The sequence below is a fragment of the Takifugu rubripes genome, chromosome 9, assembly GCF_901000725.2.
Source record: "Takifugu rubripes chromosome 9, fTakRub1.2, whole genome shotgun sequence".
NCBI classification, from domain to species: Eukaryota; Metazoa; Chordata; class Actinopteri; order Tetraodontiformes; family Tetraodontidae; genus Takifugu; species Takifugu rubripes.
The window spans coordinates 8170726-8717301 of NC_042293.1; the positions used below are offsets into that span (position 1 = coordinate 8170726).

Sequence of the window (546576 nt, forward strand, 5' to 3'; positions counted from 1 at the left end):
ATTTTTGTCCTCAATCCCCTCTGTTGTCAAGCGCGTTGGAGAAACTGCAACAGTTGTTGGAAATGTAGCTTAGTTTCACCATTAGTTTCAATGCAAACATGACTTGGTGGAAAAAATGCACGTCCAAGGCAGCTGACTGAATTGGACTTATCGTATACTAATGCCACCAGAAATGCACTTTCACAATTGCCTATCGATTCTGTATCCCACTTGTTTGTTTGTTTGTTTTTATTGCGTTGTAATGGCCACACTGGGTGATTTCATCCCCAATTGTTTGTTGACCAGCAGCAGCTCTGCCTTTCTTCCTTTCCTACTCAACCCACACAACTTTTAAGAACATCTCCGTCCAGAACTTTGGACAAGCAGCTGACCGCACTCTCTGTGGAAGGGAGTCTCCGCATCAGAGGAGTCCACCAGCATCCAGTTTAACCCAGCACAATTAGCACATCCGTTGGAGTAGAATTACCCTGTAAAATGAGAACGCGCCGGACAAAAGAGGCAGGAGAGCTGGGGCTGAAGAAAGAGAGGGTAAGTGTGAAGGAGAGGGGGGAGAAGAGGAATAAGGGAGGATGGGGAGAGATTAAAATTGTTTGAATTGAGTCCACGCTCGGCCCATTCATTTGGTATTCTGCTCAAATCAGGCCTTTTGTTCCGGCTGGCGTAAAGTAGTGTCAATCATCTCGACCCGGTTTTGTAGAATGGGGAAATTTATTATGAATTTGCTCCTCAAAATAATGAGGGCTACCCCCTGCCTGCTCTCCTTTTTCCCTCCACCTTCTCCCCCAAGCCACCTCGCCTCCCTCCCCCCCTGCCTCCATCCCTATATCAATGCTGCAGAATAGGCAATAGAGAGTGAAGTTAGCCATCTCAGGGCCACTCGCACTCTGGACCCACATCAAAGTGACAGAGACGTCCAATCAGATTTGTCTTACAGGCATTACATGATGAATATGGTGCAGTCGCGGCACAAAAGCGCCTTTGTGTCTCCCCCGAGCAGAGACTATTCACGCCCCGCCACAGCCAGCCAGAGTGGAAGTAAATGGCCAAAAGGGTCCAGGCCAAAAAAAAGCACCCAAACTTGTGCGGCACAATGGTCCATGCAAATCACAGCCCCCGCCGCCCCCGCCGCCCCCACCCCAGAGCACATCCCCACCTCGTCCGTCCCTCCAGGGTTGGGTTCCCCCTCCTCCGGGCCGTCTGAAGTTTATTCACAGAGGTGTCAGTTAAAAGTGCTGAGCTGCACACATTTCACACATCCGAGGAGACAAAGAGAGAAATTAGGAGATCACAAATCGAGGTCCGACTTTTTTATTTTTTACCGAGAATGACTTGGCGGGGATGATTCAAGCTTTGGGTGGGGGCTGGGGGTGGGGGGGGGGGATCTGAAATTTAAAAAAATAATATTAATGGCTCATTTTATCGGGATAGGCAGGACACAGTGAGAGATAACGGATTCGGCATGGAAACTCTTCTCGCAGTTTTAGACTTGATCCCTCATCCTTGACTCATACTTGACTCATAGATACCAAAGGATTTATCCCAGTATTCCGGTAATTATCCCAGTAGATCACCCCAGGCTGACAGACGAGCTGCGAGTTACATCCACCTAGGGTGGCTCTTTGGCAATCTCAGGATCAGATTGGGATTTTTAACACATGCAAAGACCATTTTTTTGTCTAAATATGTTCAACAGTAAAAACTTTACTGTTAAAGTCAGAGGAAGGAAACTTGATTGAAAAAGTGTATGACAAGCCCCATGGGAGGTGGGCTGTCACAGTCGCTCCCCCTCTAGACTGTCAGAATGCACATTCAGACTTGTGACTTTTGAAATGCATTCTTCCTGGCAGTCCCTGTAGGTAAACTCGGAGCTCCTGTCTCCATCTGTGACTCCTGCCTGCTCTGATGAGGAGGAAAAAAACGTTTCCATGAGCAAATCTTTCGATTCTCCATACAAAAGTAACTTTGACTGATAGCTGATTGCTTTGCAACCGTTTCCGTTGAACGATACCAATAGGACGCACAGTCAGGACCTTTGGTGGGTAATTGCTCTAGTAGGTGAAGCAGAGGCGATCAGTCAACAGTTCTACGGAGTCCCGAGTGTCTCTAGTGCCCAAGGCCTCGCTCGATCGATGGCTGAGAGGTCAGCATATTTGTCTGAGTGCCAGCTGCATCGTGTCTGTCTGTGCTTAAACATTAACTCCTTTGTAAGCATCGTTCAAGGCTGCGCACCTTTCCTCCATACTTCTCTGCCCAGCTGTCTCAGGTCTTTGTACAGAGCATCGCTGTCATTTTTACATTTTTTTACATTTTACATTTTTTGTGACTCCCCAATAAATGTTTGTTTACAAGTTGAAAACCTCTCTGCAGATATGTTCATTGTTTATTGCTATAAAGGCTGCAAAGGCTGGGAGGCATTCTTGATTTTACATCAAACACTTGTTGAAGTATAGAGTATATTAACATGTAATTGTGGTCTAAATTAAAAAATAAGAGTTTCCAGTTGATGATGCACTTGTTAAAATACACAGGAGTGAACAAAACAGACATTTTTTGAGTGGTTTATGTTTGTGTGATATGACTTTAGAGGCTTTAAGACACTTTTCATCACAGTAAAACATTCCAGTTAACTTTCTGAAAACCATGTTATGGTTGCAGGATAATTTCGAGCAACATTTCTAAAACTAACACCGAAATATGTTGATTATTTCCCATTTTATGCTTATGAACAATAGATGACCCTGCACCCTTCAAATTTCGGTTTATATTGGTCCAACTATTTATGCGCCCATTTGAGGTTTCCATGGTTTGAGCATCCATCTCAACTCCAATGCATTAATGGGCTATAGTTGATTGATTATTCGCCATTTCATTATGCCAACATTAGCATCGCCCCTTATGCATTGTCAAAGTGAAAATGACCCACCAACAAAATGACCTGAATAGATTCATTTCCCCCCTGGTCCTCTTGTATATGCTGGGGAGAAAATTGCATATCAATCTTGGAGGGCAGGAGACAAGCGCTTATTTTCCCTCTGCAGGCCGGCCTCTGCCTCTCTCTGAAGGACATCAGCAGCACCATTTCAACCATGTAATAATAGAGCAGCGGGGTGTTTTGCGCCCAACATTGATTCGTCTTCTGGAGTCCTGATGACTCAGGAGGTTGGAGAGCAGAGCGTAATTAATGTCATTTATCACTTGTTTGATTTTGTCGCCGCTTCCGCCCGACAGGGTTCACGTACGCGAGCCACCGACCAATGAGAGCGCGGCAGCGTTGGTCGCGCGTGGCTCACACCTGCTGGCTGCGGCGCGCAGGTGCGTTGGCGGGGGGCACAGGCCGTATTCATCTTTAAGTTGTTTTTGTGGATAAAGCGTGCATTCTGCAGTCAGCATTTTTGCCCTTTGTTATTTTTTAATGAAAACTTTATAAAACACCGCTTTATTTAGACACGCTTGTTCCCAGTTTATCCCTCCCGCATCACCAGGTGAAATCAAACTCGTTGTTTCTCGTTCCTCACGCCGAATTTGGCATCGGTGTTTAATTACAAAGGGAACCCTTTCATAATTGGCATAATGAGGCGCAAAGGCGCAAACAAAGGCGCCCATAATGAGCTGTTGCGCCCCCCATTTTGGGGGCGACGGGCTTTTTTGACGCGGCTGTGTGCGCCGTGAAAAACACAGTTGGGGATACAAGTAGTCGACAACCCCGGGTTTTTATTTAGATTGATCTCGATCGGGTAATAAGAATTTTGACCCGTCTCATTGTCTTGCTGACTTTCCCCAGGCCGTATTTCAAAGTGTCTATAGCCTTTGAGAGGCCTGAATTGCACCCCTCCCACCCTTCTCTCTCCCTCCCTCTCTCTGCTAGGCCCTCTGGGCTATTGGGCAAAGTGCGTAAAAGAAACAATGCGTCGCATGAAACGTAATATTAATCTCCCTGTCTTGAATGCAGACAAAGCGTTGGAGAAGGTGCGCGTCCATAATGGTTATTGAGTGCCCACCCAGCTGTGCAATTTTCCCCGTGTGCCCAAACAAGTCGAGAAAAGGTCAGACAGAGGCTTTTGAATAGATTACTGCCACACACACACATACACACACACACACACACACACACACATGAATTGGAAGAACCCTTTCCAAAAAGCAGTTAATATAAATAGACTCATCTTTATTCATAAAACTTGTTTTACACAAAATATATTTGTTTAAATCAAATCGATATTTACATTTTAGGCAACCGCAAAGAGGGAACAAGTGCATACATGAATACATTAATAGATTTCTTCTATAAAAATAACAGGTCAACTACGGTTTGTCACAGGTAAGTAGCCTTGATATTGCTGTCCTTCGCACAGCCAAGACAGTTGTAACTTCTCAGGACACTCTCAGCATTGGCTGTTGTTGGGTGTACGAAAATATTTCTTCATGTCAAAACAATGTGTGTACAATGGTGCCATAAAAAGGTGGTGGTGGTGGTGGTGGTAGGGTGTCGTAAAAGTCTGTCGAGGCATCGTCATTGTGGATGCGCTGTCCTGCTCTGACGAAAACAGTCAAAAGGGGAATTCCTCAGCTTCGGACCCGCTGACTGCTGGAGCTGCTCTGTCACGTATTAATTGCACTTATTGGAGCAGAAACAGCAACAGTTTACTTCCACGCGTCAACGTGACATCGAAGCCAGCCCCCTCCTCTTTCACTGTTCATGCTCGATGCGCTTTGAGGCTCCCTCTCTCACACACTCCCCCCTGCTGTCTCATAGCTACTTTGCTTCTGGAGGAGCAGTCTGGATCAGGGGTGTGGGTACAGATCACTTCCAAGCACCCTGTGCAAGGCTGGACCTGATGCTTCGACCAAGTCTCAATGTCAGCATTTTACGCACAGACGCTGCTGTGAGGTTCGGAAGCTCTGCGCCTTAATACCTGTCGAACCAGGTGGTAAAGTCCAACAGTTCCTGTTCCTCGGAGCTCAGGGGTTCGTAGCTACCTTCGTCTGATGAGTAAGTGGAGTGAGGTGACTCCGGGTCGGCTGAATAGCTGTTGGAAAGAGTCGGTGACGGCAGTCCGCACTGGAACGCGGCGGAGACCGCGTCGTGCTCGTCCAGAAGTTGCTGCAAAGCCCTGATGTACTCCACCGCAGACCGCAGCGTCTCCACTTTGCTCATTTTCTTGTTGGCGGCGCCGTTGGGCACATGCTGACGCAGCGTCTGGAACCCCATGTTGACCTGTTTGACCCGGTTCCTCTCTCTCTCGTTCCGCCGGGCCACGGCCACGGGCTGCTGCTGGGGGATGGAATAACCCAGGCCGTTGAAAGTGAGGCGCCGTTTGCAGCGCAGGAGCTCCGGCGAGCTGGAGCGCTGTCTCTTCAGCACCTTGGTTTTGCTCTGAAAGCCGTCGGTGGAGCCCGCAGAGTTGGGATGGACGGCGGAGGCGGTGTCCTGGGCTGGGGCGTGCAGGGTGAGGCCGCTGCGCGCAAACGTGAAGGCGGTCTGCGTGGTGCTGATGGTTGTGGTCTCCATCTCTGACAGCTGGTCTGAGGTGATGGATGCAAAGGGCGGCAGGGTGCGCGTGAAGGGTGACGGCGTACAGCTCTCGTGTCTTTCGCGTGGGGACCGTGAGGCCAACTCCGGCTCGAGCCTTGACTGGTTACTCCACGAGCCGATCTGACCCAAACTTTGGCAGCATTCCTCTTTTTCAACACGCGCCCCGACACACACCCCTCCCACCCCTTTTCGGAGACGCACGCTTCGCGTTGAGGCCCCGCCCCCGCTGTGTGATTCTTCCGCGCGCCGACTCCCCCGGGCCAGGCGCGTGGCTCCGGGAGCTCAATAAACAATCCCGAGCTTTCACTCGGCCGGGAGCACGCGCTGGGCTCATTTACATTCCAATGTCTCGAACTTGGAGGCTCATTGGTCGATTCAAACGTCCAGCAACCGAGCGCAAAGAAAGGACGGAGGAAGGAAAAAAGACAGCGAGAGGAGAAGAAAAAGAAGAGAATAAAAAGTGAATGGTTTTGGTTCTTTGAAATGCCTTTTGGATTTGACAATGTAGCCTACCCCTGGCAAGTCTTCAAGTTATCAATTCCCCCCTCCCCCCCGTGGGCATCTTTCTCCTCCAGCTCTTTACAATCACAAATACCAAAGACACACTGTGCTGTATCCTGGATACAGCTTTACAAGGCAAAATAGATTGTAAGCGTGTCTCCAATCGTAGTGATTGACACTTATACACCTCTATATCATCACAACTCGTAAAGGTTGTGGCAGGCTGCAGTGAGAGAGGACGCGTTAAAGTCACCCCTTTTTTTTGCAAACTCGGAAAATACTTTTCTAAAATGTAATTTATGAATGAACTCTTGTGTTTGAGACATGATTTCACTTCTTTTTTTATATTTCTTTTTGCAAAAATGAGCGTTTCAGCACCACGTGGGACTGGACAGCATCGCCGTCTTCTCTGTTTTTTCTTTTTTCCTCAACTCTAGAGCCACTGCTGCTGTTTTTTGTTGACTACAGCTTCAGTCAAATCAGACAACTTAAAATATATTTTTGCCGGTTTAGCTTTTAACTCTCTCTTTTGGCAGAAAACGTCGACCTGGTAAAATAACCTCCGGGGGAAAAATGATACTTTTGCGCCCTTTAGTGGCAACAAAATGAACTGCACAAATAACTTGGTATATAAAGGGTGACAGTCAAAATTACGTAGATCATTGTTTTCAGCAAAATTTAAATTATGTATAACAATTACATATAACATACAAAACCATGACTCCCACAAACGTAACTATTAAAATATTTCAGCCAAAACATCAGAATTACATTATCCAATTTATCCCCGTTCAGTCAACAGTCGTTGTTTGTATGTAAAGGTAGATCAACGCTAATAAAAAAAATAAAAACGGTGGTTCTCCGTTAAGATCTCTCCGCCCTCGGCGCTTTATCGTGGTGACATTCCCCTACTTTCAGTTTCTGGTCGAACAGATTCTTTTCTTCCATGCTAACAACAGAGAGCACCAAAGAGCAAATAAAATCCACAGTTTTCTGACACAGATTGCATCCTTGAACTTTTCCTTTCTGCGTCTGCAGTCTGATCACTGTCTGTAGTCAAAAGATTGACTTCGTCTTGCACTCAGACGCAGTTAAATGTGTAAAATGTGTAAATAATAACCTGCTGAGCAGATTAACAAATCTACTCTTGCATTTTCCCCATGTATCGAATCAGATACACCTGAACAGATGCACACCTATTCATGATGCTTCCCAAAACCTTACTCACTGGCAAAGGTGTGGCAGAAATGCCCTTTGTCATTAACAAAACAAATTTCTAAAAAAAGCAGCACCTTGGGTAGGAATGTGACCTTTCTGGTGAGACATAGTATGATATGTTATGAATATGACAATCTCCTGCATGTTTCCTGGTGAGGGACCTTAAACAGTTGAAAAAGTAATTTGTTGATTGTTTTGTGAATAAAAGTATAAAAAAGGAAGCGATTCTTTCCATAGGCTTTTTAAGAACAGGGTGACATCCTTCCTGGTTGAGTGGAGTGCACATGGTTCAGGGACAGCCCACAAGACCTGAGCTGGACTTTCAAAGCACAGGAAAAAGGAAGTGCTCCATTAGAATGTGTATCACTTCTCCATTACTGATACATTCACACCAGGCTCAGGGGTAATATGATCCACATTGCACAGAGGGTGACACATGAGCATCATAAAGGCTGTCTGCAGAGAGGCAAGAGACAACAAACTAAGAATCTAACTAAGAATAACACAATCATTCAATTTTAAAGCTTACGTCCATAAAAGATAGTATTATGAATGCCAAAAGAGGATATAAAAGCTGAGTTTGAACAAGCTGCTTTTGAGCGAAACAGTCTTTTGTAACAAGGGCACCACCAGTGGATATAAATACTCTTTCAGTCTCATTCATCAGAACACACCTGCAGGACCATCCAAAAGTCCACCAATTATTAACAATTATTCTTTTATGATGCTGGTGTGGTGGAAATACCCAAAGCCAAAATTTGAAAAAGGGAAAGGTTATCTTTCAGTATACAATCTGCAGGTGTGTGGTGAGGGTCATGTTTGGAAAAATCGAGCATTTATGACACATTTTGCTGGATTTGTGGAGTAAAATAAAGAATTACTATGACAGTGGATTCCAACTAAATTCTGTGTGGTTGTAGGAGGAGTCTGTAGCTGCCATCTGCACATGACATTATTTTAAAATAATTGATGGGTCTGAAATATACCTTATAAATATTTCCATCCACAACCAAGTGGATGGAATGTGGGCAGCAGCAAATCCCCAATTAATCATTAAGTTGTGTAATGTAGAGTTTTATCCTCATATTTAATTTAGTTTAGCAGTTCTGCCTAAGTAATGCAAAACAGGTCATTCGAAAAAAAATAAAAAAAAATTTAAATAATAAAAATCATAGTGGATTGTACACCTTATAATACACCTAGCTGGAAATGGTGGCGTTAACATAATTTAATAATAAGTAAACTTTTTCAAATAAATGGCTGTTCATGAACAGGTGTGTGAGGAGGAGGAACAGCGTTAGAATGCAGTCCCAGAAACACGTCACTAAAATGGTGTTTCAGCAAGAATCTTATGGGCGACGGCAGGAGGGTGAAATTCTGATGAAGCTGCGATGCAATAAAAATCCCAGATGGAAATCAGACTTTCACTTTCGGCCAGAATTTCGCGTTGTTTTTTTTTTTGTTGTTTTTTTTCAGACAGGCACGCCCACCGGGAGCGCGTGGGAACATCTGGCAACAGCGGACACGGAAACGACGCTCATTGGTCGGGAACGCCCCGTGGCACTTCGGAGCTATCACGCCGGGAGGAGTCTTCGTATGACGTCATGCTCTCCGTATAAAGTCTATGGAGCTGTTTCGACAGTCGAAAACTCAGGGTGACGACACGGTGAAGAAATGCTGCGGTAAGGGGGAAAAAAAATCATTTTATTACTGTTTCTCTATACTGGTTAAGACGGATCATATTTGGAGGAAGGAACCAGTTCCCTGCGAGTGCTGTCGATTGCGCAGTTTTCCTTGTTATTTCGCAGCACTGGAATGTCGCAGTTTAAACAACAATCACACTGAAGTTTCATGTGTCCCACCAGCTTCTCCAAGCCTCAGTTCGCCAGCTGGCTCATAGAGCAGGTGGAGACGGGCCAGTATTTGGGCCTGCGCTATGTGGACAAAAACCAGTTCAGAGTGCCTTGGAAGCACAACTCCAGGAAGGACTGCAACGACGAGGACAACAAAATATTTCGGGTAGGTCCAACTTCCTTTTCTTGCTGTGTCTGAACACCAGGGAACCTCTGCCAGAGCCTGGAGAAAGGATGGAGGTTTGGGTTAGCCAGGGGCATCCTCATCACAGCTCTGGCACTGAAGTACTAGTTAAAGTGGATCACTGGAATGCTCCAACATGCTACCTTTCTAGTTGTACCACTGAGGGGACACTACTCATATGTGCTACTGAGACCATTTGCAGGCACATTAAGTGTAATAGTAACCAGTAAGCAGTTACTATGGAAACAAACTGAGAACTTTTACTTTAACTTTCACGTGTTTGATTGGCAGGCGTGGGCAGTAGCCAGTGGAAAAATCAACGATTTCCCCAACGATAAAGCCCGATGGAAGACCAACTTCCGCTCTGCTTTATATAACCTGTCCGAGCGCTTCAAGATGGTACAAGATAATTCCAAAAATTCAGATGACCCGCATAAAATCTACCAGATTATCAACACCGGGTGTAAGTCCATCCCAATCTGCACCTTTCTTGTGCAGCAGTGTACAGTCTAATTGCAAATCTGTCCTCTCACTGGCAGGCAAGTATGAAAACCTGCCAACACAGTCCTCCCAGGAAGATTCCGACATGGATATCTACAGCCCTCCTGTGAAGCACTTCACACTTCAGTCTGAGGTGTAGTATTACCCGAAGCGCGCTCTCTTTTTCCTCCCTCCATTCATCTCAGGTAATTATGCCATTTTTACTTAAACAGCTCAATCTGCACAATGACTTCACTGCCCTGGATCTTGGGGACCAGCCTGCAGGTGCAGCAAGCTCCTGCTTGTTTACTTCATATTTACACAAGGTTTCTTTGAAGATGTGGACACAGTTTAATCTAGTTTTCGTTCACTGTTCGCAGAGGAGCAGCCTTGGGCGGAGAACTATACCATCCAATACTGTCCAGCTGACCTCGGGGGTTATCCTGCTGCGGCAGAGATCCACCCGCAGCCGATGGCAGACAAGCCGTCTCAGTACGAAGGTACTTGGCGTGAAAACTGAACTCCCTCGATGAAACACAGCAGTGGTAATAATCTAATATCTTTTGTTGAACAGTAAATCTTCCACAAGCCATCCTTTCACCTGTGCAGCCTGACATCTACGACCTGGAGATCTCCATCCACTACAGGAAAAGAGAAATGCTGAGGACCACTGTGAAAGCACCTCGTGTCCAGCTCCACTACCACAGTGAGGCCCCGGAACTAAAAGCCCACCATCATATCTGTTTCCCCCCGACCGAAGGGCTGCTGGATCGCAAACAGGTAGATCCCATCGGCCAGACTTGGACCGTCCTACTCTTGTTATCGGCAGGATCTCTAATCTCTAAACTTGTCTTTTTATCCCAGATCGAATACACCAACCGTGTCCTCAACAGCATCCAGAAAGGTCTCCTCCTGGAGGTACGGGACACCGGTATCTATGCCACGAGGCAGGACAGGTGCCATGTGTTTGCCAGCACCAGCGATCCCAGTGTAGCTCACCCGGAGCCCAGTAAGCTGCCCCAGAACAACATAGTGGAGCTCCTCAGCTTTGCCAAGTATGCGCATGGTAGGTGCTGCTGCCGGTGGGTGAAAAACCTTTTACTTGTTTATTTGTCACTGCTGACAGTCGCGTCTCTGCACAGAACTGAAACTATTTAAGGAGAACAACGGCGGATCTCCCGAGTACACCATCAACATGTGCTTTGGAGAGAAGTTCCCTGATGGAAAAGCTCTGGAGAAGAAGCTTGTCAGTGTCAAGGTAAGGCTCCATTGGAATTCTTTACCTTCAGAGCTTCGTGACGCGTTTACCTCCCATCCCCTCTTGGTCCCTGCAGGTGGTCCCTCTGATATGTCAACACCTCCACGAGATGGCCCATTTGGAGGGGGCGTCATCTCTCCACAGCTCCAGCATCAGCCTGCAAATGTCACACAACAGCCTCTTCGATCTCATCAACTCCGTTTTCGGACTGCCGATGGCCGACCAGGAGCTGGCGTAGCCCGCTGTGGCTTCTCGGCTTGTTCTCGTCCTCAGCGGTGGTGAAGCTGACCCCTAGCCTGGCCAACAGGCTGTCACTGCCTCCGTATGGAAGCTGTGGTATAAGTAGACTTTTCCACATCTTTTTTCCCAAATTCCTGGACTCTATTGAACTCTTTAAGTCTCAGCACACCTCCTGCCTGCAGGTCTGAAGGAAACCTACAAATGAAGCTGCAATGATCTAATGTTTACAGATGGGACATCTCTGCTGCAACCCCCTTCCTTTAGCACGGTGCGCCAAGTAAACCCACCTCAGCAAAATAATGACAGACGTGTGAAAATGAGACAAAGCAGATGACAAACAAAAGCGTGCACGTTTCCAAAAGCTGTCGGGCGAGAGAAACCTGGCCTGGAACCATCTCCCAATGGGTCTTGTTGTGCAGGGCTGCGACTTCACCTCCAGACTCTGCATTTTGATCTATTCCCTTCATGGCCTCACATAAAGAAATGACTTTTTTTCAAATCACTACTGAAGTAGAGACCTAAAACCCTTTCTTGTTGGACGGTTGCATTTATTTTACATTTTATAGAGTTTTTTTTAAACAAATGTAAGCTGAAATTCCTGATCTACTTACTGTATATAGAGATGATAGTGAATAAACACTTTCTGGTAAAACTGTCATTTATAAATCCTTTTTTATTTCCACAGCTGTGCATGTCAGCCTATAGCTCACATATGCACCTCAACTACAGAATATATGTATCATTTTAAACTGTAAAATAATGGCCAGTGCTTAAAGCTGTTGACCTTTAACCTGCTGGACGTGTTTGGACTGTCCTTCATTCACTTTTTGATGAAATATTTTGAATTCCAAAAACCACAATCTCTGATCCTCCAGCTCTGCTAATTTAAGTGTTTAAGAGTTCTTTTAGATAATCACCTCCCCTGACAACCCCGGCGTGAACTCAGATTAATCTTTAATCAGTCATTTATTGACAATTTTTTGTTTTCTCTCAGAAACGCTCCTTAGTTTTTTGTTTTTTTTAAATCAATTAACGCAGAAAAACATGAAATACATTCACAAAAAGATTAGCACCTTGTGATTCTTCCCACCCTTGTACCCACAGGCTTTACAAAGCCAAATAAAACACAACTTCAACAATGCCCCCAGTCAAGTCTCTGCAGGAATCTGCAGAATAAGAGTTTGTTCTCGGGGGGAATTCCTGCTCACAGATACAATGAAATCAAAAGTGAGTTTTGTGTGGGGGGAAAAAACCATGCTGAGGTTTTAATTTAGTCCAATTCACGGATCAGACCTTCTTTTTATCTCCATCACACTAAAGTGACTTTTGCACTCACGAGACAATGTTGCTATGGCGACATATCAACCCTACAATTTACAAAGAAACACAGAAAAAAGAACTAATCATTAATTTAAGTACTATTTTGGCACAAGAACTGAAACATCCCATCTTTTCTCTCGCAGAACCGCCGTATATACTGAGGAAAAACAAATGCCATTTTCCATTTCAATGCCCATTACAAACTCGAAGTCAGAACAGCCACAATTGGCTTGTTAGATGCAAAAATAGGGCGATGTTGATGATTGGGAGCGGTTGTAAAACATAAAACGGGCAGCTGCACGATCAAGGACCATTGATGATACACACTTGCAACAGGCAACAGACAATAAGTGAATATATCAAATCTATATTATGTACAAAAACATCTAAAACTTCAATCTATTGATAAATTGCCTACAAAAATTGCATAAGTGTCTCTCCTTGACGCGTCCAACATCTCCGATATGCTTATGAATCTTAGTGATCACTGATAAATACGACAAAGAAGCTCTAGAAATCTCCACTGGAAAATCTACCTGATGTTTTCCTCGGTGGGTTTTTGAAAACTGCCTCTTCGAGGTGTCCTGCACGTGTTTGAGAATCCACCCAGTGCTATGACACAAAATAAACTACAAATAAATGTGGTTCGATGCTCCTCAGGGGCTGCCGGAGGGTTTCGGGACCTCGTTGTGAACTTTCTGCATCCTTGACGCCTCCTCGCCTTTCTTGTGTTTCCTAGCATGCTTGTATTTGTCCACGTAGGCTTTTACCAGATTGCCCACCTTCACTGGATTGATCTCGCCGCTCTTGCTGTGGCACACCTAATCAGCGGGTAAAGAATAGGTCATGGTATTTCACAACATTCAGCAGAATCTCAAGCGTTTCCCTCGAGCCCACCTTCTGAACTGCTTTGCGCAAAATCTCCTTGTATTCGTCCTTGTTGATGTCCCTGTTTTGGTAGAACGGCTTGATGGCCAACTTCACCTCCTCCACAGCTCTCTCCTGCATGTGAAGCTTCTTCAAGTACTGTTGCCAGGAGCAAATCAGAAGAGTCAGCAAGTAATTATTTTCAGAGGACAAATAAAATAATGTCTTAATGTTCCAAAGCCACTCACCTTGTCTTTCCTCGACAAATCATCTTCCGCTCCTTGTTCAGTGGCTGATAGTTTCTGAGAAACTGAACCATCAGATCTCGATAAGCTACTGACTGTACCAACATGGCTTCTTTTGGAGAGGTCGCCGACACTGACAGTGCTGTCCTGTCAATAATCAAGACCAAATGGTCTGTATAAGCTTTGGAACTGTGTACACGTCACCATTAAACACTCTACATCAAGCCTATCAAATGATATTTGAGGTGTGTTCTGACTTGAAATTTTTTTTTTTTTTTTGGTGTGGGGAGGGGGATTACTTTCATTTATTCTGAAAATCCTCAGTATCGGTTTCTGTTTTGATCATGTGACAGGAGACTCGCTCCATTGCAGACAAACACTGCCATCTTTCGGTCAGTCGATGCACTGCAGGAGACACACCTACCTGACTGGAGTTCTGGCCGATTGCAGAGGGTCTGCGAAGTCCCTCCTGCTTCAGTTTCAACTTATACAGAGCCAGCTCTGGGTAAAAGAACATTAAATAAATAAACGAGCTCCATGAGGGACACGATTTTTTGCACTAAGGCCAAAAAACGCAACAAACACAAAAACTAAATTCTTGATTGAACTGGTAACTTACTGCTTGGGGATTTCTCCGGTTGAGGTCCCTCGGGCTCCTGTATGTTCCAGGTAACCCTCTTCACTTGATTTTTGGATTTTGTACTCAGTGAATTTGATGTGCTCATATCTTCAACTGCCCCCTCCTTCCCCTGCTGGTCAGACACGGTTTCCTCCGTGTTCTCGGGCTTCTCGTACTGCAGGCTGTCCAGCATCACGTCAATGTTGAAGTCGTCATCCGAGTCCGAGGGCTGCTCCTCCTTCACGGCAGCAGTCAGGTCAGCAGCGTTGGGCTGTGCTGCAGGGCCCAGAAGATCTGGCTGTGGCTGATCAAGCGAATCTTGGAGTCCACCTGGTTTTAGGAGCGGAGAAACTGAGGTGACAGACGGGCAGAATTCTGGAGAGCTTGCCTCTGATTTAATTACGGAAATTTCACAGGCCTCTGTCTTGAATCCTATGTATCCCTCCTCATTTTTGGCTGCTGTAACAACACAGAGATCACTTTCTTCTTTCTTTACTGGTTTAGTACCTGCTAACTCTTCAAACATATCAAAAGATGGTTGTTTTTCTTTTTTGATGTCCTCTATAAGCAGTCTCTCTTTGGCTGTTGCTGATGTAGGAGCCTGGCTCTCCCTTTGAGCCTCCTGCTTTATCACAGGATCTTCTTTGAGGATGTTTGAAGTGATGTCCTCTTTTTTCTTGGCTTGTACCTGTTTCACATCTTTGGAGGCAGGAACACAGAAGCATGAAGTTTTTTGTGAACTCTTGGAAGATCCTTCCTCTTTCCTCCTCTCTCTGGACCTGGATCTAGACCTACGCTTCCTGTTGGGTTTTGACGTCGGCTCCCCCTTGTGTCTGGAGGTAGAAGCTGATTTTTGCAGTCTTGTTTCGTCTTTCCTTCTTTCCATGGATCGCGACCGTGATCTTGATGAAGATTTCGAGCGAGATCGGCCGCGTCTGTTTTCCTTTGCGCTTCGTCTTTTCTCAGATTCTCGGTCTCTGCCTTCCAAACCTTCCATGCTCCTGTGTTTGTGCTTTTTCCTTTTTAAACACTCTCTGCTACCAGAGCTGGAACTAGACCTGAAAACACCACAGAAAAACATTAGATGTGTTAACACATTTACATTCTACCTATTCTACACTCACCTTGAGCGCCTTCTGTCTCCGGATCGTGACCTTGAACGTCTTCCGTGAGTCCTGTCTGGAGAATTGGACAATGACCTCTCGGAGCTTGAGCGTGCGCTCTTCCTCTTCCTGGCCCTTGAATGACCACAACTGTGTTTTCCATCCCTTTTCTTTTCTTTCTCCTTGAATGCATGGTCTGAGCTGGAATGGTCCAGCCTCCCACCTCGGTCAGTCTCTGAACTGCTAGTGTGCTGCTCCTTTAAAGAGTGGAAGACCTTCTTCTGGGGCAAATCTCTTGAAGGTGTCTTGGAACAAGGAGTTTTGGCCTTTTCTGTCTTTTTAGCGGAAGCAGATGGATCATTTTCAAAGTTAGGGGAAGTGGTGGGATACACATGACTTTTGTTCAGTTCTACAGTTTCATCCTTAACTTTATGGTCACATGGGGTCTGTTTCTCAGTCTCATCGTCTACTGGTCTTGAACCCTTTTCAACCTTTGAACATCTGACCTTTGACATGATGCCCTGAAGGCTACTTCTGCTCAGCTCATCCTCTGAGATTACAAGCTCATGAGTTTCCTCTTTCACATCAGCCTCCATTGAAACAGCGTCACCTCCCCAACTAGCAGCCCTCCGATCGTGTGCTGTATTTTGCGAGCTGCTACCCAGTCTCCGGCTCTCAGCTTCATCCTCTGAGCTGCTTGAGTCTGACTGTGTGGGATTAAAGGGATCATAGATGCTATCACCATCCTCTTCCTTGTTGCCAAGTGTCCGTGATGCCAGGAGCATCTGTTTATCCCTGCGCAGCTGTTTCTTCCTGGCTTCCTCCTTCTTCTCTTTCCAGACTTCCTGCATGCTACCGCCACTGCTGGTGGACGACCCCATGCTCAGCCGCCTTGAATGCCACAAGTTCCCACTGGAGTTAATGCGGAAACTCACAGCGGACGAGGATGAGGAAGATGCAGATTGGTGCGGCTGGTTTCCAGCAAAGCCAGCAGAAGTAGAGAATGAGCTGGAGAACGTGGACGATGATCCTGCTGTGTCAGACCTGGAGCTCTGGGTCTCACCAGCAGCCCTGCCCTTTCGCTGCTCTACACTTTGCTGCTTTCCTTTGTCCCCACCAAAGCTGTTCATGCCTCTTTCTGGCACGTTGTAAATATGACTGCTGGAAGAAGAACTGCTACTTACACCATTCGTGATGCTACTGCCCTCTTTTTTTATTTTTGGTATCCTTGGAAGCACCGACACGTCTACCCACATAGGCTTTGTAGGTGATTTTTTACATTTTAAAAGTGCTGAGGGTATTCCACTGCTATTGGACCTGGAGTCTGGAGGAGCGTGCATGGAAGAAGGATGGATGGGAAGTTCATTGGTCCCCCTATGAGTGGAAGGATTGGCGGGTCTACCTGGACATGGTGGCTTCCATCTTGGATGAGCTGGCGGAGGTTCGATTGGATTGTAACTATCTGCTTGATTAGGAGACATTGCTGGACTGATTTGGGGGCAGGCGTCATTAACGATACTGCTTTTGCCGCAACCTGGATTTACTATAGCTGGCATGACTGTAACAAAAAGAGAAAATGAAAGAAGCTGTTTACTGTTCTGTTACCTCTCGTACATGCAAGTATTAAAGAAAGACACCAAGTGTCCTCGACTCTAAAAGGACGTGACTTACTTGGTTTTGTGGCTTTAAGGGAACCGTCTCGATTAATTACAACGTCAGAGCTGTCCATCATGAGCATGCTCTGTCCTGATAAGATGCTGCCCAGCAGATCAGGCACAGGAGCTGACTCCACAACTGCCCGTGACTGGGGGACACCAATACCCCTCCTACAAGAATACATCTGTTCATTCACAACTATGTCAAGAAGTAAAACTGATGGTTTCTATTACCCAAATGTAGCTTTTTGTACTTTCTTAGTAAAGAACATTTGAAAAGAAAAAGAGTGAAAGTTCAGGTAAGTTACACAGCGCCACATAAACATAAAAAACATTACCTGGAAAGACTTGCAGTGACAGGTCGAGCTACAGGCTGATGAGAACGCAGAGCAGAGCTAGAGATCCCTCGTCTTTTGGCCTCCAGCAGTGATGAAGCATGGGCCTGCTGCTCTTCCTCAGCACTGGGAAAAAATAAAGCAGTATTGACATCCCAAGTTGCTCCAATTTCACTATAATGTCTCTTTAACAGATGTCGGTGATAACCAATAATAATAATAATAATAAAATTATCAATGCTCCTCAGAACTACAAATAGGTGTAACCTGAAGGTATAAATGTAGATTATTTAATATAAAAACTAAAGACATTCAGATTCACTGTGTATCGTGTTCTGAAAAGAAATAAAAAGCACATTAGATCCACGAGATGTTTCGCAATTACGCATTTCAATGTAATAAAAACATTAAGAACAATCTATGCTTTCTGTCTGACCGCACGAGGAAATGACGGAAACTTCTCTTACTGATCGATAAATGGATCCAGATCAAATGGATCTCCATAAATGGACAGGGACGCGGCGCCAATGTCAGCACGCATGCCACTTAGAGTTTGATCTGACGGCCGGTAAACCGTCGGCAGCGAAGAGTTCTTCCTGTCTTTAACAATTCCAAGACTCTTTGCGATGCGGTTCCGAGGAGTTACTGTTTTATTTAACATCTAGAATAAAAACAGAATAAAACATAACATCTAGAATAAAAACATATTAATTTAACATCTAGAATAAAAACATAGTACATACCAGATTTTTCCTGGATTTAGTTCTCCTTCCTCTCCTTCTCTTCCTTTTGACTCCTTTGCCTGCTGCTTTACCTTTCTTACCCACAGAGGAGGATGTCTTCCTTCTTTTGACCGTTCTGCGCCTTCCTGTTTAATCAGAAAAATGGTATCATCGTCACAGTCATTCAGAACAGCATCACTTCCTCAACACATCTGGGCAGCTTGGCTGTGGTGTGTTTGAGAGTGTGTGCTTACTGGCCGTACCTCTGTGGCTTTGTGTGGCGCGAGGTGTAAGGTCACGCACGTACACAGATGAGTTGAGCCCAGCTATCACAGCATTTATAGTCTCATCCAGCCATGTCGACTGAATCAGATATGTGGGAGCCAACTAGTAAGAAGATGTTTGAATTACTTCAATGGCTCGGCAAGTCATTATTGTTTAGAATTTGACTCCAACCCACAAAGGTAAATACACACCATGCACATTCCTGTAATCAGTAGCACTTCAGAACTTATATTATCATTAATAATACATAAATGCCATCAGCAGTCATCAGAGCAAATAAGTCTTAAAGGCACTAAAGCATTTTGGTGCAACGCAGCCTGCTGCATATGTAGTAGAAGACTAGAAAAGCAAAGCGAAAAGCTTCATGCCAAACCTGGGATGTGCGTGCCTGAGAGATGCGATGGCGGTTGACATTAGCGCGGACCCTCTCGCTCTGCTGAGTGCGGGCAATTGCCCGGGTCCTGCCTGCAGCCTGGTGCCTTCTAGAGGCATGACGGGCAGTAGAAGGTAAGCTCTCTCTGTCATTTAGCTCTTCAGCTGATCCCCCAGAAACAAGAGGATTTACATGTTAGTAATTCACATACCGTAACTAAAATCTATCAATGTGTAATAAAATGAGTAACGAGACAAGTATAAATAATGTAAGGAGGTGCAAAGAAAACTGAATTTTACTTGAGTGGCGATTGTTGGCCTCACACTCAGGGCAGAACCATTCCTCCACAGGAACAGAGTCAAGAGGTGGGGTGAGACACTCCATGTGATACCTGTGGAGTAAATAAATAAGTAGAAACAATGCAGACATACAACATTAAATGACAGTACAGGAAGGTCTGAAAATGTGGAAGTTGCAAAATTTGGAGTTGTGAATTTAGTAAATTTAAGAAAGCTTTTATTAAGACTTTTTTAACTATGGTGATTGATTATTGGTGACCACAAATCATTAGGATGCACATAGTGAATAAAATGATATCATTATTACATAGCTTCATCACAATAGTCAGGGTGGTCGTTGAGATACAGTAATTTTCTGGTAATTGCTGCCCATTCCCAGTTGAGGACATGCTTGAGTCAGAATGAGCCTGGCCATTACAGGACGCTGAGGGGGTAACTCGGTCAGTGACTGGGGCATAACCAGCTGACCCAGAGAAAACCCAGACAGACACATGGAGAGCATGCAAACTGGACACAGAAAGAGCTGAGCTGTAACCTTCACAATACGAGAGTACTGTTCTAACCACTGGACCATTGTGTAAAATATCACAACGTTTAATTAAGTCTTCTGAACGTTCTCAACTTTGACCTCTGATCTCACACTAAATGTTTGTCAAAGAATGCAGGAGGGAAAAGGGTTAAAGAGACAAACCAAAACAGACAATGGTTTAACAAACATTGTGTGATATCAGAAGACAATTCATCCCTTAATAAAACCATTGATAAAGTGAGCATTTATCTTACCCAGCATCACAGCCATCACAGAGCAAGAGGCGGTCCTCACGGTCACTGCCACCACACACTTCACAGTTTGTTTGTTCTAGGTCCACATCTATTATTTCCTCTGGGCTCTTTACAGGCTTCTGTATTGTGATCTGAATGGAACAATAACACAATCATTACACATACATATATAAATGTGTGACTTCAAAAGCAAATACGTTATTGCACTCACCATTTTCTTCACATTGCCACCATAGGATTTTCTTAGATAAATGCTATTGAAGGCAATGCGGTCGATAGGACACGAGTTTGCATTCTAAGCAGAGAAAAACAAAAAACAAGCAATAAGCCACTTTTGTTTGCTACAGGTGATTTTACATTCCTGTATAGTGATAAGGAAAATGTAATAGAATTCAATATTATATTTTCTACTATTAAAAATCCATTAGGATAAACCCACGTTTGTCCATTCAAGGATGCAGTCGAGACAAAAGTAATGTTCACAGTTCTCTGGTGTGGCAACAGGTTGGCTGGTGAAGGAGTTGAGGCAGATGGGACACTTGTCAGAATCCTCATCGGAGCTCATCTCGGCCAAGTCAGCAGCAGCTCCCCCGAAAGCTCCATCCTCAGCCTTTTCATCTTCCTCTTCATCCTCATCTGATCAGAATTGGTTGATTGGTTGCATAAAATCATGCAATAAACTCATCTTTGATAACATAAATGGCCTAGTGCATTAATACCATCATTATCTTCATTGGCTTCTTCCTCATCCTCCTCCTCTTCCTCTCCATCATCCTCACCACTGTTGGATTCTCCTTCAGACTCCTGTTGATCATCATCTGAGTCATCTAAAGAAAATGACAAAATAAATTATTAAGGACGTGAGATGTAAAGCCTTAGTGTAAGCTTCAATGTTTTGGTGTGTAACTTTACTGTAAAAGATCAATACCATATGATTAATAAAGACCTTACCAGAGATGGCCCACGCTAAAGCTCTCTTCCCTTTGCTGTGGGATGTGTTGCGGTTGATCAACTCATCTTGACTGTCGTCCTCATCCATGGCTGACCCTTGGAGAAGTGGGGAGGCAGATTTTAGATCAATAATTGATCGACACCAACATCCCTTGGATTTGCCAAACACGGTTCATAGATCACGCACACATTCAATTGCACCCAGATCAAATCGTAATATCTCCTGGGAGACGCTGGGATTTCACATCCAAAAACACATTAAACATGTTTCTATTTTGAGATGGGTGATAGGAAAGGACTAAGAACAATACATTTGATTGTTTTGCCGTCTTTCTTGCCGTCAAAACTGAAAACGAGCCCCCATGCTATCAGATTTTAACAATAGCATCAATAATAATAATAAGAATAATAATGATATGGAAAACAAAACTGCAAAAGTGACATAAACCAGCTGTCTTCAAAGTCTGTAGTTTATAACTTTATTTATTGTCTTGTCCAACGTGCAAACCGTGCTAATACCAACTGTAAACAAAGACCAAACATCTCATCCAAAACGTGCCTTTCATGCGTTTTATAGAAGAAATACTTGCAGCGCATATGCAGGAACACAGGCAAAAGCATAGGCAGTGGCAATATAATATATATATGGATTATATAGGACTGTCTGTTCTTAACAATTCTGAACGCTAGCTTCAATGTAGCTACAGCTACCATACAGGCTAAATTTAGTAAACGTCAACCGCATGCACGCAACTGAAAACCCTCGTTGTGTGCAGGACTGTAAATATCTAACCCTCCTATAGTACAGTAATGCATGATTGAGGTTTATGATATTTCTAACCTACCTTATAAAGTGGGAGGTTTGTTAGAGAGCTTTAAGTCTCTTGTTGATGGGCACCACCGGCTGGCTGAAAACGGTAATGGCGCCTTCCTATGTCTCTTAAAGAGACAGAGTCCATTTATTCCAAATCGTTCTCAGCTACAAAATATATTTATATACATAAACTATATACATACATACATACATACATACATACATACATACATACATACATACATACATACACACACACACACACACATATACATATACACACACACACATATATATATATATACATACATATACATACACATATATATATATTGTGTATAAATATTAGATTTATATGTAACTTCTCCATTTGACTAATCTTGAAGAGTTTGTCGGAAATAATTTAACTCTATTAACCAAAGCAGGTATGACATCACAGTTATTACGAAAACCTCGATCATATTTGTCTTTATCTTCTTCTTATCATTAACATTAGTGTTGTTATTTGTAACAAAAACAACAATTACAATTTTATAAATTTTAAAACAAGCAAGATTTTTTTAAAAAGCAGCTGACGTCCAAATATTAATTCATGAAACGGGTATTAGCGCCATCTAACGGCGACTTTGAGCTGTAATTTATGTTGCGTAATAAAGCGTAATCCAAATTCACTCCTTCAAGTCATGAGGTCATGTGTATCCTGGCTGGGACTAATCCGAACCGTCTAAAGAGATAAAGGTTCAGGAAAAGGTGTGATTTATCAACTGGTGGGCAAGAAGCAAAACAAGGGAGCACCTGTTGTTTACAGTGCTTCTGTACATCTATGAGGATGCGTCACGCCATTGGGACACGTTTTGGCTCCATATAAACACAAGCTGTTGACTCGTTTCAATTTAAATCTGGGCACTAATGTCTGCCAGAATGCGTGCTTTAATAATGTTACCGATTAAAGTCCAAATTTAAAATGTGATTATTAGATTGAGCGATTATTTTCAGGTCATAGCGGCTATCCGTGTTTCAGCCTTCAGCTCCCACCCAACTTCCATTGTCAGGAAATAAAATAACTCAATGTACCTAATGGCATAATTAATAATTCACGCTCATAATGTGAATTCTACTACTGTTGTGAATTTTAACTAAACGTTTTATTTTCTAAATAAATATGTATTTGATACTCCGACACGTCTTGCTGTTTTTTGGGGAGTCAAAAAGTCCAAAATCGTAAATTATTAAGTGTCCATCATCCTCCCCGATGCATCCTTGGTACGTGCGCAGCCACACTCCGCTCATGGCAACACTGTACACAAGTAAGCCGAGTTGAACCACTTCTTTCTGCGTGGGTAGGGGTGTACTTTTCAAACGCACGCAAATGACACCTTTTGCACATCTGTATTGCCACCCCTATCACACTTATATCGATTTATAATACAACAAGCCTCTATCGGACTGAAATTTGTTGTAATTAATCAATCAGGACCTGAAACTCTTTACACGATAATGGTTCGTTCCTAATGTACGACGTGCAGAACTGAACGCGCCGCACACCAACTATAACGCCGAGAAGCACCTAAATATGCTGTGTCAATAGAGCCCTCCTATTAATGATTTTGATTGGTGATTGAGCTTTGACTGACAGGTCGTTCGGCCACAACTCGGCCGCTCATTGGCTGTCGGCGGTGCCGGTTTCTCTTCTAATTTGCATAACCATGTCGGGTTGCAGATGCAGGGGAGTGGGCAGGGTAGGGGTAATGCAAGTGTACTCAACTTCTGCGTCGATAAATCCCGCACTGTACTCCTCTAATCCATTCAACTTTTATCTCACGCTGTGATTTTTATGGAAAAAGGAAAAAATATTAGGACTTCGACAGATGCCGGAGAAAGATTTCTTCGGGCAAAAAAGGAAAAAAAAGTCTTCTCTAAAAATGAACCTAAAGGGAAACTTCGGACTGGTAAGTAGCTCCTTTTATCAGCCATTACTCTTTATCCTCGATTGATGTTTTAAAATAGGCGACATGCAACTCTTAATTAATTGTTTACGGCTGATGGATACGCATCCCCTTTTTCAACTTTTATATCAGAATTTAGATTAAAAAGCGCACGTTTCCTTAAAATTCAGCGGGAAAATAGATGGTTGATTGAAAACCAGCGGTACATTTTTGGTCAGCTCGTTTAATGTCATTGTAAGTCGTATTTTACTATTAATAAAACAAGATGCTGAAATAAGGCTGATTTCTGAATAAATTTGCAAAGAAGACGTAGTCTTGGGTATGGATGTCTCCTCCATTAAGACCGCTTGTCTAAATCGCTCTTGTCTTCGTTACAGATTATTATTGCCTGTCATTCTATAAAATCTAAAAGCAGGTGAGCCACTGACTAACGCACATTGCGCCAGTTGACAGTTCCACTGTGCGTGTGACAGCGGCTAACCTGGTTTTGGGAACGCTTCTGGAAGAGGGGCCACAGCCGGACAGCGGTGGGGCAGTACTGGTGAACACGGGCCCTATCGGGCCTCCCTCTGCTGTTTAAGCTACTGTATCCGACTTCCTACTGTATATTCCCATACTGCCCCCTGAAATGGGGCCAGTATAGATTTGCACTGAAGCCCCGGCCCTCTATCGCCACCTAGTGTCTAAAGTTTTGGTGAGTTTCATTTTTGTTTCTATTTAGTGGTTCGCCTGATTTCCTTCATCACACACGCCGTCTCCAAATTCAAGAAGGTCTGCCACGCAACTTTCAGCACTAATAGCTGAGAATAAAAAGTATTTCAGTTTGTCACAACTTTTCACCTGAGAAGTAAAAGTTTCTACTCAAGTTACTTTTTGTCTTTTGCCTTCCTCGGCTTCCGTCAGTCTGTTTTCCACCCATCTGTGACGCCTCGTGACAGAGGCGCACAGTAGATAAATGTGGTACGTCGGACTGGTTACACCATCATGAGGCCGTGCAGATGCTGTCACCCATATTAAACAGGTTTCTATGGAGGTTCCTGTGAGGTAAAGAGGTCAAGCGCTTGAAAAATACTTCCAATAAAGAGTTCCCAGAGGACAGAGTTCACGCAGAGTGTCGGAGAGAGAAAAAAAAAATCATCATAATCTGTTAATGGCCTGTTTTTCAGATTGAAGCAGCCTGGGCAGAAGCGAGCGGGTTGGGACATCTCTCGCTGTGCATGTTGTGCAACAGCAAAAGAATACGCACCATGCTTCAAACATTTATTTTCTACAGTTGCGATTTTTAGCAGGAACGTATTCGAAATGCTGAACGCGGCGTTGCGTCACCGTGTGGGCCTGCCCAGACAGTGGGAACCAAACAGATTGGAGCTTATCTAACCCCAGACAGACAGACAGCTTAAATCGTCCCACTATAATCCAATTCTACATAACTAACTATTAGATTGTATTGTTTAAACATGTACGCAGGGGTTCAGGACAGTGGCAATAACTGATTCTAACAGTCTGCTGAAACAGATAGGCATGGTTGGATTTCACTTTTGTGAACGGGCGCATGTTCAGGACGGTACCTGGCAGGCGACAACAGGTGAGATTATATATAGAAATCTGCAGGGTTCCAGCCGGGGGTCAGCAGACAGACTGGTGTGTGACAGGCTGCCCATTTGCTCTCAGGGGTAAGCAAACAGGAAACGGGTGGAGGCCCCATGTGTGAGGAGAAATTACATGTTATGGCTTGTCGTGCCAGGCTGCTTTCATTTATCACGCACAGAAAAGCACAGGCAGGTGTTTTTGACAGCAGTAATAATAAAACTCGGTCGGCGGTCTCGGCAGTCAGACAGAATTCACCCTGGCGGCACTGCGAACGCACGAGGGCTTTTACTGCCCTATATCTCGTAAACGCGCTGCCTTAAACAGCCGGTATCAGCAGCGCAGCCAGGATGTTTGGTACGTTTACCTCCGCTGAGCGGAATGCACTTTATGAACTCCCAATCAGCCACCTGTGAGGAGCAGTTATAAAACAGCCAGACATGTGCACGGAGCACAGGCTTCCAGGGCCGCATGCATATTTCACCACACATTATATATTCATAACGCGCTTCACATGACACTTTCATCAGTGACGTTTGTAAACGTAAATGTACGCTGGCATTTTATTCATTTACTGCAAGATTGCAACAGGAAATCATTCAAAAACACATGATCTAAAACACAATTCACAATTTTATTATCATTAAATACACAGTCATTGTAATAATTGCTGGAATTAAAATGTTTCTAGATTATTTTACATTTCATACAGATACTTTGTAGTGTTTACAGTAGCAAAACTCATGATGGTAGATTAAATAATGAAGACGGTTACAGAGAGGGGTTAAATAGAAGGTGACGCTGACAGAACAGTGAACAGGCCAAGATTCCCTTGGCCCTGCGGTCCATGTTTTATCTCCATGACGACTCGCTGGATGTCAGGACTGCAAGAAACAAAAGAATAAGTGGGGATGGTGATCCCTATTGGGTGGACAACATTTTCAGCTGTTCCTGTAACGCGGACTGAGGAAGCAGCAGCCTTATAAGCGCACAAACACCACGCTGTAGACGGTAAGTAAAGAGCGCCCTCTGACCTGTCAGCACGACAGAACGTCACAGAAAAAATAATAAGTGCTAAAAGGAAGTGATACTGATAAGGAGAGTTGCTCCGCCCGGGACAGGTCAGATGTCAGCAGAGATGACAGTGAAGTGAAAAGAAAAAAACAACCAACACCACTTCAAAGAAACCACAGCCCCGTCGGCCTACATCTGAAACGCGCTCCTTATTTTAGCGCAGAGCTTGACAAAAATAGCTGAATGCTCCGAAAATAAAACTTCACAGGACTTCTTGGAAGCTCCATTTCTCTGTAGTCAAACGAGGGCTGTGGCGTCACGCGGGAAGGGAGCGCGACAGTGCAATACATATTCAGAGCCCCGCGCTAAGGCTCCTGCTCTTTGGAAGTCAACGTCACCAAAGTACAAGGCATTGTGTAGACAGGCGCCACAGAAAAGGCAAACACATCGGTCCTAAATGTTTCCACGTCACAGTATAAAAACAGGCTACAATCAGAGTATCTGCTACAGTTGCTCTCAGTGTTGAAGGTAGGAAGGCCGCTCTGCATGACAGAGGGAGGGATGACGTGAAGGTATCCAGGTGACGACAAAAGCAGCGACTGTTAGTACAAAGAGCCGATGGTCGATTAAAGCTTACATAAGCAAATGGAAGTCAATCACGCAGAGGATCAGCAGGAAACGTTAGTCAGACGTTCAAAGGTAGAGAAGGAGGAAGAAACTGCCAAGAGGTAGCAAAGACCTTCACCACACAGATGCTTCCACCACCCAACACCAAAAAACACCTGGAAGATTAAACCCAAAGAAGCCGGGGGAGAAAGTTTGGGGCCGGGGAGGGCGCTGGGACCAGGGGGTGGGCAAGGCGGGAGAGGAGCGAAGCGGCTGGGTCTCACACATACACACCCTCGGGGTTGAGACTGGACACGAGAGGGTTTTGAAGGTTGCGCGGGTGTCCGAGGAACTGCTTGGCAGTGGGGCGAGGCGGCGACTCTACAAAGAGGAATAGAGTTTATACATTAAACATCAACTATCCGATTATTTCAGCTGGTTTTTTTTAGAATGCAGACACATTCGGTAGATTTGCTTTCCACACCTCTGTTATTGTAGCCGTCCTGCAGGAGATGGGCCAGTTCTAACTGCTCCAGCTGCTCCTGAAGCCCCGTGCGTGAGTGGGTGTGTGCTGGCAGGACACCAGTCTGTTGAATAAACTGCTGCAGGTTGCACTGCCGCAGCTCCTTATTCAGCTCCTCCAGCTCCTCCTGTTTGACCTGAGATGGAACGAAACGTTGAGCAGCCAAGAAAAACAAAAGGAGAACGCACATGAGTCACTGAGATACATCAGACTGGCCTACTATTATTCCTTTTTTAAGTATATCTGAACCTTCAATGTTGATTGAACGTCCAGAAGTTGCCATGTGGCTCATTTCTGGTCAAATGTAAAGTTGTGAATCAGATCATGGATGTTTTTTTTACAGCTGTAATAATAAAGAAAAATATTCATCACACTAAGAGGCTGTTAACTTCATTTCATATTTCTATATTACCTCCGCCAGGGAGCTCTGGCCGGTAGCAAAACAACTAAAAACCTGAACAGATTTTAACAAAACTTTCAGAACATATTCATAATGGCCCAAGGAAGAGATGATTACATTTTGGTAACGTTATTTGACCTCATCATAAACCAACCTACTATGTTACATAACCTTTTATCTCTGCAGCCTACATACACTTTTCTCTTAGAGTCCCGCTGTAAACCTTATAGCTTTTGGCCACAGGGGGGCAGCAGAGCCTTCACATTTAGTCTCAGCATGTCGGCCTTTCTCACCCCATTCAAATGCCATGAAAACAAAAGGAAATTTTCTGACCAGATGCAAAGACCAAAGATGCCCTGCAGATTTGATGATTGAACATGTGCAGAGATCCTTTCTACTGGATCCTTAAACCGTCCAGATAAACACACAAGGCAGGATGTGCAACAGTGCACCATTACTAAGTGCAGAGTTACGTCAAACAGCTGTAGGGGACGCGGCAGCCCACTGGGACAATTCACACCTGCAGGTCTGCCTCCATTAGCAGAACGACAGCAACTCTATTCATCAGTAACAGTCAGAACAACTGACTGGCAGCGCCAACCCTTCAGATTGACTGATACAAGTCACTCGTTCGCTGTCGTTGCCAGAACATTTCAAGGTCGTGCCAAGAAAAAAAAATTATTTCCAGAGAAAAACAACGTAAATAAGGTGCCAAACTGTCTCTGTGGTTATTTTTTGCTTGTATAAGCTCTGCAGCACACATTAACGGGATAACACGCATCATTCCTGAGTCTGAAGGAGTCACGTGGCAGGATGATTTATAATACATAACTGGCAAATTAATCATAACCCCGTCTCTCTCTCTCTTTCTTTCTGTTCAAGGGACTGGCTCAAATGAGCTCATCGTTAGGTTTTAATCAGTTTTACAACCATTTCAAACTCTCATGTCATTTATGACTGCCAGCCCAGGCCATGAAACACAATAGTCTTTCAGCCTGTCTAAAAATGTCAATAAAGATCATCTATTAAAAAACTTGAAGAAAAAAATCCACACATTTCCCTCACTTTCCTGGCTCGAAAAGTGGACCGTAAAAAACAAAAATCCTGTTTTTACAAAGTTTTAATGGTTAGGCTTTCAATGACACAGTCACATCTAGGACAACCACCAGAACTAAACAAACAAGCACACAGCACTGTAAAGCAGGATAAGCTCAGAAGACCCAATAAAAGAAGCTTTGCTCATCCAGATCAATTCCCTTTAATCCTTTTTTCCATAAGAGATTGTGTAGATTCTTGCATGGCAACATTAACACCATTGTAAACACAGTTTTAACACACAAAAAGATATGTGCTCAACAAGTTGATATATACTTGGAATAACAATAAAATGTATTACATTTGTACAAAGCTCATGCTTCCATTTGATCATAAATCATTGCATAATTTCACATTAAACCATGCTTTTAGTAATCTAAATGTCTGTAGTGAGGTGTGGTCTGCTTCACTGTGCAAGTAGGAGAGGGCTGTGTGTTTAGGGAAGGAGCTAGAAGAGTGTCTGTGCTACACCTCCTCAAATGATGGCGGCTGAGGTGATGTGATTTCACAGTCCTTTCTCCAGAACAGTGACCTCTCTCCTTACCTGCAGCAGAGATTCGGCCTTCCTTAGAGCCACGTCAGTCTCAGACCGCTGCTCCTCCAGATCCGTCCCATGAGCTTCCTGGTTCTTTAGCTCTGTTTTCACCTCATCCAGTGACTCCTGGGGGCGGGGGGCTTTCCCTTCGGCCCGGCTCTCACGTTGAATATCCTGCTCTAGCTGAGCAGAGCGGACAGAGAACTCATGGAGTCTCCGTCCACAGTCATCTAGCTTGGCATGAAGCTCTCCTAGCTTCCTTCTCATTCCCCTTTCCTTCTCGGTCTCTGCCTGAAGCTCCTCTTCCCAGTATTGTTCATGGGCAAGCTCGGCTTGATTCTTCCTCAGTACTTGCTCCAGAGCGTCCAGATCTTCCTGGAAGTGGTCACTGGAGACTGGTGAAGGACACGGAGATGGGTGGGAACGCTCCAAGGACTGTGACTCCCTCTCTAGGGCGTCCATCTGGGCCTCAAATGCTTTCAGTCTCTCCTGCTGCTGAAGAACTTTTCTAAAGACTTCTTCTTTGGATGGTCCAACAGGCGGTGAGGGTGAGGGGGAGGACATATGAGAGGGGACAGGACTTGGAGAATGGGAAGGGGAAGCTCTTAGCTCCGGAGAGTCCCGAAGAGGTCTATTAGACTGTTGGGCTGGGGTTCGAGGAGAGATGGATGGGCCCAGGTTGAAGGTGAGTGCTTTCTTGGGTTGGTTGCGTTTTAACAGCTCTGGCTCTGGGTGTTTGGGCAGCAGAATGGGGGGCAGCTTGTCTTGTTTTGAACTGGGTCCATCGGTGGTGCTTGGACCAGTGCGGCGAAGGAAGAACTGAACTTCACTGCCATGTTGGCCCAGTTTGGCCAAAGACTCCAGGGGCTTCTCTGTAGCCAAGAGCTGTCTCTCTGTGTCCCTAAGACGCTGGATCAGGACATAACGACCCGTTTGACCTGGACATAGAGTTAGACAGAAGGTGAGGAAATGACAAATCTCAATAAAGGTCCTGTTAATACCACTCTCTATTCACTCTGTGTTTCTAAGACAGCAAACAAGATCAAGTTAGAGTTGCGCAACATTTAAAAATTTTCATATAAACAGGAGTTTCCACAAGGACCTTGAAAATAGGACAAGCCCTCCCTAACGGCTAGGCAGCTAGCGCACTGAGGAAGGAGGAGAGGACTAAATGTAGGGATGTGTTGCAAAGCTTGAAGACACATGGATAAAAAGTCAAATCCCACCCAACAAAAGCCCCTGGCAAACCACAGGCTCTGATTGAGCCTGTGAGGAATAATACCTTAGATCCTGGGATGGAATGCTATTTGCTGGATCCTTTCCAAATTCATTTTCCGCAGTTTTACACACAGTGAAAAACAACAGGCGAGAGCTGGAGACACTCACCGATGGCCTGGGCCAGAGCAATGACCACGTCCTGGCAGGACGTCTCCTTGGACAGGCCGCAGACAACCCGCACGACTCCATCCACCCACACTTTGAGCTCCATCTGGGATGAGGCAGCGCGAGACGCTGTTCAAAATGGATGGCTTCAGAGGTCTTCAGTGGACTCAACAACACCACATGGCACTGACTCTGAAAGACAAGCAGCAGACATGTTAGTGGGACGCAAATGGGATTGAAAGCAGCGGGAGTCAAACACCAAAAGGCCTTTGTAGGTTATGATGTAATCTTAACCAACACTTGACACAATTTATTTTAAACCCACACCAAATACAGTGGAACCTTATTAGTGCCTGTCTTGTTGGTGAATAGCTTTCATTAAAACAGCTTTCATATTATTAATATGCTTTGCTGAGTAAGAGCATTGCTGAATTTTAAATTTCCAGAACAGTAGCCAAGGGGTCGAGCGGTGTAGCGTTTGTTAAGTTCCTGCTGGTTAGTTAAGAGACCTGGAGGTATCTGGTGGACCTTGGAGCATAAATGCCAATCTGTAACCCAATTAAACGCTCTGCTGCCCTCCTTCAAAGTCGTTATGATAGCTTACCGCCGAGGGGAACGGACAGGGAAAGTGGAGCAACTCAAGTGTGTCTGTGTTTGGGAGAGGGTATTTGTGTGGTAAAAATACACACAATCATGGCAGGGGTTACAACGTGTGTTTATGTGTGTGAGTGGGGGGGGTGTTTTATCCCCCTCAGCAGGGCTGGAACTGGATCTCCTCGGGATTCAGAGCGATCAGCAGGTAGCACTTACGCGTGTCAAGGTAGCAGGTTTAACCTGATTTAATGTAATTCAGCGCTCATTCTGCTTGTTTGAACTTTTACAGCCAAGCTTCAAAACAAGGTAATAAAACGCTGCGGCACTTATTAAAAAAAACTAGAGCGCCTCGAGTGATAGAAGAAGTATCCGTAGAACTTGGCACACACATGAAACTTTGTAGTATAGGTGCGGGAAAAGACGGGTCTTCACCCACATTCAGACAGATGGTGTTCTGCTTTTTGTCTGTCTCTCTGGTTCTCAATAGGAGGTCTTCAGCTCTGAACCACACTATTATCCTGCCCCGGCTCTGCTCCACTGGCTTCCTAAAGGGAGCCGCTTTGAGGAATGCACTGACTTCATCTACCAGCCGGAAGAATTCCTGCGTTTCTTAACAAAGCAGTCACCCCGCCCTGGTCCTCCTCAATGGCCTGGCTGCCCCGCACCAGCATTAGCCCACTGCTGTTTAGATGCCAAACACACACACGGCTGGAGAACAACAGGCGATCTGATGTGGCAACATCACGCAGAATCGACCCCATGCAGAGGAAATGTCGGGCCGGTTCAGAGCTCCGACCACTAAGAACGGTATCACAGGACTGCAAAATGAGCACATTTTACAGACATTTCCTTCTGCTCCAGCAGAGAGCTGGTTTGAGAGAAACCTGATAAGCAAAGGGAGTGCTATTGATAACAAACTTAAATGATAGAAAAAGACAAAATGTCAATATGTCAACAAGGTATGCGGTGTTGCAACACATAATTAGGCTGAACTGGTTGAGGCAGAGTGCAAGTAGACAATTATTTACTCTCACTGTGAGGCTTTAAAAACAGGAAGGAACTTTTTTTTAAAAAGAAATAACTGTGATGGAATGCTACACCACAGGAACTACTTCCCTTTAAGTAAAGGCATCTTCATACCTACAAGCAAGACAAATGAACACACAGTAACCTTTGAGGGGAATAAGGTCATACCTGCCTGGAATTCATTGGTTTAAACTGCACACTTTATTTAATGGATATTTATCTTTACCTGTCCTGATTTGCATGTACAGGAGCATTATCATTAAACAAAACTTCCTGTAGGTGATGCTAAGTTCACATCCCTCCCGGCTCCTGAAAGGCGATCATCTGTACAAACTGGAAATAAACAAGTCCATGGGTCTAAGGTTTCTCCACATCCTCTTTGTCATAGAAAACAAACATCAGCAACAACCAGAACCTGGTTAACAACACAGCTCTGAAGTTCTCTCATAAACTTTCATGAAACAACCTTTATTCCAAACCATTTAAGTGGTCCAAATCTGTTATGGCCTCCACACTTGAGCCCAGACCCTTCAGACCACACCCTTAATACTCAGGTGACAAAAGCTAAAACCACATTCCAACTCTGTTACATCCACCGATACAGGAAAGCAGAGTTTCAGGTGAAACTCTAACCTCTCGTCAGGTTCAAGAGGAAAGTTTTCCATCACGCTGAATGCAGACACAGTCAGACCAGTCCTACGAGATGGACACTCAGCAAATGAGGAGAGAGAGAAAAATGAGGCGAAACTTCTGACAGGTGCGTGGATAAAAAAAAAACTGGTGTCGTGCACTATTATGTCTCTCTAAATCTTTTTATCTCATCATCAGTCACCCATCCCATAAACCTATGTGGTTATTGCTGTGTATGATGATGACTGTATATTAGTTAACCTTTAATTCTGTAGCCTCTAAAAAAAGGCATTAATCTATGTGAGAAGAAGAGCGGTGAGTGATGCATGTGCCATCATTGGGCGTAGTAAAAAACACTATCGCGTAAGTGAATCGGTCAAAGGGTGACCTACATGCTTTCATGGAGCAGCTGTACGAGCAAGCACCTGCATTAACATTTAAGCCTATCTTTATGACAGGTTGCCTTAGCTCAGAGTCATCGTAGCGCTATCTCTATAGCAGCAGAAGTCTAAGCAACAATGGCACGAGAATAGGGCAATTAGGGCAATCACGTGCCGCGCCAGATCTGTGCCGCAATAAACAATCAACCATTTAAACACAACACGTGAGGGGAAACATTTATCTTATCAGCATCGATGGAGAAAACGTGGCCCTGTGGTGCCACAGTGTACACAATGAGTTAGAATATGCCTCTGCAGGACAATGAGCAGCGCAGTTAGAACGGCAGCCTCTGTGCCGCTGTAGTCCAGGTTTGGAGACAAACAGCCTGAAACACGTGTGGAGCCAGTAACGTGCTGGCACAGAGGGCCCCGGCTCATCCCAGCTGAGGAGAGACGACTGTTGTTCTGGTTTCACACCAAGCAGACAGACAGTGCTAATTCTTTGTTGCCCGTGCCATCACTGGGTCACCTGCTTGCCTCACCAAACTTTTTGTTGCTATTCTACAGTATTTTGATTCCCTCTTTTGTTATCACTTCTTGAATAACTTCCTGTGCCTCCTCATCCCGTGTTCCACAGTCTCCGCCCTGACAGCTGTATTTGCCTATGTTCGTTTTTTGATGAGCAAACATCGATTTACATTTGCAATGACAGCATTTAATGTGAATGCTGGAATAGGAGCCACAATCATCAGGTTCTTCTGTAGCCTGCGGTCAGAAAGCAGGATGTGGATTAAAAATAAATAAAAGATCCAAGATGATCTCGGAAGCATGGTTAATTCTAAGGGTTAGCAGTAAGTGATCTATAATATAACTGCAATACGCTGTAGCCAATTTCTAATTGTCATTATTTTGTCTGGGTGTGATAAAAAAACATAGAAGGCAGGTACAACTGTCTATATTTATGTATGATGCTATTATCTTATTTCATTAGTATGCAGCCACCAGTGCATGCTTGTGTGAAAAAGCACCTATGGTGGTTTTCCTACCCCAGAGGTTCTCAAGGTAAACCCATCCATCAACTGCTTATTCCTCACCAGGGTCACATGGGGGTGCTGGGGTCCATCAGCAGTGCCAGGGTGAGAGGTACTAATACACTCTGGACAGGTAATTGCATGGCAAACAGAATTCATTCACTAGTTCCAAATGAGGGAAAATTCAGAAATTCTAATCAAGTTTAACCCAAACATGAGAACATGCAAAGTCCAAACAGAAATTCCTGAGCTGGAATTGAATCATATTTCTCCTCTTCTGACATGCTGAGGACTCGGAGGGATTCAAACATCTGCTACTCCTCCATTGCAGAAAAAGCTGCAATGCAAAGAAAACCAAAATTGTTAATAATAAGAATATCTTTGTGGCTAACTGAAGGGTAAACAGACAGTGATAAAATTCATCTGCAAAAGCACGCTTGCTAGCAATATGCGGCAAGTTCAGACCAGCTGTTATCCAACTCGTACCCTCGACAAACATCCACACCGTAGCTGCTGTGTTTGTAATTGATGACTGAGCTGGGCCAAAGGCTTAGGTCTCCTTTATCTGAAGTAGGCTTCTATGTGGACAGTCACAATATGGCTATCACCTGTGGCTGTCACTACTACCACAGTCACACTGTGTAAAAAAGCACTTAGTGTGAATGTCCAGTCATCATGAATCACCAGTCGCTCGCTCACTGACGGACAGACACTAATCTGGTGTGAACCACTGAAGAGACGGGAAGAAAAAAACATTATGGGTACCTTTAGTCAAAAACTCCCTCCTTTAAAAGCCTTGAAAAGGGTTTATTTTTTAACAAGGGAATGGCGGAAATAGACACACACTTCTGAATTTTCACTGAAAAGCTTTCAAACGTATTGTGCCAGGATGGTTCAACCGCAGCCAGGCTGCTTGGTTCACAACCAGACTGGAGTTGAGTACATTTAAGACCAGGAATTTGCCCGTGCTGACTCATGATACAGCGGCTGATGGTGAGGGTGATGATGCAGGGTTGCACACAGCCCCATGAAGGCCAGGCAGAGCTGCCCTTGGCTGAGAGCGCCGTTGAGGATGAGCAGTCTGGCCGCCCACAGACCGAGCCTGTGATCACAGGAGCTCGGAGTCTTGACTGCTCCACTCAAAAAGAATGTTGCTGATGGCACCCATGTGTAATTAAATCCCACAAACCTGACTCAGCAGCGCTTTCCAGGGAAGGAGATGCTGCTCTGTTCCCAGAACACACTGTTAACATGTACACAAACACACACATCCATAAGAAAATGCTGGATACGATCACTTGAGTAGAAACTGCTGAAAAAAGGAAAATAATCTACCTTCTTAAACCTTTTCTTCTAAGTTTTGGCAGGTATACATCCAAGCACTTCCTGCGAGGATGCGCTGAGAATGACTACAGGAATGCTTCAGCCTGCAGTGTCACAGGTTTGAAGCTAATCTCATTACAAATTTAAGGGATGCTCCCACATCTCTTCACATCAATTATTCACTCAATTTTTTTTTTTGTCTTTTTTATTGCTTTCTTCCATTTTTGAAGGACCTCAAAATGAACCGCAAAAGAAAACATCAATGGTCTCAGTCAGGTTACTAAATGGAATTCACGTATAAAGCTTCCTTATTTTTTGAAAACACATCATTTTTTTGTTATATTATCAATCTGACACTGAGCCTGTGTTGTGAAAAAAGTTAAATGAATGTGGATTTAAAAAGAAAAAACAGAAATAGAGCAACAAAAAAGGCACAGGACAGGAAAAACAAGGTGGAAATTCTTGTCGGGGTTCAAAAGGTAATGTTACAACCAAAACACATGACTTCACCAACAGGATCCCAGACGTGTCTGCTCTGTGAAGGTCTTTGCAGATGAAAGCAGAGAATTCACGCTTGTTTCACCCTAAATATCCATCACGGGTCACAGACATGGCCAGTTCACAAGTCACTACTGTGGCTAATGTGATCCATCCACTGTGAATTTAGATTAGATTCAACGCTGAAACCAGAGACTGAAGCTCCCAACTGTGACAACCTTGAATGAAAAAGGGTGTATGGATTTCCATGTTACCTGATCGCTAAATGCCATCAGTGATGAAAAGTGTCAATTACAACTCAAATATTTACCCAGGGAGTTCCAACATATCTTGAGCAGAGGGAAATGGATGGTTTAAAACAGGAGTCTCCCATAACATCATTATGAACAACATAAACCAAATGATCATACACTACTCAGAATTTCAAATAAAAATGCTCAGTCATACAGGTTTTCCATATCCTAATAGCCTGTGTATTGTTGGTGAAACGCGTCTCGATCAGCTAGCAAGTCGGCTAATGCAAACATAAAAATAACTAAGGTACGAGGACGAATATCAAAACCTCTCAGAAGTGAATACATAAAGTTAAAAAGAGATGACTATCAAAGCAGTCAGACAGAGTGCAGCTCTTCCCTACAGCCATCAAGAAGATATTTCAAAGTATTTTATTTGGTAAAAACATTAAGGTGCAAAGGTTCACATGTGGCATAATTATAGCATCAGCAGCAACTGTGTTGTTGAAGGTGACATGTTTCAGTGTGTGCTGAACAGGATTCAATTTTTTTAAGGAGATTATTCGTATTTGAGTCCTGACAAGTGTTACCACAAAACTACTGAGGGTAGAACCCAGCCCTCTCCATCTAAAATAGTAAACGGTTGAATCTGGTTGTGTTGCATGTGGATTATGAGGCTTGGGGTAGTCCTGATTTATGGTTTGATGGGGAGCCGTCACACAGACCACTCTCCTCCCTGTCATTACTCTAAGGCGGAGCGGCCGTCACACCTACCAGGACAGTGAGGAAGTACGGCTCCACAGTCAAGATAAGTGAGCAAAATGAAGGAGGCTCCTTTTATTTACGACCTATTCCCAGTACTGAAGGAGCACCTTTGTGACCAGGACAGTATATCTCTTTTAAGTGCCTCTTTACCTCAAAAATGATACCTTTCACAACGCTGACTCCAGATCACCGTGGTAATCTTTGGCATGGATACCTGTGAGAATAATGCCCATCACTGCCAACACTGCTGTTGCTGAGTTTACATATGAAAGATAAGACAATGCTGAAGTCCAGAGATGAACGAGGGGGAGGGATGATGGAAGTGAAACAAGACTCCAGAGACTCCGTGTTGAAAGGGGTAATACTGGAGAACAATCGGACTGATACCAACAACACAAGCGTGGATTAGATGCATTTCAACTGGAATGGAAATCAAACATTTGTCAGCAGTGTTGTCCCCAACGCCTGATACTGTTTGCAAACAGGAGACGGTTACCGGAGGCTTGTCAAGCTACGGTAACCCAGAAGATCCCGAAGCTTACTTTAAAAAACTAACCTTAACAAATTACCCTGGTGAAAATGACTGTAAACCCAACGACCTAACACCAGTTTATCACACCCAGACACCTGCTTCCCCCTATGTGTGGTGGTGATAGCCCATCCGTGTACGTTGTGCACACAGCTTCTTGATGTCTCTAAATGGGGCTATCCCACGGCACTGGGATGCGGCACTTGGCGCTGGTTAGAGCGCAGCTGCTATGACTTTAGTGTGGAATTTTTTTAAATGTAAAAAGCCTGGTGCATTTGTTTACTATTTGTTTTTGCCTGGCGAGTGACCAGAAATGCTTGAAATGTTGAGATCTGGCAGATGCCTCCAAAAGTCTCTGGTTAGTTGCTTTCTTGAATAAATATGTGTCAAGGAACAGCTTGGATTTGGACATTTTTTAAATGAAATTCTTTTGTGAAACATGGCTGCTTTGGTATTAATAACTTGAATGTAGGCCTACTTGAAGTGAGCACTGCAACTGTGTATCGGATCGGTATCGTTAGGTATTTAGTATCGGGATCGGATCAGGAGCAAAAAACAACAGATTTTGACTACCCTATTAGCACCATTCCTTTTAAGGGGCTGGTAGGTGATACCAATACTGGGATCAACCACCTGGATGTCTTCCTTTGCAGGTCACAGTCAGTGTTAATACAGTTTTGTGTGTTCTGCTTATGTCATCGAACAAAATGTTCGAAAATATTCTGCTCTTGTGTCAACACCCGAGTTTCTCTCACTCAAGTTTATTTAGCCAGGCCCATAAAACTCTGCTGATGAGTCGATCTGATGTCAAATAACCCATAAAGTTAGAACTTTAGAAAGAGATTATATGGAAGTTTGGATAATGGAGAAACAGCTGCTGAAGTCCTACAGTGTGAATCCAAAAAAGCATTAATCTCTTTATTTTGCAGACTTACCGTCTTACAGTCTGTTTGCAAAAAGGCTTTTATTTTCCAACAGCACTGTACAAACATCAGGAAATACATTTTAAAAGTGTGACACTACTAGCATAATGGTGGAGATATCCATCCCATTTTATTGTCCTTTATGATCACAGCTGCACAATTTCACCAAATTTTGAGGCATTAGAGGAGATTCGGTCAATTAAACATTACACCTGGTTTAAAATGCCTTTGGAGCCCCCAGGAGCACCTGAAGAGTTGGACTGATGAAGGAACACATTAAATAATATACGTACACTGTTAAGTGCAGTGTTGCACCAGTGTGTGACTTAGATGTTCTGCTCACTATTCCGAGTCATTATTTTATCAGCGACAGAAAAGACGAAAGTAACATGACACAGACTTGACAAAGGTCTTTCTCTTTATCTCTACAACTGAAAAAGCAGGTACTTCAGCACATTTTCAAATATTCCAATGAGATTACATCATCTTTCAAAGAGCATAGATCTTTCAGAATGCCTGTTTTTACCAAATTATATGACTCTTAAACATAGATAACATGTTATGGGATAACCACGATTATTCTTGTAGATCTGATACCTTAAGATTAGTTTCTAGCAACATCCATCTTGTCTGTACCTCAAATCTGCCCTTTTATTGTTTGGTGACTGTGTGTTTTTGCTCTATTCCACTTGCTAAAGCACATTTACTTTCAACGACATATCTCACATAAATTCTCCCAGCAAGAATAATGAATCTGTCAAAACCACTTGTCTCTGCCCCTTTCCAGTATGTTGATTTAATATCTCCATTTCCCGAAGCAGACATTTTCTCTTTCCTGTTGGTGTCTTGACCCCCCTCCTGGCCCTGTTCCGGACCCCTGTCTGAGGCACAGATATTTACTGCCCAAAAAGCTCCGTCTGCAGTCAACACGGTTGTCTGGGTGAGCACAAGAATAATCTGCTGCTCCCTCTTAAACACACACTCAAACTGAAGATGTGTACATAGTCACATGACAATCCCAGGTGAGTAGCCAAGATGTTTGCTGTGCTGCAATCACTATGCCCTGCAGAATTGACACTCACAGATGGAGATAAACAGAACATGGACTTGGACCAAAAGCCCCGACCTCTGCCAGAGGGTTCACGCTGTTAAAAATGAAGGAAGATGGAACAACAAATCCAATATGTATGAAGGCTACAACTTTTCTGTAGCACAACAAGATTCAGTAGGATGAAACTGAGTCACCTGGACCTGCCAGGTGCGTTTTAGGAATGATCAGAAAATAACTTTTGGGAAAATTAAAGTCTTCTATGCTTGTCTCTGAGAAGCACAAAATAGCTTTCAGGTTTAGAATGCATCAGGTCACACGATCTAAAAGTGGAACTGCGATGAAATTCCTTCTCCCCTCCTTCCTCTCAGTAATTATATCCTCACAGCTGACACAATACGGGTCTGTCTTTTTCCTCTTTGCATACAACAGGTGAGGCCTGTGTGCTTGACGGTAAATCGTATATCAGAATTACTGGCAACAAAAAGGAGAATTATAAAATCCTCGAAAAGAAAACAGATTGTTTGAAATGACTATGTAGATTTAAGTCCAGAGACAGCGGTCCAAGATGATGGAGCAGGGTGTATGAATGTGAAGCAAGGAGGACTGGATCAATCTTTTATCACTGCAGTGCTTTCATCCCTAATGGATCCGACAGGAGCAGAGCCCCGTACAACCTTCTATCACTCTCCGCAGGCAAGGGACACGCGCACGAGTAAAGAGACAGAACAAGCAACATGTGAGAATGTATAACAGCTATTAAGAGGGGTGGATTGACCCCACCACCCATCTACGACTCCCAAAAATATTCTACAGGATGACACTAACGTTAGGCTCCGAGTCCATCTGTAAAAAGTTAAAGACACTCCGAATTGTAAGAGACTTCGCAGCACGTCTCCTCCTCACTTTCTGATGAGTCGGAACTATTATAACTCCAACAAAAATCTTTCTGTATCAGCATCTCTCTGTATTGAGAAACCCGTGCTTTAAATCATCCCAAAGTCATTATTGCTTGTGAGAAGCAGGAGCTCAGAATAAACAGTGTCCAAGTGTGTGTCAGCTCCATCCAAGAGTCTGCGTAAATTCACAAGCGTCCCACTCGCCATCAGAACCAATCAACAAACAGTGGTCGCTATGAATCATTGCAATGATGGAAGATCACACCTGCTAGCACTGAGAAAGGAGCCCATGACTGATCATGTCTAATGCACACTAGCAAACTGGACCGTGGGGGTCAAACGTGCCCAGACAAGGCACTGGCAGTGTAAGCCTACCTTAGGAAAAAAAAGACACACATCTATAGAACAGTTGAGTCCATCCGTGTATTCGAGCAGGGGAACAGCAGTAAAAATAACATTGCGATGAACAAGGCACAACTCTCAGAGGACACGAAGCTCTCTGCACTTTCAGCAGACTCTTGTGATAGAAAGTAAGAATTATCTAGGCAGTGAAGGAGCTGCAACTGACTGAGGGAGAGACAAGTAGTGCTAACTAAACACAGCAGAAAGACAGAAACCTCCTAATGTATTCAGGCTGCAGGCTGCTGCATTGTATTACCGCTGGCATGGTATTTTCAGGTTCTAATAAAGCGGACGTCCTTAAATACGGCAGCAATATTCAACATTAAATTCACTGCTTTTAAATAAATGAAGCAGTTGCTTTTGTAAAATTAAAAAAAATGAGTAGCTTCAGGACCTGACCCAGATAATTGACTTAAAGCAATATGTTTGATAAAGCTTTATCAAGTGGACTTACGGGAAAGAGACAGCATCTGCAATTAAAGTAAGGGAATGATTACAAATGTCTCCTTGTGCCACTCCGTCAGTCCCGGAAAGACAACAAATGAAGTGTAACTGTGCAACTCCAGCGGTCACGCTGAGCTAATAATCATCTACCAGAAGGGTTGCTTGGGGTGGGTCCAATCGATGGCCCTGATTGGATAACGAATACAGCTCGGTAATGAGCTCCAATCCCTGCTATCTGACACATATCATGCTGAGATAATAAATAAGATGCTACCCATGCATAACGATGAGTCAGTGTTTAAAAAGGCTCAGAATGCTTTGGCGCAACGAGCCTTTCAGACGTGCAGCACATTAACAGTTAAATGCAGCAGGCGCATGCAGTGAGCGAGCTGAACTGTGTCCATGCCTTGCATAAATTAATATTTAATCCTCGAGTGGTAGAAGGAGCAGCAGCTGTGGTGTGACGGCAGACCGGTGTAACAGAAAGCCTGCACTTGTCTTGCACTTTCCCCACAAAATTATGAACACAGAGGCTGTTAGCCCACTCACAGAGAGCGAGGATAAAGAAAAACAACAGAAAATAAGCGCAAGAAAGCAGGAGTGAAGTTTCGCCCAAACTAGTTGGGAGTCCTTTTGTCTCAGGTGTACTCAGGCGGTGGGTGTGTGGAGACACATCTCAATTCCCCACACAGGTAATGCTCCCCACTTGACTCACAGTAAAACAAATAAAGAAACACAAGCTAATCTATTGATAATGACAGTTCTGCTTACACACACATGCTGGAGGACAGAGCGGGGCCACATTTTTAACTTCAGAGAAACTTCCCACACAATAAAAAGGCACCCAGACATCGCGCACACTCACCGGCTGAGAGGATCCTTGTCCCTATTACCTCGTCTGCTGTCTGTTTTTCTCCACTCGGTGAAATCCTCTACCTATGCCAGCGCAGCAGAGGTGGCTGTCCTGCTCGTGCGTGTGTCTAGGCAGAGCGAGTGTGTGTAAAGAACGGGCCGGTCCCGAGGAGGTCAGAGGCAGTCAGACGTGGTCGCGGAGGGATTTAAATGATGTTGTAAGCTCTTCGGTCTGTTTCGCTGCCTTCCTTGTGCTCTCTGCCTGAGGAATGCACTTCTCCTGGGTGTCCTCGTCACAGCTGGGATCTGACTGTTCTCTCTCTCTCTCTCTCTCTCTCTCTCTCTCTCCCTGTCAACACCCCTCCTCTTTCTCTCCCACACAGAAACACTCCCTCCCCAGTCACTTCTCTCCCTCTATCTCTATTCCCACCCTTTCTTGCTGCTCTGACAGATCAGGCACCTCCCCTTTTTGCAGGTAGTTGAAAGATCCGTCACTCTCTCCGTATCAATCCTCTCAACTTTTTCGCTTTATATTCTACATTCTTCGGTGTCATGGGAGGTGGCTTGTAGGAACACAGGGAAGGGATTCCAAACTCTATCCGTGCTTGCATATTTGCTTTTGAGGCTTTTCTATTTGTCTTTCTATAACCTCAGGCATCAAACATCCACCCTCTAGTCTGAAGTCATGATAACCACTGTGTACACAAATGAGCATGTCAGGTGATTCTGTTCCTTCTTTTCCTGGAATGAGGTCATCGTCCAGCACAGGTACAATAGTGTGTGTGTGTGTGTGTGTGTGTGTGTGTGTGTGTGTGTGTGTGTGTGTGTGTGTGCGTGCGCGTGCATGTTTGTGTTTTCAATACAACAACGCCCTGTGGGAAATGACGAGAATGACACAAATCTGGGTCCAAAGAGCAACACATGCTCAAAACAAAGGATCGACTATAGAAACCACTCGGCAAACAATGGCACGATCCTGAATTGTTCCTGAATTTACAACCACCCCACAAAAGCACACACAAGTACACACGTGCACACACAGACACACACATACACACACACACGCATAATTTCTTCATACGAAGTGGATGTCAATGCTGTACTGTCATTTTTTAACCAAATTGTGGCAAAATGACATACATTTTGTAACCCACATTCGCCATTAAATATAAGAAAACAAATGCCAAATATTAATTTGTCAAAATGGCTGGTTTTGAAGGCATCATCTACAATACTGAACATGTCAAACAACAATTTAGCAAAGAGTCTTCATTATTTGATCTTCATGCTTACCGTAATTTCCAGACTATAAGCCGCTACTTTTTCCTACACTTTAAACACTGCAGCTTATTCTACGGTGCGGCTTATTTATGTTTTTTTTGGTGGCACCCTATCACAACTATTGTAAATCAGTCATTTTTACTAACCCTCATCAACATGGAAAATACTAGAAGAAAAGCATATGATTAGGTTAAAAGTGATCACTCTGGCGGTTGAAGAAGGAAATCGAGCTGCCGCGCGTAATCTTGGCATACATTACGGTAATCAATGGTGAGAAGGTGGAGTTAAAAGTTAAAAAATCCTGACGTGATAAAATTTGGATTTAAGGTCTCTGTATAAACATTCAAGTGAAAAGAGTGGCTGTTGTTTCTTACCTGTCTGTCACTCGTCAGTGACTCATCTCTTACGGTAATAAAAACATATACTGGTACTGAATGTTTTCGATCTAATTTTTCATATTACTACGTGGGATACCTGCGGCTTAAAATCCGGTGCGGCTTGTATAAGTACAAAATTGATTTTCTTTCTAAAATTAGATTATGCGGCTTATAATCAGGTGCGCTCTATAGTCCAGAAATTATGGTACTTTGCCTTCATCTGATATCAAATTGGTTTCCAAAGAGATAAATAAGGACATAAAATACCTGCAGTAATAGCATTATACTTAGAAGCTGCTCAACAATAAATGTATTCAAAAGTTCCATTAATTCAAGGCAAACAGAAGACCACAGTAAAGAATGCGACAGCTTTTAGCGAGACTAGCCTGAATCAGACAGGCCTACTGAGAGTCACTTCAACTGTTGTACTATTCAGTCTATAAAGCAAAAGCTTTTGGCACATCTAAAAGCTGTGTTGTCTGACAAATCACTTAGACCACACCGAAAAAAGTGAAGTGAACAGACGATCTCCTGAGGCATGTGTGCGAAAGGACGCAGTGCGAAAAGGCTAAGGTGGCACAGGGGAGTTATATTTTTAAAGTAAGAGACAAGTTAAGTATATAATATGGATCCTGACAGGCTATTAAACTTTCAGAGGATTATGTACTTGTCCACCATCAGCACTTTTTGGTAAAGCTGAGGCAGAAAAGGTTAAGTGACCATGGTCCCTGCTTATTGTTTTAAGCCACTGAAGACAGACAGGTCCGAATGCTGAAAAAGAGTGCTGGGTGAGGCTATTGTAATCTGATGTGCAGGATTATCAGTCCAGTGTGTCCCAGACCTCTTTGACACCTTCCAGGCATTCCTCAGGGTATCTCCCACTCCCACTGTCTCCCCTGACACACCCCACTCTATCCCTCTTTTTCAGTGTGAGTCCAACATTCTTGCATCCCCTTCCCCACTTCTCCGTGTCCATTCAGAAAGGACGCTAAAGAAAACAAAGACAAGGCTGAATAACCTTTGAAAACTGCACTATTGGGAAGAAACCCATCCAATTTGAAGCATCTCACCTCTTATCTCCAAGGCGAAAAGGCTGAAAATGAAATCAACATCACAAGTCTTGAGTTCATACCTTAACAAGTAATAGTAATAAAGGACTTCCCAAGAGAAGATAGCCCCCATGGCTTAGACGTGGAGGCATTGGCGGCAGCTCAATAGGCTCTGGGAATGGGAGAAGAGTTAAGGGCATACATGCTGATGGTGGCTTTGTTGGAATTATTCAATAGGAATGAATAGCTTAAAGTTTCTGTATGTCTTGTTGTCCCTGGCAAGAAGCCCCCTAAAACTGCCCCCCTTTCTCTCTGTTTGTTCAGCCTTTCACTAAACAGCTGTCAACAGGTGAAGCCCTTTTTACTTGACAGCTGTCCGGAACCTGAAGTTGTTCCTTTCCACTGCAAAATGATCCTAATTTGTTTAACACTGACGAAAGATTTCTTGTGCAGACAGATCCACGGGCGTTGAAACTAAAGATTACCCAATAAGCACTTCAAATTGTAGGAAAAGATGTCAGCTCCTTTGGGAGGGTTTTATCTGAAAACGTACAAGCTGCGTGACAATTTAAATTCAAAACCTAGCTTTCAGTCTTGATAGTTCAGTCACTAAACTGCTGTTGTCATGTCAAGAGACAGCTGGAAAACAAAAGAAATTTGCTCATTTCTGCTGGAATTGTTGGTGGGTAAACTGAGATTGCGATGAGTCAAACCCAGAGCAAAAGGAAACCATGAAAACAAAATTCTGAACTTTTACTGCCACGGCGATGGTAAGCCATGCGAGGTAACAGTGCTTCATTTTACAAAATAAGCCTAAATATACCATTGCTATCTCATTATGGTCAGGCCAATGTTGTGGCTAAAGTAATATAGCTATGACTATCATTATGACAGGCTACATGCTTCCAATGGCCAGAAGTAATGGTACTGTTGAGAAGTAAATATAGCGTTTCCCACGGCAACAACAAAGTACTTTACTTCTCAAGCTGAATTGAATGTGAATATATCTGTTAAACAAACACCTTTGGCTGTATTAAAATAGGTGGACATTGTTTTATTAAGCTTTCCTTACTTTCTTTTACACCACATAAAACACCAAGCCTATGTCTTTTTTTTCAACTTTGTGAGCAGTCATCACATAAATGGAGCCCACAGGAGAGCCACAGTTGGCTTGTAATAGCTTCCAAGTTGTCACATCCTTGGCTGTACTCCTTGCACTTTTGTTTCTGCCTCTTGCTTGTTATTCAAAACCAGTTCAGACAGGCCCATGACTAAGTTCCTCCATTCACAAAAACAGCAAAATATTGTCTATAATCTCATGGTGCAATCTTTAAGTGTCGCTAAAAAAGACTGAACATGCTGCTTGATTTAACATAGCCTTCAAGGCTAATTTGAACAGAACATAACATTCAGGAAAATATGATCGTGTACACTTGTGTGCACCTGTGTTGTCAATATGGCGACTGTGGAAAAAAAGCCCTCGAGTGCACCAGGTGCCACCTTTATTATCTAGGTAATTACAAAAGTCAGTGAAAGTGAGAACACAGGAAACACAGGAAATGGCAGTTAGCAACACGGGAGCCATCGGGTGGGGAGAGGTTAAAGGTCGGAGGTGAACAAAAGCATCATAAGCCCCCCGAATGTACTTCCTGACGCCAGGTCTGCCTGTCTGCACCTTAGTCTGCATGCCTCTGCACGCAGTTTGTTTGTCTGACAACGCTTTTTTACATCCCTTTGCCGAGCCTAAACGCTTTTCAATTAGTCCTCAATATAAACCAAAATGTCACCTTCACTTTTTCGGTCTATTTACTCAAAACACTGTTTACAATACTGGTCTATTCTGCGTATTGTCTGGGGAAAGGACTATCCAAACAGCTGCAGCTCAGACAGCGGAGACCGCATTTAAAATTTTTCAAAGCTCCAGGCCTGTCATCTCAGCCTTTCTTCAGCGGAGTTACGGCATAAAAAGAGGCCCGTCGGCGAATAAAACAGGCCTTTGCAGCTTTAATCACACACTATAAACACTCATAAAGAATGTGAGCTCTAGAACACAACAAACAAGAAAAATATAATGATGCACATCTACAGAAACAGATGGCAGAGATGGATCCCTGTAATTATGCCCTTCTAACATCAGATTGAGGCTGAGCATTCAAATGCAAAATACTAAAATAAAATAAAAAACAAGAACAGATCCTTACATACTTGTTGAGTTTTAACAAGCGTGGTAAGATGACAATCAGCATTTTCATCAGGGAGGTAGGAGGTTTGAGGGTGTACTGGAGTGGGCATGTGCATGACACTGAATTAATGTGTGTACGTGGGGGTTGTGGGTATTTGTGTGTGGGTGTATATGCCAGATTATTAATAAACACTTAGACAAAGACCATATGTGTGCAAGTCTGTGCACCTCTCCTACATCTCTCCCACCCTTTATGCTTGCGCAACCCGTACCAGCAGGAATGTTGGGATTGTCTGGTCAGCAGCGGTGACATCATGGCAGGCTGTCAAATGCAACAAGAAGGCTTCAGCACCAGTTTCCTCCCAGTTGCATCAGCTACACAATGCTAGGACATGGAGCAATTACACCCACTCCAACAGCATGAATCTTATATAAATCCATGAATATAACTGAGTTGACTAGAACAGCATCGCCGTTAAGTCACATTACTCCGGGTAACAACAGAAACATGAATGATTCAATTTCCAGCCTTAAACACAAGTTAATTCAGTGATTCCAAACAGTGAAGCCCCAGTGATTGACCAACAGTCTTCAGCAAGATTTAAGGCTCTTGACCTGTTTAAGGTGGTCTGAGGTCAACTGGCTAAAAAGGGCCTGAGGCAAGGCTCCCCTCCAGTGGAAAAGTCTTTATAGGGACAGACAGATTTTTAAATCCACCTTAAAATATATTTCCTGCAATATTACTCACTTCTTTATCTGCTAAAGAGTGGTCAGAAATTTGATTGTTTACCTTACATCATGTAATGTTCTCGGTTTTCTTTAGGATCCTGTTTATTATTATTAAACCAAGTTGTTGCAATATTACATTATTTATGAGTCAAGGACTTATTGGTAACCACTAGAATCTAAAAATACAATTATTTTCTTTACTGACGAAACATATTTTGTTGTTTTTATGAGTGTAGATAAGGTAAAGGGTTTAAGCAGACACAGCAGTTGTCAATACTGTATATGCAAGCTGCCACTGAAGATTCCCTCACGACTATTATGAAACTATACTTTTATGTATATTTTTAATGCTTGTTCATCAACAAGGAAAAAAAAGCCTAAATAAATAAAAAAAATCACTCTTCTTTCATTTGAGGGGTCAGGTGTCGTAAAACAGACGCAGTGTGTGTGTGTGTGTGTGTGTGTGTGTGTGTGTGTCTGTGTGTGTGTGTGTGTGTGTGTGTCTGTGTGTGTCTGTGTGTGTGTGTGATTATAGAGGATGTTCCGGGTCATCAGATAAAGTGCACCTGAGGAAAAGGCCAGAGAGCCCGATTTCAAGATTACCATGGCAACCAAATGCTGAAACAAGCACCTGGTTGGTGAAGACAAACAAGACAAGCCACTTCAAGACGGTAACCGTGCCTGAAAATCCTCACCAAGTGGCCCAAACCTCAGCTTAGGCGATAAAGCCAAGACATACATGCTAAAGCTGTCACCACAATATCTTGTGCATAACAACCATTAAAAGCTGTTAGCACATTCTACAGGTGGTTGCAGCATGAAACAATGTCATCATACTGGCTACAAAAACAATAGCCAAAGCCCCAAAGTTCAGCTGAGTACTTACTTGGAGAAACAAACCAGAAAACTTAACCGAAACACATTTAATTTCTGACCCCCGGTGATAAAGGTTTGCCTTACCTACAGCAGTCTGCTGGTCTAGAGGACTGCCGGCCTGGTGAAAAAGGAGAAGAGTGGAAGAGGAAGAGCCATACAAGCCTGTCACTGTCAGCGTCTGTGTGTTGTGCTCGCAGGCTACCTGATCCAGCCTGAGAAGCCCCAGCGAGCGAGAGAGGCACACACAGAGTGGGAAGCAGGGAAAAGGGGAGGGGAGGCAGATGTGGAGAAAAGTGAAGTGGTGTGGCCATTCCCCGTCACCCGGGAAACCAACGCCTCTTTCAAAGAAAAGAAAAACAGCCAATGAAAAACACCGTCAATTGTGTTCAGACAGGATCACATGACAGGCAAAACACCACTCCCTCTTTATGCTCAGAAACCAGATAGGGAAAAAAGGAAAGACATTTAAAGAGGAAAAACCGAAATTCGAGAGGTATATATCATAGTGGTATCTAGAAAAGCTCCACCGGGTCATCAGGTGTTTGTTTCATTCAATGAAGGAACAAAGTATTCCTTATTCCCCACAATTCCCCTGTTGCTGCCTGCTGTGGTGAGCAGATATAGGTGGTGCGGATTTCTCCAGCTGACACATTTAAACCCGATTTATCTCTCTTTGCATGTTGCTTTTTAGAAAATGTCTCAGATCAGAAGGGGAAAATGTTGAGTCATTCAGCTTGCTGATGTGGTCGAACGTGTTTTACAGTCTTTCTACCTGAGGGTAACTCGGCTCTTTTTAAAAGTGGGTCACTATGATTGCACTGAACACTTCAGCGTACGGAGATCTTTGTAGATCCTGCTGCCCCTCTACCTGTCTTTACACGAGGGTTGCCAACCTCAATGCTCAACACTTTAATAATAAATTAATGGAAGTAAACTGCACATTGACTTTGAATCATTTATATTTTCACCATGAATTAGCAACTTAAATGTGACTCCTGCTTCTCTCGTCATAGATGTTAATCCTGCAGCCACCAGTTTCCCCAGTTGGTTGTATTAAATCTGGACCTCATCTATTTGGATGTATTACAGCTTATCCTCCACTCCACACTGACCAGTAAGACAGGCCGTGACAGTCAGGCAGCTGGTTTATTACTTGGAAATCACACATCTATCACTTTCTCGCCATCTATTACACTCAAACGCAATCATCTGCGTTATAAAACACTGCCTCTGCACCAGGAAATTACCCCACTTCAGCTGTGACAGACATACTCGCTTTTGAAAACAGCATTTACCAAGTGAAGGGGCTTCCAATCACTTTTTTAAAGTGTGACAGGATAGCTGATGAGCGAGACAAGGTGAGAAGAGTATCCAACATATTGGACAATAACGACATGTCTGTGCTTTAACCAGTGATGTATTTCTAGTTGGTGGAGAAGATGAAAAATCATGTATCAGCTTGTCAACTGATAAAAGGAACATTGTGTTTCTTACAGGATTACTGATGGCCCTCAGGATATTGTAGCAAATACCAACATGTGACCTTTAAATTAGACTCGATCATTAATATTATCTTTTCTACTCCACATCAGGAATCAAGGATGGTTATAATAACGTACATGACATCTGTGTTTGTGTGTAATTTTATTTATTACCTAGACGGATGAATCCCACTGGAGCAATTTCACATGAGCAAAAGGTCAAAGTTCATATGATTTACTTTCTTCTTTAAAAAAAAAAAAAAAAAAAAGAGTTATGGGTTTTACGAAGCTGAAACGTTATGTGGCAGCCCTGGAGGACCAGACCCAGGCTGTGGCATTAATCTAGTTTCAGACATTGATTCATTTGGTTGTTTAAATGATAAATTGACATCATGAGACATTTGGAAGAGTCATGGTGTCAGACTCAAATTGTCAATGCTGTGCCTCTGAGCATATGAAACTTATAATGTAAGTATTGAGCTGAATTTAATACCCCACCTCCATTTTGCTACTTTCTAGAGGTTTGCGCTGTTCCAGAATTGTAATAGGATTGCTATAAAACGTATGGAACAATGCCTTCGCTCAGCCTCATTTTTAAGCAGCTACTCATTAAAATATTTCCAGATAAGATCCATCAAGATTTATACCACACATGAAGACGAGATAGTAATAGGAAATCATTATGGCTTCCACTTCAGTGCAATATTTATGCAGCGTTACAATTACAACATGCCAGAGGGCAATAATCGTGTCAAGCTAGTCGGCGTGCTTTGGTCCATCAATGAAATATCGGAATTATAAGGAAAGAGAAGTTAAACAAAATGTGTGAAATGAGGAGGAAGTTGGAGGTAAATACAACAAAGGGGGAAGCTGAAAGTAGGAAGATCCAAATTGACAATGGCTGTGTCCAGTTAAGAGAAAGAAATGTATTAATAACAAACCTATAATAGACACAAAACTATTATAGCTATATAATAAATGTATTGAGGCTAAACTTATTACAAAAACCAGAACACGCCTTATCTCACATGGAGTAATTACTGTTTAGTTCTAATGCACTTCTGTTCTGTTCTAATGCACTTCTGAGAATTGAATATTAGATTATGGCTACATATATTAATCACAAAAATACAAAAGCAAATATCAAACTAATGCTGCTGGTTTACATTTGTGGTGTACAAATATGGTACTGAATTTCTCAACAAGCAGAATTTCGCAATAAGTAATTTCCAACATTTTGCATGGAGACAATGGACATATTGCTTTCTCAAAAAGTCAATATAATCTGAGCTACAGTTATTTTATCGATCACCAACATTAACATGCAGCAGCCAAGCAATGTGTAGCAAATTAAAAAAAACTGTTATGTAAACAGCTACATGATAATAAAGCCATCCTGACAGCTAAATACCATTCCTTTTTATTAAACTTACCAAAGTTTCTTGTTCGGCCGTCTTACTGGCGCAGGTGCAATGTTCTCAGCTCCCTCTTTCCCACTTGTTGCATCTTCAACAAATGTACGTAAAATATAAATTAAATCGTTATTTTTCCGGCTTGATATTGAAATACAGGGCCCGAAACTTACCCGTGAATTCTCAGACGGCCGCGATGTAACGTAAACGCATCACTTTATGCCTCGGTCCGCAAAGTCCGCTCGTGCCAAACAATACCGGAAGTTGGGGAAAGCTGTTTCCGGTTATTAGTGGCTACTAGAATATTGTTTTCAGAATTCCAGAAATCATCTAAATTCTAAAAAATAATATATTAGATGTGGGAGGTGACTTTTTTAACAATCCACAGGTTCCTTAATTATAAAGTGTGCAACAATTTTTATAAACTATAAAACTTTAAATGCAGCCTATGGGTGCCCGAAGACTATGTGGAATACTATAGTAATTTTCACAGTTGGTCCCTATCTTTTCTTGTCTTGTTTTATATATCTTTTTATTGGTTTGTATGCTATTTGAAATTGCCATTGTAATTGCCGCTTTTTATAGAGATGTTTATTTGCCCACAATGACCTTCATTTTATAGGCAAGCTAGTTTAAGAAAGAAAATCAGTAAATTGATGGTTATTTAAATATATACAATACCATGCACTTTTTTTTAAATAAAATAGTTTTAAACCATATTTACTCAATAGGCTTGTAACCAGAGGAAACACAAGAATCAATCTGGAGGCGTGAGACACCCATAAAAATAAAAAATCACAATGTGATATTAGCTTGACCCCATATTTATGCACAAAATGTCATCTTTAAAATATTTAGTATACACAGATTAATGTTGAGATAGGCTATAGAATAGGATAAGATAAGATAAATATATCCTGCAATGGGGACATTCTCACCTACAACATAATTATAAGAATAAAAATCACTCTTTATATGGAAACTACTGCAAAACATGTTCATTTGTTTAAAAAATAGTTTATAATACAGGTCAATATTAAATTAAACACTAGCACTGAAAAGAAACTGCAAGGGCATCACAAGGAGAAAAGTTTAAAAAAAACCAAAAAAAAACAAGAGTTTGGAGTCTGAACAGATTATTCTACATTGTAATGTCCTTGTAAGACCTCGGCACTTCTTCAAAAAGCATCTCAAGAACTGTAATACAGAGGCTTTCCAGCTCTCTCTCCTATATTTCAGTACACTTTCTTCTCATCCTGATCAACAACAGGCAAAGCCCAGCTGCTGCACACAGTAGCTGCAGAGATGACCTTGACTCAGACTGAAATGAAAATGCTGTATTAGCTCCGGTTATTAATTCAGCATCACTAAACAATGAGTCAGAAGATTGCTTTCTGGCATGGTGAATAATATAGCCTCTCCATGTCTAAAGCTGCCTCTCATAAATCACAGCTCCTATGATTATTTAACATAGAATAATTTCCTTTCCTCCCCAGATCTATGCAATTTTATGACTTAAATGTTGTGGAGAATTTTAATGGCTTTTGACAGTTGAATGACAAGAAAGAAAATGTAATAAATGCCAACAACAGTCAGTGTCACGGCTGCATGTCTGCATCAGGTTTGAGGTGTCCCCAGAGGGAAAACATTGGAATGTGATATTTTTTTAGTGATGGAACATTCCTTCAGGCTGAATGTTGAAGTCCATGTGTACTGTACTGCACAAACAGCTTCTCCTGGGCCTGCCTGGACTCATATGGCAGTTTTTTAACTCTCTGTGCCTAATAGTAAAATATGTCCCCTTTCTTATTTCATTATTCCCAAATGACACATTATATTATAGCATGAAGATGCCATATTGTTTTATGATGATAGATTGTTAGATGTTTCTGATAGTGTTAAGACTGGTGTGAAATGTCACAACCTTCACAACATAAACCAGGATCGACTAAATCAGATCATCTCTTCAGAACATCATGCTGAATAATGGAATTATCCACTTCAGCCTAAGTGAAATAGAACAGAATAGAGCTGTGTGACAAGGGATGAACTGTACATAGAAGCACACAAACAGTTTGTTCCTCCAACATTTTTTTTAAGACTTTTTAGAGCACATTTGTTATAGATGTGACTTATATTCGTCTGATGTGTGACGGTGATGGAAGGATGGAAAATGCTGCAAGATCAAATATTCGCATTACATAAGAGCCATCTTATGGTTGATAGAACCTGAATACGTGTGCATTTACTGTATACACAAGTAATACATTGCTCCCCGACGTGTGTACACTTCTTGATCCAGCACTACTGTGAGGAGCATTATCAGCTGTGTTAGTTTAATGATTGTCTGCACTATATTTACATAATGTTACCGTAACCAAAACCAATTACCCATGGCAACGTGTTGGGGGATGGCTGTGCCATGTGTGGGCTTGTGTCAGGCTCATCCCAATAGCATTTTGGGCAAGCTGCAAAAAGTTTTATTTTAAGATCAGTGGGAATGCTTCAAAACTGTTCTGCATATCACATGCCCTAAAGAAACAAAACATTGGCGCCATTTGATGTTTCTGGGGCTTTTGTGTTTTCTCTCTTGATGTTTCTGGCTTCATGTCATAATTACAGTACTTTCATGTGTTCCACCTAGATTAGGTTCAATAGAGGGGTAATTTCTTGCATGCCTGGGGAAAAAAGTATTGAATAGTGACAGTTTTAATTTTAAACAAAACTGTTTTGAATTCTACCTGTGTTAGTATGAGTAGATGCAATTATTAGTGCCCCATAGCAATGCTGTAGAAATACAAAAGAAAAATTCTTACCGTAAATGTTCCAATGTGATCCACTGGGAGACAGGCACTGGCACGCTGCAATTAAAGCTGATGGTTTTAGCAAAAGGTTGGTTTTAATGTTTACAGACACAGCGCCCCCTCACGTGGTGTGAGGGGGCTATAACATCACGAGGGTTTAAACAAAGTATACAATTGTTTCTGGAGTTCCAATATTCCTTTTCTCTCCTTTGCATTAATTTACTGTATCTTTGATGATAATTGTTATAAAAAATATGTAGATGTGAGTTTGAATATTTGTAAAAGAAAATTTAAAAATAAAAATTATGAAAGCCCATCTCGATACACTATGTCCGTAATGTCCATATGAGGAAGGTATCTGTTCAGTGACCACATTCTAGTGTGTGTTTGTCTGAGGGCTCCCTCTACAGGGCTGGAGTGAGCGGTGCAGGTGGTGTTTCTGCAGCGCTGCCCGGGCTGTGCGAGGACGAGTGACCGTTGGTGAAGCCAAGATGTTGGCAATCTCAGTAGTGGGAAGACGTGTTTGGGCAGAACTAGACAAGACCATATCTGCACTGGAAGACAAAGTAACCACAATTACAATCAAAAATATCAAGTAACAGAAGAATTTAATTCTAAAACGTGGAATTTGAAATGCTAATTTTACCACAATTGGCATTTAAATCAACTATTTACCTCACACTTTCACCTAATAAAGTATTATTATCACTATACCGTCTTGTTGAGGGAGGATGAGGTATGAGTGCAGGCAGGGTTTGGCAGGGTACACTAATCCTGGGTAATTTCTGGAACTGCTGTCTTCTCAGGTCTGGTACTTCTGATGCTTTGACTGTCTCAGAGAAGTGTCCAACTCCTTTTATATCAGGCAAACTGGTCTTCAAACCCGGTCGAAGCCTGTGCTCACGAAACCCAGATTGCTTTCTGTTCCCAGTGGCTCTTGAAGTGCTGAGTGGTGGGGAAGGACACAATACAGTCTCCCCGGATTGAGAACGTTGAGTTATAGCTGGCAAGGCTGCTACTTTGTGACGCAGGTCTGGAAATAAAGCAAAATTACATAGCCATGATTACCATCATTAACTAGTTTAATGCACCAAATAAACATCTGTCTCTTGTTTTCAGCTGCAACAGAAACAAGCACCTAAGGAACGGAATTCAAAACAAGAATCAGGTGATGAAGTTTCTTCAGTGTTGCTCTGCTTTTTCTCTTCAGATTCTTCACCACTGTTCTCATCCATAAGAGCAGGGAACTCGTCTTCAAAACAATCTGTCTCCTCTTCTTCATTCTTGTGCTGAATTGTGAGGATCTGGGGTGCTCTTTCTGCTTTTATTGACTCGACACGCCTGGAAATCAATGATATTCAGATCAGTATACCTGCCTTTTAAAATTTTAGATATATGGATGCATTTTTGTTGTTCCTTCACTGATGCAAATATTGGGTATCATTATAGCTGCAATCTTTGATTCCCATCCAAAGCCAAGTTTTAAATAATGTAGTATTTACAACGTGTGAATATTCAGGTAATAAATACCTGCTGTGGTGCTCCCTCCATGCTCTGAGCTCCGCCAACACATCATCTCGTTCTCCATCAAGCTCCTCGATGTCATATGTGTGCTCAGGTATGTGGATGGGAAGGTCTCGGGGGGAAAACGTAGATCTGGAGGGGGCCGTCTATGAAATAAAAGAGGAGCGGAGTAAGGCCTAGACAGGAGGTTGAAAAAACAAAACAGTATAGTGATAACACCAGTGTTGTATGTCTGCAAGTATGAAAGAGCCCGTGGCATTTCCCATAGTCCCTTTGACATTGCTACAGAGGATTATGATTTTTTTTTTAAATGTCGCTGACTCAGTTTCAAGTTCCCTTTTTGGTGTCTTATTTTCAAACACACCACCTACCCTCAACTTTTCTCGTCTTGCTCGGAGCGCCCTGACGGGATTTCCACAGAGTTTCGTATTGCCAGCACCTTTCAGAAGCGTAAAAAGACATAAGAAACTGTGGCACAAACAAAGGTCCACTAGGTTGCACTGTGGAGTAAATATTTCTGAGGGGTTTTGTCGGCAGGTAAAGCCGGAAGTGATGCTCAGACTGAATAAAATCAGTCAAAGGTTACGCCAAAGCAGAAATAGTTGGTATTGGAATACAAGAAGCACCAGAGACACATTTACATTTTTCACAGCATAAATATGTGAAGCCCGAAAATAGTCACAGCAGTGCCTAACCATGTGCCAGGATGCAAGTCTCTGCAACAATTTTATGACGTAGGATTATAGTACCAGGTCTTGGTCCAACTGGAGGTAAAGGTCCAGGCCTGATGGCTGAACTGGGTCTGGAGCCTGTGGTGGGTCTGGAATCAGCTGAATGGTGGGGCCAAACAAAGGAAGGGCTAAAAAGATGACCAGCTGACAACCCTCTGCTGCCAGGATAAGAAATCTCCATGGTTTCATCTGCAGAGACAAAAATGAGTGTTGTCACCAGGTGTACATCTAAGGACCCCAGAACATGTGTAAAGCACAGACCTCCCACAGCAGCTGCCCTTAAGAATTTGCTGTCTTTGATGGCAGTTTGGAGAACAACCCAATCTTCTCCCATGGTGCTGCTGGAGTGACGCTCGGACTCCTCCAAACTTAAATTGTCTAGGTAACAAAGCTGAGGGACCAACTCCCTCACCGCAGCTCTATAACTGTATCCTGCTGTCTGGGTAGAAAAGAAATTAAAAGACTTTTTATATACCTGGATACATGAAATAAACAAACAAATAAATGTAATAGTAATGTAATTTTAGCTTAAAATCCAGCACTGACATATAAATAATTTCTAATATAATTAACAAAACAGCAGAGAAGAGTTTCCAATGAAGGACTGAGGTACTTGTGTGATCAAATTAAAGTACCCCTGGCCTTCCCCTCATTGCAGATGCAATGAATGAAAGAGAGAATGAAAGCCTGGCAGGGAGGAAATGAAAGAGAAAAGAGGTGGAGAATAGTGAGAGGAAGTGAGGGTGTGTGTGTGTGCATGTGTGTGCGTGTGTACGCTTTGGGAAGAGAGCGCAAGAAGAGTGATAGTTTGGCAAGACGGCAAATCCAAGAAGCCCTCATCCACTACAAAGCACAGGCTAATGCATATTCATCCCAGCATCTCTCCCGTCATTGCCCCAGTTTCCTAATTAATGCTTTGCTGGTGGGTGTTTAAAAAAAGACATTCACAGTGGCCCAAAAAACTCAAAGCACACTCCGATTTCCGATCAGCGAATCGTGAAAGTGTAGCATTTAACACTTAGTCGGAGTTAGTCCTTCACATTTTCATAGCAAAATGTCTTTCAAGCAGAAAGAATCAGTCAGTAGCTCACTGAGACTAAATAAGATTGTAATATTAAAGATGATGTTTGCCGGTTTCATGAGGAGTGTGCCTGTTGTGGAGCTGTGTTTAAATGTCTTCCTGGCTGGTGTGTTGAAGGGCAGCACTATCACAAAATCCTTTCATGTCTAATAACATGCTAATTCCATTTTGATCATTATAAGGCAGAGGACTGAAAGCCTGCTGGCACAACAGAGACACCCGCACCACTACCTACAACAAAAGCAACAGCAAATGTTAAATGCAATGCAACATGATTTTTTTTTCTCTTCCCTTTTATTTGATTTATTTTTTTTTTTTTTTGCCATGCATTTGCAGCAGCAACATCACAAGGACGGACAAGGATCAACAAACAAATCTGATCAATGAAAGCTCAGCACTTGAGATTGAGTTTGCCTCGTGTAATCTGATCCCAGTTCCATTTCCCACAACGTAACAAATGTTCAATACTCAATCTAATAGCATAAAAACATTAGCAAAGCAGCGCACTACCTGAGTAGCGGTGGGGTTTGGACGTGCACACACAGGGTTTCCTTCCAGAATGAGAGTCTGGAGTTTTCCACACAATCCCAAATACTGAACCTGGACCAGGTCGTCTACATCATTTCCCTCCAGATCTAATAGCTGCAGGTTCTCCAGCATACCAACCTGACTCAGTTCAGAAATACTGTTATAAGCCAGATACAGCTCCTGAGTCAAAAGACAAAAACCATTGCAGCGGTTAGCAGATGAGGGGAAAATATAGAATAAATAAAGTGAAATGTGGAGACTTCTGTAACTAGACAATTTACCTTCAGGGAGGAGAAATTAGAAACGCCACTCAAGTCTCGGAGGGAGCAGCGCGTCATCCATAGCACCTGTAGGTGGTAAAGGGCGGTTCCTAGGTCTCTATGGAGACACATTATTCCAAACTTTAAAAAAACTGTAAATTATCAGAAGGATCTTTTTACCACAAAAAAATTGCACTTTTTCCTATTTTTGTTGGGATTTTTATGTTTACCTCATTGATTTAATCACGCTGTTGGTCATTCTGAGCTGTAACAATTTGGGCAAGTACACACCTACAAGACAACCAGAAAAAAGAGTAAAAAAAAAAAAAAAACAGCACTCAAACAAATTCATGGTTACCTAACAAAAAGTACCGTTAACCAACAGTTACAACACCCAAACAAGCAGGACGAGACATAACTCATCCCCTGTCATGTCCGCACTTAATTTTAGATTCAAAAGTGATGTAACGAAGACGTTTCCTACACTGTTATTAGCTCAGCCAACATATTACGGTCAGTACACCTTGCACGCTCTCTGATATGCCATGTTTATATATCTTTATTGTCTTTTTGCCTTTTCATTTGTTTTGGGATTGTCAGTTGAGATTTGAAAACTGACGTGAAACAATCAGGTCAAGGTGACCATTGTGGATTAAACAGCATCACGCTTGTGTCTTGTGTGCCTTGATGTTCTGTATACCTTACCAAAGTTACCCAGCGTGTTTTCCTGAGTGTCTACGCAGATCTGCAGCAATGTCACGTGAGAAAGATCCTCTGTTCCACAAAGCTGTTCCTTTGTGGAATGGAAACAAACAATACATTTGGAGTGCATTCCTGAGCTGTTCTTATTTCATTTTAATCAAGATTACTTTAAATCTGTGGGGAACATTTCTATAACATGCCACTTTCCCCTTGCAACATCAATCTGCCCAGCTTGTTTCATAAAATATAGCATATGATACATCTTGCCACTTTGTTGAAAATGACTCTAAATTAGTTTAAGCAAAATGAACAAAATGAACCCAGTGTAATAATAAAATGAACCAGAAATATGAGCTTTGTGTCTACAGTTATTCAATACAATAATTCAATAACTATTCAAGAAAACCCACCAGCTTCTTCCGAGAAAGGTACAAAAGCTCCACGTCCGATTCATAGATGTCACAAGGTACTGGGACAGGAGTTGGCTGGATGGGTCCACTTAGCCCCGCTACCATAGCCCGAGCTGTGAGAGGTCTGACCTCCTGAAGGACCCTTTCATAGCAGGAACTCATCTTTTCAAGCTACCTGATCCTGAGCAGCATTGTTTTCATTTTTCAAGGAAAAAAACTACAAATATTCCACTCTTTGTTAGTCGCTACATACACGTATATTACTCATCGAGTAGTTCTAATATACGCTCATTTGTTGCAGGAAAACGCAGAGTTACTCAATAAAACGAAACATTTTACAGACTGATCTCAAACCTCACTTTCACAACAAAGTTTGCCTGACAACCAGAAGGGACTTCCTGGATACGGCGAGCGATTCGAATGGCTTTCTGGGATATGTAGTAAAAAAAAGAAGTCCCCTCGAACAGAAGCGCTCTTGTTGACCATCTACCGAGTAGATTGATTTTATTTTGTCTGGGTTGCGGCAAGAGTGTTATTGGTAATTCAACCTATTTAATATAATTGTCCTGGTTTACAGTTTTATTTTAATTGTTCTGGTTTGCAACTTTATTTTAATTGTTCTGGTTCACAACTTCAGAAATTTGATATAGCTATATTTAGAATTTTTTTGGACCGTTCAGATTGTCCAATCATTATGCATTATAATGAAACTATAAATATGGAGCATTTGTTCGCAATACATTTTAATTTAATGACGAGCCTTAAAACTTTTAGACAAATCTGACCGCCCTGATTAGACAGGAATTCCAAACTGATTGTTTTATTTTGTCACATTTTTGGTGCGACGTTAACTTCTAAGTAATCGCTATACGCAGGAGTTGAACCACCGCCTGCGCTGGATTTGATGTCGGATGTTACGACAGCACGTGAAGGCAGCACTAATGTGCACCGTAACCGGGGCGGTTCTCTGTGTCCTCGAGCTGGGCGTGGGCTCCACACTCGTCTATTCTACCCGCGGAAGCACATTGTTCACCCGAGGCGCATTTTCCCCAGCACCGATGAATGCTTCGCTATCATCCAGCCGCTGAAAATCCCACACTTTCTGGAAAACGAGAAGAGCGCGGAGAAGGGACCGAGAACATCTGGTTTCCTGCTGAGAGGCAACAGAGTTAAAAGGTTCTTTTTTTTCCCCCTCCTCTTCTTTTCTTCTTCTCATCCGCTTCGCGTTACGTACGTGCCGTTAATTAGAGCCTCTGCTTGCTGGAAGCGTGCACCGCGCATTCCCCTGTCTGAAATATTTTCGGCAGGCTAATTTGTCTCGTAACTCACCGCTCGGAAATGTTGTCGGCGTTTGGGGCACCGTCGGTCGGGCATCACCGTCCACAGTTAAAACATGTTAGCTAGCGCTCCTAACATTTTCATTCACTCCCGGTGAGCTTTCAGATGTCGGGCTGAGCAGCTCGTCGGCTTTGAATTACAGCCTGCATTTTAGTGGTGATGCATAAATCCTGGTATATTAAATAAAAGCAACAGTGATATATTGTAGTCACCAGTCTGCCTTGAGTTGTGGGCTTATAACATGGAATAGGGTTCGATTTTTTTTCCACCCTCTGTGTATGGGTGTTTGCAATCAGATAAATGCTTTTAAACTGACCCAAAGCTTTATTAGGGAATCATTTTTCTCTATCCTGTGTTTATTTGCATTGCTGAGACGATCTTAAGTGCGATGTCGTTGCAGTTAGTGGCCACACAGACAAGTAGGGTGACGCCCCGTCACACCGAGTTAAAACTGAATGTATCACTGCGGAAGTTGCATTCCATGACAAGGCGTTCAAAAAGCTGACTTAGGAATTATTTCAAGTTGTAATACCCGCCTGGCAAAAGTCTTAAAAAAAGGGTTGCGCTTCAGCAAAAACGACGTTGGTGTTTAACTGCGTCTTCATAAAGGCACCACTCCTATTAAACCTGAGTTCACTCATTTGAGCCAGACACAATGACGCGTCCTGACCTGTGTTGACCTTACAGGTATCAGGAACATGCATGAAGGGATTCGGGTCCCGATGGACTTGTGTGAAGGTCAAATCAGTGAGGTTTTCAGAAAGATTCGTCAGGGCATTGCAAATGATCGCATAATACTCGTTTGAAGCAGCTTTGAACACGGAGGCTTTGCAGACGCCACAAACTTTGATCTGGTTTACGTGCTGAGTGTTTAATCAAATAAAGTCGTGAGTTGGTTTGAATGCAGCTGTTTTCTTTAGGGAGCCAACCAAACATTGGTTGGGACCCTCTACAGGTTGCTTGGCAGCTGCTTTGGTGACATCTCTGCAGCTCCATTTTTTTATATGCCCCTAAACCATCAGTCAAAATTTGCCCACTCCTTACTGTTTCTTGCTGGGATGTTTGGGGTCTGATGATTAGAATCATGTCTTCTTCAACTCGGTGTGTCTATTCATCTCTGCTGCCTCCGTTCTCTCACCCTACCCAACAAGTTAAGAGGTTGCTGGGTAGATTTCTCCAGTGGGGAAAAGGTCGAATATGTGCAATATGGCTTTTTGAGGCACGATGGTGCACGCAGAAGCCCCGAGTGCCAGTGTTTGTAGAATGTTGATAATGAAATTACTTTTCCTTTAGTACAAATGATAATTTCATTCAAATGGTCTTGCCTCTTGCCCTAGAGGGTGATCAAATAGATTTTCCTGTTTTATAGGGGTTACCAAGCGAATAACTGCATTTGTTTCGCAATGAATACATGGCACAATAATTGCCCTAAGACCCCTCTCACTTGCATTTGGTTGGCCTGTTTATGCAGAATAGTGTTGAACTGCAGGTCAACACTCATGTTTGGATGCTGTTTAGATGGTTAATGATGTCATTGGAGAGCGGTGGGAGGGTGGGGTGAGCCATGCAGCTGGGATGGGTCTCAGAGTCTTAGTATTTGACCATGATACCTCTCCAGAGAGGGTCTCCTTACCATCATCTCTCCATTAAAAATCTATTATCGCTGCAGTGGGATTGTGGCTCAGCTAGTATGGATTCTTTAACTGATTAAGCACTTTAATGGAGAGAGGATGGTCATTTGCGTGTTCTTTTTCTATCACACTGAATTACATCATTCTGTGTGTGTCTATATTTATATATAGACACACAAAAACCTATATATATATATATATATATATATATATAAAATATTAGCTTAGCTTGTTAGCTTGTCATTGTTTTCACTAGTCACCCAGACCTTTGGGTATCATGAGCAGGGCATTCTGGTGCCATTCTCAACTCTTTCCAGCCAAAACTCATGTAATTGTGCCCCCGTTTATTACTGCAGTGAACTGTCCAGCCGGACGGCAATGCAGTAACTTAGAGCACTCTCCTCTCTGCCTCGCCCTCTCCACTCTCTACTTGCACCAACCTTAAGATGTCATGTAAGCTTATCCTTCTGATCCAGGAGGGGTTCTAGGGTTTCAAAACGATCCGTTAATTTCCCAGACTGGAGGTGGCGAGCTATAAATAACCCCTAAATGCAGACATGCAGTTTAGTGGTCCATGATCAAAAGGGGAACGTCTATGTTCGAATGTTTTGGGGGCCACAGGATGGACTTGTTGGAAGACACATAAAAAGTCAGGTTCACCTATTAAATTAGGTGAACCTGGAAAAAAAACTTTTTTTTATGAGATTATGAGCCAGTGTTTTTTTTTATGCATTCATACAGTCCACTGTGGAGGATGCCTTTAGCATTTACATCCTGCCCTCTCTTACACATCATCTAGCCGCAGCGTGTATCATAATTGACTCAGAGTGGATGTACGTACCAATAGATTTTTTTTAAAAACCAACATGTAGTTAGTTTCCTAGGATTCCATATTGATATATAAGTGATGAAGAAAACAGTGTATGTTAAATTACAGGTACTTTTTTTGCAAACCCAAATGCAGCCAGCCAGCTTTTGCATGTCTGGGGTAAATGAGGAAGGGCGGTTGATGATGGATGTATAAATGTATACAAAGCTGATGTTGCAAACATGAAAACACAATATGGGCCTTTTCTATTTCTACAGAAAACTGTGTAGAATGTAGATGTGGTGATAAAATAGATGTGGTGTGTAGATGTGGTGATAAAATGATGATACAGCATTGATTATGATCTCCCAATGCAACCCCCCCGACCCCCGACCAGAGACAGCAGCTCTAGTAACGAATGATTTTATGATTCATCTCCATATTTTTTTCTCAGGATTATTAATGAACCTGCTGTTGTGGCCTAGTTCTGGAGAGGTAATGGCACAAATGTCTGTTTTCCAGTCTCGTGGTAGCAGCCCTGGGCGTGTTCGATTTACATTTTGGACTGTAAAATGTAACTGTTTGGCAGGTGAACTCTTGAGGTTTGGGTATGAGGAATAAAATGCTGCAACCATCTGTGTCAGAAAAGAGGCGTGCATTTGACAGCGGGAGTCGTCGTGTCTTTGGTTTTTTATTCAGTTTCATCCTCATCCCAGTCCAGCTGGTACTAACTGCCTGAGCAGGGAAGCCCAGACCCTAACCTGCACATAGCCACTTTCACCAGCTCCACTGGGCATTCCCACGCCAACCGGAATCCCTGTGGCGTGTCCTGGATCGGCTCTATTCTCTGCGGGTTATGCCTGAAACTCCTCCTGGGGGAGGACCTGGTGGATCTGCCGCTTCTTTTTTCCATATATATTGCTGAATTGAAGGGGAAGGGGGGGGGGGGGTAAAAAAAGAAGAAGATGGAATCCATTTCAAATTTAAATAAATTCCCTGAGATAAAAGATGGGTTCATTCAGTCTTACAGCTACGAGGGCAATGGGGCTGTTATTTTGCAGCCTTATTATGCAGTCTGTGCAAGAAACAGTCTGATGGTTCTTTTTTCTCCTCCTCCCTGAAGGCAAAGGGGGATCCGTGTGCACAGTGCCTCGTGCAGACACTGGCTTTACTAGAGATCCTGCACAGAGGGTCATGCCATGCCTGTGATCTTGTTGAGTGCTCTGCAGGGCTTTGGTGATGCTGATATTTAAGCTGATCTACAGTTGTACAGCAGGGGCTGTGGAGAATGTTGAGTAAGCAGTGTTTCAAGGAAAAGTGTTTGAACTCCTAGGAAACTAAAAGCTTTTCCAGCATCTGGCTGCCTTCTTCACAGAAATGTTATTTGCTGTGGTTAAAGGATGTTCTCTCGGCCGCTGCCGGGACAACGTGCGCTCAGATACAGGGAGGAGAGAGGAAGCTAAATATTTGGCTAAAACTTGAGGGTTTTTCTCTTTTTATGATTGTGTTTAGAACTTCCTGTTCCATTATGTTGGGGGCTTTACAGGATCAGAAGTGTGTTATTGGAAATTGCATGAGGTGGTACTTTAACACGAGGACATAAATGACCGGGTAGTTTAGTGAGCAAGTCTGCTTTTTCGTCAATCATTAACACTCGTAAGATGGGCCGGGTTAATCTTGGTCGGCACAGAACAGACATGACGAAACACATATTCATAAGTACAATTAGAAACGGCACGTTATCACAACCTCACACTCGTCCCATTTTCCTTAAGTTCTATAAAATGATCATTGGCATCACAAAAAGCAAACATAAGCGATTGTGTCTGACAGACTGAAGTGTTAGGCAGCCAGTAATTCAGAGTTAATGAACACGTTTCGACTTTTATTCGTGAACGTTCCCCTCGGTTGTTTGAGTTGAGTCCGGATGTGACACAGGCTGCTGTATTTGAGGAAGAGAAACAAGCGTTCTGTTGGCATGGTAGCGCGTAGTGTCCGAGATTTAACCTGGTGAGACCAGTGATGGTATCCCTGCGTGTACATTCAAACAAATGAGGACAAATTCCCAGTGATTTTCCCTGTATTCTGACACCAAACTGTATATCGCATGATTTGTTGCTGCTGCGCTGTCAGGCTGCAGTCATAACCATGGCTGTAACATCCTAAATTTGATTTAATCTTTTACCAGCTCGACAATGGATCTGTAGTTTTCTAGCTGTGACTCATGATGCGCCACTCATTTCTGATTCAGCATTGCTGTAGGGTAATATTGAGGTTATATGTTCTGTAAATTTTCATTAAACTGAGTCATAAAGTGAAAACACCCTTAAGACAAGTCATTCATTACTTTAATAAATGAAACTAATAATGGCTGGTGTTTCCCAGTGCCCAGGAATGGATCTTTGTGCACCTTTGTCTTTGCATCTACGTTGTCTTAGAGTAAATGCAAAAGCCCCACAATTACGTAGCATAGTCCCGGTTAATAAAGCCGGCATTTATTGTGTGTTGGGGACGTGTGTTCAGCATGTCTGAGTCCGGAAGAATTGCCTCCACCTGCAGAAATTGGGCTTTCTTGCTGAAATCTAATGCCTCTGCCCCTTAAACCCAAATAAAGATGGGCTGGCTTCTTGTAAATATTACTCATTACATTACAAATAGACATTTCCTGTCTCATTGTTCTTGTTAAAGACTGTTGGCCTGTGTTGCATTTCTGGGGGGGACCAACAAAATTCTTTAATGACATCACGTATATGTTTGACTGGGTCTCCTGAGTGGCTTGCGTTCATCCTTGGGGAATATCTGCAGACACACCTGCTGTGGTTTTTAGCCCTGACAATCTGTTGCTATGGGCCGATCTCTGTGGGAGAAGCAGAGCTAAACGACGCCTTAGTTAGCAATGATGGTATGTCTTCACTGGCCACAGAGGTTTAGGTAACAGATTGAAATATTTAGCATATTCTGTTGTTTAGATGGGTGCATCTGGCATCAATAAGACGACATCGCAGCAACTGGGGTCAGCATACTTGGCCAGCCACCCCCCGACAGCTCCCTCCCCTAACACACTCTCGCCGCTGCTCACGCTGACCCAGACAGCACTGGAACATTTAGTACCTTAGCACATTTTTCACATTCCCCTTTGAGGGTTTCGCCGTCAGCCCCAACTGTGCGCCAGTAACACATGCACGCACAGTGTCTGGAAGGTCTCGTCGTTTAGAGGTGTCGCTATTGAATCAGTGCTCCATTTATGATGCAAGTTTATCCGACTGACCTGCGCCTTTCTGTTTTCTCTACAGAAACTGTGCGATCGTGCGGTGAGCTGCAGCAACAAACATGACGGAGTACAAGCTGGTGGTAGTGGGAGCTGGTGGCGTGGGCAAGAGCGCGCTCACCATCCAGCTCATCCAAAACCACTTTGTGGATGAATATGACCCCACCATAGAGGTACGCCTGGTCTCTGTTCTCCGTGGGAGGGTTTTGCAGTGGGACGCTGGAGAGCGGCTGATGATAACGTTTCATCTTCTTCACATCCATTTCAAACCATTGAGATAGAATTTGCGCGTTCCTGAACCTCAGACAGATCTAAATCGGAATAAAAGAAACACTCCACCACCCATTCTAACACTATTTTTATTTTCTAAAAAAGTCCCGACAGGGATAGATTGCAAGACAACAGGGATGCCAGTGGATTTTTCTCCCTCTGTCTCCACTCGCTCCCTCTCTTTCTCGCCACGCCTGCGTCTGGCCAGACAATGTCCTTTTTGTGTGTTTGCATTCCTGGCCTCTATGCTTTAACAAACAAAGTGATGCCTTTGTGGCCAGATGATGGGAGGCTAAACAATTTGCCCAATACACCGTTTCTGTGATGTCCTGTTGCTGATTTGACTCAGTCGTCGGGGATTTCAACACGGCACTACAGCAATTGGCAACCAGTGTAAAGGACATTCCCACCTGAAGTGGTTTTTTTGTTTGTCTGGCACCGTAAATGGTCCTTGAAGTTCTTGTTGTTGCTCCTTTTTGCAGGACTCCTACAGAAAGCAGGTTGTGATTGATGGGGAGACCTGTCTGCTGGACATCTTGGACACTGCAGGTCAAGAGGAGTACAGCGCCATGAGGGACCAGTACATGAGGACGGGGGAGGGCTTCCTCTGTGTCTTTGCCATCAACAACACCAAGTCATTTGAGGACATCCACCAGTACAGGTGGGTGTGAGTGTGCATGAGGGCGGAGGGGGGAAGGTTTTCAGGGTTTTTTATCGTTCGTGATAAATCTCAGACACACACTTGTTCCTCTTTGTTTTCCTGTCATGGGTTTTGCTTATTTTGGGTGCTTTTTTTTTGTCCCCAGCTGTTTTCACAATTTCGGCATTGTCATGTTGTCAAATTTATCCGAGCTAAAGAAAGCTCAGCTCCGAACTGGAGCAATACAGTCCGATGAAATCGATCCTGACTCAATTAGAGGAACAGAGATAGGTAGCCCGTTCAAGGTCGGGGAAGGAGACTGGCTGGGCTGGAGATTATGGTGGGTTGTGTCTCCGCTATCGGAACAAAGGGCACGTATTAACTTTGTCACCTTTTACAGCTTTGCGGGGGTTTAAGTTTATCACACATGCGTTCGTCTGGCATGCAGCCAGTGCAGCTCAGCCTGGTCCAGCTTTAATAAAACTGCTGGTGTCATTGTGAAACCGCTCTGTAACTTGCGTGGATCTTTAAATAGGTGCAATGTGGCTTCCCAGTCTACAACTTTAGTGTTTCAATTGAATATCTGCGCGCTTCAGCTGTTGTGATCGTTGATCGGAAATGACGACGCAAGAAAACATTTTTGGACGGCGCAAGAAATGAAATGATGCTGAAGCCGTCTCCGTGTTTAGTAACTGCTGTTGTTGTTGTTGGCTGCCTGGTTGGATGTGTTGCAATGTGCCGTTGGAGGGTAAGAAGAATCACTGATCCTGTATGACCCACTCCTCTCACCATTCTGTTCCCTGGCTGCTGTAATGATGAGGTAATGCTGTTTGCCGGCTGTGTTGTCCCCCCCCCCCCTTACTCTCCACCCTCCTTCAGTAGTGCAGCACAGCCTGGCTCTAGCAGGAGCCCAGCTCTTCCTCAGGGTCCTAAAGCTCCCTTGGTGCTTGGTTCTCAGTAAAGCTGTTGCTGTTGTTGTTTGAGTAGTCGTAACATCAAAGTTCAGCAAGTTGTACAGAAATGACCTTTGTTTATTTTCCAATCGGCAGAGAACAGATTAAACGCGTGAAAGACTCGGACGACGTCCCGATGGTGCTGGTCGGAAACAAATGTGACCTCCCGGCACGCACCGTGGACACAAAGCAAGCCCAGGAACTAGCCCGGTCCTATGGTATCCCCTTCATCGAGACCTCTGCCAAAACACGACAGGTATTCCACCTTCACCACTCAACAACTGTCGTTTAGTAGAATATTAATTCTACTGCGGTTTAGACTCGGGCATCATTCCCAGCATTGTTAAAGGAGAGGCAGGAAGACGTCCTGGACAGGTCACAGTCCATCACGGGACACATACATTTACAGAGGGACCATTTACAGTTTCCACTCCATCTGATATGCAAGTTTTTGGGCTGTGGGAAGAAGCTAGAACACCAGGGGAAAACCCACGCAGACACAGTGAGACCATGAAAGCACCAAAAATAAACGCATCATTCCGTTCCTGCGCTTGTGTGGGTATTGTTATTTCAATGCTTTGCACAGTGGATACTGCGTAGATGGTATGTATGTATCTGGGAATGTTTTCCAATGCCGCATGCCGTGACTCATTGCCAGGTTGCCTTGGCTTGAGAACAGAGCTTCAGTATCTGAAAGGTCTCCGCGAGCAGCAGCCGTTGCACCGATTCCACCGTCTCTGACTCACCGTCGCCTATTATCTCACCACATTCAAAGTCACACGTTTAGCATGGAGCCTGTCAAACGAGACAGCCCGCCACAACCCCAGCGCTGACTTCTGTTTGCCCGTAATGATTCCTTGATTAAAGATATCTGAAAGGGTTGCCATGGCGATATATGTTCCCACGATGCACAGTTGTGAGTATACCGTTGCTGACCAGTACAAGCGCTGATGTTTCAGGCGTTTGTCTGTTTACAGGGAGTAGAAGATGCCTTCTACACACTGGTCAGGGAGATCAGGCAGCATAAACTGAGGAAGTTGAACCCCCCTGATGAGAGCGGTCAGGACTGCATGAGCTGTCGCTGCGTCGTATCATGATGTAGGTGAGACGTTTGTCCAGACGTTTGGTGTCTTCTATGTTGTTCCACCTTTAAACTAATAGTAATATTATGAATCTGTGTTATTTTAACTGAATAGGACACGTCTTTGCTTCCGTGTTAAGCTACAAACTGCGATTAATTTGTGTGTCCTGCTCTCGTGTCGTTGTTCAGCGGACCGTTGCATGTTGGGGAGAAATGCTACAGCGCGAAGTGGCAGCATGGACTTAAGATGCAAAGAAACCAAGTGATGAAATGTAAACTTTTTAGAGAAAGCTGATGATTGAAGCAGAAGCTCTCCTGGAAACCACCGGAGCTGACGGAACCACGGACCTTCATGGAAACGGAGGCTTTGGACTCTTGCCCTCAGGGGCTACCTGAACTAGCCTGGTCCAGCCTCCTCTTTCGGTTCTCACATCAACCTTTGAGCCATTACGGGCTCTTTGTCAGCTCCGTTGCGATTTTGGTTTGGTAGCTCACAAGTTTCCTGCTAACTTATTGTTTTCAGTCTCAACACTGGTTTTAATGGAGGCCTCTGTGACCTCTTTCCACATTTAAAACCCTAATTTTCACCCCCCCCCCACGCACCTGCCCACTGGAACAACTGACTGTCTTAAATGGAAAGTACTGGAAAGAACACCTCCCACCAATGCCGGTGCACCTCTACCTGCTTTTGTTTTCTCACAAAAGGCCGTATGTTCCATCACATTAGACTGGATACAGCAAGTCGACGCGTACGTGGGTGTGATTGTCATTTCTTGTAGTTTAACAGTTAGCCTAACCATTTTTAAATCTTTTTTTGTGCAAAATTTGAATGACACTGAGCAATATGGAAGCAAGGCATTTGTGTCCGAAGGCCCCTGGTTACACATTTTGTTTATGTCCTTTTGAAGGAGACCTGTATAATAAGGAGAAAACAAACATGTTCAGTGATGGTTTTAGACAGTATGGCGGTGGAACTCTCTACTGTAGCATTTTATTTCAGTAAATGTAGGGACTACAGCACATGTATTACACAGTAATAACATATATTTGGAATAATCCGACTCAGGAATCGGGTTTCGGGAATGTTTCACATGACAGTCCTGGAAACAACGGATGTCACCAGTATGCTTCGCAGTGTCACACAAGTCCTGCCTCAGAGTCCGATGCTGGTTTTTGTGGTTTTCCTCGCAAACACAAATATACACCATACTACCCTCAAACTGCCCCCCCCCCCCAACTACAGTGGGACAGTCACAGGTCAGGTGATTCCCGTCAGAACCATATTTACTGTACATGTGGGTTGATCGTGTGTAACGGTTGATGGATTTCGCAGTATGCAAGTACACTGCTTGTATCTTAATGCCGACTGCACCCACCAGGACTACATTAATTTGCTCGTAAGTGGGGGGGGGGGGGGGGGGGAAGGTCGGTCCGTGTTTTATTTTTACCTTGTGAAAAAGAAAATGTAAAAGAGTTGCTCAGATCAGTTGTATCAAATTTGAAAGAGCGGTTGTTTAAAACACTACACTGAGTTTTTGGTATGTAATTCCACGTGTTCCTGAATGTGATTGTGCTTTACAAGACTGAAGATATTTCTTTTCTATTTTATTTTAGTGGGGGGTTGTTTTGTTTTTTTAAAAAGCCCATAATGAACTTTGAGCCGTCTTTGCTATTAAAACAGAGGGACAAAGGAATGACATTATTTTGTACAGTTTTGGTGGCTTTCGTAACAGTGTACAAAGATATGATGGGCCTGTTTACTGTGTGGATGGTTAATTGTTCATTTCTGTAGTGGAGGGAGGCTGGTGAACTGTGAATGTGTTCAGGTCTTGACATTTGGAGACACATTTAGAATTTACAATGCTTAACAATGCAGAAGTCCATCCTTGTTGCTAATGGTTACATTTCACCAACTTCACTGAATTCAAACATGATGATTTGTAATGATGAGTCTGGTTTGCTTACTGCACCACCTTAAATCTTCCCCAGTTTCCTGCATTCAAATGTCCAATCCTGGCAAACATCAGCACTGTGTTGCCACAGTAACAGCCAGCAATCTACACATACTCGACTCAAAACCGGGTGACAGTATGAAAGTGTGTGGACCACAGAGCGCGTCGACACAAGGTCGCAGTGGGCTCAAGCCTTGTTTCCTCATTTGCAGATCGGAGAAGGGCTGTGGGAGGAACTTTGTTAAAATGTCAAACAATTTAGCTTTTTGAGGTGTATGTACTCTTTTAAAATGTGGCAAATGTATCGCAGGACAGGAATAAAGATGTCAAGATGAAACTGCTTCCCCTTGTCACAATCAGTTTAAATACTCTGCCGCCATCTGCTGGTCGCTTTGTGCAACATGCTCGGTGTCATCAGGGGCAGACACCTGAAATCTTAAACTCTAAACACACCTTTGACAAATAATTAACTTGTTTGTGGAGCAGCATTGGATGCTGGTGTATAATTTTCGCAATACGGGTCAGCGCAGCTGTAATAAAATCTCAAATGGCGGTGATAAGGATTTAGTGTCAGTGCGGTCAGATGTTTTTCTCCTGGTTTGATATTAACCTAATTTTGTTCCGGTAAAACGTAAAAAAAAAAGGTCACTTCTATTTATTTTTTAAATTTTAGGATTTACACGTGACTTCAAATTTTAATTGTAAATCCTGACAGATGTACAGATTTGTTCCAGTTCAATAGAGATTTATATTTTTAGAAATAAAATGAAATTGTTGACTGATTTATTTACTTTCCTGTCTGTTTAAGACACATGTCCTACTTAATTTTCAGGACACCTGATTTGCATAAATGGGAGGCTCTTCTGTCATTGGTCTGTGAGGATCATAAACCAGTAATGAAAGAAGCAAACACGCAAACCCTGACCAGACAGAGGAAACTTCCAGGTTACTGAGCGTTAACAATTTAGAGAATATAAAGTGAGAGATCGGTGGGGGAGATTTTCTTCCTGGGTGAATCATGTCATTCTACAAGAACACGATCCAGAAAATGCTTCCAAAGGTAAGACCCCCTCGTCATCTTACAACAGTGTCCTCATATGCTCTAAATATTCTTTTATTTTCATAAGGCATACGTGCACAAATATGTGTCCCGTGAAATAAAGGCTGCAGTGTTTCACTACAAAGACCTCCAGCCTGTGGTGGACAAATATGGTAAAAACAGAACAAAACCCTGAAGAGATGTTAAGTGTGAAACTGAAAAAGTGCATTTAATCCTGATGGTCGCCCTTTTGTCACAGTTTACAATGACGGGACCACCAAAAACCTAATGAGCCTAACCGGAACCATTCCAGTGGCGTATGATGGTAAAAAGGACTTACCCTCTGCTTCTGTGATTCGGATAGTGGAATGGTCAGAGTTGACTTAAAACATGTTTTTCCACTGTTCCTCAATCAGGTAAGACCTACAACATCCCGGTGTGTGTGTGGTTGGAGGAGAGTTACCCTCAGACTTGTCCTCTCTGCTACATCAAACCCACACCTGAGATGATGATCATGCAGAGTAAGAATATCACTAGCAATGGTGAAGTGCTCCTAAAGTACCTGGATGAGTGGAGTCCTGTAAGTATGAACGACAGTTGCAGTGTAGCTCCGTACTTCTCTGGTGTGACCTCTGTCTTCTCTGCCAGGATATCTGTGACCTCGTCAGCCTGCTGCAGGTGATGATCTCCCTGTTTGAAGACACTCCACCATTATGTATGAAGCCTTTTCGGGAGCCTGTTCAAGAGTCCTGTAGGTACCACTCTCTCCCATTATAACCAGTCCCTCTAGGTCTCTGTCCCACAATAACCAGTCTCTGTATCCTCTCTGTCCCACTATAACCAGTTTATTTATCCTCCCTGTCCCACTATAACCAGTTTATTTATCCTCCCTGTCCCACTATAACCAGTTAATTTACCCTCTCTGTCCCATTATAACCAGTCTGATGGTAGGCATTAGTTGAGCTCCTTGGTTGACACAGAATAGTGCAAAATGCAGCCGCATGTTTTTATTCACGACTGATTAAAGTCGTTATTTAAAGTCAAATTCCCACTTTAAAATGTTCTTACACTGGTATCCATATATTATAAAGCCTTATTATAAAGTATTAATTGTGTTACAGCAACAGCTGCTGATTGATGAGACCTTTTGTGCTTCTTGATTTAGGTTTTCTGCAGTTCCACAGACATTCAGAGGTTCGGTCCTGGCCAGATGGAAGTTTGTATCTCTCCTTTCCCACAGAGGCTGATGAACTTTCCTGTCGAGGGAATGAAACCAGTTGTTAAAGTTGCAAAAGTCAAGCGAAGACATTTTATATCCTGTGCAAACTGACAGTGATCCACTTTTTTAGATTTGTTTAATCAGTAACGTCAGATAACAGCCTACTCATGATGTAAATATCTTACTTGTTGTTGTTTTTTTGTTTGTTTTAAAAAAAAAAGAATGATACCAGCTTTGTAAATGCTTTTTAAATTGCAAAATAAAGATTTTTTGTATGAAAGCCTCTATTACTATGTCAGTTTGTGAAGATAAACTTTTCCACTAAAATGTGCTTAATATTAGGAATGTCTCAATAAAAACCCTTTTACATGAAAAGCAGTAGCACTTTGATAACCTTATATTTGAGACAAAGACATTACTATGGAGTTACACCAAAATATAATCATAGTTTTGTATGCATGTACTGCCTGTTAAAAAGAATAGGCAGATGTAGAAACAAAGGTCAATTAGATGATATGATATGTTGTCTGATATTGCCAGAGAGATGACTTCCTTGTCCCGAGAACTATGTTTATGTATTGCTTTCTGCCTCTACAGGGTGTGGAGTTCCCAGAAAGCCTTTGTGGAGTATGGCCTCTTTACAACTTTGAATGGTTGGTCAGCCATCTCAAGTTACCTTTTGGAGCTGATGTTCACAGGGAACATTGTTGCAGCTTCTCAAGCATTTAGCATATCTGTGTTCCATAAAAACAGATGTGGTTTCTAGTATATTTGTTCAGAGTGTGAAGCAAAGGTACATATTATTATTATTATCATCATCACTATTATTATTATTATTATTATTATTATTATTATTATTAGTAGTAGTAGTAGTAGTAGTAGTACTGTACTATGCCCACGACAGCGTGTGACATGCCACGCGTACGCACCGGAAGTGGTCAGGTGTTGTACCCGGAAATATCTTTGTCGAGTGTTTGCTTTGGGCAATTGTTGAGATTAGTGGTCAAGTGCTTAACTTGATCAATTTCATTTATCCTTTTGCTAGACCTCGGTCCCCAACCCAGAAGGCAATCGCGTTTTATTCCGGAATAAAGACATAGTACAGTGTCATAGTTAGTTCCGGTCCCGGGAGGGGGCTAACTGTAGCCTAGCATTGAAGCTGTCCTAGCTCGCATTAGCCTGTGTGAGCTGCCCATAGCGCTGGCGTGAACGTCAGCAGTTCTCGCATTTAAATAAAAGGAGTTATTCAAAGGACCCTCAAATCATGGCAGTTGTAAACGAAGGTGCCCTGAAAAAGATGCTAAAGGTAAGTTTGCGGTTCGTCTGTTGAAGGAGCAGCTCATGTATACGACGTTAAACTTGAAACCATTAGCTACTTAGTTAGCACATAAACATGTTATATGGCCTGGTTTGGTCTTACCTTCGATCATTCCTTTACTACCAGTAAGTAGTTTATTAATAAATTGTGTCGAACATTACATGGGTTTCTCGCTGTCTGTGATAGGTTCAAGTGAAATGTCTTATTTTTCGTTAATCTTTATGTGACAGTATTTTCAAGGCAGGTCAACATCACAAGATTAAATCTTAACGAAATCTCAAGCGGTCAAGTTTAATTTATGTGTTGAGATACCATTCTTATGAAATAGTTTATTTTTTCTTAAATCGGCTATCAATAATGACATATGTACTCTCTTCTTCATTATCCAGCAATATAAATACAGAGATCTCACAGTTCGTGAGATAACCAACGTCATCTCCCAGTACAAGGACTTGAAGCCAGTTATGGACGCTTATGGTAAAAAAACACAACCCATCCCTTTTTCCCCCCACTTTAATGGCAAGTGTTGGTTTTAGGTTTAGTTTCAACTTACTTGCAGTCGTGTTTTTAACTTGCTCTGCATCTGTTTCAGTGTTCAATGATGGGAACTCCAGAGACCTGGTGAGTTTGGCAGGGACTATTCCAGTGAGCTACAGAGGTAATAAATATGTCTACGATGGTGATCAAATTAATTCTGTTATTCTTATTATGCAATTCTAACATGCCTGCATGTCACCTATTTTGTTTGATTTGCAATTGAACAGACATAACAATTGTGTCTCTGGTCTGCTTCAAGGTAACGTCTACAACATCCCAGTGTGTCTGTGGCTGCTGGATACATATCCGTACAACCCCCCCATATGTTTTGTCAAACCTACGAGTGCAATGATGATTAAAACTGGGAAGCACATTGATGCCAATGGAAAGATATACCTACCCTATTTACACGAGTGGAAACACGTAAGTCCAAGATTTTATTTGTTCATGTTTAGAGTGTCATTGTGTGGATTGTGAAGCTGTGGAAAAAAATATTGAAAATAAAATTAGCAAGGAAATATTTGTTGTCCCTTTTGCCAGTTTGTGATGAAGTGTTTTTTCTTACAGCCTCACTCAGACCTCTATGGTCTGATTCAGGTGATGATCGTGGTGTTCGGAGAAGAACCTCCCGTGTTTTCTCGTCCCACCACGCAGCCCCCATACCAAGCCTTCCAAGCTACTGGGACTCCTAACGGTAAGTGCCCAAGACATGATGACCTTTTTTAAATCACAGTTGCCTCGCAGACACAAGGGTCTCGCTTTGATTCACACAGCCTATCTGTGTGAAGTTTACACTTACTTATTGCCCCTGGATCTTTATACACACACTAAAATTTAACTGGACGCTGCAAGCTGCCTCCAGTGAATGATCGTGCCATTAGTTAATGATGGGTGATTTCCACGGTTTGGAAAATGTTTCCAATATTTTGAAATGTTGCGTTTATTTACTTGGCCTCGAGGGGGCGCTCTGACACAAAATACGGAACAGAAAAAACCTGAACCGAAAATTCCTGAGTGACGAAACATGTTTTAACCTGCTTCTATAAACACTTTAGTTCTGAACTAAAGCCCCCCGACACAAATACTGAAAAATATTTCAGTACAAAAGAAAGGTGCAGTGACTAGATTGTATGCTACTCTTATGTGTCAATTTTTGATTTTTGTTTAGTGAGTTTAGGATGGAATTTTTGACACACCTGCATAGCGCAAATTGTAGTTTAATCAGTTTGATTATTTTTCCTATGTCACAGCTTCTTACATGCCTGGAATGCCTGCAGTGTCGTCCTACGGCCCAAATCCAAACCCAGGGTATGTTGGATGCTAAGATGATGTTATCAATGCCTTTCAGAATTGTGCTGTTATTGCAACTGATATGTATTTAACTCTTAGAGTTCAGCTTTCATGTAAAGAGAGTTCAAACAAGTCCAAGTGACATGAAAAACTTGTCATTCAGGTTTTTGAGCGCTGTCTTTGGTCTCTATTTTTAAACAGATAAATAGAGCAGTTACAGTCGCATTGACCATTGCCATTTTATCATGGATGTTTGTTTTTTAATGATTGTTGCCTATCATTTTCAGAGGCTACCAAGGATATCAGTATCCAGGGGGTAACACTTACCCAGCAAGTGGTGGAACTGCACACTATCCCACCCAGAACCCAGTTTCCACAGTGGGTAGGTATCACATTCATTAATGCTTCCTCTACTCTGGCCTGAGTTCATTTGTAAGGTTAAAATCCCACCCTTTTTTTTTTTTTACTACATACAGATTAAATCAAGTAACACTGGATGGACGAGTTGGTTAAATTTAAACATTTAACTCAGATTCAGATAGAATGTTTCCATCTGTCTGTGGTTTATAGTTTATTGTGTCCCATAAAGGTTGACCTTTTAATCTAAAATCCTTTAACCTGTGTGACCCTGGATGGTGCGCCATGCCACCAGTAAAAGGTCATTAGTGTCATTTGAGTAGGGAGCATTTAAAGGCCAGAGGGTGTGATGGACCTGAAGGGAAAGAACACCTCCCCCCCTCCCAAAAGCTCTCACAGCCTGCACTTCATAGGTTTAATTTTATATTTAGGATGGGAACAGTAACCTGTCACAAAGGCAGACCAGTGATTTGTAATCCATCTGCTGTCCCATCATCAGCTCTGACCAGTGTAATTGTGGTCCGACACTGGTGTACGCGGAGGGGTCTGCTATATTTAGTAAATCAGGAGGGCTGGCCCACCCACATCCCACCGAGGCATCAACTCTGACATTTGTGTTGCTGCTGACTCCAGATAGAACATGGCATGAGACACCCTCTGTGTATTTTCACTTATGTAAACTGGTATTTGGGTTTTTTCCTTTGTAAGAATGTTTACCTGATTTAATATTTTGGATACCTTAACGTTAAGAAGGCCTCCAGCACTAAAAGTGAACCGCTGTTATGATCCAGGAAGTAGTGTTTCTGGGCTCCATGAGTCTGTAGCCCCAAGACATCTGGGAGTCAGGAGGTATGCTCCCCCATGTGGGGGAGGGTGTATTTTTAACTTTGATGCACTCAGAGCAGCTGGACCACTGATTATTTGTATAACAAAAAAGAAATTGTTAAAAATAAGAAAGCCCAATCTTTGATTCTGATGCCCTTTAGAGGAGAATTCAATTATTCCTGCATGCTCTTGAGAACACACTTAGCTGTTATCATGCACCTAAGGCTAATAAAGTCTGTGGGACACGCCTGGAATCTTTAGGGCACTCACACCCTCCCATATCAACCAGGGAGCAGTTCATGACAAGCTCTTGTAAAAAGCCACTAAGCAGCTCATTGGTAATATTTGAATTTATTATTTCTGTATAATAAATATACTGTATATCTATAGACCAAACATCTTTACTTTGAAAAGCAGTAACAGGATTATCCACCTGTTTGACGCACACTAGGGTGGTTTGTTCATTGAGTGACGCTGTGACACTTATTTTATAGTGATATTGACCTTGTTTTATCATCTTCCTGTTAAAGGGCCAAACAGAGATGGCACCATTGGAGAGGACACCATCCGCGCTTCTCTGATCTCAGCTGTGAGTGACAAGCTTCGCTGGAGAATGAAAGAGGAAATGGACAGAGCCCAAGCAGAGCTGGATGCTCTGAAGAGAACAGAGGAGGACCTCAAAAAGGGACACCAGAAACTGGAAGAGATGGTATCAAGACTGGACCAGGAAGTGGTGAGATGCCCGCTCGTTTTGGTTCTTGTTTTTACATTACCGGTATTCTCTTTTTACTTCCTTTCTTCTCTTTAACCATTTTTCTCAACAGGCTGATGTTGACCGTAATATTGAGCTACTGAAGAAAAAGGATGAGGAGCTGAGCGAGGCCTTGGAGAAGATGGAGAACCAGACGGAGAACAATGACATCGATGACATCATCATGCCCACAGCACCACTCTACAAACAGATCTTGAACCTGTATGCTGAGGAAAACGCAATTGAAGACACAATCTTTTATCTTGGAGAGGCCTTGCGCAGGGGTGTGATAGACCTGGAGGTGTTCCTGAAGGTAACACGAGAACACAGCCTCGAGCTGCTGCTGCTGATCTCTGAGCCAGCACAGCGTGAGAGTTGTGTTGTTGTGTTGGTTTGGAGCCTAAAACAAACCACTAAATATGCAAATATGTTGGCACATCCAAACAGGAGTTTGACCGGTTGTCTCTCGTTGCAGCACGTACGTCTCCTGTCCAGGAAGCAGTTCCAGCTTCGCGCCCTGATGCAAAAAGCCCGAAAAACAGCCGGCCTGAGTGACCTGTACTGACCCACAGCGTTTTTGAGAGACACGTTAATGTGTGGGCTCAAGTTGAAGCTCCAGCTTCCACCTGTCCTGTTATCTGAGTTAGTCTTTTACTAAATGCACTTTTAATTGTCTTCGGAACACTATTATGTTGTTCTTCTTCTTGTTTGTTCTTCATGCCTCCATAGAGCTCCAGTTGTTTTATATTCAGATTAATGTATCATTGCGAAATAAATCAGAAGTTGTCTTATGGTTCTTCTGTATTTTGCATGTTGTTTACACGGAGGTGTAGAACTGAGGGAGGTCAGTGGCGTCGGATGTCAGTGCACCATGAGTGTGTGATAAACACACAGGGATAAGTGCAGCACTACACAACAGTGGACCTACAAGTTAGACCAGGAGAGGAGATGAAGGCCTCAGGTTCCATTTGCTTTTTAAATATTCTGGGACCTACAGGTTGTGTACTGGGATGACGCGGTGCTATCAGCATTTCTAGTTTTGGATTTTGATGGGCCATGTAGGACAGAAGAAGTAGTAAAAAGTCTTGTGGATTATGTATAAACCACACACATGAATTCTCTTTTATTTAAATGTTATCCCTGTTTCTCCCGAGATTAAAAAAAAAGTGCACCTCGGTAAATCGTTGTTTTCCCGAACCTCCCAAGATAAAACTACTGTCTGAATTGGGTGTATCTCAGGTGTAATAAATGTAATGCTTATGCAAACGGTGCAACGGGCCTCACATTGGCCTGTTTTTGTGCACTGACAGTAGCTGAGTCGGCAGAATGAGCAGCAGCTGCCTCCTGATGGACAAACACACGAAGGGACAAAGGACGGAGCTGTATCAGTATCCTGGCAGATTTATTCGATGTTAGTAACAGGTACAATTCTTCCGTGAGCCCGACCGTGTTGTAACAATACATAAATAGATTGTAATACTACGGTAATAAGTTAAAAATAATACCAGCATTATTGGTTGTCCTTTTTCCTTAGACTCTCGAATAAAATAAATACAAAACCCTCTGAGGGTGTGCGTACAAACACCTTCAGGATTGTTACCTTCTGGTATGATTCATAACAAGACAATAGGTCACGATTGTAGCTGACTCTTTTCCATTGGCTCTCTTATCTTATCTTATCTTGAAAAGTTATGACAAGTCTTTGAAAGTCCCACCTAGTCCTTAACATATAATATATTCTTTCAGTGCACTTGTGGCTGGGTTTGTCTTAAAGGCTTAAACAGTACGTTAAGGAGTGTGGTTATTTCATGACACGATAAGGTACTTTGGTATAACGTGTCTACGGCAGCGCTGTTGGGACTGCAGGGAGATCCGAAGGCCTCCACTAGAATGGAATGTCTCCATTTTACTCAAAAGATAAAAAATAAAATAAAGAGATCACCAAGTGGAAAAAATACAACTGGCAACAATCACAGAATACACAAATACAGACTACAGACACGCGTGCACACAACAGTGTACGATAACATACAGTACGTGGAGGGTGTGTAGATTGTAAAGGCCTTACGTTTCCTTTGCAGACAACATACAGTCCTCCCTCTCTCCAAACATCTAAAATGTCGAAATATGAGTCATATAAGGTCTGAGCAGTGGTTTAAACTCAACATCTGCCTCGCTGGATGAGACTGGGAGAACCTTTTAGCTACGAACACAGAGGGAGAGAGAGGGAGGGAGAGCGAGCACGTGGTGACGATGGGACGTTCTGGGCGGACTTGAGGGGGTCACAGGTGTGCTCCTCACATAGTGAGCTCTTTCTGGACGCCCCACAGGGTCTCGGCGCTCTTCACCAGCTGCTTCTCCTCTTCGGGCTTCAGCGTCATGTGGATCACGTCGGTCAGGCCGCTGTTGCCCAGGACGGAGGGGATGCTCAGGAAGACCTCGTCCTTCACTCCGTGCAAGCCCTGAAAGGCGAGAGCAGACGGTCGTGAGTGTCGCGTACGATCGGCTGCCCGTGGAAAAGGGCGGCACCTCCTCGTGGCCTCACCTGGACCAGCGTGGATACGGGGTGCACTTTGTGTAGGTTCTTTGTGATGCTTTCCACCAGGTCGGCCACAGACATGCCGATGGCCCAGGAAGTGTAGCCCTTCAGCTTGATGACCTCGTAGGCCCTGCGGTTCACAAACACACACACACTCATGGAAGTGTTTCTGCTTGAACCTGAGGAAAGTGTGCTGAGTGAGGCGCGCAGGGAAATCGAATAAAAAATAAGCGCAATCTTGAGAAACGACATTGTCTAAGTTATCTAAAAAGAATGAAAACGTCCTTTCAAAAGGGATATTTGCCCACAGTGTGGTAAGACGTCGCCCTTTGTCTTGCCCCCTCTTTCATACCTGAAACCTTTGCCAACATTCTGATAAATGGACTATTGTGCTGCACATGGCTGACCTCCCTACAGTCACTGAGGAATGGCAAGACCCACCCACGGGCAGGTAAATAAAAGAGTGATGTCAAGGATTGCCTGGAAAAATGCTCCAAATATTAAAGAGCGCCGCTGATTTGCATGTGTGCGTGCCTGTGCAGGCACATTGATCAATGGCCTGATGAGACCTCTGTGGAAACAGCCTGCAGAAACACAACTGACGAGTTAAAAATAAATAAATAATTAAAAATTTCTTTCAAAGAAATCTGTTTGATTCAAATCAGCCAATATCAGTTTTTTTTAAATGCACACACACACACACACACACAGGTCTGTGTGCAGGTTGTGCAACCTTCACATGCAGCTACAGGTTAGCACTCACTTCTTTGATCTAGTGAGCCTGGTCCTGATCAAGGTTTCTTCAGATATTAAAAATGGACAGCTCATGCCACAACTGATTGATATCAAGTACAGGGCATAATACACACTGCATTGTTTCACATCTATCACACACCTATCAAAACAAAAACTGGGGTGTGTTATGAGCAGCAGTTGCAGCAGGGTAGGCTTGCAGGAAGTAGCACACCTATTATTTGGAAGCAGTTTCTACTGAGTCCTGCATATAGAGTGTGTGTGTGTGTGTGTGTGTGTGTGGCTCACTGGGCTGGTTAAATACCACACGGGGGCTAAGGAGCTCCTCTATGTCTCTGCTGGACCACGTTTACATGACAACGTTGTCACCAGAAATAGAAATGTTTTTACTTTTCGTTTAGTGTTCTGCGTTCCCACAAACGTCGGTAGCGGTGCGCATTCAGGCGGACCCGCAATAACAAATGAAACCACCATAGCGTGCAGGTTAGGCAAGTAGTTGGCACGCTGATGCTCCCCAGTGAAGCGAAACCTTTTCCCCGAACAACAACGGCGCACACCACGAAGCTAGCCGGGCGTTGCAGATTACCACGAAGCAAATAGCACTCACCCGTCCACCACCTTCTTATGGACGTCCTTCCAGTTCTCACTGTCGCCCTCGGTGCCCATTTTTGGGTTGAGACTTTGAAGAGAAACTCCAGCAACATTCACTCCGCTCCACACGGGCACTGGAGGACGCAGAGAGACATGTTTCTATACACCGCACGCAGCAGCAACTCCTACGGCGCACCGCATAGCATACGATGCTATTTTCAGCCACCGTTGTTATAAGATAAAACTCCAAACCACTGATCTACATCGGGGGCCAGGCAGGAGGTGCTATTTTTAGTGGCAGCTTCATACCGCTGGAGTCTCCGTGCTCTCCGATGATCCAGCCATGGCAGCTGGAGGGGTGGAGGTTGAGCTTCTCTCCCATGAGGTGACGGAAACGGGCAGAGTCCAGGTTGGTTCCGGAGCCAATGACGCGGTGACGAGGGAAACCGCTCAGCTTCCAGGCCACGTAGGTCAGAATGTCCACTGGGGCGGACAGAGGACAAGGTGAGACATTGGCACATTGCTGACGGGTGCTCGCCGCTCCACCGAGCTACTAACCTGGGTTGGAGACCACCATCAGGATGCAGTTGGGACTGTATTTGACAATGTTAGGGATGATGAACTTGAAGATGTTGACGTTGCGCTGAACCAGGTTGAGACGGCTCTCGCCCTCCTGCTGGCGAGCTCCGGCCGTCACCACCACCACCTTGGAATTAGCGGTGACGCTGTAGTCTGCAAAACGGACAGATTCTCGGATGTAGTCGAGGCAAAACACACTCATCTTCTACGGGGTGCGACACAAAGAGGAAAGCAAAGTTTCACCTTTGTCGGCCACGATCTTGTGCGTCTTGAGGAAGAGCGATCCGTGTTGCAGGTCCATGGCTTCTCCTTTCAGCTTGTCCTCCATTACGTCAACCAGGGCCAGCTCATCGCACAGGTCCTGGTTACACACGCACAAAAAAAACAACAGTAAGTCAATCGGGCGACTTTTATTTAATGTGTCATAGTGGAACTACGTCCTGCCAAAACTACACTGAGGCCGGGCTGAGCTGAAAAAAACCCACCCCTTTCACCTCCGCATTGAATAAACAGCACCTCTGACCTGGTTCCCCATGTTCCCATGCTGCCCCCGGTCCAGCTCGGAATGTATCGGAAAAGCCGCGTTTCCTCACCTGGTGTGTGGAATCGTAATCTCTATCAAGCATTGCTGAAGCTCGTTTAAGAGTCAGCAGAGCTCAATTATTCACATTATTCTCCAAATGAACTGACAAACCTTCTGGATCTGCTAACTCACTTGTATTTACTTTGCCAGTTATTCAATAACTAGTGCCAATTTATCTTGGATGCTGTAATCTGCTGTACTTCTTCTTATTACTATTTACTGTTTATTCTTCCTGATATGGACAAGTGGGTCAACAACCCTCTTATCCCTCCTAACTTCTCCACCATCATGTGTCTTTTGTTTCCTCTCACCTTGAGCAGTATGCTGATGGCAGAGGCCATGCCGACCATGCCGACACCCACCACCGTCACCTTGTTCTGGCAGCCGATTGGCTGCTCCTTCATCACATGGCTGATCAGTTTCTCCTTGGTGGACATCTGTTCATGGGAAAAGGCCACAGGGGGTCAAAGGGGGGGGACCTCCAATTCATAGTCATTGAGAAAGTCAAAAGAAATGTGCATACTGGGGAAACAAAAAGGTGTGAAAGAGGGGGGAGGGCAAACAAAAGAAGAGTGACAGATGAGATAACAGATGTGAGTGGGGGGTGTAAGTGTATGGGAAGGGTGGGTTTTTAAAAAAAAGAATTGGGAAAGTGTGTGTCACCTCTCTTGCGTCAGAAAATGAGTAAAAGTGAGATTCCCCTTTTTGAGTCACGATCTTTGTAAATTCCCTTCCTCTACCTCAGAAACTCCTCCTCTGTCAAACGCAACAGGCAGCTGCAGACAGACCCCGTGCTCTCCGCCAAGTTTATTTCCATAAATGGATCTGGGTCCGTGGGCGCTTCACAGGACCTCTCAGAGTCACCACGGCAACCCCTGACTTGGAAACTACTACGGTCCGTCTGCACCGCGCAGCCCATTGCTATGAGACATCAGAAGGGAGGGTTTCCTGCTTCCTGACCGTCGTGTGAGTGTACACTCACAATGACAACGCACCAGCCAGGCGGCACAGAGGGCTGCCAAAGGCAATTAATAACACAGTAATAACTCCCATAAGAGGACGGGGTAAGACCTATCACTACGGCAGGTCTACACACAGTAGTGGGAGTCGTAACCCTCGTCCAATTATTTCTCAAAACGACAAGCTCCCTGCGTACCAGATCCCGAACCCGAGGTTATTCTTTGCGGCACACAAGACCCTCTGTTAGATTGCGATTAAAGGTTATTACAAATTCTCACTGGACAAATGAGAGGTGTACTGTACATGGCAGCGCAGTCGCGGACCGTTTAATAAGGATTATATTCAGATTTGAAGGAGCAGGAACAATTAGGTTAGGAATTTTTAATCTCAAGATAGCTGAAAACTAAGATACAGGCGAGATACAGGCTTGTATTATTATTCTCCATTAGAGAGTGACATTTGCCTATAATTTGATTAGAGAACGTGTTCAGGAGTCAGATAGCACAGCTAAGGACATTTCAGTGACCATTTGACCTACACACACTTTAAATTATGTTGAGGATTAGATGACATAAACCATCAAAACTACACTAGAGATATTTGATTATTAGTTTGAGTCAGATGTGAGTGGTCAGATCATCCCCAACACAACAGGATAGAAGTGTTTGGGTTGAGGCTTGGTTGGTATTTTACAAGAAACCGAACTAGGTCAATTAGTCGGAACTTTACATGTGGCAATAAAACAGGTCGCTCCTTCTATCTAGAGAATGCAGACATCCGTATCACAAAGCCTGGTGTGCATTTCCTGTGCCAGGTACATTCACGACACAGGGTGGTTGCCATGGCAGCGGGGGGCAGCTGGGGTAGACGTTGCGTAACACTGCGCTACAGACGGCGTGATGCAGCGATATCACAGAGGTTCTCATAATAATCTACATTTGGATATTTCCTATCCAGTGCGTTTTGCTGATGCTGTGCAGGAGATTATCATCTGCAAATAGGCGTATTTACGGTTTTTGATTTTGTTTTGCAATTCTGTGGGGAAATGTTCGATTAAAAAAAAGTAAGGGCCTACCATGCCACCATACAGCCTGTTGCTTTTGCTTGCGACGATTCACTACTAAGTACAGAACAATTCCATCCCATAACTATAACGAAAAAACGGAAGCAGGTGCCGTTGAGAATCAACTGTCCGTGCCGGGCAGCGACTCGCCCCTCACTGTGTCATAAAATGCGCACTGAGTTGTTATAGCCCCCCGACAAAAGAGAGGAGACTGCCCTGGACGGGGGCACAATGTTTCGTAGTGTAGTTGAAAAGCCCGTGGATGAGAACAATAGAGAAAACGTACCTTTAGGCTTCCGTCGAGAGCGTAGAAACGCGGAGTGGAATGTGTCCGTTGCTTCCGACAGGGCTCTCCGCAGCAGTGGTGCTCGGGGGGGCGGTCCCCGCCGCTACTTAAAGGCAGTCTGCTCCGTTACGTCACGGTGTATAAGGTGGGCGGGGCCCGGGCTGCGTAACTGCTGCGCGTGTCTCGTGTCACGTCCGAGGCAGGATGCGGCGCTGAGGGTTTCTCACATCCGGGCTCCTTCCATTGATGAGTCTTTATAACCTACACGCTGCTCTTAAAACCTCCTTCAGGAGACAGGTTATCACACAGGTGTGAAATGTTATAACAATATGCTAATGACGTGGGTGGTCAGACGACGGTGACGTTCAGGAAAATGTGATTTTTCTCCCCCCTGAGATGTCTGCCCATTGTCTGAGGACCCAGTAATGCCCCTGCCCCCAATGTAACCCCGAGGATTCCATTTTCACGTTGCACCAGGCTCAGTTTATTGTTAATTGTTGTTCAGGATCGCCGTCAATTGTTACCTCACGTAAATGTCCTTATTCAACATTACTCAGAGACATCTGATCACATTTCAGAACATCCACAACGTCACAAGGGTGTAAATAAATCGTGTGTGAACAATAAACAAGTACGAGTCACGTTCCTACCAGCTCTATAGGGCGGGGACAATAAAGGTTCTCGGGAAACCACGTTGTTTATATATCAATCATGATGCAACGTTGCTAAAACACGAGGTGCTGGGTGTAATGGCCTTATATCTCGTGATAAAAGTATTGGTTTAATTGAAAAATAATAAAATACTTGCGTGTTTCAATATAATTTCAGAAATTCCTATAATTCCTCAATCATTTCTTAAAACATGACAAAACACGTACTCTTCTCTTTCTTCATATTATTCTAATATTGTCATTAATATTATTCTAATACCGATCTGAAAGAACTTAGTAAACTAAGGTGTGTACCTAGTAATAGTCTCCACTGTAAAAGCGGCTGTGCAGTCAGTTATATCGAGACCTTTATTCTATAATCTCTGTTTATTATTTATTATCATGGCATGGTTTCTGATCTGAACCACAGCGACCGTGGTGACAAACAACACACATTTAATATTCCTGAAAAGTCTGTTAAAGTAGAATAAAAATCACTGAGTGTGGCCGTGTTAAAGTGCGAGGAGGAAACTGGAAGGAAGAGAGTACTATCTCTTAATGTGAGCGTGATTACGTGATAAAGTGCTCGTCTGAAGCTGCTTGGTTGTGACGTAACCGTTCCTTTGCTGCCCCCTACTGTCTGACGCTGCTTGTTGCACAAGACCTTTTTGTTACCCACCTGAGGAATTTTCTGCTAGATAAAGCCGATTTCACTGACAAAGGACCCAAAGTGTTGTGCTTTAGTTACAACACAACGTATTTCTTTCTTCATTCTTCTATCCAGTTTTTTTTTTGTTGAAAGATTACAAAGTGAAAATTGCGAGAATGTTCTATTTACATATGATTTGGGATTAGTCTCTGTAGTTTGGCCTCTGTATTTCAGCACCATTAAGTGCTGGATGAAGTGTTCAAACTAGAAAAATTCAAACTACTTTCATTTGTTTCAGCCATTGCCAGTAAGGCCTGATAAAAGGGGTAAACACTGTTCAGTCTGCTTTGATAACTGCTACTAAATGTTACTACTGACAGCACATCTCAATTTGAACCAAACTGAGCATATTTTATTGAAACATATCTTGGAATAACGATTTTTTTGCCAACTCACTGGAAAGAACTGAGTAAACTAACACGTGTACGTGTAGTCTGAACTGTAAAAGCAATCATTTATATACAGACCTTTAGTCTGTAATCTCTGTTTTATTTTTGAAGCAAACCACAGCTGCTGTGGTGACAAACAACACATAATGTAAATTCGTGAAAAGACTGTTTAGTAGGAGTAAAAGCACTGAGTATGACTGTGTTAAAGTGCAAGTTCAGTAACAGATCAGCCTGACAGGAGCAGTGTTAACCTCAGCTAATTTCACAACCATTTCAGGGAAAACCTTTCATTGGTTGAATGAAAGGTCTTTCTGCTTAACATTACTAAAGGACAAGAATTCCTACTTTGAGTTCTGCCTGACTTTTTCATTGTTTAATGAGTTTCAGAAACACTTATGTAAATTAAGACTGGACTCCGTTACAATAGTTCAGTTTCTATCAGAGAAGAGACCAGATGTAAAATGTGAATCACCCCCCAGTCCCCCAAAATCTGTCCACCCCCACAAGAATACAATAAAATTAATACTATTGAAGTGATTTGTTGCACCTCAGTGGATGTGATAATTAAATCATGGATCTATGCAACCTTTAACGATATGCCTGTATGCATTTATTATTCTGAGTGAGTTGCGCTTTCGTCTCGAATATTATACCCATTTTGGTGATGTTTCACCAATAAACTGTTTACTTGCAGTACTCATCTATCACCGGTAGATGGCAACCCAACAGAGGCTATAATCTATTGTTCCCTTGAAGCCCCCCTACCCCCCCAGGCTCCCGCTCCCAGCAGAATATCCCAGCACCAGCTGAAGCATGACCTTGTTCGCAGTTTGTCATCCGCTTGTGTATCCAGATGAGCCACTGAAGAGTGTAAGGCTTTTTTTTGTAGGCCGCAGAACCGGCGCCAGCTTTTGACTTTAAACTAAAATAAATAGCTAAATGAACCGTCATCCAGAGCATCATTCCACTGGAATTCGGTGTCTCAGTGTCTCATACCTGAACCTGAAGCTAGTTTTCCCCCATGTGTTTGAGGGAGAGTTTACAGAGTCTGTTCTCACTAAAGTTTCCTGGATGACTCCCAGCTCATCAGTTCAAACATCCATTTAATGGGCCTCAAAGTGCTCAAGTGTTTGGAGCTGCTAATGTGGAAACCAGAGCTGGAGACAGATGAAAATAAAGCAAATATAGGAGAAACCTTATTTATCTCCCATCTTTTAAGTCTTGGGTTTGCCTCAAGCAATGTCCTTCAAACCAAGATGTCTTCTCGTCCTCGTCCAAGAGCCACTCTTTTTTTTTAAACTCTCTACTTATTTCACGACCACTTCCCCAATTCAGTCACTTCAGCCCCTGCGGAGGGATAAAGAAGCACAGGTGTCTCATGTTAGCTTCTCCTCTTGTCACTTGCCAATGTGCTGTTATTGTACAGAGCATTGGGACTGAGGTGTGTGTGCATGTGTGTGTGCGTGTGTCGATGGTGCAGTGCTCAACGTCTCAGCTTGCCGTGTAATAGAGAGGAATCTAATCAGCTGCTCCCAGCCTCCGCCTCCTCCAGCTTCAGCGAGGCCGAGGAACGTGGGTCACATCAATCACAGAAAGGTCCTCGTGGGAGAAAGATCAGCTTCAACACTCTGTCAGAACAGCATCCAGCCCTCCGTCAGAACCCCACTTTATCCCTGACAGACGTACCCTGAGCCGCAAACACGACCTCCTGTGCAGTTTCTGAATCTCCCCCTTGCTAATTTGTCCTTCCTCGTCTTTCAGCAGGAATCACACAATCTTATTCCCGGTGCTTTCCTCGCTCCCCCTCCTGCTTTCCTTCAAATCTTTCCCTCCATGCTCTCAGCACTGCGCTCTCTTTCCCTTTTTTCCCCTCCTTCCCGACTTCCAACCAGATTCTACACACACGGTCTGCCTACGATTGATAACATCCCTGATGGAGCCCCTTTATTAACCACCCACAGGCAGATTAACCAGAGCAATAATACACCAATCAGCAGCAATTAGGTGCTGATAAGGCCAGGAAGAACTCAGCTGGCTGCAGGAGGGGCAGCAGCAGTCGTGGAGGTACGGGATGTGAATGAAGTCATGTCTGCGTGTACATTTGTGCACGGCTGTGCTATTATTCAGCCTCCAATCTTAATCCCCCTCGCAGGAAATGTGATTCTAATCGGATGTGAAGTCCTCCTGACCTGTTCTCACCAGGCCTTAAATGGAAGCCGCTACCGGGCGGGCGGGTCTCAAAAAGCGGGACTCCAAAAGACAATATGGCGGAAAATCAGTCACCGCGCCGTTGCGGGGGAACAATCAGCCTCCATTACAGGATATTAACGCACTTCAGGTGGAGTGCTGGCTCTTCTAATTTCTTTCTTTCTATATTCCTGGCCTCGGCTGCTAAAACAGTAGCCTGGCGTTGTTACGCACCAGCTAAATGCTGATGAAGTCTGGAAGGTTACGCGAGCCTCCTGCCTGCAGGCATCCACACAGCAGCCAAGTCTGATTTCAGCAACATCTGTTTGGACTTATCCCCCCCATCACACACACACACACTAATACACATTCCCGCTGATTCACAGCCAGGTTCGTGGGAGCGCTGGCACGCAGACACCCAAACTCAGATGCTACTTTTGATGACATGCCGAAGGTCCCAGAAGCTGTTTACCGCTGAACACCTGGGAAGCCCACCAAGGTTTGAGGCTCCAGACTTGACCCCCGCAGCTAACCTGTGCACTCGATTACTCACGCCAACCACCTCCAGAAACGCTTAATATATGTATCAAAGTGGGAAGCGAACGTGAATTTTCCCATTTCCTCTGGGCCTTTAGCGGATGAGGCACATTGTGGGGGAGCCGGATCAAAGCTCCCCGGAATTTCGGCGGAAATCTGGAATTTGGCGCAAAGAAGTCAAAGTTGGGCTGTTGAGGCTCTGAAAGTTTGGTCCTGGCAGCGTTCGCACACTGCGGCAGGTCTAACCAGCCATGTGGCGGCGATCTTCAGGTCTGATGACCTTAGCGCCGCTGATTGATATTGGATTGGGAGGCGGGGGCGCGCGACGGCGGCGGGGCGTGCGTGCGCACGCGTGTTTTGCACGCACGGAGTGGTGGGGTTAATTGAAGTTGTTAGAGTGAAAACGATTCCCTGGAGGCAGGTGGAGGCGGTAGGTGAGTTCAGCGGTGGGTGACGATGAGCGATGGGAAGAGAGGGATGAGACGAGGAGGCAGAGGGAAGGAGCGTGGGCGTGTTACGGGGGGGGGGGGGATTTCTCCTCTCAGCTGAAGCTTGGAGGCAGCGAAACATGGAGCAGGCGCACGTGAAATGATTCATCCAAAGGTCAGTTTCGTCCATGCGCCCCTCCAGCTCTGACATCACCCAGCCTTTAATGATCCACTAAAATGAACATTCTGTTCCGTACACGTCCTGCTTGTTCACGCAGTGCCCTCCGACAACAACCTCCTCTCTTCTACTGGTTTCTCTCTGTCTCTGACCCCCCCCCCCACCCCCCACTCACCTCCATTTCACAGGTGATGGTTTGGTTCACTTTAATCCAAACAGATGCTGGGCTGGGGACGCCTGCCCCGCTGCCTTAACTCCAATCAGCTTTCATTGCTCTCCGGAGGAGGCCCCCCCGCAACCCCAGGATGCCACACGTGCACATGCGTGGCGCGCACGCGTCAAGGTCAGGCGTAGTCGTTGCCCCCAGAGCGTCGTCTGAAGCCAGCCCCAGCGATGGAGCAGTGGTCTGGTGTCGGCGGGGACGGAGCCGTCAGTGGCGATGCATCTGTCGGCCCCAGCAGTCTGAGCCGCCCCCGCTTCGTCCACGTCTGTCACCTCCTTGCCTCTTCTCCACCCCCACAGCTAGCGCGGAGAGAGCAGCCCCCCAGCGTTATCTGTGAATTGTGCAGGGTGATACTGTAATATTGCTGTAGCGTTACGATGATGATTTACCGTGCAATGATTGGCCGTTCTAGCTGGGACCAGCTGTCCGGCGGCGCTGCTCTCTGGGGTTGGGCCTCCTAATGACCACATCCTTGTTATTCACATGCAGCAAATTCAATTGCAAAATGTTTCATTTAGCTGTTTAAATATCGTACAGTCAAGGATCGACGGCCTTGTCGACAGTTACAGCTGTTGTTAACTTTACAGCTGCTGATTTGACATCTGCAGCCAGTGGATAATGAATCTAGCTGATAGAGTTGCTGGATGGCGTTTTCAGAACTGCCGCGTTTACTAATCTGTAATTTTTGCTCTCTGAGGCTCTAATTTTGTTTTTGAGACGGAGATTTGTGAAGATGAAGGTAGCCTTATTATAAAATACAAATGTTTACCATTTAGAGACCATTTATCAGCGTTTATTAAAAGGCAAATGAGAAAAACAAATGAAAAAAGCCCTCAAAATTATTAACAGTAACATGTATTCTGTTCACCGCTCTTGTAAACTACACCAAAAAAACAAGGAAATAAACGTATTTGCATACTAATAGGAAGTCACACACTTTGGTGATTTCACACTTCATTAGGCTGTTTGTTATAAATGTTTTCAAACGATTAATGAACTGAGATGGATTTTGACTCCGGAATATTACCAGATAATAGGTTTTCTTTGGCTAAGGCAAACGATTCTTAGCATTTATTAGCAGAAAGCACCAACTGGATCCCTTCAGCTTGTGATCTTTCGGCCGTGCGGGGAACTGGCACAGAGTTGAATTAGTGATCGATCTCGTGAGTTTATTACACAAAGACCGAAATCTAGATTCATTCGTTTTCATGATTCACGAAGGTGCAAAAGTTCCACCCTTTAACTGTCATTGTTTGCGTGCATAGAGGCCATAACTCTCTTGATGAAAGGCCTCTTCCTCTATTTACCTGCTGATTAATGGCGCTGTAGAGCTCCGTGGAAAGCTCCAGGCCATTTAAACGCTGCTGCCCGACCTGCAGCCTGTTGAAAGCAAAGACGAGCCGCTGAAATGACCTCGGCTAGGGCGAGCCCGTTCAAGTAATCACGGGCACGTTTCGTTTAATATTTCTTCACGTCTCTTCAGTTCTTTGGTAATTAAAGTGATTCACCATATATTCATGAAGAAATCACCCTTAGAGTCAAATGTTGGTCGTTAAAGGCTTTTGTACAGTAGCTGTCCTGATACTAGCATCTTATTTCGGGGTAAATAGGTGTAAATTTCCTGCGATCAATCCCAGATTTCATCCCTAAGATGCCAGAATGTTGTGTTTATAACTGCAGTTCCTTGTTTTCCACAGTTTGTGATGTATTTCTCCAAAATTTTACCCAGGAGGTGGTAATAAAGCACACAGGTGACATCACCAGGTGGAAAACTTCCCAATCGCCCTCCTTTCCTGAGACAGGTCTCATTTATTGTCAGTTTAATGCAAATGTCTGCGAGAAGCGTTTCTTTGAATATCGAATCCCTTCACGTATCACTGCTGTCTTTCTCTGCTCGTTGGGATGCCAAGTAACATCAACAGGGAGCAGGAAAGGAAAAATTCCTGGAGATGTTAAAATGTCACGAGGCCTCCTTTCTTACTGCAGATGTGATGCGCGGCCTTCCATTCGTGTGTGTTTTTTTTTGTTTTTTTCCTAATTTGTCCTTTCAAGTAAAACACATTAGATTGTGTTCCAAGCGAGGTTTGAAAGGTGAGAGCCAGTGACCTTGCCTGCAGCAGATTTTTTTGAATTGGCTGGAGAGAAACGCTTTGGCGTGTTTGTGAGTCATTTTCAAGGATACTCGGCAACCACACAACAGGAAAAGGTTACCTGCGTGGCCCAGCTCCATGGGCAAACGCTCTTAATACCGACTAAAAAGCCAAAACACTAAAACAGGCTTTTACAAGACTATCTGCAGTAACACTGAATTACAGTTGTGGATACCTCTAAAGAAGCACAAATTGATAACCGAGCACACCACCAGGTTTGTGCCATCAGTGATACGTATTGTTTAAGACTTTCATCTCATGCAGCTAGTAATTGCCCGTGATTAGTGAGGCACATGCAGCCACAGTGATTATCCAGACAAATCATAATTGCCAACAGTTTGTTTCTTATGCTGCAATTATGTTTATAGAAATGGCAAAAAGGGAGAACTGAATAAGCTCTGTCGGTGCATCTGTGTTTAATGTGTTACGTTATTAAAAAAGCATTAGCTCCAGTCCAAGACATATAAATCGTAGTTGTAGCTGCGAATCAAGGAAATTGCCGTGCGGCACAAAGACGCGGTATTCTGCAGACTGACTCACAATCAGGCGGAGAAAATAAACTGGAAAAGCATGTTTTGCTATATGTAAACGGCTGGGACTGGAAGGCTGCAGCCACAGAGGAGGAACAGAAGTAAACTGGGTCAGACGACTGTGTTTGCCATATCAGGATGTCAGCACGGAGAGGTTAGAAGCGGTGCAACACGAGTGAATCTTAAACCCTTGCAGCTCTGCTGGGAGCTTTTCTGACAAAATTAGGGTATTATCATAATTACAGAGAAACGGTTGGGTTTTTTTCCCCGATAGTATGTCATTAGAAAAATATGGATTTTCCTACTGGGGAGGCTCTGGGGTTCAGCAGCAGGGGATAGGGGAGGAACGCACTTTATCACCAGCAGGAGGCAGTGTTGCAGCAACCGTGTGCACATGTGTCAACGTGTGAGCGTGAGTGAGGGAGATGTCATTCCCTCTGGTATTCCCCGCACAGCCTCCCTGGCGGCCATGCCATACAGTGACATTTGAAATGAACAGCAGATCAGAGATGTAAGATGTATAGAATATAGATAAATATTGGTGTGTGTGTGTGCCTGTGCCTGTGTGTGTGTGTGTGTGTGTGTGTGTGTGTGTGTGTGTGTGTGTGTGTGATTGCACTGATTTGCACTGAGGATTTCCAGTGCTCATACACACAAAATCTTTGTCCAGATGTGCACATCCGTCTTCCAGGGTACATTTTTGTTTCTGCACATGTAGCTCATTAGGTAGAGGTGTGATTCCTCTATAAGACTGATGCACCTTTCACCATCTTGAATAGATTTTTAGAGTTTAGAGTTTAGAAAATCTGAAAGATTCCCGCCCGCTCCCCCTCGGCCCGACCTCTGACTCTCCCCTCAGGCAGAGCTGGATATGGCAAATATGGTCATGGTTTAAACATTTAGCGACATTTGACGAAAACAGTTTGCAATAGGCAGAGGAAACATTGTCATCTTCACAATAAACACTGTGCAGATGTGAGCGCTGCCGCCAACACCAACAATCACTCTTCGTAAAGCTAAAACTAACACGAGCGCTAATGCTAACACTGAAGCTAACGGCCGTGGTCACAAGTCTGGTTTGTTTACACTAAAGTTAACACTTATCAAAACTATATGAGACATGAATATAGATGATGTTTTTACACTTTCTTATACATTTTAGTGTGCTTATTAAGAACATTTAAAAATGGCTAAAAAAGTCTAAAACTGCCCGAAAGGTAAGAATCTCTCTAAGTTTATTTTGCACGGTAACTCTGAGATACATTAACTTTTCTACTTCCAAATTTCCCTTTCACTGTGCGGCACCTTTTGGATGCAGCTATTACTCGTGTTTGTCAGACAGAGGTTCTGTTGAAAGCGTTTACTGCCTTTACATCCATCTTTCCACCCTCCGGTCTTCCAAGTGTTTGCTGATAAATGCTAGCAGTCCTCTCTGAACGAAGATGTCACACTAATTAATCAAACACACTATGTTGGCCGGCGCGTTAACAGCACAAGGGTTGTTGGCAATAAACAGTTTGTACAACCCTGAGAGGTGTGGAGTCTGCATCCGTGTGCAGCATTTGTTCCAACACGGCAGCACTGCGGTACACCCAGCCCGTGAATTGGTGTGTACACAGGGTTTTTAGAGTGTGTGTATACGTTTAGTTTTAAAAGTCAGGTGTTTATGGCTCCCTGTTGAAGGGGCCAGGCTCTCCTGCCCTTCATCATGAGGCAGAATGCTGGGGACGATGGGGGGGGACGATGTTACTGAACTGTTGGCAGCCTTAAAACACAAAAATAAAGCAGTGTCCTACCACCTGTATGTCCTTCTGCTCAGTTTACAGCATTTTTAGCAAAAGCAGAAATAAAATAAGCCGCTGTTGATTGAAACATAGGCTCAAACACCATCTAAGAAGACGTCTCATTAATTGCTTCGCAGGGATGAAGGATGGGAGCGATGGCGGCTGAGGAGGAGTGAGGAAGGATTGATGGGTAGCAGGGAGATACTGGCACGGTGATTAAAAACGCAAGCTGCAGATGTTTCTGGAGCACTTCAAAGTGGTGCGCCTGCCAGCGCCAACGCCAAGGCCTGATGCATTATTGAGCAGGTACCCGCCTGGCACCTGGCGCCGTCCACCTGGCAGCGTTTGGTCACGTGGGTGACAGCCCGGGTCACACCTCTCCACCTGGACCCAGCCCCCCCGTGCGATGGAGGCCATCGGGGACGTGGAGCACGTGCTTGACACCATCCTCAAAGGCAGCAAACTGGGGCATGTTCAGTCATGAAAAGACCTTTTTTTTGGCTTTTTGGTGACTGTACAGGTGTATTTTTTAAACATTGTGCATTGTAATATGGCTAAAAGGCATGGCTTTTTGAAAGAATATTGCTTCTATATCAAATATAGGATGTACTGAGTGTTTGTCCACATATATACCAATGCTTTTTATATATAAGTTAGTATCCAAGAACCTTTCTGGGGGATTTTTTGAAGAGGCCTCCAGTGTGCCGCTCTTGCAACTCTTGAATATTTCAGCAGACTCCTCAACTTTGTCCTCTACCAAAGACTATCTAGAGGTCACATCGTGTGTTTTGTGCATGTTCCCCCCACCCCCAAGTCCCCTGGCACCTGTACTCTCTCAGGGGGTGAGGAAGAGACAGAGACCAGAGCTGCAGTCACAGGTCTCAGACCAGTGGGGTGTGAAATGAACCAGAGGGCCGACACACTCTCCCCTCCTGCTTTGCTCACACACACACACACACACGCACACACACACACACACACACACACACACACACACACACACACACACACACACACACACATACACACACGCACACAAAGGAGCAAATGGAAAACAGAAGAAAGTCTCCAGGAAATAAAGTCAGTATATATTTGGGTGATGCTGCAGCGAGACCTTCTGCTCAGATGACGACTCGAGAACTCGACCTGATACTTCACACATACAGGAACTCCTCGGAGCGCCGAGATGGCAGCTTGTCGATTGCGTCTGTTGAGGTGACACATCTCAAAGTCATTAGGGAGTTTACATCACACACAGGCACCCATGTAATTATTGATTGTTTTGATTTCATAATGTTGTCATGTGGAAAAATACATACAAGAATAATGAGGCTCTAGTATTGTTATACAGAAAGAGAGAGTGACCCAAAGCACATATTCAAGACGGATTTGTATAGACTAAAAGTGACATTATTCTTTGGAACTGTGGTCCAATTGATGTGATTTTAAAAAAAAAAAGCATTTCGTTAAGTGTACAAATTTCGATGATTGACTGTCTTCCATTTGCTCAGCTGTACCGTGTATAAAAGATAGAAATAAAAATAAACAACTACAAACCATAACAACGTACGAACACTAAAAGGGTTATGCGGCGTCCAAAGTCGTCACAATTTTAAAATTGGAATTGGAGGAAATGAGTTGTGAAATAATTTATTTTAATCCAAGGATTGCGTTTTTCTCCAAAATGACCACTTTTAAAGAAAAGTCTGTTTATGTGGTATTCTCTATTGCAATTTGGAACTTTTTCAATGAGGGGGGGATAAAAACAGAAAAAAACAGTCGACGCTCTAGCAACAGCCACAAAAGCCAACAGCGCCTGAGAGGACCCTGCTCTCTGATTGGCCAGCGCCGCTGTCAATCATCTCCCGTCAGCTCCGCAGCACCTCCCACAGACGCACAGCGGCGGCGCAGCTTCCAGTGATATTCAAAGCACTTGCGGCTCGTCTGCGGCTGTAGAAGAGAGGAGAGGAAGAAGAGAGCGCCTCCTCAGACACAGCGGGTGAGGTCCGGAGAAAGACGGAGAGCGGAGCGCCACAGGAGGCGAAAAGGCTGTGGAGTAAGAGGAGAACCCGCAGCGGCTCGGACCTCCGGCGAGGACTGTGTAATTGTCCGTGTCCCCCCCCCCCCCCCCCCCCCCCCTAAAGTAATTTTCGCACAAGTCCGACATGTCATCGTCCGGCAAAGACAACAGTGGTGCCCAACACGCCAATTACGTGGGACCTTATCGCTTGGAGAAGACGCTCGGGAAAGGACAGACAGGTTAGTTGGGACTGCTTGCCCCCCCACCCCCCTTCCCCCTTATTTATAATTGCACCATTTATTATGGAAGGTTCTGTGGCCACTTGAAATCTGGCCGCAGGTGATAAATATCTAATCGCCTACTTCCAAACACCTGCCGAGCCTTGGGGGAAATTTGGTGCTGCTGGTGGAGGTGGGGGTGGAGGTGTGTGTGTGTGTGTGTGTGTGTTTGTGTGGGGGGGTTATTTCTTTGGTGAGCTGACATAATCACTGTTCAACATTGTTCATATTGGTTTGCCGCGTGTGCGTAGGCACTGGCACCGTCCAGCGCCAAAGGACGAGGAGAGTGTGATGGGGTCTGAAATGAACTTTATGTGTCCTGGTTGTTCCGTGTGTGTGTGCGTGCGCGCGCGCGCGCGCGCGCGCGCTGTCATTGGAGCACAACGGCGTTAATCCTGATTTACCTGATACATTGATCTATTCTTAGTCAGCAGAGAAGCCGCTGTCCTATAGGCTCTGGCTGCCAAAGGTGGGCTTCCTGTCCATGTGGAGAGACCATAAGCTGTGAAACAAGAGTTACATCCATCTTAATTTCCATCCCTTGGGGGGAGGATTGGGGATATACCCCCCCCCCCCCCAAAAAAAAAGGGTTAGGGTTTTAAATAAAAAGCTTTATAATAGTAAAGACTGCAATGACACTGCAGTTTAAGTTAAAGTTGCATGTGCGTGCTGAAAAGAAGTTCTGTTCTGGTGCTCCGTGTGTAGTGGTGCGTGTGGGTTTGCTTTGTTTCACCCCTCCTAGAGCGCCTCAGCCCTGTTGTCCGTGGTGACCGTGCGGCGAGATTCCTCTGCGGTCAGCCGCATGCAGCCGGCGGTTCCATGCAGAAGGTGCGACCCCGTTGTAGGCTGCGGCGGCAGGAGGGACGCAGCTCGCTCTGGAAGCTCTCCACCCTCCGGGAGAGAGCCGGAGGATGATTCTCCCCTCTCTCGTTCTCTATTCTCTCCTCTGAGAGCTTTTCCTCCCATCTGCTTTATAAAACGGCTACAATAGGCGCCGTTTTTCCTCGCTGGTCCAGCTGGTCACACTGAGCACCCGCGTGTGTGTGGAAATGTTTGCGCGTTCCCTCAGACGGTGTGTTCCCTCAAACATATTCTCATTTGCCTGATGTCTTCCCACATTCCTTTCCCAACTTCCATATAAATCCTTAAAAGCGCCACTGCTTTGGGTTGCACGCTACAAAGGTTTATGTTGTGGAATTTATTCAGAGACTGGAGTCTGATTTGTTGTTGAGCAACTGTTTGCGGCACTAAATGGTGCTCAGGTCTTCTCGGTAATGGCGAGGTCACTCGTGGCTCAAGTTTGTGTGCGCTGGCTGCTGTCGTCTGTGTGGCTGGACCACAGCGCACCTATTTTAGATTAATGACAGTGCATAATACGCCATTCGCCCATTAACTATCAGTTAATCTGTCAGATCTCTTTCCCAGGCCCCCACGGAAAGGGTTGGCTTAGCAAATGTGCGGTCCCGGTGGGCCGGGCTTGACCGTGACTGGCGGCTGGGACTGTCCAGTGGGGTGAGTCTCCCGCCAGCTTTCCCATGATGCCGTTGGCTGGTATTATTAGAGAGCCGGGCGAGGGAGGCCTCTGGATGATCTGGCTGTCCTTCTCGGGCTGGTGCTGCTCTGTGTTCATTAAGTGATTAGGCCTTGTTCTGAGACACACACACACACACACACACACACACGCACACACACACACACACACACACACACAACCATCACAGTGGTTCTGGTTTGGCTCCCTGATCTAATCCTCTACACAGCCAAAGTCGGCTCTCGCTCATCGCCTCACGTGGCCCAGAAGGACTGGCGTTCTGTAGCGTAGCACCTCCATTAATGTGGAATTTCAAATGTTTGGGGTAGATTACCTTTACGGTTCTGGGCGATGTCGCACGTATGCAGCAGCATTATTGTTTGTGCGCCAGAACACGCTGAAAAAAATCTTTGTCATACTCCAGATTTCATTTCCTAGATTTCGCCGTCACCTCTGTCGATCATTCTGTGATTGGCTCTCGTTTTTATCACTGCCACAGCTGCCTGGTGGAGTCTATAGGTCTGAAATGCCTGCATGGCTGGTTTCTGATTGGCTTTGAGGTCCCAAACGCACGCAGGCCATTTTTAAGCGCAACCCCCTGAATCATTGCGCTCGACAGGCACGCTTACCTGGTCAGCACACCGTCTGTGAGTTAGCGTGCGTAAGCCCTGTGCTATCTTTGGTGCTTCCTTGTTATACTCGTGCTGTCGCGCTCTGAATTTGCCAGGGGAACTCTTTTTCTCTCAAATATTGCACAGGTCTCGTGGGTCGTGTGCAAGGTGGTGCAAGGTCTCGTGTTCCCGTAATCACTGTCATGATGTCTTGATTGCTTTGCTAAGACCTTGTTTTTGCTGTAAGGCTGCTGATTTTCAGAATCTCGCAGCTTTGCTTGACAAAGTGCGCAGTTATGGATTTATGATGAATTATGAATCGCCATTCCGTTAATGCTAAGGCTTTGGAAAATATTTCCATGCTTTTGTCTTTCTGTTACCGAAGGCTGTTTATTACAGGAATAGAGGGCTATTGTTTGCAAATCGCTGCCTGTTAATCCAGCTCAAAGTCCTTGTTTTTTTCTTACTGGTGGGGTGAGAGTCGGAGGTTGATGTGTAGGCTCCTTGATTCTTTGATTGACGTTGAGAGGGTGGAATCCTCTGCTGCGGGGTCCCATATTGACTCTTCATCTGACAAAAAGCTGCTTGTGATCCAGCGTCGTTCTTGCTCTTTCTGCTTTTAGATCTCTCTCTGCTGCTTCCCATCTGCTGGAGAGTTCACCAGGCTTACAAGGCATTTAAAACAGCATCCCAGCTATTTCTGTAGTCTCCATGTCAACGAAAGGCCAACCAGTTTCAAACTCCTCCTGAGAGATTTTTAGTTTTTGCTGTTAATGGAACTGGGGAGTGTTTTTATTAGTATCACTCCAAACAGGCATGAGTTACCTCTGTTGGCTGAGGAGTCTGGTTGCATGCTAGGTAAAGTACACCAGTTAATTTGACAGTGACCGATAGCTGGTGAGCTGGAGGTTGGTGATTCAAATCAATTGGTGCTCACAAAGATTTCCTGTCCCGGTGGAGGAGATCCATACTGGTTCACAGCCCATGATATTCCTGATGATGACAAGTGAGGGGGGAATACTCAGTCGATGCCATCGATGAAAGAACACTTGGCAACTCTACAGAAACCCGTAGCTGAGCGGGCACCTGTGCGCGTGTGGCAGGTGCTCTCTTTCCTTCTGTGCAACGATTGACGGTCGTGTCCCAACAAATTTGGTGGAGGCTGTAATGAGTGGCCAGTGTCGGCGGGCCCGTTCAGACGTTTGCATCAGCGAACCCGTGACCCTGTGGATACAGGAGGTGGCAGCCTGGGTCAACACGCTGGGTCAGGGCTGTGGAAGAGGGATCCAGAGCGTGCTGGAAACAGCTTTGCTTTCACTGATACTGTAGTAGTGATACACTCCATGAATTAGTTACATGTCAGACATTGTGAAGGTCAGGATTGATAATTACTGACCCACTCTTTTACATCTGACATTTGGCAATGCTAAGCATTATGGGAGTCAATCGCACCTTCATAAATTGGGCATAGAAAAGATATATTACCGGGGAGCAGCGGTCATTAGTATTCAACACCCACCGGAGTAGCCCGAGGTTGCGTGCTCTAACCTTTACAGTTTACAGTAGAGCAAGGCCTGTATTAGTCATCAGAACAACTGTTCATTGATCATATTTGGAGATGATGCCACTCTAGTTGGGCTTTTACTCAATAATGAGGTCAATTATAGAGCAGAGATAAAGCATTTTCTGACAACGCGGTGATCTTAAACATAAGGTGAGGTAAAAGAGAACGATTATTGATTTATATTTTTTTTTTGGATTGCAATCATCTCTCTGGTAATTGCGAATGAGTGTTATAGGTTGTTTTTTTTACCTAAGCATGACTATTGATACATTTCTATTGAATATTAGCACCAACAAATTTTTGTATTCATTACTGAGGGAGATTTGTGGAGAGCTTCTCACCCTATCTCTAGGGTGAGAAGTAGCTGGGGAGAGGGAAGTCTGGGCTTCTCTTCTTAGGCTGCTGCCCCCGCGACCCGACCCCGGATAAGCGGTAGAGGATGGATGGATGGATGGATGGATGGATGGATTTGTGGAGATTTTATACTGGCAAAACTCTGCATGCATGAAGAGGGTATACTGGTTGTACATACACAAACTGAAGCAAGACTTTGACTGAGCTTATATAATGATGATGGTCTTTGTCATCTAGTGCTCCTCTCCTCTCTGTCACCCCCCCGTCTGTCCCCTTCCCCGTGGCCAGTCAGAACTCATACAGGGATCTAGCCATGTGGTAAATCAGACAAGACCTCGGCGGAATTGCATCGATTGGGAGGAATGTATGTAGCCAACGATTTTCAGAGATTAATGATGAGGAAAGAGGTACAGAACTGGAGGGGGTGAAGGATGAAGGCGAACAGAAGGGGGAGGAGTGGGGCCCATATAAAAAAACTTGAACCAAGAGAGCACGCGGCGCGCTTGAATGTTCAGACAGCAGTGGAGGTTATTAATTAAGGCAAAGTATTGATCATTCTCTTCATTACATCCCCCTCCTCCCTGATTTTCATCTCTCTATCACTGACCCCCAGAGGAGGAAAGGGCTCAATCTGTAGATGGGAGGTCGTTGAACAAGTGAGGGATTGCCGGCACAGTCTCTAAGGGCTTGTGTGTATTTTTTTTGGACAGGCTCCATCACATCTCAACACATGCAGAAAAGCAGCTGACATTTTAATATACTGCTGCTGCCTTTGTATCTTTTCTACTCTGATACACAGTAGTTAAGTAAAAAAAAAAAAGCATCTTTAGTCACAGTAGGTAAATAATATAAGGTTATATTTCAAAACTGAACTATCATTGTTCTGCGCTAACAGCTCCAGAATAAATTAGAAGAAATATCAAAGTATTCCAAAACTCTCAAGACTGCTAGCTCTGTCTGTCTGTCTGTCTGTCTGTCTGTCTGTCTGTCTGTCTGTCTGCCTGCCTGCCTGCCTGCCTGCCTGCCTGCCTGCCTGCCTGCCTGCCTGTCTGTCTGTCTGCTCAGATTAACCCCTGCTCTGCCTGTGAGAAAGCTGTGTTGGTTGCCAAGGTTGGTTGTCTGGTTGTCATGGTTTCCCCGTTTTTTTCTGGTTCCCAGTCGGCCCCAGCGAAGGCAAGATTTTTGAAAAGATAATTTTTTTTCTTCCCCTCCCGATTCTATTTTGTTCTTAAAGTAGCCGTGGCCTTAGTTAAAGTCAACCCCTCCAGTCTTGCGTCTGACTCTTCACCTCACGTAGGGGTGGAGAGGTGTGGGTATGGTACAGGCGTGTCCGCCCGGGCTGCGTGCATGCGTGCGTGCGTGTGCTCAGGCATACGGTCATGGATCAGACAGGCTTGCCCTGCTCTGTGCTCTGTGCTGTGCTCTGTGTTCCCATTTAAATCTGGGAGATTAGCGCATACGGGGAGCATCGGCTTTAGTCGCTGTCAGCTCAGCTAGCCTTGGCAGGCTGTCCTCAGACTTGCAAGGGGGGGGGGGGGGCTCTGGGCTCATCCACTCTCTGCGGCCCTGCTGTACCTTGACCATTATCAAATTTATGAGTGTTCAGTGACCTTGACAGTTTCTGCTGCCCGACACTTTCCACTCTTAAAGAACGCAGTACCAACATAGGTTTCACAGCCTGTTTCCTTTTATTTCTTTTATTGGGAATCTTGAGGATTCTCCAGGATTATATATTTAGCTTTTTAAAATAATTAGTGTCTTATATCATTAGTCCTTGTCTTCATAAATGTGGATGAAAATGGATACCCCATGTTCATCATTTTTATTTAACTATCAAAGCATAAATAGAATGAATAGCCAATTTGCCCATTTCATCGGGGACTCCACATGCTACAAAACACTTATTTAAAAAGCGCAACCGTATACAATGTAGGAATGACTTTGAAAATTATTCAACTGTGCTGTATTTTCAGGATACCTGCTGGATACTCCCGTCAGACTATTATGCAATGAAAAAAAGGACATGAATGAAAAATTCCGCTCATTTGCTGCAGCTCTACCCAGATGGCGGGGGCAAGAGTCTCTGCTGACACTCAGTTCTGTTGTCAGCCTTTTAAGCTTTGAAGCAAAACGTTACCCATCCCTGAAAACACCTGAGATGTAGCTTGGCATGCACAGGAATGCAGGCAGCCTTTGGTGAGATTAGATTAGGCGAGCATGAGCGGTCACAAATCATCGGCCCGTCTCCGTGGCATCGACTTCTGACACCTGGCCAGACTTAAAAGAATTAACACAATGTTAACCAGTTTGACTTACTTCCTCTGGGATGGGAACATCAAGGAGTGTGTTATTCACGAGGTGAGGGAGAAGGTCAGGCTCCGTTGGTTACTGCGCTGGAGAGTCGGAGCGCTGTTTCCAGTTTACAGAGACACCACCTGGATCACAGGTGTTTCCGCCTCAGCGATCCAGACCAGGCAAACCGTTTGGTCTCCCTGCTTTTCCTCTGCTGCCACCTCGTCAGAGGACGGGTCAGTGCTTTGAGTTGGCTGCCAGCATAAACCCTTCATCATGATTATGTATGAAGACAACATCAGATCAGACGGAAACGTCATACCTGAGGCAGCCCGACATGAACCTTTGTGTGTCCTTGTATCGCTGTACTAGTTTGTACTTAAGCATAAATCTTTTAATACCGCCGCCGCGCTCTTCATTTGAACGCTGCCCTGTTTTGGTTCAACGGGCATTTAGACTTGTGCCTCTGTTGTGATGTAAGCTCTTTAATAGGAGAACCCTCAGACGAACTGCACTCTGCTCAATCTTTCTGCTTTAGTGCAACTTCTGTGTGATTTCACAAAGGTGATGATGCCTTTGAACACAACTCATTGGAGTTGACTGTCTGTTTCTGGGGTCTCGTGTTCCTTTTTTCCTATGTTTCTTCATTTGATGCACTTTTTCTCCCCGCTGTTAATTTGGTGGGAGCGAGTGATGTGTAGAAATAGTGGCGCAGCAGATTCAAAATGGCTGGCATTTATTTTTAAATTCCACCCCAAAAGCGGATTATTCCTCATCTGCATACTTTTCTGGATCCGTGCTTGTTTGTCTCCGCACTTTAGCGTCGGACCCTGCGCTCCTGCCGACAGCATCTGATCGCTGGAACTTGGGGTGGGGTGGGTGGGGGGGGTTTACAAAAAGAGATGTTTTCTGAGTGAGAAGGAGTCACAGCAGGAAAGCATCTGTCAGGGTCACTGCCTCCATTATTATTTAAATCCAGACATGCTTTTGCACACAAAGGCAGATGCAGACACATGGGAATGTGCTGTGAGACTTTCTCTGGTGACATCAGAAGAGGAAACGCAGCCGCGGCAGGAAACCAACACACCAACACACACCAACACACACGCAGGTGCCTTCAGGACATTTGAGGATCTCCTCTACTCCTCAGTCCTCTCCTCTGGTTATCGCTGTATGAGTTCTTCCTGGCCAGGCTCCTTCATGCCGTACAGTCAGGAGAAAGTAAAGCTATAACAGTATACAGTTTGCACTATATCTGTGCAGCGAGCCTTTTATGGTCGCCCTAGCAACACTGAAATGCATACCGGTATATACAATGTGGGAAGTGACCTTCAAATGATCTCGATTATTCGGTTTGTTCTTTGCAACATTGACTCATAAAGGTGTTTAAGTCACCTTCATGAGTCAATGCTTTGATGTCAGCATGTTCGGTGCAAACTTACAGGAGGAAGATCAAAATCGCACAGATTTGCACAAAGAATTCATGTAAAAATGTCAGATTTCTGATTAAAAGCAGGCCCAAACCTGATCCGGGACCTCATACCAGTACCCCAGACTTCATGTTAAATGACAGGAAGCATTGTATCCATTCATGAAAATAATATAATGACGCAGTGAGTCTCATATGCCGACACATCAGAAGCTGCCGCTTATATAACGTCTCACTTTCCAGTGTGAAACACAACAAATGAGGTTGCCCCCATTTCAGAACACTGCATCACCAGGCCTCCCGATCAGTGTTATTTTCTCTTCTCTGCTGCCGTCAGCACTGCTTTGACATGTGATTTTTGTTCTATGGATAATATCACGTCAATGCTAACGCCATCTATTTTTCTGCGTCAGTATTCTGCGCATGGAAACAGGGGTGGGACGTAGAAAGGCCGCGTATGCGCACGTTCCTGGGACTGACTTCTCCTACAATCATAATGGAGGATGCTTTCCTCCGTTTAAAACAGTACAGCCCTCATCAACCTCATAGTTTACACTGAAAATGGTGCTCATTGTATCCCATCATACTGTATTTCCCCTTTTCTTTTTTTTTTTTAGAAATTGGGCTCCTCCTGACTTAAATGTGGTGAATGTTGCCTCTGGGAAAGATCACTCAAACAACCACACTTGTTTCTTTAAGAATTGATGGTGGTACATATAGCCTTAATCTGCCTTTGCCTGAATAATTTATGCCCCAACATTCCAGCACAAGTAGGCTGAGGTGGAAAATGGTCCTAGAATGGCCGGACGTCTGTATTCTACAATATGTCAGTCAAGCTGCTTTCATTTCAACACATCTCTACTTTCCAATTTGCACTCTACACTTAGCCTGCAGCTCACTGTAGCCAGGTCTCCTTTTCTTCTTCTTTTTTTTTAAATTCCCGAACCAATATCTGACATCTCCCCCCGTCTTTCCATCTTGACCCCTCTCCTCCTCCTCCCTCGTCTCCTCACCTCATGCCTAATGGAGGTATTCCCCTGCAGCCTCCACACCTTATACTTCTATTCTGCTCAGGTAGAGCTCATTTCATGCTGCATGATTATATCTCGCTGGCAACAAGCGCCAGAGTGTTGTGGGCCTCCGCAACCGCGTAAGGAATTCAATTAAATCTTTAAATATGTTCCCTTGCAGAATTTACCTGCAAATCAGCAAAAATTAGGGGGGTGATGTGATTCTCTCTTTATGCTAAGTATACGTGTGAAAAATATGAGCATTAGATGTGCATGCATGCTTTAGTTACTGTGGTTTTATCTGCAGTACATTTTGTTTTAATGGCACAGCTATGATGAGCCTTGTATAATCCTCCATAAACAATGATGACTTTGCCCCCCCGGCCCCTCCTGCTGCTCTACCAGGCATCTTGGTGAGATGAAGAGAGGGAAAAACACATTTGTAGCATTAAATCAAACACGCAAACCACGTGAGTGTGTGTGTGTGTGTGTGTGGAAATGGTCTAATTTAATGTGAAAGAATCTAATGGAGGGAACACATCCTGTATTGGCTTCATGGAACTGAGCTGGTTTGAAGTAATCGGACATAGGGGGATTTGACCTCATATCGGCTGCGTGTAGAACTAAACCTCCCTGTTCCTAAGGATGCTTTTCATCTGAAAAAGTTATCAGCTATCATTCCCTCATTCCTGTGAGACATCATCCAGGGTTGTTGAGATTAGCCGTTGATTAATTTTCCGCTTTGTTTTGTGTAATTTACCTCTTTGCGCGGTGAGCCTTGAAGAGCACTGTTGTTTGTTTTCATGTTTGCATCATTCTTCCTGCCACTGAGCTCTCCGGGGTAACATCTACTCCATACTTTCCCCCCCGATGGGAAATTTAGAGGGGTGGTTGTTTTCATGCGAAGAAAACTAAAGAGCACATGAAGTTTTGATATGGAGATGCTTCAGCTTGTGTGCTGGTAAAAGGAAACATTTACCGTTGTACCTCATGTTTCTAATACCCGTATACTTGCACGTGTGCTGGTACGACTCGACGTGTGCAAGACCTGAATTTATTACCTTCTTCCCTGTTGTCATTACACTTCATCCTCCTGTGTTTGCTCCTTAATGAGACTTTATGAAATATTCAGATCGGTAACCTGCTGGAGCTCGGTGCGTCTGCGTCTGTGCATCGTGGCTTTTGTGTTCCTGCAAATCCTTGAGTGGTACCAGCAGTTTTTGATCCCTCCATTAGCATCGACAAGCGCAGCATAGACAGACAGACAGACACGGGAATACCTCTATGCCCGTGGACAGACATGATTAGACATGAGTCAAGCCGGCGCAGAGATTTGTTATTTGAAAAGGTACCATCCCAGGTAATGAGTGAGTCGAGGAGAGAGCAGGCTCATTAGAGCCAGGAGAGTTGAGCCTGTTGGTTGGGTGTGTGCTAGCCTTGCTCAGAACCCCCCCCCCCCCCTCTCTCTCATTTCATTCCTGTCGTTCTTTCCCTGGACGCTCAACACTAAATCAACCAGAAATTTTAATTAAAACACATTTTCTTAAGCTCCAAGCGTGCAAAGAAGCCACCCATGGACACAAATGCACATGAGGGGAAGACGCATGGCGCTAAAGCTGAACTTTGAGGAAAACTCCTGAGCCCCCACAAAGACTCCATTCATCGCAATAGTAAATATACCTCTTTTATCTTGTTAGCAGAAGTTTCCCCTCCTACACTTGTAAAGAGCTCTTTAATGAAACACTCTCATTTCCTATTATATTGTAGGCTATCCCACATATGAGAAGTTCCACGCATGAAGGAAGAGAAATGCCAGAGAGCTCATAGAGGCCCTCTCCTGGGCCCTGGGGTGTGTGTCTAGACTCCGGATTGATTCATTAAGCGAATCCCAGGACCCACATCGAGCCTCTTCTGGTTCACACGGAGTCTCGCTGTCTTTACATGCGCGTCACGCACGTAGCGGTCTATAATTTCTTACACGGGGGCGAAGAGTGGTTGATGGAGAGAAGTAGAACAATCGTCTGTCGGGCTGTGTATAAGCAGTCCTGCAAAAAGCGATTACTGGTTCCCCTTTGGGCGTGTTTGCGGTTTAATGGCCAAAGCAAAGAATAGTACTCGTTTCAAAAACAGCTTTGAGGCAGTTTGTGTTTTTAATGCTGTTTGTGAACGTATTATAATTCATTCTCTCTGTTCAAAGGAATATAAAAGCATCGGCATTAGCATGTACAGTGGTCATGCTTATTTCACATGCAGTCACCGGCTTATTTTCCAAACAGCACCGTGGTCTGTTCCAGGATATGGTCGATCTCGTGTCTAGAGATTCGTGCTGTTTTTCGTCGGTATGAGATTGATCTGTGAGGGCCACAGGTAATGAGGTCAGAGTGGAGGTGCCTGTGGAGCTGATGACAATGATTAAGACGAGGGTCTTGGAGGGACTGAACCTTCACCTGGTTCTGCTCAGCATGTTCCTCCCTCACTACAGTGACGCTATAACAACTGGACTACACAAGGAATCCGATTGGCCCTCCTGGGATCATTGCCAGATGAATTTCTCCCTATATCATCATGGCCACCAATGACAAGCTTGTCTTTAAAAAAAAAAAAAAACAGAACTTAAGTTTTTGGTACATTTTGCACTATTTATCTTCTTTTTTTCAAGTGCCCAAATTGAGTGTTATGCATTTGATCACCTCATTCACTGTAATTCTCAGTGAACTGAATTATATTCTGTTGTCTGGCAGATTTAATTCTGACTCAGACCTTTAGCTACTTATCCACAACATTAGTCAACAGCAGCCTTTCTGTTTTGAGAGCTGTTATTAGATTTCATAACCTAAAACCTCCAAAATGGTCTCCAGGGGCTGGCGGTGACTGTTGACGCCTTGTATAAAAACCTTGTGTTTTCACAAATTTTACAAAGCACTATTTAACTTCTGAAGTTCTACACGTTGATTACGAGGACAAAGGATTAGGCCAATCCAAATAATGGGCTGGACTGTGTTTGTTTGGTCAGTTGGTAAAAACAAGTTAATTAGCCGCCCACATTAGCCTATGAGGTATTATTTTATTTGGAAGTATAATTGGGTCTGAACTGCTTCACTGCTCATTTTTCCAATCAAACTTGCCGTGCTATTAAAGTCCCCGCCTGCCTCGCTGTAATGGGGTTCCCCAAGTTCTCCAAGTAAGAGGTCTGTTTAATGGCTCTTACACATCACATTCTTTTTCAGATGTGTTTTCCCCCCCTACTCATTTCTCCACCAGCGTCTTCACCAACATTCCCGCATTTTCAAGCTCTCTTCCCCCCCTTCCTGTTCAGTTTTGTCCTCCATCACTGTGTTCTCGCTGCCTTTCATCTTCACCTGGTTATTTCTCTCTGCCTGCTGTACTACCCTTTCTCAGCCTAATGGGATCGCCAGCGAACATGTCTCCTTATCTTTGCTCTCCACGACACCAGCACTTATTGCCAGGAAGTTAATGAAACAGAGAACAAGAATGACCCCCCTCCTTCCTCTTATTGCTTCGTGGCTTTCCTCCCTTTTGTACAGACCCCTTTACCTAAATATCCTTTCTCTTGTGTCCCTCTTGGTTTTTTCCCTGACTGGATTATTATTTTAGCCCAACTCTCCTCTGCAGCGCTGCTTCTCAGCATAAATCTTTTATCATTTATCTTTTAGGGATCTCTTTTGATTTGTGTTTTTTTTGGCCCCACCTCATTGGCAGTGTGTGCACCTAATGCCACGTGCTCGGTATTCACAAACACCTTCTGCCCACAGTTCCCCCAGCTTCATGCCTGTAGATTTGAATGCAAAGAGCAGCAGTAGGTCTTTCTATTAAGCGGCTGAGTGTGTGTGTGTGCACGTGCAGACATGTGCGTTGTGTATGCACCAGTGCTCATCATGGGAAGACTCTCGACCTGTCAGAAATGTCACACATGGTGTTGCCCAGATGGCTTTTCTAGTTGGCAATGTGTGGGGTTTCGTGCTGTCACTCTGTGTGTGTGTGTGTGTGTGTGTGTGTGTGTGTGTGTGTGTGTGTCTGTCTGTCTCTCTGTATGTGTGTGTGTGTGTCTGTCTGTCTGTGAGGTTTTACACTGACTTGTCTTTAGGTACATTGTACCTAAAGATCAGACTATGTTTTTCCACTCTCCCTCGCTCACTCGGTTGCTCTCTCTCTCTCTCTTTCACGCACACACACACGCACACACACACACACACAATGGTGTACTAGTAGTAGGATTCCAGACAACCTCTAAGAGAGCAGCAGTGATGGAGACGGGCTATTAGACCATCCTGTGACAGTATTTTACAGTCAGGACGATGATCACATTTAAAAATAATATTATGTTATAAAATTTGATGGTTTTCATTTTGCTGTCCCTATTACAGCTTGTAGGTACAGCATTTTATTACTATTATAGTGTTGTTGTGAAGGAAATCGATCCCAGTGCCTGGATTATATCTCACTTTTGCCCAGTGACGGAGAGATCAAGGGTTTTCATGGGAATTTGTCTATGCAGCACTTGCGATGTCCTGTCATCCAGAGCAGCTTCCCCAAATGCCTCCAGAATCAGCAGCCGCTTATTTGAGTCTTGTAGCCTCCGGCTGTGCTGTTGTCCATGTGGGGTCTTCTCCTACCTCTGCCTGTTAGCGCTTTTGTTTCAGGTGGTGAAATGAGGTCTAAATAAGGACTATGAGAGTACATGATGCTGCTTTGGAAAAGGGAGAAACATTACACATTATTCCGGATTTCCTGAGATATTGAAGCAGATTTTACAGAACCAAATTCAAAACAGAGACGTAGATGCTGGAGACGGTGCTGTTGTTTTTTTTTTTGGCAGACCATGCTGGTAGGAGACTAGCATTTATTTATATCCGTGTGTGTGTGTTTTGCTTTAATACCTTGCACTCTCTGTATGGTGGTTACCTTTAATCTGTGACATACGGTCGCCATGGTAACTAACTTACTGTATATGGGGGCAGATGACACCATCGGTAATTGCTCAGAGATGGGAGAGCCTTGTCCTTCTGGCTTTGATGATGCCTCTCATTTGCTCATCCGTGGTAATTTTCACTGGGCCTTTGAAATCCCAGTTCACATCATGCGAGGAGAGCGTCTCCAATTGAGGGGAACATTTTGTCGCAAAGTCCTTTCAGGAATTATGGGGGTTTTACTGAAAATATACAGCACAGAAGAAAAGGCTTGTTTATTTTATTACGCCATGATTCCTTTTCTTCATATAATAACAATTATTATTATGCATTTCCCAGATGCAGCTGTGTGATGTTCTAAACAGACAATGTTGGGAGCCGAAAAATATCACATAAACCCCACATTTGGGAAGCTGGATGTCTGATAGAGGGAGCCAAAGAACCTGAGATTTAACAGCTTAAATTGGTCACTTTTAGTGCAACTTTATTTTGTTCCATGAAATAGCAAAAAATTCTTAAAATGACATTAAATGTGCAAAAAGTTCAGTAAACAAGTGCGAAACAAAAAGAGGATGGATCCAAAGATCTCCTGTCAGAGGAAAGGGATGGGATTAAATCTCATTGTGGACTGGCCCTCTGAGATTATCAATTTGCCCACTCTATGAAAACGCAGCCAGATTAGAAACGCGCATGTGTACGCACACGTGCACGCTCCCCTATGCAGGCACACACACACAAACAATATAATGGATTAGGCCTCGCTGGTAAAGGCTGGAATGAAGCAGATGGCTGCCCTTTCTATTGTTACGTAACCTTACTGAGAATCAATCTGCATGTGAACACAGAGCGTTTACTGGACCCGCGCGCGGCTGAAAGTCATTTAGTCAAACATGTTGTATGGTTTGTGACGTTTTATGCATTTTTCCTCCAGTAAATATTTTTGAGATTGACAAATGCTGGAGGTAATTGAAAAAGATGACGCTATGGGTAAATCAGACATGGTGGGGAGGTGGTGGCCCCGTGCCATGAGGATTGGAGCCACGCCAGAGGAGCCTGCTCTCACACACACACAGCCCACACTCCCAATAGGGTGTGGGGGCCAGCCAGTGTGGCCTGACTGGGTGATAGGAGGGTCACCATGCCAACGGGACTGACTGATGTCACCTCCCGTGTCAGAGGCTGCTGGAAGAGTGAAAGGGGTGTGCGGTGTAGCAACGCGACATGTGTGCTGGGGTGTCAGATGGAGTCGAGCCCCCAGAGTGCTCAGTGACATGCATGACATTGAGTAAGTGTGTATCGTACAATATAAGGTGGTTGTAGGGCAAGAAACCCATTAACAGTGGCTGGTCTGTGCTCTGCTCACAGGGGAAAATACACATTATGAACTTTATCCCAGCTACAGACGGCCCAAATATTGTCTGTGCAGATTAACATATGTAGCGCAGTTAGCTACATATCACTTGTAAAACCCCATCTTCACCAACAACTTCCTCCTTTTGTTATCGGTACATCAGGAAGACGTCAAGGTCAGACCCTAGATGCCTAAACACATGAAGTCAACTTACACAAGTAACCCATTTATGGCGGTGACAGGACATCAATCTTAATTCAGCATTTTATTTATTTTTTTAAGCATGCACATTTGTCCACATGACAACGAGTGTCTGGCAGGTGGACTCGTATCAGCATGCTGCCTTTATTGGACGTCATTAAACTCCACTCAGACACCAGATTAGTGCACATACTAAGCATGTTTACTGTGATGCTGGACGTGGAGTCTCTTCTGCGTAGGCGGTCCGCTGGTATTTACAACACTGAGGATGTACCGAACAGCTGAGTCTGGGTGGAAGCCTGGGCTAAAATACCAAAATGTGCTTTAAAAACAAAAAAAACCAAGATAAATCAATATACCTGTCAGTGTGGACAGCTGTTCAGAGAGAACTTCCTGCTCTGAGGAAATCATTTGTCAAACTCAGCAGCGGTGGTCATCTGCTGTGAGTCACCTCTATCTTTTCTTCCTCCACTTCAGCCCGTCTATATTGAATCATGTGAATCATTCGCCCTCGCTGGGATTCTTTGTCTTGCTGTCACCTCTTCTCCCTCATGTGCCTCATTATTAGCGGTCAGCTCGGTGACGAGGAGCTCGCTAACTCCTTCAATCATCCGTCCCCGCTACCCAAAGGCAGAGACTCCAGCCAAGCTGGTGAAGTAATTCACCCCTAATGATTCACTGGTTTCCATTACACATAGCAGGAATAGACAGAGAGGCATCAGGGTGATCTAAGCAATCCCTCGGAGTGTGGATGACATCAGACTCATCTGCATATTCACACATGCAACACAAAGCGTGTCCATCGTTGCTTTTCTCCGCAAATTGTTCCCTTGCTTATCACCTCTCCCAGCGTGCGCTCACTCAATGCAGTGTACATAATTTGTTACTGTATACTTAAGGGATATTATATTCAGTGGCTGATTTTTGTCTACAAAACACCATCAAGAGATGAAAAAGGAAGCCCTACTGTGAATTACTGACATTTCCTTCCAAAAGAAGGTGTGGGAATACTGTAAAGACGGATTCACTGTACCTGAAAAGTAGTCTTTGAATGCGTCCCACATGTTGGGGCCTTTCTGGTGGTTGTTTTTATTTCGTGTTTTTTGATAGCTCATTGGGGATGAGAATGTTTATTTGGAGTGCTTGTATCAGCTTGCATGACTAAAAGGTTAACATATTTTTTACACGGTTTATTACTCAGCTGTATATTTCAGTCCTTTAACAGTACTTTGCCAATGGAAATCCCTCGGAAGTGCTAAATTGGAATGGGAAGCTTGATTATTTCCAGTGCTGCACAGAGAAGGCTTTACAGAGAGCACGCAGCCGTTCCAGTAAAGGTTACTCTGCGGGTGATTCTCCCATGAATCTGATTCTCTTCTCGGTTCTTTCTGGTTTCATTTCATCTCTTACTTGGATTTTAAATATTCAGGATGCAGCACCAGTGCCGGACGGTCAGAACTCCCGTTCATCGCTACCCTGCGTGCTCGTGCACACATGCAGAAACTCCCTTTCAGACAGTGATAATGATGCTTTAGTGTCTGTGCTTTTTTGTGAGAAGAGTCATTACTGTCTTTCTGAATCAATTACTGTCAGAATATTTACACCCAGACACAAAGACACCACTGCAGCTCATATGAGATGCTACCCTTTCAACCTCGGCTTCTATATTTCTGTCTTCCCCCTACTCCCGGCCTGTCCCTGACATCACAGAGACCCCCCCGACTCATTTGGCCCCCCATGGCTGCCTGTCAGCCTTGCAGACATTGGGGACATTTGCCTTTATAAAGAGGCAGAGATGCTCCTTCACCCTCCTTTCCTCCTTCATCCTCTTTGCTCCTCTTTTCGCCCCCCCCCCCCCCACTCACACCTCACACACACACCCACACTCATACCCACCCACACACACACACCCACACACACACCCATACCCACATTCTGTCAATGGTGATAGCTCATTACTATGTCACAAATCTGTGTGTGTGTGTGTGTGTGTGTGTGTGTGTGTGTGTGTGTGTGTGTGTGTGTGACAGAATGCTAATCGGTGTAAGAGAGCAGGTGAGCTATGAGACTGCGGGAACACGGGAACACCCATGCTCGCTCACGTGACTACGTACATACTGGATAAAGAAATAAAGGGTAAAAAGTAAAGTAGGCCCCCCAAAAGTAAATGTCATATCTTTCTCCTCACAGCAGATAAGATGTGCTGTGAAAAGGGGCTGTATCGTTTGGCTTATTGAAGGTATAAGATGTTTTTGAGGCGGTAGGTCACATTTCTAGTGGTACTTTAAGTGGACTTTTCAGTACAAGAGCCAGACGATCTCACATTCAGTTATTGAGTTCTATACCGTCTGCAGGCCTCTGTAAATATTAGCTGAATGTGGCTCTTTGAAAGTTAGCTGCTTCACTGGAGTGCACGTAGGCGACTGCACGGTGTCCCGCCGATATGATGAATGTTCGCCGACACTCTGTTGCTTTATAACACGTGCTTAGCTCATCGAAATTTGAAAATCAAACAAAAAAATGCTTTGTAGGAAGCACTGGAGGCTCCTTGATAGTGACATCCATCTTCTCCACACTGGTGGAAATGCCCCTTCCTTTAATATAAGAGCTTTGATATTAATGTCATTGATATTTCCCGTTTTAAAGAGTAAAATTACTCTTGTCTGCATCACTATATTGTGCGGTTGTTGCCTATATAAAGGATTTATTAGATGAATGATTTATTCCTTCAAAATGAGATTTAGGGACGAGCGCGAGAGAGTAAGATCAAAACATCCACGTAGGGAGACACACTTGGAGATGCACCTCCAGCACTCTTGCCCCATCCCCCTCCCCCCGGGACGACTGACTTATGTTTAAAACATCAGTCTGAGCGAGCAGGTTCAGCTAGAGTTAAACACTTTGATCAACATATCGGTGATGCTGCATGTGTGACCCCGGGTGTGTGTTAAGGACCCAGGGTTCATAAGGGGCGGACAGTGCAGGACGTGTCGACTCCAAACCGCGCTCCACTCGGGGGGCCGGGTCTGAAGCGTGCGCGCCCCGGGCGTTTCTTTCCGAGTCGTCTCTGGGTGCTCCTCACACTGACGCCCAGTTACACACACGCACATCCAGAGAACACCTGGGGATTGATTTATGCATGCGCATGAATCGCTCTGACAAATGTGCTCACACGGGTGCGGTGAAAAAAGAAGAAAAAAAACTACAGAAACAGGCAGACAAGCCTGCACCGTTTGGCCTGGGGCTGTTGGGATCAGTGAGAGGCAGGTGGAGGTAAAGGTGAAGACGGGGTGAATTCAACTTGGAACCGCAGATCATTTCAGGTCGCGGCGCTAAACGTCCTACAGTGGGGTTTGAGCACTGAACCTTCACCTCATGTTGCATTAACCCACCAAAATCTGCTCATTTCCCTCTAAAGGAATTACTCTCTTTATTGATGTGTTATTACTGCTACTGGCTGACACGTCATCCCGTTAATGCACATGAATCGCTGCGTTATTTTCTATCATCGGGCAGCAGTTTTATAGTCGCGAATCCTCATGATGCGGATTTGTTCTCTTGGCCTAAATCAGAGCTGCCAGCTCTGGTGGAAGGGGTGGGGGTGCGGGTGTTGTATGAGTGTGTGTGTGTGCTGCAGAACCCCAGTGAAGTTGATTCCTGTCAGGCCTGTAGCAGCACACTCAGACAGGGCTTGACCAAGCGTTTAAACGCCGCTCTAGGAGTTCCCGCTAGTATGGACGAGAGTGTCTGGGAGCAATGTTTGTGTTGGTGTAGAATCTGCAGTAAAAGGGTTGTTCAAAGAGGTCAGAATGATTGGAAGGAGAGCCTTTGGCATTAGCAAAACAACTATGTTTGATTAAAATTCAGAGGGCAAGTGTAGCAGGGGCGACTCGTGAATCTGCATCTTTACTTCCATCCACAAAATACAGCAGAGTGGTATGAATTAAAATCTTATATCATGTAAAGTGTTTATCAACCCTGTAGCCAGACAGCGGGACACGTGTGTCTGTTGCCTCAGATTACATGCTGCTAACATATACACATTTACACGCATCAGCCTTGTGGGTTATTGCCCCGTTCTGCCCGTTTAGCCTTGAAACACTGCAGCCGAGGGCCTACTAATGATTTTTTAAAAATCCAAATCACTCTTTTATGTTTTATTCTACTAATTTTGTCAGGTTTGAGGACGTGTTGTCACCAATTCACAATAGTAAATGAAGATTTATGTCTGATAATACTGCTGAATTTGAAGCAATCATATTAAAAGGAGATCAGCATTCTAGTCTTTATTTTTGTGTCTGTCATAATTGCCCCTAATTAAGTAGAATAAAGAACCCGGTGCCTACGGCTGCAGGTTGCACGGTCGCATAAAACCATGCTGCATCTTTAATCCAGATAGTATAATAGCTCAGTAATGCCTATTCCTTTTTTTTTTCATTGTGCAGTGATGCGAACACACTTTAAAAGTTTAGTCATGCCATATGAAAAGGGACTAGTTGTACAGCTCTAATGAAAAACTGAAATAGATCCTTATTGAGACAGCTACGCATCCTCCTCCACTTATGGGCATCTGTTGCAACCAGGGCAACCACAGAACTCCTTTAAACACAAATGTCTTGGCCAAAATTCCATTGTTAAGCTTTGGCTGCTTCCCTACCATCAGTTGATATTAATTAGCATTGCTGCTAACATGTAGAATTAACATCATGGTACTTAAATGTCTGCAAAGTCACGTTAACATTGACTTTTTACTAAAGAATGACGCTTATATGGGATGAAGGAGTTTTTAAAAGGGGTTTAAATTATTCATACAGCGGTGGATCCTGTCTGGAAACTCTTTTTCTTTTCAAGCCTCTACTTTCCAACGTATACAGGTGAGTAAACTCACACTTGTTGGGCGTCGCCTATACTGATTGTTGCCTGTTACCATTGTGATGAGAAAGGGATTATGTGGATGCCAGGAAGCTAATGAGAGCGATTGGTAGATATGAGTTGATATTAAGGGCGGTGTGACGGGGGCATCTGGTGGCGCTATGGCTGATGGGTAAAGCAGGTGGTTAATGGCTGTTAACCCAAGCGTGGTAGTGGAGCGTGCCTTGATGAGGGTCAGTTTAAGCTCCCTCTTTGGGCAGTCTGTGGGTGTGAGACGGAGATTTGGAGGAAATGTATGCATCACTGTGTGTCTTTGTGCTCTTGAAGGCCCATTAAAGCAGCAGAGGTGTTGGGGGTGGGTGGACTTGTCAGTTGAGTGGGGTGGCTGTGATGTAGCGGTGTAGAATGCGAGGTGGCTGGGGTGGTGTTGGGGTGGGCGAGGATGGAGGGAATGACTGACTTGGCCTTGAGGGAGCGATGCCTTGGGAACATCAGTTGTGCAGCACGACAAAAGGCTAGTTCTGTGTGTTTGTACACCAGAGTTGATGACAGTCCAAGAATACAAATGTTTGTTTTGTTAGTGTGTGTGTTTGCTTATGTGTGTGTGTGTGTGTGTGAGAGAGAGAGGGGGAGAGAGTGTAGTGAGCTTGTTGACTTTTTGAATTGGTCCACTACTGCAAGATTTAAATGATAATAGATCTATTGACCCTGAAATGCTAAATTTGCTAGTCTGCACTTTTGTGATAGGGAGAAGACGTGCCTGTAAGTGTGTGTGTGTGTGTTTGTTTGTGTGCTCTACTTTCCCTTTTAAAGTAGAACTTTTCTCTGTTATGTTGATGTGTTAGATGAGCTTAAATGCCCTCCCCAACACACATGCGCACGCATGCACACACTTGGCTTTTATTAGAGCAGACAAAGCGCACAGCCAACCAGATGGCTGCACGACACACAATAACATTAATAAAACACTGATCTACCCAAACATGTTTAACGGGTATTTAGGAAACGGGTGTTTGATTTAATGCGTGTGTGTGTGTGTGTGTGTGTGTGTGTGTGTGTGTGTGTGTGTGTGTGTGTGTGTGTGTGTGTGTGTGTGTGTGGGCCGGGGTCGTGCTGTTGAAGGTCAAAGTGTGTTTGCTTGTCATCCATTTTCACTGACAATCTTTCAGTCAATCTGCTCATTTCTTTGGTAAATATAACCTCTCCATTTATCTCTTTCTCTCTTTTGGCCTTTCTGCTCCCTCTTCCCCTCTTTCCTACCTTTCCTCTTCTTTACCCCTCTTCCATACCTTTATGCTTCTCCCAGCATGACTGTCGCCCCACCTCTTCCTGTTTATGTTGCACTGTTTCATTTCCCTTTTGTCCTTGTGTCCTTACCCCACTTTTTCTACCTGTGTCAACCTTAGTCTTTCTAATTCACGCCATTTGTTTTTCTCTCTCTCCTTCTCCCCCTCTTTCTCTTCGCCTCTCTCTGTATCTGTCTTTTTGTCTGTCAGCCACCCTCTATTGTCCCATTTAATCTGGCCTCCTCCTCTCTGGCTGCACCCTCGTGTCCACATGATGCATTAATCCAGGTTACCCTAACCCATTGTTTATTCCGTACAACACACACACACACACGCACACGCACACGCACACACACACACACACACACACACACACACACACACACACACCATGTTGCCACATGCAGGCGCAACACACGGCAGGAACACAACAGCCTGCTGACATTGTTGAATGTATTCTTGGCTCCTTTTAAACTGGGCCTCATTGACAATCAACTGGAGCCATCATTTAAAGTCACAACTAATTGGGCTCACCACGATAACCAAATTATTTTATATATTTTTCACGATGGATGTGTGCCTCGGTGACCCGCGGCCCGGTGCCGCTCACGTGACAGCCATGTCTGACTGTCAAGCAGAAATAATGGTTTTCTGCAAGGTGTCTTTATTTAGTTTACCCTGCCTCCATCTTGAGATTATTCCCATTTCTGCATGATGAATATTTGCCGCGATGACCCTGTTAAGGTCATATGGACCGGAGATTCCAGCCTTGATCGATCGAAGAGTTCAGCATCACAAATATTCTCATCTAATCCTGAGATATTAGGTTATCTTTAATTTATTATTTGCAGTCGTGATTATTTCCTTAGGAGGTAGATATGAAAGTGTGTGTGTGTGTGTGTGTGTGTGTGTGTGTGTGTGTGTGTGTGTGTGTGTGTGTGTGTGTGTGTGTATTGGGCAAAAATGAGAGGAAATCCAGCTGCTGCAGCAATAAGCCTCTTGAAGGACACAGTGTTTTTCACAGACAGACAGACACACACACACACACACACAACACACAAACTCCACTCTGCACCCTCAGTTCTCCCTCATTTCTTTTCTAACTAAGCCAAGGTTGGGTGGGCATGAGGTGTGTGAAGACGGCGATAGAAAGCCATTAAAGTGGCTGGCATCGTCACAGGACAACATAAATCAGAGCAGCACACACCTGAAGTTTATCCCCATGTTTTTATTCCTCACATGGAGCTGAGAGGAGGAGATAAAGCATCAGATGGAGGAAGAAATCAAACTGATGCTTCGTTTTAGGAATCAAAGTATGTTGGGCAGTTCAATGTTATGTGTCTGTCTGTAAGCAAAATAACTCAATGTTATGAACAGATCCTTGCAACATTTACAGGAAATGTTAATTACTGACAAACTGATTAAAATTTGGTGAAGTTCCAGATTCTGGAGAGACCTTTAACATTGATCTTCCAAAAATTAAAGCCAAGGGGCTTTTGTCACAATGCAACCTACTATGCTATAAAAGTTTGGATTTGTACTGCCCATTTATGCTATACTGCGGACGTAGGCCACAGTATATGGGGAAAATGACCGGCTTGGTGAAAGTCTGAGTTCTCCAAGTGCTTTTTTTCTAGTTCTTTTAGTCATGAATTCCTTCAGGTTTAATATTTCCCTTTATTTTATTTTTTTAACCCTTTTTCTTCTTCACTTCCTGACTTGGAGAGCTGCAGAAGGAGCTGAAGTCAGAATACTGCAGCCATTGTCCTGACTCATCAGGAGGTACAGATGTAGAAATAAGGGCAGACACATGCACGTGCACACGCCCATGCAGGAGGCTCTGTAGCTGCGGGTCAATCCTTACGAAACTCTGTGAAATGTGTTCTCAAATTTGCCGTGTTTTACTATCAGTGCATTGATTTTAAATGCAGTAGGGACTTTTTCCCTTCACGCCTGCAGTCAGCTCAGGATGTGACCTCATTTCTCCTCTCCAGTTCACCTTGTCCTTCCTCTTAGAGCGATGAGGAATTGCCTGGACTTTAAACACATTGTCGATAGCAGCTGTCTTGCACAGCACCTGGTACAGCAGCAGAGCTGTCCCCCCTCAGACGTGCGTGTCTAACAGTGTGATTCCACCGCGTTTTCACCGTGCCACCGTGCCAGGCCAAATTCTCTCTTCTTTTCTTTCTCTTGCGCACAAGATGTTCCTGCGATTCCATTTTTCAAGCGGATCATTTCCTGGGTGTCACTACAAGTTGTGTTTTCTGCTTGAGCAAGGATATTGAAAAATCTTCCACTACATCCATTTGTGGATTATTGTCCAATCTGTTTGATGTCAGTCTCCATTCCAGTTTTCCTCTAGTGCCTCTCCATCCTATTTTGCTCCCTTTCTCACCCCGCTCCAGTGCCACTGTCTCTTCTCTTTTGCTGTTATCATCTCAACCCAGCATTTTTTTAAAAAAAACCTGCTTCACATCATTAGCTGCTCACATGGAAGATAACTTCTCTTTATATTCACACCTCAATGGAGGAAGAGACCAGAGCGATGAAAGAAGTTAAGCAGTTCATAGTCCATGTGTCCTTCTGTAAAGGGAGCTTGAAGGATAGTAAAGGTGTATGTGTTCCATCGGGCTGGTTGTCACTTTCCGGCACAGACTATTTGAGCAGAAATGGAAAAGCCATCTTATGGTTCCAGTGGAAGTTTGTATCTGTAAGAAAATAAAAGGTGGAAGAGGACAGAAGCTTTACTGAGAGTCTCTCGGCTTGATGGGGCTTGACAGTCTCCTTTTCCAAGTCCTTTATTCCCTAACCCGGTTGCAGGGGAGCAAATAAAATAATTTTAGAGTGGTACACAGCTAGTTCTGCAGAGCCTATGCCTACAAATCAATAGGAATGTTTCAGAAAAAGCTCCTCTGTATCCCCGAGTAGCTCCCTAACCCTCTGCATCCAAACCCAGTCTTATCTGCCTCTCCCAGCTGGGCCTATGAGCATCAAAAGTGTGGAATGGTATAAGTCTTTGATAAAAAAAAAAGCTTTAGATTTTGTGCATGGCGGCTTGGTTTGACTGCATCTCTGACAGTGTGTTTCTGGGCCTGCAAGACTTTTTGTGGCTTGTGATTTGTATGTGTAGTAGACCTGTTTTTGCTGTACACGTGAGGTCATAAACACTCAGGAATCAAACCCGCGATGATGAGTTTGGCCCCTAATGAGTCAGGTGTGAAGAGTGCCCCCCCACTTTATGGGTCACGTCCCGTTCAGTGAATGAACGAGGCCTCAAAGCGGGAAACGATTCAACGCTGGATCCTGAAACTGAACAGCCGGCCCATATGAGGATGAAGCACTCCTTTGATCATTACTTAAGAGGCAAAAAGACCTTCCCCAGTTTTAATTTCTCCCCGTCTTACCTGGAACCGGAGGCTTGAGCGCTGCCAGGGAGGTAGCAGTAGAGCGAGCCGAGCACTTTGAAGTTATTGAAATGAGGGGAGGAACGTGTGGGAAATACCAGCGAGAGCTAAGTAAAGAACTTACCGAGACGCTGGGAAGGTTCACCCAAACTGTCAGCCTCATCTCTCCATCTCTCAAGTCCTTTATTGGACTTGAGTGTGAGAATATTTGATGTTGGATGATATTGTTTCTTTCTTTCTTTTCTTTTTTCAACCCAAATATCAAAGCAGCGTTTCTGTGATGGCCACTCAGTAGATAACCTCTGTTTTGACACATCTGCTTTCATGAAAGTGGAATTTTGGTATGGTTTATTCAACAGGCATGTCAGGCTACATTTATTTTTTATTTTTTTCCGCCTGAGAAGTCTGGGTTGCGCCACTCTTAACCCTTTAGAGCATTGTTGGTCCCAACTGCAAGCAGGTAGGACCTGACACCAGTGGTGAGTAAGAGGAAGACCTCTGAATGGAGCCGTGGGCATTGATGGGGTTCGCTCTGACAGATTGTGGGAGAGCGTGGAAGCCTCAGTCCCTGAATCGGCGCGGATCATACAAAAACCAAGGCCTTGGAATACATAAAGAGCAGACAACACAGGCAGAGAAATGAGACAACACGGCGGCTGACCTCCATCATTTCAACGGGGCAGAATATTCCATCCGCTGAAAATAACAGTGTTGGGTTAGTTCATCCCGTCTGCAGCATCTGTGTTGTGCATATAAATTGGACCTAAACTGAACTTTGGCGTGGAAGGCAGGAATAGGGATGTGGTGCACAGGTGGTCCAGAGAGAGGTGACTCACTCTTTCGCGTGCAAATGTACCTTATGCAATTTTGAGCAAGGGGCACGAATGATACAGTTATTATGTCCCAGGATGCAGGCCAAAATCTAATTCCATCCTAATATACAGGAGACGAGCACTATTATTCGTAGAGAATTGATTTTTTTTTTGCATACAAAAAAAGCAAGGGCCAAATATCTGCAAACTTTCTGTTCGAATACTGACACTGACATGAGCGCTACATGAAACGTCTTTGCCCAAACTCCAGGTTTTGGGTTCGATGTGGAACAGGGCTAGATGTTACAGTGCGGACAGTTTTCGTGTCACTGTGAAGCAGAATGGCTGCTTTGACGAGCACGGCACTACCTTTGTTGGGATTTGTGAAACATATGACGACGGCGGCATCCAGCGCGAATCGCTCACACACGTTTAACCACCTCGCTATTATTACAGATAACACACTGCTGCATTATGGAGGTCCATCAGCAACATATTCCAGTCTGTATTTGTAGAACCAGTGTGCGCAAGAAACAAACTCATTTGCAATTTACATGGTTAATATGGCGTTAAAAGTTGCACAGGGCCATTGTGTTTGTGTGAGTGTGTGAGTGTGGGTCTGTGTGTGTACATATGAAAGCAGCTGTGCTGTGGAATGTTAATTAGTCCTGATATGTTTTCCATTTCATCTACAGCTGAATGTTCCCTGTTCACAAACCTTCATCAACATTCATTTATTTTAGCCCATTAACAAACCCCTGTTCCATTGTTCCCCTCTCTCTCTCTCTCTCTCTCTCTCCCTCTCTCCCTCTCTCCCTCTCTCTCTCTCTCTCTCTCTCTCGCTCTCTCTCTCCCTCTCTCTCTCTCTCTCTCGCTCTCTCTCTCTCTCTCTCTCTCTGTGTTTCTCACTCACAGGCGCATATAGAGCGGATGTGTTTGCTGTTACCCTGCTAATTTACACTGTAATGGGGAAACAGCAAAAGTCAGCGGAGGCATTTTGTAATACCCTTTCCGCGCACATGCCTGTTAAAATAATAACTGACTGTTTTCTGCGGCCTGTTCCTGTAATGTCAGCGTTGACAAGGAGGCATTTGAATGAAATGAAAGTCAAAATTAAGAATGCTCTATTGACTCCGCTGATTAGAGAAATGGAACTTTAAATTATACATAATGAAGTTGTTGGCAGTGTGCGACACTTCAGTCAAAATGAAGATGCCCAGATGTGCAGTTAATCATTGAGTCTGAACTTATATCAAATCCTTTTTCTCATTACTGCTAAATGTGAATGTGTTTCACTGATGATAATGTTTCAGGCTTACTATCAATACATTTGTAATAATAGCAGCGCTGTTTCATAATTAGGCTGTAACAATGTATTCTAGTCTAATATTTCTACACGCAAGACTTTATTTGCCATACACACACACACACACACATTTGAAAGTTATTGTCCAAGGACATTCGACCCTCCCAATCCTCAGCTGCCCCATATTAAAATTCCCAATGTTGATATGGCTGCTGCAGTTAAATGGACACACACTGACAAAACAAGCAGCTTTCAAACAATTAGTCAGAAAAGAGGTTATTGTGAGCCAACAGAGTAGGTAATTGTCACAGGGCCCCATACTGTACACGCCCTCACTGCTGTCCCATTCATTCTCAAGGTCACCACCCTGCCATCCTCCTCCCAGTTTGTCCCTGTTTGACCAGTGCATAATGGGAAGTGCTGAGTGGCTGGGAGCACCTCTGTTCCCCGTTGCTTTGACAGCCTTTTGTAAACGGCTGCAAGCAGCCTTTTCGAGTTCCGTTCTTTAGACGAAGAGTCCGATTGTCTGGCTAGACTTTCACGTAAAGCCAGACAGCCTCATGAAAAAAGCCTCATGTAAACCTCCACCTCCACCTCAGCCATGTCCTTTATTAGCTGCATGGATATTACCCCTGGGTGGGGAAAAGAGAAAAATGGGTGGGGGGCAGTGAGCTTTACCAACACATTCATATTTATTATGGCGCCTTGGATTGAATTACCCCCCCCTTCATGTGTGTGTGCTTACTGGGCAAATATAGGGTTAAAAACCTTCAATGCCTGGGGTCTATTTCTGCCCTCACCCTGTCAGTTAGTGAGGCCAGGTAATTATGTGCAAGTGACGGGTCTGGAGGGCATTGTGTGTTTGTGTGTTTGTGTGTCTGTCTGGGGTATATAGATACTGTAAAATATGTATGCCTGCAGTTTTGTGCATGTGCGCGCTCATATACGATACACCCGTGACAGTGTGTGTTTGTGGGGGGGATGGATGGAGAGCTGCAGCATTTCTTATCCCATTCAATTCAATTAGTTGGGATGTATTGACGTGTGTGGAATACCACCTGCTTGCGTATGCAAAGCACACAGCGAGGGGGCTTCACTTGTCAGCCATACCCCCTAAACTGAACCCTCCCTTATGATTAGCACATATTGCCAGTAGGCGGCTAACAATAGAGAAGAATCTTCTCACTTCTCAGGTGTTTTTGGTTGGAAGAGCCATATCGATTCATATTCATTTCACGCCATTTCCCTTTGTCTGTTTTCAGTATTCATGTCCTCCAAAGCCAGCCAGGCTTCCATATTGTTACAAATGTAACGTGATGGGGCTCATTTGCGGGTGGGAAACAAATGATTTCATTGCCATGCCTGGGATAATTTCCTCTAAATTTCCATTCATCTCTCCACAGTTCGGACCGTTTGATTTTCCACGCTCCACGCTCGTCTCATCCCTTCCCTTCTCTGCATCCGCTCCTCATTTGTGTTTACACCCCAAAAGTGTTTATTGTGAGCGTTCCTGCCGCCCAGAGATCTGAGCTGCTTGGCCTCGGTGAGGTGCTGCACACAGAGGCTGGATTTATCCAAGTGTGTGTTCAAAACGACGCCTCCAGCACGTCTTGCGCCGCCTTAATGCTCAGTGGTTTATAAAGAGAAGTGGAAGAGGGGGAATACTGAGGATGGGTGGGGGGAGGAGGGCGCACGTAGAAGCTGGAGAAAGGAGAAAATGATAGAGCAGGTTGGAGCATTAGGACTGAATCAGGAAGTACTCAGGGAAAACTGGATTACTGGTTGTTGTGTAAAGATGCAGCAGTGGGAGACATGGAAGTGCGTTGTGTGCCGCAGCGGAGCTATCGCAGGAGATCAGGGTGGTCTGGTCGCTGGTCTGGACCAATTCTGCCAGTCCTGCTGGGCTTGAACTTCCTGAACTGTAATTCAGTTTTTGTGCATCAACTTTAATTCCATATTCACTATAAAGGGAACTAATATAAAGAGCTTTTGTACTTTAATCTTTTAAGCTACACCTCTACTCCATAATGCGTCTTTTATGGCTGCCATGCCGGGCTATTTAAGACTCTTGTTTCTGGGATTTAGACATTTCTTAATCACTCTATGATCTTGTTCAGGGGCTTACAGATGACTTTCAATCAGTAAGGCTCTGACAGAGTGTAAGAGCAGGTTTTATTTAATATATTAATATGTCTAAAATATATGCAAATCTCCCAAATCAGATCTGTTCTAAAATGATTATTATGAGTTGAGTTGTATCAGTATTATTAAGAGACCTTGTCTTTTTACATGGGGTGCTTAAATCATTCAAATTGGAGACATTTTTATTAAAAGTCTTGTAATTTATTTTTTAAAAATATGTCTAATATTGATACTTAAATCAATGGAGCCACATTTTGTAAAAGTATGCTTATTTAATATCCAAATGACAGTCTGTTAGCAGTGTATGTGTGTTTAATAATGCTCCATTTTGCTGAAGCTTAGCTTAGCTGGCCCAGCCATTTGTCATTTGTTAAAAGTTAATTGCTTACAGTAGGGACGGGGGGTTCCCCGGCTGCAGAATGAGTCACATCACATCGTGTTGTAAATGTCAGGACCATGGCCGTTACAAAGGGGCAAAATGAAAAAGGTTTTATTTTATGTTTTGGTGGGGAGGGGGGGCAGAGAGGGGATCTAATCCTGAGCTGGATTTCCTCTTCTCACTCATTGCTGTTTCCCCAGACAGATTACAGGGCTTTGAAGGCGCCCTCTGCAGAAACAGATTGGTTAATGGGGTCCTTTCTGTGGTATGCAGGGGGGAAGGGGGGTGTGTGGTGGCAATGGGGTATAACCAGTAAAGGAAGATTAGATTTGCTGTGTGTGTGTGTGTGTGTGTGTGTGTGTGTGTGTGTGTGTGTGAGAATCTTTGTAAGAACATGTTTCCTTTCTTACCAGATATTCAGTCAAGACAGCTGAGTATCATCTTACATGCGTCTCTTCATTTTTAGGTTTTACCATTCCTGTCCTCCACTGCTCCCTCCACTTTCCCCTCCTCCCACTCCATTGGCCTGTGACGTGGCACACGTATAATCCACTCAGACATGGTCTGATGTTTTGGGTTTATTTTTTCCTGCGCTCACTGCTGAGCGTTGCCACTCACCCACACTATTTTTCACTCCTTTCTAAATTCCTCTCTCTGTATTTTTTAACCGTCTCCAGAGAAAAGGAGGTGGGCGGTGGTGGAGAAGTTTTGGGGGGGCGGAACTGTATGATTGTGCTGTTTCCGCGGCAGCCATCATGTTAATCTGCTGTATGTTTTTCGTCTTTCTTTGCTTGTTCATCAGCGGAGCTGCTAAAGATGACAGGACGATGCCTGCCAGTGTGTTTTTGCTGGAGCACGTGTTGTCAGAGTAATCACGCTTTCTCCGTGTCGTATGGTTTTGCAGGTTTAGTATGTTTTAGAGGTGAATGCATGTCCACATGTTCACTGCAGGCATCCACATTTTGCTCACGGTTCGTATTTCCACCCTCTGCCTGTCTTCAAATCTGCACAGCATTTAAGTGTTTTATGTGTCAGGCCCTTTTCAGTCGGTTTTTCATTGGTTTCCTCGTCCACGGTTTTGGACCCGTGCAGTACAATGTGCACACTGTTGTCATGCTTTTATCCCATTGCAGTTTTTTATTTTTTTATTTTTTAATGTTCCGTTGCGTTGTGATTCACTGTTGGCTGTTGAATGGATCATTGAATTCAGGTCATGCACTTTTTCTTTTTTCACCTCATGATGATGATGAATTCTTTGCTTCTGTGTAAAATCTAAATACCGGTAACAGCTTTACTGAAGCTGCCATACCTCCCAGGCGTGAGAGCACCCACAATGCAACACTGCGTTGATAATCCTGTTGGCTGCTGACAAATCACCAGCATTCTGCAGTGTGCGTCAGAGTGCCGGGACAAGACGCCGCTAAATGCTTTACTACACCTTAAGCTTGTCAGATATGAATGAGTTGAAGGACACAGAATTGAGCTGGGTGCAGATTAGTGTATTGTGTGTGCGTATGTGTGTCAGTGTCCCTGCCCAGTATGTATGTGTGTTGTCTTTAGGGAGCACCTCCTCTCTCTCTCTCTGTCATTAAAATTTGGAGCTCTCACAGAACAATTGAATGTTAATTGTCCCAAATATGGCTCCTTAATCTGTCCTAATTCCATGTGCAGCATTTAAAAGTGAAAACATTCATTTTTCTCTGTTCACTTTTGGTTACAGGTGTGTGAGTGTGTGCGTGCACATGTGCATGTATGGAAAAAAAAAATTGAAGTGCAGAGGCAACAGAGGGGGTTCAGGGCCCAGGATTTAATTTCCGCTTTGCACTGTGAGATAAGTCAAGCTTAATGAACTGACAGAGAGACAGAGAGAGCAGAGGAGCTGTGAGAGCAGGAAACACAGAAGAGGGGAGTGAAGAGGAGGAGAGGAGGGTGGGAGAGGGAGGAGAAGGTGCGAGTAAGCAATAGTGAACGCAGGGGGTATCCTGGAAGATGTTGGGCTGAAGAGAGATGACAGAGGGGATGAAGGAGTGAGGGAGAAAGTTATGATAGGGGGGGGTGTGAGAGAGAGAGAGTTCAAACATTTTCATTATGTCAGGAGTTAAAATTGATGGTAGATGCAGATAGCAGCTTTTCACACAATCTTCAGGAGCTGATGAACGATTGAATGTTAGATTTTGTGTGTGAGCGCATGTGAGTGTGTGTGTGCTTTTTCTTTTTGCTGACAGCAGCTGGGCACATTATCTGCTGAGTGTGTTGTGTTTTCTGGCTTGCATGGCTGCTTTTCCTGTAAATATGATAAGATTTTTTACCTCTAACATTAATCTAAAAAACAATATCCAGAGCGGGCCACCTCATTGGTTCTGGATTCAATTCCTCGGTTCTTCCTATGTGGATGTATTGCATGTTCTCACTGTGTGGGCTTCTCCAGTTTCCTCCAAAAACGCACACAAACATGCATTAGGTTGATTGAAGTATCAGAATTGTGACTGAGGGTTTTAGGGTTTAAGTGTGTGTCTGTGTGTGTGTGTTCTGGGATGTTTTGGAGTGGTGAAGTGGAGGTTAAATGGATGACATTCGGATGTTAAATACGGCCAGAGGAGCTGACACACTCCTAATCTACACTCCACACTCCTTGCAGCTAGACAGACGACACAGCGAGTATTGTATGGACCTACAGCCAATCAGTGTTGTTGACAGACAGGGGGAAAATATTACCACACCGGAAGAAAGAGAGTGACCAAATGATGCTTGGTAAGGTTGGTGTTTTGAAATATATCTCCAATATCATAAAATATCTAGCCGGACCTCACCAGTATTAAATGTTGAATTTCCCTTAGAGGAAACTTGTGTTTGACTGAATTAACAGGTGATAGATTATCGGATTTATTGTTCCCAGTTTGCCAGCTTTTGTCAGATATGGTGGGGGTGAAAAGCGATGCAGATGTAGATGAAGATGCACGTGATGCACATGCAGCCATGTGCTGATGTTTGTCGCTGTCCGTGGTGCTGAAAGAATCATGCCCTCCTTTTCCTTCCACTTCTGCTCCTTCCCGTCTTTAGGACAAGTCTTCTGCCGTATTGACGTTGCTTCACATTATTTCAAGGTGCCAATAAATCCTCCCTTTATTAGACCCCCCGTTATTGATCCATTTCTCTCTCACCACACATCTTTTAGTCTGTCTGGCCACTGCTTTTTAATCCCTCCTTTTTTTCCATTCACGGGGAAATGTCAGGTTCTATCTCTGCTCTGAGTCTTTGAGTGCTACAGAGGGAAGGAGAACAAGGGATAAGGCTTCTGGGAGAGGATTCATGCAAATAAAACGATTTACATTTTAACTGTTATGGACTTGGGTCAACAGTGTCAATATACCGTGCATGGAAGCTGATTTTTGCTTGCATTTGTGAACGAATGATCTCCTTTGCGTGTCCTGATACCGACACTGTGATGTCCAACACACACGGCTACGTATGTGAAAATGCTAAACAGGTGGGAGATAAACTTGAGTGATTTGCTGGGTGCGTTGGTGTGATGCTGCGTGTTCTGCTGTGTGCGTGTGTGTGATGTTAATCAGGCTGTCATGATAAGAAAGAGTCCTACAGGGAAGCTCCTGTAGTGTGTGGGGTTCTCCCCAGGACACTCGAAGAACAAGCTGAATTTACAGGCAGTAGTCTCAGTCCTTGTTTTTCCACTCTATGATCGGTGTGTGTCAGGTTCAAGCGTCCTGAAAAGAACTTCAGAACTTCCTGTGAACTCCTCTTTTTGTAGCTGGTTGCTGCTGTTGTGGTATTGCAGATCGATCGGCAATTCATTTGGTACCTAAACGCCCCCTTAAAATTCTTAATACTGGATTTCTTAAGATCCCAATCAGGCTCCAAGATGGCTCCTAATTCTTCCTCAAGAATGCAATAAACGCCGAGGTCAGACGGCTCTGTATGTGTGATTATAGCAATATCTTTTCCTTCCTCTCTACACACAGACACAAACAGCCACACACATGCATTATTAATAAAGGTGGACTGAGCAAATGGGAAAAATATAAACGTCAAATGGTGAAAAGAAAAACATGGAGAAATATAGTTTTCTTACTGCAGGACTGAAAATATGAAACGGGAAGATATCAGTAGTATGTCTTGGGTATTGTATCCTCAGAACGTTTCTTTTCAGTCCTGCATGTCCTCCTGTGTATATGCGAGTGATAAGAGAGAGCATACCCTGCGGCTGTAAAGGCCAGCGAACCTTTGGTATTTGCATTATTAGATGTCCACTTGTATCTACTTTACAGCTGTCAGCTTTGTACGGTAGAGGGCAGATGCTGGCATTTCTCACTGCCCAGTTAGCCTCAAGCCCACCTATTTTCCAGACTTTCTCTCTCCAGGGCTGCGTTCATGAGCTGCCCATTTTTTGGGATTTTCTTTTACTAGCGGTTTTGCAATTACAAAAGATTTGAGTTCAACGGCATAAATTTGCTCCAATGGAAAGCGGGACGGCACAATCCAGTGAATTTGCCATTATTAAGCATTGATATTTGAACTGTAGCTCCACTAAACTCCTAAACTGGACCAAACTGGAAGGAAAACCAGTATTAGAAAGTAAACATGCAATTACAATGGCATTCCCTTTGACTTTTACTTTTCTTGTATTGATAATAAACACCTTATAGATGAACAGAAGGTGTCAGTTTGGGTTAGATAAAATTGAATAATGATTTAATATTAAAGATTTGGGCTTTCCCCCCCTATTTTATGACATCTGTCAAGCGTGACTCGCTTTAATCTTCCGGGACTACGATGTTTGTCACAGTTCATGCTGAAGACATGGTACTACTGATCACAGGGGACCGCTGCTTGTTACGTTGACAGACTCCTGGAGCAGCTGGCCCCGCAACATATGGCACAGGGACAACAGAGAACAGTCGGAGAGTTGGCGAGACAGAGTGGAGGATGGAATTCAGCCACAGTGATCAGCAGAGAAGAGAGCCAGGTTCAATAATATCATTATAGCATGGCCATTCTCCCGCAGCAGTGGACAGCAGAACAAGTTAAGCTGATGGGATGTGATGGCTGACCTTCTCATCAGTTAGCACAGTTTAGACACACATTCATCCACATGCAGTTAATATGGCCGTAGTCCTTTAATAGTTACATGGTGAAATGAAATTTCCCTCTTGCAAGCATTTGTAAGGAGATGCCCATAGTGTGTCTATTAATATGACGGAAAGGTCACCACAGTATCTTGTCACAAATTATTTTTAAGCTGTGTGTGTGTGTGTGTGTGTGTGTGTGTGTGTGTGTGTGTGTGCGTGCGTGTGCATGTGTGTGTATGTGCCCCCATAGCTTTATCCTCTTTTTACCCCTGTACAGTGTCACATGGTAAAAGACATCATTTTTAACAGATATAGATGAAGCCAGTATAGCCAGACTGGGACAGCTGAGGAGGAATCCCATTTACAGTATTATTAATTGTGAGTCATAGAAGCTTGTTTGGCTCTATACATTATTGAGGTCCAGGTCTGCCCAGGGGCATTTAGGCTGAAGTGGCACCGGGCTTAATGCATTGAGACCATGACTGTCTTGAGGTGTCGAGTTAGCATCTATAGTATCTGAAGCCTGTGTATTGATCCTCAGCAGGCTTTTACATCACCTGCTCACGCACTGTGGGCGAGCAGCATGCTGAAATAATGATCTATTCAACCCCAAAGTTTGATTATAGTGGCTGGATAAAATAGCTATGTTTTTAGAAGTTATCATTTAAAACTGTATATGTGAAGAAAAAGGCTGCGTTTTTATCGATACACCCAAATTGTACTTCGCAGCAGGCAGTTGTTTCTACAAAACAAAACTCCAAACCCCGCTGTTTGCTTCCTGAAGAGCAGCAGCAAAAGCAAAAGTAAGCTCCTGCAGCATTAATTAGCTGTATCCAGACGGAAAGCAGAATGGATAACAATGAATGATTATACACAAAGTTCTTAAATAGAAAAATGTCCCACCAGGTCAACTTTCAGGTACACGATGCACCAGTGATGCATTTTTACCAGGTATCAAAGCCCAGCATAGAAAATGTTGGAACTATTTCTCTTTCTGTTGTTTCATCCAGTTTCCCCTTGGGAATCTGTTTGCTTTACATAAATCGCTATACTAGTAAACGCTGTTTTTTTTTCTCTCAGATTTGCAAATGTCCTGTCTTTGTAGTCATAATAGGACGCTGCCGAGAAAAATACAGATTAAAGAAAAGTAGATAATGAATATTTTCCTTCATTTTACACAAGCTTGATATAAATGCATTCAGTCAACAATTGTAAACACTTTCCTTTTGGTAGAAGTATGGTAAATTAGACATTATTGGCCTCCCTGACTGTCAGAAGAAGCTGAATGCAGTACACTTCTGTGCCTGCCAGCTCTGTTCTGTGTTCCACTCATGCTGAGTTCACATCCTATCAGCTTCAGTTGCAGTGAACTGCTAACCTGTGTAAAAAGAATCTGTCGTATTTACTGCGCGAGACCACCTCTCTGCCATTCATAGCATGCAGTCTAATGATTATTGCAGCAGAGATCTAATCTAATATTAGTCCTGTCTTCTGGCCCACGTTAGTTTGCGCTGTCACATCAGGCATAGGCCTGAAAAACAGATAACGCTTCCACAGACAAGCTGATATTTGTGCTTCCAGGATTCTTAATGTGTTTACCGGTGCATAAATGATCTTATATTTTATCTGTATTCAGTCGCTGCTTTTCACACACGCGGGTGTGCGGAGCTGTGGGACTGTGCAGCTTAAGAAAGTGTGAAGGTCTGCACGGGAGGGTGATCCTCTCATCTCAGTGTCAGGTCCTGACAACAGGAAGAGCCGGTATCACTCTGCATTTACATTGATCCTTATTAGGCCTGGAGATTAATCCCATCACCAGTTTGAGTCGCAGTGGCTATGGCAGCTCTTAGAATTTCATCGTATGCTCCCCCGTATAACACACGCGCACACACACACCCACACACACTTGAAGTCATGCTTCAGTGTTAATCTAGGACAAAACCACCAGGAGACGTCCCTGACTGAAGCTCTTTTGTATGTAGAATTTTAAATTTAAGCATTCGGCTCAACTTGTTGTATGTTTGGCCTGAAACATCTCAGCAACCCCCCCCCCCCCCCCAGCCCCCAACAGTAATTGTCTTTTTAATTGGCAAAAGTTCCCGTTAAAAGATTCACTTCCTTCAGAAATAGCAGTTGTCACTGACCAATTCGACCAGTCGCGCCTCTCCATCCATTCAGAAGACGCCTGTGCAGCTGATTATGATGGGATGGAGGGAGGTCTCCAGGGTAACGGGACAGGTCATGCGGCGTTGGCATGTCGTACTGATTCCAATTATATTATAGGCTGTTTGTTTCCTAACCCTTTCAGGTGGGGTGTCACCTTGGCAACTAGCCAGTAGTGTGACCCGTACAACAGTATCATCGAGGGTGTGTGTTTGTGTGTTTGTGTGTGTGTTTGATGCCTTTAGTGGTGCCTGTATTTGCATGAGTCACACAGAAAAGCAGCATGGAGGCACAACAGTGAAGGTGGAGAAGCCGTCTGGAGCACACAGCACATCATTTCTGACCTTATACATTAAGATTCTGATGCACTCTGCAGCATAAGAGGCTTTAAAAGTAAGATGACTGGTTTTTAAAAAGGTTCAGAGTGCCTTTAACATATCTGCTGGTGCCATATTGTCTGTAATGTCCCTGTGAATATGGATGGACCCTCTACGTATACTGCGCATATTGCAAATAAATGTGCATGTGACTGCTGCTGGGGTGTTATCTGTTTCGGCCTGTGAGAACACCTTTCAGCACTGATAATATACGGTTTACTTTCTCTTCCCTATAGAGACGAGATAATGAAAACTCTGGGATGGCGGATGCATATATGCCTTTTAATCATGGGCGCGGGGGGTGTATTTTCCAGGTGTTCTGAGTTGTGTATTCAACAGAGAGCAGAGTGATTGAAATCAGGGTGTGCTTCTGTTCTGATACAGACAAAGAGCTCCAAAGCACAGACCAGAGTATAGATAGGGAGAGAGGGAAATCATGAGGGGAGTAAAGGAGCAGGCACAGCAGGGGGAGAGCATGGGAGAGATACGGATCAGGACCTGGAACCTGTTCCCTCGTGTCCTGTCATAGATGAGAGCTTGGGTGATAAGGAGAAAGAGAAAAGGATGGAGGGAGGGGACAGCGTGGAAACATCGAGGTGAGGAGAGGGCAGCGTAAGGGATTTTCCCCACTTGTTCTCAAACGGAGCCGGGTCTGAGGGGATCAGTGCCAGCGAGAAATGTCACAGTTACTACAGCGTAAAATGGAGCCCACCAAAGTTCACCAGAGACACAGCAGGTTCAAATGTTGTTCTTTAGAATTTTTGTCTACGTTCCTGCAGATTCCCTAGCGTGCTGGGACTGTATTCTCGAGTGGCGGGCATGAAAACGGTGACATTTACCAGCAAAAACGCTCCACCGCATCGCATTTTACCGTCTCCGTGTTTTCCACAGCTCGCGTCAAAATATGAGAACTGACAGAAGTTACACTTTACGCAACCATGGAATGTAGCCGCGCTTTTGTCAATCTCTTTGGTCGGCTTGATCAAGTCTCGCTTTAACGCTTGATGTGGCGGTGCGGCTGAAGTGTGTGACATCTGGTATTACACCTTTCCCTGGTGTGAAATCAGCCATTCTGTTGCCCTGGGATGCATGACGTTGACGCCTGTTTCATGTAAGCTTGTGGAAATATAGCTGTGATTGATTGTCCAGTGACAAACCAGAGCATCCATCCATCCATCCATCCATCCATCCATCCATCCATCCATCCATCCATCCATCCATCCATCCATCCATCCATCTGTGCATCCGTATGAAAACATGCTGCGCAAAATAAATGTTTTAATATTAAAAGTGCAGGAAATGACATTGACACGTTTGAAATTATGTTAGAACTTAGAAAAAGCCTAAATATGTTAATTTCAATGCAAAACTGTTAAACCCTGACAAATACTTCCTAAGTCCTTGTAAGGTTCTTATAGGAATATTATATGCAGCTTGAAGTGATAGTCTAAGACTCTAAGTGAACAAATGTCTGTGGACTAATTTCTCTAAATATTTAAGGCTTTGTTAATGTGAAATACACTCAATCATCATCAGCTTAGAAAGTTTATTCCGACAGAACAAATTCAAAGTACATCTGTAGAAATGGTTCGGCAGAGATGCAGCTCGTGGTTGAACTTTATAACTTTGAGGCCGGTTGCTTCCTCTGTCCCGGTGCCATTTTCCAGACAGTGCTATCGTTTTTCTCATCATGCCTGCAGTTGCAATTCCAAAGCTGCCCAGTTGTTCCCTTAATCCATACACTTTCTTGGATTCGGGTACAAACGAATCTTTGCAGAGGCCGATGGATGTGTTTGATGAGCGTAAGCGGGACATTTCTGTCGCGAATCGTGTAGTTTTCTGTGGATAAAATGTGTGCATGTTGTGTGATGGTTTCATATCCTCTTCAAATAACCTTTCTGTCCCCAACCAACGGCCGCTGATTGCTCCATTTATAATGCAGCATTTTGTAGAAACGAATGTGTCAAACGTGGATCAGCCATTGATGGAAACCACGTTCGTATGCACTCGCGCTCTTGTGTAAAGAAGACGTGTTGCTGGGCATCACCCTGACGCCTCTTCCTCACCATTATTCCCGGTCCGTTGCCCGGGAGACTGATGGCATGCCGCTGCAGGTGAGTGCAGAGGTGGGTTTCAAAGCCTCTCTGCCTCACGATGAAACTGGAGGTGTGGGAGCCACGAGGTGAAGAGGATTCTCTTATAGAAACAGGCGCTAAAAATAAAGACAATGATGACACCAGAGGCTGGATTACATATGATTGTTTTTTTTTAGCTTATTGTCATAGAGTTGTTGTTTTTTTTTACAGTGAATCACCTGCAGGAGTCCCTCTCCCCTCCCTGGTCCCTCTGTATCAGTGTGTGATTATGTTACTATGCAAAAGTCTCCTACCAGAATGTTCATTGGTGGAGCTCATCTTTGGCTGATATTACATAACGGCTCCGCTATCATCTCTGCTCTGACTCGGAGTGTAATATAAATATGGATAAGTGGGAGCAGGAGACTCTTCTGAGCACTTTTGCAGAGTTCCGAACTGTTTTCTTACATCTCCTGCCGAAGTTAATACAGGCTGTTTTTAAAAATAAACTTAAAAGAATTCACTGAGCATCCGCACAGGGTCTGAGCTGCCACTCTGATTTTGAATGTGCTTTTAAAAAAATAGGTGAAAAAAAATTGGAAAAACTGCTTTTGTTTTTGCTAGAGTGAAAATTTAGGGCAGAAAAGGGGGGGGGGGGGGGGGGGATTTCCCTTACCTGAATCGGTTGCTAAGGCATGCCTGACCCGGCTGATTTAAAGGTTTCGGTTGCTAAGGCGTAGATGATGCGATCCGTCTGTTTGGCTGCAATGCCTCTGAGACACTGTTGAAGAGACAGGGAGAGAAAAACAATTGAAAGGAACTGAAGCGAAAGCAAAGGCTTGCTGGAGGATGTATTTGTTATTTTCCTTACATGAGTGTGTTGAGGAGGTGAGGGTTATAAAGCTAAAAGCCTCCGGCTCTGAGGTAAGAAGCCGTAAGGACAGAGGTGCATGTTGCATCAAACAGACCAGCGCTTCAAAGCAGCTGTTTTGGTTGTGCTTTATGGAGGACAGTGACTTCAAACAGATACTAATGTTCTGTACAGGATGTCAAAGCCTGCCGTTTCAAACAGCTGGTGTATATGATGCTGTCCGGCTTTAGTTTTAGCTGTACGGTGGAATTTCGGAGCCAGCAGCGTATAATCTTCTAGTTTGATCTCATGTGTGATCTTATGCTAACCTCATTTGGCTGCTAAAGATACAGGACAAGAGAAAACACATGCACTCTTTCCCACCCCATTCCTTTTCTTGTTGGAGCCTTTGAAAAATAATAGCTGTGCACTGGGAGCGCTATTGATTTGGCATCTCTGTTGGAGTGATTGTATTTTCCTCCAAAATACAGACCAAACAGGGAAGATTTGGCCATGTTTTAGGAGGCCTTTTCTGATCCTATTTTTGCCTTTTTCCCCCTCCCTCTTGGTGCTGTTTAGCCTCCTTGTCCACTCCTGTCTCTGTTTTTCCCTCATTAGTTCTGCTTTTTTGACTTGTTGATTTTTAGTTTCTCACACGTTTGCACCCTGTTCAACAGCTCTCTGTTGCCGGCTGCCTCTTTTTCTCCACGTCAATTAGAACGCAGGTACCAGCCGAAGCCTTGACACCAATCACGATCGCTCAACTTAACAATACATAATTGTTCTTCCTTTTCACAGATCAGACGGTTACAGGCTGTGAACTCTATCCCATAAATTGTTTAGTATGCTGAAGCACATCCAGTTGCACATATTAACTTTGTAGCGGAGCAGCATTTTGAGGGTCAGTGGCACTCCGATGAGCCGCTGCTCTACATTTAAGCCAAGTAGCATGTTGAGAGCGTGCAGACAAGTATATGGAGGCAAAAAGACAGGATGCATGGTCAGGAGGTTTAATGCACCACAAAGTTGATGTGTTGAAGTTTGAATAAGAACCTCAACAATTCAATGAATAAATGAATCCAGTAAACCTTCCTGTGTGAATCAGGTTGCTCTGTTAAACGATTTAAATCTAATTTGATGTTTTGGGCAGCCAGTCACCTGAAAGAGTTTGAGTAGATATGAATTGAGATTGCAGCTCACTACCCAACCTCCTTTTTTGCTGCATTAATTACCTTGTGATGATCTTTATACAGTCAAATCTGACATCCACAGACAGCTGATGGTGTGCAGACGTGTAGATCCCATTTACATACCACATTCAGAAGAGTACATGCCCTGCAAGAGGGTCTTCTTTCCAAAGATTCTCCTCCTGCTCTAAAAGCAGCATCCAGCGTCAGCGCTCTGATTAAGTTGCATAAGAGAAAAGAGGAAATTTGGCCTCATTTATTTCCCCCAGGAGACAAAAAGAAGTGCAGCGATGTTGAGAGAGCAGCGGGAACAGAAAACAAGACGTCCTTGCGGTCACATTGCAGTACTTCTGAACGTGTTTGTCATTCAGTTGCTTCGAGGGAGAAACGCTTTAAGAGCACATGGGAAGAAACGGTCGGCAGGTGGGGAGAAAATGAAGGGGGGGGGGAGAGGAAGGGATGCGGAGAGCCAAATCTCTATAAATAGCATGTGGTCCCTGCAGCCTCATTGTGGCAACTTTTACTGTGGACCTCAGATTAGGCGAAAAGGATTTCACCTGCAGTGTCACCTCAGGCTGCGGCTTTACAGCTGCTGTGTTTCTGTGTGTTTGTAGGGGGGGACGATATCCAAGTCATACAACATTGAACACTGACACAATAAAGCATTTTCACAATGGAGTATCAACTGCCTTTTGTCCCCTGAGGGGAGTGCACGCAGCACCTGTTGTCTACCTCGCCACCGGTGCTGTGTTTACCCCCCTCTGCAGCTGTGTGGGAGGGGCCACTCACTGTATATTCCAGAAGAAACCAGCATGTTGGCTGCTTACAGCTGCATGATGGCATGTAGACACATTTACAGACAGAGGGAATCTGGGACCTGGAATCTGTGGTGACGATCCAGAGCTGCACATCAACAAAACGGAGGGATTCGTGTGTTCTGCTCTGCAAAATGCACATCTGCCCACGTGTGCTGTTGTTTTACTGCAGACGAGTTGATCGATTTACAGATTTCACGCAGCTGCTAAGGAAGCCTTCCATAGATCACCGGGGTTATCCTTTCCTGAAAGACTTACATTTACACCAGAACGTCTGACATCCAAAGTGGGTCACGGAGTTTTAAAGAACTTTATATTTGACAGACAGCCGGGGGATGTGTCATGAAAGATGTCGCTGATGACGTGCCTGTCAGGGTACGGGTGCTCCTGGCTGTTTGAAGCTCAGCCCATGCAAGGGCGCAAAAGTTCTGATGTGTCACACAGTTTTCTGCAGTGTTATGAAGATGCCCTTCCAAATAAGTCGAAGTTGGTCCTTTAGAAGGCAGCAAAGTCCAGAATATATGCTTTGCTTAAAATTAATGGCTTCATGACTGATAACTTCACCCCATAAAAGTCCATATTGTCGCTAATCTCCTTCAGAGCATTCCATTTCCTACTTCTATTGACACGTTTATAACAGGACAGAACCGATCCCACCCCCTGTTTCAAATGTCCCCTATCAGTCACTGTCTTCCTCCAAGGCGCCATGCGCACCCTTTCAGTCCCTGCACAGAGATTTTTTGCCACACTTGGCAAAGACATCGAAAAGCCTCGTGTTTTTTTTCATGCTCTCTGGGCACAATTCACAAGGTCGGCATGTTGGCCACTTTGCTGAGGCACCTGCTTCCGGAGACAGCAGCAGTGCCTCTGCTGAGCTGTCGACCTTATCATCAACCTCACAGCGCGCCTCTTAGACCACTGCGACTCCGTGAATCTGGTGAGGAGGGTGTAACGACGGGACACGAGTCGTGGGAGTTGCCAGCAGGAGACGGACCGGAGACGCAGAATAGCTCCCCCTGCAGGGTTTGACCGTCCGTCCAACTCACGAGGTAACTTTAAAATGCAAAAGAACTATCAAAGATAGAAGGCAATGATGTAAGTGGTCATGTCTACAGGCCTAGATGAAAGCCCTACCCACAGTGCATAGTTTTATTTAAATACTATAAAAGCTTGGCATTTAAAGGAGTACCGTATTGTCCAGACTATAAGTCGTACTTTTTTTCATAGTTTGTCAGGGGGTGCGACTTGTACTCCGGAGCGACTTATAAATACATTGTTACAGAATTTCACATGTTCGTTATTTTCACACTGACAACCACAAGGGGCGCTCTAGGCGTGTGTACCTGAGGAAGAAGAAGAATCGGTGCTTTGTCTATGGAGTTAGACTTGATTGTTTGGTAAACTTGCTCGGATGTTCTTTATGCTATAGTTATCTGAATAATTGTTAATATGTTATGTTAACAAAGCAGACACGTAATCAGTTCGTTGTGGGTCATGTAGCTGAATTTGTTACGTTAGCATACCGTAACCCTATTGCTAATCCATGCTAATGGTTGCTAATTGCCTTTCAAGATTAAATGTATGTTCTTGGTCTCAGATTTTATCAAATAAATTTTCCCCCAAAATGCGACTTATAGTCCAGTGCGACACATATATCTATTTTTCTTCTTTATTATGCATTTTTTGGCTAGTGCGTCTTAAACTTCGGAGCGACATATAGTCCAGAAAATACGGTATATTAACATTCATACATGCACTGTATACCCATAAAGCTGTGAAGCACAAAAGAGAAAACGCATTCTTTGAAAAATTTGGCATTTACATGCATCAATCCCCGGAAGACTTGGCCAAACCACAGCTTAAATACCACTACAGCAAAGTGGAGATGAGAGAAGCAGCTCACTGCCTAATGAGGTGATGATGGAAGCAGCCATGCCACGTGTGATGAGAGGCAGCAAGAATTCCGAGCTCCTGGATAAATTCGGAATGGTAAATGAGCCTACAAGTGTGCTGGCTTGTGCTGGATTGTCATGCGGCACTGCGAGCGGAAAAAAAAAAGAAGTTTTTGTGCCACAGCTTTGATTAAGAATGGATGACCGTGCTTTGCTCTCCTCTCTTTGTCCTTTCATGTTTTCTGTCGGTCTCTTTTTGCATAGCTCTCTCCTTTGCTCTTTCCCCCCTCCTCCTGCTGGTGTTAGAGGCAAGATGGGAGAAGTGAGGAGACAGTGATGGAAAGAAATTGGAGCGGTGGAGTAACAGATGAGTGGCAGCAGAGGGGGGGAGAGAGATAATCAGAGGATTGGATCAATTTCTAGCTCGGATAAATATTTGAATTTTAAAGGTGCCTCCGCCGATATGGGGAGGTGGAAGCTCCATCCCAGCCCAGCCCCACCCCCCTCCACCACTCCTGCTTCTCCTCTTAGCCAATCATCTCACCACGCTGCTGTATTTAGGTCACAGCAACGTGTTGCTGCTGCCTCCACTGGCAGAAGCATTGTGCCGTAATCCCCCCCCACCCACCCAAATAAAATAGGCAGGGAGGAGAAGATGAGTGAGGAAGCGGTCGTGACAGAAGCCAGAAACTTTCTCCCCAACAACAGCCCAAGGCGCGCTCAGGATTTTCCTCATTCCTAATGTCTTTGTCCTCTCTGATCTCGCCACCTCTGTGAGCGGTTAGCAGGAGCCTCAGATCAGCGCCGCAGCTTCTATCCCTTTCATTCCTAAGTTGATTTGCATTGTACTCAACGCATCATTGAAACCTGCTCAAAACTACTGCACTTGCATCTGAGAGCCGACTGATGTTTAAGGGGAACACCAGAGCTATTGATTTTCTTTGTCTTTTGTTCTGCTCCCCCTGCTGATATTTAATGGATCATTCACAGAGATACAGACGGGGGGGAGGAAGAGAAGAGCAGCGGCTAGGGAGGCAGATGCAGGACAGACAGAGCGCGGGGGATCCGGCAGACGCAAACACAAACATCGAATTAACGCGTAAAATGACAGTAAATTCCCCAAATGCCAGGAAAAGGCATTACAGGTGCCAGGAAGTGGAAAGCCACCACTCAGCCGCTCCTAAGTCTGAACTTATTCTCTGCCCCACTGACCACTGGGCAGATCCGGACACTGTCCCTCCAGCCTTCTGCCGCTTCCCCACAGAACCTTTATTGGCTCGATCTTTCACCTCCTCACTTGCTTTTTGTCAGAGGGAAGACTAATGGATTCCCACTTGGTGCCTGAACCCACTCTGCCGTGTGTTTCTCCCGGCCCTCTCAATCACCGGCTGTAGCGGATGCTTTAGCTCGTAGCGCTGTTGGCTTCAGAGGTTGTTGGGCTATTTAATGAGGCCTGGCTGTTTCTTTAGCACTGACACATGAGAGGGCAAAAAAGAAAGAGGAGATGTAACCACGTGACCTATCAGTAGAGGCTAAAAGCTGCATTAAATAATTAACCAGAGCAGTGTGTGAGAGACTGAAGCTGATGCAGCCTCCTGCTTTCATCACCATCCATTCAGACTGTCAGCTGTCAGTTAAATGTTTTGGATTTTTATCAAGGGTCAGGAAGCGGAGGCTCGAGGAACGATGAGGACGTTGACGAGTGCAGCACCAATCACAACTTTACTCACGTTTAGCTCAGCGGGATTTTAAATCTCAGATCATTTCAGTGACTGCATAGCAAAATGAGAAGATTGCATTGAAAATAAGGCAACGTGATACTTAAATCATCAGAAAGTCTCACTCCCAACACTTTTGTTTTGACGTAAACCCAGAACTGACAGCTATTGTTGGAACTATTGGTTCAACCTTTAGCTTAATGCTATAATATGACTATAATATAATAGACTGGCAATATAGAAAGTGAGCCCTTTTTTAAATACATATAATATCCTTCCAGAACATGTGGTTGCTCACAGCTAATAGAGTTGTGATGAAGGAAAGTGCTGGAGCAGCCGTTGAACGATGAGTTAAATTATTGGGAAATGTTTAATTTCACCCTCGGGTCCCTGCGGCTAAATAATTCAAAATAGAAGGAGAAGTGGGACATTGATACCTTCACATCAGCTCGGCGCTCATTTACTACCTCACTAACTAACATTACTAAATAAACGAGGAACCCCACAATGCAATGCTGTCACCCGAAGGCGCCCCCAAGTGTCTAAAGTGCACCATTTTTTTAACCAGAGCGATGTGGTGGAAGACTTTAGCAAACGTTTGTTTATCAGCGCAGTGGATTTGATTTCTTATAAATATGAATAAGATTACAAGTCATGCAGAGTTCACACTGGTGCGTTGTGTGTGTGTTTTCTGCATTCGTGGGGTGTGTGTGTGTGTGTGTGTGAGTGTGTATATATGTTGAGTTTCAAAGTAATGTTTCCCTAAAGGCTCCTTTGTGCAGTTTATTACACATCAGCCGCATAACGACTCCCATTTCTGTCTCTCTTCTCCATTTTTCCTTCTCTCTTCATCCCTCCATTGCCGCTCCCTCACTCGCTGCTCTCAGCACTAACATACCATCCCTGCGCGCTCTCTCTCTCCGCTCTCTTCCTTGCTCGCTCTCCCATACTCTGGTTGCGAATGCGGGACGTGGGGACCACTCCATGGCTTTTTCCTGCGCTGTTGCTATCTGGTGGCGGTGATAATGATGGCAGGAGCGAGGGATGGAGGAATGAAGGGGTGGAGAGATGGAGTACTCTTCTGCGATGGTTGCCAGTGAGTGCATTAAGCAGCCCACCTACACCGCAGAGGGTCTGACGAGGGACATCATCACCCCTCTGTTTCTTGTGCTCACTCCTACACACACACACACACACGCACGGGCGTGAACACAGAGGAGATAAACGAGTTTGTGAAGGTTTTTGTTCATTTGTGCTATAAATTACCTTCAGCTTTCTAGCTGCAGACACACAGCGATGCGACTGAGATTTGCACATTTATGTGAGGGGAAGCCAGACTTCAGCAGACGGATGCAGCAGAAAACCACCAGCTGAATTGTTGTCAACCGCTTACCTAAAGTGCTGGACTCAATTTAAACTTGTTACCAAGTCAGATTTATCTCTGCTTGGCTGCCGAGTCAGCAGTTGAGCTGATGAAGGTGTCCGTAGAGCGTTTGTGTTGACTATGAAAATATCAATGATCAAGGGGATTCCTCTCATGTTTCTTATTTCCCAGGAATGTCTTCCTGCTTTTAGCCTGTCTGTAGTCACAGGCTAGCTAAATAGGGCTATAACAACTGATGCAGGTGAGGTGCAGGATTGGACTGAAATGGGAAGAAGAAAGGGCATTAAAGCCATTTTTAATAATGCAGAAGGAATTTTTGTTACAGTTGTCTTGAGAAATCAATAATTTAATAAACACAAATGCCATTTGAAGCAGTTAATGAGTTACTACATTGGGCGTTTTTCATGTGGTTCGGATTCTCTGGGCTCGATCTGTAATTGCAGCTCTCTGAAATTGTTGACCCTGTTTCTTGACTTGATTGACACATGTTGCTCCCCATGAGGTGAAGTAGATAAATCAAATGGAGTTATTTATCTCCTCATGCAGAAACGGGTGCACATATTTTTAGCTAGGAGCTCAGGCTTTAAAGGTTTTCAAAAACGGTCTTTTCTCAAGGGGAAGACATTTTTAGGTGTGAGTTTATTTTTTATATTTACTTTTTTTGGGCCTGCTCCCACCCTTTCACTCTTGTTTTTTTCTTTTTAAATCTCTCTCATCGCTGGAGAGCTGCAGCCTCACATTGGAAACGCTAACAGCGTAGGATCAAAATTGTGTTTCTAGGTGGAGGATTTGAGGGCAGGATCACATCCGTCCCAATTCAGTTTTACTTTGTCTTAGAGGAGTGGTGCAAAGCAAACACGAGGTTGGTGCAACAATGTCCGTGCTGTTTTTGCTGTCTGTTTTGTTTTGTCTCATTTGCCTCGCGCTCTGGTCCTCTTTATGTTTTCCTGCAGGCTTTCGCTTATGTTAAAGCAGAAATGTTGCGCAATAAATGAGTCCCGATGTGGCGTAGAAAGCTCAGATTTATCTGCCTTTCTTAATGTGTCAAATTTTCTTATATCTTTTTAATAATTGATGTGAAGAAATATTCCTCCATCCTTCAGCAAGTTCTCCTTCGTTCTCTCTTTCAGTCTCCTGGTGCCCCATTAGTTCCAAGTTTCCTGTTCTTTTGCATCACTTACACACACATGCAGAATACAGTATTTCTGTACCAAGTTAAACGGTCATCACCATCATGACTGACTGGAATAAAATGTTCTTTGGAGATGATCTGGATGTTTGCATGTAAATGTGTTCGATCAAACACAGATAGGTGGTTCTGTTAACGGCAGACTTCCTGTTTTTTAACGCCCGCTTGATCCTCAGCATGAACGGCCTGCTGGTCATGAGTATTTCAAAGCCTGAGGAGATTTCGGGAAGAGTCTGGGCTGCCTTCAGACTCCCAAAAGGCCCTTTTAAAGTGAGTTCCACAGCTGAACATGGAAATAAACCCTCCTCGTCAAATCAAAATTTGGCTACGAATCCAACAGCGCTCTTTCCCCCTCTCTCATTCTCATTATGTCCCCACTTTCTACCCTCTACTTTCTATCCCTCCTCATAATATCCTGACCTTCACAGCCTCTCTGCTCACATCCCCTGGCTATGGGAGTTGAATCGGGCTCATTATTGGGCCCTTTAGACCTATTTTGTTGAAAATGTGGCTTTCTGAAAGCTGTTCCTCCCATGAAGGAGGAAACATTCTTCCGCTGTGGTTGGTGGATAGAGTTGCTTCTGACTCACTATAAGTCAATTGAATGATGGGGGAATTCATAATAGGAGTGGACTGATGATAAAAACTGGCTGTGCAGGAGAGGATCTGTGGGGTTCGTCAGGAGAGTTCAGCTATTTATTTTTAACTTTGTGTCCTTTGTTTTTCTCTCTTTAGTGTGTGGTTGCTGGGGAGGTGGGATGGCAAACACACGTTAAATCTCATTTATTACAAAGATCTGACTTCCAGTGATAGAATAATTCTGTAGCCATAATCAGTAAGGCAGCTAATTTATTTTATTGTCATTTTATTGTCGTGTCTGTTACAGTGAAATGATCGTGGTGCGCAGCGCTGCTGTATAATAATAATAATATTATAATCAAGTTTAATGCTGCAGACAGGCTAAGAAAACACATCTGTGCTGCAAACTCCAAACCAACAACATATTATTCCAGTTTTTACCAGTGAAGTACACTCACACAGACGCACCTCAGAGGAGAGATGCTTCACTCTGATTGGCTTTGTGTAATCCTGCACCACAGTCCTCCACAGTCCGCTCAAGGTGAAAGCACTCTTTCATCCTCAGGATGGTGTCAGGGATGACCCGTCCATTCTGCCTCTCTGGCCTTGACGTACTCATCAAAACCTCGTAAACTTGAATGGGTGAATGGACGCTGCATATAGCCAGCGCTTCCAAACATTAGCAGGCATGCACCTGTCAGCCTTACGACTTTGGGGTTCTTCAAAAAGGTTGTCAACCTGTACTTGTAAGAATATTACCAACAGCTCTGTCACAGGTACAGATAACAAAAATCCTGCTCTGTTTTAACTATTATTGCAGTCTTGATACTGAATTATACTGTAGCTGCGGTGGTGGGTTGCTTCACTTCAGTCATATGAAGATTATTGGGTTGACACCAAACCCCAAGATGCTGCGAGTGGACGGGTCCTCGAGCAAGATAGGAAACCCTGAAATAGCTCGATGTGCACGATGGGTCACCCCCAATCGGTTATTTATTGGGGGGATTGGTGTGTAAATACTGTTATGGACAATGGTCAAAGTGCTACATGAATTCAGTCCATCAGTGTAACTTTTTGGTGGTGTACTAACAGAGGCATGCATGATTTACTCATACTACATATTCAACATATTCATTATTTATTATGATCTAACTTGGTAGCGAAGTAGCCCAGATTTGAGTGGTGCAATACTTGGTCTCCTGCAGGATTCCATCAATGACACTACTACAAATGTAATTATTGCCCCCGCCTGTGTTCTTTATTGTTACAGCTCTGCAGAGCAGCAAGATTATGCATTACATCAATAATGTATATTGGGACATGATTGTATTTTCTGTTATTAGATGGAACTTGTGTAGAGTACACATGATTAAATAGAGGATTTGTTGAAACACTGATGTGCTTTGCACTGCGTTTGCATGGCTTAGACCGTGTGTGCATTCGTGCTTCGCCAGTGTGCATTATCATTTGCATTGGACCCCCCCACCACCACCACCACTTCCCTCTGTATACATAACTCCCCTCATTGATTCCTGACTGGACTATTTGTCACCCACTTACTCAAGTCAAATTAGAACGCACCGTTCACTGTATCCACAATTCAATCGATTAAAGTGAGGGAGGGGGGGCTCTCCCAAACTAAATGTAATGCATATAATGCTTACTAGAGGAAAAGCTTTCATGGGCTGTGTGTGTTTGTGTGGAATTAATGGGAAATTTCCAGCTTGACAAAGCATGAGTTATCCGTTATATGGGCAGACGGAAGAGTGCTGGGACGCTGAGCTGGTAGGTGTAATTTAAATTAGTGCGAGTCACTGCTCCCTCACCCCCGTTACGACACACAACCCCACCACACAGCAAGCGCCGAGAGATGCTATACACTACATGTGAACATTCAGTCGGAATCCTTGAAAGAATGTTCACTTATTACATCTGTCCTGCTTTGTGTGACATTTATGGCCCAAAAAACTCAAAATATATTAATATGAATCCATCATTACAAAAACTTATAGGCTACAAAAAGTTTAATTTCTTCCATCTGTTTCCATTTTTAACTTTTCATTCGTTTAAACTACTGGATAGTGGGTACACTCCTGGGAGACAAATGGTTCCCTCTATGGCTTGAGGGATTGATTGAAAATGGGATTGGCTGTGTGTGTGTGTGTGTGTGGGGGGGGGGGGGGTCTGTGTGTGTGTATGTAGGTGAGAGCAGCTCACAGCTCAACTGAACCAAGTTGGAAAGTTAAGAGAAGTTTTTTTTAACTCTTTTGAACACACACACACACACACACACACACACACACACACACACACACACACACACACACACACACACACACTTAACCTCTCTTTTATGCAACAGGGAAAAGTGGCATTAATGAAACTCTTTATTCAAGTGTTCTTTGGAGAACCTACCCAACATGAGCCCTGTAGCCCCCTTCCCCAACAAGCCCCCCAGCACAAGAACTCATTACTGCCAATTAGCTCAACACGTCGAGTCCTAATGAACCCTGTCACATACACACACTCGCATCCACTTTGATGCAGACAAATCTGCTGTACAATTGTGGAAAAGGTCTAATTTGAGCTGGAGTGCTGAGATGCTTGGACTCGAGCTCGTAGGCGTTGTGCCCCTGTGATGTAAATCAGATTATGGATGCCTGTGATGGTGGAGGAACCGACTGGATCCGACTGGATCTGAGGGAAGAGTGGCACCGCCTTCAGCAGCTGTTTAAGCAGATCTAATTGTGCCGGAGTTGTAGTCAAGAATATATCAAATAAGCACATTTTCAGACATGAAATGAGAAAAACCACAGTTGCTTCTATATATACATTGATTTTTAGAGTGTGACGTGCAGCAGATTCATGCTCGTGTTAAACGATTCTTACCCGCTTCGAACAATTCTTCACTTGCTGTGTGATGTGAGCACTTCTCCTCCAGAACTTCATAGTTGATGCGTTGAGATGCGGTTTTCTGCACTCCTCAGAATCGAGATTTATTTCCCAAATGGGCAAAATATTTGCCGCGGCGGGGTTAGCAGGATGTCCCATCCTCTAATCAAGGGGAAAACCCATCTCAGCTGACAGAACGCGAACACTCATCTGAACAGAATAAAGCAGTGAGCATGAAGGAACCGAGGAGAGGTGCAGAGCAGGGCGCCTGAGATGCTGCGTGACTTTTTTGCAGGTTTGAGAGGGTATATAAATTTGTCTATCATGTTATCTGTGAAATGCGATCATGCACACTCTGCCGTTTCTGTGTCCTGAAGGAAAAGTAGATTGATATTGTGAATTTCAGGTCAACTCAAGCAGAAGAGCCTTAAAATTTGGCTGAGAAACTAAAACGATTGTCCTCAAACCTCCAAGAGGACCAGATCAGGAAGCAAAGATCAGCTCTGCTTACTTTTAAATTGCATTCTTGTTTGGTTTTGGTAGCTAGAAGCTGCAGCTGAGGATCACTCTCGTGAAATGCTTGAGTAAATTTGTGATATGTGAATGTGGGTTTTTCTGATTCTTAACACGTTGTCTTCTCTGAGCCTTCCTGGCCAACACTGCATTAAGATGCGGGTTAAACAGAATGTTAGCATTGTTGTTGGGGAAAGTATAGAGTTACATTGAGGTGGTTGACTGGTTTTAATTTCAGCATGATGTCTAACATAACGACGGGCACATTTTAAATTGATTTAACAGCAATGTTATTGGCTGCTTCCGTGCCTGAACCCCTGCACCGCACCTGCATGTAAAGCTTTAAATTAATTGATTGTGATCTGGGGGTGTGATTACAGTTTTAGCACCTGGTTTTAGGTTGCAGTGAACCGATCCCAGTATAGCGTGCCATTGCATGTACGAGGGTCGGCTCAGGTTAGCTTCAAGTTTGGTCGCGTGGAACGGGCACAGGCCGGTCACTTACTGGTCCTCGTGCACTGTGGCTCCGAGGCAAGAGGATGATCAGATGGTCGGCGTGCAACAAGGGCTGGAGTGAGTGAAAGGGGCTGGAGAGGAGAGGAAACAAAGACGGGGAGAGGGAGCGACAGGGTGATGAGGAAAACAAAGAGGAAGATGACACGGGAGCAGAGGGCCAGAGCGTGCAACCGTTCCTATTTTAGCAACAGAAGGAAAGGTTTTGTTAATGTCAGGAAAGAAAAGAAAAGAAGAATCAAGGTCACAAAAGGTTTTTTTTTAATTTATCAGAAGTTGGGTTAATTATTTCAGAAAAGGACTTGATTTCAATTAAACAACAAACATATAACAGATCAAATGTTTATGATTAGGTTTATATTTGATTACATGTGATTGCTACAAAAATGATGTAATTCCTTCTATTCGTGGTTCAAATTTCATTCACAAAAGGGAAACACACGCACACACACACACATGCGCGTGCGCGCGCACTTACTCTGAGGAAACCTTCGAGTCGCGCTGTCAGAAGTAATCAAACAAAAGCAGAACAAATTTAGTGCTCTCAGAAGTCGAACAGGGGCCCCCGGAACAATTAGAAAATATTACCACAGCTGCCAGCAAAGTGTCACATGAGCAGCAGCGCAGTGTGACGGAGATGAAGAAGAACAAAGATAAGAGTCTTCATAGATTCTGGACTGTCTCACATCTTCAGAACGCCGAATGTGGAATATCGTTTGAAGGAATACCAGTAAAGTCTCAGCATCGGGAGCTCCAAAGCTGCTGTGCATCCTGGTGCTGGTACGGCATTAATAGAACAAGAGTCGATCCATGTGCATAAAAACCTCTAAACGAAAATAAGACAGACAGGACAAGTTGATTCTTTCTCTATATTTTTGTTAATTAATTTCATTAGTTGTGACACAAAATTTGCTGATATATGGTTCATTGAAACCTGTCCAAGAAGTTAAATAGATATCATCGTTAACAGGTTTGGAGAGGGAATAAAACCCTATTTAGGCCTAGGTATTGTTCCAGACCAGGGGGTGAATTAAATATTCACTCTGCTCCCTGGTAATTTACTCACTGCTCCAGATTGGATTTTAACCATCAGGAAATTAGAGAATATGCTCTGTATTAGACATGGAATTTTCACAGGACAAAGCCAAAAGCCTCCCCGGTGGGGCACGGCAGCGTGAATTTGATTAACCTCGTGCGTGAGATGAATTTTCAGCCATGATCACAGTCGCCCCCAGAGTCATAAACCAGACATTAAAGACAGGATCACTTTATTGAATATAATCAGACCTGATTAACACCATCCAACTGTGCTCATGCTCCGTGCAAACAAACACTTCTACATTAGCTTAGAAATCCTCACATTTCAAAGGTTTGACCTACAAACAGAATCATCTATTGATACTTTTCTTCACACTGAACACAGACAGTGCTCCAACAGGTCTGTAGCTGCAATTTCAAACCATATAAAAAGAAAAACAAAACTGGTTAAAAAGAAAAAACTATGGGAAGAATAGAACAGTTTAGTTATTTCCCCCGATCTTTCCTGAAAGGTGTGATTCTGTATTCATTAAAGACTGATTCCATTATTCCTGCTTCTGAATTATGACCTATTTATCCCGACCCGAGCGTGCACGCAGAAGCGCTCAGAGGCAGCGGTTGGTTGACTTGTGGAGTGCTGCTTGGTTTGCTGTGATGGATTATAGTGTGACGTCTGAAGCCGGAGTTGGATTAAATCTCTAAAGACTCATTTAGATGACACTGTAACACGAACAGGCTCGCACACACTTACACTCGCATCCATTTGGTCGATGTCGCCACTCTGCCTACCTCTTTTCCTCTCAGCCTGCCTCATTTTTCCTTCATCTATCTCTCCTTTTAATTACCAGCAGTGTTGTTCTTCTCATCTTTCCCTGGCTAACACTGCTAATATCGCAATTAACTCCTGTAGGAAGCGTTCAGCCGCCGCCTTTGTTGTGCTCCATGCTGCACGGCGGCCCACATTCCTCCGCTGCTCCACGGAATATTACATGTGTGATGCGGAGCTCCATTTTAATGGAGGGAGGGAGGCGTAATCAAAGGTGGCCTCATTTTACTGTGAATCATAACACACATGCTTCTTGTCTGCCGGGTGTGTGAGATATTCAGGTTTCTCTCAGCTGGCGAGCGTATCCTTCCTCCGCTCAGCTTCTTTGGGACTTTCTTTCTGTCCAGCCTCTTTCTTTTCACTTTTCATCACCCTGTGTTTTTGATACCTGTCATGGTCTACCTTCACCTTGTCCTTGGGGAGAGATAGAAACAATCATAAAAGAAAAGGGAAAAAACCCTTGAATTTAACAAGGTAGCACTACATCGTTGACCTATGACTGAATCGTCTTACAATCCGCAGCGTGTCGGCTCAGGATGCTGAAGGTTGTTAGGCTCATAAACCTTTTGACACGGTTGGATTAAAGCCCTAAACGGAGCATGCATCGATTTAAAGTGAATTGCACAACGTTTAACTGCGCATTTAAGGTGAAAATGACATTCTCTTGAGAGTGAAGTCCCTGTGGAATTTGAACCATAATTGGCTCAGAATTCTGCCACAGGACAAGCTACGACCTTCGACACCGAGGATGTTGGTCTTTTGGCAGGATACCCAAAAATACGCTAATGCTTTGGTGCAGAACACGACCGACTAGATCTCACTCAATCAGTGTTAGCTTTACTTTACAGGACTCACACTTGTGCATAGTTACTGTTCGTGTTGGATCTCATCTCACAAAAGTAAACACATCACTCTCCTTGGGGCACTGGGGTATTTTAAATGAAGATGATTTTCAAGAATTTCTAAAATGACCATCTGTGTCTTCCTGTCTAATGAGAGGTCATTAACTTTTCACCTGAAGTATTGTTCTGGTTGTAATTGTGCCTGTTTACCTGCGCACACATACATTTGGCACCCTCGCTGAATCTGCCTTTCAAGTTCAATGTCTTTTCCCTCTCCTCTCCCTCCTGTGATGATTCCAACAACTTTCTGCCAAACTCTTCCCTGTCAGAACTTTATTCCTCTGATCGTAGAGATGGAGATGGAGGGATGAGTGAAGGTTTGGGGAAGCTGAAGTAAGTGTCACACTGTCAATTGAGGACGGTGGAAAAGAGCAAGGGAAGAAATCCCCAACATGAAATAAAAAGGAGACAGGAACATCTGTGTGGGAAGTTCAAACAGCCTTTGAAAGGCAAAATAAGATTCCGTTTGGAATTCTCTGGCTTGGTAAACAACTGGGTTTTATTTTGGACGTCGGTTGTGTGAGTGTGTGTTTGGATGAGAGCAAGTGCTGCGCAGGGAATCATCCAAGCCTGGTTTGGACAGAAGGAAGAGAATGCATTAAAAGGAATGAAGAGGCCAGTTTAAATCCAACCTTTATCCAATTAATTCTGATTTGCATATGTTTATGGTGACGGCGTTATCATGTCTGATTTGATTTTCTAATCTGTTGTGAATGAATAGAAATATATTACTGTGGACAATAACTTTGTTTTCCCTTTTCTCTTTTTCCCGGTTTAACCTGACCGGATGGAACCACAAATCCTCAATTTTGTCCGGTTTACCAGGTAAGACAGAGTCATCTGTTAATAAAATCCCTTGATCAACAGCTGCTGAAACAGACGTGTGATAGCATGTGAGAAAAAGTGGAATCATCTGTAGGAAAGCCTGTAATTGGATCAAATGGGTACTTGAATTTAGTCCTTCTTCCTTATTTATTCTTCTCTGATGTCAAAGACAACAGAAAGCCAGTTATATCTGAGAATATTTATGCAGGCCTTCTTATAAAGGTAGTTATTAGATTAAAAAGTTGTAGATTGTTGTTAATAAAGGGGAGAAAACTTGGTAATGTTGTCTGTCTCACAGTTCCCGGTCACACTGATCTTGGTTTATTTAGGTCAAAAGGAGGAATCGGCTCCTGTGTTTATTGCATTTTTCCCATCATACTTTGCTGTTCCAATCAGTTTTGTTACCTTGCTCTGCTCTCTGATTGTTTCTTTTCATTGACCAATGCTGTAGCTGTGTGTGTGTGTGCATGTGTGTGTGTGTGTGTGATAGAGCGTAGCATGGCTCTGAGGTGAGGTGATGGTATGTGAAATCACTGACATTACAGGCGTGGGGGAGGTGGTGGCATTTCCACTCTGCTGCTGTCCTCGAGTCGACAGGGGCACCATCCACGTAACACATTCCACCTTACCTCCGTCTCCCTTTCCCGATCTGTCTCACTGTCTCTCCATCAACCTCTCTCTCCCCCATCTTCACACTCACCTCTTCCCCATATTCCACTCCTCCCATCTTCCTTTTCTCCTAGCAACAATAACAGTGTTTTCTCAAGCCTACAGCACATGGGCGTCTGAAGCCATTGTGGATGTATTGCCTTTCCAGCTCTTAAAAAAAACCTTAAACAGTATTCTCCTCTTTTAGAACAGTTTTCACTCCTTTTTTATCCACATGCCTTGTCCATCTTAAGGGGGTGGCTGTTTTGCTTTGCTGGCTCTTCCTCTTTTCTGTTTATTTGCAGTACAGCAAGAAAATGAGAGACAATCGCAAAGAGGGGGGAGACAGAATGGGGCTAAAATTAAAGGACTGGGAAAGACAGGGAGAGAAAACGACAACAATAAAGAGAGATGCAGTTCAGATAAAAGCTGAGACGGAATTGTTTGCAAAGGAGGAAAATGGGGAAAAAGAGAGTGAATGGGGGAGTCAGTAGTGCGGGTGAACGGGAGCCCCCATATGGATGGAGCTGGGACTGGTACCCATCATTTCTCTCTCTCTTTCTCGCTCTATAGGGACGATATTTAACCCGAATAGTCAACATTGAATGCTGAATGTTCTGCATATGTTTCTGTGACTGGTTCTGGTTAAATGCACAAGAACAATTCATCTTTTCTTCTCCTTTTCTTTTCTTGCTTTTCCCCTCTGCTGTATGTGCATTTAAGCACCACAACAAATCAGAAGGCTATTTGCATCATCAGCTCTGGGGTGTGTGTGTGTATGTGTATGTGTGTGTGTGTGTGTGTGTGTGTGTGTGTGTGTGTGTGTCTATGCTAACTATACAAAAACTATGCTAACTGGTTTTCCCTCAGTCCCACACATAGAGAATAAAACTTGTGTCCTATATTTCCCACATATTCAATAGTGAAGCGCATGCTGACACATGCTCAAGCACACACATGCACGCACTGACATGCACACCTACCTTTGCTTCTACTCTAACCTCTGGTGTCAACCATCCATCAACTTCCTTCATGAAGCACTTCTGCTTCTGCCTTGTCTCCATAGTAACGCAATAGCAACCCCTCACTTGCCAAGGCCTTGACTTGAACTCAACCCGCCCCTCTCACACCTCTCTATCTGTCATCAGTGGCTGAGAGGATTGTCCATCAGAAAACCTGACACCACGATTGGCAGTTGCTGCTCAGACATGCATTGCCAGTGCTCCTCTTCAGGAGACGAGCGGGTGAAGGACGAGTGTTGGAATGCAGAAATTGGTTTACCTGGATAGAAACCTGACAAAGGCTAGGTCCTTGCCTTTGAAGGATAACTGGGAAGGGTCTTTGAGAGGTTTCGATTTGAATCCGTTTCTCTCCTTGATTGCCAAGTGATGGAGCGTGTCTACAGCACACGTGCACATCCATCACTTAAGGGCAACATGTATCAATCCATTGACAGAATCATTCATTGCCCTTACGCCAGGACACATACCAGTGCAGTGATGTACAACATGTAGACATGTCAGAGATACCTGCCATGTCCACAAGGCTCGTGTGACAGCTTCATCAACATTACCATGATATATAAAAGCCGTCGTCTGTCCAGAAAATATGACATGTTTCAGAAGTGTCTGCACTGGCACTGAGTATTGATACTGTGTGTGTGTGTGTGTGTGTGTGTGTGTGTGTGTGTGTGTGTGTGTGTGTGTGTGTGTGTGTGTGTGTGTGTCTTGAATTCTCTGTGAAACAAATTGACTGTTCTTGGAGTGAACGCATGTAAAGAGATTGCCTAGTTGTAAAGAGATTTTGCGTTATTGACTTTACAATAAACAAGGACGTAAACACACATACATTCCGGCCTATCTGATGGTTGTGAGTGTACACCCACTGGGGGGAGGTGCTATCGCTGATCAATACCTCGTCAGCGGCTATGACTGTGTCATTATCATTTTAATGACTGCAATATTTTCCACACTGATGCCCTTCGAGATGTCCAAGGCAACCTAAGAGGCCTCTGAAGGTTAACCGCTACTGCGGGTTGAAATCAGGTGTCACGCGATGGATGATGACATTTTGAAACTGCCCGGCGCCCCCTAATGAAGATGATCCAGAGGTTATTGATTGGTGTTGAAGTTCAGCAGAATTAAAGCCGGTCTTTCTCTGTACGTCCACAGATAAATCTTTGCGTCTGAAGCGGTAACAATACAGATGCAATCACGGGAGATCAACATTTGTGCAGGTTTTAGCTCAGAGCTTCAGAGAGTCATTTAGTCTGAGTGAGTGCGCTTTTATAGAGAAATCAACATACAGGCACTGAGATGATTTAAGAAGTGAAAAATTCTTAAATTTGAACTTGGATCCACCCGTTCTACTCTAATATTGCCTCAGAATGTCCTTAAGGTCGTTGGATCAATAGTTCAATGGAGAGTGCAATAGACAGACCGGAAGTAAATGAGACAGCGCATGTGTTAATGTGATTGGGCTCGTGTGTGTGTGTGTGTGTGTGTGTGTGTGTTCTCAGCATGCATCTGCTCCTGTGGTCCTGTATGTGGTGACAGGTTGACATCAGAGTAAAAGCCCCCTGAAGTCATGTCCAACAGATGTCTCTGTGCTCTCTGGGTGCCTGCTGGAGAAACATGCAAACCTGGTGTTCTGAGTTCTCTCTTGTCATGTTTATTCTATAAAAGAAACTTTTAATTGTCTTAATAGTGAGTTAACACATAGATATGACCAAATGTAGTTCAGACATGGGCATGATTTTGATTTATTGTCATAAAACCCATTTTGAATTCAAAATGATAGCAGTGCCTTAAGTGAAATCTTTTTAAATGTCGGAATTTAGGCAATTAATAGAGATTAGCTCAAATTTAGCAGTAGTGCTGTAAAGTGTAAAATATTGGTAGCACTCAGCAGGATGGCATGACAAGATTTAGCTTGAACATTCCCAAAAAAGCCCGAGAAGATTTAGAATAGAGTTCCCGAAAACCAAGATAAACAGAATGCCTGAAATATGTGGTTGCCATGGAAGCGACTCAGTCACCTGATCTCAGCCCATGTCAGAAGCTTCTTCTGAAGACCAAACTAGAGGTAAAAGAAGCAAACCAGCAGCAGCTGAAGGGAAACTTTACTGTTCATATCAGCTTTAAAAACTGCCGTTGTGTAGTGGTGAGCCCCTGTGAGGGAAGGCGTGCTGCTTAAAACTGGACCTGATGGTCGATTTTGTGCTCTTTATTTCAGTTGTCACCACTTTGGGAGCATCTGCACTCCTCGTGCGAATGTTCCAGGCCCGGTGACACGAGTCGTGTCTCCGTGAAAGCCGGCAATCTGCACACTGGCTCCTTTCCAAGCTTTCATTTCCACTCAGCAGTGGGATGGTACCCTCTCCTGTGCATGTACGTGCACTCCCACCAGCACTGCCGATGCAAGTATAGAATCGGTGATGCCAACGTCCAGATGACCAGATATTTATAGGAGGCTCGTCAGAACACTCATGTTGTTTTTAAATTCAGATTTCCCTGTAGGTGTTTTTGGTTTTTGTAGACATCAACACACACTCAGACTCATTGTTGCTCTTTTTAGAATGCATGATGCAAAAGCCGAGTCATTTCTCCCTTATGTCCCCCGGGAGACAGCGGAGGGGGGCGAGACTTGCGCAAACAAAACAGATGTATCAGGCAACAAGGAAAAACAAGAGCAGACGGAGTGGGAAGGAGTGACTGATGGAGTGGATTGAAGAGAGGGACGAGGGGACACGGCGAAAATGACGGGGCGACTCGAGCTTCGTGGGGGAAGCTAAGAGATGGGTCTTTCAGTGGCTAATAGAAATTCCCATGGTTCCTCATTGAAATGCAGCAGTGGCTTAGGTAATGAGCCTGCTGCCGCTGACGCATTGATTTAGCCCAGAGAGTTGCTCAAATTATCCCACCCCTCAAGAGAGATGTCAACAGCTCCACCAATGGCTGCGGGGGTGATTACCACATGTCCTATCACCACACACCCCCCAACTTGTCATGTGCAGCAGTCTTCCTCCGCCTGCAGCCCCTCCCACAGCTCGTCCCAGCGGCTCAATATATACATTATGTTTATCTTATGAACGAGTGCAGATCATTAGTGAAATACGAGTGAAAAATCAACATTTAATAACATTATTCTTCCCAAATAATTGTTCTGTAAGATAACAGGCAAATTAGTGTGCCATGTCTTGTGTACTGTGCATATATGTGAAGACAACATCTCCACTGGGGGAGCCCTGAAAGTAACTATAGATGCGTTTTTGTAGGTTTCTGGTTTTTAAATATCATTATCGAGAGCTTCAGTCATGTTCGAGACCCATTCCATGCCGCAGGCATCCTCACCTCTTTGTTGCTGCTGTGCCTTGAGGTGCCTCCGATTGAACTGTGCAATAATGGCGAAGAGTTGACACTTTGACCTTTCTCCTGTGCTCTGCCTGTTCCATGCTAGTACAGAATAAAAGGCTGTAGAAAGACATGAAAAAGGAGAAGTCAGGTGAGGAAGCCAATTGGTAGGGTTTTTGAGGGGTGTGTGTGTGTGTGTGTGTGTGTGTGTGTGTGTGAGTGTGTGAGAGAGCGAGAGAGTGTATTCTTGCACATGCTAGATAGTGACGATCAAAATACTTATTTTACTGGCAAAGTGAGGACATTCAAAAATGAAGTTGCACTAGTTAAGCTATTGAACAGAATGAACAAACAGTGAGTGTGACAATAGTGTCTTTAAATTTTTCTTATTCATTATTTTTGTCGCTTACAGGAAAAAAGAATACTCAATTGTACATCTGTAAAATATTCCATTCAACTTCGGGAGCCTGATTATAATAGAATTGTTTGCTGTAGGTGAGAACATAGAGAAAGGACAAGATTTGTCTTCTTTTGGATGCTGTTGGACGCAGGGTTTGTACCTCAGTGTTGTACGAAAATATCACAGACTCATTCTCTGTCCATGTGCTCAAGCTGTCATCTCCCCTGCCTGCCCCAAAGTGGGAACGCGGCGCTCTCCTTGCCAATTAAACTCCAATCAACAAACCAAGATGGAATGAGACATCGAATTACATCCAATATCCTCTCCCATACTCAAGCCCGTAGTTGCCAGACACAAATTAGCTTACAAATTAAAGCTCTGAAGTTGGGAGAAGTTGAGCTGCCAGATAACAACCAAATAACATCCTGCCAGCATCTTGATGTGTACTTCCAAGTTGGCTCCAGCTTCCTGCCTCCTCTTGAAGTGCAGGGAGAGCGTGTAGAGTTTTTCCTGTTTGAGCTTTGACCATCCGTTTCAATCAACATTCAACTGGGCGCTACTTATTGAGACAGGCTGATGAAAGCTAATGACACTGAGGCCTGCTTCGCTTGAGCCATGTTTCCTTAATGAAGATATTTCATGGACAACCCAACTACAGTTAATCATAGATGAGGAAGGTTTGATTAATTGCAACCCTACACACACACACACACACACACACACCCACACACACACACACACACACACACACACACACACTCAGTTGGCCTGTTTGCAAGCGCGTAGTGTTTATCGTTCACGTAATCGTGAAAGAAATCCAGGGACAGCGCACCGCCAGCGTGTCTTTCTACGGTTACAGCAAGGTTTCGAATATTATCCAGTCAGATGTTTAATAATTCATACATTTATATTGGGGGTTATCTAACACATGACAGGCAGACAGTGCGCAGTTCTTCCGAGTGGTGTCTGGGGGCTCTTCTGACTGTGAAGCCTATCAGAGTCATCGCCGAGGCACCGATCCTCAGCTCATCATTTCACCTCTTTATTTGACTCTCCCCTCTCTGGAGAGGAGAGCATGTGCATCTTTATTATGCACCCACCTTTCAGAAATGACAAACTGGCAAGAAAGGCCGACGTCATATACTGCAAACGAGTGACGACGTATGTGCGTGTGTTTGTCCTGTTGCTGCGTTGTCGTGCTGTGGCTAATTAAAAGGAGCCTGATTGCATTATTCAGGAGGCTGTAATTATACATTCCTTTTGCTGATCCCCAGTCTGAAGCATTAAAAATAGATCTGAGTCTTTGTGCTCCACCCTCCGAGGCAGCACTTTCTCACCATAGTTCTTCCACATCTGTATTTATCTAGCCTTATCGGGATTTCTTCCATCTCTCATTGTCATAAAAAAGTGCTCGCTACGCCATCATTCAGGATGGATTAGCTATTCTAGTTGGATTCAGGCGGAACATTCCTCTGACAGTGACACTCTCACTCGAACTCTGGGACCTGAACTCGCGTCACATCAGGCCAGAGATTCAAGAGGAATATTTCATATCATTCGTGACAACTCTGCGGAAGAGATTCAGAGATATCGCTGCTACTGATCAGTTTAATGAGGAAACTGCCTTCTGACAACAGATTATACTTCTGCCCAAGAAGGTTTTCGTGACTTTTTGGACCAGTGGGGCCAAAAAATGGGGGAAATCATGTGTACCAGACTTGTCGGTGTTGCTTGGTGTTGAAAAGACTGAAGTTTTATGGCCAAAGACATTCAATTTTTGCATAAAGACGTCAACATTTTTTGAAAAAAGTCGTGTATCAGAGCATTAAAATAATGTCCTAAGCTGTTTTCTTCTCTGGAATCATGTTGCCTTTTATTTGGCACGTGTCTGCTTGTTGCCTTATCATGCGTTGTGTTGTCTGTTAATTTTCATGCATCTAAGCATCAGTGCACTCTGCACACCAACGCACATTGCACACTGTTTGATCCACGAAATCTGTAGCAGCTAACTTCAGTCATGCCCAAATCTGAGAGGCATTCAGCACAGATAAAAGATAATGTTGCTATCTGCACAAAAACGATAACACTTGGCAATATTTACTTCATGGTTCCAGCTGTGCAGGAACTTTTCACACAGTGGCTGAACTTTAATTTTCTGTGCAGCCAAATATTAGCTACCTCTGCCGCTAGGGCTTAGCTGCCGACAAGAGAGCGAAGATCGCGTGTTCCTCAGTGCAGGTGATGAGCTTCTGAGGACGTGTTCACGCATACATTTGCATATTGGCGGTAAAAGTGGGTGGGGATATTTTCTGGATCTGCCAGTCACAGGATTTATTGGTTGACTCATGAAGGCTGAGTATTTGCTGGTTTTGAGTAATGCTTTTCTAACTTCTCTTGTCAGACTGTGGAAAATGGAGCCAGAACTGCATTTCTCTCTCTCCCCCTCACACACACACACACACAGGTTTGTGTCGTTAGGCCAATATTAGGTTTGTTGAAATATAGCATGTAAGCAGTTGATTTGTCGAGCCCTCTGCCTATAAAAGCAAAAATCTCTACTGACAAGCCCCAGAGACTCCACCACTGCTACTCCAGTTAAGTAGAGTCTCCAGGGCTGAGGATGACTAGAGATCTTGACAGTGAATGTTGTCATTACTTACTCAGCAACTGAGGATGTTTTTCCCCACTGCTAAAATTTGTATCTTCTTTTTGTCGTGGTTTGAAAAACATTAGCTTTTTTCCCTAGCAGGAGGGATTTCTAACCTTGGTGAAATGACGACTCTGGGCTTTACTTGCATTCTTTTCTCGGCTGCAGATGAAATTTGGAGTGCTGGCACCTGTATCTGTGCAGTGCAGAGACCTTTGCTCCGAGTCTGAACATTGAGGCCATTCAGCTCTTTTCACACATGATTGAGCTTTCTAATAGGAAGAATTTGATTACGTGATATGAGTGATTGGGTTGAGTGATGGAGCAGTTCTGAGCCACAGCACTGAACCGCTGCTCCGCTCTGAACTCCGGGACTGACCTTATTGTCTCAATATATCCCGAACCATGTGGTTTAATCAGTTTTTCCATGCTAAAGTGCTTAGACAGGGTGTTTCAGAAATATGGCTCCATAATTTCTGCCAGGATCAGTATTAGGAACCAGCAAACACATCAATTCACAGAATTCCAAATGCCTTTATGTAATTCCCACCATCTCTAAATAGTCCTGAAGGAATCTGCTCAGAAGGAAGTACCAAGTTGATTGTTTCCACCCTCACTTTTGCAGAGAATTATCTTGTAAGGGAATTGGTGAGCAAATGCCTCCCTTCAAGCAGGGCAAATAAACAGTTTTCCGCATGCATGCGTCAGTGTGCCTCCCTCCTCAGTCTGGCACTCCGGGGCTAAACTGCTCTTCCCGCTTTTGAAGCTGCTCCGTTGGCTGACTCGTGCGTTGCTACTGATGCTTTAGCTGCGGCTCCGGCGATGATGTTTGCAGGGGAATTCAGGCTATCTGTGCTGACGTCACGGCTGACTGAAAATGCGAAACAAAAAAAAAGGCAATAAAGAGAAATGGGAAGTATACAGAGATTTAGTGAATGAAGTGGGAGGAAAACAGAGACGGCGAATTTTCACCGAGCAGTGGGTGAAAATTGTTTGATCTCCTACAAGCCTGCTTCCTGCTGCACCGTGTGACTCAACAGCTTTCTGCTGCTATATTCTCTCCCGTCCTCACTTTCTGGGTAGATGAGAGGATGCGATGGCACAATCAGGGCAAAAATGGAGGGAGAGGAAAAAGTTTTTGGAAGCAAAAGTTATTTACAAAATCTGTCAATCAGAGATCCATCCTGAATCTGTCTCGAGTTTAAGGAGGTAATGCGAGTAGGTCATCCAGATTCTCCATAGAGTAACGGCTTTTAATAGATTAACTGAGCTATTTTAAATCAAAATCACTGGATTTGGCATAACTGATGGTGGTTGACAGGTCATTATTTTCTGACCCTTGCCCTGGTGAAAGAGATGTATAGGCCCTGTTAAGGACTTTATATCCCTTATACCTAAAAGAGATTAGTGAAAAAATGGCAGAGTAACGCACTGCACTTCCATACAAAGTCTGAACCGAGGGCAGAGCTTTGGCCCCCGAGTGGAGCGTTGGGGGAGTTTGGGAGCAGAAGCAGGAAGCAGCACACAGATCTGAGCCTTAGGGCAACCAGCTCCTTGGTGCCAATGCCTCAGGAAGAAACCAGCTAAGCCAGCATAAGCTACTACCATCTGCTGGCAAGATCAAATTTGAAAGTGAGAGAGGTGTGCAAGTGGAGACGTCTTGTTTTCATCCTTCCCTCTCCTCGCCCTTCCAGATGGAAATTAAACTATCCAGTAATGATCTTTACCCGCTTGGATGCCAGTGCCGTGAGGAAGCTGAGAATATGGTGTCTGTGTGTGTAGATCCAGACGAGCCTCAGTGTTGCAGTCCTCTCTGAGTGGCTTGCCTTCGTCCTCTGAATTTCTGATCGATGGCAGGCCAAATCCTTGCCGCTACTCTCTGGCTCGATCGGCCCTGCCCGTTTAAAATCGAACGCTGATTGGCGTGCTTTGGAAGCTGGAGTGCAAAGGGCTCTCACGAGTTAACGCGGAGGGAAACAAGGTCTGACTCACTGGAAGAGGGGATGTTTTTGGCCACTGTGTATTGACCAAACGGCTTTAAGGGAAAGCAAACATTAAGATGTAAATGACAGCCTGCTGGGAATTCTCCCATTAATTCTCCCAGGAAATCAAAGATTTTTAGTCAAGTGGTCTAAACACCTTTCACTTATAATCTCCTAAATTCCCTACTGTATTCTCCCCTTCTGCAGAATCTTCCCACACCCTAAATGGATTCAAATTGATTATGACACATATTATTGGCATGCAAATCGGACATAGAATGTTTCTTTTAATCAACAATTGCCGAGATGAAATCAGGTTTGCAGATATGTCAGAAGGTCACCAAATTAACTCCTTCCCTCTTGGCATTCTGGTTTATTGGTTATGTATATATTCAATACAAAATAATAGTTTCAACAACCCTGCCAACAAATTCGAAAATGTAGGAGAAATGGCAAAGTAAGGTTTCCCATAGGACATCAATTCTGACTTGACATTTGGGACGTAGAAAAAAAACCAAAAACAAAATTACACTGACGTTGCATCAGCTTGTGTATTTCACTCGTATTTCTGCGAATTTGTATGATTCAACTGTGTCCAACTGCATCAGCGTATGGTTAGAGATGAATATATTATGGGGTTAAACCACTCATAGACGCATATATTTATATTAGAGAATAAATAAAACATTTATTCTGATTTGAGATTTAAGTTGGAGCTCCCCCCCCCCTTCCTGTGAAATGTGCAACAGGATCCTGATCCAAACCACTGGTGGGTCTTTAGATCTCCTTCAACTATCCCCCGTCCTCAGTAGCCTGCACTGAAGGAGCTACCGGGTTCTTTCGTCAGCTGTCAAAGCCAGCTAGAGAATGACGGAACCCACATTTTTGAAGTGGCGCTGCAGCTTCCAGAACTGTTGGAAAGTTCAGATGCTCACTGAACCACGAGGTTCTCAGTCTGTGTCGTCCTCCAGTGGTCCATCAGAATTAGCTCATTAATCACAGAACAGCACGGGAAGTAAAGAGTTCAGGCCTTGTGGCCCGTGGTCAGTCGATGGTGGCCTCAGTGGCCCGTTTGTCTCTGGTTGGTGTCATTACTCTGACGCCGTCACGAAGGAGAGGGCTTTTGATACTATTGATTATGGAGGAGGGGGAAGTAAAAGAGAGATCAATGCTCTTACTGATTTAACTGCATTATAGACTTGGGTTAGCTCAACAGACTGGTTTTGTCCGTGTATTTTCTGTCTCCATGGGCCAGTTCAAATGCAACACGGTACTGCCTTTCTCTCTAGCCGATTAAGCACATGTTGAAACAGCTGAATTTATAGAATCTGTATGGGAAAGCTCAGTGGTATTCCCCAGGCGAGTGGCTGATCTTTGTGCTCTCGTTCAAAGCCTTATGGCTGTTCAGAGACGACCCTCACCCGGACCTATCCAAATGAAACCCCGTATCATCCATGCTATCTCCTGAAACTCCTCCAGCTTTATCACTTCACATTCAATGCGTGCTCACTCAACCCTCTCCGTATCAACACAGGTGAAGGCCAAAGGTATCAGGCAGCCAGGTAGATTACACGTCATTAACTAGACAGGGTGTGTTAATTTTGGGTCAGAGAAGGGCAGAATATGATTAAATATTACAACACACATGATTAAGATCATCGCTGTTATTATGGAGACATCTGTTGCCCTTAATGCAATTATATACTCCAGGATATTGAGGTTGGACAAGTTCAGGGATGAATCTTCGAGTACTCATTATTAAAACATCAGCTGAGTTTATTTTCAGTGGTTTTCAGGACAACTCTAATTGCAGACCTTTGACCTCAAGCTTTGGCTCTGCTCACCATTTCATTTATGCTCCATTATTTTAGCTAATTTCTGTATTCTGTTAAGAACAATTGTTCTAATTTCTCTTTTTTTCTCTCCTAGATATGTATCTATATAGCTTAATGAGACAAGCCTTTGAATACCACATAGTTATCATGGTACAAACACATAGTAGAAGTCTATAATCATTAACATTATATTGAATAAATCTTGTTTTAGACTTGAAAGTCTAGCTTTTTACAAGTATTTCCGTCATATTTGATGGTGACAAAATTTGAGGAAAACGGGATAATGTTGATGTTGATAATGTCTTAAAAAGTTACTATTAATGTCCTCTGATGTCTACTTGTCTTGTGTGTACTGTGGTGTCTTTCACACCCCCAAACTCTGTTCTACCTCTGAAGTAAACTATATAAGATATTTAAGAAGTGTGGATCAGAGTAGAGGCGGGACAAAGTTTGATCCACATATCCTAATTCACGCCCTGCTACTCAACCTCGGCCTGATTTAAGGTTAAAACGCGGGAAGTACTTCATTAAACAGCAGAAGCAGTCTCATGAATGGAAATGAGTTTTGAAGGGTTTAATAATTGGCAGCAGCCAGACTTAAAAGCCCCTTTCACATATGCAGTATAATTCCGACTTCATTAAGGGTTTATCGGGAGGAGCCGTATGTGTGGACATCAATGTCTGAAATTTTTTGTCCTCGTTTTATCCTGTTGGATCATTAGTATAAACCTTGACTGCGGCTCAAGCAAAGATGAAGCAAGAAAACTCTCTGTAGAAGTGTGCAGTGTGGGGGGTGGGCTTGATGGGGACATCCTTTTAAGAGGACGAAACCTTGAGCAGGACCTTCCCGCCAATGGAAAAGGGGTTTTCTTGTGTATACCATTTTTGATTATTTTTATTAAGACTGACAGCATTTTGCTCAAAGCAGCAATTATAATTTCAGTGTGCTTTAATATGGCTTTAGTTCAGTCACTGTTTAAATTCATTATTGAAGTTGCCTACTTTTATTCTGAACTTCATTAATTTCATCTGTGAGCAGCGTTGTTTGAAAGTCCTGATGTGCTGTCATCCCTTGCTCATTTGCCTCTCACTAATGTGCCCTCTGCTCACCAAAACATTGGCACTAGAGGAAGATAGATGGCAAGGAAAATAATCCGGTTAACTTTCACATGTTTGTAAGCAGATATTTTCTCTTTAATGTGTTTATCGTGACTTATGAGCTCCTCTATAGCAGCCATTAACATATGATTACCATCACTTGGCTAATGGGTTTGTCTGTCGCTTCCCCCTCCTGCTAAACTACTTTATTTCCCTCAGTAAGTCTTTCTTTATCCTTATCTTCTCTATCTCTTTCCCTTGTTTTTCCTCTTCCCATCCCTCCCTGTCCTTTTCTTCATTATGTCTTTCCTTCTTACGCCTTTTCTGCTCCGTGTGTCTCCACTTTGGGCCCCCATGGCCCCGCATCTCCCCGAGCAAGTGCGCCCACTCTTCTCTCCACCATTCTTTAATCGTCTGTGGCTCTTCATTTGAATATTGCATCATTATCATTGATATTTTAGCTCCCTTTGTCTTTTAAACCCTTTTCCTGTCATCATAAAACTCATTGGCAAACTTTCTCCCAATCCCCACTGATTTTACCTCCTTTGCTGGTTTATTCAGAAAACCATTTGTGCAAGCTAAAAATGGTGCTTGCACCCCTCAGTTTGATAGTGGACATCTCTTTCCTTTGTGATGTCTCTAACTGCATCATGAAGTTTATTATATTAGCACTAAATTTCTCTCTGCCAGCAGCCAGGTTGTGGGGGAAAGAGAACCTTACTATTATTCTGCTGTGATATGTCTTTATATTTTCTGTCAGGCTATTAGAGAGCTCAAATTCTGCCGTTTGTACAGGAGAAAACAAATCTGTCATCTCTAATTCCCCGAAGTGCCACGGGGCCATTGGGGAAATCAGGAATAAAGAAACCGTGCTTGCGTATATGCGGCTGTTTGTGTGTTTTTTTCAGGTAATCAGATGGAAGGATCTCTCTAATGCGCACACAGCTGCGTGGTTTGTGGCAGAAAGTGCCTTGTTGTGTTTGTCGTGATATCAGAAGCAGAGACGCTGCTTTGTTCCACCGTGACTGCACGTTCACCCGGGTGTCACCGTGTGTTTTCTGCCCATGATTTAACTTGGGATACCTGGGATGTTTATGTGCCGAGTAAGATGTTCCTGTGATAGCGCAAATAAGAGTTATCATTAAACGCGCGTCTGGGATACTGACACTAAGGCAGAGAGTTCCTCTGGGAGGTGAGCTCCAGGAAACTTGACTAATATACTGATATGATGATGTTGTAATGGGACTTGCTAATTTATTCCCTTCTGCTTTGTTTTGGGGAGCCTGGGTTAATGACGAGTCTCACTCTTGACCTTTGCCTGTGCAGCTAATTCTAATCACTTAGCGCCTTCATGAGAAACCAAACCCTTAAGGGCATTTTGATGTTATTGTAAGAACCTTTGTATGGAGCCACAAGCAGTTTTAGCTGCTCTAGTCAATGTTTATCATGCAAAATAACTTAGCTTTCTTCATATAAATAATAGGACACAAAATGTCCCCATTGGGAACAATTACCGGTTTGATTATTTGTGTATTAGATGCTTTCCAGGGGTCCTCTGAACACATTACTTTGATATTATCCCCACATGCAGATCTAACAGTCTGTTTTTGTTGTGTGGTTTCTCTTTTTTGCAGGCTTGGTCAAACTGGGAGTCCACTGTGTAACGTGCCAGAAAGTCGCCATAAAGATTGTCAACCGTGAGAAGCTCAGCGAGTCTGTATTAATGAAGGTAAGTGTGCAGCCTTTCAAGCAGTTTTGATATTTGCTATTAAAGTTATATTTAACTGAAGGTAAGACAGCACCACCGGCTCCCTGAGGTGAGTAGAAAGATTGAAAAATGAATAAGCATCCAAGCAGACAACGGTACTGCTTGTACAATACAAATAAAAGCAGTTGAAATAAAAGTATTGGCTAAAAAATGAGCATCTCTAACCAACCCCCCCTTCCCCAGGTGATAGCCCAATGCTACCTATGCAAAGAGCCTTGGGCAGAATTGGGCAGGTGGGTTATCTGTGTGGGAAGGAGTTGAAGAACACAGGGAGGCCACAGCCTTTTCAATTGGGAGGGTCGCACGGCAAGGCAGAGCGGTGGCTAATAAAGGCTACTTGGGGCCTGCGGTGGTCCATAATACGGAGCAGGACAGAGACCCATGCAGCTGTGCTGCTGGAGTCCTGTACGGGTGGAAGGAGGCTGGTTAATAATGCCACCCAGGGCTTGCAGATGTCTTTACAGCAGATAAGAGGGAGACAGATGCAGCTGCCCAGACCGTGCTGCTATAATGAGCTCAAGCACACAAATAACACACACATATCGGCATTATGCTTAAGTCTTCTGCAATTCCAATCATCCTGACTCAGGTCGTTTTAACTGGTGGTTGGGGGTGATGATGGGGGATGGTTGTCGATGTATCCTGGTTTCAAAGCGTGCATTTAAATTAAAATCCAAAAGGCAGAGTTGAGTTGGATCAGTGCTTCTCATGGAACTGTGCCATTTCACAACCCAGAAATTGTCTTAGGGGTTAAATGGATTTTGCCTGGATTCTGAAGCCTCCTTTGGCCCCACCAGTCCTCACACAGCCATGTGACACTTCATACCAGTTGGAAAATAACACACGATGAGTACCTTTTAAATGTCTATGGTACTCATTTTCCCTGTTGTGTTTATGCTTTGTTAATGGTTTACCCTTTAGTCTTATACAGTCTTATACCATCGGACCTGTCTTCTATCATCTATGGTGTGGGCTACTCCCTCCCAGTGATGTGGGTGTACTGGATCTTGCGGAGATATGGTGATAGGTACATATAGCTGATTTGATTAGGTTGAAATATATAATTGCACGTAATTCTATCTGTTTTATGAATTGTGAATTCTACCTGCGCTTTCTGGGTGAATTTAAAATTTGGAGTTTTCAAACAGGAAGTGTGCACTAGAGTTACCGGTGGCATATTGAGCTTAATGAAGTGTGAAATCACCGGTTGATTTAGTGACAGTTGGTCTTTGAAGTGGCTGATTTTCATTTGAAAGCTGAAATAACGCAGTCAGCAGTTCCCCAGACATGAATCAGAGCTACCAAAACCCACAAAAAACAGTAAAGCAGCTCTCACCCAAAAAACACCAACAAAAATGTTGTGGGTTAATCTCCCATGCACGGCCAGAAGTATTATATAAAAACAAAACAAAAGTAAACACACTAAATTGAAGACATAAAAATGCAGCAACTCTAAAATTGACTTGCAGGATACATGCAGAGGAGAGCGGAGAGCTTAGAGCAATTGTTTTCTCAAAAGCATGAAGCAGGAGGTTTTGCTCGGAATTCAGGTTATCTGCAAATGGAAAAACCCTCCGGAATACACACTACGCAGCAGCTTAGACTTCAAATGACGCTCGCTCCGTTCAGATATCGCTGTTTGATAAACAGTCAGCATTAATCAGTATCGTGCTGTGTCGTTGTCTCCCTGATTGTTCCTCACTCTCGCCGTGCTCCAGAAGCTATTAATTCCGCTCAACTTGCTGCCTTTTCTTTTTATAAGGGTGGAAGCTCGCCCATCATGTCCTGACCCAGGTGTTTCGCAGTGGGTCGTCCTGCCGAGGAAAATGATGGCAACATATGCCAGACGCTGACAGCTTTCCAACACAACCAAAGGCTTTTGCTGAAGCTGCAGTTCAGAGCCAATTACTGAACTCAGCCACTGTCACACTGGCCTCAAGTGTGTGAGTGCATGTGTGTGTGTGTGTGTGTGTTTTAATGGCTGGGACTGAATCATGTGGTAGCTGGCCAAATGAGGGCCCGGATAAAAGGACAGTGTGACATGTTTTATGTTTGGGAGTGGCTGTGAAAATCAAAATCACTCATGAGAATGTTGAGATATTGAATTGAATGGTCAAAGTTCCTTTTTTATAATTATTTTTGACCAAATATAAGCCATACCCTATTGTAATTTAACATCTTTTTAAAGACTCCAAGAAACACAGGTGTATAACAGTGCAGTCTGTCATTTCAGAATAAAAGGTCCATAAGTAGCAAAACCTGGACCGGTGTTTCCTGGCTGACATCCAGCCTGGTTTCCATGTTGAAATACCGCTGCCCTCAGTCTGGAGAGTCTGCTCTGCGACTGTCCTGCGTGGACGTCACACTGTCAGTGATCAGTCTGCACTCTCCTGCAAGGCTCCCTCTCTCAAATGTCACCTTTTAATATGCTAATACCTGAGGTCCCAGTGGTGCCATTATAGGGAAGAAGCTGACTATCTTGGAGAGGTGTGTGTGTGTGTCTGTACATGCACAGACTAAAATCCACATCTATGCCTCATACACACATGCAAACATGTGTAACTGGCACACACATATTGTCTGCGCACACCCTTTCCCCTGTGACGCGCGTCCTCCTCCCCTCGTCCGACTGGCCAGGGGAGTCAGGGGTCTTCAGACTTTAGATGAAGGCTTGAATTAATTGTCTGGTGAAACGATCCTTCCTCCACTCACTGCGAATCCAACTTTTTAGAACTAATGTCGGACGCTTGGCTGCGACGCCGCGGACCGGAAAGGCTTTCAATTGTCTCGGCTAGTGACTGTTTCTGCGGTAGGAACTTCTTGTCAGTTTGTTTCCAGGGAATTAGCCTCAACTCCCTTTCTGGGAGTCTAGGCTAAAAGTGCTGCCCCGTGTCGGGTCCCTACTGCCGGAGAGAGAGGCGATGGAGTCGGTTATACGGAAAGGATTCGCTGTCGTGCTGGTTGTCATGAGATGCAGACTGAAGGAGGATGCAAAGCGCACACATGACAGCATGTCAGCTCTCATTGGCAATAAGGCCAAACAGAAGTGTGGAGTAAAAAAAAAAAGCCCAGAACAAACTCTACAGTATATGTCAGCATGTGTGTCTTGAGGGAGAAGTTCATGTCTCTAGGATACAGCAGGCCTCCAACCCCCCCACCCCACCCCCTTTACAGCAGGGTTAAGAGAGCGAGACTCTGGAGTAAATAAAGGAGCGGGAGAGAAATGGTCATGATGTGAGACACCCTGCTGTGACAGGATAACGCACGCATCGGAACGTACATCACGTCTCAAATCCTAATAGCGGTTGTCCTCGTGTCTTCGGTGTGGCCACGTGATTTTGATTTCTCCCACTTCCTGGATGTTTTAATCGTTACATATCCACCTTGTGCGCATTTTAAAAGGAAAGAATCAACATTAGCCCCATTTTCTCTAATGTTTCTACCCACTGAGGAAGTAAGGGGGAGCTCATTAACCATGATCGTTGTGGTCCTTCCTCGCCAAAAGCACCTCAACCTCTTCATCTGTCAACTTTTTTGGGGGATTAGGGTCGGAGGAAAGTTTGAATACCGGTACCTTAATTTCAGTAAATGGATCCAAGGGTGAGACTTTATTTTGCATTAAAATGCTGCTAAGTGCTTCTCTCTTAACTTTTGATTGCATTTATTTGCACACCCACGTGGTGGAAGATTTGCCCCCGCAGTCCGCCAGTCTGACGAGCTTTGGCCAGAGCAGAGGATTCATTGTGCCGCACTTCACATTACCTTGCATTATGCTGAGTGGGGCAACTCCTCTAATCTACAGTTTAGCGTCAGGGCGAGTTAAGTTGTCGCCAGCCGCCAGCTCTGACAAGCAGTAGGGAGTGAAGGGTATCTGCAGCATGCAGCAGTTGGTCGTCGGTGGCAACGCGGGCTCTGTTTCCTCCTCTGAGCCAACGAGCTGGTGGAGGCTGCTGCTGCTGTTGGGATAAGGACAACTAATTAGCCAGAGTGACTCTCTCTCCTCCTGCAGCGGCGCAACTTCAAAGTCCCTCGACTGTCCCCGAGCCCAGCGACAGAGAGGGAGAGGAGGGATAAATTGCAGGATGAAGAGAGATATAAAGGGGTGGGGGGGCTGGCCGGAATGTTAAAAGAGTACAGCTAGCATAGCAGTTACTTTTGGTTTGCTGACTTTGCCCTTGAGTTTTTTGAGAGAAGATTCTGGAGATGGAGAAGCACAATTTAAAGGAAACCCTAAAGCGATAAAGTGCATAATGGCGTGGACCCAGCACGGCCGGGATTATCCTTAAAAGAGATGGATCCCTGTTTCTCCGTGAGCAACACAAAAACCAACACTCCCGTGGAAATAAACGAATCGTATTCATAAACGAGGCCGCTCTTTTGATCAAAAAGTCCACGTTATTTATACATGTTTATCTGTCGAAGGAGGTTGAGAAAACAGAGGAGTAAAGGTTGGGGACGACAGCCGTCAGAGAATGTGGTGGGCGGTTCAGGAGCCGAACACAACAGTCACACATGAATCACACAAAGTCTAATTTTGTTATCCCTTGCTGACAGCACCGTGGCTTCCTCCCTCTCCTCTCCCCCCCAAATGATTATAAATTGGCCCTCCTGGCTCATCTCGGTTACGGCGCGAGTGGGTCGGCTATAGAAGAGCCTTAAAGCTCACGTTGCCTTTGTATGTGCTTGCGTGCGCCCCCGTGGTGCCGCAGAGGCCGCGCTGACACTCCTTGAAATAAATGGGTTTCATATGTTGCGCCGCCGCCTGTTGATTCATCAGCTTCATACAAGGTTGAGCCAGAAGGCAGGACTCGACACACGCTTTGTTCCTGAAAAGTATCTACACACACACACACACACACACACCAGGGCTGCTTTTATTTCAATCTCCTGCAGGCTCGCAACACAAAGTATGCTGTATTTGCATAGAATTGTAGTTTGAAGGCTGCAATAAAAATAGAAAAATCAGGACATCAGTTTGTTTCTCTTAATGATTCTCAAGTAAATCCCATGCATGCGTTCCCCCCCCCCCCACCCCCACCCCTCCCCCGCCAACACACACACATACAAACCCACTGACAGAAGCTCAAATGATAATATGGATTTCTGGAGACCCGTTACTCCTTACAGGCCTTTATCTCTTATCAGTCAATATGAAGGTCGGTCAACATTCTGCATCCTAATTCTGTTTCCAATCACCGTTTCCAGATCAATGCATCTGCATTTTCTCACCCAGTCTTCGCAGCATGTTGGTGAAAAGGAAATGAGCGATAGATCTGACCTGCCGGTGCTAAAGATCGACGCCCGGATTCAGTCAGTTCTGCGCAGTAGTTCGGGGTCGAAGCCGTTCGGCAGGGATGCGTCGGACACACTCCCAGGGCCGTTTGACTGATTTCAGCTCCTGAGTCTCACCGGGCTCCTCCGGCGCCGCGCTGCAGACCAAGTAATCAAATGCGAGACAGCAAAAGATGAGATGTAACAGGATCCCGCACTGAACTCGACAGGAGACAGACAGATGTCTAAACTGACGCCGTTTGTTTCTCTTCCGCCAAGAGGCGAGCTGCTGTTTTGTCAGACCGACAAGCGATTTCTGTTAGATTTTCATTGCTTGATATTTGTTTCCAGTTTGTGAGCGAAGGCCGACCCCCCACCCCCCCTATTCTTTTCATTGCGAGAATAACAAACTTCCATTTTATGAATGAATGCTTGTCTGGTCTGTGTATTTGTTGGAATCAGCCATATGAAGCTGGAGAATCACAGTAGAATATTAATGTCAATCGTGGCTTTTTAAGAGAAAATCCACCTATTTTTGTGCATTTCTGTTTCCATTCCTGCGAATGAACTCCTCTCCTGTCCGTTTTTACACTAAGAGATTGGTGAATTGACGCATGCGGACGCGTTGTGGCTCCTGTTTTTGTTCCACGACTTCAAAACGATGCCCAAGTGTCGTTAATTTGGGCTTTCATCAGCGCTTTCATCGTACACCGATAAACGAAGACGTCGGCTCGGGCTCGGAATAGTTAATTCGTTTGGGACGCGTCCTTTTCTAGTCGGTGTGTTGAAGATCTAAAGCGACGCACTTTTAACTTCATTAGCTCCTTCATCGGGATCCCAGTGGGGATTGTTCGCTAACGACTCTGCTGTGCAAACAGACTCGTGAGAACATGCGCTCACTCCTGTCTCGCCTCAGTCACATGCGCATCGTTTACGCCCTCCAAACACACACACACACACACACACACGCACACATGTTAACACATTCATACATCACTTATCTCTGGGGCCTGACATTCCAAGTCACTTATTATTCCATACCCTGGGAACCTCTGTGCAACACTGGCAGGACCTGATGAGCAGGCGTGGGTGTGAACTCCCTGAAGACATTAGCGCTCCTGTTTTGAACTTATTTACAAAGTTGCAGGGTAATTTGGGTTGTTCCAGCTGACCGGATCTGTTGGGTCAGTCCGGTATCGACTCCTGTGACTGACAGAATATTGACCAGCCGCGTGTCAGTGAATAGGCCGTGTATTCATACGTGGAGATAATTAGTGAGTAAATTAATCAGTGGTGGGTAATTACCACTCGCCCGCCTGAATTGTTGCCCTAAGTTGTCTTCATTAATCATTTATAATTCACTTTTTCAAAGTTGTTTACGCCATTTGCTTTCACCAAACTCCACCACCAGTACTCTAATGGTCTTACTGGTGGTTTTTGCTCAGATATTTGAGTGTAAAGATTTTTTTTTAACCAGTATAGAGGACCTTCAGATTTAATCATTATAGTTCACTCTTTCTCTCTCTCTCTCTCTTTCTTTCTCTCCCCACTTCATTAATCCAGATTTCTTACAACCCAAGGTCACCTTGGACGAGTCGACAAAAAAAAAACACCCTTTCAGATGGCTGCCGCAGAAACGCTGCTGCCAGAAACATCAGCCGCCTGCTTGTCACTCATAAATCACACGTCCTGCAGAGGTTTTGCAGCAATACAGAAGTAGCTGCTGACATGGCGTTACCATCGTAACCATACATCGGGCTGCAGCAGATCCCAGCAGGAGGGGACGGAGGGCGGAGGTCCTCCTGTGTGATGATGTCGAGCGTAGCGGCTGGAGGAGGCAGTCACACGCTCTTTTTAATAAAAGAGAATGAAAGAGAGATTCTAAATAAAGACAGACGAGGCGTGTCAGAGCTGGATAATGGGCAGTGAGTGAGATTTAAAAGGGTGGGAGTGGATAAAGGATAAGGAGCTACCAGACACTGTGTCCAGATCAATTTACATGTCTCTCACATCGATCAAACTCCTCCGTGTTGGGAATTGAGCCCCCCCCCCCCCACTAAAGATGACTGATAAAGTGATTATCAGAAGAACCTGTTCCGCCGGGTCTTTGCAGATGTGCATTTGTGCTTTTGTGAGGCCCATAGAGCGGAAAAACCGAGCGATAAAACTGGACGATAAACACGAGCGGCAGTTCCTTCGTCCCTGTTCAGCGGGTGGAAAGAAATCATCAGAACAGAGAGACAAACTGGGCCGTGGAAGGTAATGCGACCGACAAACGCGGCGTCCTTAAGCAAACACTGTTAAAACTGCCGGCACAAGTCTGATTTTGTCGCTTACAAAAATCCATCTTGGAGGACAGTTTCGTGTTTAGCATGGCGGCCGTGCTGTGCACATCAGATGCAGGAAGACACATGGTGCAACAGCTTTGACTGTTTTGGATCAGCAGTGGATCAGCAATATCTGTCCACCAGGGTGTAAACAGTGGAGTGTGTGTGCGTTTCTGTGTGTGTCTAGTGTTTTCCCTTCCCTTCTGGATGCTCATACTGCCATACGGCCTTCTGCAGGACTCTAAACCACTAAATGCATCACCTCTGACATGCAGGAGCACACACACACACTGATACACACAGAACCATACACACCAGCTTGACGAACCTCCGATGCTGGCAGAAAACTGTCTGGCCTACTGGCTCACTAACCAACATATGGATCCCGTGTGTGTGTGTGTGTGTGTGTGTGTGTTCTTCATGCATGATATGCCTGCATGTCGCTTGAATAGCTGACTGGTTTTGTCCGGAAGCCAGTACTCTACAGCCTGTACATTACTTATTATTAGCCATCATGTTTTATCTGTTGTGTCCTGTTCTGCATTCTGCATCATGAAGCCAAAGCTTATCTCTGCGTCCATGCATTTATCTGAGCGTCATTCATGAGCTGCAGTCATTTAATCTTTGGATCTCAGTCAAGGCCAGGAACTGGAATATTCATCATCTGTGTGTTCGTGCCGGAGCCGGATAGTCATGGAGCTCGAGGCAGGAATGCACAAATTCCCAGTAAAGCGAGCTTGGACGTCGTAGAACCACGTGATCATGCTAACAGTGCTAACGAAGGCTCTTTATCCCCAGTGTTAACATCCCATTTTAGTCTAACCTGCTGCAGCTCAACTGGACCCCGTCAGTCCGGCGCTACCTCATTGCCGTAGTATCGTTTCTCTCTCTGTGGTCTGTTTGGCGCTGCTTAAAAGGTTGTCCTCTCTCCATGTTGTGTTAATTATCAACATAAGAGGCTACAAGACTCAGGGGTAGTGAGCTGGCACTGCTGCTCTGTTCTCTCTCTCTCTCTGTCTCTTCTTTTTGTGTTCTCCATCCCTGAGAATCGCACTGGCCCACGTTTCCTCCCTCTGCTCTTGTTTTTCCCTCAGCTTTGGCGTGCACCCCCCCGTCCCCTTCATAATTTTATTTTTATCAGATGTACATGGCTGCCCCGATGACTTTGAGCCTCAGATCTTCATATCAAGGGACTGTTCACCTGCTCGCCTTGGAGAGGTGACAGACACATCTGTGTTTTCTTTACTGGGCACATGAGAGCGAGGCGAGACACGAGGCGCCCTAAGTGGAGTGAGAGCTGACAGAGGAGCTGATCTGATAGCGTCTCCTCGGAGTTTTTCAGCCACCGCCTCTGTCCGCTCACTCTGAGACACGTGACGAGAATTTAATCGTGCTGTCATCTGGCCGCCGCTGATCCCTTGTCTTCTATTACTGGACTCTAGCCGCGGTGATGTCACCATTCATTTGGTTGCTCATCCATTCACATCTGGTTAATACATCAATAGCGAGCCGATGCTAAACTGGCGCTCGTTACACCTTTGAGCACCAGTGGCTGATTTGCCTCTTTGGGTGGAGCCCCAGTTTTTCCAGTTCATCATTTACTAAACATAACAATTAGATTTGATTGAATATATGTTAAAACACAAGACAATTCAAGTGAAGCAACCGTTTTTCCTCATTTTTCCATCTCAGTTGGGTGTGTGTGTGTGTGCATGAAGCCAACTTGGTTGTAATTAAAATGTCAACAGGAATCCAGAAGTTATTGATTTATGTGTAATGGCAGCATAATGAATGACACTGATGGGAAATCCTGCGAGTCAAAGCGGTCCGCACTCATAACGCTCTGACAACTCCTCCAACGATGTCCTATCTGTAGCACCAAGCGCCATATTCCACAATCAAATAGCCAATTTGGATTAGTGTCAGTCTGGCACTCTTATTTGACCTCTGGATTCTGATGAGGTGAGGTGGTTTTTAAGAGAAATTGTGATGTACTGACTTTTGGAAGGAGCAAAGGTCTTTTAAAAGAGCTGTTTGACCACCTGTCTGTGGTGAGAACTGTCCATGCTCACAGATGTGAAATATAATGAGAATGTGGGAGCCAAGTCGAGGCTCGTGGCCAAGAGAGAGTGCATGGCTACCTGGCATTTCTGTTAGCATGGAGATCTGTTACACGTGTATGATTGATGTTTTGATAAACCGGGAGCCGACCGCCGAGCGCGCTGTGTCTGATTGTAGTCGTGGACATTCCATAGAGCCACCAAGTCGGATAACAAGTTAGCGCTTCCAGATGTTTTGATCATTTACATCGACAAATGATCATTTCAGTAGTCCCAGTGCCAGTGTTGTCTCTTTGTAGAGGTGTGAGGCCTCAAAAGTGTAACCGTTGGTCAGATTATTCCTTCTTTGTCAGTTGTATAATGGCAAAATGAGCAGAGGTTGTGCTATCGATGCACTCGCGCCCGTTAATCAACAGCTAATCTTGCAGTTAGCATACATTTGTACAGTTAAGTCTCCACATTAAGCCTCGTTTTCTCTTATTTCAATTTACTAAGAGGAGGTGCTTAAAGGCAGATTAGGAAACCAGCTGCTGCTCTGTAGCATTTCGACAGCTCATCTCTTCCCAAGTCCCGTGCAGCATTAGTTTCTCTGCAGGGAGTCCTGCTGCCAGCTACCTTCCCATCCTCCACAGGCTCCGGTTCACCATCACACCTTTGCCTCAGGTGAGAGAGTGGCACGGTGTAATGTTGCTAATAATGCTCATTAGGCTCCGGATTAGCCCGACCCTTACGCCCACTGATAAAACCGTGCTAATTGTAATTGTATGTATTTACCACATTACCCTTTGAAGATACACTGCTAGCTTTATTAGCTTTTTATTAACCCAGGATTTTTTTTTTACCCTGGATGTAGCTCCAATACCATTTGCACTGAACCTAAAGCATTTCCTCCTCCAGTAGTCTTGTTCAGCAGGTTTTTATCGCTTGCTTGCGATAAAGAAAAAACCCTTGAAGTGTGTGGAGAAAATAATTGCCAGCACTATGCTTTTGCACTCAGCCAATCAAACCGCCTTCTGGGAGATTTACAAACAACATGGTTACCTGGCAGGTTACCTGATCTGACTCTATGCGACAGAGCGAAAGGTTTCTTCTGGGAACCGAGGCAGAACTGACTTTGACGAGACCGAGACGAGGCCGGAGAGCTCTCGACTCACGCTGCGCTTTAATCCCGCTGATTGTCAGTCAGGAGTTAAGCTAGACAAAGAGGATGGAGCAGGCAGAGCAGCACAGGAGAGGAGCCCGGCACGGTGGGCCGACGATTAGTGTTTTCTTCCGTCAAAGCCGCTTCCGCGCTGATTGCTAGTGGCAGCTGCACATGCTGACGTCTACCTCCGGAGATGCTGACGCAAATCCAAAGTGATCTGCTCCGTTTTGGATAAACTTCAGCGGAATTTACAGTAGACGGTAAATTTCCCTCTGCAGGAAAAACAAAGGTTTTGCTTCCTTTTGCTCCTCGTGGTGTTTACCTGTGGAGCCCCGTCGCAGAGCATCCTTCAGGAGATGGTTGATGCACCTGAGTGGACATTTTTGACCTCGCATCACCCTCGGGCTGCACTTTTAGACAACAGACATGTTCAAACATGAAAAGTGCCTCAGACTGTTGTTTTTTTCTTACTTTGTGTTTCTTATCTAACCTGTTTACCTCGGGCAAACCACCACACTCGGAAATGCGAGTGCATAACATGCACCAGCGCTCGTTTTGTGGGAGAAGAGGATGATTTTTGCAAGATAAAACAAGCACAGCCTGCTTTCCTCCAGTTAAAGCCAACCATATTTTCCACCAGAGATAGCAGTGTTTTCTGGCCTCACTGCCAACTGTAGTGTGGTCAGAGCTTATCTCCGTCCTCACTGCCAGAATCTCTTTCTCTTCATGTCAGTGTTTTACTTGTTGTGTGAAATCTTACTCATTTGAAGCATTCTGGCCTACTGTAAATTCAGAGTTGCAGGTAGCCTGAGGCCAGTCTGTATCATCAGCACGCGGGTTTAAGGTCAGCCCACGCTGCTAATTGTTTAATGATGCATTTGTCTTTTTTCCTTCTCTTACAGGTGGAGAGAGAGATAGCAATTCTGAAGCTCATAGAACACCCACATGTTTTAAAGCTCCACGATGTCTACGAAAATAAAAAATACTTGTAAGTATGAACTTTTGTCTCTTTGGAGCCGTCTAAATATAAGAACACGCCTTATTGGATTCCTCGTTCTTGGCTACAAAGCAGGTTATGTGGGTGTGTCATGATTGGAGGGCAATATTAAAAGTCCTGGAGGGGCAGATGCCTCATTGCGGCCGGCATGAGGCATTTAATTTGTTTGCTTTTGCTGGAAGACCGCTAATAGGAGGAAGAAGTCTCCGTAATGTAAATGACATGACAAGCTTATCGGAAGCTACACCATAGCTTTAAGAAACATTAGCCCCCAAGAGTGGCAGAAGCATTAGTCTTCTGCAGTGGCTACACACACACACACACACTAGAGGTTAGTTAGTTAGCCATAATATCAGCGACTCTCAAGCCCCATCAATCATTTTTTAAGACCGGCCTTCTTGATCCACGGAGCGCTATTTATCAACTAAATTCAATTAGTCCTCATCATGTGCTTACAGGCCAAATGTGATTGGACATGCAGTGCCATCCATGTCATCCGTTAAGATGATAGGAATAGCAGAACATTGTGATTTATCCTGTGATTGGATTATTAAAGCCGTATTTTGGCGCCGATCGCTTCATTGCTTGTGACGTTCGGCTACTGGCGTCACGCAAGACAAATTGCTTCTGTGGCTCGACTGCACTTCACATCAGTGATGTAATTATGAAATCGATGTTGTTTTGATTCAGATTGCTATTTGAAAGCCCATAATTGATAGATCTAGCTGGCGTGGCGGGAGGAGGCGCAGAGCTTTCGGGAACATTTGCTTTGCGATAAGTTGAGCCTCAAACATGACACACGATCATGCTACAGCACGTGTAGCGTCCCATCCTTGGCCTTATCGTCGTTGGGCCGCCATTTCTGTTTAGCTGGAGGCAAATCTGAATAATGATTGTTTATCCTCCAGCACTGTCACATCTGTGACGGTGGCACTTCCTGTTTCTCGGCGCCGCAGTCGTTGATATTTACAACCACCGAAATATCACAGTAGAATTATGGGGCGTGAAAAGATTCTTCGTCCAGGCGAATGTGGAAACGTCCGCAAGTGTAAAAAGCATTGACGTGCAGGGAAAGGTCAACCTGCAGACAGTACAGCGAGGAGGTTCCTGAGTCAGCTGCTGGCACTTCCTGTCTGCAGTCTAGCAGCAGGCTTCACCCAACACCTCCAGATTTAAACTTCTGAAGTTAGTCATCTTCCCGAGGCAAAGACGCAAGAGCTAACGATCACTGCGATCAAGAGCCCCAGCAGGAACCATTAGTTCGGTTTGTGGTTGCGTGTTTTGATGAAAAAAAACACATTAATACCATAATTAATTGAGTTTAAATGTGTGCAGCACCCTGAGATCTGTGGTTTGGCTCCAAATATGCTGGATGCTAATAATAATTAGCAGAAGATGCTCGGTAGCACCTGTTTGATGATGTACTCATCTTCAACTTATTTCCATTATTTCCGGGTGCAGTTTCGGGGCCTTTAAAAGGTGATGCTAATAAGGCAGTGCTTCAAAATCCCACTAACGAAGCAGGAGCGGACTGCAGTGTGCAACCAAAGAAAGTGCAGGCGGTGCACTCTTGAAAAATCTTGGCAATTTTTTATAAATATTAAATGTCTCCGAATAGCTTTTAAATCATGCACGAAACAAGGCGTGCCCATACTTAATGTGGGCTCACCTCTGCTGTGGGTTTTATGCATTGGAAAGTGGGCTTTTTCCAGATTTATGGTGGCTCCAGCCGGCACAGGCTGTGTGACCGGTACAGTTCAGAGCAGCGGTGTGATAAATCTAATTAAAGAGCCACATATGGATGCACATATCCACCACCAGGAGACAAGAGAATGGTGGGAGTATTTCACCGCCTGTCTGAGCTTCAATTTGTCTCAGGGATGGTGGGGGGGTGGGGGTGTATGGGCATACCTGGGCAGGGTCAGTGCAGAGCCCAGGACAGTCCAGACGTCCGCTAAGATCCACCTGTAACTCTAGAATGACTAGAGATATAACTGAAGTATTAGCGCTAGGCATAGAAAATGCTTGAATCCATCCAATTTACAGGCCTGGTTTTCCTAGGTTTAATCCTGGAACTCCTGTTTTGTCCCCTCTCTCCCTCTCTCAGGTACCTTGTGCTAGAACACGTGTCCGGCGGCGAGCTCTTTGACTACCTGGTGAAGAAAGGCAGGTTAACGCCTAAAGAAGCCAGGAAGTTCTTCCGACAGATCATGTCTGCGCTGGACTTTTGCCACAGTCATTCCATATGGTGAGTTGGTCTGCAAACGCGCGCCGTTTGCTCAAACCCAGTTTACATCCCAGATTTCTAATATATGGGAAGTGTTTTCGGGGGTGAACTCATTATCACGTCCATCAACTGTGTCAAACAGCACAGACCCAGAAAGAGCTGCACATAAAATTGGTTTGCACGCAACGTTGGGCTCAATGAATGGGGGCACAATTTCATTTTAATTTGGCGTTTCCGAGGTTTTGGAATCTTTTCTATCTTTTCAAACCAGTGCTTTAATTTAGATCCCATCGATGCGTTTAATGATTCACTTCCCAAAGTGTTTAAGTCGCATTTGTATCAAGTTTGAGTGACTTACTCGTTAGCAATCAGTGTCACACTGGGTTTTTTTTGCAGAGCATCTGGCAGTTTTTAAACATCTTTTACTACTTGGACAGATAAAAATGCTGAGGCATCACCTTTTTTTGCCGAGCACAGGTGGTATTTACACAGCTTACAAACCACACGGTCCGTGTCCTCCGCGCCGTTTCTGGCAGAGGGGTCTGCGGATCTGCAAAATTGTCTTCAGAGTCATCATAAATATGACTTACTGAGTCCGCTGGTTCGCAGCTGTGTGTTGTAACTGAGGTGTTGATCTGTTTGTACCCCCCCAAACACAGAATGAGTGATTTCCTCTTGTTGCTGCAGCACAGACGGAGCTCAGGCGCGAATCGGTGGTGCCGCCATTTACAACACGTCACAAATTTCAGCTCTGTCGTTTGTTGTTTTATTTTTCTTCACGGGGGAAAATAAATACTTATGCTAAGTAGCTAATATCTCCTCGAACCTTTCATTTAGCGTTAAATTCCTGGGAGATGTTTTTGCCTAATGTAATGGGTAATTAAAAGGGTGAAATTAAAACCGACTTGTCGGGGAGTTAGCTGCAATTACACTTATGTGATTTGATATGCTCTGTATTTATGCACAGTGACGTTTATTAAAATTACATCTGGGCTGCTGCTGTTCCATAACAAAGCAATTATGTGAGTTGAGCTAAACGTGTGGCAGAAATACTTTATTTTGCTGGTTATATCGAGATGATGGACATGATTTGATTTGATTTTTTACAGTTTAGCCTGTCAAATATAGTTACTGGATAACTTTTTTTGTCAAAATTCATTAATTTCCTTAATAAAGGAAAAAGATAAAAAAAGATTCTTTTGTGCAAATGATTTAAACAAACCTTGCTCTGTCGTGGCTCCTCCAGTCCCTCCACGAACATTCCTGGAAAATGAAGCTTGGTGAAAGTGCCATGAGGAGGACAGTTTTTTTTGTGCCGGTGCACACGCTCATCATCTTCCACCCCACTTTAATTAGGGGCAAACAGACTGACAGGTGCAGCCTTTTCCCACTGTTCCTCCTAATGAGATCCCAGCACATCTCCCCACATAAAAGCATTTCTGCAATCATTCCTTTCCTTTTCTCCTTATCTGGGCCGGGGACCTACAAATGCCATTAAGAGTGCTGCCTTTTCTGCATCCTACCATGCACACAGAGCTAAATAGCCCCCATCCCCTCTTTCTCCTGCTCAGCGCCTGTTTCCCACCTCTTACGTTGTTCCTCCCTCCGCCTACACTCCGCGCCCACACATCTCTCCGGATTTAAATGTGAATATGAATGAAAGGACGCGGAGAGCGCCTGTGACTCATTGTTTCCCACGTCTGATTCAGATCATGCTCTGATTTCAGCTGATTTTATTGTATTTTCCTGTGGAGGAGCAGAGAGGGACAGAGCGGATCACACAGGGAGAACTGACACAGGAGATGAGGCAATGATGGGAAAGAGCGGGAGATGAAACACACTCGGGAACATAACAGTCATTGAATGAAAGTCGGCGTGTGAGCACGTGATAAGGGTTTATGTATATCCGAGCACTTTCCTCTGTCTCCGATGGTTGTTCCGCCGCGTGGATCTGCAAGTGTATGAGTCACACACAGGGAAGTGGGAGGGTCCACACGCAGGATTGAGTCCTTGTCAAGGACGAGGTTATTTCCTCCATGTCTACCTGAGCAGGCGTTTTAACAGTGGCCTCCCCCATGTGCTTCTAGCTTTGACCTTAAGCGAAATGCATATCTGCTGTGTAGAAACACTCGTGTTGAAGTCAGTGTGGCTTCGCCTGCGACAACTATGCATCATCGTACACGCGCACGGCCCCGACGGTGCCGTGATGTCACTGAAAACAAACATCTCTCTGCATTTCCTTTTCATTTTGCTGATGTATGTCTGTAGCAATTTATTGGTATCTGACAGGACAATTAGCACCAGCAGCTGCTGATTAGCATAACGATTATGAAAGAAACACACATCATCCTTAAGGTTTGTTGAAAAATGTCTGCTCCTTCTGCTCTGGCTTTTTCTTCTGGTTTCATCTGTTGTACCGGCAGAGCTCCCGTCAGCCTGATTGTCCACTTTTTGGTGATTCCCGCCCCGCGGAAAAACCCGTATTTATATCGTCCTGCCATCACTTCATCTGTTGGAGGTGATAAACATGTGCGATCATTTTACGATGTTAATTCTCCTGTACTTTTTTAGGATTACTGGCAAACTCCAATGAGAGCCAGTCTTTTATTCTTCCTTTTGCTACAGTAATCCGTCATTAATCAACCCTGGATTAGGAGCAATCTCTGGGTTACACAGAGATTTGGATCAACACAGTAAACTGTTTATTTATGACAGATTCAGTCATCCTTGTTACCGCATTTTTGCCCGAGCATTGTTTTTGGATGCTACGGCTGCGTGACGCTCTCATAACTGGAGCAGTGTGTGTCTTTGTAGGATGAACATGGATTATGTTCATAACCTAATCGGAAGAAAGAAACTTTGAGAGTTCCAACTAGAAGCCAAGGAAATGCAAAAATCCTTGTAAGGATTTGTCTTGGATAGTATAAAGATAGTCTTTCAAAATATATTTGCAGATTTTGAATCTCCAAAATGCAAAAACACACTTGATTTGTTAGATTCCAACGATGAAACGGGTGGAAACATTACAATTAAACACACAGAATAAGTTGGCAGTAAGATGCCTTCTCTATCTACTGCGATCACAAATGAGCCTGAAGCACTTTTATTGAGCTGGAATCTGATTAATTGGAGAGATTTTTTTAAAGTGAAAATCAGAAAGACTTCAGAGGATAGATGGGTCTGTTTTACCCTCACAAACCTCTCCAGCTCATAATGGTACCAGGATGCACTTACACACGCACACACCCACACACACACAATTGTGCTATTTTCCAGACTTAACATGTCAAAAGCATCTATTTAAAGCATTAGCATTAACATAAAGTATTGTGGTTAATTAATTAGGATGATGCATCTAACAAGAGACCATAATAAGCCATGTGAGTTCCAGGGGAACAGTTTTGGGGTTTTTTCTTTGGGATGGCCGCAGTAATGTTTGTCATTAGAAAGATGTAATATTGGAGAAATGTGAGCCCCGAGACAAAGATCGTCTACGTATGATATCAACATGCTACACGCCAATAATCACAACCAATTAGGAGCCCGGCGCTAGATTACAGCAGCTGTTGCCAGACTCGTGTCCAACAGCCCCACTGGGCTGTAAAAGTTGCTCAGACAGCATGCAGAAGCAGATGCGCCCCGTAAATTACACTGAGCAGCGTCTTCAGAGGCGCGGCTGCACGCCATCAGTAAGACCGCCTTTGCTGCAACATATATCAACAGTTTTCATTCTTGCTGTTTGACTCTGGCAGCCATTTTTGTTTCTTCTTCGTAGTTGCAGGACATTAGTTGTGTTCCCTCTGGAAACTGCAATAACAGTTTGGGACGATCTATCATGGATTTGGTTTAATCTTTGCAAAAGAGAAATATCCAAATTTATGTGCAGCCTGACCCACAGCTCAAGACGCAACTGCACAGCAGTGACAAATATAGGCTAACATAATGGCGAAGGGGCTTTAAATAGCAGTTGTTGATGTTATTTGTATCTCCTGCGGGCCTTTGTTCTATCACACGTCCAGCAGAGCACTAATATGTATATTTTTATGCCTGCCATTGTGTGAAAGTGACACACTCATGAAATATGTAATATTCCATTAAAAAGGGCAGCGTTAACACCTGCCTTCAAGCTCCCGGTGCCTTCAGATCACATTTACACCGAGGCTCGTTGCATCTGTCGCAGTCGTCTAACAGCATCCATGTGACATATGAGGGCAACGTGGCGATCCCTCTGCTATAAGACCTGCTGTGTGAGCAAGATTACAGTAGCAAAGTGCAGTCTAATGTGTCAGAGCAGCAATTTAATGTCCTATTATGGACGCCGGGGTCCTGACAACCAGTAAAGCATCCGTGTGTAATCTATCCACTCGCTGTCGAGGATAAACGCTGCGTTGTGCATTGGCCTCAGGAGGCTTGGCTGTTTTTGTTTTACCTTTGATGGGGCTACGATTGCACAGTGTCGGTTTCATATTTATGGACATAACAATACAGTGTGTGTGTGTGTGTGTGTGTGTGTGTTTGCATCACGACTCAAGAGTAGTTAAAGATTTATGGCTCTGATGCACATTTCCAATCAGGAGTGAAATTCTTGATCTTGTCGTCATGGGTGAAAAGATTTTGAACTCTAAGCTTAACGAACCCTGCCCTTCTGCTTTTGTTGATGATGTCATACCAAATAATTTAGCCACCTTCAGGCCCAGACTTCTGATCCCTGCAGTGAGACGGATACAAATGAACCTCTGTCTCCAGTGCAGCTGTCTAAAACATTTTGTTGTTAGGGCAAACATTTTTCACCCTTCACTTAATCACCCACGCTGATCGGAACGCGTTAAGCGTGCGGCGTCGGCCGGGAGGAACCGAGCTTTTGACAGCTTTAGTTAAAAGGCCGACTCTCAGGCTAAACTGACGTCGCTGCCAAATGAGGCTTGTGTGAACCGACAAAGGTTTTAGCCGGGGGAGAACTGTTTTAGATGCTATCCGTGTTTTATTTCAATTAGAACAAAGATCAGAGAGGCTGTCAGCGATAACAGACCAGCTGACACCAATCCCTCAGGACAGGAAACGCGTTGTACAGCAGCTGATGTCATCTGAGGTTAAACGTCCGTTGTGATAAGGTGCTCTTCAAAGGCATCTCGCCTCTCTATCATTAGTATAAAGAGAAGATAAAAGTCTGCTTCATGACATCCTGACAGCCCTTTGGCTTCCTGCAGTCATGCTGCCCCGATCGCAAAAAACAGAGGAGGAGGTAACCGAGCACTGGCAGGAAGGTGGAAAAAAGAGATGGATTCATACGATGTGCTAGCATGGATGTTGGGAGACGGCACAGGAGCACAGCAATCTAACCAGCAACCTTGAGATGAGAGAGGGATGTTAAATGCAGGATATTAACCCCCGACAGCGGAGCAGCAGAACACGTGATCTGAAATAAGGCCCTTCATCTCGATGGTCCTTTTAGAGGACGTAGCTGCTATCTGCCAGATGCCCCCCCCCCTTACTGAGCTCAGTGGTGAATGAATGGCAGCTAATGAGCACCTCCTCTGAGAATGGTGCCACTTGACACCCCTTGGTTAGCCTGTTCTGGTGGATGACAGGAAAATAGGTGGAGAGGAGCGAGGGAAGGGGAAGAGAAGAAGTAGGGGACCCAGCAGGGGGCTGTCACACCTCCTACCTGCAGGATAGACCCTTGTTACAGGACAGGGCGCCCGGAGAGAGCTGTGTGTTCCAGGGTGGAGGTGGATGCTCGCTAATAACGCGGTTCCCATTTTCCTCTTGTTGATACAGTCTGACCCGGGATGATATTTCATTTTCGCATTTCTTTTTTGTCTCACTGTTTTTCAGCCACAGAGATCTGAAGCCCGAGAACCTGTTACTAGACGAAAAGAACAACATCAGGATAGCAGACTTCGGCATGGCCTCCCTTCAGGTCGGAGACAGTCTGCTGGAAACGAGCTGCGGGTATGTGAACCCTGCGTCCTCAGCCTTTTTTTTTTTATGATTTAATGTTGTCACAAAGAAATGTGATGCTATGATGTAAAACCCGGTTCTACACAGCTTTTTGGAGTTGCCGCTGTGTTAGAGCAGAAGGAAGGTCTGTTATCGGGCGGTGTTGATCTCCAGACGGGAGATGGCTGGTGTCTGTTAAAGTGCTTTCTGGCTGTGAGCAGAGCCAGGACCATGCATTACCACCCTCCGTCATCTCCTATCGGACTGGGGGTTTTACGATCTGGCAGTCACGACCACGCGGGGCCCATCAATCCTGTAATGGCAGCAATGAATTTGGCTGTGGGAAAAGTCACTTTCAAAGTCAGCGGAGGGATTGTGTTCATGCTGCGGGAGTGCTTGCATTAAAATGTAGTGATTAGTGAGGTCATATATGCCAATATGTGCATGTAAGGTTCATAAACTTGGTGAAATCCGTTTTGAAATCAAATGTGGACCGCGTTCCCGATTCGTTTGCACTTTGCTTGTGCACAAACCCAAATCTGAGTGTGTGAGAGAGAGAGAGAGAGAGGGAGAGAGAAGGCTCTCTGGCACCTGACCCCCGACTCTGACCTCATCCCAGCAGATTACCGGTAAACTTCCAAATCTGCCGCAGTTGAAATAACACACACACACACACACACACACACACACACTTGCTAATGTGAGTCCACCATCACACACGGGCCTAGAGTGTGGCAAGTCTTAGCTCATCCCTCACCTCCCAGACCCTTTGTCCCATCGGTGGTTGTTTCTCTCTGTCACTCTCTCTCTTGCTCTCTCACACACATACACACACAACCACATGCGCGCGCATAAGGCTAACTGTTGCATAATACGTCCAGCCTAAGCTCTCATGACTCATCAGTAAAAGATTAGGCCAACAGAGAGTATTGTGCATTGCAATCTGGACGTGCACGATTGGGTCATTCCGCCACCCAAGATGACCACTTTTTTTAGAGGAACACACACACACACACACACACACACACACACACACACACACACACACACACAAATGCATGCACATACACACATTTCCATCTGAATATAAGACCTTTATATTGCCCTCCATTCTGTTGCTTCTCATTTATACAGCTTAATCCGGACTGTAATTTATAACCTGAACTAATCCAACATCCCACCCATAAAATAATCCCTGGCCCTGGAATAGTTGCCCACAAGGGTGTCGGACCCCATAATTTGAATGAGGTGGATGCAGGTGGAAAACGTGCATCCATAAATAAATGACTCCCACACTCTTCTTCACAGAAAAAGTTTATATTCCACTCTCATCTTCATCCCTCCATCTGTGTGTGTGTGTGTGTGTGTGTGTGGGTGGGTAGGTGGGTGGGTGGATGTCTGCATTCTACAGTGCCACAGCGTGGCCTTACGTGCAAATGTGCCCCACAGTGCATGTGTGGCTATTGATTATTCATGGTGTTCTGACTGTCCCATCTCTAAGTGCAAGTATGACAATTTTTAATTAAACACATTTATCTGCACCACCACCACCACCACCCCCACCCCCCCTCCTCATGCAGCAGTCTGACACAAATTTATTCCATTTGCCAGGGGTAATGGAGCTGAGTGAAGATGAGGCTTGCCCCAGGTAGGGCAGAGGAAGCCTCGGAGCACATACATAAATATGTGCAGATGTACAGACGGGCAGATGAGAGGAGGCCTTGACAAGCACCTCTCTGTCCCTGTCCCTGTCTCTCTGTCCCTGTCTCTGTCCCTGTCTCTGTCTCTCTCTGTGTCTCTCTCTCGTCTCTCTCTGTCTCTCTCTGTGCTTGTTCCATATGTAGTTATTCAGCTGATGAAAGTAAATTATGCTGTTCGCAGTGAGAAGCAGCCCAAATTTGGTTTACTGATGAATTTTCATGAGGTTGAGCTACATCTGTCTCAACATCTCCTCATTATTGCCGTCCCACAGCCATGCTTTAGCCCTGCAACATCCTTGTGTTCACCGTGTGGAACATCTTGTGGTAAATTTAGCTTTGCACTCGTTCATCCAGATGAATAAAAACTTCAGCTTTTACTTCATCATTTCTCTCCTCCTCAGCAGCGCTCAGGTCCTTCACCAAATGTTTGTACACGCACAAACCTTTAGTTTCCTACGATCACTTCTTTCAAAACTCGGCACTGCTTCATTTTTGTCCCAAAATGGACGAAGTGTTGTCCTCAGAATCCAACCAGTTCCCCTGTTCTGTTCATGCTAATTAAGCAGGGAAAACCCTCTGGGAATTACAATAATTTAGTCTTGAAATACATGAATTAGCTGATTTGCTGGTCAGAAATCAAAATGCAATACACAAATGTCATACAGTCTGTGAATGAAACCCCATTTTTTTAAAACCCAGAGTTACCTAAAGGTTCGTGCGTGTATGAACATGCCAAGAAGTTGATTTAAATTGTTGGTCGGTGGACAGAAACATTCGATTTCTGCTTTTATTTACGTGATGAGCCTCAGCAGATAGCAAAAAAAGACTTTATAACCTCAGCCCTCAGCACCCCCCTGCTTCTAAACAAAGGCTGCATTTTTCACTCCAGTCAAAAAAAGTGGCACGTACAGCTTCTTCCATAATTATCCTCATATAGATTGTTCTTATCTGACACTCGTATCTTTATATGATTATTAGATAGATCGTGGAAGGCTAACATATTGATTTTTTGTTTTTGGTAAATAAATGCTGACGAAATTGCCGTCTAGACTTTCACCTCCTTTGCCGTTTGCTACCTCCTCCCTGATGCTGGCACTCAAAAGGCAAAACTAGAGTAAATTCCATGCTTGTTTTTCTTTTATTTATTTAGATTCCATGCTCATCTGCATAATGTGCTATGACACTCACTATCTGGAGCGCTGTTATTTGCATAGACTCGTGTTTGAACTCCGCCATTGACGCGGAGGCAGTGTTTATTATCAGCCAGTATTTTGACAGTTGGAGGAAGCGGCAGCGGCGGCGCCAGGGCCAGTATAAGACGGCAGCCGAGGTAACGGGCACCGTGTTTACAGACGTCAGATAGACTGTCATTAGAGGTAATTGTCCTGGATTTAGAGTGAAGGGGGAGGATTCTGGAGCCCTGCTAAATTTCATTGTCCCTAAAAAAAAGGGTCATGTTGTAAACTCACTTTTTTATTCCAGGGAACCAAATTTGATGTCAAAATGCTGCAAATGTAGTAAAAGCTGAAACAGTCGAGTGGCCGTCGCGAGGGAGCTCCATAAATCTTCATACGGTATTGACGTGTCGGCCCTGTCGTTAGGTTTACTGTCAAAGCATCCAGGTGCTGTAAAGATTAGTGGGTCTGTTCGCTGTCTGCTGTGAGAAGATGCCCTTGAGTGAGCAGACGGGAGGACGTCCACACACCCGCAGGCTGTCCAAACTTCTCGATCCGTGCTGACTGGAAAACGTATTATTGTCTGCATAAATTGTTCTCCTTTGTCTTTGCAGTCTATTGTAGTCAAACTATTGCAGTGTCATTGCAACTCTGACCTCAGATGAACCTGGATTTTAATTCTTTCTCTCTGTTTTTAGATCTCCACACTATGCCTGTCCAGAGGTCATCAGGGTGAGTCATTTTTCACTGGTTTTGATTTATATTCCCTTTATTAATGCTTTATTAGTATTAGTAAACTAACAATTATGAATGTGTCCTCAGGGTGAGAAGTATGATGGGAGGAAAGCAGATGTCTGGAGCTGTGGGGTCATACTTTTTGCTCTATTGGTGGTGAGTGTTGTGTTCTTACTGATTATGGTTTGACCAACCCATACTCACCAATCTAGACGTACAGTATTTTATATTACCTGTCTAACTTAAAATACTGAAAGCAAGTTGCTGCTTTAAAACAAAGCTGCTGCTCTTTTCTTTTTTATGATCCTTTTTAGTCTCTTCAATGTGAAGGACTGAGGACAACCCAACATTTTCAAACCTTTTTTTCCTGAGACTTTTCCAGGGTTTTCTGGGGTAGAATAATCACCCTGGAGCTAAATTTAGACCATAATCCCTTTAGTTAAAGCACGTACCATGGTTCCTCCAAAGGCTCCCAGTGAAAGTCAATGGAGGGAAAAATGGAGGGAGATTCAGACACAAATGGTTATTATTACTATTGTTTAGGGAGTCAAATTGAAAATCCTGACCTCCCCCCGCCTCCTGTGTTCACGTGCAATGAAAGATCAGAAAATAGAAACGTCTCTTTATTCATTTTGTTGTATCCATGCACATGGCTGTATACATAATCAGGTTTATTCTCTTGCTCCATTATGGTTCCCAGCCCTGGAGCTTAGTTTCATCAACAGCTGTACTGTCATTCCTGCTCATTCCTGATATGAATAATTCATGCAGCCAAACTGAATGAAGACGGCGGAAAATAAACACCATTGCTGACAGGGCAGCTTTTGGCCACAGGGCCTGATTATTTGACTTACTATGTCTGTCTTTTGTGTGCGTGTGTGTGTGTGTGTGTGTGTGTGTGTGTGTGTGTGTGTGTGTGTGTGTGTTTGCTTGTTTGCACTGTTGCCTAAACATGATGCACTCCAAAGCAAAAGTTTCTCCGCTACGCTTCGACTGCCGACGAACAACGTCTTCCCGTCTTCGGCTCAGTTGTGTGGCTGTGAGAGAACCATTTGTCTGATTGTGGGAGACGCGTATTCTCTCAGCAGTTAAACTGAGCTCACATCATCTATTACGCAGCATCCCCACTCTCTTTTCTATACCTCTATTCTTTCCAAAGCCTTGTTCAAGTCTTTCTCCAAACTCCTCTCCTGGCGGAGGTTGTCATTCATCAAATGGCCGCATCTGTGAAGTGTCGGCTCGCTGTGATGAATGATGCGACGCGAGGATACTAAGTGACTGAGATAAACAAGAACGCTGGGCCGTTATTAAGAAATCCCCGGCTCCATCTTTTTGCTCTTTGTTAGTTATCCAACATCAATGTTGAGGGCAGAATTATTTCAAACTCAAGTTACTTAGTTAGTTTGCTTAGTTTTTACCGTTGCTAAGGATAATTTCCTTTTAGTCTGTCTTGTTTGCTTGTTTGGTTTTTCAGTTTGACAGCTCCAACTTTTCTGCCCCCCCTCCAGGGAGCCCTTCCATTTGACGATGACAACCTTAGGAACCTGCTGGAGAAAGTGAAGTTGGGAGTGTTCCACATGCCTCACTTCATCCCCCCGGACTGTCAAAACCTTCTCCGGGGCATGATTGAAGTGGACGCATCCAAAAGACTAACGGTCAGTTCAGTTGAGAGCCTGTTGAGCTGCGGTAATGAGGTCTAGCGAGACTGAAGATGCCCATTTAGACTGACCCTGAGTATATGATGATGATTATGTTGCTGACAACAAAGTCTTGTCCTTTTAAAAGCTGTGTCTACTTATGGAGTATCTTTGGATAGATGAGTATTCGTAGGGAGGAACGGCTCCTATAAACAGTGACCCCAGGAGTTGTGGTGTTTGCTAATGATCTGGAATCAGCAAAACACATCTGCAGATCTTAGTTAAGATGGACGGAGCAGGGCTTTTTTATCAAAGAAAATGTAATTTATAGCTTCAGAGCATGCTTGAACAAAAGCTCTAAGGAGAGGGCTGGACGGCAAAGTAAAAACTGTTGAAAATCGACCACAATGGGTTGCCATAAAGTATTGCCTTTATGGTTTATTTATTCCTCTGTTGTTTTGTGTTTGTCTCACCTCATCCTTGGTTCTGTTGGCTTGAGGTTTAGGTTATAAATTCAGGGCATCGCTGCTGTTTGTCTCCCCCTGCACTCATCGGGAGGCCGGTCCCCTTCCGACAGATAGGTGAAGGGTACGGAGCTGGGACGAAGGGAGGGGGCGACATGGAAGGAGACATGTAAATAATGTAGGTGACCAGAGACCACAGAGACGGCGCACTGCAATAATGTCGCAGCAGACGGTGCGCGCTCGTAAACAGGATTTTACCTGCGCGTGAACAAACCTAAAAGTAGATCCTGATGCTGAATTTAAAGTCTCGGGTATCCGTGACAGAGTCGGAATGATTTCAACAAGCAGTGCGCACGAAAACAGAAGGAATACCATTACCGGCAGAAAAACAGTTTTTAGAAAAGAAGACATCTGTAAGTTGCAGCGCTCTCAGATGTGCACGCAGCAGTGCACGTGAACTTGAAAGATCCCTGCCTCTTTGGTATGCAGTGTGTACTCTATTATTTTTCTGTTCTCTCCGCCTGACGTGAACAGGTCACCCTGAGATCCCCAGATAAGTACAGCAGCCTCCAGCGCTGGGTTACACACAGGCCAAGCTACTGGGGGAGAATAGGCTGCCTCTCTGCCTTCCCTCGTCTACATGAGGACTTCAAATTAAGCTCTGGGGATGCGCTGTAACCTCCCAGAATGTCAGACAGTTTTGGCTTTGTTTGGAATTAGTGGTGACCACCCACATGACCAGACATGCATTGTCTGCTTTATTTAGTGACTGATTGACACCTTGATACAGGCGGCACCTGATGTTTGCATCATAGCTGATGTGTTTAAGTTCACACACAAAAAAAGACCCTACAGATTCTGAAGGCACATATTTAGATTTAAATGAGCTTAGCTCGAGAAAACCTTTGTCTTCATCTCCTGTTTATTTGGGGGTCCCAGGAGCAGAGCCACCTCAATCCAGACATCTAATCATCGCTATTCAAATAAACAGAGGAAAATACCTGCCCACCCACAACTTGTGGAAAATGAAGAGGATTGCCTGTAGATTATTGTGATGAAGAGCAGTTCATCTCCAGCAAATAATGAATTCATGGGCGGCAATGATGACCTTCCAGAGTAGGACTCATGGGATTGCTGGGTGAGGCGGCAGGTTATGGACTATGAGTCCGGTTAGAGAATCAAGGTGCTTCTGAAGGAAGGTGCAGATGGATCTAACTGGGTTTTATATGATTTATTCCAAGTTGGGATTGGAAGATAAGAAGCTTTCAGCGTTACAGGTTACAGAGGTGATGAACTTATAGTTGCTGTCTAGGTTGCTGACATACAGGCGGGTACATGCGGTGCAGTAGTAGGCTGATATAGTGTAGTGTAGTTTAGACTGGGGGTGGTGATTGCTCAGATAGTTGGGAACTAGACTGAGAAGCAGACGGTTCTTGGTTCGTGGCCCAGGGCAGACAAAGCATCCTCTGGTAGTAGTGGATGGTGCCAGAACACCTTCAGAGTATTGCCAAGGTACCCTTGAGCAAGGTATCGAACGCAAAAATGCTCATATAAGGCCCTGCGGTGAACTGGCAACTCATCCTTGCCCATTGTGTACCCTCCCTGTGACTCCAAAAGGGATAAAGCAGTTAAGAAGACGAAACAAAAGGATAAGAAGACAAGAGACGAGCTTAGACTAAGGTGAGGAGCAGCAGTTAAACAAAGGGTAGAGGTTGCTTGGGAATTGAAGGCCCCAGGCTTTGGTCCTTTGAGGATTGAGGGACGTAGTCATGCCGGTCTTTGGGCTTTGGCGCTGACTTGGGGACATTTCTCCTCCAAAGGGAAGCCTGAAAGTTGATCCTGGTCTCAGGCAGCTGGACGAGCCGGGCGGTAGACCAAACATAGGTCTTGTCTTTAACCTTGATGGTGGCCGCCCGAACCTGCCTGTCCACTCCCAGGTGGGTGACGATTATCATGCCCGCTGGCCAGAGCACACATGGAAGCTGCTGGTCATGGACTATCAGAACCACCTTGTCCGGAGCGAGCTGATTCTCACCGGCCTGCCAGGCAATAATGAAGTGACCTCGCTGCTGAAGTCATACTGAGTGTTGGAGCTCACATTAAATACCTAAACAGTTTTAGCTGAACCCACTGCACCCTGCTTTAATTTCAGCTAAGTTAACTCTGTCAAACCTCCATCCGTAATTCAACCTGTCCATTATTAATCACTAATCCTCTTTTTTCTGAATGTGCTGCTGTCTTGCCTCTGTTGGGCACAAAAGTTCTGTCCATTTTCTCATCCAGCATTTCCCTAATGAACAGTTGACAGGGTTATAGCGTGCACGCTCGAATCTTGGTAGCAACAAAAACAAACCAGAAGTCCAACTCTAGTCGCTCACAGGAGCGCCCCCCCCCCCAACACACACACGCACACACACACACACACCACCACCACCACCCACCCCCTGATTTAAGGCGGCTGGGATTGGTACTGTCACTTTTCAGGACTGATTGATGTGACACTGCATTTCAAACCAAAGCGTTTTCAAGCCTGTGCGCAATATTGCTGGGTTGCCTTGCGACCTTCAATAAGTGACCCGCTGGCCTGTGTGTGCAGGTCTGGGGGCGTCTGTCAGTAGCTTGACCCCTGTGAAAGACGACCAGATTGGGAAGTCAACTGGGAAGTCTAACCTCCAACCAGGAGAAGCTCTGATTGCCTGTTGCTGCAGAGATGCTGCTGTTTGAGGGTGATATCGACATGCACGCTTTAAACGTGATAACTGCTGTGTGCCAACTGAAGCTCTGGCCTGAAACAGGCTTCTCACCCGTTATTTTGTCTTCTTTTACCGAAAAATAAGAATGTTTTGGAGAACAATGGAAAGACAGCAGCACATTATCAACCCCCATCTGGTCTCTGAATGTGACAAATACTCTGCGATCAAACTTTTAAACAGCGTGCGCTTCACAATTACTTAGCTTGCAGTGCATCAAGAATTATTCAGTGACATTATTAGATAGACAGCAGGTCTGATGTAATGTAGTTTTGCTTCCCTTTGGTGCCCTGTCGCCACCCGCGTGCGTCTTCCTTCTCCTCTCTCGACGTCGATCACTCCAAAGACACTGACGAAAAAGCGGCCGCATTAAACGTGCCGCGGACATGATGTGTGTTTGTGTTGGAACCAGATGAGGAGGGGGTTACAAAGGGGGATTCCCTCCAGACTGGAGGGCCTGGAAGGGTCAGCGACATGTGTGTAACAGAGATAATGTACTCTGTTCATAGCTCAGTGAGATCATTGCTCTCTCTGCCCCCTCCTGTACCTCACGCCATTGCTGAGTTGTTCCCGTTGGCTGTATTAATATTTGAAGGTCTCATTATTTACTACCCTTCAGTCTGTATTGTCTTATTGTCTTTCCATTTGCTCATCTGTAACTGCAGCAAGTCTTCCATGGGCAGAAGCTCGAATGTTCCCTAAATGCACCATTTTCTTGTTTTCTTTTCATCAAAAAAATCATCAAACAAAAAATCACCTGCCTTCTTTTTTTATCTTTTACAGTTAGAACAGATCCAGAAGCACACGTGGTACATGTAAGTATGCAGCTGGCTTTCCTTCCTGTTTACCGACCCACTCGGAGGTTGTTCTGCAGAGGTTGTAGACCTGGGGGGAGCACATGATGAATGGCTTTGAGCTTCAGCCCCGTACATGAGAGTAGATTTGAGCAGGGCATGACTCCACTCTCGGGGATGTGAGGGTAAATTGGTAGTGCATGAAAAGGATGTGCAGCATATGGTCAGATGAACAGGACGCAGGGACACAAGCAGGGATGTGCAGGGGGTCGATCTTCACCGTCCCTGGTGCTTAACACCGCGATAATACAGGGTCGCTTTTAGATTAAATGCAATGCACATAATTTATGTTTTTCTCACGTCATTGTAGCTGATTTTGTCCAAAAAACATGAGTCATGTGAGAAGGGTTGAGTCAGATGTGAAAGATTGTCATAGATTAATAAACAAAAATAGAGGAGAGACACACAAATAGAGGAGAGAAGAGGCGGGTTGGTGGGTGATTTTTTTTTTACAGCTTTTATTCAAATAATAATATAATAATAATGATTAATGGTAATCTATATTTAATCAGCACATTTAAAAAGCCAAGATTTAACTTAAGGTGCAGTTAAAGTGGCAAAATAACTATAAGGAAAAGTACAAGTACAGTAAAATCATGATATAACATTTTAAAAACAATACAACAGCACCTAAAATTATCTTTATTCACGTCTGGTTCCTTAGTCCTTCCTTTTGCCGTCCACCAGATTAAAGTTCAGATAAAAAGTAAAGTAGCTGTTAACAATTTGTCACAATAATACAGAATAATTTGCTTATCACACGTATGATGTTTATTTTAAATGTACACCAATAAATAATAAAGAATTCTGTTCCTGCAACACATGAAATGAAACATGGACTTCATTTCTCTGTCATTCATATTGAAGATAAACTCGTTGCTTCTGCACTCGTGCACAGACAGACAAACGTGCACCTGGAACACTTTTAGAACTTTTGGAACAGAATATGGGGAATAATGAAGATGCTAAGTTTGGACAAAAGACAGTCGGAGAAAGATGGGGAGAGACTCTAGTCCTTAACAAGGTGATTCAGTCAATTGTCTGCAGCTTGGCAAGCGTGTTGCCCCCCCCCCCCATTCAACCTCTGATGCAGTGACTCAGTCTGACTGTGAACATTCTATAATGGGAATGACAGAAGCCAACACTTATATCTCCACATGAATACTGCAGGTTCTGTTTGAAGTGCTCATTAAATCTTCAGAATCTGCAGAATGAGAGCTTTAATGCCTTGATGAGCTATTATTAGTGATATGTCAGTGCGTTCATACATCATTAATCAGAGTGGAGCAAAACAAATGGCTGCTGGCGACAGCTTTTTTTAAATTCCTTTCTTCCCATTCGCAGTGGAGGGAAGAACGAGCCCGAGCCGGAGCAGCCCGTTCCCAGGAAGGTGACCATCCGCAGCCTGCCCTCTGCCGACGACATCGATCCTGACGTTCTGGACAGCATGCACTCCCTGGGCTGCTTCAGAGACAAGAACAAACTGCTCAAAGACCTGCTTTCAGATGAGTGAGTGGCCAGGGAGACGGGAGGGAAGGCTCGAGGACGGAATGATAGAAGGGCGGTGAACCTACGGCCAAAGCCGGGAGAGGGAAAACACATGGGGGGAGTTGAAAACAGCGCGGTGACAAATGGAAAAATAAAAGCAGCGACGTTGGTGAGGCTGCGTGGGGGTACTACAGGAGAAGGTGTGTGGGGTGGAAAACCTTGGTGTTTCTCCACTTATGAAATCCCGTGAGGCCGTCGCTTTAGATGTCACAGACTATAGATCACTTAACCCCGATCTCACAGCGCTCCCAACCTGATCCAGGCCTGCAGCAAACACGAGCCTCTGGGTCACATTGTTTCTGTTCTGCAGCAGCAGTGATTTGTGCCTGACTTACACACGCCGCCGTGTTTTTCCTTCAGCAAATGTTACTTATTCAGAGGTTTTTCGCCCTGCAGATTTGCATCGTCTTTTAATAAAGTCTGCTAACAGGTTTTTTTTTTTTAGCTTTATTTTGCTTTTGCGTCTGTACCCCTGTTTTACATTTGCCCGGCCTCTTTAATTCAGTGCTAAATGAGTGTTTCGCTCTCCCTCTCCCCATCTCTGCCTCTCTCCTGGGAGCATCCTGTAATAGCGTTGGATGGGGAGGAAATTCTGCGGTCTCCTGCTCCCCTTCCTCTGGTTTATTTTAGCTGAAGTTGCAACTCTTCCTCTCTTTGCCTCCTACTGCTTTCCAATCTGTCTTTATTATGGAGGCCAATCCCTGGGCCTTTTGCGTAGACAGTACTGGCCCGAAGGCTTCCCGATTCAGACGGGAAGAAAATGGACGAACTTCTAATGTTTTCTCCATCTTTGGTAAACTCATAATTCTGAGGAAACAGTCAACAGAATAGAACACGACAGCTTAATGGCCTGTAAAACCAAACTGTTGTTTTAATGATAGAAGTGATTTCTTTGCCGTTTCACAATGAGCCCAAAATGATGTAAAGACATTAATCAAAGTGATTTTTTTTTTTTTTTTTTTTGTGCAGATTAATGTCTCGGATTTGAACTTTTGAAGACTCCAGGCTGGTTTTCAAATGTACTGTTTGAATTATTCAGCCTGTTCTCTCAAATCTTGTCTCCCTGCTGCAGTGACAACCAAGAAAAGATGATCTACTTTCTGTTACTGGACCGCAAGGAGAGGTACCCCAGTCAGGAGGACCAGAACCTTCCCCCTCGGAATGAGATAGGTGAGGCTCGGACAAAGAAACAAGCAGCAAATGAAACAATAAAACAAGAATAATGCAGGAGGAATTAATAAAGCAAAGGGTCAAAAGTATGTTGCTGCGGTCTGTGAGACGACCTTCGATGTGGGTGTGCATAGACAGGAACCATCATGGTGACAAATATATCCTTATTGGATGTGTCTATACAGGAGTCAAAGCAGTCCATCACTACTAGTTAAAGTGTCTCCTCATTATAATGTGCAAAACTTGTTGGTGTGTTAAAATGCAAATGACAGAGACAACATGTGTTAAATCAGGGGTGCCTAAATCCAGTCCCTGAGGGATTCGGGGCAAAGCAGGTTTTCTGTCCTACCAGCCAGGAAACGCTTACTCTAAGGAACGAGGAATCCCAGGTGGAAGCCGTGTCTTCCTGGTTGGACAGAAAACCCGGCTCATCTGCAGCCCTCGAGGACTGGATCGGGGTGCCCCGGTGATAACAGTATTAACTCGTACTGGATCCCTCTCCCTTGGGCACAGATCCTCCCAGGAAGCGGGTGGACTCTCCCATGTTGAACCGCCACGGCAAGAGGAGACCAGAGAGGAAGTCCATGGAGGTGCTTAGCGTCACAGACGGGGGCTCGCCTGTCCCAGCCAGGAGGGCCATCGACATGACGCAGCACGGACAGAGGTGCGGATGGAGGTGAAAACAAGAGAAACGTTTGAAGTAACTGAAGCCTCACGCGTCTCCGCGGAGGGGTGTTGTGAGAAGGCCGATGCAGGAGAAGGTCTGACAGCGAGCAGATCTGTGGAAACGCCAGCCTGACGCTCTGCCGGCTTTCTCTCCTGTCTCATTGTAGTAAATCAGTGTACAGTAAAAGCTTGGATATTCCCGATGCCCGTACAAAACGCAGCAAAGAAGAAAGGTATTCTCTCCCTCTCTTCCCCTCCTCTTGCCCTCCGTCTCGGGGGAGCGAAGGATGCAGCGGCGCTTCCTGCCCAAAGCAGAAAGTCCAACGGAGTCAACAGTTTTTGGCCTGAACCTTGAAAAGTTTAACTCTTTTAATTAATTTGATATTCCGCCTCACAAAGGCTGCATTTACAATTCAGGAGCTCGATACGCCCGCACCCCCACTCCTAGCATTAGCTCAATTATCTTTTCTTTTCATAATCTGAATGCTTTGATGATCAGGTCTCCCATGCTGTGTCCCACTTTCTCTGCTCGATGCACATTCCTCCATTGTGAAACCGTGCACGTGGAGCCTAGAGCCCCACGCCCGTAACACACAGCCCGCCGATTTAAAGTCTATTTCCTTATCTTCCTTTTTGCAAGTTATATATGGGCACATGATGCATATTTGCTCAGAGGCATCAACATGTGATACCGGGGGAGATGGAATCGGAGGCGGGTGCCGCTCTGATCAGGCAACGACGGGCAGATTGATGGAGAGCTGGCGCGGGGGAGCCGCGGCCCAGGGTGGCGTTAATAGGAGGCACCAGAGGAATCGGCAACCTTAGGTACACGAGCAGTGATTGCTCACCACAGCATCACCGGCACGGCAACAATAAGCCAAACTCTTCCAGTGGGAATCAGAAGTCACCTGTTAACTAAAGCACCAGCTTCATGTGGATTAGTACAACGTTATTTAAAGCACTCCGTGTTCAAAAGTTTGCCGACCCCCCCCCCTCCACACACACACACACACACACACGATAAAATACCTTAGACTTCAATAGAAGAGCTGCATGAACACATCCCGCCACAGTGCCTCCCAACATAATATCACCAACTCATCTCGCAGCAGGAAACCTCTTCAGACATTTTCAGCACGTTTCAAACACTCCTGCCTGATTCATTTATTCTTCTGAATTTTCGGCTCCAGGTTTATCTCCCGGTGTTTCATCGCCCCTTCATCCCCTCAGGCGATCCCGGCCTGATCGCTTCCTTCTTGTTTTTTTAAAGGTCATGTTGGTTTTCATCCACCCGCTCTGACTCGTCAGTTACAGCCTGACCCAAAATAGGCCACTTTATCAAACGTGGATCGTTTGTTTCTTGCCGCTCGTTCACGGACCTTTTATCATTTGGTTTGTGTGGTCAGAAAAGCTCCGCTGCATCTTTCCTTGCTAATTGATTGCTAATCACTGTGCTCCTACCCAATCCCAAACCAATGCCAGGGGCTCAGCCTTGCACCCCTCAGCCTCTCTCTCTTCCTCTGTCTTCACTCTGTTGTGTGTTGCTGACCTACAGCGCCAATCCTGCCACGTCCTGGTAGAGTCGCTATGCTAATGTAAAGGTGCTAGATTTTGAACAGACATAGGCAGATGATCAGAGGCTTGAAGAGGCCAGTACAATAGTCCCCCCCCCCCCCAACCCCCAGCCTCCCAGCTGCGCTCTGTAGCTTTTCCAACTGCAGTCATAACAAAACAGGCTATCGTCATCATTAGCGTTCCAGATTCTGTTGTTTTTCTGTCGTCCATCAGGTCTTTTATTGATCGTGTGTGTACAAATAGAAGATGGTGGAGGTTAAGCATATAAAATGGTGGAATCTGAGTCTCTGTGAGGCTTCCCTTATCTTTCCCCGACAGCAAACTTTTGCTGACAGCTCAGAAGATTCGTAGAACTCCAGATCAGAGCATGTCAGGGAGCGGAAAGACTTTCGAACATCTGTTTTGACAGGATACACTTCCACCAGCGTAAATGGAGTGCGGGAGGGGAGCCGGTTTTTATCTGAAATTATGCCACAAAAATGCCTCCATCCTCATTCAGAACTTTGCCCGTCGTCATTTTAAATCCTCTCAACTGGCCGTGTTACATTTAAATACATCTGACTGGCGGATGTTTAATTGAATAGATTTGGAATAAAGTCAGCAATAGGAGTATTAATGGAGACATTCCGGAGGCCCGTTTCATTCTCTTTATACCCACACATATCTCAAATTGACGTTAAAATCAAAAGAAAATGAAATCTTAACAACATACCAGGAGAAAAGAAGAGAGGTTAATGAGATGCTAATGAAATATGAAAAAGTGCTGCAGTGTGAAGAAAAGAATATCAATAGATATCTCCACAGATCTGCTCTAGTTACTTCCTGCGGTTTAAATGTGTTGGGTAGTCAAAGTACTCTGAATAATCGAGATCCCATGTTAATTATTGACTAATTTATTTAAGAGGCTCAAATGAGCACAAATAAAGCAGCTTTATCACTGATCTCTACAGCAGGAACCGTGGGGGTCTTGCTACATTTTAAAATTTGAGCAGCTGTGAATATTAATGCGCCAACGTCCCCGGGGAGTCGTCAGGGTTCAGGAAAAGAAATGAATTTAAACAGTGTGTTGATTTATTGGAATATCTGCTCCCCACAGGAGAACTCCAATGGCAGGACAGAGTCAATACAGGGGAGGGAGGGTGAGAAAAGTTGAACCTCCCTACCGGCTGTGACAGTTTAATTCATTTGCCCTTTGACTCTGTCTTTATTTAATTCCACATACTGGAACCTTTTCTGCACCTTCCGTTGGAGGAAGTTCAACATTTGACCCCCAGCACATATTTCAGAGGCTAGGAGCCACAACAGGACCATCACAGATCGAGAGTATGCACTTTAACTGGAGCAGTCCAGCATTATTAATGTCACTTAGGCAGGCCTAAAACTGCACAATTGTTTTTTTTAGTCTCAAGAATGACTTGACAGTCTTCTATATCGACTTTCCTGTGTTTATCAAGTGGAACTCCACCCATTGCACCATGCAACCGCTAGCTAGCTTCGCTGTTCCTTCTCATTGCCGATTTAATAACAGGCTGACTTTGTTAACGTGTAATGTCTGTTTGATTTGCAAATGCAGATTAGTTCAAACAAAACAGCCTTCGTACACGATTCAAGTCTTTCCAAAGCAGTGGCGAGCCTCTGACAGCCCATTACTGTACAACACAACCATCTGTAACATTAGCTTTATAGAGCTGCTGGTTGATCACCAGCAGATGTCTGGAACAATATGCTGGTGTTGGCCCGAGGATGCTGCGTTACGGTCACGTCTGGATAAACTACAGTCGGCTGCAGAGATGCAGGCTGCGCTGTGCAGCTAAGGGCAAGTCCCGCTCCGCCTCTGGACCTAAATGTAAATGATAACCACTGTCTGGTCATCGGCTTCTCGAAAACAAGAATCTTCCCCAGCGTCTGAACATCGCCCACTCATGTGTGCAATAAAAACACTGACAGAAGGGCCAGCGAAAGAATTACAGAAATAGCTGGTCTGTGGGCGTTCTATTATATGTCCTCTTTTTTGTGGCGCTTTTGTGTTGTATGCATGTTGGAGCTCTCATGGTGTATTTCTGATGGTTGAAGCGGATTTGGGCGTGATTAGAATATTATGCTCAGGTATCATGCTAATAGCCTTAAGCACTTACACAGGTTAGCGTCCAAATATGGGTGCTTCCGTGGTCGAGCAGGACAGCTCCACCATCAGTAATGGCCATTAGTCTCCATCCTTCCACCCGTCTCTTCATCCATCATCACTTCTCGGCTCCTTCCTTTACCACTTATGTTTAAAATGTCAGAAGTTCAAACAAGGCTTAAAAAAAGGTGGTGGGGGGGTCGGGGGGTGACACTGTTGTGGCGCCGAACAGCAACAATGAAGAGCAACAGAGAAGGAAAGACGATGGTATTAATAGATTGAATGACAAAAAGGAGCAGTGTTGTGACAGCGTGCAGCTGGCGTTTCCGAGTGATGACGGCCCCAGTTTGGTGTGTGTGTGTGTGTGTGTGTGTGTGTGTGTGTGTGTGTGTGTGTGTGTTTGTGTACGTGCGTGTGCGCGCACAGTTGATAGAGACAGATTGTCTTGTGATTGTTCATTTCTGAGCAGGGCTCCACTCGTAGGGGTTATTGACTGCATCTGTAGGGGGAAAGAGAAGAAAATGACAAATGGCACTCCACCAAATGTCCCACTTCATTTCCCCCTCAAGTTATTTTCCTCTGCTCCAGTGAAAAGACTTAAATGTCAACATTTATTATTAGTAAGCTGTAGGTGGCGTGGAAGATGAATTTGAATGCTAATCCAGGGAAGAGCGCCTACAGATTTCTCAAAGTTGATCGCTTCCATGCTAAATGCTGCAGGTAAACATTAGCAGCATACAGGCCGTGACCCCCCCCCCCCCCCCCCCCCCCCCCCCACCGTGCTGTGATGCTTTTACCCTCTTTGTGAGTAGTGGAAGGGCTGGATAGCAACGGCTGTGCTCAGTAGGAGGCTAACCTACGCTTTATTGCTTTCGGTGTGCTGCCTTTAACCCCCACCTGGGTTTACTGAAACACTGAACAGGTACATATGTTGATCCCTCTAATTATCTCTGCCCCCCCCATGTCTTCTCCCATGTTTGTACCACAGGTCGCGGTCTATTAGCGGAGCCTCATCTGGCCTCTCCACCAGCCCCCTCAGCAGCCCACGGGTGAGTCATGGCCCACTGTTCCAACACACACACACACACATGCGCACACACACACACACACACACACACACACACACACACACCTCTTGACCCCATTTTTGCAACTCTTGTTGGGGCTCCAGGTATCTAATTGCTGCTGATCCCACATTATTGCTGCCATTTTATTGCTATTTATGCCCAACCAAGTAAAAGCTACTCAGAGCAGCATTCCATACCTATACCCCCCCACCCACCCAACATGGCTCCTCTCTGGGGTTTAATATCTATTCTCTACAAGAGAATTATGCTCCGATCAGACTCGTAACTGCTTCGGATCTCTCTGTTAAAAACACACTTATAAACTTACAAGGGGAGGACCTGTCGACTCAGCAAACTTTCCCCCGGACTAAAGCCTCCACTCGCTCCATCCTTTCTGCCTATTATCCCTCTTTCTGTGTCCTGAACCCTGAGCCCTGTGAAAATCCAGCTCAGGGAATGCTTCAGAAAATCCCACTTTTCTTGCTCAGGGCTCGGGAGCTTGTGGTAAACTTTTCCAGCTGACTAACCTGAGAAGGCTCAAGATTAGCCAGGATCCTAAGACCAGCTGTGTGCACCACACGGGCTCTCTGCCGCCTGATCTGACAGGGAAATTGATTATTCAGGACCTCCCCGAGACCTGAAGCGAGCCCTCAGAAAGGCGTGCACACAGGAGGTTTGTGAGGTTTGTGCTGCAGGAGACCAGGTTTCAAACAGAACAGGTCTATTACTCAATCAGGAATCTGAGACTGGGGGATCTGCTCACGTGTGTCTGATGGATCCGACACGCTGCCGCCCCGCATGTTTTCGTAAAGAGTCTGATTTTGCTTTTGTTGAGTCTTTGTGCGTTTTTTGATTTGCACTTCTCGTTTATTCTCTCTTCTTCTCTGTTTTTTCCTTTTTGTTTTTTGTGATTCTTCCTGCGCACGTCTCACCTGCCTCTCTCCTGTTTGCTTGTCCTGCTTCCGGATGCTTGTTTGATGTGCTCCGCTTTCTTTTCGCTTCCCCCCCACCTAATTTATTCGTGCTCCTGCTTGTGGACCCGTGTGCCGTCCTTTGTTTTCACCTGTTTTTGTAACTCCAGCCCGTCCGGAAGTTTTGTGTGCCGCCTGTGTCTCCAGATCTGTCCCAGTCCCCTAACACAAGCCCCTGTCCGTCTCCCGAGCCCAGTCCCAGTCGCTCAGGCCCCCGTATCTCCACACCCAACTCGCTTGCTCCCGACAACGAGCCCCTCCCAGAGGCGCTCAACAAGACGCAGACGCTCCCCGCCAAGCCAAAAGTGGTCCCGAAGCCCCTGCAGGCCACCCGATCCAACCCGCTCCCAGAAACCTCCCCAGACGCAGCATCTGCAGCCAAATCGGAGCCCTCCTCCCCCTGCCAGCTCCCATCACAGCAACCGTCTGCCTCAGTGCCCCCCACCCCAACTTCCCCATCCGCCATATCCTCGCCTTTCTTCCCATCCCTCCTGCCCAACCCGAACAGCCCCCAGGTGCGGCGCTCTCGCTTCGCCGCCCACCCTCAGCTCTCTGTGCCCTTCAGCCCCCAGGTGCCTCTGTCCCCCATCCGGCTGCACCACTTCCACCCCGTTGCGCCGATGCCTTCGTCGTTCACTGACCACCCTCCCAAATCTATCCCCCTCATACAGGTTACCCCTCACCCCTCCCCTCGAGGCAGCCCCCTCCCTACCCCAAAGGGCACCCCAGTGCACACGCCCAAGGACAGCCCAGCTGGGACACCCACTCCCACACCACCGTCCAGCCCGTCCATCGGAGGCATGCCCTGGAGGACGCGTCTCAACTCCATCAAGAACAGCTTCCTGGGGTCACCACGCTTCCACCGCAGAAAACTCCAAGGTAGCGACGCCACAGACCATTAAACATTTCTACTTTGATATCTTGGTCTCTAACCCCCGCCCCCCCTCTTTCCACTTCCCTCCCTCCTGTATATTTGTGACCAGTTCCTACTCAAGAGGAGATGTCCAGCCTCACACCGGAGTCTTCCCCAGAGTGAGTACAGAAAACTTGGCTCCTCCAGGTTTGGCCGTGACCGCAGCAGATGGACGTTAATAAATCCATGAACGTGTGATTCTTTTTCACCTGCTGAGCTGCTGGAAATCTCCTCCGGTCTGGTTTGGGTAATACCAGGAGGCAGTAGGTTAGTTATGAGGAATGGTTGCCTCTGTGATGTTGCAGAACTCCCAGGGGCCTGATGAATTAGAGCTGGCCTAGATATGCCTGTTTGCTTTGCTGGCTGTCCTGATAGGCTACCACCATTTCTGGATGGGGAGAGTGCAGAAAGACGGCTGGAAAGAGCCTCTGTCGGCTGCAAACATCTTTACAGACACAAAGCATTAAGTAAATCTGTGTTTAAAGTTAAATAATGCACATTTGTCTCCGTTAAAGTGGATAATTGCAGATTCCCCATGTTGCTAGTTTGAATTTAGGGTTATCAAAAATATTTTGGTAGTATGATGATGACAGAAAACTTGGGTCTGTGGGGCTTATTAGTGGATGCAGGTGCTCCTTGTGCTCGAATGTGGCGAATTTATCGACCCGAGTTGACGTTTCTCTCCCTGCATAGCATTAGCTCATTTCCTTTGAGGTCTAATATTTATCACCACGTTCAGCTGCAGGGGCAGAATCCTCCGAGTGAGAAAATATTCTATTAAAAAAAATACATAATCATGTGTCTTCTCCCTGTCTTTAATGTAAACAGGCTTGCCAAGAAATCGTGGTTCGGTAACTTCATAAACCTGGAAAAAGAGGAGCAGATCTTCATCGTCATCAAAGACAAGCCCCTCAGCTCCATCAAGGCAGACATCGTTCACGCCTTCCTCTCGGTAGGCACTCTGCTCCCCTCCTTCCCACCACGAGGCCAGTGCGGCATCAGCGCGCCTGTATCTGCGGGCTATAACAGGAAGTTGTCTGTTCGGGCCAGTGTTGGCTGTGCAGGCCGCCCTCTTTTCTCTGAGTATTTACCAACATGCTTCTGATTTATGTAGCAATTCAGCGAACTGCTTGTGTTCAGCGTTTCTATTTCCTGTCTGACCGCAGCCTTGCTGGAGGTCAATAGAAAATCAGCATAGAGCATTGATCATTAGCATATAGATGCTTTGCCTCCAATCTTACATGTTGTGCACTCGTTTAAACCCGTGATGGGAGAAATTGAGAAACGGCAGAGATTATGTCCTTGAGTGGATCCACAAATGCACCGAGGAACGTTCAGAATTTCGCCCAGAATATGCATCTGCCAACTTTCCAGCGGCGCTCGTGGAGACACGGCGCACATAAGCGAACACCGCCTCGCCTCGCCCTGGTTAGATTTCACAAGGTCTAAATAAACGCAGCCTCTGCCCGTGCAGGTCGGTGTCAAATCTGCTTCCTCGTCCCTGCAGGGAGCTATTTTCTCCAGTGGAGGGGGGCAAGCAGACGATTGGCACCTGAATGGGTGGAATTATACCTCTCGGCACAGGAACATTAATGAAATGTCAAACACTCTCCAGAATTACGGTGGAACGTGACCATTTTTAAAGGCTCACCTGCTTTTTGGACACACAAATTAATTTGAGGTGGGAGAGCGTTACAGTATGTTGCTGGGTGACTTGAGATTACATTAGCTGAAGTCTCCCTGGCACGCACGGCTACTCCCCAAGGCATTAATCTCCTCAGAGCTTCAGCCGCAGCTCTGAAGTATGTGGAGGGTATTTTAATGAGGGTTTATTCACCTTTTCATTTACAAGGATTTGGAGAAAAAAGTAATACAAATGCTCCTTTTGGATAATCCTATTAACTGTATTTACGACCTGGTCTGACTCCTTCTGCTGCGCTGACTGACGCCTCTGCCTCCTGGTTCCACCAGATCCCCAGCCTGAGCCACAGTGTGATCTCTCAGACCAGTTTCCGGGCAGAGTACAAGTCTACGGCGGGCCCCACAGTCTTCCAGAAGCCAGTCAAATTCCAGGTGGATATCACCTACACAGAGAGCACAGCTGCCACCAAGGAGAACGGCATCTATTCTGTCACCTTCACCCTGCTCTCAGGTCAGTTAGCAGACGTCTTCCTGCCTCTCGCACACGCACGAGAAAAGTTCTCATCTGTCTTCATGGAAATGCACTTTTACTTCCTGTAATTTAAATCAAAATCAAAGAAAATTGTTGGGTTTCTTATTCTCCTTATGGAGGCTATTAATGCAATTACAGGAAATAGTTTTGTTGATGTTGGTAACATTTGATATGTTCAGTTTAGGCAGATATTAACAAAGACACTAAAATCAGGTTGGTTAGCGTCGGTTAGTATCTGTCTTTTAGTTTAATCATCCAGGTCATTGTGTGTTTGATATTTAAACCATAAAAAGGCTGATTTGTAGTGGTGTTGGACTTATGGGAAGGTCAACTACACATTTTACTCAGAACAAAATGAATAAAATCATCCCCTTTTTATATGCTGAGCAACACACTTGTAACTAATGAAGTTCAATTATGTTCGTGTCCAACTAACAATTACAACACAAGGGTTCTTCCCAGGTTTTATGTTTACAAACTGGCTGCCAAAAAAGAACAACCGCCTGAGGATTTTCATATTTTTTTTAATTTTCAGTCCTGAACGCTTGAAACGTTTTCCTCCCAAACCTTCCTGTGGGTAACAAGACGAAGTCTGGCTATGGAAGATTACATACCGAGCAATCATGCATGACCGCCTGTTCTTGCACACGCATGCATTGTCTTTTCCTACTTGCTTTCTCTCTAACACACACACACACACACACAGCAGTGGCTAGTTTTGGCCCTGCGGGTCCCTCCACATCACGGACCATCCACTGTCTAAAACAGCATATATCACCTTTTTCACCCTCCCAGAATGCACCTGTGGGCACATCCTTCTCTTGGATGGGGTTAAAATAGTGTCTTGGTCAGACACTGTTCTGTCTGACAGTGTTTCTTCTCTGTGTTGTTTTTGTTTTGCTGTTTTTAGGACCAAGCCGGCGATTTAAGCGAGTGGTGGAGACGATTCAAAGCCAGTTGTTAAGCACACACGACCAGCCCGGCGTCCAGCAGCTGTCTGGTGCGTTTGAATCTCTTTTGTTTGAAAAAAATCTAAATCTCTCCTGAAACCACTTCACCTTTGCCCCCACCACCTCATTCGGCCATCCCACCCCTCCCAGATCAGCCTTCCTCACAGCTGAAGCTCTTCCTGGTTGCTTGAGATTCCCTGATCTGCTTCTCGAACAAAGCGGCTTCCTCTGCATGCCCCTGCCTCGCTGCCCTTCCAAACGTGCTCGTTGCCCTCAGACTGCGGGCCAAAATTTCCTCTAGTTGCCCTGGCAGTGAAGATTAGAGCCACGCGTAAGCTGATTTACATTCTGTAACTCCTACCACTAAGACTGATTGTCGGAGCGTGTCACCATGGCAACACCACTGCACCTCTACACGTCCCACAATACACTGCACGGCACAACCACACCACACCTTGACTGCTGTTCTCGCCGTCTCTGCCTTCCCCCCATGCCCCACCAACCTCTTTTAGCTCCTGCAGAGGAGATGCAGGAACCTCTGGTTCTCACCATCACATAAACAGTCTCATCAAGGTTGTTCGACCTCTCCGTGTCGTGGTTGACAACGAACACTTGTGAGCCTTTTATGCTCTCGGTACACCATGCAGGACTAAAATAAAAATAAAAGCGCCCCCGGGATCCAACTCCACCTCCTCAGCATGTCCTCCCTCATAGATCGTTGCTGTTTTTGCCTCCGCTTTTCCCCTTAGACAACGGCTCCATCTGCTGGTCAAGTTAGGAAGCATCTGCCTAAAACGCACAATTCTTTTACTCGGGGGAAATTTCACTGTGTGTACGTTTGTATCAAGTCTGTGTCTGTATTTTTCTGTTGCATGTAGAGACACATCACATATAGAAATTTTAAGATCAACGCTATATGTGTATTGAGGCCAGACTATATAATAGGTCTGCATTTTACATTTAAAAGTCATTTGCAGGTTTTAAGGAGATTGTCTTATTTTCTGCTTGTCATGCTTTGACACTCTCGCCATCAGTCATTAATGTGCCTCCCTTATCCTTGTCATAATCATGGTGTTATTTGACAGGCAGAGGCAGAGACATGTGGGAAGTGTGATTTGCAGCAGAAAATGGTCGTTACTCATCATCACTATTAATCTGCCAATTATTTGGGACCAGTTAGTCCATCTTATTTCTATCTCCTATTAGCTGTATAAGTCTCAAGACTGGTCACTTTGTGTATTGTTCACTTCCATTTCCTCTGTCTCGCTCTGCTTTGACCTCCTAACACATCCTTGGTGCGACCTGGGCGCAGCGCCTTTGGCTGTGATTAAGGATAGAAGTGGTTTTGCATACCAATGCGTGTCGAACAAAAGGCCTCGTCAGGTTCTGGTCACCGTGTCCTCTAATCACCCTCCAGCAGCAGAGTAGCTGCAAGCTCAATTAGGAGACGACAGACAGGAACCATGTTGACGTAGACTTAAACGTCCTAGAAAAGGAAACATTTACCTTGATGCTGAATGAGTGAATTGAGATGAACCGAGAGTCTGGAATTGAATGAAGTGCACACACACACACACACACACACACACAAACATGACAGCAGTAAAATAAGAAGATGAATCCATCTCCAGACTGCTGCAGGCCATCCTCACGTTGACATCATGTGTGTTTTATATTGTTTTATATTAGGAAGGTAAAGATGTCTTTCAGTGCATAAACCAGCTATGATGCACACCCTCACACACCAGTGGGTGTGTTGTCACATCTGTGCAGCATCTCTGCCTGGTTTTACAGATGTCACTGTTTATTTGTCAACTCCAGGATTCTTATGCAAAGAAACTGTCCTACTTGTGAAAGGTAGCTCCCAGAGATGGGTGTGTGTGCACGCCTGTGTGTCTGTCTCTGTGTTCTTGTACATACTAGATAGTGAGTACCAAAATCTGCATTCTTCTACCAAAGTAAGGACGTGTTGGGGAAGTGAGCGCATTTTGGCTGGTCCTCAGAGCTGTTGAGGGTTCAGTTGAGGTTATACGAGGTCAGAGTTGGGGGGTTAGGTGAGATGGTTAGTGTAAGGAGTCTTTGTTAACATAGAGGTGCAAGGGTGTGAGGGTTGATTCTGCAGTGTTTAAACCATTAACCATCCACCACCTCACCAGCCCCCAGTGGGACCAGTAAGAACCTGTGCAAAGTGTTTCAGACTAACAGTTCGGGTGATTCAGTCCTGATGTGGATCCAGTTCACCACAACCACACCACAGTGTCACCATAGCCTCACTACAGCCTAACCACAGCCTCACTACAGCCTCACTACAGCCTAACCACAGCCTCACTACAGCCTCACTACAGCCTAACCACAGCCTCACCACAGCCTCACTACAGCCTAACCACAGCCTCACTACAGCCTAACCACAGCCTCACTACAGCCTAACCACAGCCTCACTACAGCCTCACTACAGCCTAACCACAGCCTCACCACAGCCTCACTACAGCCTAACCACAGTCTCACCACAGCCTCACTACAGCCTAACCACAGCCTCACTACAGCCTCACTACAGCCTAACCACAGCCTCACTACAATCTCACCACAGCCTCACTACAGCCTAACCACAGCCTCACTACAATCTCACCACAGCCTCACTACAGCCTAACCACAGCCTAACCACAGCCTCACTACAGCCTAACCACAGTCTCACCACAGCCTCACTACAGCCTAACCACAGCCTCACTACAGCCTCACTACAGCCTAACCACAGCCTCACTACAGCCTCACTACAGCCTAACCACAGCCTCACTACAATCTCACCACAGCCTCACTACAGTCACACCACAGTCTCACTACAGCCTAACCACAGACTCAATACAGTCTCACCACAGTCTCACTACAGCCTAACCACAGACTCAATACAGTCACACCACAGTCTCACTACAGCCTAACCACAGACTCAATACAGTCACACCACAGTCTCACTACAGCCTAACCACAGACTCAATACAGCCTAACCACAGCCTCACTACAGTCACACCACAGTCTCACTACAGCCTAACCACAGACTCAATACAGTCACACCACAGTCTCACTACAGCCTAACCACAGACTCAATACAGCCTAACCACAGCCTCACCACAGTCTCACCACAGTCTCACCACAGCCTACAAGTCTCACTATAACAAACGGTGATGAAGCTTCTCAACGTTGGAGCTTCGGTTGTTGACAGATGTTGACTGACGTTGCAGTCGTGGGTGGGACTGACTCCACCATCGACGCTTGTGTTGCTTCTCTGCACTGTCTCTTGGTTGCGGCCGACCTCTGACCTGCTGCTGGCACCAGCGTCGTGAATGGCTTCTTCTCATGTTTGCATCAGTGCTCCGTTACATGTGCACGGTTCATGCTCGCTGTGTCTGTCCGTCCTCCTCGTCGCCTCTGCTCGCTCTCTCGTACCTGTAGCGGCGTCTTCTTCCTGTGACGTTTATTAGTCTGTCTGTTCTCTCCCCCCCCTTTTTTGTCCCCTTCTCTTCCCATCTGTGCACCTAGGCAGCCCATTGAGTAACTTCTTTGACGTAATAAAACAACTTTTTTCAGACGAGAAGAACGGACAGGTGCCCTACCCGTGCGGCACGCCCTCCAAGCGCTGCCCCTCGCCCATGCACGTCCGGAGGCACGACACAGAAAATAGCGACAGCAAGTGTCCCTCAGCGGGCCGAGACAGAGCCAAGCAGACGGTGGCGTCTGTGGGGGGACAGGAGGAGTGTTAAAGAGAGTCGTTGTGTCGTTGAGCCAACACCCCCCCCCAAGATCCTCTAGCTGTACAAAATCACCCATGGACCTTTTTTGTATGGAATTACTTTCTATAGATAGAAATATATTGAGAGAATCATAGCTATTTTACAAATACACCCTATATTACACACACGCCCGCATCTCATGCGTCCACCGTCATCACCCCCCCACATCCTAACCCACCTCCCTTAGCCATCTTTCTGTGTGTTTGTGTCCCGTGCTGATGACTTGACTTGTTTCTGACACCAGGAATTATCCAGAAAACCTATTAGGTCGCTCCTCCTCCTCCTCCTCGTCCTCCTCCTCCTCCCCTCCCGAGCGCGCCGAGAAAGATGAACACTTGCTGACGGGAGGACCGCTTTCAGAGGTGCACTGAGAGGGTGGAGGGTTGCCCTGGAAACAGACCCCGTCACGAAGACTCCTGCCATCATCTTCCTCTGCCCCCATTTTCCCCCCACCTCTGGCAAGTAGATGAGCATAGTTTTAGTGTTCCCTCTCTCCCTCTGTTCTCTCTCTCTGTAACACTCATGCACACACTCCAGTGAAACCAGAACACACACACACACACATTCTCTTTTCCTGCCGTCGAGTATTGGATTCCGTATTTTCACAGAAACACACACTCACCCAGGCTGAGCCGGCATAGAAAAACTCTGGGATGTTAAAAAAAACAAAAGAACCACTGACTGACAGCGAGGAGGAGTTCCGAGGACGCCAGCTGGATTGTATCTCTTTGCTTTTTAATGTACTTTGTAAAGAACTGGGTTTAAAATACCGACTTTATTAGAATCTACTCTATTGCTGCAAATCGAACTGGAATAGTGATTTCAGAGAGGACTGGGGGGGAGGATGATTAGATTGTAATGGGTCGGGGACGTGGGTGGGAACTTAAATGAATGATCTATTCTGTTGTACAGACTGAAATCATTTCATATCTTTAAAACAATTGAAATGTCTTGTGACGCTGTTTAGATACCATAAGTTCAGGTTGGTGAACCTGTGACCACCACATGCTGTTGTTTTCAGTCCGTCTGTGTAAGTTTTCGATACCGTTTCCGTCTCTGTTCGACCAGACGCTCCCGTCATCTGCAGCACTTTGTCTTCGGTTCCGTCTCTTCTTACCCCTCTCTCTCTCTTTAGTCTCACGTACCAGCAGTAGGAGTAGAGGACAAAAAAAAACCCCACAAAAAAACAACCTCATAAATGCAACTGTGGATATTTTTGTAAATCTCTTTTATTTATTCATCTCACTGTTTTGAATTCCTAATTTATTATAACTTGGCTATTTATATGAAAAAAGCTGTTGGGTCCGTTGAATGTTATTTATTACCCTCTTGTGTGTTTGTAAAATGGGGTAACATTTGAAGAAAAAAAATATAATTTTTTTTTTTTCTTTTGGTCTGAATTCTGTGAACAGTAACTGAAAAACTATTCCTGCTTCTCTGAAGAGGGAACTTGTGCAAACCCTTTGGAGGAAAATTATTTACCAGTAATTTAAGAATGTAGACTTAGCCTCTTTTTGGAGAGGAAATATGCTCTTCTATTGATATTTGTCAGTTTCATATTATCGTGCTTGTAGGCCAGGCCCGAGGAGGGGACGTCTCCTCCTTCTCTTTGTAAATAGACAGACGAGTCGTGGGGGTTGATTGTCTTCTCAGCCGTGCCGGGGATTCCTGCTCTATGCTTTTAGCTTGTATTGCTGTGTGCATGTCAAACACGAGCTTTTCTTTGCATGGCTTTAGTGTTCATGTTCCATGCCAAACTCACTCCTCTCAGCCTTTATCGATTCTCTCCACAAATCAACCTTTTTAACTGTTTTAATCCCCCTCCAGCCCCGTCTGCTTTTATTTGTTTTGGGTTTGTTTTTTTTTGGTTTTTTTAGCTGCCCTCCCTCCCCCTCCTCTTATCTTGTGCACAAAGCTTTTGAACAATGCTTCCTTTCCCCTGTACCTCTCTCTGGATGGCTCATATTTCTGGGCTTTCGCTACCCGTTTGGTGAAAGAGGCACAGCGAGAGGACGTCGGTACACAAACAAAGCAATACCCTTCTATTGTTCCCTGATTTTTCCGTTTTCTACGATGGGAAGCTGGCAGCACCATCCAGTGATTCCGAGGTCCAGAGCAGGAAAAGTGACTGATGTAATCCCCATATGAAATAACTGTGAGCATCTTCACTGCTGATACAAATAAACTCATTAAGTCATGGTGTGCTTGCTTTTGTTTAATTCTGTGGGTCTGCACAGGTAAGTGTGAACCTGCAAATGCATCCGCGCTGTTCCTGGAGTTCAGGTAAGCCTCCACACACCCACACGAGCAGATGGCAGCTTTGGTTGCAAGAAAAAACCATGCATCTGCTTTAGAAGGTTTATTACACTACACAGCAGCAAAACAGACTTTATATATTCCAAAATCGCACATTGGATTCTGCTGCTTTACTGGAGTTGGAGTATTAAACTTCTGCTTATTTAAGCTTAATTATCTGTTAAAACTGGCAGAACGCAACAATAATAATTTGAAAATTATAATAAAAAACAAAGGGAACACCCTGATAAATAGTCTCACATCTGATTTTTTTCTTCCTCGTTAAATAGAAAACGTCCGCACCACTCAAGTGTCTTAAAATTAAAACATAGTTACACAAAAGTATAAAGTTTTAAATGATGCAGGAGAGACAACTACCTCCCACTCTGAATTATCGGTTTAAACGAAGCCAAAAGTCCAGCCAGGCCCCCTCTGACTCCTCCAGGAGGTCCATTCTGTTCTCCGCTCCGGAGAGGTTCTGGACGCTTTGTCCGCTAGAGGGCAGCATTATCCCATAATTGAGTGCTCACCTGACGCGTTTGCGCGGAAACGTTCTGAGCCTGGGATAAAAGGACACAACACTGTCCAGTTTTGACACTGCAGCTCTTGCACTAAGTATGAAACACTGAATTGTCCTGCATTCGCTGACACGTGTCCTAGCGTCATGATCAGATACTGGCAGTAAGGGTGCGTAAACGGTTGATCCGATTGCGGAAAGCGACGAAGGCCCTGTCCTTCCGCTCATGTCGTCTCTTCACAGCAGGCGTCTGTCGCTGCCCCTCACACTCTGGAGGTGACGTGGAGGGAGCGCAGCCTTCGAGCCAGCGTGGCCTCCAACTCCTCCATGGCTGAGTCTCCCCGGCTATGAGCCAGTGTGGAAGTGGTGACGTTGCCGTGTCGGGAGCAGGGTGGTCCCAACAGCAGAGTCTTGAAGCTCTCCTTTTCCAGTAGTGATGGCATCTGCTGCAAGAAGTAACTTTCACAGAAGGAGCTCAGCTCCTCTGAACCATGAGCCTGGAAAACAAGAGCACAGCGAATGTTTGGAGGGGTCAATCTTTTTTGACATCAAGTAGTGTAAAATGTAGTTATTTGACAGTTTTAATAGACGTGCACGTTTTTCTTTGACTTTGACGTCGACAGAATGGGTGTGTTACCTTGGCTGTCTTGTAGATGCTGACTGCGTTTTCCAGGTTGATGTGCTGAGAGCAGATGAGTTCACAGTGTCTTTGCAGCACCCCCAGCTGAAACATGCTGGCAGCTGACAACAGCTGAGAGAAGCAGACAGACAACCTTTAACTCTCAAAAGCTGTCCGACCCAAGCCATAAAAGTTCAAAATTGACAAGTGATAACACAAGTGTAAATGTGCCGTTTGGTGTTTCTTACCTCCAGCAGGTCAGGAACATTGGTCTTCAGAGACTCCGTTCCTCCACAGTAAAGGTATGACATCATCATCTGCACAAGGGCACAAATCTATTTTATCAGGATTCATTGGGGCAGTTTTTTTTTTTTCATTGAATATAAATGTTACCTGGAAAATGTTGTATTTCACGTCACTGATCTCAATCTCTTTCTTCGGGTTTCCATCTGGGCCAAAGGAAGCCAGCAGAGATTTGAATCTGAAAATAATTAGAGTCAAATCTCCATAATGATGTTAGAGTCAGTTGCCGGGAGAGTTTCTCTGCATGCCGCCGCGCAGCGAGACCCACCTGTCAGAAGCTGTGACCAGCAAGACTCTGTGGCCGTAGAAAGGTTTCCCGTCCACCACAAACGTCACGTCTGACATCTCCTTGTTGTTCAGGAAATGAGGGTCTGATGAGGAAAAAACCCACACACCTTCAAGCCTCATTCACAGCTTCATTTTAGTGACAAGGAGCCAGTGTGGTTCATGTGAGGTGGGAGTTCAGCTCCATCTCGAGTGCAGGTGGCTCATGTTTCTGTCCCACATGGATTAACGAGTGTGTTTCAGGTTTCAGAAACGTTAATGTGAATTTCTCTGGTGTTACAGTGTCTTTAAAAACCATTCTCTATAATCTTGATCTTAACTGGTCTACATTCTCTTACTCTGATCAGAAAATTGACACATTCTATCATTTTTTTCTCCTGCATGTTGCAACCTTTTTTTTTTACTCTCTTTTAATCAGTCGCATGTTGTCCAGAACGTGTAGATAATCAGCACATTATCCGGTAATGAATGAGCCACTGTGCATGAGTACACATCAGAGTTGATTTCCTTACCCAACTGTGCTGAAAGAGCTGCCTTTATTTCTGGGATAGCTGGAAGAGGCGCGGGGCCAAAACAGTGACTAAAAATAGCTGCCAACTGCTGCACAACAGCATCATTCTGGAGGAGAGTGACAGAACAGGGAGCGGCGCATTACAGGACACGTCTGAGAACGTGGAGAAACATGACGGGACATGGCGGGTGTGGCGTCTGATGTTAACCTTGGAGGTGCGCAAGATGTTGAACATGAGGGGCAGGCCGACGCTGACCAGCTCCTCGCAGTAGTCCTCCTCCCTGATGGTGGTGAACTCTCTGAGCAGTGACATGGTGATCCCTGTCCTGGACTGCTGCTGGGCGCAACGCAAAGATTCCAGCCACACGTGCAGCTTCCATGGAACCCCTGCGCCGAGAACGGGAATATGTGACATTTTCCAAATGAAGAAGTGTCAGCGTGGGTAAATCTTCCGCCCATCTTTGGATAGTTACCCAGAGCTCGAAGCTCCATGGTGACGTCCAGGTAACCGTGCTCTGCGCTGTAGTAGCTCGCCTCCTGTAAAGCCTTCATCCGGGCCTTGCAGAGCCTCAAGATGCCCACCTCGGGAAGGGCCCCAGGCGCTGGGGACGGGGTGCGGAGTGGCGAGAGAGGGACAAAAGGGCAGATCCCAGCTTCCTCGCCCTCCACCCCCTCTGCTAAGATCTCCTCCAAAGACAGGACATCCTCTTTGACCTGCTGTGGCTGAGTTAGTAGCTTTCTCAGCACATTCCTGTCAGGATAAATGGGAGGAAAAGGACAAAGGAAGAAGGGAAGAAAGTGTGAAAACTGCGACACATAGCTCCATTTCTGTGGTCTTGTACCCTCCTCTGATTACATAATCTGTCACCCTGGTAGCAGAATGTGAAGTGTTGAGTCTACAGGGTGTTCACACACACGCTCAGCGAACAGGTGGAAGTGTTCTGGGGCAGTAGGTGTTAAAAGACAGATGGGTTCGACTGCAGACGCAGGTCAAGTGTGAAACTGCGCCGATACATGCGAAGGCTGATGGTTCTGCAGCCGACTGCAGCCTGATTCAGGTCACTCCGAGGGACGCGTACCTGTGTCCATGTGCAGCAGCGTGACTGAAGCAGTTCATGTCCTCATAGAGGGATGACGTCAGGGCGTTCCCGCTGTGGGTCTTGGATAACGGGTCTGCACCTCGGGCCAGGAGCAAGCTCACCATCTCGTAGTTGCCTGAGACAGAATTCGTGGACACAGATGCTAGATCTGTGAAACCATCACTAACATCCTCCATGCAGTTACTTGTTTTGTGGTTCTCTGCTTTGATTCTCTTCGCAACTTTTGAAATCACTGTAATAATTACAGGGATAAAATGAGGACTTCAGATTTTGTTTTCAGACAAGTAAACGCATTCAAGTTGCCTGCTATTTACACACTGCCAGCGCTGCTATGAAAAGCATGTGTGTCTGCAGCTATGCGCAGCTTTCAGATGATCCCACACAGGAATGTTGCCCAGAGGCTTCTAACCATCTTCAGACAGCTCTGTTGCTTTCACTATGGCGTCATTCATCCTCTATTCGCTCCATCTGCCAGAGCGTCCATCATATCTCCACCTTCAACCGTCTACAGATTTCTGCCTGCATAAATGCTATTAGGTCAGACGTGTGTGTGCTCACCTGCTGAAGAAGCCAGCTGCAGCGGCGTGTCCGCCGTGCTCTCCTGTCCGTTGCGGACTGCAGCTCCCTCCACGTTAGCTCCTGCGTCCAACAGAAGCTGGAGCCACAAAGCGTCTGTTAGAAGGTGTCGTGTTTGGCATCCTCTACCTCGGTGGTGCAGTAACTAACCTGCACTACGGAGATGTGTCCGTGCAGCACGGCGAAGGTGAGGGCAGCCCAGCATCGACTGTCGGGATGCACGGAGGGGTGTTTTGGGGAGCACGGTGGAACCTGACAGCAAGCAAGGAGCTGATGTTACGCATACGAGCTCATAAACGCCGATAAGTACCTATATTTATGCAGCACGTGTATAAATATGTCCGTGAGCTGAAATCCTCTAAGCATATTTACCGCCACATCCAGGTTGGCCCCGGCATCAATCAACATCTGGACCAAGGCCTCATCTCCAGCTGCGCAGGCATACATCAGCGGCGTCATCCCCTGAGTGAGCGATGACCAGAAAGGAGCCAATGATTCATTAAGTGAAGCCGAGAAGTCGTGTATCATCCTGAACAAAGCTGTGCCAGATGTTCCGTACCTGGTCGTCCATGCTGTTGACCCCGTCTGGCCCCAACAGATCAATGGCTTGGCCGATGAGATCCGTGCGTCCGCAGTTGAGCATCCGGAAACCCAGATCGAGATGGAACTTGTCCGTGGCGGCTTTGGAGTCAAGTCGCTTAAAGGAGCTGAAGCAACATTCAGGCCTGAAGATGCCAACACGAGACAGTAACGTCAGACGCTGGTGCAGCTGGGGGTAATGCAGACTTTACATTTCCAAACACTAAATCTAACTACATCTTGGTAAGAAAATTTCTGATCCTCCCAAGAAAGAAATAAAAACATCATGCATCATCTGAAGTCATTGATGTGGTTTATTTTTAGAACGCTGATGCGTTGCTTCTTGAGTTCATGCAGCAGCTCGGAGAGTCGCGTGATCAGATCTGGGTTATAAATACAAGCAGTGGGCCTGAGTAAATGTTTGCGCTCTCAATTACTTCAGCTGTCTTGGTTCACAGTCCAGCCCTGGAAGCAGCAGCCTGGCGGTCTGTCTGACATCATCGCTGTCCACCAGCAGACTCTTGCGATGTTCGGCATGAACTATGGCCACCCTCATCCACTCCATCAGAGGAGGCAGCAAGAGGAACGGCCTGGGAAAAAAGACGGATAACACTTAAGAAGGTGTGTCACTTCTTGCCAGCCATGTCTGCAGAGCTCCTGAGCAGCCAGACATGCTGAGCCCACATTTCTTCACTCATGATTCAGCCCTACACATGGGGGGAAACCCCCTCAGATGATTTACTGTATGTTTCTTTAAGTTCTTCCCATCATCCCTGTACAGTGAGTCACTTTTAAACACACGTAAACATCTACCGGTATTAGACCCAATCATCTCTCATTTTAAAAATCCTCCCTCACAGAATCAGACCATCAGTATAATCAGTGTTTGTATGCAACGTTTGTTTAGACTAGATACATTCAGATGTGAACGCTGATTTCATCTGTGCTGCAGCATTTGAATAATCAGCCTATTTATAAACCAGCGCGACCAGAATAAAGGCCGAGTTACACCCAACAGAAACATGTCATGAAAATGAAATCAAAACGTAGCTGTGCTGATGTAACTGCGAAGGCGTCTCAAAGCGCTGTTTATCACGGGGGGGAGGGGACAACGGTGGGTAATTCCAGATAACCAGCCAGATGTGGCGTCACAGATAGCCATATGTGCAGCGAGCGTGCCTGCGAACCATCACACATTAGCCAGTCTCACTCTTGTTTGGATCTGAGCCCCTACAGCCGCCGTCATAGTGTGTTAATGATTGTTTGAACACCGTCTCCGTGTTATCACAGAGCTTCTGAGCTGTCGTCCTCCTGCTGTGATGTTATTCTTGGCTCACCTTTGTTCCTGGAAGACGCAAACACTTGAATGCATATCAGGAATACAGATGAGCCTCAGGCATGAGCGGAATAGGGAGATGATGCACACTATAGATATACGGCCTGTTAGTGCACTCTGCAGGGTCATTTATCCTCATCATTGTGGTTGCTGGATGCAGCTAATTGTGATATCCTAAAAAGCACTCTTTTATTACAGCCGTGTTAATAATGTATATTGTAAAGTAAATCTTCTCCCTTTTATCGGGAAGGTTAATGTCCAACTAGACAGTCTAGTTGTCTAGCATGTTTGCAACACTACTGGGAAGTAAATGGGGTGGTGCTGTAATGAAGCGGGGGTGTAAAGTGATGAGAAAGAAGTGTTCCTGTGAGGAAGTGGCCTTCAGGATCAGCTTTATACTCCTCTAAATGGGCCTCACTTACGGTAACACAAATTGGTCTGCATTCATTCATGAGTGCACGTGCTCTCCTCAGTCTCCCCAACCTGCTACATTCCCGCCTGCTGGCCTCCAGGCATGAGCGCTGAGCTAATCCAGTACGGCTTGACTGCAGCCTTGAGCTTTTAACACTTACTGCTTATTGATCCGTCCGAACGACTCGGTCTCTTCTCCATTTTAATCAGCGCTTTATAACCTGCGTTTCACCGTGTCCTTTTAGTGCAAAACACAGCTTGAAGCTGCAGGTTTAAACCGATTATTTTACCAGTTAACAGTCAGCACTGTGCAGATCTTTACATGTGGGGAAAAGTAACGACTGATACCAGCCAACCGAGGTCATATGTGTGCGCACACCTTAGCCAGTGGCCTATGACTCGAGACAGATGGAAGTACGTCTGGCCCCGGTCCCACCATTAATCGCTCCTTCTTTCCTCAGACCTTCCTCCCTATCTGAACACATTACCGCCCAGCTGACCTCTGTCTGGGTTACAGGCCGAAGGGTTTGAAATGCAAACTTCAGCCTGGTCGGAGATCAAAGCTGAGCTGCCCGCTAACTCTGAAACAGGATAGCACTTCTGGCTAGTCTGGTGACCCGGCTACACATAAAGAACAGCAGGATGTAGACACACACACACACATACACACACACACACGCACACACACACACACACACACAGACTGCACACATTCACGTTTTTATTCCACCACGTTGCTGGACGTAAAGTGTCAACTAGCTCCCCAACATGGTCAGGTGTGTGTGAACCGTTGAACATAAAAAGGTGTTTCTCGCCCCTGAAGGCACCATCACGTTGTTCACGGTGCCCTAAAGCAAACGAGTTTACGATGATGAGACACTTCAGTCGGGTCTTAAAGCAGATCCCCATCACGTCTTGCAAAGGCTGAAGGTTAATCACTGATCCAGAGTCAGATTACCCTCATAAAGGCAGAACAAGCAGAAAGATAACCATATCTGGTGTTTCTCGAGCTGGATGTGAGCGCCGAAAGCCAATTCTTATCAGCGAAACACATCTATCCATTAGTTCTCCTTACTGCTCTGAAGTTAGGGTGGTCTGCTCAACAGTTCCACAGCGCCTGTTCCTACACACGAAGTTCCAAATGTAAATTTGACCTTCAACTGCTGCTTTTAGTGGGTAAAAAGTACACCCAGATAAGGCGACTGCCACACTTTCATGTAATCTTACACTCTGGGACTACACGATGATCCACACCTACAGCCTAACCAGCAGGTTTAGAGGATCTTGACAACAGCGTGACTTACACACACGGAGCTGCTGCAGTAAGGCTCTCAGCAGGCTCATCACTGTGTTGGGGGATGTGGGGGTTTCGGGGTTCCCACAGATATTTTTGTTAAGCTCACCAGAAAAACTGAGCGAGGGGGATTATGTTGGCTGTTAAAGGACTGAATTCTACATTTTAGTGGTACCATGAACACGTGCTGTAATCAGAACCAGGTCTGTAAAGCTCTGCTCCACCACCTTAGTCTGTAAGAGGTTTATGGCAACATTCACATCTGCTTCATGCAGGCAAAACTCAGGGCAGGCCTAGAAATAAGAACAGAATGTGAGAGATAAAAGTGTAGGAGACCCCTGTTTCATCTCACACACGTGAGTGATATACAGCCAGCATTAAAACCACCTGAGAACATGGAGGAATGAGTCGGGGTAGTGAAAAAGAGATTTATGTTTGCTCCCAGTTCTTTTTGAAGCTAATAAGCAGCCCACCTTTTTCTGCTCACGCCGTGTCTGTTCACCGTTAAGACATATAAGAGCCACCTGGTTCCACACGCTCGCACACTCACACACGCACGTTGATATAGGCAGGCTGATTTCCAGTGGCAAAACGTTCACACGGCTCGGCTTCAAAGCGGCACACCCTAATGCTAACCTCACGACGGCAGAGGAGACACCGACAGAGGAACTCCTACCCACAAACACGCAGCAGCTTTTGTGTGCTCCAGTGCAACCTTGGGACAAATGCATAACTCTGTTCAGAGAGTGTAATTAACCTTTACACATGCTTGCACGGTTCCCACTGACACTGTAATATATAGTTACTTGTCTCTTCATAACACGTGGGTTACTGGGAGTTTTCTTTGAGGAACAGAAGACAGATGGGAGGCCAGGCTGCAAGTTAAACATGCACGTAAAACACCAACATTATCTCTCTTTAACTGACAGCAAATGATCCATCACAGTTGTTTAACTACTAAACAATTACAGAGCCGGAAATCCACGAGTGTACGTGTGCAACTCTGGAGGCAACTTTGGGGGAAATGACTTGACTCAGTTTAGTTTTGCCCTAACCTTTCAATGGGATCCCAAAAATACATATGATATTAAAAGAATTAAATATACTACACTTGTCCATCCGGGCTGTTTAAAAGTGTATCTGCTTATCTGCGGACTATAAAGGATCGCAACAGAAGAGGTAGGTTACTGAATAAAAGACAATCAGTGCCACTTACAACCCTAAAATCACAAGTCTGTGGCTAATTTAAGCTTTAGAACAAGCAACTTCACCCTTTTATCTATCATTTACACACCTGGAGCCTTTAGCTCACCTGTAATTAAAACACAGCCAGACACAAACGCAGCCAGAGAGAGAATTCACACTACAGTGAGCAGTGGATAACAGAGCTGGGATGGCCGAGAGGCTGATTTAGCTAGTTAGTGTCTACTTGTTAATAACTGAGGAAGAATATTATTGCATTTTCTTTACTGCAGCCATTTGTCACATTTACGACAAAGCCATGGATCAAATTAAATATTTTCAATCCTAGATTTGATCAGTCAAAACAAATCATTGTATATAATGCATGAAAGGAGGGGCCATGTTAGTGTGGGACAAGTCAAGGGTGGATCCAAAACTAGAATGTGGAAAAACCCATGACCGTCTGAGATTAGATCTGTTATTTAACAGACTGCGATACACTTTGCAGGGATTCTAAAATGTTCTGGTCCAGCCGTGCGTGACTCCCACCTCTCTTTGCTGAGGGCCATGCGAGGGGGATCTAAGTTGGGATTCTCCATGGACTCCATTTGCGGGCAGCGCAGGAAATAGTAAAGGGTGTGGAGGGCGTCCGGTGACCAGGACACGGGCTGCTGGGGACGGACATGGCGGGCTGGGCTCAGTCCAGGCCGCATGGAGCTCAGGCGCTGCATGTGATGCATCGCTCGGGACACCAAGTCACCTGCAATAAAGGAAACATGAAGACCAACGTGATTATATTTTCTTAGTGCTTTCAGCGCTGGACTTGTAAGGACATCCTGGGCGACTTCTGGATTTCCCCCGAACTGAAACCACTTCCACTTAAACTTCCTCATTACTCATTACTCACCCTGCGCGTCTGCGGCTAATTTGCCATTAGCAGTTTCATTATCAGTAAGCAGAACCAGACGGCCAGTCTAAATACTCATTCATCTTTAAGTAGGAGCTAATAGACCCACAGAGCTTTGATCACAGGCTCTAATATACTGTTTTCGATCAGTTCATTTCAACCACTGGACCCAAACTGGATCTAATAAAGATTATCCAGTTATTCACTCTCTCTGGACAGCAGCATAGATGGTATGTTATATTCTAACCTACACAAAGGTGCAATCGATGCCGTCAAGCATCGGTGAAAGTGAGGGTGTGGAGGAGGGGCCGTCAGAGCCAGGATCAATTTGGGATTGTGTAGCACTTTTTTCACTCTAATTACCCCTGGGTTAATTTCTAACAAGATTAGCAAGAGTGGAGGCTCCGTGAAAGGCCAAGGCCAGGGAGTTAAGCAACAAGTGTGTATGTGCGTGACTGTACTGGGGGCCTTTGAGCTGCTGCTTTGAGGGGGGTTACATTCAAGTGGCCCTCCCAAAACAGACCCCACTTCAGGCTGAAGGGCCTCCTTTGTCTAAACCCCCAGCAGCCCCTCCAGGAGGTCTCCCAGGAGTTACTGCTCTAGATGGAGAGCCTCACTACAGTGTTTCCATCCCACAATGTACCTTCAAGGCCAAGATTTGCAGGGTCATGAGGATATGAAATGCTCCATCCTCATATTATAGCAAAGACTGAGCATTTGCGGGGCCTAGTACAGTTTAATAAACTGTGACATTACTGCCTTTAAATAGATAAATGAGCAGAATTTAATCAACTACTGACTTTAAAGATTCAAATCAGATCAAATAAGATTAGTGTAAAATTCTCATTAGAGTCAGGCAATAAAATGTGAATTTAATTCCAAGTTTGCTTTTTTAAAAGCATCCAGACCCTGTGTGACCCCGGGCTGTTTCCCACAGCCCCTGGAGACCACCACGTAGAAAATAAAACATAACACATAAATGCTCCAGAACATTCCCAACGAATCAATTTCAACCTACTGGAAATAAGTGTGGAAAACTGAGTTTAAATATACAGTATAGTCACGTGCCCTCGTATGTGTGTATGTGGCCGTGATAAGTTTGTTTTTGACCTCACACGAATGGAGGACAGATGATCTTCTGTTCGAAGGTCAGATTGGCAAGTGTTTTTGGTGTGTGTGTGTGTGTGTGTGTGTTTAGGTATAAATGAGGGATGCCAGCCCTGCCCATTGCAGCCCAGCTTGACTCCACCAGAGAGATGTGGCACAAAGAGACCAGTGAGCAAGTGAGAAAAAGACTGTCTGTGCTGGAGAGCACGTTTTAAAAGCCTCGCTAACGATGGCGGCGCATGAACGTGGCCTTGTGCTGCAGGAACAAATGACGAGTGTTAGCACATTTGGAGAAGGAAACACAGCCCTGCTCTCAGCACCACTAATCTCCATCCCTCCTCCCCGCTGCCTGGCCTGACAACCTCACTCTTCACCTCTGCACCTTCCCCTCATTACCCCGGAACCCACCCCTCGCAGCTCCAAACACGCTTTAACCACCATGCGCCCCAACCTTAAACTTAATCCCATAACATATGAACTTCCATCGCTCCACTCTACTGCTTTTATCCTACATTTTAATGAGCTGACTCCAGCTCTCCATCATCTGCAAACTCCCCTCTAATACAAACACACAGCACAGAAGGCTGCAGTGTGCGCACGTGCCTGTGTGTCCACGCACAGTGTGTTTACCAACATTCTTTAACGTGTAAAACCTCCAGTACTTCACCAAATCAAACCGATGCGTGGACGTTTTTTTGGTTATATGGTTGTGATTTACCAGAACTTTGCTTTGACATATGTAAAAATGTACCCACTGAGCTCAGAGATGCTGCCGACACAGGTAGCCAGCAGGGACTGTTCCAGCGTCCTCAGCTCCAGCTGGGCGTACGCGTCCTCTCTGCTGTCCACAGAAGTCTGCTGGTTCTCTGTGTAAGGGCTGAAGTGGGCCGGCAGAGACAAAACACCTACGGAGACAGAAACCAGAGAACATGGTGATTAAAGCTGAACGTGTGAAAGGAACTGTCATAACTCCTGCGGCGATCCATCTACTCTGTCCCCCAAACAATAGCTGGGGGAGCCAACACTGCACACATGATCCTGGTATGTAAGTCACACTGTCCAGAGCAGACAAACATGGAGGGACAAATGAGCCGTCGTCTCCAGTGGACTGCAACATTCAGCTAATATAACACCAAAAATAGATTTAAATAGAATAAAACACAAAGCAAATATTTCAGTGAGTTCAGACAGAAAAGATACTGGCCATCCTTCAAAAGTCTAAATAAAAATCTAAATAAATCTGTTGAGAAAGTAGAATTTGTGTGAGTCACAGATGTGCATCAGTTTGTTATCAGTCATGACTGCTGGATGTCAGAGGTGTGTAAATCAGACAAGAATCCTTCTAAGATAATTAAAATATGATCCTACAACAGCTGCCAAGCAGCCAGGCTGCTGTTTTTAACGCAGGAAGGTGTAATATTTTTAAAACGGAAGGTGATTTATTTGAGGAGTCAGAGCTATGTTCTCTGCCAGGAAATGAGCGGTGGATGTCTGCGGAGGAAAAGAGAACTGAGAAGAAGAAGGATTGTGACTCATTTACATACGAGGAAAGAGTTTTTCCACATTGTCAATGATCATCAAATTACATTCCTGGCCGCTTTCTTGGACAGATTTTTTAAAAAAAACAACATTTAATGCATGTGAGGAGAAAATTCAGTTCAGCGTAGAACAGGAATATAGAAATAAAAAGAGAAACTTCTGAGCAGTTATGGGTCTCTCTCCGATCATGAAAGTTGTGTATGATGTTCCAGTCCAACACAATGGAAATGCTTCCATAATACGGAATAACACACATAACCCCAAATGTGTGTCCAGTTTCTGTTCTCTGTGTGACTGACGACATCATTTTAGGCATAACATATTCTGCATATATTTACTCTTCTCCCTTTTACTTTGTAGGAACAGTTCATAAAAATGTCTCCGTGTCTAAAACTCACTCATTATCCTCAGTGTTGATGATACCAGTGATTAGATGTTGTGTCTATTTTAATTCCTGGGACGTACTCTCCCTTTAAAGTCGGGCCCAAACTATTCCTGGAGAACATTAGAAGAAAACATCGCACTTCAAACAGGCACTGATCTCCCTTGTTATTACTTTCACACAATAATCTTTGGCCTCATTTCAGCGAGCTTAAAATAGGCGTGTGAACAACAAAAGGTCTCTGTGGAAATGCAAACACGCTTTCATTTGAATCTAACATATTGGAAGTTGTGGCAAATATTCACATTCCGCTGCTCTCAGAAGTTCCCACAGTCCCACCCCATCGCTCGCCTCACTGCCGAACCCCAGCATGCGTCATTGGGTAGGGCCTGGCCCCTCCACCACTAAGCACCAGCATCTCCAGCTCTATAACGCATCACTGTCCCTGGTACCGGGCTGAAGATAAAGATTGCAGAGCTGCAGAGGAGGGTTGAGTCTGGTTCAAAAAAGTGAATTAGCCCAGGAGAACGGGAGGCGAGCCGGGCGCAGGGGTATCTGACGCACGTCAGGAGGGTGAGGCGGGGAAGGACGTGTGGTACAAGCCATTGATTTCAAGGACTGACCCTGCAAATGTTATGTGGGAATCTGGGCTACAAATCACAGCTGAAACGCGCTGAAAAGCCTCCAGAACCGCCTGAGCGAGCGTTCAAAACCAGCAGAGCCCCCTCTTTGCGAGAAAAACCATCACTCATATTGATTTTGGACCCAACCGCTGCAGCGGGGTCGTAAAAGTCCAACTGGGTTTTCAGACTGTCAGCTTTGGAGACAGTCGCTGGGGCCGTAAACTGCTTTTACAGGTCATAACACATTAATAACATCCATGTCCAGGCAATTTTCAAAAGTGTTGTCTGAAAATTCTGCAATTTTACGTTGTGGTCGGGAAGAAAAACGATGTGGAACAATTGAGAGTAATGTGAGCTGCTGGGACAACCTTTCCCATGTTTGCTCTAGTGATATCAGTTATCTCTCAATGTCACAGTTTGCGGTTTTTACTCACAACCTTGGCAACAGCATTAAAATTTTAAATATTTAGGGTTTGAAGGACTTCACTTCCATCCCCTCGTCTACATTATAAATGTAGCCGAAAGAAATCTAGGCTCCATAATTTGAATATATTTCTCCCAACATGTTGACCTTAACATTTTATTCCACTCCTTCACATATTGCTCATGACCTCAGAATTTAACGTGGGATGGATTCCTCTGGCGGCTCTGATAACAGCCCATTCTTGAACCATAATTGGTCTGTGTGCATCCATGTGTTTTGTCTCCCACCGAGAGTGTTGTGAAAGACAGAAGGACATGCTCAGCTCCGGGAATGTTCATGTTCTCAGGAAACTGACAGAAAACCTCAAGACTACAGGCACACACGCATGCACACACATGAACACCTGCCTTGTGTCCTTTAACAGCCGTTTCATTCATTAGAGGACGAACGGATCAGGGGCGAGGAAAAGGGGGCTTCAAAGCCGCTTCCTCTGCCCAGGGAAGATGTCTGATTCTGGGCCAAGAGGATCTCCGCTGCTGCCTGTTTGGAGTTTGGAGGGTGGACGGTCACACAGGGCTACACTGTTTAACAGGACTGTTATGGGTTTATGTATTTCCTCCAGAGACAACAAAAGACACACACTTGCAGGACTCCAGTGGCCAGATGTGATCCTTCACTCATGGGCCGGGCCTCTTGTTTTCCACACTCTAAGGGTCATGACACCTGTCTTTTTCTTTTTTTTTTTTACACATCTGACCCCACCCATCTGTTTATACACACACACACACACACACACACACACACACACACACACACACACACACACACACACACACACACACACACATTCAGATGACAGACAAACTCACTGTTGTTCAGCTCTGTCTGATTCCCGCAGGAATGAGGAAGGAACCTGATTGTCTTTGTCTGTCTGTAGATCTGCAGCGAGCGTTATAAATATCCATCTGTTTACTTTCTCTTAATCACGTGTCTTATCTAAACATACTTCAAGTGGCCTAGAAGGCGATTTGGAAACCTAAAGTGGTCTATTAGTATTTGAGCTAAAAACAGCCATTTGATTGTCTAGTCAGCATCTCAGCCCTTCTACATACAAAACACCCGTGTTAGTGGGGTCACACAGGGAATCAGTCATTAGCTAAAGCTGCTAACAGTACGAGCACTGTGAGTGGTCTGAGAGGGTCCCCATCCAAAAGGCACCGATTACACCCTCTTTCCCACACACACGTCGATATCACAGATCCTGATAGACAGGCGAAGTGGGGTCTGGTCAAGGTCCTCCGACACCTCTGCCGACCTCTGTCTGTGAAAGGTCATTGGTCAGAGGTTACTCTCAGCTGGGGCTAAAAGAGGAAGTAACTTTATCAGCTGTGTGATGGAGGGCTTTCCTAAGTTGCTGAGCTGGAACACACACACACACACGCACACGCACACAAAAATCACTGGCAGAGGAAAGCTACAGTAAAACTGAATAGAGGAAAGTTCCTATAGCTGGTGAAATTAGTTCACCCTGTGTAGTACCTGACCTATTTTCTGTGTTTATACTCTTTCCAGCGTTGAGCATTTGGCTCAGAAAGATGTTGACCCAGAAGTAAAACCAAGCCATGATTTGATCGTGAACAACAAAGGCCATATAGTGCCAAATTTGGTTCATGCCAGGCTTAGAGTAATATTTTTGGATCCTCCCAGTTAGAAGATGACTTGAATATCCCAGTATGCAAAGCTACAAATAGGTATGGATATATGTTGCACAGTCATGTGATCTGTTGCTTGGCAGGAGTTCTGCAGACAAGATGGTTGTATTGTCACAAACATGGCTGGAAAAATCAATGAAAAACTAGTCCATCCAGATGCTCTTCAGGATCCACAGAAAACTGTTGCGTGGATATCTATAGATGATGCAAATAATGAGTAAAAATCAGGTTTTGTGGGGACCAGCAGGTAGGCAACCTTGCAGCCCTTCACAGGACAAACCCTAATTTTTCGCCCCATTTTCCACCTCCCCTCCTCTTTAATCATGTTTTATATTTTGGCATTCCAGGCCAACTGTGGTGCCTGTGGCTCCCTCCCTCCACATTCCTCGCCTCCATATGTGACGCCGTTTCACATGGCGTGCAGTGCGGCGACATCATAACTTCATTACTGGATGACTTGTTCTGTATGGGCGTCCCTGCTTATTGGGGCTGGAAATAGACGATATTTTATGGGGAGGCTGGTCATGTTTGCTATTTCCAGACAAAAGAGGGAGGATGCACATGTAATAACACATCCACTCAAACATTTAACCTCAAACAATCAAACCCAACAGCTAAAATCTGCAAACATTTACAAACAAGAAAAGAGGTTTTTAATAGATTATACTCTTGGTGGTCATTAAGTCCAGCAATTAAAGGCTTGCCCGGATCAGACTGGCTGTTTTTTATTTGCCCGGACCTCCTTTTCTAGAACAAGTTCCCTCTATTCAGACAACTGCAGGCACCAGGCCAAGCGGCGAGGCACAAAGTGTGTATCCGAGTGTGTGTTTGCGCTAATTGCTCCCATTTTGTCTGTGTGATGGGGTCCTTTTCTGTCAGTTGGGTGCAGCACACAGAGCCAGTCAGTGAGGAGGGTGGACAACGGCCTCATTGAGCTAAACACACAGACGAGCTGGACGCCTCCAGTCAAGTTCAGCTTTCACTGACTGGTTTAACTATAATGAAATACTTACCTGTATGAAAACATTCAGGAAGTATTATTTTTTACACGCTCAGCCTGGTCTGAATTAGACTGTTGATAAATTACTACTCTTAAGTGTAGATATTTAGAGCATCTCACCACCAATAAATACAGACTGGTTTTTTGGGGGCTACCAGTTGCTGTCCTAATCATTGGATTTGGTAGCCCAAAAATGTAACTACAACATGCTTCCATATCACTTTATCACCTGATAAACACCCAGAATGGAACATTTTTGCCATTCTTTGACTTCTTTTTTTATCTCTTATCTTTGATTAGATTTTTCACAAGCATGTTCTTTAGCAACCAACATTAATAAACACTTTCCCACCCGAGCAGCATCTACGGACCTTCTCAGCAGGTACTACACCTTGTTTTTTGGGTACATACACAGTGCCAGATCCTTCCTAACCTCTTAAGGTTCCGAAATAACTCCTTCCTGCTGGAGATGTAGGAGTTCTGCCCCTTTTAAAAGAAGTGGATCCAAATTCCCCCTTGTAAATCTGAAGCAGCTTTCTGCTGATTAACATTCCCCACATTGGGCTGGGGCAGGGAGAAGAATCATGACGCAGAGCAGAGAGAGTCCAACGGGGAAAAACAGGGTTCTGGTGGTGGATGATGGGTAAAACTTCAGCCACTCTTTCAGTTGCTGTTTTTTCTTCTTTCTCTGACTTCCTGTGAGTAATTTTTACAGCAAAGTGGAAAAAGTAAAGCCTCATATAGGGCCAATGATCATTGCTCACAGTACAGTAAAAGTGTGTGGTAGATTTGGGAGATGGAAGGTGTTGTACCAGCATCCACTGCAGGCTCTGACGGCATTAGTCGTGCAGCCTAAAACTGCTTTGCTGTTAGAGTTTCAATGCACTTCAACAGAAAATGATTCTAAAATATAATTGTACATGAATTTTACATGTTTACTTGCACTACTCTTCTATCTTAGTGGCCTTAGCTCGAACTTGGGAAGGCTCTTTGAAAACAACCGATACAGAAAACAGCTTAGTTCCATTATGTTAAAATTAAGCCTGCATTTAGAATGAAGAGCCACCCGCAGGTTCATTACATCCCATAATGGCCTGTCCCGGATGAAACACAGGCCACGAGTAAGCGTTCTCCCCTGAGCGTCACAACTCAGCAGCTTTTTACGGCAGCCCACAGACCTTTGTCAACCTTTTTAGACAGCGATAATGAGCAAAGCGCCTCCATTCATATCTACCGCTGTCCCCTCTATTGTTGGAAACAACCGTCCCGCTGCGGACGACAGGACAGAGGTGAGAGTTCAATGGTGGGAGGGGACATATCATAACAATGAATGGTTAGAGTGGACATGCAGCTAGTCAGCAAATCAATGCCAGACTTCAGAGGTGAGGTTAAAATAAAACAAATCGAGGAACACCCAACCTCAATCTCCAATAAAAATGCAGTCTGACCCCACAGATAAATCATGGTATGCGCCGATCGTTCCGCTGTCATCAGAAACACAAATCACGAGCATATGTGATGACTGGTGAGTTAAATATTGCCTGCAGGAGCATCTGTGTGTGTCCCAGATCTGCTGGGTGTGGCAGGATGCAGTAAACCACCTTTGACCACACAAGTCACCACATTCAGCCGGCTGTACGACCCATCTGACACCCAGAGGGGGTTTACAGCTCACCCCTGACCCCAAATCACACTCACACACGCTGAACTGAGAGGGCGTGTCCATACCTCAAGTGGTGCTTGCTAAAAAGGATCATCCTTTTATGCAGTTATGTCACCTACTAACCCTCAACAATTCACACCCACAAGGACACACACATGCAGGTCACACACTTGCACTCACATTGATACGTGCGATGCTGTGGCCAATGCCATTATAACCGCACATCAAACAAATCCTACTTGTGACAATGTAGTGGTCTGTGCCCGACGGATGGAAGCAAAAAGCTAAATTTTATGCACTAATAACTCCAAAAATGCTTCAAACCAAAAAAGAAAAAAAAGAAAATGTATTTTAGAAATGTGTTTCAAATCTAAGCAGGGCTGCAGGTCTGATACAAACGTGCACACCCGGTGTTACGACTGTTTGCCACCGCCGCCTCTCTGCGGGGGGCACCTGTTCACAGATTCCTCAGCACAATCATGGCAGCAACACAAATAAAGTTGTGGGAGGCGAGGGTTTGTGTGCATGTGTGTGTGCACAAGTAAAGGGAGTGGTGTTTGCTCTCCTGTGTTCCCAGCTGTTGCCTCTGCAGGTGCTCCAACTCAGCCTGACTCACTGTGTATCTGACTGTCTTTATAAGGCCATCTCAGACAGGTTTAATCTGCACAGGCTGTTTTATTGTGTTTGTCACTGTATGCGTATGCAGGAGCGTGTGTTTGCGAGCCTTGTGTGTCTTCAGAGGCTACTGTTCTGCGGTTTTTCAGCAGACCACCCACTGAAGCCGTCTTCTCTCAGCAGCAGCTGGAATAGGAATCACTGGAAATAAAGAGGGAACACCTCAAGAGACTGTTGCATGTCTTCATCTGCATCCATCTTCTCTTAAACTGGAGCAAGTCCATCTGCTTTCTGACTGCTCGGGATGATGGGTAAATCTCAAGAGTGTGTGTGTTTCCTTCTCAGTATCACAGAAGACCCGGTCAGTTGACTTCGGCTGAGGTTCCCACAATGCGTCCCAAACCACAATGACTAAATAATAGCTCAGTGACTTTGATGCTTCCCACAAACTCACACTCTGGCACGCTCACGTACAATTTTTAGCTTGGCCACACTGTATATTAGTGACTCCACCCTTCGCAGATATGAATAAAAACCATACCTCTGAAGGAAATGATCGATAAATCCGATACGGCAAAGATGTTACAATGGAAACGTAGGAAACGCGAGACTGGAGCAAAAACGGAGCCACTCGGGCTGATAGGTCAGGCCCAAACCACTGCGGGTATTATTGTTAGTAAATCATGACTAGGGAGAGGTGCTAGCCACATCCTGACCACACACCAAAGACACACAAACCCATCTACCCTTCCCAGAGAAACCAACCCTTAAAAAGGAGCATGTGTGAGTGCAATTAAGTTGGGGGGGGGGGGGGGGGGGGGACTATTCCTGCACACACTTACTCAGCTCCTGTGCAAACAAAAAAAACCTGTGACAAATCTGTTTTCATTCTCAATTTCCCACTGTTGGGTTTGTCTGGCTTGTCGTGATGATGGCCGAGCATGTGTGCAGGCCCCGACCATCTGTATTAACCCCCCCCCCCCCCTCCCCTGTGGGCGTGATGAAGTCGCTCTGGTCTCTTATTTAGCCCTAGCATAAAAACCAGCCCCTGCTTCGTCCACCTGGTAAACCCCATGACAAATGGTAGGACTCACAGAAGCAGAGGCTCATGGGATTTTTCATTCAACTCCTTGCCAAGTGTTGGGATGTGTGTTTATACTAGCCAAGGCCTTTTACATAGGCACACGATCGCACTGTTTCCTCCGCCTTGAGACGACTCTCCTTCTCTGGTTTCGGCCCGCAGAGTCTCAGAGGGACGTACAACATTTCAAAGATGCCAGGTGATAATTACATTATATCCTCTGAGGAAAATAACAACACACGAAGAGAACAGCCGAGGGAAGAACTTGTGGAGAATTAATTCTAGGTGGGCAATGGGGATATTTCACCAAATAAAGAAGTGACCTCTCAACTTCTAGCCCCAGAGGAAACACTTAAGATTCTGATTTGGTTTTCAGCAAGCAAAATGAAGTCACAAGGGAAGTGAAGCCATCTGGAGAAATGGAGGTTTGTTTTTTTTTTCACCAGTGTGACGAAAACCAACTTGCAGACATACACTCACTTCCACAGGACAAAGATAGAACCAAACAGTGAGCCAAAGTGTTTGGAGGAAAGTTGCAGGCGGAAAAGCACAAGTCAGGGCACGAATAGCCCCTGACCTGGTTCTGCTAACCAGCTGAATGCTGACCTCACCGCTCTGTGGATACCAACATGAGCTGGTCAGAGGATAATTACAGCCTTCCACGCAGGAGTGCACTGGAGCCAGGAACCATGAGGCAGGTTCACCTCCTGCTCAGAGCTTTTTTCCTCCATCTGTGCTTGTTGTCATCCCACAGCACAGACCATTTGTTATCTCCTCTGGGTTTCCATTCTGCACTGCACCAGGTCTGCAGTGATTTATCCACCAGCTTGAAACCTATTTAAGAACACACTTCTTTTTATGCTTAACAACAATCTGACACCTTGTAAAATCTTTTGATTTCAATTTAGGGTGTCCCATGTTCTCAGGCAGCCGTAAAAATGTGACATTATTGGTTTCCTCAGAGCCTTGATGGTAATTCAAAACCAGCGTGTGGAGCGGAGGGAGCAACAAAACACACAAATAGCGGAACGAAAACAGAGGGAAGGATGTGTGCGGGGAGGAGGGAGAGACGGCCCTGCTGTGAGTTTTCCATGGGGTCAGGACATGAAGAGGCGCCTCCGCAAAAGTTTGCCTTTCCCAGCATGGTGTCACGAATGACGGACATCCATCCAGACATGCGGCGTATCAACAATCTATGCGTTTCCAGAACAGAGCAGACATCTTAATGAGGTCAATATTTATCACGAGCATTGCTGATAGTGGAAATTCCTTTCCATCTTTGTCTGTTTGCCACTTATCAGATTGTCTCTCACTCTCAAATGATGCTTGGTTTTTTTCCAGAGTGTGTTTGTATTTGCCTGCAAGTGCTGCTCTCTTTTATCTTTGTCAGGTTCGACGGCGAGATAGAGGCATAATGTTATCAGCCTCTCGGAGAGACGCAACAAGGCATCCTCGGCAGCTCCTTTCAAGCGTGGGCCCGGTCTTCCAGTTAACATTGTTCTCCTGACAGCATCAGACTGTCTACGTCCTGTCTGCTGAAGTCATGTCAAAACAAACCCCGTCGGATGGAAAGCGCAACAAAAAAAATACAACGTTGCGAAAAATCGGTGAAAAGTAAAAGCTGCTAAAGCTCCAGTACCCACTCAGCTAAACCCCTCCTTATCAAATGTCTGAAAGCTCCAACAGACACACACACGCACGGAGATTTTTTTTTTTGCCGGACTGTTGATGTGGCCTCAACCTTTCTGGTTCAACCAGTCTGGATTTATATAGTTCCAACACTGTTCAGGCCAGGCTTCTCTGTACTGACTGACAGAGCTGGCTATTGTGGGACCAAAGTCTTTTGTCTTAAAATACAACATGCTTGCAAAATAGAACGGAGGTCAAAACACAAGTGAACTGAAGCTTGGAATGAAATCACGTTTGTTGAACCCACCCATGAGTGCAGTTCTTGATGAGATAATGTCAAAAAGAGGCTTTAATAGTGCATTTAACAAAAGAAAAGGTCATTTATCCTTTCTTCTGACGGGACAGTGGGTTGATTTATACCCAAATAGCATTCATTTTAGCGTTAGCTCATCTTTAGGCTACCAAGACTATTGACTTGTACTGGTAATAGCAACATCAAGCCTTACGGGCCAGACAGATCCCATCATCAATGACCAGGCTGGTGTAAACCAGGCAACAGATTTCACTAACACAAAGAACTCTTGCCCTGGTATAATGGCAGATGCAGATGGCACCAAATGTTTCCTTGTCCTTGACCTCTGTTAGCGAGAACGTGCTGCTAGGTCTTAATAACAGCCATTCAAACAGAAGCACAATAGGCCTGGAAAAGAATCCTCACTGTATGGACGGTTAGCTAATGTGAAACACATGGATAATGATGAGAAGGCCTGCTCGATGGACCCCAAATTATTCCCACTTGTGTCTGCAAACCGTATCGGGAGAAGAAATATCATTTTAATAATCCTCACAGGTGTCAGGATTCGGTGTCTCTGAGCCTGGTTAAAGCAACGGTCCGCTCGTCTGAGCCGCTTCCTCTGCAGGGACAAAGAGACGCTCTGAGGATACACTTTCAGTTTTTTTCTTTCCAAAAATCTGGTCCTAAATCAGTTAATATTACATAAGATGGAGAAATGAAATGACCACTTATGAAGCAGGAAGAACCTGTCTCTCTCCATCTGAAATAATGCAGATTATCAAAGACGGAGACAAGACTTGTCCTCACAGCAGTCATGTTCCAGCACACACATCAGAAAATGCTGATCAGGCAGAACCCACAGCACCATGTGGCCGTGGGCCCACACATGCACGCAGTTACATACAGATGTAGCCCAAATTAGTATGGAATGTATCAGACGCCTCCTATTTAGCAACAGATAATGACACTCATCAGCTCTGAGCTTCAGCAGTTGGACAATCACAACCTACACACTTACAGAGGCAAACACGGCTGCTGTTTATGTGCAATAAGCCGCTCAGATGATGCCCAGATGATGCCTCTTCCGACCCTTTGGCCACGCATCCTAAATGAGTCACATCTTCAGTTCACAAAAAAAGGCTTTGTTGCACACTTTCCCTGACAAATGCACATCTTGTTGTGGTTACCTCTGGGATCGGGAGGGTTTATTTTGGTTGCCAGAAGAACTCCACACATGGTGGATGTGCTGTGCAAACCTTATCAACAGAACCAGGCCTGAAACCGTGGCCAAGGGTGTCCTGTTATGACAGAGTTTATTTTCCTGTGCCCGCATGTGTTCTCCATATGGCCTAGCTCTAAATGCTCCCCTTCCCTCCACAAACCACCAGGGAATTCCAGGAAGTCTTACTGTACACGTTGGGGTCTAAATGTGCAGCGTGAGCCGCTGTGGCTCGGTTAATCACCGCGTGTGTATCTGGGCCGACCTTGAACCAACAGGTGATGTGTTTGAGGGAAAGCATGTTGCAGATGGAAAAACAAATAAAATTCAAGCGTGGGCCGGGTTTTGCTGCTGAGACAGGAAATTGTGCAGCATCTTAAAGTGCCCTGAGTCACATGAGCGTACTTCTTTTGCATGTTTGAGACGCCAAGCTGCCCAAACATCTGCAACACTCTGAATCACCAGGAAGAAGCTGCAGCGACATGCAGAATTAATTCCACACCGTCTGAATTAAAATGTGGACGGCTGAAATGCAAATCGCATGCTTGGGTGTCTTAACTTCTAAAATTAGCAGCAATTGTTTGTCCACACGCAATTCAACCAGTAATTTTTAAATGAGAATTCATAAATGACTCCTGCCTATTGTGAAACATGGTTAAACATGTCAGGACATCAAGTGAACATGGCTTCAGCTGATTTTCAACATCACTCTTGATATCAGAGGTTGTGGAAATGTGACAAATAATAAGGATGAAACTCGTTATACTTACAGAAATTATATGTGCATTTGTTCTCTGAGCTAATTATGATGGAATCCTCCATGGGGAGGCGCCAATATGAGGCCGGCTTTGGATACTTCATGTGGGTTTAGAGCGACCGCAGTAAAAGGATAAAAGGAAAACGATGCAGAGTAAAATCTGGAGGAAGTGGGGGGCTCATGCTGCGTTTGGGTGGATTGATAGACGCTCAGGTTTTATAGAGTAAAGTAAGAAAGACTTGCTGAAAATCACAGCGGCGTGTAATGACTTCAGAGGTTTGGTGGATACTGTGATGAGAGCCGTGAGGGTTTCAAAGAGGCCGCCGAAGTTTGATGTTGGTGTGATAGAGCGACGGGTCTCCACATAGGAGCGGACGCATTCCAGCATCTAATGGGGAAGGAGGAGGGGGAGGAGGAGGAGGAGGAGGAGAAGGAGGAGGAGAAGGAGGAGGAGGAGGACTGCTCAGCAACCTTTAAGGAACTCAAGTGGATTCAGCCCATAAATTAAAAAAATGAGGGTTTACAATAGGACCGTTGGGCCACAACAGTTTAACAATGTTGCTGAAGCTCAGCTTGGATATGGGATCTAATTTTAGCGCAGATAAGTGTGTTAAAGCTTGAACAACTGTGGGGGCGTGGCTTATAGTACACTGCTTAAAATATAACAATGAAGATGAAAGTTTTGAAAAACGACAGAATCATTTTTACTTGGTTGGAAATTGATGAGATTTTAACGGTCAAAGAGTTCTTAAATCTCCTTTCAAAATTGCAGATGTAGATCAGTACACTCGTTTGCACACACACACATACACACACGCACACACACACACACACACACGCACACACACACACACACCGTCACAGATGCTGATGTGTCTTTTCCATTCATGCGCCCCCTCCTCTAAATTATCCCTTTTGGAAAATTGGCCGCTTGTTTTGGGCGATGCAGAAACTGTTTCCAAACATGCAATCTTTTGTTCGACCTGTAGAGAAGTGAGCAGCGAGCTCCACCTTAGTGGTCATCAGCTTTAGGGTTTTCTCCACATTTTTCTGACGGCGTTGTTCCTTTTCATATGGATCCATTCAGATCTGTGTTTTCGGTCTAAACTCAACTAAGTGCATCATATCTAAAAATAAGTTCTATAGGTGTAAAAAATAATGAAAAAAGTGCACGATGTGTACAACAGTCACCCTACAGATGTGCAGGTTTGCTTTTCCAGTGCAATGTGTGAGCTTCAGTGTTCAGGCGCCACACACTGCAGCTCTGACTAAACTGCACAAAAAAGTCTCTGAACGCATCACAAAAAGCTCCTTCATTCAGAGCATTTACAAAAACAACAGTGTGGGATTGAAAGGAAAAATAAGAATAATTTAAAAAACAAAACATGTGCCTAGCTTGGCTTGAGAAGCTTCACCAGAGCTTTTCCTTTGGCCAACACATGTTGACACACTGTAACCACAACAACACACAAACTCCTCAGGTGATGTCAAGGCACTGCCTCATAACTCCCTCACTAAACCTCCGATAGATTTCAACACACAGCTCAGCATGAGGTCATAATATCTAAACCATACTCCCCCAAATCCGCTCCCCTTCAGCGCTCTCCTAATACCAATAAAACCAGACCGTCCATCCGATCCGTTTGTATGTAATTAAATCCAACAATCAAAATCTGTTCGTACTACTTTGAATGGCTCGAGTGTCACTGGAGCACGTGCACACAAAGTGAGTGAGGTGTGCCTAATAGCAGTTACAGTGTGACTGATGGTTGACATAAGCATTTTAGGGGGGAAGGAAGAGGAAATCTGGGGTTTTAAGGGATCTTTGAGGTGTGGGGTTTCACTCAGCAAGATTAATCCTCAACGTTCAGCTGAACAGAAGCAACAGGTTTGCTTTCTTTGCAAACCACCTGAAACGTTTAGGGATAAAATATGCTTCTAAAGACATCCTATGGAAGGCTGTTAGCTCTGATTAGCATCCAGATACCAGCGCAGGTGCAGCAGGAAGTCTGGAAGCCACCTGGAACAGCCACCCTGGCTGCGACCCCAGTCGTTCAGCAGCAGGCCCGCTGGATTCACTCTGAGCTCAATATCAATCTGAACAATCTGTCTTCCCCTGGACAGACAGAATAAAGACTGACGCTCTCCTCTGGATTCAAAGAATATGATGAGAAAGAATAAAATAAACATGTGATGCCACAGAAAAGTGTCCATTTTCCTTCGATTTAAAGATTTAAACCAACTTCAAAAGAGGCGAGTGAATAGAAGCAGTAAAATGCTACATGATTGCGGTCGCACCATAATATTCATCACAGGCTGGATCGATGTCACTGGTTATGCAACGCGGTGATGAGTCGGTGATGGTGCAGAATAGCCTCCGTGACTGCACAAGTACACTGGAGCAAAGAGGAATGAGCGCATTCGGAAGCCTGTGCACGGCAACGCTGCGATGCGTTTGTGTTTTCACAGCTGCGACCAGACAAAAACCCAGTGCAAACAGTGACATGGCCCATCAGCGCGCACGTGTGTGTGTATGTGTGTGTAGCCCCGGGTGGTACGTACAAACACATTCTGGTGTTGTAAGAAGGATTAACCCCTAACACTGTATGATTTACAGTCTTGACTTTAGAAATGGCGAGCTGCTGTTGGTGTGCACGAGCTCCCTCTACATTTATCCGCGGAGGTATTCAGTCCAAACACAGGAGTGCAGTTTAAACCTCTTCCACCACCATAAGTCCTGATGTTTTCCAAAACCGGACTTGACTTTACTCCAGATTTGTGGAGCAGGGAATGTATTTTGGTTTTCCCCATCTGTGCGACCACAGTGCCGGGCTGCCCTCTCTATCTTTCCTGCCTGCTGTTCCCACGCCTCTTTCTGGACTAAATACATATTTAGGGCAATAATGAAAAGCAAACTGCATGCTCTGCTCTCTCCGTTGACTTATTGCTCACAGTCATTTTACTACGGAGCTGCCACACAGGGATTGTACTTTTCTGTTAGTGCTAGACTAAATGAAAGTTTATTTACTTTGGTAAATTGTACTCTCAAGCATGAATAGCCTCTGTCAGAAAGTCCCCACTGTTGCACCGTACAGAAACAAAGGTTAGCTCTTTGCAACCTGCAATTTTCCTGGATAAAACCTGACCGGACTTGCTCGAGGTCGAATCGCTGGTTTCGATAATTTGCTGCTGCTTTGACAGCTAAATTGGGGACCCAATAAAGGCACCGCGAATGCCAGGAAACAATGCCAAGTCTCACAAACGCTCAAATGAGTCTAAACTTGGGTTAAATCAGCGCCGAGTTTAACAGGCGTCGGTGTGCCAGTCAGGGAGATCCATTCTTCCACAGCCACTTCCACTCTGCATTAGTAAAGCCGCAACTCTGCACTTTCGGAGACCCTCCGGTTCTATCGATACAAATTATACTAGTAGGAGCGGGCTTTCACGTGTAAACAAATAAAACACAAATGGATTTCTCTGCTAAGCAGCACTATATAGCAAGTTCAGCCAGTGATGTGGAGCCTCTTGTATGCATGCAACACAGGCTTTAATAGGCTGTGCATGTGTGCACAAGCGTGTACATGACTAATGAATAAGATCCTGGCACATCACTACCGGGCCGCTCTAATGCACTCCCCATGGATCAGAAGAAATAAACAGATAAAGATGAAGTGGATATGAATGCAACAGCAAAGGGAGGGGGAGTTTGAAGCCAGGGCCAGCATGAGAAAGAAGGAGGAGAGGAAGGAAGGAGGAGGGAACTTTCAGAATTGTTATTGGAGCCAGAGAAGTCATTTCTGACTTAAAGAGTTCCAGATGTGGACCAGCTCCTGAGAAAGAAGAAAGAGGCGTGGAGATGGAGAGAATTCAGGAGAGAGAGAGAGAGAGGGAGAGATAGAGGGTGATTTAACACGCACTGGCCTTCTACCTCCATGATCATCAGTTTTCACATCCAAGACATCAAGTTGGAGAGAATAAATTAGACCTTTGTAAGTCAGTGAGGGGAGCTTTGGGGCTCGGTTTGAGGTGTCAGGTGGTAAGGTGGGAGATGGGTGTGTGGGTAGCACAGCCCAGTCCCGGGCCTATAAAAAGCCAGGGTGGTCAGAATAATGGTCTGTTGTTATTACACACACAGATGCGAGCCTTTTCCAAACCCGACGACTGAGCTCACCCAAAGAGGGGAGCTGAAACCCAACCTAAAGACATCTGGTTAAACACTGGGACAAAAGCTGCTCTTTAAATGATTCTGCACATGGCCAGATAGCGGGCCCGTCCGGTGCACGGTGCTGCGGCCTGTTATTTTTAACACTTAATGCTGTGCGCGTAATGGCAAAAGCAGTGAAAGTGCAACAGTATATGAAATGTAAGGTGTAAACTGTGTCTGCTTCAGGGGGAATGGGAGCAGTAACGGTGCAGCGCAGCAATTATGACCCCTCTCCCCACATCTCCACCTTCTCTCTACTGTCTGTGTGGATGTGCACGCTGAGCAACCCCAGCATTTGTTTTAACTCCCTCTGTGTCGGGCTAAGCTGCACAATCACGCGACAAAAGGCCATTGTTCTGCGGTAGAAAAGCTCCGCTCCAGGGAGCTGATCGAGGGCCACAAACAAAAGCTCTTTACACTGTCCCAACAAGCTAATGAATCAACTCCACAGCAGGCTGCCAAAAGAGCCGCAAAGAGCGCAGCGGTTCCGCTAGGGTTCAAAACAGAGGGAGGAGAAGATACGTTTATTAAGGAGGGGGTGTAATCCCGAAGACACTAGCGGCTTTAGCCGGACGTTTAAATGAACAAGAGAGGAGAGAGTGATGTATCGTGTGTGGGTGAGGGTGTCAAAGGTGGGTGAGAGTCGGCTGGATGAGGAAACGGAAGAAGCAGAAGGGTTAGAGGTGGGAAACAACCCTGCATGAGTGATGAAATCACTGTAAACACAGCGCTGGGTGAACGTACAAGCCTCCTGTCTGCATCTCCGAGCACCCTTGATCACAACAGCAGGACGGGACTGAGGACTGACCCATGGACTTGACAAACCTGCCATTTTAACCTCCATTCAGGAAAAAATACTTTTGTTGTTTGTACAGATGCACTATTGTTTCCCTATTCTGACAAGTTAAATTGGCATCAGGTCTATCAAACCCTCACGCACAAAGAGCTGCTATTGTGCCCAGCAGCCAGCCAAAGTTCACCTTTTCCACCCTGTGAGGGAGTGGAAACTAGTGAACTGAGAGAGAGAAATTGGGGAGACATAACTCTCATCACCGCTGTGTAGTAGAAATACACAACATGCTGTAGTTGTATGTGTTGGTTTAACTGTGCTGAAAGGTTTTACTCACCGTTGGCGTTTTTCCCGCAGATCAGGTGCTCGTAGTGCTGCAGGACCCCCCACAGCTCGGCGTCATTGTTCACCACCACCTCCAGGGCCTCGGCGGTCACGGGGGCGCCCGCTGACCCTGACTCCGACCCCACATGACCTCTCTCGGCCATCAGCACTCGACTTCCTATCTCCTCTACCAGGGCCTCCATGCACGCCGTCAGGCAGATCGCTGCGTACTCGTGGATGCGCACGGAGATGCGGGTGTCCACCATCCAGCGGAAGAAACGCCCCACGGAGAAGGAGAGGCCGCAGCGCGCCGACTTGCCCTTCCGCAGCAGCTCGCCGGCGCTCATGCTGTACATGGAGATGGCTTTGACGGTGGCGGAGACGCAGTGGTCGGCCAGGGCCCAGCTGAGCACCAGCCGCATGGCGCTTTGCACCTCGAAGCGTGTGCAGCGGCAGTGCATGACGCTCAGCCGCTGAGCCTCTCTGGAGATGCGGATCAGAGCCCTCCGGAGGAGCGCGGACAGCCTCCTGACAGCCTCAGCGGAAAAGACAGGTGCACTGCCCCCTTTCCCAGCCCCAGTCTCGGCTACTTTGCGTAAAATCTTGGCCACGTCCTCTTCCGCCCACGGAAACTCTTCAAGCTCAGGTAAGCGGGGGCACTTGGAGAAGATGTCCTCCGGGTCCTCGGGTAAGACAGTGTTGACAGTGTCCCAGCTGTTGTTTCTGCTGTTCATGGAGCCGGAGTAGTACCACCAGTTGCCCCGGTGAGGGGCAGTCATCAGGGCCTGGGAGTTGGATTTGGAGGATGACAAACTGAGTGATTTGCACGAATCCCCCGCTCCGTACCCGGAGTCCAGCGTCAGGTCCTCCAGGGTTTTCATGTGGACGTTGCTCAGACCAGCCATAATTGTGACACGGCTCTCCGTAGATGCTTAGCGGGAGCGGCAAACCTCGACAGCGGCTTACCTGGAAGTTTGAATAAAGTAAACGAAACTCCGCCGAGCCGGACCGACTGGTTACTGGTTATACTGGCCGGACATGGTGATAAACAGAGCTCCGAGTAGGGCAGCCAATATGCACTTCTATCAGACAACTTAGCAAAAAATAAAACAGTTTGTGTTCATAAACTGTCACAAAAAGTATCAAGTTCTCACCGCCTCACCGGGCGCAAGAACCAACTTATTTGAAGCGTCCGCGCTCTTTAAAAACTGGAAGGAGGGTCTCCCCCGCAAATGCCGACCCGACCGTAATCGCCGAGATCTGTGCCGCTACCACGAACACAAGCTGCTTCCTCTCGACTGCTGAAAGTGAAAACTCATCCCCGTCCCGTCCCGTCCCGTGTGGAGTTCGCTCAGAAGCAGCCTGTCGGAGAAGCTGCGCTCCAGAGGCGTGGGGGGGGCGGGGCAGCGGCAACACGGAAGCGACTTCATAGACCAAGCGGAGGGGCGTGGCTCCTCACAGCCAATCAAATTGTTCGAAGAGTTTGCAGAACGAAACTGTTTTCTGTTAATTATAAGCCGATTTCACCTTTTAGTTGGCCTAATGATGGCCTAATCTCACCTGCAGAAAAATGACTGGATGTATAAAGCCCTGCGCAGTTGTGTTGGAGGGGCTCAAAGATGTTTTATTTTTTAAAGGTTTTCACTAAAAGCGCGCCTCAAAAGCGTATGTGACCCTGCAAATAAACGTGAATGCATGTGTGTAACATATAAGATAATACCCTCTGGCTTAACCAATTGGATACCTGATGACAATGTAAAGGCATGGTAAAGGCACGAGCAAATCCTCCTATGGAACTTAAGCTTTGGGATACTTCTCGCCACTCACTGTTATTCCAAGTCAGGAGGTGAAACGTGCGTGAGGTAAAATTAAACAAACACTGCAGAAAAGGCCTGTACTGACCTGTTTTCTGTCAGTTCACACTTACGGGTACGGGTGTGTCTTCTGGGAACACAGCACTGTTCAGTAACAGGTTTTAGTACAAAGGCCTATGTATCATTTCATTAACAGGTCCTAGTGAAATTCACATGAATCTAGAGTGTGACAGTAACTGTAACCTCAATCCAACTCTGGACTTGAACGTAAACTTATTCTTAATCCTCAAACAGTCATTTTAAGTCATAAGGACCAGCCAAAATGTCCTCAATTTTCAGCAAATTGTTATAACAAGAACACAAAATCAATAGTTTGTCTAAGGAAATTGACCTTCCATTATCCTCACCAGTTTTGAGCTGTGAGATAAGAAGACACGCTAGGATGGAGAAAGGAAAAACTCAGCAGTTCCTTTAAGATGTCATGCATCGGTGTCACAGATAGTGTTTCCTTCATCATCTCTCTGTGTGCGTACATGAATCCGAGGGGGAGATTTGGACTGGGCCAACCACCTGGAGCGCAGTACCACAGAGCTTGTATCCGAAAAAATATAAAACAAAACATTCTGCAAGTGATTAAATGTGGTCATGGAATCCTGTCAGCCCTGAATCCAAACTCAGTCAGTTTCATAACTTTTTCTCTCTGCGTGGGTCATAAAACACAATGGACATATTATTAGATCAGCCAAGTGTGTAACTGTGATCTTAGCCTCATAGGGTAAACATTGGCAGAAGGTTTAACATGATATCAGTGTTGACTCTGAATGTCTCACAAAAGCTGATCAGAGGTGGAACGTTTTGTGATCTCACTTTACCTGCAGTACATTTATGGAAAAAGTAAAAATACATACTGATTGACAGCTTAATTTCGCATGCATGTGTCTTTTTTTACCTCCTAAATAGTTTTATTGTTTTATTACAATTGATTCTTTTCTTAACCGTGGCTCAATATGTGATTTTGTTTGTTTTTAAATCAATGTACCATATGTGCAGTTCCAAACACAGTGCCTACTGCGTATATTTGAATAGAGCACCCCCCTGCGGTCAAAAGCGGTAGTTCTGAAGAACCAGAACATCTAAAATAAGCATCAAAGTTTATTTGCAAAAACAACAACGAATCAAAATAAAAGTACAATACATTCTTAAAACCTTTCTATACAAAACAATTTCACAGAAATTACCTTGGAACATATATTCCTATTTTCATGTATTTTATCATCTGACACACACAAACCCATGTCAGCGTTAAATTAAGTACAGTATAGACTGTTTTTCCTGTAGAGGCAAGAAGGGTCTTTGAGGGCATTTTAACAATCGTGTAGCCGTCAACGGATCGTTAACAACCTTTATACCCACGAGACACACGTCTCCTGCCACTGCCTGTAAGACAAAGTATCGTGCTGCGTGACCGCCAGCGGTGGGAGGAGCTGTGGGCTCACATGGTCCGAGGTTCTTTTGTTAGTCAGTAGTACCATCTCCTGCATCCATGAGGCCACTGGCTAGCAATGACAACGGTTTCCTACTTCTAAGATAACACACGGACATGTCGGTAATCTGTCACATAGAACCAGATTTCCGTGTTTTACAGTGTATCAAAATATCCAGTGACAACGGCGCAGGTTGATAAATAATCCTATATCTGTCTGTAGCTGTCTCCTTTTGGCTTTAGTTTAAAAACTTCCTGCAGTCAAACCCTGATAAAGGCACACATTTATGGAACACTCACGTGTATAAAACATGGACAGGATTCACTCCTGCTGGAGCAGAACACACACTTTGAAGAAGTGTGAGAAAGTGTGAACTTCAATATATAATAGCATTACTGTATCATCCATAGCTTCATTTGCATTGAACTTAATTTTTTATATGAATTCAGCTGTGACCAACAGCAGAACTGTGGGTGTAGTGTGTAAAACTGCAGTGTTTTCTAAAGTTTCAACTGACATTTGACTGACACTGACGGGACGGAGGCAGAAATGAGAGCGAATAAAACAAAAGAGGGTGACAAAGAGGCTGTGTGGGAACGGGGCTGATGTCTGAGTTTCAAACAGGGCCTCAGCACGGCTCCCTCACCTCGGTCATACCGGTTAATAGGATCCAGCATATAACAGATGATGCGTTTAAGATATACTGGTTACAAGACTTTCTCTACTCCACCTACACCACCATGTCTCAAACTATCCATATATCACATTTACACACATTCTGTTATATTCCAGTGCAAGAGTGTGTTAAAAAAAACAGATTTTCTAAGTTTTCTTTTGATTTGTTAGGGAAAAAAATGTGTACGGACGCACACATCATACACACTGTGTATGCACACACGCAGCTGCTCTCCAGTCTGAAAACACTGTACCAGAAAAAAAGGACAGAGAAGGATAATACAAAAATTACTTCTTTCTGCACAGTAAATCAGTCAGTGAGATAAAATGAGTTTATCTGCCAGGTGGCTCGCTTGTTCAGTCAAGTCTTCATACAGGCAAATTTTCAGGGGCCCATTCCACAAAAAGAAACAGGCAGTATTAAGTACAGTAAGCTCAAATATGTGTGCCTCACTCGCGCACAGTGGACGTGCAGGAACGTTCGGGAGTCCCTAGAGGGCGCTAACCCTTAAGTGTTTTCTTATTCTGAGCGTTCCACATGCCTCGTTTGGAGTGGTAGTAGTGAAAGAAGTTCCTCAACCGTAGTCTCTCTACCTCCAGACCATTCTGTAATACCCTGTAGGCCAGAAAAATGCAGAGTTACTACTGGCAACTACCCACAATGCTCTGAGAGAAAATGATGAGAACTACCGTTCGTGGTTGTAAAAAAGTCACTGGTTTAACTATATATAACAAAACACACTTTAATTCTTCAATCTAAATAAATAAATAACCTACATTTACATACTAGGTACGTACAGTAACATTTTAACAAGACCATCTGATGTTTTGTGGTAGTTTACCTGTCCAGCAGCTCCCAGTCCTCTCCACCCCAGCGGTCCTTGAATTCCTCTGTGTTCATGCCGCCGATCTTATCAAAATCTGACTTGTAGATTCCAAACAGACCAAAGCCGTTTACCTCCCAGTATCCTGAGAAAAGAGACCAAAACATTTCAATCGCTGGTCCCATTGCTCCCTGTTGCATCAACAGACATTAAAGGACCGGGAGTATCTGATTGTGACGCAACAGCATTTAGCCGCGCGTGTGAGCTGAAAGCAAAAGAGCGGCCTGTCGTACGGCGCGAAAGATGCTCATTTCCATGCAAGTGCGTTACCGTCGGGCTCCCGCGGAGAGCTTCCGCAGCCGAGTCTCATGACGATGGGAGCGAAAGCGAGCCGTCCCTCCACACAGTGCTTCCTGATGCTCTCCAAGATGTTGAGAGGAAAGTGGATGTGCAGGTCACACAGGAACACGATGCTGTGGCTGTCCTGCGAGAGGAGGCGAGAACAGAAATGTTAGGGACACGGAAGGGGGGAGCACTGTCATTCGATGGGAACTGCCGGTTATTGGGGGATTGTGTGATTACAGAAACTAATCTGAGGAGAAGCGGAACCAGACGCCTCAGCGGAGGCATCAGAAGCCTGTCTTCACTTCACGAGCCTGCAGGTCACTGGGATGTGAGTGACAGCCTCTTCATCCTGCCCTGACAGCGATGACACTAAACCGCCGGATCAACGTCTGTCCAATTCCCCAGCAGCTGCATGCCCCCAGTGTGTGGGTCTGCACGAGTGTGCGATAAAGACGCAGCGGGACAGAGGTGTAAGGGCACGTGCGCACGCGCCCACGCGCAAGTGTGCACAAATAACCTGTGAAATGAATGGATGTGACAGCTGTGGCGTACAGATGACAGACGGAATGCGGCGAACTGTCGGAGCGATTCCCTGTTGCCCGCAACTGGAGAGGACGGATAAAAGCGGGGGCCTCACAGGGAAGGCGGGGGGGGGACACACGGCAGACGGTTCAGGCACTGAGGTATTGATTATGCATGATGGTTTGTTCTGGCTGTCTCTCAAGTCAGTAACTGTCCAGCCAATGGACTAGAAGTGTTTTTTTTCCTGCCAGCTCTCATAGTGTGGTCCAGCCTCTGTGTGTTCGTGTTCTCTGACCTCTATCGTGTCCACTCCGATCTGGAGTCCCGCTGAGCGCTCAAAGTTGCCTTCTCTCCGTAGATACTCGTATCTAAAAGAAATGAAGCGCACCCATCAACCGGAAGCCTCAGAGGTCAGTCGCCTCAGAGGGGACGCACGCACCTGGGCACACCGCTCTCTCTGAGCGCCTGCTCCACGTCCATGTCCTCACTCTCAAAGTCGACGATGATGATGCTGAAGTTGTCATCCTTAGTCTGCCGGTGGAGATTCTCCATGTCGGAGATGAACTGCTGCACCCAGCGGGCCTGGTTTTTCACTAACAGGCCAGAGATTCAGACAGAAAATGAGCTTCACCTCACAGTTTATGTTCATGATGTACATTTGTAGCACAGAGCAAACAGCACCAGTAAATTAACAAATTGATGACATTTCATGCATTAATATTAATAGCGATTGGCTAAATAAGGCTTTTTAACAAAGAATGTTTGGCATAGAGTTCTGCTAAAACAGTAAAACTACATGAAAACTTATTCCAGCACATGTCAAAGAAGGGTTTTTTTTTCCGCTCATGAGGTAATTTTCTTCCGTATGAGTAATAAATGAGGCTAAATAAGAAAAGAAGTGTTATTTCAGACTGACCTGGTACCACAAAATGCACCATGACATCTTTTCTCCACTGCAGCATGACGGGCTGGCAGAGCAGAGGCTTAGCATAGGCGGTGCTCCCAGGGGTCACTCCAGGACGGGAGGGGGACTTGTTGGACGGTGTCAGCGGCGGAGTGGCGAGGCTGGACGTGGCGGCGGACGGAGCGGAAGCTGGCGGTGAGGCCAGGGCTGAGTCAGTGTTCTCCAGACTGTCCTCTCCCTGCCTGCTGCGGTGGAGCAGCAGGTAAATGTATTCCGACAGGCGCACCACGCTGCGGCCCCTCTCCATCAGCTCCAGCTCCACCAGGTAACGGTTGCCTCTCGCCGAGTCGCGCCGCTTCTCGATGTTGATGATGCGCAGCAGGGTGTAGATGCTGGTGAGGAGGCAGAGCCGAAATGAAGAAAAACGAGCAAAGTCGCAAAATGGGACTCGCGCTTTTATAAAGCGTGACCACATTAGCATTTCTTCCCCCGTAGCCTCTTACCCTCCGTTACGCTCGTTGAGCTTCTCCATGTACTGCGCCAACACATCGACCACCTCGCTCTCTGCCAGCTGGAGGTTACCCGACACGTTGCAGCGCAGGTCGTTCCAGTCAGAACGCAGCAGCTCAAAGTCCATGGGATTGACAGAGAAGGTCCTCTGCCAGTTGATGCTGTCCTCTGCCCACCCCGGCCGGGCCTCCACCTCCTCGTAGCTGTAGTCCGACAGCTCGCCTTCCTCAGGCTCCGGCTCAGGGTCTGCGTCTGGATTAGAGCGGTTTGCGTCCTGGTCGAGTTCTGCCGGGTTGGGCTCTGGGTCCAGCTGCTGCTGGGATTCAATAATCTCTGATGTCCTGAGGTAGGAGGTGACCCGTACTTGAAGTGTGTTTTCTGTGGAGTTTGACCTCGGCAGTGTAACTGGAGCGTGATGGGATGGGGTTGGGGACTTTAGTTTTCTGGGTAAGTCAGCAATGGTACTCTGTGAATGCCCCCCATCCCTGCTGCTTATCTCTGGCTGTACGGGTCCTGCTGCTCTGCTGGCTGATCTCTGTGTGCTTTCATTGTGAGGAGATGACCTTTCTTCTCTTGTTGGGGGGTTCGGCCACAGCTGGTAGGGACTAACAAGACTTCTCCCCCCTGGACGCCCTTTAGGACCCAGATTGACTAACTTTGTGGTCTTCCCAGTTTGGTACAGAAAGACCCCTGGAAAGACTTCTCTGGGGTAGCGAGAGGCCTTCTCCTCCTTCCTCTCTCGCCACTGCTCCCTCTCATGCTCTTTCTCCCGCTCTTTGGCTGGTCGAGGCCGAGTGATGTAGATCTTGTTCTCCTCTCTCTTCTCCTTCTTGTTGTCAGTGAACTTGTTGAGTCTGAGCTTGGGGCTGTGGGCGGAGTTGCTGAGAATCTGTCTGGCTTGGCTGGTCAGAGCAGAGAGGGAGGACTTTTGAGCAAAGAGGAGTGAAGACTTCATTTTAGGCGGCGCCTCAGCTCCTTCTCCTCCTTTCCTGCCCAGACCCAGTTCTGAAGGATCGCTATGCAACCAAGACAATGATCTTCCTCGGACAATATTGTCCATGTCGGGCTGAAGCGCCCCTCTGTGAAGCTTCTTCAGTCCCTTCCTGATGTCCCGTTTGATGTTTCCATTTGTATGATCTCTCCCCCAGTCTCTGTCTCTGTGAGGAAAATGTCTCCTTCCTTTGCGGTGCCCAATAATGTCCACTGCTCCCTCCTCCTCTTCATCTGGGTCCACATCTTCTTCTTCTTCCCCTCTGCCAGCTGGTGTGGGCCAAGGCTTTGAGCGGTGCTGGGAAGGGTTTGAGGTGTGGCTGCTCTGACTGGGACGGGTGGGCTTCTTAGGCAACTGCGTGCCAACTATTTCTGCTTCATCCTCTGCGTCTATCATCTCTTCTTCCTCAAGGAAATCTAAACATGCGAGGAGGAGGCAGAGTTAAAAACCTGAAGAAATCCTGGGTTAATAGTGCGAAACAAAGTTGGATGACGGTTCATCTCCCTGTACAAAGGAGAATCAAGGGCACTAAAGCCAAAGCCTGATCCTGAGGAGTCCGTTTAGTTTTCAGTTTGGCAGAAATAATGAGGAGTCGCAGGGTTTACTGCAGCCCCTACAGAGTGCAATTTCTTTTTGGAGAGCTTTGGTGCCATCCATCTTTATTTGCGGGCTATGCTAAATATCAAATATCTGTGATGTGTTTCGATGGGCAAGCGTGCTCGTGGTCATTAATAGATACCATCTGGGTTAGGGAAGAAGAACGGCCTGTCATCTTCTTCCTCATCCATTTTCATATATTTGTAGAAACCAAACCTGCCAAACAAAACAAGACACACGGAGGTTGAGGATTCCACGTCCCCTGTAGCATAAATAATAATATATGTAATCTTACGCTGAGAGATCCCATGAATCACTTCTATCTGATGATCTCTTGAAAACTTATTTTATATAATCAATGTACTCCTTCATAATATACGAGACAGTGAAGAATGTTCCTGCTGCTCGCTAAGTGATTAAAGCATCCATACTTCTCCAGGTAAATGGGGGATTCTCTGTAGAAACACTTGTTCTCCCGTTCCATGTGGGTGAGACGTGTGAAGTCATTGGGATAAACGAAGGACAGATAGACCTGCGGGAGGAAAACAAATCCAAAGCTGCACGACAGTTGCCTCAGAAACAGCCAAAAACTCATTGATCAGCATTTTACTGGATCAGCATTAAATCACTACTAGAAACACAATTTTCTATTCAATACTGTCACGATGCCGTCAGTTTTTTTTTTCTTTAAACACTGATTTCCTGCATTTCATAGTTTTCATTGATTCCCACCGATTTTGATTAACTTTGCAGCCACTGCAGTAACACGTATCATCCTATAGAGGGGACCAGAGGTCAACGCTGCCTTCCACCTTCTCCCTTCAGCGCTAACTCAAGCATCCACTTGGTTCCCCAACTCGCTTCTGCTGCACTGGTAGAGGGAAATGTTCTCTCCTTTTGTCTTCCACATGAAAAATAAAGACTTACGAATTGTAGGCCCTGGTATCTAGCGATGGGAAAATCTTTGACGACGTAGGTCGGCGAATAAAGGCAGGCTGGGAGAACATTTTCCAACCGGGACGGGTGGATCATGGGAGCTGAGCAAAAAGGGATAAAGTCGGGTAAGGACTTAGGTCAAGCGCAGACAAATATTGTGCAATGATAACAAAAGGAAAGATCAGAGAAATGATAACTGTAGATTTACTGTTGAAGAAGGTGTCCCTGGGGTCTGGCTTCAGCATATCTGCTCCGTGGTGCGCGGCGCTGCTGCCCCCCTCCAGACCCTGAGGCTGAACGTCCTCTGGGAGACGGCTGTGACTGGCCAAGGTCTGTGGGATGTGATCCACTCTGTTCATCTTCAGGCTGGACTCGTCTTTAAAAACAGCGCACAGAGGTGCAACGTGAGGAAGAGAAGAGTGGAAGAGTGGAACGTGAGGAAGAGAAGAGTGGAAGGAAGTTGCTCTTATGTTGGGACCATTACACATGTGGAGGTATAGAGTGGAGCCATAAAACTTGCCGTAACTACATTCAGACACCTTCAACCCACAATTTGCCTGGAACGTTTAGCCTTTTAATGAAAACTCACTTTTTCAGGTAGTGATAGATGTGTGCGCGTTTCCAAACCTCAAGTCTGCAGTTTGTGTCGCGCATTTACAAATAGATGTTAAAAAATGGCCCCATGGCCAAAGCCAGAGAGACCAATAAGGACATAAAAGAAGAAGAGAAATGAGGCGCACAGAAACAAAAGGTTGGAGGAAAAATACAAAAAGTTCTAATTCTTCCAATCAATAGACAGGGAGGAGAGAGATTAATGACATTTCAGGAGCCAAGGCCTGATGCAACAAATGCTTTATAATTAATGATGGTGAGCATCATTTTTATTCTGGAGAGACCACAGCTTTTTCTTTTATTTATGTGCAGAGGCACACATAAAAAAAACGTAAGAAACATTTGTTGGTAGCACAATACCAGCCTTCACATTAAAAGAAGTAACCTCTCCAATTTTTAATTAGATTTTCACCAAAGAAGCATTGATGAAACATCTCTATTTCTATAGCAGATAGTCTTCATCTGTCCATCACGAGAAACAAAAAGTCAAGCTAATGAACTCAGCTGACTGGAGGAACAAACCAGTTTTCATCCATCTCTCAATGTGTGGCCTCAACTTTGAAGCTGGGGAAAAGCTTCAAGGGAGGAGTCAGGATTAATGAATGGAGGGAGGCACGAGAAGACTCAGCAATGCTAAGACCCAGCAGGTGACCACATGCACAGCACAAGGCCTCCTTTTTCTCAGAGATCCTCACAGAAATGGCAACTATCCTTTAGCAAACTTGCAGCTTTACCTCAAAAAACCCAGAAATCCCCCATTTCCCCCAGAGCCGTCTCCCTCCCTTATTAACTGCATCGTGATAGTCTGCTATTCTTGGAGCTCCAGTTTGACATCAACTCAAGAGTTTGTGCTTTCATCTCTGCAAAAAATGACACCTATAAAGAGAAAAAAAGGGGGCATTCTAACAGATTCAGTATCTCCTCTTTATCCCACTCAGCAAAGACATTCAGTGGCATTAAAGTGACAATCTGCTGCTGCACTATGCAAAAATACAGAGGTGGGGAAAGAGGAATACCAATTTAAGTCATTAGCAAATGAAGATGGGAAGATTCGCAAACTCTCAGAAAAAGCCCAAATACAAGGTCCATTTAGCTCATGATGGTTTTGGGGTGCTATTATGAGTTTGGGGGCCCTTCTATGTGAAGTAAGCATGTTTTCCCCATGACCACAAGGGATTTTCCCCACACATTAGGCAAATTGGAAACACTGATTTTCCCCCAATGGCTGATGGCATGAACAAATGTGTGTGCTCTACAAAGGACTGGAGTGTATTCATGCCTCTTGTTTAGTGGCTGCTGGGACAGACTCCAGCACCCACCATGGCCCTGATTACAAAACAAGCAAGAGATAACAGAGAAGGGATGGATGCAGAAATCTGCAGAGGCATCCTGTGAGGACCTTTAAGATAAGCATGACAGAAAAGAATTCTAGGCAATGCATCAACAGCCCCTGAATGGTCTTACCTGCGTACAGGGAGATGTAGGCCGAGTCTATCACTTCATATTTCAGACCAGGGAGGAATGGACGCCACTGTGTGTAAGAGCAGACAGGTAGAGAGCTTAAGAAAACGGGTACTGGTGAGTAAAAATCATCCATCAGTGTTTGAACCACTCAACTGTGATCCTGTAAGCATCCCAGTTTTGCACTAATACATGAAACATAAGAAGGGAAACATGAAAAAGAAGTGCTATTCATTAACAAGGAGTTAAAAAAAAATAAGGCAACGTGCACAGAGCTGTGGGAAAATGGTGACGAGGAAGATCTCCTGACCAATGTGAGGGGAAAAGAGAGACAGACAGACACGGAGAAATAAAGGTACAATTCCTCTAATTAGATTTCACAATTACCGTGTCACTTCTGGTTACTGGGGATATAATCATAGGAGACAGGCCATTTTCTAACCTCCGGGCTGAGAATATAAACACCTCCTCTGGCACATGCAAATTCCTCTGCGTAGCTACGCGCACAACAAAAACACGCACACATACGCTGTGTGTAGCTTCAAAGCAATCCACATTTTATTCTTTTCTAACACCGACAGCTGATGGGCACAGGCCTAGTCCAGGATTTATTTTGTACGGTTTACAAGTCCCCCCATCAGTTGCACACACTGTGGAAAAAACATAAGAAAGATAAACAAGGACGCAGCACGCCGCGGAGCCGAGCTGCAGCCAGATGCATCTCAGCGGGACACCCAGGACCTTAAAAACAGTCTCATCTGTTTAGAAGTGATGGTCCTCAAGGTTAGGTCAGCAGGTTGTCAAAAGCATACTCAATGAAGGACAAAAGTAGGGGCAACATAGGAGCTCAAAAGAAAATTAGGTGGATTAGAAAACAAGAAATTTAGAAGCAGATAAGACCACATAGACCTGATGAATTAATGGGCTGCATATGTCATTCATTCTGAAATAAAAACATCGGCTGTTGTCAAAGTTGCGTGAGATTCAGGTTTTCCTTTGTAAGTCAAAGAAAGAAGTGAGGGAAAAAAAGCCCAACGTTCGGGCTTAAACAGCATCCACTGTGAAATGCTATTGACAGGACGCAGCAGGATGAAGCAGAGGCCTGTTTGTCAGCTCCGCGCAAGTTCAACGGAGGAAAGAAAATCAATATCTGAGGGAAAATTATAAGAAAAGTTACAGAGCGAGATGGCAACGGGCAGCTTGTTTTATCACATTTCATCATGCTTGGTGACACCCAGTAACATGAGCTTCTGATGTTGCTTTTATTACGATGGAAATAATGGCTGCTGCTCTCATGTCAGGGTGTGATTTCATGTCCACTGAAGTGACACACACACACACACAAGCACACAGTTTGTTTCCCTTGTTTTATCATGAGCGGCTTTTTTCGGATTAGGGGTTTATTGCTTTTGAGGGAGCTATGTGCAGGCTGTGCTTCTGTTCATTTTCTTCAATATTGGCTCTACAGTATCCGAGGCACTACTGGTACCAAGCTGCTTGGTTAACGGGACACTTAAGAAGTACTTCAGAGGAAGTATTTAATGTGTTTCAGAGTATATGTTGGATCAAAATTGGAAGAAGAAACATTTTGAATAAAAATTAAATATTCTCCATCCATCCGTCCATCCATCCATCCATCCATCCATCCATCCATCCATCCATCCATCCATCCATCCATCCATCCATCCATCTCCTGTTAAAACATGCCCAGAAAACATCACCACAGAGAATCGGAGGCACCCTGATCAGATGCCCCTCTCAGTATCTGACTACACTGAATAAGTCATTTTTGCTTACAGGATGTGAAAAGAGGGCTTTCTTTACTTGGCAGCTTTCGCGGGTTGCTAGGCTGCCAAACTTTTCTTATTTTTCGCTCATTTTGTGTATTTAGCTCATACACACCTGGCCATAAACCCAAACTATGAGTGTTTGACACAGGGAACAATCGAAACAAGACAGACGGTCACAAGTCTTTCAATGTCTGTCAAAAAGTGCAATTTCATGTGAGTCGTGGACAATGAGTTACTGCCTCTGGTGACTCCAAAAGAGGGGAAGGAAGGAGGAAAACAAGTTAAGTGTTCCTGATGCCCACCGTGGAATCCAGACAGTCAATTGAGATGTTATGATGAAGTGTCAAACGCTGCACTCAGGTAAGAAAAAATTGAAACTGAACTCTTTTTGTTAGATAAGAACAAAATACGGGACTACAAGGTCAAAAACAATCTAAAAGCAATGGAAAGATAAAACTGCTCTTTTGAGAACGTTCAGATAAAAAGAGGAGCCTTTTAAGCAAAAGTGATTTGTCTAAATTACTATAATAACATAGTTTGTGGTTTGGCTTCCTGAAACTCAGCATCTCTAAAAGTAGTTAAAAAAAAACTGTCTGCTCAGTTGCACACGGTGGAACAAGAGGAACGCTGCCAGAGCTCTACAGAGTGACCTTTCACTCGTGTGCATGTGTATACGTGTCTGAACGAGATTATTGGGTTGGTGGAATTGGCAGATTTCCATTAGAAGATGGGAGCAGGTTCACACTGAGTCCAAGTGATGGATAAGAGAACCTAGAGATGATATGAAGGACTTTCTGCTACCTGCGACACTCTCCAGCGCCAGAGCCGAAGGCCCTGACTGCTGTTGGATAATAGGATGTGGTCTTCACACCCACTGTCAGTCTCTGTCCTCTCGTCTGGACATGAAGTTCAACAAAGTGCAGGTCTTTGGACTGCTGCAAGTGAATTTTCCACTCAGTGCTGCTATTTTCCTACATGTTTGAAAATGACAACTGGAACGACAAATGGTGAGATCAATACTGTAAATATGTGCAGGCACATCGCAAAGTTGGTAGCATTTATTTGAGATAAATTGCTTCTGACACCTTGAGAGTCTTGAAATTTTTTTAAAATGCGTGTGGAGCTGCTGTCTGTCGTGCTTTGTTAGAAAAACAACCAACACTTTTCTGTTGCTATTCAACTAAAATCTGCACCAGGGAGTCATAGAAACATCAAGTTAATTGAAAGGGGAGGCACCAAAGATGAGTGCTAACCTCGACAGTGTGGAAACAAGGACTGAAGCTCCAGGCAGATGATGGGTTCATCAGAACAGACACATTCTATTTCCTGTCACCACCGCTTGAAAAGAGCAACTTGTTTGCTGTCCTGCCTGAGGTCAAGCAAAAACTATTCAGGAGAAGCAGACATGGGCTGTTTGGTTTGTTATGCTGAATTATTAGCCATAGCCAATAATAAAATATGTAGAGAATAGGGATGATGTAAGAGCATGAAGGTGTCTGTGTGTTCTTTAATTCAACTTTCTGTGAAATGTTCAGGACTTAAATATCCAAATGTGTAATTAAACTTGAAAGTCTGGAGACTCTGATTAAGCAGCATTGAACATCGAATTGATACGCGACATCATGAACTAAACTGTTCCTGCCACCTTACTAAATACTGAGAGCAGCATCTCTACAGCCTTAGAGCAGCATTTGTCCTGATAAATGATACAGTAATGAATTAATGTGAGTGGGCACTTTCCTTTCTAATGTTGAGACTGGGTGTCGTGTGTGGGATGGTGTTCTTTGAGAAACGTCTGATCGGATCTGTAGGATGAGAGGAGATATGCTGGCCTAAAAGCCACAACACATCAGATCTGCTAATGACTTGAAATCCCAAAAGTGACTTCCCTTTAACGGGACGGAACATGAATGAGGCTATTAAGTCAAAAGTTCTTCCTGATTATGTGAATAGATTTCCCTTAGAGAATGTAAGGGGTGCCTGTTGTCATTACCCTGCAATAAATAAACAATAAACTGGCTCAGAGCTCGATGAGTCAGTCTGAACCTTTTTATATTAGATTTTATTTTTAAATATCATAAAGTCAACACCAGCTTTACGCGTGCGATGTATGTGATGCTACATTAATGCACAGGCCGTGACCTGGGTGCGGGATATTTTAACATGCCAGACCTTGATTTTTCATATTTCTGTAGTTGATGTGTCTCTCTCTTTGATTTTATTGAATACTACACCTCCACTCAGCTATGACATCATCCCACCAGCAAACTAGGCGAGAGGAGAGGTGGCTAAACTCTGGAGCGGGCTGCAACGCATCTCACAACACTATGAAAATATTTCACTTCCATTAGCAGACAGGGGCCCTAAGTTCTAAACGTCAACCATGCGGTTCAAAGAGCTGACGCAACAGACTGGTAAACACGAGCATCTGCCAGCAAAGAATCACAGGCAGGACCGAAGTTTCTCTACACTCCTGACCGTCTCCTTTAGCCTTGCAAGAGTCATGAAAACCTCCGCTTTCAACACCCACTCTTGTCTCTATATGAACTCACCACAACTAATTAAAGTACTTTCTTCTCTTCTTCTTACTTCTCTTGTCCACCTCGCCTCTCTTGATTACATTGTTTAATGGCTAATGTTTCTGTCACACTGAGACATTTTCCATTAGGCCAAATTCAAAACTTCTTGTTTTTAAAATGACCCAAGACCCGTTTGACATTTAAGAAATGAATAAAGCAGCACGTTGTTGACTGAGCCTGCCTTCGCATCACGTAAATCTCAAATTAAAGGTAATTTAGGGGGCGAGCTTGAGTTTGAGTTTTGCACTGAAAGGGTTCAGTCACAGAGGAGCTTTATTGACTTGCTTACTCATCCTGACATTCGTCTGGTTCAGCAGCCAACAGTTGTTTCCATTCCCAGTGGGACATCATGTGCCTGAGCGCTCTCTTGCTGTTTTCAATGCTGTCTATGTTCCAGACTTCCTGTGCACTCCTTCACTGAGGAGCACATTCAAAGAAGGACCTTTCTTCCTCATTCCCCAAAAGGCTTGCCTTCAGAATATTTATTAATCGCTGTCTTTGAAGAAATTAGCAAATTCTCATGTGTTGCTGGCACTGAATTACGGGATAAAACCACATAAATTCCCTTCGGAAAAGCTGATTGTTGACCATTAAGGATTTGGCTTCAAACTTCTAAGAAAAAAACACTCTATGGCTATTTGTCCCTTAGGAGAGTAAGTAAAGAGTTTCCACAGATTTATGGGAGCTCTGGGTTTATGCTCTGGCCTGGTCGTACTAAATCTGATATTTCTGTCAAGTTGTGAAATGGATGCGACTTAAATCGCAGGCAGGGGTGTTGCAGCGACAGCCCGGCGCTCCCACCTACACACACTCCCATGCCTAATGTTGATTTGCTGTGTGACTTTGATATGCTTCATTAAACCATTCCTCCGAATAGAAATCCACTTTAATGGTCTCAAGGCTGGATGCCTGGGGAAGGGTAAAAGTGGGTTCAGACAGAGAAAAACATGCTTTTTAATCAGTCGTGATGTACATATCTGCCTAGTTCTTTGGCAGATATGTACTCCTCTTCAATAGGTAAAAGAATAAAAAACAGGCATCTATTGTATTAACTTTCAGATGCTGGCACAGCACAAACTATCTCTGCATGCCATTGCCAACTGTTGCTTTTCTTCACGTAAGATCAAGTTATTTAGATAAATGTTGACATGTTTTTGGTGGGAATGAACAGTTGTTCAATTCTTGCCTGAGAGCGTGATTTTTAACCTAGAGACTGAAGTCTAATCAATTCACTTCTAAAGAAATACCCTAAATATACAGTAATTCCCAGTGTTTTCCTTCATCAGTGTTCCTCAACCCTATCATGAGGTTGTCCAATGACCAATTGCTGTTTTAGTCCTGGTTGGTATAATTTACATGCATGTAATCAGCAGAATATTCATAACACACAACAAAGACCCAGAATGCACCACAGCATCAGAGAGGCATTTAAAAGACACACTTGACATTCTCCACAGGCTACAAATACTGGAACACATAGGAGAGTGATCAGACTGACACAAACGAGCTCTCAGAGTCCATCAGCACCGGAATGGAAGGTTTGTGGAAAATAAACAGTTAAATAAAGCTCCAATAATACTCTAACAGAGTTTATTAGTGAGACATTAATAAAAGAGGAGAATGGCCAAAGGCAACTAAGCCAGAGTTTGCAGACAAGGTACAAGGTAAAAATATTATAAACCTCAAGGGATTTACACTGACAACGCAGGCCTTGAACAAAGAGAAGAACTCCTGGTGATGGTCATCGTGACGAAGATAACCCAGGGCTGCTCAGACACGCATTACATATATTCAGCAGAGGTCTCTTTAGATTGTCTTTCCTCCCACTCACGCCAGACACGTGCTGCTGAAACTTCAAAATTAAGCACCACTCCCAGTGTGATCTTTCCCTGAAGTGGGAAAAACACATATTCGGAGCAAGAGAAACTGTGAAGGAGTGTGGAAGCGTGAGAGGAAAATAGAATTACCGGTACAGAGGAAATACAGTGAAAAGCTACAGACAGTGGAGTTAAGGGATTTAAAGTCGACCTATTGTCATCTTTTCCATGATCAGATCAGCAAAGATGAATAAAAAAGGAGAGCGCATCCAAAGAAGAAAAGGCGCTTCCACAGAGACTTTACTCCTAATCATATTGTTCACGTCAGCAGGGAACAACAAACAGCATCCTTGAGCGCAGTGTCAGAGTAAAGATAGATTGAGTTAATTAATGGTGACCTAAGTGCATATCTGTAAGGGAATAAAAGTAGAACACTCACCCCAACCTCCACGTGATCGGAGCCTTTATCATCCTGCTTGTGGAGGATCTCGAAGTAGTACTGTCTGGACGAGATCAGGCTGAGGATGGAAAGAGAGATGTCATTTATCTTGTGAAACCTTAATCGTTGTCTCAAAGACACGCAGGTGGATATTCTGCCTCCTTACAACCAGAAAAAAGCTCTTAAGTATTTAATCAGACTGCAGTTAAGAAAGTAGAGTGGCTCAAAAACACGCAGAAATGATTAAAAATATGTCAGGAGCACATCTGCATGATTGAATCGATCTGGAAGAGATCTCCGAGCCGCTGAGAGATGGCAGATTAGCCGGGATGTTATCAGCCTCTGGTTCTAAATAAAACACTCCTTCAGAGAGTGTAAGGGGGGGATCAATGATCCACATCCATCAACAATTTACATCCATACAGAATTTACTATTTCTCCACAGCTCCTATTTTCAGCACCACCGCAGGGACACACACACACACAAGTGCACACCCACACACACACATGTGCGCGCACACCAGGCGATGATGATCTATTCTTATCAAAAACACATTTTTGATAATAGGCCAACATCTGCTGCTGAAGAAGAGACACCCCAGCACTGCTGCTCACATCATTAACTCTCAACATACACGCACACACACACACGCTTTTGGCAGGACCTTTAATAGAAGCGTCTCTGCATGAATACTCGGACAGTGTGTGTTTACACGGTGGCATAAATTCATTAGTTTGAGCATCTCATTTGTATGCACACCGAATTTAAAAAACAGGGTGCGTTCTTCAACAGAGCTGTGCGTGTACTGACAGAGTGTTAACACCTGCAGAGAAACACAAAGTGTCCACGCAACCGGCGACAGACATGTTTAAAAAGAAAAAGACGGAGAGGACGGGAGCACTCGGCGTAGCCACATCTTCACTTGAGCCAGACATAATCACCAACTTTACACCTGGTGTTTGCGACATTTGTATTTTTGGACAAGAGTCGCTACTCCACCGGGGCAATACATGTGCTGAGGTCTATTTGCAGGTGTAGAGGCGGTGCAGAGGGCAGTGATACAGGGATATGGCCGTAAGCATTCGTCTTCCCTCTCCTACCGGTACGCCACTCACGAAACTGAGCCTCGATTGAAACAAATGAAGCCACATTTGTTCTTATGAAGACACAAAAGCAAGACGTGCTTGAAAACAGGTTTACGTTAACTGAGCCAGCCTGCTAACAGGAAAACGTTGCTCATCTTAAATTCAGAGCCACAAATTCCTGCATATTCATGTGTAATTATTTCCAAGGATGTGAAGGCTGGCTGTCCCCCCCACCCCACCCCCCTTCGTTTTCTGCCTTTGTTCCCGTATTCTGTTGCTCGTGTTCTCTGTCTTTGACACCTCCCCTCCTCTTTCCCTCCCCTGGCTTCCTATTTTTCATTTTTCTGACACAAACACGGGCTCGTGTCCTTTGATGGCATCTTTGTTTTGGAATTATAAAGTCCTGCCGAGAAAGGCAACATGTAAAAGATGTAAAAACAGAGAAACTTTTGTGGACCAAATGTTATCTCTCCTCTTATTTCAATTAACACGAGCCTTCCTTCGGTACAGATTGTCAGAGCACACTGTTGCTTTAGCTTTCCCGCTAAAGGAAGGCACATTGGAGGAAGTTGGAGAAGAAGGACAGAGGCCGAAGGTGGGCGTGCGTCCTGTGCACAATTGGCGAAGCCTCACCCAGCCGCCCAGCATTCCATAACCAATAAATCACTGCGGGTGCAGGAGAGCGGTGACAGTCTGTTCAGGTCAAGGTCTCATGAATAGGGAATATTTCTCTACGCTGCTGAACTTAAGTGGCACTTTCAGCTCTTTTCACCCAGCGCGCTCAGACCCCAATGAAGCCGACTTCCACTAACATTACAGGGGGAAAACTTTAATAGAAAAAGGAGATTTCAATTATTTCGGATTCATGGCACGTAACAGATCCAAGAATCAGAAAGAGGACTGCATCAAGCTGTAATTAATCTGACAGACATGGGGGAGGAATTGAGTATATATGGTGCACAGAATGAGACAATTATTAGACAGACAGTTTCGCTATCACACTCAAATTTAAGACAGCATGTCAAATCATTTTGATGCCATTAACTCAATATTTTTTTTAATGAATTTCAGCAGTCCTGGCTCATTGGTTTTTGTCTGCGAGCAGACAGCTGTTGCTGGGCTTCTGGTTTCAGGACGTGTTGGTACATTTCCTGACCTCAGGAATAATCTAATGTCAAAGCCGAGAGGATTTCATCTGCCACCGCAGCTTTCCAGTCAGGGAACCACAGTAAGAACCAAAACCTACCAGCTGCACACACACACACACACACACACACACACACACACACGTACACACACAGTGGATAAATAGACATTTACAGCAGTTCACACAGTCAACTAATGTCTCCTCATAACATTTCCCATTTTCGGAAATCACCGCATTTACCACTTTCAGCGTAAAGGTCAGACTCTCTTGTGATATTTGTCGGCTTCTGACCACAGCGACCTGCTGATGTCAGCAGCGCCGTATTTATTTGGCGCAAAGGTGTGAATTCCAAATCGTGTTAATCTAAATTATGAACAAAGCTATTCAATTTGTTCTCTCTGAAAGATGATTAGCGTGAAAAACCCGAGCAAATAAACCAGCGATTGCTGTGCGTGTGTCCGTATGTTTGTGTGTGTGTGTGTGTGTGTGTGTGTGTGTGTGTGTGTGTGTGTGTACCGGTCACAGCAGTGGATGGATGACAAGGCGGTGTCGGTGGAAAGAGATGAATAGACACACGGTAAGAAAGAGGATCCATAAATAGAAAATGAAGAGCAGAGAGGAGAGGGAATTATAAATGATTCCGGTAGGAAGGAAAAATACTTTACAGTGAATATCTGCGAAACACCATTTCATTCAGAATAAGACCCAGAGTGTTGGGATTTCTGGGTTGTGTCTGTCTTTGGCCTGCAGGGTGCGGTGTTGAGCACAATTGGGTGCAGCTGGCACTGCAGGTGGGCGCACCTGTAGGCAATTTACATCTTGCTGCCTATTTAAGCAGGTTGTGCCTGCCTGTCAGTGCCGGGGTGTCTGTTCGTGTGTGGTGTCTGTTCGTGTTGGGAGCTTGTTTGGGTGCCTTGGTGTTGGCCCCTGTTCCTGTGTTCCTGTTGCCGTGGAGGGTCGCTCCTATTCCCGTGCTTCCGGTTTCCCTGGAGGACCGCTCCTGTTCCTGTGTTCCTGTTGCCCTGGAGGGCCACTCCGCGTCCCCGAGCTTCCGGTTTTCCTGGAGGGCCTCTCCTGTTCCTGTTCCTTGTCTCCTGGAGGACCGCTCCTGCTCCCCTGCAGTCTAGGAGGACTGTCTCTGACCTCAGGGTCTCGGGGCACGTTCGTGAGGCGAGCGTGTCGCGCCGGACTCCCGGGTCCTCGCCGGTCCAGAAGGACTGCAGCCGTTTGAGGACTCACCGGTGTTCCGAGTTCCCGGCAGTCCAGGGGGACTGCGTCTGGTTTGGGAACTCGCCGATGGACCTTGGAGGAGCAGACGCTGCCTCCTGATCCCCATGCGGTCCAGGAGGACTGTTTCTGTTGTGTGCTCCCCTTCCCTGTAAATAAAGCCCTTGACTTCTCCACCACTGTGTCCTGGCCTGCGTTCGGGTCCGCTACCACAATGTTCCGTAACACAGAGGAGAGAAAGAATCATATAAAGGCTGTAGTGAAGGGCAAATTAGAGATAGGGAGAGGAAAGAAAAGCTATTAGTGTGTGAAGATGAGTTGAGGAGTCTAATTGACTGACTAATTTGAGTCTTTGTTCCACATTCTCTTTTCCTTGGCATCGCAAGTAGCAGACAAAAGAGCTGGACTGGGCTGGATAACAGTGGAGGGGAGTCAGCTGACAGTTTGCTGGATGCAAACAGTTTTAGGTGAACACCAACTGAGCAAGGGGAACTTTTGCTCTCCTTTCAGCCTCGGCATGAACGCTCCTTGTGTGAAGCTCGCTAAAGCCTGGATGCTGAAACCTGTGAAAGGCTTTCCAGACATTGTAACCTGGTTTGAGAAGAGTTAAGTTGAAGTGAACAGGAAACTCTTTAGCTCATTGGGAACCTTTTTGTGTCCACTGGTTACTCATTCCTCACTCTTCTTCTTCAGTACCTTTGTCCTTTCCCAACTCCGATTCTCATTTATGCTATCTGGCCATCGCCACCCTTTACTATCTTTAGCTCCGTTTCGTCCTCTCTAATACCCAAAGGTGGTCTTTAAATACAAGGCAGTGCTTGGTGAATGCAGTCGTCTCAACTACATTAATGATACCAGTGTTTAGATCTGCCCCAAGGAGACTCAAACTTCACTCTTCTCCCCTTCGCGCTCGCTCCAATCTCCGCTCTCCACTCCATTTCTCATGGATTCCTCTAATCTATTAGAGAGCTATCATGCTGCTCTCCCCTGCAGCCTCAATAAATCCTCTTTCTTCCATCCTCGTCAACCCGCCCTGCCTCCCTTCCCTGCCTTGCCTCTCACTCACTCTCCTTTGCACCATCTTCCCAGTCGCTGGTGTCCGATGCTTCTCATGCCGCTTTTGCTCCCTATTTCCCACTAATGCATTTGTCTAATGCAGCGTTAGTGTATTAGTGACTTATGTGCCCCTTCCCCCCTGTATTTTGTCTTTCTCACTTTCATTCTTGTTCTTCTAATTGTGGGCTGAATATGTGGAGGTGTCTTTGCTTTTCTGCAGGGCAGCATATATGCTCTTCATCGCAGCAATATGTACACTGAAGTCATTTTAAAACCGATTAACACAGAAAGACAGCAGCTCTTTTCTTGCTGTCAATAAAAATGAGTGTTCCCTCTTAATACCTTATTAAAAAGCACGGTTTTGGTAAACAACAGCTTTAATTTAATTGAAAAGCCAGTTTTCAATGTCTTTTGCACATTATCCAATTAGCTCCTAATAATGTTGACAAAGTCTGTGAACTACACAAATACATTCTACAGTGCTTTCAATCAACAGTGAAAAAAGCAAATAAGACCATATATTTGTGACTTACAGGGCAGCATAGGAAATAATGGTGTGGATTAGTGTGTGGGTAGCATGGAAAAGCATTCGTTCATTATTCTGGGCCTTGGACTATAATTGGCTGAAGTTTTTGCTGACTCAGCTAAATATTTAGCATGCTGCAAATCTAGCAGAAGGCAGGTTTTGTCAGCAAAATGCAAAACATTTCAAATGATTATGCAATAGCTCACGTGGCATTTAAAATGAGTGGAGTAAAATCAACTGGTTACCAGGCAACACGATCGATTAATGCACTAAATGAGAGGCGGGGCTTTCTCATACTTATATTCTAATGCAAGATCAGATCCAGTGTATTCAATAAATACCATCCCACATACTTCAATGAAAACTCCAAGTGTAGCTTGGAAACTTCATCTCCCTTTGAGACATTCATGTGTAGACATAACCCCAAAGCATTTTTGAGTTTCCCAAATCTCGAAGTGATGCTACACAGGTACTTCTAGCAGAGGTCTGACCGACATTCAATATTTGATGAGAGTCAGTTTTTCTTCGACTTTGTCCTGCCTATACCTCTGGAGGGACTGTATATCTGTCCTCTAGCTGCTCACAATAGAATTTCTGTGTTTCACCATCACTTGTTATCACAGGAAGTAACTTAGGTGTTACTGAATTGCTGGATGCAAGAAAGAAGAGTGTGCACATCAAAGGCCGATGGGTATTCCACAATTCTAATGCTTTCATCTCTTTGAGGGTCTGAGTTTCCACACCAGCTAATATCCAGTGGTGTTTAAATGGTTCAATTATAGATACTAAGAGATCACATAGTGAAATAACTGGTCATTCTCCACTGGGTTTCCCTTGTTGCCTGGGAAAATCACTCTTATCTCGCTCCTACCAACCAGAGAAAAGAAGCTCCTGGGGAGCGAAAGGCGGAGAATGCAACAAAAGAATAAAGAGAGGGTGCATGTAAGAATGCAGTCTTGGGAAAGAACACACCGATGCCCACGTCTCTCCAGGGGGACCGGCAGTAAATGTCATTTCAGCAGAGTTTGTGAACTGAAAACTGCTGATCAGAAAACCTTCAGATTTCTTTCTGCCTCCTCTCCTCACCTGGCTGTTGCCAAAGGTCAGCAGCCAGCAGGCTGGTTGACTGTCAATCACTGCAATTTGATGAAGGGTAAAAAAACACCTCACAACAATAGCAATCACCGTACCAATGTGGAAACTAATGTAGCATAAAAGTTAAGAGAATTTAGAACAGCTAAACTTGTTTAGTCAGAGGTAGGCGACAGTGCTGAGTTATCCAATTTTAGCATTTGTCAAAGAGAGAGCGGAGGCAGAGCGGAGGCATCAGTGTTCTCATCTGACTGCTTCAGCGCGACACATCAAGCCGCGGTGACAGCACCTTCAGGCACCGTCAACCTTTTGCTCTGGGAGCTTCAGCAGAGGTGGAAGCCGAGAGTCGTGCATAAAAATGGGTCACTTTGAGGTTGACGTGTGCCGCATTAACTCATGGCAAACATATTTTAGGGCCATGCGGAAAAAAGTTTGAAGAGACACAGATAGACAAGCGAATGATGCTAAGCTATTCCTTCCTCTTCACAAATACACACTGAGTCACCAGCTCCAGCTGGCAAAAGCCAGGTGGTCGGGGTGGTTTGCAGATCTCCCAGACAGGTGTAGCGATCCCACGTCTCAGTCTTTCCCATCTATTTACCCCCCAGCGTGCACGTTCATGTTTCACAGGAAGGCCACAATGGTGGAAAGCAGGGTTTCCTTTGCATCCATCTGTTTCGGCACGTGGCTCAGCTACTGGTTGCACCACAGAGAACACACACACACACACACACACACACACACACACACACACAACCCAAAAGCCTTTCATAACTGTTCCCTTTTTTTCATGACTTTCAATTCCCAAATGCACCCACCATTAAGGGCAATAGACAAAGTGGGATGTGGGGAAAAGGCCATAAAATGGAGTGAAAGTGAGAGAGAGAGAGAGAGAGAGAGAATATGTGTGTGTGTGTGTGTGTGTGTGTGAGAGTGGGAGAGAGTGAGAGTGGAAAAAAGTGTCAGTTTTAGTTTCAGCATCCACAGAGGGACTGACAACTGCAGGCTGTATAAGTTTATATATGTGTGTATATATATATATGTGTGTGTGTGTGCAGCCACATGTTTCACTAGCCTTTGATTGTCTTGCATGGAGACCTCCAGTGAACTGCTGAACCGCTCAACAACAATATGTTACATTCCCTGACAATATGATTCAACCTTGCAGTAGCCATTAGTCATTGTTCACTCTGCTCCACTTCAGTCGGCTGCACGGCTCCAATGAACCGAGACATAAATAACAGCACTGCAAAGAGAACAACCTTGCTGGAGTGGGAGTGTCTGCAGCGCTTTTTCGCCTCTCCTCTCGTCAATTACATTGCTGAAAGTTGCCTATCCATTAAGTTTGATTTTACTCTGACTTGTTTTCCTTGGTTCATTAGTGTGACCTGGAGCAGCAGAGGGGAAAGGTGTTTTTGAAGTATGTTGGAGTCTGAACATCTGTCGTCTGGAAATGCTCATGCTACAGTGGTGCGTGGTTTTATTCACTCATCAGTTTAACTTAAACAAAGGTTCTTAAATCCAGGCGATACACATCTGTATAATGAGTATAAGTGCAGTCCAGTTGCTTTTGAGCAAATATCTAATCACTGGTAATCAAACAGTTTTTAGTTCTGTCTTAAGTCGTTTGAGCGATACTGTTGAGAATGGGTGGTGATTAATACACGGTGATTAATGCTGCAGACCAATCTGCCATGCTTAGGTGCGTATCTTTGCTCTGATCTGGTCAATGTCAGCTGAGGATTCAGAGCAGACAGAGCGGCAGGGGGAGTGTTTGGAAGATGGCAGCTAAACAACACTTGTGGGAGTCTGCAATAAATTCATCAAATGCAGGGGTAAGTTAAATTATTGCACTACATATACACATTAATACACAGATGAAATGGCTTTTTTCCATGGAAAAGCAGATACATGCTATTTTAAGCACGCCCACTCACAGAAACATCAAACTAGGTTTTAGCTAATTATCTATAGCTAAGGCCTTCATGCTGTCACCAACATACAGCGATTTCCCTAAAGCGCGTGATAGCACTCATTACTGCTTTCTGCCCATATAATTCCATCTTTTTCAGCCTTTTATCTCTCATGGTAGACTCCGCCATTTCCATTGCTTGATACACAAGGTCACAAATCATTAAAAACCAGTGTTTTGTAACACTTTAAGGGACAGCCTAAAGTGATGCTGCAGATGCCACATCATGTGATCAAGCATGTGACGCCTCTGCTTGATTTTACCGCTGCACATCATATCTCTCACCACGACCCTGGTGTCTTGTTCTCCTACAAGAATACATGGCGCCTGACTGAGTTGGAGAAAAAAACAGAAAAAAACATCTCCACCTCCTCCTCTCGTCTTCTTTTGTCATCTCTGCTCTGGCATGCCGGCTGTGCTAAACAGACCCGGTTAAGTCCATAAACACGAGCAAACACGGAGACTCACAAACGGGTCTCAACGTGCATCTGGCTCCTCGAGGCATTCATTCATTTTCACTCATTGTAAAGTGTGCACGTGCGTGTGCATATTCATGTGCTCTCATCTGTGCCTGCCTCCCTTGTGCAGTATTTGTGATGTAACAATTATCCAAAGAGGCTCGGGAAAAGCATTTGATGGAGTTGCTTTTACGTTTCAAAATACAAAAAAAAAAGCCTGCAGATGATGTCTGTCCATCCAATCAGCCGTCTGTCTGTCTGTCCTCACAGTAATGAAGGCATACATATGTGACCTTGATATTTTCATGTTGTTCCAGAATCATGACAACAAAACAACGAGTATAGAAAGTTCAGAGTTCAGGTTTCTTCTGCTCAAGCGGCTTCCAGGAAGTAGGTCGAGTGAATCTAAGAGCAGCGGATTAAAGTGCTACATTCTCGCTTCGCATTTAGCCAAAGAGGCCTTTTGAGTGCTGAGTATCCCCAGACACCAGATGAGAGCACTCTGTCGATGCCCAGTTCCGAATACATACATGAAAGTCTGCACGTATGGATGGAAGAGATAGAGATCGGTTACACTCCGGCACTGCGGAGGCAATGATGTTCTGAAGAGAGGCCACATAGAGCCTGAGAACAGGCAGCTGCTTCACAGGTACAACCCTTCAAGGCCCGTGCTGTTCAGATGTGTGTGGATCATACTGGTACTTACTGCACAGACTTGGAAGACTGAGACCTGAACTTGTTGAACTCCCCTGGAGCGGTCCACTCGGTACCGAGCTGCAACACAGATGCAGGAAGATCAAGATCAGTAACGGTGGAAGTGTGTAAAAACAGAGCAAACATTACAACTTAGCAATAAACTTAATGATTTCATAAAGTTGGACGTGTAAACATTTACTCTGCAGCTTCCTCTCAGCTCTGATATCTGGTGATTGGAGCTCAAAGGAAGCAGCAAGATCCTGCTGTTGAATTACTGGTCCAGATCAGCAAATAGAGACATTCAAACGGGGACAGTCAGTCGGGAGACGTTCTGACAGACAAACTGGGGGAAACAGATGAGAGCTAATGCCTATTAATAGAGGGGAATCAGAGCCATTCCCTGCCAATACTGACTGTAAGAAGCCAGCTCATCGGGACCCCTGGGCACCTTCGTTTTTTGCAAAATCAGGGCCCATTTATTTCTTCTGCAAGCCAATGTGACTAATTAGCACCCGGGCTGCCGCTGATCCATAATGAAAGAATAAGGCCAAGATCACAGTGGGCATGTCTTTAATTGTTTATGCTGGCCACACTTCTAAATTTGAAACTGGTCACACAGACGTGGGTGTGGCGCCAACAGTTCCCAGTAGTTCTTCAGCGTGCCGCTGAAATCCAGACTGTTTCCAGGCAGAAAAGACAGTTTACCCATGGAACTGCACAACAGTCATGAAGTTATTGACCTGACAGCTAAACACGAAGTGATTTCATTTAGATATAATGAAAGTAAAGATGATAAATGGGCTAAAATATGATTCTAAACAGCTCTGACTGGCTTAACATCCCTGATTAGCATACAGTAGGTGCTGAAATGAACCTTTAAAGATGAGTCAGGATCCATATTTAAACGCGCAGATGAAGGAGGATGCACCAGCCCGTTACCCAACTCGTCGCGCTCAGATTTCTAACTTTAGCCTTCAGCTGCAGCCGACGCTGACTGAAATGACAGAATTCACGACGCTCCCACAGTGGATGCAAAATGTTTTATACAACTTTTCCAACACAGGTGCAGACACTCCAGACTTCATCTAAACGCAGCGGTGAGTCACCAGACACAACCTCTTACAGCAAAAGCACATAAAGGCGGTTCAGAGTCACCCATCCTAACTGAGTACATCGAAGAGCACAAAGAATTTAGATGAGTTTCGATGCAAAAATGTCGAAAATACTCCAGGATTTCTGCTCATGTAAACTTCAAGAATTTTTTTTTTTCATCTTAGATGCCAGGAGAGAAAAAACACGCTTGCACCGTCTGGTTGCTGTCTGGTAGCGAAATAAAACTCGGCATTATTTCATTTGCTCTTGAGTCACTTCAAGGAGCGACAGTATTAGGTTCAAATTTTTTCATAAAACATTTCTTTTGAAAAGATTCTTAGTAGCTTAAGCAGAGTCTCGTTGGGAAATAGGAGGACAAAAGCAGCCTGTCTGTCTGTACTGTTACTCAATGTCCCGCTATTATTCCTCCAGGGAAAAAGCTCGACCTGTGCAGACCAAAGCGCTTCTTTTACCAGGACCTATTCCGACTAAATTAACCCAGAGACAAACCAACCATTTACCTGATCCTCAAACACCAACCCTGAGTACTTATTGGTGCCTTAATTAGCCTTTAAACATTTCTTATTAATGAACAATTACAAACACACACATGAACATGTGCAATACCTTAGCAGAGGTACAATCAGAGGCCGAATGAGAGGAGGAAAATCTGAAAATTTGTGATGAATATAGTAGGTAAACAGTGATCTGTCAGTGAGTGACAGAAGTATTGGCACCATGCTTGTGCGTAACCTGTTTCCTTAGAACTTTTTTCGAGATCAAATCAGATCTGAGATTTTCGCAGGTCTGGGTACACAAAACAAGCCAGAAGCTTGTTTCCAGGGGAAAACAAAGTAAGAGAGGAAAAACAAAGTAATAAGTCATCTCAACTCTCACAACAAGCTTAATGTCCTGTTGAGAGTTATTATTTCAGAAAGGCGGGACTCACACTGCTCTCTGAAAACATTTTTTCACAATCATTATCACAATTAATCCCCCTCCCCAAAAAACAGGTAGTTGTTTTCATTTTCCTGCAGAGAGCAGCGCATACTGCTTCATCTCAACGCTGTTCCAGCTCTGCAATCTTCCTGTTGATACCACCGGATTTATTGAATTTAATTTTACTTCACGTTTCAGTGAGACTTTCAGGCCAGAGAACAAAGGCAACAAAGCGCGCTCTTTGAAAACCAATAATCAAATGAATGCCAAAGTAGCCATAGTTCATCTTGGGGAAATGTCACTCAATTTTTTCCTGTCACGCGCGACATGCACGCACGCACGCACGCACGCACGCACACACACACACACACACATTGAACTACTGGTGAACACTGCTTACTAAAGATGCATCTCCTCATCAGGGTGGGTGTTAAATAAGAAGGCAGAGATTTCTGGAGTCACACACACACACACACACATATGCACGCATACACACATGCACGCAGATGCGCGCTCGCACACACACACCTACAGACTCCCATACACACACACACTGTATGTACCTTGGGAAAACTCATTTCAGATGGCCACTGGCCCTTAAAAAACTGAAAATTGAAAACTCCCAACAGAAAAAATAATGTAACAGAGCAACAAATTCCTCCTGCTCTCTATGAACTCTTATTTCTCTCTATATTGCAATTTTCTCTCCATAGAGAAACGATAGAGGAACAAAAATGTTCAGTCTCTGCAGAAAGCTGTTTACCTTCTCCTACAGTTTCACCATACAGGTGTGTATGAGAACGGAAGATGATAAAAAAAGGAACAGACCAGATTCAAACAGTAGATAAATAACAGGATCCTCCACGTGTGTTATTTATGATTAATAAACAAACAACCCAGGTGATTATTTTAGATGTATTTCTTATATTTGGACAATAAATGTGATGACATGGCGACTGATTCTTATCAGTATTCCGGTTTATCCATCGGTGTTTACACCCTCACAAGGAATTATTAGTGCGATGACAAAAATGACTGTAATAAAAAAATATTATTTGCTTGCGTATGAGACACGAGAGACCCCAAGAACATCTTTTTCATCCAGGCCCAGGAAAGAGGGTTGTCTGGCAGAGCTGAAGGAAACATAGAGAAAGGCCTGCAATTACAATCATCATTTTCTGCTGAATGTTCAGGGGGGAAAAAAAGACCTGAAAATCCCGGAGGGACAAAAATAACAATTACTGTCAATATAAATTGCAACACGGAAGCATGCTGAGAATCTCTGCTGGGTGTTTCCATTCAGGTACATGTGGGGGAAAAAAAGCAATCCAAGCTGCGCCACTTCCACACGGGTCAGAGACAATATTAGCTGTTTTCTCCTCCGTCACTCAGCAACCTGCTTTTTCCCCATTTTACTCTGACACACAATCAACCTGCAAACACTTCAAACCGGCGTGAACTTGGTGATTTATCACAGTTATCCTCGCGTCTGGCTTCATTGTGATCAAAGTTATCGGTGGATCATCGCGCGGCCGTTTGACAGGGACGCTTCGCTCTGTAGACACTAATGCAAAAGAAAGGAAAATACAAAAAAACAAGCGTGCTGATGAATTGTCTGTCCTAATCAAGTGAAATATTTGTATCCTTGGGGATCTATTTGCTTCTCTGCTTTTCCTTGACTTTTCAAACAAATTAGCTATTTAAATGGGAGTTTATCCAATAAAAAAAGATTAAAGTAATTATGCACATTGAATGATTTCCAGTCCTAGGTGCTTTGTTGTATTGTATGAGCAAAATAGGTGGAAAATACCAAAAATCTTGCAGCTTTTCTAACAGCTAATTATTACCATTTGCAGGTGTAGTACAGCTGTTATCAGCGAAGGGTTTTAGCTATTGAGGAAACAGAAACTGCTGCAACAAACTCAGCCATTTTAAGCATTATTTGTGAGGACTTAAAAAGAGGAGGCCAGCTTCTTATAGGCAGAAGACAATCTGTTTTACAGCCCCGAGTACCAGCTCACTCCTGCTCTGTCTCTTCAGTAACCTCTGCAGGAGGCGCCTGGACACTGAGATTGAGAGCAAAATCTCGTGACACATTCGCCGTGGGCAGATGATTCATGTCGAGATGGGACCAAGTCTGATCCTCACTCCCGGTTACTATATTCCTCTGCACAAGGACCCACTCTTTCCTTCTACTTTTAAGTCTGCTTTTGTCTTGCGTCATCGAGCAGGACAGTTCCGTCTCATCGTCTATCAGGTTCCAGGGAGTTTTGGGCCAAATTTCTGACCGCCATTGCTTGGAGGCATCTATGCCATCGTTGTGATATTGGTCCAAATTGTTCCAGTCTGGACCTTTTCGCCCCGGGTTCTTATGAGATTAAAATAGTTTGTTTTGTGAATGACTGAAATGAAAGAAAGCCAAAAAATTAAATTACAAAAAAACCCTATCGATGTTAATTGAGTTGTTCAAATGAGAGACCTGTACTTCCTGCTTCATCTGCACACTGTTTAGAATTTGCAGGGGCTTGATAATCTTTGTAGCCAGTGAGTGAGAAAGGCTGTTCAGAAACGTCCGACCGTGTTTTAATGAAAACCCTCGGTTCATCATTATTTTCTTGTTGGGGTCTCCGTTTTCTCCGTGCAGATGAATCACATAACGAGAGGCAGAGGACAGAATCTGCCAGTAAATGCTGTGTATTTCTTCAGACGACGGGGGGGCAGACCTGTCTGTCAGCTGCTGGCTGCTGCCCCCACCTCCACCCTCCTCACCCGCCATTACCTCCATATTTCCCTGCTGCTAAATGTCACATCCACATTAGCTGCCAGCTAATTAATCTCACAGCTCAGAGAGAACAGGGCGCCATTTTACACCCGGTGCGGCTCCAGAGCTTCATCTTTGCTCCTCGCCACGCATTTGCACCAAAGCTTTCCGACACGGCGCCAACTTGGGCAACTCTCACTTCTTTTAAAGTTCAAGAGGGCACAAACGCGACAACTTTGTTAGCACAACTTTTATTCCCTTGTGCGCAACAGCGAGCCAGAATGTTACACAGTCATAATTCCTGAGCTGAGAGCTGGACGTGATGGATGCCCTGAGTGTGAGGAGGTTGATATTAAGGTGTGGGCGATGATTTGAGATTAACGAGGTCAGACCATCCTTACTGTTGACTGGTTATCACCCAGTGTCCTCACAGTCAGCTGGGGTGTCAGCTTGAATGTCAGTCCCTTGAAATACTGGTGTTCTCACCCTTACACTGACATTAACACCCACAGAACATTTAAACCTGAGCCATTCTTTTACAATGTGGGTGACACTTAATGGGAATCCACTTGATCTATAAGGGCCATTTGGAGGTTTTCATCACCTTTAACTTAAATATCAAATCAGTTTCTCCATGGTCTAATGATAAAGGTTTGAGTTCGCTGTCCATACTACACTATAGAAATATATTGTATAGTGCAGCACATTTGCTATTTTAGACACAGAGTGCTGAAGATTGAAGCATTTTGGGCAATAGAGGACGATTCATTCTTTTTTTTAAATATAGAAGCCTGTTGCTAAGCAATATGGGTAAGACCAGTGAGTCCATTGATGGAAAGAGGGGTTAATTTCCTGGACACAGCCGTGATTCCTACTGAGGTCCATCTAATTTGGAAAAAGTAGAGCTCGGCTCAGTGCTTACCTGTCCCACATACACCAGCAGCCTGACGTTGAGAGGGCTGTCATCGGAACTGAGCCAGAACTCAGAGTTATCGTCAGAGGAGACTGAGAACTGGAAATCACCTGGAGCAGAGAGAGAAGATGCTGTGCACATTCACAGAGTAAGAATATCACAGGAAAATAGAGGCTCTTTCTTGTGCTCAGTCCTCTAATATCACGAAAAGATTCATTCTTTATTTTAATCTTTTTGCAAATTGTGACACTGAAAAGGTGTTGAACTCTATATTTATCAATCTCTGAGCACATCTGTGCAACTACCTCACGTTATCTGACAGCCCAGAGGTCAGAGCTGACAGTTCGAGCTGAAGGTCACATGTTTACACGCTTGTTAGAATCCTACAGATAAAATGACCTTTGAGCCGGCCAAGCAGGTAAATCTGCATCAGGGAATAAAATCAGATCCAAAATAATTAAAAATTTCATGTTCTGCAATTTGTTTTAGGGCTCATTGGTGTGAAGACCTTTTCAGTTCCCATAGCAACGGGACTGAAGGTTAAGGATATGGGGGCAGGGTGTTTCATCTCTGAGATCCTGGCATTCAATACTACTAAAATACAAGTATCCACTACATTAGTGGCTTTCAAGTCAGATAAAGAGCTCTATGGGGGGTGGCTTACTCTCAGAAAGGACACATGCTACGAGGCTCTCAAAGAGGAAGAGGCCGCTAATACAATGATTGAGTTACCGTCTCTGTAAGGGTGAAGAAAGCCAAATATTCTCAGGCCATAGTTCTTCCATTTTGGAGCCACAGCCAGCTTCTTCACTGTTGTTCTGGTCTGCAGTAGGAAGCAGGAAGAGATACAGCAGCAGAATGACCATAAGCCTAAAGCAAGCTTAGAGAAGATTTTATTTTAATAACCATCTATCCTACCATTAAATAAGCTATTCTCCAAAGATATAATACAAATAATACAAACAAAAACATCAGATGTCCTTAAACACTATATATCTAAGGATTCACGGAATATTGCTGGATTCAAATTCGAATGTTTTTGTGATTTGGCTTGCTAAGGTAACACTGGGTTAGAGTGGAGCTTTAATGCAACACAAGAGGATTCACTTAGATATCATGCTTTATTTTTAGGAAGCATAATATACTATGAACTACTTCAGCTGCTCAAATGTAACACAATAGCAGAATTGGGCTGGGTATGACTTACGTGAGGGTAGAGAGGGAAGTGCAGGTTCTTTCTCAGCTGGGCTACAGAGGAGCCACACCAGTCTTCAAACACATGCAAATTGGCCTGACCTTTATACTGCAGACACAGGGAAGAAACTAGTTAGACTGCATAATACCAACAGAATAATAGTCCCCATTAAATATCCAGGTTAGACTCCAGCCCATTGTTTAGAAGAGCATCAGTTCTGACATTTGCACTGGTTTTTGGAGATAAATATATGCCCTGGCAAGCCTGAATTGTCCCTTTAATGTGCAAGAGAAATGGATTTTTGGCAGTTTGAAATGGTCTCACAGTTCTGAGGAAGACAAGGTGATAGAGAGGCGTGAATATCTGCAGCAGCTCTGTCAGAGCTCATCTCTAGCTCATAGTCTGACATTTGTCTGAATTACTGAGGGAAATCACAGAGCACAGCAAGGACAGATGGCGAATCCAGCCTGCCTTGGAGTGCCATTTCCTCACATGTACACACACCCCGTGTGTGACACTTCCTCAAATCCAGAGGAGGTAAAACGCATCGAAACCAGACAACTTTGTGCCTGAGAAGCCTTTTTTAAACTAAAGTGTGAAACAGTGTGGAAAAACATGAAGAATAAATGTTTCTACGTGCTCTTAAAAACAGTCAACCACTATTGTAACCTTTAGCCATTATGATAGGGTTGCACATGCCCAATAAGCGAATCAATTCAAATATATTCTTCTATCATCCATATTAGACAGAAACACTGTCATGTAATCCTTTATGTACCTATTTTTTAAGATTGGAGCTGTAGAAGATTGGGCCAGGTTAGGATACAACAAAAGGTGGCTGACTAATGAACATTTGTGTGCTAATCACTTAGACACCAGGACTTTAAAATCCACTATAATTTACATATATATAGTAAAGAGAAACATGTCAGGCAGGCCTGCATTCACTAATAGAGCATTTCTCAACTGTTCACAGATACAGTGCTTCAGTCTCACTGGGATGGATCAGAGGCGTGAGACAGGAGGGACAAAAACAACTTGGACTGTTTGCTGCCCCGCATCTGTGCTTGCGTTTAGACTAGGAACACGCTGATGGGTGTCACGCTCCCTCCAAATTGCACAGGCGTACTCCAACAGATGGCCTGACCAAAAGTGGTCCTTTTTAATTCTCCAGGCTCAGCGCGGTCAAATTCATGCTCCGCACCTTGACAGGCACACAGCAGTGACAGCTCATGCATTAATCATGGGGTGTTGTTGTTGTGCAAACATGTCAGTCCAGGCCTGCGGGATGTCTGACTTTTACACTTTTTACAAGTTAGATTGTTTTATGTATAGAATTTTTTTATTTTTTTTTCAAATTAGAGCAAAAGAGGAGACATGGATTTGTCAGGGTGACACAGCTGAATCTGTGAAAAGCTGGGAGGTAAAAAAAAAAAAGATGAAGTAGAATCTCTTTTGGAAAAAAGCAGCAGCATGTGCACGTTGGAGGGCTTTACTAGAGGAGGCAGATGTCTGTGTAAATATGCCTTCTCTTAAGCTTTTAATAGATTTTCTGTAGGTTTTAAAAGCAAATCTTTTTTGGGGGGCAGGACCCTTCATCATCATCTATCCTCTTCTCAGCAGCAGAAAAGCTTTAACATATCTCTCTCTCTCACACACACACACACACACACACACACACACACACACACACACACACACACACACACACACACATCCCTGAGGCTCCGTTGATGCCATGGACAGTAACTCTTTCATCCTCTGGGGTGTCTAACGACTGGCGGCAGGTCTACGGGTGCTTACACCCGGTGGAAACAGGAAATGGAACAGCACCAGGAGGAAGTTGCAGTCCATTCTTCCTGAATGTCCTCCACGTCCTTGGCCCTCCTTTCTCCTTTTATGGTCTTCAAGACTTTTAGTAAATTAATTCCTGCGTTTTCTATTTTCAGACCTCGTTCAGATCATCACTTTTGGTACATGTCTATAAAAACAAAGCTCACAGAGATGATGAATGTTTGTAGGTGTCGCGGGCTTTGTTATGCTGTGGCAGCCCTCATTTTCACACACAAAAGCTTTTTTTTTCCCTTTAAAAAAACTGTCATCTTGCGTTCACATTCAATAAACTTTGATTGATTACCGATGAGACGACTGCGCGACTCCTAGCTGTCTCCTTTATGATCGTGCCTTTCTTTAATCAGAATACAGAAGCAGACATCTGCATCAAACGGCCCTCTGCCCCCCCCTCACACCCACAATGAATTTAAAACCCTCCAAAAGAGAGAGGAGCTGCATGAAAGGAGCAAATCAGCACAGCTCGAACAATCCAAATCAGGCAGTCTCTTTCTATTTATCATACGACCTTTACTTATGATTATGTAAAAGGGAAATTAATACATGCATTACATGTCAGACAACGTTTCTGATAAATGAACGTTTAGATAGGACAAATTTATTTTGTAACTGCATTGAAGAAACAGAACTGTATTCTATCAAGAATCATTACTATCACAGACATCAATATAAGTATTTTTAATTCAGAATACAGTATTAACTGATTTTAAGACCTAGAAGCTTTCCATCATTTCCATTTAGCTATTACTGTTGACATTCAATGCATTCTTTTGAGTTTTTATGAAACTCAAACTCTTTCAAACCTTGATATTTAATCCAATTTTGCAATGTGCAGCCTGTAATATTCCTTTTCTGCTGTTGCCAGCCTTTTGAATCATAACTATTTGTAATGTGCAGCTGTATGATTCTTCCTTCTTTTACAAACTCTGGAATAAATACTAACTGACAGCCTCTGCACGCCTTATATATGGCCTTAAGCTTCCGTGGAGTACCTATAGATCTGACCACCATTAAATAAAAGGGCAGAGCAAAGGAGATTAAAGGAGGCCAGCTGCCGATGTGGAATGAAGCGCTAAGAAAAGAAAAACAGAGAAGAGGGACAGAGGGTGAATGGTCCGGGGGCTCTTTGCTCCCACTGAAAATGACTTTGAAGGTGGATTCACCTGAGAGAAGCTGTAATTGTATAAATGCAACAGATCGGCTGTTTAGATCATCACAATTCAAAAACACTATTTATCCCTTGAGAGCAATATGGGAAACACTCTTGCCTGGGAAACCTGTGATCTGACGACACCTGAGGTCAAATTCAAATAAATGTTGATGAAAATGAATAAACAGCCATCTCTCTTTCCTTGCTTTTCCCTTTTCCGGACTTTCCAGTGGCTGCAGCCGCCTGTGCCTGTCTAGCAGCGAAGCAGTGACAAATGGCCGTTCAGCCCGCCCACTGATGACCACTTGCGCCAGCTGACGCTCTAAATTGCACAAGACAGGTTCTTCCAAAGGCACAATATATATTTATGTAATACTCCTCCACAGGGGCTCTAACTCACACTTGTGTCACATGTGTTTACGTTTCAGCTGCGAAAAAGACACGTTAAAAGATCAGAGGATAAACGACAAATTTCCTTCAAGGCAGAGGCAAAACTACTGAAGTTTACACATTAGCACAGCCCTCACACAGGAATCTAGAAGGCATGCCCATCATTTGGAAAAGAGGAAAGCAAAGCATGGGGATAAGTTGGGGAGAGGGGAAAGGAGGGTTTTAAAGGCGAAAGGCCTGAAGGAGGAGAGTGAAAGAGCTGATAATCAGATTCTTTCCACAGAGAAAAAGGTTCATATGATCTACATTCCAGCGACACGGGCTTGTATCATCAACCATCTGCCCTACAATTACATATCTTCTGTCATTCTAGAAATACTATATGAGGAGGCGGGTGTGGGAAAGACAGCATTTAAACGGGTGCAGAAGAGGGAGGACTTTCCTCTCTTTCTCAGCTGTTGGGCGAAAACAGGCACCAAAATTTGAATGACTGCCTGATGTTTGTATAGATGAAGGTCGTCAGGTGAGACACGTACGAATATTCTTCTCTCTGTGTCCTCTGTGGGTCTGGTCCTTCTTCAGAACCATGCATTTAAATGCTTGGATGATGAGAGTATTTTGACTGAAGGAAAGAGGATGTATGAGTCCAAATCAAATCTGTTAAAAAGTGGGTGAGCACTGAGCCAAACCTGGCAATCGTATAATTAGAAATACTTTTGTCGTATACCTGCTTTGATAAAGAAAATGAAGACTTTTCTGTAACCTCTTTTTCTTGTCATTCAGGATAAACCTCTTCCTACTAAACTCTATTGTCACAGGACACTGAACAAAATAACAAAGTAAACTGTGTGTGAATAATAAGACTTAGAATTCCAGTGCAAAACCAGGCTTACCATCTTTTCTATTTACATAGAAATATGTTCTCCTTAACTGTGGATACGATTTGACTATAATAACATATTGTTATAAAGACATACAGTCCTTTCAGAAAGCTTCTATAAGCTACTAATAAAGTGCTAAAGTAGTCAGTTGTAATTCAGCCAAAGTGAGAAAGTGGGCAGAAGAAACCTGATTTAGGATACATGGTAACCCGTTAAACTTTGGTGAGGCTTAAAAGAAGCAGGTTTCACGCATTTTCTCCAGTCTTTTTCTGTGTTAGAAACTGGCAAATAAACAAAAATTTTTTTTGAAAGTACTAAAACAAAAACCAATCTTTGATATTGTCTCCAGCATCAACACATCGCATAAACTCTGCAGAAACTAGCACTCTTTTGCTATCAAATCTGTGTTTTATAAATACTGTGGGGAAATGACCGGAGCTTTGTTCAGCATTGTTTTGAACTGGAGGTGAAGAATCTGAGTGTTACTGCAAATCAGGATTTGATTTGAACCAATCATAGCAGAAGCTTTGAGGGAAGTTGGACAAGCAGGAGAAATTTGTCCTGTACAAAGCAGCTGGGTCTATGTGTGTGTGTGTGTGTGTGTGTGCGCATCCTGAATGGATTCATCTGGATGCCTGTCTGACCTCTGTCAGTCTATAGCAGCTGACATATGCCACCACTCTACCTCCACTGGCACGTGCCTACGCCTCAGACCCCCACTGGCTCCGAGGAGGCGAGTTAGCGCCTGTAATTAGGGCAGAAAGTGAGCGAGGAGAGCAGAGAAGAGCTGTCATGCTACATGATTTCTGACAAGCCTGGCTGAGAACAAGTCTGAGAATAAGAGAACAACAGATGTTCTGTTCTTCAGCTGCAAGTTCACGGATGACCTTAAATTTAAAGATGCGTTGCCTGAGAGTTGGGCCCAGAATGAGACGTGAGCAAGGACCTTTGAGGCTATTTATGGGGACGAAAGCACAATAAATGTGCATCTGTTGGTGATCAACCCATTTCCATTGGCTCAATTAGCCCTCACTGTCCAGCGGCCGATATTGTGTTTGGCTGCAGTCCTGGTTCAGCTGCATCAATGTGACTTTTCTCTCTTGTTCATTCGAATAAAAAATAGAAAATAAAATTGAATTAGGCCAAAATCCATCCAGGGAGCCAAATATACCGATGTTTCTCTCCTCCATGACATTGAAATACGATCATCTGGCATAACTGTTGTACACGTTTGTGAAGATTTTTTCTTTCTACCTGGTGCTGTTCAGAGGTGAGAGTTCAAATGTGTTAAATTAAATATAATAGTATTAATCATTCTGAGCTGCCTTCTCACAGATCTGCTGCTTAATGGCCCTGTCGGCGGGGCTTTTTTTATAGCCGAAATGTAATGCACATCAGTTAGTGAGATAAAGAATATGGAATATCATCATCTCTGCAGAAAAAGTTCTCATCATGACCAGTTAATTTAGCTTTGTTCGGACGGCCTGGCTGTAATCTGATGTGAAATATCAACTTCATTTACACGGAGGAAATGAAAAAAAAAACAGAAATGAGATTTCTGATGTCACAGCTGCAAAAGCGGAAGATTAATTAAGACTTTTATTGAGGTCAGTAGTGAACAGTGAAGGTGTGTCCCGATCTTTCCCTCAACATCATGATTTACTGCTCTGACGGGGAAACGGGAACGGTTGCATTACCTCTGGTTTCCATGGCAATTTCTTGTGATGCTGACTGAGAAATCTCTGAATGTGGTCTCTGCCTTCAGCTCCTCCTGTGATTGGGTCATCATCCTTGAAAGAAAGCAAGGAAATAAATCATAAGAATCCCGTCTCATCACACACACACACACACACACACACACGCACGCACGCACGCAGATGTATTCCTTTGGGAAGCTACTTTTAATACTGTTGAATATCCTCTCCATTTACTCTTAATCCAGCTAAAGCCCTGGTCTCCGACACAGTCTAAGCATCACCCTATTGGCCAAGATCACCTCTCCAGGGATCCAACTCTCCCTGATCAGGGATTTAGTCCTCTGCTGCAGCCAGACCACTGCAGGGCTCCTTCTTTTATTATGTGAGCTAATGTTAATGCCGTGGTGTGACACTCTCAGCCAAAGTACGCTGAGATTAAAGTCCGCTGTGGGAGAATGATGAGCGGCAGAACATTCTCCATTTAGCTGAGATGTCAAAGAGAGATACATTCCACTGAGATGCAACTGAGAGGTTTTCAGCACCTCTTAAATGATGGGCTTATTGTACAGAAGTCATCGTTTGCAAAAGACTCTGGGGGAGTTAAAAGGGGCATATTTTAGAGCGGAGGAAGCAAATTGTTGTAAACTTCTGATTACTTTAACTTGTGGAAAAAAGAGAGATGAACATAGCAGAGAAAAAATATCACTACTGGATGTGCTCCCTGGTGACACCAGAGATGCATTTTATTCATCCTCTTCACATCCATGTGAAGGACACATTTATATTGCAAGATACCTTGCAGAGTAAGAATATATATCCTTTATTTCATTTTAAAAAATATTGAAGTTTCGAAGTATTTGAAGACTACTGAGGCCGATACTCGATATACAGGTGTAAAGAAATTGTATAGCTATTCAACATTTTTGCTGTATGGAAGAATCTAAAATTATAAAGATGAGTATTTCTGGCTAAAGATAAGGGTGGACAGATATGTCGCCTTAAAACGGAATTACAACTCTACCATGAGATTTCCATTTTAAAAAAATGGAACTTGGTTTGAGTGTGTGCCAGTTTGAAGGAATGCTGACAGCAGCTGGTATTCTAAATAACTCATATCAACTGGGCAGAGCTACTGCATCATTTAGACATGAAGTTTAAAAACGTGATAAGAGTGACAATAAAGTTTTGCATCAGTAGCATGATCCGTGTGGATAACAACAGCCATTAAAATAAACTAAAGGAATATTCTGTGAGCAAAAATAAACATTATCTGCACATTTACATGTAACAAAAATGTCTTCCAACAGCTGAATCCAATTAGAAATTCAATGCAACTGGATCAAATAGAGAAAATCCATGGATGCATAATAATGATGTAGTTTCTTAGGGCTTGTGTGTGTGCGTGTGTGCGTGTGTGTGTGTGTGTGTATTTTTAACATCCCGTCTGTGACTTTTTGGCTGTTTTTATTTCAAAGAACCTTCCGTCTCTGCTTCCTGTGGGAAGGAGCATCTCCACTCAGAGAGCTATTTGCTCATGCTCGCGTGTGTAAATCAGCTTTGAGCAATGGAACAGATGAATGATTGGTGATGAAATTACCCACAGAAGGATTATTCACATAGGTAATGGACTCTGTGATCTGCGGACTCCTGTCTGTGGCAAGGCTTTGGAGCTAATATGTCGTTAAAACACTAAAGTGGAACCAAATCAAACATTGATTGAACAGTAATTTACAGAGACACCTTGCTTCTTTAGGGATGTCCCAGCTGCATTGAACAGAAAGTCTGCTCATCGATGCAACACTAAAGGATAAACTCACTGACCTAAAGATGCACCACATCCTTCATCAGTGGCATCTCTATTTCCTCTGCTGTCTGCACGGACATCATCTTCACAGGTCCCTTCGAAAACTTTAATGTTTTGCATAAACCTTTTCATCGTATTTATTGTGATCTGTCATTTTAAAGCGGCTCTTACTTCTTCCTGGCACCTGGCCCTGAACTTTGTAATCATATTCACTGATAATTAAAGATCATAAGAGGCCTTATGTATTAAAAATGGCATCTGAGCAAAATAAGGAATATTAATCTCACTGGTGCAGCTGTCTGTTCATCATATATTTACTCTGGGCTCTGCCTTGATCACTCTCGCTCGATGACAAATCATCGGTAACAACGTGCAAGTTATTCAGCTTTGTGAGAAACAAAGGAAGAAGGCACTTCATTCCACTGGTGATGAGCTGTTTTTATAGGAGCAGAAGTACTGCCGCAATCTGCATCGCCGTTGTTCTGCGACAATGACAGAGAAAACACTCGTTCCCTTGCATTGCTGTCAGATAAGACTCAGATCCGGTCTATCGCTGTTCACCCGACTCTTCCCGCATCCGCGCCACAAGGAGGCGTCGGTTGTGATGCATGAGCCGCGAGGTTTCCATGGGATGCAGCGGCGAGATAAAACGAAAGCACCACATAAAGAGAAAGAAAATCAACAGAGAGATGGAGAGGAGGGGAAGGTTGAACGATGCAGCAATAAACAGGGAGACGGGAAGAAGCATCACTGAGAGAAGAGCTTTGATAAGTCACTGCTTCATTGTGCCAGTCTAGACTTCAGAAATCCCTCTTGCAGTGATTGTCTAAAGAGACTGCAGATTGTCAGACTTTGCTTCCCATCCCTCTTTCCTGAACAGACCAAACAGACCGGAGCCTGTTTCAGTCGCACCGCAAAGCTTTGAGAAGTGCGACATTTACTTTGGTTCCCCGTGTGAGACGACTACAAACCCCACTCTAAAATAAGATCTTCACTTCACATAGTTATCAGTTTTGCCACTTCCCTGCATACCTTGAAGTAACACCAATCCAACTTCATCAAAACTCAAACTTTTTAATCCTTGTGAGAATAAATTTGTCATTTCTTTTGATGCTTTGATCAACAAAGCAATCAAAGAGGAAGCTGGTTCTATTGCAAAAGGAGTGGATCGTATATCAGTCACACAGTCTGTGTTCTTATGTAGCTTACAATTAAAATAAAAGTAAGATCCAGGCATTTCTCTTCTGCTGAAGCATCACGAAATCCTCGGAGTATCCTGTATTTTTAAGTAAAAGAAGTTATGGAGAAAATGTGATGAAAGAGGAAGTCATGAAAAATATGCATTATTTAAGGTGAATAACTTTCTCCACAGTGCGACAGGAGGACTTGTTAAAGGCTCATTTACAGAAAAGGAACAGATGGGACGATCTGTCTGTCCATCCTGAGAACAAACTTACTGACCCTGGATTAGAACATGGGGGCACCAAGAGCTTGGATGATCTGTACCCTCCTCTCACAATCAGCTCATCTACTCTATTTCAGTAACAATGCAGCTTAAGGAGCTCGATTACCCCAACATCCAAATCCTGATTTGTTTTTAACAAAGTGCCTGGCACCACTGAATAGGAACCACTGTGCGCACATTCAGTCAAATTACTGTGGAACAAATCCCAGCCATGAGAGAGGGAGAGCGACTATTTTTGTCTCGCTGCTTGCATTATTCATATAAGAAATTACACGTTGGTCAATAGATGAGTAGAAACCCTGAAACGGCTGGAGTCGACAATGAGACCGGCGCTCCGATTCATCGGTGAGGAGATGAATGGAGACGGCGGCGCTCAGGAGCGCTTCAGCGAGGAAGAAACAGATGGAGGTATGACAAATATGGCAGACATCCGAGAGATAAGAGGCGAGGGGTGAGCTAATATTCCCTCGCACGGGTAATGATAGAACACTAATATCATCTTATCTATATTAATCACACTCATTTATCCAAGTGAGTTATTACCAAAGTGAGAGCAGAGTGAGGTTTCAATCTCAGAGCGCCTTATTTATTGATTCGTGTCTGAGACGAGGTGTTGGGCCTAAACTGATACCGATGCTGGTGCAATCTCCCTAAAATCGATAGTGACCCAAAGAGCACTGTCTTAGTCTGGGGATAGAAAAACAGTTCATAGTTCAGTGTGTGTTATTTCAAAAGATTCTTGATTCTCAATGACGGAAAATCGAGTTTGCTACCAGACCTCATTGTGTAAGCCTGTAATTTAACCCACCGGAGAGGCATCTGAGAGCTGCCATGAACACAATCTGGAAAAACAATCATGGTTAAGAGCAGAAACGGGGCTAGGGGATAAAGCTAACAGCTGCGCTAGCGACTGCAAATTCTTTAATTTCACCTGCAGGGACAGCAAAATGCTTGATGGAAAGAGAGAGAGGCAGCAGAGATCTGTCATCCTGACTGGACCTGGGAATCTAGTCCAAGCTGATTAACAGTGATGGGGTGTGACATGGGGCAGCTGGCGAATAAAAGAGGCAAAAAAAAAAGTCAACTGTCAATCAACCTTGATGTGCTCAATGTGATCAAATTGAAAGCGCGCAGCTGTAAAAATCTGTGATTAAACCAAGGAAAGAAAATGAGTTGCTGGTTTTCCTTTTATTCGCTGCATCGGGCTTTGGAAAATAATTCCACCCAGCTGTCTTCCAGGTGTATCTACCCATACAGTGGAAGCAGATTGTGCTTTTGTTAAATCAGACCTCCAAAGAGTTGAAATGGCTTAAACAGGTCTGAAAAACCCACTGTGGTTGTTCTGTCAAAAAGTCATAAAAAGAAGAACTGCCTTGCTTTCAAGGATGCATTATTGAGTTTTCTTTGGATTTAGGGATGCAATAATAGACCTATTTTTCTCTTTTGCTATCTTTTTGAGACCCAAGGTTTAATTTAAATAGATGATGCACCAGACTAAGACTCTGACTAGCACAATTAGCATCGAGGCTTGTAATGTCCTTCTCGCTGTGCATTCAGATCTCTACATATTCAATCAAGGTTTCCTCTTTTTACAGGTGACCCCGGTGCAACAAGGTTATAGGTATAATCACCCATTTAATGTCCTACCTACCCCAGAGTAAAAAAAAACAGCTTGCCTCCGAGCAGCTTGTTACTTCATTGTTCTCTCCTTGTTGAACTCGGGTGTGTTTTTGCATACATGCATCAAACTGTGATTTATTTTGCCAGGTGAAGCAAAAATATCAGCACATTTTTGTACATCAAAGAAGCTCACGCACTCGATCCTGCCCCCACTCTGGAACAAAAAGCCTTTCCTTGACTTGAAATTTGATGAAACACGAGGTAACTGTCAGTTCACGCTCAGCGCACGCGCATGCGTGGCAGTCTATCCAGGCACCAAAAGAAAAGGATTAAAATTCTAAAGTGAATTAAAAATTAGATCAAACAAACATTCTGGAACCTGGATTCTTCACAAGTTTAAGCATAATCTAGTCTGAAAACCGCAATAAGCCCAAATCAGACAGAAAAGAAGACAGGAACAACGACGGTGTTGCAAAACATTTTGCGGAACTATATTTTTGTTCTGCCAATGGCATTTCTTCCCACCAGCATATTCCAGCTCAATGTTCCTCCATTTTTATTGCTGAAGCCGATTGATTCCTTTAAGTGCTCATAAAAGTTATACTTAAAGTGAATAAAAACAAAAATAGAAACGTGACAGGTGCGACAGCCTTCCTTCTCCGAGACTATAATGGATCTTTTTCTGCTTCAATGGGACCAATGCAGCTTTGTGGCTGACATTTACTCTTTCTTTTAATGATTTTTTTTTTCCTCTTTCTTCGAACACCCTTTTAGATTTTCCATCACTCCGGGGCTAAATTTCATTTCCCAGAAAGCCTCTGTAGTTCAGCATCTGTGGGTAGATTCAGAACATGCCCACAGAGCCGTGTTTCTGATGACAAGCATCACTGACCTTTGGGAAACATTTAAAAAGCACTTTACACCTGGATTCTCTTGTTTTCACTCTCTCGGTGACTGGGACAGACGTCCCAGTCGGAGGAAATCTCTGGCTGAAAAACTTCCCAATAAATGTTTCTCCAGCTTTCTACCTTGTTTTTCTCCATTGTCTCTCACCATTTTAGTGATGAAATTTTAAAAGTCAACCATCCAACAAAGCTGCAGCTGACATTTATTCTATCCCATTTCTGTCTCTGCTGGTTTCGGGGTTTGAAAACATGTTTGGCCCAGCTTTGAAAATAAGACCAAATTCCAATCATACAATCATAACAAGGTTGACAATTCCCACAAACCTGAAACACGACTCGGTGTGGGGGGATTCTTTCTAACATGGTTGTGACAGTATCTGTTATTGGGTTGCAGACACCTGCTGTACCTCATCTGATGTCAGCTGCACCCATCAGCTTCCAAAAAGCTGCTTTTATATATTATATGCAACATTTTTTTAAATAAGTCAACTACAACAAATACATTTTATCACCTTTCCTCACAGCAGCCGGTTCTTAACCAGCATGGTGGCATCTGTATTCAGTGGCAGCTTAAGGTTTTAGTGGAGATAAATGACCACCAGAATAAAACAATGGATCTTCATCATTGTGCTGCCCCCGCCACAGGTTGTCCTGCCTTCTGTACTCGGTGTGTATCACAGTGCTAGTGTTGCTCAGCCTGCTCGGCCCCTGCCTGTGCGCTCCAGCCATCCAGCTGTCAATCCATCATCTCTAAAGGTGGAAGACAGAGCTCATTCCAAGGGAATGTGTCCTCTCCACAGCCCGCCCACACTGTTCAGAATATCTAAATTCTCTGTGTGGGTCACACCATCTACCTGCAGGCGTGTGGACATATCAGACATGGCAGCACATATTATACTGCAATAAGACATATCACCTACACATTTTACTGCAGTTTTACAGACTGTCATTATTATAAGATGGAATTAGTCTCTGTTGTGTCCTAAAACAGAGTGAAAAGAGAAAGATTTGGATTATGACACTCTGAAAGAATTTCTCCTTCAACTATTGTCGCATTATCACAGAGTTCTGATGAGTGGCTGTGGCACAGTGATCGCTCAGGGTTGGCTGTCTCAATCTCCCTCATCATTTCTTCTCTCTCCCTGTGCATCACAATCTCTGTCTCACTGTCCTTCTGCCTGTCCCTCTCTCTCCCCCCATCAACAACATAATGGGGCTTCTAATGTGCACAATAGCCAATCTGTTTTCCACGGCTGCAGGTGTAGTAATGACAGCATTTTTTGCGAGAAAATTCTAGTTATTTTTCATGGAAAATGTGTTTTTTTCATGCAAGAACACAAGAACAAACAGATTGCATCTTACATGGTGCACAAACATGATCAAAAATACATGAGTATTTTACCATATATTTTAAGCATATATGGTATATGGCCACCTGTGTTTGGCCTGCTCATGTGGTCTGTTAGCTGCATGCATCGCATGTTACAGCAGCACGAGCTGGGACGATGAGCAATACTACGATCCTTCTTTATACTTTATTACCATATTGACATATAAATATATGTACGTAATTGAAATAGTTCAGTAAAGATAAAACTGTGAGGCTCAGAAGAAAAAGCAGATGTGAGATGATAAAAAAAGCAGGCTCCACAGGCTGTGTTTTGGGTGGCTCTAATTACTTCAGGGGGAATTTTTCTCCACAGTTGCCAAATTTTCAGCCATCTGGCGATGATTAGAGCTTCTCCTCCGTGTGGATATTGATGCAGACTCTGTTTCTGCTCTTTGAGACTGTAGCATCAACTTGGAACTGTTACTTGCTCGGGTGGGAAGAATCATCAGAATTGTTTGATGACCATTATTTTGTCGGACTGCTCAGGCTATTATTCTGGGATGAGATACGACAATAATCACTATATTTCTGTCATCATAACCTTTGTTCTTCACAATGCATGAGCGTAAGCCTAGCAAAAACCACTACTTCAGACATGTTGTTGTCATGGCAGCACGTGATGAGCAAGATCATATCTGAGGTCTGTAGCATAATTGGAAAAGCTAGTAAATGGCCCCCATCTCATTTATCAGACACTGGCAAAGACTTGTAAAGGTCAAACTCATAGTTTCCATGGTAATCACAGCAGAGTGATTTATAACTGTCAAGTGCAACAGCTTACACCCACTAAAATATCACCTTAGTCTCGCGTTGTCAATATACCAGGATGATAATAGATCAATATTATCCCCAAAGAAATTCTGAGGTTAGATCAGGAGGACCGGAAGGGTGAGAGAAGAGGAAGAGTCGAGGAGGTTTGAAGAGGGGATACAACATAATCGTGTATAATGAGGAGGGGAAAGCATGCGTGCGCTCTTTTCTGTAGATAGCCTTTAGAATCCATCACGACAAACACAAGAGAATTATTGAGAAGTGTAAAAGTTGACATTTTATCTGAGCAACTTTGATCAGTATTCAATAAATAAAAGATGTTTAAACATTTGTAGGTTATTTGTATGTTGACTGCAAATAAATATGACATTAATAAACCCTCAAAACTTGACCTTCAAACATTTTTCACTTGGATAAAACCAACTTTTACTGCCCACTGAACAGATGTTACCCCGTAAATGCATCAAACTGCGTGATTGGGTTCCTCTGCTTTATCTGAGACCCTCAACAAACATTTATAATCATTATGTTTTTAGATTCACTTGTACATACAAGCAATTATCATTGTCCACCAATCTCTCTTTTCTACATTTTGATTGCTGGTACAATAATAAACAGTGCATGGATGCATAAGAAGTTACTAATCATTATTAGGCAGTATCACTCTTTATGAAGGCAAAGACAAGAGCTGAGGACAAGAGGACAAGGTGTTTCACCATGGATGGTGAGACAGGCAGAGATGGCAAGGAGATCAATCACTGGGCTCCGAGAGTCTGACCAGGGGGCCAGCAGAGATCAATGAGGTGTGGGGCCTATCACGAGCTGGGTCACCAGAGGAGACTATGCATCATAGACAAAATATCCTGCAGCCTGGAGACACCAGGGAGGGGCTCTGGGAGTGAGGGGAGGCAACAAGGGCAAGACAACTGGAAACAGCACGAGAGTACTTGCAGAACATCAGCTGAGTTTAATACAGCTCTTCATTTAGCAATTACTGCTCTGAGGGCATCGCCAGATGAAAAGACTACAGAGCAAAAAAATAGAGGGGTACTTGAAAAGCTGGCACCTTCTGCCGAAGGAGAAATCGAAACCAAAGCAAAATGAAACCCCTGCAACTCTTCAGAGACGTGGCACTGACTCTGACTCCAGCAAACAGGGAATACTGATGAGAGCAGGAAGTGCTCGCGGAAATGTAAATGAACGTGCTCATCCTTGTTCGCAGGCCCGCAGATATGTTCAGGGTGAAAATTTGGTTTCCAGAGCAATAACTTAGATCCATCCATCACTTCAAAGATCCATCCGCAGTGCCAAGACTTATCCGTCTCTCATCAAGCAAACGCCAGAGCCGTCAGAGAAATGGCCAGCAACACCGAGAGAAGCTTTCTCCTTCCATTGTTTGAGGTGGGGGGGGGGGGGGGGGGGGGGGGGGGGTTCGGTGTGTTTCTAATCCCTGCCTTGTTTCTATTGTTAACTGCTTCTTGAACCTCTCAGAAGAAAAATGGAGGTGTGCGGAATTTGTTGTTTCCCTTTATCGAGTGGCAACAGGAGCAGGTGGCGTTTTTAATCTGGCAGTGCTGGAAGCTTCCACACAGACGGATGATGTCTGACCAGGCCACCCTCTCATGCAGGAATCTAATAGTACTTCAAAACACATTTTGCCTAGAAGGTTGCTCATCATCGGTCAGGCTTTGTGTTTACAGAGCCTCTCCTCTGCTCAGACAGCAGATATATTCATTTTAATTTTAATGAAAGAGAGTCTGCTCTATTGCCTGAAAAAAAAAAGCTCCCCCTCATTGTTTACTGGCATCTTACTTAATTTCCAGAATTGTATTAAAAACAGCAGGCTCCTACAACCAAGTGAAGGAAATACCCCACACTTCTTATATAAATGATAAAAACCGAGAAAAAAAAAGGCACAAATGGACCGACAGCAAAAGTCAGGCCATTATGAGCGTGTGCTCTAGGGGAGGATTCCCACGAAAATAAATCAACTGTTCACCTCTGGAGGATTCAGTCTGCAGTTTGTAGCCATAAATGAAGGTTAATGCTTTTAACATATCGCGGCTGGCCTCATATCCTGCCTACCAGTTTCGCCTGACAATGTCGCCGGCTCCCGTCACTTCCCATTTCCTACTGGCAGAGCAAATACAATATATATGTAAGACAAGAACCCCCCCTTCCCGCGGTGTCAGCTGTATAACTGCGCTGCGTGAAAGTGGCTACTGCTGGTTTGCTACGACTCACTCCTCACTTATCTGCTTTTATTATAACCAGCTCAGAAAAACACCTTGGCGTTAAATTAGTGAATACGCTTTTTACAACAATGTCACTTCTCCGGATTCAGAACCTGGATAGCGTTTCATCACCACCATTCAGGTAATTCAGCATCATATCTGCTCCGCTGGCCTTACAACCTTCTGCTGGCATGTCCATAGCATGAAACTGTTCGGCAAATGGGAAACAGCCAGATCAAACAATTCCCGATTGTTCCTGGAGCACAGACAGCTTGTCAGAGCCAGAGCGACTCCAAAAGAGGAGAAATCTGTAGCCTACAGGGAATTCTCGTGGTCCAATTCTCTTCTTTAGTTCGCTCTTTGGGCTACGGGAAGGGAAAAGTACTAAAATATTCTCCAGCACAAAGGAAATGAAGACATATGGGATGTTGTGTTGTGCATCCTTGGTGCACAGCAGGAACACATGGGTGTTGGAAAATACTCAAACCCTCCTTTGGCATGGAGACGATGACACTGCAGAGACACTGCAGAACTCAGTGCTTCTCAGTAATGTTCCTGATGTCTCCAGGAACATACTGGGATGTGCCAAAAGGACCACCAAAGGTTCTGTGCTGATACCGATCCGGTCAGGCTTCAACCCCACTGTCTGAAGTGAAATTATCTGATTAAATCAATCGATTAGCAGCCTTGTTGCAGAGAGAGTGCTTTAAAACATTTGAATATGAAAACTTCAGATAGACTGTATCGCCTAATCTTTTGATATGAATTGATTAATGAGTGTGAAATTGAAAAGGCTGCACGGAGAATAATTTAAATAATAAAATGCAAATTATTACAACTCTGGTCTCATTTCCATCACGATTGAATCCTGAAGCTAAGATGGCCCAGTGCTTTGCAGGGAGGCTTTAATTAAAACTGAAAGTCAGGACAAAACTAATTACAATAATCTCTCAAAGGTCTAATATAGACAGACCTAAAGCAGGTATGAAGATTAAATAAAAGAATAGTCTCTGGAAATCAGGTAATAATTCAAACTCACCCCTAACCTGCGGCGGTGTATAAAACCTGGAAGATCAATGGAATCTTGTTATCATTAGCACCTTGTGTGGTGTCTGTGGCACATTCGCTTGTGTCAGTCATCGTCCTCCATTCTCCAGAAGCAGCTCCTCAAGATGACACGAGCGCCTCAGGAGGAAATGATCCAGCTTTATCGAACAAAGTGAGAGCTCATATTTTCCAGCAGCCTAAAGTCCACCAATAATGGCTCTATTATCTCTCTATCTCCCTTTTCCATCGAAGTTATTCACTCCACTTGATAAGACCCTCGGGACCTGCTTGACAGCGGAGATGGCAACTCAGGACAAAAATAAATAAACTTCATTTAATTGTCGTGCGAAGACGGGTGACAACACAGCTGAAAAAAAGGTGTCAGAAAACAAATGCAGACGTGCTGGCTGACGTACTAAACACCCTTTGGGGGCTTCTTTTTCCACTTGGCTGGCTGTAGATCTAATCAGCTGACGGCAGGAGAGAACCTCCTCGACTAAAGCGAGGAGGCTACTGAGTCACAACCTGGATTCATTACCCTAAAAGTCTCATCAACTGTCCTTTTCAGTCCGTGATAACATTTCAAAAGCCAAATAAATGTAATTGCTTGGTTGAAAAATGAGTCGGGTGTCACCACCGATCGCGATCGATTCCAAATGTCAAACTCAGCAATTACTCCATGCTAATATCCACATTGAGGTCTATTTACAGCTAATACGGCACTTACAGGGCCTGCTTATTCAGTGTTAAATCAAGTTCTGTGTACCGACACCTTGATAATCAGTCGAGTTTATTTACCAGCTACTGGATGCTCTCTCTGCCTCAGCACTCTCGTGTCCACTGACGACACCAGCTTTATTCCCTCTCCCATAAACTATCTGCAAGGCCGGAACGATGCAAGCGGCCATATTTACAGCACCGAAAGCAATCGAAGGTTAACAATGAGGCCAGGCTGCTGTGCTTTATGGGCCACAGCGAGATTGCCACTTGATTAAAATCTCAGCCAGGTGAAAGACAGCGGGGCAGCCCTGTGTCCCAGGACTCTTATCTTCTCGCATTGTCTCTCTTGTTAGCAGGTCTTTACCTACAGTAACAGTCTTAATCATGTCCAATGTCCACTGTTCTGCTGTCTGTCTCTGGATAGGGTTCATTATAAATACTACTAATGCATGACAGATTTATTAGCCAGATCAACGTTTTCTGTCATAACGAACAATTACTCCTAAGATGCTTGTTGGTTTTTATGTTAAGGTCGAGTGGAACTATCCCAATAAGACGATCAATGGTAAGCACGGATTGTGTATGAATCATTTCTGCCTTAGTGTCTTCTTTGTATGGTTTTTCTGGATTCTGTCTAGGTTGGACTTCTGCCTGCCTCATTAAGCATAACTTGGCCATTCATGATACATTTTTCTTCTCCATTCATTGTGTCTGCACATCCACATTAGAGCCCCAAATGCTCTTTTCCAGTGTTTTGTTACGCAGTGTGACACAGTTACTTCAAAAGCAGGATCAGACACTATTACATGCAGCAGAAGATGTTATTCCAGCTCTATTTCCAATACAGTACTTAAGTACCAATAAATTCATGTACAAACAAGTAATTTGTTAAAGAAGTGTCTTAGCTCTAATAAAACATAGTTTTAATCTGTCTTTTTTTGTTATTTATACCACATTTTCTGCGTACGAATGCAACTGAAGTCAAGCTACTAACTTTTTGATGGCTGCAGACATTATCCAGACACAAAGCTTTTGTCATCGTTACACCATCAGTGTCTGCAGGCTCCAGCTGCACTCATGACATCACCTTAACTCATAAAATAAGACGACATCATAAAGGATTTGGAAAAAGCCCGGTTAAGCACCAGCCATTATGTGGTGTCCCTTTCCTGTCTGCATCTGATTAAACAATAAGAAACACTTCTGTCTGCAGGGTTAAGGAACCAGACTGTGCACTTACTTCATATATCATTCCCACAAAAACTCCAAAATGAATGTGATGTTATTATAAAACAGATGGTTAAGAGTGTGTATGCAACTGCTTTTTCATTGTTTCCTTGGGTGCTGACTGTCCTCACATCTGGTGTGTGTGTGTGTGTGTGTGTGTGTGTGTGTGTGTGTGTGTGTGTGTGTGTGTGTGCGTGTGTGTGTGCATATGTAAAGTGGCAACAAAGACATAATTCACTCACGAATTATAATTCTCCAAGGATGGCCTCTTTTTTTGTTCAGCTTCCCAATCATCAGCTGCACTGTGCTTATATTCTCATACTGGATTGGGGGGGGGGGTTGGCCTTTTGTGAAAGAAGCCAGAACCTCCTCCTGTGCCTTCATCACTCATTCTCATCTCTGAGGCTGAAGAGCATCCCTCATGGGAGCAGAAGAACCAAAGCAGAGAGCACAGAATCCACACCCTATCCATATTATCAACACCCACCCATCCCAACACACTCTCTCTCTCTCTCACACACACACACACACACACACGCACACACTCAGACACACACAAAGCAATTCTCACATATTACAGACAGGATCTGAAATCAGAGCAAACAGATGATTTATGACAGCGTAAACATATTTTGAGGGCTCATCTTGATATTATGAAGGTGACTTATTCTATAAATAAATAATCTGGTGATTTGAGGGCCAAGAAAAGAGGGTTACATTTTACCGGGGTGGAGAGGAAAGCAATTACTTCCTCTACCAAAAACTAAATCGGCTTCCCTTCCTCCAGGACATGTCCCTCCTTCTGTCTGTCCTTTCCTGTGCTGTCTCCCGTCGTCCACTTTGCTCTAATGAGCTCGGGTATTAACAGTCGCCACGTTCCTGAACATCCCTCATTCCTCATGCTGGAGACTTCAAAGGGGGATGCGTTTGCTTTAAACAGCTGCTTTATTGCACATCTCTGCCGACACTAAGGACGCCATTGTCGATTAGAAAATCTCATCAGAGGCCTTAATGCATTCATTCAGGCATAACTGCTTTCTCTGTCACTCTGTATCATGCATGTGCAGCTCAGTTGAAATAAGGTCATTTAATATTTCTTAGGCTCTCTGTTAATGATGACAGAACAGATCCTTTGGGGGGGGGGGTTCTCTTTCTGTTTCCATTCATGCAATTATTGTCTGGTGTTTGTGAAAGGGTGGCTTTAGTGAGCTATTAGTGCAGCACAAAACACCAGAGCAGCTCTTAACAGAGGCAGCGGAGGAAGAGAACGGCCCTCTGTCCCCCTGACCCACATTACAGAACATTAAACGCATAAAATTGCCCTCTGTCTCTGTCTCTCTTTGGCCATAAGGCCCAGAAAACACAGGGCGGGGCTTTGACCTTTAGCAGCATCATTTTCTGAGTGAGGGAGCATTTCCACAGCAGCATCACTTCGACTGAGGGCATCAATTATGCCACTCTCGATTTCTGAGGACTGGCTAGCAGAAAGATGTGAATCTATCCGTGAAATCCAACTGAACGCAACCTGCAGCAGGCCAGGTTTTACCTCCCTCCTGTATCTGTCAAAGACCTTTATATCCAAGTAAAAATCTGTCATTTCTCCCTTTTTATGCCAAAAAAATTGCAGGGATGCTACTAAAATCCATTAGGACCAGCTATAACGTCTGTGAGACATTTAGTGACTTCAGCAGAATGCTTACAATGCAGAGGAATATTTCAGCTGGTGAGAATGGCTCAGCCTGAGCGCCACGTTTCTTTATTTGACTGATATGAAGGAGAAGCCCAATGCTATCAGGCGGGTTTAGAGACGGGCCATTAAAAAAAAAAAAAACCTGCCAGCTTCTTTCTTCATCTTATCTCTTCAAGCACATTTCCTGCCTTCATTTAATCAATTTTAGAGAAGACTGCATTTTATGGAAGAAGATATATTATCAACTGCAGCTCCGTGGACGCCCTCGCAAGTCAGCAGCCGCGCAGCATTGTCATAGCAGGCGGGCTTTAACTACAGCTGTGCTGGAGTTTTAAAACACAGCTGACACAGTTTCAATAAACCCAACTCGCATACAGAAATAGAAATGTCCTTGAAAAGTAGATAAACGCATTCAGTAGATTAGACCAAAATGGATTTTTTACATCCTGGGGGGATGCCATCCTGGTCCAGCCCATGTGATATTACCGCAAAATTAAGACTAAAACCTGAAAAAGTGTAGAGGTATGACCGCCATTCAAATGTGTTGCTCTTATCCCGAAGGCACATTCATCCGTCATAATGCTGGCTACTCAAATGTGGCATTTTCTGGTTAAAAGAATAAAAAGTTTGCTAAGTTTTAGGAGAAACTACACTCAAAAACCTAAATGAATGATGCTGCTCTGCAGGCAACAACTCAGAAATGTAAATGCGGTGATGGTTTGTACCTGTGAAATGTTCTGGGATAAACAGCTGCTCGTCCACTCACATTGGCTCTGTCTCTGCATAGCAAAGGTCCCCATGAATAATCATACTAACATATATTTGTTCACAATAATCTGCTTTTAAATGTGTGTTATACACAATGTAAAAATGGAGACATTTGTGATATTGCCCCATGTCCAATTCAAACCAGCGGTGGCTCCTCGGGGACTCCATTTATAACTCCATTCAATGATCTTCTCCAGCAGGCAGGAAGGTTAAAGCTTTACTTCTGTTTGTCCTCATCCTTCACCTAACAATAATGGGATTTTGATAATAACATTTTCACTTCATGCATATCCCTTACACCAGTCTGCAGCATCAATTATCCTCCTGTTACAGAGACATGAGACAGAGTTAAAATTTAGGCAAGGGGCTAAATTCTGAGCTAAAAACGTAGGTTTCTTTCAGCATCCATTGTAAACCATGGCTGGCTCATACAGTAATAACAAATCTCTGTGACCATAAAATATGACTCTTTCACTCTGGCAAAAATCTACTTTAAGTCACAGTGGAGCTCCAGAGACAGCCAACAGTATAATCAGATGAGATGGGGGGTCTGACAATTTCTTGTGTTCAATTTAATTTAAAAATGAAAATCCAATACATACTATAAACAGACATAAACCCATCGATTTCTGAGCTACACTAAACCAAATCACACAAGGGGGGAAAAAGGCATTTTTCCCTTTAATCCATTACAGCCATCATTTAGATGAGTCTGGAACATTTGCACTGGGTTATCAGTGCGGCTCAGCGTCTGTGTTTACCTGCCTGGGTTTGTTTTGTTTTGGAGGCAAACTTGATAATAATAATGCGATGTGCTCTGCAGCCACTGCAGTAATTGGAAGGGTCTCTGTATTTTGTGATAAAGGTGCAAACGCTTCAGCGAGGCCTGCCAAACTCCGTGCCTGCGCTCCCAATGACAGCCAGTTTCATGCAGTTTATACGTTTTATCTTATATCTACATACATCAAGGAAGACACCACTTCCTTCAACATGCTACCTCTGCTACATGCTCGCCTCATCCCTACAAAGAGCAGATGAAATTTGTCTTTGATTGCTAGTATTTGTCGTTCTTTCTCCAAATCAAAGAGATCATTTACTTTGAATCAAAGCAAGTAGATCCAAGGGTTTGGTTTTGTATTGACTGTGCAGATAGTTCAGATTTAAATGATGGATAAAATATACTTCAACAGTATTAAAAGGGATGATGGAGGGTGGGGTGATTAAACGAGATGCAAGAGTTACAAATTAGACATTCTGTTCGCTCTTGATTATTCATTTTTTTTAAAACCACATTTGATGAAGGTTGTATGATAACAGTTGTGGTCTTGGTGTTGGGAAGATTGTTGAAAGTTTCATTTATTTCCTGTTTCTGGCCACTTCAGAAGTGTGCAATGATTGCTTCTGCACGCGCAGGATCTTTTGCATAAATCTGGCCAAAAAGTGGCTGGGTGGGCGTGATGAGGCAGAGTCTAAGAGAAAAAGAAATCAAAACACTCACTGTAGCGTCGTCCTCCCTGCTGTCACTGGTGTCCTCACTCTTGTGATGGCCGGCTGAGGAGCGAGCGTCCCTCTTGCGATTGGTGTCCGTCCCTTCCGTCTGTCTGTCTCCATCTAGGCCAAGGTGAAAACATGGATATTGCTCTGAATTCCACTAACGTTGATGTCGCCATTCCGCTTATTAACATCACCCTCCCCTTTACATCAGCAGCCATGACATCTTTCTCCCTTTGTCATGACAACCATCTCCAACTAATAATTAGTGTCCATAACATAATCGTCATCCCGGTCATAATGCTGAGCGGATGCTCATTCATTTTTTTCCCCACCTCTGTTGTAATCAAACTGAGATAAAAGTTCCCAGAAAAAGAAGATTAAGTGGTGAAAAATGTAATTGGAAGAGCAAAGAGAGACAAGAAAGAAGAATAAAACCCCATCGGGAGGGGAAATATGAAGAGGGTGGGAAAGAAATTGGAAAAATACAAAGAATAGCTTTTCTCACAGTGGAGAGGAGCTGTTAGAAAGCTGTCAGGACGACGGTGGATTATAGGAGTTGCTCAGTGAAATGATGGTGGTTGCCTTCGCCAGATGAGAGCAACCGTAATTTAAATCTGCTCATTACTTGTGCGTGTGTGTGTGTTCTTGTCCATGCTAAACAGTGAGGACTAGAATACCAATTTCATTGGCAGGGTGAGGACATTCTGGCTGGTCCCACAACTTAAAAGGTCAACTTGAGGTTGAAGATTAGATTTAGGTTCGAGTTATTGCAGGAGCTGGAGAACGCATCATAGCTATTGAAGTCTTGATGGGTCCGTGCATGCATATGTGTCACGCCTACGTGGCAGGACACATGCCACTGCTCGCTGCCAGGAAAACACACACTGCCGTGCTGCTTCATGCAGACCGGAGCACAGTTCAATACGGAGCAGTAACAGGATAGTCAACACTTTACAAGAGTCTGGTTATTTGGAGTTACAAAGAGCAAATAGATGCTCATAAGGTTTCACATACGGTCTTTTATTTCAACCAGGAGTTCATATAGCAGGGAATCCATACCCTATTCAATCCAATTTCATTTTATTTGAACTGCACAAAATTCAATCCCATTCCGCTGACATGGCTCACAAACGCGCAACACGCCGCAGCCGGGATGAGCTGCTATAAAAGGTGGCGCCTGTGCAATTGACTTTCTCATAAAAAGTGAGTGGGGTGGAGGGGGAGGACTTTGTGGTGCCCCAAATCCATTATAGGGAAAATGGTTCATTACTGTCCGCAGAACACGGGTGGTTTGTCGAACGCACGCGCGCAGACACACACACCTGTGGCCAGACAGAAAAGGCGACACACACCCACATTGACACAAGGGAATGAATCGTGATTAAACAGCAGGATAGCAAGTACGGGTGGCTATAAAGCATAATGAGTACTAATGGTTTTCCAATGTGTCCCTTTAACAATGAGTCTGAGTGGGTTGACTTAGGTGGAATAAGCTTTACTAAATACATGAATGTGTGTCCAGGAGAGGAAAGACGGAGACAAATTTGTGTAGGCGTTACTCTCCCAACTGTTTTGTAGCTAACGGTCAATAAAAATCACATTTGAGCCTGTAGTCCTGTCCTATTTTTCTGTACTCTGCTGTGTGTGCACGGGAAAGGTCACCTCAGTCAAACACAGAAATACAGAATGTACAGAAACAAGGACGGTGGATATGAGAGCCGTTCCACAGCAAAAGTGCCACTGCGTGCTCCATCTCAGCTTGGACATTTTAAAGCATGCACTTCAGAGTCCCTAAAAGCTTCAGATCAGACAGCAAACACCGAACCATAGCTGGTCCCAACTTTGACTCCCTGCAAGGGTGACTTCACAGCCACGGCTAAAATGGAAAGAAGCAGCTTTTAACAAGGAAGTACTGGAAGTATCTCTGCATGTCACATCATTTGTGATTGCAACCTCCACGCTTAGATTAGCACAGGTTTTGTATTTAGCAAAAGGATATAAACACCTCCTCCACTAGACACCTACACAAGGAAACAAATCAATATTCTGGCGACAGAAACTGGCTTTTAAGATCAAAACCCTTAAAAACAGACAAGATAAAAACAATTACTAGAGTTTGAGTTTCACCCAGGGAAGCATGGGTATGACAATAAAAAGGGGAGTCAAACTTCAACAAAGGATTCACTTTTAAAACTCTTCCACACTTCAAAAGACAACATTAGAGTCCCCTAAGGGCAGGGGCGAACACTTTCTAACCGAGATAATAAAGACTTCTTAGGGACAAAAAGTACAAACTGCATATGTAAGCAGAGCCCTAGAAACACCTCCCTATCTAGGGAGGAAAGAAGTCCAGTCTTAGATGTTCTAGGTTTATATTGTTCATTCTTCATTCACTGGGCCCAGTTAGAAAATAAGAAATTTCAAGACAAAATTGGCTGTTAATCTTTGAGTTTAAACATTAACAGGAACGCACGACAAGGTCGCCTGTTCCTATATGTGATGACAGGCTGTAATGGACTGAAGAACAGCTCATGGTGGGTTAATGTGGACTGTGAACTCTACACGTGCTCAAAACAGCAAAGGTAACAAATGTTATTCCATTTGTAGTTTTCTGGAACAATTTAGTGCATTTTTGGATTAAGCGTATAGCACAGGGCTATATGCTGCACTTCTCTGAGTATGACGTGGGTGTGAAGTGTAGAGAAAGACAAGAGGAAACTGACCAAAGTGGCCGTTTGCCTGAGAGCTGCAGGTTCACCTTGACCAGGTGCCTTTTTATTTCGGTGACATTTTAAGCTTTCAGCCGACAGCAGCTGTCAGAGCACATATGAGTCTGCATTGATCTGCTTTCGAGCAGGATTGACGGCCGCGTTTTAATGTTTGTGTATGTGTGCGTGTGTGTGTTAAGCGACGAGACGGCGAGACGATAAAGGGGAATATTAATCACAGAATGTAAAAGGTTAGAAACGGCAGACGCTGCTCAAAGGTGAATGGAAGATGAGTACGGAACCAGAAATTAAAAATCCATCCATTTTCTTATTCATCACCAGGGCCTTGGAGGAAGGTGGGGGTCATCTAGTGCACTGGATACCCTTGCAGATGACCTTGGAGGAAACAAATATGTTCTGGAGAGACAATCCAGCAGCAGAGATGAGAATTCTTCTCTTGTCAGTGAAGAGCAACTGCGTGGGAAGAGATAATTAATAATGTATAATAAAGGTCAGCTAGCACGTGAGAGCAATGCGACCTTTAGCATATTTATCTTGAGACCGTCAAAATGTTTCTTTTCAATCAATGACTTTTATTCATTATAGTTGCCAGTAGTGATTATTTCTTCTAAAATGGTTTTATCCTTGAAAGTTGTTGATAATCCCCAAAAAAGAGGGGGTTGCTATGGTGCTCTCCTCAGCCAAAGTATCTCTGTATACGAATGATGCTCAGCAGCTAGCATCAGAGGGCCTAATTGTATGAAAATACTCCCACGCAGTTACATTTAGTGCTAGCTTTCCTCTCCTTTGACACAAAGCTGGACAAACTGAAGACTGAGCTCGAGAATGATGTCAACCACGACTGCGGCCTGGTTTGCTGCAGCTGCCTCCACATTTGATTAAGCGGTTCTGAACATGCTTTTGCATATTGCGGCCTTCCTGCTAGCCATCTGGCCTTGACCTTTCTCACTGGCAAGGTGTGTTTTTCTGCCGTCGCCTCATTATATTTCTCTTTTTCAAACTGAAAAACCCAAGACGGCGGCTGTTTCTCGGATAACAACACAAAATACCAAAAAAACACTGTCAATACAAACACCAGTCATACTCACTAAGCTGAGCCGTCGTCCATGTAAATGAAAACCGCTACTTCAACCTGTTTTACAGTCTACTAAAAGGCTTTAGTAAGAGATTAAAAGTATGGGTGGATACAGAACGGAATGATAAGAGATCATCTTTGAGAAGAATGAGCAGATGAAGGAGAGTAAACTAGCGCTCAGCAACAGCGTGATCTGTGTAAATTACCGACAGCCTTGAATCCCTCCAATCACAGCACACTGATCTCCCCTTCTGGCCGGAGGCGGTTCTCCCTGTGAGGTTGCGCCGGTGTTCGGTGCTAATATCAAATCTATCTCTCTGTTGGGGGAACAAGATACAAATTGCTTCAAATACTGAAAAACAAGAGGGGGCAGTTGTATAAAGAGGGCGGAGGAAAAAGAGGAAGTGGAATGCTGCGAGAGTGGATTGAACCGCGAACAGGGGATAAGGACTCAGTCAACCAGTCAGTGATCAATCAGCCATTTTCCACTCGGCTAATTCACACTCTCATTTCCTCCCACGCTATATTAAAAGCAGCATATGCCGCTTATAAAGTTTAATGACCCTCAGCTTTTTACCCCCTAATCGGGCATCACATTACAAGCAATGACACAAAGAGATGGAGGGTGTTAAACTCATGGAGCAGTTCCTTAATGATACTTTTTGGCCCGATACCCTAGTACGTGTGCGCGCGCTCCTCACACAACGGAGCTGGCTAATTACGGCAAATAAACTCCGCTGATCTGTGTCATGAGTCAGTCAGTAACAAGGCAGCGTGGAGACCTGCTGTGAAACAGATGAATGGGCCCTGGCCCCGAGCTTTGCTCTCCCTGTCCTTTTAGTTCGGCTCTAACAACCCCCGTCTGAGTAGAGCGCCAGCATATTAAGACAAAAGATATAACAAGGCTTTAGAAAAAAGATAAATAGAAACAAATGGAGGCTGGTGGGGAAAATTGTGGACTGAGGAAGATTGGGAATGTGCTTTAAGTTTCTTGGACTTCACCTCACGTCGGTCGAGGTGGGACGACACGCAGCAGTTAGACGGCTTTTGACAGCTTCTGGCGTCGAGCAGGTTCGGCTGCGACCATCTCTGAAAGCAGCCAAGAAATACTCCCACAGAGCTGCGGTCAAAAGTGAGACTGTGAAGCTACAAGAGACACTGACAGGCGAATACAGTCCAAATTTCCTTCATCACCTTGGTAACACGATGAGTTTCAATGAGTGAAATTCCCAACGACAAAGCGTGTTTTCTTATGGATCAGTTTTAGGATGCAAGTCAAGTGCAGGATGATTCTAAAACCAGGAACGCATCAGCATGTTCACAATTCTCATTATAAGGAACAGCAGCCTGTAGATGTGAATACCATCTGTCAGTTTTCTGACTGGGACCTGAACAAAATCCCTGTGGCAATAGGAAGAAAAACATGTTTATTTGGATTAAAATCAATTTCACGCTCTTGGTAATCCGATAAATGATGTTTAGCATCCAACCAGCTCTCAGGTTTTTTGGATTTTTCTTTTCCCTGCTTCAGGTCTCTCCCAACTGTTGAAACTATATGTTTGATATGAATAGTTTAGAAATTCCTGCTTGATATTTATTTGTATTTTTATTTTGCAATGAGGCTGCAGAGAAAAATGATTCGTTCCCAACCTGCCAGCCGGTTTGACCAAATCAAGGCGGTCCCGCTTTTCTGTCTCCGCCCCCTTGTCCGTAGATTCTACAAACTCCACTGGCCGTCTAGATGCCTCAAGGTTATCCCCTGACTGCATTGCCATGGAGACAAGAGTCCAAAAGTGAAACAGTGCGTTCATGTTCGGTAATACGGCGCATCACGAGGGAGGCACGGCGCGAAGGACCAAAGCGGAGGGAAAGGATCCAAACGTGCTCATCCGTGGATGCACTCGTGTGTGTGTGTGTCTGTGTGTAGCGCAGCATCACGAAAGGTTAAAAGTGAACAAAGTGCAGTCAATGTAACACGGTGAGGCAGCTGTGCCAATCAAAGCAGAGCGGCTAACAAGGCAGCGCAGAGCAGCTACACAGTCCCAACTGCCAAAGCTGATGTGTCACCAGTAAAGGAATGAAGGTGCGCACGCTTCCCGACCCTCACGCTCATTAGTGCACTTGTGTAAACAAATAAACAGAGGCAGAAGTGGTGGCTCAGGTAGGCTAAGTTAACAAGCTAACACTGCACGTTAGCACTGTATTGAAACCTCTGTTGGAGCACTGTGACAATTTATCAAGAAAGAAAGTACCAGGGATGAACTTTAGAGAGTGCAAGGTGAAAACTTTGATACAACCAACTTGAAAGTATGAGAAATTAGGGGGGGGGGGGGTAGTCTTGGCAACAGAGGAAACCGCATTTTAAAGTGCTGAAAACACTGGAGACGGCACTGAACTCTGAATAGCCTCGCTCTGTACACCATCACTCTCTTTCCGTCTCCCTCACCACATCCTTCCCTCTCTCACACACGCCCGCTCTTCCTACACACCTTTAATGCTTCCTTAATTCTCTCCCCTTTCCCCCCGATCGCTCTCTGCAGACATGGCAGTGATTAATAAGAATATTGCTTCTGTGTAGAACCCTGGTGTGACGATTATCCTCCGCCGAGTATCTGATCATTGCCCTCCTGAGGAATCATTGCTTTCCTGATAACATCTGCTGTGAGCCGAAAGAGGAATGGAGGCAGAGGAATGTTGTCGAGGTTAAGATGAAGGAGTACAATGCGGAAAAAGAAAGGAAAGGAGGATGGAGGAAAGAGAAGAGCAATGGTATGAAACAGGAGGAGGAGGAGGATGGACTACTGTGGTGTGGCTTCATCGTTCGGCACCTTTTTGACAATATTGCACCTCTCTCCGTTTAATTACTCACGTATCACACCAGCTACCACAATTCAATTTAAATCAAGCGTTTCAATTGATTCATTTAATTGCAGAGTTTTGGTATCCGGCCGTGCCTTAATAAGGATATAATTGCAGAAACCTCATTATACAAGAATCTTTTTATCAGTACGAAAGGAACTGCTTCGTCAGCATTTCTCTAATGAAGGATCCAATTTTAGCGAGACTTTGCAATTAAAGACTTTACGAGGTGCTAGATGCAAATTCAATTCAACAGCACATGTTATGAGTGGGCTGAGTAAACAGGATCACTCTTTAATTAAATACGTATATAGGACGAGCACACACACACTGTTTCCACGTTAGCTATATCTTGTACTGTCTCTTTAGCCAATAATAATGCTCACATGTTCATGCTCGCATTGACCTTCAAATTGAATTAAATTAAAACCCAGACAAACAGCTGAGTCCCACAGCAGCCATACGTTAGTTATGCTGAGTGAAAATCCCTGCTGACCCTCAACCTGTCACAAAGGACGCAGGAGAAGAGAGGCAATTAATTCCAGACAAGCTGCTGCAATTGCCTGCATGTTGTTTCCCGCACCTGTCGGCCAGTTTGCATATCCTTGTTTGCCGTAAATTATTCAAGCATGTTCCTTTAAGGCTGTCCTCCCGCCACCGCGGAAGCACGCTGAAAGAGAAGAGCCTCCCCCCTGTCATGGGTGTCCATGACGATGGCTGGAGTTGGAAAGAAAAATGAGACGGATGTACAGTATATCAACCCCACAGGATGTAAAGGAGAAGTCTGCTCCTCTGTGAGCCTATAACCAGTATTAATCTGTGTATTGTGTACAAAAAGATTGATCATTAATCACTCCAAACTCTTATAGCATTCACATATGACCAGAATTTAAACAGATATATCAGATTTGGAGGCATATCACCATGTAATTCCCATGCACTGTCACTATTGTTGTAGTTAGCATTAGCTGTAAGTCACGCAGCGAGTGTATGGGGAGATGACAAGAATGAGGGTGGACCATCAGGAAATCAATGCAGCCAACTGGGCTCCAGTGTGGAAACCACAATGGAACTGGACACTGATGCGGGATGAAAGTGAGCTACAGCGGGTCTGAAGTGTGTCAGGTCTCTGTGCACGACAGTCGGTAGGCAGGGACAGAGGGCAGGGGAAAGCAATAAAAATGGAGCGAGAAACTGGAATCTAGTTTGCTTTTTTCTACCATCTTTGTGTTTGTTTAGTACGCTAAAGCTAATAACCTCTTCTCTCAGTATATCAGAGTTTGTGCATCCACCTTTCAAAAGGACGGGGTGCTTAAATCCATCGCCCAGGGCAACCATCCTGACAGGTGAGGGCCAGAGGCAGAGAGACACCCTGTTGCTGAGGTGAGCCTGTGTTAACCTGAGAATCCCCCCCGCCTTCTCTTCTTCAACTGCTGCATTTTCTTCCCCTTGTTTCTGCGTGGTTGTGGTCTGTATCGCTCACATTTCTACCTGAGCATAACCCCGTGGCTGTTACTTCTTCGGGTTGTGCAATCCAAATCCAAACTCCCACCAATCCGGTACAACCAGGTCATTTAGTAATGACGGCTTCAATCTCCGGCTGCACCATCAGCATTCAAGCTGCAGTGCATCTGTAGAATAGAGCATTTGTGTGGTCGTTCCTTTGCCGAGTCAATGACTGGATGGTCACATCGGTGAGCTTCAGGGCAAAAACAATCCAGGCAGTAATTAAACCTCTGAAAATCTTTGGAATACTCCCTCTGGGGTATGTCCATTTCTGTTATGATAGTTAATTCCAGATGTGAAATGAGGTTTCATTTTTAATTTTATCTGTAATATGCATAATTCAAATTTCATACTAAGTCATTAACTTAAGACTGGTTTGGCCTTCTCCTTGCTTTAGTGTCAATTACTATTCCTGCCTCACAATGTTCCAGCCTTGCCCATATTTACAAGTAAATATATCTGCAGCTTCTACAAAATGGCCACCGGGTCTGAGCGAGGCCTCTTCTACATCTCTCACGTCTGCTTTGCCCAGCAGGCACAAGCCTGGGCCCCCAGACTCTTCCTGACATGTAGCCCTGCGGTGATGTTTCCAGGCAGTATTGTTGCGTAATCGCCAATAAAGCTGATTCCAGAGTTAAATTGAATAAAGTCCAGCTCGTGTCAGCTGTGTCTCATCCGTTCTGTTTATCTGTGGGTGATAAGGCAGCAGCCCGGCTGAAGGATGCTTTGGCGTCGCAGCGTGTTGTTTGTTTTCAGATGATTTGCAGGAATCTTATGTTTTTTTCATGCCGACTGGATAACTGAGGGACGATTTACGGTTCGCCACGGTTTAGCTGCCCAGGGCAAACGTCAAGTGGCACGAAGCTGAACTGCCTCTAACAGGAGCTTAACTTGTCATACGTGAAGAACTGTTTGGTGTTTGGATAATCTAATTTGGCCCGACATGAGTTTGTGAGTGCGTGGTGTGTGTCCTGTGATGGCCTGTTCACATGTCCAGGGTAGGAGCAGCGTGACAGGTCATGAACCCAAATGGGATATCAGCAGCAGCATCTCTTCTCTGTTTTCAAGTATTTGAAGTTATTTCACTTATTTATTGATCGAATGCGCTTTAATGGGCATTAGTCCAGCTTAACAGCTCTCTACAGCCTGATCAGTATGTGAGTCAAAGGTCCGCTCGGATGTTCAGAACGTGGGGAGACGGAGGACACTGCTGAGGACAACGCTGAGGAGGCTGAGTGAAATCCTGCTATCTGGAACAAATGCACCGTAGACAGAAGGCATTCCACTGTAACTGCAGACAGCATGGTCGTGTGGGAGGCTTGAGGACGTGCAGACGGCGCTAGCGTCACTCTGCCATCAAAATTGCTATACTAACAGGGACACGGAGAACGGGGTGTGCGGAGAAGAGAGAGGAATGAGAAGAGATGGACAGCAAAACCCGAGAAGAGCCTGAAGAGGAGCTGACAATGGCTGAAACAGTACCAGGAATACTGTGTTTACTGATTACACTGAGGCTAATACCCCTCTCTTCTCAGGATACCAGAGGCTGGGCATCCACAATGCAGGAGGATGCATCACCCAGGGCAACCATCCTGACATGAGAGGCCCAGAGGCACAGAAGCCCCTAGTTACTGAAGTGCGAAGCAGAAAAACAAGCTCCTGAGTCTTGAGCTTGTTTAAACCTGAAAATCTCACCCTGTTTTCAACCGTTGCTTCGTTTCCTGTCTTATATTTGCATGTCTGTGGTCCTTAATGCTCATATTTCCACTTTTGCTTCACCCTGAGGCTCCTGCTCCTGAGGTAGGTTTTACCTGTGGAGCTGTAAAAGCATTTGTTAATTTGTTGAATGAGGGAGAAGGTTGAACACAGAGACCCGACCAGAGGAAGGACACAAAGTAGCAGTTTGAAATGAGAGCAGGTCGTAGCTAAAATACTAATAACCTCTTGGCAATAGTTGAAATAGTGCCTCTGGATTCAGGTTGGCCTTAATCAAACCACGACACACACAAACACACGTACACACACACCCACCCACCCACCCACACACAAACACACATGTGTGTTTGTGTTTATCCACCAGAGCTCTGTTTCATTCAGAGCCATTTCTCCTTCCCTAATACCTTCACGGTAGCTGGTGATAAGGAATAGACACTCCTCTCTGGACAACATCTCATTTGTGGAAAGGAAATTGGAAAGAAGCAGAGAACGGAGGAGAGTGCGGGGAGGTGAAGACAGCAGATGACGGGTAAAAAGGGCTAGATGGAGACCAGCAGGATGGCAGCAGACAAACAAATGTTTACTGGAGCACAGATAAGCTCAGTCAACATCGTTACCGTGGCGAGATGTGGGTGGATAAGCAGAGGAAGGAGAAGAGGGAAATATAAGAGGGTGGACAAAGACGGGCACAAGGACATGTTTGGGGGGAATATTTTACCAAAAAATGTCATACAGAGAGCCTGATGGTGCCGAAACACAAGAGACCTCGATGGGAAGAGATGCCCCAACAGCAACCGGGGTCAAAGCAAGCGAAAACAAGCATCAATGAGGAATGCAGAGAGGCAAAAAAACATGATTGTTATCATTCAGGACAACAGGCCAGCAGCGCTCACACTCTGGCCCTCTTCAGCATTATTACTCATAACACAAACCAAATTACTTTGGGCTGTCAGGGGACGTGAGTAACACCAAAAGACAGGCAGGAGCACGCCGGCCGCAGGAAACCGTGGCGGGATTCGGTAAAAATCTCACACATCAGCGTCTCAAACACACGTGCATGAAGTGACAATAGAACGCTAAAGTGGGACTGAAAACAAGCACTCGAACACAGACAAAAAAGTGAAAGTTGTTTTGTTCCTTCAAATCATAGAAGGTGTGAGTTGCTAGTCTGGAGTCTACAAAATAAGATGACATTCTTTTGTGTGCAGCTAACTGGATAAAATTACATTTTCTTCCACAACTATAAACCCTGGAGAATTCCCCCAGTAAATCTAGCATGAATGCATATAAACAAACACCATTTCCATCTTTAGCAGCCTCCACCCATCTGTTCTTGCACAGTGAAGCATTCATCACTGGGACTAATGGTGGGGCGCTACTGTCAAGCGTGCTCTTCACTCTGGCTGAATGGAGAACCTCCTCACCACCCCTGACCATGCTAATGTTTGACAACAGAAACCAGGTCAACTTCTCAGGAGATGGATCAGGCGCACAGGTTCGGCGATGCGCGCATGCACGGCCATTCGTGCCCAAAATCTGCACACGCGTGCACAATGAGAGGGTGGCAAAACGATTCCTCCTGGTAATTTCTCGTCATGCACGACTGACCCTTTAGTGAAGCTCCCGCCCTCTCGCGATGCCTTCACTGTAAAAACGAGAGCGGGGACATCTTAATGAAATGAACTCAGACAATCAAGAAGAGGAGATTGACTATTATTATCAGATGGCTCTACAGCATGATTACCGGCCGAGGCTGCCAATTACCACGCAGCCACAATTGCCAGGACTGGATGATTCCCCAGCCTGAAGTAGAACAACATCTCCAGATGTTCACAGCAAAGTGAAATGGGTGATTTTTGAGGGAACACAAATTTGACTATCCAGTCAAATCTGTTCAGGCAGGCTAAAACGTGCTATTATTCTTTATAAAAAACACCCAACAAAACCATGCAAACAGCATGTAGGACACAGCTCTCCTCCCAGGCAGAGCGAAAAATCTCGGAACGTCGTGTTTCTATTCACAAACACTCAAAAGAGGCTTTGGAGAGAGCCCTTGGAGGTTCAGTCTAATCCTGCTCCAACTCTCACGGTGCCACTCAAACCTATTGTGCAGCCATGAACAGCGCGGGCAATCACCATGGATGGGTTCAACGGTCAGAGGAAGAAAAAAGTTAGTGGTAGACTACTGCAGCTTCCAAAAAAATTGTTATACTGAGTTTCAGCACGACGCTGATTATTCCAGAATTTCATGCGGTCTTCGTGACAAGAATCTTGGAAATCAGCCGTTTCATTTCCAGCGTGGTTCTGAAAGTGAGTGCAATGTCATTGGAAAGTCACAGCACAGTTCACAAAGGCAAAATCAAGGATTATAGTGAAGATGGTGAGAAGAAGAAGGACAGAGGAGGAAAAAGCATCTTCACATTAGGTTTGGGACCAGAATGGGGCAAATCTCCTGTCATCACAGTTCAAAGAGCCACTATCAACCCCCCTGACAACAGGCTCATGAAGGAGGGAAGGATAAATGATAGAGGCTGGTAGAAAAGAAAAGAGAAGAGACAGAGCCGAGCCCCTGAGGCTTCCAGTCTAGACTTTAAAAACCTTACACCTTCGTAATCATTCATTTCAGCCAGTGTGTGTAAGTGCGTGTGTGTCTGTGTGTGTGTGATAGAGAGAGAGAGAACGATCAACATTACAGATGGGCCCAGCGCCACCGTGGTTCAAGTGACTGTAACAGGCGCCGGGCAGATATCAACCCCCCCTTATCTGTATACTGCGATCCTGCAGTGCTTCTTAGCATGCAGTTATTGTTGACTGTAAAGGGACACATCTGTGTTCTATCTCTGGAAGATCACACGCCTTCACGCGGGCCTGAAGTGTGCGGGATTTCATTAAAGGCCTGACTCATCTGAAATGTTGTTCAAAGCCGCTGTTTTCCACGCCACCCATGTCGAACCCGGAGCAAGGCGAGATGCGCAAAAACAAGTCTCATATCTTTCAAAGAAGGCACGAAGGGAACCGAGCATGTAGGAATGTCACTCCGCTTGGTTTTTCCAGTGAGATTTGCCGATAGTGGAATTCTCAAGGGCGGTCTGACGGTTCGGCTGCTGAAAAAAATAAAACATCGGCTTTCCATAGTGTTCAAAAAGTCCGTGGGAGTATTAGTAACACCGAAGGGCCGAGAGAGTGAAGCAACAGGAAGCTTCCCTGAACAGACTAATAGGAAAATACCCAAACGTTTGCTCCGCTCCATCATCAACCTTCATCTGCCTGCAAACATCTGCTAATCAATTTGTCAGCCCCCCTCTGTGCCCTAATCAATAAGGCAGCGCACTATTAAATATATACACAGTAGGACAGGAACATTGACTCAGTGTGTGCACCAATAATATACATCTATATATTAAAATAGGGGTCAGCATCTTTTTTTTTTCCATCAGCAGCACAAAGGATGAAGCTAAAAACCTCCAGGCCCGAGGGAAAGGAAGCACAAGTGGGCACTGTCACTGTGCGCTCCCTGTGCTCCTCCCTCATTACATCATCTGTTCTTCCTTCCTCTCCCACACCCGCCATGACGCGTTTTCCACGCCACCCGATGTGAGCGAGTGTGGGATGGCGGCACGGGGGCCAGAGGGCATACCCAGAGGGGAAATCAGAGGTCCAACTCTTTGCGCGTTTCAATATCGCGCTCGCACGCCCACCAGCGGATGCCAAAGCGCTTGTGTTCGGAGCCAAGGTGTGAGTCACGGCTCCGCTGAGGACCAGACACACTCGGAGACGCACGTCTCGGTGCAAAGCTGAAGGAAAACTAGGAATTGAGCCGTAAAAGAAGCGGACAAACAGATCTGCTCCGCGGCGGGGTTTCAGCGGGGATCTGGGCGAGGGTCGGAATTAAATGGCATCAAAAGAGCAAACAAAGCCGCATGTGACCCAATGTAGCAGGTGTGTGAGGAATTAAGGGTTCCATGTCCCAAAATGAGTCAGGAACCCAGATTTGAAACTGGCAGTTGTCAGGATGTCATCCGGAGTGTCGTCAGGGTGCAGTTCTTCTGGGATTCTGCTGCTCCTCGGCTTGGAAAACCATCAAGGGCAAAGAACGGTGACTCACGAAACTGGATTACGACTTCAGGAAAACTCTGTTTCCCAAACTGAAAGTCAAATGCTCCAGATGTAACGAGAACAAAACTGTCATAACCTCTGGTCCAGAATCAAAACACGCCTTGCACACTGCCGAACATCTGCGAGCGCGTCACCGTAACAGGAGGTGCTTTTTTGTTGCACAGTGAGTGTTCAGTGTTTAATTAGCGCCTTGCTTTGCACTGAAACAACAAAAAGACGAACAGCAAGCAAAAACACTGATGTCATTTATAAAAAAAAATCTCAGAAACAACAACGCACGTATCTACGTATGCACGCGGTAATCCAATTAAACGGATTCTCGGGTGGACTCGCGTCCCGACGTCTTAGCTCGCAGATGGCTGTGGGAGAAATGCTAGTTAGCGCATGACTGCACGCTCGCGCATCCATACAGCATCTCAACCGCGCTGGGGGCTACATGTATCTCTCAGGCCCTAAAGACCTCTGACACCCTAATCAGCCTCAACTCTCAATTAGTGAAATCAGAGACATTTAAAGAGGAAACACTGCAGGGAATCATGGGAGAGAAGAGAGCAGCCGTGGAGCACGGTTTTAAAAAGAAGGAGCTGGAGGGGTGTCTTTCGCCGGTGGTTCCTTTTTAAAAGCTTTAAAGACTCAACGCCTTTCATGTTTTTCTTACTGAGATCCGGACAGAACAACAAATTAACCAGTTCATCATTTGTGGGTTTTAAAGCAACAAGCAGTTGGAGACTACACTCAAACACTAAAGGCTTGATTTGACAGTTACACAGGCGATACACGACAACTGTTCAAATTCACATTAATAGGCTTATAAATCAACCGACCAAAAGTGGAAAATTAATGTGACCCACAGAATAATATTAAAATGTATCATTTTTAAATAATTTTTCTCTCATCTGACGTCGCCTGAAAATTCCTATTTTCACACGTTATTTGACCGTCCTCTCAGTTCTGTCACCAGCTTTTGTATTTTAAATTAGGAACACATTGTAAGAACTTTCTTTGATCAAACATGACTCACTCCTGATGAGCCCAGTGTACTTTCAGTGTTCCGTTCCCATTTTTGGATGAAAATAGTGTCAGAAAATGTCATCAGCTTGTAACCACCCCTTCACAACTTTAACAACACACCTTTCACTGATATAAATTTATTAACTACTCGCCTGGCATGAAAGCAGGTTAATTCATCTGCTAAGAGGCTCGTGGAGTACAGGAATCTCTACGTTTAAATTGATATGGATCATCGTACCGGAACATGGTGCCAAACTCAGCTGCCACTCAACGCGTTGACCTGTGGACGGGAAGGTGAGCCAGCAGGAAGGTGACACAAAGCAGGCTTCAAAAAGTTCCAGTCATTTATGGAAGAGCTTACACACACACACACACACACACACAAAACCTACAGAGTAACAAAGGCCTCATATATAAATCTTCTCGCTCAGACTACAGTAATGTGTATAACGTGTGCTCCTTTTATGGTAGCGCTTCTACTCGCCTGGCATCATTGGGGCCCTTTCAAAGCACTTCTGGCTGCAGTCTGGACAGCAGATAAGGTATGTGCACATTTGGAGACAATTACAACCATGTTGCCTCTCTGGTTGCAGCTTATCAGTCCTGATATTTCCTAAATGGATGCACCGACCGCAAAGCTAGGATGGCGATGCCGTTAGGGCAATATGGCCGACATATGGCAGCGTACAGTATGACTGGTTGTTGAGCAGCCAGGGTTTTTTTTAACAGTGTTCATGAGGGACATGCAAATAATCTAAGTCTGATTTTAAGTGCACATCTGGATTATTTTTTATTTAAGAGAAATGTAGTGGGGACGTGAACGTCGTCCAGCATCGGACATTCAGCTGACTGTATCAGATAGCTACAGATGGGGGTGGGGGGAGTGGGCGCGCTTTTTCTCTGAAAACACACTTTTCGTGGAAGGAAATAAAGCCCAGTGTCATGTGGTTTCATGGGTTTATAAGGTTTAGAATATGCAGGGTCTAAATTGAGGCTGATTTGTAAAAATCTCTCAGGCAAAATGGAATTTGATGATATTCGCTATCCCATTTGTCATGTCTCCTGCACCAATTCTCCTCACAGCCGGAACTCCCAGAGTCAGGTTCAAAGTGTGTGTGTGCGCGTCCGCGTGCGCGCGGAGTCTAGCCGCAGGTGGGGACCGCCACAACTTCAGGAGGAATGCATCCATAGCAGCGAAATAGAAATCCCTCACAGCATATAAATGAGGAAAAAGTGCACACACCTGTAACATTTTCACCGTGCCGTGCACGCTAAGAGCTGACAGACAGATGTGGAAATGCCCACAGCTGCCTGTCAAATGATGATGGATGCCCCGAATGTGTGAGATGATACCCACAAATAATGCTATACCCTTTAATTTGGCTCATAAATATTTTATTCCTGGTAAAGGTCGACATGGTTGAATGTGTAAAGAAATCCAGAAAATGTGGGTTGTGATGTCCCCAGTTTAGCCAGCTGAGGAGCCAATCAGTGATACCGGTGTCACGGCCACGGCTGCCCCTCATCTGGCCATGAAACATTTCTGAAAAATGTGTGACTGTGACCTTCTGCTCTGCTTTTTTCCTGAGCTGATAAGAGATTTTGCCTTCATAAATCTTTAACATCTTCACCACGTGGGCTCACACCCTTTCTGTGTGCTCTGCATGTTCCCACCTGTCTGTGCGAGTTTTCTCCAGCTAGTCCGGTTTCCTCCTACGGACCAGAATCATACACACTAGGCTGATTCAGAAACTGACCTCATGGGTGTGTGTGCTCTGTGATGGACTGGTGACCTGTCCAGGGTCAATTCCTGCCTCTCACCCACCCATACACTCTGTAATCAACACTCCCTGTAATCCTGATAGATGGGCAGCGGCTGCAGCGTTAGTGGAGATGCTGCTCGGACCTCATGCTGGTCCCTGACATGGACTTCTCTATAAATCCGACACGCTAATGCAACCTACAGCTTTGGCCAGTGCACAGCATCGATCTGGTCTTTACAGATCTCAAACGATGTTGAGATTGTGTTTCAACGCCACAAATGTGAGATGGAGTTAGGGTTGGGGGGTCAAACCAGGCTGTAAAACCAGGCTGTAAAATTCCCACAGTATAACAAGTTAAAGGCTTACACTAACAGACGAGTGATAAACTCAATTTTAACTCTGATTTACTGGCTCCATCAGGCGTAGTTATAAAATTCTCTTTTTCACTTTTGCTTGTAAAAGTAGAGCTTGAGGCTCTGGTTGGAGACTGAGCTGAGTAGCAGGGTTCTGGGCTCAAGCTGCAGACAATATTTGGAAGGTGTGCTGCTAGCAGGGGGGAGGTGCCTGCACGACACTTGGGTGCACAAACAGGAGCGACCAAGTAGGAGGGAAAAAATCTAAAGCAGAATCCGACAGTCTGACAGGTGAACAACAAACCCGACCTCTCAAAAACATCCACGGCAGGTAGATACCGCAGTCTGCTCCACATCAATCGTAGAATTTCAAGCGGTTTTCTTAGTTAAATTTGAACATCACGGACGAATGTTTGCCGCTAACATGTCTAATGCTATTTATCTCTCCATCACTCATCAACTTTTTTTCCATCCCTGCACACTAAAACAGACAAACTGTCCTTTAATGACAGACCTGCTGCTGTTCACGACGGGTGGAAACATGTTTATGACATGTGAAAATTAGCATTTGGAGACGCTGGTATTTCAACACTTAAGTACAGCAATTCCACAACTGTTGCCTTGGCAACTTGGTGTTTAAACACACAACATACGGATGCTACAGATTGTACCTGCTTGATAATTTGCTTGTTTTTGTCCTAGTTTACAGCCTACAAGTTCTAACATCCCTGTTTTATTATTTGATACAGCTGACTGCCCCAGAATTGTAAATAAAGAAACCAAATAAGACAGAAGTGCAGTAAAATAAAAAGAACTATCTATAGTGTCACATGCTCGTTGAGTCTACTCGAATCACTGAACTTTCTGTGACAGCTAAAGTAATAAACTTCCTTTGCCTGCAACCTTCCCAGCAGTCACCAAAAATAAATGAAAAGCTGTCAGTAAAAGTCGCAGAAAATATTTCAAACACAACGAAACTCAATACGCAATTTCACAGATAAAACCATTTACAGTCATGGCGGTATTGTGCGGATAAGGTCGCGGAACGAAGAGAACAAACACCCAACGTATATACGGCAGGGTGAATACCAAAAGAGTGAACTATAGAGAAATATCGTGCGTTTGGTGTAGGAATTCACCGCACGTCGGCTGAGGAACTCTCAAAGCAAGTATGCACAGTTGTACAAACACAAACAGTGCTGCAAAATAAACGGGAGCCTTTCTTCCCCTCACGATCGGTCACAACGGGGAAAACAGGAATGTGACGATCTATAGAGCGCAAACGCAGCTCTCATGCTAATCAGGCTGGCGAGCGGGACTTTGAGATGCTAAACAAGAGGAAGACGAGGTGCATACTCCTCCCTTCATCCAGTGATGAAGGTGACTGGCAGGATTTAGCTGTTTTTGAGCCTTATCCAAGTGAGAGCAAAGACTTTCAAGGGTCAAAGTGAGAAAAACAAAGGGGAGCAGCACGAATTTGCTGGTTTCTCAAATCAAACGCTAAATCACTTGATTCGTCTGACTTTAACGTCCTTCTTGGCGAGCGGTGACCTTCTCCGTGTACTACAGATGGACATTTCTCTCTCTGTGCACAGACACGCCGCCATTTGATGGCTGACTGAGCTCCCGCATCACTTTCGCAACGCCGAGGCTGTTACCGCCCCGGTCCAGAAGAAAATCCCTCTGCAAAGTGGGAAGATGGGCTGGAAGGGATTGGAGAGCAGAAGCCTGCGTTCATGTGGGGAAACTGTTAAAGTCCTGGATCACCATCACCTCCACTTGGTCCTCTCTCTTCCAGCCGCTCGCTCTCGTCTCTGTAAACCGCTCTGCCTCTGTGTCCTCCCCCCTGCAGAGAGCGAATGATCCATCCCAACAGTTTCCATTTCAAGAAATTAGTCTGGATTCATTCTGGATGGGCACTGGTACACACCACCTTTTAAGCTGGCCTTCCTCGGTGCAACTGATCTAACGTAAACATGAATTGGAACGGCCATTCTGTGTCCAAACAGATTACGCCATGCACCCTGGAGGACTGGGACTGGGTCACAGCCACGTCCCCCCACCTCCCCCCGACGGGGGCCGCTGCATCCTGCTGCCTGCCCCACCTGTTGAGTGAGAAGGGTGTCCTTCTTTAGGGAGGCCCTCCTCCCGAAATGCTCATCCCACACTCACGGGGAGCCTGCCAGCGGGCAGACAGTGCCATCATTCAGCTGCTTCCTCTTCTGCTCGGCTAAACACTGGGGCCAAAGTGCAGACGGCAGCGGGACTGGGGGAGGTGTGCGCTCACACACACATACACTTTGGGAAGAGAGGGGGGAAACGCAGGCCACGTCGCATGTACATGTTTCCCTCTTTAACGCTAAATCACTCCATTTCACTCTCGCTCACACAGAAAGCTCCTGCGGCGAAACGGTGGCGACGGGCCAGCGCTCTCATCGGCAGAGCTGGTACCACGACGGCGGCATGTTAGGCAGCATAACTCAAATTTCATCAGCCCCGGGGTTGCCACCCTCCGGACAGGACGCCTTTGCTCATCTACCCCTGTCATTCATGTGCATGAACCTCTTTATTGTTGTGAAGTACTAGATATGTGTGTTGATGGGGAAGAGGTTAAAAATCATGGCTGTGGGTTTGTGATGGAGGGTCAGGTGAGGAGTCAGCTTCTATGAACAGGATGCAGAGTTCTCATACGCACACACAGAAGACAGATTTATCCGTTCAAACGAGGCTGATTCAGGGTTACAGCTCTTGACAGTCCCCGTCCCTGCTCCCGGACTCAAGGCTAACAATGCAGATGCGCTTTAATGACACCGTCCTTTAAAGAAAAGGAGCCTTAAACACAGTGGCTTCAACAGGAGGGACTCCCACAGTGCAGTTTATCTGCTCCAGAATCAAAGGTTGTCCAAAAAACAGCTAAACTAGATGCGCAGATGATGATTTCGGAAACCTCCAGTTCCTGTAAAAGCCACCATCTGGAACAATTTACCTGGAAAAAAGTGGCATTAAAACATTTCTGTTCAGCCAGGTAAACAGTGCGACTGAAGTAAACCAAAAGAAATTAGAACACAATTGAATCCTTAGAGATTTACTCTGGATAAGACCTGTTTTCCTGTTCTTTTCAGGAGTTGATATAAAAGCATGGATCCCTAAGTGGAAGCAGGTCACACGGCTGTCTGGATTTGCCGTTCTTACAAAGATCATTGTCAACGTAACAGTGATGCAAGTGTGCCTTGCTCATGGGTAGCTGACAGCGTGAATAAAGAGGAAAAAACCTTTTCCCGCTAGCGCACTTGTAGTTGTCGTGGAGCTGACGTCCATGAGATCCCCGCGATCTAAAATTAGGGAAGGTGACATCGGAGGGCACGGTTACCATGACGGCGAGGCAGCCTGGGAGAGCTGTAGCTAGGGTGCAAAAACAAGCCAAAGCTGTGCTTAATGGTGCAGCGCAACAATACCCAGGTGCACCACTTCACACATCACCTCTGGTTTAATCTCTCAGTGGATTTTCAGCACATTCAACCTCGCACCAACCCTGTTATCGCACCACTTTGGATAAGAGAAGCTCTGGAGCGTCTCACCAGCTACACATTCCTCTCCCATATGTTGTCTCTATAGGCAACCAGGCAGCCAGTCTGTCGGAGCTCCTGAGACCCACCCCCTCTGACCTCCTCTTCATCGTTTCCGAGGGGTGACAACATGAAAGGTGTGCAGCACGTGCTTGTTTCTGTGGGGGTGGTGAGGAAAATGCACACTCACATGAGCCTCCACGTGTGTAATCAAAGTTCCTCAATAGAGGCCTGTATGCTTCTCCCCCCGCCTCACTATACTTGTTGTTGTACAACTGGGCGGCCACGTAGATGTGGCCCCCATCTAATATGCGGCGCAAAGCCGCCTGCCAACACACTGCTCATTGAAATTCTGATGAAATAAATCTGATCTGGCCAGTGTGCAAGCTATTTAATATCTTTTAGAGCTTTCCCTGTGATCACGGTGACCACAGCTACCTTCGCAATAAAAAAAAGATGAATAAATACTCAAACCCACAAGTTACCCGCAGCCGTCTCAGATGCTAATAAATGGCACAGTCGAGCTCCATAAAGTGACGAGGTCAACAGGCCCTTTGCTTTGTTCACACCAAAATGAATTCATGTAAATTAAAGACATGGTTGTGCATTTGAGATATTAAAATCATTGTCCATTAATGCAATTAAACACTCGTGCAAATGCTGATATTTGCTGTGTGATTTTTACTCTTGACCGCTAACTCGCCACAGTCAGACTTCTGGTTGCCTTGTTTGCATTAAAACTTCTGGTCTCTTTAACCGGCAGACTCCAGAACAGCGTCACACATCCGCTGTTCTTTTCCTGACGCTGGCGGATCGGGCTGCGTCCAAGGTTCAGGTTTCTTCTCTCCCATCACGTCGTCCCAGTCAAGGACGATAGGAAGGAGAGTAGATTAAAACCCCTCGTAGACAGGAGAAATCATCCCGCTGTGAACTGTCACGCCAATCAAATCCTCAATCATGGACCGCCTCGGCCTTTAGCGTCCAGAACGTTTACATTTCTCCACAGTTCTCTTCCGCACTGTGCTGCGGTTTTGGCGAGAAGGGAGCCGGCTCAGCGGTGAAATTTAGCTGTCATTAATCTAATTTCCTCCAACGTTTGGACAAAGCAAATGCAAATGAGACATGTCCTCATTTCATTTTTAAATAAATGATGATTTAAAAGATATTTTACCCCACTACAACCTGCGCTGCTTCAGCACCCAGAAACACAAAAGACACTTCAAATCCTGCCAGCTTGATATGAATATTTACACACTTCATGGAGCCCAATTTTCCATAATGGCTACATCTCACTTAGAAACCTTCACTGTGAGAAGGGACGTGTTATTCAAAAGAGGTTAAGTGAGTTGACCCGATCAGATTCCTGCTAAATGGAGGGTAGTCAATTTCAGGCCAGAACATCACGGCCTTCCGGCTTCCTTCCTCATCAGAAGAGTCATGTTGAAGCACAATTATATAGAACTTACACTCTGGCTGGAGTCTTCTGTGGTTGATCTTCACATTAACATGACGTGAACACAAAAGAGAAACCCAAAAAAAGATTCAAATGATTTAGAGACATCTACTTTTTAAATGTTGGGTTCAGTATGAAAATGGGCTTGTCCGTAGTGAGCGCACTTAGCCTTTAGCCGCTATCAGCGATCACCAGCTAGGCTTATGTCTGGGAAAAGGCCATGGCTGTATGTTTCTCAATAAAGAGCATGAGGATGTGTGTGTGTGTGTGTGCGTGCGTGCGTGTGTGCGTGCGCAGGCACGTGCATCACTGAGGATCAACTTACACAGACAGCTGCAGGAGGCAGAACACCCCATCGGCTTATGTATCGTGTATCAGTGGGTGATGAAAGGCGTCACCTTTAATCAGCATTTGTTTCATTAACGATTATGATTTTCATATAATATTCACTCAGTCGGCGCGCAAGCTGCGCACGGCAGGCAGGTGCTAATTTGGAACAGGCGCTCAGCCCTGACCCCTGATATTGTTCCAAGTTTGAGTGGCGTGGCGGTGACCTCCGAGGCTGCCTTCACCAGCAGCCCTTCGATTATTTATGATCAAGGTGGAGCTCTGGCTTTCAGCCTGGTCCCGACACCATGCTGCTCTCCGCTTTCCTTGGAGAAGGAAGGTATTGGTAATTTATGAAGACACGCTGCCTTTCTGTGCCGCTGCTTCATATCTGGTCCTTATTTTGGTGTGTGAGAAGAAGAGTCGTTTCTGGGGAGACATTTGCGGGAGCTCTTTGTGACCACGGTGGCGTGTGATAGTGTCATCCTACCCTCACTTGTCGCATCACCACTACGACTCTGATGCCAGAACGGGCACCTCTGTGAGGGTTTCTGGTGTGTTTAACCGGTGACGCTTTTCACATGCGGCGAGAGGCTGAACTTTTTTGGGAGGGGGTGTCGCCATTGTTGATGGAATCCTGTCACGTTGCTGCACATGGCAACCACAACAGCATCGCAACGTGACAACATTTAGCAAAATACCCACGCAGAAATGTAATGTTTCATTAGTCATTAGCAATTACCAACTTGTGCTTCCTTCTGCTCTCAACAAGCTCTGTATATCATATCGACTAAATGAGTCATAATTTCTGGGAATAAGCCATGATTTCCGAGCACCAGATGTGAAGATTCATCCACTTACTTTATGTTTGCAGCGATTAGCGTCTCTGCGGCTTCATATGCAATACTGATCAACTCAGACAAAACCTGACAGCTGGATTTAATACACGCACTATTTCATTGAAAGGGACTGTAAAGAGAGCAGAATTCATTCATGAAAGTAATCTGTTACCTTTTCCGTAGTTGAAGTGCAGTTTGATGGTCTTGCCCTGGTTTATGTGCAGGTAGGTGAACCACACGGCGGAGGTGAGCAGGACCAGCAGCAGCAGGAGCTTGAACTGCTTCCTGATCTTCTTCACGGGGAAGCGCAGCATCCTGGCTCACTCATCCTCCGGTGGATGATCAGAATGGGTGGGAAAGAGGTGATCTCTGCTGCTCTCTCGCTGCGGTGGGGGGGGGGGGGGGGGTCCTCTTCCCGGTCAGAGCGACGGCAGGTGACCGGAGAACAGGTGCGGTGGCGGTGGTCGACTACACGGAGCTGGAAGGTCGTCTCATTCCCGCGGGGGACAGCGGGGCCGTATCCTCACACCTGGATCCAAACTCCTCATCGCTCCATCTCAGAGGGAAAAGCGAGGGTTTGAAACAGATGTCCCCGCTGGGATTTCCAGGGGTCGGCAGGGAAACGGCTGCAAAAGAAAAGCCGCTAAGTTCGGCTACGAGTGTGACCGGGGGCGCAAAATAGCAGTCCGGAGATAATCTACTCAAATCCCCTGGAGCTCAAGGCTCCGTTGACACCGCGACGCTGATTATAGTAGCGGCGACTCAAGGATCATCTCCGGTCACTCAGGTTTACGCAAAGACCCGAAAAGCGAGCAAAAAGAGAGGTTTAGTTTCCAAACGCGCCGACGGAGTCTCAGAGCCGCGACTTTTCTGCGCGTCAGCCGGACGTTCTTGTTGCTAGATAAGTAGAAATAAACCCGATAGTTCACTCGTGAATTTGAAGGCAACCTCCGGGAAAGGTTAAGGTGACGATCGGCCAAATGTCACAGCCCCGAGCGCTCCAGCTATTGTTAACCGCAGCTAAAACCGGACACCGAGCGGCTCCTCTCTCATCGAAGTCCCGGTGAGAGAGGAGGGGGGGCGACCAACTGTCACCCTCACACTCGGGCTGGTTTGAAAGCCCGCCACCAGAAAATATGAAATATTAAATGTTCCATGGCGGCGGAGTGGCTCAGGTTCTCTGGATGTGCTCAGATGTGACTGTCCTGACAGACCTCCGTGCGCTCCGGCTGCTCCGTTTTCCAACAGATGACGCGCCTCATCCACATCCTCCCAAAGTGCCTGCGTTGTCCGGGTGTGCGGGTTCACGGGTGTCCTCCGAATTAAACTAGTAAGCACAAGTGATCGGGGTTACGCGGAGCTGGATTCGGTGCCTTGTGTTGTTATTCTGTCATCTTTTTTCCCGTTAAAATGCCGCACCGTCCTGCCCGCTTGTCACCGCGAACGGGGAGTAAAACAAGCCGAGCTCCACGAAGGCTGCGGCGGAGAATCCTGCGACCGGCAGTGACACGGCCAGGACATAGCATGGTTTTGTTTTGCTACAAAGAAACGAGTCGGACTATCCGTTTCCACCGCACCGTTCTGTACGCCCATCATTCGAGCATCTTATGGGCGCGGCGCAACCTAACATGGGCGAAAGAAGAGTGGCCAGTGGCTCGACCAATCAGAGAACAGCAAAGGCTTCGCGGGGGGCGGGTTAAGTCGATCGGCCCTCACCGTTGCTTGGTACCAGCGTATTCCACCATCCAATGGCTGGACATCCATCTAGAAACTTGGTAAACCCTCGCGTCCCTCATGAATCCGTGACCCCGCGTTAATTTGATCAGCAGCCAGGATCCATTTCCTTCTGGCAATGGGGCAACTTCACATTTAACCTAAACGTGCATCTGTGGGGCAACGTAACGGTGCAGCATCAGCTAAAAAGACTATTTGGAAACTTTAGTAGATTAGTTAACATGTTCAAACTGACTGCTATTTTTTATGCATTCGGCAGTCTATCTATCTATCTATCTATCTATCTATCTATCTATCTATCTATCTATCTATCTATCTATCTATCTATCTATCCTTTCTCGTTTGATAAATTTCTGATTTTCATACTGATCATTAGTTTAAATAATATGATTAAACAGCGTTACTAATATATACTTTGTGTGTGTGAGGGAGAGAGACAGGTGTAACATCACCACCGAAGGTACGGGCACGCGTCTGCCACCCAGTGGTCAATGGTAGAAGTGCAGCCCAATACATTTCCAATCCAGACAGCAGCAGAGCGTTTCACTCTTCACGTTGCAGGAAAGCGAGTCTGTTGATGGTTCCTTCTTGCTCATTTCTGACAATCACAATAAATATTGTAAATATACATCCTCTTTGTATATTCCATTTGATTTCTATTTGATCTTATTTTCCTCTGAGTGCTCTTGTTGCTGTTGTTGCACTGTAAATTTCCCCGTGTGGGACAATAAAGGATCTGAATCTGAATAGCTGTGTGAAAAAATAGAAGTTAATCGCATTCTGTATCAGCCAAATCTGTCTGTGTTACCTCACTTGAAAAGCTCGCCCTCGCTAAATGTTACAGAAAGTTAATTGGATTTTATTATTTGCATCTCTGTTCATGAAGTCAGCGGTGTTGCAACAACAATTGTCCATTCAGTGCACCTTTTCATTTTAAAAGGTTCTTCATTTTACTGAGACAAAATGCACTAAGCATCCATGTTCGGACCAGCTCTCCCTCAGCAACAATGTCATTACAAATATAACTTACGGATCAAGTGGCATCAAACCTGGTTGATAAGAATATTGACCTCAATTTAGCGTGTCCCAGCCGCAGCCTTCCATATCAGCTGGACCATAAAGCGTAATCCTCCGTCTCTGTGGATTAATAATGTAATCTTCTGAGCAAACACTGAGCAGAAATGAAATGCTTAGGTATTCATCTGGGCTCTATTGAAATGAGTACTCAGCCATTGACCCCAACCAAGCACCGTTTATGCTGAAACAAAAAAAACAGCCACATTGCAGCCAGAAAAGAAGGTGTTTCATCATTCCAACAAAGGGATTGAAATGCTTTCAAGATGTGGAATCAAACACTTCCATATGTTGTTTTCATTCACTTCCTTGGCTTTTACAGGTGTCCTTGTCAGTCCTTTGAATTCCCTGTTCCATCCCTCTCTGTGTTTGATCGTCTGACTTGTTTTCAGGCTGAATAACAACAACTCTCATATTTATTCATCATACCTGATATTCTGTCTGTGTCTTTTCAATCATCCTTATTATTGACATTACAGGGAGATGGTGTGTGGAGAGTGCAACAAAGCCGGATCCAAAGTGTAGACACGGACAGACGGGGCAGTTTGAGGGCAAAACCAAGGCTGGATGCTGGGGTTAAAGGTGGTTGGTGCGTGGGGGCAGGCAGGGCTGGACAGGAATAAAATGGGATGTCAAGCTGAAATGGAGAGAATGGGGGATCCACCAAAAGCAAACGCACAAGAGGTCAACAGTTCAAATGTATTGGGAGCCAAATGTTACCACAGTGTGGTCTACAACAATCTGGTGATGAGTGGGTGAAGAAACAGGTCTGCAAATCTGCAGGTCGTGGAGTGACCTGGCTGAGATGAGCTGCCGGTGTGAGGGGAAGCGTGAGCCGAAGGTAGATCAGCCTTACCCGCCTAAGACCACCAGGGAAAATGGAAAAACGCAGGCACAAGAAGAAAACACAAACATCGACTGCAAATCCTAACATCAGCCCCCCCATACCACCAACAGGCGCCTAAAGGCAACTGCTTAGGCTTGTTCGGTTGGGTCCTGTGAAAGTCCAGGATTACATCTGGGTCAAAAATGAAAGCACAAGGCACCCATGAATGCTCCGCAGGGTCATACCCTTCCATATCTACCGGGTATTGTAGGGCGGACACCAATCAGGCAGTGTACAGGGTAGACAGGGTCACTGTCGATGAGCCGGGGGGATTTGGCTGGAGGGCACAGGTTACTGGTGGCCACATCTTCTGGAAGAGTGAGTGTGACTGTTGCTGGGCTGACGATGTCTTTATTGGTGAATGGGCCTATGAATCGTGAGGGATTCATAGGCCCACCTGGATCCATCTGTGCACCTGCATGGAGGAAAGATCCAGCTCAGCTGCTGGTAGTCCAGAGACACATCAAATGTCGATAGGCCTGTAGCAGAACAGGTAAGGGAATCATGAGCATACTTTCCTCAGGGAAAGTGGGAGTTCCAGGTGATTGGTGGTCACAAAGCGTAGAATCGAACATGGTTGACCCGCTCACACTGTGCATTGGATTGGGGATGAGGAGGAGGAGAGGCCTGGAAATACCCCTTCCAGACCCAAGAGAGGAGCCGGGCTCAGCAATTGTAAGGGCAGTGGGTTGCTTGGGCCAGGCTATGAAATGTGTGGTTTTAGAGGGTGTATCGGATGTGGGAGGCAAGTGAGCAGCACCACCACACAACTCCCTGGGACAAAGGAGATGCCTTCAAGGAGTGTTGGTGGGACAGTACATCTGGCTTAGTGTTTCTAGAGCCTGGGCAGGGTTACAAATGCCTGTCTGGACCAAAACACTGGAATAAAATTGCCCCAACCCCGATATCAGGTGGGTTGCGAACTGCTCGTTGGTCTTAAGCTGGTTGTTGCGACCATTGATAAACACTCCTCGTGGAGCCAGCCTGCATCTGGGGCCAGAGGGCTAAAACTCCACAGAATAATCCACCACAGACGGGGACCATTGTCATAGTTGCAGTAAGCTGCTGGAAGCAGTGCTGGCATAACTAAAAAATTAAACAGATTTAAAACGTTCTTCTAAGTCTTTAAAGGAGAGGGAACTCAGTGAGTGATTGGAGCTGATTGCCTGAGCCCATGCTGAGGCCCCGGAGAAGTCCGATCACATAAGTAATTTTAGCAGCATTATGAGCAAAAATGAGTTCTTTGTTGAAAAATGACATCACACATCAGTTCTCCTGCTCACTGTTAAAAATTGGGATCTCGGATTCGAACATTGTTACTCACTGACCAGCTGGGAATTGTAGTGGGAAGCGCCCGATTACTCTCAATCAGTGCTCTGATTCTTTGCTCATGCTGGCTAAGGAGCGAGCCCTGACTGGGCAGGGCGCAGCTCGCAAAGCCTGCTGGGTCCGTGTGGACCTGTTATGTGGAGAATGCCACCACACGTGGGGCAGTTTAAGGAGATTATTGACAAGAGGTTTTGTCTTGTGTCTTGTGATTCTCTTTATTTTGAAAAGTAAATCTCTTTATTTCCGGTCACTTGGCCCTCCTTCACCTCTCTCCCCTGATTCCTGACTGTTTCCCCTTCCTCTATTACTTTCATGTGTGTAAATGATATGATATTATATTATATTACATTATATATTATAGACTACATCTTCCCTTATCTTGAGCCACAGTGTTTCGTCCTGTTTATCCCATACTTTGTTGAAATTCTTGTCATTTCTAGACATAAGACTTTTCAAGGGTGAAGCAAGTTAGAATGTTTTCTCTTTTTCTTCCTTTGAAGTGAATTTGATTGAGTTTAGTATTTTTTTTTCTGCCATCGGTAGTAATATTTATTGTATTTACTTTTTTTTCTTCAAGGAACTCCGAGATTCTGTTAAATGAATTTTCTGATAAGCTTTCTCTGTGTCTGAGTCCAATTCTGATTCCTGGCCTGACAAAAGGAAAAGCTCGGGCACAAAGAGAAAACAAAACTACTGACGACAAAAGCTAACAGATGGAGATCGGATTTCACACAGAAAGTGCACTTTTGGAAAGGAAAATGTTTGGGTGGGGTTACAAACTGGGAAAGAAAATAGCTCAAGGCAACTTAAAGGTTTTAGCCATATAGCAACCATTTCCCACCAGTCCAGTCATGCTAGTGGAGGGGGTGATACTGCTTCACTACCTGAACAAGTCCTAAAAGAAGCTGATGCAATGTGAGCAAAGGGTAATAAAGCTGAAGCCCCGGTCATATATACAGGGTGGAGCGGACGCTGTGGCCGGTGTCAGCTCTTGGCGTGCACGTTATAAAACCACTGAGCTCAGCGCGGAAGAGGTCATCGCAGGGGATTTGTATGCAGGGTGCGTCGGGGGAGTGACGGTATCCGCATGCTGAGCAGATGCGATGCAGACGAGCAAGTGATGGGAATTTGCCCTCTTTCTCGTGGCTGCAAAGACTTCATTCAGTGATGTAACTGTCACAAAAGAGCATCTTTAATAGCCATCTTTTAATATTAATCTAGAATCTGCATGTCTCACTTCCTCCGGGCCTTTTCTACCAAATTTCTGAATCCAATTTAGAAGCTAAACCTATGAAGTGACTCTTCCAGGCTGTTCTGATCCAGGCTGATGCCCACAGAGGCTGATGAGCCACGAACCAGGGAAATTAGGTGGAACCCAATGAAGATTCTCTGGCTCTCCTTTTCCTCTTCAGACTGTGTGTTTGATCACATGGAGAGATTCATGGAACGGGCACGGGGAGAGAAGGAGCAGTTTAACCATACAAACGTCACATCCACGTTTTTGATGCACTTGGGGGTAAAAAAAGGTTACAGACGAACCAATCACTGTTTGCATTGCATTTTGATTGCATTTTAGAAAAGGGATCTAGATTCAAATATCAGTCCAAATACATCCAGTAAATACATGCTAAAGTTTCTAATGTTATAGGTGAGTACTTCAGTAGAATTGATGCTAATTATAAACAAACAAGTTATTAAATTACTGCATAATGTCCAGGTAATAATATTTTAGTGTTTTCTTTGACATATGTGATAGGGATAACTTCGAGGTTTTGGTATACTTTACATTCAAGTTAAAATATTAATTAAACTGTTAAAGTCCAAATCCAAATGTATGAACACAAGAGACACAAGAGATCTACGAGACATAGATATTCAGATCATATCGGACATCTAGAGTGATCCCATTATTTAAGTGATCATGTAAACCGGATAATGTGATAGTATAATCAGATAACAGCAGTTATCTGATTATGGGAAATAATATCTCCTATTGATCCATGTCTTCCTGCAAGGATACCATTAATCTGATTTCTTTCCCTCGTTTACAATTGTTCGTGTGCAAAGAGGATAAAATGAGGAGGGACGTCGTCACAATGTGAGCAGAAGACACAAGAAAACAAAATGGAATAAAACATGTTCACATCCTTTTTTATTCCTGGTTATCCTATTTCTGAAGATACATGTAAGAAGACCTCATTAGATCCAATAATCTGATTCCTCCCAGTTTTTGTATTGTTTATGGTCACGTAAATGGGCCCAGTGATGCTGTCAGACATGAAAACAATACAAAGCTACAATTATGTCAAGCTGGAATAGAGGGTTTGAACACCTAAGCAAGGGGAAGCATCATCTCTGCTGTACAGCGACTCCAACGCTGGCTCATTGAGTGTGTTCTGTGTGTAGAGAGGAATCTGGGTCATTACTCCATCATTAGTATGCCAGCCAGGTGTAGCTCAGAGGATTAGAGTGAAGTCATGCCAATGGGGCTCTCTGCATCCCTCATCTCTCCATAAAAACTAAATGCTCCCCACAGTCACCTTAATGATCACATTTATGACAAGAACGCAGGCTTTAACAAAAGACTGATGTATAATTTAGTTTTAAGCCCATTAAACATGGAAGATTTCTTGTTCCAGTGTAGACATTCAAAGCTTCCTTAGTCAACAGGCTGCTTTTCATTTTGCTAATACATTATGATATATGTGGGTTTTTTTTGCTGCTTTAGGACCCTTTTAATGGATTCCTTGTGCATCAGAGTTGTTCTGTTGATGCTCTTGATGGCCACAGGCAAACTCAACAGGTGGTTCAAGCCTGGAGCATCCTGAAGGGCACAGGAGAGGCGCACACACAAGGTCACCGACCGCCCTCCGATTTAAATGCTGCGGCGGCAAACTGTTGAATGTTTTATGATGCAGCAAGACTTCTGAAACTGCTGTGGGACATGAATCAAAAGCGGCTGGATGTTCGCCAGCTTCTGCCTCCTCGCTGATGAATGTCGCTGTTCTGAAATACGACGGTGGAAAGAGTGGACCCGTGGAAGTTGTAAGAATGAAATATCGCTCTGGTTCAGGACTTCCTGCTATTGCAAATGGGGGAGCAGGATCCAGGACACAGCTGGAGCCAAAGCTGAGCGCCGCAGCCTCGATTCGTCGGGCAGAAAGGAGCCGAGCATGTGCGGAGCAGGAGCTTCGTCACAGTAGTGAAGAGTTTGAACCTGAAACTTGGGGTGCAGAATAAATCTGATAGAATGTGAAGGCTCGCGCTCTTTCTCCTCCTTATTTCTGCATAAACTAGAGCAGTGGATGGAGCGGTGCTTTGTGTTTGCCTGATTTAAGGAGAGGAAGATGAAGGAGAGTGAACCCAAAAACAAAAATAGGGAGGAAATGATGTAGCCGTGTTGCAGCCCTACAACCTCTCCAGGGCTGTGTAGTTTCGAGCCACTTGCCTTTCATTTATCATGTCGAGTTTCCCAACGGGGAAGCTTACAACAACTTCCTTTATAGATATTGAAGCTCACATGGCTAATTATGTTTGCAACTCCAACACCATTGGTGTTCCTGCAGGAAGCAAAGAGACTAATTAGGAAGATAATTGTTTCTTTGGCTTGCAAGAGCACATTAAAATGCCAGTTGTTGGAGGGAAATGAGGAAACTGCCACCTGAACACATGCACACTGAGCTTTGCATGGGTGGCAGACTGAAGCATGGGTTTCACACACGCCCGAAGATACTTGCGGTGGCACCAGGAGGCAATCAGATTTCGGGGTGCATGAAGAAGAGCGCAGTTCATCAGTGGTGCAAACGGGAAGTGTTATCTGACGCAGCAGGTGTGTGGATTACCTTTTTAATTGGGTCTGTGTATGAGCACCATTGTAGTCAGGAGGTGAGCAGAGTTTCAATCACTTTCGCTGTGTGTTCCTCGCAGCAGACGCCTGATTTCCACAGAGACGGGCTGTGTTCGACACATCAAAACACTCGGCTCATCTGTGAGGAGGTGCGCCCACATGGTCGCCTGTTCTTCTGCTGAGGATGCTGCAGGATATTTAGAGGAGCGGCGTGCGCGACATGACACTCCTCCCCAAATCGTAACATTAGGCCTGAAAGCTGTCTTGTGCACCGACCAGTTCATTCTGGAGCGAATGGAGCCCGTCGTTTTACTGGATATGTGTGTCTGTCACAAGCAGGTGAAACGCTGACGTCACCGTCGCCATGGCAGCACAACTCCTCCCAGCCACTGTGGGGGGGGGGCAGATAGGAACAGATGGAACAGCAGATGGGACAGATGTCAGAGATGCAGATACCCTCCTTTCCCTCTGCTTCTGGCTCTTCTACCTCCACGGGTCTCAGTGGGCTTGTCGAGGAGCGTGGAAGGTATAGTTTTACCACCGAGATGATTATCGGCATCCGTCATGCTCAAAGCAGCCCTTTAACTGTGGCGCACGGCCTGATGGTCCAGCTGTCAAAGCATCCTTGAACCTGATGAACACGACAACCTTTTCGCCTTCATCCCACGATCACCTGAACAAATCTGAACAGAAGCTACACTGAAGCTAATCATTTTCACTATCCAGCACCAGGCGCTCTGATTAAAGTAAGATTTGCTCAAAATGTCACATTTCCATCTTAAAGCTGCCCAGACAGCGTCCCTCTCTATGGGCTCGACCCTCCCGCTTTGGTCCTCCCTGCTTCCCGAAAGTGCTCACACCTCCAGCCAGGTACTCTGTTAATTCCAGAGGGGGAGTCTGTCCCAGATTCTGTTCCCCATCACTGCCCAAGAGAGTGAGGGGATGCACTCCTCTCATACCACGGTGCCTCAGAGTCACCGCAGATGCCCTCCATATTGCCTAGTAAACAACTGTGAGCCCCTGAGACAAGAGAACCACGCTAGCCTGATTTTAGGTCCTCCTGACCAGTTAGCACCCCCCCCCCTCCCCCACTGACAGAGTTCCAGTCTGCTTCCATGTGTACATTTTAGAGAACTTCTGTCTCCCTGGGTCACAGCATGTTAAATCCTCCATGAGGGCTCGGGTTATGCTGTATATGGCATCGTGCTTACCCCGAAAACAGTTTTATTTATTTAGCTCGTTAAAGATGCAGTAGGAAGAACATTGAGGATGCTTCTTGGAGATTGAGAAGGGCAAGAACATCATACGTGAAGCCAAAGTGATGAATGATTTTCCAGTCTCTTTCGTTTCCCCACTTTTATCTTTTGTTTTTCTGTCACTGTGCTGCAGGAGAGCAAGTCTCTATTAGGCAAGTGTTGCAGAAACAGTATCCTCCAACTTTGAGTTGACCTTCAGTGACCTTGATTTGGAATTGGCCACGTACAGTAAATAACTGAGCACAAAAGTGCCAATAAAGAAACTGTGGTGATCACGTGACCACAGTACCCTACCACAAAGAGCAGCTCATCTGAGGAGGAAAGTGGGGGACTTTAGCACCATGGCGCTGTCAACTCCACCACAACCACATGCATCATGTGGGAAACAAGCTGGAAAGGGGGGAAAAAACACTCTGATCCTTTTATCTATAACCACTCTGGAGTGGATTTAGCGCTTTTTTCTGTGCCGGCCAGGGAGCTTAAGTGAAGCTCAAACAGCTATTATAAAGCAATTAACTTGTGGGTGCTGACATATGCATCGCCCCTTGCCATCTGTTTCTTATATCGAGGGCTGACTGTCAAGTTGGCGATGCTCACTAAGTGAGTTTGCATATGGTGCTACTGCCCTCTTTTGTTGGACCTCAGTACTGCAGCAAGGGGCAAACCAATCCACACTGTTCCAACACCGGGTCCATTTCCTGACCCTAGAGGATGCTGATGTTAGGACCATCCCCTCCTGCTATCGTGGAGCAGCCGTCTCCTCCATCTCACTGCTGTGGAAAGTGACACTGCCTCTCGAGCGTTAGCTTCGTTCACTCGGAGCCTCAGGTGAACACGTTCCTGTCTCCTTTCCTCGATCCAGCTTTGGACTTCAAAAGGATGCTGCGAAAAAGCGGTGGGTGTCTGTTGTCTAGAGCAGACTGTGACATTTCCTAAAGCCGCTGAGGTGTGATTGAGCTCGCTTTGATCCCACTTGGATGGTGTTGCTGGCACGAATCCAGAAATATCTATAGGAGGAGCTCAGAGCAGACCCAGGGTGCCGCTCTGCTGTCACAGCTGAGCTGGTGCTTACAGTAGTGAACGTGCATGCACGCCTCCAACGATTTATTTTTACTTCATTCAAGCAAGTTTGGCACTCACACAATATTATAATGGAAGCAAACTATGGAGTTTGTGGTGGTATTAGGATTATTTCATCGTCCCTTGTCGGCAGGATCATCTGAATCATCTGAAACTGGGAAATTACAGCGAGGAAATTTGAGAACAGGAAATTAGAGATCATCCTTTAATCACTTAAAGCCAGTGGCTTCTGTAAGGGTTACTGAAAGGATTTGATCAGAACCATAGCAACTCACTGGCACGAGGAGTACTTTGGTGGACAACGTTGGACAAATGAAACCTGCGCGATGTCCTGACCATGAGAGAGGGCGGACAGCTCCAGAGAGAGAGAGGGAAGAATGGGGCTAAACACACAGGGGGCACTCACATAGATGCACAATTACAGCTAAACCATTATAAAGGTACTTTATCTTTAATTGAATGAAAACACAAACAACAATTTTTACTTGACAAACACGAGTTTCTGTTTTTTGCTTAAGCTCACAAACAGACGGTTCGTAATTAAAAGAAACTTGATGAGTTTACAACAGAAACACAGTTGTCTGACTATGAGAGGGTAAAGATCCAGAGCTGACAGGAAGGAACAGAAGAGGATTTGGGCTGAGCGCCGCTTCAAAGGCTAAAGAGTCATCGTCAAGAAGCTGAAGGAGACGAAGGAGAAGGAGGTGGTGGAACCCTACAAAGAGGTTATTTACATACCTGCAGACACAAACCAGTTTTCACTGGAACAGAATATTCAGAAAGGCAACATAAGAACAGGAACGACCTCTGACCCCGTTGACTGAAATGTCCATGTCCAGGTTAACAAACCACAACAGTTACAAGATGTCTTCTCCTCTTTCTGGCCTCGTTCCCGTCCTCCTCAACCATCAGCAGGTTTTCTTGCTCCCATCTGGAGACAATCTTGAGTGTAACAAATCTATCTATCTATCTCTCTATCTATCTATCTATCTATCTCTCTATCTATCTATCTATCTATCTCTCTATCTATCTATCTATCTATCTATCTATCTATCTATCTATCTATCTATCTATCTATCTATCTATCTATCTATCTATCTATCTATCTATCTATCTATCTATCTATCTTCATAAAATGTAACTGCAGACGTTTGGTCAAATGGCTGACTTATTTCATGGTTTGTTTTAGGCCTCCTCTCCTCTCCTCTCCTCTCCTCTCCTCTCCTCTCCTCTCCTCTCCTCTCCTCTCCTCTCCTCTCCTCTCCTCTCCTCTCCTCTCCCCTCCCCTCCCCTCCTTTCCCCTCTCCTCTCCTCTCCTCTCCTCTCCTCTCCTCTCCTCTCCTCTCCCCTCCCCTCCCCTCCCCCGCCCTCCCCTCCTCTCCTCTCCTCTCCTCTCCTCTCCTCTCCTCTCCTCTCCCCTCCCCTCCCCTCCTCTCCTCTCCTCTCCTCTCCTCTCCTCTCCTCTCCTCTCCTCTCCTCTCCTCTCCTCTCCTCTCCTCCCCTCTCCTCTCCTCTCCTCTCCTCTCCTCTCCTCTCCTCTCCTCTCCTCTCCTCTCCTCTCCTCTCCTCCTGGAACTCCTCAATAATTATAAGGCCACAAAAGATGCTGTTGGCCATGTAGATCAAGGATGTAAATGCAAATGTTTATAAGGATGTATTGTGACATTTTCCCTCCAAATGCTCCTCTCTATTTTCGACTTAGCATTTTTAATGGAACAAGCCTCTGAAGTTTCTCCTCCCCTGAGATTTGAGGCATTAATTCCCCTCACAGCTATGAAGACCAAAAACAAAAACATTATCTTCCCGCTATCATCAAAACGAAGACGTATGGGCTGTATGGTAAATCCTGCCTTCCAGTGCTGAGTTGAAAGTAATCCGAGCAAATCCCTCCTCCGAACAAGCTCATTTACGACAACAAGAAGCTTGTGAGGCAGAGTAAATATCTTCAGAAGGACTTGTGGCTGTCCAAACACATCTGCTAATTACAGTTACGCAACATCTTTAAATATGATTCAGTAATTAAGGTCTTCTGTTGGGTATGTTCTCTCTGTGAACCTGTCTTCCCACTCCAGTTTCATGTTCTGCCCTTGTGTAAATACCCCAAAATGGATGTCAATTGTAGAAAAAACTTCCATTTAAAGGCAACCTCATCCCCACAACATTAACGAGGCACTTTCATGAGTGTTTCCTTTCCAGATAGGAATTATTGTCGATGTGTGAGTATGAATTCAAAGTGTAATCTCAGTTCCAGTTACGGTCCAGCAGCCAACAAGAGAGCCTTTACTTTGATTTTGGCAGAGCACAGTGTGCATCCAGGTAATCCCTGCCTGTACAACGCAAGATGGGGGGAGACCGTGGACTGGTGATGGAGAACCAACCCTCTGAGGGGTGACAATTTAGCAGTGTATGTGCAGACAAGCAGAGGTGTTGGAATCCATAAATCTATGTTTTTTGCCACCATTCCAATTTACATTTGTTATATTTAATGTGTCGTTACACTAACAATAATCTGACCTGAAGCTCTTCACTTTGGCTTTCTGTAATTCGCAAAAGTAGCCGCCAGGGGTCAGAGCTGCACCCTTATGGTGCAGCCTGTTTGCTGAAGAAAGAAATGTTTTATTTCTTTCCCTTTTGTATGTCTAAAATGATAGTAATCAATAGTCAGTTCGCTGTGATAGAGATATTTGTTTGTGAATGTAGATTTTTTAAAATCCTTTTTAAAAAAAGCTGAACATCGCATCACCCATTGCTTTTTTGAATAAAAAACCCCCCATTGCCAGTTTTGAAAATACCCCCAAATCCTCTATCTATTTGATCGTTTAGGTAGATATCTCTTCTATGTGGTACATTTCCTATTAAATGATATAACGTATTTAAATTAATATGTCTGATGCCACTACACATTATAGAGACACATTTTGACACCAACAGAAGTTTAATTTCAGCTTCAGTGTTAAACTCTTTGGCTGTTGCTGTGTGTGGTCTGGTCAGGTCACGTCTCCGCTTCATCCTGACGTCACTATATTGGCCCACATTTCATTTGTTTCTATGGTCCCAGCAGGAGGGAACTGGCTGTGACGGATTAATCAAGTGCCAGTGGGCAGTGAAAGAACCGGATGAACAGCATTTGCATTTTGGATCTCCTCATTTACTTATTTTCACTGTTTTTTTCAGTTATACAAGTCACTTGGGGGGGAAATTTCAAAACAAGGAAAGTTCTGGGGTTGTGCGCTGTTATTGGAGGGTCATTACATGTGGGACACTGATGGGCCAAATATTCTGTTAGAAAACTCAACAGTAACAGACTTGTCTGATAAGTCAAGTTGAGGCTCATGTTCAAACCACAGCCACATTTACATTGTAACTGTACAAATACTTGCTCAGCGTGAGCTGTTGTTTAACAAAGACATTGTTCAAACTGCACTGTTTGGACTTTTCCAATTAAATGAAAGAAGAATTTCAACTTCAACTTCCAACTGAAGTGACTAAGATCTTTTTAAAGAAATGACACGTTGTAAGACTCTTTATTTGCATTGAAGGCATATTTCCCCACTCTGCCAGACCATAACGCGTAGCAGACAGCAGAACAGAACTCTCTTTCGTCCTCCGGTCACGTCTGTGCTGATGGCAGTTTAGCCGCTGCGGGCCAACAGCGTCTGGAGACTCAGAAAACGTGGCCCTCTTGTAAACATCAGCTGACACGAGATGCCTTTTGAAGCAGGTTGAAAGGGGAAAAAAAACAAAAGACCAGAGGATGTTGTTGAAATTGCATTGTGTTTGCATTTATTTCTCCAATACATATTCACATTCAGAGCAGTTTCACTACAACAAGGAAACTAGTTCATCTCTACAGTCATGAAACGAATCACTAAGTGGAAAATCAAGGACAAAGGTAAAGTGTGTCACCGCGTGTCGCAGAGTAAAATAATAAAATGTTTGTTCATGTGACGTGACACTGTGTCTTTTCAATGTAAACGAAGGAATCATACCAAACTAACCCACCGTCACAAGCAAAAGTCAACGATCGGGGACACTTTTCAACAAAATAGCACATTAAAGTGATTTATTATACATTTACACTTCTCTTTTTTGATTCAGTCATTTTCAAAGGTCAAAAAAATGGCAGCATACACTTAAAAAGGAGAAAAATAACCATGAAGATTGACTGGCCTGTCTGGAAGCATAGAAAAATGGCAGCACATAACAGATTCATAATGATATCGCAGAGAAAAGATTCAGCATTACTATTTCATACGCTCATCGAGAGTCACGCAGATGTCGGGCAACAGCCAGTCGCGTTGGTACGGTAACGAGACGCCACAGGTGCTTTGCAGGTCTCCGGTTTGAACACTGCTGTGCGGTAATTGCCAAAGAGCAAACGGCATTAATGACAATTCTGATTCAAACGGGAGGAAATCTTTAAAAAGAGACTCTGAAGATGGAGGTTCATTCACAGGAGAGAGTGAAAACACACAGGCCCTCACAGGTCCAGGTCATTTTCCACAGGATCCGCCATGCCGGTCCTCTCTGGCCCCTTACACAAAGGACAGAGGCGAGCTGTTGACAGGTGGAGGTGAAGCGGGCCTGGCCCGGCTGCTGGTCTGCAGACGCTGGCAGCTAAATGTGAAGGCTGATCTCCTGCCTGTCACCTTCCACATCCTCACCTGCCACAGTAGCGCTCAACAATAACCTTCCTTCTGTGCGGGGGGACATTTTGTGCGCTTGATACACGAGCTTGTTATTTTGGTTTTTTTTTGACAAGTTCTTAATGAAACGGGTCAGTTATGGGTGTTCAAGTCACAGAGACTTTAAATATTTCAAAAGTGCTCCTCAAGAACTGGTAGCTCACCAAAATGTAGGCGGCCAACTAGAATAATCTAAGAAGTATCTTCTGGCTTGGCGCCATCAACAACAAACAACAATAGTCAGGAGGCTTTGAGAGGCCAGAAAAAAGCAGAGCTTATATAAGTTTCCCACATAGCAACCGTGCGAAGGATGGCCTCTCCGGACCTCCTTGTTCCCACCTCATCCTCCAGAATCAGTCCTGATATCCAGCAGCATTTTGCTAAAACCTCGAACACTGGGGACGCACAGCAGGCGAGTGCACGTCTCTCAGCCTCCTCAGCAGACGTCCGCCAGCACGAATTTATAATCATTGCTAAAATACAATCTGCCAGCAAGGTGGACAGGTGAGGAGGGGAAGACAGAGAGCAACGCAGGACCGGAAGAGAGTAAAACACAGACGATCAGATGGCCCAAGCAGAAATATCCTGCTGACTCGGGGCAAAAAAAAAAAAAAGATAGAGGAACTATCTGACGACACACCAGCGAGAAACGCTGAGCTTATTTTCCCACCCCTGCTTGAACTTAAGACTGAGACTGCTGATGTTTAAGGAACCTCCATGAGCGTCTGCCCGCAGAGCCGTCATGGTGGCCGTTGTGGCGTGTAGCAGCTCCAGGGGTCGTACACGCCGCAGGATCGACCCGTCCAGTGGTGATTTTCCATCTTACGTTAACAGTGGTATTAATGCCGTTTATACTGAATACTGCCGTCAAACGGTCGCTGACACGTTCAGGCGATGCTACCGATCCGGTTTCAGATGTCGTGAAGTGAGAAGTAAGAGAAGAAGGAGGAGACCCCAGTGAATGTGTTGATGATATCTAGGACTATGGTAGTTCACAGTGTTTCAGGCCCAAAGTTGCTTCTGACTTGTCACACACACACATACACACACACACACGAGCGTGCGCATACACTCTGAAAACATGCCTGTACTGTAGAAACTTCAGATTCAGAGGGTGAGACAAACGAAGGTTGCGGGCGACAGATCAGAGGAAAATATCAGCCAGCCTGTCTGGGATTAACTATGGAGGATTTGGTGGGATTAAAGCTGATAAAGTGTGCTGTATGAGGGAATTACTGGGAATAATGGGATTACGGATCCCTCACATGACAAGTCCGGCCGCTGATTTCTCTTTCATTTCAGCTCACACAGTCGTGGTGTGTGCTGTGTTCTGAACCACTGATTGCCATCTAAGGACCACACACACACGTACACACAAGTACGTAATATGGTCCCAAAGCCCGTGACGGCAGGATCTAGTCCAGCAATAAGAACCCTGCAGATCTAATAACTAACCCAGCAGGATTTTGGGGTCAGAGTCTTGAGAGCACGCTGACTCTTGAAATCTACATTTGTGGGAAAAGGAAGTGGTAGAATACTGCAAAACCAATGCAAAGGCCTGTGCTGCTCAGCGGGGGTGCGATTCGCCGCCACAACAAAAATACTCCTCAGTATTTCTTTGAGTCAGTGTCAATAACTTGTCAACAGGAATCTTCTTCAAACAACCGCCTCTCGTTTAACAAGAAGTGGTTGATGCTGAAACTACAAAGCAAACCCAACTGCGCTGCCGCAGTCACGCCAGTCTGGCTATCCGCCTTCCCTTTTTTTCCCCTTCCTTCTTTGTCATCCTTTCTGTGCACATCCATTTAGTCACAGGCGACCATGCCGCTCGTGCGGGGAGAAAAGAGTGCGAGGGTGGAACGAACAAAGGCAGTCTGGCTGATGTCGGGCTGCGGACACTAACACAGTTGTGGAAATGCTCCTGACTTTCAGAGTAGCACCCATAATTCAGGGAAATACAATCGAAAAAGAACACACGCACGCACGCACGCACGCACTCCCTTTGAGGCCGCAAAATAGATTTGGAAGTAAGATTGGACCACATGAAGCGTGGGGGTCAGTGTGGAGACAGTGTGGAACATGAGGTAATCAGACACACTTAAACGCACGTGCGCACACTGTACATGCATATGCACACTTCTTGAGGGTCCCCAGTGACATGCGCTGAGAGGAACAGCAGGTAAATGTTACTATTCTCGTCTGTCAGTTATCTATATTGAAACATTCTAGGATCAGCGGAGGCAGGTAGGAGTGTTACTGGTACCACAGCTTCTGGGGGATGAAGAGCGGTGTAGGACTACCTGAGGGTAGCACACTGAATATTTTGTGGAGAGTTCGATGGAGGTGCCGACATGCGTTGAGGGAGCACCGGGATGAGATAAAGGTCGAGAGTTTGGGGCGTCCAGCAGTGAGATGTGTGGGGGCAGGGGAGACTGAAACTGTTGTTATGGACAACGTGCTGCCTTCCTGGCCACTCCCACATCCTGGCACTCCACGGCTGACAGCGCTATTAGCATCTGGGCCGCGTAGTAGGTGGCCATGATGATGGCACGCGAGTGAGGCACGGGGAAGCAGAATTTGTTGACAGCGATGGTGAGATCCGAGACCATGAAGAGCACGGCGCCCAGGCAGGCGGACAGCTTAGTCCAAGTCCACAGGTCGTTCGCCAGCTGCAGGCCTGCCACGGCTCTCCAGCCCATGAAGCCGATGAGGGCGATGTACACGCCCACCAGGTAGGTGAAGGGTCCGGCGAGGTAGGGGTACAGCAGGATGTAGCTCAGGGAGGAGACGCCGGTGATGACCATGCCCGCAGCCACGTTCAGAGGCTTCATCCCAAAGGCGGAGGAGTAGAGGATGTGGGTGATAGCGAACATCAGGAGGCCTGCAGGAGCACAGGAAGTGCAAAAAGGGCTCAGTGTGTAAATAAATAACTGAAAATAAGTGATGCATTGACGATTTGGCAGCCGTTTCTGGTTTGTTTCACAAAGCTGTTTACTAGACAAAAGTGGTTTCTGAAAAAACGGGAAGACTGATGTCATGTTTGCATCTCATAGCAACAAAAGTAAAGCCCGAACTGTAGGAAGAAAAAGGCCCGAGTGATATGCTGATGGGTTTGGGATGGGTCCCTCACCGTGCTCGAAGTAGCCCTGCTCCTGCCAGATGAGGAAGGCATCACCCAGAGCGGAGAAGATGAGGCCAGCCAAGATCTTACGCGCGCTGGCGTGAGCACCCAGGAAGCTGAAGCCGTGTGCCAATAAGAAGACCCACAGGCAGAAAATGGGCAGACATTTGATCAGGGCGCTGAACCAGGAGGGGCTGGAGGTGGGAAGCCACAGGACAAAGTACACACAGGTGGCCTTGAAGAATGGCACCAGCTTGGGTCCTTCACTTTTGACCTGAAAACAGATTAAAGATGGGACGTCTTGAGTGGCCCACAGGCACGTGATGGCGAGTGAAGTGAAACTTTGTGAAAATGACCCGAGGGGGAAATGCAGACAAAGCTTCCACATGATCCTCTGGCCGTCTTTAACCTTCTCTTCTCTTATAACCTATCTCCACCTTTGCCCCACATTCTTCTCAGTGGGAGTTACCTCTCAGCTTCACCATCCCAACTGTGCTGCCTGTTACATTTCTTTCTGTCCAAACACACAAAATTACAAAAACATAGCAGCACACACTGTACCTGATTGCTCTTCTCTGTATGACTCAGCTGATCCAGAAGGTTTTTTCTGATCAGATATTAATGCTTAATTAATGCTGGATCTTAGCATGCCATGAACACACACATCCTGTTTTTAATACACTCGCACCTTTAGTCAAGTATTCCATTGTGATTTGATAAAAAAAAAAAATTAAACAAAGCACTCTTTCTACTGATATGAGAGAATTATTTGTGCGGCTTTTATTACTCTGTTGTTCCTTTTATACAAAGGCTTAATTACAGTGAGTTTCTAATATTAATAATTTCAACTTCCATTGGTTATGATGAAAGAAGAAGTAATGTGGCCATCAAAACACAATTCTGCTTTGGGGCACAACTGAGCACTTCTCTGCTTCTTCATGTTGCTTTCTGTAAGCCATATGTTCAGTGTTTTTTTTAAATGAATAATCATAAGAGGAAATTGAATATAAATGTTTCTAAGTCAACATCTTCCTGATAGATTGAATAATACCCTGCAAGGGTCAGATCCTTCTATGGCTCAAGGAAGTCAGATATGACCGTCACCTTTGATCTTATTTGTGCTGCCATTTTTAACTATACTCAACTGTAGCTTCCTTTCCCATTGTTCTACACGTGAACTTAGTTTATACAATAACAGAGATACAGGAGGATGACAGCCAAGCCTGAAAAAGGACAAACAAGGAATATCTGCTACAAAGAAAGCTACACATGCAGCTGGTCTGACCCCTGTGTTATCATAGTTGTCTTTGTCACGATGGCTAAAATGCGATTTAAATGGCCGGCATAATTTGGAGAGTGGAGTTAGGACCAGTGTAGGGAGGACGATCCAGGAAGGAGAGAGCAGCTGCTTCTGTGTGCCAACTAAAACACAGAAAACAGCCCAGCCATGATAAACATCTACTCGACCAGTCTGAGTCTTACACCACCGATCAACAGAAACATGATAGGTGTAAATAAAAGACCTGTAAAGTCTCATGCACGCAGTCTGGCAGAGGGGAACGGAAACATAAGTGTAGTCCTGGCAGGAACAGCTGGTGTGTGTGTGGGGGGGGGGGGGGGGGGGGGGGGGTCATATGACAGTGATCTTTCCATTCTATTCCATCCCTATAGCAGATAATAACAATACAAGGCTTAACTCGTCCATCTCTGTAGCGTTTTCGATGTATTCTATTGGGTTTGACAACTGTCGAGGCAGAAAAACACCCTAGACGCATCACCGGTCCTCACTGGGGACTTTGTGTGAGGACCCTCCGAGAAGATGTCTTGAGTGAATTATTAAAAAGCTTTTGTAATGATCTAACACCTCACACAAGTTATTTTTTATCCCCTGGCCAATAAATGACATGTTATCTTATAAGACAAAGACGACCTGCCTTTTCTGGTTATAGCTGACCTCATAAGAGGCCGAACGCTTTGTTACGAACGCTTATTACTTTATAGTGTATTATTAAAAACTCTTATCAAGATTGGCTTCCTTATTCTTATACTAATTAAGAACCATGGCTCTTAAGCAGAATATCTTCGAGATGCTAGTACTTAGAGCCCAAATTGAACATTTAAAGAAGTTAAAGGTTTTCTAAAAGTAATTGCATCCCCACAAATGGTTGTTGGGAATTTTCAATGAAAAGTTGCACTCTGAAAGCAAAAACACCAGAATTGCTTTCCCAGAAATAAGACTATTATTAGAAAAGTTAATAAATGATTGTTCTCATGAGGGATCTGAGGTCTGAGAGAGAAATTATGGCCTACTGCACACCAGCAGCTTCTCTCTGTGAGCCCCATCCATTCAGTGACAAAGAGTCTTTACACAGATTAAGCGCATCATCACCAAGGCAACCAGTGGGGAAGCCTTTCATCGCAGCAAATTACATCACACCATCCAACCTCAGCGCCCAGGAAAAGAGGAACATTCCAGGACTTTCAAGGAAGCGGATGCTTTCCTGCACGATTTATAACCAATGCACCCTCCTGTAACGGTTCAAAAGCGGTGTGGTCCATACATGCTAACAAAAGATAGCTTGAAAAGCGCCTACAACAAAAAAGATGAAGAGAAATCCAGCCCCTGTCGGAACACGCAGCTCGGCGCATGCGTAACGGGCCGGCACGGGAAAGAGGAAAAAGAAAGACACAAAAGCTCGTCACATGACACTTTTTCCCTTTTCGGCCAAGGGCTGCCTCTGGGAAATGTGTGAAAATGTCCTTCCTCTGCTCAGAATACCGAGCATGAAACATTTGTGGCGACACGACATGAAAGCTAGCGTTACAGCCGGACACGGAACTTGTCCTGCGCAGAGTGCCAACACATACATATTATCAGATTCCGACCCAATAGAACGATGACAGATTATCATGTACGTCCGATGTTGTCCGAGTGACCAAATCGAATTTATAAACCAGGTATTGTCATACAATGGGTTTTAAATGTTAGCTGGAAGAGCCCGCAGTGGCCTCCGGAGAGAAAGTTTAACACGCTAAGCTTTCAAAATAATGTCAATGTCAAGAATTAGATGTCTAGCTATTAATAGCGAACGATAGATCCCATATAGAACACGTCCAAATTATTGGATAATGATGCTTCTTATTTAGCAACACCCTCATAAGCGTTTAACGATTGATGAATATAAACTGGCTGTAAGGGGATGCTCACCACTGTTACCGGAGAAACCATGGCTCCCTGGTGGACTGTGTTTGCGGCGAACGGGAAAGAACCTCAGAACTCAGGTCAGATTCTCCTCTATATGTTGCTCTGGTAAAAGGGATGCCGAATGTTTTTGTCCTCGCTCCGGTGGGCGGTCCAACACCCTGTAGGACGGTGGCGTGGGCGTGAATTTGTCTGCTGACCAATGACAACGCACAAATCCAGTGAAGGGGGCGGGTTCAGAAGGCAAAGACTCCCTGTTGGGAGGAGTCAGTGTGTTGTTTATGTCAGAGCAGATGGTCTTTATTTACATTTTGCAGAAATCGAGCTATTTGGCAACATCTGTGTCAGAAAAGGCCTTATAAATCATGGAAAAAACTTCAAAAAATAAGTATCCCTCTATTAATCAAAATGCATTCGTTTTTAATAAATATATTATATACACAATGTGTTTACATCCTTTGTCTACTGTCTTCACGGAAGATGTTTTGGGCTAAACCTGCCTTATTTTGTAAAATTAGCATGCTCCTAATTCAATATGCGGAAATGTGAATAAATGATTTTGTCATTGATAATTCCAAGATAAAATAGCTTTATTTTTGCATGTCAGCGTTAGTGTTTATTTTTCTTCAGAGCAAAATCTACGATGCAATAACGACATCTTGTGGAAATCATATGTAAAATCCAAACAAATCCTGAAGAAACGTGGAAACAAAAATGATTGCGGCCGACACCTTATTAAACAGGTCAGATCGCATTTTATCCGGCTTGGTGTCACGTCTTTGGACTTAATCTGACTGTACAAAAAGTATAGTTTGTTTTAAGACTCTTTTTCTATTTCGAACTGTAATCTTTTCCAAATATGTAATTCTCGATTTTTTTTAATAATATCAGCGGTTTTTGCTTTATCGAAACAAAACGCATTTCACATGACGTCAGTCGAAATACGTCCTCAAATAACGTCACCAAACCTTTCACAACGTTTCGCGTATTGTGTTTGTTGAAAAAATGAGTGGCTGATGCTGGCAATTGTAAGGAGTTGTTAGTAATACGATTACAAAAGGATAACAATTTAATTTATACCTACCCATATTCCACACCATTGCCAGGCCTCTTTTGCGTTAAACAAACCAAAGATGACGCGTGCTGACACAAAAGCGGAACTACGTAATCACGACTTCGCTCACTTCCGTAAAATACTCCAGAGCCTTTAATTTGTCGGCTCTGCGCTCTTTTTGCCGTTAGTCTTGAGTTATATCGGCGCTTCATATGTCAGAGTTTTTAATGATTTTTTTCCGATCCTTTTTGATAATTTACATTATCGATGGGGGTGGCCTCCGTTAGTGCGTTTTGTTTTTATCTTAACAAAAGGCAAGGTCTTTTGGACTGTTTATTTGGCTAATGTTAAGACAGGATTAGCTTAGCTGAAGTCCGCGCAGGCTATTGAAACGAGGCAACGTCATCTTTATTTAACAATTGCAGTTTTCCTTTTGTTGGTATTTGAAAAGTAGTTTTCTCAACACCTCGCCAAGTGTTGTTGGTGGACGCCGAACCTCGAGCCAGTTTTGTTTCTTATTTAATATTTGAACGCTAACGCTGAAAGCCCGCACCTCCTTTCCATGCTCTTTGCTTCAAACGCACAGGTCATTATGTCATCTGCAGCCAAAATGATGGACTTTGACAATGTTTTGGACATCGCCTCGCAAAACCAGGGTGTCAGCAATGTCCAGGTAGGGCTGTCATTTACACATGGCTTTCTCAAGTCAAGTTAAACGAAACACGTATGGATGCTTTGATATCATGTGATTTACAAGTCTTAATTTAAAATATGAAAACGTTTGACATTTTGCACATTTTCCTACGTGGTAGGGTATATAGCAGACGCAGTGACGACCAATACAATGACTATGTATATAAATATATATATTTCTAATAATTCAGACCACTGCATAACCTGTACTTTTCCCTTGACCTTTAACAGAAGAGATACAGTTTACAAGCTGGACCATCAAAAAGGGACCCGAGATCAAAGGGTGTAAATCCAACTGCTGTACAGGCTCTTCTGAAAAAACGGTCCCATGATACTAAAAAGAAAGGTAATGATCCCTGAATCATGTATATGACACTGTGGATAACTTACAAAAACTCATTTAGATCTTTATGCTGACATTTGTTTCAGAAATCGAAATGAAGAAACAGAAGGAGACCTTGCTTGCTAGGAGGATTGAGCTGAAGTCGGACCGTAAGGCACGAGCTATGGCATCTAGAACCAAGGACAATTTTAAAGGATACAATGGTGTTCCAATCACAGATAGTCCAAATAAGAGGAAGACAAAACTGGAAATGCAGGAAGAAAGAGCCATGAATGAGGACAGATTTAGGAATACCTCAATAGACCCAGCGGATGATGAGGATAATTATGAATACGAGCAGTCAGATTCAGAACCAGATCAGGAGCCAGAACCGCTGAGAGCAGGCAAAACTATTGGGAGTGGTATCAAGCCTTCATCTAAGAAACCCAGTGGCCCACCCAAGCCTCCTCTGGCCTTTGCAGACTTACTGAAATTGGCAGAGAAGAAGCAGCATGAGCCAGTTGAGCTCAAGCCCAAGACAGTGAAAAAGGAAGAAAGGCCCCGTACAGCGGATGAGATGAGGGAACTAGAGCTGGAACGCAAGGCAAAGAGGCAAGGCAAAGACAGAGAGACAGACAGAGACCAATCCCAACCAAGTTCCATTTCAGGAAAAAAGGGCAATATGGAAAGGGATCAAAAAAGTGGCAGGCCACTAAAGAACTCTTCAGAAAAACCTAGTTTAACCAGTGGGTCCAGTAAGAGACCCCACCAAACAAAAAACATGGACAAAGGCCCCTCTTCTTCCAAAACAGATAGAGACAGATCCAGCATGCCTCAAAACAACAGAGACAGACCCAAGACAAGCTCCTCTGGATCATCTGGTTCCGTTACTAATAAAGTTTCTTCAAAACCAGCCTCATCCCGGATGCCAGCCAAACAAGGGTCCTCCATGAACTCATCTGGCCAAAAGTCCAGCAGCCCAAGTGACCTTAAGTTAAAAAAAGAAAGCACCTCATCACTGCAAAGAAGAGCTCCTAGTAGTTCTGGGAGCAGACTTCCATCAGAACCAGGCCAGAAATTTCAACAGGGAAATGGTCCACAGCCCAGACCCAGTCAGGGAGGGTCATCAAGGCAGGGGCCTCCAGCTGGGGGCCGCCCATCTGGTAGAGGAGAATCAGTTCGACCTGGAATGAATTCTGCTTTAAAATCAGGTGGTAATTCACAGATTAGGCCTTCATTAAGTGGACCTCCTAGGGCGGAGAACCAACTCGAGGCCCGGCAGGGAGCTGCTTTCAGGACGAAAGCTAATGTACCACAGGTCAGGTCTGGGGGAAGGATCACACATGGCCCCCTCGGGAGTACTGGAATCAGAGCTTCTGGGGTTGGGTCGAGCCAGTCTGGTGGCGGTGGACCGTTACCTGGCCGATCAACTAGCAATATTGGATCAGGACCGGGGAGACCAAAATGCACTGTGGTTTCTGAGACCATTTCATCTAAGAATGTCGGTGTATCTCGGCCAGGTGTCCCTCCTCATATGGGCATGCCCCAGAGACCTGGGATGCCCCAGAGACCTGGCATGCCCCAGAGACCTGGGATGCCCCAGAGACCTGGGATGCCACTAAGGCCAGGGATGCCCCAGAGACCTGGGATGCCACTAAGGCCAGGGATGCCTCCTAGACCTATGATGAACAGACCACCAGGTGAGACCCTTATTGCATATGAAGGTGCATTAATAGCCGGATTTGTCAAATTACCCTGCATGTTCTTTAAAAATCTGACCGCTCTACAGGTACAATGCTGCCACCCATCACCTCTGCATACAAGCGAAAATACGAGGATGAAGAAGAGTATGACCCAGAAATGGATGATTTTATTGATGATGAAGGAGAAGAACAAGAAGAAATTTCTAGACACATTAAGGAGATTTTTGGTTATGATCGGTCCAGGTAAGATTTTCAACCTGTCAATCTTTATTTATGTTTACAATAACTTCAAAGAAGCAACCTTATTCCCTTTTTATTCCCTCAGGTATAAAGATGAGAGTGACTATGCACTTAAATTCATGGAGAGCAGCTGGAAAGAAATGCAGAAAGAGGAGGCCAGAAGGTAAAATGAGTCATCAGGTCTGAATGCTGCATCACGTTTGTCTGCAGAGCTGCATCGTTCAATTTTTTGTGTCTGCTTGTACTTTAGCCTGAAGATGGCAGTGCATGAAGATCTGGAGGAGGAGAGACGGGAGCAAGAGGAGTTGAAAAGTAAAACGAAGAGAAAAAAATTGAACTGAAAATCGCCTAAAGTGAAAAATGAATGAATGAATGGGAAAAGGTGAAGACGAGAGAGAGCGCAGCTGTGAAATCGGCAAGCCCAGCGACTGTCTTGACCTCCATTCTTTGGACAGCAGCTGACAAATGTGACACAAACTGAACGAAGACTAGAGTTTTATTCAACAAAAACTTGAAAATATGCACAGGTCTTCTAGCCATGATATGACTAAAGGTTTTCTCATTTTCAATGTCTTTATTTATTTTCCCTTTCTGAGTGCAGAGTTTACAACATGGATGCTGAGTTGTTGTTTTTTTTTAAAAAAAACGACTAACAATGTTATTAAAAATGCTAATTTTGAACAGAGGTTATTTTTCCAAGTGCACATTTGATTGTAAAGACAACTGATTATGCAAATAGCTACTTGAGTGCTGGTCTCCAAAAAGGACTTGAAAATTAATTTCCCAGATGGTTTTATTTAATAGTGGCATTTTATATAAATTATTTTACAATCATAAAAATGTAATATAAACTGATTTTACTTTGTTGAGTTTTATTTTGGATGAACATTCGCCCTTTTCTTCGTACGGTGGGGGCGACATGCTTATTGTCCTTCGCGCCTGGCCGTAGCTCGCATGCCCAGTGGGCGTGGCCAGCCGGCGTTCGCTTCGCTACTGCCGGGAAGTTTGCGGAAGTTTTTCTTTTATCGCTGAAGTTAAAGCCACCCTAATAAGTCTACAGTAAAAGCAGGGTAGTTTGTTGGTAACTCGAGAAATGGACCTCAGTTCGGATAAAATACACAAGATTCTTTCCAAGGTTAGTTTTTTACAATTCGAGCTTTGGCCTGTCTAAGGTTTCATCACGTTGATATCGATGCTGGCTAGCGGCTAAACAGTTCTTGCCGACTGGTTTAACCAGATTTGTTACCTAATGCTCTGGCAAAACTTTGGAATATTACGGAAATATTTGATATTTTAGTTGGAAAAGACTACTATTTTTCTCTTTGATGGGAACGCTGTGATAAATGAAAACTCCATCAAACATTGGCAATAGATTAGGCCTGTTAGTGACGGGAACAGATATATTACTTTATCTTAATTACATTATGGCGAGATTTAATAAAAAAAACTGAAGAAGAATCAGTTATGTCTGAAACACTACAGCTTGTATATCTCTCTACATCAGAACAGGATGTATTCATTTAAATGAACATGTTCTTATTTTTTAATTACAAAAATACACTCACTAGTCTGAGTTTTTGATCCAAATTATATCAGTACAAATTCCACGATGTTGCCATTGAGGAGCTGCAGAAGATCCACCGAATCTTCCCTGACATGATCCCATCGTCGGGCACCTACAGTGAGTTATTTTGGAGGACAAATTCAGTTCCTTTTTATATCGATGCATTATAAACCTGACTGCTCCTGTTATTGATTTCAGCGTTTACTGACAGCACCCAGAAAGATCTGTTGAAACTGATCGGGAACCTCGCGGTCCAATATGGAGGTAGGTGTGAACTCTTGACACTAGAGACTGTTCATGGAGACTATTGTGCACTGATGACAGCTCCTCTGTCATAAGGTCGCACCTACAACTTCCCCGTTCAGCTCTGGCTGTTGGACTCTTTCCCCTTCACTCCTCCCATATGTTTACTGAGACCCACGGCTAACATGGTTATCAGGGAGGGCAAGCACGTGGATGCTCGAGGACGGATCTTCCTGCCGGGACTGCAAAACTGGGATTACGTAGGGTTCAGTGCTTTCCAGAATCAAGCACGATGGTGAGGATTAAATGTTTCCATTAGCTTGACTGGAGTCCAACTTTTCCAACAGCCCAAGTCATCAGTGGTGGGTCTTCTGAGAGAGATGACTGCCAAGTTTGAAGAGGACCCCCCTCTGTCCTCAAAGGCTCCAGCAGACAGTCAAAACCCAGAAGACCTTCTGAATTTTGTGACCAATCTTCAGATCAATGATGGTGATTCACTCAACCCCACTGTTTGATGATTAATAATTAACCGGATGGAGTTCAAGCTCAGTGTCTGTTTCAGGTGGAAGCAGACATCACGATAAAAGAGTGAACAAAGTCTCTGTTATCGGTGGAGGGGATTTAGGAATGGCATCAGTGATGAGCATTTTATCAAAGGTATCATGTGTTTTATTTAAATCCCTATCCTACATTTTACGGCCTTACGATGCGTTCTTGTTTTAGTACTGATTTTCCCTTTCCCCCCCTTTGTTTCTAGTGTAAAGTGGATAAACTTGTTTTCATCGACGTTGCTGACAGCTCCACCAGGGGCGGCAGTACTGATCTTGAAATTTTCCAGCTACCCAATGTTGGGGTGTTCAGAGGTACGGGGTCTGTTGAACTGTCAGTGAGTAAATGTCCACCGCGCGCTGAATCACCGCACGTGTTGGAGTGTTTCAGAGGGTGGACGATTAGTGTTGTGTTCAGGGAGCGCGGCCCTGAACCCATCAGAGGGGTGGATGAAACAAGACGACACCAAGTGTTTAGCCAAGGTCTAACTGCAGCAGCGGAACCTAAAGCTGCGGCTGTTGCTGGGGAGGCTTTAACCACCGGTTGTTCTGTCTCGGCTAGATTTGTCGGCCTCGGCCGGCTCCAGAGTCCTCGTGGTCACTGCCAACGCATGGAGCAGCGAGCAGTCCTACGTGAGCGTGGTCCAGACTAATGTTGACATGTACAGAGGAATCATCCCACATCTGGCGCGCCTCAGTCCTGATGCGGTCATGATCATCGCCTCACAGCCAGGTTGGTGCCAGAGAGTTGGAACGGAACCAAACGCTGCTCATTCACTTCCTGATGTGTCAGCATGTCTGCCTTTTGTGTCCAGTTGACATCATGGCCCATGTTGCCTGGAGGCAGAGTGCTTTGCCGCCAACGCGGGTGATCGGAGCTGGGTGTAACCTGGACTCAGAGCGACTTAGTCACATTCTGGATATCAACCTGAACACTCATAAGCAGGCCTGGGTCATCGGGGAGCTGTCGGACAACAAAAGTGAGACAGAGATTTAACATTTCCACAGTTTTTTCTACTTCCTGTTTTACCCCGCCCTCACTGTTGGTGTCATTAGTTGCTGCTTTATCCGCGCTGACATAATTGGTAGTGCTTCGCCTGTTAGTCACACACAGTCCTGCCTCTCTGGTTTGTAAACAGCGTACTCATGTATGTCTATGTCCTGCAGTTCCTGTGATGAGTAACGCAGGGCTGAGCTTGGGAGGTCAGTCAGACATCGCCCCGGGATCCAGTTCCACAAAACCAGTGCTGGACAGGTACCCATATGATTTACTTTTTGTAGTTAATGTTATTAAAAAGGCATTAAAATGCAGGAATGCTGCAGCTTGATTGTTTATTTACAACATTAAATTACGTGTGGGCTAATTGTGCTCAGAGCCTTTGAGATTATGAAGAATCGAGGTCAGAGGTCATGGTCCGTGGGACTGTCCATCGCTGACATCACAAACAGCATCTTGACTGACAAGAACAAGGTCCACTCGGTCTCCACACTGGCTCAGGTACAACTGCGTCCCTCTGATATCCCATGTTGCACTTCTTTCTCTCAAAGGTGCGACCGTTTAACAGCCCGTTGACGTGATAATTAAGTGACGCATTGAATGAGACGTGGGAGAGCCCGACTGAGATACGTGGACATCCTTCTGTTTGCATTAGGGCTGGTGCGGCATAGGCACAGAGGTGTTCCTCAGCCTGCCGTGCAGCATGGGCTCAAACGGATCCACGCGGCTGGCTGGAGTTACGCTGGGATCAGAGGAAGACGCCAAGCTGAGGGACAGCGTTACCTCGCTTTCTAACCTCATGGGTCAGCTCAGGATGTGATGAAAATCATCAGTCTCTTATTCTGCCCTAACGGTACTGGGTCAAATCATCCTACGTATCCATGTACAGTTTAGGTGTATTTGGTATCTAAATATTTCCGAGCGTAGGCACCTGGATTGTTACACTTGTGCACTACTTTTGAAATTCATAGAATCTAAATCAAAATGAAGGAAACATATTTTTATATCTGAGAATTTTACTATGGCTATATTTACCAAAATGTGTCATTATTTATAAACCAGGGTGTTGGCAGAGGAAAATTAAGAATGTATAGCACGTCATATCGGGAGTGATTTAAGTAGCTCTGTTGGTCGAGGACTTTATAATATGAAGGTTTCTGAACTGCGTTATTCTTTTGTTTTAAAAAGCTTCCTCCTATTATCTGTAAAATAGGACTGCAGGGTTTTTTGTGGGTGTGCAATAAATACGTGAATCAATTTGTTTGCTGGATGTTTGTGTCGGAGAGAGACGAGAGAAACGACGGGTTTATCTCTTTTATGAAACACAACCGGGCAGCTGTATACACCTACACAACATTGGTCTGAGCACCAGCAACACTGATTGGACAAGATCTGTAGAGCTTTGAGTTTTGCATGATTCCAAAGCTCAAATAGCTGCAAAAATGTTCCCAAGAAAACCTTGAAATAAACACGGTAACAGCACTTCTTTTTAAACGGCGGAATAATGAAGATTAATATAGACAAAAGCTCGTAATAATGACAAGTCAGTGCAAAAAAATCCATCATATTTAACCAGAATATGTAAAGTGAGATAACTGAACTTAAAGTCTATACAAACATGTATATTAGATCCTTGTGCTAAATAATATGGCTCAACTTCCATTTGTTAAGAACTTTTGCCCTGACACACCCACTGTCAGTCACTGACACGCAGCTGTGAGTATGAATGAATTGAGCTTTGATTCTTTCTCCCTCCCCAGTTCAGGGTGACACAGTGTATTGATATAGCTTACAACGTCCCCGGGTGTATAAATGTGCACATTCATAAATAGGAATTACAACTTGAAGTAAGAGGCCAAGCTGTTCCCCTCCAGACTAAAATGACCCTGATTCTTTCCGCCACTAGGTGGAGCTGCTCTTCATGGATACTGCGACAACTTCAACCTCTTTGCATCCTGACAGTAAACTTTTCATGTCCTGTCACCTCACGAATTTTACACCATTTAGCATTGACACATTTACAGTATGTACATCAAACGGGCCGGGCTGCTCTGGCATTATTTCAACCCTGAAACAATATTCATCATCAATTCAGCGTACAGCTTAAAATCAAACAAAAGCAGCTAAATTGACCAAATCCGTTTATGGCTGCGCTGTTGAGGGAGGGGATTATCTGGTTAGCCTTTGTAGAATGATAAACTTCAGTATTTGCAGCAGCGACGGGCTACCCCAGGACGTCCCCGTTGCTGGTGGTCACCACTTTCACCATCCTGTCGAACGCTTCCGGCAGCTTTAGCTGCGAGTGACCTGATTCGGTGACGGCTTCTTATCAAGTATTGAACACCTCATACAGTAAACAAACTGTTTGGAAAACAGTTACTCGATGCTATTGAACAAACTGTTCAACAAAATGTGTGAGCCTGCTCACGGTTTGCCATAAAGGCGGTATAAATACGTAAGATTAAAGGGCTTCAGCAAAGATGGCGCCCTCACTGTGCCGCCGTGAGAGCCCTTGTGTTGCAGACGCCACCCTCACTGCACTGTGCTCTGGTTAAGACACTGTTGGACCAAAGCAAGAAGGTTTGTAGCCACTATCTGATCAAATTACGCCCTGCGAGTGTCCGTCAAAATCTGGTGTCACGAACCAAAGGAGAGAGCTGACGTGCAGCGAACAGCAGTTGGAAATTCCACGCTTTGAAAAACTGCCCTTGTAAAACAGGCGCGAAGCTCACGCTGATGGAAAAGTCAATTTTCTCACACACACACACACACACACAAGAAATATCTGATGCACAGAACAGCTACTGGCTTTGAAAACAATTTGAGCATCAAAGGCGGCCTTCAGAAACATCAAAAGGTCACCGATTTAGGCAGTTCACATTGAGCCACTCTGCAAAAGTCCGGACTGGATCGGACCAAGGGCACCCCTACTGGTGACTGTCCTGAGGGCTTGGGATGGACCGGAGGAGACCCAGTGTACAAAAGTGGAGCTGGAAAAGCAGAATGGTCCCTGGGGCCTCTAGTGAAAGGCTTGGAATATCCAGGAGAGGCAGATTGGTGGGTGTCTGAAGAGCTGCCTGTTTTACATTGGAAAGGACTGATTCTGTCAGCAAAAGTGGGCGGGGGGGGGGGGATGATGGCGTCCTTCACCCAGCTGTCGTCTCCTTCGTATTCAGGCTCCTGAGGCAAACTTTGGAACGCGCACACTGAGGGAGGGATGGGAGAGTGTGACGGGGGGATGAAGACGGGAGGCGGAGGTATGGGGTAGAGAACGGGATCGTAGGCTCTGCCGACGCTCTGCTGAGTATCGCCGTGCACGCTGGGAATTTCTTCAGGCGTGGAGAGCAGCATCCTCTCCAGGTAGCGGTCGTCGTCGTCGGCCTCGGACAGGTTGTCGTACTGGGAGGTGTTGGAGGGCCGCCGGTCTCCCGCGGTGGCTGGAACATAAAGCGAGACTGGGAATTTGGTTGGCTTGTGAGGAGGAAGCCTGGGAGAGCAGGAGGAGGGCGTGGCAAAGGCACAAGGAGGGGAGCGCCTCGAGGGAGGAGGTTTTTTCTGTGGGAGGTCAAGAGACGTGGGTGGCTTCAGACACGGTTTTGGAGATGACATGTTTTGAGGGAGCAGAGGTGAAGGTGGGTGGGCCGAAGAGCGGTCTGCCTCAGCCACAGCCGCTGTGCAGGGGGAATCATGATCTAAAGCACTTTGGTCATTATGATCAGGGCAAAAGAGAGGTGGAGGTGGTAACTCTGGAAGGTCTATGATCTCATCTTCAGGCTGTAGGTTGATGACTTCCAAAGCAGAAGGCTCATAGGGTGGAGGCCAGTCGGAAGGGTTACTCTCCATCTCTTGGCTTCCACTTTGGGTCTCTGGTTTGCCCTCCTCCTCCTCCCCACTCTGCTCTATGACACCCTCCTCTCCATCTCTCTGCGATCTCACCAACGTCATGGGTTTGCTTCCTGTTGGAGGCGAAGGAGGTTTCCTGCATGGCTTTACGTGTGGGTTGGTTCCTTGGGACTGCACCGCTGGATTGGGCAAAGACAAAATGGGGGTCCTTGAGTCCTGGGGTTCTATAGGAGAAGGTGCCCGAGCGGTGCTGGTTGCGTCCTGGGCCTCAGAACTGGCTGTGCTGTCGGGCTCCCGATTTATTTTGACTGCAGGAGGCGAGTTTTGCTGCAGAGGTAGAAGGAGAACCGGTCTCTCTTGACCCAGAGCTTTCTTTGGGACTTCGTCTGACTTGGCTGAAGAAAGACATGGAGAATGTCACGGCTAGTTTAACGATGTAACGACGAGATCAGAAGCACAGGAAAGCTAAAGGCGTCAGCACCTGGTGGAGGTTGGGCCAGCTTCTTACTGCGCAGCTCGGCCATGGCGGCCTGCAGCTGCTCGATCACCACGTCGTCAGGGAGGAAGAAAGAGACGGCCAGCCGCTCCTGGAGAAACTCTCTCAGGTCCTCCAGCTGAAGTTTCTGCAGGTGCTCTGATAGGACGCGGCACAGACACAAAATATTAATGCCATTTTTAATGTGAGCAGTTCGACTACAGGACAAACACGCAGCGGAGACAGAAGCAGTTATTCTGCATAATTCAGCCAATGTGCTGTGGTCTGGGCCAGCGGAAGCGCCCAATGAAAGTGAGTTTTCCACTCCTCTCCACGGCAACCCAGCCACTTGTGTTATGTAAGCAATCCAGTTAGGAGGCAGCTGAGCGAGTAGCCGAGCGAGACCTAATCCACACAGCGACTGCCGCCTTGGCGGAATCTGGTTTTCATCTGGCACAGCTCAGACGCCGCACTCACTCTTGTGTAACTTGAAGGTCGTGTAAGCCATCGCAGTCAGCGTCTTCTCTCCGTCCAATATGTAGATGTCCCAGAGACGCAGGGTCAGGGTGAACGGGGTCTGTTATGCAAGACACGGAGGTGCAGAGATGGTCTGATTAAAAAGTAAATACGCTTTAGTGTGTTTTGCATGACGTGGTGCAGAAAGAGGCAACCCTGTGGTAGAGTTTAAACATGAGATCAGATATAAACCGGGAGGAGCTCAGGATCTGTCGGGAATCCAACACTCACTCTATCAATGAAGCACTGCAGAAACCACTTGGTGGTATAAATCCCTGTCGTCATCTGCTCCTTGTCCTGCAGAACAACATTCAATGAGAAATCTCGATCATGGGAAGTTCCTCATCGGGATCTCTCCTGAATAATAAATCTCACTTCTCTAACAAAACCGACTTTCACATCATAAATGAAGCCGGTGATGACCCGACTGCAGCGCTGCACTTACCAGGTGTTTCTTAAGCTTTGGCAGCATTTTAGAGAGAATCAGCTCATGGTGCGCCTGGAAACGGTGCAGTTTGGGAAATCCCGGGATGAAGAACCCTGCAGTGGGAACAAATATCACTCTGAATGGGTTGTGGTAGCTATTTGGACTTTAGAGAAAACATGAAAAGAACAAAAAACGTGGAGCCGAGGAGGAGAGTCAGGTGTACCGTGCATGGCGTGCTTGCTGTTGGTGAGGAGCTGCGACAGCGCCCAGAAGGCATCTTCCTCGTTCAGGTACATGAGCAAGATGGCGGCGATCTGACTCATCCCCTGGCAATAGCTCACCTCCTGGTGAAAACACCGGAGAAGAACCGGGTTCAATTATATTGGGAAAGCGATTATTCATAATTTAAGGGCCTTTTTTGACACAGACACAGGCGGAGAGCAGCTGAATGTCTGATGTAGACGAAAGGCAGACTGTGTGTGTGTGAGTGTGTGTGTGAGTGTGAGAGAGAGACAGCTACAGACCATTGTGCACACATCTGTGATATTTTAAACATTTTTACCAAAGGTCACTCAAATATTTACTCTAGCTGCTCATACATTCTCAGTTATGTGGTCTCTTCAACTTGAATTACCCCCAATTTGACTGCCTGATGTTCAGATGATTCACAGTGAATGCATCGCCCGTGGCGACCCACAGATACACAAACCTGACACAGGCTCAGCGCTTTGCCCATATTCAGGCCGATTTGACTACAAAGCTAGAAATGGACACGAGTGTCCTTTAAAGGAAGCGCCACAATTGCAATGAGGGTTAAAAATACACATTCTTCAGATTCTTCTCCACCATTGCATAAAGTATGTTCTGTTAAAGGACTAACACACTGCTCTCACATATCCTTTCAGATTGTCTCTCTCTCTCCTACTGACCCAGATTCTTCAGAGCAATGTGTGAGATGAGGGGGAAAAGGAAAGAGGGAACAGCACATGCCCATTTCCTCTGGCTCCATAACCACTAACACACAGGAATCGACCACAGGACCCCGTCATGAGAACAGACTAGGTCTTTAAATGGTAAAAAGAAATATAATGCACAAATCTGTAGATGGAGACACTTTCCCTTGAAGCTATTGGTAATGATACAAAGACCGCGTGAATCGATTCTTTTAAGACGGACTCGTTAATATATATAAGCCAAATTAGAATGAGAACCATGAGAAACAATTTCTTGGGGTGGACCAAATATGTCATTTGGAGTTTCTTTGACTGTTGAAGGGGCAATTTGTGGATTATGGTTGGGAAGATTGCTCCAGAATATGGGGTCAGTGTATCGCTACCACGGCACCCATAATGTTTGCAGCAGTTATCTTTAGCTTGTGTTATCTGAATTTGCTGTGGAGTGAGTGTCCCTGTAGCGGAGGAATCTGTGCCAGCACAGTGATCTTGGATCATGGGAGTGAATCACTGCAGGGAATCTGGATCAACGCTCCCCTGGTAGAGCAGACTGGGACTGGTGGATGTAGAAACACAGGGAAATGCTAGCAGTTAGCACCACAATCAGCTCCTGGTGCCTTTTATCCCTCATTTTAGGCTTTAAAAACTTTAAATGTATTGCCTTGATTTGCTCTGGTGGGGTAATGCAGCCCCCTCCTCTTTGTTGAATGTACTGGAGCAGTGGCACATGGGTGTCAGTATTCAGCAAGACAGGAGTTCAGTGATGAACTAAACCAAAAATAGCCTTTTGGACAAATCTGCTGGGGTGTTACTCTACGTCACTGTGAAATGAGAGCTAAACTAATAAATAAATTAAACAAATTCTCAACTGAGGCTCTATGCAGGGACAGAAAAGGATGGATTCTTGTCCTGACCTGATCTCCGCCTCATGGACACTAACGCACTCAACAGATCCGCAGATGTTGCACTCATGTGATGGTATGTCAAACAAAACACACACACCCAGTCTACACACAAACAAACTCACCGTGTTGTAGACCGAATATGCTGCCAGTACGTGAAACAGAGCCTGCTGCCTGGAGAGGGAAGAGAAACACCGGTGGTTACAGCAAGGACGCGGTTCCTTAGCAACAAACAGGCAAGCTGAAGCAGCCAAGGAGATTATTATGTTGTTCAGATTTCCCCCAGCTCACACTTAATGATTTCCCAACCTTCCCATCCTGAAATTAAACCCATCAATCACCAGACAGACTCAAAACAGCCGCAGTGTTTCTGGGAGGGGGGAGCTGACATGCTCCGGCTGCTGTGCGCTACCTTGGTGATGTCAGCACCCTGTGACATTGCCTTTAATGGCAGACTCACACTCGTTTTTAAATCTTTTAAATCTCTTTAAACCTTTTGATTCTTTTTTTTTTTTTTTTTTTTTTTTTAGAAACACAAAACATCTTTTAACTTGTGACTGTGAATCCAAGGTTGTGTGTGAGAATGAAAGAGGGGGGTGGGGGGGTGGATCGAGAGCAGGAGCCTTAACAAACAAACACATTGTGTGCGAGAAAGGATGTCTCCCCCTCAGGACTCCATAGAAAATATGCATCATATCATATAGGCAGCGACAGAAACAGGAAGATGGCTTCTTTAAATAGCCGTCGGTCTTCATGTGTGAGCGGGACAGCTGTGGAGTGGAAGGGATGAGCAGCCAAGCAGCGCAAAGAAGTGTTTTGGTCTGTTTGGGCTCGCAGGCTCTGTAGGGAGGAGGAAGTACGATGCAAACAGTAAGAGTTAAGCACTTAGTCACTCCGAGTTCACCTAAAACTGCTGTTTTGCTTCAAGACTGTCAGCCTGACAGTGGCAGGGCGTTCTTTTTAATGCCGATGGGCTTCAGATGTGCGATTGATGTCAGCATGCTTTTCTGTGCAAATGCCATTTCCTGTGGGGCTTTGTGCTCTGACAGGAAGGCTAATATAACAGAGATGAGGAAACCGCCATTTCGGTTTTGTGTGTGCGGCTGCCTCAAGGTTTGAGCCAGAGGTCACGCCCTGCGAGAAGCTATGCAAGGGAAAACCTGAGCAATGTGAGGTGAGAGGAAAAACAAAAACGAGCTCTGGAATATCCAGATGTAGCAAACGGGAAATGGCCGGTTAGCTTACGTCTGAGACGGTCAAAACATGTGAGGCTCCATAAATGGCCGGAACCGACTATATTACGATCTGTGGAGTTTCGGCTTTGAGCCAATCATAAATCAGCGTTCAGGGAGGGCCAGAAAGAACAGAACTATGTAGGTGTTCAGTGAACACGCAGCATGACGCGAATGTGTGATAAAAGCTTCGATACGCTGATTTCTGCACTCACTTTACTCCAAACCGCTCCCTGAACATGATGTGGTTCCTGAAGGTTCGGTTGACGTCCAAGTCTATCTGTTTTATCTCTGTTGAGAAGGTGCGAGCCTGCTGCTTCATTTTCTGGAAGACAAGGAAAAAGACAGAGTGATGGCCTGAAAATATCAAAAACAACTGTCACGGATTAAAAATGGCATCGCCTCCAGTCGTCTGACCTCATATTTTCCTTCGTTGTCCTGCTTGACTTTCTCGATGTCCAGCAGTAAAGCCCAGGCCTGACCTCTGAGCTGCAGAGGGATGCCTTTATACACACGTTTCACCAACTGAACACACATGTGAAAGAACCACAAAAAGACACCATTTAAACAAAGGCGCTCTAGAACGCAGGAGATTTAGAGAATGTGGTTTTTTAAATAAACTGTGGAGTTTAAACATGCAGTCAGGTTTTTGCTGGGAGAGGGTAGCAGATAAAAGGAGAAAGGAAAAAACCTATTTAAAGAGAAAAAGGAAATAATAAAACACATAGAGGGAACAAGAAAAGGTGGAAGTGAGGCCAAAACTGAGATGGAAAGTGGGTGGAATGCTTCACATACCTTTTCACTGTTCCTGTACTTGTCCCAGTTCTTCACCATCTTGAGCCATTTCTCCACTCGCTTCAAGTCCTGCTGCTTTTGCTGAGAAGGAAGAGAGAGACGTTCAGATGTTTCCCAGCATGAGCGAAATATAGACCGGCTTAGAATCTTCATACCTTCTCCTCCAGTGCGCTGGGAGTTGGCAGCTCTTCCTCGCTGGGGCAGAAAAGAAGAAGTCAGAGAGACGAAATGATCGAAGGTGTTTTGAAGACATCCGCATGATGCGAGACAGAGGACAGAGAGGGGGAAGAAAAGCTGTAACTTACTGCAGAAAGCCGAAACGGTCGGTGACCTTATAGATGTTGAAGTCAGCATCCTCCCAAGGGTCAATGTTGACACCCTCCCGTCTGCCCTGAAACAGCCACAGCACAACACTCATGTTTCTATTGTGTTTCATCATCATATCCAAGTATTTCTAATGTTTCACTGTCACATGAGTGAGTCTGACGTCAGTGAGTCTCTATACTAAAAGAGGACGTACCCTGTCATACTTGGAGAGGATTTCAGCACGTTCTTCTGCTATAAATGTGTCTATGTCCTTCTTCATGTCCAAATCTAGAAGACAGCAGAAAAAAACATTTAGTTTTCTTGAGGGTTGAGTAGTCTTGTTGCCTTTCGCAGGCAAAGTGAATTAATTAACGCTTTAGCGGGTAACAATAACCCTCTGAAGAGGAGACGGTTGGACTCCACTTAGCAAGCGGCATAATGGTGACTATAAGGAAACAGAGTGTGAACAAAACCATCAAGGCCATCAGCAACTTCCTTTTCAAGGGCCCAGAGTTTCAACAGACCAAACTGTTTGTCCTGTTACAGTTTGTAGAGTCTCACAGTGACACCGGCATTACACTGGAAATCCTGAGCCGACCACTTTAATTGAGGAAGAAATATGCGAAGAAACAAACAAAGACACTCAATCTGACCATTTGTGCAGATTTTGCCAGAGATATTTGGGACCAGGCAAGAAATATACAGCCCAGAGAAGGCATCTGAGGTCAGATTGGGCTGGATTAGAAGGAAGCTCTAAGCCTCCTAACAGCGAATAATATCAGCAGTGAAAGAGTTCAGATGAAGCTTTTCCTCCTTGATTTTGGAACGCATAAAGACCAAACGTATCACCAGGATAATCTGGTGTGTGTCGCCACTGGATAAAACACATACAGAAAGAAAAAAAAGTAATTCTGAATGTGCGTGCCTCATTTATACTTTAATCTCCAGGCAAAGAGCGCCAGAGGTTTGAGACAAGCAAGCATGAAGTCTGACCGCATCAGCTGGTCTTTAGCTACATCCCATTTATATATGGATTAGGTTCGATTCAACTGTGTCAAATCTTATACTATTTAAGTGCCAATGCAAACCTAAAATGAAGATGAACAGCAAAATGGAAAGAGCTATGAGAGACACACATTTTAAATGAATATGAATGCTATGAATCAAAAAAAGAAACATTTCTCCCACCCCCTCCCCTCCGTCCCCCACTCCAGGCCCGGTAAGTCCACCTCCTGCCTTTACTGGGCTTGTGTGCTCCTGCAGCCCGCTCAGCTGTTCAGCAGTTGTTGGCGGAATAATCGCCAAAGACAGAAGGAGCTCTTCGTTTATTTGCCTCGTCAGCATCCTTTAGAGCAATGATTTGATTAATGTGCCATGAATGCTCTGGAGAGACGGCAGAAACTCAGCGGACTGCCTTCTTACTGTAAACATCTGAATTAAGGTTGTTTATTTACTGTGCTGCGTCCTTAAATCCCAAGCACAGCTGGGAGACAAGCATGAACCACGGGGAGCGTAAAACACTAACCTACACGTACAAATACTTTCACTGACCCTGGGCACCATGTGTCACCAGCCGAGGCCCCGTGTGGTAACAACAACAGGTGTAAAACGCACCTGTCACCTCACACACAGACGTTTAACTTCACTTTTTCAGACCACGCTTAAACCGGATCGAGTGACCACTTCTGGTGGTTTCTATCCTTTATCCCTATTATCCTATAACAGAGTTTAATTCCAGTTGATTATAGAATTCGCTTTTCCCTCCACTTATGTGCAAAATTTCCCAGCATGCATTACAGACAGCAGTCACGTTCTTTCTGGCCCTCCCTGAACGCTGATTTATGATTGGCTCAAAGCCGAAACTCCACAGATCGTAATATAGTCGGTTCCGGCCATTTATGGAGCCTCACATGTTTTGACCGTCACTGAAGGACTTCCACTTTTCCAGTAGAAAAATTAAAAAAACAACTCGTCACCCCACCTCGGTCAGTCTATTTAAGGCTGTCTGAGACGTCAGCATATTCGCCCTCAAAACAGTTGCGTGAGCTGTGTCGACAACCTTCAAAACCTACAATGTGGTCGCTGAAAGCAAAAAAGATATGATTCATCATTTTCTGTAGGTTGTGCATGTACATGAACGGCGTTCAACCTAAATAAACCTCTGAGGAGGAGCCGCGACGCTGCACTGACCCTCCTGGAGTTTAAACGTTATTGAAGCATCGGGGAGTGCGCGTCACTTCAGATCACAAAGGTCTGTTCTGCCTCATCTTCAGGTCTCTCGATCTAGCTTCCTGTGTGGAGGCTCCAGGCGGCTGATAGTATTGTTCTGGGGCGGGTGGAGAACCCGGTGACCGCACTCTTTAAACAGCAGGATCGATTACATTAAAGCATATGACTGCAGTCGTGTAAACATCGAAAGCCCTTTTACTGACAAAGCCTTAAAATTATGCAGTTTGATGTTTGCAGTCAGCAGAAAAGCCACGAGCGTTACAGCGGGGCGGCCACTCCGCGTTAGCTGAAGTGGTAATTTAGCCGTGAGTCACTGGCTGAGCTGGGGCCACCGTCAAATGGCACGCCGTCAAAGGCATTACAGTCTTGTTGCTGGTTCAAAGACACGTCCTCAGAGCAGGACTCTTCAAGTGGGGACTGGCGTGGTGCGGCCTGTGGTGGAGATCAGGCCAAACAGATGGAGGCTGGAGGTAAATAAAGAAAAGCAAAGAGAAAAGAAAGCGGCGGAGAAGGTCACAGAGTGGGAGAGAATTTTCATGTTGTTCTGAATAAAACGCAAATCCTTCCTCCTGTTTCTGTAGGTGTGTGGGCAGAAGTGCTGAGAAGCTGGTAGGTGGGGATGGTCAGACACCGAGTTGGGAAATAAGACGCTAAATAAATTAGCAGAATGTGCTCTGAAAAAATCCCCACCTTATGACATGTTGGTAGAAGGCATGACATCTTCAGGCTGTGGCATCATTTCCTGTGAGAACACTCTAAATCTAGCATGTGCATGTAAACTGTCAGCGTGGCGGCAACCACAAACAGCCTGCAGAACATTCACAATCACATCGAGTTAAAAATGTACGGCCCGTCTTCACCAAACCGTCATCGCACATTCATTGCAATGCATGCGAGTCAGGTCACTTTTTATCTTCCTGTTTCATAGTTATCCACTCTTATATAAGCAGCGTTCTGCAGGATTATACAAGATCCCGGTCAGAAAGGAAGATTGAGATTACAGTCGAACAGTAGTCAAGTGTCAGAGCTTCAATACTGGTTTGATCACATCTGCACAGACGTTGAGCTGGAATTTCAGGGGGCAGACTTATCAAACCGTCCTGGAAGATCTTTGCGGTCGATGCTCAGATCCTCTCCCCCACGTGAACGAAGGCGCGAAGAAGGGACGAGGCCCGCTCGGCTGAGATCGCTTCACAACGATTGGGGGGGGAAATGACGCCGCGGAGCTCACAAAGCAGCCGTCATCTGTGGTGCACATGTTCTGCCTGCCTGGGCCGAGGCTTTAAATTACCGCAGATACACGACCGCACGTCCAAGTCATCCAACAAAGGTTTGGTCCTTTTGCTGAGGAGAATATCCGTGTTTCAGAACGGAGCGGTCCAATTGGCGAATGACTGCGTAGTTTCTACTTTTATTGAGAAACAGCACCCCTCTACAGAGAAGCGGGAGACCAACAAGCAAACACATGGATCTAATTTTCACATGATAAAGTCTTGACTCCCTTGATGGCTTCAAAGCTCCACATCTTAATGAGCATCAGACACAGAATCTGCACGTGGAAACCCGACGCCACAGAGGATGCAGAAAATAGAAACCACCAGACGTCCGCCTTAATACCAACATGGTATTAACATCATCCTTTATCACACAGATCACTTCAAAACAAAGTTGGGGTACAAAACAGGAGGCTGCAATCCCAGGAAATGTAAAGGGCTGTTCAACAGCAACCTCCTGTGAAGTAAACAGGAGGTATGGAGGCCGTATAGTGCCTCTGTATGCCAGCCAATCAAGGAGGCTTTAATGTTGAGTAGTTGGGGCTTATTTGATCTCTTTTCTTCTTATTTTAGGATTTATGGCAAAGCTACATGGATGCAGGTTTACTCGTACCTAATATCAAGTTTTTTGACAATTCCCAAATTAATTCCTTTATTTATCCTTTATGAAAGATGAGGGGCACGTTACTAAGAATATAGTACAATCATGAGGTGTAAGGGCGTGTGGACAATGGACAATTGTGCACCGTTTCCCACAAGAGTTCCTCTGAACGTGCACATAATGGATATTGAGTCAGCTGGAGCTGCTTACTGACACCACAAACTGGGAAATCACCAAAAAAATAGATGATCAAGTCACAAAAAACTGATCCCTCGTCTTTCAAGCTGGCTGAATGTTCCTTTTGTCCATCTCTCTTACTTTGGTACAGCTGTGGTGTTTTTGTTGCATACAAAATAGCTGCAAGACAGAGACTGTGTGACCCGGGGCCGAACCACCGAGAGGGTCTGGGGAAAAGCACGAGGCTCAGAATAGCTTTGGGTCCCCAAGGGGCCATTTGGTTCCGCTGTGTACCAACAGATATATTTTCTAGATATAGACCGAAATAGATATGTTTCCAACCCAAACCAGCCTCTTCTCATCTTAACAAAGGAGTATTTAGCCCATCTCGCTGCATACTTAACCAAGCCTGGGAACGATGTCTGCCAACCTCCCCCATTACCGGGGTGGGGGGCATCTAAATATAACAATGACTACAGAAAGTTAAAGATGCTGTAGCCAGTTTCCCAGAGTGGCAGCACTTTTTAAAGTGGTGATAGGAGGAGGACAGGAATGTCAATGGTCATAAACACAGAGCCACAGGACCCTGCCGAGAAAGCAAAATTCTCATAAATGGATCCTCCCGCTAGCAAAAATGCCGTAACAGGCACCGGTGAGACGTTGTTAGACTTAAAAGGTAAAACTACATCTATGACCGTCGCGTTTTCCAAAATTCTAAGATGATTTTTAAAAGTTCCAAAAGGGGAACAAGCAAGTAACCCCGTTTGTTGAGGCCGACCGGAATCGAAGTTAGCCGTTGTCAAAGTTAGCTTGTCAAAAAAAGCGATGACAAGGTCGAGGGGAAAAACTGTAATATGACCGCAAATCAACAGCAGAGACGGGTTAACTACTCGGACGGAGACTAAAAGGAGTCTAAAAAAGAAACAAACAAGAAACAATCATGGAGGGGAAATTCCAGCATCATTTAGCCTTTCTACAACTGCCATTATTCCAGCTATTTGGGATATTATTATTCCAACTCATTTCCTCATTTGTATGCCTATTTTCAGTCTGGGAGAGAAATGGCTTCAGTGCTTGTGTGACCTTGATTCCACTGTAGGGTGGCACAAATTTAATGGGGTGACATTTAACGGTATAATTATCGAGTTTAGTAAAAGTAGGGCTGCACCTGTGTGAATTTTCAAGTACAAAAAGCACTGACCTCTAAATATTCAAGCAATGAAATTTAGGGGAAAAGGCTGAAACAATGTCTAGTCATCCGTGGTGTGTTCAGGATGCAACAGTGTGATTTGCCCATACTGTTGCATCCATGGTGTGTTCAGGTTGCAACAATATGGACAAATCAGATGGAGACAGATGTCCAGATGCATTGTACAGCTGAGGCCTGCATGTGTAGGCCGACCTGTCTTCTTTTTGTTGGCTAAAGACGTAATTATCTGATGATTTCTGAGACACTGGTGCGTTTGACAAAATAGAACTTCCATTCTGCACCAAACTGGGGTGAGTGATTCCACCACAGCGCAAAAATATCATCATGACATATTAGGCTGCTGACTGGTGTTTGCAGACAGCTTCGGTTGGAAATACCACCTCTGCATCCTTTGATGCTTTCAAGTGTGACACACAGGGTGACATACATTAAAATGTAATGAACTCACACTGACAGAACTAGAACTAGAAGCTTAATATCGCTGACCCTGGCTAAAAATACGGGAATAAAAACAAAGAAGGCTCGTGCGCTCTTCCTCACATGTCGCCAACATCCTGCTGGCATCACAGAAGACAGGCAGACCTTTGTTCAGAGTCATTGACACTGATTAAAGCTTAAACACAGGGTCGAGCTATTATAGCGCCACCATTAAAACCCAATCACAGTTAAATAAAAATGAATGATGGAACAGCGAGAAACACAACGCACTTCCACTAGCAACATCCACATCTGCTCCTTTACGGTAAAAACACAAGTATGATGAGGCTGAATGACAGCACAACAATGACAAGGGACATCTGTCAGGAGATGGGGAGCTAAATCCTCCTGAATATCTCCTGCACAGCCTGTCTGTAACCTCCCCCCCTCCATGCATGAACCAGTGAGACGCCCAGTTAACCTTCCCAGAGAGACTACGCTTGGCATGACATGACACACAGACCAGTAACTGGCCTACTTCTGGACACTGAAGCATCTGTGGTTCGCTGGGGATGTGCAGGATACAATCTGCTTTCTCTAACTACGCTCGCCTCTTCAGATTAAAAGCACGGAATGACCCAACATCAAGATTGTTGTTTTGATCCAAATCTAACCAAAGATGTGCATCCTCCGTTTGCTAGATTGCACCATTTTGAGACACCTTCAAAATGCCCGTTTTAATATGGCAAATCTAAGAGAAAAAAAAACAACAAAAACGGCTTTAAAAAAACGACTGATATGACTGACAAGATACAGTCGGATATATTGACGTTGATTCTTTATGGAGCTGCTGATTATAGCACCCAGCTGCATCGATCAGAAGCGTTGGTTCTGGTGTCAATACACTTCGAATCGGTCAAATGTGGAAGGAACACGCAGACCTGTCCCCTCCAATAAAATAAATAATAAAAACAAAAATAAAAAAATAATCTCTCACTTTACGCCATTACAAAAGAAAAACCACCAACAGACTCGCTGGAACACATATTACTTCTCACCACCAAGTGCTTTACAGACCATCAAGTTTGGGAAAACACAACCCCAGGAGAAGCGCTTATTCAGTGTCCCACCACAGAAGCTTAGTTCCATCAGTAAAATGTAGATATATGATCTTCATTTACAATGTGTAGGTGGGAACCAAAAAAACCCCACCGAAAAACACCGAACATCGAAGAAGATGCTGCAATTAGTTCCTCCTAGAATATTACAACACAAAAGGAACAATAACGCGTCTTCGCGTTACCATCCCCGTTGTTTAAAAAAAAAATATGTATACATATATACATATATAAGGGGTCAAACCAGCGCCGGAGCCACGAATGTAACAATCGGCGCTCACCTTTCGGGGTATTTCGGCTTTTTTGGCTGAGCTCAAATCCACTCTTCTCATGCTCTCCTCGGCGGTGTCACCGTCCCGGAGACATTTCGCTGCTGCTCCGGCTCACAGTCGACGCTGAGCTTCTCGTGCAGCTCGGACGGACTCGCGAGCCGCGGGGCTGTCTACAGCTGCCTGACGTCGGGGCAGGTCGACGCACGCGCGAGGCGGCGGCGGGAGGCGCAGCTGAAGTTGGAGCGCCTTTGATGTCCGGGAACTGGCCTCGGACAAGGTATAACTGTGCGTTTTACACGCGTTTCTCCCTCAATTGCTTCTTTTTTTTTCTTGCGTCTATTACTCCTTGGAAAGGTCGTCCTCGTCCTTAGCTCAACTATAAGTCGTGTTTTTCGTACGTGTCTCGTTGAGACTTCCGCACTTCATGAGGGGAAATGAGTTGAGTTGTGGGTAGTTATTGGGTGCGAAGCGGATGCTGCTGAATGCATCATCGCTGGGAAACGAATGGTTCAAGTTTAATTCTGAAATACTCGCAGTAACAGGATGACGAACTTGCCTGGATCAGACATGTTGCGCCCCCTGGTGGATAAACCCATCACGTACAAGCTATAAGTCAGCCTGTAACCTTGGATCTGTTAACTTTTGAAATAAAAAGATTACGAATCTTACATTAAATATACAATATATTTTTTTTACCTCCTCTTCACTCACCTCATAAGAAGAGGGTCATGAAGCATGCTAGTTTTAACCAAACATAGCTTTTATTTCTTACATTAACCTTTATTTATTTCCTAATTCCTTTTATATGACCTTTGTTTATTATAGAAATACCAGGCAACATATAAATCCCCCCATACAACGTGCATGAATACATTTGGCACTATTCCTGCAGTCCTGACTTTTCACCAGAGTTCTTAACTCATTCAAGGTAACTAATTTCTGTATTTGAAGGTCACTCTGTAAATTATTCCAGGGATTAGTCGCTGTAAAGCCCTGAGCCTTCTTTAACAGGCTTCTTAATTTGGCATTTCATACTTTTGTTCTTCTCATTTTCAAAAAGTGACAACAGTACCGGTAACTTAAGCTTCAGCGTCTTTTGATATAGCAATGTCACAGAGGTACAAGGGGAAAAAATGACACCAGACATATATATATTTCCAAATATATACCAACAAAGAAGAATAAGAAAAGCACTGTTTGCTATGAAATATTAGACCATTCATAGTTTTGTTTGAAACTGGATTTTGTAAAATACAAATACAGTATAATTGTAAAAAAAATAATAATACAGTATTATTGTCTTTAATAGAAATTGACCTGAATATTGATATTCAATGGTTTAAATGCATTGAAGTGTTTGGAACATTAGTCCAAACAAATCAGGATTTGTGTTCATTTATATTTTTAGCTGTATGTCAAAGTTGTCGAATTGTGATTTATTTTTAAATTTATAAAATTCAGAAGAATCTTCAGATCTGTGCTACATCACACCAATTAGGAGTGTGACTGAATCTACTTGTCACCCATGATGGTCGTTCCTGAAATTCACCAACAACTCATTTGTTTCTAACGGTGAGGGATCCTTAAAATATTGTGTATTATTTAATATATTTCCATGTTGTGTGTATTTTTCAGACACTTACACCTCATAAGTGACTGAGAGGTATTATATTTTGCAGTTTTCGTTAGTTTATTTGTAGCATGCTCTTATCATTACGAATAAATCCAAGTAAGTTAATTTTTTTAGTGTAACGGCATCTCATGCAGATGACGTTAGCTGCCCTGAACCACCAGGGGGCGCTGTTTTGACCCCGGACGTAGTCGCGAAAAGGGGCCAGGCTTTTGTCTACAAGTGTGTAGTCCCATTCATGCAGCGTGTAGAAGAGCCACTGCCGGCAGCCGGGCCGCGTCGTCACGTCAGAAAAACTCTCCTTCTCAGACCCAAAAGCTCGGTGAGTCTCCGTGTCCAGCGCGCAGCGTCGACTTCCCGGAGGCTTTCCCACCTTTTTTCGGGCGTTCGACGGATGCATCCCGCTACATACTGTATCGTCCCGATCTTAAAACTGCGGTATCTCCCTCGTCGGTGTACATCTGTTTTGTTTATATGACGTAGATAAGATCACTTCCGTCTGCCGCTGACAACCACGTCCTTGCGCGGCCTTCAACGGTCAAATTAAGATTCATAACAAACTGTTTATCATTCAGTCTTATTTCAATTCTCTTCATTGCCCCCGGTGATTAAAAGCAGGCTGTGAAAGTGCGTGCGCGCGCGCGCGCGTGTGTGTGTGAGTGAGTGTTTAAATGCTAAACACGTATATCTAAAACATCTAATCTCTCGGCTTCGTCCATCTCTGTTATGGTTTAATTCTAAACTTTTAGATGATCTTGTGGGCAACGTGAACGGGGAAGCTAAAGGTCATTCACTGACAACGAGCCGGTGGTTTTGACTCCAGACGATTACGCTATCATTATTATTATTATTATTATTCAGTAATAGAACAATGTGCGTGCTATGACAGATATGAGGCGTGTTGGAAGCAGAAGAAAAAACGTAAGAAGTGAGTTTAGGGGCTGAGCCGTCTGTCAGTGAAGGTCAGTAAAGGCTCCTTTTTCACCTTCTCCATTTTCTTTATGGCCACATCGTAAACATAAATAGTGATTGTCGTAGATCGACACGTGCTGAGGGACGCATTGTGATTTTAAAGAAGGTATACGATCCATAACGAGATACACATGCACATCACTGACCTAATTTATGACAGGCCACGTGGGCGGGATACATGATCTTATGCATGTAACCCCTATATGCTGAGGGTATACGTATATGTGTGTGTGGTGTTCGAGTGCACACTAGTGTGGAAGCACTTGGGTCCGAATTCTCCGCTAAAAACCTGCCTGATCGCTGACTTTGAAAATGGGAGGGGAGGCAGAATCTGTCAAACAGGGTGTTGCATCCGCTTTTAGAGGTTCAAAACTGGTCAACGCCGGCCTTGTGTATCTAAAACCGCAGGTCGTAGATTATTTCATGGCAGCAGGGGTGCGTTATTGTCATTGTGCATGTGAGTATTCGTTTGTTGCCAGTTTCTCCCGGTTTCCAAGCGGCACAGAGCTGCGACCTTTCCCCTAGTTTTTGCAGCACAGGGTTGATCATGTGACGTGGAAACATAGTTGGAGGGGGAGGGGACTGCTGCTGAAATACGGCTCTGTCGATGCTTCTTCACAGACCGGAGGACATCACAACAAATGCGCCCGGAGCTGTCAACATTTTTTTAATGTTACCTCAACGTTTTACCTGTTCCGGAACACCTGTGACTGCAGCAGTCCCTGGCATTATAAACTCTCCGTTTTAATACATTTTATCACTTGTTTTAAGTGTCTGTTTATGAGCGCGATTTATTTCCGACGGGTCTGGAAGGCATCGTGAAAAAATTGCATCATCTATTAAAATTCATATGGCCAGTTTCACAGCATCTACATGTCACATATCAGTAAAATGTGTTTGGGTTCTGAGGCAGACCCTGCCCATTAAATCAACAGAAACAATAACGGCGCATATTTGTCATTTTTTGGGGAGCTGATTAAGAACCCTGTGATGACCAAATAATTTGAGGATGTCCCGATAATATTTGCTTTGGAGTATCTGCCAATAACGAGTCCTTATCTGATACTTCAGCACCGCATTAAATAAAGGGAAAACACATCCCCTCATATGTAATCAACGATCATACAAATATGATGATCAATGTATCTGAGAGACTTTGACTCTCTTCCAAGCATCAAAACCAAGGTGCTTAGATCATGAAGGAAAGGATGTGCTACGAAATGGCACGTTAGGTTATGCGATACCATCATTTTAGTGGTTGTATTTATTTTCCAAAGATCTGGCCTGCAGCCGTCCACCTGCCACACCTGCACAACCAGTTACCTCCCAGCACATCATCAGTGGTGTCAGCTTGCACGAAGCAGTTTTGTTGCTATAACTTAACTCAACGCTCTAAAGCTGGTAGAGAATGCATCAAAACCAGCAAACATGTCCAACGTTGGTGATGAGACCATTAATGGGATTCATTGCAAATGAACCGCTGTAGTGTACGAAACATTGACATTGAAGGTGCACTTTGTGATCTTGCGTGACGTCACTTCTGTTGACGTTTGGAGTAAGTACAACACAAAACAGAGCAAGTTCACCCCTCCCCCAGTGTTGCCGTAACTCATCATAATCGAAAGTGGTTCTATGATACACTAATGTCGCTATGATGGCTGAGCTAACCACAACTGTTTGGTTATATCTGGATGTGCAGTAACCCCGCCCACTACCCCAACCATCTGATTGGTGATTGGCTGGAAAATGGTTATGTTTTGGTGCACCGCCTCTCCCCTTATTTATTTATTTTTGTTTGTTTATGACCCCGTGTTGTCACAGGAGACCAGACTTTTTCAGTGTATTCAGGCAAATCAAGGGTGGATTTGAGACAAAAATGAAATTGCGCCGAAACAATGCAAGATCGCACAGTGCAGCTTTGAACTGCATAATCCACACAAGTCACAAAGAAGCAAGTGAATTAAACATGTTTATGTGTAAAACCAATGCGCTTGTTGAAGAAAGGGTTCGACTCTTGAAGCCGTATTGTTGTCAGCACTAGCTAAGGCTAGAGATACTAAAAATGCTATTTAAATGCTAAAGTCTTCTCGTGCCCCTCCCAGTGAAACAACACTGCAGTAACCACAATGGCAGAAGCCCACCAGGCCGTGGCCTTCCAGTTCACCGTCTCCCCAGACGGCATCGACCTCCAGCTGTGCCATGAGGCTCTCCGTCAGATCTACCTCTCTGGCCTCCACTCCTGGAAGAAAAGGTTCATTCGCTTCAAGGTGAGAGCTATCAGAGGCCAAAGTCCGGACTGTCTGTGTTTGTGTGTACAGGTGAACTTTCACCCGTTCACTCTTACCTTCATTGGGTTCTGTTCACAGTGCTGTGACATATGACTTGATACTAGATACCTTTTTTTAGACTTCATGTTTATTTTACTATTATTCGCTGTGAAATGTAGGGCGTTGGAGTACTTCCTCAAAAATATTGAGTAGAATCCAAAATGTATGTGAAATGTAAAATATTGAGCCATTTGTCCACTGCTGGGACCATTGAAAGATGTCAACGGCTGATTTATAATCTGCATAGTGATTGAATGAATCAATTCTTAAAGGTCAAATAGAACCTGAGCAGGTTAAACTTTGTGTTGACACAGAAAATTAGCTAATGTTCACCTAAATTCATTCATTGTTCTGATGTTACTGCAAAAATGCACGTATGAGTAGATTGCGTTGCCGCTGACAGTGTCAGTGTCACAGTAAAAGGTCACTCACTTATGTCAACATGTTAACAATAAGTGTAACCTTCATGTTTGTTTTCTGTGTTCTAACCTTTAGCCCATTTTTTTTCCATTTATTGCCCCTTGTCCACATTTACGACCCAGACACGAGCCTTCCCGCACACTGCTCATCACGTTAACGTGATCTGAAATTCTGCAGCCTGTCCTCTAGGTTCTTTACGTAAAGTGACTGGTGACCTTTGTGAATTTGTTTTGTCTTTTAATAGAATGGGGTGATGACTGGTGTGTACCCAGGCAGCCCAGGTGGGTTCATGATCGTGGTCGGGTCCTACATGTCGTACAATAAATATAATCAGCTGGATCCTTCTATGGGGTTTGTGGTCAAGTTAGGCCAATACATACCCATCAGGTGAGCATCTCCTTGGAAGCAATTTTGTAAAGTAAAACAATATGAAAGATTGTACTCTTAATCGGAAGTAAAATGTTTTAGGAAATAACCACTTTCATTAATAGAGACTCGCAGTATTATAACCAACACTCCAGTCCTGTAGGTGGCGATATTGTATCTTTATATAATGTGAAATTTTGAATTCCTTCAACAAAAGAATCAAAGTTGAAGGAACTTACCACAATAAGTTAATAAAATGAAAAGACAATGTGATGACAATGTAAATGACAACTTTGACCCTGCTGCCTTTTATATGTTACCAACACCTTTGTAAAGTTGTGAAACCAACATCTTATGTATATGTACATGTATGACAGCGGCTGTGTAGCATTAATTTCACTCACTGCCCTCTTTCTTTGACCACAGTCGGTATCTTTCCACGGACACCCAGAGGATAGTCGGAGGAGTGTTGGTGGGCACTGGGCTGTGGGTTACAATCATCATGATCATGAGGAATGTCCTAAAGAGTCTGTTGTCATGGCACGGTTGGATGTATGAGCGCCACGGATCTATATCCTGGACTTCTCGAGCATGGATGGTGAGATGACGTGTGTATATTTCGAAACAGATTAGTGCACAATCTTTTTTAGTGTTAAGGTCATTGAGTAGTGATAGTTAATTAGTTAAAGTGTAGACTTTAAGTGACTGCGACGGTTCATTGTTTGCTCTCAAATCACAGTTGTGTGTTCTTCCTGCTCAACAGTGGTGTTCCTCTTTTCTCTGTAATCAAGGTAGACAATGTCCCTCTGAAATGTAATTAAATCTTCCCCCCTTCTCTTATCTGCTCTGCTTTTCAAGTTGCTGGTGAAGGTGTTCTCTGGCAGGAAACCGATGCTGTACAGTTTCCAGAACTCCCTACCAAGACTACCTGTTCCAGCTGTCAGTGACACCTGCAGAAGGGTAATTCCCCCTCTAGCATCCCTTTAGAAAGACGCTCAACGGTCATTTAAATGAGTTGGTTGAATAAGCAGTGCAAACAAATTGCAGGTTAGGTGTTGCGGTAGACACAAGAAACAGAACAGTGTCATTATTGATCAGGAGTGAATGGATCACTCTCTCACCATCTAGTGGGTCATTTACACCGTACACTGTAATTATTTATTCCTTTTTTTTAAGTATCTGGAGTCAGTTCATCCCCTGATGGATGAAGAGCGGTTTGAACGTATGACAGCCCTGGCGAAGGACTTTGAGAAAAACCTGGGACCCAGACTGCAGTGGTACCTCAAGCTCAAATCCTGGTGGGCCTCCAACTACGTGAGTCCTGGACTGTGGATTTGTTTTTAATCTTAATTAGCCAGTTGTGATGCGTTTCACAAATTTCCTTTCCCGCCCAACTGCACAGGTGAGCGACTGGTGGGAGGAGTATATTTACCTCAGAGGTCGCAGCCCCATCATGGTAAACAGCAACTATTATGCGATGGTAAGCTGTGTCTCCTTTAGAGTCCATTTACATTGTTTGAAGACTGAATATCTGAATGATTGAGTTTGATGTAGTTTTCTGTTTTGTTTTTCCCAACTTAAGCAACACCAACCTAAGAAACAACTGTAAAAATGAAAGTTTTATGTTTTGCTTCCTCTTTATTCAGTAACTGTCAACAGTTTTCACCCGCTGGGTCTTAACTGTAATAATGAATAAAAATAATTGCTATGAGGAAATATCAGCTTAAATACCCTGTCCTGATCTGATCCAATAACACAAAAATAAATTTCCTTTTTAACGAGAGGGGACATTTCCCTGATCATTTAAAACACATAAAATGTAAGAGAAAACAGAAGACTCGAACCTTGTTTGGGGGAAAATGACAGCTTTGCAAGTGACGCAGAACCCATTATTATCTGTTTAGTTGCAGACAAGGGGTTTTTGAGATTTAGCTCAACGGATTTCTCTTTAAAGTCAATATTGCCCTTCACTCTGTGAGCAGGAATGTGACCTGATGAGTAATGGAAAAGTCACATGAATTCCCATCAGATATTTGCAGTCAAGTCACATCGGAAGACGCTAGGGACACTGGGAAAGTTAGTCGTTGGAATATAAAGGGTTTGTCCATGGGTTTAGTGACCTCTAGTGACCACTAAGGATCATGACACCTTCTGTGTGGACCAGCGGTCACAGAAAGTAATTTCTTCTCTTTGCTTTTAAAGAGCAGTAAAGACCGCAGCTGTTTGAGCTGTAAACTGTGACTGTGTAGAGGCCAGCTTGGGTCAGCTTGGTAACAATCTGTGGATGTCTCGATCATAGTTTCACGTGCATCAGTTCTATTTACTTTTCGTTGTCCTTTTTCCTCTTCCAGGATTTCTTGTATGTGTTCCCAACTTCCATCCAGGCCGCGCGGGCAGGTAACGCCATCCACGCCATCATGCTCTACAGGAGGAAACTGGACAGAGCCCAGATCAAACCAGTAAGTCAAGATTCTCACTCCAAAAATAATCGCGTTGAATGTTGACTCTGCAAACTGTGAGAATAACGACTGTACATGTTTGACGAAATCATTTAAAATTTCAGTTTGTGTTTGTTATTTCAAGCCAATACTGAAGCTGGTTTTCTCCCCACTTTTATCCTTGACTTTGGTCTCTGGTGTTACACACGTTCTATATTCTCCTCAGCTACGTGTGTCTAACAATGAGATGTTTATGTGCTTTTTGCTTGTTTTGATGTACATATTTTTTTGTTTCTCACTGGAAAAGCAAAATCTCCAGCATTTATTTTTCCAAGACTTGTTGATTATGGTGCACTGAATCCTGGGGATTTCATTGACACTCAAAAGTGTCAGCTTTTGCTTCACTGACAGTTGTTTCCCTTCATCCACTAATGCGAGAGGGTGAAGTCAGCGATTCTGGAGTTAGTTGGGTCTTATTTACCATAGGCATCATTGAGGAATAAATAGTATGGAATAGGTAACACATATGAAGAACACAAGTGATGCCCAGTTTTTCTGATCCATATATCAATGTTGGGGGGGTCTCAACTCTTGGTTTATTTGTTTGATGTCGCTACACTTACAGATAAACCATGATAAGAAGTTGAGTCTGGCAAATAAGCTGCACAGAGGGATCTAGCAGATTTATAGAGGGTTTGAAGCGGGTTTCACATATGTCTCCATCCATTTAATGCACATGTGCCCATCTGAAGGTTTTGTACTCTTTTGGCCCAAAAGCAGGAACCTCTATCAGATTAGATTTGCTGACTGAACCCTCAAATGCAACCCTGTCAGATGTATTACAGCATGTTGTATGAACATTCTTTAAATCCTTTGTATGGAGTTTTACAGTACAAAGACGGATGCATGAGCTTCCTGTGTTACACACTCACGTTCGATGTCTCTGTTCTACTGTTTTGCCCAACTGCTGTTTTGGACGCCGCGTTAGATATACTTGCTGGCAAACAAGGTTCCTCTGTGTTCGGCTCAGTGGGAGCGGATGTTTAACACCACCCGCGTCCCTGGTGTGGAGACAGGTAAGATGAGGACACATCCCGACTGTGCCCTCTGACCTCATACCCTGTGAACCTAGCTGTTGCCACTGGAAACCATGACTCCTGTACTTGGTCTCAAGAGCAAAGCCCTGATGCCTCCCAAATACTCTCTCTTGCTGAAACCTACATTTTTCATTCATTCATTTGAATTAGTAACATTTACAGATGTCTGTAGGCTACCTGTGTGTAACATAAAGGCTGAAATGCCAGGGCTTTACTCATGACACTGGTATAGCTGACCATTGGTTTCTGTATCCTGGCTCATGGCTCCTTTCTTTATAGCCTTTTGAGGTCCCTTGTGCTTCCCTGCTTTACCATTTTCCCTGCTCGTCTTCATCCACACTCCTCTCCCTGTAGGTTTGAGTCTGCGGCTGCTCTTCTCTAGGGAGTTATTTTATTAGTTTGTCATTTCTCTGTGTTTGATTCTCCCTTTATCATTTCAGCTCATGCTCCAAAACACTATCCCCATGTGCTCAGCCCAATATGAGTGTATGTTCAACACCACTCGTGTCCCAGGTGTAGAAACAGGTAGAGTGTTTAGCTATAGTGCCGCCTCCACACTCCTCCTACTTTACTAGTAGAAACAATCTGACCTCCACAGATTAATAATGCATGAGTGCTGGTCGTTCCACATTGATTGACTAATTTGCATGGGGAAATAGCTATAATTTAACTACGGCAAAATGCATTTTTAGCAATAGATTTGACTATTACAGTAAATTCTAGAAGTGTTAAAATAGAACTTCTAGACAAAAAGAAATAAATGATTGTTTTCTAATAATTTTGCATGAATTCCGTAGAGTATGACATGTTTTAAGTGAGTAAACTGACGTCAGGGGTGAGTTCTCCTGTTTACCCGAACAGAACAGGCTACATAATACCTGCATGTGATGTTGATGTTTTTGAGCATCCTTTCCCATTGTCTTCTCTGCAATTAGGTCACGGCTTGTTTGAACACTGTGCTAAGAATCACCAACACTATACAATTTGAGCCAAATTCTGTACCCGAATTGGGGTCTGTTCAAATAAGCCTGACTCGGTTCATTGTATTCCAAGCCACTGCCCTTTTTCAAAATGACATTCCCTTCTCATCGCACTTCCCCTTCTTCCCATTTCAAGCTGCTTTAGTTTTTGAGTAGCCCTTCGCTCGTCAAGTCAGTTGGTTCTCTCCCCTTCACGTAACACATTTCTCATAACATTCACAAGTGAAGAACTGGGCCATAGACACAGTAAACGCATCGTTTTAGGACAGTGAATAAGAATCAGTTTCGTATTATAAACTTCTACGTTCTTCACACACGACCGTACAAATCTGCTTGGTTTAAATGTGTCCACTGATCTTCTCTGTTTGTTCATCTTTCCTGGCAATGGGCCCTTTTCCTCCCAGACACCCTTCAGCACACGATCGAAACCAAGCACATAGTTGTGTATCACAAGGGACGCTTTTTCAAGGTGTGGGTGTTTTATGACGGCCGGCTGCTGCTTCCACGAGAGATAGAGCAGCAGATGGAGAGGATCCTGGCGGATCAGTCGGAGCCGCTGCCTGGAGAGGAGAGGCTGGCAGCACTTACTGCAGGCGACAGGTAGGTGGCACTACAGAGTCAGTATACATTCTGTAGTTTAGACGAGGGTGAGATAATTTCTTCCACCATTTACTGATGTGGTTTGATATCCTGCAGGACCCCGTGGGCCAACGCTCGTGACACCTACTTCAGCCGCGGTAAGAATAAGCAGTCTCTGGATGCCATTGAGAAGGCGGCCTTCTTCGTAACCCTGGATGACACGGAGCAGTGCTACGATACCAACAACCCCGTTACGTCTTTGGACAGTTACGCCAAGTCTCTGCTTCACGGAAAGTGCTACGACAGGTGGGGCAGACGGAGCGTACGGATCACGTTTCTGTTCCCTCCTGAACAAACTGACGGGTTGTTTCCTTCACAGGTGGTTTGATAAATCCTTTAACCTGATTGTTTTCAAAAATGGCACCATGGGGCTGAACGCAGAGCACTCCTGGGCGGACGCTCCAATCGTCGGTCACCTGTGGGAGGTGCGTTCATTCATACATTAACAGATCCTTGTAATAAGAGATAATGATGTTAAAACCAAGTTCTGTAACCTTGCAGCACGTGCTTTCCATGGACCCCAATAACTTGGGTTATACCGAGGAAGGTCACTGCCGCGGGGTCCCACACCCCAACCTGCCGGGGCCTCAGAAGCTGCAGTGGGACATCCCTGCTGAGGTTTGACAAAGCTGTTTATGGTTTTAAGAGGCTTTAAAATCATTAAGAGGTGGAATATGGGGCTCAGGTTCTGGTTGTCCAAAGAACGAATGATTTACAAATTCTACCAAGACCCTCAGAGGAAAGACAATGAAGGAATTACACTGCTTGTTTAGAGTTAGAACTAAGTAAACAATCAAACAATCAAACGCCCCTACTGGTATCAAATGGTACTGCATGATTAATTGTACTGTAATTAAATTATTCTCATTATGATGTTACTAAGAAAGAACTGACAGATTTTATCTCTTCCTTTAGTGCCAGCAAGTCATTCAGAACTCCCTCACAGTTGCCCAGAACCTGGCTGACGATGTTGATTCCCACATCATTCCCTTCTCTGAGTTTGGAAAAGGCAAGATAAAGAAGTGCCGGACCAGCCCCGATGCCTTCATCCAGATCGCCTTGCAACTGGCCCATTACAGGGTGTGTAAATTCCAGACATCGGAATCACTGAGGAATTATTCAGAATGTTCCTTTTGCATCTGCGGCCTTTAAGTACAAAACATACTGTATATTGAACGGCAATTTTTTTTTTTTGCTTTCTCACAAGGACAAAGGAAAGTTTTGTCTTACGTATGAAGCCTCCATGACGCGTCTGTTCCGCGAGGGCCGGACTGAAACCGTGCGTTCCTGCACCATGGAATCTTGTGCTTTTGTTCGCTCCATGATCAGAGATGAAACGGTAAGAGTGACCCCGTCCATCCAGAGCGCAGCCTCACACTTTTGAATTCTTTCACGCTCCCAAATCTCGTCTCTCATCAGACAGAAGAGCGTCTGAGGTTGCTGAAAAAGGCAGCTGAAAAGCACCAAAACATGTACCGCCTGGCGATGACGGGAGAAGGCATCGACCGTCACCTCTTCTGTCTTTATGTGGTCTCCAAATACCTCGGAGAAGAGTCAGCCTTCCTCAAGGAGGTACGGAGGGGCGCAGGCGTCAGGCTGCCCTTTGGTGACTGTTGATGCCAAACACACTGAAGTCAAAACTGTATTTTATTAGGAATAAAAAAAACAAACAAAGAACAAATGTGTTTCAGGTCCTGTCTGAGCCTTGGAGGCTGTCCACCAGTCAGACTCCTGTGCAGCAGGTGGAGCTCTTTGACCTTGTCAAACATCCGGAGTACGTGTCTTCCGGCGGTGGCTTTGGTCCGGTAGGTAATCCTTTAATTTGCATCATGGTTTCAAACGTGTGACTTTTGTGGCGGTGAGTGAATTCTTAAATTCCTCTCGTCTCTCAAGGTGGCTGATGATGGTTACGGCGTCTCCTACATCATTGTGGGCGAGAATCTGATCAATTTTCACATCTCCAGCAAGCGCTCCAGTCCAGAAACTGTAAGTTCTCCCGTGAAATGCAGAACTTCTTTTCCCGTTTTTTTAGCTGTTGTGGTTGCTGAAATCTTTAAACCCTTTTTCCTTTGTTCCAGGACTCCCACCGTTTTGGCACCAACATCAAACGGGCCATGGTGGACATGTTGAACCTCTTTCAGCTGGAGAAGAAAGCCAAGTGATTGTTCTCTCCAGGGCTGGACAGAAGACAGAATCTGTGCGAAAATATATGTTCTTCCGGTGTGGTTGTACAGAATCAAATGTTGGGTGGGGGGTTTTATTTTTTAAGTTGATTAGTTTTACATATATAGTGATGGAGTCCACATGTTCAAGGCGCTCATGTCTACAGTTTGTACAGGCAGAGTCAGGCGGCGAGTGGGTGTCGGCGCAGTAGCGTACAGGTCAGAGGTCTGTCCAGACAGTGCCTTAGTAATCCACTAATTTAAAAAAGGGACAAAAAAGGAAGATTAGAGCATCCGTAGTTGGTTATTAGCACAGCTGGTGAATTTCAAACTAAAGGACTGTTCAGTAGCATCATCCGACATTCACGTTTTGAGAGGTGGTGCAATATTTTTAGGCGCGCTTCTTCCTGTGTTGCAAGGCCTGCTTGCTACGTCACAGAGCATCTGTGCCGCTCACGCCATACAATAGAAACAGTTGCGTCGACAGTCGCGTCAAATAGCGTCGTACCTATGGGAGCTTCTTATTGCATATGTTTTAACAGACAGCCTGCGGGGCTTTGACGGCAGGGAGTCGCCGCGCCATCGCTTCATCTTCACCGGCCTCCGGAAGCGAGTGCGGTTTGTTAGGTTTTAATGAAGGCAGGTGGATTTTGTCTCTGCGTGTTTGTCGTTCCATACTCAGGTTTTTGCTTAGTGGATGTTTGAGGGTAAAGGTTGCTGTGGAGTCAAATGCAGAGGGGGGGGGGGTTCTTTGGTCCCGGTGGGCTGGTCTGTAGAAAAGTTAACACGTTTGGTGTGTAAGTGAGTAACTGGCAGGAAACGAGCACCTCGATTGGAACCGACCTGCAACAACACATTTAAAGGGCAATGGCTGGTCAACAGCGACCGTATGTAACAGTTAACTGATGAGCACTCATCAGTTAAGCGAGTGAGCGGTTAAATTTGGAGGTAGCAACACATAAATACCTTCAATTCATTATTTTCTGGTTCAATGTTAATAAATATTTTTCTATTTCAACACAGCGAGGTTGCAGATGCTTGGATGTGCTGCAGAGTTGCTTTTCGGCCTAAGAAGGACTCATTTCCCCCTGTAATGCAAAGGAAAAAGAAGCATACGCTTATAGGAATCTATATCTCTCGTTATGTACTGTATATGTTGTCTCCTCACATTATTTATTTTTTCCCCAACACTTTCTTGCTATTATAACACAAGACGCCATATTTATCAGCTGAATGAGGGCAAATACGACCTAAAACATACAAGATGTTATCTTTTTTTGACATTTTTGTTAACAGATGACTTTTGCCAGGATGTAGATGTACAAATTTTTATCTGCCTAGACTTCATGTTTACACGGTTGCATGGTGTTTGAGGATGACGCTGTATATCTTGGCTTTTAACTTAAAGATGTGTTTGAAAATGGACGAGCAGCTGACATACCAAAATGCATTTTAACAATAAAGTGAATGTCAAACAGCTCTTTCACCCTGGAGTTGGTGGTCTTATTATTCGTGATCTTTTCCTTTTAGTGGTCAGAATCAAAACATTTTACTAGCATTTTGTGGAAACACACATGGATGGAGACCAGCATCAATATATGTCTAAATAAAGTGAAGAAAAACAAGTTAATATGCTAAATATTATGTACTATAAAATATGTTTAAGTATATTTAATATCTGAGAATATGCGACAGACGTGATTCCTTTATAAAGCTTTTGCAGAAGAGCTATTCATGACTTTGGCCTGACGGTGGCACTATTGGGACTCTTTAGAGATCGTGTTATTACATTTTACCAGCCACAAAGTGGCACAAAAGGAAGAAGTCTTTAGGAATCGCCATCTGAGACCAAAAACGGTGCCGAAGGTAACAGATATGGTGATATGCTTCAGTGAGTTAAATGTGAGAAATTTCCTCCCGTTTACATCGTTGTTTGTGGCTGTTAATCACAAATTACTACCCTTTCTGAATCTGGCTTCCTTGTGAAAATGATATCTTTCCTTCCTCCAACCAAAAGGAAGCAACTTCCTGCCATCTGGCTGAAGTAAACCTCCCCAGGAGCCAGTACCATATCCGAGGGTATTAAACCCCTCCGCTGGGCTGCATGTGCCTGATAACTCAAAATAAATGCAAGACATTTTTAAGACATCACGAGTGACAGATTCAGAAGGGAATCACAGGCAGGAAGCGGTAACATCTGATACTACTTCCACCATTTGTGCATTTTTTAAGCACAAAAAGACAGCCGTCGACCCTTCCCTGACGTCTCCGTCCACTCTGCTTCACAAAGCAAGCAAACACGTCCATGCTGCGTTCCTGAGGTCTGATTATCCACTCTGGGAATTTACACTTCAGATATGATGATATGGTGGACTATTTTGACACTCTGCGTCCTCCCGAGAGGAGAGAAATCACCCGCAGCCACTCATTCATGCGCCATTTTCAACAGAAAAAGAAGGGAAAACTTTTAATTGAACTTCTAATTGGCAAGCTGGGAAACCCATTCACTGATTAGCAGAGCCTGAAACCTAAAACCTTGACTTGCACTTTCTAAAAGTAGACTTTAGGAGAGATTGGTGGCCTCCTCTTGTCAACCAGTTTAATTCATGTGGCTCCTTCCTTCAGACCAGGCAGCCAGGGTTGCCTGGACTGTTTGACCGAGCGGGTTGCTCACGCTGGGAGTCGGGATCCTCCCATTCTGTTTGCTGGAACGGGTTGTAAGTTTTCATCTGTGGGGAATGTTGTAGTTGTATCTTTTGAGTCATTCTTGATTTGGGTTTGCTGAGGAGAGTTTGTATTTTGCCTTTAAGATTTGTACGTTGCCTTAGTTTTAAAGCAAAGTGCTGGAAACCTTATTGGTCAGGAGGAGATATTCTTGATAGAAGTAGAGAAATCGTTCAGGGAAGGTCACTCAAGGTTTGCAGCTCGGCTCCCCGCGCCCTCAAGAGCTTGTAACACTGTAACTTCATCACCTCACAAACATGGAGCCACTCAAGAATGTCTTGTGAATTTTATCTGGCCGAGAACGGTGCCCAGATTTTTAAAAAGTGCCATATGAATCGATGTGATTAAGGCAAGGGTGTAAGCGGAGAGGGCGAGCTCTGAGGCTCCGTGCTCAGCTCTGGCCGGCTGCACCTGTCTATTCGAGCTATAGGGGCCCCCTGAAATGGAGTTCAGCCAAAGGGGGCCTGTGAGGAGAAGGAGGTAAGCAAAAGACACTGAGCAGAGGTGGGGCTGAAAGTGATTCTCCTGGGAATGTCTCCCTCTACACATTCACCCAGGCTTTAAATAACTTTTATTATGTTTGAGGGGAATCAGCAGAGATGTGAGTGCTCAGCAGGCTCGGAGACCGGCTGACATCGACATTCTGACGTGGAGAAAAAGGAGTTTGTGGCAATAGCTGTCACACAAATGCAAAATTATGCCTTTGGGTCATCCTGTGAAACCATGTCTCTGAGCCTGAACCTCATGGACGAGCCCCAGAGCTTACAGAGGGGACTCAAACTTCTCCTCAATTAAACATTTGTAGTACCCCCCTAAACAATCAAGTGAAATTGTAGTCAATTTCTTTAAAAAATGGCGATCAGTGGCACCAAACTTTGCTCAAAATTGACCGAGCAGTGGCACAGAAGGGTCAGATTCCGATCTGCCCCCCAACAAGGTGGCTCCTACATCCAAATCCATCGGATAAAGTAGCACAAAGCAGAAGCACCGCGAAAAAAGTGAAGTAAGAAAATGTAAACTTTATTGCAAATTTTTGTTCTTCTAATTTTTCTGATTTACAGAAGAGAAAAACACTTGTAATGGCACAGTCATCGTAATATGTACATCACCGATACTGCAATCATCCAGACCCTCGCCTCGTCCAGATTTAAAAGTGGCATATTAAGGCGCGTTTCACTCAGTCCGCAGAGGGAAGGAATAACACTTGAAAACGTTTGTTATATGTGCTGCAACCTACACATGCACGACATACCACAGCATTCCATAAAAGCATTAGAACGGCAACTATAAAACCTCGCACGAGGAGCCGGCTTGGGAAATCACAGTTTGTCCATTGTACATTCAGCTCTAGTGAAGATTAAGACGTTGATAATTTCACAACACGACTGTGTGCAGTAAGACATTTGGTGATTTGGATAAGCTACAGTAGACCTGAGTGCTGGAGAAGACACAGTAAACTTCGAATGTTCCACCTTTGGTTTGGTGGTGCAGCTCTGAGGAGGGGGGTTAAATTATGGATTCTGTATTGTCGCTATCACCACCCAAGGATCCATACTGATTTAACCATATGCAGGCCAATGGTACAAAGATGGCGGCATTTATCAGGGCGCAGCACGGATGGCTAATCTAACAGACGCTACGCTCAAACGGTTTCGTCCGAGTTTAAACCAAATTCAAAACCTTCCACGTGTTCGAGCTGAAGTAAAACATAAAAAAGGAGGTGGTGACAATGACAAAGCAAAATATCAGTTTTCAAGGGCAAAGCTGTATTTGTGTGCTAGTATCCAGCCGCTCTGATACCGCTCTGTCCAATGTTTCTTCCACAGGAGAGGCTTATTTTGTAGACTTTTCTCAACTTCAGATCTGTATGACAAATGGAGCCCAGACGACGTTTAGCGTGGCATAAAAGGTGGAAAATACAGAAAACTACCGCTTGTTGCCGACAGGTTTATTCACTCCAAAACACTCCAAAAATTCATAGTCGTGTTAATTCATTTGTTTTGTACATGTAAAAAGAATGAGATATGATTGATTGATTGGCGAGCATTTAAGGTGCCGGTAGGCTGAGGCTACACGTCGCAATAGCTTAAATCACACTATGAGTGCAATTCTAAGACTTGTAGATTTGTCTTTTTTTTTTCTTTTTTTTAAAACTTCCAGGTAAATATTCTGGTTATTCCGACTGCTTCTCTTAGTATGAAGTGATTATTTTGCCTCAAACACATGGATGTGTGGACTAAAATGAAATCTAAAGCGGTAGCCAACGATGACTCGGTATGTTTGCATGTCGAGCTGTACCGATGCCATTTTTACAAACTGTGCCGATTTTAATCACGCCTAAATGTAAAGTGGCAGAGATTAGAGTTCCTCACCCATCTTCAAAAATGCTTCCTCTTTCTGAGGCTTTGACACACCTCTCTCTTCTCACCCAGGAAAATGAAACAGCAAATCAGCAACAACACCAGACACAAAACAGGCAGCCCGTTTGGAAGCCCTCGCTACAGCAGGTTAACAAAATATTAGCATTTAAATTCAAATAAAACCAGAATTACAGAATTACAACAGTGGCATGGCTTCACGCTCACCTGGCTTACAGTACAAGGGACAACAGAGTGGTAAGTTAATAAATTAAGGTAAACTACTCTGAAACAAATAAGTGCTATGGGGTGTTCTGTTGATGTATTTGAAGATTCAGCAAAGTAAAAAGCCCCACACTCTTGAGGTACATTCATATAACATCAGCCTATTGGCCTGATAAATTCAAGTAAAAGCTGATGAATAAGCGAGACATCACGGTACCACGGTGCATCAGTCAAAAGCTTCCTGTCAGCTAACTTCCTTCCAGCAAAAACATCTCCTTCTTTTAAAGACTTAATTTTGCCCCTACATTTAATCATTTGGTCTTCTTTAGAGTGTCAGATCCTATTTAAGCAAACAAAGGGGCTTGCTCTCTTCCACCTAGCCAAGCGAGCCAGCAGCAGCTAAAAAATTTAAAGACTGTAGAAATGTAGTATGTAAACGCAGATTTCTCCGGATCTTACATACAATAACAAAGAGCAGATCAAAAAAAAAGAGATAAGAGGTAAAACCAATTAACATGTTAAAAAAGAAGAAAATCCGTCACAAAAAAAAAAAAAAAATCAACTGAACTGTAAAGTGCAAGTATAAAAATTAATTTCTACATATTATTTCAGACCAGACCAGGTCTCGAGACAAGATGGTCTTCAGTGGAAAAGTGCAAGTTAAGAACAGCACAAGTATTTTTGCTTTGTATTTAAAAAGATTTTGATTCGAAACTAACAGAATTAGTCAGGCGATCCAGTGGATCCCGATGTGACTCAGCTTCTGCGAAAGAAAACGGCAACCTCTTCCAAGGGTACGGGGTAGTCCTGAAGGGACGTTCCCCCATCGAACACCTGAGCGCTCCTGCTGTCCTGCCACTGGAAGCCCCCGTCAGGTAAATATATATCCCTCCGTACAGCCCCTTTCTCCACCACTGGAGCCACCAGCACCTGGGAACACACGTACAAAACGGGTTTGAGAAGAAAGAAGAAATTCAGATGTCACAGAGATTGTACACTTAATTAGCGGGACATCAGGTTACAGCCAGGATTTCATTCAAAACACACATTACATGCCAGCTGTATCCGATGCCGGCGGAGGGAACCCAATCCCTTCCCATCAGAACATCATTAAGTCACCTCGTCTCCGATGAGGAACTGGTCATCGATGGTGAAGGTCACGGGGTCGCTGGGACTGAGCCACCACATCGGTCGGTAGATGGGGTTTCCCGTCAGCCGCCACTCTTCTGCATACTTCTCTATGATTGGGACCACGTCCCTCTGGTGCTTCGCTATGTAGGCTCGAGTAAGGTTCAACACCTGTGGGTCAGAAACTAAAGTTGCACTTTTGCTGTTGCTACTGTAGGTCGTACCCTTTTTTAATGTCGCTACAGAGTCATTTTTAGAACCAAAACCCATTTCCAATCCAAACCCACTCCCTGAAGGATTGTCTGACATAAATATCACTGACAAGAAGCATTAGTCAATAAATTGAAGCCATCTCCACACAACACAAACCGAACTTAAGGGCAACTCATTGACCACACCTTCCAAACCTTCCTCCTCCTTCCAAACTACTTTAACATTCCTGCTGTGGTCACATCCGCTCCAATGGCCCAAAGCAAAAGCAAAAACCTGACCGTACCTAAAAAAAAAGATGTATTTTCATGGCTTTGAGATGGAGAGCATTTACAGGAATGAGCTTGTGCTCACAGGCTGGGTTTGATTGGATCCCTAAGTCAGAAGCCAGGCATGTCTGTGGGTTTGAGGTTTTATTGCTATTTGAGGCCAGGATGGTTGCTGCAGTGACCTGTCTCTGACTGTAATATCACACATTCTGGAAAAATGAAAGCTACTCCACTGAAAAACTGCCCAAAAAAAAAAAAGGCTGTACAGTATTTACCGTGCGTAGCACGACGGCCCGTTGTCGCCTCAGATTTCTTCTCTTCTTGCGACTTTACAAGTTCAGGCCTTGCAAAGACCGAAATGGAAAGCACGACTCTAGCAGTCCAAAAGGCCTATTTTTATCTTTGTCATGCAATACGGTCACAACTAGCATATTCTGCTGCTTCAGTCCGATGCCAGTGGAAAAAATACTTGGTCAATCATTCCCATTCTGTTACACTTGTCAGTTACTCATGGAAATCTTAATTGCATCAATAAAGTATTTTTCCAAGACGTGTCCTCAAATTCGGTATCATACTTACTTAACTGGCCCTCGACAGCAAGCTGTAAATCTAAAGGAGGAGCTGTAATTCAGAACAGATGGACGCCTAACCACAGGTGATGTTGGGACCGAACCAACCAATCGCTACCGCTGAGGGGAGGGCCGGCCCAATTGTTTCACACCCGTGTTGCCAAGAGTATTGATATCTGCCACTGAGCTCCCTGAGACTGAAGGCTTTGTTTTCCTTGCCCCGTCCGGCCGACATCAGATTCTGGAGGCGAGGCCCACCGCTCCCGCTGCAAGCACAGCCGAGGCTCAGAGCGCACCCCCTCAAAATAAATGAGGAATATTAAACATGCTCTGATAGCTAAAAACACAAATGTTAACAAACACTCTTCTAGAATTCAATCCCAATACCGGCATAACACAGCCGTCCAACCAGCCTCAGCTACTTCTGTCTCCATCAGTGTCTACTGACATCTTACTTGGGTTGTGTTTGTGTTGTGAGGCTCTATGAGATTACAATCTACTCACATTTTTATGCTGGCAAGTATGTTTTCATCATACATCCAGTAGATTATTTCAGTAAAAAAATATTAGTAGAGTGCGTGCTGTGGGTGTTTTGTTTGCATTGTAATTACATCTATTATGGTCGGGCAGCCAGAAACTGGGCTCGCTGTGGTTGCTGGGTTTGAGTTACTGTGGGAACGAGCTCAAACTGGTTCTGGTGTTTCTGAAGGGAATTGTAGCAGCATACCTGGTCCTCTCCACAGACCCACGGCGGCGTGTGGAAGCTGATAACAGGGAGGAAGGCTGCGATTTCAAGCCAGCGGATGAACAGCTCCTCGTCTGTGACCAGGTCTCCGGAAAGAGAGCCACCTGTTGGGAATGAGGGAGACACCAATGGGAAGAAAGAAAATATTACCTTGGTGTATATATCCAGTATATCTGTAAGGGGAGGTACGTCCATTCAGCTGTCTGTTTCCTTAAATTTGAAATAGTTTTTATGGAGGAACGAGTAATTTTTTTTACATTTCTAATAAAAGGGTTAAATGAGAGGGGCATTACCCACTGCATCAGGAATGAGGAAGTTGTATCCCAGCAGCGCGTGGTGCAGCAGCGAGGGAATGATACCCTTCAGTCCCATTGGGCTCCAGTCAGACTGCAAGGGGGTCATCCTCACAAAGAGCGGCTTGTGGCTGGACCTGAGGCGCGGTAGCATTGAGGTTAAATACAATATGTGATAGCAAATGCAACCAAGCAATAATGCTTGAGGGTGTCACCGTGTTCCCGCCGTCACAATGGTGGAGTCTCCCATCCTCGTGGCCACGTCCGCCAGCAGGCTGATGTACTTATCCCCGCTGAGAGCCTCCGGCGGTCGCAGGGCTTGCTCCTCAAAAAGATTCCCTTCGCCCCCTTCCAGCATGATGTACTCCATCCCCAAATGGGCCTGCAGAGAATCCACTTTGTCCAGGAACCAGCTGACTGCTCCAGGGTTGGTGATGTTCAGCTTCACGCAGAACGTTCCTTGCCAGTGGCTCATCAGGGGGATCTACGAACCACGGAGTATTTAGGTGATGTTGTAGATTAGTCTCAAGCAACACCTTATCACAGTTATAACCAGGTAACATACAGAGGACTGAGACCCCCCCCCCCCCTGCACCCAGATCTCACCAACTGTCCCTGGGGGGCTGAAGGGAGACTCAGCCAGTAGTCCTCGGTGCCATCTGTTAAGGAGGCGTGGAACTGCGTGGTGTCCACGCCCAGGAAAGGGGACAGGGTGATGGAAATGTTAAGAAGCTTGACAAGTGGGAGGTCCCTGGCGAGTCTCTTGGATATCCCTCTTTTTCTGCTGTTGAGGTAGTCATGGTCCTGCCAGGAGACAAGTGGACACGCTGTTATACCAGAAGCGCACGTTTGTTTGTGAAGTTGCCTCATCAAAGGTTCGAACTATCCAAACGTTCATAAACTGAGTAGACAATTAGCTTTATTATGTAGCTTGTGTGTGACACAGTGGAAGCTCACAGCTGTGAAAACATGACCCCTGTCAGAACCATTAACAAATGTCATAATCCTCTGGAATTTATACAGCAAGTCAAGCAGAGATTTCTGATTATATAACTGGACAACAAAACCTTTAAAGAATACAGGATTGACCTCAGGAGGTGAACTGACTGTGGGAAGAAAAAGTGGATGAGGACCTTATGTAACACCCTTAAATCCCCCGGTTCACTTCCTTGTACTTATATTTCACATAATGTCTGAAAAGTACTTCAGAAGTTAATTTTTATGAGGTCCAGAAAAAGCAGGAATGACTTCAGGTACAGTGCAAATATTATTATGTGATGTTTTCCAAAAGCTGGATGGCAATTGTGGAAAATAACAATTTATGCACCAGGGCCAAAGAGAAAAATGGTTTCAACAAACGCCATTATTCAGCCTGTAAATCCTGACTGGATCACTTGAAACATCCAGAAGTTTCCACACAGCTTTCATAAATGGGGAGTTTTCAGAAAACAATTGATTGCAGGTAAAAGATGCTCTTGTTTGTTATTCTGCTGCCGGGTTTTGGTCCGTTCACAGCATCGGGCCGGTTTCAGGATCACCTTCGGGTTTGTTTTGGCCCTGGAGCCGTGGTGATCAACAAGTTTTCTCCCTCAGAGTAACCTGAGATTTCTGTTTGTTCTTGCTCAGCTATGTTTATTTTGTAATGGAATATCACCAGGTATTGATTTAGATTCACTTGACTGTGGTCTTGTTTCCTTGAATGTTTCTCAAGAATCTCCATGGAGACTCACAGAACATTATAATCCACCACTGTGCAACGACTGCAAGATTATTATTAAGATTATAATGCAGCAAAATGCTAAGAATAAATTAGATTAGTTGAATTTAAAATGTACTAGGTTAGTTTGATGTGGGGGGGTGGGGGGTTGAAGCTAAAACCTCAACCCTTTTCTATAATGTGACACTTTAGTGAACCTCTCCTCCCTTTCTCACACTCACTGACTGTTTCAAGTATTTCTCTTTTTTTAATCTCACATTTCTGAGCAATTTTAACCACATTGTCATTTGTTCCAAATGATATCGTTCTGCCGTTATGTCCAGTGATACAGTCTGGAAAAACTCACATTGTTACATTCTTGAGGTTTGTTCTGACGATAATAACTCCTAAGATTAAAATCTATTCCTGCAACATCGTTGTCCTAACCAGAGCTCTGCTGAAGGTAGTGATGGATAAACAGCCACCCGGCAGCAGCTTTCTGCTGAATATGCACCACAAGTGGAAAAAAGTAGCATTTGAGAACTTTTTAGACACAAACCATGTCAGAGAGGAGGTTGGTGGAATGTTCGTTGAGGCTGATGACTCCCTCCCCCAACTGGTGTCGTCGAAGGCGATTCGAGAAGGTCCTCAGCTCCCTCTCCACCTTTGGCCCTGAATCCACTTTAGCAAGCAGCTTCCAGAATGGCAGCCTGGAGGACATAAGGACAGACTGAAGACTCTCTGAACGTATCACCGTTCCACCCCCAGGATTACAGACCTGTCAAAGGTACAAAACGCTGACTGACCACATGGTTTTCATGTTGGGCATCACCCGCGGGTGCTGGGAGAGTTGTTGCACGGCCTCCTGGTGAGCAGCTCTCACGTTGTGTGCCACGCACACGGTGTACTGTAAAGGCAGGCGCTCCATACTGGGCAACGACTGCAGACAGAAGTGCTGCCTGCTGTCCAGCCCGAGCTGCAGGGGAATATCAGGAGATACAAGGACGGCAACACCTGCGGGATGGGAAGAAACCGGGAATCACAATCATGTATCAGTTTATTATTATGCTCAAACAGATACGTCCCCCACGGATTAGCAGACGTAGCGCTTCGGAGACCAATATGATGGATGGAGTCCTGTGGGAGTTGGAGGGCAGGCTCTGTCAGCTGATATCGCTCTGCTTGTATGTGAGAAAAACACCCCCTCATCAACCCTGAGGCATAGAGGTGCTCAGCTATGAGTTTACTGCTGGGTATTTCTGAGTAGGTAAGCCACACTGCAACCCAATGAGATGGGAGGCCCAGAGGATACGGCATGAAGTCAGCCCTGGTCGGGTTTTCATTCGGCTCCCTGCACAATTCTCACCGACACTTCATGGAAAGTCCATGGACCAAAGGTCAACACACACTTTTAGCAAGATTGCTAGCGGTGATTTCACATAAATGTCCACTTTAGACTAAATCGTGAAATTAAATATCCTGCGTCACCTATATTGTGATACCGTTGACACTGTGCTAAAACCACTGAGGATATATTTAGGTGTGATGGACAATACAAGTAGTACGTTGTTTGTAATGCACGTTTAATCCAAATTGCTGTAGAATAAAAATCAGCACTGGAAGATAAAAACATTACATGACATTCTTTTTGAAACTGTGGGGGCAGTTTGTCAGGCTCGCTCCAGAATAATATCTCTTTTGACAGAAACGGCCGTCCTTCGACAAAAATCACCACTGTCCTCCCGAAGGCTCTTTGTTTCTCTGATGCATTATGTCAATTCAGCCATTCAGGGACTGTGTGAAACGATAAGATCGGATAATTGTGTCCTCAGATGTAGCTGCCCTGCAAGGAATGCCTCTCAAGTTACTCAGACCCCATGTCCTCACCACTTCTCGCCCGTCCTGACTCCTACTTTCTCCCTCTCAGCTCTAATTTCCTTCCTCTCTGGACCAGCTTGGCCCTAGCCAGCGGTGACTGCAGCCCTCGGTCCCACACTGACCATGGGGTCCTTGTTCTGGTTGTTTTTGTTTTATTCCTGCACAAAGAAGGTGATCACTACACCGATTATGGCTTAGCCCCAGTTCCCAAAGCAGGCGGACCATTTTCAATGGCTTCACTGTTCTCCTGGAGCCAAGGTTCAGCGGCAGACAGGATCCTCATGTACCAGCTTTATAATCAGATTAATAGCATCACAGATCAGTAACCACGGCTGTATAAAGCCCAGCAGAGAGCCTTCAACCTCCAGGGTGATTTTCATGCAACTGATAATGTCAAAGAGATACTGGTAACTCCTCCGAGGTCACCACATGACTGCTTGCTACAGCTTCAGAACTGAGGGAAAAAGTGTAATTTTGCTGAGGAATACTGTCCAAATTACACCTGAAAAAGGCAACGATCACGCTTTATCAGCCCTGTCTCTACTTCTAGAAGAGAAAAAAGTTTAATGGATGGAGGTGCACATTGCAGAGGAGATCAGACATTCCGGCATCCTGAATGAGGATACAGACGGTTTAAACGCTGTGTATTTTACTTAATATTAAGCAAAAAATGAAGATTAACTGGAATACAACTGTGCCATTCAAATCTGCAGATATGAATGTTAAATAAGGAAATATTGACTCATGTGTTCATACCTTAATCACTTGGCATTTGGGGTTTATTTTTAGTATCCGGGGACTCCTGATTGAAAATGAACTTCTCACCCTGGTTATATAGGTTATATATATATAATAATGAAGAGCTCAACAAAACTCGCGATCCCACTCAGCACGCATGTCTTTTGACGTGCATGTACCCTACAGCAGGAATCGATAAGCGTTATTTAAAGACAGTGAAGCAGGTCGTGGGCCTTGAGTTACAGCCAAAGTGGGGTGTCCGTAAGTTGAAGGGGAAGCAAAGAAGGGGGACCCTATTTTTAGAAGAACTCCTGAAAGCTCCCCCTCAAATATTTTCCATTTGCGTCCCAAAAGCGAAATTACGCGCCCGGCTGTCCACTTACGAGGGAAAAGAGATATGAATAAACTTTACTGGGAATGACTGATCGATCTGACCTGCGCGGGCTTCAGGTTAACGGCTGCCGAGTGATCGTAGCAATCAATCAGTCAGACCGACCATTTCATGCATGCTCACACTTGAACACGAATGTTCCCACTTTAACGAGAAACTGCAGACGTCTGAGAAAAACAGAGCGGGACCAGTAAAGAGTTTGCACTTCCTCTCGCTCACACTGAGCCAAAGAATTAAAGGTGGCGGCTGAGGTGACCCCAAGCACCTTAAGATGGATTTAACGCGTGGTCTAGTCCCCGGTATGAGGCGGAAACGCCGCCGCACGACTCCCTGCTCTCAACCAGATGGGCTACATTATATTACCTGTCATAGTTACACGGTTATTTATGACACCTGTGAGCACCGCAGACGTACCGACCGCCTCATAAAAGATGCTTTCAAACGCAAGCTGTGTGTATGAATGTGTGTGCCTGAGAGCGTGTCAGTGTATGTGTTCAGGCATGCATTTCCTTAATGATGGAAACTTGGATTATGTGCCCAACCTCAAGAAATTGATGGCCATGAAACTGGGGCCTCGTCACGGTAGTAAATTTCCAATATATATACCGATATAATAATACCGAAAACCCCTTACAGCGACTTTCAGCGACTTTCTGCCTCTATAATCAATCAGGTCTACTGTTTCAAGTATGAGCGTAAAGGAAGAGAAGTAATCTGGTGAGTCCTTCGTACGCTTCAACATTCGATGTGTTGATTCCAGTCGGGTGCGGACTGAAATCAGTTTGCAGACGTTTAATTCAGATTCGAAGATAGTGACTGGTCTGAGATATTGGAGGCAACGTGCAAGCACATCAGCAGAATGCAGCTGATGCATTAATCCTGCATTTAAAGCCGGCGCAGCCTCTGTGGAAATTATTAGGTAAGAGTCCGACTGTGGAAAACTGGTGTGGAATCATTTTCATACAGCACTCCTCTCACGCTTTCTCCAGCAAACTACAGAAGAACACGCAGGACGACTGAGGAGGGAGTTTGATTTCGTCTCAACACGAGCCGAATCCTGGGAGCGTTATTTGTTGCCCATCCGTCATCTTATCTAATTGATTTCTGGATTGGCAAACAGTTGAAGGAGAAAAGACAACAAATATGCAACCAGATGTTATTTGTCATCTTGGTGACAGCGAGATTTCCGAGCTCTCCTCATTACCGGTCGTAAATCCCGCAAAAACAGTGAGGAAAAACGAATTCAAACCCTGCTTTTTTGGCGTCGGGTTGTTGTCACAATCAAACTTTTTTCAAGCCGTCGTCCGTGGTCGCCCAAACACCCCAATGGAAACGTCTGATGTTAATGTGCTCCGTGCTCTCGGGCCTTTTCGGTGAAAGATGGTGACGCAGCAGATAAAGCGGATGAGGTTTTGTTAGTTGATACAAAGAAAACAATCACAAATCCCTCCCTATCTTTGTGGAGCGCCGCCAGTTTGAGCCCAGAGACAAGCACGTGCGAAGAAAATGAGGTGATGCTAATCTGAGAGGACGAGAACGTCACTGCCCTGTGACAAAAATCAAGAGTAAGTGTGTGTGTGTGTGTGTGGGGGGGGGGTGATTTTAATCTTCAATCCTGACTTCATCAAGCCCACCATGCAGGGAAGAAGGCCGACAGTAGATAAATGACTTTGACTGGATCCAGACGCAGCCTGAGGGAGCCAGAGTTTTTTCAAATTTAGAGCCAACGGGCTCATTTATTATAACATCCTGCAGTGAAAACACTCTTAGCTCACAATGAGAGACAAGCTATCGTTCTCATGTAAACACGCACAATCTGTGTGTAAGAGCGAGGCCCTTATTAGGATTAACGCCGCTCCTAATAAAATTAAGGACCGGCTGACACTTTATTTACCCTGAATAATAATACGTCTGGTGAAAAAAGGGAGACAAGGCAACGGTAACAGAAATATAGATATGTTCTGTATGTGCTGACATCACTCCCTGCACTCAAGCAAGCCTATCATTTTGATTCAAGCAATTTAAACAGATTTTAAAATAATAACAAGGTAGCACGGCCTGTGTATATCATTTTTTTTAACAAATGGCAGCTCTTGAGTGGGCATCAGGTGACGCATCCACAAAAGTTAAGAATTTTCTCATTAGAGGCTTTTTTGATCCTCTGGCTGCTGTCAGGATGTGGCTGCCTTGATCTGTCATCTGCTCCCGGGGCCTCGGTTGCTTTTGTACGGATAAAAACAGGTGGGGCTGTGACAAGTTGTTCCAGTTGGCCACGCTCTCAAATGTCACCGCACACTTAGGAGCACCTTCAAGCTCCACTGGACTCTCCCGCCTCGTTTTTCGGCTACCTTCCGTCTGTGTTCTTCAGCCATTCTCAGCAGTCTTCATGATTGGAAGACGCTTGTCCCTATTATGCTGACTCACCCTGACCCTAGCCCCGTGCCCTTGGAGACATGTTCATGATGGATGATCACACGGAATCGCATCCTGCCCTTAAACTGTGCTGCTTCAAAGAGAAAAGGCACGAGCGTGAGTGTGGCAGTGAGCCACCATATTTCACACTGCAGTTTAGCTGTAACTCTGCGCTGGAGAAATGATCCGTTTTCCAGTAGGAACCGGACAATTTCTTTAATATCGTCATCACGCATTGTCATCACGCGTTGTTTTGGGCGCCACTGCTGCCAGGAAGAACGCTGCTGTTTAAGTACGATGAGCAGAGCCGCTTACCTGAGGAAACGCCCGATCGAAGATCAAATATATTTGTAAATGATTTATCATAAAGTCATTGAAATTATTTTTGATACATATTTGAACCCCCCAAAAAAGAGGAGCAGATCAACAACCAAATTAAGCTCTGAGATTTAAACCCTCAAACTTTCCCCACATAACTGTGGACTTTACATTCTTTTGCACCATAGAAATAATAACAATAATAATAATAATAATCTATTGTGGTTTAAAGCCCAAGCTGCTTGAGTTCAGATAGTAAAAATTGTCAGAGTTGGGTTTAAAACAAAGATGCATTTGATTCCGTGAATAGAAGATGGAAAACTGGTGATAATTTAAGATGCTCTACTTGAGGCTTGTTGCTGCGCTGATTTAATTTACAAGCGTTGTGACATCAACGAATATTAAACTTACTGATGTGGCGATAGTTGCACAAATCAGGGACATCTGTGTGTAACAGCCTGTAAACCCAATAACCTGTCGTCGCTGACTCACAACAGGAAAAAGCATCTTCTCTCATGACTCTTTGCCACGTGAACTGTGCAAAAACATCATTGAACTTTGATGCGGGATATCGTGTTAAATATACCTTTAATGCTCTGATACGCGTGGTTGTCATTACTGAGCATCAGTTTGCTATGCTCAGGGCTATGTACAGCATGTGTCTATCAGTGGTTGCTAGGTAACAACAGAAACAGTTGTTCTCATCGGGACCTCACCTCTTTTTTCCTCCTCTGGGTTGAAGATCGGCACGGAGAAGGACAGCCCTTCCTGATAATTCCTCACTGCTCACTCCAGACGTGGTCATGGCACCGGCCAGACACCTTGTTTTATAACTCCACAGTATATGTTGTATCCTATCATCCATGAACATGAAGTTCGAAGTACTTGCATCTAATCATGAATCAGCAAAACATATATTCCCACCCTGGTTAACTGCTCGCTAACTCTGAAAACAACTTGTGGGCAAAGTCCCAGAGGTTAAGTCTGCCACACTCACACAGGACACACAGCTTGTTCCTCGTCAGCTACGTTAACCATTCACATCCGCCAGTGATCCCTTCCTCCTCCCTTTGCCCCCCCGGGATAAAATCTAACACCCACCAAAATAACCAGGCTGGTTATAAGAGACAGCAGGGCCCTCGTCCAACCTGCTCTTTTAATAGAAACAAAAGGCAATTACCTCAGTATCACTTCGAGTTAATTTAAGATGCTAAAGGTACTTTGCCTCCCTTTGTAGCGTAATCTCTAAATTAATAAACCCGGATGCCACAGGCAGGATTATGTTACGCTCTATTTACGAGGCGGCGCTCCGATCCACTCGTGTTTGGTGGATGTAGGTCCTATGGGCTTTTTTCCCTCCTCGACACAAACACAAACAAACACGGGGTGAGACGGGAGGATCGGGTGGTAAGACATGCACAGGGCTTCCCTCTCACTCCGAAGTTCGTACCACGCATTGTATCCAAGAGTATAGGGTCAGATTCCCGAGGTCTATGTGGTGAGGGTAGAGAAAACATAAAACAGCTGAGCCTCTGTCAATGTAAAGATTTCAAAGGGTTCCCATAGCAGACCTGTTGGTGTGAAGAGGAACTATGACCCGCTGCTGCCGCTAATGAGATGCAGCCCTTTAGCAGCTGCTAAACGACTCGTGCCTGCAGCGACCTCTTACCTGACGAGCCCAGGAAGTAGCGTTCCAGGGCCGAGCCGTAGCCGGAGGGATTGTCCTTGAGGTCGCTCACAGTGAAGAGCTGCGTGGTGGCGCTCTGGTCATTGATGGGCCAGGTCTGACCCCGGACGGTGGCGCCGCCGTACCACGACACGTTGGTCATGGAGAAGCAGTCCTGAGAACAAAATTAAGGCTTCAGAGAGAACCAGGAGAACCAGGATGAAATAAAAACCAGAATAACTTACGTTGTTTTTTTTAAAGAAAAGATATTTTAATCGTTATCATTTAATAATGATATTACAGCTGTGGCAATTTTGAGCTGAGATAAATGTAAATTAAAAATTTGAGGGCAAATTAATTTTAGAGCAGTCAATATGCGGCACGGTTGTGGCATCCTGTGGAAATGTTGGAGTGCATACAGTTCAGTGGTGGCTGCTGACTCTCTCAACATTACATGAGCGCATGTTTTCACATGCACAACGTGTCCTCCGGTCCCCACACATGCGCAAAGTCAGCAAATATGAACAACAGGTGCCAGCAGGTCACCTGAGAGGCACAGGGGTGGATTTTGGGAAAATAAAGGCGACTTAAGTTTGGAAAAGCTTTTGTGTGGCACCACATGACAGGGGGTTATGGTGGAGGAATGTTCCAGAGGGGACAGATTAACCTCCCCAAACATCCCACTTCATAAATACCTCCGTTAATTAAGATGAAGGGGAAGTACAGTGGTAGTGCATCAAGTATGACAGTGCAGATTTCATAAAATATGAAGTCAATGGAAGTTAAAAGGAAAAACTGAAGTGTTATCTGTCACCCCCAGGGTAAAGGCAAAGTCTTCTTATGTGTGCACATTTCACAAATTAAATACAGACGATATTAAAAATATAATAAACTTAATGTTATTTATAATGTCCGTATTAATTTTCACTTGCTTGTTCATTTTACATAAACAGATGGATTTAGAATGTTTGAAATAAATGCAAAGTGGAGCTTTTGTTTTGTTTAAACCACCTCGCACTGTTTGTGCAGCAACAATGTCATGCTAATGATTAACGTGCGAGCTGCAAACTGAGGAAGGTTCGCGCGTAAAGCGACACTTTTGCGCATCTCACCGCGCGTAAAAGGCATCTTCTGTGGATTTCGAACTCACACTGGCAAAAACTCCCTTACCTTCAGCTCCACATGGCAGTGCACCGGCGCCCAAGTCATGCTGTAACACTCCGTTTCTGTCTCCTCGTTCACCTCCAGGGAGATCTTCACCTCGGCCACCGAGTCCCACGTATAGCAGAACTCCGTCTTATTCAGCCAACACAGATTCCGGACGAAGGGGACTTCGAGGTCCGGACTGCCCACGTTTCCGACGTCTATCTCCACATATGTCTTGTCCTCCGTCAAGGTTTGTATGACCAGTGACTGGGTTCTTCTCTCCCAGATCAATCCGCTAAAAGTCCCCCTGAGGATCCAGTTCTTGTTGGGCTGGTCCACCACCTGCCAGTATATGATCCCGATGGTCATGACAAAGAAGACGGCCACCCCGAGACAGGCTATTGCTCCTTTCCAGGTTTCGTTCATCTCCTTCAATCCCGTGTCCCATGTTACTTCTGGGATGGGGCTAGGGTTCCTATTTCGAGCGTGGGGCATGTTGGTTTTTTTTTTTTAGATCAGCAAAGTATGAAAAGCTATAAAATGCTGCAGAAATCTCTGTTGCTTCATCACGTCATGATGTTTGCTCTGATCTTACAGGGTAAACCACCCTACTGTTTATCTTTACACCGATTGAAATTTTTTTTTTGCGCAACTGTGCCAGCAACAGAGACCTGTCATGTGAAGAAATCTGTGAGAAAAAAATGTATCAAACAGGAAAAAAGAATAATATAATGAATGAATAGTTGACTTACCACATACTGCTGCTGTTTTAGAGTTGAATTTTTGAATTGCATTGGCTGCAGTGAGCTCGTACGCAGCCCCAGGCCGGGTTTGGCAGCAGTGCCTACGAATAGCTCCTAAGACGTCGCTTGCTTGCCCTGCACTTTCTGACGTAACGTTGGGTCGTTTCTTCAGAGGAAAGGTAGAGAGAGGGAAATGGATCAGGAGGGTTTGACTCAGTCGTGGAGCTGCCCGCTCGGGGCGAGGAGGCCGGGGGCATCTTGGGAGGGAGGGTTCCCCGCGCCTGCTCGCAAACTCTCCGTGCGCTCTGCGTGCGTAAAAGCTGCAGCTACATGTCATCTGGCGCTTTTGGCAGATAGGCAAGGGGCGTCAAATGGGCACAGGCACCGGTGTCGTGGTGTTTAGCATTTTAATAAGGGGGGTAAAAGGGGACGTGCGAAATTCATTTCAAAATTACATGTAAGCAGTATTGAGAGGGTGGAAAAATGAATTCCATGTGCTTTGACATAAACGACTAGTCATTTAGACTGCTAGATTGAAGTTTTAGTTTGGATCCAGCCTCATGCAGATGCATTATCATGGCTTTGGCCAGTTTACGTTGTCACTTTTGTTCAGTTTACAAAGTGAGATGGACCACCTGTCATCCAGCAAACATTCCTGCTGAGGCTCCTGAGCCGCTGCGTGATTCCATATACAAATATGCAAAGCCACGCACAACCCCGTCTATTTTTGTTATTATAAGATAAGATACAGTAAATCTTCACTGATCCCCACCTATGCAAATTTAGTTGTCCCAGCAGCTGATTTTTACAGCACAGACAGAACAACCCTCCTGCAAACTCCTAATGGAATAAGTGTGTAGACGTGCATGAAGGATGAGATTTAAAATGCAGAGGGCATCAAAATCACCATGGTTTCAGGTCGTTCTTACCTACTGTCTCCTACTACGGGGGGCTGATTGTTTCACAACAAACTCCATAAAAGAGACTTTTCTTGGGGGCTCAAACTCAAAAACCTTCATCGTCAGAAGATGTAGCAAGAAAGAAAATGACAGATGTATAAACCAGTGGAAACCACATGTGCGTTTAAGAAGAAAAGAAAAATGGTCTCATCTCTGTAAAACAGCTGCATTGGATTTGAGTATTTTAAATGAAAGAAAACCAAATCCAAATAAAATGTCATGAAATTGCACGAAACTTTGCTGGTTGTGTTAGAGTCACATAAGAAATTTTGCTTTAGAAGTTAAAAGTCAATATTTAATACTTGAATTAAGATTGTTTCTTTTTCTTTAACTGCAGCGCCCTTATAATATATTACTCTAACGTAATCTTATTGAGTGGTTGTCCAAAGTAACTTGCGCATAAATTTAATATACCAGGTAACTATGAAACAGTAAATATGTCTGACTTCTGTACAGCTGTAGCGGGTGTATAGAGAGACTTCCATTCATAATATTTTTGATCTGATTATTTTGAGTTGAGCAATATAAGTTTTAAAACTCAGAACAGCTTCGATGCCCCCCGCCCCCGAAGAAATATATTAGTCCAGGTGTGTTGTGATGTATCAATATTGATGCTTTGAGGGCTGGAATGTTGTTTACGAGTGTCTCAAATGTGATCGGCAGTGCCGTGATCGGTGGAGGTGGCGTTGGGACCGTCCCGAGCCAACATTGCTTCTCCAGACTACTGTTGACCCGTCACGCCTCACCAATGTGCTGCTGCACCCTCTTTTTTTTGGTAGCTTTCTGGAAAATCCACTCGTTTAACCACAGCGTCCATTTATTTCAACGCCGTCCACTGACGCATGCCCATGGCTCCGTTGGTACGCCACAACTTTATTGGACCCAAAAATAAGACAAGAGCAGCCTTGACTTGAACAATGTTGTTGTGTATGTACGGTCCTCCGTTCTGTCGTTCACAAGATATCCCAGGAGTGTCGGCTGACATACCTTTAAGATCAGTTGCTCCTGTCCCCCTCTATGCATGTCAGCCCCCTGTGATCCATCACACACGTCTGGCAGGGCCAGGGACACTGGATCAGCCTGCGGGAAACTGTTTGCTCTCGCTCATCACCTCACTCCAACTGTAGGCGGTTTCAAAATCTCTGGAAATTAGCGTGAGCCTTTTCCGTCCTTACTGTACGGCGACCCCAGCTCGCTCACCGACCGGCTGAGAAGGAGAGGGGAGGGTAGGAATAACTTTCCCAAAATACATCAACCTAAACCTGCGCTGCCTCCTGCATATCTGCGTGTAGAGATGGCAGGTGTGCGCACGGACAGCTGGAATTCAAGTTCACCGGCCTTGCGGCCGCCAGGTTCCCAGGTCATAGGTCAGGCTCATGACATCTACGGAACATCCAGGGGGGGAGGGTCTAAGGTTACACACCATCCAGCCCCTGATTCTATCCCTAGTGGCTATTAATAGGCTGGGGGCTGCTGCATGGCACGCACACACACACACACACACACACACACACACACACACACACACACACACACACACACACACACCTTTGACAGTGTGAACATGGGATGTGAAAAATCAAAGGAATCTGACCTGAACCACTAACTCTTATCATTGATTTAGCGTTGAAGGCAAAGGTCGAGGGTTTATTTAAACGGTGCCAAAGGGGCTTAATGGTTTTACATTTTGGATGCCAGTTGGGCATTTTTATTAAACTTGCCATGTGTACATTTTTCAATACTTGAATATACAGCATCACATATACATAGGGTGCATAATACCCTAATCCTTTAATCTCTGTGTTTTTCTTGACTTGAGATTAAAACATTTATATGTACACTGACCCGGGTCACCCTCCATGTATGCTTCAATGTGGCTCTGCCATGTTTGTACAGCTGCCCAGCACAAACTAGAACAGACTTTAATATTTGTCAGTATTACTCATCAGCTATAATCAATCACCTTTACAGCATATAAACTACATTTCAAATAAGAGTGCTAATTTCTAAATATGTCTGCAATGACAAATGTCTGGCCTGGTTTGTCTGATCCCGAGGAAAAGGGGATGTGAGGGCGGGTATTAACTCTCGTGTGTGTGTGTCACATTTATTGTGTCACATTCAACGATAAAACTTTAATGCAAACAATTGAAGGAAGCTCAGAGTAAATTTACACTGAACATTTCAAATGTAGGAGTAACAATATAAGAGGGGATAAAAGCCGGAGGTCTGAGGAGGAGTGTGATATTTTCCTTCAGACTTTTGGTTTTTGACGGCTGCTTTGGCCTTTGTCTTGCATGCCTGCGTTGGTTGACGTACATGAACCCTCCATGAACCCACCATACTGGAAAGAGCAAAATGGAAGCCAGAACTCTCAGATCCGAGAGGCCCCTGACGATGTGGGCCTTTTCGGACTTCTTTTGGTGTCTGTTCAACATTCTGTGAGCTCAATCTCATACATCAGCCACCTTCTCTGGACCTCTCTGCTTCTCACTCTGCAGTCATTTGTTGGTATTCTGAAGTCCACATCCTGCGAAGGTCTATCCGTACTTACATCCACACGACATTTACTGTTTGAACCCACAGTTCCTGAGCTGCAGGAGACCTTAAGAACTGTGCACCACCGGACCACTGTGCTGTTCCATCTCCCGACCCTGCAGCCCTGCTCTGTCCTTGCACCCTCTGATCCGGTCTTCTCTTCTGAGTAATCGTCTAACCGTCATTCTCTAAAAGGTCCCTGACTTCACCCTTCAGAACATCTCCTGCAGCAGCTTCAGTCTCAGGATGTGGACTCAAAGATACGGAGGGACTGAGGTGACTCCAGAGGTGAGGAGCCGCTGTGTCCCACTGTTTTGTGTAACATCTCAGATTAATGAGTCAAATACTAAATGAGTGCCACCAAAGTGAGCACATATCATTCTTGTCAGAGCCTAAACATAAATGTCTGACAGCTGCTTATTCCAGCCGAAGTTCTCACTCCTGCAGCTCTGTCTGGATGGATTATGTGCCTACACTTCATCTGCTCAATAACGTGAGGAGCTGCTGCTGCTGCTGGATGGTTCTTCAAATAAAACTCAACTCTTTTCCCCTTTGGAAACATGACAGCAATGCATTTAAACCCCTTTTTGTGGGTGAAGCTTTTAAAGGTAAACACTGAAACATTGAGTTCCATTACATGAGAAGCCATTTGGTCCATCTGACAAAGTTTTCCATCTTCAAGTCTGGGTCTTCAATTTACCATTTCCTTTTTTCTTCTTCTCAAGGATATTCAATACCGACAACTTCTCCGACTGCCTGGGAGTCTGAGGGGGAAAGTTTCCATGTGACCCCAACGCCCGCGCTTGGTGGGACAATCCTGCTATTGACTGAACTGTTTCCATCTATCTGAGTGCAGTTTGCCGTATGAGCACTAACCTCCAACTCTGTTACTTTCCCTCTTTATAGCACTGACACAAACAGGCACTTTCCACTGCCCCAGACCTGAACCTGCACTCCAGTCCCCCCCTCCCCTCCCTCCATCCCTCCCTCCCACACACACACACACTCATGCATGGATGCAAAATTTAAATTAAGTTACATTTTTTACAAGCTGAAAAGGTGCAAAGCTGAAAAGGTGCAAAGAATAATAACTTATTGTGATATTTGCTGCCTTTGTTGGCCAAATTCCAGTGTGCGTGAGCTTTTCTACATGTAAGTGTAGTAAGAAGCCCTTGAAAAGCTGTAAAGGTCCATTCATGAGATTCGCATTGCTGGGGAATGAGAATCATACCATCTTCAATATTAATTATCTCTCTAAGTACTGCGGGCTTGAATCACATCTATAAATGGCAGCGTTAGATAACAGCGTGAGACCAGACCTTTGCTTGAAGGCTACCCTGGTTCAGGTTGCCAACCCCCCCTGCAGACCCCCGCAACCTGGTCCACACTGCAAGGAGCCTCATCAAGGAGCGGGAAACTAAGGCTGTAAGAGGACCTCCAAAAGAGATGCTTTGCTAAAATGTAAAAACTGAATAACGATGCCTTTCCTGTGTAAAGCTGCACGCGGTCCTGTTACCGTCTCCGGCTGAGCCTCAAGTGTCATGGATCCAAAATGGCTGCAAAATTAAGCAGCTCATTCTGCAACAGATTTGTGCATAAATTTCTCTTTTTAAAAACAAATATAAAGGTAGGATAGATAGGATCAATATAAATTAGAATAGAGATGGGGTAAATATTCTTTTATTATTGTGATATGAAGTAACCAGTGCACATTGTGTTATTGGAAACAAACCACTCCCTCCCACGCGTCAGCTTTATGAATTATTGGTGCTCACTCATATTCATCATACTCATACTCATATTGTCTGTCAGCAGAAGAGGAAGAGGGTCCAAAGCAACAAACAAGTAAACAGCTGCTGGAATCACAGAAGTCAACCTTTTTGATCATCAGAGTGCAAACATTATAGCACACACACACACACACACACACACACACACACACACGCCATGGCATCTTAACTGATGGAAACTTCCTTCCTTGGCATAGTGCGGATTGTCACTGCGCTCCATTTCCTGCCAAGTCTGAACCAGCTGAGCCAGCCGCTCATGTTCCACTCGGGGGGCCTTCAGTCATTCTTTCCCCTGCTGCTGGCAGAGATGGTGTATTGGGTGTGAGGTCAGACACAGGGTCACAGGATCTAAACCACACATGAGATGAAGGCGCCCCCTGCTGATGCTTCACCAGACATGGCCTGAGAAAGTAAGAGCAGCCATATTCACAAGTGACACGCAATTTGGCGAAGGGTATGAAAGAAGCTGGTCCAAAATATGTTTTTTCCCCAACTGTAGCAGGTTTTATCATCACACAACGATTTTACTTTCACTTTTAGTTTGACTTGCACTTAGTAGGGCATCAATTGAAGTATCCGACTTATTGTCTATGCTGCATGTGTAATTTCTCATCACCAATAATCTTGTGCAATAATCAATGTGCAAACATGTGGCGGAAAAAATATGTTGTCAATTAAACTGTCTCTTTAATGAGATAATTCATCTTAGTCACACAATGTCAAGCCACTCTCTGTGTGCCTTATGACAATCTGCGGTGAACTAAAGTAAATATGACATTGGTGATAATAAACTGCAACTGAAACCTTATATTATCTGAAGGAAGCAGAATGTAAAGATAAAGATAAACTTTATTTGCCACATGCACATAGAGTTTGGGGTATTTTGTTATTGCTTTCATTATTGGGTTTTTGGAGTGGAGCCTAATCATCAAAGATAGGCGAATTCTTTAAAAATAATATGCACTATTAGACTTACCCGTTTCGCCTTCTTTTAAGAAAAAAGAAATCGTTAATTGAAAATTAATATTGTGCAAAAGTGGTTGCACCACCAACAACACCAGGGAGCGCTGTTTGCATCTAGTGCGCATGCTCAAGAGTACCCCGGAAGTACTTGCTTGCACGTGTAGCGTCTAAGCTTCAACCTTGAAAAGACTACAAACATATACATCCTTACAACTATTTTAATAATGCCAGTGACAAGAGTGCTGTAAGTAGCGACCTTTACATTTTTTTTATTTCCAAGCACGGAAACACTGAACAAAAGGAAGCTTGGCATTAAATACTTGTCAGTCCGTTAGTTGTGATAGCATAAAATTGGCGTGTGTCTCACTACTTACTCTGTCTGGCTTTAACGCTTTATTCTTTATTCTTTTATGTATGATGTTGTTAGTGTATTTTTATTTATCTTTATCTTGCCGTGACTTCTTAAGGGCGCTTCCGCATTAAGGTGGCAGGCTCTGTTGGTAGTGTTAGCCTGCTAAGCTAAAAACAAACATGATTAACCTCTGTTCTCAAAGGTAGGTCGTAGCCCTGTAGCTGTTTTAATTAATTGTTTGATTTAAAAGCAGCCCGCTGAATAAGTTCGAAGTTCATAGACGTTATATTTCGAAATGGCTTAATTGGTATTTTAATTATTTTGAAATAAAGCAGAAAATGGCTCTTTATTCCCAGTACATTGCTTCATCTATGTTAATATTTATGGCTCTTGTTGGTGATCATTTGCTTAAAATTCCATTCAAGCAATAATATGGTCATTTATCAAGCCGAGACAGTGATAGTAGGTGAATCAAGTTATTTGTGAGAATGGTAAAAATATCCCCATGTCTGTAAAATCTATTGTGATCCAGCACATTCCGTTATGTCATTCCAGGTATCCTCTCTATCAACTGGGCAACCCTCAGCTTCGAATCTTCAGACCGAAATGGTTCCTCACTCTGGTGAGGCCTGGAAAAGAGCTGCCTTCTGACACCGTCCAATTTCGCATCCCACTGGAGTAAGTCTTGCATTTTCTGTGCAATATTCACATCCTGCCTTAAAAAGCATCCAGTGATATACTGAAATCTTGATTTGCATTTAAGATTGCAGATGTTTAATACAATCAACCTCAATTTTCAGGGTTTAAAAGCTGTCATTGTTTATTTAAGAATATATTAAATGTGAATAAAAACTTAAATATGACTCTTAATATATGTGGAGGGCAAGAAAAACAATAGGCTTTTAGCAGGTTACAATCAACATGACATAAAGCTTTATGATTATTTTGTAGGTGAATTAGTCTCTCTAATTTCAAACTATTAATTTAAAACTACAAATTGCAAATTGATCACATTTTCCTAGTTGGTACATCCTAGAGGATTTTTTAGGGTTATACTTTCCTTTTTTTTGGAACATTCCTCTTATATTGATAAATCCTCTTATAAATAATTACAGGAAATATCTAATGCCTAACTCAAGGCAATGGCTAATCCTGTTCATGCCCTCTACAGTTTGCAAACAATTCCAAGTCACAGTCACTAATCGTGCTTAGATTTTGTTCTATAACACGTTTACAATAATTCAATTGTAACATTTATGCGAGAATTATTAGTACCGGTATTGTTTTCTTAAGCCTGTGCTGCTGCAGTTGCTGACCATGGCCACCAAGGAGCGCACCAGCCCCACAAATAGAACTCATCACTTGAGAATCCACAAAGAATAAACAGTTTACATCACCTTCTTTCTGCCATCAGCTGAGGTTCAGGAAAGACCTGCTAAAGCAGCAGAAGGTCGTTTTATTCCATCAGAATTAATTTGCCCCGGACGGGAGTAGAGTTGTAGGTGCTGCTGCAGACGAGATGGAAAACACTGTGTTTTAGAGAAGACAATATAACTAACCACACCGAAAGTTTGATGAGTTTGGAGATGACATTTATACCTGCAATAACTTGCTAAACAGTCCTTTCTTATTTGTAGGCCTGTACATTTTCTTCAACTTGGGGTCACTGGGATTTATTGTATTTCTAAGGCAGGAAAACTGATGTTTGCCCCAGATTATCGATGTATCTTCCATTTTTGCCTCTTTTCAGCTAAACTGCAAGGGTACTTATGTAACTTAGTCTGTGTGTTTGTGAGTGAATCACTTTGTAAAAATGGTGCATGCCTTTGTATATATGTATTTATATATGTGTATATGCTAAAAACATTTGCTAAGTGCAGGGTGCATGTGTGTTTATAAGGGCGTGCTAGTTAGTTTAGTGTTGGCCGCCTGGGAGTGGAGCCCAAGTGATTGATTTGCTGCTGGAAAGCGAGTGTTTCAGCTGAAACACCCTTATTTTTTTACTTTTTCGTGGAGAGACAGTGACTCAAACTACTAAATATCACTCCCACTCCCAGCTTTTTGACGAGCCTGAGTCATTATAGCAGTGAAAGCTGTTGTATTTACTGTACGCCTCTCGAGGGTAGGCGGTGTTGGCCGAGAGTGTGTTCATATTCTCAGGACAATAACACAAGGTGGCCTTTATCTCGGTAACACCTGGAAGCTCCATTCCCATGAATTGTTTCTCTGTTTTGCTACTTGTTTTTATCCTGCTTCTCAGCAATCATCTGAGCGTTATTGTTTCTCTCTCCCTCTCATCCCCCTCAACTCGGATCTTGTGTTCCTTTTTTTTTCTCTCGGTTGTGCTCTGCACCTAGCCCAGGACCGGGACTTCTTTCAAACACCCGACCGGCGGTTGTGTGCCCCTTTTTTTTTGTCTTCTATGGGGGAAAGTTCTTTTTTTGTTTTTTGATTGTTCTTAAAACTTTTGTGCTGCGTTTTCCCCGTGGCTCTGGCAGGAACATCATCGAATTTCCAGGGTGACGCCCACCAGCGTCACCTGGCATGGCAGGAGTCCAGCGCTGACTCACCCACGAAGAATAGATCACAACGCCGAACTCTTTGTTCGCTACTACTACTCGGTCACGTTACGTCCAGTCACGCCGCATAACGACTATAAGAGGTCACGCCGCCATTTTCTCACAGTAGTCGATTGACCAGTAACATGTTGTGTTGTCTTGATCACCCCGCTGCTGTCCAGGGATGCACCGGTGTCAGCACAGGGATCAGATATCGTTGGATACCGAACCGTACGCCTGGACCGGTGTTGTTGACACAGAAACTGAACATATCCGTGACAGTGAAAATGTCAATTCTATTTAAACATCCAGAATTCTTCATCACGTATTAATAAACAACCTATCACTTATTTTCAATGGTAATCCAATATTGATTGACGTTAAAAGGTCTGGGAATTGTATCAGAGCTCAAAATGTCGCAGTATATCTGAAACGTCGTCACGACCTTTTGCTTTACGGGTATGGAGACACGGAGACTCCTTTCCAGGATACTCCTTCAAAAGTACCCATACGAGATCCTCTATGGTTGGGATCTATCTTGTTTTCTCAGCCTTTTTTCTTTTCTTGTTCTCAGTCAAGATTAAATACCAATTTGGCACCTAAAATAAACTCCCAACATTTGATCTGCCTCATCGATTTTGTAGAGCTGCCAAGTTGCATGTCAGTCAAATTAGAGGTAATCTGAATAAACTGGTTGTAATTCTTGAATGCCAAAATGGAGTTGGAAGCTGAGCAGTCACCCTCTGTGTGATGCTGTGATACATGTTAAATTTAGCAGTGCCTTAGTTAATGAGATACACAGAAAGGTAAACAGCTTTGGCAGTATTGAGAATTATTGTCAGGCCACATTTGGACAATCAATCTAATCCTTCACACGCTGCTCCTGTGCTCAACTTCTCAACAGTCTCTTTTCTCCCTAGGTCTCAGGTTCCCCAAAGGCTTTCCCTCCATACAAAATCTGCCTTTATGAGCATGATACTTCGTTGTGAGCCGCCTCTGTACATCTATTGTCTGCATAGGTGGGAGGGTTAAACTCGTTAATGTGCGTATCTCTGCTCAGGCCTGACAATAAGGCTGATTTACAATGAGGAGCGGCTTTCTTTCACCTTTCATCTGTAAAGACTACAATTCTCCTGTTTCATTCTCACTGCTAATCTCTTCTGATGCGCATTGCTTTGAAGTGTGTGTGAGTGTGTGAGGGAAACACCAAATACTATACTCGTTTTCATCTTTGTCTGATTATTTTATACAAATTCTACCTGTCAGATTCGGCGTAGATGAAAGCACAAGACCATGAACTTGGAGGACCTTGGCAAGCTTCTGCCCCCTCCTCTGAGGGGCAGTCTCTCTCACATAGAAGTGTCAAAAAGCTGGTATGAGGCCATAATTTTATTGAAGAGAACCTCAGCAACTCATTCATCTGCTCAGATATGTGGCCCAGTAGATGTTGGATGTGCTGGCATGAAGGTCTCCAAGCTGCAGTAAGCTTCTGTCACTTCCACTTATGCGTGTGTCTACTCCTCAGTTTTCCATTTACTTGGATTACATCAAGTGGTCTGCCAAGGAAAAAGGGCGTCTAAACCAGCCCAAAGAAGTGACCTCTTCGAGCAAGATTTATGGAAACCACAAGAAGCCTGGTGGTCACAATAATCCCTGTGCTAACACACCTATTCTTGGAAGCAGTGTATTGTGGTTATTAGTTTACAGTCACCAGCTGGCACTGTGTTCAGTTTAAAAAGCACAGGAGTCTCATTTTTAACTCTTACTGGGTGACCTTCAAAGGTCAAAAACCCATAATTGAACCTCAGTAGTTCCATCATTTCCAATAGTTTTTGCAGTGCTGCAGTGTCTATTTATAGATATTTGATCCTCATGTGAAATCAGAGATACTGTATCGACTCCTCCTAACATCTTTAATATTGGTCGGTCGTCTGCATATATGGCCATCTAGCGCATATGTAAGGAGTGTTTTTAATGAATTACTTACTTAAGTTTTGCCTCAATAACTACAATATTTTTGCTGCCTTATTCCATATTGTTTATAATGCTAATCGGTTAGCTCGTTAAATTGCCTTTTGGTGTGCCTGTTTTAAAACGGCTTAGCAACAAGGGCCCATAATTGAACCCAATCTGTCACTCGATGCCCGTCTTGGTTTTGTTTTGGAATTCCTTCATCATCTTTGGCTAAGGAATCTATGTACCATGTGTTTTTGTGTATAAATATATACCAGTTGCTGAGGAATGATGCCCTTATACTTGGCAGTTGCCACAGACAAATTTTCATTCTTAATGTGAGGTGTGAAAGGTTAGCTTGTGGGTGTTTATACCAGGATGATGATCAGATGCTGCCTGCATCACTATTTGAGACGCCATGCCCTTTGCCTAAGTTTAGCCTTGTTTATGTCCATGCTTAAAGAGTTTATTTTTTCTCTTCCAAGCAAGGGCCGTCTCTAGACATATACGCATATTTCAGATATCAATGTTAACATGGCTGATCTGATAAGTGACTGATGCGCCTGGTTCTAATGTTGTCTTTGTTTCTTTCTTTGAATATTCAGTAACAATCACATTTCCCCAGCGTGTTTGTTGTGGACACGAGCGCGCGTGGTGACTCTGTAATGGCAATGGCTGTGTAATTGGAGTTGTAAAAGCAGATGGATTTAGAGAGGGAAATGTTCATTATTCAGGATCACTCTTCCCTCTGCTAATGATCAAATGAGACCTTGTTATTCCCTCAGCCACTTTCCTCCCTTCCAGTTTCTTCCCCCAGCTTTCTAGGAAAGGCTGACCTGTCTTTCTTATTTGGGCCCTTCTTGATCTCAAGGACCCTGGTCACTCTGCTCCGGTTCTGAACCCCTCTGGCGCACAGACGGGTACGGAGGGACGAGAGTACAAATGGAGCAGAAAGACGCTTGTACTTGCCACGGCTCTCCAATGAACTCATCATAGATGCACAAATAGACAAGAAATTTGTTTATAGTTCCCCTTTTTTCCACACACGGCACTCTTCCACCACAGTAATGGTTTCAAGAGCCAGTTGGGATTTAGACCAAAACTGGGATTCTGAAGTTCAGAAGTCTGAATGGAGTCCATCAAACTACTGCTGCGCCTACACACACCCAGCGACTGGAGTCAAACTGGATGACCCGACTTTGTTCCCAACTTTCATCACATTAATTTCCAACTTTTAGCCTCTCTAAAGGTTTTAGCATGTCTCTATATTACATCTATATGTTTGAATTTGATATTTTTTCCACTTTTATTGACATATAGAGGATTTTTCAACATAAGCATTTACATGTTAGTACGTGTTTTTACATAAAACGTAGGAAAAATAGTCAGTAAATAGGATTTATTGGGTCAAATCATGTTTTCCGAGTTGTCGAGCGGCAACAAGGGGGGAAAAAAGAGAAATTGTCGGTTCATCATGGAAACATGCAGTTCATTGCGTCATTCTTAGGTGCATGGAGTCTTTGTTTTCACAGATGGGATTTTCTCACATGCAGGTCTTTTCCACACCTAATATTGTTACAACAACTATTATGCTGTTTATTCTGGAAAAGCGGGAATATCACGTTATCCCATCCTATACCGGAGAAACAAATGAGGTGATAGAAGACGGCCTATCGGAGGCACTCATGCCAGACCACAGCCTCGCTATTAAGCACTTTGTCAGACGCTTTCAGGAAGTGCTCTCTACCAGACTTATCCAATTGGTGAGATTGATTAGCCATTAAAATCCTTTCTTCCTCTGGTCTGAGAAATCTCTGCTAAATGCCGGTGGGCCCGCTTCAGCTAGGTTGGCCCACTGGATCAGTTGGTGCCAGGCCCACTTCCTGTGTAGGGTTTCATTCACTGCGATCAATACGTGCAGACAGTTAATTGGATGAACACTGACACTCATATTTCCGTTCTGTGCATTTTATCATCCAGAGAAAAGCTGAATATATGAATTTATAAGGGAGTGTCCCATCAGCTGGTGTAGGTAAGATCAAAGCAGCGTTTATGGGAATTCGGTGTTATTTCAGTTGATATATTGTCGGTCATTTGTGAAGTCTTATCCAAATATACATCACATTTCAAAATAAAATTCATTCATTCATCACTACGTTCATTCATTCATTATTACATTTATTTCTGCAGCTTTGTGAGGTAGTTTTTGGTATGTATGTAACTCAGTTGCATAGCTCGGGGCTTTGGCTGACATGGGGCCCCTCACAAAACTGATGCAGGAGTCTGAAAGGGCCCAGAGCTTTGGCTCCTTCAGTGACCTCCTGCTACTGCTCACTTGCGCCATTGTGACTTTGTTTAAGAGTCTGTGTGTTTGAGGTTTGGAGAACCGATCTATGATGCTGGATCTTGTGGAACTCCTGTAAATGTGGGCTGAAGCTGTTTTCCCTGACTGCGAGGCTCCATATTTGTATTAATAATCAATGCATAACCCCAGTGCTGCTCTCTGCTTTTGTGTATTTCTGGACAGAATGACCAAATATGATGTCAAAAACTACCTGGAAAAAATCTACGAGGTCCCTGTAGGAGCAGTGCGCACCAGGATACAGTTTGGTGAGTTCCTCCACTCTCTCACAGACAGAAGAATGGATTTAATCACAAGAAGAAGCACTAGCAACTCACCGACTTTCTAATTAGGCCACACATGCTCATATGCACCTGGTTTCAAGTAAACATTTTATTCTTTGCTGTGAAATCATTACAAAGCTACAAGAAATCAAGACATCTGCAGAGTGTTTTTTCTGTGATTGTTAAATCCAGTGTGACCGGTGAGCGAACATCTGCGCGGTACGCTGCGTTTCCTTAGCTGCATAGAACATTAGTATCCAGCGAAGCCTCTGCACGCTCACACTGACGGAATTATATAATCTGCAAGTATTTAATGGTAATGAGATTATGATGGCTTTTCATGTGGCAGATGCTGTGAAAATGTAGAAGCTGAGATGTGCAGACAGAAACACAACAGGTTGTTAGTCACACAACATTCTTCATTTTTGAGAAACACTTCACTGGGTTTAACACGTTCAGATCGTCATGTTGACCATCCCCTCATTTGCAGCACCTAGTTGTGGCAATGGTTAGCGTGCCTGGCTCTATTACCCCTTCACACACACACACACACACACGCGCGCGCACACACGGCTGCTTATCTGACAATCTGCTGCTGCTGCAGCATTCCTGCCTCCAGATGTCCCAGGACACCCCACACTCCCTCCATGTAGTATTTACTTCAATACCATACCACTTCAGGGACTCCTTAGTGTCTCCTTCCATTTAGACAGGACAAGAAGCAGCCATGTTATGTCATTCGCCTAATTATTTTGATGATGTTTTAGATGGAGAGGATTAGGCCAGAAGGTGGGCAGGTGATATGGGAAAGAGAAGGATGCAAAGATAAGTTTGCAGACTTTTTCTCAGTCTGTTAGTCTGTACTCACAGTATGGGGAGATGCTGTGACATCTGGGTGTGAAGGCCCCTCTGCGCCGCACCTGAAGAGCCATGAGGAACTCCTCTTCCTCTGCCAAGAGAATGGAAAGGAGGACACGCAGGGGGAGGAAGGAGAAGAGAGGCGCCTCACTAAGCGTAGCCTACAGTGCGGAGGACCTATTAACGCTCTTTATTAGGGTTATGTCATTTAAAGGTAGGGGAAAAGGAAAACCTCTCAAGAGGGGCGGATGGAAAGCAGTGAGCTGCGGGTGGACGGGGAGGGGGGAGAAGAAAGGACCGCTCGGGGCCCCTGGTGATCCCGAGGTGCGTCAGAGAAGGTATCCCTGTCTGCGTCAGGAATTCCACTCCATTGGCAGTGTAAAGATGGGAACCAGCGGAGGAGAGCAAGGGGTGTAAACGACCCTTTCTTTCCTCCATGGGCGACAGGGGTATTTTGGAAGAAGTTGCCATGGTAACTCCTCTCGCCTGGGATTTGTAACGTGATAGCTCTCTGCCAAACCGCAATCTCAAAAGACGGAGAAATTGTGCTTGCGTTTGCAAGAGTTGCATGAAAGCTACAGTATATCTGTGCATTGTTCATGTTAGAGACAGCGTTTTGGGGTTAAAGGAAACACACCAATGGTTCGTCCGCCTGTCTGTCAATAGGTACAGGTCAGTGTCTTATCTTACTCTTTCAAAGCATCTTGCATTTCCCTGTGGACACACACACGGCAAACACATGCCCAGAGAGAAACACACACTCTTCGTTACCTCTGTCTACCACCCACACAGGGGCCTCCAGTTAACTAGAGGGGCACGGAGGGGGGAGCGTTTTACAGCTCATCTTAGGGCTTTCCCTGAGCATCGGGCAGCAAATGATTACTAGCTAAATGCACCCCACACACACACGCACACACACACACACGCACACACACACACACACACACACGAATGACTCATTACAATGGAATGTTTCCCTTGTTTTTCATTTTATAAACCACTCCCATGGCAATGGCAGTCACTCAGAGGGCCTGTTGACTTGACTACCAGGGTTTAATTGAGATTAGATACAGACTGATTTAAATGAGGGTCACTGCCTAAACCTTAAGATTGTCATTGTCAATCACCTTTGGATTGTTGAGAAACCGGATGCCTAACCTGGCTCCACACACACTCCCAAGCAAGTGCTCTCCATCTCCCCGCGTCCCCAAAATTCCAGACGTGGAGGTCTGACAGCAGTTAGGATGATGTCATTATCATCTCCAGCTGGGGAAGAGGTTAACCTGCCTTCCATAGTAAACAAGATCAGGCTCTGCCGCACCAGGCTCAGATAATATCGTCGGCTTTACTGGAAAATGAGCACAGATGTATCATGAATTCTCTTCTGTTGGGATTAAACTACAGTGCAACAATTGCTGAAGAAATGTAAGTTCAGGTTAGGTTCTCAACCTAAATAAAGAATTAGTGAAACCCAATCTAATTCTTTCTTTAGGTTGAGATCCTGAATTATTTCATAGCCACTCTACTAATCCTGTAAATTTATACCTTTAAATATTTCCACATTCCCAGTAAATGTAAAATATAGTTGTTTTTTTTGTTTTTTTTTAATTTTTTAGGCACCAATAAGAAGAAGAACCATCTCAACCAGAGGGTCAAGCGGCCTGACTATAAAGTGGCTTATGTTCAACTGGTGAGAACACACACACACACACACACACACACACACACACACACACACACACACACACACACACATAATTGTGTACTCTCTTCAGGTTGAGGTATTGTCTGAGTACTTACTCCTCAGTCTTGTCCATAGCACAGTGGGACCCAGCCCTCTTTTTCTGATTGTGCAGGCTGCATCATTACACATTTGACTTTTTTGGGGGGGGGGACTCTCGACAGGTAAGAAAAATGAGATGGGTTAGTTGATGTTCTCTTACAGAGTCCTGAGGGGTAGCCTTTGAAGGTGAGCTCTTCTCTTTTTTTTCCCTTCACACACAGACACACACATGACAAATAGACACAGCCTAAGACACAACACAAGGGTACGCACATGAAAGTGTTATTCACTGTTCTCCTGAGAGAAGCTTCTCGTGCACCGACAGGCCAACACAAATCAGACAGATCTACCTTGCATCCCTCTCTCTTGCGTGGTTCACGCACTCTGGCTGCCCTCTTGAGAAAGCAGCAGTCTGGGTTCTTCCAGGGCCTGAGGGTGAAAGGTCTCCTTTGGTTACATGCCAGACTTGTGACAGGAAATATTGAGATATGGTTATCATCTGGCATCTATCATCTAACTCTCCTTAATGTGCCTGTGTGTTCCTCGGTGGATGGAATGTGAGAATTCATGTGCACTACACGCTGACTTTGTCTCTCATTCAAGGGGATTTTGTTTTAAATACACACGGGAGGGGTTATAAATTAATCGATCAATTTATTATTTTTGATTTTCAAGATAAAACAAAAAAGTACCTCATTGCATCCGAAGTGTTGTTTTGGCATCTGCGTGTGACTGGGAGCCATCACTTTGGCAACTATTTAATGAATAATGAAAACTGTCAAAACAGGACTATTTGAAAGAGGATACGTGAAGCCATAAATCTTTTAAAAGGGGAGATAGCAAGGAAGTGGCCGGTGATTTGATGCATCTGGAATTCCTGCTGGAGTCGATAGGGATGCTTGTGTCTCATCTTGTCTCATACTTGTCAGGAACTTAGAGACGCTGAGTGCTTTTCTACAGTGTGTAGTTGCAGTGGCCATCGCGCTCATTCGAAGGTCAATTAAAGGCACAAGCGCTGAGATTTCGTCTTTGTAGTTAAATGATTTTATCCCTGCTGGATTTTGGAAAAGAACCGCTTTCCTTTCAGCTACCTTTGCAACTGCGCTCTCACTTGTGTACGCTCACACTTCCACAGAAAAGCCTCCATTCTTTTGCAGCAGTGGGTAGAAAACAAGATTGTTCCTAATTGACTCCACATGTGGGAGAGTGTTCTGTGGGTCGATGCTTGCACCATGGTCCCCCCATTCTACCCTCATCCTTTCCCCTCCCCTCCCCTCCCCTCTGCTCCCCTCCATCAGCTAATATTGCAGCAGTGTTTGTTCTCTCTCTCTTTCTGTCTCTCCCTCTCTCTGCTCTGGTTTGTGGTGAATGGGAGGCCTCCTGTTAGCGGGGTTCCGTGACGGCGTTTTCCTCAGGCTTAAGGGGGGACCCCAGTAATGGGGGGAGATAGCGTCTGCATGTGTGAAATGTGCACAGTGTGTGGGAAGGCATATATGTGTGTGTGTGTGTGTGTGTGTGTGTGGAGGGCTCATGGCTCACACAAGAGAGGTGAGTAAGGCCATGGTGGAGTCATGCCAGTTCAGGGAGGTCCCAAGTCAGGGCATAGTGATTAGGGGGGAGATATGCGCATGCATGTGTGTGTTTGTGCCTCTGTGTGTATGTCTGTGTCAGAAATGTATTTTTTTTTTTTAAAATAAAAAAGTCTGGTGGACCGCTTTTAGATGGCTGCACAAGTTAAACTCGGCTCAATCAGTTGTTTCATGCACGGCTGCTATTTTCGCTCTGTGCAACAGTGTTCGCACGTTCAGCCGGCTCATTGATTTATTGATCCTTTCACTACTGAACGCTCATTTGCAGTCAGTGTAATCAGACCGCGTTGTCTGAGGATTATAGTATTTGTGTGTTTGTTTGTCGATGAATGTTCTCAGTCTTGCAGGTGGAAGAGAAGTCTTGGCTTAAAAAAATTCAACTGGACTTCCTTTAGTTTTCAGAGACATTTGACCACTTATCCGAGAGGCTTTTTCAGTTCTAAGTGAACTGGTGGGAATCCCAGATTCATATGTACTTGTTGGTTAGCTGTATGCTGTTGTCAGTGGTCTCTGGTGGTAATTTGCGTTGTTACATTAAATAATGCATAATAAATTGAATTTAAGTTTCTTAAGCCAAGAGTTTTATTTGGTTGGTTGTATTTTAGGAAAATTGCAGTCGATTATAAATGATTTGATGGTTCTCGATAGTAGTCCATCATATTCATGCGTCTGGGGTCTGGTGGTTTGTACTGTTTTGATCCCACTCACAGTTGAAGTTGACCACGCCACCATTTCCAGTTAGACCTTGTTTCCGACTGAAACCCAATACTGCACTTTTTAAAAAGAAAATAAAAAAAATCACAAACGACGGTCATTTTTAAATGTTTTTGGTTATTGTTGGGTAACGTTTTGTCAAGCTTGAGAAAAAGTTCTCCCTGTCAGACATGTGAATGAGAAGGCTGTGGTGAGTTCTTGGACTGAAGAAGAGTTATTTTCTCTCTCTTTTTTTTTTTTTGCTGGCAAGTGCCACTTCAGTTGCAAAGTAGAGAGCTCCCAGAGAATGACGCCGTGAATAAATGAATGGGAGGCCTCACCAGTGTGACCAGTTTGACATTTCAGTTTATTCTGATACATGACAGTGTAATTGTCAAATGCAGGCTATAAAAGTAATTATTTCCAGGATCACTGGCATAAAACTATACAAAATATCTACAGTTAAAATGATCTCCTTTTAATGGTAATGGGTTGTAAGGAAGTTCTTTTTTGGTACTTTACAGCTTGGTATGCATTTCTTTTCTACCAACGCCAGTAAGGCGATGCTGACCCTTTCAGACCTTGTTTTCTGTTCGCTCTGCGCGTCTATTCTTAACCACGAGTTCTCCAGGATACTCCTTTTCAAAGTCGTGAGGCACTGTCACCCAATCACCTGTACAATGTTCCATCTCACTATTTTTAGATCATTCACAACTTTCTGAGTCTTTAGTTTCCTTGCCCCTTTTGTCCCCCCCGCAAGTAAATTTCAAACAGCATTTGAATTACGCGGTACTCTGCCATTTTGTTTTTATTCTTTTTCTACTGACCTCTGACAGTATTTTGTGAAAGCCCATTATTTACCGTAAAGATTATCAACCTACTTTTTTTACGTGGGAAAAAAAAATCTGACATTTTCAGCGAGTTGTTTTCGGATGAGGTCATTAGGGAGGAGCATCTGTGATGGGCACAGCATGGCACGTCCAGGCACCTGTAAGATGCTTGCAATCATTTAGCATTAACAAAAAAATCAGACCAGCTGAAGGTTGTTTGACACGTTGTATATACCTTTTAAAGTTGGACCAGAAGTCCACCTTCACCATGGTGTGTGAGGGGCTCGCCGGGAGCCTCTGAGTCTGTTCTTTAATTTATCTGTGGACAAAAACTCGCGCAGTGGAGTCAGTGGAAATTCTACACAAGCGCTAAAGTAATCAAAGATAATGACTGAGAACTTCGCAGCAGTAGGGAGATGATCACAGATGGCCTAAGGTGTCGTCAAAAGGCCGACCGTTGGTTGTCACGAAGTAAGCAGCTCGTTTTGTTTACACATATCCCACGCATGATAGTCACATTTTAGTGGGCTGTACACATACACACATCTATTGTCCTTTTAATGTATTTTTAATTGCAAAATCCAAAACTTTTTTTCACCTGTGTGTGTGTGTGTATATATATATGTGTGTGTATATGTATATATATGTATGTATGTATGTATGTATAATTTTTTTTTTTTTTTTTTTTAAATAAAAGTTATAAATAAGCTTCCGAGGTTCCCTCTGCTGATGCTGCTTAGACAGCAACACGGTACAACAGTTACATCAGGCAGATTGCTCAGCGTTGCAAAGTAGCGTCCCGGCCCAACGACCACAGAGCAAAACAAGATATGGGTTTGGACCAACAGCTGCAGAATAAGTGGTAGCTTCATTCAAATTTCCCATTTCCTGTGTTTCTCGCCGTCCCTCTCCGCACCCCCGCACCTTCCTCCTTAGAGGCGTCGCTGCCCTCGGAAAAGCGGGGAGAGGGAGAGCGAGTAGGCGAGACAAACAAACAGTGGGAGAGACTGAGTGGCAAACATAAAGCAGTTGTGACAGTCGAAACCGGGGAGAGAGAATCAGCTGTATTCAGAGGGAGGATGAAAAGGAAGCCGAGCCCGGCGCTCCTCTCCGTACGCCTGTCACTAGATGGCAACGTTTTGCTGCACAGCTTCTTTCTGACTGTCTTTGACTGCTTGTTGCTTAACAATAGGCCCTCCAGGGTTGTGTGTATTTTTACAACTTTATATATCTGGCTGGGCTGAGGGGGTGATACCGGAGAGAGGTACAGAGCCGGGGGCTGCTAACTCCCCTGATCCCACACCCACCGCCCGTTCCTGCCCTAGGCTCCGAAGCTGGAGGTGCTGAATCCGACAGCCAGGCCAAGGGGGGAAAAGCTCGCTTATCTCCTCTGGAATTTTATTATTTTCAACTATTTGGATCAGGATGGCTCTCCCTCTCTGCTGCCCTCCCTGCTCCTCCTCTCCACCTTGTCACGCAAACACAACGTTTCTCGCACAGCCTCGTCCGTATTTCTGTCCGTCTGCCTGCTGCTCGGCTTCCTTCCCTTCCATGTGTTGCCTTATCGCTTATCGCTCCTATTAGCATTTTTAATTGGCTCCTTCCAGCCTTGTCTGCTGTCCGGCTCATTTCTTTCAAAAAGCACAAAAGAATCCATTAAGTAAATGAATTTATCAATATCCTTTTATCTTATTTCTGTCTATACAGGATCGACTCCTTTATTGCCTCTCATCCTCAGTTTTAATTAAAGTGTGCACCATGGACTAATGGGGATCACACTGTCCTGTCAGAAGGCTCTCGCACATTTGGATTTTATCCTCATGCTTCTTTAATAGTTTTCATGGCCTCTAGAGAGACAAGATATGAGCATTGACGTTTCTTTGCGTGTACTTTTGATTTGCACGTTTGTACTCTTCGTTCCATGCATAACAAAAGCCTCGCTCTATCGTGGGCTCCTCATGGTCACACAGGAAAGGGTAGAGAAAGAACATCTAAACATTTATCCAGTTCTGGCAAAATTGTGCTCAGACTTGATAAACGCGTTCAATCTGTTTTGTTTATCTGTTAATGGGGAAAAAGACGGAGAGGATGGTGAAAATTTCCATTCCTTTTTCTGCTAACCGGCCTCTAGTTCCCGATTGGGGTCAGGGGGCCGTGCTAGAGTTGCTCCAGAGTTAAATCATGACAGATTTATGCTTTCACTGTGGAATAAAACATGATGAATCTGAAGATTATCATATATTTAGCCTTGCTGGACATAAATTCATCACCAGCAGCTGCTGAGCTGCTGTATGAAAATTGCAGAGATACATGTTGAATGTTTCCACCAACAATTGGGGGGGTGCCAAAGGTCAAAAGTGAGACCATGACGATGCTTTTCCTTCTAACCTCACGCAGCTTTATTTTGACTTAAATGAAGCTGTCATCACTCTGAAGGAGTGGGCCGATGTACTAATTAGTATGTGTGTGTGTGCTGGTGGCGCGCCGAATAAAAGTAGATTTTCCTTTTGCAATCAGGCTGTGCTGAAAGCCCCCTCATCTTCCTACACTTGATTTGGAAAAGTGACTTCAAGCTCCTGTGTGCGAGCGCGTGTGTGCATGTGTAGGTTTCATAAGAGCTCAGTGCAAAGAGAGCATGAATTATAGACAAGCAAGCAGGGTCTCAACCATCCGGTCTCTATTCTCACACGCAAACCCTTCTCTTTTTTTTTTTTGAATGGCCTCAGTCAAGGCTTTGTTGTTTTTTTCCCTCCCGTTCACTTCACACGAGCTCTATTGATACGACTGGGTCGCAGAGGTTTGTGCCTTTGGCCTACAGTGCCGCCAGTTAAGATATCAACGTTCATTCACAGGGAAAGTTAAAGTGTAGTCTATTTTAATCACAGCCCTTTCCTTTTAAGAACCGTATGTGATTAAATCCATGATTTCTAGATGTTTATTTGATGAATGCAATATCAGGGGAGCTAGAAGCGGGTGCACAGGCAGCAGTGTTAGCCGGTTTCTCACACATTCACTTATTCGTGGATGCTGTTACATTATAGTCTGTCTGCCTCATATTGATTTTCTATTTTTGGAGTCTGTGTTCTGTTCTCACTGAAGAACATTTATCATGAATAACGTCTTCTTGTGTCTACAGCTCGGTTATGTCAGCTTTAGGCCCTCAGTTAACCCAACGGGAAGAACTTAATCGGTCTTACTTCTATGATAACCAGTACATATTTTAACATTTTAGAACAGAAATAATCTATTTAAAAAAACAACACTCACACATATCATGTTATTACAAGTAAACGATCTGTTGTCCTGCCCCCTTGTGGTGAAATGAGGATCTACAGACTTCACACAGGAATCACATGTAGATGCAATAACAGGACTGTCCTGTGGAGATAGTAGTCTTCCACAAGGCAGTAAGACTAAAGCTAAAAGTAGCATTTCAAAGTTGCTGTAGCTGCTTTGTGTATTGCACAAATGACTCAGAAAGAATCACATTTTTAGCTTTGCGATAGCAGAAACATGTTTAGTGTACTTCTGGCGCGGTACCATTGCAGTAACATGCTGAGGTTTGAATGAAGTCGTGCGTTAAAACAGGTCAGGAGGCCGCAACAAACCCAAAGGAAAACGTCCTCAAATTTAGAAAAAACATCTAAAATAATCTCCAATGAAACGATCAGTCAGCTGAGTTAGAGATCTGTCTCTAATTTATTTTTGTTTTCCACCATGTGACAGCTTGGGCTTGCTTGCTTGTCTCTTTGTCTCTTAGCAAAATAACTTGTCATTTTTATTGACGACTATCTTATCTCTCCCTACAACATCTTCCTCCTTCACCCCAACTTCCTCTTACGTTTCCTCAGGTTCCCCTTATTTAGATAACTATGGCAGCATAGATTGGAAAATTTTGGCAACGCACAGGCACAACCACAAAACCTTTCTTGATTTTTTTTTTTTTTTTCTCCCCCCCTGACCTTCTGACCTGTAATGACACAGCTGCCACTTTCATCAGCCAATCAACATGCGGCACCACCCAGGTTCTCAGCGGGGCGGCCACCGGCCTGATAAAGCCCTCTGATGCATTTCCTGTTTTTGTATGCTTCTTCATTTTTTATTTTCTCCGCCAGCTGGCCCCTGCATTCCTCAGTCAGGGAGGGGGCAGGGGTATTGCCTGAATGTTTATGGTGCATGAGCGCGTAATCGGGAGTATCTGTGCATATGTTTTTATTCAAGAATACGTCTGTTACCCTAGATAGGTGGTTCTGGGGCCAACAGGGGGCAGGGCAGGAGGAGGGGGATGCTTGAAAATGGCGGTGGGGGTTGAAGGGGTATGTAAGGGTTGTTTACATGCATTGGCCAGAGAGAAATGGGGTATATTGGGGGGGGGGGGGGGGGGGTGAATGACAGATGAAGAGGATAATAATGGTAAACAGCTGCGCGTGTACGTAGGGGGGAGGATGAGATCGGCAGGGTTTAGGTGTAATTTGGCTTTAAGGTGTGGAGGTTGACACAAGATGGTGTTGTTCAGTTTCCTGGTCAATACGTTAATCATATTATTGTGGAGGGTTCCTCTGCCGGTGGTTGTTATCGTCAGAACTTCTAACGCCTGATGGATGTAAATGTCTGTGGGTGACTCAGTGTGATGCCGCTTCATTTATTTATTTCTATAAATTCGTTGAGAGCTCTGTTACTAGGGTCCAATATCTCCCCGGAGCAGACTTGGGACAGACATGCCCAGACATGACCACACGTGCACACACATGCAGAGTTTGTCGCTAGGCTAAAGTATTTTGCCTGTACTAATATGTCATGGGCGCCTGTGATAGATCTCAAAGTATTTCCAGTTGTCACAGGAGTTGTGGTTCCCCCACCTTTCTGTCTCTTGCTCTGAGTCCCACAGGCACGTAGAGACAGGAGTCAGGGGGTTGTGTGTGTGTGTGTGTGTGTGTGTGTGTGTGTGTGTGTGTGTTCCACGCTACACATCAGTCTCAGGTCGAAATAGGTCTTCGTCCAAATGTTATCATCTACGTCCCTCAAACTTTGGTCTCTGGACATTCAGTAAACATCTTTATTGGCAGAGAGATGTTGGAGTTGGTCCTCTTCTAAGTGGATACACCTTCAGACCAGTATGTTCAGGCCTGAAGTTCAGGCCTGTGCAGTCATACCAACGCTATGTTTGTCCTGCATCCTTGCAGAGGGGAGTACAGCTGGCTAAGGGTTCCATACCTCAGCACCAATTACTATCAAAAATTGTCTTGTTGTGTGGTTGGAAATTTGGAGACCGAAGGGGTTAATGTTGCCAGGGTCGGTAAGGCACTAAGTGTGCATCGGGCTTGATGTGCCAAGATGTAATAGTGCTGTTGATTGGCTGTGTCACGGCATCTAGGAAAAACATGAGCTTGCCAGTTATACCCAGAAATGTGACTCACTCACTCCATTTACTACATGGTACGCTTTCCAATTCGGCTTGTCACGCTACTATGATTAATATGATCATCACTGTAAGTCACAATAATTTTAAGAATTTAGGAGGAGGTTTAAGGGTATTTATCCAGTGATTGTTAAGTGAAACATTATAGCTTTCCAAAACAGATACAAACAATTTCGAGACTGGATTCAATCAAGAACATCAAAGTTCAGTTCCTTCTTTAGGTCAGACTCTTTTTAAGATTGGCTCAACAAACCTCGCTACTCACTCTGCACTATATGAACAAGAACACGGTTGATCGGTGGAAATTTTGCAAATGTAATTCAATTACTTAATGCACAATTGGTTTGGAATAATAGAAATAAACTTTTCCAGCATTCTTTTTTTCTGATCTGGTGCAAACAAAGATGCTAAAATCCGGTAGAGAAAACCCACAGTGCTTTCTCCATTCCTCCTGAGCTGCTAAAAATCTGTAATTTTGAGGATAAGATGTTGCCAGAACTCTGTTCAATAAACAAGCTTCTTGTGAGTCCGTCTGAGTTGCGTTTAAAAGCCCCGGTTCACTTGTAATTGGGCAACGTGAACTTAAATGAACTGAAGAGAAAAATGCGGCGCTGCACTTGAAACCCAAGAAAATACACTGAGGCTTTGGGACGCCTGCTTTCTTAAAGGACTGTGGGCTGTGATATTGGGAAGGTGGACCTTGTTTGGCGCAGGAAGAGGAAGCACGTGGACTCCTGATGATGCATAATTGATTTCCCATGAGCGCTGCCTGCAGGGTCATGCGGGACCTCAAATTTGATGCGCTTCCTTGTTACTGAATGTTTCTGGTCCAGATTTCATAAATCTGAGTAGCTTGGCCTTAATTCCTCTCGCACGATCTCCCTGTTGTTGCCTTTAGTTTGGTTAGTCTGAGCAAAGGTTAGAGAAGGAAGCTGGCGTACCACCTCCGTGTACGTGTACGCCCCTTCGGAAAAAGGGAGTATTACACACGCTTGGTAAACATTTTCCTCAATAAATGCTGTTTTTCATGTCGTGTAGATCTGACAGTGTGAGCTCTAATCCTGCTAACCTCATTACTGTGGTCTCTTCCTCAGTAAAGTGCCAGGCCGTCCAACCGTGTGGTTAGAATAGACTCGACTGCAAAGTGAACACTTTGTCGTCTACACACACACATACACACACACCACCAGCGTACGAGACGTCTCTGCCTTGCAACAGCTTACCCCACGCACGTTTCCTCCACTGCCACATGAGCCACAGCCCCATGAGATCCTCTCACCACATCGTCAACACCTCTTTGTTTCAGTGTGTGGCCCAGATTGGGTTGTGCCCCGTCTGTCCCGCCGTTTGCATCTGTCTGTGTCCTACAACCGGTCCTGGTCCAGTCCAGCTGATTCCGAGCATTGGGTTGGACCCTTCCTTTGTGCCTCCGGTCGCTGAGCGTGTCGTGTTCTATTTACCCAGCAGAACCTTCCTGTTTTCTTTGAAGACAGGTTTTCAGATTTCATAGCTAAACCTAGTTTGATGAAAAATAAAGACTTTTCCCCCCTTTCACATTTTTCCACACATTCCAAAACTGCTCACGGTGGCACGTTTGTGTATCCTCTCAGAATTCAGATTTTTGTTTTTTCTTGCCGTCTCTGACTCAGATAAACTGCCACCTCACCCTCCGGCCTTTTGCATTATGATGGTCGTCAGAGGCTAAAGGTCAATCAGAGGCTAAAGGTCAGTCAGATGGAATACAGTTGTTTCTCTTTCATTCCTCCCCTGGTCCTCTCCGTTCTCTCTCTCTCTGTGACTGTAAACAGTGATACTCGCAGGGGGTGGGGGGGTCCGTGCGTGACCTCTCGAAACCTTTCTCATTCAACCCGAACCGGTGTCAGAATGTTTTGGGATACTCGCTGATGTTTTGGGACAGTCCAAACATGTGAAAAATAATTCTCTTTTTGAGGAGAGCAGCACTAAATAAGCGCCGAGTGGATCGACGACGGCACTCGATGTCTTCTTCTAGGAAACCTGTGGTTGCGCGCGTGTGTGTACATACTTCACTGCAGTGTGTTTACATCACTTGCAGCACGGGGGCCACGTCCCAATATTCCTCGATGGCTGCTCGACTCAGCTGGGAGCACGGCGCAGATGCTGGCAGACGGGGAGAACGTGTCCACGCCTATACTTTGTCATCTAGGGACGCAGGCTTGGTAACACAAACAAAACCCCGAGAGGCACGGAATACTCCCTAGTCTTTCTCAACTCCTGTCCTCTTTGGCCGTCCCTCCGCCGCCTCCGTAAAACCGCTTGTACGCGCAGTGAGGGGTGGACAGACAGCGCCCGCTTTGGTCACCCAGCCCAGGGGGGGGACGTCCGCCTCTGCCGGGGCGCTGCGTGTAACCTTCAACCAAGAATACCAGCATCTCTGCCAGGGATGTGTCACATGGAAATGTGTCCAGCAGACACACACACACGCACAGGAGGCGTGGCCTGTTACCAACAATACGGGTTGTTTAACGAGCCTCCGAGCTTTGTTGATTCCAGTCTCAAGACTTTGTTGTGTTTGTGAACCCCGCTCTCAGAGGCCATTATTAACATTTGCAGCGTGTGTACACAAGGTGTCCGGAGCCACGTCGGGTAACTGGGAATTGTCATGTGGCAGCGTTGGGTTGGACTCGGGTGAAGTCTTGTTTAACTCTTGGCTTCATTGTTCCTTTCACTGCCAAGTCTGGTGTTTATAGTCCCCTTTCTCTCTCACCCCTGCCTCTCAGTCACGTCCTCACATCATTTAACAGGACCTGCTCTCCTCCCCACGCCTCCACCTCTCTCTCCCGCAGCGAACTTCCCCTGGCCCCGTACCATGTTTGTGTTCTGGATTCTGCATTCCTTGACGGCAGCGAGACACCGAGGATCGGTTTTCAGGTGCATCTGACTCTTCGCTTGGGTCAGATGTTTGTCTTTTCCTGCATTATTTCCACAAAAGCGTCTTTGAAAGGCAGCCGCTGTGGCAAGTCGGGAGCAGAAAGTGGCACTTTTTTGATTAGAGGCTGCCTGTCGCTCCTCTAAGCTGGCATCACACAGTTTAGACTCTGGTTTTAGACAGTAGCTTGAATTCAAGTCTATGTTAAGTATCAAACCAAAATAGCAGTTTCCATAATAGTTGTGTTTTGCTGGCTCGTAGCAGTATTGTCAGGTTGGAAATGTCAGGCTAGCCTGTGGTTGATATCTTACTGCAACGACCTCGACATCGTTCTAGACGTAAAAAACCCAGCAGGGTGTTTTGTTTATCACATCAACTTTAAATTAAGACTAAACTGTGGCTGCGAATATATAAAAGCAAGGTTTTCACTGTCTTAAAATGTAAAAAATAGTCCTGTAAATGTTTGAATATCACTGTAGAGACACCTGAGATCCCTGCTAGCATGTGCTAGAATTGAATGTAGTTCTCATACACGCATCTCTCTCAAGATTTGGGGGCTGGAGGCAAAATGAACCTCGCCATCAGACCATTTCATAGACTGACTAAACAAAATATTTCACATAGCGCGTGTCAAGATCCATTTCTCTACAACGCGGAGAGAGTTCTACTGAGCCCGTGTTATTGAGCAGAACGCAGCTGATGAACGTTATTCATGTCTGCAACATTAGCAGGGGAGACTTTATAAAAGAGCTGGTGGAGGCTGAATTTCCTGATGTAAAACTACAACCCAGCTTCACAAAAAGTGGAGTCATTTAAGGACAGCAGCGGTTTGGCTCCAGTCGAGAGTGATAATAGTGCATTCTTGTTGCCAGGTGTCCATGGGAGAGGCTGAGAGGGATCGGCTATAGATATGTGTGCTCGCCTGCACCCGGTGACCTGTGTGTGTGTGTGTGTGTGTGTGTGTGTGTGTGTGAGAGAGAGAGAGAGTAGAGGAGGGTGTAATGTGGGTGTACTGTACAGTATTCTATGGCACGCCTGGCGCAGACTACTACTGGGATTGTGATGCATTAGTCACGGCCAGAGATGGGTCAGTATAGAATAAATAATGGATACCATCCCTTCCCTCTGAATAAAACAGGACCGGAGAAATGGAGAGTTGAGAGATTCCATGTGGGAGTGAGCTGGAGAACCTGAATGTCAGAGAGAAAGTATTTGTGGAGTATAGACAAGAGTGTCCTGGATTCCAAATCGGTCTGTGACGTTGGAAAATAAAGGAAATTGAGAGATTTTTTTTCACAATAAAGGCGATTTAAAGTAGGAAATTTGATAAAGTAATGAGCTCATTTTTGTTTTTCTGAGTTGCTTTTTTTTCCTTTTCTACTCCTCAGGCCCAGGGCCAGACATTCGCATTCCCTGACATCTTCCCAACAAAAGAGCGGGCGGTCGCCGAGGGATCGATGGAGGAACTGCAGGAGAAGTTCATGGAGGACGAGAAGCAGAGGCAAAAGCCTGACCCCAGGAGGGGAGGGGTCACCGAGTGGTTTGGGCTTTGAGACAACACACCGACAGGAACTCTTCTATTCATCTGAACGTTTGATAAAGGAGCAACATGTTTCGGCCTCTGTGATGTCACCACGGTTTCTGTTCAAAGTCTGAGGGCAGAGGAACCACTGAGAGGAGGAGGGGGAGGAGTTTGTGTGTTTGTGAGGCTCCAGTCCAACAACTCAAGCCAGAACGTAATCATGGGTGGAAGAGCGGCGCCCCCAAACCAGCCCACCTTACAGAGGCTCCATCACCTCAGACGACCTCCTGTGTGTCCCCCTCCCTTACATTTGAACCTCCTGCTCCTTCCTCAGGAGTTTCCTTAGCATCTGTTCCCTCGGCTACTTCGTTTTTCTCACATTCGTCTTCCTCTTCCAGGCAGGGGAGTCGGGGGCTGCGGTATTCCTAGTAGCTCTGACTCTCAGCCAACTGGATCGTGCTACCTGGAAAACCTGCATCCTTTCCTCTTTTATGGGTTTGCCTCAGATTAATTGACCACTTTAGGTAAACAACAATCGACATGTTGTTTCAGCAAAGCGGAATTTGCTGGAGTGTTTTTATTATTTTGCGGTAACACCTCTCGCCATCACTCCGAGAGAGAAAATCGTACCGCGTGTGTGCATGTGGCCGCGTGTGTGTGTGTGTGTGTGTGTACGTAGAATGCAGACTTGCCAATGCATTTATTCGTAAGTGCTGTTGGATTAAGAAGTAATAAACAGTCGCTTGTCCAGACGCCCTCTGCTCCCGTCTTGTGTTCTGCTCGCCTCATCTCACACTTGTGCTGCGCTCGGCAGATTTGCGGCGCGGTTCAACGCGTAAGCTAGCCCGCACTAGTGCCAACACGGTCTGGTAGCTGCTCTGACAAAGCAGTGATTTGTGTGTTAATCGAGCCACCGGAGGACGCGCTTCTCTTCCGGTAATACGGCCCGTAAAGGAGAGAGACGTCTCCCTGGACTCTCTCAGACCCTCCATTATGCTGAGAGGCCAAGGTTACAGTAAGTGTCCCCCAGCCGTGACCGCTGACGCTAAATGGCTAATAAAAAGGTCCAGTCACTGACTTCACCAAGCAAACTCAGCCATCACTACGGAGAATGTCAATATTGATTCTTTTGGCTCATTGTGCGCTGGCTGGAGCTACTCGCCCCCCCGCGTTGCCATAAAGCAATCTGATCTGGAACTTAGGGGCCTCAGTTTTCTGTCCGCCTCGCTTTCCTTCCCATTCTGCTTCTTTTCTGCCTCGGTTGCCCAATCAGGACCTCCTGAGAAACACATGCCTATCCAGCAGCGAGGGGAAACTAAATTCCTGTTCTTACTCCTGTCGTGGCCTGAACAGACCCCACATAAAGTTGGGAAATCGGCTTCTCGTCTTGGCCAGGCGAAGATCCTCATTTGCCCTCTGTTGCCTCCTGTCACTTCCAAAATCCCCGAAAGCTCACCGGCACAGTCCCGGCTGGATTTTTTAACTTTATGTGCGAGTCTCTATATGTGGAATCCCAGAAAAAGAAAATCATCAGGACCGCTCCACCTCCGTGGTGTTTGCAGCTGTCCACATCTGTTTGGGTCTATAAAGTCAGGATGATGGCACATTTTGTACTGACACATCTGTTGCTCGCACACGTAATATTCCGTGCTCTCTCACTAAAGAGTGTGTGAACAAAAACAACTTAAAACAAAAGCTATTGTTTGCTAGCACAAGGAAATGTCAGCGTTGGCTCCAGTTTTTTAAAGTCAGGCGGAGCACTTGCACCGGCATGTCAAAATCTGTGTCAGAGCCTGCGAGATTGCTCAGAATTTTCAAATAATGATGAATACATAACATTTTTAATGTGCTTCCGACGCACGCACGTTGATGGACCCAATGAGGCGAGTCGGGCAGAAATGTCGGTGTGTTGTGTTTGTTTTAATTTTGCAGGCAGGCTTCTGTTTGAGGCTCGTGCATTTCTCCAGGTGCAGCCCTCCATGTTCAGGTGCATCCGAGATTCTAGTGTAGATGTTGTAAAAACACCCATCAAAGCAAATGGAGGATCTTAGCACTCTGAACACGGTGTGCTTTGATGACCTGTAATTACACTGGAGGGCCTGTAGGGCGCTAACCCAAACCCAGACAGCACCTGCATGATTACACTGTACTTGTCTGCCACAATATGTGATTTTAGCATCTCATTAAGGTGTTGAGACTCCAGTCACATTGTGAAAGTGTGTTTCTTCTTCATAACCCCCCCCAAACACACACATTCACTTCTGGACCCCGGCAAAGGGTGTGAAGCTCCAGATGCAAACGGGAGGCAACGAGGAAGCGGCGTAGAATTAAATGTTAAACCAACGAAAAATGAGAACATGGAGTGATTGATATCATGTAAATGTAGTCAGACTTTGCGTTTTTAAACTTTTCCAATATACATATTTGACTTTAAGTAGTTTATGTTGACTATAAACGTAAAGGTCACCTTTTTTTTTGCAAACAAGCTTCTACTTTAGGATGATTCTTTAAATCTCGCTCCAGTGAAAACTCGTTTTCATATTAAATATACATTTCTTCTCTTTTTCTGCATTTCTTAGCGCCACGAAAGTAAAAAAAAAAAAAACACCACCCAGGAAAGATGATGTGACAGCACTTTCTTACTTTTTTTTTTTTTTCCCTCTGCGGTGAAACACCCCCCCCCCCCCCCCCGAGCAACCGAGCCGGCTGCATCCTCTTTGAACTGACCTCAAAGCAGTTAGGCACCTCCAGATTTATATGGATCCGCCCGTCCCCAACAGGATGCATCACATATTGCGATGCAGCGCACGTGTAAGTGCAGATGGGAGGGCGTGTGAGCATGTGCGTGCGAGACGCAGAGAGCCCTGGAAGGATGGAGCGAGGGAGCAGATGGAGGTGAAGGTGAAGTGAGAGTGAAACGCCGATGACATCATGGAGGAAAATGCTGAGCTGGATTCGAGGGCTACTGGATGGAAACGGCCCCCTCCCAACAGTTTACCATCCCCGTCCCCGCTTCAACCCCCCCCCACCTGCCGGAGATGTACAGTGCGAGCCGTGTTCCCATCCCTACACGTTGGTTAATGGAAGGGGGGTTGAATATTTTAAACTTCACTCTGCTGATTCCCTCCTTACTGCTCCGCTCCTTCCGTTCTTTTGTTTGGCCGTGCATTAGCCGAGTGCACACATGACCCTGTTTCTGCCGCCTGTATGACATCATGCTGTATTTTTGGGATCAGTTGCACTACAGCAAGTGTCCTCAGTGTGACTCTGGAGGTGGAAGATCTCAGCTTCCTGCTCCGGCTCAACGATCAGCTGTGAAAGGCCTTCTTGTGGAGATGCTGCACATCCTCTCAAATACGCCGACGGTGCAGTTTCCCCCCAATCATCCGTGGGCTCTCGGGGCATCTGTGCCCGAGCAGAAGAAACGAAGCTCTCCGACGGCTCCACGTCGGCCTTCTTCCATACATTCGCACGTTTCATTGCCAACTGTGTGTAAAATGACACTCCCGGACGGTTGCTCTCCTTGCCAGCCTGTAGTGCCGACACACACACACACACACTCCCACACACTCACTCCTGTGTTCACTAAGACAACCGGGGTTGCCTGCTGAGGATTCTGACGGCCTCTCTTGGATTCAGGCCATACACATTCCTCCTACCCCAGGTTGCCGTTGGTTCATCTGAGCTCAGCCGGTGCACTCTGTCACCCCAAACGCACGTGTGTGTGTGTGTGTTCTGAATCTTTCCTGTGATTAAACGTGTTCGGTTTTTACCACTTTTATTACACACACTGGCACACTTGACGCGTGTTGTTTTAATTGGAGCGCGGTCTCACATACATTAAAGACAACGACTTGAATCGACACGCTTAGAAACAACCTCAAGGGCTGTTTGTTGTTGCACACACTCCAGTGCTGATCTGCTGCGTTATTTTTTAGGTGTCAGACGCGCACACACACACATGCATATTCTGATTTTGGTTGAAATTCTGGGGAACATCTCAGTTGTCTGTCTTTAATTAAATGCTCCTGCGTGCTAGTTTTGGAGCATAATCAGTGTGTATTTATTTTTTAAATTCTCTCATACAGGCATGTCAAACTCAGTCCTCGAGGGCCACGATCCTGCCGGGTTTTCTATCCCACTGAATGCATTTTCAGCCTGGTAGGACAGAAAACCCGGCAGGATCGTGGCCCTCAAGGACTGAGTTTGACACGTGATAAAAGGTCAATTTCCTGCTCACAGTTGGCTGTTGCTGATGGTCAGGGTGAGGTGGTAGAGGGTGGGGGTGCAGGAGATGCTCCACTCCTTCGAACGAACACCTCGGGGTAACTTAGAGCCTCCTAACAAGCAAATGACGTGTTCGGACACTGGAGTCATAGGAGAACACGTCAGCTCCGCATAGAAAGTTCTGAAGCGTAACCATGACCCTCTCGCCAGAAGCTAACGGCGCTTGATCCTCAGAGACTTCAGCCCCAGCAGAGATGCTCCTTGTAAATGTGAAGCACCTGCTGATCTGCTGGTGCTCCACCAGTGCCCTGAGGGGGTTTCCTGCCGTGGTGTAATGAACGCCGTCCAACATGAGTCATTAAATGATGAAGTCAACGCTCCGCCTAATGTATCTGCCTGTTTGTTCCGCCGCGTGTTTGTTTGCAGAACTCGTCAACATCTTGTCCAGCTTTGTTGTGCGAAGCCGCTTATTGCTTCCGTGGTTGTCTGCTAGTTCTTGGCTGGGGGCAGAAGGGCCAGCCAGTAACGTGACACGCTCCTGACTGGATCCCAGTAAATTCTGAATGCAGTAATCCAGGGCCTCTGCTGGATCATTTAAAAACATGAATGACCTGAAGGTCCCCCAGCACCACCATGTAGGATTATCAGCTACGTCGCTTCTCTCCATGGTGGGTGGCCCTTGTCCCCGCCAGCTGATTGACATGGCCAGTTCCATTTTTAATATCTGATATGCTACATATGTAAGTAGGATGAGGAAATGGCGTTCATATACTGTGCGTGTTTCAGGGCGAAAAAGAGAGTGATTGAAAGGTTCAAATAGGTTCCATTGTCATAACAGAATAACAAATCAAGTGAGGCTAGGCCACCCATCTGGACCGCATGTGCACTTGTGCAATCAGTGAGCCCCTTGCTGGTGAAATCGTACTGGTCGGAGGCCCCGCCAAGTCAATAACGCCGACTGATCCTTGATGCTGAACTTCCTAGAAGTCTCTGGCTGGCTCCAGTGCTTCATATACCTGTTCAGCGTTTTAGCCCCCGCAGCACTGCAAGCTGGGCTGAAAGGCTTCAAGAGGCTCTGTCGGGGCCCCGCCGCCGCCCGTAGGTGATCTCTGAGTTGAAACACAGTTGAGAGGAGCTCAGCAGTCATTCTGGGAGCGATAAGCATCGAAGATTAATGTGCTCCAGGCAGCAGAATGGTATGTACTTTAAGGCAAGTGACTCATCTTCCATAGTTGAACCGGGCTCGTGACATCCACCGCCAAAGCCGAAGCTCCATGTTTGTGCGTCTGGTATCACACAAGGAGACAGACGCTAACACATTGCTCGTGGTGTTGATGCTACCTCTGCAACAGGTAGATTTAAATCATTTAGAGCATTTTAAAGCAGGCTAGCCAGGGATGACATAACGCCATAACACAGTTTCCTCCTACACTGAGATGTCCAGTTCATGGGAGACTCTAAATTGTCGACACGTAAGCATTGTCGAAGTTGCTAGCTTGAAAAACTTTTCAAGAAGAATGCCACCAGTGATCTGGTGTCCAGTAGCCCGTGTGAATGGTAATCTTTGGGTGTCCCAGCATTAGCAGAATCCCCTCTCTCGTTCGCTAGTGCTCTGTTCTTCTTGTAATACAACAAGAGTTGGACGTGTCACTGCTGATAACGCAATCTGTTCTGAATTACGGGGTTAGACAGAGATGAGATCACGTTCTGGGGGAGCTCTGGGAAGGCTGCACTTTACTGTGGAATTCACTTTACCAGACATGAGTCCAAAAACATTTCTTCACGCTCTTACCTTGAATCCAGCACGGAGCTCTTCCATATGGAGCACAGACACTGACTCACTGATAGCAGGCCAACAGCGGCAACGGGTTCCTTAGTGACGCATTGATCAGACGCTTCGTGAGAAATCCTCCATCTACCGCCGAGGCATCGAAAACAAATCACCATTTTCAGCAGTTGTCTGTGGTGAGGATGGGTCCCCCTCATTAAGCGTTGAGGTTAGGGTTAGGGTTGGGGATGAGGTTAGCCCTCTAACCCTCATCAACCAGAATATCATTAGAAACTCATGCATAACTTAACGATCTGTACTTTCACATCTGGGGTTGCATTATTCACCTCTCAACTTACGCGCTAAGTAAACAGGAAAAACGGGAAACGTGATCGCATGCTGAGCTGTGTCCTTGTCAGTCATCGGTGATTGGACCCTGCACTTGTCTTGTTGTTTCAAATATTCCCTTTTTCCCTGCTCTGTTTGTCCTGTCTGACCCCTGGGTCGGAGCTCACGGCGGGAACTATCGCACATCTGCCGAGCCTCTGTGACGTCAGTGTGCGTTAACCTGGCTGGAACAGATCATTTCATTAGTGGAAATTTACCTGCATCGTATTTTCCCTTAACTTCTCGGTTGCGAATGGAAAAATCCAGCAACAGCGTACTTCTGCTCTAACAACATCGCAGTTTTCGATGATTCGTCAGCGTGGACACGGCGTGGACACGTGGCTCATCTTTCAGAAGCTTTAGTGCCTCTGTTACTCCAACACAAACGTGGTTGCTGTCGGGCAGAAATGCTCTTCGACCACCATGTTGACTTTGGAAGGACGCGGGGAAGGTCAAAGTGCATTAAAGCCATTACCAAAGCAGTTTGGAAAATATTTAATGCAAATGGATGGGAAAACAAGATTGATTTCCAGTAGTCATATAGGCCTGGGGGATTGTGGGGATGGCATGGATGGGAAACTTTTGCAGTTCCCCTCTAGGTCTTAATGGTCCTTGGCCACCGGCTCATATTTAACGCATCTTCTCTCCTGTCTTGGATCTCGCGCTGCTGCCAGGCCTCAGCTGCGCAGAGCTTACGTCAGAGGATCCCACTTTTAGCCAACATCTAGCCAATGTAACGACGGAACCACTCGCCCGGTCGAAGAAGGATCAGCTCTTTTTGGCTCCATTTCGTCCAGGATGGCAGGACATCTGTTGCCTATATTCACTCCTCTGGCTCTTGGAGCTTGATTACGGCCCAGACACTACGTTCGAATGCATGTCCTCGCTGCCTCCGTTTCCTCGAATGCTACTCGACTAGCGCGACCTGGATTTGACTGTCTGTCCGTCGCTAATGTGGACTGGGCTCAGTAGACAGAGCTTGACTTGTATGGACCTGGGTTTATCAGATGGGAGTCCAACTCTTTCTGGCCTGAACTTGTCAGGCGGAGCTCAACCAGTGTGGCCTTGGCGGATAAAGGGCCCGGGTGATTAAAGACGTGTTTGTTTCCCAGGCAGCGAGCAGGCAAGGTGGCGGCATTGCTCCTGCGCAACTAAAGACTTGGTGTGGGGGTTAGAGAGAGCCAAAACAAACTACTGTGATTGCTTCCCATATGCCCTCTTGACCCCCGACGTTCCACTACCAGGCAAAAAGAGAGAAAGAGGAAGAAAAGGAGTGAGGGGCAAGGAGAGATCTATCAATTACTTACCAATTTAATGAAAATACATTATATTATCTATCTATCTATCTATCTGTCTGTCTGTCTGTCTGTCTGTCTGTCTGTCTGTCTGTCTGTCTGTCTGTCTGTCTGTCTGTCTGTCTGTCAAGAAAGGACGGGATAAATGGAGAAGGGCCGAGAGAAAGAGAGTTTTGTCATCTGAGAGGTAGTGTGGTTTGGGTGAGGTTGTGGTTGAAGCCTTGAGAGAGTGGGAGGTTACGGGGGGGTGGGGGTCGGGGGGGGGGCAGCACATACCCGCACCATTCAAATGGAGCTCCCATTGGGAGGTTTTACGCTTCAAAATGGTTTCCTGTGACGTGGATTGTGTGTTTGATTTGAGCTTTGAGGGGTTTGTGTTATTCTCGGGAGGGGAGAATCTAGCACGCTCTCATTTCCGTACTACCAACAGCCAGCAGAAAGTTGGCGAGCCGAAACAGGGGGATTGTAAAGACAGATTTTTCTCTCCCTCCTTGTAAGAACCGCATTTTTTTTTTTTTTTGCCGTGTTTTTCTGCTGAGCCTGCTCTGGGACCTGCGCTGCATATTGATGGATTGTAGTTAATAATTACACTTGCCCAGACCTGCGTCTTTTCACAATTTTGTTTTTTTCGTGGTCATTTTCCAGCCGATTGTAAAACGTGCCAAAACCGCCCCCCCAAAAGATGTTTCTGCACACATTTGCACCCTGAGACGCGTGCGCGCTTGCAAAAATAATGTGCAAGCTGGTTTGTGAGAACACAAGCACGCGTGCTGTCAAACACATGCCTGGTAACTAATTGCAAACAATGGATGCCAGCTGGGCCGTAGGTGTAGCAGGCGGCACGGCTGGGCCCTGGTTGGGGATCGGAGTGCGCAGACAAAGACGAAACGCCAGATGAGTGAACTCAAAAAAGCAAGAGAGGCTGAGGAAGTAGCGGGTAGGGTCACCCCCGAGGCGGCAGGATGCCACCTTTACCCGCAGACCATCCACAGCCTGCTCATTTGACCAAGAAAATCAGCAGTGGGTGTGTTTTTGTTGGACTTATACACACACACACGCACCTCCACCACCATACTTGCTTTCCCGATCATCACTTTCCCCCTTGTCTTTCCCTATCTGTCTGCGTGTTCCTCCTGCGTCCCTCCACGTTCCTTCTCATTGCGCTCGCTCTCCCCGCTGTACTGTACATGCCCTCTGCTCGTGTAAGAGCACAATTATCTCAACAGTGTTTCTACTGTGTGGTGCACATGGAAAAGATAACTGCTACAGGCCAATTTTCTCCGTGGAGTTATGTAAATAGTTTTGATGGAATGAGTGGGCTTTCCCCAGTCTGTGGGGGCGCAGAGGCTTCTGAAGGGTTCCGCTGTTGCATTAATATTCAACCTCAGCATTAATGTACCCTTGTAGTTCTGTAGCCACATAATAACCTTTTACTGCTGTGCAAAGCCTCCAAGTCAGTGCTTATGTGACCCTGTTCATGAGGGTATTAACACCTGTGCTTTAGTCAGAGGTGGAGGGGCAAATATCCACCAATATAGGACAGTTCAGAACAGGTAGGGGAACCCAAGAGGGCAACTTCTTGTGGGGAGAGCTGTTAGCATAAACAGGCTTGTTCTAAAGTGCTGATGGTGTAAGACCACTGCATCCCCACCTCTTCTAATAATTGCAGGACCACAGACATCGGCTTTTGTACGGGACTGTCTGGTGAAAGGTGGTGAAAGATCGAGGCTTGGGTGAGCTCGTTTTTTGACCATAAAAATGTGACAAGTTGGTCGAATCAGATAATTGTAGTGCTTGACTATTTGGAAGAAACCAAGGACTTTTGTGGTCACGGAAGCAGACTTCGTGATTTTTGTCAGTGTAGAAGAGGTGACCTGTGAATCCAACAGATCATGTCTTCTTTATGTCTTTATATTCCTCGTTTTCACCAAACTCTCCGAAAGAGAAGTGTCCAGGGGTCGGTGTCCAACAATGACAGCGACTCAGCACTCAGGAGGAAATAGATCAGTCGTTCCCTCCCCTCATCCTTCACTTAGGTTGCTGATTGTCCACAGACACTGTTGTTGGTGCTCTCCTGTACCAATAAAGTATTCTGTTAAGCAAGAACAAGCCCTTCCAGGTCTTGTTATTGTAACGAGAGGCCATTTTGGCTGAGGCTCCTGTTCTCAGCATGAAAAACAACAATAATAACATCAGCCCACAGCCCTGGGAGCTGGACCTGAGTCAGAGGCAGTCTGGGGGAGGAGAGGTGGTGGTGTTGGTGTTTGGATGCCCCGCTAATGTTGCATGCCGCGCCTCCAATCTGGCCCTTCATCTGCAATCATGGAGTGACCGCAGCACATGTCCGCGTACGCTCGGACATGCACTGGAATGTCCGTTTCAGATGGCGTTCCCTCCGCCTGCTTCCCTGCACGCAGACCGCCGCTGGCTCTCATCTGAAGGAGCGTCTCCTGAGTTTACACAGAGACCACACAACAACATCGGTGCTCAGATCTGTTTGTAAATAAAAGCTTTTGCTCAGCAATGTCCTCATCCCGTCTACAGCCCATCCAGCTTCACCTCGGCCTTGTTATGATCGGGGCCTTTTCTTCCCCTAATTTCCCCTCCCGATTCCTCAGCTGTTGTTCCTGTAACATAATATCTGTTTATGTGCGTGTCAAAGATCCCCGTGTTGACTCGGGTTCTGTGTACGCTGCTGTATACAGACCATCGCTGACCCATTTAAGTACAGCGCCGGGCGGCGTGCGAAAGCAGATTCGCCTGCACGTTAGACGTTTGCATGAAGGACCTTTGTTGCTCTTTTGTAACCAGCTTATCTCAACTCGATTTGTTGCACCGCAAAGCAAAGAGATGGAGAGGAAAATCTAAGAAAGAGAGCTGGAGGGCAGAGGCTGGCTCAGGTGACTCAGCTTTCCCTCTGCAGCCAGCAGATTGAGGGGAGCTGTGGGCTTAAGCCCCCCCAAAGTTTTATTAGAGCCCAGGCTTTTTAACAGGGGAAAAAAACAATGTTATAGCTGCTTCCTGCACCGGTGAGTGTTCCCCAGCAGTAAATCTGACGTTGGGTCATAATGCTCCGCGCTGGCATCAGGTGAACGCTGTTATTTTTCTCTCCTCCTCTGCTCTTTCCCATGTGTAGGAATCCACTCCAGTGTTAAAGGAGTATCAGTCATCGGCGTTGTTATTGCTCTCTCACTTGCTCCATCTGCAACGTTGGCGCTCAAACGCGCTCTTTGTGTGAGAGGACACACTCACTCCTCTCCTCCTCTCTCTCCTTTGCCTTTTGTGCCTGTTAAATGCTACTTATTATTTCCCATCCAGGCAGACTGAAGGAAACTCTGATGCAGAGCAACCCGCATACGCTCTGTTGGGAGTGCGTGCTCCGTGTGTTGGTTTGAGTCATCAATCCAGGAGAACATACAGCACATTTCCATAAGTTCAGGTACAGGAGGGCTTCCGTGCACGTCCAGGCGTGCGACACAAAGGAGCTCTGTTGGGTCCGGCGCGATGAATCAGGTCGCTGGGGAAGCCGGAGGTTTGACAGTAGCAGCAAAAACAAACACAAAGTTCTCCACTCTGGAAAAATCTGAAAAATGGCAACTGTGGTGATGATGGGAATTGATCCACGGCAAGTTTCCAAACTGCTGGCTTTGGCTGGTGAGGTTAGCGGTGAAAGGATTTATCTGTAACAGGGTTATTACATGCCATGATTATCCGTCACTACTGCATTGATGCTAATAAAGGCTGTTACTGTCAGATGAAAAAAACAAAATTATTGTATTAGTCTGGCTAAAATGGGACTTGAATAGCCCATGTAGCAACATGTTATCTCCACTCAAATGCAAGTTTTAAAAGTTAGACACCCACATAATGTGACAAAATGACGATCTAGTGCTGCATGTATACAGCTGGACTGGAGCTGAATGAGATGTGCTGCACGTGCTGTAGACACCAGTGTGTAAAATGGTAAACAGAGGGGCCAACTGAAGATGGTGAAAACATCGAACCTGCCAAGCGTTGATCAGACAACAGCGTGTGTGCTAAATTGTTCCGCCAGTTTATCTCTAGGTTGCTAACATGCTATTGTTGCGGCCTCAGATGTTGTAAGTCAGCTATAAATGACCCCAAAGGGGCACCTATCACAGAAGAGGTGACATGCTTTTAACAATAATATGACCCAATAAATGACAAGCCCGTATATGTATGCTGCCACATGGACACTATGGTCGGAGCTGAATGTTAGGGAACCTCTTACATCCTGGAAGAGAAGTTCCAGCTACTCCAGCTATAGCTGTAATATGTGCTAGAAGCTCTTCCTTTATCATCCTTAAAGGGCTTTGGATGTCCACATCTGTCTTTATTACATATAAAACCTGTTTCCTGTTTCTTAAACATCTCCTATGCACATATCTAAATCCACCAATGCTCACAGGGAGCATCACACTCAGAGTTTTTAGAGGACGTAGCCATCAGATAAATAGCTGCCTAAATGAAAACCGTGTGTAAAATTCCACTCGGCCACATGCGCGAGATCACTGATGGTTTGCTATTGTATGTATTTTCTAATGAAGTGTTGCTGTTTGTACACGGCCCGCTTGGTGATAGCCGTGCCTGTTTACCACGAAGTGGGTGACAGGACTCGGCCCGAGGGGGTTCGTGTTCCCGCAGCCAGAAGGTCAAAATGGGATCCACGTTATCTCATGTCTGGAGCTTCCAGAAGAGAAGTGAGAAGGGAGCAAACACATTCTGCCAGGCTGAGTCATATCGAGCGTGTGTTCGTGTGCGCTCGCTGCACAGTGAGAAACAGGATGAGTTTTGAAGCAACAGAGCGAGGATGTATTTGGAAAGTGAGTCTATTTCAAAGGGCTGCTGGAGGATTAGAAGATAGATTCAGCGGTTGAGTTGGAACTGGTTTCCATTTGGGGTTAGGGTAAGGTTAAGGGTTAGCTGTTTGAGTTAGTGTGTGCGTGTGTGTGTGTGTGCGCGCGTGCACATGAGAGAGAGCGAGCAAGATCGCATGTCAGGGGGTGATTTAGAGTTGTCTCTGGATTTTCTGGACGTGGCTGCAGAAGTGTATATGGAAATGCCAGCATGTCCCATCCCATCAACCCTCTAACCTCACCCACGGCGCGGCTCTAATAAATCCACTGCAAGTGTCGACTTTAAGAAGTCCGCATCAGCAACTTTTTCACATGTGTTTGTTATTAGACGGCAGAATTTACAGGATGGGCGCTTTATATTAATGCTATCTCCAAAACCTCGTAGAGTTCCAGCCTCCATCTCGTTTGGTGCTAAAAGCAGCACTTGTGCGCCGCACGCAGCCACCAGTTGGATGAGCTTCACAGTCTGTCTGATGGATTTTGTTTGTTTGAGATCAGCTTCGGTGTGATGGCAACAAGGAGGAGCACTAATCCTGCTGTTTGTCTTTCCACAGAGGACCACAAATGTGTTCGGTGTGCGCTCAGCTAGTGTCGGGATTTTTGGGAAAACCCAGTCGTCCCGGTATGCTTCATTGCTCCCCCATTTCCAGACCTTGTGACCTTAATGTTGTCACCTGTGTCTGATGGTCTCCGCCACTTCCTCCTGTATTTGAAGCCGCCTCTCCTTTGCTTCTGTGCCAGATTCTCCTGGTGATTTGGACTTGTTTGCCTTTTGCAACAATATTTTCTGTCCGACTAAAATAAAGATGACCCCTTTCAGCGGAGTCTAACTCGGTTGTCCTGACAGCCAAACAGGAGACAGCCAATAATAACCATACCTCAATACTTTCCCTTTTTTTAAACAAAGCGGCATCGCTCTTTGGGCCCGCTTTTCAATCAGTCTATATAAACAAAGTTAGTCTGGGGGAATGTCCCTGAACCCGTAGCTAAAAAATAGAGAAGAGGTGTCAAACTGCCACTTCAATAAAAGTGGTGAAGTCAGAGGACGCGAGGATGAAACTGAGAGTTCAGAGAGAAGTGACAAAGCCAGAGAAGTGACGCAAACAATAACACCACAGCTGTTTCGCCGCTTCTGGCACAAGAGCCAGATGTCTGGGAAAGCAGCAGGGCTAGCAGGCTCGCTAAGTAGCAAACAAATTACTGCTCGACTGAAACAGTTTTCCATCATAATCACAGATTTTGCCACAAATACAAACACGGAGACGCTTTAGAGGCGGCGTGAGTCAGCCAAGGCGAAGTGTTTTATTTAAAGACCATGTATTACAAAGATCATCAGACAGAGAGAAAAAAACAGTTCAACAGGTGGTTTAGCTGCTATTTACTCCAAACTGAACCGTCCTGAAGTTTCTAAACACAAATTTTTTTTAGCAGAAGTGTGGCCGTATCAGAATCCATCGCCAGGAGAGGAGGCGGCGAGGTGAACGCCCCCTGCTGGCCACTGTGCTCCGTCTGAAAGTACAGACAGATGAGCTCATCCCCCGGGGGAGGTGAGCGCTGATGCCATCGTGATCACTGACACGCCGACGGTGACTGCAGTGCCACGTGACTACAGACAAATGTACCGAAATTTTGCAGTCGAAGCACAAAAGTGGACCCAACCAGGCGGATCGAGATTTGTTTGTGCCTGGTCTGGGTGTGAGGTTGACCACGGGGCCTCAGAAAGGCCGTAAGGTGAACGGTAATGGCATACACTCCAGCGCTAAGTCTGACTCGGCCAAATATATCTGCAGTGTGTCCATAACTGTAAACGCATGTGTGGGCTCATCTTCAAAGGCCATGTGACCCTCAGGGCCACACGTCTCACCTCCCTCACCGGGAGAGTCCCCTCTTCAACAAATAGCCCATGACGCTGAAGCTGAAGGCCCTTTCCATCACTCTGAGTTTATATGTGTGTGTGTGCGTGTGTGTGAGAGAGAGAGACACACACACAGAAGAGGCACCAAAACAAGTTTTTATTTAACAGCGCGAGGATGTTTTTGAGTGTATTTAAGCCTCTCATAATTTCAGAGGCCTGTTTGAGGGCTGGGAGATGGTTTCAGCGGTTGAGTTAGAACTGGTTTTTATTTGGGGTTAGGCTAAGGTTGGGGCTTAGGCATCCAGTCTTTGTGTGTGTGTGTGTGTGTGTGTGTGTGTGTGCCTGAGAGAGGGAGACTTGAGCGTGATTTAGAGCCGTCTCTGTGTGCGTTTTCTCTGCACGGCTGCAGAAGTGTGAGGGGAAATGTCTGCGTGTACGTTTCAGTTGCCGAAACCACCGCGTGCCGTGTCTTCGACATCCAAAGCCTGATTAAATAAAAGCTGTCTTTATGTCCGCGATAACGACCGACATCAACCAAATAATACGCCTACCTCCAATTTAGTTTTTACTGCTCTTTTCTGAGCACTACGTACATTCCACCTTTTTGTCTCGGACTCCTTTGTAATAAGCAAGTTACCCCAAAGTTTCATTATTTTATCCCAATGCTTCTCAAATTACTGAATGCTGAATCAATAATTGGGCAAAACACAACGTAAAATAGGCAAATTTACATGTGAAGGCAGCTAATAAAGCAGAAAACTCCAGATCAAGCTGTGTTATTATTCCACTTGAGTCGTGTTTCTCATGTATGCTGTCATCTCTGGCCGCCCACTCTCAGGAATAAGGTTGTAACAACCAGATGTTTCGTCGTTTTTAAAATTTTTCACACTACGCGGGCAGGTAGTGCATGCTTGGGTTATGTGCGGCCACTGGATCCATTTATTCCAAGCAGCCCCTTTTTGCCATAACACACATCTGCCGTGCCGCTTGGCGTGAATCACGACCACGCTGTAAAATCAAGCATAAATCTATTGCGTGATTGCCAAATAAACCTGGGTTTCGGTTTCATCCGTGCTTCCTGTTGTTTCTGGGGGGTGGGGGTGGGGGGTTGTGGTGCGGGGAGGTGGTGGTGGGGGTCACCCAAATAACCTAGGCAACGAGGAAATAAAGCCGGTTTAAACAAGCGTTAGCTAGCAGCGGTCAAACCGGCCTCTCCTCACAGACTGATGTCAGGGCTCCTCTGGGCCTCCTACACCGAGGCGGCCCGGTTGTATTCTGTTTGTACGTTTGTGTCTGTGTAGCATGTGTGTATCTACATGAGACAGAGAGTGTTTGTGTGAGTTGTGGGAAGCCCTGGCAGAGAGGAGCTGAGTGTTTGGGAAGTTGCCATTAAGACACAAAGCAGAGACATCTGAGGTGGGCTAATGACCTTACATGGATCTGTGTTTGGCAGAACTTTCCTAAATGTGGGATAGGACACACACACATACACATACACACACAAACACACACGTGTGCGCGCACACGCGTGCGTGCACACACATCCTCAAACAGATCTTTGACAGGGTTTATAGTGGAGCTGGGGGACGCTGCGGGGTTTGGGTGTTTGGTTTAAGGCCTTGGTCACACTGCGTCCCCATCCTAACCTGTCTCCAGCATGAACGGCCGCCCAGCGGGGGGGGGGTTCCATTCATCAAACACTGTAGAGGCACATTTACACTGCGAATGCGCTTAATGTACGTAATGAATTTCAGCTGCGGGGGTCGCGTCGAGCCCAACATGTTGTTACACATGCTAGGATTGTTAAAGACATATTTCTGGGATGTGATTTCTGCGTGACCCCATGTTTTACACATGGGATTGCCTTGATTAATGTCGCCCATTAAGGGGAAATGGAAGGGGATTATACGCCTTACTCCTGTTGTAAGTATACGAGTTTGTATATGACAAAGATCGTGTCTGTGTGAAACAGAGCAAATGGAGCGGCCGCCGATGATGTCGTCCGGCCGGATATTTCTGCTGAACAAGAGATTGCGACAGATTTTATTTTAGGATCTCAGGAGGGTCGCCTGTCTCTGCTTCGACCCCCGTCCCGAACGGCATAACCTTCTGACTGTCGTACTCTTCATCCGTCATGAGTCCAGGAACCTTGCAGCTTGTTACATTCACTTTAGTCCGTTTGCACGCAAAAGCAGGGATGTTCCGGACTCTGATGTTATGTGGCAGATGATTTCTGCTCAGCAGTCAGCTGTCAGATGAAAAGCTGGTCTGGAGTGGCACAGGCCCAGCGTGGACCCACAGAACGGACCTCTGAACCGACCTGCCTACAGGATACTTTTAATATCAACTGCATGGTTGGAACATAAGACAGGATGTTTTTGTTGCCAAGGTAATCCTTCAAACTCAATATCGCTCCCGTCATCCAGCACATCCAAGTTTTCTTTACGTGACAATCTGCCCTGCGCTCCCCTTACACTCAGTTTGATCCATTGGCCCCCTTACAGGGACCCGGATGACTTCCCGACAAACGGTCGGTCCTGAGTCGCTAATATTTGCGGCGACCTCCAAAATCCATTCAGCACCACAGTCACACGCCATCCTCTGGAAAGAACAGAAAACAAAAACACGGGTGCACTCCCACATCCCATATTTTTACAGTTTGTCTCACACCTGATTTAAAGTAAGAGAGAGAGAAAAAAATAAACCCTGAAACATTCAGCTCCTTCGACCACAACTACATTTCCTTACGCTAAAGGCCGTCTCTGTCTGCCTATTCGACTTTTACAATGTGAGGGATGGATGGGGAGGATGTTGGGGGGGGTTCTTTTCCTACCACTGAACACTGAGATGGTGTCACAGTTTATTCTATATCTAGGTTTGATTATCTGTCAGTCCAATGTGGGAAACAGTCTGCAATCTATATGAAAATATCGCAGATTATGAGTTACCTGCAAAATAACAACTTCTGAGGCAAAGAGAGAATAAACCTTCCTGCCATAAATGATGCTGCTATGCTAATGTTACGTTGCCCCCTCCTGTAAATGATGCGATGCTGTCAGATCACCGTGCACGATGTTGCGTGCGTACGTGTCTCCCGTGAGCTCCATGTGTGTATGTTTCAGTGACCTCAAAAAAAAAAGAATGCTTACAGCTTTGTGACAGTGCATTTTCCAGCTAATCCAAGAAGGGATTTAAAGCGTTCGCTGGATTTAAGGAGCAGAAGAATTTTCTTAACCCATAAAGAAACCTAATCTCTTAGTCGTGCAGCATTAGAACAATCCAAATGACTGCTCCAGGGTCACTTTTTAAAAACTCATCTTGAGACACGAGGAAGTGTTGACAGTTGGAAAAACATTTAAACTGCTGCGGCGGGATGGCGACAAAGAAAGGCGTGAGGCCGCATCACGACCAGCTCTCACCAGCCACGATGCACTTGTCATGTGACTCATGTCTGGTGGAAACCAAACCACATATTTGTGCAGCTTGACTTTTACTTTCTGATTCAATATGAACGCTGAATAGCAGGTGCTGTGGACCCCGCTCACCCTGTACGCCACAGCCACGCTCCGCTTTAATAAGGCTGTGTTATTATTTATTTAAATTCATAATTATTGTCTTTGCCAACCTGTTTTGGGCGGCCGTTGCTGTCCTTTGCTTTAATTGGGCATTGGGAGTTCAGCGATACTGTGAGGAACATTCACCTGGGAGGTAAAAAGGGTAAAAAATGTTGACAAATACGCAGAAAAACCCTGTCTGAATGAGAGTTAGGGCTCGTTCCCAGTACAATGATGTGAGGCTTGAGAAAGAACCACGCAGATTTTATTTTAAGACATCGTGTCAGAGTCAGACGGGTCTGATTCCAGCAGGGCGTCACTTCGCTGCTGTGCGTCCCCGTGTCTGCGACTCCTGCCTGTCGCTCAGTGACCTCTGTGACCCCGGTCAGGAATAGGCGTAAACAGAAGACAGATGGACGAACAACGGTCGATGTTCTCCAGCAGACCTCGGCCCCGCTGTTGTTCCTTTCTTGACAACTTTGACCTAAAATGTGACATCATCTTGAATCTGAGATGCGGTTTTTTTGGACAGACCCAGGCCAGAAGCACCCATGCTCGTGTGAGGCCGGCGAGGAAAAAAGCCTGTCAAGCATCTTTTTTGGAAACAAAAATGAGTGTTCAAGTTTATTTATATACCCACACATCCTGTCATAACAACGCAGTTGCGTAACCCCTTTACGGTTACTGTAAAACAAGAAGAAAATATGTTTATTGAGTTATCCTGGTGGGTCCGATCGTCAGGCGCAGATACCATCTTTATAACACCCCCCCCCCCCCCCCATTCAGTTCCAGGCATCCCTGTTTTTTCCATAAAAATGTAGAACAAAAGGAAAATTGATGAAAAGAAAAAAAAAACGAAAACCATAATGCAAATGTTTCGACTTTTCCATTTAATAGCTGCTTTGGAGAAATTTGGCTGAGACCCTGGCCTTAGAAGCCGCTCTGCTCGCTGACTTAGCCATCTAAATCAATACCAGTTGCAGTTTTGTGGTGTGGACCTTGACACCACAGTAATGAACAGCCTCCATATGACACACACATGCGCGCGCACAGACACACACAGACACACACACTCACACACATCAAACTCATGGGGAGACACCATCAGGAAAAAACACATCTCTCACTCTCTGTCAATTGGATACTGTGACTGGAAAGAAGCAGGGGTTCATATGGCACGTCTGCTCTGTGTGTGTGTGTGTGTGTGTGTGTGTGTGTGTGTGTTGGGAGGGGGTGTTTTTACAGGAACCACATGTTTCGGGGATGACTGGTGACTGCTGAGTATCTGTTAACGTGGTTCCCTTCTGACAGTGGCCTCCAGTTGCCACAATGGGACTCAGTGACTTGTACTTTCCTCAATGAAGCCCTGCTTGTTTTTCTGGGGGAAGCTCATGGAATCTGGGTCCCCCCCCTCCCTCCCTCCCTCCCTCCCTCCAGTCCCCCCACCGAGCTCAGTTATAAGAGCCAAGCTGTACCTCTCGGTCTCCTTCATATAAGTTCCCAATAACCTCATAAATACTTTCATGGGACCCCATAATCCACACATTACAAGCAGACTTTACACAACAAAATAGGCATGTGTGTGAACTCGGTGGGATCTACCGGGTTTTTGTGAGAATAATGAGAGAAGTGAGCACACAGCGTGGCTTTTGTTGAAGCGCTGCCATGTAAATTTATTTCACGAAACCTGAACCCGGCCAACTTTATTGGAACATTACATTATTTGGTGAAATCTAATTAAAGCAATTTGCTTTCGATTTCATCATAACAGCAGCTACGTCCTCGCAGGTCCCTTTTATAGAGTTCAAATATGATGACTTATAATCAACGTGAAGGACAGAGCTTTCTCCTTGTTTAAAGTCCAGCTGAGTTGCTGCACAGTGAATATTATTAATGATCATCAATACACCTCAGTTTTCCTTTATTTCCACAGCGCTGCTGTTCTGATCGTGAACTGGTGCATTTTTCCGTCCGTTTCCTGACCCAGCTGCTATCAATAGGGCTCATGACCTCCCTCTAATACACATATCACCACATACCCCGCAGGCCTTCCCCCCCAAAGGCCCTCCCACAGGCTCTCCGCCTTCCCGAGGGGGCTCTCCTCGAGACGCCGGTGGGCTACTGTTGGTGGATACCGTATCTATGGATGGCAGGCCCTGAAAAACATGTCTGATTGAGACAGATGGGGAAAAGATGGTGGTGGGGGGGTGGGAGGGTGGGTGGATTGTGAAAGAGTTCAGGTTTGAGCGAAACAGCGAAGAAAGGGAAGAAATGCAGAAAGGAGAGAGGAAGGAGGGAGGCATATTCAGGGAAAGATAAAGCCCCCCCCCCCGTTGATGTTTTTACTCTTTGGCCTCCTTTTTCTGACTGGATCACCTGAGTGAAACCACCTGGTGCGTTGCGCTCCCCTTCCTACCCCTTTCTCTCCTCTCGTGCATGCACTCGCTGACCATCGCAGACCCTGGCTGCGTGCCAGGTCACCTTGGAAACCCCGCCCTGCTAGAATGTGAGAGGAAATATTTTTCCTATTTTTATTATCCCTTTATTTGCTGCTGACTCTGTGCTTTTAACAGTGTGTGTGTGCGCGTGTGTGGGTGCGTGCGCGCACGTATGTGTGTTCCCTGCACTCCCTCTCCCATTTATGAGGCCGGTGCATTAACATACTGCGTGTGTGTGTGTGTGTTTTCTACTTGCAGGAGGGCAGAGAGAACTTGCAGCCCGCTTCAGTTGGAACTTAAGGAGTCGCACAACACGCAGCTGGTCTTTATTACTTCCCCTTTGGTTCATTGAAGCATAATTACATTCTGACTTCATCCCAACCTTAGTATGACCTCTGCTGTCCTGTCAAACACACTGGCAGCCCCGTGCACGCACTCGCTGGCACGCACACAGGGTGGATATGCGTGACTGCCACCGCGCAGGCCGCCACGAGATACCGCACGTGGACGCACACGCGCACAAAAGGGCATTTAAAAAAACAACAACACACCTACCAACAGGCAGACAGACATTTAGCCTCAGTCTGAGCTGAGATCATACTGGACCAATATAAAAGTGTAAGTGAGCCCAAACACAAATTGGGCTCCTACTGGAAAACTCTGCTCCATGCAAGAGGTTGTTTGCGTGCATGTGTGCGTGTGAAGCCCACCGACTAACTCTCCCTTTGGTTATCCCGCCTCTTGCTATTCTAATTGAAAACGGTTGCTACTGAGTCACAAATTATGAGTTTTGACCGTCACTCTTTCATTCCCCTTCCCTTTTCAACCCCTCTCTTTTTTTTCATCTGCTCTCTCTCCCTCTTTCACACTTTCTGAGCGGTGACGTTATGTGTTTTTCAGAGCTGTCACTTCCACCACCCCCCCACCAATTCTTCGGTAATTAGCAAACAGGGTTTCCCCACATCAAAACAGCTGAGCCAGATCACTAAGTAGGCCAGCACCAAACAGACCACTGGCTGCATTCTGGTGAAACTGGAAACGTCAGAATAAGGTTACGAAAGGTTACAGAGCTGGGTGCCTGTTTTTCTTACCTTAAAGTAACATGGAGAGCCGCCAGGTTAAGTGGGTGTTGGGTTTACTCGTGCTCAAATTAGTCGTACAGGGGACTGAGGGTATATCTTGGTTGTTTATAGGGTGATGCTGGACTGGGTGGGCTCGTTAAACATCATTAGACCTCCCTGATGTCACCAGCCTGATGTTTGGGAAACTCGAAATGTCCCTGTGATGTGCCGATGCCATTGCCACTCAACTCGCAGCAAATATTTACCGCACAAAAGCTGCATTTCTGGCAAGGAAGAGATAGCGCGTAGCCAAGCAATCTGCTTGATTACTCTTGGTTTAAAGCCATTCCAGAGATGATTTCCTTCATCCTATAGTTTGAAAAGAGCCTGATGGGCTCAGTTGTGATCTCGTCATCACTGCGATGGTACGTCTCACCAAAGAATGGAGTCTGATGAGACCTGCCAAGAAAATCCTGAAATGACAGGAAAAGTTTAGGGAGGTTGGACGTCCCTAAACGCCTGATGCTGTATTATCCTGTCCAGCCTTCCAATCTATCCATCCTTCCATGGCAGATTTAGAAATGACGTCATGTTTACAGGGCAACAGGGTTCTAAGTTTGAACCAGATTCGGTTCTCTTTTACCCACTCCACCCTCGCACCACTCCAGCAATACTGCCCGCACTGTTTCCGTGTGTGGTAGCACGTGCACGTGCTAGTGTGATTGGGAGCAACAATCGGTAAGATGATCTTCTCCAACCAAGACAGCCCTCGGAGAAGCCTTATTGCCCGACGTCGGGTGAATATTCCATCAGATTTAGCCTCAAGAACGCTGTTTCAGCACCGGAAACCCATCTCAGCGCCTCTAGCGGCCCACTCATAAATCAATCGCCACATTAGAAGGAGCAGAAAATGCACCATATATCAGATGTCGCGTCATCCTAACACCCTCAATGTGAGTGTTTTTGTGGAGTCTGAGCCAGAACGATGGGGATTTGCATTCACAATGCTCTCCGCTTCTCCATCTGATGTCTCTACGTCCCCCACCACCCCCACCCCCACTCACACACCCTGCTCTGTCAGTGTCCATTGCACGCACGTCCAAATTTAGCCACCTGCTACGGTTGGCTGGTAATTTTTGATGGTGGGTTACCACCAGAGTGAGGCGGCTCTACCTCGGACGGGTAAGTGCATCTGTATCCATGGGTTTATTGTCTCCTCCTCGTCTCATGCTGCCGCTTGTATCTCCTGTTTTCTATTTCCAGCGGCTGAGCAGAGCCTGGGCCTGTTACTGGGTGAGAAACAGGGGGTGAGCGTGAAGTTGGATTCCTACCCAGAGTGCACTTCTTCAAATGTACAATGAGATTAGGAAAGCTACATCCTTTTGCGTGATTGGACGATTTAGTCAATCACAAAGCATGAGAAGCATTTAACCAAAACCTCAAGTAAACAAATAGTCCATAGCTTAGCAAGTTTGTCATTTTTGGTGGCTTTTTTGTGACACTAAGGAATTTCCACAGTAATCCCAGTATTCCCACTGTTGGTCTCCATCTGAGGACACAGTGGATGCGGTTTCCACTCCATTTTAAATGGACAAATAAAATGCCAGAAGCCAGCAATGACAACCTCCGAGCTGCTTTTAAACAAAACGTCACGTGCAGAAAAAACTTTGTGACCACCCCTAATAAACACATATTTAACATTCTTTTGTTTTGGCTGCATCCAAATGGAAAATACGGTATTTACAGTATCCATCTGCCAACGGTTGAAATCTGGAGGCTAAGGTTTACCACAATAGCTGTATGACACATGGCAGCTACTGTATCAGCCAGTGCGACATGAACAAGGACAACAACCCTCCCCCCCCCCCCCCCGGCTGCAATAAGGGGAATGGATTCTCATATTTTAGAAAATTATTTAGGAACATATATGAAAAAATAGAAAATGTGACCTGAATATGTGCAAAATGTTTTTCAGGACTCCAAATTCTGCCATCAGGGTGGCTACGGCCCTGCCCCCAACCCCCACCCCCCCGGCGTTATCATTTGTCGTGAGTTAGCCTTCAACATCTGTACAAAGCATTCCTCCTACAAAGACTTTCTCACAGGCGGTTGAACCAAACCGCACGTCGGTTAAACGACTTGTTTAGATTACAGGAAAGTTGGTATTTTCATCAAGCTGCGCTCGAGCCGCAGTTCGGTTTGAGTTCGCGTGGGACACAAACCCTGGGCCCCGGGATGAAAAGCAGTGCGAGTGACCTGCCACTCAACCCTGACCTCCGCCGCTTCCTCGCCGTCTGTGCGTCTAAATATCAGCGCGGACGCGTCCATTTCACCCCGATGTTGATGGGATGGTTTAGGGCGACACGCTGTGCGAAGTGTCAAAACAGCTGAACTTGAAGGCTGAGGAATGAGGCGTTTATGTGACAGTAAAGGGAGCTGTGCAGATGTAAAGAACCACTCACTCCATTATGAAAACCTGATGTACAAGTTTAACAAGATGCTTGATTACGAGTACAAGATTTTGTAGTTTGCCAAAGCTGAAAGAGGTGAAACAGCTGCTCTCTGAAGCTTATCACTCACATTAGTGTATTACTGATGACTGCAAAGTGACATGAAAATGACCAAGCTGGTCCAAAGAGGGCTTCGGTCCATCAGGGTTGTCTCTCCTACCTCCCAAGGTTGAAAACTGTTCTCAGTGAGGTAACTGGGATCCCAGGTGAAAGCAGGGTGGACTGGGTTAGACACCCCTGACCTAATGGGTCGCTTGTAAACGATCTCCCTAAAATGCTTCATCAACATGGAGATGCATTAAGTTAATGAGGTCACTTCCTGATCCTCTCCTCTCCTCTCCTCTCCTCTCCTCTCCTCTCCTCTCCTCTCCTCTCCTCTCCTCTCCTCTCCTCTCCTCTCCTCTCCTCTCCTCTCCTCTCCTCTCCTCTCCTCTCCTCATGGGCAAGGCTCTGGGTAACCCTAAAACATCTATAGACAAATTTGACCATAACATTCAAGTGAATGTTTCCTTTTGCCCAGCGTTTGAACCTCAACATAACTATTACAATGTACAGAAAACCCAAGTCTTCAAGGCATTTGAAATTTTTCTCGCGTTCTTCTCTCTCCTCTCAAAATAAACCAAAGGCTGCATCCCACTGCACTGTTCAACAAAGTCTCCGCATGAGCTCTTAGACCTGAGTGAGTGTATGGGTGTGTGTCCTGGAGTGTGCAGGTCCAGGGGCCTTAAGGGGAGCTGCAGTTCAATACTAATGAATGGGGGCGTTATGTAAGTGCTTACACCATCAAGAAATTATGTAAATGGACCCGTTGCTACACAACAATGCTCCTCCTGTCAAAACATAAACTGTCGTACGACTGGCCAAATGTTCGCAGCGCTGAAATATGATGAAATCTGTCTCAGGGGTGGTATACGCGATTGCGTGAACACACTCGAGTGAAGATTGCAGGAGTTTACAAAAGTCTTCCCTTTGACATTTGAATCACGGTCTGTTCCCCGGGACGCCGAACTGCAGTGAAATTAACTCTTGGCCGACACACACACAGACTTTCATGAAGGATGATAAGAATTATGATGGGAGAGATTCTTAAGAGGGTGTGTGATGCTCAAGTGTTTGAAAAGGGCCTTGATAGAAGATTATGAGTAGCCTGTGTGCTCGGTTCAGCTTTATTGCTATGCGGATGATGCGGGGAGGTCCAGCTGTGAGACATCACGGAACGCGGCGCTGTCCCACCTCGTGTGCCCTTCATGCGTCACTGGCTGTTTGAACTTCCCTGGCTGTTTTTATTTGGTTATGCATCTAAATCATCGGGGGTCAAGTAAACAGCTCTGGTGGAGGTAAACAGCCCGAGGGATAGGCTTTCCTTTGGGGCCTCGCAGCTGAACTTCACACACCCACGCCCACACACACACACACACACACACACCCGTGCCCCCGAATCTTGGCGCAGATCGCGCCGTTCACGCCTGTTCCGCACGTATCACTGCGGGTTCAGCTGCGGGCCTTTTCCTGGCGCTGGCAGATCCCACGATGCCAGGCGGGCGCCGGTGGCTATCGCGCTCAACGGAACGATGTTTTCGAGGATTTGCGGTGAACTCACTCGCAGAAGAGACAGATCCACCTCCTCACCAGCACGGAGTAGGAAAGGGGGCAAAGAGTGAGAGAGAGGATCAAAGCTGGTGAGTGGGATGGATTCTCTGAAATGAATAGTGCTGGGGGATATTGCTTTAACCTTTGTCCAAAGTGCTGTGCTCAGGGACCTCCCTGTTTGCTTTAATAGCGCCGCGTTAGCAAAGTTCGCTTAAGCAGCAGAAGGAATCTAGGCTAACAAGACGTTTTCACTACATTCAAGCAGGTGTTTCACCTTAGGAGACACTTTTTCCCCTCAGTCTGCCCTACGCGTTTCTCCCACTATACATAATATAAGATCTAAAAACCCGACAAGCCGTTCTTGTGGGCAGCGTGATATTTTTGGCATTTAGTCAACGTCAAGTGGTTTGATCATTTGCTGAAGCAGATGTACAGTAGTGTTTTATTTCAGGGGAAGATCAAAAGTCCTTTCATGCTGCGTCTAACCACAACTAGGATTATATTAGAATTTATTTGTTCTGGGTCTGTCCGTGTCACAGGGAGGACAGGCCGTCAACAGCTCTTCTCCGCCCCTCCCTGTTTTTATATAAATCTCACAAGGCCGCAGATAAATCTTGATGCACTGCTCTTGTCTAGCCGGGGCTTAGCGCCGTGGGTGCAACTTTGCTGGCAAATCTGACGCCGGGAGAAGATAATTCACACAAAGAAAACCTGAATCAAACCCCCAAACCCCTCACCTGAGCCCTCACCTAAAGCACCACATGCCCTAACTTCAACTCTAGCCTTCAACCACACATATACACGTCTCATTTTGGCTCTAAAATGTAAACCAGGCCCTGCAAAGATGCTTAGAAACCATCAATTCCTCCTGGGAACAGAAAGGGAAAACAGCTGTTATCGCACGCAGGGCCAGAGGCTTCGGAAAGTGCGTGGTGCCAAGATAATGCTATATTATTCTCCTGTTCCATATGGTTCATTGAGGTTAAATAAAGTTTTCAGTATTTCAGCAACCATCGAACGTTGGAAGGATCGACTAATCGCAGACCATGGTTATCATCATTATCTTGAAATATATTCCTGCGTGTGTGGCTCCAAACCTCCCTGCATGACAAATCGCATTTAGTTTCTAGTTATACAAAGCAGGTGAGTTGCTGAGGGTAAAATAACAGGCGGGGGACAGGATATGTGTGTGTGCCAAGGAGGGTGATGAGGGTCTGAGGATGCTAGTGAGAAGAGACAGATAGACACTGTCTCTGTTTGGCTGCCTAAATTCACTTCTCAGACTTGATTTGTAGCACTTGAGATGCTACCGGGCATATTGAAGTCCTTACTTTCCCCTCTGTCTTCGCAATAATCCAACACTCTCCTTTTCTGGGCCTCCTTCTATCTCTCCATCTGTCCCTCAACCAGTATTCCTGCTCTCACAGCTGCACGGCAGCGCGATGGGTGGAGAGGGAGACGGATACCGACATGTTTTCAATCCGAACAAACAACTATTGATTGCTGGGGATGAGGAAATCTGTCTGTTTGATTCATTAACTGAGCATCAGCTTGCTATTGTTTCGGATGTCACAGACCACAATAACGGTCTCACAAGTCAGCATCCCAAAGGCGAACTGGCATAACAAGTACCACTTTATATGCTGGTTGACTTCCAGGCCAGAACGCATCATCCTGCTCCAGTCCAACTGGTCTGCACCCATTTAGGACTGGATGAAGCTTTAATCACATTGCTCTGACTTTTAAAACTTACAGTCAGGCTAATGTGTTTGCACGCACTTTTAGTGTCAGGCTTTTGCCGGACTAGTGCAGTCATTTGTTTTTTGTATTGTATTTCCATATAAACCTGAGTGGTTCTGACTGTCGGTTTCCTGCAGTCCAAAGATTTGCACATCAGGAGGACTAAATCACCTCTCCACGTGCAGTTGCTCCATTTCAAAACTCCTTCGGATTCAAGTTAGAACACTGCATCTTTCTAGATTCCGTACGCTGCTGAGGTCTGAAAATTCGACGTTGTGCGTTAATGAGGGGGTCACGGAGGTTGTATTTTGAGGGGCCTGTGTAATAACTCAGAGAAGGCGAACAGTCCTCTGAAAACAGAGCAACAAGCCCCACGTCAAGGGAGCTTTAAGAAGGAAATGAGCAAAGAACACACTGCACACAGTGGGAGCTGGAAGATCCACATTTTCAAATTATTAATATTGTTTTTCATAGTAATCCAGATACTTTCCAAGAATTTGGACAAAGAGGTAGAAGAGAAAAGAAAGCGGGTAGATTATCTGTCCCTCTGTCTTGTTCTCTTTTCTTGCCCTTTTTTCGGGGTTTTGTTCTTTGGTCGGTGAATCTGTCAACATTGGAGAAAGTGAAAAAAATACTAGTGGCCTTGGTTATATAAAGAGCAAAAGCTGAATGAAACACTATCTTTATGGCAGCGTTACAGCAAGAACTGGAACCGGCACGCTGGCTGTAGCTAAAAAAACATCCTCAGCTCTAAGCTTGTCGTTTTCATTCAGACTCTTGTTTTCTTTCAGCAAAAAGCAAGCTCCCCTGCTCAGAGAGCTGGCGAACGCTGGACACACAGTCGCACAATGTGTTCCTGATGCTTCCCCTGAAAATCTCCAGCCTTCAAAAACAGCCAGAGCCGGATACGCTCCGCCAGCGGTGAACCAATGGTCACGGCGCTAGCTGAGCTAGAACACACAAGCTCTCATTTGTTGATATTAAATGACTATTATATATGAATGCTTTTGATATTCATATATAATCATCATCAGTGGATCCTGGGCATGCCAGCCTGACCCCTGACTAAAGTGCCCAGGCGTGAAGGACTTACAGCACTTTGGCGACCTCATCGTGTCTCCTGCAGTCGAGGAGCTGCAACAGATCTGGTTGTCGCCATTGGCGGATTATGAGATTCAAGTGTTTTAAGGAATCTCATAATCCTCACATCATAAGATATTTCAGGGCTCATTGTTGTTGTTTACATCAGTGAGAAGATTAAAATCTTTGTGTGAAGTATCTCTTTTCACATCTATTTTGTGTGGTCTTTAATGTCTATTAAGGTCTTTGTGATGGAAGTCGTTGGTGAAACACCAGCACCGACATTCTCCTTAGAGTTTTGCTTGAATATAGTAATACCCATAAAGACCAGCATGGGTTAGATCCTACACTATGTACAAACAACAGCGTACGTCGCAGTAGACATTGATGTTGCACTGAATAAAGGTCTGGAGCACTTTCAACAATAACAGCCCCCCTGAAATCAGAAGGATACTAACAAACCATTTAAATTTCCCTCTTTGAGGGGATGTTTTTCCCTCCGGAAAGTTGGGAAATACTGTTGCAGTGATGGAATAAGTTGTCACATTAAGCAAAATGTGTACGACGTGGAGGTCCATCTTGCTTCAATTAAAAACTCGCGCACGCCTGGTTTTGATTAGGGGTCCTGGCAACACCAAGGTGATTCCTTTCATAATAAAAACCATCAGGGAGGCTAAGTAGTGCTAAAAAAATGGTTAACGTGGAATAAAAGCAGCAAAGGTATCTTGCTATTATCTTCCTTCCTGCGCAGTTCTCTCCATTTAGGTCAGTTTAATAAAGTTCACATGCCAGATGTATTTGACTTGAGGATTGGGAGTTTTGAAGGTTTGGGCAGGGGGATTTGGTTGGGGGTAAAAGGTCTATGGAATCAATCTCCGTATCTCCTTTGATGCCCCTTTACGCCCTTTTATCCATTTCATCCCTACATTTGATCCTCCTCAGTTTCCACTTCCTGTTCCTTTTACGAGATGCTCATACCGCAGCGGAGGCGGACTCCCATTCCCGCCCGTAGCGGCCGAACATTCAGAGTGGAGGGCCCGTTCGCTGTGATCTGGCATTGATCCATCGCTTACCATTCCTGGTCGCCCAGTCACCTCATCCCTCATGTGGAGATCAATGGAATCTGATATTTATGCACCGCATCGATCAACCACCCCGAGACCTTGCAACTCTGTACTTTGAAATCGCAGATAGATTGTGACAGACGACAGACTGAATGAATGAGGGTTGTTGTTGGAACAGAAGAACTCAGATAGGTCAGCGGGAAGCTTATGGAATCATCAGGGATGCTCGCAGTGAACAAAGGGAAACGTTGCAAGGGCGTAACCAACTGTGTTCCACAACCCTGACCATCAGATTCAGCCAGTGACTCAGCGGTTATCTCCTTTTTTCTCGTCATCTTTTTAATGGGCCTTTCTTTGATCAGCTCCCCTTTCTTCATCTTTGTGATCAGTTTGTCTACGTGGCGACACGTCGATCGGTCATTCAGCTCGCTCTCAAAGGAGAGGAAGACTGGCGAGTAAAATGTAATGTGTTGACTAGCAGACAGGCCTTGTGTTGAGAGTATCAGAGTATTTCAAAAACAGGCACCACAGATTTCAATCTATTTATAGTGTAAAAAGGCAGTTAAAGTGAAAAATGTCTCCTGAGGTTTCCCTTCAGCTAGGGTGTCATAAAGACTGTGGCTCACTGCCAAAAGGTGTTTGTTAAAAGCGAGCAAATCCAATAGCTTTTATATTAATGGATGACAGAAAAAGTGGTTTCCTTTTTCGTGGGGGGGCTAATCACAGCCAGGCGAGAGTCTATATCTTCTTGTGTTGAAAAGTGGGGCAACGGCCAGCTGCTCTGATGCTGATTCGAGTCATTTGCAGACGATGACGTTGTCGTCGGGTACAATGTTGGGGTATTATGAAGCAGTGAGTGGGTTGATCGTTAAAACCGCACTTTAACCTTCAGTTTCGCTTATTTCGAACGCCACCAGGGTCACCTCCAGTTTGGGTTCTGCACAAACACCAATCCACATGTGCTTCAGCACACAGAATAAATCTATTATAGATTCCTCATGGTTATTTCTGTACATTCTGGAATTTTCTAATCTCCTGAGCAGCTTTGTTCAGCTTATCTGATCCACACAATTCTGTCAAAATCAATTTTATTCCAGGTGATCTACGACGGGAAAGTTAAACCCCATAGAAAAGTAAAACATTTCTGGTTCTGCCTTGTGAGCAAATGTAACAGTCCAGCTTCGCAATCTCAAAGTTGACTTGAAAAACTGTTGACAGTTCAGTCAGCCTGCTCAGTGAACTGGCAGTGGCAGAGGAGTGGACGCCGAAGCACGCACAGACCCATCGACACAGCTGATGGAACACAGCGCTGGCTGCTGAGTCACTCCGCTCCCTTTCAGCCACAGCATAGCTCCGATTCCAGCGTTGATATTTAGAAGCTTGCGGTCGTGTGAAAAGCTACACGGAAACAGAGAGAGAGAAAAAAATCATGGTGGCGCAAAATTCCTTCTTGGATAAACACAAAGTGGAGTGGAATATTTTCCCCTTGATTTTGTTTATGGTAATATTTTAAATTCCTGTCCGTTTTTTCTTTGGTGTGCGTGTGTATGTGGTGGCGGGGGTCAGTTCTCAATGATGAACGTCTTTTACTTAAATTCTTCCCTATGGGCTGCAAAACTGCCAAACGAGGGGGAGGAGGTGTTGAGCCTCACTGGAGCCCCTTGATATTCAGCTTAAAACCACCGTCAACTGATGATGCTAACAGTATCAAACTATCTGTAGATAGATCCGAGAGATCTTCCTGATACTCCCAACAGGGAAAGTGACCAGGAGTCATTATCCCTGGTGCTTTGCCCACTTTGCACACTCTTCCTAATACAGCTAGCCATTCATGCTGTCATGTAATGTTGCGTTTTGCTATTGTTTCTCTATAAAATCTATGGTTTTAGTCATTTCACCTTGACCTGGGATGGTGTGCTTCCTTAATGAAGTCAGCAGGTACCGGGCCTCCGCTGCCAGAACAACAATCATCTGGACTGTTTATTCAACTCCCAAGGTGCAAGGTCTGTCTAAGGATTTAGGATACACAGAGGAAATGAATGAGCGAGTATGCTAAAGTGTGTTTTTGGAACTTCCTGTATTTCCTGTCAGGAGACAAGTGACAGCTGTTTGTAATGGAGGTATAAAGAATTGAAGTTGCATGCAGAGGAAAGGCTGCCGAGCTCCAGGGGACAGGAGAAATGTTCCTTATGAAAAATTGAAGGAGACTGGAGATGGGGCCAGAGCACGTCTGCCCTGCCTCCCCAGCTCCTCAACCAGCCAACAATGTGCGTGTTCTGGAAGAAAACTCGCCGTCCTGCCGGTGAAGGTGAGTGGGTTCCTCTGAGCGTGCGTCCAAGTCATTGTCTATGTGCAACCGCCTGTCTGTGTGTGACCGTGAGCGGGGCTGAGGGCGTCTGAGCTCGGGTCCAGACGGATGTGTTGCATTCGGATTTCCTTCCACAACCGCAGCAGCGAACAGAAAACCAGATTTGACTCGAGAGTCAGGGAAAGGCCAGTGATGGGACGAGCCAAGATTACCTCAGTAACTTTTCAGTGATGTTTCACAACTTGCCACCGATACTGACAGTGACCAGCTACGCTCGTCGTACGTGACGCTTGCCAAACACTCAACAGCTCGAGCTGACATGAATCATAGATTTCTGCATTAAAGGATACTGTCCCTCCATTTAAGCTCAAATCATTCTTCGAAACTTTGCTGTGTAGTTGCAATTGTCATGCAGGATTTGAGGCTAATTTCAGAGCCTTGTTGTCTTCTTGGTGTTGTTAGATACAGCCGGCTGTGTTTACCTTTCTGTCCCTCATCATCGTGAATGTAAGACCCAAGAAACTGAAATTCTATGGGAATTATCGTCCTTCAGGGACCAAAAGATTAATGTTGCCCTAATTACCTTTTACAGTGTATAAAAAGGTCAAAGGTCACATTCAGTATGATATGACAGATAAGCACAAAATCATTACTTATTTTTTATTGGATGGATGGATTGATGGATTGATGGATTGATGGATTGATGGATGGATGGATGGATGGATGGATGGATGGATGGATGGATGGATGGATGGATGGATGGCCCACCAGTGATTTTCTTCATGATCGTGTGTTGTGTTAGCTAACTTCACGTGTAAAAATTGAAACAGTGGAAGTTCCGATTAGAGAGAAGAATGAGAGGACTCTAGCGTTTATGTAACAGTCACATGCAACCGCTGACCTCGGGAAGCTCAGAATGCTGTAGTGAAATTCCTGCGGTTTCCGTATTTTGAAGTCTTTTGGTGATAAAAGCTTTCTCATGCTCCAGAGCTAAAGTACAAACAAAATTAATAAAACATTCTCATGCAAATGGAGCAAGTTTGACAATCTTAATTGTTGGTAATTGCTCATAAGCGTCTCCTGTCAACACCGGCGTATGCGAAGGCACGAACAGGAAGAGCTGAATGAGCTGCAGCAGAGGAGAGGTGAAGCGCGCAGGGATAGAGGATGTATTTGTTTGGGTCATTAGGAACTCGTGGTGACCCAGTGAGCCACAACATCATAACCACCAAGGCCAAGGCTCCTCCTTGCCCCGATAAATGTGCGTGTCTGTGCAACGCCAGTTGGCCGCCGCTGATATCTCGGTCCTGAGAATTGTGGCATTTGTCCGCCTGCTTGCACATCAAACGGGAGGTGGGGGAAGGCCAATTGAGTTTTGATGCCATGTGGGATTTCTGATAGGAGTTATCTGTTGTGTTTAGCGTCGTTAGCTTGCCGGTCTTCATGGGGCTTGTTTTCCTGTTGTTTATGAGCTTCAGAGACAAAAGAATGACAAAAAAACAGCAAGTCGTTGGGTGGTCATCGATGGGGGTTAATTCAAGTAAACACACCATTTACTGGAGGCTGCAGAGGTCAAATGTTCAGCAGACCTACAGATTTTTTTTACAGTAGCCTCAGCAATTCCGAACATTTTTGTATAAATGCATAAAGGACATCTGAAGCTGCAAGATTAGGGTTTCCTTATATTTGTTTACACCATAAATGTATAGTTTGAATTAACTGCATTTAGTCTATATATTACCTCCTGTCATAATAAAATGAAGCATAATTAATAACCAATTGACATTAATCTTCAGCAGCTCTGTGAATAATCTGATTTATTATTTTTACCTTTAACGGCTCTAATAAATTCTGGCCAACGGTTCCATACGTCCTGTGAGAATGGTTCGCCTAATTCTTACAGTTTCTGTTCCCACCACTAGATGCTGCCAAATCTTACACACTGGAGCTTCAGGTCAGCTGTTACCAAACAAACGGATAACAAAATAGTGAAAAGTTGACTGGAGATATTCTGCCTTTATTATATAACAAAGTTAAAAAATACAAATAAAAAAAAGGCCCTGCGGCTCTGTGGCTGTATGAAGACGCTATTGTTGTCTGGTTCCTCGTCTCACTGGGAGAAGCCTTCGTTTGACAATTAAGTCTTTATAAGAGGCTATGAGCCTTAATTATAGAGTGAATAGTCATGAATAGAGTTCAAGCTGATGGAAACCCAACACCTCCAACCCAGAGGGAGCACTTTGACAAAGAAGGTCAGTACAGAGACAGATAAAGTTTATTTATGTTTTATGCGTAACTCCCTTTCATCAACGTCCACAACACCAAAGATAGTGTCCCCCCCCTTGTGCTTATTTGCTCATGCGGCCCTACCTCTGCACGGCCCTCCGGCACATAATGTTCATCATGCTCTAGGTAATTGTTTTTTTCCGCCGCCCCTGAAGTCTCACCACTTCACAAGACTGAGGGCCTCTGTCCTCTTGTTTATTTTCAAAGGCCTCAACCAGGACAAATACTCCCAGGTCAACTCGCACAGGCGAACGGCCTTGTGTGGGCCTCAGAAGTGGCCTGAAAATCTGTTGAGCCGACATAAAATTGTTTCAGTTGCACAACAGAGCGGGAAGAATGCGGACGGGTTTGAGAGAAAGGGGGAAGAGTCCTGGTGGTGGGACCAGCTCGGGTCTTGCCCAGACTGGGGCTTACAGCAGGGATCACTCAGCTTTGGTCAGCGCTTCTGTGCTTCAAAGGCAGGGAGGAGAGGCTCTGTGAAATCATACAAAAACAGTGAATATAACCACCCTTTCAAAACACAACCGGGCTGATCTGGATAGGTGGGAAGGAGAAGAGGAAGGGATGGAGTTTCACTGCTGATACAAGGAAGGATGGGAACATATAGTTCTAGCTTCTGTGCGCTGAAAACACAGACGACACTCAAATATTCTCACCTACTGATGTAAGCTGTAAAAACTACCGCGGTCAACACCCCGTCTCCACCAACCTGGTGCAATTCCACATCCGACCACCGGGTCCTTCCACTGGAGCCACTGTTGGCTAAAGGTATTGCTCAAGGACACCTCGACAGTAGCTGTCCGGAGATAAGATACATGATTCTAAACAAGAATGTAACCTACAGTGAACTGATACAATATTGTGTCCCGACCGTGTATCCAGTGCCTGATATGCTTTTTCGTCCGTGCGTCAGAGCTTCATTGTCCACCCAAAAGGCAGAAACTTTTGTTGACGTCATAACAGTGAGCTCCATGTGTGAACAATGGTCCCATTTACCTTTCTGCAGGCAGACAAAAATACCTGAATCATTGCTCCTTCTGGTAGTGTACAGCATTAGAACACTATCTCTGGGTTTCCAGTGTGTTATTCCATTGTGTTAAATTTCAAGTCTGTATTAAAGTGCAAGTTTAAACAGGGTCGATACAGTAAACCTGCATACTTTTCATTAAACTCATACTTTTCATTAAACTCAACATTTTTTAATAGAGTTGGAGAACCTGTGCTCGCTGTCGGGGACCAAAACGAAAAATGCCAATGCTCTTGTGAATAGGTCACATACAACTTACAACCGCTAGGGGCGCTGTTGTAAACACTTTATTAATGTATAGATGTAACTACTCGCTGTGAAGAAAATGTCTGCGCATGATGTATTCTCTTGATAGAATATTAAAATTACTTACTGAAACTTTAACATATTATCATATGTTGCCTGGTGAAGTGAAGCTTAGCAGATTTCTTTCAGTCGCATTAGGCTCAAGAAGTAAAGCTGACGTTCTACTGCTACACAACCTGTTTGTTGTCTTGTACTCAGATTGTGACAATGTCCCTCCTTTTGCTGCTCTTTATTTTTGACTTAAATCATCCCAAAAAAAAACCCTAAAAAAATCAGACATGGGCAAACATATTAAGTGATGATGTTTCCATGATCACTTGCATAATCTAATTGTGTCAGAAATGCTAATGTACCTAAAAACTACAGAACGGTCATTATTTAGCATTTTCATGCCAGATGTAACTGAAAAATGAAAGAATGTGACCAAGCTTTAATGTTATAATGAAAGAGTGTTCTGAAAAGCGTTTTTGTGAGCAAAGATGACATCAAATCCAAATTACAACCCAAAGTGAGGGAGTGAAGTTTATGTTTATGTAGCATGGCTGTGGAAACTGCTATAATTTATATATCGCGTTTCCCACTGAGATACCCCATACCAGAGGAGTATAATCTCATCTCATTGAATGGCTTTTTTGCTTTCTTTTATTAACGTGGGCTTTTTTGAGGTGCTGCCGCTCATTGGGCTGCCCTTCAGCTACCACATGGAAGGTGATCCACGACACATGGAAGCCATCAGCTCCGTTTTAAAGACCAGTGAAAGGATAGATCAAACATTTCCAGTAGGCTCCACAATCCACACTGAGGGTTTGTGTATTTGTCACCTGAATTTGAGCCTGTTCACTGTGCTTTTACTCCCCAGCTCCTTCCTCCAATTCTGTAACCTCAGAATAAAATTTGTTCATATTTTCCCTCCTGGTTGTATATAAACTGACTCCTGGCAGCGGTGATGTGTTTTATAGATATGATACAAGTCACCCAGTAAATGGGTCAGCTGTCTGAAGTGTGATGTGTCATGCGGTTCTTTTCAGCTCTGAAATATGGCCTCTAATGAGCCCGAGTGATTTTTGGAGAGGAAAACACCACAGCCCATTTTTCCAATAAAGCCTCCCTCTGCTGCTCTGAGCTTTGCATGACAGAAACAAAAGCTGTTTGTCCTTCTGGGGAATACTGTGTATGTGTGTCTGTGTGTGCATGTGCGTGCGGTTGGGTGGGTGAGCGAGAGTTTGTTTCTGTGAAGCTCTCCCACTATTTGAGCCATCAAGGTTAATTTTTAGCGTCAGATTGTTGTTGCCAATCTACCTCTCAGGTCCGACCATTTTTAAGCCACTCCATATCCTGGTACCCTTGGCTCTAGACAGGGTCTAATGCAAAAGGTATACTTCAATTATTACAAAGAAGAAAGAACATTAAACTGTCCGCAGGTTTACACCTTCAAATAAATAATTATCTCATCAGTTTGGATAAAACTTGGCTTTAAAAGTGCAGGAAAACATGTTAGCTCGACCAGAAACCAGTTTTCAGACATATACAGAGACAGACTTTGGGCCGTCTCATTTGCTAACTAGCGAGCTGACTGTTGCTGTGGATTGTGATGTCATAGGTCAACAGGAAATGGCACTAACAAGCTGAAACAGCGAAAATCGCCACCTACCGCAGCAAAGACAATGTCGATTACGTAATATTTCAACTGCAATCACGCCGACTGGCGGCATCGTGAAAACTTTGTCCCTATCTGAAGGCAAAAAATGGGGCTATCCCATTATCATACAACAATACCTCATTACATGCCTTATGCAGTGTGAATCAGAGATGGAAGCTCTTATCAGCAGGAACTTGATGTTTCTGAAGAACAAGCACTGATGTTCAGGACTGTCTCCCTCTTTCCCTACCCGCCCACCTGCCCTTGATTCACAGGGGCCCTTCTAAGTATCTCTGCTCACAAGAAAAACACGTTATCGCTTGCATTTATCACTATATGAAACACATTTCCCCCGAATTGTATGACTCCACACAGCAGCAGCATGTCACTGGTGGGGATGGCTCAATAGTTTTGGCTTGAAAATCGTCTCCATTATCACAACTGCTTACGCACAGGACCTACCGTCTATCACAGCAGCAGCTAATCTTGTGTTAAATTTGTTATTGGCCACCGAGATCATGTTTACCACCAATTACTGAAAAAAAAAGGAGAAAAAGAGTCATTTCCCAGAACTTTTACCACTGCCCTGCAACGGGACTCAATGGTGAGTCTTTGTTTTGGTTTTGATAGTCTTTTTTTTTTGTTCCTCTGCCTCACACTTTTGGGAAAGCCTGCAGTATTAATCAGTGACATAAATGTGAGCAGGGCTCCCTGGAGCTTTTGGGTCAACAGGCTTACAGAAAATTTTCCAAATTTCATTCTGATTTGCACGGAAATTCGGCAGAAAACAATCTCCTACTGTTGCAGGATTATTCAAAGCAAACATCTGCATAGTCTTCATTTCCAACGTCCAGCAGCACTGGGCCCTGAGTGGCCCCTCGGGGTTCCTCCTCTGTCTTGTAAAACACAGACAAATTCAGGAGGTGATGAAAAGGCATTAACACGATTGGAATCACTCATTAAAGGGTAGAAAAACAGACTGTGATTTAAAGCTGTTTGCTATAGCGTAGAATAACAACATTTTCCATGTTGAAACAACACCACTGACACGATCTTTATGATGTTATATTACAAGGAGTTCAAAAATTTGGGACAACCATTGAATCCCCAGTGAGAAAACAAATGATTTCTCCACCATTTAGAAGTGGGTTTCAGCTAGCTCATCGCTCCATCACATGCTAGAACTTATTCTCCGACACCAAAAACATGTCATCAGCAATAGATGAAGGGGCCCTGGCTCTGAATGATCGAGCCATCGAGTCAGAGGAACGTGTTTGAAGTTATGACATGGATGATAAGAGCGCACAACCATGGTTCAGTAACCCTCATTAACTCCGTTCTTTAGCCCCGGTGTAATCATTTACAAACAGTTACTCTTTCCATCGCATCGACTGGGATAAAGAGAGTCCATCTTTGACTGCTGTCAAACTTTAATCTCCATGACATTGGACTCCAGTAAAACTATTGGTACCAATGAGTAAATGCCTATTCATTGAAAAATGTAAAATTTTTGATGTTCATTGGAGAGCGAAGAGGTGTTTCTGATTGCTGCCTCATCTCAGAGGTGCCATCAATGCAGACTTAGTTCATTCACTGACACATTAACCTCTAAATGAGCTCCACAGTGGGGCCCATAAGCTGTCTTTGGCCACACAGATGCTTTAATCCCCGCTGACACACACACACACACACATGCACACAAGCACACTCACAAATGCATTCGCACACACAGACTATCAATGAAAGGGCCTGAAAGGTCGTGGGGCAGGCTTTGACCATTAGTGCTGCTGACACTGAACACTTTTAACTCCATGCAGAATGTCGAATGCATTGTGTGTTTGTTGTGCATGCGTGTGTGTGTGAGGAGCAAAGGAAAGGAAAGGAAAGGAAAGGAAAGGAAAGGAAAGGAAAGGAAAGGAAAGGAAAGGAAAGGAAAGGAAAGGAAAGGAAAGGAAAGGAAAGGAAACCAATTCACATGTATAAGATAACTGGCAACTCTCAAAGTGTTGCAGTCAATGGAATTTTTGGCTAATCCTCATTGAAAATGGGAGCTTCTTTCATGTTAGGATGCCAAAGTGACCCACTGTGACCCTTTGTCCTCTCTCTTTGAGGCCTCACTCGAACAATTAGCCCGCACTCACAATGCAGACTCATAGAGAGGCAATGACCAGTGTTCCTATGGCTCCAGTAACCCTCCAGGGTCTGGGGAACTCCTTCCTCAACACCCAAACTGGCACATCCTGAAACAAAACAGGGTACAAGCAACAAGAAAGGGAAAGAAACATACAGAGAGGGAGAGAGAGGACAAGAAGGGGAAAGGACCATTGAACAATGGAGGGAAGCCTTAAGAAAGAAAGAAAGAAAGAAAGAAAGAAAGAAAGAAAGAAAGAAAGAAAGAAAGAAAGAAAGAAAGAAAGAAAGAAAGAAAGAAAGAAAAAGAAAGAAAGAAAGAAAGAAAGAAAGAAAGAAAGAAAGAAAGAAAGAAAGAAAGAAAGAAAGAAAGAAAGAAAGAAAGAAAGAATACCAGAGCAGCAGTCAGCATGGAGGATAAAGGCCTCTCTGAAGATAAGGTTGGCACAAATATGTTGTTGATCATGTTGGAGAGCAAACTCTGGAGAGGTTGCCAACTCAGAGCCACTGACGTGCACAGATGCCTGAGATATTCATGTTCACCAAATATGCACCCCAGGGGTGGCTGAATTACCTTACATGGTTGTTTCTTTTGGCTTAATTCCCCAGTCACACAGCCCAAGAGCCAAGCTGCATTCAGGCGCTGGAGTCATGCGAAATGTGATACTGGTAGCATAGAATTCAGCTTTGGAGCTGCAGACTTTTTTCATTTCAATTATCTCTCCGCTCTGATAGCTTTTTATCCCAACGCTGAGAGCACACTTCAGACCCTGGTCACAGAAACCTCAAGAAGCTTCCTCCTGGTATAAACTGCATTTTCTCCAAATAAAGACAAGAGGCCTCTGGATGCTTTCAAGTAGTGCATGTGCAAGGATGCATTGATTGACCCATTCAAGCGGCCTGAATAAACCAGTACGCCTTAATGCCAATAAAACACAAATATACACATGAAAGCTCTCATTTTTTCCCACCTGATGAAGATGGTTCTTCCGCTTTAGTCTGTTTTGCTTATGATTGTTTAGTAAAACAAACTCCAAAGGATGCCTTCAAATGCCTTAGATCTTTGCACACCGACACCATTTAGATCCAACCAACCGAGATGTTAATGGGCGAACCGGGTCTGCATTGGAACCCACAGGAAACGCAGCAGTGAGTGACTGTTTAGTAAATCAGCCCCTGTGCTCTACACAGGTTCAACCCCTGTGTGTCACCTGTGTGACTTGATGACTTTTACTTCACGGACTCCGTCAACAACCAATCTCTCAATTCCACTCCATGAATTCCTCAAAAAAGAGCTAATAATGGATGAGGCAAGTGAAATGAGGCTCACTGAGCTGACTCAATGGATGTCAGATGGCCTCGGTCTGCACACGCTTACATAACGTGCTCAAATTGACTTGTGCTGTTAATATAAATATTTTTGCCAGCGAGCGCACGTTGAATCAGGTTAATGAGACGCTTCTCAGAACAGGGTCTCTTTGCGCTCACAGCTGTGATACCCGATACTTGTTTTTAGCAGAAGGAAGAAACAATGAAAGTGTTTCATCAGAGCCAGTTAGTCTCTTCTGCAATTCAAACCTCTTGAAGGCTCTCTTTCTTTCTCTCTCTCTCTCTCCCTCTCCCTCCCTAACAAACACACACACACACACACACTCTCCTGCCGGTGCTCTCTGGGCCAGTGCAGTTCTGTGTGTTTTCAATTATGTGCCCTCTGATCGCCCTCTCCTTCACATCTGCAGATTCCTCTCCGTCTGTAGCCTGGTGAACGGATATGCAACGGATATTATAGGTGGAGAGGGGAAGCGCGGGATTAAAGAGGAGCTGTGTGGTGACCGGGCCTTCCAGAAAAATGCTCCCACTGCCTTGAGAGGCAACCCTAAAAACACATGTTTACAACAGAGCGCCTCTTCCCTCATCCTGCAAAGTGGCGAGCGGCAAGAACTCCGCTGTTGGCGCACGACTCGGGATAACGTGTCAGTGTTCTCGGGGCCAATATTGGGACTTCAAAGTTGCCGGCGCAACCAAATCTCCTCTAATCGAGGCTGAGGAGCCATTGTGTTGATGATACGGTTGGGGCCAAATACAGTTAAGAGGGATCCACTGACGACACACATTCTGCAGCATCACCCAACAAAGCCCGGCCTGTCTCCTCACCTCGCCCGTGTTTTAATGAAGGGTTATGGCCGCATCAAGGAGCGTGCTGGTGTACAGCGCACGTGTGTGTGTGTGTGTGTGTGTGTGTGTGTGTGTGTGTGTGTGTGTGTGACATCTTTCTGTGAATGAATCTGCTTTCTTCAGCAGCTATCATCAGCAGCTATCATCACAGCTTTTGGGAGTTTGTCTGAGTAGAGAGAAATGTTAACGGAGCCACTTAGAAATGTAATCTTCTTAGCCAAGTTAAATATCTGTTCACAGATTCAGACAGTAATGTTCAGCTTTGGGCCGGGGAGACTTTTTGGAAATATATGGGCAGGAAAACTGTTTTCATCTGCATCTGTTGGTTCCTACGTGTACTTATCTGTGCAGTGCCACCCCAGCCTGCACTGTACTCTATTGTACTCCCGCTAATCCTCAAAGAGCATGTTGGGGAGTGGTAATCTGGAGAAACACCTCATTCGGCCTCCGTGTAATAAAACCCCTCCTTTGGTGAATGGCTTCATTAAAACTATTTATGGTAAGTTATTCAAAATGAGCTTAGAGTTTGACAGGACGAGTCCTTTTTAAAGAGCACACAGGGAACAGAGTGTTCAACGGCTGAAGCTCGTCTTCTCTCCCGTCCAACCTTCCCTTTGTTGTCCCATCCTCCCCTTCCTGTCTTTATATTCTTCGCGTTGGACAGACAGAGATAAAAACACGCCACAGGGACAACATTGCAGTCCTGAGAGCCGTCACGAGTGCCTTCGCGGACTTTCCTTCATTTGGGCCTGTGACTGATCTCTCCCAGATCTCACGGAAGCAGCTGACCGGGAAAAGATTTCTGTCTAACGGTGATCGTCATGTGATATTCAGCCTATTACAGTGGGAGCAGGGTGGTCTCAGGGCGCCACGTGTGGGGCAATGTTACTGCCGTTTCAAACACATATCGAGCGAGATTTAGCCAAGTTGGCATTTCGCACTCAAAAAATGACACTAAGTCGAAAATGTGTTACCATTAGCAACAATGTAGCATCATTCCCACCTTTGAAAGTTATTGTTGCCACTGAGAATTTCATATTTTTGCAGTTTTGAAAGTGTAGAATTCAACCCAACAGTGTGAAGCACCGAGATGCTACTCTACTGGAATTTTAAATGAACTGAAAATCTTTCCAAGTCTTTTCTGGACTCCAGAGCACAGCTCAACCAGATTTGGTTTCATCTGTTAGATCAGTTGGACCTGATTCCGCCTGCAGTTTAATATTTCAGATATCTATTTTAGAAACACAAAAATTTCACCCGCAGATTCTGGAAAATCTCTATCCAGCCATCCCACTTATGCTGTGACTTATCTTGAACTGCATGAAATCCTACTGGAATGGAACTTCCATATGTTACCAGAAGGTGAGGAAGCAGACTTGCTATCACATAGTGACAAGATCCTTCCACGGAGATCATGGAAGCACTGAAAAGCCAGCGGAAGAGTGGAAAATAAGTACAAATCATTTGTAGTAAACTGCCAGCTCTTTTAACTGCTGCCCTGAAGTTTGATGTTCTGATTGGGTGACTCTTTCTAAAGCGTTATTATTACACTATATTTTTACTGTTTTCCCTTTCTGGCCATGGAGTCAGGGTTTCCAGCTAGTGTGCATTGTTTATGTATCTGTCAAATGTGGAATGAAGACAAAAAAGGACAAGTTGAGAGAAGACGGTGTCTCTAATATGATGTAGAGATTTGTTCCGTGATGCCCCATGTAACAACGCTGCTTATATCGTTGTTGTGGCTTCAGCATGTCCTTGCTGCCTTGATTAGGCAGGATAAGGATAAAACATTGTCAGGCTAATCTACAATTAGCCTTTGATAGCATAACGAGCTGGAGGGTTTTAAGAGCTGAAAGTGAGATTTTATGTGCAACCATTTGAAAATAACTCATTAAAGGTGATGAAGGAGCTGCTGGAAGTAACTTTTGAGAGTGAAATCACGTTGTCTGGGTCCTCCTCTTGCAAACCTCTTGTCCTGGAGCTGTGGTCTGATCTGGTCAGTTGCCGCTGACCAGTGCCCTAATCAGACCTCTTCGAGACTGCGGAGGTAGACAACAGATGCTGGTAGGAGTGACTCACTCAGCAGTGAATGTACCACACGTCTGGAATACAATGACAACTCAGGCCAGACACAATACCCACACATAAACACGACAAATACGCCAACTCACTGGCGACACGGTACAATACTCATACTCTGGTGTATGATTGAGACACACTCACGCACGCACAATCAAACAAACAACAGAAGGGAAAACAGAGGGATTGCCCCATCATCTCATCATGGTTATGACATTCGCAGATGCCAGACATGAACTGGTTTCTCTGAATCATGCGCTATAATGCCAACTATGTCATTCTTTTGCTCTGTCTTTTTCTCTCCCTTGTCTTTTTTTGTTTGTTTTGCTTCTGGAAACTAATTTGGAACGACAGCCAGGGAGCAGTGAATCAGTGAGACACTCAACCATAAGATAAATTTTGACCCACGGAGGTGTTTTTTACTGCTCAAATGTTGTTCTTGCTGGAGGCGTGGGGCTGTTCCAGACATTTCTCTAATGTCCCGTGGAACAGACCATCTTGCTCTCACCTCCTGCAATCTTACTCACTTCCAGTCCCACCAGAACAGTTCAGATCTTCATTTATAGGGTATTTAGTCACCTCTGCACTCACAGAGACCCACCAGCACAGTTGTGCACATCTTGTATCCTCACTCTTCCCCTCCTTCTTCCACAAACACACAGGCACACACAACTGACAACCTAATTATACGCAGAAGTCGCTGAGAGCATTTTCAAGAGGCTATTTACACGTGTATTTATTTGTCTTTTATCAAATATTCGATTTATGTCTCAGACTTACTGGAAGCGCACCCTGGCAAGTGCCAGGGAAAGCATTTGGGTCCACTTAAAAAATGATATGAGGCCAGACAGACTGAGAGATGAAAGGAGTCCAGGGGAAACAAACAAAACACAAGAAAATGCCATAATACGGATCAGAATGGGAAGGGAATACAGGCGGAGAAGAGATGAAGGAAAAAAAAAAGGAAAGGACAATTTGCTTTAAACGTCTTTGGTACTAAATCACAACCAAATGTCCCAGAGAATGAGTGAAGCAATGGTGAAAGTGCCGAGAGATCCGTTGCCGTGATGGCTGCGTGGATGGGCGAGATAAGAAACTGCAGAGCAGAGCAGAGTCTGCCCACTGCTTTCCAGGAATCCCAGCAGTCACCAGTAGGCACTGTGGAAGTGGGCCCAGCCAGAAGTGGCTGGTGAAGGGGAGAGCCTGCAGCCAGACGGGCCAGACAATGTACCGGTACTTCAGTGTGTTCAGTGCGTGTGTGCGTGTGTGTGTGTGTATGTTTCTTTTTTGGACAAATTGAGAACAAGAACAAATACCTACCAATTTAATGATAAATACTTTATACTATCTATCTATCTATCTATCTATCTATCTATCTATCTATCTGTCTGTCTGTCTGTCTGTCTGTCTGTCTGTCTGTCTGTCTGTCTGTCTGTCTGTCTGTCTGTCTGTCTGTCTGTCTGGGCTGCGTTTGAACAAGCAGCCAACGAGCTAGTCTGGCTACGAGTTAGCTTTCACCTCGCCAGAATCACGATCAGTCGTTCTCGCCAACAGTCAGTAAGAGTTCCTTTCTTGGAAGAGTCACCCGCCACGGTGCTTATTTCTTCGTTTAAAAAAATAAATGTTCTAAGTGTTTACTGACTTATATTTTAGGGTACTTAGTCCATTTAAATTGTGCTCACTTTGGACAAACAAGCATATTTAGAAAGCAACATTGTTTTTTGTGTGCACAAAATGACAAAGCTAATCAGCCACAAATGCTAATTCTTGTATTTTGCAATTGTGTCATAACTGCAAAAGACATAAATTCAGGTTTTCAGCAACATTTGAAACGAATCAGTTTTGCATAAAAAGTTGTTTTTGGGTGTTGCAGTCACAAGTTTTACGTATACTTAAGTTATATGTCCTTTGTAATAAAGGATTTATTATCTGAAGGAAAAAAGCCAAAAGTGCAGACAAAAATTGCAGTGCAGACAAAAAAAAGGTTTTCTTTTTTCCTACATGCTAATGACAGAACCAGAGTTTTGCAGTGTCTCGTCACAAAGACCCGACCCAATGATGAGGCAACACTTACACCTCAGCCGCTTACCTTACCACAACCCCAACCCTCCCAACCCAAACCCGATTCTAACCTCAACCTTAAAACCACGTCTTAACCCTCAAACAGTCCTTTGAAGTTGAAGACACACCAAAATGTTCTCACCCCCCAAAAATGTCCTCACTTTCCTAGTAAAATGCAAATTTCTTTCCCCCAATATGGAGAAAATACAGGAACACACACACGCACGCCCAGATGTTACAACAGTGGCTCGAAAAGGGCAAAATCCAGCAGCATTTTCTTATTTATGGCCTATAAAATCCCATGTAATTTAGTGGTTAGCTTTAATGGGTAATTTGGTGAAATCCCTCATTGTCTTCCTCTTTAATCGTTTCCACATTAAATGGGGCAACTGTCAAAATAAGATGATGTCATCTTGTTAGGTCACCACTTGTCACCATCCAACACTCGACTGTAAGTACTTATGCAGCATGTGGGCTTTTCTTTGTGTAAAAAAGATCACATTACAAGGAAACTAGGAACATCTTAGAGCACGGACAGTTTTGGAGAGATGATCCTGTTGTACGCCAGTAAAATAAAGACCGACAACTCAGAACTCCCAGTAGCTGGTCTACTGTGGCGTTGTGGCTAATGGCCCCTGTTATTTCTTTCCAGTTTGAGGGCAGAGGCGGTCCTTGGTCCTATAATGGTAACTTTATATGGAGAGATTCCCGCTGTTTGCAAGTCTGCTCCAATGCTAATGTGGTGGACAGTTTTATTCATGGAGACATGCAGGAAATACTTGTGTCCAGCTGGATTTAGTCCTTTTTCTGCAAGTAGCTGGTGCTTTCTCTGCGGTTAGTGTCGATTTAATCGTTATTTTAACCGCCCCTTTTTTGGCCAAAATTGTGTTTTTGTCGCTTCCCATTTGTTGGATCTGTCTGACAGATTTGTCGTCCACCTGATCCAAGGTCATCCTGGATAATGGCTGTAAGGGTTGTTTAGCTTCAGAGAGACTCTCGGGGTGCCGCCGATGCAACGTCTCCAGTTTACGAGCTAATCAGGCAGTCAGCATCTGTGCAGATTGAAATTGATTACGCTTTAGTCTCTTTTTTTCTGTGCCTGAAGCCGTAACTTTGGTCATCTTTTGTAAATGGAATGGCGATGAAATGTTGCCGCTGGCGCAACGGCAACATGTTGGAAACTGCTCTGCTGACAACAACTTTCAAGCCATTTTGGGTTCCAAAGGCGGAGCAGAACCTGAGGGTGAAGGGTGAGCAGGACTGTTCGTGTATAACTGTGATTATTTGTTTAAAAAAATTATTCCTGCTAGTTCCTCAGTTGTGACCAGCAGAAATGACTTTCATGTTTTCCAGAATTTTCTCCCTGGATGAATGGGCCTAATGGTCCTGTTGGACCTTCATTCTTCATGTGAAGACAAAAGAGTGCGCTAGGACTTTCCCCTGAGGTCAGACAGTTCCTCTCAACCTACACTTGACCTTCAGAGGGGCAATAAGGACGCATGAGTGACCGCTTCTGCGTGTGTTTGTGCTCATTGTTCCAGGGAATGACGGTTCAGAGCACGGTTTTCCCTTTTTTTTCCCCAGTGTGTGGGCTGTGACTGAGAGGGAGGAAATGCTCTGAAAATATTTTAAGAAACTGCTTCTTATAAGGTTACATTTCATTTCATCCACTCCTGAGAGCGGCCGAGCTTGCTGTGAATCATTACGCGGACCTATTACAGAGGCATTCGGAGCTGCAGACGATACTTGATGTGGTCTGCGGGCGAAACGGCTTCCTACTCAAAATTCACTCTTCACCGCTGATCATTCATCAGCGAGACACTTCTAAACAGCCTCTTTTCATTAGGCAAAAGATCTGCAATACATTCATGCGGTCTAACAGTTGACTGCTGTCATTAGTGTGCGTGATGGGCTTTTAGAATAATGTGCAGACACCATATGAATCACAGGGTAAAGGAAAGAGGTGGAAACGACCTCTGATAATGTCATGGCAGTTACAGATCGGCCTTTTCGGTTGCAAGCGTGAGCTGATGGGCCTGGAGAGATCCGCTGCTGCGGGATGGAGGTATCTGCGGAGGAGTCCTGTTGCAGGAAGCGTTAATATCAGCCGTTGTGTGGACAGACATGCATGGTTTCAAGCCTCCAACTGTTTAAATCTGCTATTCTAGGAGAATGACGGTCATTATTCTTTCGGCAGCCTTCTTACAGCTGCAGCCACTCTTAACTTCGTTTCATCAAAGACACTGGAATCTCTAATTGCTTTTGCACTATAGTTGTGTATGAATACCTGGGAGGTGCTAGGACCTCCCAATACCATCAGAACACCCTCAGAGCGCGACCAAGGTAGCGCTGAGCAAGGTATCCCCAACTCTCATATAGGGCCTTGTAATGAGCTGGGGAGTACTCTGCCTTCGCCTATACATAGCTAGGATAGCACCCTCCCCAAGACTGCTAAAGCTATAAAGCAGTTAAGAAAAGAAGAAAACAATCCCACGCGTTGATATTAGTCCCTTTTTCACCAACAGTTCTACTTTCATTGCAAGGTCTTAGTTTACCGGCCAAAATATAAACTCCGTGGTTTATGTCTTCACATCAGTTTAGGAGAATGAATTCTAAGCAATCTCAAGTGTCCGACCCCTCCAACCCCCCGGATCATTTCATTTTCCGCCCACCGGTGTTTTGGAAATCCTGGTAAAATCGCTGTGCTGCAAAAGGGTCTAATGCCGGGGTATGTTCGGCACACAGAGGCAGAATTGTTGATCAGTATTCGAACACGTACCGCAGAGCGATAACTAACACAGACAAAAACGAGCTCTTTCTCGTCCAGACAACAGCAGATGGCACGACACCAATGCGCTCTTTGAAATCAGAGGGGCCTTTCTCCACAGTTTCCCCCACCGCACATCAAGCTGGAATGCCAGTTGGTGATTTTCTACTGCTTCTGACGCAGAAAATAGTCCCCTCATAAGAGCCTGAGATAAGGGCATACTGCTGCTATTACAAGTAAACTTACAACTTACTCCTCGCGCGACCGGTGCTGCCGTTTAGGTCAGTATGACCCAGACAAACGGGCCAGATGCAGCCAAAAGCAAATTGGTCGGCACTGCTGCCAGTTGGCAGGACTGTTCACCATACAGGGAAATCATCCCGGGGGAAATGAGGGGGGTTCTGGATCATCCTCCACAAAAAAGACTCACTGTTCACTGCAACATCTATAAATTTTACTAAGTGGGAATTACAAAAATGCTTCCAGTGTTGTGATTTAGTGCTTCCCTAACTGGTACTGGGAGCTTTTCATTATCATTAACGTCAAACACCCAAGGAATTCAAAGAGGACACCAGACAGCCTTTGATCGTAACAGACGCTGTATAAATAAAGTTAAATTGGAAGTTTAATAATGCAATATCTCCAGGTCGGTCCCCACTGAAATAGTAAATTATGAAATCACAACTTGCTAAAACCAGCTACTTTCTTTCCTGTTTATCTGGTTAAAATGGATAACGCGTATCAAACTGGATGGTGAGCGCTCGATCATTTCATATGGATGATCTTGTTGCTCCATCAGCTTTCACCGCCTGTCTGAAAGGAGAATTGGCACCATTTTATCTGTTCTCCAGACGTTTAGAAGTCATATATGACTTGGGAAGGCTCGCTTCTTTCCACAAACCCCTGAGAGCTGCGGGTTTCTTTAAGAACACTAACGTTCTAGCAACATCAACCTGCCTCAGGAATGTCTGGGCATTTCAGTGCAGGTGATAGCAATTATGCGATCTGAGTTGTTGGAGGTCACATCCTGTATGACATCATGATTGGTTAACTGAGCAAATAACCTCACATATTACTCAGGAAAGGATGACCTTATCTTTAAATATTGCTGTAATACACTCAGTAAAAGAATGAGGGCATCGACGGCCTGTGAATGCCTCCAAACCACCGGTGGCCCTCTCCTCTCTCCGGGAGTCAATGCCCGATTTTTTTTTTTTTAAAAACCCCACACAGTCGCTGCCGTCTCATAACTCATCCATTGCTACAACAGCTGCTCCTGTGTGACAGTGAAATCAGGTCTTCTTCTCCTTTTTCTGTCTTTAATTAAAGGGATAGTGACATCATCAATCATCTAACCTGGTGCTCCACGTGATGGCAGAATGTGTCATTCCCAGAGTGTCTCTGAAACAAAAGTCCAAAATCTAGCAAGTCAAACAGACTTATCTGCTCAAGGACAGCCTGCACTAAGCAAAGGTTTTTGCTCCCTCCCTGGAAGTATAATTCAATGAAAGTGGCCATTTGTGTGTGCGTTTGTGACATACATCTCTATATGTGAGCGCTTGCTGTGCGCATGCATGCGGGACTCTGTGTGTGCTAAACTGAATTTTTTTAAAAAGCAGGACCTTTTATTTTCAAAAGTGAACTTGTGGGTTTGGACTCTGGGCTTCAGGCTGGTTATTTATGTTGAATGAAATGCGTCTGAATTTATGAATGAAGGTCTTATCACAGATCAAACTGGCCTCTGGGGAGCAAAGTGACGGGAGAGTTTTGGCAATGGGGGCAGGATGTTTTCAGAAAGAGTTCATGGGGTTTATGACTGAGTCTCCGACGTTCTTTATCCCGACTTATCTACTTAGGAGGCGAATGAGTTGACTTATGCCTCATTAATTCCACTGTGTGTCGTAGCTTCTCAATCACCTTCAGTTCCCTAAACCAGCGCCCTTCAAATTCCCTGACTGATGCCCACAAGCAGGAAAAGGGATTGTTGAAACAGCCTAAATGTCAGACAAAACCTTACAAACTAAAAATACAAAAACAGAAGCCCTCTAAGAATTCTTGCAAAATGTCTGGAAGACAACAATAGCAACGTAGTGGAGTTGCCCTCGAAAAGCCCTGACCACAAGCTCAAAAGAAAATGTGTGTAAGGAGCTGAAAGAGCGAGCGGGGAGAAGACGCCTACAGAGCTGACTCAGTTACACCAGTGCTGTCAGGAGGAATGGCCGCAATCCCAGCAGCCTATTATGAGCAGCCTGTGGAAGGTTACCCAAAATCTGACCCAAATTAAACAATATAAAGGCAACACTGCCTCTGGAGTGCATGGAAACAAAGTGGATGTAAACACGTGAGTCGGGCGGGAAGTGATGAAAGAGAAGCAATAAACCGTCCTCTGTCGTCTCCTTGCAAGTTCCCTCAGAGCCACAAACAGTTTCCTGCTTTCTCCTCTCGCTCCACGTTCTTTGTGCTTATTCCCAAACCAGTAAGCGTATAAACACTGTACACCCATTAAACCTCCAAAATCAGCCTATCCCTTTTGGGGTGAGAGACAGGGTACACCCTGAACAAGTCACCATCCCATCATACTGACCTTTCCATGTATTTGGACTGTGGGCAGACACTGGAGTACCCGCACAGACATGGAGAAACATGCAAACTCCATGTAGAAATTCCTCTGGTCCAAGGGAATTTGAACCTGGGACCTCCACGTGCCACACGCTTGCAAAATTATGGCATTCGGCTTTATGCTGACAAACATGTACAACCTTGCAAGTTCTAACTTGGCATTTGCATAAGATGTAGCCCCGTCGTGTCCCTTTCTGGGGTCACAGCACATTTCCACTGCGGGATCTGGGAGGTCATTTTACAGGTCTGGGGCCGTTGGCACATGTTTTCACTGCAGGAACCTCCCCCGCCATTTACAGGAACTTTTACAGGGCCTAAGTGAGTCCCTGCTCCAGGGTAGGTGCTTAAATCGGCCCCAAAACCTCCTGGTTGGGGCTTGAGCATTACTCGGCTTTTCGGATGTGACTCAGAACCCAGCGGAAGAAAAGCATTAGCCTAGCAGACACCACTTCATAACATCATATCAGGACACAACACGTGCTGAATATTCTGTGATTTTTGATGCGACTGTCGGAGCATCACGGCGCCTGTGGATCCGAAGGAGAAAACGTTAACACCAACTCCACAAGCCGCATGCTGTTGTGCTGTGTTAGCAGGGGTTTCAGGAGGTTTTTAGGTTGCGTTTTGAAGTTTTTTGTCCTTCCCTCAAAAATGTTCTCAGTACTTTTAACACTGAATGTGACCGTTTCGACGGCGATGCTGATGATGATGCTGCCGCCTGATAGCTGCCGTTTGTGCATTTGGCGGCACGTGGCTGGTAAACATTCCTGATGGTGATATAATATGTTTCCAAGTGTTTCTATGAAACATATAGATATGGATCTGTTCTTTGAACGCTATCTCATTTAGATTGTCTGCTATGAAGCCTCCTCCCCTCACATGAATGTACAGAACTGTCTTGATATCAGGCACGGGTTATATCTTAGATGCAGTCAGGTGGCACCTTTTACAGGCACATGCACATGACCCCTTCACCGAAGCAATCACCTAAACTCCCACTTCTGAGAAAAGACAGGTTGCTGCTGAAGCATTAGCATTTCATAATTCCATGCGAGTGTCAATGATCTCAACTTGTGTTTGACACAAGACCCTTATCAGCTTAGCTAACAGTTCTTATCAAGACTGGGGTTAATCAGTCACCAGCCGGAGGGGAGCTGGAGCCTGTTGGCAGGGTGGTTTCCCTGCAACGTTCTCAAAAAACCACGAAAATCAGCTGAATTCAGAGGAGCGTGAGAGGCTGCGGTTAAGAGGAAGCATTTGTTTGCTCCTGATAAATTAACGCCAGGGTGGATTCGATTCTGACTCCGATTCCAGGGGCCACAGCAAACGCGTATCGAGTTGCTGCCAGAAAGAGAAAAGACATGTACATCCATGACGTGTGGGACAGCGTGCATCGGTGTTCATTTACCAGGTGGCTTAAACAGATAATCTCATGATTGGCCGTGCACTAAAACTATTTCCTCTTCTTCTGTTATAAACCTGTCACTGATAATAACAAAAGAATTACGACCCACCAAGGTTGGTGTTGCTGTAACAGGCACATAAACATACCTCCTGCTGATTGCTGCATGTGGAGATTTTTTTGCACTTTTTTTTGGATAAAAATGATTTAGATAAATTTGTATGGCAAAATAAATAATGGCATGCCACTATAGGTATTTCATTTCCTTTGCTACTTCAGTCTGGTGGACGCTGTTTTTGCAGAGACTTTATTCCTTTTCCTTCTCCCTCCTCTATAGGCTACCTGAAGGGGGTGAGACTTTTCATTTGACCAATAAGGTTTCACCACAACCGCTGTGCACTGATATCTCATTGTCCAGAGTCCCGTTGATGTCGACCGTTCCCCTGCAGGCTTTCGAACGTTACTTCCAGTGAACAGCAACGCCCTCATCACACTGATTATCAGTCCTCTAGCTCAAGTATGTGAAGTCTGAGACTAAAATTAGAATATATCACTAAAAAGGTCGTGAGTGCAACAGAAACAGCCACCCTTCTCGTCTACGACAGCAGTATATCTTTTATTAATTGTGTTTTTATTTGTTTGATTTTACAGCCGCTAGCTGCTAATCAATAAGCCTTTTATGGGCTTTTATGGGCTGTGTGTGATCTGTCCTGAACAGGTGGAGCGAGCCGCCATCAGTGTAGACGCAGATATGAAAGTTTAAACGCTCCTATGTTACAAACTCCGTAAAGGTTAGCATGTGCAGCGGTGAGCACGGTCTCCTCACAGCACCAAAGGTCCAGGGTTGGTTCTGGTTCTGTCCGTCAGTGTTCTCTAGATGTTCTTCTCTGCATAACAGATGTGGAGGACTGTGATTTATACATAGACTGGTGGGTGTTGGTATTACCAAAAGTTGAGCGTGTAAGGAGGAGAGAGTGGGTGTGGGTGAGGTGGGCATCATGAGCGTGGGAGGTCAGCAGCTCGAGGTGGGGGTCTCTCTGGGTTTATGTGTCCTGTGGCTTGGAGTGAGTAAGATAAACGCACACATACGTGACGAGTCACGGGCGCCCTGTAAAGATCTGGCGTTAAAATGTCTAATTAAACGAGCTGCCAGAGGTGGCTCAAATTTGGCTCAGTCACTCCCACACAGATCTGTAGCTCACTTCACGCTTAGAAAGCAGGATGTTTCCCTTTAAACACTTCCTGTTGCTGTTTACTGGGGACGTCTCTGCATGGATTATATGAGTGAACGCCATTTGAGGGGAGCGCAGAGGAGGGAACGGGAGGTTGAAAGCACGGGAGGGTTGGCATTCACGCACACAGGGGCGAATGTTGGTTACATCAGAGCTGCTTGACCATGTAATCATTAAGGTATCCCGCGGCACTCTCAGCCAGTCTGACTCCCCATCAGGACCGGCTGTTATTTCTCACTGGTGGGTCACGCTGGCCCGGTACCACTCCACACCTGCGTGGGCTGTTTCCCCACATGTCCGTTTTCCTCCAGGCTGCCGCCCGTTTCCTCAGTGAGGCTGACCTGCGGTTGTGCGGCCGTTGTCAGCTCTATCTTTTTCCACTTGCTTGTAAGGTTCATGGGTGTAGATGAGTGGTTCAGCACCATGGACAGAGTCTCAGACAAGTGCACGGGCTGTTATTGGCTGTTTGGATCCCCCCCCCCCCACTCTGATCATCATCACTGATGTCAGGAGAGGTCGTGATATACAGCTAGATCAGCAGAGACTGCAGACTGCTGCTGAAACAACGCAGCTAACTGTGAGGCTAACTCTAAGGGTCAGAGGTTACGGATACTGTATATCTAACACACGAGCCTTACACACAGTGTTGTTGTTGGTGTGTGCCGTGAAAATGTTTCACGAGGTGGGACACAGATTCAAGACAGAAAAGTGCTCTTTTTCTGTCTATCTTAGACAGAAAAGTGCTATTTTTATTCAGTGAATCACATTTCTGCCACTCTTGTGGCTCTGAGGAGAAGTGAAAATACTCTCAAATAACAAGCTGACAACTTACTCAATAAGTTCCATCTTCTGAGGAAGTTCTGCAAGGACCTTGTTTTGCTGATCCCACACTTAAATGGCTATTGCACAGTAAAAAGAGGATACATCTGCATTTCCCAAAAAAAGCCATTTGAGTCCAGGATCTCGAGTCTGGTCGAATCGTATTATTATTTTGGGGCTTTAATCATCTGTTAATACTAATTTGTTGCCTAAGCAACGTTTTTTTGAGACCAGCAGAGTCTAGAAAGGCCGAAAATGCAAATGGTCATTAGGAGTGCCGACAGGCTTCTTGTACATTTGTTCATCCATCTCTCGTTTTTGCATCACAGAACTCTGATTCTTAAATTGTTCAAGAAATGTGCTGTCCTCCCCACCAAAGTTCTCTTAGTTGTTTTTCTTTTTTCATGACAGAAAGTTGACAGAAGACAGACCTTGACCCCAAGGCCCCCGAGGCTCCCAGCTGACGGGTTCTGAGCAGATGATGCAGCTCCAGTGAGAACTCGCAGCTGAGTTCCAACAACACTTTGCACCTGCAGAAAGAAAAAAAAAAAAAAAAGAAAAAAAAAAACCTCCTGCCCAGAAACAGAAGAATCGTCTTGTTTCCTACACCCATCCCTCGCTTTCTCTCACTTCTGCCTGTCTGGGCACAGCACGGCCCTCTGTTCATCACCGGGTAGCCGCTGCCAGAACCGCCGCTCATTACAGCTCCACATCTGCACTCAATAACAGGCCACACTCTGCATGAATAACAGCAGTGTTGCAGACATGAGCGAAACATCAGCAGAGGGCTTCATTACTGGCGGGTGTTTACGTGCACGCGCGAGCAAACGTGCTGGTGTGTGTCTCGTAGGCCTCTCTCTTGGTCTGTTTTGCTCTTCTTGCAGAAAAGCTCCGGGTAACCTAGCTTAGCCTCTGACCTTGCTCTTCCCCCTGCCTGACCCTGCCCCTTGCCCCCGCCTGAACCCCACTTCACCCCCTCTGCCCCCTCGGCTTTTGGCAGAGATGGATGAGAAGGAGGCCTACAAAAGATCACACACATTCTGCACCCCTCCTCAATGAAAACAAAGCACGCTGCATTTAGGGAAGACTGGGAGAGCGAAGCTTTAATCTGACAGACTGACAGGCCGCAGTGGCCTTAGACAGACCTGGAAAGAGCCCGGCGGTACCACACACAGAGGGGGAAAGATTTAGTGCGGGAGGGAGTGGGAGGAGGGGGTGGTCACCTCAAATAGAGACGTTCTCCTGCATTCTTGCTGTTGTCCAAGTGAGCTGTAAATTTTTGTTAACAGCCCGCAACATGTCTTTACCTTCCCCTGCTGTTTCTGGAGAATGACCCAGATATCAGAGATGCCTGTCGTAGCATCGTGACCTCCAGTGTATCAGGTGTCAGCCCAGGTCTCTTTATTGCCATGTTTGGTTCCTCCAAAAGCACCTCCGGCTGCTTGTTTGCCCTTCAAGTAAAGAAGTAAAACATGGCCTTTCACTTTTACAACATGAAATTGTGGGAATAATGGAACAGAGGCGGAGGAGGATGTGGAGCGCTGACCCGCCTGCCAGGACGTCTAAACAAAGAGGGAGTGGAGGGTCAATCAGACAGACGCGACCTGATAAGCTCGGTCCAGGCCTCCGTTAGAGCCACTGTTTACTCTGCAGACATACCACTTACCCATAGTCACTTCCTTTCAAGTCGGCCTCAGAACGGAGAAGAGCGAGGGCAGGAAGGGATGTGAACGGAGAGGACGACGGTGGGACGCGGGTCCAACCACCCAAATTAGATCAGGGAAAAATGTAATAATGCTGGAAAAACAAATTGCTTTGATCCATGAAGATAATCGTTGATGCTCCACATGTGCGAGGAAAGGATTTTGCATTTCAAATGTTATTTTCATATATTTCCGTTAATTTTTTTCCTTTACCTTTTTAAGTTTTTGATTTGATAAACAGTTGCTGAGCATTTTACCATTTTAATTCAGATTTTAGCATGTAAATGTCTAAATATTTTAGCACACACACATATTAATGTACTCTTGGTTTATATGAAAATGAGCCTGATGTTATGACTGCTCTCCCTTATTTTTATCAAAGTAATATTTTTATAGTAATCTGGTGTGATCAAACTCCTCTCAAGTGTTAGATTTGGATTTGTGTTGTAGGAAGAAAAAATAGAGGTGGAGGGAAAAGTACAAAAAAGGCAACAAAACAAGATTAGCAGCAGCAGCTGAGCGCCGGTTTCACTGCTGGGATCTGGAAAGGTGATGTAATTTAGAGAGAATGGTTGCCGTTTGGTGTGCTCAGAGAGGTTTACTGGTCCCAGGCTTGCTGTGTAGCGGGCACACACACACACACACACACACACACACATTCCCTTTGCAGACACTGGGAAACACACAGCCGTAAAAGCCAACGAGCTCATGTGTGGAGCACCTCATAAATTAGCCCCAATAGCTATGAAATAATACCCCAAAAGATATTCCATATTGGAGAGTAAACATCCTTTATGTCACTTCAAGTAAGAACCTGACAGCTTCATGGCGTGCGTGTGTGTGTGCGTGTGTGTGTGTGTGTGTGTGTGTGTGCGCGCGTGTGTGTGCGCATGTGTGTGCGCATGTGTGTGTGTTTGGGGGGGTCCCAGACTTTCCTCTCCTCTTCTCATGACTCTGTTTTAACGGTCGCTGCTGCTCACATAAACCAGCGAGCATTCATCACCAAAGAAGACGTCTCACTTTAAAGGTATTTCCTCAAATATATTTTCCTCTCTCATCGGGGTGGGGGTCAGGGGTTGAGGCTCCCCTCATCCCTGATAACATATTATCTATTGGCTTAAGATGTTGACAGGAAACAAATTCCCAGGGATGACAAAAGCCTGGAATGCACTACAAGTAGATTGTCTCCCGCACTCCCTGAGAGCAGTTCTCCCCCACTCCTGTTCCCCATCCTCCCCCGTTCCCCTTCCCTCTGAAGGATGTTTTCCTTGGGTAATTGATGCAAAGGTGCTATTGATAAGAAAGAATGAAACATCAAACCACCTCGCGGAGAAGTAGACAGGTTCGCAGGGGCCGGGGGCGTTGGGGCGGGGGGGGGGGGAATCAAACATCTTCAGGGCCCCACCAAAGGGAGGATTAATTAGTCTTTCATCCCCGTCTCTGTTCTCACATTTTCTGTTTTCCTTCCCTCCTCCATTCAGTCCCTTTTCTATTCCTAAACGTACATGTGTGTGTGCGCATGTGTGCGTGTGTGTGCGTGCGTGTGCGTGCACACGTTTGAGATCACACCTCGCCAAATTGCACAAAGCAAGCACAAACCTGATATACGACTTATATGTTGCGGTCAGTTGGCGCTGGACCGCAAATTAGATCAGATGACGTCATGCGCACGTCATACCATAGGTTACCTAATGCACGTGTTTAATTTGAGGTTTTTGCCAGGAAGAGCTGTGGGTGCACTTAAAAAACTGGAGCTATTTAGCGCATAGTTCAGGTTATGCTTTGGAAATCCATACTGTTTAAGGCTACGTCCTGTGTTCATGAAACCAGCCTATTAGTTGCGTCCTCTTTATTTGCGAGGTTTGTTAGCTTGGTTTTTAATGACACATCAGTGGTATCAAGGCTCCAAACTCCCCCAGACTATTCCACCTGGACTTTTTAAGGCACAGGCTGTACAGACTTTGGCCTCTTTGTAGCAGACTGATGTCATAGGTCGAATTCCTCTGCAGAAGTAGGCCAGGGCCGTGTGCGATAGCAGATTGCTGACTAATCATAGAGAACAAGCCAGGGAAGAGACAATGCTCAAGCTCAAAGGAGCTTTGTATTAACAGCAACTTGCTGAGTGCCTCGATAATTCTGGGGCCTCAGCGATGGACGGTCCCCGTCCTGGGTGGCTGAGGTTCTCTGAAGCAGGCTATAAGTAACTTTATCAGCGACAGCGTTTGACTTAAAGAGAGTGTTTGCGCATGTTTTGGCTGCTCCTGCTTCACTATATATGCCTGTTGCTTATCTGACCTTTGTATCTAATAATCAGTGAGCTGACCAAAGTCCAAGATAAGCGCTAAACAAAGCCTTTATAGATTTTTATTTTATTGTTCTGCTACTGGGCAGAACTCTTATTGTGGCCTCCTAGTGAGTGGCGAGTGGAGATGCCTCTCTATTGTAGCGGCAGCGGAGGAGAAAAACAACAACAAAAGGAAGGGGGTAGGGGACTGTCTGCTTATTGTGTGTGTGTGTGTGTGTGTGTGTGTGTGTGTGTGTGTGTGTGTGTGTGTGTGTGTGTGTGTGTGTGTGTGTGTGTGTGTTGCAGACATGTTGTGTAAGTCACCCAGAGGGAGATTTAGGCTTGCCTGCTCTTAAAGCCAGGCATGTTCCTCAAACACTGACCCTGGAATTCTACGGCCTGAGGGACTTAGGCGGGACTTTTTTTTAGGTATCCACTTGCACCCTCAAACGCGCACACACACACACACGCATACATGCGCGTGCACACACTGCATTTGCTCATATGCATATCCGCCAATCACACTCCCAGATAATCCGTTATCTGATGAAGGGGCACAAGTTCTCTCATGCAAATGATGGTGTCACAGGTTATTTTGTGGGAAAAATGTGAAGAATGTGGATATTTTGGTATCCAGTATCGCCTTAAGGCTGTACAAAGCCAGTCTTCTGGAGAAAATGTGGAGATAAACGCAGCAAGGTCGAAGGTCAAAGGTTAGGATCGAGACCCTATATATAACCCTAATTATTTATTTACTCAACATCCATCATTTTGCCCTTTCGCAGTACCTAAAGGTGTTTTTCTTCCCTCGTTCACCTGCTCGGTGGCTGACCCTTTTGTTTAACCCTCAATCGTTAAGGAAGTGAAAGCGCTGCCTGATCTGCATCGTTAATGCATACACTGTGAGTCACAGACAAATTTAAGCTATAGGCCGTCTGCCTGCGCTCCTGTCTGTGAAGGAAGAGCTGTTGTGGAACAACTGCAGAAGTGAAACCAGGCCAGGCTTCCTCAAGCTTGGCCCAACCGTATGAGGAAAGCCAAGGCCACGATGGGAAATGTGCAGCTCCGCGTGCAAAGCAACGTCCACCTCTCCAACGAGGAGCCGCGAGGAGTGTTTACTATGATCTGGCACACTAGATTTAGCGTTTAGCAGAGGAATTCAAACAGCGTGTCTCATCATATTCTGTGGAAATATATGCGTTGTATGTGTAAGCGGGCTGGCCAAATGTGTCACAGCCCATTAGGATCAAATTCATATCCACTTGATCTTGTGGGGGGAAATGTAACTGTGTTTTGGATTATTCCTGATCCATTGTTTGCTGCCACAAATTTCAGCCGCCCTGTTGAACTTTAAACACTGGGAATTCGTCGCAATTACGACGGCAAACCCGCAGAAAGAACAATGACCTTAAAGAGGCAGCTGGGATTATGGCAGCGGAACGATATACGAGGAGGCAGAAAGCATGTTGATTCAAAACCAATCCGCCATAGGGCTCCGTCTCCTGTTTCTTTGGCAGCCTAATATCGACGTATATCGCCTAGAAATTGTGGAAAAATTTGCCCACGCACGGTATAAGGTGTTGCAGCTCTTATGAATAACCTGTTTTCATCCCGCGTGAGGCCGAAACTCGATTGCCAGAGGCAGCAGAGGAGCGAGAAAATGTAATTTATGGTTCTATTGAGCCAAACAAATGTAGGGTAATCCGCCACGGTGTTAGCATCTGCTGTACGCGTTACTGTCAGCGATGTATACCGACGACGGTGACGGCCGAACCTCAAAAAGCTGGACAGGGAAAACTGCGCATACCTCCTACCGTTTCCCAGGAACTGGTGTTTGAGGAAAGCAAACACACTCCACCACACACAGACACACAAACACACACACACGTGGCCTAATGAACATAGCAGAGCAGCAAGCCATTACACATACCTCACGCATTTCCTTGTGCTGTTTTCACCCGGTGCACGTGTTGCAGCTGTGGACACGGACGAGGGGCAAACGCTGACGCACCCACATGTGCATCCTCTCCGGAGCTGCTCGCCGTGCGATGGAGTCTCAGGCCTGCGCGGGCCCGGGGTCGCTGTCCAAGTTTTTCTGTTTGTGACACAGCGATAGCGGGAAGCCCGGCTGTGAGCTAACCCCGTCGTGTTTTTCTCGTCTCCCCTGTTATGTTTGGCACCTGTTCCATGCTCAACGCACGCACAATCTCTCACATACACACACATACACACACAAACACAGTAGATGGTTGCCATATGCTATTAATAAATTGTTTCAGAAGAACTCTCACTGCTTTCCTTTTCTGACTTTAATTCAAATACCAGAGGCTCAACATTCTTTTCCACTATTGATTTTGCTTTCTGATATAGTACATTCTGGCTCTGTCATTCTCCATAAAGCACAGAGAACTTTGGGAAAACACATTCTTGTAAATAATGACAAATCCATGTTGGAAATCGAAGGCTTTTTTTTTCAGTGGAAGTGCGTGTGGAAAGGAAGATACGGAGATGAAAGTAATTAGAAAAACAAAGCGACTCCGGGTTGTTATGCTCCCCTGACATGTTGTTTTCACAGGTCTTGTGAGGATCAGTTTCACATTGGTTGTAGTAAATGATAAGAAAAGTGTTATTGTGCTCTTTAATCTCCGTGTTTTTCTGTTCTCCTCTTCCCCACCCTTCCCCCACCTGACAAAACCCCACGCTGACGACACATGGGAGCCACGCTGAGCTGGCAGACGCATCATCCCCTATTATCAGATCGCTGGAAAGGCCGGGACCCCCCACAACCTCTGGACACGGAAGAGCAGATCATGCTGATGGAATGAGGACAAGGACAGGTGAAAGGGAGCGCTGGGGTCAAAAAGGCCCCGTGGCGTCATCCCTGTCCCTTCGGCTGTGCCGGTTCCTTCAAGAGCGTCTGCTGGCAGAAGTCCGACAGCAACTTTGGATCTTGCGCCATGTTTGCTTTGGCGGCGGCGATTATTTTCACAGAAAGAACATCTTTATTGATAAAACCAAGCATTTTATTTAAAAGCCTGGTGATGTTTTGCTCATTTCTTTTGTTTCGTTTGCCACTCCATGCCAGAAACAGGTTTAAAGAGAATTTAGAGCCAGTTATTAAAATTGAATTATGACAGTTTTAGCTGACATCAGAGACCCAGAAGTCGACTGATCCTTCTGGATTCATGTGACTGCTGAACGCCGAGTTCTCGGTTTGGCCTCAGATCGTAACTAAAATATGAGTTGGCGGCATGGCTTATTCCCTCGCTGTGTGATTTAAATACTTTAACATCCTGTGCATTGTTAAGCTAATATCGGTGTCTTTTCTAGCTTTTAACACCAAGACATTATTATTTCCACTTTGTTAGATTGATTATTTGTAACAATGCTATCAGAATGTTCATTACTGAAGTATTTGATGCAGATCCAAAAGGGGGTGGAGCCATGAGGTCAGATTTACTGTATATGCTGGGTTTTAGTGGAGCAGTAATCTGTTGTTTGGACAGGTCTCCCTTGTTAAGGAGGCATCTCTGTGAGATATTAAAGCCAGAAATGATCTTCCACAAATGCACTTTTGTTCATTCAAAAAACACTCGGCCTTCTGTCCCTGTCTCTCCCCTGACACCCGTGCAGATGTAGGGGCAGTTCCAGGTGCTAAAAGAAGCCAGTCCGCAGGTACAGTTTGTCACATAGACGCTCACAGCGGCGTTCATTGTTGACTAAAGGGCTGCAGGTGGCCTCCACAGGCCCCATCACAACTAATATTACTACGGTAATTAAAGAAGCCTGCTGCTGTTGGAGAGAGATGCCTGGAACCATCGTCACAATCTTTCATTTTCCTGTTTTTAAAAATTAGCCTGGACACAAGCTGTTATTTGCGCCGATGGTCTGGTTGTAATTGCTACTAGGATGCAGTTGATTCAACAGAAAGCTTGTAAGCGGCAGTTTGTCTGGGGGAGCATCTCCCTGTTCGCGTTGGCCTCAGACAGCGAGCTAACTCTCGCTTTAATGATAATAATAAGGCTAACATCATATAGCCTCTCTCCCTGCGAGCCCACAATTACTATCCAGGCACACTGTGTACGCACACAGTCTGTCTGGGGAGCAAGCCACTGGATAATTCCTGGTTACCTGCATCAGACGCTTCTCACAAACACGTGCCATACGCACACTCTAGATAGAAAAATAAACACACAAACACCCCGCAACACACGCGGGCGGCACAAACGAATTATCTCGCACATCTGCCAGGAGCCAGACGTGGACTTGCGGCTATTTTTCCTGTCCAAAAAACGTCGTTAATACGAAACCGCCGTGGTTACCTCGTCTCAAGGGGTCAATCAAAACCCCTGTGGGTGCATTCAATGAGTGAGTAAAAGGAAATGACTGATAATGTTCTCTGTTAACTGACAATAAAACAAAGGCAATTTGGCCAGTGTTGTGTATTTGCTGCCTTGTAATACTGCATATAATAAGACCGCTGACCGTAAGTGCTACAGGCATGGCTCTCCACATCCACTGATGACGGAAGGAGATTACTGCCAGGAATGACAGAATACCAGCTCGCCACCGGTCAAAAAACCCACATTTTTACTGCGGCTATGTGATTCTGTTGTACATAATAGCAGATGAAGGGCCTAAAGGGTTAAAAATGCCATCTTTTCTTAGTTAAAGTAAAAAGTTATCCTGGGCGAGCCATGCCAGCTTTTTTTTTTTTGCGTCATCACATAACACGTACAGTCCACATGTGCGCACCACAGGGATCAGTCAGATGTGTCAAAACAGTGACTTATCTAATAATCACATGAGCGTTCTTCTCTGGACCACTAACAGGCAGTAAATCCTTGTCATTATCTGACTTTCTGTCACTTTTCCAGCTCAGTAATGCAGCCATATCCTCTCATAGAGAACTGTGGGGGTCGCCCTTATAGCAGGCCCGTCCTGGGTGTTCACTTGCCCCATTTATCTCCATCACTTATCTCTTTCTCTCCACAGCAGGTGGAAGTGATTTTTGTACTATTGGTGTAAATACTGAACCATGGACTGATGTCCAGTAAGTCATTAACCCTCCGAGCGCTCCGCGCTGTGGGCAGATCCTCTTTCCGGAGCAGGCATGTGCAAAATTCTGGTTCTGTATTTCAATCAATATCGCTAACTGTACTGTCCAATGGTCAAGGGGATTCTATGGAGGATTCTTCTTGAGGCTGCCCTGTTTCTGTTACTATAACCTCGGGTTTGTTTACAGTCAGATGAAGATTCTCAATCAGTCAGAGTGACTTTGGATTAACACAGTCATAACAAGGCCAAACTGTGAAAAATAAGGCATTACATCACGAGCCTCTACATCTGCTGCTTTATTCGATTTTTTAAGGGTTTTTCCAGCGTTATCGTGCTGCCAAATCATGAAAAGCACAGGCCATATTCTGGGTCAGATGACTCTGTAAAGAGGTCATTTGCACCCATTCCAGTTCATAAAAATGTGGAATTGCTGAAGCCGCAGCAGTGACGTATGCAAATAAAAAGAAATAAGTTGAATCCTTCCTTGTCTTCATCTTTACGGTGCTTATCAGATTTGCTGAAGTGCTACAATATAACGACAGATAAAGTTGTTTACACTCAGACAGCGCAGTTTCACAGCTCGCGGCCGCGCGCGACGCCTTTTCAGGCCATTTTAATTAATCTGTGAGGGTCCTATGAGGACTTTTCTCTCTCTTTGTAGGAACAGCTTGGCTGAGAATGGAGCTACGAGACACTTTTTAACACGTTGGAAGAGAGGAATACACACACACACACACACACGAAGTTTGATAACACACCCGGCATGGTCAAAAGTACATCTAGTCCTTTTCGGCTCTCCCCATCATCAAAGATCTGAATAACAGCAGCCAGTCATAATATCATCACTTTCTTTTCCATCTTGCATCACTGTACATATGTTTTCCACTGCAGAACAGTTTACTGGTCTCCCATAGGCAGACCATTAATTGCTTGGCGCCTCTCAAGAAAAAAAAAAAAAAACAGGAAAAAAGAAAAAAGCAAACAAAGAAACAGTTTTGTTCATAGCCTGCTGCTGTTGGCTGCTGATTTGGCCCAAGTGGTAATGCCAATTCTTTTGGAACGCACACAAACATCATACTGCCACCCATCATTAACAGAGGCTCCGTGAACACAAACGTTTGTGTGAGAGTGTGTAAGGGAGAGCGTGGGTCTGTGCGGGTGCCCGTAAACCTATACGCGTCCCGGGAGTCAACGCAAACCCCGAACGAGCACCGTTTGTTTGACAGGCTGGTGGCGCTTTCGCTATATTTGGTTATACACGGACATGCACGCACATATGTAAATGCATAGTCTTTCAGCTTTTGGCATTCCTGGATGGTGTCTCATCCGCGTTGCTGAAGCATGATAATGAAATTGACAGGCTTTGGCTGAAGGGTGGCACAACAGACAAAAACAACTGCTGCCAGCATCCATGGTAAGTCTCAGCAGACAATGGCTCGGGCCAGCCAAATGGCACAGTTGCAACGTCCTTCTTGAGCAATTTCCTCACAAATATTTGCTCCGCTCTTTGCGTCCGTGTGTGTTGGTGTGTGGGCCATGACAATATCAGCATAGCTGTCAGTAAAGGGGAGGGAAAAAAGGAGAAGAGAGACCATTTTTCATAATAAAACAACAGGGGGATTGTGTCAAATCATTACCAGACCACAGTTTTATCACGAGCCAGGAAATTGTCAGTTTTTTAAAATCTGCAGATATTATTACAACACAGAATACAGAAGTTTGGAGAAAAAAAACAGATCGAGCAGAGGAAGAGAAACAGAGCAATATGAGGAAAGAACTCTGTAACCCCGGTGTCCTGGCGAGAAGCAAAGAAATGGAGCTTATCTTGTTTATGTGGGAAAGATAACTCGAATGCTCATCCTGCCCCTCGAGAGGAACCTCCGCCATGGCTGTGTGCTGACGCTGCTGGAGACCCAGGCCTGTTTGTGTGCGTGCACAACAGCTGGACGCTGGCACCCAGTCAACTGATGCACGAAAATCCAACTCAACACTTGTCACTCAAACACACATAATAACATCCAGAGGGATCGGCGCATGAAAAAAGCACCCCACACAGGGCTTGAGTTGTGTCTCACAGGGCTGTTTTGTTTTTCTTTTAAATCAATCAACTATTATACATTTTGTCATCGGAGATTTAGCAACTTAGAGGAGGGAGAGAGAGAGAGAAGGGAAATCTGCCTCCCCCGTCAGATGAGGTGTTGTTCAGTTCTACCTAAACACAGATGATATTGCCGGCAAACCCCAGCAGAGAGTCAAGCAGCAGACTTATTTGAAGTGACGGATAGGTATGGATCACAGGCTGCCTTGTAATTAGGAGAGATTGCTATTTTCCCCTCAGAATGGGCTCTCCTATCCTCATCTGTAATTACATGTTGTTCAAACACAGAGGGGAGTGTCCCTGGTTATTGTGCAGCCTTCTTTACCGCCACAAGTGCCAGCAACACTGATTGTCTGCCTTTGTTTTCAAAGTTTAAATTCTAGGGTAAAGTTTGGGTTAGTTTTACACGGGCACGGCCGCGGCGGCCGCGTCTGTGAATGGGACCCCGGTAGTGCCCCGCCGACCTCTGGCGCCGTGACACCGACGTGCAACAATGATGAATGCCCCAACAGAGTGAAGTAAGGACACACCTGGATAACGTTAAAGTGGAAAAGTCAGAGATCTTAAACGCTACAAGATGCTGACCTCCTCGTTTAATTAAGTGCAGCGTTCTGCTTTTAAACATTTACTGCCGCACATTTCACTCTTCCTGTGAAGCCTCCAATTAAATTTAGCCTTTAACAAATCCATAAATGTTTAGAAATGCCCGCCATTACAAAGGGCATCTGCGTCGGGAAAATCAAAGGTATCTGCAGCGTTGCCGGGTGTGTTGATTTGACTCGCGGAGGAAAATTGGGACCGTTTAAAATGTAGCAAGTGAGCGGCCACAGAGCGCAACATTTGACCCCTGTGAAGTGAAGCCCAGGCGGTCTGTGCACCACACACAGTGCCCGTTTGAGTGTAAAGCTCTGACCCTCTTGTTTTCCACGAAGAGGAAATTGTCATGCAGTGACCCAGTGACCACACTGGAAACCACTTCCTTCTTTGTTATGATATTCTATGTTTTAACCACCTCTTTTCTCTTGTTCTGGCCTCCTTCATACCCCACACAGTTTGTCGCGTCCGTATTGCTATGCTTTTGTGGTCATCCCTGACCTTTTATTGGCTTGTTGACGAAGGCACAGTATTGCCGCGCTTCACCAATGTAGCATCCAAGGCGCTCCGGGTTGAGCTTGCGAACAGCTCTCATGCAGCTTTCTAAACTGTGACATTCTTTACGTCAAAATGTCAACCTCATCCGTGCATCAGGCCAAACATGTGCTTTTTCCACATGTGTAGACAGCACACATATATGTAAACATCGTTAGGTATCAGAATCCTAGAGAACCCAAATGTGACATACAGAAATAAGCAAAATATTCAATTGTGAAATGTTTTCTCCAACATCTTTTCATTGCATGATGAGTTGTGAGTGAGAACAGCCTTTAAAAACCATATCAACTGATCCAGATCCAGTTTTATCTCTCAGTTGTCAAACTATTGGTCTTTTTCTGGTGGAAAAAAAACAATAGTGGATCACAGCAGATCGGATCAGATCCAGGTGACGACTCCTCATTATTATTTGTTTGGTTCTGTGGTTGGTTCAAACCTCACGTTTCAACTGGGATTCTTCTACTTTAGCAAATGGGAATCATCTTAGCTCCGCCCCCTAAGTCCTGTCCATGCAAATGTGCTAATAATATGAATGCAGCGCCAACAGAAACAGTGTAAACATCCTATTAAATGTGTGTTTGGTCCAGACAGAAACGCTTGGTCAGTTTTACTGTCATCAAATGTTCAGAAACCTCCACATCACTGATGCTGCGTCTGATTCTGAGATTACATAATAAGTAAAAAATCCTTCCTCGGAGCTCCTGGTTGATTGCGAATCAGCAATTAAATAGTTTTGTGGGGCGCTGAAGAAATACAATCCCCTCTTTATACTCCAGCTCTGCTGTAACTGTCTCAGAACTCTGACTGGACCATATGTGACATCATGTAATTGCTCTTGAAGCGATCAGCGGAGGACGTCGGCCACTCGAGCGCTTACGTGTTGATCAAGTTTTTACTATTTCGGGGGGGAGAGAACAGTTTGTCCTGGCTTCAGAGGTTCTATGGAATGACCCCCTTTCCCCCTGAGTCTCCCTCTCTCCCTCCCCGTCTCTTTCTCCCTATGTCATTCCCCCTCTCTTCATTTTTTTCAGTCCAGAGCAATTAGAGGGGCAAAGTGGGTAAAGAGGAATGTGTGAGCATGCTTTGTGAGGATGGGGAGAGGGAATGCGGGAGAAAAGTGAAAGATAAAGAGAGAGTGAGAGATGGGAGGGAAAAAAGGAGAGGAAGGCCTGTCTTAATTGGCCTGTGTGGCCACGCTGGGCTGTGATGGTGCATCCTTGCCAAACCCTGCCTCAATAGTTGGCCTGGCCTTACATGCATCCCGTGCATTCGGCCAACCACAACTAACTCTAGTGTGCTCTTTGGCAGTTTCCAATGTCAGGCCTGGGAGAGCTGTGCCACCCACATCTATGCGCTGCACTTCAGGAGGCCTCTGATGGGAGGGATGCAAGAGTTCCTTTGGTTCCACCAGTTTCGTTCGGGGTGGCAGTTCTGTGCTGTTTCTATAGTTTACATTAACGTACGTGCAACATTTACATACCACAGGCGGAAGACAATGAGCTCTTTTCGAGCATGTAATTACATCGTTATTTCCCTGTTTTTCAGACAGTAAATGGAGTCTCTAGCTTCTGCCGCTGTGGTATCGCCTCTAATGGCCTTGACGGGCTTTGACCAACGTAACCATCAAACTCAAGAATCGGGGAAACCGGTCCGTGTCCTGGGCCGTTCCTGCTTGATTTATGCCGCGCCAGACTTCCCCCAGTCAGACAGGGAGGCGTTGTGTCGAGCCCCGAGAACCAAAGAGTCCCTGATCTCATTACCAACCTCCAGAGATTCACACCCTTCTCAAGCCTGCAGGGAACAGGCTGCCGGGGTGGGGGGGGGGGGGGGGGGACAGCCGCACCTGTGAGGAGCCCTGACGAATCGCGGCCGTCGAGCCGCTGATGCATTTATCAGCGCAGGATAGGAACTGGAGGGAAAAAAGCTTTCTTAATAATAAATCACAAATGAATATGAATGTTCTTACAATGTATTGGGTGATTTATGAACCCGACTGGCTCCAAGGACACTGGACCGAGACGGACGATCGGTCAGTCAAATCCTCGCTGTGATTCAGAGCTTTTGGTCAAAGCCAGAAAGAGACGTCTGCCTCCCCGCCTGCACCTCTTTGATGCTAAAACAGCACCAGCAGAAGAGTCAGTTAGCTCTGTCGGACCAAGATAACCTCAGCGCCCAAAACGGTTCCATTCTGGGAACAAAGATACAGTAAATCCATCTGGGTGGGTACGCGCACGCACATCAACAATGAAAGGTTGTGCCATTTTCAGAGCGTGCATGTGATAATTTCAGCCATGCCGGTTGCTAAGTTTAGCAGCCCGCTCCAGTAGTTAGCCGGCCGCCGGAGGAGGAGGAGGATGGGATGGACGCACAGATGGGTGTGTCAGCAAAGACGGGTCAGGCTTAACACAGGAAGGATGGAGGAGTTGTGGGCAGCCTGTTTGTCACTCTGCGTTTGGAACCGTGCGCTATCACAGAGGAGGAGAGACATGGCCGGCGGGGGACGGAGGAGAGGAGGAATGAAACAGCTAGTCAGGGTGCAATCAAAGGTCGACTCGTCTCACGCTGGTCTGATTAATAAAATGTTTTTATTGATATTAAAAATGAAAGTACATGAATTGTGCATTTCGGACGTTCTAGCGTGCAGAAGTTAAATCAATAAAATACACACAGGCAGAGTGAGCTACTGACACAGAACATGTTGCCATTGCTCGGCAAGATATTTCTTCATATTCAGCGAGAACAAGTGGTTGTCTTTCACGCCATTCATAAGAACACAAGAGTAGCCTGTTTGACCATTACAATAGTGAATGAATGCAGTCCTAGCAGGAAAATATAGAATAAAATAGAAAATATAACATTACAATAATAATAATAATATTAATAATAATAATAATAATAATTGCACTGCCTGCTTTGTTGCACAACTGAAGTAGAATATAATTATCGAAAGGACGCAGCCTTAATAATTGAGATCTCTCTTACAGAAAGAAGATATGATGCACTGACTTGACTCTCCGCCACAGCAGGGCAGCTATCCATCACGCCGCCATTTCATGGGCAACGCATGACTCAGTACAGGAGGAGACTACACTGTGGCACAGGATTACCTTGTTTCTGACATGGGCTTCAGTGGTGTGTCACAGAGAGCTGCATCACTGTGGCCGGCCAGGTGCCGATAACAGCCCGGGAGGGGGACAATTCTACTACCAAACGATCACGCGCACTCAGCACTTCTCCTTCAGAGGGATTGTTTTTACGTGTTGTCGTTTTTGATTTTCTTTTTTTTTTTCCTGAGTGCTTGAGAAATGGTTCAGCTTGATAGCCCTTCATCAAATGCATAATGGATGAATGATTAGAAGAGTGTCGAGGGGGGGACAGCAAGGATGAGCATCTCGCCATGCAAAGAAAACAGGATGTTGATGCATAGGATGAAGGACACTGTCTAGACAGACAGACAGACAGACAGACAGACAGACAGACAGACAGACAGACAGACAGTGCCCTTCGATGGTGGCCACATCACTACCTTTAACGTTTAAGGCATCAACACACACACACTCCTCGTCACACACGAGCTAAAACCCTGCAGCTAACCAGGCATCTCTGTCCTCACGAGCCCAAAACCCAACACGTGACATCATCAGTGGCACTGGCACGTAGGAAAAACGCTCCTCAGGAGGCATCAGGAACAGGTAGAAAGACATGATTTAATGAAGGACTGCCACCACCACCCCCCCACCCCGCCCCCCCCGCCCCGCCATCAATACTAAAGTGGCTTTAAAAAAAAAAAAATTGAAAACCTAGTGGATACGAGTACAATCAACGTTGAACAGCTAGAGTTTCAATAATAAAGTCACGCGTCGATGTTTTTCCTCCTCACAGCTGACCCTGACAGAACGTCCATGCAGACCAATGCGCGCAGAGTATGTGCCTATTTCTGTGGCATGACATGCCTAAACAATCCTGGATATGCTGCTATTCAACTATTAATTTAAAGTAACTATGGCAGACAAAAAAAAAGGGAAATAAAGACATTTTTTGGTACAAAGCATCTACAAAAAAAGCCTTACAACTCCAATTGGAATACAGAGATCATACAAAATAAAACCGTCAGTTGAGCATCAGTGCTACGTATATTATTTGGACCAATTTTTCAAATATATTTTATAACAAAATAAATAATGCCTTTATACAGTGCCCTTATTTGTATTTCAACAAACAAACAAAAAAGCTTGGCGGCTCATTACGCAAGATACAGCTCAGACTAAAGGAAAATAACACACGTCCCTGGAAACTAATTATATATCTATACATACATACATATATAGATATATATATATATATCTACATATGTATATATACATTTATATAATACATATACATACATACATATATATTCAAGTATTTGTTTTCAGGCAAAAGCATGTGAAAACTACTGATATACAATAAAATAAAATGTTAGTCGGCATTATTGCTGTTTTTTTCCCTTTGACTTGATATTTTGTGCCTTTCTTTAAAACTGTAAAATAACATCATACCAATAAACCACGGAAACACAAAAAGCCGAAAAACGTGGAAAAACAGGAATGTCACGGTACCAGAAACTGATGGGCTTTTCCTCTCACTTTTGTTGTTGTTGTTGTTGTTGTTGTTTTGTTCATTGAGACACTGATATGAAAAAAGAAAACAGAATAAAGACAAAAAAATAGAATCATCGTTATCCCACTTGCTCTTTGTCCATGCCATGTTACATCCTGTCAGAGCAAATCTGCAAAGCCATGGCAAACAGGAAGTCCTGTCCCAGAACTGTAGTATCGTCCAATCCAGACAGCCCACTGTGTCCCACCGGCGTCCCCGCACTGCTCCCTGTGTCTCGCAGCCTCAGAAGGACAGGATGAATGGGGACTGGGTCTCGGGCCCCCCTGGCCGTTTGAACCAGCGAGCTAGTAATGAGCAGCCGCTAGCTCTCGCTGTGAGCTTCGATGCCAACGCAGCCTGCATCTTTCTCCAGTGACACTCCCCCTTGATATTGCCACTGCCGGAGCTCCCCCATATCCTTTATTTTCCATTCTTTTAAAGTCACACTTTCCATAAAACGGAAAGTTTTAATATTCAAAGGAAAAGAAACGTGCTTTTCAACCTCTTCTTTGAGTCCATTCTCAAAGCTAGCACCATGACATTTTTTTAAGCTACACGTTCATTGTTCATAAAAAAATAGTGCCATTTTTTTTTCTTTACTTTGACGTAATCCGTGGCAATGTGCAATTTTTGCAGACTCTTTTCTGCCTTTTTGTTTGTGATCAAAAGGTGCTGGAACAGGAATCTAATTTTACAAAATAATTCCTTACAGTGTGGAAGTCCCTTTATAGGTAGAGGTGCAAACTAATACGAAGAAGAACTAGCGAGAGGATTTTCTCTTCTTTTTTCTTTTTGCCTCAAGAAAAAAAAAATGACGTGGAATGGATTCTTTCATGCAAGCCGCTCTTCACTTTCAGATGTCTTCCCACAACAGCCAAAAAAAAAAAACCGAGCAAAAAAAAAAACATTCGCAGAGCTGCGTATCCTCTTGCAAGCTACCGATCTCTTTCATCTTCTTTCCTCCTTTCCCGTTTCTTTTTCGTCTAAGGGTCCACCTGAATTGCATTCAGCCAAATTGTTAACTTTGTGTTCATCGTTTGCTTTTGTGCCTTTTGTGTCGGTGATTGAAAGAGAGAGAAAAGAGTTGAGACGGGAAGAATGTGATGGCATGTTTGTGTCCTGGACGAGTATGGGTGGGTTGAGTCCGGGGGGGGGGTGAGGGAGCGTAAGAAAAAGGGCCAAGGGGTCAGGAAGTAGTGGATGAGAGCGGAGTGGGGTGGGGGAGACTGGTGGGCTCGGACAGTGCAGGGGAGGTCAAAGAGGACTGCCACAGAAATGACGTCAGAGACAAAGCTATAATCCCCTAGTCTTTTTTTTTTCTCCATCCAAACTCTTGTCTGTGCAAAGGGCTGGCAGCGGGCTCATTTGTGGTTGATGTAGCTGTCCGTGGTGAGCAAAACAGGGGGCAGTTTGCTGGGCAGGCTGATCAGGGGCCTGTGGAAGACGGTCTGCTCCTGCGCTTTGATCTTCTCCGCTTGCCTTCTGAACTTTTTGGCCCTCAGAATGGCGGGGACACCCCTCCGGAGCCGCTGGGCCGCCTTCCTCTGCCACACCTCGTATTTGGAATGCTTCACGGTCACATGCTGCTTCCTCGGGACTTCCTATTGTGGTGTGCAGGCGAAAGCAGAGTGGGGAAAAAAGGGAAAAGAGGGAGTCAGTTCATGCCAAGTGATAAGGCCTCTTTGCAAGTGCGTATTAATGGAGGAAAGCCTGGTTTATTTTGAGGGAAAACAACGAGTCATTGTTGAGCCAATCAAATGGAAATCAAGTGTCATTCTTATAGCTGTGAAAGTCAAAACAGGCTCGCCTCGCCTCAGACTTGCCCTTGTTTTGGCTTCCTTGCCTGAAAGAAGCTGTCAACAAGTGGCCAGTCCAGCCTTTTTCTTTTACAGACTATCAGAGAGTCAACACGGTTAGCGCGCTAGACCTCCGCCTGGCTGCAGTGACACGCACGGTACCCACGCTACCAACGAATCTCCTCTAAACAGTGTTTAGGTGATGTGCTGAGCACCAGGATTGAGACAAAGTGGGAGTGGTAGCAGCAAAGCTAGAATTTATGCGCAAGCAGCCACTGATCCATCTGAATGGCTTGTTTTGGCCCTGCCACTTGAGGGGTGTTTATCCCCCTTCATTCACTCCAGGCCCTCTCAATAGCTTAAGAACAGCTGGCCCTTAGAGTGGCTGTACCCATCAGATCTCTCTGTTCCAGACCAACATGGAACATGTCCCAACTAATTCCCTAACAGCCCCTCTTTTCTGCGCTTCAGACAGAAGCCACATTATTCACTGTATGTATTTAGCTCTGCTGTTTACATCGATCTCGGATCAGCCGCCTGCGTTTCCTCGCAGAGCGCGGACAGCTAAGGCACCTTTCTGGAAGGCATGTTCTGGAACGCAGCTAGACGGGGATCTTGTGAACACATCGAAAAGCTTCCCCACGAGCGTTTTCATACGCTCCTGAGGAGCTCTGTCGGACGGGTCAAGTGTTTTTTAGGAGCGAAATGCGTGCCAGTTTCAGAAGGTTTGCTGTTCCGTGACTAATAATCACACAGTCAGAACACACTGTTGCGGACCAGCAGTCTTCCACCATCTCATGGCCTCGCTCGCACACACACCTACACACACACACACAGCCTGAGAGCATGACTCTGCCTTTCCCTGAATGTTATGTGCCGCGACTGTCTTGATGTTTTCCACGGCGGTCAGCACTTCTGCCCGAAAGGTGACTGTTTACCAACGGTTGCTAACAAGTCAAACCCGTCCCTGCGTGCATTTCACACTCGACTCAGCATCGGGGGCATGGGGGCGAGGCTCAAACACTGACGATATGAGAGATGGCCGGACAGATAGGCGGCGTCTGGGCCCTTTTCCATACTGGCGGGCTGTACGGGACGTACCTGTTTCACCGCGGGCATCACGGGGATGACCTGCAGGGAGGTGGCCGACACGTCCCTTTCAGACTTGGCGGGTTTGGCACAGTACTGCTCCATCAGTTTGAGGTCACAGCTACGGAAACAACACTCCTCTACGATCCCACGGTTCTGGGTGCGCCGGCTGCTGCCCCTGCTGGTTGGCCTACCTGGGGAACAGCACAACAAGGGGGTTGAGGAACGGCAAAGGTCTGACATCACCGCCCGGCATTAGTAATGAATCTAGGTTGTTTTCACGGGATTAGTTGGACAATCACAGGAGTCGGCAGAACAAAGAGGATAAGAGAAATCTATGACCAACTGCAACAAATCTTTTTGTTTGGAGAGGATAATCTGATTACTGCTATCTGGGAGTCCTTTAATGTGTGAATACACAAGTAAACACCCTGCCGCAGACACCAAAGGAGGATAGACGGAGCGTTCACCTTTGCATGAACAGATACATAAAATGTAGGGTCTCCGTTGACCTTGTAATTTGTCAAGTCAGCAGAGGTGGAGAGAATGATGAGAGGGGGAGTAGGAGAGAGGGAGACATGTGGAAAAGGAGAGAAAGGGGGTCTGGGCAGAGAGGGTGTGTGACGGGAGCAAAACAAAGGGAAGACACAGTAAAAAGGTGCAGGACAAAGAGGCAGAGCGTGTGGAGGTTTGGCGGTCGTGGCCGATAAAAAGCTCGTTTGAAGTCTTTAGGGGAAGCCCAGGGGAGGGGGAGGCCGATTCGATTTCAGGACGAGGAATCTGAGAAAGGAATGATGAGGCGGGAGGAGGAGGTGTCCCAAATTTCACAGTGACCTTTCTTGTTAGAAAGATTCCCACTAAGAAAGATAGCAGCATAAAAAGATTCTGTGACTTCCGGGACAGTCTGGAAAGTGAGAGAATAGAAACTGGGGGGGGGGGGGGCACACACTGCTGTTTTTCTCCGTGTGTGACAGGTGACATCGTGAGTCTGCACGGACGCGACCTTATCCGTGGAAGGGTTAGCAGCAGCCAGCATTCCCATTATGGCAATGTATGATGGGAGCCATCATTAGCATGGAGGTTAAAGATCCATTCTCTTAACCTGACATTTAACCCTCCCACACACACATGCACAACACCCCCCTCCCCCCACCACCATCTAACCCTCCCTCCTAACTCATCAATGTGGATGCCCGGCCTGGGAATACTGCTGCTGAGGTGACTGGAATGCCTCTTGGGGTGCTATTACTTTACTGGTAAACAAGCGGCCCATTGTGTCGGGATGAGTCGTGTGTGCCTTCACGGCTCACCGGCCTTTCATATGCAATGAGAGGTAGGAGCTTTGGGCTGAACTGGCACACTCAGCAGAGCAGCCGGGACCGGTTCTTCAGACACGCAGCTGGACAGAAGTGTGTGCATGAATGTGTGTGTGCGCGCGTGAGCGCGCGTGTGAATGCGTGAGAAAGGAAAACAGCAAGCACGCATTCCACACAGCCGCAGACGGAGCGACAGCTTCAGCTATCCAAACAGATGTGTGCGCGAACGAACAACAGGCAGGCGGACGCGGAGCGCGCAACGACGCTGAGGTGGAAGGAAAAAAAAGAGAGAAGGACGAAGTGGGGGACCTACTGAAATAGAAGCCCCTGTCCTCGCAGACGAACTGCAGCGCGTCCACCAGCTCACCCCCACACAGCGTCTCTATCGAGGTTACTTCCACAACGTAGAGCGTCAGAGCCAGCGCAAAGAGCAGCGCGTGGCTGGACGAGGACATCTTTTTGACCTGCAGCACAAAACAGAACAAAAACAAAGAAGCAAATTCAACAAACGAAATAAAACATCGGGCCAGCAAATGAAACAGAAAATCAGGACCAGGATTGAATCAATGATTATGACGCAAACAATTTTTTTTTTTGTGTGAAGAAAACAGCTAAATGACAGCCAGATGTTGCCTCTGCAAGAATGCGCTTTTACGCGTTCGCGATCGCTGTTTCCAGTGTTCCAGCTCCTGCGCGGTTCTGTACTGGCCCACTAACTTGCAAAGAAAAGATAATTCCGCGTAAAACAAGTGATGTAATGCGGGAGAGACAGCAGCAAATCAAACGTCGTTTCTCACCTATGAGAACTGCTTATTCTGGAGAAAGAAAGTAGCCGGTGAGCTATATGTGGCCTTCTGCCTATTACACAACTCCAGAAGTTGCAAGACCGGCTGCTCGATAGTTAACTATCTGAAACGCTAGACTCAGCATATATTTTCCCCTTGCTCACCCTGCGATGAGCTCACTGACCCTCAGGCCTACAGCCCCCTGTCGCCGACAACATGACCTGCTGTTAGACCCGAGTTCAGGGAACGGCGCGCCATCCAGTTGGCAGAAGACTGGAGACAAAAGCGCACATCTAAACCAGGCTTCCCCTCTTAAATCCGCTAACTTGTTGCACAAACATGTCGCAGCTTCACCCGCTCTCAGTGTCACGCACGCGCCTTCAACTGGCTGTTACCTGCAAACCAGGAGCCGTCCGGTTCCTCGTATTGAACACAAAAAATGGTGGGAAACATGCGTAATCGTGCGTGTGCGCTGTCCAAGTACAACAAAGCATCCGTCCTTTGTTGTGCTGTGCGGGTTTTTCAGAGACGCGCACAGCACAACAGAGTCTGCAACTGCTTCTCTGCCCTTTGGTTACCTTCATTATGCTGATCTCCGTTCTCCGGCAGGTGTGGCAAAACGAAGGGGCTGCGTTTCTGTGCTGGGTCTCCATGTCAGCTGGCAGTAGTCACAACGATGGGGGGTGAGATTTGGTCGGAGGGGTTGCAGGTAAGTTAGTTTCCCAGTTGATGCGGCTACAGAGATGATGTATGAGAGGCTGTCCCAAACCAGGCGACAGGCAAAACTTCTGATGGAGAAGTGTTTTATACCGAAACACGCCCCTTAGACCCACCCCTTCGCTCCTCCTTCGTGACTGGTAAAAAAAAGAAAAGAAAACTGGACCAAAAACGTTTTATGGAAAAGTGCTTAACGGGAGAGAGAGAGAGGGGGGGATATGGAACAATTCCATAGGCATTTTCCACGTTTACGCACTGTAACCTACAATCACAATGTTTACACAGGGGACGCAGACTGACCAAGAATAGACGTAATTCCTCAGACTCCAAGAAAAATGTCAGTGTCTCCGCCCTGCTGTAATTAGGATTAACATCCAGAGTTGAAACGCTGCGGCAGAGGTCCCCGGATCGCTCCGGTGCTGATGTTAGTCACCGGGGTCACATTTGCCTGGCAGCCGAGGGATGGCTGCTTACTTCAACTCTCAGCCAGCACTGACAGGAGGTGGAGGTGGTGGTGGAGGTGGTGGTGGTGGTGGGGAGGAAGACTGACCGCTGCAGAAGGTGCGAGGCTCTTTTTCCTGACAAAGAGTGTCAACTCACAAAATGACAAAACTAAGAAAGTGGAAGAGCACAACACGAAATGCCATTCTAAACTCATATGCAGAAATGGAGATTTACATGAAATCCGATGTTTATTTAAAACTATAAGCGGGTGTCTTTACAAAAGGTAAAACTGTGTTCGTCTTCAGACCTACACTGACACCTAGCGGTGAAAGAGGCTAACCTTTATTTGTTTGTCTCAGCAGGACGCTGGTCCTCTCACCTGGGGACAAGGACAGACCTTCACAAACGCGCCTATTTGGTTTGTTAACTGCTATGAAAAAGCAGAGTTTATTTATTTTTATTTTTATTTTTCTGGATTCTCGTGTGGACGACAAAAAGCGTTCCATCATTTAATTAAAAATTGGAATTTTTTAAGAATTGAAGTGATTTTTTTCCCCCAGAACAATAAAGTAGCAAATACAGTTCAGGGAAAGAGCAGGGAAAGAGCTAATGATGGAAATAGATTTAATTCTTTTGAACCTTCAGGGTTTCATGGCGTGTTGCTTTAGTGGAGTGCGCCCTCTGGTGGTAGTCTGAGGTAACATCAAATCAGCCAGACCCAGTTCATCTATCAGTATAACTGATAAAAGATAAACTGTTTAAAATAATGTAGGCATCACAATTGTTGCCATCCATCTGTTTATCAGATTGTTTTATTCAACAGTACATTCTTACAGAGAAAATGAAATTAATTGTAAATTTACAATTCATGCTGCAAAAAATCATATATCATATAATTAAAATCCTATAACATTATATTCATCAACAATTACTCTTTTCATTGATTTTGGTTCAGATGTGGACAAAACGAACAAACAAACAAAAAACAGTCAGATAAACTGCATCGGAACCAAACCTCCGATCTAAATGAGTGTTCAATCTTTGGAAAGGGTGCACTGCAGCACTGCAAATATTCCTATTTTACCTGCCTGAAACAACCAGAGTGCCACACAAGCAACAACTGATGAGAAGCGGCGCCAGAAGTGGAGATACAGCACAGAAAGCTGAACATATATGAGTGTCGTCACAAGCGGCAGAGCAACGGAGGGAGGAGGCGCACGGTGTCGGCCATCAGGACAGAACACTGAGGGCGTCTGCCAGCATCTTTAGCTCATCCTTCACACACTCCAGGCCTCCCTGGATCTTCAGGGGGTTGTCCAGCACCTGGATGCTGGTGGTGTAAGGATCAAACCGAACCGAGAAGGGACGTTTGATACCGGCCACGTACCTCCTTAGGAAAGATGCAGGCAGAGGTCAGACATATAAACACATAAAACATAAAAAGAGGACGAAGATGCCAGAAGTCTGGTGCTAAGTTCTATTTTCCAGCCACTGTGCTGGGTTTGTCTGGAGACTAAATACTGTAAAAACACTCACTGAAGCTGCTTCTGCAGGACTGCATTTGATGTGTTTGCCAAATAAAAGTTGCTGCCTTTGACTTTGGTATGAAAGCTGCATCAGTAGCAGCCCTCTCTGTCCGGCAGCTCTCTGAATTATTCTCACGTAACCCATCATCCCTCTGTTTTTTGGCATCTATGTTTTCCACGCGAGGGTCAGTACCTGAACTTCTCTTTAGCATCTGCAAAGCTCTCGGAGATGAAGTAGACCGGCTGGTACGTTTGGTCCTGATACGGCTGCACGGCCGCGGCATCGGGGTCAAACTCTCGCACCTCGGGTTCATCAGAGAGCGAGTGCTGCCGTTCGAGTGACAGGATGGAGCGTTAGCGCAGCGCCGAGGCGACAGGTTCAAGGGGATCAAACACGGACTCACCACCAGCTCTCCGTAAGAGGAGAGTAACCCTGCACCGTAAGCCTTCACCTCGCCGTTCTGTTTACACAGGCCGTACTCCACGGTGAACCAGTACAGCTGACAGGAAGACACACAGACCAGTATTATTACATGAAACCGGGGTTTTTGTTTTTTCCCCCAGGATTTGGACTATTTCTGTATTTTGCTTTACTGAAAACTGTTGATTCCAATAAAAGTGACAGTCTTTAAAACATGTGGCCCAAATTTAAGGAAAATAATATCATTTTATTCTGTATAATAACCTTACTGACAGCACTTAAAATTAAAATATAACATTAAAGCAGGTCTACATCAATGGCCTTTAATTTTTTTTTAAAATCAGCTACTCAGTTACAACTATAATAACAAGAATAGCAATAATAATACATCTCTGCAACTGAATTATTCCCATATTAAGTCCCGTTACTGCACCAGTGCTGCTGTTGGAACTCACAGTGGACAGTTTTTCAATGTCTTCATCAGAGGCACCGAGTGATGCGAGTCCGAGGCTCTGTGGTAGATGAATCCATGCAGAGTTATCAAAGGAAAATAACTGAGCCTGAGGGAACATATTGCTCTGCATCCTCCCCTCACCTGGGAAAACTGGGCAAAGGTGCTGTCGGCCAGCATGGGGACGTGACCCAGCAGCTCGTGGACGCAGTCGCTAAGGACAAATAGAATTGTCCTCTTTAATTCTGTGCTTTTGACCTTCACGTGCACTGTCAGCACATTTATTATTACAAGGAATCGGGGTTGTACTCACGGCTCTGGGGAGTGCATGGGGGAGGACGCGTGTCGGATGTACTGGGTGCACTGGAACACTCGGAATGCCAAACTGGCCAGGAAATCTCTGGCTGAGAGTAGACCTGCTACTGGACGGAGTATGAACCCTGTATGCTCTGTGTGTGTGTGTGTGTGGGGGGGGGGGGGGGGGGGGGGGGGGGGGGGGGGGTTAGTGAGAGATCAACATAGAATAAATAATTGCTATCCCTATTGGCATTTGAAGCATTTCATGATTGTCGTTACCTTTCAAGAAGCATGACACATCCTCCAGCTGTGGAATATTGTCCGGACTGTACCCACAATGCTTTTCCAGCAGCCGGAAGGCCTCAAGGTGTTCGCTGCAGGCGTGGGTAGCGTACAAGTCCCTCAGAGTCAAGTAGACTTCCCGCCTGTGTGACAAAACCACTGTAAATATATTCAAACAACTAAACTGCCATGTCACTGCCCTTTCTCTCCACACATCAGTGCAAATGCCATTTAAATGACTTTTTCCAAACGCATTCACAAATTATATTGTGCATTTTTACATTGTTCAGATGGCTTTGACCACCAGCGATGCTTAAATCTTTGTCATTTTGGGCCAATTAGAAGTGGGAAAGAGAGGTTGAGCACAGCTGCGGTGCCTTCGCCTGTGGCTAATGGTGCGAAATAAAAGGTAAGGGCGGACGTTGTAGCACTGAAACAGACGGATGGTCGGGCTGATATCTTCATGCCTGATGGGTAAATGCAGATTTCAGAGCCGCCCTCGGGTTGACTGCGTTTCTCACCATGTTCCGATCTCCTCTTCTGTGTACTCCACTCTGGGAATCGGCTCCCCGCTGAGCACAGAGATCAGATATCAGGACGGATGCGTTTATCTGTGTTTTGGGTCTGTTTCTACCGACAGCAACGGTCTTACTTTCTGTATCTGAAGGCGATGTCTCCGATCATTTTCCTCCTCTGCCTGTAAGCCGCGTCCGTGTAGCCCTGTTCAGATTCAGGATGTCACACTCTGATTACATTCTCTGTCATGGTGCATACTGGTCATACGCACGACAAAAACCATCCCAGAAATGAGGGCTGGTTTCCATCATTCGCTGCTAGAAAACCCATTACTTACAGGATGGTCCTGATCCAGATCTGGATCAAATTTTGTGACCAGATGATGACATTTGTCTAAATCAGCTATTTTCTTTGGGAACCAGTGAACTAGAAAGAGAGCAAATGGACGCGTCAGTGCAGTTTTGGTTCTTCTTCTGCGCACTTTGACGCGCTCCAGATGTGTTTGTCAAAGCGGGGGACGCGCTTACATTTGACTTCTTTGGTGGTTTTTACGTCCTCCGCGTTCCTCTTGAGGGAGCCGATGAGGGTGCTGACGTCTGACAGGTGCAACTCGCAGCGGACGAAGTACTCCAGGCCCTCCAGGCTGTCCTTCAGCTTCGGGCATGGACGCGTCTCCAGATGATGAATTTTTGCTTCAAATGTCTAAAACAAAAAAAAAAAAATAATAATCTAAAGTCTAAAACCAAATTAAATATCTGTTGAAGTTGGACCACGGTGGTATTTTTCAGAATCTGAAGATTATGAAAATGCTATAAATGAAAATAAAATAAACGATTAAGAACCGGAGGTCGAACTGCTGGATCTTATTTTCTTCGCACAAACAGATAATGACAGTCGAGAATCGTACCTCGAAGACTTTGAGAGTGCGGGACAACGCGGGTGTTTTGGTGTTCCTCAAAGTGAAGAAAATGTTGAGAAGAGCTCTCCCGTCGTCCTCCTCAAACACGATCTGCTCACTGGCCTCCGCCGCCTCCGCCGCTGCGGCCGCCGCTTCCCTCTCTTTGCGCGCGTCCTCGATCAAGCTTTGACGGCGGCCAAGGAATCGCTGAGACTGTTAAAATTGGAGAATGACCGACTGTGACCTTACTGACTTTATTTAAAGACAATGCCAGTACACAGACACAGAGGCAGTTTCGAATCGATGCGTTTTCATTAAATGCGCACAAAGGAAACAGCGCATAGAAAACAAACATGCGGCAAACTCCCTTAAGACACACTTGTGGCTAATTTAAGCATTTATTCTGTGTCCGTCTGGTTATCATTCAATACGAAACTTGTAATTTTAACCTGCCAAATCTTTCCGTGCGCCACACCAGCAGCTCTCTGGGCAACGCTCGGGAAATTCTCTCCAAACCTGATTCTAAACTGACCGTGACTGAGTCCGATCTCTCCAGCTCGGACGGAGCTCTGCGGATGCTCTTTGTGGAGGACGTGGAGCCGCTGGACTGGGGCATCTCGATGTCTTCTGGGGTGCCTTTGTGAGAGGAGTCACGGAGGAGTCTCTGGTCTCTACTGTGTCCGTGCGGCGCGCAAGGCGCTTTTCTTGTCTCCCCGCACAGGTTTGCTCTTTTTATGGGGTCATTTGTTTGCAGGTTCTGACGTCACGCACGCTAATCTCGCTCTTATCAATCAATGCTTCGAATCAGACACATCCTGAGTTGACCGTGTATCTATAAATGACCTTTTACGCACGCAGACACGTAAAAGGCGAAGTTGCGTTGGACGCACTTGTCATATTCAACTTAAGGTTTAATCCGAGGTTTGTCCTCGGGGTTTACACAAAGGTTAGATCGGGGGAAAAGTCATCTGTGCAAAATTAAGTCCCTTTATCAGTTCACTCGCATCCCCACAGCTCTTTATAGCATTAACAGCGAAAGAAAAAAAGCGCACGCACCTGAAAAGGAACGAGAGAAGAGCGCGTTGTTTTCCTGGCGGGGTCTCTCTCTTATCCCATTTAACAACCACATCAAGTGAATCTGTGTGGATTTGGTCCCTGACCGCGCTGGTTAACGTGATTGTGAAGTGATGTACTGTGACCCGGGGCGAGCAGAGGTAAACGGATTATCAATGCACCTCTGGTCACATGCTGCCACAGCCGCAACCTCGCAAAGGTGCAGAGGAGGCAAATGGAACCCATTGTGACTCTCTCCCCGAACCTGGGCGCTCAGGCTGGAAATGTTAAAGAGCACTGATGTAGCCCTGGGCACCGACAGCGGCTGCCTCGTCCTTTATTGAGGGACAACAGAGGGTGAATGCGGAGAAAGAATGATAAAGCAAACAGACAATGCCACATCTCCACCTTGTGTCCGCCTGATTTCTGCATGGAAACCCAGTAAAGAAGCAAAGGATCTTAAGAAATGAAGCCTTTTCTTTTAGGTGACCTATTTTTAAGTGGGATGTGAGATTGAGCGGGCGGAACTTTGGCATTTATCAGTCTGAAATAAGGAATAAAGGAAAAATTACTTATTGACCTTTTTTTTGCTAGTGCCTGAACACCAGATGGAAGCTTGACATTTAAAACAATTATCAATTTTATGGTCTGTTCGATCCATGCTGTGCAAGTGCCGATCAGATAAGGATAAATTGTGGGTTTTTTGATGTGTTAAGACAACCAAGTTGGGCTGAAAGAGCATGAAATGATCTGCCTTTTGAAACCTGTTCTTGTGGATGGGGGAAGGACCTGAGCAGGAGTGAGTCAGCACTACGTTGAGCCTGGATGGAGACAAGCCAGTGCCGCCGCTCCTCTTCCACCCAAACGTCTGTTTCCCTGCTTGATCAAGATCGCGGCCGATAACGACTGAAGTCACCCGAGACAAAGCTTTCCCGCTTCTCCGCCTGTTTTGCTTTCATGGGTTCTCTCAAAATAAAGACATGGGAACAAACATAGCAACACAAATCTGATTCAAATCCCAAAATAAGAGCTAATATTCTTCTAATTAGAGGTGTTGCATCCTCATCAGGGTCACAGAGGGTGTTGGGGTCTATCCCAGAAACCACTGAGAGAGGTCAGAGGTCACACACACACACACACACACACACACACCCAAACATCATTGTCTCAGTGTAACAACATCTCCACTGTGAAAGGCCTGAGGTGGAGCTGAACCCTACACTAACTTTGTGGCCCTTATGTAAATATTACATTAAGTTTTCTTGAATCGACGGCCGTAAATGCCCCTTAAACATGGAAATAACTTGAATGGAGCGTTTTTTCCAGTTCAGCAGACCAATGTCCTCTCCCACTGGACCCTGGCCTGATTGTCACGAGCCACCAGACCTCCACTAAAGCTCGTAGCAGGTATCCGAGCTAGCCGAGCTGGAGGTGATGCCTCTCTGTCACTCATCCTTCTGTGTTTATTTGATTCCACCTTCTCCTCTGGATGACATCACACTGATAATTATAACAATTATGTATGGATTCAGTGGCAGCATTGTGGCATTGTGAGTGTCTGCTTGTTCCCGCATAATTGTTGGGACGTTGGACGGGCTAATTACAACTATAGCGAGACCAGCTGGGCTATTATTCGCCATCCTCCATGTTTTTTTTTCTCTCCCCCTGGCTGGTCAACAATGCCGGACACCTTTGTGGGAATCATTTGACTCATCTGGGTGATGATGAGAAGAGGAAACGCAAAATAAATTCACCATTTGTCATAGCATTGTTGGGTAAACACCCCCACGGTACATCAGCTCGCTGCTGTAGAAAACTGTTGTGGTGTGATAAAATTCAGTTCTTTCTTGTTTTTTTTTTAAATTTTTGGACACATTTTCTATAACTGTCCCTTCTTTTCTTGTTCAGCGTGTGTATCTGTCTATTCTTATGTGGTATCTCACCATTTTGCCTCACCTGTATTTGAGAGCGGACTCCACAATCCCAGCACTGAAATATTTGCATTTTCATATTTTTCTTCTAATTCTCAGACTTTTTCAGGCTGTTTAACCTTTGTGTGATTTAATAAAAGACTGAAATTCTCAGGTACATCTGATGATATATTTTCCTTTCAGCCCATAGAAACCAAAAATGTAACAGGCCTCTAGTTTAATCTAGAATATCATTCTGTCGCCGTCGCTGCAGAACGATAATCTGGGCGCTGTCTCAAACATGTGTGGCGGGAAATGTGACAAGAAGCACCTTAAAGTTGTCAGAAGCAGCACAACTTAATTATTGCAGGAGCGTTGGACCCACATAAATCTGTATTTGCGTGCAGAGCACCTGTGGCTGTGATGACTGCCGTTGTTTTGGTGTCAGCTCTAACGACTCATCACGCCGAGCCAGAGCGCCCCTCCGCCGCCTCCATCTACATGCGTAATTTGACGCGCGCGGCACAAAGTGGGTTGGTGGGATTGATGCTCAATGGTCCGTGCAGACACCCACGGCCGTGCTGTCGCCCTGGACCAGGCCTGAAGAGATCCCGTCCATAAAGAAGCCGCTTTTTTTAAACCATCATGTTTCCTGTCCTGTCTGCTGCTTCTTTTAATGTCACATCCTCGTCCCGATGAGGTCCGGATGCATCCATCCATCTGCTGTGAGCGTCCCGTTTGCAGCTGAGGGTAAATTCGCCAGTTATTTGTTCATCATCGATGAACCCATCGATCATTTGAAGTGGTCTGAGTCCCGCTAACAGAATTATTACAAATAAACGTATTTCTCTCAAAAGAATCCTGTATTCAGTCAGGATCTGCTCTGAGACGAATCTTGAGTTTAAAACAGCGTTTGTGACGTTCAAGTCCCCCCCTCACGAAGGGGTCAAGGAGGTAGCGTGATGCTGTGACCTCGACCATTACGCCCTGCAGCAGTAGCGCACGGCAGCGTGGCTGGAAGACTACTGATTGAATTTACCTTTCCTTAATGGGCCCCTGTCGTCCAGTGGCCCGGAGGCCCCTGGAGGCCCAACCGCACCTAAGTCTTCCTCCTTCATCTGGTCCGGAACATCCGTACGGGTGCAAAAATCGATGTGTTCAAGATTTATACAAAACAATCTGGACATATTGAGCGTTTAGCACCTATTTATGTGGTTCTTGCTGCGGTTTGAGACACTTTTAGGCTGGACTCGATGTCGACACGACGCTGTAAAGTTACAGAGAGGACGATTCCACTAATCCCTAATGCTCAAGACTGAATATAATAATATTTATAGAGAAGGAAAAGCAACAGGATTATATTATTGACTTCCATTATCTGGATTTTCTCCACTATATTTCCAGCTTGTCAGTTTCGAGTCCGTTCTTGGAGGCGTTGGGGCGACCTGGGGGACCAGTTTAGATGTTTCCTCAGCGCAGGTGTGTTGGTAGACGATACCTGGCCCCCATGACAGCGATAAAGTCCTTAATTGTCAGAGTTGGCCCCGTTGTCAGATGCGTGAGGCCCAGATTGCAGAGTAAAGGAGACAGCAGAGGACGATAGACAGAGAACAGAGGACGAGACGTCCCCATTGAAAATTGCTTATTGGTGCAAATAAAAAGCAAATTGGACGCAAATCGCATATAAAAGGCTGAGCCCAACGAGGCCGCCCTGGCTGGGATTGATGGCTTATGGAATTTGTTGCAGACATAATTCCCTCTGACGCACGCCGCGCACGAGACGTCGTGGCTCTGTTTCTCACCCCCCCGACGACCCCCCACCCTCTGAATAATGACTGCAGCTGTGTCGATGTGGCTCAGCGTTTGTGTGTGTGTGTGTTTGTCCGGGTGTCTGATTTTGATGGCGTTTTACAGTCGGTGTGTCCGTGCGCGTGTGTCTGATTACCGTGCACAGACAGGCCATTACCCGGGCGTCAGGAGGAGAGGGTCTTAATAGGCCACGGTGGATGCAGAGGCAGGAGGCCGCGTAAACACCGCCCCGTCCATCTGACCACATCAATACCGCCACCTGGGAGTTCGGCCACTTCAGTCACAAAACCAATCCCCCCATGAGGGATGAAATTGTCCTGTGTGGACACCACGGCCGCTTGGTCAATCAGCCGCTCGGGCCTTCCTGCGACAGCCGCTCAAACCCGCCGTTGATTCTTTCCTTCTCGTTATGGTGCATTTCTGAAAGTGAGACGAGACGGGAAACCCGGAGGCGACAGGAGCGTGCGAGAGATCACAGGAGCGCCGACCTTTACAGCTGCGTTCTGTTGAATGTGTGGGGGACAGGTGAGATGTCCCGCGGTGCATTTATTTGTTTCAAGTCCTCATTCAAAGAATGACTCTCAGTCTGACTCCTGGACACAAAGAGAGGCTCAGATGAGTTAGTTAAAGGCTGAGAAAGCTTAAAAGGAAAGTTGGACGGGTTAGCAGATGTCACTGAGGAGGTGCTGGGACAGACCTGTCCAGGGTGCATTACCGCCTCTCTCCACTGGGGCAGTGACCTCTGTGACCCCAGAACAACGACTGGTTTATCCACATATTAGTCATTTCTTTTCCTTCATTTTACATTTTTACACGAATCTACATTTCTCAGTGTATACATTTTTATTTAAAATAAACATTTAGGCGCAAGTGACTTCAAATCAGCCAGATCGATTTCAGGCAGTGCAGATTAACATCAGGCTGGTGACGTCAGCGACACAGGCGAAGGCAGCAACAGTCGGCCTGAAACAGAAACCCCCCAATGTTGATGGCTCAGAGTTTAGACTGAAACGCTCTCGTCATTCTACTAAACTTTAATTATTAGGTTCCCTCCTTCAGTCTAACAATACTGGGGACAGTGGTGGGAGCCTCTTATTCAGTTCCCCTGTAAGTCTCACCAATAGTTGCCAGTCAGTCAGTACGACTCTTGTGACAGTTAACGCGTCTCTCCGTCTTTGCACTGAGTACATGACAAAGAAGGGGTGGAGCACATGATACAGGCTGCAGAGCGTGGTGAATGATGGGGGGATGCCAGGTTGTGCTAGCTGCAAAAAAAGGCAGGTAGGAACGTCTGTCAGACTGTCAGCGGTCAAACACAGACTCGAGCAGAGCTGCAGGTGCTGCTATTGTCTTTTACCAGGAGCAATTCAGCAGCGTTCCACCAAAAATGACGTGAGTCCTGCAAAAGAAATGTTTCCAATGCTTCGTTTGATCGCACAGAATCCTTTGCTGATCCCGTTTGGATCTTTCTGTAAGAACTGAACCTGCTGGCAAATGTCAGGCTGCGACAGGCCCGTAGCCTGGTGACCACAATTGTACCCTCAGGGCCTGTGGCGCTGTCACTTCCGCTAAAATGTGTACATTACACAGTGGTGGATAACAAACAGAAAGATGGGTAGATTTCAGTGGTTTTAGGTCTTACAGCTAACGGGTTGTTGCTATAAAAAGCACCGAGCTACATTTTACTGACATTATTTACGCATCAGCTTGATGTTCTTTTTGCTCCTCAAGGCTTTGCTGTTTTACTGTAGTCAAACGAAAACACAATTGAGCTGTTTGTAATGATAACTTGTAACAGTTGACCACAGTGGCAGATTTATTACAGTGATGCTGCCTCGTTTCACCAATAATGTGTTGTTTATTCAACATAGAGGGGAAAATCACTTCTTTTACTCTCTTACACATGTTATCATTGCATTACAGTATGAGTTATCATATTGTTTTGCATGTTTTAAAAGCCACATTTCACCCCTGTAATCAGCTTAAATGTTTTAAGCAACAAATAAACGTTGTCGCTTATTACACACCGACGCCCTCTGGTGGCACAAACGTGACTTGCGATCTGCGGCAAACTCAAGGGTTAATGTAAATCAGTAAGATGATGGATACATTATCCATAAATAATTGACTGTTATATTATTATGTTTTAGTATAATGGTAAATTATTATGTTTTAATTTAAACCATTGTCTATAAATAAATTACGCAGAACCAGAGCGAAGTCCTCCAGGCTGTAAATAGTACTGAGATTTCGGATACCCTTGAAGGCAGCATCGTACAGCTGGCCAATCAGAGGCCGGCATGTGAACCATGTGTGCCGATCGCGCGTGAGGGTCGAAGCGAAAACGCGTGAGCGAGGCGACTAGCTAGATTTCCGCACGGACGGAGGTAAGGTTGTTAAAACATGTGAGCGCGTTTTGTCATTTTGCTTAAATGAAAGCTAATGATACGGGTGGAAAGTCTGAATAGTAAAATCTACTGAAAACACTGTTATAGCGAAAACTAATATAATATAGCTTGCATTAACTACAAGGTAGCGTGTATTAGCGTCGATGCGGCTAGCGGTGCACCAGTAGCATAGCTGGCCCATTCTTGGCGAATCTTATTGATAAAGACAAATTCCAACGCCTTTGCCCAAGCTTGACTCTGTCATCCGGTTTTTTGATATTATTGACGAGACTAGCTCAACGCAATTCTAAAATTTGCATTTAATTACTCGCTAATGTATTGTTCGTTGGCACGTTGGCTCGTAGTATTGGCTGGCTAGTTAGCCCCGGCTAGCTGCTGTCACCGCCCATACTAGTTTTTTGCCCATGTAGGCTTCTTTTCAAAACGACGTTTGCATGCAGATTTATTAATTGTCGTTTTATCACTACCTCTCTGTAACTGTCACATACAGCGACTCCAGTTTACCCTCTTTGAAAATGGGAGGATGCAATCAGTGGATGTCATAATGTAGCTTAGCCGCCGTTAGCTAGTGCGTCATCGGCCTGCGCTTGCTCAATAGCTAAATTGATGTGGATCAATTAGCCCAGCCAGGTCAACTGTCTTTAATTATGGGACTCACGCTTGTTCGTGTGTTTTGGTTTTGTTTTTTTTATTCTTTCAATGAAACATAAACTCTTGATATTTTACATCAGTTGTATATACCGCCCCAGTCTGTTAAGAATTTGAGCGCATTTAAATGAATAACTGAATCTCGATGTCTGTATTTTACAGTAGGAAACTGTCAGCTGGCAATGGAGGCGAGTAAAGGTAAGACAAAATATATGTGTGTTTGTGTGTTTATTCTATGTGTGTTTGTCAACAAGCTCAATGTAGATACTCGGGCTGAAAAAGTTCAGTCTAAAAGGAACATTTGGAATGGAACGAGACTGAGCACAGCCGCTAACACCCTTTACTGTCTCGGCAGCTAAAGGGGAACACGGGGGGCAAAATCCTGGTGGGCAAACAGACATTCCTGTCAGATATCACATTTTGGAAAGGTGAGCTCAACCTCTTGTTATATTGCATCTGTGTTATTTGCTGTTTGCCCTTCGTCCGCAGCATTTAAACCCAACTCCGTTTTGCCTCTCAAAGCATGATACCCAAAGTAGTGAAGCGGCGAGTCCACGCCCTGAAACGGCTGCAGGTGCAGTGTGCCAACATCGAGGCGAAATTCTACGAAGAGGTCCATGAACTGGAGAGGAAATATGCTGCCCTCTATCACCCACTCTTTGAGAAGGTAGTTTCTAAGCGTTCGTCCACCTAATCTGTTATTAACACGTGCCACTTTTTAGCCAGGATAAGGCTGATTTTAGCATTTTCAGTGTTTCATGTTGCTCTTAACTTTCTGCTCGGCTGGCACTAAAGTTTGCACAGGTCTTATCTTGTTTAACAGGTCAGCCTGTAACAACGGGCTGTAACGTCGTGTTTCTAAATTAACACCCCTCTCTGTCCTCTGCACTAAGATGATTTAAATCTCTGTCTGATCTCAAGTCTGAGGGATTATATCTCTGGTGCTAAAATGAAAACTGCATCCACGAGTAGTCAACTGTTCCATTGTCAGTCGAGGCTATTTCCAGATCTAGTGACAAGTGTTGAGCTTGGTGGTCTCGCTGAAGGCAGCTGTGATCCCACCGCACCTGTCTGTGTGGGAGAGACCCTGGTGTGGGTTTCACTGCCGTTATTTCCATTTAGCGCCGGAAAAGCCACATTTAAGTGTGCGTTTCTCACATGTCTGTTCCCTAATGCTGGGGAAATTCTTCCATGGTGTTTTTTTTTTGCGTGTTGCAGAGACGAGACATCGTGACGGGGATGGTAGAACCCACAGATGAGGAGTGCGAGTGGACCAGCGACAGGGAAGAGGAGGACGCGCTCGCTGTAAGTGCCGGTTGATGCTTCCCTTCAACACTTTGAAGTGACGACCTGAGAAAATGGCTCATAAATCAAGACAGGCGTGTCAGAGAGTTATTCTGGAAGAACCGGAACTGTTACGGGACTCACCTGGTCGAACTAACCGCCTCATGTTGGTGTGAGCTTGTAAAAGGAGGTTTGAGACTCCAAACCCTTAAAGGACAATGCGTGATCCCTGTGTGTCCCATGTGTTCTGTTGCCGCCATTTTAGGAGGAAGTAAAGGAAAAAGCTTCCATTGAGGACACAAAGAAAGAAGAAGCCAAACCAGAGGAAGAACCAAAAGGCATCCCAGAGTTTTGGCTGACTATATTCAAGAGAGTGGACATGCTGAGTGACATGCTGCAGGTACGCCACAGATCTGACCTGGTGGCACCAACTAATGGTGACGTGACTGACTGAGCGTGTCCTTTTAGGAGCACGATGAGCCCATCTTAAAGCATCTCAAAGACATACAAGTGAAGTTTTCTGAGCCCGGTCAGCCAATGGTGGGTATCGCTGCAGCAGCGGCTTTATGTTCCAGTTGTAGTGAAACACGAGCGCAGTAACGGTTCTGTGTGTTGTGCAGAGCTTCACGTTAGAGTTCCACTTCGAGCCCAACGGCTACTTCAACAACGCCGTCCTCACCAAGGTGTACAAGATGAAATCAGAGCCTGATGCATCGGAACCCTTTTCATTTGAGGGCCCGGAGATCATCGACTGTGAAGGGTGAGTCTGGAGCCCGTTCGCTGAAGTTGAGCACGCAAACATTCTGTTCTCTGAACATCCGCCCGCCCCCCCCCCAGCTGTCAGATCGACTGGCACAAGGGCAAAGACGTAACGGTGAAAACCATTAAGAAGAAGCAGAAGCATAAAGGCCGCGGCACCGTGCGCACCGTCACCAAACAGGTGCCCAACGACTCCTTCTTCAACTTCTTCACCCCTATTAAAGGTAAAGTAACCTCATGTAGGACACACACACACACACACCTGTTGCCACACACACACACCAGTTGCCACACACACCTGTTGCCACACACACACACACACACACCAGTTGCCACACACACCTGTTGCCACACACACACACACACACCTGTTGCCACACACACACCTGTTGCCACACACACACACACACACCAGTTGCCACACACACACACACACACACACACCTGTTGCTACACACACACACCTGTTGCTACACACACACCTGTTGCAGCTACACACACACCTGTTGCAGCTACACACTCACTCACCTGCTGCTACACACACTCACTCACCTGCTGCTACACACACTCACTCACCTGCAGCTACACACTCACCTGCAGCTACACACACACACACACCTGCAGCTACACACACACACACACCTGCAGCTACACACACTCACTCACCTGCAGCTACACACACTCACTCACCTGCAGCTACACACTCACCTGCAGCTACACACTCACCTGCAGCTACACACTCACCTGCAGCTACACACTCACCTGCAGCTACGCACACACACACACACCTGCAGCTACGCACACACACACACACCTGCAGCTACGCACACACACACTCACCTGCAGCTACACACACACACTCACCTGCAGCTACACACACACACTCACCTGCAGCTACACACACACACTCACCTGCAGCTACACACACACACACACACCTGCAGCTACACACACACACTCACCTGCAGCTACACACACACACTCACCTGCAGCTACACACACACACTCACCTGCAGCTACACACACACACACACACCTGCAGCTACACACACACACACACCTGCAGCTACACACACACACTCACCTGCAGCTACACACACACACACACACCTGCAGCTACACACACACACACACCTGCAGCTACACACACTCACTCACCTGCAGCTACACACTCACACACTCACCTGCAGCTACGCACTCACTCACCTGCAGCTACACACACTCACTCACCTGCAGCTACACACACTCACTCACCTGCAGCTACACACTTACACACTCACCTGCAGCTACACACTTACACACTCACCTGCAGCTACACACTTACACACTCACCTGCAGCTACACGCACACACTCACCTGCAGCTACACACTTACACACTCACCTGCAGCTACACACTCACTCACCTGCAGCTACACACTCACTCACCTGCAGCTACACACACTCACTCACCTGCAGCTACACACACTCACTCACCTGCAGCTACACACTTACACACTCACCTGCAGCTACACACTTACACACTCACCTGCAGCTACACGCACACACTCACCTGCAGCTACACACTTACACACTCACCTGCAGCTACACACTCACTCACCTGCAGCTACACACTCACTCACCTGCAGCTACACACACTCACTCACCTGCAGCTACACACACTCACTCACCTGCAGCTACACACTCACTCACCTGCAGCTACACGCACTCACTCACCTGCAGCTACACGCACTCACTCACCTGCAGCTACACACACACTCACCTGCAGCTACACACACACTCACCTGCAGCTACACGCACTCACTCACCTGCAGCTACACACACACTCACTCACCTGCAGCTACGCGCACTCACTCACCTGCAGCTACACACACACTCACTCACCTGCAGCTACACACACACTCACTCACCTGCAGCTACACACACACTCACTCACCTGCAGCTACACACACACTCACTCACCTGCAGCTACACACACACTCACTCACCTGCAGCTACACACTCACCTGCAGCTACACACTCACCTGCTGGACGGTTCAGGTGTATAAAACAAGCGCCCGTGATCAGTCGCTGCACTGAGCCAGAGTCGCCACCAGGTGGCGCCCGGTCGTCACCTTCACCCGACAGTCTGCTAGCGTCTGATGAAATGGGGCATTAGGCCGGGGTAACTGCCTGGGAGGGTGCGGTCAGTCTAGAACGCCGTCACTGCTCCCTCAAATCAAACATGTTGACATGACTCACTCGTGCGTGAGGAGTCGGGACCATCAACGCCGTCGGCGGCCTACCTGTCAGACATGCCCAGACCCATTCTGACAAACAAGTTGACCTGGTTGGTCATTGGCTGCGGCGTGGTTTGTGTAACTGCTTCCGTCATCGCCTCTGCAAATAATTGGTGGATATAAATAGCTTTTCTTTAAAAGTGTCCACCTTTTGTGCACCGCGAGTCAGTCGTTACTGCGCACACATCAATGTGACAACTGACTGATTGTGTGGCTCTCTATTGATTTGTTTAGTGGGATATGAATGAAAAGGAGGAAATTGTGTCGTCATTTTGTTGTATTATAGTATTTTTTAGGTATCAGTATCGGCATGTTTAATACAATTCCATCATAGGTTTAATTGAATTTACCTTTAGAGGCATTTATGATGCTAAATATCTTAACTCTTGTAGATATAACATGAATGATCTGGTGTTTTTAAATGGGATTGTATTTTAAGAGGTTTATTTTCTTTCCTCACAGTTTCACCCGATGGAGAAATGGTAGGTGCAGCCTAATTATCCGTTTATCTCCGGGCTTTTGGCGGCGAACCTGCATTTAAACTGTGTCTCCGTCCTCAATAGGATGAAGATTATGAGTTCACCCTCGCCACAGATTTTGAGATCGGTCACTTCTTCCGTGAGAGAATAATCCCCAGAGCAGTGCTGTATTTTACTGGAGAGGCCCTGGAGGACGACGAGAGTGTGAGTCCAATTTACCCGTTTAGTTGTTTATTATCCCCAGACTGAATCTGTTAAACAAATCTGTCTCTTTGGTTTTGGGTAGTTTGATGAGGAGGAGCTGGAGGAGGGAGATGAAGAGGTGAGTATCGCCCCCTGTTGGTTTGGATCAGAACAGCGGGGCCCAGGAAGGGCCCCCCATCACACACACACACGTCACATCTTTGCTTGTCTTCTCAGGAGCAGGATGAGGGGGATGACGATGATGAAGATGAGGGAGACTTTGACACTAACGTTAGTATTGGTGGTTTTCTATTTATTTTCATTTCTGCTTTTGTCTATTTTAGCATTTTGTAAACAAACTGATGTTGAGTTACATGACTCAGTTAGTTCTTAATGCAGTGATTTTAAAAACAAAGGATGGGGTGTAAAGGTGAACCCAGCTCACCGGCCGTACCAGTCAGCACGCTGGGCGCTGACCAGTACGCTACCAGTGGGTTAGCGGTTCCCCTGCGGGAGCTGTCGCTACTGAACGTGCCGGCTAAACTTGTCTGTTGTCTCTTTCTCCCCTGGATTCTCCTCCCCTCCAGGCGTAATCAATCATTCTCATCCCATACATTTCTAGGTAAGGGAGAGAAAAGGATGCATCCTGTTTAGATTCCTCTTTCCTTCCTCTGCTCTTTCACTGCATCCTCCTTCCTCCCTGTGCTCTAGTAGCCGTTTCGGACCCCCGCTCACATCGTGGGTCTCACCCCGCTGTCCTTTCTCTCTGCTGTGTTTCTAACTTTCTTTCCATTTGTGTAACAAACTTTCTGGGATCTGGGTCTCGTGTCTTTATCTCCTCTTGTGGTTGTCTGGTGCCTTTTGGTCGTTTTCAACCTGTTTTCTCTTTTTTTCCTGACACAGAAAGAACAACCCCAGCCTGCTGAATGCAAACAACAGTAACCAGGGCAACCAGGAGGCAACCTGCCTTCCTTCCATCCACCCAGATCAAAGCCCTCGACCTCCTGCAGGTTCTGGCCTTTTATAAACTTTGATCAGAATGCAATAGAACAAAGTTTTTACGATGTGCATGACTTCTCTTCTTCTTCTTGCACCAGTCCCACCCCTCTGTTTGTTTTTTGCTAGTTTGTTTTTTTGTTGTCTGTTTGGCCTCATTTGAATTCAAAGCAGGATGTGACAGAAATGGAAAGACCACAGGGTCATTTAGCGACTCGTCTCTCTGACAGCTGCGGTGCAGAGGTGGGGGGGCGCTTAGAACTCCCACCTCTTCATGAACATCATTTACTCAGGGTTTTTGATGCCAACTGTTAAGTTCTCCAGGTCCCAGTTTGACTCCACCTTCGACCGGGGCGGCAGCAGTGCTTCTCTTCTGTTTGTCTTTTTAAGAGCCATAAAAAGTTTCACCATTTTGATCTTTATGTTCTTGGGGAATATTTATTCTTACATCATGCAGCTGTAATTAGTGGTGCGTTTTGGGGACTCGACAGCCGCAGTAACGGGCTCCTTCTCGTGGCCCAGACAGCCAGGAAAATACTGCCAAGCTGCATGACATCATCATTATTTTCAATATTATTACTACATGTCAAAGTTGTGTTCTACTGTACTCCTGCCCCGGGTAACGAGCATTTACGCTGAGCACTTGGATACGCGGCGCTGAGTTGTGAGCAGCACGAACGCTGCTCTCCCCGTGTGTAACAACCCCCCAGTTGAAATTGGTAATTCAGTTTGAGGAAAGAGAATCTTTACATGCATCAAGCTGGGTTCAGTTACATCCTTCACAAGTTCATCTAAGCTAAGAGATGCGACCTCATGACCCTTAGATTATGTTTTATAAGCTTTTGTTTGTTTCCTTTTAATGTCGTTTCCACTTGGGTGGGAGGGGGGGGTGAGGATGTTCCGGGTGCTTGGATCCAGGATCAGTCGGTTGCCAACAAGCCACAATGACGAGAACAAACAGTTTTCCTCTCAATTTGTTTTGCCAATTTGTCAACAGTGTAACTAAATCTGCATTTAAAGGTTGTTTATGAACTTATTGTATAAATCTTTCTGTTGTCCAATTATTCAGTAGAATGTCTGTGGAGAAAATACATGAGGTTGCCAATGTCTTTTATAAAGTGCACACGGCGTGTGGCCGACCACGATGACCCCGCCCCTTTTTTCAAGGGAAGGATTGTAGATCTCTCCAGAGCCACGGTGGACGCCTCAGATTGACCCCATCGGACCGTGTGCTAGCAATGGCCTTAAATGGTTCTTATTCACAATTTGTTACTTGCTCAATATTTCTTTTCAATTTGTACAAAGTTAGTTAAAATATTCTATTAAAGTTGTGCAACATGGACACTTTTTTCCCGGCTCCTCTTTTCATCGCGTTGTTAGATTAGAGGGAGCGTTTTGTCTGGGATGGGATGGCGCCGAGGCCGCCCCAGAGACCAGGAGGCCTTCTGATCAGATGCCTGGGGAGGGACGCTGCTGCCGTATCCTAGCAACTAGATTATATTTCTGTCTAGCCCCATGCAGGAGCGGGACTGTTCCCACTGTTATCTCCAGGAGAGCCGAGCTGGGATGTGGGAACGTTTGGATCAGCCCAGACCTTCAGTTTTGACTGTTTTGAGAGTGGAGGGGGTGGAAAGCAGGTCTTATCTTCAGTGCTCTGAGCATCCTGAGCTCATAGGTGCACCCATGTTGACGATGTGCAGGACACAGCAACCTTCACACATCATTCCAGCTGACGTGTTGAAGAAAAGGTGCACTTTTCCCAGCGCGGCGCCCCGGCTGCAGCTGTGACCTCTGCCTACTTTCCTTCTGGCAGAGCCTCGGTGCGCGCGTGCCCGTGCGCGTCCCGTCGTCAATGAGCGCGCCTGTGTGGGGTCTCTGTGTCGTCCTCTGGCAGAGAGACGTGAGGTGAGTCAGTTCCAGAGAAGGACGGGAATGAAGCGACGCTTTATGCACCACTGAATGAGCTGATCGGGCAGCCTGATAAAGCGAACACAATCCTGCGTTTCTGGTGCATTCTTGAGGTCGAATGAGGCTTCCTGGCTCATGGCGCTGACATTTGGTACCCATATCCAGTCAACGTCCCAAGTTTTTCATGATATTAATCTATGTTTTTATTTATCACCATGGCGGGGTCACAATGCAGTCTAGCATGCATGTCCAAGAGACAAGAAATGACATCTTCAGCAGATAAAAACATAAGGGGTTGATCGGACTTCAGTGTCTTTGGCAAGTTATTAAAGAAGAAAATAGTACACATCTTTCTACAAAGTTTGGCATGTTTGATGAAGTTGCAAGTTTGAAATTTCAGTAAGTTGCTTTCTAAACAGCATTAGTTGGATACAACTCCATGGCATCCTCTTATTAGCGGCCATGAGTGAGCTAATGCTAGCAGAGGCTCAAGGAAAAAGATATCCACTTCTAGTTATAAATCAGTCTTAAAGAAACTCACGCTCTTACTATTTCAGTTTTTAACATGTCACACCTGAAGATTTGGACCTTATTGGAGGCCACGTTTTGTGCTAAATAAGACCATTCTCTCGTTTTATTTTCTGACAAATGTGCATTGAACACAACACGAAACAACACAACAGCTAAAAGTGCTTCAGAAGAGGTTTGAATTTTTGGACTTATCAGCAGTGAGAAGGCTGATTCCAGGTGAAAGGTTTTATGGAAGGTGCAGTCAAAGGTCACCGAATGAGTGATCAAAGAGGCAGAGGAGAAGATTCATGCCTCACTTGTATTTACTGAGATGAATACACACACTAAGATTGCCCTGCAGGTCAGCCCACACACACACACACACACATGCAGAGATGTGAGTGACAAACATTTGTCTCGGCTGACTCTTAAGTTGAAGTAAGTTTTAACAACCGGCCGCGTGTTGCTCCTTTAGAGGCTTTGATGATCAACAATGTTCACCATTCAGTAGAGCTAATCGGACTGGATTTACCGCCTTATCGCCGGATCATTCTCTGGCTGGTATGTGTGGGAAAGAAGGCCTCACACCCAGCCCTGTGTGGCAGCTCTGTCCGGATTTATGAATGAATCAGAGAGGGCGCGGCGTGTTTGATTGGAATCCTGCCGCTTCCTGACTTGCGGCTTCGTCCATCCACCAGGGCCGGGCTGCACCAACCTGTGGAGGGTTACATAAAAGTGAGCGGCGCCAGAAAAAGCGAGGCCTTCAGCCTGATTGCACCTTAAACCACCTTCAAGGGCAGAGTTTTCATCCATTCATCTCGCAACAGATCAATGTGTCGCCGTGGAAAAAGCAGAGGTCGGAAGAGCTTCGGATCTGCATACCTGGCATTCCTTAGACGGACATGTTGGCAACAATCCGGGCCCGGATGCAGCGAGGAACTCGCCAGGTCACATGTTCCAACCACCGCTGGCTTCATGTCTTCTATTACGGGAGGGAATAAAAATGTGTCCCCCTTACAGATACAAGTTAAAACCTGTATCACATGTCTACATTTCACACTAAATATTATAAAAAAAGATTTAAAAAACCCTGGTTTTTGTTTCCTTTCAACCTCTAAATCTAAAAACGAAAAGTCTCCCGCTGATGATTTAATAAAACCCTGGCGTTGTTTTTATAGACCGAGGACACCAGATGTTTTCCTTTTATTCCTCAGCTTTAAGCGTAAGAACAGTAAAGCACAGACGGATGAGAGGACGGACAGACGGACGGAACAGCTTACGGCCTCGTGTGTGGAACAGCAGCCATGTCTGTTCCATTGTTCGCCAACAGTTCCTCCTCTATCACTGCGCTGTCCTCACCAGCCATTTGTTCTTTTTCCCACGCTGCTGAATGTCAGCATGGTTTTACACACGCACACACACACGCACACACACACACACACACACACACACATACAGAGCTTATCAGAACAATGCCTCAAATAGTTCCGGAGTCTCATCACAAGGGCATGTCACCGAGAGCTGAGGACCGTTTGTGTGTGTGTGTGTGTGTGCGTGTGTGTGTGTGTGTGTGTTTGTGTGTGTCCAGTGTTGTTGTGTGACACTCGTAAACGTGTCAGCGTGCAGCTGTTACCTGCAGCCTCTGCTGCTGTCAGCGGCTGATCTCAGCTCATCCACGCTGATCTCTGCTGGTCGACTATGTTTAGTTCGTTGTCTGAGAAACCTTTCGGGGGTTAACGCGGCACAAAAGGCCCAACGGCGTGGTTATTTTTATTGTCCCGTTGTCGTTCGGGCTTGTTTGTTTATGACGACTCCAACCCTGCATAAAATCTGTCCATTTTTAATAAAACTGTATTCGAGCTGCTCTCGGTTTTACTGACATAAGGGGTCGGGGCTGCAGCTCTCTGGAGGAGTTCTTGGTTCCGCAGATTAAAATCAGACTCCAACCTTAAAGTATTTGTATTTGTATCATCAAGTTATGAGACCAGGAGTTTGAAATCATCCATCAGATCCTAAAAATAACCTTCCTCCTGTTAGCGTGCATGTAGCAACACGACTCGCCACCCTTCTGGTCCGTCCGCCTGCTCTCTGGCCCCACCCGTCTCCTCCAGGTAAACGTGCGGAGGAACACACGTTCCTCTGTTCTTGGGTTGGGTTTTTGGGGCCCTGACCTCCCTAGACGAGGCACTTCCTGCCTGGGCCTGTTGTGTTTTGTCTGCGAGGGGACGTGGAGTCCTGCGGGGTGGCAGCCGCCCCCGATGTTGACGACTGTTCTTGTTTGATCAGCTGCCGGCTGAGGGTTCTGTGACCAGGGAAGTTCTCCGAGATAAAACGTGGGTCGGCTTTGTTTCCTGGAATCGCCGGAGCTCTTGGAACCACCGATCTCTGCTGTGTTAAACATTTAAACTCCTGCTGCTTAAAGGCCGTCAGACTCGGGTGGGGGGGACTCCTTAAACACGGGCACACACGTCTTCACCCACACGCACCTCAGACCCTGAAGAGATCATCAAAGTCCTCCTGGTGCTGAGTCACCGCCCCGACATGTCTGCCGTCCTCGCCGCAACGCTCCTTTAAATATCAAACCTTGATTTGCACAGGCACATCACAAGACACCCACGGGTGTTCCGTCACGGACAGATGAAAGCAAAATCAAAGCCTGGACGCTAAATCAAGGGTTGCTAAGATGTGGGTTTGATGGAGGGACTTGTGGATTACTTTACTTCGAGGGTTCCTGCTATTTGATCTCATCGTCCTTTTAGAATCTCCATGGTGATGAGGTTGATCTTATCAGGGGAAGTCTGCACCTTCGCGGTTCATAGGCACCGCTGGGCCACGACAACAGGACCCATGTAGGCCCTCTGATTGATATCAGCTCAGTGAGCAACGTCTGCCGGCCCACCAGTGTGACCCCGAGCCGCCCTCCCTCACTGATTCTGCATTTATGGTCCATGTTCCTGGTCCATTTCGCTTCTGTCCTTTCCCCTGGTCTAGCTCCTCTTCTCCTGTGCTCCATCAGCAGGAGGGCCCCCGGTCCTATTCAAGGTTGCTCCCTGTTAAAGGGAGTTTTTCCTTGACTTTAACTCTGATGGTAATGTACAGTTATGGTCAGTAATCAGAGCGGAAGCCTTAGAATATAATCAGAAAAAATAGAATGGAAGCGCGTCTGTTGTGTCTGTGTGTGCTTCCTTGGTCGGACAGAAATAGCAGTTTGTATAAAACAGCATCCAGATCAAACAGGTTTAGTCTGAGGAACCGAAGAGCCGCCTGGCAATGAGTTACAGTGGAAAAACTCTGGATGATAAACTTCACAGTTTGAAATTAAACTGATTCCAGAACACCCCCGAACCCGGAGGAGGTTTAACGCCTGTGCCGGGCCCACACATCCGGCGGTTCCGACCGCATGAATACAGATCGGTTAGTGCAGAGTGGGCAAATATTTGGAGTGATCTCAGCGGCGGGATGTGGATAATTAACATGTTGGCGGTGTAATTGGGTCCACGTTAGGACTTCCTCTGTCTCCCCCCGCCGTGCGCCACCGCTTCCGCCCACACAGCCTTGAATTACTCCACCGGCAACTGTTGATGCATTCCCAAATCATCTGACGTCAGTGGGATGGGCCCTCCGAGCGCCCTATAAAAGGCTCTCCGCTACCTTGGTTCATTCATAACGCAACTCTGGATTACTAAAGCCTGTGTGGAGAAGCTTCCTCCCCCTCCTCCGGCTCACTGAGCAAAGCGGCAGACAAAGCAGGAGTTCCACAAAACCTGCCCGCCCTAAAGAATGAAAATGTCAGCGGACGAGACCCGTCAGGTCCTTAAGGAGGGAGAGCTGGAGAAGAGGAGCGACAACCTGCTCCAGTTCTGGAAGAGGAAGACGTGCGTCCTGACCACGGACAGCCTCAACATTTACGCCGACACGCAGAAGCGCACCAAGGGCAAAGAGCTGAAGCTGCAGTCCATCAAGAAAGTGGACTGCGTGGAGCGCACCGGCAAGTTCGTCTACTTCACCATCGTGACAACAGACAACAAAGAGATCGATTTCCGGTGCCCCGGAGAGGAGAAGTGCTGGAACGCGGTGATCACAATGGCTCTGATTGAGTATCAGAACAAAAAGGCCATCCAGGACTTTAAAACGCGACAGGACGGCGAGAGCGCGTCTCCCGGACAGCAGGAGCGGCGCATGGCGAGGGCGCCCTGAGCCGCCCGCGGGGACCCCGGCTTAGACCGCTCCAAATATGGTGAGGGACGCACCGTCGCTAGTATCCGCCGTAATATCACAAAAACCCCCAAGTATGACGCTGAAGTGTGCCAGGACGCAGCGGAATCTAAGTGTTCTCCTCTGATTTTCCAGTAGCGACAATGCGGACCAGAGAATGAAACATAACGCGGACCAAAAAGGAAGACGAGGTCATCCGGTCCAGAGATGAAGGATTGTCCGGGACTGTTTTCGGTGAGGGCCGATGGACGGAGCTCATCAGCAGCTCCGCACACGCGGATTCCACCTTATTTCAAGGAGAAATGACTCCTCAAGATCAAGATTTAATTTATTTGTTTCCAGAATACGGTGTTACTGGCGAACGTGTTTAAATTATTTTGTATTTCATGCGTGAGCGTGTATTTATTGTAATAAATGTTGCTACATTTTGACATAAACTCCAGATGTCCTCCTCTCTTGACTTTGGTGCGTTCAGGTGCAACATGTCAGGGTCATTTCCTCTGAGGAATACCACACATTCATGAGGGGAAAGGGAGTGGTGGACAGGAAAGTCCCATCTGATGGCAGGTGGAATGTGACAGCGAAGGTTTCAGGCCTGACTCATAGCTGATAAGCACATTAATTCCAGAGTTCAGGGCACTAAAATGACTAAAAAACCCCGAAACACACCTTAGCTGGGAGTGGCAGGCTGTGTGCCACTAAAGAGAAGGCTGGATTAGAGTTTAATCTCAAAAGTTATAAAAAAGACATTACAGCCTCCTTAAACTCCTGTCCTTTAGTCATAAACACACAAGTGACTTTATTCATAAAACACAGCAGGTGTTTCAAAGTAGCGGCAGATATCAGTGCTGTATTTTCTGATTCATAAGGATCTACAGCAAACGCAACACCCTGGATTTATATTTTTTGTGTAACTATATATTTAAATATGTTATTACAATGTAGTACAAGGACGTGAGAGCGGTTGGATATTAGACAAATTGCCAAATTGTCAAAACACACATGTGTATTTAATCATCACAGTATTCCCCATAACATTCTTTATGTTATTTGTATGAAACAAAACTATGGAAACCTTAAATTGAGTTGATGTTGTTTATTCACACAGCTGGAAGTAAATTTAACATTTGTTGACTGAGTAAATTCCTGCTACTCTGGATTTTATGGAGTGGAAGTGTGTTGCGTGCACAAACATCCAAAGGTCAGAGGTGACAGAAGGCTCTTCCCCTCCACGCACACATTCAGGCCGGTCTGTGTGCGCAGCTTTGAAGTAGGATCACGTTAAAATGAACTCTTCAAAGGGTTCCGCTGATCCGGGCAGTATGGCCGCCGTGGACACGCCCCCTCGCTAAAAATACCGCTTTGCAAATTGGCACCGTTTTAATCTTGCCGATATGTGCACACCTTTGGGGCCCTGGACTGTGAGCCGCACGGGGGGGGGGGGGGGGGGGACTAGTTTAGAAGTCTTTGATGCAAAACTGGACTGTGAGCCGCACCGGGGTGGTGGTGGGGGGCACTAGTTTAGAAGTCTTTGATGCAAAACCGTGCTTTGTTGTCCTTAACACCATCTGAAAAGGCATGACTGGCGACGCCGTCCAGCCATCATGTAGCTGTGAAGCGTCTTCACACACACACACTCACAAAGTCCCTCAGTCTCAGTCAGAAGGGCAGGATGTGAGGACAGGATGTGAGGACGTCAGGTGTTCAAACAGGACACATGCTGCTATCAGGACAAGGTGCGGCGAGGTGAAGGTCTGAGCCCGAGGAAACGCCTCCCCGTCCCATTTCTCGATCTGGAGATACCTCAGCGCACTCCCACGCAAATTCCTCCTCCAAGGTCTCAGCAGTACTAACAGGATGTCCAGATATTCCGTGTTGGACAGGACAGATTTAAAATACATTATGACTGCTGACTGTGATCCAGGTGTGCATCTATACTGAGAGCTCAGGAAGAGCGACACCACATTAGTGGCTTCATCGCTCTGGTAAACAGGTCAAACGTAAGCTAGAATAATGTTGTCACACTAAGGCGCCAGGCCTGACATAAACACAGAGTTTAAACCCATGACGTCATCTCTTATCGATAGCGTAACTTACGGATCCACTCAGGTGGTGACTAACCACCGCTGAGTGATTTCCTGTAAACCACTGAAATGGGAACCTGGTCACATGTCAGGCCGTGACGTCACTCCCTCACACTCACCGTCAGGTCGCCTCTGACGCCAGCAGGACACTTGGGCTTTGTGTAAACAACAAAAACCTCCTACATCCCAAACAGTGAAGAGGAGCCGAGCCTGACGCAAGGCCTCCAAAGGCTGAGACAAAGTCTAAGATGCACGTCAGGGGTTATTGTTGATGGTCACAGGCGGGTTAGCGGAGCTGCCAATAACTTTGTTATTCTTCTCTTTTTCTTTCCAAAGAATGAGATTATCTCACAGAGGAGCTGTTCAGGCTCCTCTGAGTGACGCATGGCCCAGGTGAATGAAAGCATACCTGGGAACACACCTTGCGCCACTCCGTGGTTGTGGTTTTCTATGACGGAGTTAGGTCCACCAGAAGGAAAGAAAGAAAATCTGGACCAGCGTCCAACTCTGGTCAGCATTCCTCCATCACAGTAAAGGTCGTCTTATTCCCAGATCTGAAATTTCCCAAAAATAAACACACACACACACACACACACACGCACGCACGCACACACACACACACATATTTTTGTGGGGACTTTTCATAGACATAATTCATTCCTAGCACCTTCCCCTAACCATCCTAACTAAGCTCGAACCCTCACCTGATGTTGTGGTGACCAGCCAAAAAGTTGTTTGCCAAAAATGTCCTCACTTTGCCAGTATAATGAGAATATTTGTGCTCACTATGTAGCAAATGTGAGGACACCACACGCACACACACACATACACACACACACAGAGCTTATCAGAACAATGCCTCAAATAGAAACAAAGTGCTCATTCTCCTAATAACCTGTATCCATGACAACAGTGTTTATTCATGATCGCTTCACAGCGAGAGGAAAAACTTCACGTGCTAGAACAATTTTTACATCCTGTTATCTCGAAGGACTTTTCAGAGAAGATCAAAGGACGCTCCTCGAATCGAAGACCACAGGCCCGTGCTGGGCCTCTCTTTGTTTCACCCTTTTCCCAAACAGAATCTTACAAATGCACCACACAGCGCATGTAAAACACACGTGTGTGTGCTGATATTCCCCACCACCTACACATGCCGTATATATACACGGGAGATGTCGACAGGGCCGGCGCTGCGGAGCACGGATCATGTTGCCCGAGGAGCAGCTGCCCGGAGAGAAGTCCCGGACTGAGAGAGGAGACGCTGTCAGGAATGTCTACAAGGCAGAGAGGGGGGGCGGCCGGCCGGGGACCCGATAAAAAACAATGCAAAAACACAATGGTTACTAATCATCATGTCTTTGGTTAGCTCGAGACGCTAAAGCGACGTTACGGTCAAATCCGATCGCCACGCGATTTCTGGATCTTTCAGCTGGTGCATACGTGCCTGTTTATCTGATTCATTTTGCTCTCTTACATCTGCACATGGGTAAAAAAAAGGGGATCATAGAAAAAGGAAGTGACGTAGCCAATGAAAACTTAGTCCGATTATTACAATCTGGTAATCTGATTACTACCAGAAATTGGTTTTAATGTTCTTGTGATAGCAAAAGCGTAATTAAAGTATAAAAAGTCTTCAAGAGTCCTAAAAAAGGGGACTGGATTATAGGTCAATGGTCAAGACCACAGGTTTTTGATTTTAACACACATTCATACGATAACCGTGTGCGCGTGTGTGTGTGTGTGTGTGTGTGTGTGTGTGTGTGTGTGTGTGTGTGTGTGAAGCATCAGCCAGAGCCAGAAAAGTGCCGCAGATGTGGATGTGTGTGAAAACGCAGCAGCTGGGGTTCTGGAGTCTGATCAGCGCTCCTGAGGGGGGGGTTCGGTTACCAGCACCTGCCTGAGTGGGTGTGTGAAGAGGTGGCCCAGAACCAATTGCAAAAACATTTTATTCCCAGTCTGGAATTCAAGTGAAAAGAACATGACACAGTTTGTGTGTAGAACATCTCAGCAGACAAACGTTGGTCTGCAGGAGGCCTTCTGGGAAATTCCCCACAATCATAGATGCCTTTTAAAATAATCATTAAAATGAACTGTAACTAAAATACCAGCAATCAGCAGCCAATTGTACCTTTAATGATGATTATTTTAATATAACCTGACAAAGAAAGTAAACAGACTGGTTTGATGAAATGAACTGGGGAAGAAAAGAGGTTAAACTGGCTGGTTATACTGGAACAAAGGTGCTAAATGGACAATGCTGGTTATAGTGGGAAAAAGAAGAAATGGATCGGACATAAAAGAGACCAAACGTAAATAAACTCATTATAGTGGGGAAGGGAGGAGAAAGAAATTAGAAAGATTATCGAAAATATAATTAGTAAATTATAATTAAAGTATAATTATCACGTGAACTCTTCACTTGTATTAGAACATTTGTCTCCAGCCAGATTAAAATTCACGCAGCAGCAGCAGCTTGGAGCAGACGAGGAGAGGCTAAAATAAGTGTTGGACCGGTTCCTGGTCAATGATCACACCACCGCTGCAGCTGATGAGAAATCACACCAGTTACACTCCATTACATCAGACTGCCGGCGCAGCAAATAAGGCGGCAACACTCGGCCTGATTGGAAACTGAAGTGGGAATGAACGACTGTAATAACCTGTAACGAGGACCCCGGGTCAGGAGGCCGGTGGTGAGAGGAAATGAGCTCAGCGTGGATATTACACAAGCTGAAAGGGGATGAGGAATAAAGATAAATGAGGCCATTAAGGAAAGGCTGAGAGAATTCCAGAGTGGAGATTATTACGAGAAGACAAAGCTGAGGAACAAAGGGAGGCAGGAATTCCCCGCTGTCACTCCAAAACCAACAGAAAGTCAATCAGGGCCTAATCATCGGCGCCCCGGAGCTGCTGCACCCTGAACAAACACTCCAAATCATCTCTGCTTTTAGGAAACAGGGCCGACAGGAGCAAACAAACACAAACTTCGGCAGTTTCAGAGTTTCGCCGAGACGAGAAATGTAGGTCGGCAGCAGCGCGAGGACCCGGCGTGGGAGGATGGAGAGTTCTGCTCCGGCGTGGCGGTACCGATCCGGCAACAAACGCATCCATCAATCACCGGAACGCAACAGAGATGTATTGTTCTGACACACAGAGGGCGCTGTTCAAACGCTGGTGGCGTGGGCGTTTACGACCCTGCATACCTTCGCTGAGGTGAGGTGAGCTGATGTCATGGGGGCGGGGCCACGGAGGATCACATGACCGACTGAGGGAAGAACAAAGAGAAATTCCACAGACTTTCAAGCCTCAGCAAACCAATATTTGAATACGAGCACACATGGGCAGACTGGAGACAGGAGTAAAGGGAGCAGAGTGGAGCTGATGTTGGTGTGATCTGCACAAAAATGCTAGAAAATAGGATCAGAAGGTCCAGAGAGGAGCAACATCATCCCCCTGACCGAACCCGAGCTAGGGGTGCCATCAGTACTGAGGCCCAGTGAGGACACTACAAGATACTTCACAATAATGACCTCCGATGACGTCCAGACAGGATCTGATCACAACCATAACTCCTGTTTGTAGTTTGATGTTCTGGCTGCAGTTATTCCTCGGAAATAAGCGCACCAGACTGTTAAAACCCCGGGGAGGAAATCCTGATTCAAGGGTCTTTCCCCAGAAGCAGAGGGAGGCACAATGGCCGCCTGTGTCCGCGCTCCGCCCCGACACCGAGCACAGAGGCGACCTTTAGCCGAACAGGCCGCGGTTGTGCTGGAGGTCAGCGTTAATCCAGTTAGACGCAGCTCATTTAAACCGTAGCGTGTGGATGTTTCCACTGCGTCGCATTATTTACAGAGAGCGCGTTAAACCTGGAGCGGCGCTCGTGGAATGGCGGCGGGCGCATTTCACAGAAGTGAACCCTGTAAATGAGTTTCTGGAGTTTGATACGATTTAGAGAAACTGTGTGATTTTGCTCCCTCTGCTCCAGACAGGAAGGTTGTCCTCCTACGGATGTCAGCTCTAATAAAGTCTGTTAGCTCCAGAAACACACACACACACACACACACACACACACACACACACGTGCCTTGTGCCTAAAACAATGGCTAAAACACAGGAGCAGATGTCTGCTTCGATCCCCTCAAGGTATACGCAGATGTGTGTGGCTGAGGGTGGGGGTGGGGGACAGAAGCGGCGTGAGCGGAGGGAACATGTGTACTTGCGGTGTCGGGTTTACAGCAAACGACCCCAACAGGAGGTGCAGAGGCACAGATGAGGGTGGGGGGGGGGGGGGGGGGGGCTGACTTCCTGTGGGATGAAAGTCACCATGCATGTGCTTCAAGATGAAGTGTTGCAGGGACCAGACGGGGGATGGAGATGTTCGGGTGGAGCGGAGCGCAGGCGGCGCGGCTGCGTGTTTGGGTCATGAGTCACTGGAGCCGCCACCAAAGTCTGATCTCCAGACCCGGCTCCTCCGCCGACACCCGAGCTGGGAGGTCCTGGTTGGAGTCGTGGAATTGCTGACTGGGCAAGTGTGTGTCTTCTGTACAGCACACACTGTCATACACATTTGTCTTCTCTCTAACTAGGCTAAAGATCTAGTCCCAGAGGACGTAGCCCCCCCTGGAAACAAAGCTACTGTAGCAGTGAAGAGCAAATGAATTATTTGTCTTTAATAAGCTACGCTAAGCTTTATAAAAACAATGACTCCTGTCACAGTCTTCCGTCCTCATGAACAACTCTTTAACAGAGATGAGAATAAAGAGTAGCAGCTTGTAGTAAAGCAACAATGGGCTGTAAAATCAAAGACATGAAAGCAGCGTTCTTTGCATTGCTGGTGTAACTGTGGTAAAAGTAGCTGACGTACTTCCATAATGAGATAATCACGGGCTTTACAAACCTTTAAAGGAAAAAGACACAAACTGGGATCAGGTGGGCGGAGAACCGTCAATGGTAGCTTGAATCGGAGGTAAACGTTCAGCTCAGCCAGATCAAACGTGAACGCCGCCTCTGTGCTACGCTCCAGAAGCAGATGCCTGCACTAAATTTAGAGAGAGCACACTTGAATGGCTGCAAAATGGCACACGCATCCGTGAAGGTCAGAGGTCACTCCTGTGGGATCCGACAAATGTTTGTAATGAAGGTGATTGATTTGGTCCTGTTGGCACGTATGATGGAGCGGGTGAGTTGGGATCCGTGTGGTGGCAGGGCAAGACTTGACGTGCAGCGCTTATTTGAGAGGAGCCGGACTGCAAGGGTTGCCGCGGCAACCGGTCTCACAGTATCACTGCGTAAATGGTCAGTGCGTTTCCGGACCTTTAGAGGAGCACAGGTGAAATGTCACGTGTTGAATCTCCTCCCTAGATTCTGGGTGGTCAGGACTTCCTGTCTGTACAGGAAGTCCACCTTGCTTATATTACACTACATATGAATGGAAATCCGTGGGTGGAGACCAGGACAGTAGGGGTGGAATCTGATAAAAAATAGTGAATCACAGTGAGACTCATCAAGATCTTATCAATAGGGTCATAATAAAGTTAAGTTTCATTATGTCTTCAGTGGGACAAACATACTTGTGTGAGATATCGAGAGGGAGATAACGTCAGGAACACACCCAGGCCAGGTCCCCGGTCCATCACGGGACACAGACACACTCACACACATGCAGAGTTAAGTTGGAGGCTCAAATTCACATACATTTTGACCATCAGCAGCAATGGCTGATCCATATGACTGGTTCTGACTAGTCTGTCTGTGACACACTAATTCAGATTGAAGGTATAAAATATGTATTTGAAAGACAGCCGAGTTCACCTGTGTGACAGATGTGGAGGTGCGAGCCTTTGATTTCCCATCAGCCAACATGACACATGACCCGGGGCAGTTCCAGACAGACACACCGCCTCCCTCTGTTCTCAGAAAGGCAAGCCCGGGCAAGTTCAGCACCTCTGCCGCTCCCCTCCAGCTGAAACAGCAGGATGCTTCTCTTCCACCCCGCTCAAGGGGAGGAAATACAGACAGATTTAGTTTGGTGGTTTGGCTGTTCTTCCACGTTCTTCACTGTGTTCAGCAATGGTGACGACGTGGTGGCGACACTGGCAGAAAGAACGCCTTAATTCCTATTCTTAATTCAGCACAAACACACAAACAGCAGCCGCACAATGGTCCAGTGTGAGCCCACTCGGAACAGAAACGGGTCTTTGGGAGGATTAGAACCCTTGATCTTTACACTCCCCATCACTCGGATGTGCTCGGCATT

The 546576-nt window shown here is 45.1% G+C and overlaps 23 protein-coding genes, 3 long non-coding RNA genes and 1 other non-coding gene across 50 annotated transcripts; 13 read left to right on the forward strand and 14 right to left on the reverse strand.

The window, feature by feature from the left end:
* Positions 1-4151: 4151 nt before the first annotated feature.
* ascl1b (achaete-scute family bHLH transcription factor 1b) lies at positions 4152-6110 on the reverse strand. The gene has a single exon (XM_003967405.3). It carries the CDS (start codon positions 5507-5509, stop codon positions 4907-4909), a length of 603 nt encoding a protein of 200 aa, XP_003967454.1. The 5' UTR covers positions 5510-6110; the 3' UTR covers positions 4152-4906.
* Positions 6111-8780: 2670 nt separating this feature from the next.
* irf7 (interferon regulatory factor 7) lies at positions 8781-11919 on the forward strand. The gene is made up of 10 exons (XM_003967404.3): positions 8781-8934; positions 9118-9271; positions 9581-9752; positions 9829-9923; positions 10003-10054; positions 10150-10269; positions 10344-10549; positions 10634-10835; positions 10912-11027; positions 11104-11919. The coding sequence occupies exons 1-10, from the start codon at positions 8927-8929 to the stop codon at positions 11263-11265; spliced, it is 1287 nt and encodes a 428-aa protein (XP_003967453.2). The 5' UTR covers positions 8781-8926; the 3' UTR covers positions 11266-11919.
* Positions 11920-12204: 285 nt separating this feature from the next.
* On the reverse strand, positions 12205-21754 carry phrf1 (PHD and ring finger domains 1). 2 transcript variants are annotated; one of them, XM_029841570.1, is made up of 19 exons: positions 21670-21754; positions 20825-20920; positions 20593-20700; positions 20313-20509; positions 20085-20168; positions 19874-20004; positions 19091-19182; positions 18807-18955; positions 18397-18520; positions 18155-18279; positions 17879-18072; positions 17415-17537; positions 17093-17247; positions 15443-16979; positions 14319-15376; positions 14124-14200; positions 13703-13846; positions 13485-13613; positions 12205-13408 (listed from the first exon to the last, which is right to left on the reverse strand). In XM_029841570.1, exons 2-19 carry the CDS (start codon positions 20910-20912, stop codon positions 13244-13246), a joined length of 4680 nt encoding a protein of 1559 aa, XP_029697430.1. In that variant the 5' UTR covers positions 20913-20920; positions 21670-21754; the 3' UTR covers positions 12205-13243. The 2 variants fall into 2 exon arrangements, with proteins under 2 accessions (XP_029697430.1, XP_011605578.2); XM_011607276.2 differs by having other exon boundaries at positions 18792-18955.
* A 2234-nt stretch (positions 21755-23988) lies between these two features.
* mir210 (microRNA mir-210) lies at positions 23989-24086 on the forward strand. The gene has a single exon (NR_105396.1). It is a non-coding gene; the product is annotated as a microRNA mir-210 (primary transcript).
* Positions 24087-25786: 1700 nt separating this feature from the next.
* Positions 25787-51931, reverse strand: rassf7a (Ras association domain family member 7a). Of its 4 annotated transcripts, XM_011607274.2 has the most exons (7): positions 51865-51931; positions 51713-51785; positions 30731-30919; positions 29354-30282; positions 27276-27450; positions 27086-27172; positions 25787-26055 (listed from the first exon to the last, which is right to left on the reverse strand). In XM_011607274.2, the coding sequence occupies exons 3-7, from the start codon at positions 30831-30833 to the stop codon at positions 26024-26026; spliced, it is 1326 nt and encodes a 441-aa protein (XP_011605576.2). In that variant the 5' UTR covers positions 30834-30919; positions 51713-51785; positions 51865-51931; the 3' UTR covers positions 25787-26023. The 4 variants fall into 4 exon arrangements, with proteins under 4 accessions (XP_011605576.2, XP_011605577.2, XP_011605575.2 ...); XM_011607275.2 differs by lacking the exons at positions 51713-51785; positions 51865-51931 and adding an exon at positions 48887-49110; XM_011607273.2 differs by lacking the exons at positions 51713-51785; positions 51865-51931 and adding an exon at positions 48883-49110.
* A 244-nt stretch (positions 51932-52175) lies between these two features.
* Positions 52176-61124, reverse strand: lrrc56 (leucine rich repeat containing 56). 2 transcript variants are annotated; one of them, XM_029841299.1, is made up of 13 exons: positions 61061-61124; positions 59732-59912; positions 59325-59412; positions 58850-58910; positions 58641-58737; positions 58342-58539; positions 57012-57189; positions 56769-56939; positions 56391-56458; positions 56026-56165; positions 55634-55836; positions 55210-55528; positions 52176-55049 (listed from the first exon to the last, which is right to left on the reverse strand). In XM_029841299.1, the coding sequence occupies exons 2-13, from the start codon at positions 59891-59893 to the stop codon at positions 54872-54874; spliced, it is 1863 nt and encodes a 620-aa protein (XP_029697159.1). In that variant the 5' UTR covers positions 59894-59912; positions 61061-61124; the 3' UTR covers positions 52176-54871. The 2 variants fall into 2 exon arrangements, with proteins under 2 accessions (XP_029697159.1, XP_029697158.1); XM_029841298.1 differs by lacking the exon at positions 61061-61124 and having other exon boundaries at positions 59732-60170.
* On the forward strand, positions 60692-72228 carry hrasa (HRas proto-oncogene, GTPase a). 2 transcript variants are annotated; one of them, XM_011607272.2, is made up of 6 exons: positions 60692-60907; positions 66802-66949; positions 67529-67707; positions 68736-68895; positions 69617-69741; positions 69910-72228. In XM_011607272.2, exons 2-5 carry the CDS (start codon positions 66839-66841, stop codon positions 69734-69736), a joined length of 570 nt encoding a protein of 189 aa, XP_011605574.1. In that variant the 5' UTR covers positions 60692-60907; positions 66802-66838; the 3' UTR covers positions 69737-69741; positions 69910-72228. The 2 variants fall into 2 exon arrangements, with proteins under 2 accessions (XP_011605574.1, XP_003967415.1); XM_003967366.3 differs by having other exon boundaries at positions 60693-60907; positions 69617-69737.
* Positions 72229-72567: 339 nt separating this feature from the next.
* LOC101068384 (tumor susceptibility gene 101 protein) lies at positions 72568-74234 on the forward strand. Its single transcript, XM_003967401.3, has 6 exons — positions 72568-72732; positions 72800-72884; positions 72971-73036; positions 73128-73291; positions 73360-73462; positions 73877-74234. Exons 1-6 carry the CDS (start codon positions 72691-72693, stop codon positions 73993-73995), a joined length of 579 nt encoding a protein of 192 aa, XP_003967450.2. The 5' UTR covers positions 72568-72690; the 3' UTR covers positions 73996-74234.
* A 628-nt stretch (positions 74235-74862) lies between these two features.
* Positions 74863-79804, forward strand: tsg101a (tumor susceptibility 101a). 2 transcript variants are annotated; one of them, XM_029841301.1, is made up of 10 exons: positions 74863-75236; positions 75638-75767; positions 75841-75906; positions 76045-76208; positions 76353-76479; positions 77036-77093; positions 77363-77457; positions 78788-78990; positions 79082-79321; positions 79484-79804. In XM_029841301.1, the coding sequence occupies exons 1-10, from the start codon at positions 75195-75197 to the stop codon at positions 79571-79573; spliced, it is 1215 nt and encodes a 404-aa protein (XP_029697161.1). In that variant the 5' UTR covers positions 74863-75194; the 3' UTR covers positions 79574-79804. The 2 variants fall into 2 exon arrangements, with proteins under 2 accessions (XP_029697161.1, XP_003967414.1); XM_003967365.3 differs by having other exon boundaries at positions 74864-75236; positions 75638-75725; positions 79484-79797.
* Positions 79805-80384: 580 nt separating this feature from the next.
* On the reverse strand, positions 80385-86514 carry ldha (lactate dehydrogenase A4). The gene is made up of 8 exons (XM_003967364.3): positions 86363-86514; positions 84365-84490; positions 83714-83831; positions 83450-83623; positions 83201-83374; positions 82908-83025; positions 81554-81677; positions 80385-81470 (listed from the first exon to the last, which is right to left on the reverse strand). Exons 2-8 carry the CDS (start codon positions 84488-84490, stop codon positions 81306-81308), a joined length of 999 nt encoding a protein of 332 aa, XP_003967413.1. The 5' UTR covers positions 86363-86514; the 3' UTR covers positions 80385-81305.
* An 11543-nt stretch (positions 86515-98057) lies between these two features.
* brsk2a (BR serine/threonine kinase 2a) lies at positions 98058-216841 on the forward strand. 5 transcript variants are annotated; one of them, XM_029841686.1, is made up of 20 exons: positions 98058-98386; positions 169316-169410; positions 181154-181239; positions 183356-183496; positions 189311-189427; positions 192989-193022; positions 193113-193181; positions 194534-194680; positions 198660-198691; positions 200075-200239; positions 201351-201448; positions 201962-202124; positions 202282-202347; positions 206800-206860; positions 208521-208728; positions 208833-208881; positions 209591-209714; positions 210734-210914; positions 211846-211935; positions 215417-215899. In XM_029841686.1, the coding sequence occupies exons 1-20, from the start codon at positions 98293-98295 to the stop codon at positions 215635-215637; spliced, it is 2241 nt and encodes a 746-aa protein (XP_029697546.1). In that variant the 5' UTR covers positions 98058-98292; the 3' UTR covers positions 215638-215899. The 5 variants fall into 5 exon arrangements, with proteins under 5 accessions (XP_029697546.1, XP_029697547.1, XP_029697549.1 ...); XM_029841687.1 differs by having other exon boundaries at positions 98059-98386; positions 215465-215898; XM_029841691.1 differs by lacking the exon at positions 215417-215899 and adding an exon at positions 215912-216841 and having other exon boundaries at positions 98061-98386.
* Positions 137061-139960, reverse strand: LOC115251021 (uncharacterized). The gene is made up of 3 exons (XR_003889559.1): positions 139679-139960; positions 138273-138377; positions 137061-137733 (listed from the first exon to the last, which is right to left on the reverse strand). It is a non-coding gene; the product is annotated as an uncharacterized lncRNA (long non-coding RNA).
* Positions 174306-175354, reverse strand: LOC115251020 (uncharacterized). The gene is made up of 3 exons (XR_003889558.1): positions 175250-175354; positions 174728-174878; positions 174306-174391 (listed from the first exon to the last, which is right to left on the reverse strand). It is a non-coding gene; the product is annotated as an uncharacterized lncRNA (long non-coding RNA).
* A 694-nt stretch (positions 216842-217535) lies between the features above and the next one.
* Positions 217536-248351, reverse strand: abtb2b (ankyrin repeat and BTB (POZ) domain containing 2b). Its single transcript, XM_003967363.3, has 17 exons — positions 246960-248351; positions 229445-229594; positions 227225-227435; positions 222890-223042; positions 222433-222598; positions 222246-222335; positions 222024-222125; positions 221856-221952; positions 221277-221412; positions 220671-220948; positions 220406-220584; positions 220199-220304; positions 219670-219772; positions 219492-219579; positions 219347-219415; positions 219117-219230; positions 217536-218976 (listed from the first exon to the last, which is right to left on the reverse strand). Exons 1-17 carry the CDS (start codon positions 247849-247851, stop codon positions 218743-218745), a joined length of 3168 nt encoding a protein of 1055 aa, XP_003967412.2. The 5' UTR covers positions 247852-248351; the 3' UTR covers positions 217536-218742.
* A 1543-nt stretch (positions 248352-249894) lies between these two features.
* On the reverse strand, positions 249895-329432 carry b4galnt4a (beta-1,4-N-acetyl-galactosaminyl transferase 4a). 4 transcript variants are annotated; one of them, XM_029842092.1, is made up of 21 exons: positions 329038-329432; positions 327996-328449; positions 304515-304627; positions 287376-287468; positions 281419-281514; positions 280944-281034; positions 280221-280321; positions 274517-274584; positions 265247-265325; positions 258625-258691; positions 256757-256924; positions 256540-256649; positions 256044-256144; positions 255755-255828; positions 254018-255431; positions 253527-253906; positions 253050-253203; positions 252906-252978; positions 252074-252227; positions 251762-251888; positions 249895-251535 (listed from the first exon to the last, which is right to left on the reverse strand). In XM_029842092.1, the coding sequence occupies exons 2-21, from the start codon at positions 328135-328137 to the stop codon at positions 251421-251423; spliced, it is 3720 nt and encodes a 1239-aa protein (XP_029697952.1). In that variant the 5' UTR covers positions 328138-328449; positions 329038-329432; the 3' UTR covers positions 249895-251420. The 4 variants fall into 4 exon arrangements, with proteins under 4 accessions (XP_029697952.1, XP_011605614.2, XP_029697953.1 ...); XM_011607312.2 differs by having other exon boundaries at positions 327996-329432; XM_029842093.1 differs by lacking the exons at positions 327996-328449; positions 329038-329432 and adding an exon at positions 302974-303260 and having other exon boundaries at positions 304515-304622.
* A 13354-nt stretch (positions 329433-342786) lies between these two features.
* tmem86a (transmembrane protein 86A) lies at positions 342787-351165 on the reverse strand. The gene is made up of 4 exons (XM_003967398.3): positions 351122-351165; positions 350044-350291; positions 346845-347109; positions 342787-346595 (listed from the first exon to the last, which is right to left on the reverse strand). The coding sequence occupies exons 2-4, from the start codon at positions 350062-350064 to the stop codon at positions 346159-346161; spliced, it is 723 nt and encodes a 240-aa protein (XP_003967447.1). The 5' UTR covers positions 350065-350291; positions 351122-351165; the 3' UTR covers positions 342787-346158.
* Positions 351166-351261: 96 nt separating this feature from the next.
* On the forward strand, positions 351262-354904 carry spty2d1 (SPT2 chromatin protein domain containing 1). 3 transcript variants are annotated; one of them, XM_029841506.1, is made up of 7 exons: positions 351262-351764; positions 352016-352130; positions 352214-353734; positions 353771-353806; positions 353896-354052; positions 354135-354212; positions 354300-354904. In XM_029841506.1, exons 1-7 carry the CDS (start codon positions 351654-351656, stop codon positions 354388-354390), a joined length of 2109 nt encoding a protein of 702 aa, XP_029697366.1. In that variant the 5' UTR covers positions 351262-351653; the 3' UTR covers positions 354391-354904. The 3 variants fall into 3 exon arrangements, with proteins under 3 accessions (XP_029697366.1, XP_029697365.1, XP_011605572.2); XM_029841505.1 differs by having other exon boundaries at positions 352214-353729; positions 353766-353806; XM_011607270.2 differs by having other exon boundaries at positions 352214-353806.
* An 85-nt stretch (positions 354905-354989) lies between these two features.
* Positions 354990-358655, forward strand: uevld (UEV and lactate/malate dehyrogenase domains). The gene is made up of 12 exons (XM_003967362.3): positions 354990-355184; positions 355646-355730; positions 355812-355877; positions 355953-356116; positions 356204-356345; positions 356419-356513; positions 356614-356719; positions 356967-357137; positions 357220-357384; positions 357572-357659; positions 357779-357902; positions 358057-358655. Exons 1-12 carry the CDS (start codon positions 355143-355145, stop codon positions 358219-358221), a joined length of 1413 nt encoding a protein of 470 aa, XP_003967411.2. The 5' UTR covers positions 354990-355142; the 3' UTR covers positions 358222-358655.
* A 46-nt stretch (positions 358656-358701) lies between these two features.
* LOC101067251 (USP6 N-terminal-like protein) lies at positions 358702-374297 on the reverse strand. Its single transcript, XM_011607266.2, has 14 exons — positions 374158-374297; positions 367065-367138; positions 366850-366935; positions 366700-366739; positions 366545-366625; positions 366167-366274; positions 365965-366074; positions 364643-364691; positions 362886-363006; positions 362681-362775; positions 362467-362532; positions 362197-362296; positions 361726-361878; positions 358702-361639 (listed from the first exon to the last, which is right to left on the reverse strand). Exons 2-14 carry the CDS (start codon positions 367128-367130, stop codon positions 360252-360254), a joined length of 2463 nt encoding a protein of 820 aa, XP_011605568.2. The 5' UTR covers positions 367131-367138; positions 374158-374297; the 3' UTR covers positions 358702-360251.
* Positions 374289-388665, forward strand: cpt1ab (carnitine palmitoyltransferase 1Ab (liver)). 4 transcript variants are annotated; one of them, XM_011607267.2, is made up of 19 exons: positions 374289-374425; positions 378853-379017; positions 379742-379884; positions 380290-380461; positions 380722-380823; positions 381040-381177; positions 381266-381343; positions 382215-382322; positions 383290-383377; positions 384783-384978; positions 385075-385263; positions 385337-385442; positions 385519-385635; positions 385933-386097; positions 386225-386356; positions 386437-386589; positions 386709-386822; positions 386911-387003; positions 387096-388665. In XM_011607267.2, the coding sequence occupies exons 2-19, from the start codon at positions 378877-378879 to the stop codon at positions 387177-387179; spliced, it is 2319 nt and encodes a 772-aa protein (XP_011605569.2). In that variant the 5' UTR covers positions 374289-374425; positions 378853-378876; the 3' UTR covers positions 387180-388665. The 4 variants fall into 4 exon arrangements, with proteins under 4 accessions (XP_011605569.2, XP_003967444.2, XP_029698243.1 ...); XM_003967395.3 differs by lacking the exon at positions 374289-374425 and adding an exon at positions 375954-376100; XM_029842383.1 differs by lacking the exons at positions 374289-374425; positions 383290-383377 and adding exons at positions 375954-376100; positions 383839-383923.
* Positions 388666-390902: 2237 nt separating this feature from the next.
* Positions 390903-406943, reverse strand: LOC101066799 (SITS-binding protein). 4 transcript variants are annotated; one of them, XM_003967394.3, is made up of 11 exons: positions 406697-406941; positions 405969-406419; positions 404802-404973; positions 398202-398409; positions 397955-398105; positions 396306-396503; positions 395915-396183; positions 395700-395836; positions 395389-395510; positions 393605-393784; positions 390903-393415 (listed from the first exon to the last, which is right to left on the reverse strand). In XM_003967394.3, exons 1-11 carry the CDS (start codon positions 406699-406701, stop codon positions 393242-393244), a joined length of 2067 nt encoding a protein of 688 aa, XP_003967443.2. In that variant the 5' UTR covers positions 406702-406941; the 3' UTR covers positions 390903-393241. The 4 variants fall into 4 exon arrangements, with proteins under 4 accessions (XP_003967443.2, XP_029698070.1, XP_029698069.1 ...); XM_029842210.1 differs by having other exon boundaries at positions 405969-406615; XM_029842209.1 differs by having other exon boundaries at positions 405969-406632.
* A 6091-nt stretch (positions 406944-413034) lies between these two features.
* On the forward strand, positions 413035-436783 carry mrpl23 (mitochondrial ribosomal protein L23). Its single transcript, XM_003967361.3, has 5 exons — positions 413035-413181; positions 413845-413967; positions 420328-420410; positions 422900-422973; positions 435894-436783. The coding sequence occupies exons 1-5, from the start codon at positions 413162-413164 to the stop codon at positions 436056-436058; spliced, it is 465 nt and encodes a 154-aa protein (XP_003967410.1). The 5' UTR covers positions 413035-413161; the 3' UTR covers positions 436059-436783.
* A 51414-nt stretch (positions 436784-488197) lies between these two features.
* On the forward strand, positions 488198-492907 carry LOC115251045 (uncharacterized). The gene is made up of 3 exons (XR_003889598.1): positions 488198-488281; positions 488610-488789; positions 490735-492907. It is a non-coding gene; the product is annotated as an uncharacterized lncRNA (long non-coding RNA).
* Positions 492908-505184: 12277 nt separating this feature from the next.
* Positions 505185-513036, reverse strand: igf2b (insulin-like growth factor 2b). The gene is made up of 4 exons (XM_003967358.3): positions 512821-513036; positions 511771-511921; positions 510154-510335; positions 505185-508857 (listed from the first exon to the last, which is right to left on the reverse strand). The coding sequence occupies exons 1-4, from the start codon at positions 512893-512895 to the stop codon at positions 508618-508620; spliced, it is 648 nt and encodes a 215-aa protein (XP_003967407.1). The 5' UTR covers positions 512896-513036; the 3' UTR covers positions 505185-508617.
* Positions 513037-514187: 1151 nt separating this feature from the next.
* Positions 514188-518968, reverse strand: th (tyrosine hydroxylase). Its single transcript, XM_003967357.3, has 13 exons — positions 518327-518968; positions 517804-518007; positions 517424-517598; positions 517234-517322; positions 517033-517100; positions 516902-516952; positions 516378-516523; positions 516115-516250; positions 515946-516015; positions 515806-515862; positions 515334-515429; positions 515123-515256; positions 514188-514793 (listed from the first exon to the last, which is right to left on the reverse strand). Exons 1-13 carry the CDS (start codon positions 518408-518410, stop codon positions 514634-514636), a joined length of 1470 nt encoding a protein of 489 aa, XP_003967406.1. The 5' UTR covers positions 518411-518968; the 3' UTR covers positions 514188-514633.
* Positions 518969-524824: 5856 nt separating this feature from the next.
* Positions 524825-532942, forward strand: nap1l4a (nucleosome assembly protein 1-like 4a). 2 transcript variants are annotated; one of them, XM_029842084.1, is made up of 15 exons: positions 524825-524953; positions 525785-525820; positions 525978-526050; positions 526145-526289; positions 526841-526927; positions 527172-527306; positions 527375-527446; positions 527527-527666; positions 527744-527889; positions 530405-530424; positions 530506-530625; positions 530708-530743; positions 530842-530895; positions 531192-531226; positions 531508-532942. In XM_029842084.1, the coding sequence occupies exons 2-14, from the start codon at positions 525805-525807 to the stop codon at positions 531195-531197; spliced, it is 1050 nt and encodes a 349-aa protein (XP_029697944.1). In that variant the 5' UTR covers positions 524825-524953; positions 525785-525804; the 3' UTR covers positions 531198-531226; positions 531508-532942. The 2 variants fall into 2 exon arrangements, with proteins under 2 accessions (XP_029697944.1, XP_029697942.1); XM_029842082.1 differs by lacking the exon at positions 531192-531226.
* Positions 532943-537662: 4720 nt separating this feature from the next.
* phlda2 (pleckstrin homology-like domain, family A, member 2) lies at positions 537663-538670 on the forward strand. Its single transcript, XM_003967356.3, has 2 exons — positions 537663-538255; positions 538369-538670. The coding sequence occupies exon 1, from the start codon at positions 537799-537801 to the stop codon at positions 538213-538215; it is 417 nt and encodes a 138-aa protein (XP_003967405.1). The 5' UTR covers positions 537663-537798; the 3' UTR covers positions 538216-538255; positions 538369-538670.
* The last annotated feature ends 7906 nt before the right edge of the window (positions 538671-546576 follow it).

What these genes read in the sequence shown, in the direction of transcription:
- brsk2a (XM_029841686.1), top strand. Translation starts at nt 98,293, where the DNA reads ATGTCATCGTCCGGCAAAGACAACAGTGGTGCCCAACACGCCAATTAC. An exon ending in TACGAAAATAAAAAATACTT is followed by an intron (nt 181,240 to 183,355) that starts GTAAGTATGAAC and finishes TCCCTCTCTCAG; the next exon opens with GTACCTTGTGCTAGAACACG. An exon ending in GCCCCCTCAGCAGCCCACGG is followed by an intron (nt 206,861 to 208,520) that starts GTGAGTCATGGC and finishes CCCCTCATACAG; the next exon opens with GTTACCCCTCACCCCTCCCC.
- uevld (XM_003967362.3), top strand. Translation starts at nt 355,143, where the DNA reads ATGGACCTCAGTTCGGATAAAATACACAAGATTCTTTCCAAG. An exon ending in TACACAAGATTCTTTCCAAG is followed by an intron (nt 355,185 to 355,645) that starts GTTAGTTTTTTA and finishes AAATTATATCAG; the next exon opens with TACAAATTCCACGATGTTGC. An exon ending in CCTCGCGGTCCAATATGGAG is followed by an intron (nt 355,878 to 355,952) that starts GTAGGTGTGAAC and finishes CTCTGTCATAAG; the next exon opens with GTCGCACCTACAACTTCCCC.
- mrpl23 (XM_003967361.3), top strand. Translation starts at nt 413,162, where the DNA reads ATGCCAGTGACAAGAGTGCT. An exon ending in ATGCCAGTGACAAGAGTGCT is followed by an intron (nt 413,182 to 413,844) that starts GTAAGTAGCGAC and finishes ATGTCATTCCAG; the next exon opens with GTATCCTCTCTATCAACTGG. An exon ending in AAGTGGCTTATGTTCAACTG is followed by an intron (nt 422,974 to 435,893) that starts GTGAGAACACAC and finishes TCTACTCCTCAG; the next exon opens with GCCCAGGGCCAGACATTCGC.
- th (XM_003967357.3), bottom strand. Translation starts at nt 518,410, where the DNA reads ATGCCCCAGTCCAGCGGCTCCACGTCCTCCACAAAGAGCATCCGCAGA. An exon ending in ATCTGGATCAGGACCATCCT is followed by an intron (nt 517,101 to 517,233) that starts GTAAGTAATGGG and finishes GAATCTGAACAG; the next exon opens with GGCTACACGGACGCGGCTTA. An exon ending in TGTGTCATGCTTCTTGAAAG is followed by an intron (nt 516,251 to 516,377) that starts GTAACGACAATC and finishes ACACACACACAG; the next exon opens with AGCATACAGGGTTCATACTC.
- ldha (XM_003967364.3), bottom strand. Translation starts at nt 84,490, where the DNA reads ATGTCCACCAAGGAGAAACTGATCAGCCATGTGATGAAGGAGCAGCCA. An exon ending in CCATCAGCATACTGCTCAAG is followed by an intron (nt 83,832 to 84,364) that starts GTGAGAGGAAAC and finishes GTGTGTAACCAG; the next exon opens with GACCTGTGCGATGAGCTGGC. An exon ending in AGAGCACGGAGACTCCAGCG is followed by an intron (nt 83,026 to 83,200) that starts GTATGAAGCTGC and finishes TGCGTCCTCCAG; the next exon opens with TGCCCGTGTGGAGCGGAGTG.
- lrrc56 (XM_029841299.1), bottom strand. Translation starts at nt 59,893, where the DNA reads ATGAGTTCCTGCTATGAAAGGGTCCTTCAGGAGGTCAGACCTCTCACA. An exon ending in ACCTTTCTCGGAAGAAGCTG is followed by an intron (nt 59,413 to 59,731) that starts GTGGGTTTTCTT and finishes CATTCCACAAAG; the next exon opens with GAACAGCTTTGTGGAACAGA. An exon ending in CAAGACGAGAAAAGTTGAGG is followed by an intron (nt 56,166 to 56,390) that starts GTAGGTGGTGTG and finishes TTTATTTCATAG; the next exon opens with ACGGCCCCCTCCAGATCTAC.
- LOC101066799 (XM_029842210.1), bottom strand. Translation starts at nt 406,439, where the DNA reads ATGCCCCACGCTCGAAATAGGAACCCTAGCCCCATCCCAGAAGTAACA. An exon ending in CAGCCCCCCAGGGACAGTTG is followed by an intron (nt 396,184 to 396,305) that starts GTGAGATCTGGG and finishes CGTGGTTCGTAG; the next exon opens with ATCCCCCTGATGAGCCACTG. An exon ending in ATTGTGACGGCGGGAACACG is followed by an intron (nt 395,837 to 395,914) that starts GTGACACCCTCA and finishes ACCGCGCCTCAG; the next exon opens with GTCCAGCCACAAGCCGCTCT.
- hrasa (XM_011607272.2), top strand. Translation starts at nt 66,839, where the DNA reads ATGACGGAGTACAAGCTGGTGGTAGTGGGAGCTGGTGGCGTGGGCAAG. An exon ending in AATATGACCCCACCATAGAG is followed by an intron (nt 66,950 to 67,528) that starts GTACGCCTGGTC and finishes TCCTTTTTGCAG; the next exon opens with GACTCCTACAGAAAGCAGGT. An exon ending in CCTCTGCCAAAACACGACAG is followed by an intron (nt 68,896 to 69,616) that starts GTATTCCACCTT and finishes GTCTGTTTACAG; the next exon opens with GGAGTAGAAGATGCCTTCTA.
- LOC101068384 (XM_003967401.3), top strand. Translation starts at nt 72,691, where the DNA reads ATGTCATTCTACAAGAACACGATCCAGAAAATGCTTCCAAAG. An exon ending in TCCAGAAAATGCTTCCAAAG is followed by an intron (nt 72,733 to 72,799) that starts GTAAGACCCCCT and finishes TATTTTCATAAG; the next exon opens with GCATACGTGCACAAATATGT. An exon ending in ACCTGGATGAGTGGAGTCCT is followed by an intron (nt 73,292 to 73,359) that starts GTAAGTATGAAC and finishes CTTCTCTGCCAG; the next exon opens with GATATCTGTGACCTCGTCAG.
- spty2d1 (XM_011607270.2), top strand. Translation starts at nt 351,654, where the DNA reads ATGCTCTTTGCTTCAAACGCACAGGTCATTATGTCATCTGCAGCCAAA. An exon ending in AGGGTGTCAGCAATGTCCAG is followed by an intron (nt 351,765 to 352,015) that starts GTAGGGCTGTCA and finishes GACCTTTAACAG; the next exon opens with AAGAGATACAGTTTACAAGC. An exon ending in CAGAAAGAGGAGGCCAGAAG is followed by an intron (nt 354,213 to 354,299) that starts GTAAAATGAGTC and finishes CTTGTACTTTAG; the next exon opens with CCTGAAGATGGCAGTGCATG.
- LOC101067251 (XM_011607266.2), bottom strand. Translation starts at nt 367,130, where the DNA reads ATGAAGAAGGACATAGACACATTTATAGCAGAAGAACGTGCTGAAATC. An exon ending in AGGGAGCGGTTTGGAGTAAA is followed by an intron (nt 364,692 to 365,964) that starts GTGAGTGCAGAA and finishes TTCCCTCTCCAG; the next exon opens with GCAGCAGGCTCTGTTTCACG. An exon ending in CAGCAAGCACGCCATGCACG is followed by an intron (nt 362,776 to 362,885) that starts GTACACCTGACT and finishes TTCCCACTGCAG; the next exon opens with GGTTCTTCATCCCGGGATTT.
- tmem86a (XM_003967398.3), bottom strand. Translation starts at nt 350,064, where the DNA reads ATGGTTTCTCCGGTAACAGTG. An exon ending in TGGTTTCTCCGGTAACAGTG is followed by an intron (nt 347,110 to 350,043) that starts GTGAGCATCCCC and finishes ATCTGTTTTCAG; the next exon opens with GTCAAAAGTGAAGGACCCAA. An exon ending in GCAGGGCTACTTCGAGCACG is followed by an intron (nt 346,596 to 346,844) that starts GTGAGGGACCCA and finishes GTGCTCCTGCAG; the next exon opens with GCCTCCTGATGTTCGCTATC.
- b4galnt4a (XM_029842092.1), bottom strand. Translation starts at nt 328,137, where the DNA reads ATGCTGCGCTTCCCCGTGAAGAAGATCAGGAAGCAGTTCAAGCTCCTG. An exon ending in AATTGCCATGGAAACCAGAG is followed by an intron (nt 281,515 to 287,375) that starts GTAATGCAACCG and finishes CTGTGTCTGCAG; the next exon opens with TATAAAGGTCAGGCCAATTT. An exon ending in TGCTGGTGTATGTGGGACAG is followed by an intron (nt 274,585 to 280,220) that starts GTAAGCACTGAG and finishes TCTGTGTTGCAG; the next exon opens with CTCGGTACCGAGTGGACCGC.
- nap1l4a (XM_029842082.1), top strand. An exon ending in AGATATCACATTTTGGAAAG is followed by an intron (nt 526,051 to 526,144) that starts GTGAGCTCAACC and finishes TGCCTCTCAAAG; the next exon opens with CATGATACCCAAAGTAGTGA. An exon ending in ATCACCCACTCTTTGAGAAG is followed by an intron (nt 526,290 to 526,840) that starts GTAGTTTCTAAG and finishes TGCGTGTTGCAG; the next exon opens with AGACGAGACATCGTGACGGG.
- igf2b (XM_003967358.3), bottom strand. Translation starts at nt 512,895, where the DNA reads ATGGAGACCCAGCACAGAAACGCAGCCCCTTCGTTTTGCCACACCTGC. An exon ending in CGGAGATCAGCATAATGAAG is followed by an intron (nt 511,922 to 512,820) that starts GTAACCAAAGGG and finishes TTTGTGCTGCAG; the next exon opens with GTCAAAAAGATGTCCTCGTC. An exon ending in TGATGCCCGCGGTGAAACAG is followed by an intron (nt 508,858 to 510,153) that starts GTACGTCCCGTA and finishes ACACCACAATAG; the next exon opens with GAAGTCCCGAGGAAGCAGCA.
- irf7 (XM_003967404.3), top strand. An exon ending in CAAGCCGTCTCAGTACGAAG is followed by an intron (nt 10,270 to 10,343) that starts GTACTTGGCGTG and finishes TTTGTTGAACAG; the next exon opens with TAAATCTTCCACAAGCCATC. An exon ending in GGCTGCTGGATCGCAAACAG is followed by an intron (nt 10,550 to 10,633) that starts GTAGATCCCATC and finishes TTTTTATCCCAG; the next exon opens with ATCGAATACACCAACCGTGT.
- phrf1 (XM_011607276.2), bottom strand. Translation starts at nt 20,912, where the DNA reads ATGGATGAGGACGACAGTCAAGATGAGTTGATCAACCGCAACACATCC. An exon ending in CTGGATCCATTTATCGATCA is followed by an intron (nt 17,538 to 17,878) that starts GTAAGAGAAGTT and finishes ATTTTTTCCCAG; the next exon opens with TGCTGAGGAAGAGCAGCAGG. An exon ending in TCGGCCAGAACTCCAGTCAG is followed by an intron (nt 13,847 to 14,123) that starts GTAGGTGTGTCT and finishes GATTATTGACAG; the next exon opens with GACAGCACTGTCAGTGTCGG.
- tsg101a (XM_029841301.1), top strand. Translation starts at nt 75,195, where the DNA reads ATGGCAGTTGTAAACGAAGGTGCCCTGAAAAAGATGCTAAAG. An exon ending in GAACCCAGTTTCCACAGTGG is followed by an intron (nt 77,458 to 78,787) that starts GTAGGTATCACA and finishes TTCCTGTTAAAG; the next exon opens with GGCCAAACAGAGATGGCACC. An exon ending in ACCTGGAGGTGTTCCTGAAG is followed by an intron (nt 79,322 to 79,483) that starts GTAACACGAGAA and finishes CTCTCGTTGCAG; the next exon opens with CACGTACGTCTCCTGTCCAG.
- abtb2b (XM_003967363.3), bottom strand. Translation starts at nt 247,851, where the DNA reads ATGGCTGGTCTGAGCAACGTCCACATGAAAACCCTGGAGGACCTGACG. An exon ending in ACATCTTGCGCACCTCCAAG is followed by an intron (nt 220,305 to 220,405) that starts GTTAACATCAGA and finishes ACTCTCCTCCAG; the next exon opens with AATGATGCTGTTGTGCAGCA. An exon ending in GCATCTACAAGACAGCCAAG is followed by an intron (nt 218,977 to 219,116) that starts GTAACACACCCA and finishes CTTGTTTTCCAG; the next exon opens with GCTCATGGTTCAGAGGAGCT.
- cpt1ab (XM_011607267.2), top strand. Translation starts at nt 378,877, where the DNA reads ATGGCAGAAGCCCACCAGGCCGTGGCCTTCCAGTTCACCGTCTCCCCA. An exon ending in TCAGTGACACCTGCAGAAGG is followed by an intron (nt 380,824 to 381,039) that starts GTAATTCCCCCT and finishes CTTTTTTTTAAG; the next exon opens with TATCTGGAGTCAGTTCATCC. An exon ending in ACAGCAACTATTATGCGATG is followed by an intron (nt 381,344 to 382,214) that starts GTAAGCTGTGTC and finishes TTCCTCTTCCAG; the next exon opens with GATTTCTTGTATGTGTTCCC.
- phlda2 (XM_003967356.3), top strand. Translation starts at nt 537,799, where the DNA reads ATGAAAATGTCAGCGGACGAGACCCGTCAGGTCCTTAAGGAGGGAGAG.
- ascl1b (XM_003967405.3), bottom strand. Translation starts at nt 5,509, where the DNA reads ATGGAGACCACAACCATCAGCACCACGCAGACCGCCTTCACGTTTGCG.
- rassf7a (XM_011607274.2), bottom strand. Translation starts at nt 30,833, where the DNA reads ATGGAGCTCAAAGTGTGGGTGGATGGAGTCGTGCGGGTTGTCTGCGGC. An exon ending in AGGCCGAATCTCTGCTGCAG is followed by an intron (nt 27,451 to 29,353) that starts GTAAGGAGAGAG and finishes GTTCCATCTCAG; the next exon opens with GTCAAACAGGAGGAGCTGGA. An exon ending in GGACGGCTACAATAACAGAG is followed by an intron (nt 27,173 to 27,275) that starts GTGTGGAAAGCA and finishes TCCTCTTTGTAG; the next exon opens with AGTCGCCGCCTCGCCCCACT.